Source organism: Bombus vancouverensis, chromosome 3 (assembly GCF_051014615.1).
Source record: "Bombus vancouverensis nearcticus chromosome 3, iyBomVanc1_principal, whole genome shotgun sequence".
Taxonomy (NCBI): domain Eukaryota; kingdom Metazoa; phylum Arthropoda; class Insecta; order Hymenoptera; family Apidae; genus Bombus; species Bombus vancouverensis.
The window spans coordinates 13063302-13640017 of NC_134913.1; the positions used below are offsets into that span (position 1 = coordinate 13063302).

Consider the following 576716-nt stretch of genomic DNA (forward strand, 5'->3'; position numbering starts at 1 on the left):
TTGAAATATGCACATTACATATATATGAATGTAATAGTTTATTAATATCGAAGCACCCTCGTTGTTTAATAAATCAATGTTAAGTTGTACATTTTCTACTACAAATTCGTTAGGTTTTATAAAATGTACCTAATTTAAAAATTTTACATATTTTTGAAAATCCGGTGAAAAATTGGAAAGTTTAAATATGTATACTTTCTCGTTCGTCTTCGTAAGATAAAATGTAATAAATATTACTCCTAACAATTCCAGGGACAATGCTTTATACTAACAAATCATGTTTCTATAGAAACATAATTAACTTTTAATGATTACGATAATAAGTAAATCTTTCAGTGCGTTAATTATCTTCCTTTCATTATTTAGAATAGTATTTCAAAAAGTATGGTTACAACGTTTTACATATATACTGAACTTATTCAAACGAAACACAAACTGTCATGCCACATATGGAATGCAATTCCTAGCATATATGTACTCTATAAACTCGTACCCCATAGCCAACGCATACCCCGTAATTTCTAGCTGTTATCAGAAGAAAGATCAAATCTATTAATATGGAAACGTATCGTGGGAACGATCGCTGTGCAACGTTGTTAAACGGCGAACCTGAACCTCCACGAGAAATTTCTAACGCGTAAGGAGCAACGTGAAATTGCGCAAGCTTTTGGAATTCCGATTTTTTAAAATTGCGCACAGACAAGACAAAATGAAAATGTATATCATAGGATTTGTACGTCGGGCTTCCTTTCTTCCCACTCAACCCCCAATCAAGAGGCGGGTGAGTCGGAGGTAACCCGGCAAATCGAGAGAGAGAGGAGAAGAGAACCGGGTCCGGGTCAATAAGACGCATGAGCAAGTGAAACAGAGATGGAACGAGAGAGAGAAACCGAAAGAGCGAGCGAGCAAACAGGCACGTTGGAGAAACAGAGAGAAAGAGAGACCGCGCATTCCCAGGGCTAGGCAACGTAACGAACGAACGAACGAACGAATGCAAGAAGGGGCACGGTGAACAAGGGAAATGGTGGAATGGCAAGAAAAAGAGAGGCACCGATGACGAAAGGAAGGAGAAAGAGAGAGGGAAAAAGAAACATACGATGAAAGAGAAAAGGCACAGCAGGCAACGAGAGTCCTGGCTTCAAATTCTCGACTCGTGTTGGTACCGCGATGTTCGTTCGAGCGAAGCGAGCCGATTCCGTCCGAAACGAACCGATCTCTCTCGATTCCGTCAGTGTGAAAAAGTAACCGAATAATTTTACGACAAGACGTCGAAATTAGAAAATAGTAATAGATTTTACGAATTTATATAGATCCTGCAAAATAGGCTTTATGTAACTTTAATGATAAATTTAAGAAAATTTATGAAAGGATTTTTCGATGATTTCAAGAAAATGTAAAAAATAGTAAATACATATGTAAAATTGTTAATCTATTTGGGACTGTAATATCTTTTAAAGTAGAAATAAAATAAGAGAAGTATTATTATATATCTGAGAATTATGAAAACAAATGTACACATTCCACGTATACATACAAATAAACGTATGTAATTCACTGAGTTCACATTAGTATTTCAGTTTAAGTAGCTACCAAGATATGTGTAGACCTATAAGTAATATGATTGGAACTAAAAAAAGATCATAACAGTCGTCGATGAAAAACTTTCAATAAAAAATAAAATATGTTATATCGGAGGATGTCCAATCTTCTTTTTAAGATACAAAATTAAATTTTTCAATACATAATTTTCAAAACATGCACCTACAATATATGTAATAATTTTATCAAAAAATGATATGCATCTACGTTTTAAATAAAATTAAATAAACTAACAAGAGATAAAGCAGGCTAACTTTGAATTTTCTACATATTTAAATTATAGGTAATAATAAATATAAATAATCATGCATTCCCATCAATATAATTTATATAAATTTACAAAATATGTAAATACTAGAATATTAATATTTATAATAATAGAATATTAATAGTAATATTTCTTAAATATATCTTAAGTTAAATTAACTGATATGATTAAATTAAATCATTGTATATAAATGTCCGCTCCCCAATCAAAAAATAAGATGAAAAATTAACAAGTGACTAACTAAAATTAAAAATACATCCCATCTCTGTTCTTTTCGTTGCTTTAAATTTGACAAGTTTGTCAAAAATTTGGAACACAAGTAAGATGATCTTGCTATTTTGATACTACTTGTTGACCAATTCTGTCGATAAAAATTATGTCATTCTGTTGAAAGCATTTTTACGTTTATTCGTGTATGTCACGACTTTTAAGCATACAATGCGAAATTTTAATGTACAGCGTAAGAAAAGGAACATGATATATCTATTATGGACCAATGCCAAACGCGTGTATGTATATATGTACATACTTCATACCATGTACATTTAAGAGTGTTATATTTGCATTTATTCGATGCACCTGTATAAGTATAAAGAAACAATGTGAAATACTTAATATCCTTTTTCGCGTAAATGTATATGTTTTCTCATACATATAAGCGAATTTATGCACATATGTCTGTATAACGTTCTCCTGTTTTTTCTTGACATCGAATAAATGGTAATTGCGAGCTACACGTACATATATAACGTTGAACGTGCCTGTCAGTATTACGCAAGATCACTTTCAATTTTATTATTCCTATATTTGAAACTGCTCTTGCGTTTCGTTATAATTCAAGTGGAATATTTTTACGCAGGGACCTAAATCCCTATCGTTATAAGTTGTAAAAAGAATTGTTTAAAAAGTTAAAGTTAGTTTTAAAAGTTAAAAGTTAACAAGCGAAAAAAATATATTAATTCTATAAAATAGTACTATCAATTATATGCTTTCTATAATATCTACTCAGTATTTGGTGACTACAATATGTAAATAATTTAAAAACTATACATATACATATTTTTTAAATCACGAAGGTTTATAGACGGCGGCAATACAGAGAAAACATTTCAAAATAGTTATGCAACAATACTATGTTATGCTCTTCAGCTAAAGTTAATTTCATACTTTTAGATGTTTATCTTCGAGATATTCACGTAACATTAGATAGTATGGAACATTTCAAAATATATATAATATAATATGAACTTTTTATATAGCAAATGAAATAATATTTTTTAAATATTCTTTACCCAAAACTCTTACCCAAAAAATGTTATTTTCTATTTAATAACGAGTTTACTAATCGTGAGCCTCGAAGAAGTCATAAATACAATTTAATCCGTAGATAAAGTATAGAAGTTAATAACCACTGAATATAAACATACTTAATATAAGAAATGAAATATAATAAAATATAAATAAAAGAACTTAAATAACAGGTTAAGAGATATTTTTACAACAAATTTTCATAATAGGAATAAAATGTTATATCAATTTGATTTATGATTCATATAAAAGATTCAGAAATAAATATTTAGAATGTGTAAATATTGAAGTTGCATCGTATATTATATAGGGTGAGTCGTCACCTAACTCAACCACTTCAAATTATTCATGAAGTCGTGTATTATATATAAAAAAAATATCTTAAACAAAAATTAAATGGTTTCGGAAATAACTTGATGTTATTAACATGTAGGGGACATTAAAGAACAAAGTTTAATTGGAATAGAATCATGTAAATATTCTCTAATCTATTAATCCATCCTATGTATCTTGCCATTTCCTCTAAAAAAGATTAAGCTACTTATATTTAAAAATAATTAGTTCAGCTGATATTTTGATTTCAATCTTGTGAAGTGATCCTTATAGTACAACATTTACTTTCTTAAAATTAATATTCAGCAGTACGATTTTTAACTTGAATTCAGAGATTTATTGGCTTTTAAAATGACTGTTTAGTACTTCTTTAAAAGTCCGTTGATCTGTCGGAAAAAAGTCGTTAAAGGTAGTACATATTGTTTTTTACGACCTTCGTTTCTCAAACAACTTTATAAAAAATCTGATAGTGTCAAAAAAATATTTATTCTAGTAATCTCGGTGGAACTTCAATATATCCACATTATCCAATCAATAATTAGTTGAAATTTAATTATATTCATTGATTACGTGTTATCTAGAGTCTTTTTTCGAAATTGAATACCATATCGCAATATTGAAGTAAAATTATATCTCTTGAACTAATAGATATTTAGTACAAATAGTTCAATATCTGTTTGTAAGAAATTATGAGTTGCGCCGACTAATATGTTAAAAAATCATATATTTCCAAACATATATGTTTCTTTCCATTTTTATGTGAAGCATTTTCCTATACAACAAACGATTTAAGAGTAACTTTTAATAGTCGAGTTCAATGTAAATATCCTATATATTGTGGGATAACGTATACAATATTATATTTGTCATAATTCCTAATAAGTTATATAATAATTTTCCACAATTTCTAAAAAATATCACTCCACATGGTTCACATAATTTTTAAATGTTAATTTAAATGTTATTCATTCAATTTTTAGAAATCATGTTTTTCAAAATTGTATGTATCGTATATATTAAGTTTTCAATCAAATTATACCCAACGATTGCAGTAATTCAATATATCGTATTACACAAGTATAATTTTTCTTGCTATGATTTTAATCAGTACATATTCAACACTGTTATTATACGTATTCATATGAATATGAAATACTACTAATCAAAATAAGACCTTTATAAATATAAAACTATTATTGGAAAATCTAAAATACTTCAGTGTTAATAATGAAGCACATCATTAATTTAATAAGGAAAATGATTGAGAAATATAATATACGAATTAAAGATATCTGTATTTAATTCCAAATGACTTAAGTAAAACTGTTGTAAGTAAAATTCTGTGAAGCATGATTTAAAATAATATTTCAGTATATTTAGTTCTGACTATAATAATTTTTATTTTAACTTGGTTTGATTTATAAGTAGAGTGAAATGTACATTTTCTGTGAATAATAATAAATAAATATTAATGCAATTACTTCAAAATTTAAAATTTACAATACTTTAAAATTTCTACGTATTTTGGGTATAGATAATTATAGGAGAAAATTTATTTCCATGCTATTCATCAGCAGGTAAACGTTTTGACGACATGAAGGTAGGGTTCAATTAGTTCTAGCAATTACCGTAAACATTTTTCTAGCTTCGCATACCTGGCTTCAGTAATACCTTGGAATTGCCGAAATAAAAACTGGTCAAGCAGGTAACCAAAAAAGATTTGAAATCGGTGTAAAAGAAACCGTAAATAAATACTTACATATTCCTATGTATAGTATTTGTTCGAAAATAAACGGAAATAAAATATGTTAGAAAATTCTTCTCTAGAGATAGATAATTTTCTTTCAAAATTAACAAATCAATAACATCCTTATTATTCGAATTTTATCATTCATATTTCTAAATCATACTGTATATAATGTAATAATCAATTGTATAATTCTAAATTATTGTGTTAACTATTCCTATAACATAACTACTCTTCTCTATATTGGAAAATTAAATAGTGAATTATATATAATTCAAGCTATTGATGTTGTAAGTAGTTTCATTAAAAATATTTTCAAATACAAGCGACTATGAAAATATATAAAATATTATCAGCGAGTAATTGATATTTCTGTTAAAAATTTTTTATTGCAGAATGATAATGCTCTGGAACGGTTAAAATATTAAGTTACTTTAAAACTACAATCTTCGAACAGATGTACACCATCAATTAGGAAGTATCAGGAACTCTTATGTGGGTCAATGGTCCACGAGAATATGAAAGTATGTCTTATAGCAGTATAATAATTACGATGTAGCAAAGATAGTGTGTTTCGAAACAGCAAAATTTATTAACATGAAGTACGTAAAATTTATCGACTCGTTAAAAAAAGAAATAATCAAATGAACCTTCCCTATATTTTTATTTGCTCTAAATATTTGTTCTTGAACATTACACAAATAAACAAAATATGTTGTAGTTTCTTATTGCAGTATATAGAATTGTTTTAAAAGTTCATATCTAGGAACTGAAAATTATGTTTTACTAACTTTTATATAAGATGCTCCCATTCAAATGAAAGGATTAACCTTTTCAAGATAGAGACTTGTTTGACGTCATAGGAATGCATGTAGAATAAAAGTTTCTTATCTGTTTAGAATATTTTTATACAATTGATCAGACTCGAATATTATTCGATTCTTCCAAACATGAAAAATTATCTGCTTTTCCGAAAAATGCAAGACTATAAATATTATATAGGTAAAATTTTTAATTGTAAAGTGAAATGTATATAATCATGTATGTTGTATTTACTAAGTTTTTGAAATAAATACCACATATTATTAAAATACCCCTACATAAATATAAACGGAAAACAAAAGATAACAATATTTCATCTACAAAGCACTCGTAAATTAAGTTTTTTTATTCGTTATAATTAAATAAATAATTAAAATAAAATAATATAAAATAATAAATAATAATTAATAATATAATAGAATAAATAATTAAATAAATTCGTCCAAAGCTCTATGTCCAACTGCTATTACTACTCCTCTAAAATCTATTTTTAAATTCAAAATCATGCTATTACCTTACTGGTCACGTAAATTCTTTAGTGTTTATACTTTGTTTTTATTTTTATTCTCATACAACATATAACATAACTGTTTAATTTGATAACACTTTGTTTTGCACAAAATTTTATGTAAAATTTATATAACTTTAACCACGTAAGCAGAGTATAAATAGCAGCCACACAGAAGTTTTATAGCATATAAACATTGGTTAAATGTTGATACTCGATAATCGATTATTAATACACGTAACATGTAGAGATACCCTGTCGCGGAGTAATACTTTATATCATACAGACATCGTATAAGTGTAAGAAAATAATAGAATAACAACGATAAAATTAAATATATAAAATCAAACTGACATATATAGCAAACTAATAATTTTCACTATTTCTTATTTCATAACAGAATCCCAAAAATAAACTGAATAATGCTTTTTTGTTTATACTATCTAATTTGATCTAAAAACACTATCCATTTTAAAAAATGATATAAGATAATTCTCTAACGTCATTTATCAGAAATGTAATTGTAGCAACATTATAATTAATAAATAAACGAATTATATAATATTAAATAACTAGTGAAGAACGTTATGGAAAACTCTGAACTCTGAAGATCAGTGAAAATATATTTTGAACTTATTCTCAATTTCTAAAAAACAATTTTGTGAATTGTTTTTTACTATGTCTAGAAACATACTGTCTATATATATTTGTTTATTAAAAAAATTATTAATAATATAAGTTAATGACATTAATCAATTATTGTTAATTTATATCAATATATACATATATATATATATATACATATTTGTATCAATTACTGAAATATTCAATTATTTTTCGTGGTTGTAGCTTATATTATGTTTAATTATAATATTGAAACTTTCAACTTTGCGCACATATTTCATTTTTATATTCATATAAATTCTTGTTTTGTAAACAATACAGATAAAAAATTGCTATCAGGAATGCAAGTTATGTTTTTTCTGTTACATTTCTGTTAATTAGTAACTCATAAAATTATGTGCACTAACATGTTTAGTTTATTCTTTTCGTTTTTTCTTGATATCTTTTTAAACAAATGACTGAAGACTATATCGAAAAATTAATGTCCGATACCTTTTTGTAATACAAATAAATACGAGCTATATTGAGAACATAGTACACAGTATAATCTACTCATAATTAGTTTTCACATTGTCCCGACATTGATCCATTAGTATTCTTTAATACTGGCTCAATAATAAATGTATCCGTATTATAAAAGATGATGATTTATGTGGATGGTGGTAATATTATACTGTCCACAGTATCTACGTATAATATGACTACGTCGAATATACATAAAATCGAATAACTGGTTTACTCCTGATTTCATAACATTACATGCTATGTGTCAGGTGCATTTTGTATAAGCAAATTTATCGCGTTTTTTGGATAGTGTAACATTAATTTCAAAAATATGCAAAAAATTGCAATTAATTGAATATTCAGTATAGCATTGAATATTCAATAAATGTTTTCTAATTTTGGATCTTATTTTATGTTTTTGAATATGGTAGTAATATACATACTGTAATTATTGCACAAAATGATTTAAAAGAGAAAAAGGATGTTCAAATTAAAGCTATAAAATAGTTCATTAATTTAATATCAAACAGCATCGAAAATATTTTGTGTACTAAACGGGCACGATTTATAAATCAAAATCTTATCTCCGGTTCATCGTTTGGAGTACAGAGAGAACGATTATGGTCCGATGGAATTATCAATGCATTTCATATTAGAACTTTGATAAAAAAAGTCAGAATGGCTGTATCATATATTAAGAAAATGTTTAAAAAATGTACTTAAAATATAGATTTTTTCTTATAATTTAAATATTTCATAATTTGAAAATTTGGTATATAAATTAGATGCAAAATATTTATATTGGTTTCAACAAATCAAATAAATACAATTAAAATTAAAAAATTAAATATCTAATACAAATTTAAAAATTATTTTTATATAAATAGGTGAGTCATTGATAATTTTCTATCAGGTGTGTAAATATAGATATGACATATAGTATTGAAGAATTAGTAATATTGTTATTGTAGAAATTCCAGACATTCCAATCCAATAAACAATAATTGTAGTATCCAAGAGCACATATTAATACATGTAAAAAATATATATCTTTAAGAAAAAAAAGTTGTGATTTGATAACGTGTTGTGAGTATAAGCAAAAGAGACGAATAAGTATAATATCACGTATACATCTCTACCGGACTACATGTAAGCTCATATTACGCACACACAACAAGTACAGTGACGTTTGCGTATTGCAAACATGTCTTCCGTACATTGATTATATTCCCACCATTTTATATATAATCAACCACATATTTCAATATAAAATGATCTGGTGTTTTATTTATATTAGACATATAAAAGAACAATAACGTCGACAAATTTTAGGAACTGACCAAAAATATTATATGTTATAATGTAGAAATGCAATAATAGCCGAAGAAAGAAAGTAAAAATTATTTTGGCGCCTTGTATAGTACGTTTCGTTGATGATATGGCGCAGACAGTAAAAACAGACGCTTAAGAGACGCTTACGTGTAAACATACTGTGCATAACGCTCGTTCTTTCTCGTTTTACTATTCATTGATTCGTTTAACACAAATCGTAAAAATGATTTTCGTTAACTCAACTACATTCGTATTATTCTATAAAAGTGAATAAAATAGGACGTAAATATGCCATTGTCGATTATGCACATATAATTTTAAGAGACCAGAGAATTGGATGTGAGCGGGAAATCAAAAGCAATATAATATATTATAAACCACGTTATGGATAACAAACTAATGACTAAAAGTCCCTCTCATTTTTTACACATTTTCCAATTGCACCGTGCTCGCTGCTATAATTTAAGGATTAAACGGGAAATTAATCGTTATAAAACTATGACGAGTACTATAGTGCAAGATCCCATATATGCCAATGCATGGCGCAAGTAGCCAAACAGAGACTGATCGTACGCGGGCTATAGCCTTGACGGATGATTTATGACGAAACACTCGTGACACAGGCCACGCCGACATTTTACATTATGAATCTAGAATATCCACGTTTTCACGACAGTGAAAACTGTCACATGAAATTCCTTCACGTATTTATACATAATGATAACAAAGTATACGAGAACCTTCCTGCTAAACACATCTCTGGGCAGCCATTTGCTATGACGGCTGTGTAGAAATAAAAGGTATATGCACAGTACGCAACACAGTAGCACTTCACTAAATAATAGCTCGTATTACGCTTATCATACTATGATGATAGCCTATTGATCAATTGTTGGTCGCCAAAATCTGTCAACACTCAAAAAGAAAAATATTTGGATTTTTCTTACCTGAACGGTCCTCTACAGCTAAAAGGATTCTCAGCTTCGAATATCGCGACCCCACGCCACTTGTGCGGCATATGAAAGTGTATGGGGAAAATCTGTATTACTATTGGCTTATTTCAGATAAGCCGCAAAAAGTAAGCCAATCAGCATCAACCTTTTATGTTTTGAAGCGTTTCTTTTTGCCCCCCCCAATAAAATGTCTGCTGGTGGAAAGGGCGCGAAAAATCATGCATGGAAAACTGCCTACACAATATCATTCGCTTCACAGTAAACAATATCGTTTTCTACCCTATTGAATAAACGTATGTTTAGCAATAAAACGTATTTACTATGTTTGACTAGAATAATAATACCTTTAGACAAATAAATAGTTTAAATCATTAAGGTTAGAATTTATTATTATTGTAGATGGCGCTAGATTCCGAAAGCTAAATGTTGAGGCGCAAATTGCAGTACCGCCAACATGATGCATAAAGTATTCATGCATATAGATATATATATATATATATATATATACACATATATGTGTGTTTTATATATGTGTATACATATATATAATATCTTTCTTTAATTTAATGAATTATTTTGTACTATGGAGATAAATATGTTTAAGTAATAAAAAATAAATGATATAGTTGTTTTATTAAATATTCTGAAATACATATATGTAATAATCTTTAACATAAAAAAATAACTGCACACAGTTTTTATTATAAATAAACAGCTATTTATAAAAATTTGTATTGCACATATTATACTTATTAGTATTATATGAAATATAATATTTATAAATCCGTTTTTATTAACCATAATACATTTACGAATTTACGTAAAGAAAAAATTGAAATACTATAATAAATTTTTGCAAATATGTATGTTAAACTACGAATTTAAAATATAAAATTATACAAATGAGTTAGAAGTTATACGCTATATGTAATTTATATTTTATTATATATATAAATTCTACTAATATCTTTTCTATAACAATTACGATTTTTCAAAAAATATATTAATTTGTTCACAAAATATGTTTTATATTGAGAATATGACATAAATCATATATGTATAATAGCAGAGAGAATATCTTATAATAGATATATTTATTAGCTTTATTCATACATACATGCATATATATATATAATAAACATGCAACATGTGAAAGAAAAGAAACTAGTTTTCCAAATCAAAAACTTTATAATTTTTTTTATTAGATATTGCTTTTTGTTATCTTTATCTTTTCTTCTTATCCCACAGACTATAAACGTATGATTTATTTTGGAAAATATTTTTAGTAAATATGAATTTGATAGAAAAGCTAAATGAATTCAAAACAAACAAGAAGTAATAATAACAATGCAAAATATAAAATATTGATAAAATACTATACGGATTATGAAATATATACATTTATATGATTAATTACAAGTTGTTCATTTTGAGCCAATGACAAAATTTATAGTTGGTAAAACTGATTTTTGCTGTATAGGGATTTCTTAAAGCTAAACCTTGTCGTCCATGTATATGTATATCCATTTATATATTTATATTATACATGCATGCACATATGTATCTTCAGTTCACGTAGTATCATATGAATCAATGTAGATGTGTAAATAATAAAACGCGGTGAAGTGCTGTAACATAGGATTTTAAAGAATTCTATAGAAACATAGACGTATTGCGAGGAAGTGTGGTGTCAAATGTTTGTCTTCTAACAAAATTTTCAAAGCATTTGCAGTAACAGATACGTTTAAATATTTCGTATGTTAAATTGTTTGAGAGAAAGAAAGTGAAACATTATACGACATCGTTTAACATTGATGTCTTCGTAATACGCAAACTCTACTATTTAAATTATCGATTTGTGAGCTTGAATCGTTACATTAAATAAAATTCTTTTTATACCGGCAACTGAAGAATAAGTTTCTTTGAAAAGCTATCGATAACAAATGAAATTGAACGGGAAATTATGACTGTGAAAAATAGGCATCGCCGAGTATATTTTACTCTCAGACACGCCGTTTTTTGACGCAAAACACGTACACCAAAAAATCTCGAGGTTGTTAAAGTTCTAAATACTCTTCATACTGATTTAGTTGATGTTAAGAATAAAAAAAAATGAATGGATTCAGTACCGGTGAAGAAGATTCCAGAGGAGCTGCTGATCAAATTTGTTGCCTTGTAGATGAGGGTGAACGATGCACTCGACCAGCTGGCAACGCTTCTTATAGCAAACGTATTCAAAAAACTGTAACTCAACGACGATTAAAACTTAATCTTGATCCAGTGGTAAGATTAATGACTACAAATTATGTTACAATACATATACTTGTCATTTTCTTTTAAGTTTATTTTAAGATTTCTTTTCTATAATTTTGGATGTTATGTGTCATTCATGAAAGATTTAGTCATTATTTTTGTAAAATAGCATTATTTTAGTTTTCTTTTTAAGATTCTTTATAAAAAATTAAAGTTATTGAGCATGTCACAATGTCATGCTGGTACAAGTCTTGGAAGTAAATTTATATACCAGTTATGATTCATCTATATTACTATTAATTTTCTTAAGTGCTAATAATATGTGCAGTCTAAGTCATACATACAATTTAAAAAGTAAAAAAATAGTAGTATCAGTATTTTTATAAATACTGTATCTTGTATTTATATTTTATTAATATTTTTTTAATCTTTTGTAATACTTTATGAATAGTTCATTTAAAGAAAAATTTTTAAATATCAAAAGTAGTTATAAATGATTAAGTGATAATAACATGTCATTATATATCTTGTCTATCATTAGGCACGTCATATATATATTTGTGATTATCATAAACAAGTGATACAATGTGCAAGATCTAAGCAACAACAGCAGCGTAGACGCAAGGATTCAGAAGAAGATTCAGGTGAAACGGATAATGATCTTCCTGAAGTTGATCTTTTCCAATTACAAGTCGGTACACTAAGGCGATATAAAAGGCATTATAAAGTTTCTACACGTCCAGGTTTAAATAAAGCTCAATTAGCTGATGTATGTATTAAACAAAAATATATATTTTAAACAAAAATTATTATGTTTTTGAGAATGTCTACTTATTGTACTTGTAATAATTTATATAAAATATTTAAAATATTATAATATGTATATTGTTTCCTTCCAGACTCTTATGAAGCATTTTAAGACCATCCCTGTAATTGAAAAAGAAGCATTAAGCTTTTTCATTTACACAGTAAAAACCAATGCCAACAAATTGGATCAAAAGAATGGTTTAAGTAATGATACGACATAGCCTAGGCCTCATTTCATGAGTTTTGTTACTGTAATAACATTTTATTAGTAAGATCAAAAATATATGTATGGATTTTTACTTGTTAATAGGCATAGGTATTTTATAAGAGCTATGTATAAAAAATATATATATTAGAAATATAACAATACATAATAAAATGTTGCTTATTTATACCATTCATTTTTATTTTCTTTGTCATTTGAAAAAAATACTATTTAATAATAAGTAGATAAAACAATGATTAAATTATACTTTTATATAATTTTGATTTGTTATGTATTCACTTATTACATTAAATCCTTTACTTCTAACATTTCGATAGCTTCTTCTTCACTGTCTCCACTTAATTCTAAAACAATAATTGTTCGATTAATTATTTATAAACCATTTATCAAAAATGTTATACATAGAAATGAATTATATAAAATACCTATATCTTCTATTTTATTTTCTTCTTTCTTTATCTCCGCAGTAATTTCAACATCGTTTGTTTCTTCTTCTGAGGATTCTGATAAATTCCATGTATTAGGTCCACCTTCGCCAAATGACATACCCTATGGAAATAGTTTTAAAATGTTGATTACATTAGCCATATTAAATTGTAATGTAACCTTTTAAGTGAATAGATATTTACTGTATTTGTTATTAACTCAGCAGAACCTTCTCCAGGCTTTATAATCGTACAATTTTCATCTTCTTCCTCTTTCTCTCTGTCAACTTAAAAACAAAAGTAAATACAAATGTATGTAAGATTACAATAGATGGTTGTTTAGTATCATTGCTTTTGCACTATACTGTTATGATCAATGAATTATTTACCAGTAGATTCCATTTTTTCTATTTCACCCCATTTACGCAGTTTAATACTGATACATTCACTATTCATAGTTGTCAACTTCTTTGTAATTATGCACTCTTTAAAGCGATTTACATTACGATTATCTTTCTTGTACCTAAACATATATTTATAAAATGAAAATAATCTAATATGGGAAATAAAAGATATAAAATAACTAAAAAATGAAAGTTTTACCTTGTTTCTACATCATAATTTACTGCTTCTTTTATTTGTTGCACTAATTGAACAGCATAATTTGTTGCATAATTAGAAACTGCTGATATCACGTCTTCAACAGTCATAGTTTTTGTCAAATAATTAAAATGTAAACTACAAAGTTCTCTATACGAATTAATACCAAGAGTAAGTTGAGCTACACCAACTCTTTCTTCTAAATATGTTGGATCCATAACTGTACTTCCACTAAGAAGATATAATTTTATAACAAATTTTATTACTTGGAACGGGTTATTTAAAATAATTACACAATTTAAATAATTAACCTTTCAAATGTTATAAAAGAGACACACACTGGATAATGATATAATGTTAAAGGTAAAGGGTCTTTTTCAGAAAATGGATGAACTATAATATCTTCACCATTTGAAGTTACATCAGGCCTATGGAAATGTGAGAGAGCAGCTAATGTTGCAATGGAAGCACAATCGATTAAATTTCCATCATGATTAATAACGTTAACATCAACCCTTAAATTCCACACCTGTATTAATTAAAAAATATCTCATGTCATATTAATATCCAAATATAAAACGTAATTAAAATAATATTTTATGCAAATATATATAGAATTTGTCATATAACTGTTAACTCTTATATATCCTGTTACAATTACTACTAACATCTTGATTAATTTCAAGTAATTAAAAGTTCAAAGTGTTTAAGACGATATTCCTTACTTGTTTATCAGCTATGATACATAAGGATTCTAAATCTATACATTTAGAATCTTGATAACATTTTTCAAGTTGTCTGCTAATCAATACTGAAATCTCAGATTGTCTACCACCATCAAAATGCTGTGCAGCCATTGGATTAAGTTCAACATTTATATGTAGCATTCCTTCATTAGGACGAGAAGTCTTAGGTTGTTGAATATCACATGTTACTTGTGCTATAACTCTATAATAAAATTATTACTTTACAATATCATAAAACATCTTATATATAAATTAAATACATAAATTTATAGGTATCTAATATTTATAGATAATATTAATATAAAAATATTCTTATTTGTACACATTCAAAGAAATAAATTATATTAATAGTATCTATAATACTTTTAAGTAAATATTACATTATTGAGTTTGTTCTTACCTAGTTTGACCAAGCAAAACCATACAACTACCCCAATTGGATGCAAAATAAATTTTAGCAGGTCGTGCTTCAAATAAACATCTGCCATCCAATCGCTAAAACACATTTTAACCAATTTTAAACTTTTACATACAATAAGATATTAAAAAATACATACTGTGCCTTGTTCCACTGATTTATTTACAAAGTTCTTTTCACAATTCGTTAGCAGAACTTCCTTCATGATTTAAAATATTTATTTACCCATCAAACACGTGTAAAATGTTGAACAAAAATATAACCTTAAATCAACGATATTACATATTTATCATATAAGTTTTATATTTTACTATCTTATCATCGTCAAATTATATTTATGATTAATTAATGTGCGTGTAACATAAATTAATTTTTCTTCCATTAATAGTTGCAAATAAAAAATAAGTAAATATTTTTAAATACTATCCCAAACTACTTTTTACTATCGATGCTTTATATGATAGCATCCATGCATTTCGATATTCTATTTTCGAGGTAGTCGCTCTAAAACCAAGATTATGATAAGAGGATAATTTTGAAGAGCTTGTTGATATTAATTTATGTTATTATTAAGTCGTGAAAGATATTAAAAATGAATTTTAAAAAGTTAGTTATATTCCAATTTCTCTAAACATTAAACCCATTTACATGTGACAGATTTTTTTAAATTAATTATAGAAAGTATACTTCATTTTTAAAATGTTTATATACAGAAAATATCTATCTATTATAAACATATTTAAAAATTGAATGTAATTATCAACACTTATCTTATTTTATATAGTTTGCACATTTTTCTAAACGAGAATTAAACCAATGTTTAATCATGCGAATGACGTTTTATAATATTTAAGAACGATATAGAAAAAGTATACATTAAGTTAATGTTTGTTCCCGTACATATTTTATTCCAATCGATATCGTCAAAAAATATATGTATTGATGACATTTGACATCATCGTCCGACGTATGAACTTCCCTTAATACTTCCTTTATTAAAGAATTGTTGTTCTCAATTCCTTCGAAATTGTAACATGATTTTAGAAATAGAAGCCGAAATAGAACAACGAAACGTTTAACAATAAGGTAATAAGTTTAAAGTCTTGTAAAAATAAATAGTATTAAAAAATGTATGTATTAGTGCACGCGCTCGCGCGTATTATATATGTATATATACACCACACAAGTGGCCATGCCCGGTCATATCTGCTTCAATCAGCTTGGTTTATACGATCTGTTTTTAACGTTGAGTCTTGTCGTCAATAATCTGAATTCTATGGTTCAATAACTGGCGAATATCGTATTCGTGAATATCCCGAATTTCAAGAAATTTCAATCTGTGTGTTTGGTAAAAGTTGTATTTAGATATCATACGCGTTTCGTATATAATGCTGATCACGGTACGCGTGATATGTACGGATAGATACGTATAGATAGGGCCGATCTGTGGAATGGATGCTTAATAAGTTACATTTCGCGTTGCCTATAATTACCTTTCCCGAGTCCTTTTGTAACGTTTACTTTCAGTTATTATCGGTAAGTTTGATTACCATCTACATCGCGTATCTAGCTATATTCCGTTCGCTACTTTTTCATTCTTTCAAGTTGTGTATCGTCGTAAGATAGCTTTTACATTGTGTTGTTGTAGTAGCGATTGCCTTTGTACGTCATCTGTAGGTAAATATCTGTTACATTCGCCTCTTTCGTTACTTATATATTTTTAATATATTTGAGTATTTCATTATTTTCTCAGTTATTTTTTGATAATCATATATTTATTCATCTCATATTTGAAAATATTTCGTTTCTCTACAAGGTATTTGATATATATATATGTGTGTGTATATGTATATGTATATGTATATCATTTTTCGGTTTATATCATAATGAAAAAGTTCGATGTTCATATAATTTAAATAGAATTTTTATCACAAATTCTAATTGTATTTATTTAAAATGTAGTTTATATTTGTTTATATTTAAATAATAATTTACAATATTTATAAAAATTGAATTTTCTCTCTTGGCAATAAAAGTTGTATAAACAAAAATTTTTCAAATTGCGAAATTTTACATTAATTATGCGCAACATGTAATTAATATAACAAATCAAACAAATCTCTCCATATAACATTGTTCTATCAGTAACTAATTTATTAGAAAGCAAAAGAGAACATTATGTTTTATTATTATTATGTAATTTATGTAATTTAATTTATAATATTTTAAACAATTTTGTGTATTTTTATATTTCTACAGAACTTGAAATATTCATCTATGATGCTGTTTTATTAAGGACATGACAACAATCTGTTATATACTTACTGTAAACTATATTTGTGGTAAGTAATATTTAATATCTAATCACTATCATAAAATATTTAAATGTTTTAGTCCTACATAATATAAAAAGTTGGTATAAGAATTGTATTTTTATTTGCATCTTATTTTTATGCAAATAAAAAAGATACTTGATTTATAAATTATACTATAAATAATATATTTAAAACTTTGATTTACTATTTCATATTTTACATATTTCTTTATCAAATTTTATTTTATAATGATTAAAAATAACAAATCAATAAAATATAAAGAAAATGTTATTTGTAGATTACTGTGGCTTTGGATAAATCATTCATTTCTTGATCGAAACATTATAAAGAATTTTATACAGTTATGGAATCAAATGACAGAAAAAATGTTTATCTTGCAAAAACGGGTGATAATTCCTTGAATTCTGGAATGAGAGACACGATGATTGTTGGTCAGACAAATATGACACCAGGTAAAAGTGTATTATATTTATATAAAATATAGATTTAAATAAAATTTTGTTATAAATAAATAAAATGGTACAAAAATATGATATTCATCAAGAAACTTACAATTAAATTATGACTTTTTATATGTTTATTTGTTTAATTTGTTAGAATGTGGTGAACCTGTGATGAAGCCTGGAAATGTGTCCAGTGTTTCAAACAATCAAGCAAAGTGGTCAAATACTCAAAGTAAGAATTTTATAATTAATGCAGTCCCAGTGAAAAACGAGGTAAGTATATAAAATGAGTAGTAATTTATGTAATAAGAATATATATACATGTGTTAATGGAATTACATTGTATTTTTAGATTGTCCATCTTGAAGATGGCGCGCATTGCAATAAAAAGATGTATTATTACGATAGACATTACACAGGTCATGAAGAAACAGAGAGACCAACACGTAGAGGAACAAAACGATACAGAGACAAAGATGCACCTAAAAGGGCACTGTATGTGTTTACAATGTTGATTGATGTTTGATGTATTTTTTACAAGTGTCGTTTTAGGTCTGCCTTTTTCTATTTTTGTCAAGAATTACGTGGAAAAATGAGAGAATTACATCCAGAAATGGGAGTTGGTGATATTGCTAAAGAGCTGGGTAAATTATGGATGAGTACAGATCTTCAAACTAAATCAAAATATATGGCAATAGCAGAAGAGGATAGAGCCAGATACGAAAGAGTAAATAACTTATTCAATATTTTTATTAATATTAAAATGTAATTTTAACAGATGTTTGAACTTCTAATTATTTAGGAAATTATTGCATACAATAAAAGAGTAAAAAACTATGATCCAGAAGAAGTTGGACCTGTATAAGTTTCTCAATCTATTAAGAATGAAGGGACAGTGTACTTTGCCCTAAATCAAGCACTCGCCAATTAAAAATGTATAACAATTTTACTAATAGTTTAGTATTGTCAATCGTTGTATATATTACGTACACTGTTGACATCAACAAATCTGAAGAAAAATCATGTGCTATCAAATTTGGTTATAATTCTTGGAAATAGCATTTGAAACCAACTGTTCTTTTTCATTTATTTGACAAATTGAATATAATTTTTTGTGAATAAGGTGTGCTAATATATTTACAAACGATATCTAATACAAGTAATAACATTAATATCAATAGTAATAATACTGAAAAGTATGATGCAGATAATAATAACATTATTATTATTATTAAAGGATGATAATCTTTATTGCTATTAAATATGTTATACACAATTGAAGCACAATACAAGTAAAAGTCAAGCAGAGTGAGCTTTGTACAGTGCACTTTTCTTGTCTAATTATGCATTATTCATGTTTATAATGATAAAATTAGATATCAGGGACTATTTATATCTAAAACCCTGTATAGAACATATATTCCATGTATTTTGTTCTTTTTCCAATAAAGATAAAATCATTTAAAGCATTTATAATCCTTATACTCTTGTTATATTTTTAAACTTATTATTTCTTTACTAATATTGTGAAAAGATGATTAACATGATTCTGATTAAAAATTGATTTCATTAATTTATTTGATCTTTTTTGCATAAAATTACACACCAATTCCCTTGATCATAATACACCTTGTTTATTGTAAGATTCGGCACTTCCGAACATAATTGTGATAGTTCATTTTCTTCAAACACATGATAATATCTAAGGAAGTTGCCACCTCCTTTTCTTTTCCATGGAACAAGCATATCCTTACAGACAAATTTTGTACGATTTTCATGCACAGGTAATGTTATACCATATTCTGTTAATTTTTGTGTATGTGAAATATTGTCTTCCTTTTTACTTAAATTATATCGCAAGTAAGCTGTTTGAATAGAATCCTTTTCTTGTTCTTTTGCCCATACATAAATTAAACATTTTCCATTTGGCCTAAGAATTCTTGTTAATTCAGAAATGGCTTGTTTCCTTCGCTCATGAGTCGAAAGATGATGAATTACAGCTATACATATTACTGCATCCAGACTATTGTCTTTATAAGGTAAATATAAACAGTCAGATAGGGATACTTCGAAACCTTTACTGCGACAAATTTTCATTAAATTGTAACTTCTATCACATCCAACCTATATTATAGAGGGTTTGTTTTTATATTATGCTTGTTATTATATAAAGTTAAATGATGTGTAATACACACCTTAAATATATCTTTAGTTTGATAAAGATATTTACCATTCCCGCATCCTACATCTAATAAGATATCACCTGTATTTAAAGTTTGAAGGAATTTGGTTACATTGGGCCATTGTTTATGCCTTGTTTCATCAAAATGATTTGAAATTTTATCATAAACCTACATATAAAAAAGTTGCAAACTTATTTAATAACTCATTAAATATAAGTACAATCGCACATAAATGGTAATTTATAATACATACATCATGAACATAAGAATTTTCTATTCCTAGAGCTATTTTATTATCGATCAGAGTAGTAGCGTTATTCTGTTTAGTATCGCAATATTCTGGAAAATTACAGCAACAATCACCCCTGTGTATTTTCCGGAATGTAAACGATACTCTTGTTCCTCGTGGTTGAGTTGTCACTCCATTTGAAGATTTTACTATGTCATTATGTCTAGGACAAATTCCATGCGACCAGGCATAACGGGCTTCTCCTGACATGATTAACAATGAGCGAGCAGGCAAAAGGACAGCAGCTTTTTCATTTTCTCGTTTAAAATCCATTATGCAAGCTGAGCCCAATGATAATGACAATATACTATCTTCAAACGCACTATGTGTATCAATATGTGGAGGAATACCTTAAAATTTAAAACATTACTATTGTATTTATTTGAAAAAATGAAGTATGTTAAAGGATAATCTTTGTGAAACATACCTTGACCAGGTAAATAATGATTAATTGTCAATTGATCATATTCATATGGAGCATCATGATATTTTTTGAACAGCGTTTTTAAAAATCGATAGTTTTCAGGTATAGGTATAATAGGTTTATCTGGATCTACTTTATTTGAATTATATTGAAATTCATATCCAAAGTGTTTAACTTTCCTATGTTTTAATTCTGACGATTCTGAAAAAGAGATTTATATTGCAGTTAAATTTACATAATTTGATAATTTGTAATGTTCTTTTATTAAAGTAACAAGATTTTTGTTACCTTCATTAGACCAATTAATTGTACTTAATAACATTTCTTCTTCTTTTTCAGTGATAAAATTTTCTATTAGTTTAAGTCCAGGAGGAAGATTTGAAGACCACCCACAATAATTTAAATCAGGGACTAAAACAAATTCATAATTTAAAAATATAAAAATTTAATTTTTATATTTTGTATGGGTGAGTATAGATTTTAATTAATAATTAGTATTATAAGAAAATACAATAAATTCTATACAGATTTCAAGATAAATTATATACCTGATTCTGTAAATGTTGCATACAGTGGTGTACTTTGTCCATTAATTTTAATGTTACCATTAATTTTATTGTGTACATATGTAGCAACTTCTACTGAATAAAATTTAATAAAACAATATGACTTGTTTAGTGGCATTATTAAATCATATAAGTCAACAAATGGATCTATGACATCTTGTAATGTTTTTCTTTGTAAACCAGTCACTAATCCCGCATTACAAATCATTATGTACTGTAATATATTAAAATGAAAACATATTCCTAATATTATAATGAATAAATTACATAAATGAATACTAACCTGTGTAGGATTATCACAGCATTTAATATCCATATCCTTAAGAAGTCTATGATATGCTCGTCGTTGCTTACGGTGGCTCTTCTTGTTCAGTTTCTCTTCCATTATTTTTAACTATATTAAACCATATTGAATTATATTTTATAAATTTCCTTAAAATATATGCATGTTTATATTATTACATACTATATTCATTTGTATGTTCTTTTATTACATATACATAAATATTTTCCCTACGTAATAACATTTTTAGTTACTGCATACTTTTCTATATTTTCAGTTTATCTAGGAACATTAAAAAATCAATGTAATAGATGTACATTAAAATTTTATTTCATACAATATTTTCTATTTACGAATAATTAAATTAAAAAATAAAGTAAATAAATATACAGACGAATATTTATAGATCAGTATTTTTTGAGTACTTTGAATTTGATAAGTAAAATAAAATTATATCTTTTTATAATTAAATAGATAGCATTAATTTACTTAGTTTGTCTATATATTAAATGTCAATAGATTGTTCTGTGCACTAACTAAATATGTAACTTCATGTAACATTCAAGTAGTAAAATTCTTCTTGAAGTACTGTGCATGTGCTCAAGAATATAAAATAATTTTATCGTAAGATATACACACACACACAGATTTCTGTAAAAGATGTGGATAAACGTACATATGTACTTATAAATGTGCAGAAAGCTTTATAAACAAATCGATAACTTCATACATGTCATGTTCAAAATGAAATACATAAAAATATGTCAAATAAGAATATAATTAAATTTTCTTCTTCTTATTAAGTAAATAATGAAGTTGTCAAAATATAACTGATGATTATCATTTAATCGAGATATCGACGTCCGAAGTGTATTCATATTCAAATTTCAAGGCTTCTAAACAGGATTTTAACTTCTGAAGGCTCAAATAATATTCTAGAATTCAAAGAATTAATTAAAATTACTTTTATCTAAATATTCACCCTGGTTCTTTATTTTGATTACCGATGAATCAGTAATATGTGCTAATAAAAAGTAAACTTTTACATTGATAGATGGTGCTATCATGCTCAAAATAGGGCACTTTGCACTAATTGTACTTAATAAATTAATTACTTATTTAATTTAATTAATTAGGATAACGGTATAATATTCTGATTTCTAGGAGTTAAAGGTTTAATTTCATTCTTGAGCAGTTCAAGAATTCGCCTTATAAATTAAGAAATTTCATATTTTAATTTTGTCATAAAGAAATTAGTTTCACCTTTTCACCGCTAGGTGGTTATAATGTTTCGTTGTCCATGGATTGGACGATTTTAAAAGCCTGTTTATAACTATGAAACCAGAGAGAATATTTAGATAAAAGCAATTTTAATTAACACTTTGGATTGTAAACTGTCATTCGAGTTTTCAAGAGTTAAAAGATTCGGTCTTAGAGCTGAAAAATTTGGATTCTTTAATTTTGCTACCTGCCTATTGAACATAATTGAATATACATACATAAGTACATATCAAACGTAATATTTCAAGATTAGATGATAGGAATGGTAAGGTATATCATTGAATTTGTTTTTTCATACTCTATTAGGATATCGAAAAATAAATATACGATTTTATTAAAAAAAATATTGATGGCCTTTAAATTCCGTAAAAAAATGATGATAAGAAAATGCTATTTCCACCATTGTATGTGGCTTTTGAAATAATGTAGCTTCGTCCTGAGAAGTTTTTTCATACAATAATACATAGGTTAGATATTTAGATGATCCCATTTAGTTCGTTCAGCAATTTAAATAAGTATTCTATATTAACAGCTGAAACAATTTTGTAATGTTTCCTAGAAGAAAATGGGCATAGATGTCGACACAGTAACTTTGATTTTTGTCTTCAAATATTTGTATTAGAATGCTTATTTTCTAAATGTGTGAAACGCGTTTGAAAGGGAAACTTATTGTGTCAAATATATGTTACTTCGATTATAATGTCCTCTAATTGCAGAAATTATTAAATAATTCATATTAAGAAATTTTATCAAATGAACTGATACAATTTTATAAACTTTATTTATAATTAATGAGTTATGTCTCACATGTCAAAATTTATTTTATTATTGTACTATATTATTACTATTTACGATATATATAATTACTATTACTGTATTTATTTTTTCATTTTATCACATTAATCTTTTCTCTTTTATTTTCAAGGTTTGTAATATCTCTTTTTTTTCTGATGTTCGTCTCCCAAATTATTCAGAAATTTATATTTTGAACGTTCAGTGGTAAATAATTTATTGTAAGTACTATATCAATCATCGTTATTATTACTATTATTTATCGTATCGTTATAAATCTTTCCGAACGTCAGGCATTCATTAAAGCATCTGTTATATGATAAATACAATTGTCATCTCTTTCTTAAAAAAAAAATACCTTCTTAATAACTCTTTATGTTTCATCTGAACACAGTTTCAATTCCTAATTCTTCTTTTTCATTTTGTAATAGCTGAGCGAAAGAGGGCGAGGGAGAGGAGAGACGGAGAGAGAGAGAGAATATATCAGATTTAAAGTAGTTTAAACATTTTCGAATTGTCTTTGAGGAGATTAAAAAATATTAAAATTCAAAAGGTTTGCAACCAGATAATCTTCTTGGCAATCCAATTACTCTTCATAAAATTGTAAAAAAGATTCCCATTAATTTTCCTTTCTCATGCCATAATAGATGAGAATATATCGGATTTAAAGTACAATTGAAATCTTTCAGAATTGTCTTTCACGAGGTCGAAAGGATATTAAAACTCAAAAGATTTCCATCTGTATAATCTTCCTCGCGATCCGATTACTTTTTACAAGATTGCAGAAAATGTTGCCTCGTCCGACTACTTTCGTCTTTCACAGTCCTCGTCGTCTGCTAGCATGTAATTAGAAATGCATCTCAGTCCCCATAAAAGCGAAGCGTTACGCGGATCATGTTCTATCCAGATTCGTCGGAGCTGCGCGGTCTCGTCGTCGCTGGACCAACAACGTCGCGTGCGAACGTCGCCGCGAGATCATGGTTCACCATTTCCTCGACGGATGAAGTGAAAGCCATGATCGAGGCTGGAGTAGAATGTAAAGAAGTCGATGCGATTCGAGAGAGGGAAACCGCTTTGGCGTCCAGTTACTCCAAGGCAAGCTGAAAGGAATGTTGAACGGCGTGCATCGCGACGCCAACGAGTTCTCACATTGATCGTCTCTAATCAACGTCGACGTCGTCAACGACGCACCATCGGTGAGTAAACCACCCTCTTCTCGCGGCTCGGCCCATCCGCGGTCGTCATTGTCCTAAACGTATACCTCAGTCACCCTTATAATTAACAATAAGCTTAGAACAGTTTCTTAAACGCGATAATTCGCTTTTGGTAGGTAGATAGGTACCTTTATATAATCAACTTCTTTAAGATCGTTTCCTATACGCTCGTTTCCTGGTTTGAGAAGTCGTGTACAGTGGCTCATGTACACCGTCGACGATAAGTGTTTTAAAATACCTACTGGTTATACTTGTTGGAAAATTCTAAGAAATTTTATTTTATCTCATATTTCGTATTTTATTTTATAGGACTCGTGTATGGTTTAAATGAGATAACAGATTTATAATACAATAACTATAAAATGAAAGTAGCGCAAAGCAGTAAGTTTATATTTTAAGCGTCAATAAGTATCCTAACACTTATGGCCAGCGGTATATTTGAACATTTTCAATAGAAAACTTGTATGTACGTATTTCTGTATATAAAAGATTTTGGAACTCCACTGTTGCGATTGTATTGGGAGAAATTTGAAACCGATCTGAAAATCTATGTAGAAATTACAAGATATTTACTGCAGATATATATTTAAGGATGAATTAGTGACGATTCTACTAAATAACGCGGTTTCTCCATATAATGGATAATTGATTTTTTAAATATTTTTGTAACCTCCGCGAAACGTATACTTGCAGTATATACCTTGTAGCTTTTATGTACATCTTCACGTTTGTTTCAAGTTTTGCTAATATAATCATGATAATCCGATATCGTTACAGTGCTAATGAAATTTTAAATATCCATAGAAGGTTTGTAGTTACTTTGATAAGTGTTTAAACACTTCCGTAAGTTGCTGTAATTCCTCGGTTTCCTTTGTGTTGAAAATTCGCACACAATCAGTTTTTTGAGTTGCGTTTAAATGTTTTTCATGGAGGTGCTGCTATGGTACGTCGAGAAAAGCCGAACATTTTTCTTGCTTTTGAATGTAACGAATAGACTGCAAATTTTTATGCATTTATGGGAAATTTAAAAGTGCAAAAATGTACAGAATGTGCATAATGTATGAAGATATATAAAATATCCAAAATATAGCGCGTACAAAATTTAATGGATGAAACAAATCTGCGACTTCTTAAATTTGTAGAATTGAGAAGATGGCTTTATCCAGTAAAATTTTGTTAAATGTCTGAAAAATATTATATGCGGTGAATTTACGTTTATCTATGACATGTATTTTTAAAACGGGTAACGTTATCTTTAATTGAACATGGTTTAATACTTTAATCGAATAATCTAATTGAGCAGTGTATTTATTACGAATAATAGCCACTGCAATGTCGTTTATCATTTTAAATAATAATTAAATAGTTTGTTAAACTTATTTGTGAGTAGCAACTGAGCTGCAAAAGCTTGCAGCAATTTCCTGACGTTTACAAATTTGCGACCAGATTCCACCATAAAATGTGTCACTTTCATATTTGTTGCATACCAGAGAAAGTTCTGTTGTTATTTGCAAAGAATATTCATTAAACCGTCATTTTTTAAACATCCAATGAAAAGAAATTCACACTAAACTTCCTGTGTTTAAGATTATTTCTTCAATGTTAATTCACAGTAGGTGAAAGTTTGAATTGTATTTATTGTTATAATTAATTTAAACTTCAGTCACTTTTGTTTCTATACAAGATAGGAACCTTATTCTACATGATTTGTAGATATTTGCATATAATTTTGATACGATAGAATTACAGATACGCTTATTGAAATTATTTTCTTTTCATGTAAAAAGACGGACACGAGCAAAGTTCGTTTCGATCCCTTCAGTTGTAAAAAATCATAGTACAAAAATATAATTTTCCTATTTGGATAGCAGTAATTCACAGACGAATGCTCGTTGTAATTCCAGTTCGTTTAATAACGATATTATAATAACGATATAGCCATTGGTACAGTACACGATACAGTGTAATAATTGCCTTAAACTGAATTTACATATCTAGCAACATTCCATCGCAATGCTCGTCATAACAATACAAGTACCGTAATAAAGATCGAACATAACGGTCTATACTGCAAAGCAAGTGCGCGATCATCGATTAAGCAATTTTAAATAACGCTGATAATATAAAGAGATGGAAAATCGAGAAACATGTTAAATTTGTCTTTTAACGATCTTACGTAAATACGTATTCGTTGTTGTAAATATATTGCTTGTCATGATCATTCTCAGTGTAAAAATGTAAAAATTTTAAAGGGCTTGTAAGAGAATTAGTAAATAAAAAGGGATTAAAATTCTCGCGCTTCGTCTTTGCAGCATTAGCATTTAACTGTTTTTTTTTTAATCATATGAATCATTGGCGGATGCATTTATAAATATCAATCAGTGATTACATCACTGATATTTTTCTAGCATTGCCCCTGATTGTTATGAATGATGCGCAACGTTTTACAAGGAAATTTAGGACGCGCATACACTTTCACCTTACTCCTTTGTTTCATTTCTAATCTGTTTTCTAATAATTGAACCTCTTTACTATAAAGTTACATGAATATTTATATATGTATTTATATATGTATATTTTGTTGTATACGATTGTCTGTCATTTTAGGAATCTCGAACCTCTAACTTACAACCGAGAACCAAGAATCCATATCCTTGAAACCAAGCTGTCTAATCTGTAGTAACAACACTTGGATAGATTTCCATTATATAAAAATATCTGGAAGACATTTCTAACAGAAACTAGACGAATGGAGAATTCAGAAGGAAGATTTTAAATAACGTAAAATCCAAAAAAACAGTAAGGTTTTCTGACACAAAGATAATATCTTCTAAAGTTTGTAAGCGCGGAAGGTGTAACTGCGGCTTGCTTATCTTTCCATGTATCTACCAGGTGTATTCAACGAAATCCAAGTGAAAGTACATCACAATTTGCGTGAACGCGTGTATGGCTCTGCTAGCACGTGCTTACGTTCCTTATTATAATTGGGGCATCGTTTACATTGCGTTATACATTACCGTGTGCTACGGCGCCGCGTTACAAAGTGAAACCCAGCTACTCGGATTTAGTTGAAATTAGCATCATAGAATGTTTTTTTGCTAATTAACGTTTCTTTTGTACACCGTTCACCAACGAATAAATGGGCGAACGGTGTTTCTTGTTCCCTTTTGTGACTCAGTTTGCGAAATATTTCGCCCGATGAATTAACTCGAAATGTGAACACCGTGGTATTACTATTTTCATAGATTCTTTGATACTTAAGTATCTTTCGTAAATCTTGTAAGTCCTTTTACGGTATAATTCGCAGAATTTCGGATAATTTAATTTACGACATAACGACAGACAAAAAGCTATCGTAATAGAGATACTTGGTTCCGTTAGTGACAAGATAAAGTTATCAACAAGATAAATTTCCAAAACTAAGGAAAGATTCCAAAATCGAGGAGATTCTAACATAATTAGTAATTTAATTAATCTTTGCTCAGGCAAGGAGTTCAGTTGTTCAGGGAAGGCAAATTAAGTCGTTTATGTGGAAACCTAATTTTCGTCGCTGACTTACGCGTTAAGAATATTTGGAAAAATTTTTCTGTACTTACACGCATCTCTTGCAAGATTATCATTTTAATTCTATATCGGTCCCAAAACAGTTGAGGAATCGGTTTTGTGCGCTATTTATATTACAGCAATCGTAATTTTACGATTTATTATTTACGTTTACTGCTTGCCGATAATGAATTATGGTATAGTTAAGCTGATCTAGACTCGAAAGTTATTTTCCAAAAGCTAAAAATAAGGAATCGCAAGTTTTATAGATTTACACATCATTCTACAGGCGAAGTCCGCTGCGCGTTACTATTTCTGTTCGTTCGTACTGCACGTATACTTTTGAAGATTCGAAGTAGGTCAGGAAACCGTGTGACGCGTGTCCGACAACGAGAAAACGATTTTTTTTTTCTGTTTCGCAAAACATTTTTGCCAACCTACTTTGCGGCTTTCCGTTCGAAGGCATTAATGATTGATCGGAAATCGACATTCCGCGAGATCGTTTGCATTCTAACGCCGGCTGTCACGTGCGGCGTATTACCACGCGGATATTTGCGTATAAACACGTGCAACGTTTGATGTCTACTCGTGACCACGATCCATTTACATTTTACAAGGACTGCGTGCGGCACTTTGCGTGCGAACGTTCACTGCTCTCTTTGCGAATATTGCACTCTCGTCCCACACGAAAACACAATTCATGTAACAGAATCTTCTGTTATCCGGCTAGGATACTTCGAGTAAGAGATACGGTTGATATCTAATCCTACGGTGCCAGGCGTCTTATGGTTGAATTTTAATGATGGAGAAGAATACGTATTTTATGCGGAATAGTAGGAACGTGACACTATGTATTACGTAGTATCGTGTAAGTGTACAGGGTGGATTGTACACCCTAAACTTTAAGTTTGCATCCGAGTCACTTTTTGTATATAGTATTATATAGTATAGTAGTATTATAAAATATAGTAGTATAGTAGTAGTATAAAGATTTCTTTGCTATAGAAGATAGTTTAGAAAGAATAGCAGATATAAATATACAATTTGAGACAAAAGGAATATAGAATATTTTATGAAAGTGTCATTTCAGCTTTCACTTCCTTTTTCTTTTTTTGCATATGTTATAGCACGAAGTAAAATACTCGTTTAAGCTTTTTCCAACATACTTGTAAATTCTAATTTAATTATGTATATAATATAGGTATATGCAGCAATCGAGTGAAACGACGATGCTAGTGGTAACCGGATAACGATATTCTTATTTGAAATTTACCTAATGACGAAGCGATACATAGCAGAAATATCATCTTGAATGTTTAACTAGCTTTCTGTCAGTTTCTACCGTATGTCGACGCAGTGCACGTCACACGCCTATCAAAACAGCAATTTTTCTTTGTTAACTATGTCTCGATACGTTATTAATAACCAATCTCTTAAGTTCTAATTCTACAATGTATGCACATTTAGGCGTAAACGAAATTTCTCTTTCGAGTATCACTCGTCGATAGCTATTACGGGAGATATTAACAAGAATTTTTATTCTTGACCTCTAGAATGAAGTATAATTAAAATCAATGTTTTAACCAAAGATATTATCCTAATGTAATTCAGAAATGTAATTGATTTAATTACGAGAATACAATAGACTTCAATTTAGGCACGTGAAATTTGTATTCGCGCGAGGACGAGATCGGAAGGAATAAGATTTGAATAAAATGTAGTATAACGACGCCTATTTACACAGAAACATCGTTAAAATTGGATATTTTATCGATTTGAAGAGTGAAAGGATTGTTACTTTCTCTTACTCACTTCCAACCGAGGAAGAAAAGCGGAAGCAATGGATCAGATGAAGCTACCCGATACCGAAGTTCTCATGCGGTTCTTTGTACTTTATATTTTTCGTCGCTTTCCTATCATTGATATACGACGTTCGTTCTTCGTCAATGTCATGTCATTAGTAGCTAGCAAGAAATTAATATCGTTTCTTCATTAATTGATCACAGTAGCGTCAAGCACTATGATAGATTATTGGCGACTCGGTTTCTGAGATTGGGTTTCGTTGTTTAATTAATATTGAGTTGAGATCGAGATAGATCGTGCTCTATAACTTTTCGAAAGACGATTTATATTAAAAAATTTGTGGCGGTAGCAACGTTCGATTAAATTTCTTCAGCTCTCTTTTACAGAAGACGAATTAATATTAAATATTTGTAAGAAAAAGATTCGTCGGTTGTGTCTCGGTTAAAGATGCGAACTGCTAGTTTCTTACACTTCCTATATCTCGATGTCATACCTTGATTACCGACCTTGCCAGAAAATAATTTTTTAACACGACCTACGCGACGGTATCATCGTTGAAGCATTGCGTGCACCGCATTTGCAATGTAACATGGTATGGAAAAACCATTATAGGATATTCTCTTGTTTGCTGCATACGTATTAGCCACACCTAAAGGTACAACGAAATTGTAAACACAAAGATTGACGCGTTTCACTTCTCTTCGTGCCCATGCAAACTAATATCCATTCAACGCAGTTAAGTGCGTGCTTATGTAAAAGAAATTCGTGTTTATGGTCCAGGAGGTTCAAGGTCTTAATATAATTATAATACTGTCTCAAATATAGTTCGGTATAATCTTCTGTCCGATATTTGATTATTAGAATTCACTGTACCTTCTTCTCTTCGGTAATTCAAATTTTTAATAATTCTTCTTCGTAGAAAATTAATTTTGGTAATTCATTAATTGTTATAATTTATCGATTCATCGTCATTTTCGACAATTGCTCGATTACTTTTTTTAATCGAATCTCCTAACGTCTCGTCAGTTGCAAGATTATTAGCGACACTACGGCTGTAATAACTGGAAATGGAGAATCGACTTGCCGTAAGAGACGCTCCAAAGTGAAATCAAGCTTCCGCTATCGAGATTCATCCGGTGTTTGGTAGAAACCGGAGGAAAAGAATTCAGGTCGATCGCCGCTCCAAAACTGCGCGCTCGAAACGGGAAGTAATTAAAATAACACTCGCTTCCGTAAACGGCAAGAAAAAAATTTTACGGGCTAAAGTGCACACGCTGGCAACATTACCAGTCCAAAAATGTCTAAAACTAGACTCGATGTGGCAATGGTACCAGGGAACGTGGGACGGCGTTACAAAACGTTCCGATTTCCTTTCTCTGAAAGTTTGCCTCGTGTCATGGTGAATCAGACGCTGTTAAAAAGTTCAAGAACGCGGCGAATTATAGCCCCCTTTCGTCACCTCTCTGCATTATCGTTCTTCCGAAGGTAAATAAAGTTTTTATTCGGAAACATAACGATGATTGAATTTGAAGGAATATCTTGTCGCTTTGCACGGATACAGTACCCTTTCGAAAGTATTCCGACTGTTGCTTATCTTTGGAGAGATGTATGTTGATTACAGAATCACGAATAAATCGAACTACGATGATTTTATTCCTTACTTTTCAAATTTCAGATCGCATCCTAATATTTTATACCGTAAATTTTCTATAAATAGTACGACGCGATTTGAAACTTTAACACGCTGTTGGTCAATTTTTAAACAAACGATGATCAATGATTAATAATGGTTAATGACGAATGATTATAAGTGAATTATTATTCGTTGATTACAAGAATTCATAAGATTATAAGAGTATAAGAAAATGATAAATGTTGCTATCGATCATTAATTTCTTCTTAATTTACAAATCGGATAAAATATTTACGACTGATAAGTGTATGCACATGCAAGAAAAGTCACGTAAACGTATAAAAAAAGGATTAACAAGATGTATACATATGTATACATATAAAAATGATAAAGCTCGAAGTATCTAAGTGTCGGAGATGAAAGTGTTACGTTTTGTCTGGCTCGTTTTGGTTGCGTTGCCGTTAATTTTTAAATTCAGATTAAATTCTAGTGTTGTCTGTTATTTAATGCGATTGGAAATTAAACTCCACGTTTCGGCTAAGCTGCTACGCGCAGGAGTATTGGCACGGGAGAGGATTAAAGTTGGTAAAAATAAATGTTCGCTTAATCTTATTATATTATTAGACAAATATTCTTCACAAAAAAAATGTTTATTCGTATTCTAATTGGATATTGACAGAATGGTCGTTGAAATTTTGAATGCTCGGAGTTACAATCGTTCGCAATACGTTTTCGCTCTTATTAATTACAAGATTTTAATTTCGATAGATTTTCGATAGTTTACAAATTGACAAATACAAACACGTCGATTAACAAGGCTAACAAGAATTGGGAACTAATAAAACAAAGAACTAAAAGCTAAAGAACTAAAGGACTAAAGAACCTAAAAGCTGAGAGCAAAAACTAAGAGCTAAAGGAATTAAGAGCTGAAAAACTAAGGAACTAAAGAATTAAAAAAAAGCAAAGGAATTGAGAAATTAAGAGCTAGAGGAATTAAGAATTAATCGCTATGAACAAGAAATTACTTGCCAAGAAATGGGGAACTGATCGCCAAGAACCAAGGAGTTAATCACCAAGAACTGAGAAACTAATCACACAAAACTGAGGAATTAACTACTCTAAAACTAAGCAATTATTTCACTTCTTCTATGTCGCTACGCTTATTTATATTTAGGTCTACCGTGGAGGGGTCGTCATGTGACGGGTTGTTCCATGGGGGTTGTGAGGTTCGAATTTGGTTTCTATACAAATTGTCAAAATTTATTTAAATTTCAAATTGGAACGCTCACTCGCGCTATTGGTAGTTTTAGTCCACGTTACAGCGCGGGACGTGACAAAAGGACACCGGAGCCTCCCCTTTGGAACTTCGGGAAAATCCGCAAAATTGTAATTAAAGTCCATAGCTGTAATTAAACAATTTGCCGTCACTTTACCCAATTGTATTTATTTGAGGTTTGTGCTTGGGCTTGGGCTACAATGAGCTTGGGCTCAAGGCGACGATCAGTCGCCGAACGTAGCCGCCGAAGAAGGTATGGGATAATAATATAGCCCTCGTTAAAAGAAATATCTGTAGAGGTACTCGACAGTAAATATTCCAACGGTTCCTTCGGCCAAAATGATTACCAGATGTCGATGCACCTACACAGCACAATTTCAGCTAGCCTGAGGACCCGCTAGAAACCTTAGGATTTTGTTAATTAAGATTCTTCAAACGGACAAGCAGTCTTTGTCCCAACTATAGGAAGATCGGAGAAATTTGTTTTTCTCACTAACAACACTTCCGCTAGCAACTTTCCCTCAAGGGCGGCTAACATCCTTCTCTAAACACCAACATGGAAATTGACCAATTAACAGCAGCGTCAATTTCCCTCACTTTCTGAACGAAGGCTATCCCCGACGAATCCGACGACCTCGTGTCCTTACACACACCCCATCATAGTTTCCCTCTGCAGCATCATCGCGACGGAAAGTCATTCTCTCTCGTGAGGTCGTATTGGCGAGTGATTTGTCGTCTTTACGCTCGGTGGATATTCCACGTTTTGACAGAGAGTTAGTTTAGTAATACTGTCACCGTAGCCAAGCAAGTCGATCGCAAGTGTCGGACCTAGGATCATTGTCATTAGCTTCTCGAGTGTCTGATTACCGCGGTTACTTGTCAAATTCTGTAGTAGTCGTATTCGCACTAGTCAATGTCTTCTCCATTGCATAGCAACAATGTGTAGTCCAAACGAGGATTCGTTTCACGCCCCTAATCCTAATCATAATGAGAACCCGACATAAGTATCAATAATCTTCTTCGCAGTATCATAAAATCGTTCGTACACAGTGAATTAACTTCATTACATCTATCGTGCATTCTACGGTAGAGATTTAGATAGCGAGGCAGGTAAAATCTGGAAAATCAACTTTCTTCTCAATGGAATTAATTAAAATCCCCTTTTAGGCTTTAACGGCATCGAACATCAGCCTTTGAAAGTTTTGAATAAATAAACGTAGATTATTTAAAGAGAGGTTTTTGAACGCACGAGACGAACAAGTATCGTTGATTCACGGCTCGTTGTAACATTGTCTCGGAGAAATGAAAATCGTGAATGCCGAGATGCGTGGAGTCACGGAATTCAGAATGAGTTATCTAATCGTTAGATGTGAACTGGCTCTTGACAATTGGAAGATTCTCGGCGATTGTTCTCGTAACAATCACACCAGCTGGGAACTGCTTTCAAACAACGATCGTTCACAGGATAACATAGCGACTTCTTAATGTGAGAATCGCTGTTACAACCTCCCAAGTTCCCTCTCATTGAGTTACGATAGCAGCCATAAAAAAAAAAGGTGCGTGGAAGGTGCCTCCTTGCGCATTCCAGCAAACGCATATATTTTCGATTCAATTACCGACCGTACAAATCCGATTCTCTTACTTTCTCACAAGATATAGAAATCGACAAAAATGAATTTCATTGGAATCTTGTAAATTTGTTGAAATTGTTTAATCGCCTCGGCGAATTTTACTTCTGGTTACGCTTCGTTTAATTCGCTACTTAATAAGTAATTAACTGGAAAAATATTCTCTGCGTACATGTACGCTTGCAATAAGTGCCCCATAAAACTTCTACAAATTCACTAAAAAATTACAAATTAGAAATTTTGTCAGTACAATAGTGGGAGTATTAATGAAACTTCAAAAGATTTTGTACGACACAGATAATGCAGTGATAGAAAGTTTCAATAAGCGTTCAGACATTTGCGCGAATCACTTTAACGTCAAGTGTGAAATTCTTTTTATGTGAAACTTCAATATATGGCAAGATTTTCAAAAGGATGGATACTACGTACGTCCATTTGCGTTCACAAAATGCATTGCAAAATTCGTTTGCCAAAAATACGTTTGGATCAAAGTAAGAGCAATTGAAAATACAAATATTAATAAATCAAATAGAAACGTTAAAATTATACGTGTAACGTATAATCTATGCATAGTTGACAAATTGACTATTTAGATTCGAATTTAAAGAATTTGTTTTGAATGGTTCGTATGGAATTTCGTTATCTGCCGTTGACGTAGGTTGTTCCTTGTCTCAGGAACCAGAAGTCCTCGTACGATACCAGTTGTTCATGCAAAAATATGCGACCTCGGTTCGGGAATGAAAATGTTTACAATAAAACTTAAAAGGCTTCTCGACCGGCCATGATTCTTGACCTTGCAAGTAGGCGAAATATTCGTATCAGAATTTTTACCATGAACTTGAAAGAAAGAAAGATTGTAACTGTAACTGCAGGCGAAAATCAGAGAGACGTACGTTTTCTTTTATCTACTTTATATCGCAAATTATGAGCAATTATAATTCCATTTATTAGACAGTATGAATTTCAGCACGAGAAAGCGCTATACTTCTTTTTCTATCAAGATAGTATTAAGTAATTGTGAACGTTCGAATTCAAAATAAATTCATATATTACATATACATAAAATAAATACAATTTCCATAGTAAAAATCACTATGTCTGTTCTATATACATATTAATAGTTTTAAATTAATTTAAATTTATTAAAACTATGTATAAATATGTTTTTTCGTTTTGCGCGTTTAAACTTGTAAAAATGATCATGGTTCGTACGTGTAACAGTTTTCTTACGTTCCGTGTACTTTCAGTACTGTAAGTCCGACATAGATTTATAATTAATGTAAAACAGCCATCACTGAACGAATCATTTCAATTTATACGTACAGCATCAATTACATAGTATCATACTTATACAATGAATGTATACATAGATATGTATAGAGAGTTTTTATTGCTCTGTTATTTATGAAAACAGATACACGTGTCTGGTAAATGTAAGATATTTGAATGGCAAATAGTGCTTTTATTCCCCAGGAATAAAATCATTAAGTTAAAAAATCATTGAATAATTAACAGTTTGGTAGAAAAAGTTGTTTATTACAAGAAGATGAAATAAATTATTTATGGGTCGACTAATGAGACTTTTGACGGTACAATTCATAGTTTTTTTTTATGCTTGCTCCGCTGCTTTAATCATTTGCTCAGTAAGGAATATACGCAAATAATATTCCATTAAAGATTCTTAAAATCAAAAGACTTTTTCGTGGTTAATGAGTTGAATAATTAAGCCTTCTCTGTTTCAAATCGATTTTTCGACAAACTTACTTTTCTCATTATTAATTGTGTCACTCTTCTAGCATGGCAACGACACGTGTGTGTAAGTAATAAAAAAAACGGCGATAGTATCAAATTATTAAGCCTGTCGGCAAGGTTCGCCGTTATTTCGTGCCATTTTTTCTCCGAATCCTTAATATTGTTCCATATCTTCCTTTTGAATCTCTGTTTGGCTTGGCTTTTATCACCCTGATTTTATTATCCCAAATCATGCAAATAATACGCGTAAAAACGCCACTCGCTGGATTATCATTAAAAGTTTAATAGCGAACAGGAGAAGATTTACGACGTTCATTATGAATATCAAAGGAAGATCGATGCTACTGTTGCAACAAAAATTTGCATCCTATTTCCGATGACAATATCGCAAAATTTTGAAACAGCGCAAAATCGTTTATTTCTCCAGGTTTCTATTCGTTATTTTCATAAGGGTGCGTTTGATGAGCCAATCGCAACCTACCTTGTAGCAACGCACAACCTCAAACCATCTGTAGTTAACCTTTCCTCCTAACGATGGAAGAAGTACCATGCATGGGAAAGTACTTTCCTAAGAATTCTCACAATCGCAGGACGTATAGCCGTCGCTATAATAAATATTACGAAGTTGTATAGATTCACGTTTAGTGCTGGCACCGCCTATCGCGTTTAGTGGCGATCATGACATGTAGCGATTTTAATCATCGCATTGGTCTACGGTAATTTCCCAATCCTTTTTAAATCATGCTCCACTTCAACGCTTCAATGACTCCGACGTCCTCCTTAGCATAAGAGTCGACCAAGTTCTTAATTTAAAAAGAAAAGGAACTATAGAACTATCTTTAACGCGATTGTGTCTTCGATGGATACAGATTTGAAGTAATAATTTTAAATAACGAATCTTAAAAATCAATTTTCCGATATTCTAATATCATTTGTGCACTTTGCGTTCTCGCTGGATTATTTAAATTCGTACATACGTTTATACGATGAACTTTGCCCCGAGATTTTGTCATTGTTCGGATCTCATGTCATTGTTCGTCACGCAGAAGTAGGACTGTCTCGAGTAAATCGCACGAAAATTGTGTCGCGTCAAATGTGAGAAATACGTTGCATGTCGGCATTGTATGTCGTTAGCAACAACCATTTGGGTACATCATGGTGACTCTTCTAAGGTGACTCCGTTCCGTTGATCGTTTTTCATTCATATTCACCTTGTCGATATCGATTATGAAGCAATTGATAAATATACATTTCTTATTAATATTCTTCGTTTCAAAATCCTCGTTCAAATAAGCAGATTGGAATAGGCTTTTAGTAATTTAATAGGCATGTAGAAAGAAGGTACGTAAGTGCAGGAAAAGGATCCTTTCGAAACCGTGATCATTGTTGGTGAAATTTGATCTTGCGAAAATAGAATTGAGGAAGGTGTAATACATAGTTGGAACCGGTCGATGGTCAGCCAAATGACCATGATCTTGGATCTTGGCCAGAAATCCCGTTCTCCATTGATGACCGGTTTTAACGCATTCAAGGAAGTGACAGTACGTTGTATGTAATTATATATGACCGTGGGTAATATGTAATTTTAAACTGATATCGCGTGCATTGTCCTAAATGCTCTCTGTATAAGTGGGAAATTTAATCAGTTTATCTGCATTAATTGATTTAATCAGATTACTTCTCCATTTTTTTGGAACAGATATCCATTCAATTATTTGTACGTTCTTCTTTTTATATTGTAAAATATATATCAGATTTAAGGTCGAGAAATATGCGTTCGTTGCGATAAACTTCCTACATGCAAATTACATTTCTAAGCATCGTCGTCTTACTAAATAATGTATGAGTCAATGGATGTGTAAATTTGGATAATCTTAACACGTTCGCTGTGTAAGTCTGGAATCCGGGTCCATCACACGTAGGTACTTATTACTTGTAAGATGTATGCCTAACATCTACTCGAATGCTGAAAGTAAATTAAACATCGTGAAACTTTGAAAAAAATAAATATCTTCGTAACAATGTATACAAAACGAGCCAGTAAAGTTTCACAATATATTACAAAAACTGATTTTGTACAAGAGTTATCTGTTAGCATATGTATAACGAAGAGTCAACTTGAATCGAAGATCGCAGCAGGAAAACGTGATAAGCGCGTGTATGTTGATTTTCGGATTTCCATGTCGTTTTATGACTAAACAGGAGCATTTTAATACAACACTGCTGATCGGGGGACAAACAAATTTTCATATCGTAAACATGTATTTTATATCAAATAAACAAGCGATTTTGTAGAATATAAATTTCTAGAATAGAAATAGTTGCTACTTAGGGCTAAAGGTACTAAACAATTTGCCAAAGGGCAAAATCTTAATTCGTATATTGACAACTTTAATTGCGTTGATTATTTTCCATCCAGGAAACGATTCGAAAAAATATGGAAGGCCTTAGGAGATACATATCTTAAAAGTTCGTATTCATAAATTCTATCGGAAACGCTGTCACAGAGTTTGCAAACGTGAACGTTTCGTTCGAGATATCCGATAGGCAGGTTTGTTCAACCGAAAAGACAGTCCGTTTTCACGTGTGGGATGGTCGTTCGATCGCCAGTATGTACATTTTCTGCTGTATGGCCTTGAAAGAAACGACAACGACCTGGTGACGAGGTTGTATGAATTTCGTTTCGCGTCATTATATAGACACGTCCGATCAGTTACTTACGAACGCAAATTATCGCGTGTGTTCTATCGAACTTATTGTTAGCTCGACCAGTTACGTTCGAAAGATTTACTTTCTGATTATCATATTCGTGTCTAATCCGTAAGTCGTATGAACGAAGCATCATTATGATAAACCGGTACCAAAAAAAAAAAAAAAAAAAGACAAACTGAAACGTTTTGCGTGTAAGTCCGATATATGCAAAGTTTCCTATCGTTGATCTATAATTTTCTGTCAGAAAACATAAACTAGCTTTTGAATTAATCAGTTGGTGGAACCTAATGGCATTTGGTAGAATAAATTGCCGCGGCTGTTCTTCCTTATTTATGGCAAGGCGTTCTTCAATTACAAAATTCCGGATAAATTGAACTGTAATGGTTTTATTCTCCATAATCGTCGTACCTATGTGCGTAATAGAATATCATACGATTAAATTGATCTCAAAAAAACCAATATACAGTAATGAAAGAATATTTGTAACCGTTAAACGTTGTTGTTTGACAAGCACTTCAAATTCTTTGGTATCTGAGCTATTAATCACGCGAACAAGGTTTCTCTAAAACGATAGAGAGGTTTTCGTCGTTAAATTGAAAGCAGTGATATTTAGGTAGTCAATGTATGCAATAGTATATATATATATATATATACTATTGCATATTGATCAAATATATATATATATATATATATATAGCAAATAATCAAATAGACCGTCGCTATGTTTTTCAACGGATGATCTAAGTTGGTCTGTGGATTCCGTGAAGAAAAGTAACTGCTGTTTCTAATTACTAATTACTCGTAACTCACTTGTACATTCCGGACAAATTAAAATATCATTGCTACGAATCGATCAAAATGCTGGAATTTAATATCGACAGGCTGCTTGCGAACGAGTAACGAAGAGTAAAAATGGCAAAGTGGCATCAAAAGTAGGGCAATGACAGATAATGGGTGAAGTTTGCGGATAGCGTTCGTCCAGGTATCTCGTTCAACTCATGCGGAAAGTTTCACGTGATCGAACGACATAAATCCAAGCTTTAAATCGCTCGAGGGAGATATGTGAATGCCTCCGAGATAGTCGGCTATCCGCTCACTTTTTCTTTGCGAAACGCACGGTGCACTGAGTGTTGCGCCAAACGAGGAAATGCAACATGGACACGTGAACGATCGAGACCAGCTACGGACACCCTGATTTTCATCGAAATCCTGCGTCGAATCTCGTAGAATCTTATGAACTTCGATCAGCCTGCTTCGACACTTCTTGCGGCTTCACGGTGAAAGTGAAAGTTTTCTAAAGAATTTACAATCGATTTGAATAGGAATTCCGATCTGGGGTAACACATACAGGGTGTTTTGTAGGAACTTACGCGCTGTACCGTAACTATTAACCGATCGAGGAGCAAAGTTTGGATCAACGTGCGTTGGCAGATTCTACCGAATATCGCGTTACGATTATGAAAAAGAAATCCCAGGAATTTGCTCGATATCTTCCTCGTTATCGTTTCTTTTCCCATCTGAACGATACGATTGTACGAAATATGAAGAAACTGAAGTTGTGACATCGTTGTGACGTGTCTTCTCTTCAAGTTATACAAATTGTTTCCCTGCCTCTGAGAGATGGAACTGTATTCTTGCAATTAGAACGTGGAAATAAGAAGAGCGATATTTGTACATAGAAAATGTATAAAGAAGTTGGAACGTATTTAACGCAAGCGTATATTTTACAGAGATTAGAAAAGTATTTAAACAACCGATGTCCCATTATATTAAACAAGTCTCAATATCGAGTGGGACCATCTTTAACGCTTATTATACGTTTAAGATATCTTCACGCTGTATGCTAATTTTTTGATATACAGGGTGGTTGGTAACTGGTGGTACAAGCGGAAAAGGGGTGATTCTACGCGAAAAAAGAAGTCGAAAATATAGAATAAAAATTTTTTTTTTCAATTTTTCCATCGAGACAACGATCTACGGTGAGATTCGTTATAACGTACCGCACGCGTACCGAGCGAAAATTCAAAGTCGATTTTCTCGAAAACAAAGCCTCGAACGAAAAATTGTTATTCTATATTTTCGACTTATTTTTTCGCGTAGAATCACGTTTATAACAAACGTCTTACAATTTTTATGTAAATTTTCAATGCAGTCTCATCGCAGTGTTAATAAAATTTTAAACGCATATAATATACATATGTACGAAAGTTTTCCATAGAAAGCGTCCAAGTACTTTTCCGAGACACATTATATACTGTCATTGATATCGCGGTTACATCGACACGTTGTCGTCATCATCGATAATTATTCTTACGTTGACAATGGTATTGTCTAACGATATTATTTCTCAATAAACTAGATGAGATTGCAATTTGTACGCGTATAGTTGTAGTTCTGTTCGAGGACGATCTCGAAGGACGTAGAAGGACCGTTACACACGGTTTAATGGAAGAAGTGTTTATTGGATATTTCAGACACGAGTAGCAACAGTCGACTAATGGTGTTCGTCTGAATTATTAAGTACCTAACACTCGAACACTCTGCCAAACATGGTATTTGTCATATGGAAACCGCAACAAGAATACGTTAAAGATGATAATCGAAAAATAAATTTGGCAAATAGACACTGATATATGAAAACCCATTTATTCGTAGAAGCAACAAGCAAAAGAACGATTTAACTAAATATTACTTCAATTTATTATTAATTCAATTCACGTTGTTCGTATGCTTAACTCGTATTTCGTAATACGCTTGATTACGTCAGAGAAATCCGTGACTTCGTACTTAACAGTTATCCACGTTACGATAATTTATAGAATCACAGCCAGATTGAAATTAATTTCGATTCAAAATATCGTAATGCCGATTTGCAATGTAAATTTAGGTTCTCGGTTTTCCTTAACTAACGAACCATATTTCATCTTTTTTACAAGTCAAAAAAAAAATTGATTTAAAATTCGTTTGCAGGTCTGTATTTTACTAATAACGGTGTTACGAAGTCTCCCGTCGCTCTGTCTGTAAGTTGTAAATTTTTGAAATATAGTACTTCGTGCCTCGAGTATGAACATCTATGAGCTTCCGAAAATTCGTAACGTAATTTGAACGAGCAAAGAGACACGATACTCGTCGATTAGAAACATCCCGATAATTCCAGGCTTCTAAAATACAACGCACACGAATTATACGAATTGTAAAATATTATCTCAAAGCTGGAACTGAGGAGTTCTGCGTTGTTTATAAGATTTCTTAAGATTTGAAGAATCCTGGAAGTTCCAAGCTTCTTCGGAATTCAAGATCTAGAATAAACACATAAACATTCGCAGTTTAATTACAAGACATTATAGAGGAAATACCGAAAAATATTAGAACATCTGGAACATCACGATAAATATGTGTGTATAAATCTCCTTTTAATTCACGATCCTTTACAATTTACGCGTGACCAAGAAAGGCCAACCAAGTTGGTTGCAAATTGTGATTTGCAAAAAAAAAAAAAAGAAAATACTGCGTCAGGGCGAATAACGAAATGTTCGTTGCTTCACACTCTTTGCTTCAGCTGTATGAATGCACCCTAACGTTTCTTTGAACGTGTCCTGTTTGTATATGCGGTATCACAGTGGCGTAGAGATCCATTTGTGAGACCACTCCTTACCGCGTACGTATGGAATGACAACTTGAAACTCGGTAGTCCTTGAAGTACCGCGAATCAAAATTTGGTATTTAAAAAAAAGCCCTTCCACTGATAATCCAAGTTTTACGAATAAACAGGCGAGAAGCAAAGCGAAAAGCAAAGTGGAATTTTCGCTTGTTAGTCACCGTGTCAGCTTCTTCATTCGAAAAGACGATACGTCTCGTGTAGCTGGCGCGAACGAAATAATATGACAAACCGCTGAAACGCGCGAATTGTCGATAATTACTTTTCAGCTTTCCTATTATTGCAGCGTTTCGCGATAGTAACGCGCGAATCAAGGATCGCTCGCGCTTTTTACCGCAAGCGCGCGGATTATACGAACACCTTGCCGCAATATCTTGAAAGAATACAAGTGAAAGGAACAGGTTATGAACTCACGATACTTCTAACATTGGTTTCGTCGATTTAATATAAAATGCTCTTATCAAAATTCCCCATAGAACCACCATCGTACCCAATGTCGAATGCTCCGACGAACACGAAGACGAAAAGAGAAGAAGAAAAAAGACGAAGGAGAAAAAACGATTAATTCGATTAATTCTTCTCTTTTCCATATGTTTACTCTCGTCTTATTTTTAGTATTAATTTGGAACTTTCGTTCGAAATCATTTTTATCCTTAAAACTTGAAGGAGAAATGTAAATGGAGATTTCTATAAGCAAACAATTTTTCTGTGCGAAGAAAAATTGATATCGTTTCTAGTGTTGCGAATCGATCTAGAATTATAAATTCCAGTCATGCCCGTTAAGCATCCAAGCTGGAACGGTATTGCCTTTTACTATTGTTTCACGCTAACTGATTACCAACACTGTTCTTATGCAATAATTTCGTTGCCTTCTCAACGGTCCGCGATTCTGTACATGTGCACGATGAGATAGCGCATCATTCAGGACGCCATTCATACGTCTCGTCTCGTCACGAGGATGCGTTGCATATTATAATGATGTACTATACATGTATATAAAGTAAAGAGTGGCTCTACATACTGACCTTAATTACGTACACTAAGTCTGCATACACCCCTTAAATACAAGACGTTAGCTTTACGAATCTTTCGACGTATTAGATCTCACCCGTTCTTCAGTTTCGCATCTTAACGCGTCCCTCGGTGTCAGTTTGACGCATGGTAAAAAGTCAACGAAACGGAGAGACGAGCGATCAATTTTGAAAATTATTTTGTTGAGATTTCGCATTCTTCACAGAGAATAGAAAAGAAATAAAAGTAAAAGTATTTCAGAAAAATCGTTCTGTAAATGGCCGAATAACTTTTTTTACTGGGAAAGTGTGTCAAATAGATACGAGTTACGGGTGAGAGTTGAGACACATATTGTTGAAACGTAACACAATTTACTTGCTATCGTATTTATCGAGAAATGAAAAAGACATAAAACATAGTGTTTCATATACACGAAATCATACAAATATTGAATATTATATCAATATTTTGCAGGTTCTTTATTCTCTTATGCAAGCATAAATAAAAACATCCTGCTATCTCTTTGACGTTGAACAAATTTAAGATTTTGCAGTTTCTGATGAAACTCTGTCTCAGGATTCTCAATATTTTAATTTTGCTAATTCCGCTTAAAAGTATCTTAATAATAATTACATCGATACATAAATATAAATAATTTGGTGATAAAGCGTCCGTTCTTAATTCCTTTAATGAGGTAGAAAATTCGATAGACGCAGTAGACTTTCGTAACCGACTGTATATAAATGTATTAGCCGCAAAAATGACTTCTTTCTATTTTACAACTTCCATTTCACACAAAAATCGGAAAGAATTCATTTCTTCAGCTGATATATGGCAACTTATATAAAGATTAGACGTAAAGTAAACGTGTGTATGGCTTTTTGCAAGGACTCGACACACGTGTTGTTTAGAAAGTAACTCGATATATCTGCTGATCTTAATTACGTGTATGTATAAGAATTTCAAGTTTTAACATTTTGTTTAAACTGTTGCAAAGACTTAATTTTACGATACGACGTAGGCTTATCTGAAGATAACGTGGATACAAAAACTATTTGCATACGATCGTATATCTTAACAAATTTAAATAAACGAGACAATTTTTTGGAGGACCGCTTTTGCATTTTATTTTTGTTATTCTCGGGGCTAATTATTCATGTTGCCGTGATTAAGAATTCAGCATACAGATTTTGGCAAAAAATTGAATAGAAATGAGTGTAATTAACTGTGTGAAATGTTATATAAATTACATACAAAGTACAAAACAAAGGTTCAAAAAATTATATAATATGATGTATTACTTCCTTATACAAGTATCTGATTGAAGTAGCCGTTATTTAGATATTAAACGTCGCACATAATGATACTAATTATGTAAAAACACTGTCACTGTCGTGAAAACGAATTTGCAAGAATTTCTCTAAAATTCGTATAATATTAGTTATACTTAAATTTATTTCTAATAAGGCAGTTTTTATAACGTCAAAGATCACACAATTTATTTCATTTCGCTAATGAAATAAAGAAAGATACATCCTCTTGCAAAAACGAACGTTCTCTAAGATCCTTTCAAGTTTACAACGATATATACAACAATAAAAGAAGAACGTATAAGTAAAAGATATTTATTATCCTTATTTGCAAATGTGTGCCAATGTTAATTACAGATGGAAGACATAGAAGTTTCAACACGTTGAATATTCCTGAGGTAGTTATAATTCAATAAATATCTTCTGCTTCTTATTTTTACTATCACTATTTCTGCGACTGATGTAACTGACGTGTCTTTTTTTTTTCCTGTTCGATTATTTACAATCCCATCCACGGAATAATAATATTCCTTCCATGAGCCTTTCGTGACATATTACGTATAAAGTATTTGTTTAGGACAATTATTGCACAAAATCCATTATGCTAATGACGAGGGCTGTGAAGCGTGCAGCGTTTGAAAAGTACGCCCAGCAGAACCATTTATTTATGCATTCACCATGATTACCTTCTTGGAATCTTCCATTACCACATTTGTATTATGTAAAAGTATCGGTATTGTGCGGCGAGATTAATTTTTTTGTTTGTCCTCTGAAAAATCGTTTTCAACTGCGGTTAATTTTAAACGCAAAGACTATTGCGTAATTTAGAATTCAAGCTGAATTTGTACGGCGAATAATCGACGAGGTCGTATATTGAAGAAAGGGCTGTTGTTAAATAAGCCTTAAGCGACAGATTTATTTAATTTATATTTATTCGTGTTTGTTTAATACACAGTTATTTAAATAAATATATACTTGACTTAAGTTTATATTTAGTAGGTACATGCATATTTTATATTTACATTTCTGTTTCAGATTAAAAATTCATGCTCTGGCGTAGAATGAAATCAGACTGACTACGATGCTGTCGAAATATTTGATTATTGCCATATCTTTAGTATGCGGTGAGTATTCGTCCATCTGTATTTTAATATCGTATTTAATCTTAATAAGATATCGATCGCCAATAGAGCTAATAATATTTATAAATGAAAAAGTATCTTTTCAGGAAATATCGTTTAAGAAAGACGATAAAGTAGGACGGGTCGATATCAGAATATCAATTTCTCTTGAAATCCTTTGAACATTGCCGTCTCTTGAGCGCAAGATATTTTTAAACCCATTTTCATGTCTCTTTAATCTTAGTACGCTACGTGTTGATCAAAAGGTTTCAGCTCGGATACCTAAGGCGTCTCTTTATTATCAAATGGCTACTCGTTCCCACACTTGCCACGTACTAGCTATATATACAAATATACGTGTATACACGTACTCTTCTGTAATGTAAAGGACTTCGATTTGTAAGCAACGTCGTGCTCATTTCGTTACAGCATCGACGAGCTCGAGACTTTGGACACGCCACTCGAGTGCAAAATTAACCATGATTCAGATGTAAATTTCGCGACGAAACGGATTTTCTACGAAACAAAAAGGAACCTACGAGGAACAACTTGCGCAATTTGAAATTTTAAAAAATCGTTCGCCGCTTCTGCTTTCGTTTTTATTCCATAACGTGAATGAAATGATATAGAAATGTATCGTTTGCAGAAGCTGTATAAGCATTATCTTGGAACGTCATTCTAGACAGCAATTTAGAAAGTAATCTTTTTTGTAAGAGATTGTCTTAAGTGGAAATTCTAGTATCTTTTGTGTAAAAAATAAAGAAGTATTGACACGGATAACGAGATATAAACAACATGATTGAAGGATTCGTCTTCTCTTGAAAAACAAACAATATTCCTCCATTATCGTACAATTTTTTTCAAGTTTATTTATTCATTTTTCGAAAATTATGTAATTATAATTGTAATTTGTTTGCTGATGTATAATGCGTACCTAATGCGCGGCAACATAATCTGTTCAGGGAGGTTTCAAGTGTTCCAAAAAGATTTCTACGTTCTTACTTGCAAATAAACTAAAGTTATAGTTACTTTTATAAGCGGGGGTTATTATTAACGCTTTTTTCTAAATTGTTACTATTATTTTCATAGGTAAGGGAATTCTATGAAACTCTATGTAAGGAGGAAACAAAGTAGATACAAGTATCGATGTTTCGTTATCGTTTCATTGCATCACAAAGGAATTATGTAATAGAAAAACGTAAAAAATATAAAGTTATTTTTCATTCGTCATAGATAGATTAGAGAAATTACACGCGTTTCGACTTCCTTAAGTTTCTAGATACAATTTCGTGAGCTAAAGCAATTATTACCTCATTTTATGGTAACTTGTCAATTTATTCCGTTCCTATCACACTTTATCTATGTAATAAATCGTGCAATAATACAAGTGCCTAATAGAAAGTAAATTATTGTAAGTTACACTATTGTAAATAAAATTATACTATATTCTATTTCTGGAAAAGTTTATTACAAGTATAGGTACGTCGTATCGGGAAAAAATGTGTACACAATTTTGTACGATTACGATCTACTAAATTTGAAATACGCACAAAGATGTTAAACAAATACAAACTGAAAAATTAGATCTCAATTGGTGCAAACGAACGCTGTAAACGTAAAGCTGTACGCTGTAAATGTAAAGTGGAAAATTCAAAATCGACGAAGGTAGTCGCGTAATTCGATCGATGTTCGAATAAATCATTTGAATAAAATAAAATAAATAATTTGAATCGATGAAACGCGAACACGTATAACGAAGTACGCGCGTTACTCAGTTTCCAACAAAAACTTAATTTCAAAATCCTATAAATTATTTCATAAATTCAATACCATACATAACTGACGCATTTCAATTTTAGATTCATATTAAAAAAGAAAACTACAAAATTTCTTTGCATTATGTATTTACAAAACGAACATTCCTTTATGGAATTTCAAGCTAAAGTCACGCATTACCGCGTTACGTACCTCGCAACGTAACACATTACATAAAGACATTACACTTAACGACAATTGCTCGAACAATCGATCGTTTATGAAACGAAGATAAGCAATATTAAAAAGTATTTGATTTCACTTTTAGTTACAGAATGCGCGACCCAAGTTTACAAGAGTCAGTCAGTTGAGACCGCTGTAGTGATCAAACCGGCGGTTGTAAACGATGACTTTATTACACAAACCGTCTATGGATTCTTGGATTTCACTACCACGATCGGAAACACGGTGATGGTGTTCAGCCCACAAAGCGCGCCAGCAGGTATAATTTCGTACTTTTCTACTTAAAAAATCATGATGGATCCTTACGCCCAAGAAGCGTCATTTAAATTAATCGATTCCAGCATCCCCATCGTTTTTAACGGAATCTCGTTATTCCAGAGAAAATACGTACTGTCCCACGTAATAAATTGTAATTTTTTTTTTTTATATTAACCTCGAGTGACCTCGTTCCCGTACGTGTCCATCAAGGCACTTTGATTCGCAATTAGCGATAACACCTGCGAAACACGCGATAAATGACAATTTTTGCCGAAGACGAAGCGGCTAAAATCTTATATCTTGTAATCTTCTTCTTCCATATAAGTATGCCTTTAACGCATCAAGGGCCAACGCTTTGACGCAACATTCCATTAACAATTTTTTCCCCCGCTCCTTTACGTTACTGAATTCTATTTCTCAACATAATGATTATGAAAGGGAACGCCACGGATTTGCTTAATATTTTCTTTCTTTTAATATTCCTTAATATTTCTTCTCTCACCTAGATCTCATAAGTGAAGAGATCATCGCGTGAAGAAAGCGGTTCCACTTTCCAAAAATTTGAGTAAGCCGACAAGAATCGATGAAAATTGAATCGCCTCTTAAAACTATACTGCTATAAATTTATAATTAACCGATGTTCGTAGTAATAGACCGCTTCTCTCGTGACTCTTTCAGTAAATTCAATTTAAATATTGCAGCTTCCTCTTATTGCTATAACGCTCTCCAGTTGTACGAATTTTGAAGGAATTGAGATCGTGTAACGTTACGATCATCCTTTTATTTCAAATCTCTAGAGCTTCTGACGCCAATTTACTTTTTATATCTCCATATACAAAAATATGTAAATTGTTCTGCCTCTGAACAACGTTGCGTTGAAGCGACACTATGGATTAAATCATTGCTTAGTCCTTGGTAAACATTGCCAAAACTACACTTGAGCGAAGAGATCCGAAGAATCGGCGAATTCGTTGAATTATACCAAGGTCTTAAGTTGCGGATGTTCTTGACACATAGTTTGGGCTACACATTGCCTGTTGTCAGGTGTTTTAAGAGAACGCTTCCCGTTTGTCATCTTATTGTTCCTTTACAACCATGAGCGCAAGCACATCTATTGTTTGACGTTTTTATTATTGTATTGTATTAATTTCAACGTATCCGAATTTTCGCTTCGTATTTTAGCACAGAAATATAGAATAAGAATGAAGATCGAGTCAACATCGATACTAATGTAACGTATGCGAAGATTTTTCGTAAAGATTGAATATATAATTTTTATTCTATTTCGGAGGATGTGAAGAAACAGAAGAGAATTGAAAGATCGCGTAATAAAAATTCTGGAAAATTTTTCGAATCGAAAACTGGGAACTTAAAGTGTTCGAAACATTTGTCAGTGTTAAATAAATGTTCGCGATTTTTTGTTCGATATAAGAGTTCGATGATATTTTGATGATTCTAATTACTCGTCGAAACCAACTTGCAGACGGGGGAAAAGAAAAGAAAAGCAGCGTTTCCATTATTCAAACGAAACCGAGCGAGACGAAGGAAAAAGCGCCTCCTGCTATTCAACCAAGCAAGACGTTTAAGACAAATTCCGTGGAAGAAACGAAAAAGCAAGTTAAAGGCACGAAGGTTGTTGTAAATTCAGTGATCGAGCAGAATGTCATTAATTCTGAAGATAGTGGATTACGAACTGTAAAAAATCAGGTGAGATAAATTAGCAATATTTTTCGTGAATATAAAGAAAAAGAATTATATAACTATCGAGGCATGAAATATTCGTCAGTATAATCGCACGATTTATTGATCATACGTTGATTATCATTTTTGACTCATCGTTTAATTTTAAAATCTCGTATTATATTGCGAGAAATAGAAATATGGTATAATTAAAATATGTATAAAATAAGCAGTAAGTTACTTTCCTTTCTACCAAGCAAACTTTTCCGGTTTAAGCCGTTTATTCATACTTATCTGTGTCTAAGTACGTACATGCACTGGTGTAAAAGATTTCTACTTTCAAACGATCGCCTAAACTTAAAGTAAATGATTTAACCCGCTATTGCATATATCGTCTAATATCTCCAATCGATTTCGTACTTTAACGCTTTTTGAATTTACAGCAAAGCGTTCTATCTTGAATACTAATGAAATAAATAATTACGAATTGTGATAGTATTCATACGAACGTCTTGCCAATGAAATAATAATAATGATTCAGAGTGGAGGTAATGTTTGTATTATAAATTTAGATTTATTGAACGTTGAAAGTTAAACTTTTCTCATATACAACTTTCTTCCAATACGTTGTGTTGGAAATTCCCAATTAAATTTAATTTTTTCCACATTGAATTAAAATATAAATATCAAATGACTCTTGTGAAACATGGGAGTATATCGAGGTCTTTTTACGTAACGTATCTTATCGCTTCGAATTATATTAAACGAAATGATACGTAGATTTTTATATTGTTTGACGATTTAAAAAATAAATGACATTTATTTTATATAGTTGTGGAAATATGATGCAAATCGCACTTCATGTAGAAGAACTTTGGGACGAAGGTGAAACACGTCCAGACCAAAATCTTGTGAGTTAGTTCATTCTTTTATTAAACGTTTAAAGTAGTATTTATATATTTTCAAAAATTCACAAGCTAGTTTAAATACTTTTGCAATAAGTGCTTATTTCATGTGTATATATTCAACCAAACAAAACATAATTTATATGCTTTGAGATGATTACCAAAAGAAAAGGAGAAATTATATGCTGTGCTGAATTTAAAGACATTAATCGTCGTTATACTTGTTACACGAAAAGACCTCTCTCTGAACTCCAAGGATAATAATGAAAAATTAATAACCAATAACATTATACTGAGCCCATTACCATGAAAATAATGTGTATCATTTCATATACTCTACTTACTAGTAATAAATAAAATTTATGAATGTTCAATGTAATTTACATACACTTCCTGCTTATTACATGCAATATACGTTACAGGAACCGAAGACTCAAACACAGGTAATGACAAAGAGTCCTGTGATATCTTCGCAAGTGCAGGTAAAATCAAAGGACGAAGCACCAGTCGTTAAGAATAATCTTGCGGAACCTGAATACGACTTCCTATCGAAGCAACCTGCAGAAGTAGTTGACGAGACGTACAAGGTAAACAAATTGGACGACTCTTTTTAATAAAATATTGATTCTCAAAATTTGTTAGAATCGCAAACAATATTCTAATAGGCGTGTTAATTAAATTTCTAAGTTTTAAGTTAATATTGCTTTATATGCTATATTCATAATATTAATATAATTCTTCGTTAATCGATTTTCTGATAATCATTTTACTATCTTGTGAACTCGTAGCTACTTTATTGAACGATAGTGAATAATTCTGCGTTACATGTACAATTAATTACAGGAAAGCCTTCCGTTCCAAGTCATTGATCAATAACGCAATTTTTCACCTATCAAGCCTTCCTCATTGCATATTATTGACATTGACACAAATAGTTGCAGTATCGTACGTAAATATGAGATAAGGTGACTGAACCAGTAGATCTAGTTCTCGCTGTTGCAAATTAATAGATTCTGAAATATTTACCTGATTTATTATAGATTCTGAAGAATGAGTTACTGAAAACGATCGAAAGTCTATTAAGTGTCATAATTTGTACTCGTAAATTATATTTCTTACAAGAATGTTATAATATTGCATCTTTTACAGAAATGTGTATTTTACAAAGAACGAAAATGCAATATAGATTATGTTTATTGAGATTAATATTATAATTATATAGAAATATGATTACAGTATTGTAATAAATAGATTTTAAGCGTACAATCCTTGAAATACAAAGCGTTGATAATTTTCTTTGATCGAAGTAAAAGTAGCTATTTACTATATAATGATTTATATTTCCTTTAGATATATGTATCTCTATTCATCTTTAAATTTATTATCACGCAGAAATCGGCCATGAACCGCGTGAAAGTTGAATCCCATCGTCAGATCGCATGATAAACGATTTCACCGTTGTAGCTCATCGATTTGAGGCTTATGCTTAAAGTTCACTCGAATAAAAATCTGAATGTCTAACGCGTAAGAATGGCGAAAGAATGTTCATAGTTTAATTATTGTCTCCAATTTGAAACTAACTTTCTTTCTAGACCATTTGCTCGTAATATTCGTAGAAATAATCAAGTATCGACAATTTCGTTTTTGTAAAATACACAAAAAAAGTGCAGTAGCAAGATCTGCTCGAAACCCAAGTAAATTTTTTGAAAACCAATTCTGCTGGCAATTTAAATTACAAGATCAATATTCCTTTAATGAACTGCTCAGATCGCCTCAAAATTAAAATAATGTTTGTTTTGATTTTCACAGTTAATTAATCTGAGACCCTCTTCGAAACCCCATGGAAAACCTAGACCTACTGGTCGACGAGAGAAAGAGAATCCAACTGGTCTAGTTACGAAGCTCGGTGGCACTATTGTTAAAGATGGATTGACCACTGTTCACGAAACTAGCGTGATTGGTACTTACATAAACGGGAAATACGCTCAGGTGCTTCAAAGCTCGTCGAGAATTCTCTCCGGAGCTCCGCCAGTTCCTGAAGGGAAAATTCGCCCCTCTAGTACACATAGAATATTAAAAACTATTGGACCGCAGCAAGGAAAGCTAAAACCACAACTTGAACCTACACCAACGACGCAGCAAGAAGAATCATCGCTACCCTTGGAAGTTTTGTTTAGTTCCCCAGCTGGTAAAATGTTCTCAGTATTATATTATGTTCGTTGTTCTTAGGATATTTCCATAAAGACGTTTAAGTACCTTTTTTTAATAGATTATTAGCAATTTAGTTGAAGTTACAACTTGAATTTTATACCGTTAGAAAAAATTCGTTCGTTTTAAAAATTTTAGCAATTGTAATATTTAATTAAGATGTTCTAATCTCAAGAAATTGATATTCAAATATTTCAAAAAAGTAATTGAGCTTAATGACATTGATACGATAATATTCATCTAAGTAAGATATTATTTGGAATAATAATAAAATACATTTATCAAGCCTGACGCATAAATGGATAAATACCACATAATCTTAGTTTCACGTTGTTAGGTTCCACAGTAAGGAGCACACGGAAAAACTCAGGCCCAAATTTATCACGACCGAAGTTCCGCAACAAAATTAACGATGATTACGATGGCAGTGGTGAGGTGCAACAAACGAAGCCGGGTAAAAATCGAAGCAGTACCACCTCAAGACCAAGTTATAAGTTAGTATCCTAATATTGTCATATTTTCATGTGGCCTTTATATAGCAACATAATTTTACTGATAGATAGTATAATTTAAAAAATTTACTTTTAATACTCTTATTTTATCAGAAATCGAAGCCCTCCAACAACAACCACAGAACCACCTGTTACTCGTCGCCGCAGCAGCTTTCGACCAAGTAATCAACCAAGTTTGCCTTCGAAGCAGAACAATAAGAATAAAAACGAACAACAACCGGTTAGCCCTAATCCTGTGCCGAAGTTGAAGCTACCAAGAACACAAGGGCGTTGGTCTTACAAGACGACTCCTAAACCAAGAATCGCTATCCGAAAACAAATCGATGTCGAGGACGAACAACGTTCGATATCAGAAACCAGCACAACTGAGAATCCGGTAAACGTCGACGACAGCAAAACTACCGCATCTTCCGTTTCCACGTCTACGGCGGCGGCTGCTGTTGGGGCAGGTCAACAGGTCAATGCTCAGAGAAAAATTCAAGAAGCGGTAAACGATGAAGAATTGGATCCGAGCGAAAGCGAGGATGTTGCCAGTGTCAGCGTTCAGGATCAACATCCTGAACAAATTTTACCGATCGAAACGGTCAACGTTGAAATTTCCACAGCTGCTGATATGAGTAACGTGTACTTCGAAATTGCTACTATTAAGTCACCATACACTTTCCAGGTAAGAAATTGTTTTCATATATTTTTCTAGAAATGTTTCAATTCTGACAGTACTTTGTAAATTCGATGAATTATATTTAATTCTATTCTATTACAATTCCAGTTGCAAATGAAATAATTGTTCAGTTTTATGAACTAAAAGAATACTCGATAGTCATTGCACAAATTTGCCTTTCGAAATATTTTGATAAGATATTTATTTCGTTCGATAAAACAGGTTGGAACATTGAGAAATACTCGCTACGTGACAGTAACTTCAACGCTGAAGAAATCATTTTCAACGATAGATCCATCCAGCACGGTATCACCATCAGAGCCGCTAACCGAGAATCTCCTAGCAAATACTGCAGCAGCGTATGAGACGACCTTGCCATTAGATTCAGCCGTGGCGACTCTGCCAGCTATATCTTTAGAATCTGGCCAAGCGACTCCACCTTTGGAGACTTTGACCGAGACCTTCTCTACTACGCAAACTCTACTCAAAACCCATCTACTTCCTGTAATACACGGTGGTAACACAACCAAACTGACGCTCGTGCAAACGTACAATATCGCACGTGTGGTTACTGCTATAAAGACTTTGCCACCAATGGATATATATCAGTTTATTCCCAGCAAAGCGTTGAATGAGTTTAACTCGAAGCTGGATGAAGCAGGTAGCGAACTTCATCTAGAGTTAGATGTCGGTGACGAAGACAGAGATGACGATGATATTCCCAAAAGGGTAGTGGCTCCAAACAGTGACATGGATTCTGATCTAGAACCTTTCAAATCAATTTCATCTTCGAAAGCAAAATCAGAAACTCCGAGCACTTCCATCGAACCGCACTTGACTCCCGATCAACTGGCTCTGTTAAAATATTTCGGTCAACAGCAGCCACAAGTGATCACCACTTCACGACCGATCGTCGTTCTCGACACGCTTTACGAGTCCCACGTGATCCCGGTAGTGAACAACGGCAATACGATTTATTCGACGTTATCCAGGCCAGTTGGCACTGTGCCACGAACATCTTATGAATACGGAACGTCCACGATTGCACCGGTTCTGCCACCGCAATTACCACCGCAACTGCCACCACAATTGCCGCTATTTCCACAGCAACCCCAGTTCACGGTGACAAGCGCTCCTCTGGTCACGCAAACGTTCGCGACGGTGTCCGATTCGAAAATTCTGAAGCTGACATTTGGAGCGAAAACGGCGTACACCACGTTGTTCTCGAGCAGGGTAGTGCCAACCGAGATTACCACTTATGTTACGAGCACCATACCCCTACAACCGACAGTCCCAGCCTTCCCAGGTTATTATCCTCCGCCTGTTGGCTACCCGCCTTTCCCATTTGTAGGATAAAGCCTCAGCAACCCGCGCTAAGCGTGCAGGGATACGAGTTGCTCTAAACATATGGAGAACTGAAGAATGTCATTTTCCAAGAAATATAATTTCTGAGAGACGAACAAAACCCATTTGCATCGGATCAATACTAGAGATTGATGATGATCCTAATGGTAGATTCGATAGGTATGGCTCAAAAACATACAAATCAGTGAGAAATGATAATTATCGAAGAGTAAGAGAAAGGATAAGGAGAATGTCATTGAACTTTATTGAGAAAAAATCGGTTTTCGATACTCTAGTCCATTGATAACAGAAGAAAGTTCGATGAATTTGACTGTATTGTTCAGAACATGATTTATTTTCTAATTAAAGCTTAGGAAAGAAAATGAACAAATCTTGCAGTTCCAGTTGCCAATAAAATATGTTAGAGATAAACTGTAAATTAAAATGTCATTAAACAATGGATGTTCCCTGTTTTCTTATCTTACTTTTCAATGATCAAATTTCAGTTTGGAATGTACAATTGAATCGATCGGTTCCAATGTGTCCTTTTTCCGTCCAGACATTTCGTACCTTAGCATAATCTTAATTAAGGTATTTAAAGTCTAGAACTTAGTATTAGTATGTAAGATACAAGCTGTTGCTCTGTAACTTTCGAAGAATAGAGAGCAAATGATATCATGGAATATAAAGCGAAAAGTACGTAAATACGTGACCGTTGCATTTCTCGTCTTTAATTGGCACGCAACTAACGCGCGTTCCTCATTCTGATATGGAATGCGTTAATACTCGCATTTTGTTCATGCATTATGATGTGACATGCCGTCTATAATAAAACGTTCGTGGAATTTGGAATTTTTCGAATGCTCGATGAACTTGAAATTAATTATAAAAATAGAACACAGGAAACAGCATATCATTTTTATATTATGATCCTGTTGCACAATAATTTATTAATTAATAATATTAGTAACTTAAATTAGTGAGTTACAAATTGTAAATTATATATAGATCTGATAAAAATATAACGATGAAATTGTTTTACTGAAATATTCCTTAATGGAATTGTAATATTATAAAGACTGATTAATTTTAAAGGAAAATTAATTTTAAAGTAGGTGCTAAATGTACATCACTCTACAGATACGTACAAGAAGTGTAAAAATGTATCACACATATTTTCTCACCAGATTGATTGAACGTTTAGCATTTGGCATATCACATTATAACACATGAGCAATTGAATCAAACAAAAAGAGATAGAACAAATACTCCAAATTTTTCGGTACACGATTAAAAAAATTCCAATATTTGTTTTGATGTTGCTCATTATAAACTAAATGTTTAATTTAATAAGTGAAAAGCGAACATTATTGAGATATTTATTTAAAGATGTTTAGAACAGTATTTTTGCCATGTTTTAATTTGGAACAAAAAGCTAATTTTTACTTATGACGTTAATGTGCTCTTTTATAGTACTTTGCACTTGTTTGTTTAACTGATATGGTAAATCAGGAACAAATTAATTAAAATACATGATATTCCAGAGCTGTTTCCTGAAGAATTTTTTGTACATTCACCATTTGTCATTAAAAATAATAAACTTACATTTTGTATAGTGATTTAGTCGTGCATACGTAATGTGCAACATCGGAAACGAATAAATAGTTTAGAAAGAATCTTTTACATTTCTGTTTACTTGATAAATAGAAATTGATTGAAATAGAAATCAATTGGTTGATAAAAAAGACATTGTATATAAATTAATAATTATAGTGACTATTATATTGGTATTGTATGTATATTAGAAATTTTGTAAATAAAGTATATGAAAACAATAAGAGTCCTTCATTTTATTACATAAAAATAAAACATATACTTAAAAGAATATGATAGTTAATAGAATGGTTTTTAATTATTTTATTTTATTGCAATTAATCAAGTGTATAAGTCGTTCGAAATTTGTATAAATATTAATTATTTAAATCGTCTACTATTTAGAACTAAAATCTAAATTAAACATCGTTTAAGATATGACTATTGTATAAAATGTTTAAACAATTTCAATACAGAAATAGTTTAGTTAGAGACATTACAAAATTGAATATGAACATCAAATGTATATCAAATATGTTGATTCAACCAGAATAAATTAAATTTTTCATTTAGATTATTTTACTATCATCGAAAGAAAAATATATATTAAGTACAAAATTATGCCTTTAAATTAAATCTGCTCGCATGATATCATTCATTTAATATTCTGATAAAGCAACGTGAACCATTTAAAAATATAAAACGTATGAAGAGATTACGTAATGAAGTTTAATTCTAAACTTAGAACAAGCACGTGTACCTAATTTTCTTTTGCTCTAAATAGCACTACAAAGATTTCTTTTAGCTAAGAATACATTCAGTATATACATACCGAGCATGTATTCTACTTCATCGAAAAATGCTATAGCGAGTAATTATTATAAGTAAAAATTTAAAAAAGATGAATTTAAGAAGAATATTCTATATTCTTCATATATTTCTTCGACACATTGTCTAAATTGTTGATCTTAAATCTGTTTCTCTTCGTTTCAGTCCATTTTTTCATAGATATGAATTCACAAAGTGAATATTATATTGTCATTGATTGCCGTTAGTAGACTGCGAATGTTTATGCCAATTCATATTTGCATCAAAACGATCAAAAATACGAAACCTCATTTGTTTCATCTCCTAAATATTTGTGGTTTACTTTGGATATTTTATATACTTCCTCGCGTTACAAGTATTCTGCAAATGTTTGTACTTTTAAATTTTCCACAAATATTTCTAAACATCTGCAGTCCAGTCATTAATGTTGTCTAATAACGATTATTATTAACGTACATTATTGTACTAAATCAATACAAATCAATGTTTGAATGTAACGGATTGTTCTTCCTTTTTAATAGCTCGGATCAGCGCTAGACTTAGGGCAGCTATTATTATCTGCAAATTTTAATTTACGAGATATAATAACTTTCAAATATTTATGAAATAATCTACTTCTAATATTCATCTCTTTATTGATATAAAATATACTTACGTGGAGCATACATAGACCCAATGATAAACCAGCTAGCCAACCCGATCTACCCTCCAAAAACCATGAAATTTCTTCGACACATCCGTAGAAGAAGGCGTTTCCAGTAACCGTGTTCCTACATTCAGTGGGTAATGGTTTCCTCAAGGTTATATAATCCATCGGGCCATCGGCACCACAGCAACCGATCTATTTTAAAATTACTCGATTAATCTTGCACTGGTTATTTAGAACGAATTATTAAAAGTATCTCTTAACAGATATGTTAATCCCTTAACGCACAGATCTTTCTTCGGTTTGTCGATGAAAATGATTCTTACAATAAAAAACAAACTTAGAATGCAAATGAATGAACAACATGTTTTTTATAGAAATCTTGAATCTGCAAAGATAATTTTAATTATTTACGTGTCACAGGAATTAAGCGCATTAAGCGATTAAATTACATATACTTTACATATACTTCGTATAAAATATAACATATCGTCTTATTCGTTTGTCCCACATTGATTATATCAACGTGAAATAAAAAGTCATAACGAGATTACATTAACTTCTCTACAACGGAGATTATTACTTACTAATCTGCTAAATAATCCCGAAAATATTTCCACTTGTAATTAATTATATAATGTGTACATCTGTTAACATCGTAATAAAATAATAAAACATATTATCTTACACTCTCTTGAATTAATTGTAGAATGTACGTCGATCTTTGATCGTGGTAATTGTTGATGAGTGAGGTCATGGATCGTCGTATAAGCGGCTGAATATTACTGTCGTAGGTGGAATAATCGAGGAGAACTGCTGTCCCTGCCAGGCCAAGAACGTAGGAAAGTAATTGCAATCCTACATACTTGAAAAATCAATACAACGATTGCTTAGGATTGGCATATTTTTGTAAGCAATAAATACTCTAATTAATACAAAGTGATCTTAACTTTATAGAGAACTTAATTCGTTGAATACAAATACATATTTTTAACTTGATATATCTTGCCTAATTTAAAACGAGTTGGTTATTACGATATATACAATGATAATATAGTCAATATAGTCATAATGTATCTATGTCTTACAACGTAGAGACCAAGGATATGTTCCATAAGAGCGACTCCACAGCCAATGAACGTAATAATTACGATAAATATCGAAGCCGTAAGTAGGATGTAAATGCCGATGTAGAATTCATATATTTCAAGGAACGCAACCCACTCCTGGAAATCTGGATCCATCCTTAGCCACATGCATAATCCAAACATTGAGCTTCCAAGTAGCTAAGATACATATAACATTTAAAAAATCATTTCAATCAATTATTTTAAATAAATTTTCTCATTTTTCTTCTGTAATTTTCGTTTAAGTCAATTGTCGTGTATAACTATCGATCGATTATACCTTAGATAGACTTTTAATCTTTATTTAATAGATCTTATATTTTAATTTAAAAAACAAATAATTTAGTGAAAAGAATAGAAAAAAATCATTACAGTGAAAGAAATTTTATGGGGAAAAGAAAGGATAATGCATGTGAGTATACATATGTAAGTATATATGTAAGTATATATATATATATATATATATATATACACTTTATCGAATAGTTTCGTTTCTAACATTTAGTTCTTAAGCCGTTACAGTTTCGTATTCGTCACGCCGATAAACACAGATATGATAGTTACGCCGCGTCGTGAGCTGACTCATATTGATTCAAATGGAACGAGGATGTGCCTATGTTGTAACAAGAAGCATTTCAAATTAAATTGCCTGTGCAAAAGCGTTTACGTTAGGTATATAGTGTATTATAGTATATAATCAATCGTTAAAAACCGTTTGCATGAAAAAATTACTTCCTGCAAAACAGTTGCATGTAATGAATTGATTATTGATAACAATGTAAAAAGAAAGAAAATAAGAAAGAACGTATATGTATACGTAGATAATAAAATTGTCAGAAAGGGATTAAAAAATGATGTTTTCCACGATATTATTCTACTAAAAATCGCATAATCTTGTCATTCATTGACTCATTTAATGATAATGAATGCCATTTAATGTAAATTTTTACATGAATGAGCCGATAAAAAAGTGTTTGATAAATTTGTTATCAGTTAAATGTAACCATATTTGATTCTATTTTTACGCTTACCCATATGATGGCATTCAAGCAGAAAATGGTAAATTTTATACACTGAATTCGTTGCTCTAATTGAGGCCCGGAAGTTTTGCCAACCATTGTTTTAGAGCTAGTTTTTACACTTGTGTATTCCAAACAAATTTTGCAACAAAAAACACGTTTGGACGCGGATTTCTTCCGCAAAAATCACTTTTTGAATTAATATCAAAACGTGGACAACGTGGTAACTACGGATGAATACGACAGTGTACACCTGATTCTTCCAGCTAGTATTCTCTTTATCACCGACAAATATAAGATAACTGGATAAGCGTGCCCTAGATAAGAGAATCGTTGCAAGTGACTCATTCATTATAGAAAATGATCACTAAAGCAACCAGCTTTGAAAAAGGGATGAGCATCTTTTGTTGTTGTTTTCCTTTTGCGTCATATTGCTCATATACGTACTGTTGGAAAATGAATTTAAGGATGAATGAAACAGAGAAATAATGATAGATTATAACAAAAGTTTTAATTGTTATATTATATATATTACATATGTAGAATCTCGTTTATAATTGTATACAGTTTTGTAATTGATTTCGAGTATGTATAATATATAATGTATTCAGATAAAAGTTTTAAGCTACAACTTATAGAAGCTTCACAGGAAATATCGTAACAGATGTTGGATCTAAAATTAGATGTACGGTTCTAGTTGTATATGTATACACTCAACGAACGCGTAGTTTTCTTAGCTACATATATGAGCAAGAATGGATGAATTAACTCTGATAATTAATTACGCACATGCTGTGTAGTTAAAAACCAAGCAGTTAAACCCATAGCTTTTAATTAAACAATTAGTATTGCAGCAATAAACGTACACGCATATTAGCTGTTTAAAATATATCTACTAATATCAAATATAATTATATATATTATTTAGACATATATGTACCACTTTTCATATCATCATTATTTTATTATTATTATCATTATGAAATGTGTCGAGATATATAACTCAACTATGTTTACTACTTAACCAACTTATGTTTTATTAACTTATAATTGATGTTATTTACATATTCTTAAAACTATTTTATAGCATCTACTTATTTCTTATTTTATTTAATTCTTATTACTTATCATAATAATGGTTTCGTTTTGAGTTTATCCTATGTTTTCTCTTTTTTGTTACTACTCGAGATGGGAAGCTCTTATCTCCATACTATTTTTTATGAAATTTGCTCCTATAACTGTTTTCTTTAAATTCTAAATCATCCGCAATTATAAAAGTTAATCGTCTTGACTCTCATGACTCCTAATCCAGTACCGGCACAATTTTTCAAAAGCATGATCGTTATTACTTATTACTTAATTAAAACATTAATTTAGATTACATCGACAATTATAATTAATATTTACATTATTTATGATTTTTACAATGTGTACATCAATGTTTATTAAACAAAAATGAAATTCTATAATAATCTGTTAATATTTGTAGAATATTTCTATTAAATGTCTTGTATATTTAAATATTAATACAAAAATAGAGGGTAAATTCATTTAAAAAATTAATGTAATATTAATTCCTAAATTGTTTTAATATAGTATGTTATTTTGATTAAATAAAATTGTATCTTTTACATTTATCGATAATCACGTGAACCAATCATACGCGGATTAATACGATAGCTATTTAGCTAATAAACACCCTACTAGTGTACACAATTACTCGCACGATTATGATACTTTGCGATATAGAGCAAAGGCATTGCAGCATCAGCATCAGAAATGGTTTGTAAAACGAATATATAGCTGAGAAGTGGGGATATAGCATCAAGCAAGACATTAAGCTTTGCTGATGTGGAAGTTTCAGTAAGCTGAACTGAACTAAAACTAAAATAGAAGCTATCATTACTTTTAATTTTAACGTTTAAAGTCCTAATAATTTCGTTCATTTACTCGTGTTTAAGTGAGCTATGCAAGAATTCATGCTTCTTCAAATTTTGATTGGTTTTTCTGTTTTGACGACGGCAATTCCGAAGCCGGATGATGAACATAAATCGCGAGTTATCAATAAGGTTTGTTTGTCATTTGCAAATATATACATAAATCAAACTGTTTAGATATGTATGCAATAAAAACCTTTCATTTTCAGTTGCTTTATAGTAAAAATAATTTCTTACATAAACAAATAAACAAATCTTCAACGCATAACCTCGAGGAATACATTTAAATATTCTTTTCACACTGTTCTCCTTTCTTTGAGATAAAATTTTTTTAAATAAATAATATATATGCATATTTTCACTCTAGATAATATGAATTTATTTATATATTTTTAATTTACGCTTCTCTAATAAGATCTATTTCAGGAACCAAGTAACGAAGAACACTATGTCAATTCTCAACATAATCCTGCTTATGACCACGAGGCTTTCCTAGGTGAAGAAGCAAAAACTTTTGATCAGCTTACTCCTGAAGAAAGTACAAGAAGGTTAGGAATAATAGTTGATAAAATAGATAAAGATAAAGATGGTTATGTTACTGGAGAAGAACTTAAAGACTGGATATTATATACTCAACAACGCTACATACGAGATGATGTTGAACATCAATGGAAATCTCATAACCCTGAACAAAAAGAGAAACTTCCATGGACAGAATATTTAGCAATGGTTTATGGAGATATGGATGAACACGAATTAGAAAATCATGAAAAATCTAAAGATAATACTTTTTCATATGTTGCTTTGCTTAAGAAAGATCGTAGACGTTGGGCAGCTGCAGACCTAGATGGTGATGATGCTCTTACGAAAGAAGAATTTCTTGCTTTCCTTCATGCAGAAGAGGCAGATCATATGAAAGATATTGTAGTGATAGAAACTATGGAAGATGTTGACAAAGATGGAGATGGGAAAGTATCTCTTTCAGAATATATCGGTATATATTCCACTTCCTTTTGCATTTAATTTGTGCAAATATTTGGTGAAAATTGTTTAAAATCAATGTTTCTTATAAAACAAAATCTTTTATTATTATATCTTTTACGAAACAGTGAAGTATACCTTTTCCTGTAGGTGATATGTATGATGGTGCAGAAGGTGAAGAAGAACCAGAATGGGTAAAAAATGAAAAAGAACAATTTTCTATGTATCGGGATAAAGATGGCGATGGTTTTCTAAACTTTGAAGAGGTGACACATTGACACATTTATATAAAATATATGACTATATCAAAATAATAAATTTCAACTAAACAAATATTTCAATTTAGGTCAAAACATGGATTATCCCGGCTGACTTTGATCATGCAGAAGCAGAATCTCGGCATCTCATATTTGAAGCAGATACAGATGCAGACCAAAAACTTACTAAAGATGAAATATTGGAAAAATATGATATTTTTGTTGGTTCTCAAGCAACTGATTTTGGTGAGGCATTGGCCAGACATGACGAATTTTAATAAAATTTCGTATATCATTTTTAAATAATTATACCTTTATAAACGAACAAAAAGCATAATTGTGTGAACATCAAGGACAAACTGTATGAAACATTTACTAAAGATACTTTACCTTTATTAGTAGGCTAAGAATTTTTCTATAATGGCTGATTTTTACTTACTCTCATAACATTGTTAACTAAAAATCATTACATCCTTCAAAAGTGTAAATATGTATTAATCATTGTAATAAATTACAAATATTTACTTAATAAAGTATACTTTGTACATTGTATATATCTAATGGCGGTTGTAGTTATCTCTTTATTCTTTATATGTAAATAAATAAACTTGTGATTTTTACATCAAGTTTAATATGAGACTCTACAATGGATGCAATATCTGATATGTGATTAGTCACTATGATAACAACTATTTTTATCAGATAAGCTTTATAAAGGTGGTCAGTAGAATAAAAAGTTCAGAGTAAATCAGTGAATAGATCAAAATGATGAAAATTAAGTTATATGTATTTTTAATTATCTGTGGAAGTTTTTTATTATCAGGTAATTATATTTGACATGTTAAAATTTAAAAAGAAGTAATAAGATTACATTTACCATTTACTTTCTAGTTAAAGCAGATGATAAATCATACTGTTTTAATCTCACTTGGGTAGAACCTGCATTAAGAAGCACTAATTGTTCTAAAATCAAAAATGCTCCCTGTATTGATCCTATACTTTATTCAGGTAAACAATGTCTTCTTTAAAATTATTTCTACACAATAATGGTACTATTTGTATATTTTTAATTATATTTATGCAGAAGAATTATAGTAATATTTATTTTAATTATTATATTTTTATTTATAATATATTATTTTTAATCAGTAATTACAAAGTCGTAATTGCTGCTTATATTTTAGAAAAAGCACCAAATGCATCTGAATATGAAGAATTTTGGGAATCAATGGAACACGTATGTTCTGTTGCATCTGGCAATGTTTGTATAAAATATACTTTTACTTATAATAATGAGAGTAAGTATATTACATTATAACAGCTCATATTAAAAAATATAAAATGGATACCATAAAATTAAAAATGATTGCAGTTGTTAATACATCATCATTTTGTGGAAAAGTAATAGAAGATGACGTAATACCTATCACATCAGGATGCTATAAAGAAAGCGTAAGTGTAATTTTAAGTTCATTATTTTATATTTTAGAAATAATACAATATGTAATAATCTTTATTTAACTTATTTATATGTTGTTTACATAAAAGGGTATTCCTCAAGAATTATTTAATATTTTGAAAAATCTTATCAATAGAGAGGTTTGTAACAATAGAAGGGCAGTTCAAAAGTGCAAAATATTATTATTTTAAATATTAATTGATATATAAGTTGTAATGAATTTGTAACATATTTAAAAAACTACTTGAATTTTAATTGATTTTTGGTTACTGAAAGCTAAAGTTGCTTCCTTATTACATCTCTTTCAATTTTTATATTCATTGCTGGATTTTATATATTACTAATTTCTGTTTTTAAAAATACATTCTTGTAAATCTATATCATCAATATTTTTGCAGATTGAAGGTTACGTATTAGAAATATGTGCTTGCCAATCTAGAAGGGGAAACATACCTTGTAATTCATCGGTGAACGTGAACTATGCTGTTATTTTTATGATTACAGTAGTATCATTTACATTTTGGATTTCATATATTTGTTATTAATATATATTTTACATTATACATAACGTGTATTTGATATGTCATTGTTATTGTTATTGATATAATTTACATGATATAGATGATTTAAATGATATACATATATATATATACATATATATATATATGTATATCATCTACATTTACTGTACATAATGTAGTAATATATTACATAGTATTATAATGTTCATATTACTGTATTATTTTTAATATATTGTGATTTAGATATTTATGAGCAGCAAACCAAAGATGTGAATAAAATATACAATTTTTAATTTATCAACAAATGTCTAAATCTTTTTGTAAAAAGTAACTTTGCTAAAAAAGAATCAACAGAACTGTATTCTACAAAACTTATCTCCAGCATGTAAAGTATTCTGTATAGACTAATGATAGTGAAGAAATTTATTGCAACTATAAAATTCGGTATCCCGAACTTGGACTGATATGCAATTCTGCTGCTAATTTTCATGTTTTGCTAATTTTGTACAACTGGCTTTGTATAACTTTTCTTTCCTTACTCGAATGAACCATACTTTATTAAATTGTTTTGTATTTTTCTAGAATATATTCACAGCGATACATTTCTGTTACAACATTTGAATTATAATCGCACTAGATGAAAACGATAAACATATCTACTTTCTCGTTACTTGTAAAACTTATTGCGACGCAATTGTACGTTGATGTGATTTGATATAATTCTAGATACTGTAATGATTAATGATTCAACGAAATGTACGGAAGTATGAATATCAAGCAACATAAACAGCATTTGTCTCACTTGTCTGTCAGTATCATAACCACTTTGTCAATGCTGTGAGTAGCACAATGCATAATTAGCAGTATCAGAAAAGTCCTTTCCTGATAGTATGAACTGTTTCCATATAAACAGGTCTTGAATCTTGAATAGTTTCAGCACTCATATATCAAAGTATAAGGAAAACTGTCCGAAAATTGAATCGTGAAAAATCAACATGGAAAACAAGAAAGTTCTCATTCTCTACATGCGTGATATGCCGACATGAATGTCTGAGACAAGGATAGAGACACACTATTCATGTATATTTATCTTGCAAGAACGAGAACTTTGTTGTCTCCCATGTTGACTTTTCACAACTCAATTTTTAGATAATTTCCCCTAGCGAACGTCGACACGTATTTATATAATCGTAATATGGACTATGGACTAGACTTTAATAAACATAACAGTAACGCTACACCTCAACGTCAAAGCATATTGTATAAGATTTGAAATATTTCATGAAATATTAATTTTCATGGCGTTGTGTCCTAATACTCTTTTGTTTAGAATAGCATGAGGAATCAATTAATATAAAAAGAATCATAGAACTCCATTTTTAAAAAGGTGCAATTTTATTTCGCAATTATATGTTACGACCTGTGCATTTCTGAAAAGAATCGCGCTATACAATGATAGATTGTAATGAATCTTGATAAAGAACGTAAAATTTTCCTCTACAAATTCTTTTTACCTGTAATAGCAACAAAGTTATAGTTCGGCCCAATTATTAGACTCACCCTGTATAAAAATAGTAGGAACGCTTTTCTAGTAAAAAGGCGCAACACATTGTTAAATTTAAGAGAATACAAATATTCCTATTTAAATATTTTAACGAAATTTATAAAGAAATATGTAATATAAATAAATAAGAATTTCTTACTGAAAATTATTTTGAAATTCTATATATCGAAACCATAACGGGTCTGTAATTGGACATATCCGTTTACCTAGGAACTTTTCGCAACAATATTATATACGTGGTTGTATGTATACAGACAGAAAACTATTTATATGATCCGTTTATGAATCTGCTGGTAGTGCGGATCACGAATAAATATAGTGACTGATTTTGTATTAACCGCATGGTATATGCTTTAAAATTGTATATATCACTTAAATATAATATTTCCTTTGCAATATGTTAAGAAGCCGTTTATTTTAAGTATAATGTAAACGGATATTCAAGAGTGATATACTTGCCGATAAATGTAAGCATTACATCGTTATACTTGATATGATTTTACAAAGAAACATTTGTTTTAGGTTATCAAATTATATTTAAGATTATTTTCTATGTCACAAGTAATTTAAATAAAGTTGTTTACGTCAATGTTTTCGTTCTATTGTATAGATTTTTTACATTTCTTTTGTATACAACCCGCAAACAGTTTCAAATTATTCATTTTTCTTTTTTTTTCAAAGAAGGAAAATACAATATTTATCACAGAATAACTTGTTTTTGATGGTATAAAGAAAACCTACGTTTAATAGAATGTTTGCTACAGAATTTTATTTTTTATTATATAATTCAATAAAAATATTTTGTTACTCATGCATGCAATTTTGATAATGTTTTTTTTTTTTTTAAGAAGATATCACAATATGGCAGAGCAACAACAGTCACCTTCTGGCTTTAAACGTATGTCTTTAGATAAAATTATTGAAGCTATGACTTCAGATTTAGAAAATTCTAATGGTCATTATGTTCAATTTGGTGTAAATCCACAACAAACTACGTCTCATAATTGGGGAAATTATTCGTCAAATCAAACAAGACATTATATTGCTGGTCAATCTTGTCATTCTAATCCACCCACAATGCAATCCATGCCTCCAATGGGTGCTCCTCTTTATATGCAAGATATGTCGAATTATGATTCTCCAACAGATTCAATCTACTTTCCATCTCAAGCAGTAAATCACTTAGGTATAAATGAAAATAATGATTTAATTGGCACTATAGATGTTGGAAGAGGCAATTATATTAATGTAATTTATGGAAATGCTTCACAAATTATGGCAGAACAATGTCAGCTTTCAAATATGACATCTTACAGAAATCAAAACATAATTGATCGAGAATATGGTCTTTTTAATGATCGACACATGAATGTACCATCTGAATTACCAACTCAAAATTTTAATGGAAAACAATTAATTGAGAATTTGGTTGGTAATTGGGCGCCAAACCAGTCTGGTACATATAGTCCCTTTGGTGGATCTCCAAATGTAACCCCAGTACTGCAACCAAACATAGATATTAGAGATCCTGAAGAATTGCCTAGAAATTCAACTGACTTTCAACATAAGAAACCTCGTATGGTAGCGGAAGTTAAACCTATGCGACCCTCTTATTCTGATGTTCTAACAAAATCTGCTCCAACACCTCCATCTCCTCTAACAGTTCAATCTATAAAACCCAAAACAGAATCTGTAAATAAGAAGGTTTCTAATAAAAATTCAAAGAATAAATCTAAATCTACGACATTAAAGAGACAAAATTCATCTGGTAGTGATGATCACAATTCCCCCAAAATACAAATACCACGAAAAGTATTAGAAAAAAATAATTCGAACCTCCCAAGACGCTGGGTATCATTAGATAATCTTGGTTCACCAACTGAAGTTCATGAAATAAATAGTTTTGATAGATCAAACCAATTTGAAAAGAAAAAAGTTTCTAAAATATCTAAGAAAGCAGAAAAAGGAGAGACACTTAATAATTCAAAAGTTCAAAATAATAATCCTAAATCTACTGGAAATATTCCTAAACGTCCCATACAAATAAATAATAATTTAAATATAATAAACACTTCCAGTGAAACTATTTATTCTGAAAAAATAGAGAAAAATCAACAGGTTGTGAATAAAGTAAATAAAGAAGAAAAAAAGGTAACCAAGGAAAAGAATTCTAAACGTTTTCAAGTTGAAAAAACACAAATTAAAAAGGCTCAAAGAAATCGAAGAAGAGAAAATAGGGAATCACCAGTCAAAGATTTATATAAAAACTTAAATAAATATGCTACCCATTGGATTAAAATTGGATTAAAAATATTTCATTGGTTACTACATCTAGTATCTGATGTAGTTAGCATGAGTGCTAATCTTATGATTCTTCTGTAAGTAATGCTTAATATAAGAAGTATTCTAACTGAATTCTATAGTGTACTATTTTTTAATATGTTTTGTATAGTACCAGTAATCAGACTTCTGTGTTTATATTTTAGTGGAAAATGTGGATGGTATCATACTATACTATATTTAAAATATTTATGGGTTTATGTGGCTATGACATTCTCAAAAATTCGTATTTTGAATGCTATTGGCAAGCAATTGGATAATTGGTTTGGTAATAGTAAATTTGCGTTTTGGCGTAAAATAAAAACTAAAAATGAAGAAAAAGAAGAAAATAGTAATTGGATACATGGTGGTCTTGAAGCCAATATTGCATTACCTAGCACTGGTGAAGAGGCTATGAAAAGATTATTAGCTTGTAAAGGAAAGGATCCCTACAGTATACTTGGTGTTACGCCAACATGTTCAGATGATGATATTAAAAAGTATTATAAGAGACAGGCCTTCTTGGTTCATCCAGATAAAAATAATCAGCCTGGTGCGGAAGAAGCATTCAAAATACTTGTACATGCATTTGATATAATTGGTGAACCGGTACTACATATTTTTGTACTTACTATATAATAAAAAATTTGTCCCAAAGCAAAATTATATTTTTCATGTTCATATTATCTTTGTACTACACTCTCAATATTTTAGGAACGTAGACAAGCATTTGATCAAACTAGACAAGTTGAAGCAGCTTGGGGTGTATTAAGTGATTTACTCTCTCAACTTCACAGAAAGATGGAACAGGCAGCAAATACAATAAGATGTACAAATTGTGGTTTAAGGCACAAAAGAATTCCAACACAACGTCCTTGTTATGCAGCAAGATATTGTGCTCAATGTAAAATACGTCATGGTGCAAAAGAAGTAATTATCAAAATGTTATATGAAAGCAAATGGATTGTACTGTGTTCTTAAATTTACATTTTTCAAATTAATTAGGGAGACATTTGGGCTGAGTCTCGTTTAATGGGCTTTCTTTGGCATTATTATGCCTGTATGGAAGGAGCAGTATATGATGTCACAGATTGGGCAGCTTGTCAAGCTGGTAATTTAAAACACCTAAGAGCAAATACACATAGTGTTCAGTATAGAATTGTCTTAGGTCAACGACCACCATCACGAACGGCTAATAATGGTAAAAGACGCCAACAAATAGATCCAAATACCAGGTATTGAATTTTTGTTAAATTCACAAATATCTTGTGGTTTCCGATATTGTATAACTCTGTAAACGATTGTATACATTGAATAGTGAGGCAGATTTTGAGAACTTTTTAAAAAAGTTATACAATCACACCAAGACCGGAAATTCAAGTCCACCAAATCAAAGTTCTTTTGGAGGGGACTGTAAGCGTCGTAAAACTAAACGTAAGAAGTAAAAAGTATGGCAAGTTACTTCCTAATCTCTTAGCATCCATCATGTATAATTATACAATAATATACATAGTACTCCCAAATGAATTCTTATATATTCTTTCCTTCATACAAATATAAATAATATTCATTAGTTTTAGCACAATATTGGAATCATATTGATGATGAATTTTAGAAAGTATACTTATGTAACTTTTGTCATAAAAATATTTTTTTATTTTTATTGTAATGAAAATTTATTTTTTAAAAACGTATCTACTTATGCAAAAATATTGCAAAGTACAATTTATTTTATAACTTGGTGACTAATATTTGTTTAACAATAGTAGAAAAATTAGGTAAGAAATTTAAATTCTTACCTAAATCATTGATTTATGTATAAAATTAATTTGTATTACTTTAGATTTAAAAAAAACACAATTCTAATGTATTTTAAAATACAGAAGATTACAATCATACTAAAATTCACAATGCACCATGAATTAAAATTTCAAAAATACGGATTAATTTTTAATCCATATAAAATGGAACCACATATACACACATTTTCACATTATATTTATAAATAAAGAATTTATTAATACAAAGGAAAAACAAAAATATATAAAAAGTAATAGTTTCAATACTTAGCAAAATATAAATGATCTTTCAATTTAATCCAAATATAATACTCAAATATTATAATATTACATAGCATCTTAATATAGTGTGCAAAATATAGTTATGCAGGAAGTTGTTTCAATAATTTTTCCTGTATTTAAAAAAACTGAAAGCAATGAAAGGAATTCAGGATCTTTTTATCTTAAATTGTTTCAAATAATGTGTCTGCAATCTAATATCTATAAAATGTAATAACCATGTAACATTAAACAATTTTTTATTATAAACTTACACAACAATTCTGATATCTTCTAAATTCTGTTGTTTTTGAGTTACAATTGAAATAGTAGCTCTTGCATGTAATTGATGTACTAAGATATTTGATAATGTTCATATCAAAATTTACATTATTTAGAATCTAAAAATAGAATGATTCAAAATGCAAAATGTTACATGAACATACTTTCGAAATTATATAATTAAGAAAATATTTCTAATGAAAGTTTCAAAGTTTTATTTAAAATTTTTGGAAATAAGATTCTATGTAAACAATTGAAAAGGCTGTTTATAATTTTTTCATAATTTTCTATGTTAACAAAACAAATATTCGAGAAGCTAAAATTTGGATAATATAAAAAAGTTCAGTGACTGAGTTATATTAATATTGGAAAAAGTTAGAAGTTTCCACTGAGAATACTTCCATAACAATTAAGTTTTGCAAATTTGACATTTTATATTCAGAATTATCTTTTGCATTAGTATATTTTTTTATAACTATTATGAAATACCCTGAAACTAAAAAACAAATGTTTTTGTCACTTTTAAAATTATAATAAAAAATAGTTCAAGAAAAAATGTATAAATTAATGTACCATTCTGATCGCTTGATTCCAAAATATTTTAAATAATGTGATGAGTTAACTAGAAATGGTTCAATTCATAAATTGAACCATTTAAATGTAAGTAATATGCTTATGTTATATATATATATATATATATATATATATATATATATATATATATATATATATATTATTGAGTATAATAATAAAATACAGTTACGTATTTCGTTAGTAGTACATATATTCAATATGAATGTTGGTATAAATTAGTAAACTCGTAGAGAGTGGTTCATAAATGATGTGTTGATTCCACGGTAAATGTTTTTCGCTGATAAAATATTCAGTTGAAAATATTTTGAAAATGGAGAATACCATTAAATATCTTTGTTTTAATTACTTATTGTTAATTGATCACTTATTGTTAATTAAATCTTTTATTCGAGCCATATACGTATCAGCAAATAGTAGGAGAAATATTTTGTAAGTTATATTGTTTTCCTTTAAAATATTTTAATAATTATTTGCATTAAATTAATAATTTATATTTTAGAAATTTTTGTGATCCTGTTTTTTAAACAGAAAGACTTATGGAACAAAATAGAAATATTCATTTATAAGAAGCAAACTTATATAATTTCTATTATAAGCTTTAATGATATAAGTAAATATTTTTGTAAAGAATACATATAATATTTTATTATTAATATCATCCTTCTTTAATTAATTGAAAACCCAATGGCTTTAATTACATGCAAAATTTAATCGTACTAATTAAAATATTTTAAAGAAATCAGAATGGACATTCTAACAAAATATCATTGAACTTTTCTTATATTCTAAAATATATGTAAAGAAGTGCAATTCTAATTAAAAAGTAATGTTAAATAATTAAAAAAACAGCTCTGAAAAAGATACTTTTTTAACCACATCTATACCCTTTATTTTATTAGATATATTTTTATTCCCATTTTCAATAAAAATGAATAAGTTTAAATATTTTCATTTAATAATTCGATTTTGTATATTCATAGGTCCTTATCTCTGTTCTGACACCATATATTGTTATATATACCATTATTTATTTTAAGTATGATCTCTACAGATTTGCAATTGATACAATAAAAACTAAATAATTGGCATGTGTAAAATAAGACTGATTTTTTGTCTTTATATTACTCATAAGTTATGTATTAGATTTAAATTTTTAAAATGCTCCTTTCCACATGAACAATATTCTTTGACATTTCAAATAAAGAAAGTTAGAGAGTTTATTCATTGTACACAAATACTACAATATTAAATTGAAAATTAAAAGTAATTGTGATATACATATTTCATTCTGCATTATACAAGATGTATTACAAATAACTTAAGAATATTTAAAAGAATAATGTTAAAATACTTTTAAAAATATATAAATGTGTATGTTAATAAAAATTTAATTTATATATTTTATTTGTATAATAAAAAAATTATGCAGTTCTTTGTACATGCAGATGAAATTATATAACTGTATTAAATGAGTTTTACAATAAAAATACATGTTAAATATGAAATAAATAAATTTTAATATAAATATAACAAAATGCATTTAACCACTATCTTCCTCATACAAAGAATATGTACATTCAATTTCATATCTTCTTCTTAAAGACTTAGGTTTTCTTTGACTATGTACTGGGTGTAATAAAATTTCAGGGTTTATTTTAATTCACATATTTAAAAAATATTGTTACTTTTATATTACTTTTATATTTATATTATAGCATTACACATTAAATTGTCATAAGTTATAAAAAATGTATCATTGTAAATTTATTCTTCACTTATGTTTTATAAATATTTGCATTAAGTATGAAAATTAGAACCTATATACATAATTCTGTTCAATATAATAATGCAATTTTATTGATAACGTACAAAAATAATGCTATTACTATATTACATCAAAAATAAAAACTATTTATTTTCCTCTTCCATTAAATTTTAATTTAGCATTCCTTCTAAAAATACAAGTGCATCAACATTATCAATTGCACTTTCTACATCTCTTTTTTGTAAAGTTTTTTTTTTCATTCGTGCTGTATATTTGTATGATTCTTTAGTAAGAGAATCAATAAAAAGCTCCTGTAATAAGACATAAGATTTAATAATTAAGACACGCACACACACGAAACATTTATTATTTATATTTATTACAAAAACTGCTTCATTCTTTATATGTATATGTTAAAATGTTTTAATTTAGTGAAATTAAAATAATAATCGATAAAAGTAAATAATTTGATAAATAACATGATTTATATAATAGATTTTAATGTAAATTATATTATAATTTGCATACAGTATGTTTCTTTAATAACTGGCATTTAATTATTTACAAAAATAAGGAATATAAGTGAAACATAAACCCAAGAACATGCATAACACAATTGTTACAAATTTACTGACTACAAATTTTTAAAAACTTTGTAATTATTGTAGTATAGTAGCAATATTATGATACAAATTATTCACAATTCATAAATAAATGAGATACATTTTACAATTACCGTAGATTTTGTAATTAAGAAAACAGCTTCTTGGTTAACCATATTCACTTCAGGATCCATCTTTATAATTGTTTTTATTCTACCTAATGGTAATTTTACTAATTTTTCCTTTTGCTCTTCGTCGATACGAGCATTATTTTCAGCTTCTTCTTGAAAATCTTGAAGATTTTCTCCTCCTGTACTAATAATATTTTCATTTAATTCTTTATCACTTCCTTCCTCTTCAAAATTTGCCATATTTATATTAATTTGAACTGATATTTCAAGTGCACTAAAATAAGTTAAGCTATAGGAACAAAATTTTGATACAATCCAATTATTTCATAACATATAGTAAAATTCATTTTATTAAAAATATTTGTTCAATTTTCAGCAGTTAACATTAAATTTTCTTAACTATATTTATATCTTTAAATTTTAATATCAAAAAATTCAAAGTAGCGAATACTTTATTTTATATTGATTCGTATGAATATTTTTTTATAAGTTCGATATAATTAACTAAAATTAAATAGTATTAAATATAATATTTAAAAATTACGGATATCTAATATAATAGTGCAAATAATAAACTTTATGTTTTCGATACATTATTATATATAAGGTTGTGTATTATCAGAATCTTTTATTTTTAGTTATATTAAAAATAAATAAATGTAAATGTTCATATAATTTCAAATTATACGTTATTTAACATTTGGCGGATTACATTAGTCTAGTGATAACAGACATGACTTTCTAGTGGTGGAACGTAATATTTTTATTCCTTAACTTTAAAGAGAAGAGAACAATAATTTCTTTTCTGTAATATCATTTTACTAAATTTAATTGTATAATATACACGAATATAATAAAAAATGCACTCTGTTAAATATTCGTCCCACTCTATTTCGAGAGATATAGTTACCAATCTAAAACATTTTAATACAATGGTAAATGCCTTTTCAATTTCCACATGGACATCGGGCTTTTATTTACGACTGATAATTTGACAGTCGTTTCAAAATTTATGAAAACTTCTTGAAATATGGAAGAGAAATCTTGCAAAGAGCAATTAACAGAAAATACAGGTTCTTAAATATATATTATGATTCGAAAGAATGAATATATAACTTATCATATTCGTTTTATTACAGATATCAACCAAGATGAGTTGATTCTTCAACAACAAAGACGTATCGAAATGGAGGTTAATATATGTTATCGTTCTTTATAAATTGATTTTTTTTTAATTTTCTTATAATTACTATTTATTTTTTATGAAAAAAATTACATTATTTCCATTAACCATATTTAATAATTGTCGTTAGGGTCCATCCTTATTTTTTATCTTTGAGTTTAATAATCATTTTGTTTACTAATTATCTTATTATGAATTGTAAATTAAGTGTACATATTATAGATAGGTTACATATAAACAATCTAATTTAATATTTATTGTCTTCATCTCTTTATTTTATATTTATAAAAGGAAATAAAAATATGAAATAAAGTCGTTATCTTCCAGATTTCTGAATCCATTGCTTTGGTTGGAGAGAAAGAATCCATAAAAAGTTTGGAACGTGAATACTCTGAAGATGAAATATACCTTTCGAAAGCTAAAGCATTAGGTCAAAAATATTCATATATTAGGAGAACTAGACCAGATGGAAATTGCTTTTTTAGAGCCTTTAGTTATGCATATCTTGAAAAGTTAATTGGAAATAAAGAGGAATATGAAAAATTTCGGGAACTTGCATTAAAAAGTAAAGAAAGTTTGGTAGCATTAGGTTTCCCCCAATTTACAGTTGAAGATTTTCATGATACGGTAAATACATTTTATTATAAATCATATACTGATAAATTTTTATTTTTTTTATTATTTTAAATATTCAAAACAGAAAATGTTTCTTTGTATTACAGTTTATGGATGTAATTGATAAAGTAGGAGAAGATACAGAGTCAAGCTATATTGAATTACATAAACTTTTCAATGAACAAGGATGTTCTGATTATGTTGTTGTATATCTTAGATTAATTACCTCTGGTCAATTACGGCTTGAAGCTGATTTTTATCAGCATTTTATTGAAGGAGAACGTACTGTTTCAGAGTTCTGTCGTCAAGTAAGTACTATGAATACTATTCTATACCAATATTTACAATTAATATTATGTTTATTTTGAGAAATCGTTATGTGACACAAAAACTATATTTTTCTATATATAATATACAATATATACATATATTAACTATAATTTTTCTATATTTTTAATATATATAGTTTATTTTTTAATCAGTATTAATTAAATTAATTACTAAAGAATGTTTATTTTTATAGGAAGTAGAACCAATGTACAAAGAATCTGATCACATTCACATTATAGCTATGAGCACTGCTTTAGGAACTGGTGTACGTGTTCGTTATATGGATCGAGGCGCTGGAACTGAAGTAACTGCACATGATTTCCCTGAAGGTGCAACTCCAGCTGTTCATTTATTATATCGCCCTGGTCATTATGATATTCTATATCCTTGATAAATCACACATTTAACTGACACATAACTTTTTAAAAAATCTCACAACAAAGATTAATTATTTAGCAAATTATATCTTGTGTACGCAATCAAAACTCATAAAATTTTTGTTTGGTTAGATGTAACATTACAATTGTAAGTAATTAATTTAAGCCTTATAGAATATTCAATAAAATTATAAAATTTTATGTAAAAAAAGCTGTGTTTTTTAAGAAAATACAAAAGGTGGGTCTTTGTTATTAATAATCATACTAAATTGTTCACAACCTTTAATCATTTATTAAATATATAACAAAGAATTTAACATGATTTCTTTAGTGCATTATTAATACAAATTATTCTCTTAAACAATTTTGAGATTATAAATTTTAAATAAAATCACACAACAGATCATGTTATCAGGATGATATGTTGATTATAATTTTTATAACATTAATTATAATTATGTATTGTAAGTCATTTGAAAGACATATTTCAAGCATAAATTATATATCATAATAACAATATGAGAAATATAATAGAGAATGTAGTTTTAAATTCATTGTAAAGTTAAATACCTTAATTAACATTTTATAGTAATACAATAAATATTTGTGAAATTAAACTTTATTATATAGAAGCCTTAAATTATTTATATGATTGAAAAAAGAAATAGTTCTAAAATACACAATTATACACCTAATTAGTAATAATATGATACAAAAGTGTAAAATATATGAAAAATTATATATTATAAATAAAGATATAGGGTAAGTATTTATTATAATTTATCTTTGCATAGAACGTACTTGTTCGGTAACTTCTTCCAAAGTTATAAAACTTCTATTGACAGATTCCAGTTGGTAATCTAAATGAGTGGTTAGAAGAGCAATTTTCTTTAGATTAGCCTCTGCAGTTTCTAAACTATGCTCTTGTTGTGCAAAATTTTTTGCACTGTGCATTAATATCTATAAGCGTATCTTAATTAAAAAAACCATATTTATAAAGTGTATGAATTTTCATAAATATAATGTATGTTTGTATGTATGTATTTTGAAATTTTACCTCACTGCTTTTTGAACCTCTTTGTATTTGTCTTGCAAGGGATGCAATATTGTTTACATTAACTTGTACTCTATCAGCCAATCTCATTTTTGACTCAACAAATAAGCTTCGAGCACTTGTACTTGAAGCTGAAGCCATGGCGTATAGATTTTTATTAATTTTGAAACAAACTTTAATTTAATAACCTTCAGGTTCTTATCTGTAATTGTTAACATAGACTTAATAATGAACAATAAGATATATTGCATAAAAATTGAAAATATATTTTAAAAATTAACTTTAAACATTCATATAATTAAATGGACTAAAATCATAGAAAATAACAACAACATTATTATTAAATACAGGGTGTCTCTGTTGAAGTTAACACTTACATGCGGATTTTGGTTAATTGTAACAATAATATCTTTCGCATTTGTCTCGTGCGTTTGTGGTTTTTTATTCTAAACACTACCGGTTTCTTTGAACCTTTTATGGTAATTGTTCTGTGTACAAGTGTATAACCTCTTTTACACACTGAATAGTTTCACCATAAATAGAAGTTTGTTGAATCCATTCATGATCTATTAATGATCTATTCTCACTAATCACAGTCAGCTAAAAAACCTTGTTTGTATGTACCAGTATCTACTATAATAAACATAACTCAATATATTCATCATTTTGTTGATATTTTCAGTACATATTGCTATTGGTGAATATAACTATCACTTCAAGCATTTATAATATAAACAAGTTCAGATATCATTTTAGCGTTATCTTATAATTTCATTACATTTCTAGGGTACAACGTCATTATGTGAAGATTATAATTCAGAGATAGTCAAATGAATAAAGTTCAATTAAAATGATTCAAACTCAAAAAAATGTTTTTCATCCATCAAAAGTAATAAGAGAAAATACTGGTGACTTTAGGAAAATAAAAAAAAAGAAATAATTCGACAAAATAATTTATCTTCCATGGTATTTCTCTTTTGAAATCATTCGAATTATGTCATAAACATTTTTCATGTCATTAAAAATGGAGCAGATATTTATATGGCCTCCTTCATGTAAAACACCCTTTAATACTATTATGATGTAATAATTTAAGTATTTTTTATCATAAATTTCATTCTATATAATAAAATTTGAGACATGTACATATATGCTATTTTATAGAAATATTAATTATAAGAGAAGCATAAATAAATTTAATAACTTTTTGTTGACAAATGATATATATATTATTAAATTAATAAGATAAATATTTCGCATCTGTCACTTTAAAAGAGTTCTATATGAAATATATAAATTACATCAAATACCTTTATAATATAGGATTCAGATATATAATTTCCAGTATTACAACTTCCTCTTTGATCATATGTTTGTAACTTTAATGTAGATCACACAAAGTGATGATAGATTCAGCTGATAATCAGCTTGATACTTAAGAACACATCAGAAATATATTCATGTGTGCGAATATCATATATATATATATATATATATATATATATATATATATATATATATATATATATATATATATATATATGATATATGATATATATATATATATGATATATGATATATATATATATATGATAACCTAATATATAAGTCTTATATGTATATAATGTGGATGCAAGGCGTTTTTCGGAAGTCAATCTTACATTTTATAATGTAATGTAATGAAATGAATGAAATGAAATTAATGAAATGTAAAGAGAAGTAAGATACACATGATATATGTAGTTAATATATAAAGGGTAAAGTTTTCCTTGTGGATCCAACAACTGATCTTTTTCGTGTTATTTAACCCCTTAACCTACAACTACGGGCATAGTCCGCAGTAGATGATCGGACCAAATATAATATATAATATGATATATAATAGCTTGTTTACGTTTTCGGCCAAAAATTCTCGAACGTAAATCGTAAATTAAGGGGTTAATAGTCTTCGACGCGTAAAATCCGAAGTTAACTTTAACTTTAAGATCCATCAAATCAGTGGTTCAAAAGTTATGTGTATCTAAAGTTGAGCTTTTTCAGCGTATTTTACATGTTACCTTAACGCCATGTTGTTTTCTATGTTCTATGAAACATAGTTTTATAACATTAATCCATAAATCCAAAAGACCGTATTATAAAAAATAATAACAGACTAATTTACCACTATGATTTTCAAGCTGCTATATGAAATGTCATTAATATTTTGTGATTAAAATAATAGTTTCAGAGATGGATCTTGATGATGTTACTTTACTCGCTCAACAAATTAGAGAAACAAACAAACTTTCCACAAAGGATGCAATGGTAATATATTTCATACAACTGCTTATATCAGATAAAAGTAGTTACATATATAAGATTTCTTTTATTATAGTATTTAAGAAGTTTGTGTATACAGCTAAAAAATCCTGTATTACCACAACATGAGATTGAAACCCGTGCTGGATCTCGTCCTCCAACACATGAAGAAATCAAAAAATTTGAAGAAATAGAAACTATTAAAAAAGGGTGTTATAATGCATTAGAGGATAAAATAATTGTTCATAATTGGAAAGAATTTTGTAAGGTTTGTCTATTTAAAAAATGTTCTATATTCTTATATATCTTAACGTTGAAAAGATTTTCCTTATCAAGTGTTTTATTATTCCGATAAGTTAAATCGCTGGAACCTTAAAGAGGTTGAACCATTTTTACTCTTGAGAGAGGAAAATAAAACATATATACGCAGTAAAAAGGAAAGAAAAAGATTTGTACAATTTTTAGCAGATGGTTTGCCAAATAGAACTTTATACAGTGTATATCACAGATTTAGAACTTTGTATGCAGATAATTTTCAAAGAAGGTAATATATGTATAAAATAGAAAACTTCTTTTGTATTAAATGCTTAATTGATTTTCATTTAATACTTTCTGTGTTCTACTTTTCTCATGAAATATTCACACTCTACTAAATATTATATCAACATTAACATTCTTGTTTTTTATCAAAAATAAGAATAGTTATGTTGTATATAAAATATTTTTTGCAATTAAAAGTAATATAATTTTAATTCTCTAAATCTTCAAAAATTTATTCTGTAAATTCAGTAGTTTTTAATTTAACTATTGTTAATATATTAAGGTTTTATCCAGATGAAGATAGAATGATTTTGGATCACTTAGAACACAATATCAACCTTGATCAGAGGCGGAAATATACAGATTTAGCAAGAGTTTTAAAACGAACTCGAATTTCTATTTGGCGTCGTTATAAACTACTCAAGAAAAAACGTTATGGAAGAGAGAATTATTAAATTTTGTATTAGATTTTTATGATATTTGTATGTAAATCGTTCGGGTGCATACTAGGTCTATTCGAAATCAGTTTCGTGTCATTTATTTCACCATCATGAATTTCCAATTGATATCAGACACCTTTTCTCGTTTGAAAAATAATGATTTAGCAAGATTTATAAAACGAAGTTGCACTAGGTGTCCACGTGGACATGGTATCTGCCTCACATATAAATGAAACAATCCGCTTGTCGAGTTAATTGTCACATCGTGTTGTTAATTTTATTTATTTTCCATATTTCTGTATAATGCATGTTTGGATTTAATTAAATTAAAAAAATGTTAGTCGCAAATCTTATGTATGAATAAACAATATTGAACAGAACATAATACCTTTATTCATTAAATATAATTCAGCATTCATTTGTTAAAACTTCTTAACCCAAAGTTTATTAACATAATTGATATGAATATTTAAATCAATTTTGTATATTACGAAAAGGGAATTTTGCATATTAAAAAAGAACATAGACAAAGTGAAATTACTTGTATCAAGTAATTTGATATACATATTTATACATATGTATTTAAAAAAACTTCATTTTTTGAAATATGCAGTATTTATGTGTTTTGCTGACACAATACATTATTATTTACACGTCTTATATGTGATAATCAAATTTTATGAATATGATCTCAACATAATTATTGTATAATTTCCAATTAATATTAAATAAACTATTGTGTGGTTTAAATATGAGAAAACACATGTACAAAGATTAATAATGTATATATAATATATAGAAATTATTTATATTTAATAAAGGTAATAATAGTATCTTGTAAATAATTTGTTCTATATTATTGTAGAATTAATATGCTTAGTAAATATAATGTTAAATTTTCTAATTAAACATAATATAGATTATGTACACAAAGTGCAAGTAATTTATATCAGGAATTTTTAATAAAACTTTTACTTACTTTAATTTTCATTTTTAAATACTAGCTACTGATTTATACAATTCATACATGTTTGATATTTTCATAAAATGCAAAATAAAATATATGATTTATTTAATAATGTATAATTGTTTTTTTAATACATAATATGGACAGTAAAATGTTTAAAATAATACAGGTATGTAATATACATGTGAGTCACAGAAAGGAACAGATTTAGTCGTTTGTATAAAATTATAATACTGCCAATATTAGCACAAATTCATAAATTTCTTAATTCAATTTTTTAAGGAAGAAAGGAGTAAATAACATAAAGTATAAAATATCATATGATCTTTTACATTTTTGCAATTACATATAAAAATATATATAACTATACATTCAAATTTGTACATAGGGTGTTCCAAAATCATGCTACAGAACTATTTGCTATATACTATAAATTTCTTTTTATTTTAAGAATCAAAGTTTATGAAAGCAAATCATAAAAAATATTCTTTTATTCACTAAATTTATCTATTAAATAAAAATTAAAAAATTAAGAACTGAACATAGAGAAATGTGTGTGGCATAATTACAATTCACTGGCACTAGTAAGATATATGTAAAGTACATTAAAGCTATTGAAAACATTTTCAAATCAGTACATTTAATACTAAAATGTATTGCATATAATTCTTCTGTATGAATATATATATATTTAATTATTGGAATTTGAGCAGCTTGAGCTGAAAATTGATGATTTTTTAAATTTATTTGTTTTTATATTAAAAACGAAATTTCAAACTACGAAATGATATGAAATTCGCTAATTTCTCCTAACATAAGTTTGTTTGTTTCTATGTTTAATATGATTTTGGGACACTCTGTAAATAAATAAATATATTTAATTCGTACAATTACATTATCTGTATAATATTATTTATAATTACTGGGCTATATTCAAAAAATATACACATGATTAGAAGATATTCACAATGACTGTTGTTTAAATGAAGAAATAAATTTTGTTATAATAAAGCATTTAGAGCTTCTACAAAATTTAAATATGCGAGTATTTAAATAATCTTTCTCTGTAAAAAGGCTGCTTATATATTTACACAAGTGTATGATTTCTAAAATAATATTATATTATATACTATATGAGTCATATTATAGCATATTCTATATAATATATATATATATATATATATATATATATATATATATATATATATATTTTATATGTCGGAGAAGCGTCAGGAATAGGGTTGTGGGTGTTTGATAGATCTTCATTTGAATTGGCCATCGCTGTGTTATAACGAAAGTACGGCCTGGTAATACGAATATGGATACTAACGATTCGACAATCAACCGCGGTGGTTGGGCACTTGCGATACTAGTAACGTTGGTCTTAGGTTCGATAACAAATCCACAGTCAACGGGATGATAAGTATCAACGTAATACTCGATTCGGGTAACTTCTCGATAACTCAATCAACAATTCGTCCAACGACTAACTAACAAACTAACTCCACCGTAATCCAAAAGAAACTGCCCTTATATACTCCTGTCCCCACTTCTCGGGTCAATCTTTGTTTTTAAGGAGAGCCATATAATCATTTCATACCTCTGTCAGGTACACATCCCTCCCGTGACCGTGGCTACGTCTAGTGACCTGCTATGTCACTTCGAGCCCGAACCCATCGTCATAAAGTCAGATTGGAACATTAACACTGTTTCTTATTTTTATTACTTAAGTGTAGCTATAGTAAAAGTCTGAACTATAGTATTGAGGTTTTTCCCAATATTCCGGACGGGAAATCCCGATGTTCTTTCATCTCCGACATATATATATATATATATATAATTTGTCATGATGTACAAGCAAAACCATTGTTTTTTTTTTTTTTTTGAAATTATGAATCTTATTTATTAAAACATTTGTCCTATCACAGCAAGTGATCGTACTGCAGATTGCACATTATTTACATGAATATGATGAGCAACTGTGTGATGATGGTCATCTACAACCATCTCTCCATATTGAGCTCGACAACGTTTCTGATGTGCAAACAAACTGCCACTGTGACTATAAGCAGCTCCACACGTTTTGCAAACATATGGTTTTTCTCCAGAGTGAGTATAAGTATGTTCTTTTAATGTACTTAGTCTTTTAAATGCTTTGCCACATGTTTTACACAAATAATTTGCCTCTCCAGTGTGTCGTGTTAAGTGTCGTCTAAAAGCTGAACTCACAGCAAATGCTGCACTGCATACATGGCAAACAAATGGTTTATCACCTGTATGAATCCTAATGTGATTCGCTAAACTGGTCGTTGTAGTAAATCCACTATTGCAAGTTTTACACACATGTGGTTTAATACCAGTATGAGTTCTCATGTGATAAGTTAAAGAAGAATTACTTGGATACACTTTACTGCAAATATGACACAAGTATTCTCGTGGAACCTTTTCTTTTGGTTTATGTGTCCTTTGATGAAGAACAAGACGAGCTTGACTAGCACATACTTTTCCACAGATTTCACAAGTAACTGGTTCAGCTTTTGGTTTATGCATTGATACATGACGTCTAAGACCTTTTTTTGTTGCCATAATTTTATCACAATGTTGACATTTATATTCACCAGATTCATCTTCATCACTTTCTTCTTTTTTAACATTTTCATTCTCTTGTAAAGTGCTTTGTGTAGTATTTGGAAAGGAATCATCATCAGAGTCAAAAAATTTATTATCATCTACTAAATTGTCTAGTAAGCCATGACCATGTTTTTCTGCGTGTTTTTTTAATGTATCAGGCCTAAAGAACCATTTTTTACATACAGTACAGGAATATTTTTTATCTCCATGTACGAGAGTATGTCTTTTCAGATTTTTTAAAGACGAACAATATTGACTACAAATTTCGCATTTGTACAACTCAGGTGCATTTTCAAAATCATAGACTTCATTCACAGTACCATTTTCATCATCAGTATCATCTTCAAATTTCATTTCTTTTTTTGGTTGCTTGTTATCCTTCTGTTCGTCTGTACTAATTTGTTTAATCATGTTATTTACTTTTTTAGTATGAGATTTTAAATGACGTACAAGACTTTGAGGTTTAGAAAAGCATGCATGACACAATTGACATGCAAGAGGTTTTGATGCATGTATTTTTTTATGATTTTCCATATTTTCTAATCTATAAAACATTTTTGAACAAACATTGCATTTATGCTTTTTTTCATGAACAAGGGAATGTTTTTTTAAACCTCTTTGTGTGCTGTAACATTTTGCACATACTTTGCATTTAAATTTTAATTCTCTAGAATCTTGACCATCATTGCTTGAATCATAATAATTATTATGAATTTCATCTTCGCTATAGGTTTTATTAGGCACTGATTTTACTTTCCTAGTAGAAGTACGTTTCTGTAAAACTTCTTCTTCTTCTTTGACATTATCATTTAATATATTATCATCAAAGAATTCCTCCTCTGGTTTTTTATCATCCTCTTCTGGATTTTGATTGATATCTTGGTTTTCTTTTGGTTTATTTTCCATATCAATAGTTTCAGAAATATCATTGTTACTCTCTTGTGTGAGAGATGTTTCATGTATATTATTTTCTGAAGTACAAGATTCCTTTTCAATTTCTTTAGATCCTTCAAATCCGATAGAACAAATAAATAGTTTTTCATTTTGCATATCAATCTGGTTGGTGCTTAAGTTGGATTCATCTCTACAATAGGTGTCATTAGTTTGCATATATTCTTGAGAATTTGATACTCCATGCATTTCTTCTTTCACAAAATAATCTTCTTGATCAATTTGTTTTTTTGATAATAATGTTCTTATCTCAGATTCAGTTTGTGTAAATGTGTCCTAAAATATTTAAAAGCATTTACATTTACTATACCAAGTTTACAGTTACTATATAACAAATTGACATAACATGTTATATTTACCACAATAGTAATTTTATTTGGTTTATTATAATACATTCGCAATTTGGCATCAGAATGTTGACACTGCTGTCTAAATTCATGAGCAACACTTGCTTTATAGATACAAATATCACAAATTAATGAAGGTAATCCGTCTTGTTCATGAATTTCTATCGATCCACAAACTTGTATCTTTTGTGGAAGGCTCGAGAAATCATTTACTTCTTGATCCGTACAGAAGATAGGAGATAAATTAGTACCCTCTGTAAGGCAAATTCTGCATATTCTGTCCATATTAAGTGGTAAATCAAAATATTCTGTCATTGTTTAATGCAAATACAGAACAGTTTCTATGTAATAGATTTCCTGTAAAGAATTTATATAAACATATTATATGATAATTTCAATACAAACACTTTTTTAAATAAAATATTTGTTTTTATTTTATGTATTATTTTATTTTATATTTTTTAATCAGAAGAAAACATTTCATAACATAAACATTGGGTTTTTATAAAATCCGAACTTAAGTGTATATTTACAACTTTTATTTAATATATAAATAACAATATAGTATTTAATGTTATTGATAATAAAGAATAAAAATTCATTATAAAGTTATAAAAATTCGAAATCATTGTGACAAAATTTTGAGATGCGTTAGTATATTCAATAACGTATACATAATAAAAAAAATGGAGTATACATACAAGATGGAAACATTTTATTTGAAAAACACTTATTTTTAAAGGAAATAAAAAAGATTAACATACAAAAATGAGAGGTTCTCAACCTTCGGATCTTTTGTGCACCGCGAAAACATGCCACGATGTTGAGACAATGCTTTAGCAGTGATGCCCAGATGAATACATTGCAGCTTCTTTGAAAAACCTGTATTTTCCAAAATTTTTATAATACACAATTCTCGAAAAATTTTTACCGTATGTTAAAGAGCAATGTCACGTGTTTCGTTATTAGTCATATATTATTCGTTTTGATGATACTTTTCTAAGAAAAATCTATCACTTCTCTATTTCTTTGTTTAATGGCTTCCCTGTACTACGAAAGTTGAGAGCAATCTGAAGCGAACGCACGAAATGAAGAGTCTAGAGACTTAGTGGACGGGTCAATACAAAGAAAGACTATACGTATATGGACTTATACTTCAATAATTGGTAGTACTTATTTCATGTAATAGGATGCAACTGTACAACATAAAGTTAAATATATTTTGTAATAATCAAAATAATAAAGTATTTATTGAAAAATAGCTTTATTACACCTTTTTCATTTATATTTGTGATATAATCAGTGTATTTTATATATCAACAACATTGAAGCTTGATATATATTAAACTTGCATGTTAGAAAACGAATATTATAATATATAAAATATATTGGGGGGGGGGAGGGATAAAATCTTAATACGATTATCTGTTGTTACTGCTAAGATAAATTTTGAATGGCATTAATTTATTTCGATTAAATTTTCATTAAATTGTCATTTACTCATTCTAAACTTGACATTAAATATAGAATCATTTTGATTTAGTGCGCTTTATATTTTTGTATTAAATAACCAATCGAAACAAACGGTTTGTAACTAGCAAATTTGCAATTTTACAATATTTAGGAATTTTATATTTAGAAAATTTTGTATACGATGAACGAATTGTTGAGTGGTTTGTCTATTTGTGACAATTCTTAGGTTTGATCGCCGTGGGACTTTCTTATCCACCGATCTGTCAAAAAATGTAAATGTAAGACTGTGATTGAAGTTTAAGGTTTCTAACATACGGTAATGCAATCGGAGCAAGTTATCCGATTAAGTCGGAATATTAGGCGGATGTAGAAGGAAAGCTTTTAAGTGATACTGGGAATATACTATTTATTTTTTAAATGCCATTATGGCTTTGCGTAAAGTAAAAGGAAACTTTGAACGTATGTTCGATAAAAATCTGACCGATTTAGTACGTGGAATTAGGAACAATAAAGAAAATGAGGTAAATTTGTAATTATGTTTGGCATATTACTCTCAAATATTTATTACAGACATAACCTTAGTCGAATTATTAATACATATTTTCATTTAAATATGTATTATATTGTTGTAGGCAAAATATATTGCACAATGTATAGAAGAAATTAAACAAGAATTGCGACAAGATAATGTAGCAGTCAAAGCAAATGCTGTGGCAAAGCTAACATATGTAAGTTTCAGATGTATATAATTTGTCTCTAGATACATTTTTAATATCATTAATATAATATGTTTTAATTTGTTTAGCTTCAAATGTTAGGGTATGATATTAGCTGGGCTGGTTTCAACATAATCGAGGTGATGTCATCTGCAAAATTTACATATAAACGAATTGGATATTTGGCGGCAAGTCAAAGTTTTCATGCAGATACAGAAGTATGACATTATTCGAAAATTGAGATAAAATTTAAGTTTTTAAGAAATCTGACAAACATTCGACATACTCTGCTAAATCAGACATATTTTATTTTGCATATTCATTTTTTTTTTTAGTAATTTTTTGTGAACAGATATGATAAAATATGCATTTGAAGAATTTTTATGATGTATGTTTATTAAATTAGTATCGTATTCTATTTTGAACAATATTATATTACAATGGATATTTTGGTATTTAAATATATGAAAGTAACACTGCATGAATATCTATAATTTATATTATATGTAAGTAAACAGTAATTATTTCATAAGTCCTGTTGTGACATATAAAGAAGATTTGTCAGGTTTCTAAAGATTCTGAATTAGTATAGAATAATTAACTCAATTTTGACAAATACAAAGTGTTGATTCATTGCAGCTGTTGATGTTAACTACCAATATGATTCGCAAAGATTTAAATAGTCAAAACCAGTATGACGCTGGTTTAGCTCTGAGTGGTCTGTCTTGCTTCATAAGTTCAGATCTTGCACGTGATTTAGTTAATGATATAATGACATTATTAACATCTACAAAGCCGTATCTACGCAAGAAAGCTGTACTAATGATGTACAAAGTCTTCTTACGATTTCCAGAGGCCTTGCGGCCTGCATTTCCTAGATTGAAAGAAAAGTTGGAAGATCCTGATAGTGGTGTACAAAGTGCTGCTGTTAATGTAGTTTGTGAATTGGCAAGAAAAAATCCAAAAAACTATCTAAGTTTAGCACCTGTTTTTTTCAAACTTATGACTACATCCACCAACAATTGGATGCTGATAAAAATTATTAAGTTGGTAAGTGAATATTAGCTTTTAGTCTTATATCAACAAAGTGAAACAGATTAATGAAGATATAGGCTCATTGTTATAATTAATGAATATTTGTATCCATACATATATATGTATACACATACATTGAACATGAACCAAATAATATTGGTCTTGTTTCACATGCTCAGTTCTCCACTATAACACTGATTGAGCCGAAAATGGGTCGGCGACTTACTCAACCACTAATTGACCTGATTTCAAGGTTTTCATATTAGTTGATCATCTCTTTGTTACCAAAATATAGTAAATTATAGACATTAGCTGTAGTATGCATTAGTAGCTTGTATTTATTTCTAATATGTATCCACGAATGATTACATTACATATTGTAAAGTGTAAACTATGTTTAGCAATATTCATATGTTAAATATCATCATATTTCTTAGATTGCAATTATATTTCCAGTTTGGCGCATTGACACCTCTAGAACCTAGGCTTGGCAAAAAATTAATAGAACCCCTTACAAATTTGATACACAGGTATTTCATGTATTTTTGTCTAAATGTAAACCAATATATTGGGTTTGCAGGTTTGTTCACTGCTTGCGGATTAGTTTAATATTTTAATGCTCCTAACATGGAAAATTTATTTAGATATTTATTTTCTTTTAAGTTTTTGTATTCATATTTCTTTGTCATTAAATAAATCCTAAATGATAAATTATGTAATTTATTGTATTTTGCAATTTAATTTTTCAAATGATTAATTAGTTATATAATTATTATAATCGTGTAATGTTATACTAATTGTATGATATTACTGGTTTTTAGTACATCTGCAATGTCCCTACTATATGAATGTATAAATACAGTAATAGCTGTATTAATTTCAATTTCATCTGGCATGCCAAACCATTCTGATTCAATACAGTTATGTGTTCAAAAATTGAGGATATTGATAGAAGATTCTGATCAAAATTTAAAATATTTGGGATTGTTAGCAATGTCGAAAATTTTAAAAACTCATCCAAAAAGTGTACAAGCTCACAAAGATCTTATAATGCAATGCTTGGATGATAAAGATGAAAGTATAAGATTGCGTGCCTTGGATTTACTATATGGAATGGTTTCAAAAAAGAATTTAATGGAGATAGTTAAAAAGTTAATGGTGCATATGGATAAAGCTGAAGGCACTGCTTACAGAGATGAATTACTCTCAAAAATTATTCAGATATGTTCGCAGAATAATTACCAATTTGTTACTTATTTTGAATGGTACAGTGATCACCAAGTTCATATTCGTTAAAATATATTATATTTTACATTTACATAATATTTATCCACATTTATAGGTATATATCTGTATTGGTTGAACTTACAAGAATGGAAGGTACCAAACATGGACCATTAGTAGCAACTCAATTACTCGATGTAGCAATTCGTGTCCAAGCTATACGAAAATATGCAGTTCAACAATGTGCCTTATTGCTAGAAAATTCATACCTTTTAACAGGTCAACCAAGAGCAACAATGTCTGAAGTTTTATACGCTGCTGCATGGATTTGTGGAGAATTTTCTAGGTATTCTATAATATAGTTTCTGACTTTACTGTTACTTTTCTGTTTAAAATGTAATTGATAATATATTACATTAACAGTGAACTAGAAGATCCTATAGCAACATTACAATCAATGTTACGATCACAAGCTTCCAGTTTACCAGGACATATTCAAGCTGTTTATGTTCATAATATTTTAAAACTTGCGACAGTAACATTATGTGAAGCTGTAAAAGATGGAGATACAGAGACTATGGAACAGGTAAAATAATCTACAAGTACCAAAATTATTATTTATCTAATTATTTATGTATTGTATTAAATGATGTTCATTTCAGAATTATACATAAATTTTGTTGTATTTTATAGATTTTTGCACTGAAAGATAAAATAGCTGCATTTGTATGCAGTGGGGATTTAGAAGTTCAAGAAAGGTCTAGTTCTGTATTGGTTTTACTTGAATGTTTAAAAGAAAGTCCTGGTTTGGCAGAAGAATTAATGGAAGCATTTGAAGGAGAGCTTAATCCTGTTGCGCCAAAAGCACAAAGAAAGGTAATTATTATTTATATGTTTTCATATAATTTTATTAGTCAATATTTTCTTCATTTGTTTCGAAAAACACATTTTATAAAATCATATCATTGTTATTAATTTCCTGTGTATTGATTTTTTATATTTTTTTCACACATTTTATGTATTGAATGTAATGTTCAAATTAATATTAGATGTTTGTTTTTTTTTTATTGTTACCAGAAATAAACTAAAAAATAATAATAATTATTATTTATATACATTATCTTACTTTGTTTAGGTGCCAATTCCTGAGGATCTGGATTTAGATTCATGGATCAATGATCCACCATCAGAAAGTTCAGATTCAGAAGATCAAGATATGAATGATATTTTCGTTAAGACGGAGAAAATGAACGATTCCTATCCTAAACGAGAATTTAATGAACCATCAGCAGAGGAACTTCAAAAACGACGTGAAGCTAGAAAATTAGAACAACAAAACAATCCACATTATTTAAAAGGCACATTTAAGAATTCCACATCATATCATAACTCATCAAATATTTATGAGGAGTTTGAAAACATTCCTGTAACGGAATTAGATATTCCAGTTTCTTTAAAAATTACGAATAATCATAAAAGATACAAAGTACATGGCAAGAAGAAGAAGAAGACTAAGAAAAGTATGTTTAAATCTTGCATATATATGCGTTCATGATAATTATATTATCTTAAACTGTAAACATTACAATCTTTAGGTAAAAAGCCTACTTCAGAAGATGAACAGGATGATATTTATCCTATTCAAGTGGTGAATACTGGGATTGGTGAATTACCACCAGGTGCAGAATTAAGTGATAGCGACGACTATGACCATGTGGATGTAAATGACCCACATAGAGCCTTAAATATTGATTTGGATCTACCTTTGAGGGATGATGAAAGATTACCTGTTTCAGAACATAGAGTTAATGAAAATAATTTAGTTCAAGAAACTACTGAATCTAAAGGAAAGAAAAAGGAAAAAGTAATATGTTTCTTCTTTTGTTTAAAAAGTTATAATATATTAAATATACATTTTATTTTTAATAAAGAAGTTATTAGTTCAAAATTAAATATAGTTTTATTATATTTTGTTTATTAGGGGCATAAAAAATCAAAGAAGAAAGTTAAAGAAGTTAAAGGGAAACGTTATGACAATCAGTTACAACTTACTGATATGTGGTTAGAAAATAATACTTCCACAGGAAATATTCAGCCACCTGTTGCTAATGAGTATACGGAGGTTTTCAGTGAAAAGGAATCAGAATGGAAAGATGCTAAACGCAAGAAGTCAAAAAGTCAAGAAAAGCATAAAAAAACGGACGAGGACTCGAAGCATAGAAAATCAAAAAGATCGAAAATTAAAAAAGAATCTTTAAAAAAATCTTCAGATTATGAAGAAACCGCTGGAATCTCGACACCGTCTAAAGAAATATTACCAGATTTAAGATATAATTTTTCAAATTCTGAAGATAATACAATTTTAGAACCAGTTACTTCGTATGAAGAATTAGCTAAAAATAAAGTGCTATCTATAGCATACGAATTGAAACAAGTTCCTCACGAGTCAAATAAATTAGTTGCGTCAATACTCATTACGAATAATTGTCAGAAGCTTGTAAAGGAATTAGTTTTTGATGTTCCAGATACATCGTCATTGAGATTAATGAGAAATGTAAGTTAATATGTACAATGAAGAAACAAAGCAAAAACTGTATAATTTTACAACTGAGTATATTATTTCTTACTTTGATAATTGCTATTTCTTACGTTATGTACGATATTTAACTTGCGTGGCAACAAAATAAAGAATTAATTTTAATAAATATGCTATTCTTTCAGATTGGAGATGAATTTGGTATAAAACTGCCATTTCAACTGTCTCCACAAACCAGCAAAGAAACACAGTTTACTATTTTAATCTCAGATGTAACATTTGCTCAGAGGTTGAGAGGCACGCTTACATATATGTTAGAAAGCAAAGAAAGTACATTGCAAGAGAAACTTGACTTTACTATGCATTTAACTTGCAGTAAATTCATGGTCGGCCATCTTTCACATAAGGATATATTAACAGAATTACTTAAAAGTGGTCAACTTGTATACAAAGTTAGGAAAGAAATTGTCCTTTCTCAAGATTTTGATGTTATTCTAAATTTAATTTGTTGTAAATGTAACCTTACACTTGTGGAACAAATCAATGATACTGCATCTTTATATGGACATTCTTTGAAAGGACATCATGTGTGCCTTTTATTAAAGTATAACGTAAGACAAATATATTTTACTTCTTAACATTTAGCACTAATAGTGATTTTAATAAAATAGTAAATGTAACAAAAATACAATTTTCTCTTATAGAAGTCATCAGGCAATTTGGTAATTGAAGGTAAAGGTGACAATAACACGTTATTGTCAGGAATTGGAGAAGAAATTTTAAGGATTCTAACATAATATTGAAATAAACTGAAGTGTCCGTATTTTATGAGTCCTATCCTCATTCATTGCAGCCGTGTTCATTGTGTAACTCAATAGTAAAATGAACATTCTATATTATATATATAAAATAATGGCTATAGAAATCGTATCCGCAAACTTATCAAATATTTTCAGAAAAAGATCTTATCTAAACTTTACATCTAATTTAGGTAAACAAATTTCTAACATATGCATGTAAACATACACATGTATGTGTATAAATAGACACATGTATAATTATCTATATGTGTATGTAAGATAAAGTTTTAAGAAGAGGGAAGAGAGATTTATCAGAAATTGAAGACATCAGAAAGGAAGTAGTTTATTTTATTTGTATGCAATTTCAGTTTATGAACTCAAGTGCAATAATAAGATAGTAGATTATAAAATGAAATATTTATTTTAATAAACTTTATCATTTAACTTCAAATAGAAGTTTCAAATTGAGAAGTTTTTTTGTAATTTACTATATGTAAATATTACATATTAATGACAATTTTCTTAAAAGTTAGTCATGTTTCATATTAATATAAATAAAACATGTTTGTATAGCTCAGAATATTGAAATACTAAACTATTTTGCCAAAGTGAAGGAGAAGTATAATAAACTTTTTATGTGAAATATTATTTGTAAGAGTATTCATCTGTAAAGTAATCCAAAATATCTTAATAAATTACAAATATTGTATATTGAAAATTAACTACTTATACACTGATATCTTCAATTTTGTGTTTATTGAAGGATTAATATCATAATTACGTTGTTGAACTACTGATTAAACTGTAAAATACATCATGGATACTCGCGACTCGTGTGAATGTACATCGATGTTTTTCAGCGGAGTGTATACTTTCTTCATGTAATGACTTTGTAATATCAATAATTTAATACACATAAGGTTTTATGATAAGCATATAAATATGCAATATAGTAACACATGGAACACCAAATGTAAATAGCCAATACTTATATGCTATAAACAACATCTTTATTTTAAATATCTTCCAAAAAATAATCTCATTTACGTAAAAAGACGTTCTATAAGAAAGTAATTTAATTATACATTACTCCTCTCTATATTAACATTAAACTTATGATTTGAAGTCATAAACAATAAATAAGTGCTGATGAATAATTGAAAAAATATTAACAGCATAAATGCCAGTAAATGATTTATAAAAATTGGAATTAATATCTTAGCCTTTAGACAGATTTAAACCGCGAGGAATAGAAATATTGTGTATCAATAATATGAATATTGAACTTCTTGCTTTAAATACTTTTTCTTTAAATGTAAATTTTTGAACTGTTACTTTTTTTTTATTGCTATTTTTGAAAACGAATTTTCATGTTCTGTTGTAATAACATTTACTGTGCCAAAAAAAGATTAATCAATGACAACTTCGTCCTTCGAACATATAATAGTGTGAAAATATATTTAAGCCAAATAACTTTTTGTTTCCTTTTTGCATTTATATATAATACTAAATATACTATTAGTTTATGAAGATTATTGACATCATGTTTTACATCGATTGTAGTTTATGTATACTGATGTTTATAAAAAAAAATATTCGTTTTTACGAATAATAACGATCTGTTAAATTTATTCATAAAAATTGTCTTACTCTTTGTACTTGATATATATAAAAATATAGATTTTATCTTTGAAAATATGTTTTATGTAGAAAATTTTTTCTTATTAAAAGAGGTATAAAAATCATACTTTTTATATGAATTATATTTACTTATAATTCAATTTTTTGTGGGGGATAAATGTTCAAATTTATAAGTGAGCATTAATTTTGTTTTAAATATTACAATGTATCTTTTTTGTTGATAAATATATAGAAAATATAATATAAATTTTTAAACAATCAAAATAAAGCTCAGAAATTGTAAACATTAACATTGCTCGGTTTTTTTTACTGAAATTGGATTTAATGATATATTTTTCTTTTTTTCTTTATTTACTTATAATTCTCAATGAGAATCAATTGTAAAATTCATCCAAATAAAAAATGATATCTTTCGTGATACATGTAGTATCATAAAATTCCCTAGATTTGCAATTTTGTTGCATGAAATATATTCAGCTGATGAAATGTATTCAGTATGATATACTACGATTATTTAGTTGATTCAACTTATATAGCAACAAAAGTTTAGATTATTATGTAATAATATTATAAAATAAATATTTTTAAGATCCGATGGATGAGTTGCATTCACATAAAAGGTTGGTATAACATGTTTTGACATTAGTTTAATATGGCGGTATTTTTTAGTGTTAGTGCATGGTAACAGTATCGCGTTCTTTAATATTTTTGTGTTATTAATTGAAATTTTGTTGCCAATGAATTATGGAGGCTGGTGCGAGTACCGGTACTCGTACAACGCGATTTATGATGGAGGGTGTCGGAGCCCGAGTCATCCGTGGACCCGAATGGAAGTGGGGTAAACAGGTTAGTAAAGAGGTTAACTGGTTTTAATATAATTTTTATATTTTCACATAACATACGATATATATTTCATTTTTTTATAATATTGCATGTCCGTTAAGGTTATTGCATCATACTTAATATTCGTTTAATTTATTGTTGGAAAGTTTTTATGTATATTTATTATGTTCTATGTATAGTTTATTAATATAGTTTTAGTAATTTATTTTATTAAAACATTTTGTATAATTATGTTATATATGTATATAAGATCGCAAATTTATTTCTTATGTTTTGATTTACTTTGTTTTGTATGCATTAGTTTCTTTTGTTGTAATTAATTTTCAAGCACTTTAAACGATAAGAACTATTTTTAATTTGTCTTGTTTTTGTTTTAATAATCTTGAAAATTTTTTATTTTATTCTTTTTTGAGATATAAATAGACTATTACTATTGAGTTTCTTCTATGTTAATGTATTTATGGTCATAAATATGTTTTAAGTATAATTTTTCAATATGACAGGATGGAGGAGAAGGTCATGTAGGAACTGTTAGAAATTTTGAATCTCCAGAAGAAGTAGTTGTCGTTTGGGATAATGGTACAGCAGCTAATTATCGTTGTTCTGGTGCATTTGATCTTCGAATTTTGGATTCAGCTCCGACTGGCGTGAAACATGATGGAACAATGTGTGATACGTGCAGACAACAACCAATTTTTGGAATTCGTTGGAAATGTGCAGAATGTGGGAATTATGACCTTTGTTCTATTTGTTATCATGGAGACAAGCATCATTTAAGACATAGATTTTATCGTATAGCAACACCTGGAAGTGAAAGAGTATTATTGGAGCCACGACGTAAAAGCAAAAAGGTATTAATTCACTTCTTTAAATGTTATATTAGTATCATCATCATTATAATAGTAATATAACTTATCTTTTTATATATGATGTTAGATTGCAATTCGTGGTATATTTCCTGGTGCCAGAGTTGTAAGAGGTGTTGATTGGCAGTGGGAAGATCAAGATGGTGGAAATGGTCGAAGAGGTAAAGTTAATGAAATTCAAGATTGGTCTGCAGCTAGTCCACGTTCAGCAGCCTATGTTATATGGGATAATGGTGCCAAAAATTTGTATCGTGTTGGTTTTGAAGGAATGGTTAGTTTAAAAGATAAATTATTAAGTACTGTCATAAATCAGATATAGCTATGTGAATTACGGGAGTAAGTATGTATATTTAAAGAATAATATGGACAATTAGTGATTGTTAATGTTTCAGGCGGATTTAAAAGTTGTTAATGATGCTAAAGGCCAAACAGTTTACAGATATCATTTACCACTATTAGGTGAACAGGGTCCAGGTCGCACTGGCGCCCATGGATTACAAATTGGAGATCAGGTTATTGAACATCATGATTATTATAAAACAATATAATAAAATTTCTAAAAACAAAAGTAATAAATAAAGCTGTTTGTTTTGTAGGTTAATGTTGATTTAGAATTAGAAATCGTACAATCGTTACAACACGGGCATGGTGGTTGGACGGATGGTATGTTTGAGTGTCTTGGTACTACAGGGACTGTTGTTGGTATTGATGAAGATCACGATATTGTTGTGTCCTACCCAAGTGGAAATCGATGGACCTTCAACCCTGCTGTATTGACAAAAGTACAAATACCAGTCCCCGTTACTAGTTCAAGTTCTGACAACCAAACATTTGCGGTCGGTGATTTGGTACAAATATGTAACGATATAGAAAAAATACAACGACTTCAACGAGGTCATGGTGAATGGGCCGAAGCAATGGCACCGGTACATTATATAAAATTCTCTAGAATATAGATTTTACAAAAATACAAATTAATTTTAAATACATGTATAATGTTTATGTTTTTATAGACTATGGGAAAGATTGGTAGAGTTTTGCAAATTTATCACGATGGGGATTTAAAAGTAGAAGTTTGTAGTACATCTTGGACATATAATCCTCAAGCAGTTACCAAAGTTGCAAGTAGCGATGGTAGTGTACCAGGAAATAGTAGTGGGGGTATGTTTAAAATGTGTTTAATTTATTTGCATCATTTCCTAAAATTTGGAAGAGAAATTAATATTTTTTAACTTTTTCAGAACGTCTATCAGCGTTGCTAAAAAAATTGTTTGAAACGCATGTTTCGAGCGATGTTAATGAAGAGTTAGTAAAAACCGCTGCGAATGGTGATGCAGTTAAATGCGAAGAATGTTTAAAGAGACCTGAAGCTGATGTGAATGGCGTATTTTCGGGTCATACTGCTTTACAAGCAGCAAGTCAAAATGGTCATCTAGAAGTTATTAAAATTCTCCTCCGTTATAAAGCAGATGTTGAAATTGAGGTAAGAAGAGAACTAAGTTTTTTTAATTTATTATTATTTTAAAAATAATCTATGCAATATATATATTTATATATATTACCATTGGAAGGTTATGTATTTAAGAATACTTAATTATTAGGTATATTGAAAGTAAACAATTTATGATACATTTAGGATAAAGATGGAGATAGAGCTGTACATCATGCAGCATTCGGAGATGAACCGGGCGTAATGGCATTATTAGCTGGTGCTGGAGCTGATTTGAATGCTAGAAATAAAAGACGCCAAACTGCCCTCCACATCGCGGTTAATAAAGGACATGCCGGTGTAGTGCGCACGTTATTGGAGTTGGGATGCCACCCAAGTTTACAGGTAAGTAATAATATGTATTTTTACATGTATATCCTTTCCAATATGTATATTTTTACACACATTTCCTTTTCGATATATTTGTTCCTATATACATTTTCTTATGTATATAAGTTTAGTATAGGACTTTTAAATTTCTTTACGAAACTTTAATTGATTTAAAAGTAAAAATATTATTGAGCACAGAACTTAATAGATTTAATATTATAATTGGAGAGATTAATATTAAATATTGTTAATACTTTTAATTAAATTTATATATTATAGTAGTGACTTATCGATTAATGTAAGTCTCCTTTAGCTTTTGGAAATTACATTACTTGCACTATAATATATTAGTAAATCTATTGTTTCTTGTGTAATAATTTCGGTAAAATAAAGAAAATTAAAAATACAATATATTGATATTTTAATTCAATATATACACTTTTCTTATTAATATATATAGAGTGATTATTGGAGATACGTTGTATTTCTAGAATAGGATATACATAACATAGATATTGGACAGTCATTCTTAATAATCACTCTTTATGATAGATTTACACAGTATTTTTATTTCGATGCTATTACATTTGAATAAATTGCAATCTTAAAAGTTTACTTATTATTTGATTTCTAATTTTTTTTATTAAATTTCATTACAATATGGTATATACATTATATCTATAAAATTCTAAAAAAAAAGAGAGAATTGTAATTTTAGAAATATTTTAAGATGAATTATTTACGATTACGTTACTTCTCAGTGATTTATGAAAATATGGATTCACTTTTCTTTCCTTATATTTAGCTTCTTATATACTTAAATTTTCATTCGATTGCTTATCTATTAGTTTAAGCATTTCGAAAAGTTTTGATTCGTAGCTAGCTTTTTTGAATTTCAATCATAGTATAATTTTAATATTAAATATTTCAGATTTTATTACATTGTTTCTTTTTCATTCATTATTTTTAATTACACAAATAGAACGTATTTCCACAATGTTTTCTTTAACATCAACGAATTTTCAATTTTATTATCATTATACATCAGAAGTTATCTATAAGTTCATTGTATTTTCTAGAATTTAGTATACGGACCTTGTGACTTGATTTTTGATTACCTGCTCTTATTTTTGTTATGGTTTATTTGAATTTTAGGGAGTTGATATTATTGTTATCATATTATCTCATTCTTCTATATGTTTTCGGTACTGTTACTAAGTAATGGCGAAATTTATCGCGTTACACTTATTTGTTTAAAATAGTGCAATTATTTTAAATCTAATTACGATAGGGCTTATAGCATTATATTATTATAATTTTATTTGCATTCGAACAATAGAAACATTTCGCAAACTATTAACTAATTATTATTTAAAGTAAGTAAAAGTAACATCAATTTTTGTTAACAACTTCTGAAGCATAAAACGTTAACTTTTACGTTTATCTCACGATTAATTAAGAAAATATAATTCCTGTTTATTTTATATGAGTAGTAATATATTGAATATCATGTAGATTACCTATGATTTATATAATTTACGGAAAAATGAATTTATACCTTTAGACATGAACGATCGTTATTTAAAATTTCAATAATATATACTTCTCATATCGTTGAACCTATAAAAACATACATATACATATGTACGTGTCGTACGTATTTCGTCATTGTTAATTCAAAAAATCTCTTACATATGGAACATTCAGTATGGTTATTTAATTTTTTATTCCGCTAGTGGGCAATTTCGCGTGTCTACTGCGAATTTTTCTACCTCAGCTTAATTACTCAGTCTCCGGAACCATAAGGTCGTCGTCATCACCGTCGTCGTCGTCGTCATCGTCGTGCACGGACAGAGTTCCACGTACGAATGTGAATTAGTGTTAATTCACCTTTGTTACATGGGTATCTCCTCATTTGCAGGAGACTTAATTAATTCAGTTATCTGCCTGGAGGAAGCCTCGAATTCCACCTGCGTTACGAGTGTCGCAGGATTGTGTTTGAGAATACGTGTTGCGCATAATCAAGCCCCGCTCTCTGTACATTCGGTGTCCGGGCAATGGGGTATAACACAGAGAATTTCTATTTTCCTTCGAAACAATTCAAACCTGAAGACAACTGGGAGCGTTTTCTGCGATAAACAACACTTACGTGCTTGGAATACGCTCTCGAGGATCGACTTCCCTTTTTGTTTCTCGCATTTTTCCCCTCCCAGATAATACTGTCCTTCCTGTCTATCTCCGGCCACTATCATAACACGAAACGTTTTAAGAACTCGAACACGCTCGGTTCCAGATGAAATTTTGAATAGAAGACGATTTTCGGACACGAAGTTACGCGGCTTTATACTTAAGAAGCTTGTACACTCTATCGCTTAAGAGTTTTCGGACGCTCGGTTATTTTCTTCGCGTCATATCTATTTTTGCGCTTACTAGGATTTATTAACGTCTCGTTTTAAGTCTACCGCAATTCTCTTCAGATTTATAAAGGCTCTCGGTTTTAATCTTACCCTAGATCTTGTCCTGAATCTAATGTTGAAGCACGAGCCTTGCCGGGATTCAACGAGGTCTTGCTTAGAACTAATCTCGAACTCGCTTAGAACTTTAACTTATTTTCGTGTATCTGCGAGCTGAATGTACATTCCTGGATTCCATCTTAGCTTCTTGCACGGATCCACTCACATACAAGTACAAACTTGCTTCTTTAAGTGAATGATCAACGTAAGCTTGTATAAACTGCTTGATAATTTCAAAGGAATATTTACGTGGTTTTCATATCTCAAAGAGTATTTTCTATCGTATTGATCGAGTATCTGCGATAAAATGTAGCGGTATGTTCACTTAATACGTTATAATTTTAATTAGTTAGCAACTTTAACTATCGTTACAAAATTTTTCTTGAAAATGAATTCCAATATAGAGGAATGACATTACGAGGAGTTATAGCTTGCGAGTACTGCGCAGAAATAATTATTTTTCAGGCTCTTTAATCATTCAAGAGTTTCCTTCGTGTTCGTATTCTTCTAAATTTTTAGAATCTTGGAAGTTAAGTCGTTGAGGCTCGAACCTCTTCGAGAGGATTCATTAAACGGGCATATTAGAGATTCTTTGAAACGCCAGCACACTAGCAATTACAATAAATTATTGCAAAACCTTGTGTTCGTATAACGCTCTTTTCACAGGTAAGGAAAGTAATTAAGAAAGTTAGGTAATGCGTCCTCTCATTTTCATAATCACCGCGCGAAATGGTATAAATTAACAGTAAACGTAAATCAAGGACGTTTTTAAGGGCTGCGGGTTGATCAGTTAGCTGTGCACCGCTGCAATATACCAAGTTTATATAAAGCGTACGATTGTTTTAAGAATTTGTTTACATCTCTTTGAAACAAGAACATTTTAAAGATCTTCCACTCGAAGCATCGTTATTTCGCAAATTTTCCACCAGATCAGCCGAATTTTTACTTTCGAAGCTACGAACGATCTAAATTATACAGTAAAAATATACGGAATTGTTATTGTTATATGGGATCGAATGATTCCAACTAGTCGTCGAAGATAGAAAAGTGAAAAAATCCCAAGAAATGCGAGAAATTATTTGCAAGAAAATTGTCTAGCAAACATATAATGCTGGCAAAAAATAATGCTTATTTTTGTAATTTTCTGCTCTTACCACTTGAAATCCTCTTTTCACGAATCTCACGTTCTTCTAACACGGGACTGAATTATTTTGAGTTGTGACGCTTTTGAAATACGTGTGCGAATTGCCAATGAAGTAAAATTAAATAGTTTCAAGTTATATGTGCACTGTACGCTTGTCTGACGTATAATACGTTTATATGAGATTTCTGCAAGCGTTCAAATACTTTGTACGGATGCGAATAGATCGATATCTTTATTCACCGACGAATGTTGTCGGATGATCGAATCGTTGCTTGGTTAATCGAAAAGTAGACGATCGTGGTGCTAAAGGGAGTCATTATAATTTACATGGAAGCGTGTAAATTCGAACTAATGACGACTAATCGTTTCCTAGAAACCATATTTTCCCATGGCGTTGTCGACTCGATCTCTTGGACAGCGTGTTTCAACCATTTTATTTCACGAACACGATCATCATTATTGCGCGCACTATAATTGAAGTCGATCGTGTCCGCTACGTTGATCGATACAGTTAAATAAATCTGGCGAATAAACCGTGGTAATCGGTATCGCCGCGTAATCGTACACGAGCGAAACCGCATAGCTGATGGTTATGACGATTATTTTTTAACGATTTAATCTGGGCAATTAATAACGATCGTCCCATAAATTTGGAAATTCCACGAATGAAAGAGTAACCTCTACTGTATCTAGATCGTTCATTCACCATCCATAGATCGTTCATTCATTATCGTTAGACTGTGAATATTCATGCGGAAGTTTTATCAACGCTAACAAACAAATAGAATCTAAGCAGAGATTTCTTTCGCTCGCTAAATATTATAACCAGTGGCATACTTTGGGTATTTTATACAGAGTGGTTGGTAACTGGTGGTACAAGCGGAAAGGGGGTGATTCTACGCGAAAAAAGAAGTCGAAAATATAGAATAAACATTTTTCGTTTGAGGCTTTGTTTTCGAGAAAATCGACTTTGAATTTTCGCTCGGTACGCGTGCACTTTATCGCGTCTCGTTATAACGGATCTCACTGTAGATCGTTGTCTCGATGGAAAAATTAAAAAAAAAAAATTTTTATTCTATATTTTCGACTTCTTTTTTCGCGTAGAATCACTCCCTTTCCGCTTGTATCACCAGTTACCAACCACCCTGCATATCTTCATATTATATACATTCAATACGCTTGTTTGCAGTTTTAAATTTCCCACGAACGTGAAAAAATCCGCCGTCTAATTATTCAGAAACGTTGGCGAATGACGCGAATTTGTCAATGCATTACTATTGAAAATACGACCAATCGGAGTATAAAACGCGAACAGGTTCTGAGAGTATCGTCTTTGTATTCGGTCAACCGCGTGATCCGAAGGGGTTCGTAGGGGATGAAGTAAGAACGAGACACCCGGTAGCCCTTTGCTCCGTCGTGCGAATAATGCATTCAGTCGAGCTAGGAGACTTTGCGCCGCTGCGACGTCTTCTATCCGAGAAAATGGTTCGCAATTTCGACATGGGGCGAGGTAGGGGTTGGAAGAGTGGTGTGCCTATAGCCCGTATGGCCCCTATTACAAATCCAATACCCACCTAGCAGAATGGTATACGGCGCCTTTTTTCTCTTTCTTCCTTCGTCTTCTCTCTTCCTCTTCCTTTTCGTCTCTTTTCTCTGCTCGCTCGATCTATCTCACGACCGGCGTACCTGCTAGGCTAGAGCCGCATCCTGGTGCGATGCCGCTATAAAACATATTCGCTGACAGCGACAATATTCCCCTTGGTGCAGAGTCGACAGAAGTAACGCTCTTGGCTCATGGCGCGGCCTGAAAGAAAATGTCCGCTTCGTGCGGCCGATCGCGCTCGAGGAATATCGCTTGTGATCGGTCGAAAAGGGCTATGCCAAAGATAGATAATTCAACTGGCTGGAGGATTCGAGTCACGAGTGAAGCGTTACGCCCTTCTGCAGCGGCGATCGCCTCGTAAATCTTTAAATTATTGACACTTTTGCTGATGAGTGATTTAGCGCACGCTACGAGAAACGTAACGTTGCCTGTTGTTTGCGGATTTCGGGCGAATCTTTCGTTCCGGTTTATGGCTGATTTTCTGCGTCAGTCTTAGAACGCTTTAGCAGAAATTTGATAAATTCGTTACTGCCCTGTACGCTTTGCGTAAGGAACAGTGAAATTTCTGTACAAGGACGCGCAAAAATACTAGCGTAGATCAGATCTCTCGCTCGATCCATTCTCCAAATGTAACTTCCGATGGCTATCTTTGCGAGGCTTACGTCCTTGAGCCGAAACTCGTTCCAAACCCTTTCCAACTACGTTACGTTAAAGCATTTCCTTTTATTCGCCGAGTGGCGTAGAAATTAGAAGATCGATGAAAACGTGTCTCGATTATATGAATTTTTATTTCAATTCTCGTTAAAATATTTGTTTTCATCTGCCAAAACGTATGCTATATTTTTCCGTGTAATCTTCGTATTGTAACCACTGCGAGTTGATACCACTAAACACGATCCTCATAAGAGGACAAACATGTTCGTCGGGAGGAATACAGGAATTGCTAATTCGCTCTATCTGATTACGAATTTTACTTGCAACTATACGATCTAGTTACGGTGCAGTAATGGTGGGTGCAAGCGACGTCGTACCATGTTAGACAGGGATGGTAGAGGTTGTTGTGGCCGGTTGCACGAAAGCTGGCTCGTTGATTAGGAGACAACAATGCTTCAAAAACGTATCGTCACTGACGGTGACGATATTGTCCTTGGAAAAGACTTAAGAATGGGACCATTTGTGGGTAAACGCGGGAAAAATATCGGTCCTTGAATGGCTGCGTAAAATGTTGTCTCTTAAAGCTCGTCTTACGACAATGCCAAGATAAATAAAGCGCCGTGATAGCTGCGATTTAGCTTAAATACAAGTCAGCATCTATCTTCGCGTTGATAAACTGCTTGATAATTTCATGGAGAAGCAGGAAAACGATGACACAGAAAATATGGCCATTCTATATGTGTGTATTTTATATCGTTTTTTTGTTGCGTTGTCATAAAATTTCATTAAACTGCTAGACTCGAGTCAGAAATTATTTACGCGTACGAAGACGAGACAGTAAACTCATCGTGTGAAGTGGATCGCGACATTTCCAGGATTACCGTGTTATTTGTTCAACTAATTCCAAGAAAATCCTAAAAGCCAGTTTACAGAGGCGCGAGATACGTTATCCTGTAAAATACAAGAGTAAACAGGTATTTGGGAGATTGGTATTTTTCGGTATGAAAGGAACGCGAGAGCTAAGAAATTGCAGCGATGCGTGTATTGTCGCGGCTTGTTTTAAATTTCACGCGACCGCTCCTCTCAGAAATATGTTTACTCGCGAAACGCGTTCCTTAAGTTAACACGTACCATGCATACGAAATATCTCGGTCCGCTTCCTGCAATCTTTATTCTGGCGCTATTAAGTGTAATGTTCATCCAGAAAAGCGCTGCTCAGATTCAGAGTTGCCAGACATTCCTTTTGGTGTTACGGGGATATGTATGGGAACGAAGCGTAGCCACGCGCTGTGCACCAAATCTCTCATCGTGCGTTGCCCGCTCATCTTCTTTCGGAATAGAAAATAGGTTCGGCGTTAGATAAAAAGACGCGACTCTGCCGGTCAATCCCTCGTGGACTTGGACAGAACGTTTTATATAAATACTTGAATAGATTCCTGACATAAACGGATTTAACACTTTGCTTTTGCAGAGAGATCCGCATCACACCCCAAAGGCGTATTCTTTTTCATTCTTTATGTAGTTTCGCAGAGGGCTTTCGCAGAATCTCGAGCCGTCCTCCCTGTAACCGTCAGATTCTTTGTAAAGTACTCTTTCTCAAAGGTTAGCATCAAACAAGCAAGACGTTTGAATAGCGCAACCAGGCGACGCGACTTGCGTTGCGTTTCGTGTTTTATTAAGTTAACCCGAGGACAGAGAAGTTTTATGAAAGAAGCAAGAAAATAAATAAGACGAGAGAATGACTTCTCTTATTTTTTTCTTTTTTTACGTTTCGAGTTAACTACTTAGTTTATTCCGAGATGGCTCAAAGTGAAAAGGACCTGTTACGTCTAAAGACGCGCGGTTGACGAATTTTCGCGGAAGCCGACATACGATACTTTTAATATCCTCGATATCTGAATATTACGAGTAATATTTTTAAAAATACGAAGAGAGAAAGAGAGAGAGGAGAGTTGTGATAACACGAGAGTTATGAAAACGTATTGAATTTATTTCGCTGCCCTTCTGTGAAGAAGCGAAAAATGTGTCTTGCCGTGTTCCTCCTCTTCGTACATATGCAAGCAACGAAATGATATAAATAAAGATTCAAAGTTCCAAGCTTTTCCTATCGGTAATTCAGCTTGAAATTCCTTCATCGTTTTTAAATCATTCTTTCCAGCGAGTTTTAAGTTTTCTTGTTTTCGTAAACTCGAAGGGAATTTCCCTCTGTAGAGCTTGAAAAATGCACGTGTCGAACGAATCGACGAATATATCTATAAAATGTTCGTCGGTAACGGAGTTAGCGAAACAGCGCGGCGCATTTCCATTTCAAACATCGAAATTTCCCGCATGTAGAAGGAAAACGAAATTCCTCGTATTGCTTCCGGTTATCCCGCGAAATTGATGGCGAGAATGAATTTATTTGTAATTTTTGGTGCGCGATACGTCTAAGGGGAAGAGCACTGTAAAACAAAATTCAAGCGGCGCGCGTATAATCTTGTTATCGGGGAGAATTTAAAATTGGCTCCAGGCTGCAAACCTTTATTCCGCGCAAACGACTTTAATACACGTAGACACACACAGGATGCTAGTTATTCTATGTTGGTTACAATTTTTGTTAGTCCGGAATTTAAGTCGTGGTTGTGTGTAGAAGTTGGTCGATATAAAGGACCACGACTGGAGGTTGCACATGTTTTGTACATGTATGTATATGTGTGGATCCAGTGTACGTTGTCGGGCTTGAAATGTCGGCAAAAGAGGATCGTAAAACGGCCAGGGTATTACGCTGTTAGTAGCGAAGTAGACGAGCTACACGTTGATTATTTTTACAGTTACGGTCTGTGCTCCATGGTCTAGACCAGTGGTTAGTGTGCCAGTCATCTTTTGTACCATGCTCCGAGAACACTTGAAAGCGTTTCCCGAGTGTTCGCCATTTGAATATGATAGAATAGAAACATCGCTGCCAGCTTCATTTCGTTAAAGGAAGAATTAATGACGTTATCCTGGACAGTCGCGTAAGCTCTTGTCTCGTTGTGTTTTTTTTATTTTATTCCCTGAAGGATATTTTGACATATGTATATCGGAAGATATTTCGCTTGTTTAAATGCGTAGCATGGAAACATATAAAGACAGAGGCGGCGGTAAAAGATAGAACGAGAACGTTACCTCTTTTCTTCGCCTTTGTATGAAATTGCTTGGAAAATCGTGTCTTCCGAAGGAAGAGAGATTCGCGTTCGAGGAGACTTTTCGAAGCTATAAATTTGAATTTGAAATTCGAAGCTATAATTTTCTACTAAAAATATAACTTACGTTAAAATTTAAGGCTCTACGTGGCAGAGTATAAGTGAAAAGATAGGTTTTACGTGGAATTCGTTGACAATATGTTGGATTTTGGAATTGCTCTTTTATAAAAGACATGAAATCTGATTTATCATGTGTACGCATAGAACGTGGAAAAGAATTTTTGTTTAAACTAGAGAGCTGTAATATTAATCGTATGAGTTATGCTAGCGGAACATACCACGAGTCAAAGCTAATTCTAAAACTCTTAAAAGTGAAATTTCATTACGTTTATTTCAGTGAGTCGGGTGAAAAATGAAACGATAAAATTTATTTCGTTCTTGTTCCTGTAATTCGGTAATTTGCGTGGACTGTATCTCTGTAAAGATTATCATTTTTTTTTTAATTGACAGGTATTTGATATTAGAAGGGAGAAAGTATGAATTATCGAGGCATATCTGAAATTTGTAAGATGCTAGTACCACCTTTTAAAGGCTAATGCGTTGCATTAGTACTTCTGCAGAGTTTAGCTTTCGCAAGGATAGTATTACATTCCTGAAATCAGGAGTAACCAGAGCGCAACGTTCAAATTAACTTTCTAGTTTAACCATCTTGCCTTAAGTAAAGTTAGATGTAGCCACGTACATGCCAGTAAAGTACTTTTCTGAGACTGTTTTTCCTCGTGTATCGCAATCTTTTTAGACGATGAAAGCTTTCACGATCTAAACTGTAATATTTTAAACGTTTACTGGCAAATAAATTTCAAATAGCTAATCATATTCAAATAGCTAAATTCTCGTTTAGCTATGTCCCATCCTCATAAGGAAGTTATCTTTTAGGATGAATTCTTTTGGCAATGATACTTAAAATTCGTTGAATTCTGTTCAAAATCGTGTCGTAATCTGAAACAATAAGACTGCACAAACACTTTGGTGAGATACACGATTTATTTTCTTTTTAAATACATCCGTACTGTGATATATTTTGTTATAAAATAATCATTATCATCCTGTATATTAATAAGCAAATATATTACATGATGGTTTGGAAAAATGATTCTTTTTTTATGTTATATAAAGACTTTCGTAGATGATTATACTTTGGCGTAAAGATTATTCTATTTATTCATTAACTGAGAACCAAGGTTGCGTTAACATAGTATTTTATTTGTCAATTTCTTCCTAATCAATTTACATCATTGAATTTTATTGCATTCGCATAGTGATTATGAAAAAGTATCCCAAGAGTTTATGTAATATTTTTCTACTATTATTTCTCCACCATTTACATCTTCCAATATCACAAAGTTCAAGGAAATTCAATTATATTATGATAATAATCTGTTTCCTTTCGAATCACTCTACTTCTTCCACTTCAACTTGTGTAACGTGTCTATTCACCTAATAGGTACGCTTTTTGTGCCTTGACGAAACATCAACTTACTTTGTTCGTATTTCCTAATAACGTTACCACTACGCAACTTCTACACTCCTTTCTTTTCACTCCTTAGCCCTCGATGGTTTAACAACCAATTACTCGATGCATATTTCGAATCGTGCGGCAAAAGCTTTGCAATCTGTTCTCAGTTCCTCCGCTTTCTCTCCCTCCCTCCCTCCCTCTCTCTCTCTCTCTCTCTCTCTCTCTAACAAAACAAGGTCGAAAGTGTTTATCGAAAGCTGTAATAACGAAGCGAGATGGCCTGTACGAACCGACGAGCAGCGTTAAACTTACACCGGGCATTAGGAGTTCTTCAGCAGGCGAAGGTACGGGAACAAGAAACAGCAACAAACTCTTAGTCGACGGTGCCTGTTGTACTCAAGTACTTAGGGGGAGGTTTCTGTAGAATGGCGACCGTGCAAGTGACGGGCTGCTGCACTCAACCCGCAAAACTTGAGTATGTTTGTACTAGTCCGGAATTTTCGCGCAGCCGAACCTTTTGAAACTTGGGATCCTGAAGAACCGGTTTCCTCCCCGAAATGAATTTCTTCCATAGATAGAAACTGATGCTTCGATCTGTCTGTTTCTCGTCCCTTGGTGCTCGAATCTTGCTACTTCTTTCTACTTTTTACGGTCCGTTGTCAGTTCTGGTTTTATCTTGGGATAAACGTAAGGAGAACTAAAGGTTTTTTTTTTTTTGTAAATTTAAGAGTTATGTTTTGCACGATGCATTACTTACTTGCACGTGCGTGTATCGAGGTCGAGCGAATAAAAAAGGCACGAATTCCTTGATCAAGTAGAATATCGTTAGATTTTACAATGATGGTGCGATTTGAAACAATTCAGTGATATTTTAAATATTGCTACGTGCCAATTTTTACTTGAGTAGAACGATATAGAATAATATTACGTAAACAATGAGATAGAATATGACGAAGGACGTGATCATTTTTGCGCTGCGGCATAGAGTTTCATATTTTACTTTGCCGCAATTACTTGAAACTTTAAACGTTTTATTGAATTTTATAAATTCATAGATGCAGGAAATCTAAATTTCTTTATTTCGGTGTAGAATTTCAAAACGTTATACGCATTGTGTACGAGTTTATGAATCTTTAATATATCCACACGTCATCCATTTATTTACATATTTACTTCGTATAAACGTTCGTTCATTTAGGATTACGTGAACGTCATATTCATTTACTTTATACGAAAAAATTGGATGTATGGTTTTGTATTAATTGTGCTCTGGTCGTAAATCCTAGAATGTCTTTTGTGCTTCTATATATTATACCATTAAATTATTATACCAATGTGTGTACTGATATTCTCACGTGGAAAACGTATTAATTCATTAAGAAAATTATAAAGAATTATTCACATACTTTCTCCTACTAGATCATATTTTAATATTAATTCCTCTTCTCTAAAATATAACTTAGAAAATTTTAATCGATCATTACAACCGCTAAAATTTTTCAGACAAACTGACCTTCTTTAAAAGGTATAATATTTAACCTATAATTTCTATCGAAGCGGTAACAATCTGTTATAGCGATTGATTTGACAGTCAGCATTTTGGGAATTTAGAAAGAACTTCAAGCGATTAAAATTAAATTTCAGCTTTTTATAGAATATACATAATATCCATAAAATATACAAAATATCGAAAATACGGTATTCGTTATGATACTTAGTATGTGAAAAAGATCTCTGCTTTTGATTTCCCCTTCTGTTACTGATATTCGTAAAAATATAAATTTCGAAATATTTAATAGGTTTAAAATGTCTCTATACGTCGTATTATATTATATTATATGATATAAATTTGCATAAATATTGACAGTTTAAATAATAATAATTAAGACACGACCCTCGATTTTAATTACGAGCTGTGCAATAGTAATGCGTAATAAACATAACAGATAAGTTTTATGCGGTATAATGGCGAGAGATATTTTTACGCTCAACGACATAGAATCGTAAAACTGACAAAGTCGTAGAATTCTGTTACGACCTGTTTTCTTCGGCTTTCATCTCGTTTCTCGTTTGCTTTCGATGTTCGTATCTATTCTTATGGTGTGACTGCATTTGTATTTTGCACGTGTTCACACGATCTTGCTCTATTGTGCCGTATTAACGTGGCTTGATGCGAACTCAACGAAGTCTCGAAAGTTAGCTCGTAAATTTTAGTTGATACTCATGTTGGTTGCGGCATAGCGGCGGGTTATCGATGGCACGAAATAACGGCTTGCAACTTTCGTAATAAAATTTCCCCTAATACGAACGTAAATCGAGGCGGGAATTCTTGATTAGAAATTTCCTGTCGATAAAAATACTGCCAGCTTTCTGAGAACTTTAAAAACTCTGTGAAACTCTTTTCAAGTTTGTCTAGCCAATTACAGGCGTTTGATTGTGTCAGGACAATATTTGGTCTCGTTGCTGATTGTTATTGGACTCCAGGTTAGAGAATTGTGTATATCTAGTTGTAATATCTAGTTGACGTAATGCAAACATTTTGTTGGAGAATGTCAATAATGTTGTATCAATAGCGAGGAATTGCAAGACTATAACGTGCAATAATATGTTATGTATTCGAACTGTGTATAATGATATACCTGCATATAATGTATTCTGAACGTCCTGGTTCCTAAAGAATCTTTTTAACAAACTGACTTCCATCGTAATACAAATTCTCCTTGTCTTTTCTTTCTTCGTATACTTTTTTGAAATATGTTATAATTTTAAAATACGTTTGATTAGATTATCATTGTGCTCGAGATTTCAATTTTGTAACAATGCGTAATAAATATTTCCATCGGGTAGTCTATGAAAGTATTAGTGGCATCCTTTTGTAAAATTTGTCTTTGGCAAAAAATGTTCGTGATACTATTCGTTGTGTACAAATTATTATTATTATTATTAGTATTATTAACAAATTATTTGCGATATTTGCGAGACGAAATTATGAAATTAAATAATAAATAATAATAAAAAAATTAAATAATAATTAAATAAAAAATCAGTTTACATTCATCGTAAATATATCGTAAACTCTTGTAAGACACAATGTAAAAATGCTCTTAATTAAAATATCAAGCTTAATTACGCGGGGTTGGAGTAAACAGGTTATTGTAATTATTTCCTTAACAAATGATTGCATAATTAACAAGGTGGAAAACGTTGTTGTTTCATCGTGAGGAACTTTGTTCGCTTGTAATACGTAAAAACGTGCGTACAAGTCAAACGCCAGTGGTACGAACGTGAAAACGTACAGGCACTTCGGTTTATAGAACGTGCGTTTTCTGCCAGTCGTAGTTACGCTCCAAATGCATGCATACCTCGTTTTGCGGCTTTGACGCGTACATGCGCCTGCAAAGTTGCATCATCATTATATAACAAAACATTGCTGTACATGTAACATTGCTACGCAACATGCTTCTGTAATTTGTTGCTATAACTCGCCCACTACTTAAACTGCGTTTACGCTACATATACAAAACGTGTTACGCGTATAACAAAGTTATACAACGCGTTAAAGAAAAATCTTACGTAATATAATGCAAATGTCAACGTAACGCATTTTTGTGCAACTCGTTCGTCTATTCGAGTGTTGATTCGAGTGTCGGTAAACTTTGAAAAATCAAAGGAAATCGCATTGTTAGGCGCTACAAATATACACTTATACGTTATACGTATAGTTATGTAACATTTTTCTTTAACATGCTAGCGAACGTGTTTTACTATACCACGGTGTAAACGAAGCTTAAAAGCGCGAGAAGAACGTTCGAAAAAGTATCGTTCGACAGCGAAAGAAGTTTCCATTTTTTTTCTTTTTTTTATAGAACTCGAAGCAGCCATTGACTGCTTGTCACTCGCAGTTACTGCGATACTTTGGTCATTGTTGTAAGTCCGAGACAAATGTCGAAGAATGCTTCAACGTATGTACATTACGAGCTTATTCGTTCGAAATGTCGTTGGAACGGTCAGTTTGATAGTTGTAGATTTGGTGTTTCACGCTTCACTGCCCGACCAAACGTTTCTGCACGCACTTTCTTGGGTACTTTATTTCACGGTTTGTTAAAATTGCCCATTACGAGAGTCGAATTCGCGGGGAAGCTTCTTTTATTCTTTGCAAGGCTACGCTGACGAGATATGTACATACCTGGGATAACCGTATACGCTATCATAAAAGATAAAAGCGACGTATAAGTGGGCTTACGTTTAATTTTTATTGTTCGACGTTTTGTGACCAGTGTAGTAATGCGTAATGTTAAGAGTGATATTACTTATCTTTAGGTCTATGTGAAATTTGTCAGGTTTCTCGAACTCATTCTTACATTTCTTAATTTGGTATTTACCAGTATTTAACTTTCGATGGAGATTGTGCGTGTCGGCGTGCATATTTTCTTCAACTTTTGCGTCAAATTTCTTTCGCAATGCCTGCATTTTTCGAAGGATTACCGCTCTAATGTCTTAGAAATTTTGCATTTTGTCAACTTGCTGATGGCGGTGAAAATTTGCGGTAACGGAACTTTGAGAAAGGGAAAAAGTCATATGCATAGAACAGCGTCGTAAGTTCTTCGTGGTCCTTTTCGCGACTAAATTTTACACGGTCCTCATCCTGTTGGATTTTTCAACTTTCCGTGGTCCATTGATCACGCCAACTTACGGAAGATTCATAGCAACCACGAGGCAACTTTGAGACTTCTGATTCAGTTGTCATTTGTTAAACCGAGGTGGAAGTTCTCCGTGGAGATATCGTTTCATATTTTATCCGTCGTTTTCGAAAGAATTGTTCTACATGGGACGTAAAAGAGGATGTAAAGAATTGCACGATCCTTTGAATTTTAACGAGAGTTTAGTTAAGGGTTACCATATCGACTCTATTTTGCACGACATTTAATTTTCAGTGAAAAATAAGTAAACTTAAATCGTATTAAATCGTGCAAGGAAGAATCTTGGATGTTTAAAATACTATCCTTTTCAGAAAATTTTTAGAATCTTTTTCCAGTGAAATCATAAGACTTTTTAAATCCGGCCTTTGCATAGATATTTATTAATGTTTGAAAAATATTCATCATTATTTTTTGATAGAATAGAAATATGCTTGCTTCACAGAAACGCGTAAAGTGTGAAACTGAAAGCATGGAAAAATTTCTTTTGCAGTTAACAGACATTTTAATGTCACCTTTTCATTCCATTTAAACGTTTCGGTAAAATATTCTTCCGAAGATATTTGTCAAACCATTCGACTCTTTAAATATCATTGTAACGCTTCCTCGACGTTTTTATCATGATACATTTTTATTATGAACAATGCACCAAAGTCGCTTTCAGAAAATGGGGAGAAAGACGGATCAATTTTCTCATATTAGATGCAATGTAATATTGTTATTCCTCATAAGACACCAATCGGCACCCTCTGTACAAAATATAAAAATTTCATTACTAGTTAGAAGACCAATCGACTTCTGTAATATGTTAAAATCGTAAATATATATGTTCGGAAAAATGTGGCAAATTATAATCGAGAATTAATTTTTTTTCTTTTTCGGCTGATCATAGCGAAATTTAGGAATGATATTAACCTCTATTCGCGTGTTGCCTTCAACCTGAGAGTTGGCGGTACTAGTTTGCTCGCAGAGTCGATCCAACGTCGTCTATCCTTAATAGACTATATTATCTCCCGACCGGGAAGTCCGGGTAATTTTAAAAGTTCCCTCGTATCGGCCCCATGGTGACGCCCCCGGCCCTTTCCACGAGGAATGAGAGATAAAAGCATGGTAGAGCGAAAAGTGATCATAGGAGGCAAAATGCTCCGGTTTGAAGCGAGAAGGGATCGTCTTCCTACGAGCTGGATACTTTCTGAGCCTTTTCCTCCGCGAACCGAATATCGCAGCCCCGCAGCTACTCGCTTCGAAAATAGAAATTATCGCTGAGCTGGCTGCTTTCGACAGTAGAATCTTTGTTATCGACTAAAATCTACTCTTTGACAAGGTTTCACTCAACTCATCACTAATTTGTTTACTTGTTTATTTATCCATTCGTAGCTTTGAACCAGACGTGGTTTATATAGCAAATACGGTATGCTTACACGCACGTAGTTCGGATAGTATACAATTTCGAATTTGGGATTAGGTAATTGCTGCATTTCTCGTTTCGATACGTTTTTTATTCGTTGTTTACGTAGATTTGCAGAGTAACGAGAATTGAAGATAGATCGAATTTAGAGAACACTGTGTATCTAATTCAAGAAAATTGTAAACAATGTTTGTTTGTTGATGTACGTGTACGTGTGTGTGTGTGTGTGTGTGTGTGTTAGTTTTTAACGCGAAGATATGTGTTATATTATATTGTTATTTTACGTAATATTAATATTCGTGTATTTCTTGATCCGTTCATTTCGGATTTTAATAAAATTTAAGACAAATTCTGTTACGCTGAATGACTTTTATCTAGCGAGGATGTTAGTTAATTAATATTTAAAACTATTTATTTTTAAAACTATTTAAACGTCCTATTTAAAACTAAAAATTCTTTAAAAAATATAACGCGCGCACATTGTTAAACATGTACGTACAACAAGTATGAAATATACGTGCGGAGAATTTTTTACTAAGAAATTATCATATCTCGTTGAAAATTTTGCAATTAGGGCAGCAAGGTTACACGGTTTTTAACCAATAAGAGGACGCGTTTGTGCGTTCAATTGTACTCATCTTTGTGTGTAGTCCCTTTCTATTGCTCGGGTAGCTTGCTAAGGCAACAGCTACTTTTCGCAGCTGAAGCAGGAAATATAAACGCGTCGAAAGGAACGAAGCTTACAGCTTGAATGAAGATACTAAAAAGTAATGCAAAGTATTCGCTGCACGTCATTTCCCCTTTTGTTTGAACTGTAACCTGTGCGCATGTGTGTAAACGGATAGCAAGGCGCAAAAAGAAGACAGACGAGGGAAGCGCAAAAAGGCTGTTTGCACAGGTGGATACGCATTATTTTGTCACTAACGTTGCATTAGCGCGTGTTACAACGTATATACCTCTCTTTGTTTCACTTATTTTTTCGCATGGAACACAGAATACCAGATGTAATCATCTGTGTTCCTATTATCCTTGTTACATACATTTGTTATGCTTTCCATGTAAAACATTATCGTCATTCTTCTATAGAGCACGCTGAATTATAAATTAATTTTATTCGCTGATTCTGTTGCGTGTAAAAGTGAACGATTTAACATGCAGATTTTATCTAACTTTTGTTTGGTTAGTTCATGTTTCATTATGAGCGGTAATTTTATTTGATCGAGAAGACGTATTACCTGAAGCGTGTCTATATCGGTTTAAGTTATTCTCAATTATTTACAAAGAAAGATTAGAATATATATTTTATTACGAAGATTTATGAAATTTCATAGAATCGTAATATTTACGTGGAAGAACAGTGACGAGAGAAAAGATTGAATAATTCCTTGGAATTGGAATCTCTTTCGCAATTAGAACGTTAAAAAGCAGAATTTCCTAATTTAAATTAACCAGAAAAGATTATCAATGAAATATCGCGTTAACGTTGGATCTTAACGGGTTTAAATCAAAGTTACCAGAGTTATTAAAGTTAGAGTGTATCTGGTTACACACGAAGGGACTTTGATTAAACTTTCACATTTCCACGAGAGTGTTATACCAAGATATAATTATATCGAGAGTAAAATTTAGTAAAATTATAGATGTTTTATAGTTTTGTCACGGAGTGTACCCTGGATGTGGCGGCCATGGCAGGGTCCGATCGGTCTTCGTGTGGCGTCAGTGTTAACGATTCGATCAAAGTTTGGCATAATGGAAAAATCCGGTAAGCGCGCTCCGCGTAAAAGGCGAAAAGTTGCCTGGTTCCTCGAACGCTCTGTAAGACGGCGACGTTCTTCGTCTTTCAGAAAATTTCAAATTCCCGGTAATCCACCGGGAAATTTCTACGGCGTTCCCGTTGGGACACACAGCCGCTTTTATCGGGCCCGTCGGCGAAACGAGACCCGAGAAACGTATTAAAATGCATGGCCTGTCATGAAAGGGGACGAATTATTATATAGTCGAAATAATTTACGGCCAATGGCTATTCGATGGTCTAACATCGTTTCATAATCTTTTCCTCGATTTATTTAGCTGCAACAAATTGTTTACGTAATTCTATCCTTTCTCTTTACTTTCCTATTTTAACAGAAGTATATGTTACGATTTTAATGCATTGTAATGAATTTTTAAGCAAATTACAAAGTATACACTGTCGATCATAAATATCGGGACATTTGTTGAACAACTGAAACAGTTATTATTTTATTTATGTCATTTTCAACTGTGGCTGAAGTTCAATTTTGATAGAAAGATCCGTACACTTCTGAACATCGAAATATATTATTCTATGTATTTCTACAAAATTCTCTATATTCTTACAGTTATCTCATATATATATCTGTATAACTGGAAGAAAAATGATTGTCAAGTAATCGTTAGGCAATAATTACAACGCTAAACTGGTAACGATGTAAGAGATCATTGATTTCTGGGAAATCAATATGCTGGAACACAATTTCACATACAATACCAGATGGCAGAGAACACGTTACAACGGGCCATTTAACTAGGGTTTATCTGGGGGGCAGGGAGGACCCATTAATATTTCATTCGCTAATGCGAGACGCTGGTCGAGCACTCTATGTACTTCACCGTTCTAACACTAATCGTGATCCAAACTGTCAAGTACAGAGTACATACTTACAGCGATGTCTGCAGCATTAGTTAAAGTAGGACATTCCTTTTCGTTCAATAGAAATATTCACTCACCGGAAAACGAAGAGTACTGCTAACGTATTAATAGCCACGGTCGTCATATTATCTATTTTATGGTTAAAGTATGGCCAGATACAGCGACGACTAGACCGCGAATTTCTCTGCATATTCATATTTTTGTGAGTATAACGTGCAATTTTATTTTGTGCAATTTTACCCTTTCAAAATTCCTATAAACGCTCAAAAATTCGTAGTTTAACGACGACTAAAAACATTGGCGCGGGCCAATTTCCCGATCTTTTTCATGATAACAATTTTTTTTATATTTTATTTATATAAATAACAATTTTTTCATGCTTAACGAACATTAACGATAACGTATTACGTTATACGTTGCGACTTCGGCTTCGAAAGTTTATAATCCGAAATCGAAATGTACACATTTGCAAATCGACAGCACTTTACATTAGCTGTGCATTAATCCTATATATCACGTCGCTTATTTGGTCGAGTCCCAACATAGATTAATGTCTCCCTTACCGAGGTGAACCTATGTCTCCCAACTCCCGCATGGCCTTTTAGACGATTCCTTCGCGAAAAGTCGAGCGCTCGACGACGTAAATTTTCGGAAGTTTGCGCCGGTTAAGATTTACCGGATCCACCGGGACCTGTGTTCTTTTCTACTATTTCCATCCATTTGCTATCATCAGGGAAGCATTGGTGCTTTCTTTCACTACCAATAGTTGAAAAATTTCACCGCTTATGTGAATCAAATTCAAATACGTGAAAGAAATTACATTAGGTGCTTGAAAATTAGGATAATCTTTTAACGGTTTCTAATCCACGAGGACGATCTTTTATTTTACAATTTAATATTGTTTGAAACGATTCAATTATTATTATCATCGTTGTTATTATTATGCGGATGTTTAAAGGTCATTTCTAATTTCACGAACTAATCTCACGTAAATCCAAAAGAAGGCAAATAATCAAATTTTTCCTTCTAATAATTACGTTCCTCTTACTGTTTCCTACTTCCTTCTGGTTACTTCAAATATCGAAGTTTAAATATTTTCTAATTTATTTAAAATTGTGACTCTTTAGATGCGTATTATATTCTAACGATATTCTTTGTTCAGAAATTTGCTCTTAAACGAACTATCCGAATAAATAAGTAGAGATTTGACGCAAGTTCAAGAGAACGTAAACGATGAAACATAGTTGTGCACCTCGGAATTAAAGAATCGACATATAGAGTTTTAAGGATTGTTAGGTTTATAACTTACGATGTTATCGATACGAGAGTTAAGCTTTTCTAGAACTTATACCATAACTGGAAGTAGCGGATAAGACGCCTTTCCGACACGCTATCGAGACATTTCGATGTTCTCATACTTCGTCTCGTTCTCGTATCTTGTTTTATGTCGTTCGATCAAAGTGTTAAAGATTCTTGTAGGCACAGTTAGACGTAGATAGGAGACGAAATAAGTTTTCGCAAGTTTTGTCGTGTATGCAGCAGCGGCAGCGTGAAAGTTTCTCGGAAATTTTCTCAGTGTTTCGTTCAGGCGAAACTGATGCGAGTTTCATTCGCAGGTCCACCGACTACATTCGAGATTCTCCTAGCACTTTTGTCTCGAATATCTTCTTTCGGGGTACATTTGAGACTGAAACGTTGAGTGCAAGGCGAGAAAAGTGGGAGAGAAGTAGTCGTTGGGTTGCCAGAAAATATCGTAGAATGTTTCACGTTCACAATAGTGCAGTCTAGATTTCACAACCTTCACGACTATTTTGATTTCCACTGGCATCCTCTTTCTACTACCCGGTTTTCTACTGGTTATTTTAATATTAAACATAAAATTACTAATCCAGTCGTTAGGAAGTACAGGATCGTTGATTATCGCAAGAAAAATGAACTGGATTGTTTAAAAACATTTCTCCTATGAATTTCTACGAAATAACGAAACGTCCGAGCAAATATTGCTCCGTCAATCTTGAATAAGTCGTACTGGGTTTGGAACGTCCTATGCAACTATAAATACGATATATTAGAAAGCAGAAAACTCTTGGACAAATAAATTATTATAACTAAAACGTAAAGCTTATTTTATCCGCTCGGTATATACAAAATTGCGTTCTTATTCCAAATTTAACGTAACGTTCTTAAATATCCTCGATAATCTCGACCTAAATTTTTCTATTCTTCATTTACTGCCGCATCAATTCTCGCATGAATTAACTAGTACGGACCAGTTATCCGCAATCGTAGAACGACAAGTATTAGAGCACCGCGGCACGCGTCTTCGAGAAATCCTCGAACGGTATTTTCACGCGTTTTAAGCGGTTGGTGAAGTCTTCCCCCGCGTATCGGATTTAATCGAGATTGGATCTCTGCGATTCCATCGGCGTAATCTTGGCTCGTTAGAGACAATCTCACTTAGCGCGTTTGCATACGTACGCGGATGGAAGGAAACTCTTCGTATTTGTACATACACCGACGCGTATTATCGACGGACCAATCTCCATTTTCCTAGATCCTCTTCAGCCGGTTGTGGAAGTTTAACGTGGTGCATACTACGATTAGAATTTAGGTTAGTACCTTAGTGGAACTTTACCACAGCGAATTCGCAGACGGGATCGAGCCTGGTTCGCTTCTTCGTCTCTACCTTCGTCCCTTCCTTGCGTTTTCTCGTCGACGTTTCAAACGTTCGACGAGCTGTTCTCGAACGAGCCGCATTCCTGAATCGAGAATGAAATGAGTGGGAAAATCACGCGATTCCACGGAATTTCATTCCCTTATACTCGGAATTATCCCACTTATCTCGGTTAGTCTATCGGCTCCGCGAAACCGTCACAAATCCTGCTGTTGCCAACGAAACTTGACGCATAGGGGAAGATGTCGATCTATCGGGACCGAACGAAAACTTTTCGCTCGGTTCCCGTTGCAATTGTCTTTTGCTACTTTGAATCGCTCTTGCTTCGGTGATCGAGCCATGAAAACTTCCGGTCGAACTGTTTCCATCAGGACGAATATCGTTTCGTTGAGAAACATCGGCGATGGAAAGTTTTAGGATAGGGATTGATCTATGACGTCGTTGGTTTTATTTTTAAAGTAGATTGAACTTGTGAAGTTGCAACGGTACACGATAGTGGTCGAGTACTAAAAAAAAAAAAAAAAAAAATAATTATGTTCACATTGTATGTATTATATGAAATATTCCGAAACCTCGTTGGTATTGTGATAAGAGATGATTATTATGATTATATGTATTGGTCAAGTTTGAAAGTAATTTAAAAATGTATATAGAAATATTTATTGTAAGATTATATTTAGTAAAAAGTTAATATACAGCAAGTAGAGTAGTCGTAAACGTATAATCAATGACAGAGATGATTCCATTAAACTTTGGCTTTGGTAATCTGTGCGAAGTGTACCTAGTGTACCTTGTAATTTCTATATATATTATTAGACTAATTTTCAAGTTATTATAACGTCTCTATTTTGAAAATTTAGTTGTGCCTATATTTGAAGCTTTTTCGTTGCTCTCACAGCATTTTTTTTGGATGAAACAGTGTCGTTAAAATGTATAACAATAAAATGGAATATCGCTTGAAAAGATTACGATATAATGTCATATTAAAAGTAATATATTAAATACATACATTTTTATTTACGATTTCGAATAATTAATAAAATTCTGCTCGTCAGAGCTTTTTGTTTTAAACATGAATTATTCCACCTTATTTTTGTAAGATAAAACGTGAAATACGAGTGCGTTCATTATTTGAAAAATCAACAAGATTTAGCTACGGAACATAAATAAAACTAAACGGAAAAATTCTATAGAGACAAATAATAAATATTGTTTACTGTTTACACACGATTTATATTTCTTTCTTTTTTCACGTGGGTAAAACTGTGAGTCGTTTTAAATAACAGCGAGCGTTGTTTCGATCGATAAGATATATCATTCAAATTTATGATTACACCCGACAGAGCATTCTAGTAAAATATTTATTCATTTGGACTGATAAAATATATTCGAACGTTGTTGTTTTCAACGAAATCTGTCCGCTTTTGTTGCACTTTCATCTGTAAAAAGTCATGATATTTCTTGAACGTGTTTTATCGTGGTTTTAAACGTTAAATTTAGACGAAGGAACGTTGTTCCATAGTGCAGCTTGAACGTGTAACCAACAAAAAGATCTGTACGCCACAAAGAGGATTCGAAGCTTCTCATTGTGTCGTTGGTAAATCTTGGATTACGTGATCATTGTTTTTCGTATATGCAAATTTCAGAAGGACTTAGCAAGAATGCATTTTACTTCTGATTTTCTTCGCTGAAAATCCACGATATTTTAAACGTTTTCAGCATATTCGTGTACTTTGATTTACTCGTTTTTCAAAACTACCTATTGTTTCTTTCTTGTTTCTTCCTATTGTTTCTTCTCCGAATTTGTACTTTATACATTCGATAGGTTTTATTTTTATAATTATTATTTTCATCTAGAATCTTTTAACGTATATTTCCCTGGCAATCTCCGTGTAATTTCTTAATGTTCCTTTTCTGCGAATCCTTGTGGAATTTCTGAATGTTTCTCTTTAAATTACGTACCTTGCAAAATTTTCTCGGTTACTATAAATACTTGCATAGAATTACTAAACATAACATGTATTAATAGCTCTCTTTCTGTATTTTAGCAGATTTAATCTATCTATCTATTGTCTGTGTCTGATTGTTTGATTTGATTTTTTTAGCGTTCTTAAATGCTGAATAAATTTCTAAATTATTCTCCACATATCAAGTTATCTATTATACATTATATATATATATACCATAATTTAAAATGAAATAGGCATTAATTACGTTGTAAACGAAGTTATTTTTCTTCAATTAATACCTTCTCAGGTATAACTATAATTTGATGCGATTCATCTTCCAGATTATAGTTGAAAGAATATTTGAGACAGTAGGATGCTTCTTCGAATTAAGATATTATATCTTTTAATTTAATCGATACGATTTACAATTTAGCTTCAGATTGTTTTACATTTATTGCACCGATGAGTAGTTAGCCTGGTAACATTGAAGTTTGTGTAGAAATAGAAAGTCGACGCACGCTGACGTACGCATTCAAAAAAATAAAAACAACAACAGTGTTGTTATGTTCATCGAACTGAAACACCACGAAGATACTATTAGGGTTACGATAAACCGAAAGATTTTTTGTTTACTTTGGGCAAAATTTCTAAGAACTCGTAGGCTTATACCTACGTCGGTTTGTATGTCGAGGAGTCACATTTGTCCCGGTATTCGCGTTGCGAACATCGTTACGTTATCGTTTGATTCGTGTGATACGAGAATGGAAATTTTATTTTGTGTTAATATATTTCTTTTGATTTTATTTATGGCAATAGTTTGTTATAATCATTATACGTATTGATCAAACAGTGTGATAATATATAATGCAAATTTTTTAATTTATATTTTATTTCGAATAACGGACAGTAATAAGTTTAGAGTGATTTTATGTGTGAAAGTGTTTATATGTGTGAAGTGGACAGTTGGACAGCAATTTCAGTGTTCTCCGATAAAAGGTGAGTGAATAACAGAACGATCTTGTTTTTAATTAAATATGATTATAATTTTATGCGTGAGAAATATTTTAATTACGAATACTTCATTTGCTTTATTGTTCCCAAGTGGTAAATAAATTCCTACGTGAATCATTTCTCATGTATTAAATTATATCCTATTATATATGTATATGTATAGATTCATGTGTGTTTAATATTGTATAATTATTAAAATATTATCATAAATAAACTTCAACGTATTTACTAAAATTGGCTTACGAGTCGAAAGACTAAAAACTCTTCGCGTTCGATCGTACCACAGAATTTAAACCACGAGAAATTGATAATAAAACGTGAAATATGCATAGAACAGATTGTGGATTTTTATGCAAATTCATTGTTTTTTTAAGTTAAATAAAAAGGTAGATCCTTAACAATCATTTGTTTCACCGATTAAATATTTTATTATTTATTTTTCACATTCTTTCTCCTTCACGTTTCTCTGCGGTTTGCGCTTCTGGTCTGCTTTTGCAACCGCCAAGAACTAAATATCACAATATGCAACGAGTACTTTACTTTCGATATTTCGTATATCTTTGCTTATTATACACATTCTGTGCATTTTTACACTTTTAAATCTTCGACAAAAGCATAAATACGCGTAGTCTACTTATGATCCTTAAAAATCAACGACAGGGATATCTAGCAACTATTTTTTATTTTCACAAGTTAATTTCGCAAACTGACGCGTCATAGATAGTTCAAGTTTCCGTATTTTATAGAGGAAAAACTCGTTGGTTATACATTATGTATATTCCCAGCCAATAATGTCGTCTCGTATTTTCATCTCGCCTCTTGCACGCACCTTCTGACAAAGTAGGAACGCAGCAAAACCTCAGATTTTTTTCCCCAGCGCCAGAGAATTATTCCTGTGGCAGGGCGGTTTCCTTCCTTCTGTCGTGTATCGCGAGATGCACGACGAACTCACTGAAACGGAAATAAACTGATTTTAGCGGGGGTTGCAGCCTCGAGGAGGAAGTTCTCCGCGACCCCTTGCTTGCGTCCAAAGAATGAAATACGTACGGGAACATGCGAGCAAAATAATTTTCCTGAGCAGATTATTTCCTGGCTCTGGTTAACGGTGTACCGTATATTTTATTGCGAACCGTTCCTCGCTTGGAAATAACTTATTGCGTCGTATACGCAATGTATTCATTGTGGAAGATCGTATGACGCGTTGGAATTATTCTTTGTGTTTATGGAGTGCGGCACGATGTAAACAGGAAAGATTTCAATTATTAAAGATTCGAAATTTCACGCACGATTTATTAGGGTGTCCGAAAAGTGTCTTCCTTTTACAGACCCGTCTTTTACAACGATGCATTTTTATACAAACATGAAACCTAATCTGCCGAGCGTTGTGATCTTTATTTTGATAGAACAAAATGAATCATACGTAATTCGATAAAATAATATAAAACGGAAAATGTTGTGCATCATTATTTCCGAAAGAAACTTTTCGATCGACCTAATATTTTAGATATACAAGTATAATATTTGCAGTATATACATGCAGAGATAAGAGGAAAATAATTAGAGTGGAGTATTCGTACAGAGAAAGAGCCTGTAAATGTTGGCTGGAATTGGATATATAAATATCCGTTAATTTGTTATATCAATATAGGTTATTCTCTTTTTCTGATATCGATAAATCACATCAAATTTATCTTAATTTTGTTTAAGTCAAGTTAGAACATTAAACATAGGTTAAATATTATTTTTATACCTATTCAAAAAGCCAGTTGTTGTTTTGTTATCTACTTCTCTGTCGACGTAACAAATAAATCAGCAAAATTTCTTAATATCTAACGTTTTAAATTTCTATGACAATTTCTCATTGTATTTCGCCTATGTATATGTGCAAATGTGTGATATAAATGTTTAATAATAAATAGTTATCTTTTATAGGAACAGTATCGCTAAAGGATTAGTCGAATGATCGTGGAACAAGTTATCGTTGGTATAATTCAGATATCAGTCAGGATACGTCTACCGTACGACTAATATTTTCTTCATTTATAATACTAATTGATTAATGTGAAATTTTCGATATTTGTATTCAATAAGTGATTAAAGTTACACGCATGGTTTAATGAATGCCAATAAACGTCATCGCGAATTATATATTCCATTTGCGCGTCTTTCTTAAATTGCTACATGCCCATTGGAAATATAATTTGAACCAGGGTTGATAATAATTGAATATTTATTCGATATGTTTGCACGAATAAAGGAAATTAATATTTCTACAAATCAAAATTGTATCTTGAATGTTCAAGAATTTATCTTTGTTGAACGAATTTTATTTTATTTTTATCGATTTTCACAAAGTCTACGTCAAACTGCACATGTCAATATGTTTACACCGTTTTTTACCAATTGCATTATTCGTTTCAAATAGTTTCAATTGCAATTACGATTTTAACACTAGAACTATCACACCAATCAAAATGACTAGTTTTACAATTTTATAAATGTGCCAACTCTCATCTAGGAGTCATGGCCCCAGATGGATTAATAATACTAAAAACCTACCACATAACATGGAATTCCTTCTTTGAGAAAGTAATAAATCGATAGATATAGAAATATTCTATTATCAGGTATTTTTTAAAGACCGGTCATTTTTACCGATTTTGGTAGAAATAGTTTCGTCTTAACTTTCTGTAGTTCTAGTGTTAATACAATTGCAAGTTACACGCAGAATAATGTAATATGGGAATTGAGATTGTTATGAATGCAACCAGAGAAATAGAATCTTGTACATGTCAACACATGTTTCCATAAACACATAAACATTCACCGTTTAACTATAACTATTTTAAGGCTGGCCAGGTCAGAAACGAATCAGTGGAAAGGCAAAAATCGACAAAGTCAAATAAGACGGGCAAAACTATAGTTTCGTCGCGTCACGCTTCACGGTGGCTGAAAGTTGCGAAGACTTAAAGACTTTTCGACGCCTCTTGTTTCCCTCTCGAGCACGAAATAGTGTTCTCGTGTTTCACAGAGTTTGTTTCGCTTCCCTTTTCGAATTATCGTGATATAAGTTTCCATGTGTTTGGCGGAAAGCCTACTTTCTCCCCTTTTACTTCCGGCTTGTGCGTCGCTTTATCGCCTTTTTCTCGTGTTTCCTCTCTACTAAGCGTAGGAAAAAGCGGATGCGTTTATCTCTGATGAATTGGTACTGTTTTTGCTGTTGCTAACAAACAGCCGAAACTGTTCTATCTTATCCAGCGTTTTCCCCTTCCTTCCCGCTAAAGTAATCGAACAGTTCATTCTTTTATGCCAGATCATCCCTGTTTATTCGGGTTTCGTGAGGTGAATTGAGATTCCAAGATAAGGAAAGCTAAGGAAAGCCGCGAAGCCTCGTTTTTCCTGGGATTCTCAGAAGGATAAATTTATTATCGACCCTGGAATCGGATCGACGCACTGTTTTACCAAAATTGGTTTTGTAATGTTTCTGTGTTTATACGGAGGAAATTAAGATACATTTTTGATATGCTGTGGTAACAAAAGCAAGCTTTGAATAGTTGCATCGGTTCATATTAATATTTGTATTAAAAAGAAATAATTTGCATAAGAAAATACGGAGAAAATCTGAAATGTTTATAATGTCACGACACAAAATTTCAATATCTAACTGGAAACCCTGGCATACGTTTCATTTCTTGTAAATATAAAATATTTCATTCGATTATTCCATAAGTGGAATAATTATCATAAAAGTATTATAAAAAGTATAAAAGAATAAGTACTAGAAATAAAATAAAAAATTTTCCAAATTAATCGAATATTCAATTTTGTTTCTCAAATTTCTTAAAAAAAAAAAAAACACTAAAGGGATTACGCTATCGAATTATACAATCAAAACGTTTATTCTATCTGTAAAATCCATCGAGACACAAAAATAGATCCTCGCGAATGGCGGGGAACAGAAATTCAGCGATGGTCGTGTACGTTCCACGAGTTAGTTTAGTGCATCGTCAGCATCGTTCCGTTCTCCATTTGATGCAGCGAGGACGTTGATGACCGAAATGTAGTTGGCATTCCGTTCGGACAGTCACGTTCTGCGTCCAGTAGAAGACATTTTCGTTGATTCGTGATCATAGAAAGAGTTTGATTGCGCCCTAAGTATCGTCGTTATCTCCCTCTACAGTTACTAGCCAGGGCATTTCTGTTTCCTAACATGTTCGTAGGAATAATGGTAACGACTTCGAACAGTCGCCAGGAATACCAATTTCGTATCTCATTTTTGTTCTTCGTATCTATTGGGTTATGGCGGAGTTATCGATAAACGCATGAAAGTTCCTCGGTTTATTAAGTCTATTTTTCGTTTTCCTTCTCGTTCATGATATGCGACTTAATTTTGATAATTGTTTTATCTTTGTTAGTTTTCTTATATTTTGTTTTACATACATTAAACATTTTTTGCCATATTGGTAAGAATCATAATCCTCTGGTTTACGTATATTACGTTTATACATTGCTCCTTTTAAATAGAAATCCATTCTGTAAAATTACAATTTTTTATATTTATTTTACGAACTTTCTTTTGTTTGCCATAGTGTTTGTACTGTATATAATATAATAATAATATTTGTATTTTTTATTTTGTTAGCTCGTGTTTCTACTAGTTTCTAGAAATAATTTACAATTGCCGAATTTCTAATGAACGTAGAATTATATATGACGCGTATTAACGTGTAGATACGTATTTGCGAAGTTTATGCTTATTAGCATTTCGGTGTCCTGACATTTCAAATTCGTGGTGATTTGTTTAAATGTTTTTAATATTTCATTGACCATTTATGATATTAGGAACTCGTGAACGACGGTAAACGTTAAAACATTGCATTTGCGACGATTCCTGTTTGCTTGAAAATCTAGGTCAGTTCATTTAACAGTTAGAAGGTGGTGTTGCGCTCATCAAACTCGCATTTGTCATGGCACGTGGAAGTTCTAGTCAATAACGCGGTTCCTCTTGAAGTTGATCGATGTACAATTCGAAGATGTAGAATTCTGAAATGCTGAGCATAATTCCCGTCTATTATTCTCTTAAGCGGATAACGGAGTAGATCAATCTCTATCTCTCGAAGCTTTCTAACCACTTCCATGCCAGGTTTTTACGCTGTATTTCCTGATGCTAATGGGACTTTCATGAGCGTCGATTTCGATGTGTCAGTAAAAGCTATTTTCCATTGTATCTATTCGCATGTAAAAGACTCTGGTCTTGATACTTGAATATGCCCAATAACATATTGATCATCGTCTTGTAATAAACAGAGGGAATAATATTGTAAAGCTATTTCATCATTTATGACCCGATGTTTTTCACGTTGCCCGGATTCCATTTAGATTTATGCGATTCCTCGTGTTTTTTCAAATGGTAATTATTCTTGCTTCTCGGTTTAGCGTCCGAGAATTTCTAAATTTGATATACAATTTCGTTTATACGAGAAGTTGAGGCTAATACTTAAAGGTAGAAATACCTATGTATAGTTAATCCTTGTAATAATATTTCGAATTATAAAAGAATTGTCATCTACAGAACACTTTGTTATCGTTGTTATCGTTAATGATAGTAATTTACAACGATTCTATCATAACAATTTATAAAAAATCCGACAGAATTTTTCAACAGAACACATGTAGAATACTGCTATCGTCTGAAAATTTCAGTGAAAATATTGTTTTCTTTTATTAGCATTGTTATCGCCTTTACACTACGATATACGACTATGGTCGAACAGCGCTGCATACTCGTTCATCGTAGGATTTCACTTTAATCCACGTGCTATTAGAATCTATTCTCCTTTACTATGAGCAGCAACGATATACCCACAGAAGTATTCATTCTAACGTGAAACACTATTTTTCAGCCGTTTACGGCTGTGTATCATAAAAAGTTATTAACCATTTATCTACATCGCGTACACTGTTGCAGCGTACGTCGATCGTTTCGCGCAAGGAGCTTCCAAATAAATCGTAGCTCGTCTACGGCCATGGTTACCAATTTCTATTTCGTTTGCACCGATCTCGACATTGATTTAACGGCGTACATCGCGGACTTTACAGGTTCGATAGAGTAGTTCCTTTATCTTAATACGAGTCGCGGGCACCGTGGCAGGTCAGGCTCTTTAGGATCGGTGGAGTAGCGATCGTCCATTGTTGCGATCAAACAAATAGCTTGCTGGCACCGAGCGATCTATTCAAGTTAATCCGGTTAGCTCGAATGGGCCAAAGGTTCCCTTCGATACGAATGAGAATTGCTTAGCAGGTTCTCGTACGATAGGGCCAGCCACGCAGGACGTGTGTACGTCGTTTAAAGCAAACGATAATTGCCAGAGAGAAGAGAGAACGGCCCCGTGAAATTGGGACCGACGTGTATTTGTTCGTTCGTCCAGTTGTCCGCATCGCCAGCAATTTTCCTGGCTCTGTGTCGCCCTATTTTCCTACCTACGACACCTATCTCTTCCTCCACGATTCGCGACCAGTTCGATCCTCACGTTTGAATCGAGTCCGATGATCCAAGAAATTAGAGACAACCGACGCCGACGACTCTTTGACGCCCGTATCGACGAACGAGCTTCTGAACTTTGTCAGCGTGGTATTTCTGAAATTGCTCTCGCCACCAAAATTGCTTCCAACCACGTGTCTGTATAGGTGCCTTCCATTTCTGCGTAAGCGGAGTTCCTGTTCCGAAATTCTTGATAGAGAAGCGTTTGTGAACGAAGGATCGATTTTGCGGCGAGACTCGGATAGCAATATCTCGATTTTTAATTAGACCAAGTAAATAGGATTTCTCGTTTGTAGCTTGGCCACGGATGTTCAAAAATATTCAAAACAAAGTACTTGTTGTTCGACGATAAGACAAATCTCTGTTTAAACTTCGCTTGTTTAATTGCAGCCATTGAAATTTGCATAACCGTTTGCAGTCTATTATATTCGTCATTTATAAACGCAATAATTACGTAAAACGTGTAATTAGACAAAGATATTCAATTCTATTTTGGCATATTTTTAATGGATAGCATCAGAGTAATAAGAGTGGATTTCAGCAGGTACACTTTAAAGACGTACATCTAAATTATGAAATTTAAACAAAGAATATCTTTCAAAGAGATTCTTTCTCATCGTTTTTCCTATTTATATAAATATTTCCTGTATTTTTTCTGACATCACGTGTATATGTATATCGATCACTATTACGTCTTATTATCGTCGAGTAGTTGTCAAATTCATTCAGTTATATTGGTTGATCTCGTATATTCCACGGATTAGTCAAGTGGTGATGGAAAGCCATTAAAAAGTTGTAAAATCGATTCAAGTCAGAAACGTTCCTCAGAAAGTCGCTAGTCGAGAGTGAATGATACGCGGAAAGAACGTCCTGGGAAATGAAGGATGGAAAGGATTAAGCGAGACTGGTCTCGAAGGCTCCAGTCACGTGAAGGTTTAATCCTGTGCAATAAACTGACCGTCGCGTCGGGTTGCTTCGTGGACTAGCCTGGTCTATACTCGCGTCACTTTCTGTTATACCCCTCGTTCTATCAACCAAAGCCACCGTTGTGTCTATCTCCTCTTCTCTCAACTGCATTTACCGCTATGCTACTTATCGTTTCGAACGACGGTCTAGTCGGGCACTCGATTAATTTACATATACTTAAATTTAAAAGTTTTAAATTTAAACATGTTTGTTGTTAATAAAACTCTAGAATATTGAAGTAAAACTAGATTACTAATTATTAGAGTATTTAAGTATTTTAATATAAAATGCTAACAAAATTCTACAGTTTAAGTACGAAAGTTATAAACTTTCGATTGTGTACGTTCGGTATTTTTAGTAGAATGGATAGAAACCTGAATTTTAGATTCTCGAAACACAAATTTGTTTTTCGCTTTATACAATGTACGTTATTTCTTACAAAAATCGGTGAATCTAACGTAATGCTATTTCTTATATAAGAAGCGAACGTAGCGAAGAAGCACGTACATCTGTTGTTTATATAGATTTTATAGTTTGATAAAAGAATTAACAAAGGAAATGAACATCTACCTTTTTTAAATATTGTACAATTTTTTTTTGAAAATAATTTGTAATTACATCGTACTTCTACAGACCGAACTTACATATTACATATTTCTATAAGATATAGAATATTCTGGCAAGTATAATAATACACACACAATATTCGTAGCTACAACGTGCTCTAACTTTATTCCAAAAATCTCTACTTTTGTTGTATTTTTACTGTCAATGTAAAATTGAGTGGAATTTTAGTATCAGTGTTAGCAATTATCTTAACTTTGAATTTTCATTTCAAGCATACGGGTGTGTACGAATATACTTTTTTAAATGTGCTATCTCGTACTAATATTTTTCACTTGAATATTCTGTTAAACAAATTCGACACGTTTCTGCATTATTTTGTTAGTATCTCGTAAAAATTTCTCTAGTTTTATTGCAGTCGATGTATGATGTTTCTGTTTCCGTTTTGTTCTTTGGTTTTTCGACGTATCAGTGCCCTGTGTGCATGCAATTTGCCTCGAGGATATTCATGTTCACCGTTTCCTTTCTGCAACTTTTCTGCTACGTTTCTCGCCCATTCCTTGTTATTGAGACTTCTATTCAACGTAAAGGGATGACGATATTGAGAAAGTATTATCCAATTTTGATTCTATAGCAGTTCGATATGTAAATACTCGATCGTCGATCAAATGAAGAAAATATTGCGAAAATATTTCCATCGTGATAGACAAAAAATTAATAAAGTATAAATGAAAAAATGAATAAAAAGCAAATAAATAGAGATACATCAAATTAAATAAAAATAATAAACATTCATGAGTATTCCTCCAAATTTTACAATGATTTAAAAACAAATTCGTTCTGTGCAAAAAGGTGGGCATTTCGAAATTTGTTATTTCCTTCGATGTAGAACTATAAAATCTATTTTAGAAACACGTTTGATCCTTCGTACAAGAAAGGATCGAAGTTATTCTGAATGATTCTTCAGCAATTATTTGATAATTCATTTCACACGCACTAAATCATCCTAAAATATTTCTTATTAAAAAGACGCGGACGTTTTTCAAACAAAATGAGTATTATTAGTTAAATCTACTTGTCATCGACGATGATTAAATATACAGATAATATTCCAAGGCGTTAACTCTTTCTATTTAAGGAAAATAAATCAAGCATCTCGTAACTTTCTAGCGATCCAGAGATTTATATTACAATCTAATAAAAAGATTCCTGGGTTAAATTTGCACATTGCAACGAGCCATCAAGTTGTCGGCCGTGGAATTGCTATATCGAGTTGGCTGCTGGCGTGGTCACATTGGCGTAATATAACCATCAGAATCATTATGCCTTAATAAACCGGCGGTGCTCGTTGCTGCTTCTCTTCTCATGGCGTTCTTCGTTTCTCATATCGGTGTCGTTAAGACAACCTATTTGAAGTTGGCCTGGTGGAGCAGGTAGAACCCGAGACGGCGTTTAATTCTCGTAGAATGCCTCCATCGTTTGTCACGTTACCTGACGTTTCCTAAGACGCCAGAAATGTATCCCGCAAAAATAATGAAACCTTTATTTCATTTCTTTTCACTTCATTTCATTTCGCCGTCTCTCGACCCCGCTGTCTCGTTTCATTTCGTCGCGGGTAAGGATCAAGCCAATATACCGGGTGACGTGTTACTGTTAAATTTGAAGCTTGGTTTATATTATTCATTCAGATACAAAGGGATAACTTAATAACCGAAAACAAGGTAGGCACAGCCGTAGTGAACTCGTAATGAAAAAATCCGACTCGATATACGCCACATGAACTAGCGTATTCGGTACGGAATATCAAGCCCCGAAGCGCTCGAATTCTTCAAAAATCAGCAAATCGAAGATTGCACCATTTTCACGCTTGAGTGTATTCGCAGCAATACAAAATCTGCGGAATGAAAACGAAGTAGTCACGAGCATACAGGAACTATGCAAATGAAATGTCCCAAATAAAGGATATACAATTCCTATCACCTGGATTTCCTTCCATCAAGATACAGCAGGAAACGAGGAAGCTGACAAAGTTAGCAAACAAGCTACCTCACTACCATTTAAAAATGAGGTCAGTCTACCATCCAAAGATATTATGAAATCTGTTACATGCAAGTTATTCGAGAAGTGGAAAGAGAAATGACACAAAATCACGTATATGATAATAACAGAGCAATATTCTAGTCTCTCTCTCAAAGCACTATATAATAAAAGAGATTACGTCAAGCTATTCAGAATGCTAATTGGACACACAAAACCACATTTCTGTTACAAAGAGAAGCTCCCCTGTGGTGTGAACCCCACAACATTTAATTCTAAAATGCACAAAATTAAATGAACCACGTAACAGATTCAAAATCCCCAAGGAACTGAAGCAAGTAATTCAGTTAATTGGAACGAAGTAGACAAAACCTGTTGAAATTTATCGAATGGATGCAAATCGAAATTGTCGATGCGACGTTAAAGTATATTTAGTATCTGTACCATCAGTTCATACCTGACGTACGCTGTCATCCGATGGCTTGCGATCACATGTTCCATAGAAAAAGGTAGAAATAAAGAATTTAGGAGAAATTCAACGCGGACTTCCAGTATCTTAAAAACCGTTTTGCCAGAAAATTTATTTTCTTTTATGAATATGTAATTACTACTGATATCTATGGTAACTAGTTTTGAATTATTAACGAAGTTAGTAGATGATTTAATATAAGTACACTTGGAAAAGTAATTCCAAATTTTTATCTGTAAAAACAATATTTCTCTTGAAATAATATGCTCTTACAGTGGTATAACTGAGGGATGATATGATTTTTTCTGTATTTCAAATGTACGCTGTTCCAGTATTCTGAAAAATTAGAAAATTCTATTAAAGACAAATTGCAAGCTGGTTCTTGTCTAACGTAATGCACGTTACACGATCGCAAACGTAATTTCCACAAGTTTAGACACGTGTTGTACGAAACAGAGTCTAAAATTGTCGTCGAAAATGACAACGTGTTTGAACAGAATTGGTACGCCAAATGTATGTAAATAATAGCATTTAATTGCGTTCAACGATATTTATCCGAACGAAACTGCGTAGCTGCCATTCCGTGTCCGAATGCATAATATAAACCAACGTTAACGAGGTCGCATAACGTGAAATGACACGTTGCTTTCGATCATTCGCCGTCCTGGACTTTATGCCCCAGTCACATGACGCCAAGTTGGAAAAGCCTCGTTAGAATCTGTCGTGGTTCCTGCTGAGTTTTCGATATTCCAGATTTTACGACCCTTCGGAATAATTTCGTGGGATTATGGATGACGAACAGGACGACGAGTTTCGTTTACGCGCTTTCTTTTCTTTTCTTATAATTAAAAAATGAGCGATATTAAAGCTTCCTTAGGGTTCGTTAACTTTAACGAAGTTGCTTTGCTTTTTAATGAGCCACTGTGTTGGTTGAGTGAACTAATTTCGTTAGGTACATAACAAACAGATCTCTGGCCATTTTTCTTTTTCTTGCGTACTTTTGCTCGAGTACTTCGCATTGCAGAGCATCGAGAACCGAAAAGGATATAGGCTAATTAATACGTTTCAATATCTTAGCAACTTCAGTTCTTTTCCTTGCAATATTTTACATATTTTTTCATATTACGTGCAATCTGCGCATTTTAGCATTTTTAAAGTTCCCATAAATGTATAAACATCCGCAGTTTGATTCCCATATCGAGCCAGTATTTTGTAATCTGTAAAGACAATGTTTGAAATGTTTGTTTTCAGTATGGGAATATGTTAGACTAGTTGATAAATTTTTGAACGATATAAAAAAGTAACATTGTTCGTCTGTACAATGATCGTGCATATATGTTGAAGCAGGTTTGCGTCATGTTGCCTCGAAATAGTCGTCGTTTTCTAACCGATTTTCGTTCGAAATGCCGGAGATTGGTTTTTCGTCTGAAGCAAAGGGGGTTACATGGTGACAGAGAGAAGCAAAGAACTTACTGTTATTCTTTTTTGTTGGAACCGTCTGCTTGCCCAATTTTCTTGAAGAAACTGCAGGAATATGAACACCTTGTCTCTAAAGGATATTTACCATCAAAGAATCTTCTTTGTACTTATATCAACGACTTTGGTACGCGAAATTGATTGTAAAAGTAGATAACGTTTGGAATCTTTCTATCCTATATTTATTTTATACCTTCTGCAAAGTTAAATACTAAGTGAAGGAATTAAGATTTTATCATTAACCATTTCACGTATTTCCATTTTCCAAGCAATACATTTATCATATGTTTATTTTATTTCTGTTCTATCTCTGATATTTGTTTTATCCGCGATCGATGTTATTAGCGGAAAATATATTACGAGGAAAACAAAAATTTCTATATCATAATATGAAAAATGCCATACCTTAGATATGATATTAAAAATGAAAAAATAATGTGTTATTCTAGAACCTACGCACGTAAGGTCGTATTTCTAAATAATATGGAATTATTATATCAAATCTGATCGTTTATTCGTTACTTTACGTTTTATCCAGGCAAACTTTATTCGTGCTTGTATCGTAAATACGCATTATCGTGGACTGACAGTTTTAAAAATTATTAACGACGCAGATCCTCTTTTACCTCTCATTTCTCTTTTCTGTTCTCCCTTGTCAATTATATTTACGTTTATCTCTGTTATTTCGTTCCTTTAACTTTTATCTGACTCTCTTGACTGTATTGATAATGCGTCGACTTGCAGATGGAAGTTTTGCGCGATAGACGTCCGGTATAATCCGCTGAAATTCTCATATTATTTACGATGTTCCCTTCGTTATATCCTTTTCGTGACCGATTTTTAGCTCTGTAAAGATGTCGCTTTTCATATTGCTCAACATTTTCACTGGTTTACAAAGTATAATTGAAATTGAATCGTGCGTTCTTTCGCGTTCTTTCGCGTTCTTTCTGACTGAAAGGAAGCTAATTGTCCGATACTAGTATTGCGTTAATCACATCCTAACTTATTATCTTATCTAACTTATAGATCTAATAGTATACAATTATAGATCTAAATTATATTATTAGACATTATAACTAGTGCAAATAGATTATTTTAATAATTAAATAATAATGGAGAATTGTTTCGATTAATCGTGTATATTCCATCACATAATAATTCATTTTTGTCTTTGTCTATTTCAGGTAAGATTGTTCATCTAGTAGTATAAAACGAGTAAAATTATGGACGATGATAAATCGGTGAGTACCTAAATTTATGAAATTGGAAGAGATTTAAAAATACATTTTGCTGATTGCTGTTATATTTGCAATTATTTGTCAAGTTATATTATACGGAATTTTTACTTGCGAAATAAAGGTAAGGAAAGTATTTTCAAGCGAAAATATAAAAGCTTGTAATAAAAATTAACAATATATTACGAGGAAAGATCGTGACAGACTTGAAATTCGACCAGTGAAAATGTTCAACGAAAACGTCGATATATATCTTCGCCCTATCCGCGTTTACGTTTAAAAAGTGCACTGTGTACACGCACGACACTTTGTATACGGTGGCCATAAACTTTCTTGACATGGAATACGTCGGAGTAAATCTCCTGTCCCGCTTTATTTTCTCAAAGGTTTACAGATATCCCGAAAGCGATCGAGCTCGAAATTCGTATTTGATCGGATGCTGTATTTTTCCAATTTCTTCGATAAGACGTTGACAAGGAATGACATTCGACATAGCGTTAAAGTTAATCCTGCCGCGTTACAGATTATATGCTACGATAACCTGCATCGTTAAATATCAGATTAATTTTGCTTTATTAATTATCGCGATGTTCGATTGGTCTAAAGCTCTTCGACAACCCACAGTTTATCGCGGATTATTTAATTTCACATTTTTGTTCATATTTTCTCCCAAACTTGAACTTTCCATTCGAGTAATTGTAAGTAGAAGCAATTTTCACTGGAAGAAAAATGTGCAAATCTTTCTCTAATTTCTTCTAAGCTTCGACTATCCCGAATATCATAAGCATTTTTTCCAAATGCTACGTTTAAAGTTCAAAATTTGAATCCTTTCAGGATCGAATTTTTCGTTAGCTCGCGAGAAAAATTACATTTTGTCATATAATTACTAATGATTACTAAGCTTATTTGTACGCGATTGATTAGCAACTTTTAAAAGTATAATATTGCGTATACAAAACATGGATCGTGAAAGGTTTAAACGAGTCTGTTTACCGAATGCACGGACATTTTTCGACCTGAGAAATTTAGTGAGATCTATATCCTGTTGTAACAAATTTAGCCCCAGAGTAAAAAGCTTGGTTAATTTCCCGTTATAAATACAACGAGGTTGTCGTGTGGTAATAGCGTTAAGTTCGAATAACGATCGAACGTGTTGGCCTGGATACAACTCTAATTCGGTAACTTAATCTTTGTCAAGTAAATCAATTTGCCGCAGACGATGTAGCCGCATCAGTTTGTCGATCCATTGCATCGCAGCTCCGTTTTACCCTTTTACTCGTTTACTCTGCCCTTCCCTTTGCGCTGCGTTGGTGTCGACCACCGTCGTTTGGTCAGCTTCGTTGATTTTCACCGGGCATTAACGCCGGCAATCCACGTCTAATCAGAGTCTAACTATCGTGGTTACTCTTGAATCGTCCAACTTTCTCTTCGTGCTGTCGTAATCCCGACCCAAGTCGTTGTGTTCCCGATTCTGATTTTCTACAAATTTAATAAGCCTGATTGTGTGATGCGTGTTTTGGTCCGGCTAGGAATTACTTTTGCGCGAAATTCGTTTCTTAATTGGATCGCTCTAAATTCCATTGCAACGTGTGAATTATTACCTAACGCTTGAAACACTCGATGGTTTTTCTTCGTAATTTTGCTGGAAGACTGGTTTCTCGTTTTTTCTCTTTCGCCACTTTCATGCAAAGCATACAATTTACGATGAAAGGATATTTTCAAAGATATATCTTTGTGAATATTTTTTCACGAATTTGATGATTACGAGTAATAATATTTTGTTCGTATTTCGCGTTATCTATCGGTGAATGAAATATACGAAATACAAGCCGAATAAGATTAAAATAAGATAAAATAGAAATTAAACGGCAAGTCGGAATAACAAGAATTTCTTATGGAATTATCGTGACAGAAAACGAAATACACGCGTTTGTAGCGAGTGCAAATGTAAAGAATCAGCGAGCCTGACTTTTTCTTTTTAGTAGTCGAGAAGCGTCGTTGAGATGTCTGAGAATCTTAGAGAAGTAAAATAGCCGCATGAATGTAAGTTAGTGCTGCTCGTTCGTTTTTCTTGGCAACCTGTTAGCTTTGCTCCAGATGAATCCATAAAGCACCCTGAGACAGAGGCTGCTGAGTGAAGCTGACGCGCTCCGGCTTATTCCGGCTGATTTACGACATTTGAAATTAACCACGAGTCTTGAATGGTAAGGAGCGGCCGTAGCCGGCATCTTCCGCCACTGTTGCTAGATTTTACAGCCGATGACGTTACGAGTGTCTGCTTCGTCGGCGGAAACAAATAAGCGGCGAAAAGTTGGCCGGCTATGCTTTTTCAAGAGACTGCAATTAGGCCAGCTATTTAAATCGTGATCGTAGAAATTTTAGAACGAACTTGGACATAATGGTGTTGCAATTATAATTAGCGAGGTAACTGTTTGAAGAGCGTGGCGACTGGAAAATTGTTTTGCACGGCAGCCAGAAAAATTCAAATCAGAAAGTATAAGCAAAGACAGTCATAGTACGTGACGAGTACCAATGTCTTCCTGGTTAGATTTTTCCAGCGATTGCGAGGAATAAATTCGACGAATGAAATTTTGACGCGGTCAAGAATTTTTGTATTTGGATATGTTGAGAAATAACAAGTTGAGTATTTTGTTATATTTTATATTTTGCGATATTTTTTATGTAAAAAGTTCAGATTAAATATGCATTGAAATATATATAAATATACAGACTCTTTTAGTTTTTAAGATATTCACAAAAAGGTTAGTGTAAAATTACATGAATTTTCGACAGTATCCTGTATCTTCAACAGAGTGTTATAAATATTTCTTGTTTACTTCCCTTGTTGAAGTCCTTGATCTATATTAAAATGTCTACTGAAGTTGATATTCTGAAGATATACATATAACGATGTAAACGATGGACGTTTGTTTGTCAATCTGTGGATAATATCGTGATTAATTTCGGTAATGATCTTTAAGCATAGTTAACGCATCGACAAATCGTGCATTCAATTTTACTGTGTCATTGTGATAAGGTCTTATATAAATACGTCGTATTTTACGAGTTGTGCAGCAAGTATTTCGGAGCTCGATATTGTCGAGGAAGTATCGATTCAGTCATCGAGTCTAATATTGGCTAACTACCGGGCTACATCTAACTCGGAATTGCTAGAAAGAAGTTGCAATGATCGATGGCCAAGAGAGGAGGATCGTGGTGAAGCACGTGAAGTTAAACGAAACGAGAGTAACCCCTGAGCAATTACACCCGGTTAACTCGAGCAAAAGCGTTAGCCCAATAAGCCGGTTGATGGTCTTGAATTATCCCGGTCTGCTTCCGTAGAACACGGAGATGGGCTTATCAATTTTTATGACTCGGCCACTAGCTTCGTCTACGATAGTAATACCTGCCAGTTTCGTACAGTTGTGTAAAACCGGTTGTCCAATGGTCGTCTCTTTCAGTGGTATTCGGAGATAGTTAGTTACAGAGAAGAATAGTCGTGGCAAAATATTTTTTATCCTAGCAATCACAGGAAGATCCGCTATTCTAATATTATGGATGGTTGTGAGTTTTCATTGAGACAGATAGGTTTGATCGGATTGGAAAAGAAAGAAGGTTGTTCATCGTGTAATTGCGTTGAGAACATTTTAATTTTGGGATGCTGATTTTATTTTATCTTGGTTGGTGTAAGTTAAATAGCGATGTTTTTGACGAATAGAAATGAAATAAAATATATTTAAAAATCTATTCTTTCGATCATCATGATCATCTGTTTTCGTAATATTGTGAGGGTTTCGTGAAATTTATGTAAATTCAGTGGGTTTATTATCGGATAAATAGAGAGACGATTCATAGTATGATTATATCGAAAGTATTATAGTTTTTGGTTCATTTTCACGATTGGTTGAATCGTAGTTGCGTTATATTTGTTGAAATATTCAAGATCGATAGACATTTTTAACACCATCGTGAAACAAAGCACAGTAATTATTTTAATAATTTGTATAATTTAATTTATTTATTTCATTCTCTAATTGATTGTCCTGAAAATATCATTCATTCTTCCCTTCTTCGTGAGCTGTATATATGTATATAGGAGAAAAAGGTCAGTAATTAGAATTATTCAAGAGGTCACTCAGTCGGAAAGACAGAGGAATAAAAGGTCAAAAGTTAGGAGCCGGATGTCACTTCCGTTCGTTTCTTTCTTCAATTCTAAAGGCTCCGTGCTTTTGTGGTCTCAGCCCTTTTATTCAGTTCGTGTGTATTGCCGTGAAATTGTGTGATGAAATTAACAATTGTATTCCTGGGAAAAGAAATTGATGCCATTCGAATTTAACGAAATTTATAGTTAAAGCTTCCCACAAAAGTGACATTATAAAATACAATTAAAAATATCATGATCTTTTTACAACATCTACTAATTCTTATCAGTCGTATTAATCTTACTAATGCGATTATATCATTCTTTTCTTACATATTTTAAAAAATAGGAAAATTAAATAAGAACAAGACATGGGATATTTAAACGACGAATCGATTCGTCTTTTCCGTTCAATGGTTTAATGTACCATTAATTAACCGTGTCTCGACGATTACATATTTTTCATACATTATATCATACAGCCTTTGTTTAACATAGACACATCACCTTTTTGTGATTTTATAAAAAAACATCGCTTCTCGATACTCACACGAAGGTGGAACTTATTACAATTCATAAATAAAAGAATAATTCGTAACAGTTCGATGATAACAAGAATAAAGAAGACCATTCTATTATAAATGCTAACAAGAATGGCAAAGGACTGGAAGTTGGCGCTTTGTTAATAACAACAGGAATGATAACAAGAATAAAGAAAAACATTTTAGCCGATTGCAAGAATGGTAATAATGGCAAGAAGTAATAGAAATTCGCGCTTTGTTGAGCGTATATAGGAGCCTAAGAGAAAGTTCAACAAATTGGACGATGTTTCATCGACATTGCAAGAATATTTCACCGGGCAACATACAAAAGACGAATATGGAGGCAGTCGTGTTCAACGAGCGTACGAAATAATAAAACACAAATGTAAGACAGCCGTCAGGAGCGAGAGGTTCTCGGTTATGCACGATCCTCTCGCATGCATTGGCGATCTGGATGGTGTCTCACGCGCCATAAATTACGCCGTCTGGCCACGTAGAGAGCAGCGTTTCAGAAATTATTCAACTGTCTCTACGGGATTGCCGGCAAAAATACAAAAGGTATGATTTATATCCGATCGTGCTTCTTATGCATTGAAAGTTTACCACACCGGGCACGTGCCGCGGAAGAAATGAAAAGAGCGTCCGCGACATGTCCGCTCCTTCGTTTTCGTTTCCGTTCTCGCGTACAACGCGATACAGATTTCCAATATTCGATCGAACACACGCGTTTCGCGGCTGATACAGTTGTCGTGACAAATTGCGCGCCCGGAGAATCATTGATTGAATCTTTCAAGATACCTCGAAACGATAGGCACGACATTTTCTTAAGCCGGTTTTCTCCGGACGTCTTCGTATCTTCCGTGAAAGGAATTTTTAGCTTGGAAATTAAATGCGATATTGTTTGTTATTGTTACAAGTTATTGATAGAATAAAGAAGATTTTTTACCGACAATTTCGGGTAGTTGAAAAGAGTTATTCAAGTTGAAAAGTATGGGAGATATTTTAAATTCAGAATTATCCTTGTTTCATTTATTGTACTATTTCTCTCTTCTCGTACGTACTTTGTTTTCTACTCAACGAGATTTAAATCAATATTAAGATTTTTCAATAATTTCAGTTCTATCTTTTCAATATCGAGGTTTTTAACAGTACGTTGCAAGACTAATATTTCTTTGAAAATTGTGCATATTTTTACGAAGAAATAACGCTTTGTGGCAATAATCCGTACACATCTAAATAATGAAAATCATTTTACGGTAAATTTCACGTGAGCTTGGTACTTACCGAGCGTAACCACACGGAATGAGAAGCAACGCATTCCTTCAAGCGTGAACGGTGGCGTTCACTATACGTACAAGAAGTCCGACTGTTAAAGGGACCATACGTTAGAGAAGGAAACGTAAAATCGTAATAAAAATAGAGGAGAGAACAGAAAAAAAGGATATATCCACCAAGGTTTTAGAGCGATGTTACGAAGGTAGAAGTATGTAGCTGCGTAACTTACATTTCTGATCTGTTGCGTTTTATGCATCGCAATGCTCGTCGCTCCATAAAATTGTTCACCGTCTGGAAAGACAACAGTCAGACTTGTTTCGTTGCCTCGTTTCTATGCGAAGGGCCTCATTATTTGCTTAAGGTGCACAACTCGTCCTCTGCTTCTTTTCTGCCGCGCGGAAACTTGTCCAACGAGTTGCTCGCTCTCCTGTCACACACTCTCAGACGCGTTCTGGGTAGCTGGAACGTAGGGGATGTCGTTAATAATGGAACATATCTTGAAATGTTGCAAATTTAAAAAGAGAAGAACGTCGGAGAATAATTTGTTGCGCAATGTGAACTTTCAGAAACGAGGAAAAATGGGAAGAGTGAATTGTTAGAGTGAATTCACTATTGTTAAAATTTCTAGGATTTTGAAGTAACGTCTTGTTGTTACAACATTTTATTATTCAGCTGATTGACAGCTCGTTTGTTACAAAAATCTATTTTATTCTTCCTTTCTTTTTTTATTTTGCAATGGAAATTTCGACAGAAATATATATATTTACACGTGTTTATGTAAGTATGTGTATGGGTATGTGAGCTCCTCGTACATAGTTTTCTAACTTTATAATTACTTGATTCGTAATTATAATTACTTCTATAATTACGTGTCTCTAGATGCGTGCACGTGTATGTTACATTCTCCTACAATAGAAAGTTGAATGTGTAAAGGCCACGCTTTATTACGAGATACGTTTTCTAAAATAAATTTTATCGCTTTGTGTACGAGTATGAATTTATTGGCGAAATTGCTCAATGAGGACCGATCATTTTTAGTAAAATGTGTTCGTTAACATTGATACTCGTTTTAACCTGTCGATATCTGTTATTTCTATTAGCGAAAATCGAAAGAACGTGTTTTCCGGTTTTGGAACAAAAGGTTCGTTGATTACGTTTGTACCCGCAGTACCAAAAAGTTTTCGCTTTCTCGAAGAGGTAATGGCAAAAGCTGTTTTCTTATGGATCTCCCCCCTCGGCTAGTTTAATTACCGAGATTGAAACTCAGAAGTTGAAAGTTCTTCGCAACGAACAAAGACGCGACAGGCCGTTCGTTAGTTCGCGTTCAACCCCATCGTTATCGCCGCGAGTTTTGATATAAGAAAGAATCTAATGACTCAGGTTATTCGAGACCATCTCTCGCATTATATTAAATCGTTCAAGTATCAATGTTTTTACGCAAAGTTCTTTTCGAATATTTTAGCTTTTTTTCACATTGTCTGTGATTCGATATTTCACCTTACCGTTAACAAAACGTGTTTCTATTTCAAAAGTATGCTATACTCAACCCTAAAGTCGTCCGAGAAGATAGTTCTGGTAACACAGTATACGTTGAAAATGCATTGAATTCTAAAATTGTACCTCCGTAGCAAACGTTCTTCTTCGATCGTCTACAACTTATTATCACTAAACTGTGAATGTTCATGCATCTGCAGAAAATTAAAATTTAAAAGCGCAAAAATTTGCAGAATGAGATAACGTATAAAATATCCAAAATAAAGCGCTAACGATACACAAAATGGGACAATTTGACTGGGAATGAACTGGGAAAAATCTTTACGAAAGATCAAGATGATTGCTAGTACCCGTGGGAAAGCTGCACAAGTGCGCAGAATGTATATAATAAGCAAAAGTATGTGAAATATTCAAAATATATTATCTATTTTAATATCCTGTAGGTGAAACAAATATCTATATTTAGGTTTTATTTCTCCAATCATTTTGAAAAATGTGAATCTGCATAGACAGCCACAGTCTATTACCTACACGAAGAATATTCATGTTATAAAAAGTAGCAAGTCGCATGATCTCACCTTTTGAATCAGGATCTTCTACATAAGTTCGAAGTCGAAGTGCTATCGTAGATAGAACGCATCGAAGCTGGAAGGGGTTAAACGAAGTTCGATCATGGTCGTTCTCATCTGATGCTCAACTTCTCGGAAATTTTTCATCATGCAGAGAGTGCCGTTTGATTTCGTTGGATGATATAGGAGGGCCGATGTGTCTCAATCTTATCGGAGGCACCAGTTCGAAACTTCTCTTGAAACGAATAGATCAGAACGATTTGGACCGTGTTTCCATTTCGGACTATCTGATTCAGCGGAATCGACTGGGATCGCGACTGAGTTGGAATCGTGTCTCTGGTGTGTGTACGGATGTATGTGCTCCATTGTAGCGTGTTGTCGTTGTTTGCGTCGCACCGGTCGTAACCGCATAAAATCTGTCGTGATTTCGCGGATGGATCGTCGGGAATCAAAAGGCTCGTTTTGAAACGAGACTGTCGATGGCGATTCAATGGACAAACCGTGGCATATAAACCATATAAACCACGAAACCATGCAACAGTTTACGCTCTAACGCTTTCTGCCCTGTAGTATGGTTCAGTGGGTCAACCTGGTCAGCAATTTTCGAACGCGAAAACATTACAGGCGGTGTTTATCGATGCGTTGATCGACTAGGGGCGAAGGATAAAGGGAGGAAAGGAACGTGGTAGTCTCCTTTGAGATTCAGCCTCAAAAGTCGAAGGTGATGAACGAGCTTTCTAACGTTTGATTATTTGGCAAAGGGGAAATGAAGCGGCAGAGGGATAGGGGTTGCGTTATAAAAGCGAAGAATGTACAGCACGCTGTTAAGTCATTAGGTCAGTGGTTTTCAACCTTTTACGCTTCGCGTACCTCATTGAAAGTGTGCATGAAAATGACACGTTCCTTGTATAGGTAGATAAAACTACGGATATAGTGTCTATAAAAGCGGGAATAAAATAAGACGTGTGATATATACGAAAAAATGTGTATATTTGAATTACACTTATCGATAAACAAAAGACGATAGAAATATTTAAGAAATCTTATAAAATCATACAAATTTTAATCATTAACATAACATTAAAGTTCCACAGCGAGAAGTTTTCATTTTTTCTTCGTATTGCTATACGTTTCACTGAAAGGTTATTTATGTTAGCATATACCTATACCAACCGAGTAATATAGTTCTGTTTTGCCCTCTGCGCTGATGATTTTGTTACTACGCGGCGCCACGTTCGTGGCGGTTTAGTTTGCGTACAAGTATATAAAACGAATGTCGCGTAATTATAACGTCTCATCATATTTGTAATTAATTTGCGGTAAAACGGTGAATTACGTGAAATATATAATCAAGATTTATTCGTGTACTGTTTAATTTGGAATCTATATAGTTGTATTTATACAGGCATACAAATAACTTATTTTCTGCGTAGAGACGTATGAACAATTGCATTTTGCTTTCGCGAGAGTGAATAACCGCCATATTCGATTTGCATCGCGTTTGAAATCGTGTCTTACCCGATGGTGTCTCGAATTTTTGATCGTGTTTTTGAGATTTATGGTGCTTTGGATATTTAAAAGAGCCTCGAAGATGCAAATTAAAACACGCTGTTTGGAGATTATACATGTAACGATGCAGAGAAGGTAAGGATACGAATTCACTTATAGTTGTACAAAAACGTCTCTGTTATTTGTTGGTTAGGCAAATATGTGTGTCTGTTATATAGAGTCTAAGCATGAAATATATACAGTATATATTTTCTTCATACGTATGATGTTGGACTATGAATGAAATATAAAATTAGATGACTGATAAAAATATGAATTTGTGAGCATGTTGAAACAGCATTGTGTTTTGATATCAATTGTCAACCCTATAGGCATTGTCTTGTCCTTATATGATACATTTCTCGATCATCTCGTTGTGACAGCGTCGTATGTGTACAATAAGGATAAGTACGTGTATCCGATAGAAAATATGTATATAATAAGACTAGGTATAAGTATGTATGCAATCTCTGGACAGAATTATCAGTGTTAGAGTTTCGATGGCGCTAAAGAGGGCGTTGGTGTAGTACTATTTGAAAATTCGAATGCAGTAATGGTTCTCAACCTGAACTAGACAGATCAAATTATAAGTATAACAGTGGGAGTAAAATAAAACATATATATACACATTAAATTTTGCGTAGGTACTTGAATTACATATTTCAATAAACAGGAAGAATGACAAACATTCTTTTTGCTTCTGGTACGTATTTACGCCTTCTGGATTCTTCCTTTATTGCCAGAAGTTATTGAGAACAATATGAAGAAGGAATCGTTATCGATATGCGTGATTTTCTCTAACCGTGAAAAATCTTGTTAAGCATAAAAATTGGAGTACTCCAGAAGGGTTATATCAGAAGTCAATTTCGCCAAACTCAGACCTCAAACTCTAAAATTCGAAACCCCATTCTATCTAATGGATCCATCCTCAATAGTTTAACGAACCGTTTCAAAAGTTTACAATAGTCTGGAAAATATCGACGGACCATTCAATCGCAACTTCCAATTGTCCAACACTTGCCACTCACGAGCATCGAGAAATCATGGTACTTTGTCTGCAGGTTGTTAGCGTCCGCTCGCAATTTCTAATAGGAGAACCAAGCTGGCCGTTTCACATGTAGGGTCATCCGTGGTTGAGTCGATGGCTGTGACTCACTTTCTATTATTTTCTCGGTGGATGCAGCGGTAGATTAATATAGGTTGAACACCGGTGCACGGAGCGTGCTTGCATTACCAAAGGATAGCGTTAGCTAGGAATCTAGTGGCACTAGGGGTTACCTATGGACTCACTCCCTCGATGCTAGTTGGTAGCAGTGGCGCGTCTCGCTCGTTATAACCGCAGACTCGCTGCCGGGGCTTGGTACGGGTGAAGGGAAGGTGGATGAAAATACGGGGGTTGGAGAAACCAACCGAGAAATGTATATAAGAGCTACATGCGAGGAATAAACGTTGCGGCTACGTCCGCACCCCACGAACAGTGCTTATAATATGATGTTGGTCAGAATGCCTCTGATGAGAGCTCGATCGTACCGGAGTGGAAATAGCCTTTGTGTCGTTTTGATAGTTGGGACTGAATTTAGGTTGTTAGCGATGTGTGGAATAGTATTAGCATAATGATAATAATATTATAAAAATAATGTAACAAAAATATAGACTACCATGCATAAGTTGGACACTTACGAATTTCTCTATTAAAATTTGTAGTTATGTGAAAAAATTAATTAGGATGTATCCTTTATTTTCGTATTCATATCTTTTTAGATTGACAAAATTTATTATTGTTTACGATTTTGAATATTTAGCGGAGAAAATCGCGTGAAATGTTATTCGTAAATGACAACGCGCGATATTAATGCGACAAGGTCTTGAGAGTTTGCAACACGATCGCAAATTAGTAACGAGATACGATTGTTTCATCGAAAGCGAACACGATAGTGACGAAACAAGGTGGAAGTGTTTCCTGCCCGCCCTATGCTCTACCTTGATCTCTTTCATCCTCTCGTCCTTTCATACTATTTCTTACACAGTGTTTATTACTTTGAACAAGATCATAAGTGATATTACTGTGTAGCCTATAATATTGAAAATGAATAATAGTTTTAAGCAGATACTTCGAAAGAGGGAGGTTTTTAAAAACATTTATATGATGTAGCCAATGTCGAGTCATTAGCAGTTATGTTACTTGCGAGAAATTGGGAACTTTTCAATTGTTTTCAATGTGTGCATTTTTAATTTATTTTTACATATTATACTTTCATCTTACATTCTTTTATATTTTATTACGTTATATTTTCTTGAATTTTTAAGAGCAGCGTCAGTTTCATTGACATATTACATTTTCGCGACTATCGAATTTGTTCCTTTTACATAAGGATACGTAACAAGGATACGTTCAAAAATACACATACGTAGAAAAAATCTGCATTCTTATCACAAGCGTATAAAGAAAAAGTTTGCAAAACATTCGTGATACATAGAATATCGATACGAAACTTGTCGATTCCTTATACCTCGAGTCTACCGCAATTTGCACACATCCATAAATATCCTACTTCCACATATCACTGCGTACGACTTAAAACGTTTCAGCTTTCGGCAACAATATTCAGCTTATCCTGCGCGTGGTGCAGCGTCTAAATCGAAACGCTCGACGCGTTCGAATATCTGCAAAAATCTTCCGTGCTATAAACCACGAAAACCCATGAAGATATCCAGCGGAAGGGCGGCTCGTTACAGGCTGTCGTCTCGTCGTCGCTGAGACAGGTGGTATGGGGTAACGTGGATCGCGAGTGGATTTAAACGTTCACACTAGATTACGCAAATGGGACGATAATGCGGCGAATCATTTTCCTGTGGAACCATCGAATAACTCGATCCACCTTCTAGGATAGATTTTCCCTTGTCGCGTGTCCCCTTTCATCCCTCTCTAGCTCGTCTTTCCTCCGTATTTCCCTTCCATTCGAGGCTACCCTTTCGACGAGGATCTCCTCGATGGCGGCCTGCTTTACTTACCGGCTTGCATAGGAATGCCGGGTCGCTTCGGAATTCCATGCAAATGGTAACGACCGCACGCTAGGAAACCGTCTGAGACCATTTGGCCAGCGTAACCTACGTTGGCTGTCGTTGGAAAATCCTGTTGCCCTCCACGCGATTCACTTTTTGGCATTGCTGCTGCTTGCGTCGATGAAAAGTAGACCGCTCCGACGTTATTTTATAAATCGGTTGCTGACTTTCCGAGTTTTTCTTCAAAGTAACTGCGATTATTATTATTGTTATTATTATCATTAGGCAACGTTTGTTGCACAGTGCATCGACGATCGAGTTAGAACGAAGCTAGTCGTTTGGAGGGACACGATGGCAAGGATAGCATTGTGGTTTGATGATACAGTTGAGGTTTATTTTAGAAACATGGAGGCTTTTTTTATTACTTTATGATATTTATATTGCGAATAGTTTATTATTTTTTAAATATTTTTTTTGGTTCAATTCTAATTGAAACTAGCTATGAATAGTTATTGTTTATTCGGATTAAATGGCAACATGAAACCTATTGTATTTACATATACGAATCACAGTAGATTAACTGTATTTTTGAGTGGATTGTTTGCGAAATACTGTGCCGAGTTTGATTAGAAATTTGTGTGCATATTTTCTACTGCGAACGCGTCGTTATGCAAAGCATCGAAAATGTTTTCGTTTGTATAATATAAGTAACGGTAAGCGGATTTGTTGCATGAATATTTTCCACTTTCAGTAGATTGCTATGCAAAATATTACAGATATTTAAATTTCGCATGCGCATATGTAATGCGGCATACGAGTAAGAAAGAAAATTAGAAAAATTCCTGGAATGCGGTTGTTTTTTAAGGTTGCTTTTACTATCGATGCTTGGAAGTTCCTTATATCGAAACTTCCTTTCACGAAAACTAATTATATAAATGCCTTCTTATACGACTTACGACTTCTTGCGCGACTTTAGCTTTCCATTTTTTCTCATTTAGTATTTTCATCAATTAACTTTGAGCGATTTATTTTTCGAACATAATTTGCTGTTTCGTACAAATGAAAATTAAACGGATTATAACGAACGACGAAGAATAAAATACGATCAGTTTTTACGCGATGAATTATAATTTTTATGTATATTTATATTTTTATAATATTTATGTATAATTAAACCACGGATATTTGCGTAAATTCATATCTTTATGACTACGATTTAACGAATAGCATATAAGCAGTCAATATTCTCATAATCTTGAACGCGATGAAACAAAATCACTGCTCGAACAAATGTAGTGATTCGCGATAAATCAACGAGCCATATTATAACAAAATATAAAAAAAGAGAGAGAAAGAAATTGAAACGGAAGATTATATTTTCACATTATTATAACACGGAACGATATTTTCCATTTATCAAATCGTTGTTAAAGCAAACCAGAGCACGTATCAATGATAAAAGTGGGAACCTTGGGCTATGCTAAAACGATACTCTTTGGAAACCAGTGATCTGTATGATATAGAGAAGAGTTACGAAGTTCTGGCGCACGTGCAGCCATTGTCCTCCATGGCGAAAGCAGTTACGATAGCGTTAGAGTGTTCAACTAAAATTACGTATGCAGCTTGGCGTTCGTTGAAACGACTTACCTGCAATTTAACGTGCTGGCTTATCTTTTGGAGAACCGAAGCTCGAGTACCGAAGCTCGAGTACCGATTGCCTTTATGGGCTTCTTAATGACCGCGGACTATATAGATAATGCCTATTATTAATATTAAAGATATTTTGCGCTTCGGGATATAGAATGCAATTCAGATAGGAAAGATTGTACTTAAATGGCACGAGATTAGCGCGATAAAGTCGCGGATATTTCTAGAGCTTGAATTTGTAATTTAATCTGTATGAGATCGTTCGATCTGTCTTATATGTATGTGATGTACTTAACAGAGAGGATAGTTTGTTATTCGCAGTTGTTGTTCTAGAGTTTTATAATATGTAATTTGTAAAAAATTTGTAATTTTGTAAAGAGCGTAGTAGGTAAAGTTTAAAGGTGAAAAATAAATCAATAAACTATAGGGGGAACGTTCTTTTATTTGAGCCTCATAAAATATGTTTATAATGAATATAGTCGTATCGACGTTCACGATATATAATCTATGGATATTCCACGGCAATGTGTTTCAGAAACATACAAATTTTCTTCGCTACATTGAATTTTATATCTCTATTTACGATATCAAGATTTATGGGAAATATTACATCATTTTATAGGAAGTAAATGTAGTAAACTGAATGATAGAAAATGATCATTTATCTTTATATTTGCATAAATAATAGCCCATAGTCCTGCTAGATCTTGCATACTATGTTTTCGAAAATGTTCAAAGTACCTATACTTGAAAAATTACTGATCGATGTATAAGTTCAAAAAGTTGCTATTTCCACGGAGATAGGCAACGGGGCGTTCTCCACGAGGATGTCCTATTCTATACAGATGGAAGACTGCGAAAGATGATTTATTCTCGTTGCACGTAGAAAATACCGGGGGGAGTTGCAAGCCGAACGATGCTACCTTCCAAGAACGTTGCTCGGCATATTTTGTTCCGATGGATTCACCGAGGGATACTGTGTTATATTTGATGGTGTTGCATGGGACGATTCTTTCGCAAAGAAAAATCACAGCGAGTTTTTATTTAGATTTTTTTCTTTCTCCTTCCTTTGGTAAAGATTTTTCTATGAAATTAAATATGAATGAAAAGTACAACTTTCCGAGGATACTATACCTTCTATATTATCTTTAGTAAACAATTTTTATACTGTTTAGTTGAGAATACAAATGTACCGTACATCACATAGAAACGAAGGTTAATCAGGTAATTAGTAACAAATAGTTTTGGCACTTGCCGCTAGAAATGAGAAATTTAATACACGTAAATTTACATCGACGTTTAAAATAAATTAAGAACATTGTCGGAAGATTCGGAATATTCGCATAATTAAGAAAAGTGTATACACGAAGTATCATCTCCTACACGTACAACAACGTATCTGCCAAATAACACCATTGTATGTCTTCAAGTATGTGAGCAAAGAGCTCCACTTATTCCACGCTCTTTCAACATCATTCTTTTTTTAGAGTAAAGTTCACGCCGCTGTAACAACTGTTAACCTAGTTGAAAATTGTATTGGCATGCAAGGAATATTCTCACGATGCGCATAGGTCAGAAATTGCGAGGATGATAAATCCCACACGTGCTTTTACGTTGGCTATGCCATCAGCGACGAGTACGTGGACGAGATGAGTCCAGGGACAGGCTTGGTCCCGCGTGTCTTGTAATTCCGTACATTCACGATCATCCCTTCTAATCCCCTCGTTTCTTCATTTTGTTTCTCTTTCAACCATTCTATCGGAGAACCAATCCATTTTTTTTAAGATGACAACACACAGGGAAGTAAATTTCCTAATTTTATTTCTACTCCACTTTGTTTCTTCATTTTCCCGTTCCACTCGATTTTGTTCTTTACCAGCGTTCTATAGTAAAAGCTATAGTAAAAAGAACATAATACTAACCACGTTAAATGTTATCTTCTAACTAACGAAACCTTCTAGTTTCCTTTTCCTTTTTGACGCAACAAATTTTCATTGGTTTTACGTACTTTATCTCTCAACTTTCCTTCCGCGTTTCTCTTTCGCAATCGCGTTCCTCGATACGATTTTTCTTTCCTCTTTATTTTACCCTCCTTTCTTTTCCTTTCCAAAAAATCCTTCTGTTTTCCCTCCCATTCTCTTTCTCTCAGCTTTAGTCCATTCCTATTGCAATAGTGGGATGACTCAAGGATCCCTGCAACACACACAACTCACGTACCGAGTTAATATAGCGACGGCAGTAACTCTGCTACAACTACTCCGTTTCGTGCAGTATCTACCGTATGTACACGTGTTTGACAAGTAGAAAGACGACGGTATACTCTGGAGACGTGGTCAAAGGACCCCAGGAAGATTCACATTACTCGCAAACAGTTCTGCGTGACCTTAGGTTTGCGTTTAAACAACAAATACCTCCGCTGGCTTTCAACGGAAGTGATGCTAGCAGGGCTATTGCCGAACCATGGCACATTTCTAGTGTAAACTACTTGTTTAACGCAGGTAAATTTGTTTCATCTGTTGATGGGGTTCGATGTTAACATGGTCGATATTAGTTTGCTGATTTTGTTGACCGAGTTTTACATTTTTACCTGCAAACGATGGTACGTGTAGCGATCGCAAGTTCCAGTATTTCCACTTTTCTCTGTAGCGTTCTTATTCTACGTGTAATGTTGTCGCGGGAGAGCGAGTGGCTATGCGGATAAAATTGGACGTATTAGGTCGTCCGAAAAGTTTCTTTCGTTCCATAAGGAAATAATGGATACGCAACATTTTTCGTTTTATATTATCTTATCGAATTACGTACGATCCATTTTGTTCTATCAAAATAAACATCACAACGTTCGACAGATTAGGTTTCATGTTTGTATAAAGATGCATCGTTGTAAAAGACGTGTCTGTAAAAGAAAGACACTTTTCGGACAACCTAATATGTCTGTTATAGCAAATAACGATGAGAAAGAAGAAACTGTAGGTAGACGTATTACCGGGAATGGACATTGAAGGAAAAAACGCGAAAATGCTAATATTATAATAGGCTGGCAAAAACAAATTATTGTTCGTTACTATTTTGTCATGATTTTTCATTTCAGTCTTACGTTAAACGTTTTCTCAAAATATACAAAGTTCGTTTTATTTGCTGAAAATTAGATAAACAATTTAAATTAACACTTTTCCATTCTTATCGTATTATATCATTGGAAATTTTACTTATGATACATAAAGAATAGGAATATCGTATAATCGAGTAATTAATTCTGATAAAAATGACAAACATCCTAAGAAACATAAACTTGTTCCAACGATTCTCAACAAAGCGAGGAATCTAACAACGTAGAAACGAAACAAAGTATTCCCACAATTCAACAAACTCGAAACCATATAAATTTAGAGGCCATGGAAATGCCCAGTCGGCGATTTCACAAAATAAAATATTTTTCCTCCATGAATATATATTCGAAACGTTTCGAAAGTACGATTGTAGAAACACGGGGACATTGCACGATCGACAGTTTCGTTACGTAATCCGCTCGAGTAATCTGCTGGATGGAAAACTCGTAGATCGAAGTCAGACGTTCAGTTTTTGAGGCGTCGGTATCAGCGTGGATCGACGTTATAAATCAAGCGAGCGCAGCGTCGACGCGATTCTCGGCTCGTGATTCGCGGGTTAGAACATCACATTGACAGCCATAAACATGTCACCGTGCAGCATCTCTGGTTCAGGTTCTCTGATGTATTGCGTATTATTTTGGTTATTGACACCCAGTGAAGGGACACTCGGCCAAGGGACGATTTCCCAAATGGACTGGCCGAGAAACGATACTTCCATGTCTCGTCTATGTATTGATTCAACGCTACTCTGAATTATTGAGCTTCCTTTTAGGAATTTTCCCGGTAATCGGTAATGGACGAAGGAGATTCCTTCTTTTTGCGACCAATAGAGGGACCCTGTTTTTTTTTAACGATTTCGATGAAATTGTCAACTGTGAACCACGAATTTGACACGTTATCTTTTTATATTAAAACTTTTCTCTGTATTAAAGCTCTGCAGAGAAATTAAAATTGCTCTTGAATATTTACATTTTTTTTTAATGCGAAAAAGGAAGCTGTAAATTTGTTATATTTTCTCTTATTAATTTGTTATATCTTCTTTTATTGTAATCCAATTACATAGACGGTGTTCTAGGCTTCTCCAGCTAAATCGTGTCAGTATATTTTATGCGTATATAGAAAGAAAGAAATTCTATATAAACGAGGGTAGTTTAAAGTTCGATTAGCAAGTTTTCATAAAAATCCGAGATACGAATGAGAAACGAGTATTTCATGGCTTATCAAATTATTTAAAAGGTATTTTTTTTATATTTAAATCGACTCTGTTGCTTATCATTGAAATGGACCAAGTTAATTAAATTTCATAAATTTTAAGAATATTTGGCACAGATATTCAATACAAGCAGATATTTTATTTTATAATAGTCGTTTGGATACAATGGCGTATGGGTAATGGCATATTTGATTGATACGATTCATATCAAATGCATATGTCTCGAATTAATTACACTAAATGAGAAGTTTATAATTTAGCAATATAGATAACCAAAAAGTATAATGTTACGTTCTACCGGTTACGTGAAAATAAGTCGAATAATCATAGAATTACTTTAGCGATATAATTTAACAATAGCATACAACAAATGCGTAGGACACATTTCTAGAGACGAATATCACATATTATTCGTATATTAGATATCTACCAATTAGTCAACTGAGTATTTATGTATTTTTCTTGATTAACGATATACAAAAAAACAAAAAGAAGCAACAATGGAGATGAAAATGAAATTCCACTCGGATACGAACAGTTGGAAAATAATTTGAATAAAAATGTAATATTTAACGTGAGCAGAGTACGACTGGTAATCGACGTTCATAAATTTGCAAGCGGCACACATCGGTGTAATTAATATGCATTGTTTTCGCGGAATATATCGCTTTCCAGCGATCAAAACGTCCGGTCAATGTCTTCCGAGAATTTACGAACCATTGAAAACAATTAAATCATAAAAGTTAAATTGGCCTTATACCGGTTTTCTGGCGTGGCTCAAAGGATTTTAATTTGCTCATGGCATCAATGGAGCCCGTAGGAAATTGAAATCGCCAATCGTGACTAATGCAGAACGCGTGCAGCGCGTGTCGTCGTAATTGAAACAGTTTTTGGCCCATTTGCAAGCGATGGGACGCGGTTTCAATGCGCATAATTAGCTCTTTCGCAGCTGCATGCCAAAATAATTGCCCACTATTTCCTGTATCGCTTTTATTTTCCGCACTTGCCTCCTCGCTGCCCGATGGGCTTTTTGTTCACGAAGCGACTAGTTCTGGTCTCTAATTAATTAGCTCTTGTAATTCTGTTAACCCGAAATGGCAGCCTGCGGCAATTGTTGAAACGGTTGTTTCGGAATAAATCGATCTATGATGAAACTATTCTAGGGACCGAAGCTACTCTCGTCATTTTACGTTTCTTTTTTTCTTTTATACGAAAGTACATTTTGCACGTTGTAAAACACGTTTACATATCTACATATTAAATGGCTATCGATTCGTTAAAATATTTGAACGTTTGTTATGAGAAACATTTTCTAATATGTATTATTACGCGTTTTATACGAAACTTTTCAAAGTTTCACCGGTACTGTAATAAAACACGACTATCTCGATCACATTGAAGTTACAAGTCATTTACTGTTGATGAGTTAATAATTAGTGTTGATATATTTGTTTAAAAAAGAATTGTGTATATATATCTATCAATTAATTTTACGTATGCTAATCTTTATAACTTCAATTGATTTTCTGCTCAGTTTGACAACTGAGTCGTTCAGAAGCCAGCTTGATCAACTCGATAAATCGAGAGGCTTAGAAAAGCGATTATGTTACAAATATCTTTCTTTAAATCTAACTTAGTATTTCCTATTATTTATACCATTTTCTGGCGATAAATAAACTCATGAAAGTAAGCCAAGTTTCTGGGAAATAGAATAACATTTATGCAATAAAATCCAGATTTTAACAGGAAGCTAATTCGATGAGTTTGTGTGTAAATATGTGCAATTAAAGAATAGGTTGATACGAAGTAATCGACGAATGCTATATGGAGTAAGTCGGCGATACCAATATGATAGCCACGGAATAGGCTTTATGGCTTGAACTGTCTCCATCAGAAGAGATTAAGTTTTACGGACCGTTAGATGAAACGGGAGTTTAATCGCGAAAACGAGGAAGTTGAAAACGACCCGAAAAGTCGTTTGCTTTTTTATTGAAGATTGTTTTATAATACTTTGTTTACTGCCGTTCAGTATGTGAATTTCTTACAAGAGGGAATTTTAGGTGTGGACAGTTTTATAGACTGTTATGTGCATTTTTCTCTTTCTTGTTGTTTCTAACTTTCACTCTGTAAATTTCATAGTAGACATAATAACTAACTGAAGTTTAGAATTTTTATTTGAAACGGTACGAATTGTTGCACTAACATCCATAACAGCCATTATGTTATATTAAGATTTATGTTTACAAGAGCGTTCTCAAATATTCGAAATAAATATAGTGAGTATTTTAACTGTATCGTGCAACATAGAAATCTTGCTATGCATATACGTATCTACGTATGTGGCTTGGAGAAAATCATTCTACAATGGATGATTTAGCATCTCTCTTGTTATAACTGTTACATGCTAGTATCATTGTAGCTGGCAGCAATAAATATTCCGTCGCATTCTTTTTGCTAACAAACATTCGAATTCCAGATACTATAAATCAGAGCGTATCTGGTACAAAGTGTAAAATATAATACGTATTGACGTTTTCGATTAAAAATGCTGTATAACTTTTAGAAAAGAGGGAAAGGGTATTGTACCTTGACATTTTGCAAAATTACGTATTAGATCACCCTGTAGGTAATGTTGTTTGAGGTGCTCAGTTGTAATAGAAAGATAATAATATTTGCATTTACGTTTAATTGATAATTGTGTCCTCTTAGATTAAAAGTTACAAGATAAAGTGAAGTTTAATTTTTTTTCGTATCCTCTTTCTTTTTCTTCATTTCATTAAAAATATTTGATTCCTCATTGTGTCACGAGTATCGTAATGTATGTAGACTATATCCAGCGCGACGTTGTAAGTATCTTTTTTTTTTAGTTTTCTCCTAGAACGCTAGGAAAATGTAATGGACGTACTGTGGTCTTTGTTTCTGTTTAAATTACTTGATTTTGCGTATCGTTAATTCTGCTGTATATGCTAGAACGCTCTCACGATGAAAAACAATTCGTTTGTGGTTTGCTAATGCTGCAGGTTTATCCGACAAAGCTACATTTAACCTATCTAATTGTTCATTAGCGGTTTAATTTTGTTTTTGCGATGTTCGTAATAAACGATTCCTAGTAAATCTCACTGAATGAACAATTTCGTAAAAACGTTGTTTAGAAAACGTACATGTATATGTACATGTACTTACGCGAGGTTTCACGAAAATATCGGCAAATATAAAAACCTGTGTTATCCTTACCGTGTATTCGCATTAACCAGGAAAATGCAGTACCTATACTCCCATCGATCAACTTAATTATTTATACTTTGTTTATTATGCGCGCAACAACGCATGATATTATTATGAAATCGTCGTGATTATTCTACGAGGTATGAAAATAAATACCAATTAGTCATGAATTTTCAAATTTTAATACCTTTGTATTTTGTTTATTGTGGGGGTCAATTTAATATTGTTAGTAAATTATTGCGAATATCGCAAAAGTGGGACAAATTAAAAAAATAGATCCTAATTATTTATTTTAGATTAATATTTTTACGCTTTGCTCCGTTTACATGTTGTTCAAATAACTTTGAATTTACGTTTCCACTATTTTCGATCGGTACAGCGCAGCTTTCGAAAACTTGTTACGCGTGGTCTGTACTTTCTTCTGAATATATTACAAGCGTTTCGTCTGCAGAGTTTCCTACACGGCGGAGCTTTCCTTGAGACGGTCTTAAGAATATGTGACCTACCATGCTTTCGAGTTATCTCTCGAGTATCTGCTGCATAAATCAGGACTCGAGGATTACGAAGTTAAGACTACGGAAGTAACGGGATTAACGTGTATCGTCAGCCGTGGTAGTGGCATCGCGAGTTTCATTGCGTTGTACAAACTCTGCAATTGGGAACCAGATGAAGGTTATTTCTGTCTTTTTCCCCTTTCTTTCTTTTTTCGTTACGGTTCCTTTGGTTTTAACGAACTGCAGTTCGTTAAATGGTATAATTAAAGTTAAATCGAGAATTATACTTCTCGCAGTTGTTTGCTCTTATCTGGTAATTAGAAAAGAGAATCGCTGCAAATCTCGGCCATAAACAGCGAATAACATTAGCCATATTTAGAATTGGCCAGTTTACGTTCGCACACGGACATCTAATTTCCGAATCTGACCTACTTGTGATATCTGCAATTTCCAAATTACCATCGAACACATCCTCTAGGAATGTCTTCGATATAGAGAGTGGCAGAATAGATCTATCTATTTTTGCAAGATTTATATACCTTTCGAGCTAAAAAGCTATTTCCTTTCCAACTATTTTAGTTACTAATGATATGTAAATGACAAGAAGAAGGATAGACTTGTCATCTATGCTCTTTATATAATTTTCTTCGTCCATTATAAAAGTGACGCGAATAAGAAATTATAGTATATTTTCGAAACGCTTTTCAGGAATAAAATATCAACTTTCTTTCGCATTCCTCTTCGATTACACGATTTTTCCCAGCGAGACTTTATTGTTAAAAGTCGCGGAAGCGTAGCAACTTTTGTTGCTGAAATAAGATTAGGGAAATTCTCGGGACGATCGCTTTAAATTCTCTAATTAGCGTTCGTAATTGTTCGAATTTTTGTGTCGGTCGTTCGTATGTAAGTGGCGATAGTAAAGTTTACGCGTTACGCTGTGCAAACACATAAATTCTACTTGTTACTCCTCATAAAGTTGCTTTAACGTTGCCGACTGATGAAAACCTTGAACTAAAGCTCGACGATAGCAGTTTCTTAACATACCGAGAGTTTAATGGAGTTTTATGCTTGTTATTAAGCGATTCGTTTAGAAGCAAATGGCTCGTGTAATTATGTGTATCATTGCGGAATTTCGAACGTGTCTGTTTAGTTGCGATTCGTCTGCTATTTTCGATCTTCAATTTTTGTCTTCGATTTCATTGACATAAAATTGTCTCTCACCTCCAAATTTATAGAGTACCGTTTTAAGATCGCCAGATTATATTCTCCGATCGATACTTATTTTAATTTCATGCGGAGCTATAAATTACAGCGCGCGATTTAACTAATTTGTTATAAGAATTTGTATTATACAGTAGCTTCATAGATAGTAAAAATCAGAATTTTTATACGATTTCTTTCTTTTTTTAATAAGAACGAATATTACAATTTATATAGTCCTTTAGAATAGAAAAACTACTTTTTCTACAAGCAAGTTTTAGTTGTACCTTAAGTAGTGTGATGTTATCGACTAAAATTTCTCATGATACTCTATTTTCGGCATTCTCTTGAAACGAGAAAACTTATCCACCACTCTTCGTGACGCAAATTACAGCACGAACAATTCTTATATAACTTCGGAAATTAGGCAAAAGTACTATTCTTCTATCGCTGGTAGTTTCTCGTTGCACAATGCGTTACTTTGCGAACGTCGAAGAAACGTAGGGAAGTACGGGACAGGAAGGTGTTCGCTGGTTAACAGTCTCGTCGCGTTGTTCTTGCAGTTGCAAATACTTTAATCTCGTTCACATTCTACCGTCCGCCGGTTGGCTCACCCGCCTGAGACCACTTCCGTTGCTCGCTTTCGTCTCTGTTACGGGGCTGAGAACGTTCTGGTCCTAGCAATGGCGTCTCAGACTCGATAGAGGTAAAGCCGGTAAACTTGCCTCGCTTCTTAACAAGTCTGAGAACAGCAGCGTATCCAGAAGTGAAAATTGTGTCGCGTGTGTGTCACGGCATTGCGTGTCCGATCGTCGTCGATGTATCGTGCTAGAATTACAGATTTACGCTTTCCTGGAAATCAATGCCGAATCAAAAGTTAAGCGACAAGTCAAACGATCGTGAATTGTGTTTTACAGAGTGAGCCGAGCAGAGTGTGGCAAATCGACTTTTTTGAAATTAGAAGTATCCACTTGTTTCCGCTTCCTTTCAATTACACTGGCTCGCGAAAGTACTTGAATATTTATCATAGAAAACTTTATGCGTTATACGAAACATTTTGAAATTTTGTTGGCGCGCTTAGTATTAAAACACAGATTTTTTTTAAATTTCATATGGAGCTATAAATTACAGCGCGCGATTTAACTAATTTAACATAAGAATTTGGATTTGGAACATTTTGAAATTTTGTTGGCGCGCTTCGTATTAAAATGCAAATGTGAAAACTACGTATAGAAATTAATTCAAGTTTTATTGTTCGTTAGTATCGGTTACTGTTAGTTCACATCTTCTTATAGTTGTTACAAGTAACGAATAGCATACTACTTGTATTCATTTTGGAAGTATACGGTGATAGCAAATATTTCGTGGCGTTATTCCGAGGATAGTCCGTGTATATCTTACTGTATGTTAATATCTGGAATAAGATTTAATTCGGATCTATGGTCATTGGTGTTGTGGGGTTGCCGGTGCATTGTTACCGTGAGAAGTGGATTACGTTGGTTTGGACTTGGACCAAGAATCGCATGGATGTGTAAATCGTATCCATAAGCTATAGGGATCGAAACGTCCGCAATAGTGGGATACGTCTTGGATATATGCCATGGCTAAATTCTCGACAAATTGTAATATGCATTCAATTATGATCTTATTCTTGCAGTTTAGTTTCGACTTACAATTAGAAAATATTTTGTTCTACTCGGTTTAGACACGATTTTTGTTATTTCTACACTACGGATATTTATACAAATTCATATATTTATGAAAGTTTATAAAGAAGTAGAATCTGTACAGATATTTGCTTCCTCAAACGCCGTAGTTAAAGTAGTTGAAGTATTTCACTTCGGACATTGTTTATATTTTTACGTACGACGCGCGTTCTATAAATTTTTCAACGTGTAAATTTCCTATAAATTCATAAACATCCGTAGTTCACGAGGTCAATTTTTATGTCACGCATAATTCAATTAAAATTAACGACAAAGTGCCAATCTATCTACTGTCGTTCTATATCGTGGAATAGCGATGATACACTATCTACACTAATAGTATTTAAACAGGCTGCAGCTTAATTAGAAAATTACGGATAGAAGGATCTACAATGATATTATGTCTCGCAATCATTAAGATTATGTATCATGGTATCAATCAGTGAGAATATAAAGCCAAGGCAATATAGTGTATAAATTCGATTAAGGATATTCGTAGGACAGCTGATTCAAAAACTGTATAATTTCATAACGATAAGGAGATGCTATTGGAAAAGTGATCCAAAGCTTTTAACAAGATGAAATGTTCAAACTTTTAAGAGATCACGATAAACCAAACTAAAAGCAAACGTACAATAGCGTAATAAATGAAAATAATTTCGTGTAAATCTAACCAGGATATGTCACTCCGTAGTATAGCTGATGATTCAAAACTCTTATATTATATCTTTTAATTCTAGAAAACACTGTCAGATCGAAGATAATTCAAGAATGGTAACGTTAAATTAATGTTCGTGCATATAATAGCGCGGTAAACTGAACTGGAACTCCAGTGGACCAACCAAAGAAGCTCACTCTATTTGTCACTGCATTCACGTCGACTGCTGGCCAGCAGGCTGAAAATTAATTCGTACAGGTGGAATCAGCGTCACTATAGTCGTGGTGGTAAGCAACCGGAAGCAATGAAGCTTCTGTATCCGACGTTCATTCTTCTTTTCCCTGCTTCCTCTCCGCGCGGGCTCGCGAGTCGTCGAGCGTTTCTGGCCCGGGTCGAGCTCCATTTTCCAAGACCCCTCCATTCGTGACGCTCGAGAGAATAATTTAGAGAGCACTTTGGTGGCGGCGACTCCACCCAACGAGAAGCATCCACCCATCCAAACCACCAGTCCAGCGAACCACGCCGACCGAAGATATCTTTCCGCTCGCTTTTCCACCTTCTTCCTCTGGTCGCAGCTCGGTCGCTTTATGAATTGTCTGGCCCGAAGTTATGGTCGGTCCGGGAACCCGTAAACTGCCGGCAGCATCGCCGCGAATCAGCCGGTGCTCGGCTGTCGGTGACGTACGCGTAGAGGAGGTCCTTGCAAGAGTTTTCGCCAGACTTCCGGTCACCCTACCTACCTTCGCCTCCTTCGTCCTCTTTAACTTCTCAACGACCGTCGCGCTTTCTCGTACTTTCTCATCGAGAGCTCTATTTTGTAATTTATAACTCGTATCGTAGATCTTTGAGTTATATGATTTAACGTTGCGAGCTCCTGCTTAGATCTGCAGGTATTTCGAAAGAGGTTCAATTTTCTTGTTGTTAATACGTCTGGTTTCGAAGGGAATGTAACAGCACTGGTAGGTTTTTGTAGGTAAAAATTGGAATTGAGACCGTGTTTTGGCCTTGATATTTCGAGCAGTTCAACGCAGAATGTATTCAGAGGCGAAATACGAATTTATTAAGAATGTAATGATTTTTAATTTCAAAGGAAATTATTCGCTTATGAACTTACACTCGCACGTATCATTCTTATTCGTTGGAAATTTTCTAAATGTATAAATAATTCGTCGTGAAAAGAAAGCCAATAAAGAGGGAAGATAACGATCTTCGATTTAAAACATTTACATAAATTTTGTCAGTTATGTGAAAATCGGAAAGAAAATATTATCTCGTTAATTGTAGACAATTAAAACGAGAAGAAATTGTCACGGTATCTTAATTCCTAGCTCTCAAGCGATCCAACAATCTTCCTTATCGATGGTATTGTTCGGAAATATATCAGCGTTACATTACGGGGAACGCTTTCGTGGTTCTATAGTTTCTTTCGTATTCTCGACGGCGCCAGTTCTCCTCTGTGTAAAGGAGTCCACCCACTCGGTACTCGAGCGAAATGGTTCTCGATCGGTTTCTGACTTATATTTCACATGGTGCCACCTCGAATGGCTTACAGATCCGTTCCAAACAATCTCATTGCTTTTCACTCTCCCTGTTCGATTTATAGAGCGCCATTGTTTCGGAAGGATCTAGTAGCGGCCTACAAGCATATATCTTGCACGCTAGCGAGAACTGCGACGGATTTCTAGACGGAATTCTGCTCTTCTTTCAAGTACACTTATTCCCAAATGTGCAGCGAACATGGATGTTGGAATATCGATGTACGTATATAACGAACGTCGTTGCGACGAGAGATAGAAGATTATCCTCTTCTAAACTAGATATTTAGTTTTACTGGCTGCATTTATTATTAATTTTATTGTTCTTCGTACGATAAAAGGGGATACTGTAATATATTGGATGAATTTATCAAATTAAATTATTGGAAAAATTTTGTTAAAATATTACTTTTAAAGTAAATTAACAATTAAATATTTTATATATTAAATTTTTAATTTTTAAATATTAAGTAAAATATTATAAATACGATCCATAATGCAGTAGCATAATTGATTATTCCGAGGTACTTATTGTAATTATCTATTATATAAATTTTCTTCAATTAATAAGTATTCCTTTTCTTTTATAAAATTCAATAATTCATTATTTACGTAAATAATGTAAAATTTGATGTAAGATAGGAATATTTCTCGTGTATTTTTCATAGTCGATAATTTTAATGCGAGTAAAGAGTAAAAACGAGATAAACGTATTATTTTGTTCAACGTATATGTAGTAGCACGAAATAATACTTCAGTTTGCTTCATCGTTTGCCTTTATCCTGGTTTTCTTTTACCTTTCGCAAAGCAAAATACCTATCGTATTCGTGAAATCATAAAATATTTCCTCTTCTTAAATCTTGTCTAGTATCTTTGCGCAAGATCGATCAGAATTTTTATTCCACTTGGAAGCATTTAAATAAACCCGAATCAAATATCGTCGACGGCAGGTTGCTCTTTCTTTTTTCGTTCTTTCGATTCGCCAATGTAAATATGGGTCGCGATTCTTGTTTCCGAATTTCAAAACACTTAAACCGAAAGCAAATATCGCGGACAGCGCGTTTCTCTCTTTTTGCTTCTTGGATTTGCAAACGAAGCTTCACGATCATACGACGTATCCAGGCTCCATGAATCAATCGATATTGCAAAATAGAACGCCGAGCCACGCCGTGGTCACGGTTCATTTCTGTTTTCGGGCGGCGCTATGGCGGCAACGGACGAACGAAATTTACAATTCGATGCGATCCTTCCTTAAACCGTATCCATAAGCAATGCGTGATTAATGTGCCGAATTAGCGAGCATGTTCGGCGACATATGCAGCTGAATAGAACGAGGACGTGAGGGGAAACAAGCGAGAGAAAGAGAGAGAGAGAGAGAAAGAGAGAGAGCGAGAGAGGGAGAGGAGCGTCGGTATCGATCGTCGTTGCATCGCGCACAGACCAGAAGAGAAATGGCGTTTACATGTGACAAAGATTCTCTGATGGATGATAGTGCTCGTTGCTTTAGGCGTTCCTCCGCTACTCGATGATATTTTGATGGTTTGATCGACGTTGACACGATGACGAGTTTGCCCGGTGTTCGCGACTGAGCGGCGGACCTGTGTGATACAGAAAGGACTGACAAGAGCATGCTAAACCACTACCTTGATGGATGATATCGTCGTTCACTGTTGGCAGTGCAAACACTTGGAAGAAGATGCACCGCCGAGAATGCGACTCTGCCAACTGATTTTCCAGTTCGCGAAACTATCCGGCGATGTGGTGCACGTCCCGGCTTAATTTATTGTTATTGCGGATTAGAAGGTTATATTGCTTTTGGAAGGTGGATTTCCATTTTACCCTTAACGTCGCTGTGGTGAAATGTGTTGAATTCTCTGGTACACTTCTCAGATAAAAAATTATAGCCAACTGTAAGTCACAATTACGAGGTTTAACGCGCTGAAAGATTATCGACGCGTATAAAATGTTATGTTTCAATTGTTTACGTAAACTTATATTTCTACGAGCACGCTATAAAAATAAGATGTAAGTAGGTTCTGTATATTCTTGTCTATTATACATATTCTCTGTACAATTTTCTACATCGGAATCGTTCGTAATACGATCAATTAATCGAAAGAACATCCTCCGGCTTGAATGCAAAGGCTCGCTCATTTCCTATATGATATAGCAACTATTTTTCATATTTCTTTTAGCGGCGATACGTTTGAAGGATCCTCTGTTTCCGTCAAATCATCCCAAATGATACGTTCTCTCGCCCGTACTTTGTCTTCCAAATATTTGTACGAAAGAATCTAACGCTGTTAGAGACCCGGTGGTCGTTTCGTCAAAATATTGTTTCAAGTTTTGTGAAAATTTCATATCGTTCCCAACGCTCGTTTAAACCGACCATCAACAATGTTTTACTGCAACATGGTAATTCTCTTTTCCATAAAAATCGAGCCAGAGAACTTCGCGTATCGCGTGCCCAAACAACCGATCTCCGTGAAACCATTCGAAAGAAGTAAAACTAGTTTACCAACCTACTGAAAAAGAGGGATAAAAAAATAGTGTAAAGGAATAACAGAATAAAGAGGGGGACGACGAAGAAAGAGACTCGGGAGGAACAACTTATTACAGGTTAGAATAAAGTCCTGGCTTTCTGTCGTGACAAAGAACGATCCTACAAGGAGAAGAGTTGTATGGCGCGAGGGGTGAGTTAATACTAAAAGCAATAAGCAACGAGTGGTTGCGGTTGCGAAGGGTAGGACAGGGTTTTCCAAAGTTATTGTTGTGACCGCCGCTATTCTACGCTTTGCTCGTCGCCACTCTGCTCTCTTTCGACTCGCCTTGCTAAATTAAATTTTGTCCTGCGCGTGCAATGCCGGCGAACTTTCTCCGTACGTTTCGCCAGAATTATGCAAAAGCTGTTTCCTTGGCTCCTTTGTCGACCCTCTTGACGCGTACTCGAGGAAGAGAGAGGCGTCTCCGCGATTTCTTTCCACAGTTAACAGTATCGTCACGTATCGTCAGAGCCGAGAGTGTAACTAGATCGAAAATGTTGCCGATCCCGGCATGAATTTGATAGGCGATAGCGTTCCTATGCTCCTGGGATTCTTAGTCGATTCTAGGATAGTGCTATCGATCTCACGATGAACTATCTTTTTCTCAGAAATACTACGCGTATCGAGATAATTCACCTTCCTTCTTCGACGTCACCTTTTTACGCCTGTCCAATGATTTCCGCCTAACGGAACATTTTATGGGGAACGATTATTTTTTTGCGACGTATCTCATACGTGTAACGAAACAATGGAATGGCTGAGAATCGTAATGGTGAAAGTCAGTCCAGTGGCATTTTTCACAAAATAACAAGTTTTAAACGTTTGATTTACCGAGCGATTGTTGATGATATACTAGAAACATTGACGAGTACCATGGAATTTTTTTTAGTATCTGGAAAGTCTAGAACAGTGAAAACGTTGACCATTGAACAGTAACGAACCAATTTACCCTAGGGAGTTTGAAAAAAATATATTCCCATCCGGAGGGTTACAGAATGCTTTTGAAAATTGTAGATGTACTTAATATCTAATCCAAAATAAATTAACATCAATATCTTATGTAATAATTGCTGGTGTATCGATAAACAAGGAATTTCTTGGTCTTTTGAAAAGGAAATTGCTAGCCGGCTACAACAAAATCCATCAATGTACATTCTGCGTGACATCGACGTGCCTTCAATGTTACCTCCGGTACTGCTATCCGATCTTCCAGGCTTAAGAGTTTCTCCTACACATCCCCATTTCGAGTAACCGTTTTCCGTGAAATTAAGACACCGATCGAGCCAATAACAAGAAGGAGCTAAACACGAAAACGCGGCGAGGAACTTGACCAGCGGGAGATGTTGTCACGGATAGAACGAACATATTTGCGGGAGCGTTTAAAAAGGAACATCTCCGCGGCGATATCCGCGTGTAATATCACCGTGAAAACGGTAAAGAGTTTCCGAGCCGGTCGCGTTCGAAAAGACGTTTTTTTCGTTTAAAGCGTTTCTTCATTTCGCTTTACTCCTCTACTCTGCTCCTTTCATTTTACTCTGGTACGGTTTAACAGTCGGCTATATTAGATTCTCTTGAGTCCAATTTTCCTTTCTCCCTTCCTATTTTTTTCATTTTCCTTCCACCTGTTCTCTTCCACCTTTTTCTTCATCTTTTCTTCTCCTTCTCCTTCTTCTTCTTCTTTTTTAATACTACCTTCGGTACACGGTACCTGGAGGGGAACCGGCTGTCATAAAGCGCAAACCGGGACCCCGGGTACGACGTGCTCGGAAAAAACGATCTCATCACGATGTTTCGATTCAGCGAATCGCATTCGTCGACGCCTATCCACGACGCGATGCGGCGGCCATCCTTGGAGGAACTGGGTTATCGATTCCCGCCGTAATTTTGAACTGCTGCACGTGGTCAGTTCCTGGTTCGTTCCACGTTTTGCATCTTCTCTTTCCACCTCGCTTCTCTCCGTCTTTTTCCTCTTCCCTTTTCCCTCGATGATTGGTTTTTCTATGTTATCCTGTTTTATGTATGTACTACTTACTGTGTAATCTATATGTATAGAGGAAAGAGCAGTGGAAGATTTGGTACACAGATAGCGTCATAAAAGTTTATGTGGTTGAATTAGTGAGAGGGTGCTGGCGATAAAAGTTAGTAGGAAGGGAACACCGAAATGTGTAGATCTTACTCGTTATCAGGTGAAGATTATACTGGTGTTAATGAATGGGAAGATATTCAACGCATTGGCGCGCGTTCTTTTGGTCATTTTCGATTTAACTATATATTTCTCACCTTAAGAAATATTTTATAAAATACGAACGAATTCTTATTGTTACATATCATGGATACGTGATTTCAAATTTATGTTAAACATCTTTTTAAAACGTTACAAATCCTCGTTGTTCGTTACGTTAAGTCGAATTATTTAATTTTCGAAGATTGATGATGGTATATAGCGATTAAGATATGCAATACAAATATTAGAACTAAATACACTAAAATTAAGTAAAATTCAGCTTAAAATCTGACTGTAACTATTACGGTTATTTTTCCAACGTCGTATACTCGTCGTCGTATACTGTATACTCGATCGAATTTATTCAACGTATACGCGATTATTCCTTCTTTTCGAAGATTTCAATTTATCATTCACTCGTGTCACGTAACAAGCAATTTACGGTCTTACGGACGCTTGAATTGCTAATTCTCTAAACGTTCGTGCAGTTCGGCTAAAGTAAATTCGCACGATATTGAAATCCATATTCGGCACACGGTATGAGTAGGTTGCTGCGCGTAAATGATGCCTTTCGATATGGTCTTGCTTCAATAGCGTTTAACAAAACGATCGATCCGTGCATCGATCTCGCGAGCTTTTGTACCCTGTCTGTCCAGGGTTAACTTCATCGTGTAGGAGGGTAGAATATTTGCACGTCCGTCAGTGGTAACTTGGCAGGCTTAATCGGCTTTCGGCCGATTCCTAAAGTACACAATGAATTGCATCACGGCGCCGCTGGCCGGCCGTGTAATCCTCGTGGCGGCAATTTATATTAATTAGCCCATTCGCCCGAACCATTCGTGTTCAACATAAATTAGCGGGGCTAATGATGAATGTCAGGTATAAACGTAACATTATGCGGCCACGCGCTGCTGTGTACGAGTGTGTCGTCCCAACTAACCCGGTGTTCACCAGGTAGAGAAGCTCGTGCTGCTCGATATATACGTCGCGCGGTCATACATAACGCCATAGCCCCCTTTGTATGCGCGTACATACGTTTTGGCGTGAAATCAACGTGACACTTGCCTATCGTGATTACAACTTGACAACGTATGCAACGCGCGTCTCTGACTTTACGTGCACTCGTTCGTGATATTTCGGCAATTTTGCGTTTTTAATAATTGTATATGTTTCTTTTTTTGCTAAGAGGAAAGAAAGTTGATCGAGTTAATTCTTATATACGATTGTAGCTTTGTTCTATCGAAGTTTAAGGTTCACGTACGCGTACAATTTATGTCCTCGAATAATCTTGCCCGCGTTACGTTTATAGGTCCTTCTGTTTATAGTTTGTAGGTTATCCTTATACTTTCATCGATTTGTAATAATCATAATGGAATCGAATTTGCTAGTTTATAATTCGAAGGAGCACTTACTGTGTATCCTTCGATTATAAAATTAGTAGGCTTGAAATTTTAATTATCTGTTATCTGTATCCATTATTTATTTTGATTGTCAATAGTAATATATTTTACTATTCGTGTATACTACTACGTAAGTTTCCTATTTACAAATAATTCGCGCTTTAATACCTATCGCTTGAAAAAAATCTTATCGATTTAATCTATCAGAAAGGAAACAATCCGAAGCCATAGAGTTTCTTAAGTATCAAAATAATTCTACCACTATCAACAGTAGCAAGCGCCAGTTTTGTTATCGCGTATTGTCTCTGAAAAATCAGTGTTCGTGGAGCATTCGGCGAGCAATTCGCGCGCAGTGTAATCACATACGTACAAATTCATACGCTTAGTTGCTCGTATTCGTGCACCCAGCGTCCGCTGAAGCTGCACAATTTCTTTCCCAAAGGACAATTCGCCCATTTACACGTCCACTGTAACTCGATAATCGATCGCCAGTAGCCTTCAAAGATGGTAAATTCACAGGTGGATGAAAATCGCGACAAATCGAATAACCAGTCAGGGCACGAGGATGACATAACGAGTCGTCGGACGGTTCTTGTTCTTAGCTGTGCGTCACGGAAGGGGTGGATTTTGCACCCATTGCGCTCGTGTTTCACCGTAGGCGTCGAACTCGCTACACGACCCGCATACCGGCGTTTGAGTCTGTGTCTTTGTAAGCCACCTATAGACTGGTTGATCCCGTTCCAGTTAGGTGCATCGGACCAAAGGGAGGAAGCTCGTGCTGAAAAGTAAGAACTGGAAACGGGCGGGAAGGGTTCGTTGCAATCAAGCGCGGACGCGGACTTTGGGGATGCTTCTCCGTTTTCTCACGGTCTGCATTATCTTCTCAGAACTGTGTGTTGCCTCTCCAACTCCTCTCTTCGTCTCTGCTGAGACGAGGCCAGACGAGGTAACGAAGGAGGCGGAAGATCGTCCCCGTTCTTCCCTTCCTTCTTCCCCTTTTTCCACCTTCTCTCCGTCTCTCTCTCTCTCTTTTTCTTTTCCTCTGATCTTCCTCGTTGCAACCTTTCTCTCTTTCTTCTCTTCGACGGCCGCCTTCATCCGTCCTTTCAGCGTGGCCCTGTATCTTGGCTGAAATCACTATTGATCGCCTCTGTAAAATAGCGGTTGAGCTTAGCCGATGTACGGTGGCGGATTATTCCTGGATTTCCTCGGGGCGCGTGTGTGCGCGCGCGTGTACCACGTTAGGATTGATAAGAATCATGGGAGAAAGGAGGTTTTAAGTTTGAATCGGGGGGATAAGTATCCTCCTGGCTTACCGTTAGCGATGCCTGTTTGCCCGCCCCTGCAATTGAAGCTATGTAGAAGCTTTAATGGATCAGCCTTGATTGCACTAATGGTAATTGTGTTTATTATATGAGCCGTTTGGAAGTTGAAGCGATCAATTCAACTGTTTGCTAATTGAAGTACGCGATTAATATCCAATTCTCAAGAAACGTACGCCTTACTTCGGTAAGTTCATTCGTCTGGAAAAGAGCAACGTAAGCGATAGTAAATTCCAGGGTAAATTTAATAAAACAGTGTTCGTAACGTCATCGCTTTTCTGTACCTTTGAATCTATGGAGTCGATCGGTATGGCTCCTGAACGACTCGCGCGAACACCACAGTTGAAAAATATGACAATTATACGTGAAAAAGCTATTTTAAAATTCAATATATATATTACAACATATTGTCAATCAATTCTATTAGGTTGTCCGGAAAATTGAAAATCGATTCAACGACCCGTTTAATTACGAGTGGCGTTATATAATAATACAACGATAATTATCAATTCCTAGTAATTAGCGGGGTATCATTAGTAGCCTTATAACGACGGAAGAGAAAAATCTCATTAAGGAAATTACAAATAATTCTACACGAAGCGAAGCTACGCAATCTGAAACATCATCGTACCTGAAAACCTCGATTTATTTCCACGGGATACGATACAATTAATTACCTTCTTTTTTTTTATTGTCAAGGAAAATCCTAACCTGCAGAAAGCTAATCAGAAATCCTGGTAAAACGTTGAAATGTTACGAACGTTCCGATTTTCGACGGCGCGGCGGGCAAACTGGAGTTTGCCTAGCATCTTGGTGACATCTTAAAGCCCTCATTAGTGTAGCTCGTCACCTTCGATAGGTAAACGGGGTGAGAGAGAATTAGCCACGTCAATATTTGCGGTGCAATCAAGCCGCTTCGACTCGGCGTGTCCCCGTCGTCGATGTCGTCGTCGTCGTCGTCGTCGTCGTTTCGCTTCTCGGTGGCCCCCGACACTGCCACTGATTGTAATCCACACTGCTCTGACCGGTTTGCCGCTGTGTTGTTGCTGTTGTCTTTTCTCATTTTCCCGACTCGTTCACCTGATACGTACACATGGTCGTGCTACCCTCTGAGATCCCTCTATCCGTTCTGACGTTTGGTCGTGGTCCAATCAGACGTTTTCGTGACGACGGCAGTTTCTTGCCGAACACGTTAAAACGGCTAGTTAGCTTTACCAAATGTTTACGCGGCCTTGCACCGATATAATTTTCGCGTTTGATCTTGCGACCGGTTGTTTGAAGAACATTGCCTGCTAAATGTGTGTACTATGGCAATTTGGACGATTAATTATGATCACGTTTGATTGTGGGTTCGAGATCTTGACGTATAGTAAATTGTTACTTGGACGTGATTAACGATAGTTGGGGCACTGTTGGTTTAAAATGTTAAAAATGCCATGTTCAGTGTAAATATTTAATCATTCCACGACGCGGTAAAGTTTTTATGACTGTTATTAGAAAAGAACTTGGATAACAGTAACTACGTGATAATTGATATAAATCTTCATAAACATAATAATAGACTTTCTAAGGATGTTCGATGAATAAAACGTGAAAAAGACTTACGTTCCATATAGTAAAAGTATACCGTAATAATACATATTGTTTTATCCGTTTCCCTATAAAGCTTATAAGAAATAATTAAATTATTTAAAATTCTAATCAAAAGATATCCCAACCAATAGATATCATATTATTTTATGAAGGACACCACTTTGAACGTTGGAGCAAATTCCGAGCAATATACACAAATCCAAGCTACGATACCGCTTTAAATCTCGCATCTTTATCGCTTCTATCTTCAAACTTAACGCGATATTTCAACGAAAAGATACCTTAACTTTCTGAACTGTAGAAACTTTCACCGCAGATTACAGAACGAGTTCTGCAATGATCGCTTCGCCAACGACATACCAAAGTTCAATACCAATTATCATAACGGTCTTTGTAACTCAGCCTCGATCGTATCATTGCCATCGAATTTATTAATTCTGTCAAACGAAAGGTCTGCCTGCATAAAGATTCTACCAGGAAACTAGAACGTAGCATTGAAATCAGTTATCTGGCAGAAAGGGGAATACCGTGAGTTTAATAGGCCATACAGAGTCCCGATAAAACTCGTCGCTAGCCGTTTGTACTTCTTATATCTGACAAATCTTCCGGCGTTTGTCACCGATAAGGAAGAATCGAGGAGCCGGAGGCGAGGAGAATCGAGACGATCGAAACGCGCAAGATGGTCAGCTAAGGCTGTAAGGAAAGGCGGGGCGAGGGTCGAAGGAAAATCGATGGAAGAAATAGCGGAATTAAGCTTTTTCGAAAGTTGCACGTGCGAAAGCTGCGGCACGGAGGGATACGAATCGCGTGTCGTTTGGTAAACGAGGGCGAAACGGTCGGGAAAGCAGGTGGCTCGTGATGGCAAAAGGGTTGCGCTACGTTCCCAGTGAAAGGAACGACGTGGAACGAGAATAGGGAGGGCGGACGAACGCGTGACAGTGTCACAAATTGAAAGTGTCCAGACGAGCTCTGCTATTTCCTCGAGCTCCTGCTCGATCTTCGTGTCCTTCGCGTAACACGATCGCAAAATTTTTCACGAAAAGCGATCGCTTCGATTCTCCTTCGCGACGGTCACGTTTGAATTTAACTTGCTAGTTTTCGTACCAGGAGTCGAAGAGTTTACGCAGAAGCTTATTTCGTTCGTGTTTTTGCTTTTATCAATTTTTTGGAGATCTTTTCAGGATTTTTAAATTTTCAAGAGATTCGAATCTTTTTTAGTATTTGGAACGATAGGCAATTGTCTGGTAATCGATTTTTGGCTAACAGACAAGCAAACATCTGCGAATAAACCGGATCGTGTGATCTGATATAGAAATATTTTTATGGTTCGAGCGATAGAAATATTTTTAATTTAGTTGGAAATTATTGACTATCGTATGAATTCTCATGGATTAAGTTAAGTAGGTGATTGGTGAGATTGAATTTTTAGAATTTTCTGATAGTTTTTTTTTCTGGCGCACCTTATAAACACGTAAACCTTGCACCGCGAGGCAAGTTTCCTAAGTCTTGAGTGAAAATTTTTAGAAGTGAAATTTAAAGCGAAAAAGTTAGGTCCAGAGGAGGTGAATTGCTGTCAGCGTAAAAAATTTGCAAAAAATTCCATAATGCTGCTAAGTATGTAATTTGAAACTTTTGACTAGCAGCGTTATGTTTCATACTTCGTATCGTCTACAACCTGTCCAATTAACTATAAGTGACAAGATAAAACAATTCTTTCAAAACGCGTTTACATAGTTACTTTTTTTTACTAATTCTATAAATATGAAAAAGGTTACTTATACTTAGTCAATTAACGACAATTAACCAGTGCAACGTTACGTACAGCCAAGATCGAGCGTTAATGCAATTGGCAAGAAGTTTCAGCGAGTAATCACCACGATTATCTCTAATCGAAGAACTTTAGTATTTATTTATTTCATTCTAATTTATCGTTATATTAAAAACATGCTTCTACGCGTATAGAAAGAGTAAACCGCAAATTATTTGGCTATTACGATGCATGTTGTTATAAAAGGAGATCGCGATAAAGCCGGAAAACACTGATAGGCGTCACGAGAAGGATAAAAAACGACCGAAGGAAGGGAAATTACGATGTCGACAGGAATCGGTAGAAGTCTAGCGAGTCCTGTTCATCGGTCGGTCGCGTACATGCGATTGTTTTCCCTGGACTGTGTTCTTTACGCTCGTTAATTCGATCGCGATCCGTTAATTGCAGTTCATGGAAGTAGAAACGAAGTTGGTGGAGTTAACGGCTGGTCTGCATCGTGCACCGATCAGCCCTCGTGGCTCGATAACGTTGGCGAGAATAATGGTCAGGATGGTGCGATCAGGTAAATAAAACAGGGTCTCGTGGCTGTCGTGCAATCCTCGGACAATTCCCATTCGCACACACACACCGCTCTCTGCTTCATTCTTCTCATCCACTTTCCTTCTTCCAAATATCTACTTTCACCTCAATCTCTATACCCTTTCCTCGCACCCCTTTCGAAAGCTTCTTTTTCATTCTTGGTTTTCATTCTCTGTCCGCTGTTCGCCCCCTCCTCGTCGTATCCTCTCGGCCTCTTTCTCTTGCGCTCTCAGCTAGTGGCGTGACGCATGGCCAGCATTTATAGCGCGAGATAGCACCGCCGGTTCTCGACAGCGCCGGCAGATTTATCCTCCACGGTTATTGGAGTTATACAAAGGATTTTTCCAACTGATCCCATAAAGTATCTGTGCCTGATGTCCTATTATTTACGCAGCCGGCTCGGATGCCACTGGCCCGCCACCACCCACCACGCCGCCCTGAATTTTTCTCGAGTACCGCGAATCTTTAAAGTACGACCGACTCGTTTCCAGTAATTCAACTAATCTCGTAAAGTCTGTTATGTACCTTTCGGGACTAAATTCCTGGTACGAACGAAATCAGGGCGATTCTATGACTCGAAATAAGCGGATACGAAAGAACAACGAAATTACTTTGGAAGCTTCGTTTTCGAGAAAATCGAGCTTGTCAACTCGTCAAGTGTGTTTGCATTTGGTTAGGTCTTAATTAGGGTGGAGTGAAAAATTGGCAGGAGATCGCTTCACACGCGAATAAAATGCAGAATAACAGTTTTTGTGTGCGTAATGATTAGGTAGACTGGAACATCAAATTCTTAGAAAGTAAATTATTAACATTTTCAAAAGCGAGTGTATTTATATTCCTATCTCCTATTATTATGAAATGAAATATCGAGCGCTACGTTCTAATAAATTATCAAGCTCGAATTTAATCGAAAATTAATACGCGAAGTAATTTTTAGATGGTTCCGCGTTTTTCTTAGTTACGTCGTTCTTAAAATCGTAATAAATCGAGTTGAAAGAACTCGGAATTGTAGGAAGTTGCAGACACGTATTACAAATGGAAAATATTCAAGGTGTACGAAAATAATTTATTCGGCATGGAACAGAATAAGCAAGCAATAAATAGTAATAACAAAGTTATAAAAATAATATCTACGGATTGCTTTCTTACTTCTTTGAAAAGAATATCTTGCCTGACGTAAATGGAGTGCAGGTTCTTGCGTTTTGTAAAAGCACTCTTTTTTGTTGAAATATGAATAATGTATCGCGAAGAAAACCTCTATGCACTATATACTGAAGCGCGAAGAAAAATTTCTGTTTTACATTGAACTTTACTTTCTATTTTTACATTGAAAGCAGAAAGCACGCGCTAGGATAAAGGTATTTCTTTCCTGTTCCTACGGCTTCTGAATGACATTCTCTTTCACAGTATAAATATAATGCAACCTCCTGTTCCCCGCAGTCTGTTGTCGTTGAAGAGGTAAATGATATGTACGAAGAAAAGTCTCTACATTTATTTTTGCATTATCGTATTCTTATCTCCTTCCAGAATTTAAGAAATAATATTTTTCTTGAAAATACAAGTGTTCCAATATAATACTCGTATCATATTCGTCTATTGGGACGTGGTAACGCGCACACAGTGGCGTGTTACGTTGGATACTTACAGAAATATTTTATGAACATATTACGTGTGTTGTACTGGTAAAAAACATTTAGAAATTTCGTTAACACGATAATGAAATGCGATCGTTACGATCGTATTCACGATGTTCGAAACAAACTTGACAATGTACGTAGAAATTACAAGATATTGAAAATACATACATTTTGCAAAATTGATATAAATTGCCCCTTTCGAAATAATATATTAGGTTGTCCGAAAAATGTATTTCTTACGCAAATGTGATTTTTACAACAGTGCATATTCATACAAACGTGAAACCAAATATGTGAAATGTCGCGGTGTTTATCTCGACATAACAAATTGGATCGTACGTAATTTGACAAAATAATATAAAACAAAAAACATTGTGCGTCTGTTATTTTCTCATAAAAAAAAAGAAACTTTTCGGACAACCTAATATTTAAACGAAAATTAATTTAATAAATATAATTATAATAAATAATATATTTAAAGAAAATAAAATTTTATTTTGCATATTTACGCAATATGAATTACTAATTCTAATACTAAGAAATACGTGTTTCTTCGTAAAATTTCCTGGTTTCCGGGGTTTCAAAAAATAATCCGCTTGCGAGAATACAAGTGTCCTCTCCGAACAAGAACCCTCTGTTTTAACCAGAAAAGACCCACGATCCTTTGTCCGGGGTAATCGATTCCTAACGAAAAAACCGTGTACGACACCCTGTAAGTGAAAGCTGTTCCTTCGTTTCTAGGACTCCGAAGGTGACACTCCCCTTCACGATGCGATCTCTAAGAAACGGGATGACATGTTGGCTCTGTTGTTGGACCATGCCGCAGACATCACCCTCACGAACAACAATGGCTTCAACGCTCTGCACCACGCTGCTCTTCGTGGAAACCCAAGGTAAGTAGCTCGCGTTTTCGATGCTTACGCTTTTGTCCGTGATACTGTGCGCCATGTTGAATGTCCCTGTCGGCGGTAGAATTTAACCGTCCGAACCGACCACTACCGAGAATAGAACGATAAAGGACTTTGCTCTAAACAGCCTGACAATTAAGAATAGCCGGCTGTATTTCTATAGCTCAAGACAGTCTCACTCTCTCTCTCTTGGCCATATTTTTTCGATTTTTACACAATAGGTGTTGGTATCACTGTTGGCGATGTTGAGCTGTATTTTCTCGTTACAAGCTGCATTTTCTTCCTGACAAATGATTCCAATGTATGGATTGACACGCGACGAAGAGATTTGAAAGTTTTGAAGTTACAAGGGTGAAGTTCTAACGACAGGGATGGAAGAAGAATTCATCAATTTCGTTTATGAATTTATACGTTTATGGGGAATGTGAAGGTCCAAGAATTCGCATAATACACGTAACAAAGATATATAAAATGCTTAAAGTATCTTTCGAACTTGTGACTGAATGTTTATTGGCAATTATTCGTTTACACATGATATCTAAATACATATGCACGTTATTTTGGCAAACTGATCGACATCGATTCGTGACAGTAAAACAACACTCGTGGCTGTGAGCGTAGTCTTGCCAGCGAACGAATCTTCGTGTAATATAGACGTTAGAATGTTGGAACGTTTCTCGTTCGAATGATTTTTGATTGGATGTTTGAGCGAATCCGGATTAAAGATTGAATGGAGTCTGCCTCGAATGTCGATTCGATGTGACGTTGTCATTCGCATAAATCCAAATTGTAAGGTATACAGCGACGTTAAATCGATATGTCAATGAGTATCTATGAATCTTCAACGAGGATTCAAGTAAATCCCGAGAAGGATTTTAAGGCGCCGTATCCAATCGCTCTTCGGCTTTGTTCTCTTGTTCGACAAATCATGAAAGAACGTCGAACCACAGGTGCTTCCGAGCTAGTTGTCTCTCGAAGTCTAATCGAGTCGGACATTCTGGCGAAGTACTGAGTTAATTTTACTCCAATTCTCAGCAGTCGCCGCCCTTCTGTTCAATTTCATCTGTTACAATCTCGAGGATCTTCGAGGTTTGCTCGCCTCTGTTACTTCGAGACGTTGATGGAGTTCTTGGAATGATAGCTGCTACCTCGGAATAATATCTACCTTCGATCAGGTTCTTGAAATATTATTTCCCCTTAAGAACATACTCCTCAATTCTTTAAACTTTGAATTATATCAGGAAAATAGTATGAAAATGCAAGGTCGTGAAAGGTAGGATTAATCTGGTAATAAACTGTCACAGGATAGAGAAAAATTTGGATGCTTGCGCTTACTTTAATCACACTTGCAAAGATATTTCCGGTACATTGTATTCAACGCTATAAACAACGAAGAAAATTTATCACGAGGTCTGGATTAAAAATTTTAAGCGGCTACTTCGTTACGGAAAAATATTAAATATTCCTCTTGAATATTACTTTAATCCCATTTATATTTAAATTTGTAATAGATTCTCATACATCTCACTCAACACTGGCAAGGATTACAAAAGTTTATTGCACAGTCATGTACATCCTTGTCTTTTGCTTAATAAACCGGAGTCAAGTTGTGCCATTGTTGAAGAACTCGAAAATCAGACCATCTCTCTTTCTCTTCCTCTCTTTCTCTCGCCAGTACTACACCCCTTCCCCTGTCACGTTTCATGCCCGTTTCCGGCCATGGAAAATGCAGACACCGGATGCGCATAGTAGTTCTGCAATCGCAATTACGAGGTACCTACTTTCAAGCTCTCGGTGTCAGCGATTCGCGCGTTACCACGCTCTCTGTTGCGATGTTGCTCGTCGAAATAACAGACAAATTTCTGTCGTCGAATGGAAAAAGCAATGGTTCAATGGTGCGAGAACTCGTAGAATGGTAGAAAGGAAACGATTATCGCGATGGCAGCTTTTGTTTCGGCGGACATCCGCGTCCTGGAATTGTCTCGTTATCAACGAGAATTTCGTTCGAAAATCTTTTTCCTTCGCTCCTTTCTACGTATATAAAATTATCGTACAGTTCCTCGCTTTGTAACTTTTTTTTCTACGCTCTTGTTTCAAATGTCCAATGTTTTTGTTACGCGTTAATTTACAATTTACATAATGAAGGTAGAATTTCAGGCAACTTGATGCTATATTATTTTTATTTATCCCTGTTACGCACGGAACTTTGTATTTTTGAAATTACTAATGGCCATTAAAAATTCTGCAGAAACCATTTTCACTCTCTATGGCTGTCTTTTTCGTTGCTCCTGAATAAACGAAATCAACGTTCATTATAGCTTTTTAGTACGCTGAAAGAATCAAGAACTAATGACTGTTACAATCGGATTATTGACATAAGCAATGTTATATAATTTCGAAGTGACAGAGAAGAGATTAACAGAGGATTAATGTTAGTATTTTAACGTAACGTTTCACTTTATTTACAGTAGGTCCATGTTTATGTAGCATAGAACGTACGATACACGGTGAAGTTTCATAATATATCAATCCCGTTAAATATTTAACATTACCTATTTTATTTTATTATAGGCGATATTCGTACTTCAATCATTACGAATCGTCGTTTACAAAGTCATTGCTAATTCAAGCGAATTATAAATTTGGCCCGCATTATGATAAAGCGAGGGAAAGTCACAGTGATCTAGATAGATAGTAAAATGTCAAGTTTGGATAGTGTAATTTCGAAACGTTCCAGCAAAAAAAAAAAAAACAATTTATGATCTTACGCTACTGTAAATAGAGCAATATTTGCTTTCATATCGAGTTGCCAGGTCGTGAAAAGCGAAAACAATGAACGTGCTTGGGCAAGTGAGACACGATGGCTCATAGCCGACTAACGCGTATAACGGTTCGTGAATTCCACTGTATTACGTTAATTGAATGCATCACGTCGACTCGATTCAATCTCTCGCGCCATAGTCGTTCCCATTTGTGCGAAGTTACCGAAAATACTGCAGCTACTTTTTCCCTTCAATACTCTAATATCTATATACTTCCAATCCTTTTAGGTATATTTTTACATATTCTGCACCATCAAACTTCCTATAAACGCATTAATATTCTATCTATCATCGTTCGTACGACTCCAAGCTTAAAAAAGAAGAATGTTTCATAGGAATATTTCACACCAAGCTGTAATCCATTACAGAAAGCTGTAACGTCAAATTACGAGTATATATTCCCATAGAAGCGAAATGTAGGTTGATCGTGGAACACAACTTGACCCAGAAGCGTAAGTGGTTAATCATTTTTCTTCATCAAAGAGCTCGCCAGGCGTTCGATTTCGAACAGTCGATCAAGTTAGTCGGCAGAAAAAAAAAAAAGAAGACGCTTGCACACCCATAGACGTGGATCCGCGGTGGATCTGCGGTTAGCTGGGGGTAGATTTCAAGGGGATGGTTTTCATGGTGCAAAGCCGGGGATAGAGGGTGTCTGCGAGACCGGGTTTTCGCATCCGCGTCTATCGCCTCCGGATATTACCTACCTTCGTTGCTTTTAAACCGGAGGGCGCTGATTACCGCGGGAAGATGTATGTGCCGCATCACCGACCGGAGGATGTATTTCAAAGGGAACCTATTACCCTGTTTTTCTATCCCGTTCTCTCCACTGCTCGCTCTCTTTTTCTCTTTCGTCTTTCCTGTCGACAACGGCTTCCATAGACCAGCCATCAGGTACCTGTATCTGCGTGAAAATCGAGCGTGACATTACGCAGAAACGCATTACCTGGCGCGAAACGAACCTGGAATTAGATTAGCGAATGATTTAAGATATCTGCACCGGGTCGTTCTTTAAGTAATTCCGTTTCTCATCCATTCTTCAGCGTGGAGAAATTGTTAACGAACGTGGCGAGCATGGTCATGGTCAATGTTTCCAAGTTTGGTGATTATCGGAGCTGAATTCTTGAGTGTACATCTTCCATATTCTCGAAGATGGTATCCTGCTGGGGGTAGCCATCCACATGAAAAATTAGAAAAATTTTTCAAATGTTCAGCTGGACGAATTGTAAAGTACAAATTAAATAATAATAAAAAAGAAAAAATCTTCCATATTGATTCATATGAGTCCTATGTAGAATACGCGTCGAGCTTTGGAAAAATGATAATATTTTCGAATAATTATTTCATCTCGCAATTCACGGTTAAAATTACATCGTACAAGGTGCGAGTGTAATGGATAATACGAACGACTTTCAATGTTAAAAGTAGTCTATTGTACCTTGAGGAAGTCGTGGAAAAGTGAGGAGCTAAACTGAACACCGAACTATCGTTTATTATAAGTTTTGTTTGGCGTGAAATTTTTCAAGTGATAGAAACTTTACTGTTATATTTTTTGGAGCGAGGAAAATGTGGGGAGTAAAACCGAACACCGAGCCATCATTTATTATAAGTTTCGTTTACTGTGAAATTTTTCAAGCGTTGGAAACTGTACCGCTAAACGATTTTTAAAGTTCTTCCCCTCTTTCTTTTTTCCCGAACGAAAGGAGATCGATTTTCTAATTTAAGACGTTAATCGTATTTCCCAATATATGAACGAAAATGTACGTATAACTTGTTAAATTGTTTGATCGATTTAAGAAAGAAAATTATAAAATTATCATTCATCCCATTCACTGCAAAAGTGTTGTGAATTATGACTTACGTTAACAATTTAAAGAAGCTAATAATTTTTAAAGAAACGATGTACCTAGCACATGTAAAACGAAGGAGAGAAGAAAATCGAAAATAGGGAGAAGAAATATCAGAGATTTGCTTCTCTTGCGGAGAAGCACTCCCCCAAGTAACTATACTTATGAAGCGACTTGATAAATGATCCTAACGCTCAATAGTCAGCCACTAGAATGAATCGATGAAAGTCAGGATGGTGAACGATCAAGATTTCGGTTGGAAGGTTGCTCGCGGTTCGATTCGCCACGGCAAATGGATGAAGTGTGTCTTGAAACTAATTCACACAGCGAGGTAGTTCGCAAGGGAAGTAAGTGCTCAAAGCTAATGAAGTTTTCTCTAACTCCGTGTACGCCGAGTGCGAGTCGAGAACCGGGTAAACATTCCGCTCGCGTCCTATCAGCACTCGCTCGAGTTGGATATCGTTCTAATCGATTCCACGACTTTACTGGAGATCCATCATCCCGGTTTCCTCTGAATTTTTTTAGAATAATCGCCTTCGTGAAGTACGATTAATGGTTTATGATTCGATATGCATAGGTTGGATAATATTTTATATCTCCATTTATCATATACTTTTATATCTCCGTTCTTTGATCGGTTATCATCAGGACATCTTGGAAGTAGCTTCATGTCGTGAAATGATGGAACAGTACAAAGCAAGAAAAATAATTCTTTCGAAACTAATGATGTAACGGTGTAATCAAGGAAACGATTAGTCGTTCAAGGTTTTAGTGCGAAATAGATAAAGAAAGTATGGTAAAAGCCTTTTTAGAATTGGTGGACGAAGTGCACAGTGTTTCGCAAGAAACAAATTATTTTAGCCTATTTACTATGTTGTTTTAATTTCATTAATGCTAGTCCGTATACGTTAGACGTTATTAATTTCCTTCAAATGTCTAAGAGGATGACGAACGCACATAACTAATCTCAAAATCAAATGAAAAGATAGTTTTGACACGCAATCGGACGGCAGCGTACTAAATTATAAAATTGCCCTTCTATAAAAGACGAGAAATTTGACTTTTAACACCTTCTAAAACTAAAAACTAAAAACACCTTCAAATTCCTTCTCAATCTCCAACTTGCTCGCTCGCTATCGATCCTCAATCGACGCAAGAGGACGTCGCCAGTCGTAAGCCCAAGCTTAAACCTAAAATCAGCTGGAACGTGGAAAATAGTGGTCGTCGTCGCGCTCGTTACACCCGCTGCGTTGACGCTAAATAAAGGTGAATTTCGACGATATTCTAGGCTGCAGAGTCAGGTCAGGATTCTCGACGACCTCGTGGCGTACTCGTCTCCTTTCCCAGTTCTCCTCCTCCTTCTTGTTCCCGGTCAGGGACGAAATCAGTCTCTCTCTGTCTCGCAGCCGATTCTCTTTCTCCAGCGTTGGCGCTTCCTCTCGGCCTTGCCGTGTCTCTTTTCCTTGGCCTGTGAAGGAGCTGCCAGCCAGCCAGCCAGCTCCTCTCGAGTCCTGTGTTGCAGAGAGAGCTCTGAAGCCGAACGAACGGACGTCCGGAGACGTAATTTCCTGCCCTCCCGGTGCAGCTCCCTTCCGCTTGCTTCTCTTTCTCCAGTCCGCTTTGTAAGCCACGTTCTCCGGGGGGTTGCCGGCGAAACTTCCCTCGTTTTCCGTGCTTCTGCCTTCGGCCCCTCTGTATGCACCCTCGAATTAAGGTCGAACGATGACCGTCCTACGTCAAAACGCGCCCGATGCAACCACGGCTTTGCGAAGATTAGGATTTGCTCTGTAGAAACTGCGCAAAGTTTGCCCTGTGTGTCGTGAAAGTAGCGGGATATGAAGCTTTGTTATTGGCTAGAAATGGAATCGCCCGAGGTTAGCTGTAACAGCTGTCTCTAAGCGTGATTAAATTTGCAAATTGAATCCTGCCTCTGATATAATCGGTTGGCCAAGGGTTTGTGTCGTGCATTTGATATCGGACGCTGTTTTTTTTAAAGAGAATCGAGTGGAATTTCATTTTCGTCGATGGAAGAATTACATTTCCCGGATGAGTCTGTAGCTTCGTTAGCGGGAGTGACACAGCTAGAAAATATTAGTTGTGTCGGAAAATATGATGCAACAATATTGTTGTTTGTTAATAGAATCAGCGGAAAGGATGGCGTTTGTATAACAGGATCAAGTGTCGTTTTTATTATTTTCAGTTAGTTATAAGGAGCTTAAAGAATCGCTCGTGTTTCGACACATATTTTTTAATGGTGTTATTGCAGCAAAGGAATAATACGTGAAATTGTGGATTTTGCATTGTGTTCTAAGTGTTTCTATCTTATTTATTATTATTATCGTGTACCGCTAAAGGTGGAAAAGGATGACGTTATCGTAAAATAGCTGTATAAATGAGATTTCATTGAATTTTAATTCCCCATCGATCTTAATTTAAAACTTAATTAAGAAGTTGAAATTAAAAGCAATACATTATAGCATGATTTAAAGTGAATGTTTTAAATATTATAGTTTGAAATTGCCGAGATAAGATCGGCAACGAAACGAAGTTAAAATGTAAATATTTAAAATCTTTAAAATAAAAACTTTAAGAATCTTCAAACTGTGTGCATCCAGTTGCTCTCTATTTTGTTTTTTATTTTTTTTTTAATTCTGTTTACACCTGGAGTTTTGCTTCCGAGGGTGGTGATACTTCGCAGCGTGTGCCAAGCTGGAATAAAGGCTGGGGGCGTTTTAATCTTGCCAAATGAAGTTTTGCTTAAGAACAATGGACGTGATCCTAGCTTGTTATACCTATGCAGTTCTGTGCAATTTGTACGCGACGCTGCCATTAGTGTAGCGTGCGTTGTGTGTATGTGAGAACATTATCATCATAATTAACATTGTTCCTGTATTAGCAACTTGGTTAAAATGATAACAGCTGGCGGTTGTATTGATATCTTCGGCTGCTACCTACAACGCCCGGTATTAATTATTAAAAACAATTGCAAGAAATATGATGGTGGATGATTGAGGATAGTTGGTTCGACAAATTGAAACAACGTTTCTGAAGGTGGCTCTGAATATGGGGGAAAATATGTTACTGTAGAATTATTATAGAATTATATGAGCGTTTTATCTTTCATAACGTGGTTTTATTTGCTATATTATCAACAGCGATTCACGGAAGGTGGTCAGATGTATTTAAACACCACTGAAAAAAGAATATTAACACACGTAAATTTAAATACACGTTCTCAATCAACGCTATATACGCATTGTTGTGAGATCAGTTGACATAATGATAATTCAAATTAACGAGAGTTTCGTTTCGCTTAAGATTCTCAAACTACGTATTAACTTGTCTTCTTGATCAGATCCTAAGCCTCATATATCTTATGTTGCGTTCCGTTCTAATTGCCAAGATTTTCCTTGACAAATTTTTCATGCATTATAAAGCTAAGGTACGTGCAGATAATCTAAGCACGAGCAAGTTTCACCTAACGTACCACCGTGCAATTATTTTTATAAACTTCACAATGCACCGTGATATTTTATATCGGCGAGTTGTGCAGGCAAACGACAGAAGTTGTACCACCTAAAAATTTGCATAAATGATATCTGATACGATAGTACACATTCGCACGGAACAACCAGTCGATTGTAATGTTTTAGTATTTCACCGTAAAGTATGGATATGGGGAAACGGGGTTAATAACGCTTTGTAGTCGGAGCAGTACGAAACGATCAGCTGGCTATGCCCGTGCATAGCCATTACGTGTAAAGGCCACTAAAATTACCCGGCTATGCGTTCTCTTTGTTACGCCATGCTCCCGATAGCTCGTTACTCAGCCATGATGGTGCAATTATTATGCCTACATACGGAGATATAAACACGAATCGCATTGTAAATTGCATCTCTGCCGCGGCTCGGCTAAGCCCGTCGTTGAATATTATATCGGCATCTGGATATATTGATAGTTGAACGATAGTTGTAACCCTGCGAATTAGTCACCCTTTGCGGGATCAATAAATGGCCGATTACGTCAATTTTCTATATTGCCTTAACTAAGGCTTTAAGTATTGCCAACTTTACAAGAATTATCGTGTAGTCGATAGCGGTGTATCATTGGTTATCTGTTTGATGGAACGAGCAAAATTTGTGTCAGAGACAAGTGGAGCGAACATGATTCTCTCGTACACCCGCATATCCTTTATTTCGACATCCGATTCGCCGATACGCGTTTGGAAGTTACCACGTGAAATTAATTACTTGGTTTTCGATTCGCTGTGATCGAAGATGAGTATTTCGTTCTTGTGTATTTCAAATATAAAATCATTTGCGGGAAATATCGAAGAGAATGAATTTTTAAGATTACGTATATGTGTGTATATCAATAACGAATTCGTATCGGATAGATATTAATATTGCAAAGTATTATATTTTATAAATAAAATACAATATGTTTGGACAATATTTAGATCGTAAAATTTAATATTTAACATTTGAGATATTACAGTCCGTTAATTATGGAATCCGTTTTCGTTTAGCTTAGTGTTATCGAAATTACGAGTTTGCTGTATCGTGTTCAATTTATTTACTGACTATTACGAAAACTCGTGACTGTTTCACTGCAATCATATAATCCTTTCTATGTTCGACATTCACACGTTGTATAATACAATTTTGAAAATTCATTTGCAGTACACGAAGTTAATGTCGCGTTCATAAACTACGTGCAGGATTATTATTTTTCAGCATTAATTTTACTTTACTCCTCTAATTTAACGATAACAGTGTTATAATAATAACAATGTTAGACAAACTGGAACCCAATTTATTCTGCAAGTGGTATCACGTCATAATACAATAATAACGTAGCAATAATAACGTCCTGGAATAATTTCGGCTGGTGGTTGAAAGCGCGAACCAATTTCCGCAAAACTGAAATCTGCCTTACTGCACGTAAATGTTCAACGTAGACTATCGTGTTTGTATACAACAACAAACTGTGTATTTTTAACCTTCTATGATGCTATGTGGTTTTTTTGGAAACGACATTCGTGTATCTATATTTTCAGAATTTTATTTTACTTATTCATCGCTCTCTTAGTACAATTTTTGTTATCATATTGTTGTATCGGTACCGAATTGTTGCCTATAACAATCGGTTTCTATTTTTCAAACGAAAAATGTAGGCAAAACTAATCCTTTTTTTTTTCGAAAGGAACATAGGAACATTGCAAATTTACAAAGGACTGGCATATTTAAACACCAGAAATCCATCGAAAAATTCCAGACGGAATAGATATATTCTTTCCTGCAACGACGATCTTTCATTTCGCTTGCTACGACCATTTATCTCTATTACTCTCTTTATTATATTATTACGATACTTTCATCAAAAATATTTGCTCGCGTATACATATATATTTGCTATTCTGCGAGATATAACTTACCGCGACCAAAGGAAATTGTTCCTTCCAGCGTGAAGGGACATCGATTTATGTGCAGCTAAATTCGATTAACCCCCGCTTTAGAGCACTTTGAGGTGATTTAAGGCACGATGGCACTCACGAAGCCACGACAGCGTGGAAGACGACGGTGGACGTGTGCGGCTTCTCGCAGAATATACGAGTGGCGAGAAGTCGTGTTACGAAAACTAATTCGAAGTTACAGCAAACTTGATATCACGCGGCGTACGATATACGCTTTGCCTCTCTACTGCCGCTTTGTTGCTTGTAGTAACGTGTTGCTTGATTATTCGAAGACGAGCATTATCGAAACCTATCTTCTCGAGTAACGCAGATTCTATGGTGAAATTAGTTTAATTTTTCTTTTTTTTTCCTTAGTTTTTGCATCTCGCTTATTTTAAACACGTATAGCCGCAAATATTAATATACAATGAAACGTTAAATGCGCGACGTTCCTACTTACACTACTTTCCTATAGCATCCCAATTAACGTATATCCTATATAACAAATTTTTCCGCAGATATTCAGTTGTATAATTAATTAATATCGATTATTTTCTAATATAATTAATATAATAAGTTAATATCTATTTCGAAAACGTATTTCACTTCTGCGATTTCAAGTTTCGAACTCATTTAAATATGCAACAAATTCGAATTCGCTTCTCTTCAAGATTCAATGGACCAAGTACGATATAGGACACGTAACAAACAAATTATATCTTTTTCTTCTTTCGATTAAACTTGAAAGTAAGTATTAAAAAAAAAACGTGACATATTTCAAAGAAGATTACCTTTTCAGAGCGGCGTTATTTCCACTGTATAATTTCCTAATAAAAGAGAATCATAAACGGTGCGCAGCAATTTCAGCGCGTTCCCGGCTTAGCCGGCGGATTTAATCGTTTCATCTAAATTATAATTAATGCTTCTAATCTCGGGGCCAAAGGTGTCTAGCGGGCAAGGCAGCGAGGACGGATTTCAACCGTAACGTCGTGCCGCTGCCGCTTTGCCGCGGACAATTTTGCGTTTTCGCGGACGACAAGTCGCGGGCTTCTAACGCGAATTCGAAGCCACTTTGCTGTCTCTCGCGCGGCTTAATTATGTTAGCCGCAGCGCGAAACGTAGTCGCAGCGCGAATCCGCTTTGATCTTTCGCCGTGTAGCCGCGCTCTGATTGTGACAGGCCCGAACAGAAGCGGACAGAAGATCCGCCAGACGCTGATACCCCGTTTGTTTTGTTGTGTTAGGATCACGGTCACGTGTGTACACGCGGAAACCAGGCAATTCCGAGAGTTTCCACCCGACGTGATTAAAATTTCGTTAGGAGGTGTTCGCGTGTCAGCGACTGATTCGACTGGCTTCTCTCTGTGCGCCTTCGTGACGTTCGCAGTTCCGCGTTTGTGCATGTTTGATAGAACGGCCGCGAGGGAAATGGTCTTCGTTCCACGGCGAACCGACAGGAATTCTTCTTGCGGCTAGCTCGTCGCAACGGTAGATTTATGAAACGGTTCAGCACCAACTAGGAGCTTCAGAGCGTACAGAGTCGAAGGGCAATCTCGAAGGCAAGTCTCCTGGAGGATTTGAACCACAGACAACGGTATCGTAACTGAGCTTGTTGCTATATCGTTTGACGCGTTTCAGAGTGTTCTCGATTTTTACATGACAATTTAATTCAATAGGTTTCTAATAGATATTTCCGCATGACGACTACAGGGGAAGACGAATAAATCGGTTTTTCAAATTCGACAACGACTTCAAAAGGAACGAGGGATTTTCCATTGCAACGTTTCGTTTCAACATCGAAATTGTATTTTTTCTATCGTCCCGAACGTTTCAAAAATATCCTGTCCCTGTCTCACTTTGTTTCCTCACAAAATCTTCTAAATTTATCCACTTTCAACTCTTCCACTTTTCCGATTAGATACATCGTTCTCGTTTTCAACGATCGAACGAGATACCAAAATCGGACAAATTTACGAACACGAGCTTGTCGCAAGTATCGATACCTGGCATAGCTGAAAATGCCAGAATTTGAGAGCCTTACAAATTTTGTCAACGCTCTGCTCTTGTGTCTCGTTGTCTGACAGCGGCGTTTCTCCTCGTTGCAAGCGAGCGTCGCTGGAATTCCTCGCACGACGCGGACTTACGAGTTTTACCGATTGGTATTCTCCGGCGTGGCTCCGCGAACGCAAGAGCAGTTCAAGGAAAAAGAAGAATCCGAATCAGACGAAGGAAGGAGGGCGAACGGTAGTGACGGGGGTGAGTTTGAGAGGAAGAGGACTCGAAGAGCGAGAGAAAAGAAAAAGAGAGAGAGAGAGAAAAGGAAACGGGACGAGGAGGAATTCGCAGATAAGCGCGAACATTTCGTTCCGGACACGAGAACGTTCCGATCGACGGCCGTAAACTTCGGAATAGTTGTCGGAATAATTAGCCTGACTCTTTCACCGGAAGCTGGAGGGGAGGGGCGCGAGTAGTCGGTTGTCGGGGCATGCTGTCGGAAAACTGGGCGACGATGGGGTTACGGGGCGTGTGGGGGCGATTGGGAGGATCGGTGGAAGGCACGAGGGTAAGCATTGGAATAGCTCGTCGGGCGCGAGCCATTTAATTTCGTTCGCCGAAGATCTAATTACTTTCAATAGTTTGTTAATTTCATTTGACTACTTTGCTGCCATTAAATAATTATTACGGGCGGCGGTGGTGAGCGCGCCGGGATGGCAAACGGCGACAACGGGGAATTGGAATGGAATGGCGGGCAGGAATACGGAAGGTGGTGCGTTTGGCGAGTCGTTTTCGCACGCTCTGTCGATCGGTCGATAGCAAAAAAGGATATGCGAGGGGATATGCAATATACGTACATACATACGCCGAGGTTTAATCGGACCGTGCTGTTTGGAATTGAATGGATTTCATGGCCCTAGAAACGATTCTATCGTCGTGTAATGGGTTGCGCGCTAGCCTTTTGTTTCGACGTGTTTGCCTCGATGTGGGACGATGTCCTTTGTTCTTAAATTTTTTCAGGTTTTTTTCGATTGTCGGCGTCTTTTCTGGTACTTTGCTACTTGCCAGTTCGATGATCGCCATTTCGATCTCTTTTTGGAACGTAAGAATACAAGAATTCTGGAAGTTTCTAAAAAACGAGAATTGCTTGTCGTTATCTAGAGTAACTGGAATTTTAGAAAATCGTAGTAGGTGAACGTTGGACAAAGATTATGTTTTCGCAAGTACGGGTATTTTTGTCTCCTTTGATCATATCGTAAATTTCTGTTTGCAATTTTGGAGCAGCCTGTAGCAAAGATTTTGCCGGTGCGCGCGAGCACGTGCATGCAGAAGACAGAGACACCGTGCGAAGCCGCGCCATTATATCTATATCGAGTTATAATAGCCCTCGTGTTAAATCGCATGAGAGCCAAATCGCTTGGAACTAACGTCGAGTATCCCCGTTCTTCTCTTTCTCTCTTCCTCCCTATCCTCTCGTTACCCTGTCTAACACACACGTTCTTCCGTGTACAGGGTGTCGTAGTAACTCAGTTACAAAATGATATCTCCGTTACTTTTACGTTTCATAGATATTTCAATTTTAACTTCAGTAAAATATGAAAGAGACGAGAGCGATATACAGGGTGGTTGGTAACTGGTGGTACAAGCGGAAAGGGCGTGATTCTACGCGAAAAAAGAAGTCGAAAATATAGAATAAACATTTTTCGTTTGGGGCTTTGTTTTCGAGAAAATCGACTTTGAATTTTCGCTCGGTACGCGTGCGGTACGTTATAACGGATCTCACTGTAGATCGTTGTCTCGATGGGAAAATTAAAAAAAAAGATTTTTATTCTATATTTTCGACTTCTTTTTTCGCGTAGAATCACCCCCTTTCCGCTTGTACCACCAGTTACCAACCACCCTGTATAAACCGTTCTAAACGCATACCTGTCTTTCGTACGTGAAGTTTCGCAAGATCAAAGTTAAACTGTGTCTCTTAAATCAAGCGTTTCCATATACCTGGATACTTTTGTATAGGAAATAAAACAACGAATCGATGGTACGTAAAAAAAGTACAAGGTTCCGTTTAAAACAATTAGGGAAACATCTAAGTCTCGAAAAATATAACCGCGGGAAAAGAAATATGTTTCGCAGCATAATGTATCCCTTCGAATCGAACAGTTTTTATTCGTCCGGCATTTTCTCGAATCATTAAATGTAACGGAAATATCGCTTCGTAACAGAGTTACTGAGACACCCTGTATGCACATATTCTTCCTCTCACGTACATGCATACATAGACAAAGAGAGAGACAGACAGAGATAGAGAGAGAAGGAGAAGGCACGATTCGCTTTAGGAAAACTACATCGCTACCCTTAGGACATAACGGCGCACTTTCGTTAGGAATTATGCATTCAACCGGCGTCACCAACTTTTTTCGTCCTGTTCTCTTCGTCCTCTCGTTCCTTTTTGTCCCCTTTTGTACCATTAATTGGGAACGCTTGGGAGACGACTGTCTGATCTTCCTGATTCGATGTAGGAGAAACCGAGCGTGGGAGGCACTCTTTTTTCGGAAGGTCTGGACATTATTTTTACGAGCGCCGCGTTTAACAGATATCGCCTTTATTTAGCTTCGATTGTTCTAGCCGGCGCGCTATCTCGCCTGACCGTGGAAATTGCAAGAGAGAGTCGCTGGGAATTATTTCGTAATTTCTAGGGTCTCCAGGTTTGTGGCTTTCCAACGATAGTTCGCGAAATCATGTCCTTTTGTCCCGGCTCTTTGCTCCCATAGGTTTTCACGATATAGGTGCTGGTTGACGAACGCTCTGACATTTAGAAACAGGTATTGAAAGAGCGTTTATTCGGGACACAACTTTTGTGGTTGATGATACAAGGAAGCCGCGAATTATCATTCTTACGTTGGATAGTTTTCACGTTAACTGAAAGTTTACACGCTGTCACAAAGTTTGCTGGTGGAAAACTTCACTGCTTCCTTGGTAAATTTGTACAAAATCTGGTCCGTAGGTAGTCACGTAGTGAGCGAAAATGGATGATTCGTTCAGGAGTTCTAAAAAGTACAGTGGACTCAATAATTGTATTCTAATACAACTTAAGATTGCTTTTTATCGCAGATCCATCAAGTCGACTTAATCGAATTGAATAATCAGAGGTATAAATATTTTCCTGATCGACTATATTTGAGTTATTACGCTAAACGTATCTCTCATTGAAAGTTTTATATCGTCTCATTTTCAGTGAATTAATATATTCCAACGAGATAACAAAATCAAGCAAAACCGGTTACTTGCATCGTTAGAAACTAGCAGTTAGGGAGTTTTTATACCAACTAACTAACTAGTCTCTCAAAATTGCTTAAGAACTGCACAGAGTAGCATTGTTATAGAATAAGATTCATCCGAGATTCGCTTAAATTATATTTTCTGACAAAGTTTGTCCCCGATGTTTCGAGGAACCTGGCATCCTTCGAATTACGTACGCTGAAGTGCTCATTACGCGAGTCTAGTTATTGCTGCTCTGATATTGCGCCATTCCAGCGCCACTTAAAAAGTATCCGGACGTACATACAGCTTCAGTTAAATGCAAATCCGTTACGTTTACGAGATAGAAACGTCGAGTCTGCTAGGAATCAGCATGTTTTCGCAAAACTTGTTTCGAATGCAGTTTATATTATTGTAACTTGCGCGCGAGTTACGACTGTTGATGCATTCTACAGATTGGAAAACCGGAACGTGTAAATTATCGCTGTTATATTTATGTTAGATATAATTATTGTAGCGTTTATTTCGTTGATTTCAGTTAATTCTTCGCGTTTACTGATTAGTAAATAGGTAATAGAGTTGCGCAAGGATAGCCAACGTATTTGTTAAATCAGTTATAGTTGACTAATTAATTAATCACTTACAATGTTCAGTCGTATTATTCTTTGTATAATTCAATTATCCATAAAGAGATTAAAGGATGAACTGCCTTCTGAATCGAGGTTTACGATTTCTGATTTCGGTCGTCCCTGACCCATGACTAGATATCTGAGTGGGGTTTACGTTGACCTATATATGCGCCAGGCAACTGTGAACCCGTTAACCCAAATTATCGTGGGTCACTTACAACCCAACGGTTCCAGTCGAAGATTAATACAACGTAGCTAAGAAGAGAATAGTCCGTCAAGTTCGAAGAAATATTAAAAAGATACAGTCAGTAGTAAAAGTCTACATATCTACACCCTTAAATATAAAATACGATAACAAAAACGATAGCTCTACGAATTTTATTGACACATTGAGGTACATACTGTTAAAATATAACGCAATTTATTCACTTTCAATTTCATTAGAAAAAGAAAGTAAAGAATACAAAATACTAAATGGAATCATCCTAAAATTCACCTTTCGATGAACTATTATTATCCGTATCTACATGTATATTTTTTTTATTTTTTTCCATGCTTTTAATAATAACGTTCATATACCGTGATACATTTATCTCAAGAAGAAAATTTTCACCAAGTATTATCATCAAGTGAATCGTCTTACTGAGATCTACGTTTTACTTCGGCCTACTTCAATGGATTCAATGGTTCGAATTATTAAGCAAGTAAATAGAAGAAGCTTCACTCAGAACGCAATGGCTCAAATAAACATTCGCGAGAATTTATCCTATGATTTGTTAGAAAAGAAAACAGTGTAAGATATTGTACTATTTATGGAGGAACGTAATAACGATCGTTTGAAATCAGTCGATTCAAAGTGAATTCACTTTCTTCTATCTCGTCGAGTTGCAATCTGAAGAAGTTTTCCTTTGAGGAGATATACGCAGTTCTAGATTCAGGTTATGAAGATAAGAGAGGATAAGTAGAATTTATGAAGGAATGGCGGTATCAAGCAAGAAGCCACTTTATCGTAGTTTGTTACGCTCGTATTAACCTCCGTCTTTAAAGTTCCCCTTTACTTAACGTAATTTGTTAGGTTTCACAGACGAGTCGACCGGTTTATTTTTATTCGAAGGTTTAACGTTTGCCGGTGTATTATTTTCCGGGCAAGTGTTTGCCTTTTAAAACTTAAAAGGATTTAGATTGAATCGATGCAAAGGCGAAAGATTATGCACTTCTCTCGTAAATCTCTTTTGTCCGTCTTTTACGTACTACGATATTGATACGATTTAAAAATATTTATCGATTAAAATAAATTTACAGTTCTAAATAGAAAGTGAACTATAAATTAAGTATAGATTATTTTAGAAATAAAACTGTGTATAATTTTGTACTTAAAAAATAACGTAATCTCTTTGTCGTCAGTGAATTTCCTAGAGATGTGCTTACAAAAAAAAATGAGTAAGAAAAATTATTTTTCAAATTAGTATTTCAATAGCGAGTTATATCGTTCGTACATACGTAATACTTGAGGTATGTTTTATAGATTTTCATTTAATGGCGTAAAATATCGTTAAATTTATTTTTGATCGGAGTATTACGGTGTCTCTGTAACTTTAATTCAATCAAACGACCGGATAAGAGACTCTCTCTATAATTTGTTCTTACGTGCGGATATTTCGGTACAGATTAAACATTCTTTCTCGCATTCTCGACGTTCCATTTTAAATTGCTTTCAAGACCTTGCTATCAATTGGTAGGAATTGCTGTAAGCTCGACCTCCAGAAAATATATCGACACTGGATGCTGGATCCCTGAACCGAAAGTTTTTCCTTTATTTCGGTAAATGTTCCTTTTTATCGCACATTCGTTTTATTTATTACGTCCATATCCTAATAGAAGAAGGGAAACATGTCCGATAATACCATACGATATTCCTAAGTTAAATCTTCCATTTTGCTATCTCATAATTACAATTGCAAATAAAGCTGACCAATAATCGATAATCTTAAACAGAGCTATTAAGATTTTTCATCCATCTTGATTAGCATGACTTCTTAAAGCCCCAGTCTCTTCTCCTTTTAACGTCCCATACACTGGCGACAACAATTAATTAATTATCACACAGCAAACTATTCGCTCGACAAGCAAACGAAGAAGAATTATTCGTCACCACGAAAGACAAATCCCTGTACGATCAGAGTCAAACAAAGAAAAATATCAAACCACGTCGACCATGCCCATCATCGATGACGCGTCGAACGTGCAAGCTACACGGGCCAAGAATCCAAAGCTCGAGTCGCAGGCTCAAAGCGACTAGGTATTCCGTTCGAGCTGGTTCCCCAGGCATTCCAGTTTCCTCCAAGGTAATACGTCGCGGGATCCTCCTTCTCCTCTATGTTCCTCTCTCTCTCTCTCTCTCTCTTTCTCTCCGTCTGTCTTTCTCGCTAGAGCGAAAAGTGATGGAGACAGCGTGAAAGAAAGTGAGAAAGAGAACACGCGAGAGGAGCACAGAAACGCGGGGTAATCCTTGAAAGGATTCACGGGGTTAGAAAACACTCCGCGAAACGTACCAGCCACGACGTGGCTTGCTTTCGTGCAAGGATTTGACTCCGGGATTAAACGACCGCCCCTGAATTCGCGGAACTCCCTCGTAAATTGCGCCAAAGAATTCGATATTAACGGTAGCTAGAGCCTGGGCCAGGAATAGGTAGGACGGGGGATCGGGATGGGAATGGGAATGGGTATCGAGGATGGGTAATCGGGGATGGGGGTGGCTGTCGGTAGCCAGGGATGCCTGTGCGCGGGGCTGGCTGTTCCTCGGGAGCAGCAACGGCGCACAGGAGGCTAGGTATTAATGCTGCGTTCACCTCAGACGCCAACCGAGCTGACAAAGCTCGCTCTGCAGTCTGGCGAGTTCGAGGTATTCCAACAAGAGGATCGGCATCGTTCCGCCGTACGGATACGCGTGCTACGTATGGCGAAACCGCGCCAACTCGCGCGCTCTCTGCTCGCCAGTAGAATCAAGAATCCTCCAGTTCCTGGTCAGGTCATGGCTTAAATCGCAGGATTTAAGACGAATTCGTTCTCCGAATGCTGCGAAATGCTACCTCGTTTTCCTGACGAAACGATTCTTCGCTTGTTTGCCTCTTGCTGACCGATGATTACCTAACTGCGAATTAGGTGAACTCTGAGAAAGCTGCGGTCGGGAACGTTTGGTAGTTGTAGTTTCACGTTTGGCCACTTGTTAAGAGTTGAGAGACGCAGGATATTAGAAGAAAGCGGATATCTGACTTGGAGTTGTGGTGGTTTAGCGCGAGCGTTCTTGCGCTTGCTAATCTTCTCGATGCGAATTGTCGTTTGTCTTATGCATTGGTAGGCGTTCTTTTTTAGTCTTTTTAATATTAATATTCTTACGAAGTTTATTCATCATTTTTATTCTTCGTAGATTTAATCTTTGATAACTTCTGTCGCTGGCTTCTCTGTATATCTGCGCATTTACGTGTATTAAGAACGAGTCGTTAATTACATAGATTAATACGATATTAATTCAGTAAATTGTACAAAAACGTTCAACTTTGTAATTGGAATTGACCTAGATACGTATACTCAGAAACATCGCATTATTGGACCTTCGGAAAAACAGATCGTAAAAGATGCACCAAATGTTTTCATTGTTTCTCATTTCTCGCAGAGGTTTATTTAAAAGAATAGCAATATGCAGAGTTTTCATTACGTTACCAGTCTTACAGTGGCAACTAAACGTATTTCTAAGAAATGTTTCCGTATGCTGTTCTACGGAAATGAATTTTTAGGTATTCCCTCCATGATATCGTTCGTTTACGGCTTTCTCTGCTTCGCAAGTCCTTCGAAACTTCTACGATAACCAAGACCGTGACCTAAGTACGATAGAACATGAGTGGGATGAATTAGAAGGAACAATCGTAGAAGGAAAAAGAAACTGTGAAACGGAAATTAGTTTTCTGAAATATCGAAAAGGGAGTTCAGCAGGAATCATCTACGAACTGAATTGATTAAAAAATTACCAAGTATCACATATACATTTTTCCACATCGATTCATTCCGACAGAATCATAAAACTTCATCGTCGTTCAATTAGCCCTATCCAAATGAAGTTGCCGAGCTATCAAGAAATTTCCGAAGAAGTTTCGCTCGGCGAAAAAAACCCGAACGTTCCTATCGATAATCGAAGAAACTCGCAGTCCTATCTGAAATCGAGGTTACAGAAAAATTGTATCCGGCATTCGTCGATTTCGATCGTTACATTCGCGGATTTCTTGGTGGGTCGTGCAAGTGCCGCGCCCCGCCTGGCGGTTTTCTCGTTCATCGAGGAATCGATAAAGGTTTATCGCCGTGGTCGAAGGAAGACAGAAAGTAGAAAGGGGAAGAGAGGGTGCCCGTAGCCGGTGAAGGATTATTGAAATTTTCATTATCGTCCAACGAATTCGATCGCCTTTCCGCGCGGCTCGGCCCGCGATATGAAATATCGGGGATACGTGGCTCCGACAGCAGCCAGCCGGAAGTAGTTGGCGAATATTCGACGCCCGCCGCGCCGCCTACAATTTCGTCGGATGATCGTAAGAAGTGACGTCAGCGTTTATCAAATCTTTCAAAGGTTTTCGGGCCGGAGAGTCGGAGTTTCCGGGTCGTCGGATCGCTAAGCTGAATTCCACCTCATCCTTGTCCGTCCTCGTTTCCTCTCGTCCTTCCTTCCACGGCCATCCCGCTCCTCCGCGGCTTCACCCCCCTTTCCATGCTCGTACCATATCTCCTTTATCCTTTTTGGTTTTTCCTGTGGCCCGTCCGCTCTTTTTCTCCCCGTCGTTTTCTCGGAAATTGGATAGCTGCTTCCAATTCTGCGCGGTACCGCGAAAAGGAAGCGGGCCAGCATTCCTTTGTTTCTTTCACTTTGTCTTCGCCCCTGTCGAAACTTTACTCCACGTCCGGAGTTCCCTCGACTTTCTCTACGCTTTTCCTTCGATGTTTCGTGGCTTCGCTCGCGTCGCGGATCGTAACTGCCTACTCTGTGCTCTGTTCCTTTTTTTATCGATTCGTTTCTGGACGGTTCAATGGTTTTCGGCGATGGCAACGCAGTCGTACGATAGAGCGTGCATTTGTTGTAACGCGCTCCGGTTTCGTCGGATCGCGCTCCAATTTTTATGTTGATCGATTGCTATGTTGATACGCTGATATCTAGGCTGACTGATCGCAAGCCGATAAGTACGATGGATCGGTGAAGCTAATAGGCGCGATTGTTCGTGCTTTGGCAGTCGAAAGTGGAGAATATAACGATCGGACACAATTTTTCCCTGTTATCTATTCTATGAAGATATCATTTTTTCATGTATCGTTGCAAGTCTTTTGTAACGCTTTGATTCCCAGATCAGTTAAATTCGTATCGTAGTACCAGATTTTTAGACTTCAAATTTATATTTACAGAAGTGCCTTTAGATGTAACATTTACACGAGTTATTTCAAATCTATTGAAATTTGGCTAATGTACGTTGATTAAGGAAATTATCTGTCGTCATTTAGATTTGATTCGAGAGGGTTTAGGTTCAAGAAGAAAATTCAATTGCAAGAATCGGATGGAATCGTCTTGCATTCTAAAAGATTCTGTTAACATTGGTATCTAATATTTAAAATTGTATTCTCGAAATAGAATATTTTACATTACACCAATTTTTAGAAATCACTTTTCTTCTTATTAATATACATACATTAATAACATTGTAATAGAGTATCCCAAATTAATAACACCGTTAATCATTTAATAACATAATAGAATATTTCAACATTATTTATTATATAAGCTATTTTGTTCTTAGCAATTGCGAAGACAAAACTTTAAAACCGATCGCTTTCAATTAACATTCCAGCGTTAAAGTTGTACCAAAAACGCTGCTCTCTCGGCACGAAGCGCGTTAACGATATTTGTACGACGCCGTTCCGTGTTCCTTCGCACGAGACACGAGCGAAACTCTATCGTACTTCTCGTGCCACCGTGAAATTCTCTCGATTCCATTAATTCGGGTGACGTTGTTGTGCCACGAGCAGACTTCAAAGCCACGATAAATTTTTCTTTCGATAAAAGTTGGCCGCGCTCGATACGCGAGTCAGGCATCGCGAGCAGTTTCTTTTTCTCGCGGCTCTGCCCGAAACACGCGGGGAGGGCAACTATTCGATTCGACCACGGTTCACGTACGCCTCGGATGCGCCGCAATATTTCACGCATTCTCTGCTACCGTCTAGCTGCTCTGCCGAGTGATCTCGCTTAAAATTCCACCACCGCCCGCGTAATTAGTTTAACTCCGTTCGGGGAATTTATTAAGAAAAGAAGAAGCTGGAGTGAGACATATTCCTGACTTTCAGGTCGGGCTACGTGCCCAGAGATTTAGTGCCCTTCGAGCGGCGTGGCGCCGTTAGCGTGGTCGGAATTTTCGGGCTGAGATTTTTAAAGTTGGAAAGTTTCGCTCAACTTCCATCGCCACGTCGAACGTGTACACCGGCTGTTCCGTTTAACGCGACGTACAATTTTTCACCCATTTGTGGCAATGTGGTAAAAAGAGTTAACAAAAGCTTATATGGAGTTTATAGAAGATAATCTGTGATATCGTTAATAGATGTTATCGTCTCTCTAAAATACCTGATTATTTCTATTATAATATCGTTTGAATATTTTTGGAAAGTACTAGGAAGAATATTTTCCTCTTCTTTTGCAATATGGCGAGTCGAAGAATCTATGATTATTTAAACTAAACATATTATCAATACGTAGCATTGAACCAAGTGTACGTTAAAGGTACACAGAGTTTGAAAACGCATTTCTTGTGTTGAAACTATTATATACAAATATTGGACTTCATTTGGAGTAATAATTACGGATTAAAACAAAGGTTATATTTAATACAAGGACTTCTCCTATTTCTATACTGTATATGTTACTTTGCAATGTTTTCATGTTATTAAACAGTTTAATTTTATGGGTAAGAAGATAAACATTTTTATACCCAGTAATATCGATAGTATCGACGAATATTACTGATACAGGTATCGCGATAAATGTATTCTCTCTTAAATGCGCTAGAAAAGGAGGATTAAGAGTGAAATATGTAAATTATTTTTATTAAAATTTGAAACGAAGCACGTGATCTGGCACACGTGAGATCAAATTAAATAGCCCGCTGTAGGGCGTCGTGAATTTCTGTTTTAATATCGATACGAAGGCGGAATGTCTCCCACGAGAACAGTGATCGAGATCATTTACTATGGTAATATTACCAGCAATATTGCCGCAGGAATATTAGTTCACCGACGATTTATTACGGGGCACGTGGAAAAGCAATATCAAGGAGGAAGCTCCTTGTGAAGTCGGACCTTGCCCTCTTTGAGCTAACACAAAAGAATCGTCTCCGTTTTCTTTCGATTTACGCTACATTTGTGTTATTATAGACGTTCTAAATTCTGCTCACACGAACATTCCTAGCTCAACTCGTACAAGTAATTGCTTTTTCTTCTCGCTGTATTTCGTTAAACAAGGCTAAATACACAATAGCGTACCGTTAATCGAAGCGCTCGGATTAATTTCTGTGCAGCACAGTGAATAAAATTAGCAGAAATAATCCGAGGAGTCAAGCATCGTCTACGTTGATAGCAAAAACACGAAAGTTTGTAGCGAAAGGGTTAATCGCGATAAATTAAGTAGCATCGCGAAACAACGTTTTCCCCTATTTCTCTCTCGAATTTTCTCAAGTACTCGCGTGCACCGTGTCGTGCTTAATTCATCCGCAAAATCAGTGACGATTAAGCGGTGGACGATATTGCCGCACGCGTTCTGCGCGAGCAAGAAGGTAATTGCGTGCTCGAGGGAAGCACGCCCGGTGCAGCGCTTCTTGACTCTAAACGGATCGGTTTCCGGTGCCGGCCCTCTTCTTAAGATACGTTCCTCTTAAGTACCCGGTTAAATCCTCGTGATCTTAAATTTAAGTGCTGTGCCGGGAGTTGTTAAGCCGCGCTTTATAGGATCCCACGGCTTCACGGGGACGTCGTTTATCGTTCGAGTCGGAAGGAAGAACGCTCGAGGCCCGGTGCCGGAGAAAACTGACGGAAATGCGGGAAAAGGGGATGAGGAGGGGGACGACGAGGAGGTGTAATCTCGTGAAAATATCACTTGGCCGCTGCAATTTCGCAATCAGCCCGCTAATGCTCAAAGAATCGTCGTTGATCGCGTGATCTTCTTTATCGAGCCGAGTCGAGCCGCCCATCTTGTCCACTCTTTGTTCTTTGGAATAGATGTCGATGAAAGGATTGTTTACGCCTCGATAGGGAATTCTTTACTTGTCGTAAAAAATGGAAAGTCGATACACGGTTGATATAGGGACGAGTGAGTTTAATAGAAGCGCAATTGTTTTTGTGTACATTGAAAATTCGATGGCACTTTGCGGGTATTAAGTTCTTGGTTAATTCTTTGATATTTTATTTGAGAGAACGACACGCTAATTCCACGACGAGAAACATATATTTGATAATGAATTGGGTAAAATTTTTTGCATCTTTTGCGAGTAATTTTTCCGTTAAAAAATGTCCACGGCTATAACTAACACCTACCTTTAGGAAGCTTCTCGGAAATTTGATAAAAATGTCGATGTTTATCAGAGGAAATTGTCATTTACACGTTTCGTAAAATATGTGTCATGCGAAACAGTTCTCGAGAGTCGATTACCATGGAGATGGTTCCATTTTTACAGCTCTTGATTGTCGATGCTCTCGAAAGATTACGTTAAAGTAGACAGATAAATGATGACTTTCATTGCGGTAATTTAACAATCGCGTGTTGTTCTCCATATCGAGTTTCCTCGGCGTAAACGGATACAAAATGTCGACTCCTTTTTTTTCTCGTAAAAATTCCTGATACGCGTAATCCTTCTTTTTCTTTATTTTGTCAGAGATAGAGATATTTCGAGCAACGTTAAAAACGCAAAACGCGGCAGTAAGTACTTTTCTACATGCGCCTTCGCAAAACACCTCTACTCTCGTTCATAAATCCCAATGAACCCTACAACTACGTAAGCTCTCCGTTTATTATCACTTGCTGTTTTTGATCTGTAGAAGATTATACAGGTTATCGATCTAAAATATTTACTCTGCAACTCGTGTCCCGAAACTTCGCTCGAAATCAATATTTCGTCGTCGTACTCGAAATTAGACGCAACATTTAATGGCATCAGAGAGCGAAGCTCGTTGAAGCTAAACAAACGCGAAGCAAGGATCGCCGGTGAAAACAGCAATGATCGCGCATGCGGATTAAGAATCTCATTTTCCGCATACTTTGCGTCGCATACAGCGAGAGAGAGAGAGAGAGAGAGAGAGAGAGAGTTTGTGCATGCATGCAACCCCTCGTTCTGAGGGATGCGTTTGCTCTTTGCGCTCGCGGTTCTCACTTACCCTTCATTATCGCGGCCGGTCCTTGCCACTCTCGCTCGGGATACGGGGGCGCGAAATGCAAAATGGGGCGTTTTATCAAAAGCGAAATTCGCCCGGAGACTGAAATTTGTCCAACGTAGCGGAAGCCCCGGATTACGCCGGGGACTTCCGTCTCCCTCTCCTTGCCGACGTGGCTGTGCCACTCGTTTCCTCGACGTTTCTACGGCTAACTCCCCTCTTCCACCACCACCGTCACCACCACCACCGTCTCCTTCTCCATCGCCTCCTTACCTCCGTCTCTTTCCTGAAAAAGGGTAACAAAGTGTTAAAGTTTTAATCCGGGAAGGAGCGAGCCGCGTGCACGAGGAACGGGTAACTGCGCGGAGGGAGAGATATTCTTGAGCAGTCCTCGAAGAAAGGGGCGTAAAAGGGACGGAAGAGGCTGGTTCGAGAGAGAGAGAGAAAGAGAGGGAGAGAGAAACGGGAAAGAAAGGAGTGAAGACGGCCGGAAGAGAGAAGAAGGATGCGAGCAAGACTCAGGGGTTCCGGGAGTTGGGGGCTCGGCGAGCGCAGAAAAGTCTTTGTAATCGCAGTTTTCTACTTTTTCCAAGAGTCCGGGTGGTTTGGGGCGTGCTTCAGGGTGGCGAGGTGAGTCTAGATTCCGACTGGATGGGGTAGATGGAGCGACGAGGAGTAGCGAGCGAACGAAGGAACGGGGATAGTGGTGATGGCGATGGTGAGACTGCTGCGGGATGAGGCTCGGCCAAGGGAGGGAAAGCCCGGTAATGGTAAGGGTAGATGGGTTGGTGCAAGGGTGTGCTTGAACAGGGATTTACGGAATTTATCACTTGAATTCCCTGTAAAGGATTAACAGACATTCCCTCGCTCTACCCTGTAGAGGCGCACAGGGTGCACTGGGTTACGTACTTGGCTACTTGGGACGATGGCGCCGCCTGTCGGATCCGCACCTTCCCTCTCCGTATCTTCTTACTCCACCCACGTGTGTGTGCACGCACCTCTTTGATAACCCTCTCTGTTTAAAAGTATAAACCCACGCGATGAATTGTTTTCCCAGAGGCCGATTTAGCCCTAGGGAGCGTTCGAACGCTTTTTATCCTCTGTCTCTTCCTCTCTCTTATCCCGTGCTGCATGTTTGATCGGTTGTACCGAGCACATAGAGCAGCGCAAGGATGAAGTCAGATGCGTCCCGCGTAACAGATACGATTGAAAGCTTTCGTGGATTGTTTGAAAGAAAACTGACAATGAATCTGACCGGACCTTTTTCTCTGCTGTATCTGGAGCAACGATACTTCGAAGGTTATTCGTTTAAACGTGTTATTTAACCGAGTTTCAGATATATCGTATCATTCGATTTTAGGGTTTAAAATCGGGGTGCTCCATTTTTAATATCTTTGTCATTGGAGGTCCTTCTATCGTAATGATAAGATTTCTTACAATTTTATCTTAAACCGTACCATCTGTTCAGAACAAGGGCGTGTTGTTACATAACAAATGAGATATAACATAAAAGATACTAAAAAATCGTTACGATAGCTAAAAGCTATAACGGTTAAAGATGTTAATAAATTGTTGAAAGAATATAAAAAGTAGATTAACATAAATCGACGTGAATATGCTTATGAATCATCAATTAAAATATAACTTACAGCTTTTTTAAATCATTCGTATTTTAATCGCAAGAAACAGTCTTCTAGATCCTTTTCATTTCTGAATTATTGGATCAAAATTCGCCTAAGATTTACTCGCTGCATAATTTCAAGGAAAAGTTACGAGTTGGTCGAAACGTCCTTGCGATGGTCGAGAAAACGTGCAGCCGTGTTGAGTACCGTGACGTATGAGAATATTTGGGGATGTCGTCGGACGACATGGTCGGTCCCTTAGCTGGGTCCTCAAAAGCGAGTATTTGCCACCGGTTGAATTTTCTCGGGGCAAACTGTGCTCTATCGTATCGCCTGAAACTTTACGAGCTTTGAATGGTCCGATAGAATTCTATCGCGCGGGGTCGTTGAACGAAGGGTTACCAAGATTTTTCTTTACGATCCGGCGGAATTACAGACGACGAATGGCTGTGATTTCGTTCGATCTGATCTGACCATTTTTTAATCCTCTTTCCCCCTTTCTTTCATCTGGGTGGAGAAAATTCTTTTGACCTGTCGTTATCGTAGTTGCTTGCATCTAATCCTCCCAAAGCTTTAAAATCTGAACAAATACGTACTTTGACTTAGTCTATCCAGACTTTTGAAATCGAGTCATATTTTTTATCACTGTCAAACGTTAAATAAAATTGTAACTAAATATTAATTAGCTAAATGTTAATATTTAAATATCATACGTACATGCAGAGCCGGGGAAAATAATATAACGCTGTAAAAAGTCCTTATAAATGAAACAACAAGTATTAATCCATCCTGTAGTTTCATTGGAAACGTCATTTTTTAAGCAACCATATCGAGTCCCTTTAGTCAAAATTGCGTTTGCATATTGAAAGGTCTGAAACGAAAAACACGAGGATAGGTTGAATTCTATCAAAAGATAACACATCGTATTTATACATATTACAACAGACTCATAATTTTCAAAATAATTCTAGGAAACCCATATGATTCTATAGAATCTAAGTTCGCAAAGAGCAGAATTTTACGTTTCCACTTCCGCGTATTTCCATTTCCAACCAATCACAGGAATTATAACGTTTCGTACCGAGAAAACCGAATCATCCGTTTCAACCTCTCGTGCATTCCGTGCGTTTTCTTTTCCCACTTTTTTCAAACGCAGGCTAGTGGAACGATTTCGTTTCTAATTTGCCAACGGCTAGATGGTGTATAGCTGCTATCGTTTCCCTTTTTATGTACACGAACATGCGGTGCCGCGCGAGACTGAGAGCCGCTGCTTATTTATACGGACATTTTGATCGATGTTCACTTTTCCAGCAATTTGCTTTCATAACATTTCGCTAGGAAAACACACCTGTAGGGTAAATATCGGCCAGTCAGGCTTTTCTCTTCCCCCTTGTCCTTTATTTTCCCTCGTAGCAGTTTTCGGGGCTCGGTATCAATCGGCGACACTCGATGGCGTGGGCTGACTCGTGGCGAAAAGCAAACCGACCCACCGATCTTCCGTCTATTTTATCCGTCTCCCGTTGACGTAAACGTAAACACGGATATATATTCGAGGAGCCATCGAGAGGCAGCACGTGCCCGGGGTAATATATCAACGGCTAATAAAATACGAAGGCTGCCTCCTTTTTCTCTCGTGTATCGCCGCACGAATCCTAGCGTTTCCTTCTTCCGTTGATCTTCGCCATAGTGGAAAATTCGTGCCAGGGAAATATGGTGCGCGACAGGTGCGACGAACAACGATGTTCCTCGATGGTTTCCAGAACTGAAAAGAAAATAGGGGGACTCGTAGTCTCCGCGCGGACGCCTTCGGATAGATCCTTGCTTTATTTTTCTCCATCTCGCCACTGTTCCACAGTGTATTCCCTATCGATACCACGCGCCAGGAATTCATTCGACTTTTTTAAAATTTCATTTGCCCGGAGAGCTGCGAATACGGCTGTTCGATCGATGCGCATGGAATGGCTGAAACCCCGGCGAGTTGATAGAAAGCTCGGTAAAGAGCGGAACGATCGAGAGAACGCTTGTTTCAACATGGGCGATGACTTTTTTCAACTTGACGCGAGTTACGCGAGTTTCTGGGTCCGCGTGCGTATGAGAGGCAAGATGTACGCGTAGGCGTGCGTCACAAGTTGGAAAATTCGTGTTAATTTTAAGTCACGAACAGATATACCAGCTGTCTCGTTTCATCGTCGATGAATTTCCAAAAATTTTCGCTTTATAGCTTTTTTATACATCCATCTTTTGTTGGTTGTGCTACCACAGTTACGTATTTTTGTAATAACAGGTGCGACGCACGATTTTGTAAAAAATAATAGCGAAATGATCAGATATTTTTACATAAAAATTTTGTAGGATTTTAACGTAACTTTTTCTCCCTTTGATTTTTTCCCCACGTATTTCGAATTACGAAATAGTGTCTAATAGAATGAAATAGAACGCGAGATAATATCTGATAGCTCGTGCTTTTTTGTTCTGTGATAGTGAAAAAAAGGACTACGGTGTTTTGGCGTTCAAACGAAAAAAGTAACATGAAAGAAAATGCGTGAAAACGGATTTCACTAATCCCGAGCTTTTATTTTTGGAGAGGTTTCTATTCAAAACGTGGATTATATCTTGTTATCTGTAACCTCTTTTTTCTTTTGTTCCGAGTTAATCGACAACCGATGGGAATCGAAACGGAGCACGCAAATCCGCCGCTCAGGTTGGCAAATAGGTCGCTCTGCCGCTCAGGTTGGCAAATAGGTCGCTCTGGCGCTCAGGTTGGCGAATAAGTCGCTCTGCTGCCCAGGTTGTCAAATATGCCGCTCTGCTGCTCTGTCGCTCAGGTTGGCGAATAAGTCGCTCTGCCGCTCAGGTTGTCAAATATGCTGCTCTGCCGCTCTGTCGTTCAGGTTGGCGAATAAGTCGCTCTGTCTCTCAGGTTGGCAAATAGGTCGCTCTGCCGCTCAGGTTGGCAACTAAGTCGCTCTGCCGCCCAGGTTGTCAAATAGGTCGCTCTGCCGCTCAGGTTGGCAAATAAGAAAGCGTAGATTCGCGAGGTACAGCAGGACGAAAGCATTTAGTTTTTTAATTTTCATGGTCAATAGAGTTTCCCTCTTCTATTTTTTGTTTTTAGTCGAGTGAAATTTGAATTGAACGTGCGAATTCAAGTACTAAACAAAAGCATTAAAGTAAAATTGAAATGGAGATATATAAACTGTTCATAATTTCTATGGAAATAATTTCTCTCTGTGAATCTGCATAAAATTCCACGGTCTACTGAAAACTATATCGCGGATGTTTATGCGTTTGTGAAACGTTTAAAGGCGCGAACATCTACAGAATATAAAAAATTATATAAAGTATCCAAAGTAAAGCGCACGTTGCAACATTTTGTAGACGAAACGAATCGTTTCGGTGAAAGTATGGATTTGCGTAAACTAAGTACCGATCACACGCTCGGATCTGCAAGGAATTAAGAGGAAGCTCGTGAAATCCCTGATTTTGACTTTTCCTCGCATCGACGATACGAATTACTAATCCTCGGGAATCGACATTCCCGAAACGTTTCTACGAAACTATCGTCTCGCTCTCTCCCATAAAACCAAGACATGCACACTGCTCTCGCATTTATACGAGCCAAATGCAGTCAGAATAAAACTTTTATCTGTGTTCCACGATGTTTACCGTGGATGAATCTGCTTCGGAGAATGCCGGAGATCGAAAATTATTTTTGCTCGTACAAGAATGGCGCAAGCAGGAAAACTGCGCGCGAACTCCGCGTGCAATCAGAAGGTGAGCTCGGCGCGTCGACTACAAATTCCGGCTTTCTTCCGGCGTCGTCTTTACACACGCGTGAAACCAACTAGGTGCGGAGGGTATTTCTTAGGGAGGATGTTCGCGTTCGCACGTGGGTGGCTGCTTCCATGGGAGGGGGTGGGGTTGGGGGGACGTGTACGTGTTCGAAAGCGAGGATGACGATGTTGGTGGTGGAGGTCGGGGGGCGCATCGTGCGCGGCACTGCAATTCAGACTCGAAAGCTTCCAAACATCTTCAATATAAGTTAGGCAACTGTACTTAGGTTACCTTCGTAACCAGGGCCGCATACGAAACAGTCCACGAATAGTTGGGAGGCATTCCCTTATTGCGAATATCAAGTAACTCGCAGCCGTGCGCCAGCCCCTCTATCGTCGCGCCTTAAATTAACTCTGAAATTAGGTAGACGATAACGAGGCTGCACGATAGTAGGCGCCCGCGCGCACCCGAAACCAGGTCGAAGATGTGCCGCGGATCGAATCCTTCAGCTGAATTAGGAGCACGAGCTTCGCTTTGCCGGGGATGGATTCGAATTCGATATGTGCTTACTCACGAATTTCAGCTCATTTCGATAGAGAAACTCTATTCTTGTGACTTTGGTAGAAGTGGCGCGATTGTAATATCGCGAAACCTGTTTGTGCAACAGGAAGTTGCACAGACGTAGTACAATTTCGTATGTAGTAACGTAAACTTGTTTCCCATTAGGGATATGTAATTGCTGGCGAAAGTAACTATTTGAAGTAGTAGAGCGATTTCTCTCTTTATTTCTTTTTCTACAAAGGAACGACTAGAGAGAAAGAGAGAGAGAGGGGGGGAGGAAGAGAATCAGTACGATTTGACGTATTGAACAACGCAGTTTAGTACAAATGCTAATGGATACCTAATTAAAAAAATATTACGTCTTATCTCTTGCTATTATTATACATATTATTTCTTCTATAATACGGAACAGTTACTCTGAAGAAAGATAAACATTCTTTTCTCCAAGAACTTTTTTAACAAATTTATTTTCCCGCACTTTCTTTTCAAATGGTAATTTTCTCACTAAAAGGAGAAAAATAGTACTTGCCAAACTGGTTCGTGTAGAACGAAACGTGACGTAAATAATCAGAAAATATGGACCACGATCGGACACAGTTTCGGTCGTGCTGATTTAAACTATTTCCCATCAGTCGTAACGTACGTAGTATAGATACGGCTAGATAATTCTATGCATTTTGCTGTATCGAAATACCGCGTCGATGATGTTCCACACGACGAGTTCATTAAGTTTGATGGTCAAACCATTGCCAACGAATCGATTTAATCGTCGTAATATCACTTTCGTGCTACACAGTAATCATCGGCCTGAAAAGTGATATCAACGTACATTATGCTCGATCCTATATGCATCGCGAATTATATCGCTGTTATGTTGAAATCATTTTAAAGCCCGTGAAGAACCTGCTGTTGAGCCGCTGCCATGGTAATATCAATGTATCGTATTAATACTATACATCTGACGGATTCAATGTACGTTCCTATCATTATGACAAAATTAGTATAGCGTTATTGATTGTACGATCCGAGCGTAGGTATTCAGATAATCAAAGCTGCGTAATTAATTAAATTACAATTTTCCTAGGCTTCGAACGAAGTTCATTTTAAATCTTAGACACGAGTGAATTAAATTCGATTTGTTGGGATCAGTTTCAACGATCATCGAAATTAATTGCCTACAAATTATCCGTGAATCCGATTACGCGTTTGATCGATAGATTTCTTATATTCAAAGTAGCCTTCATTTTCTGTTTAAAATGGATATATGTTGTATATAGATCATAGGTATTTAAGCAAATTTATATTCATATTTATGAAGAGAACATAAGAAATAGGATCTATATTTTATATATTTTTTATATATTTTATATATTTTTTTTATATATTTTTGCATAATGCTTGCGCCCTATAAATTTATGCATTTTTAAATTCATCGTAAATTCGAAGTAAACGAAAATAAAAAGAAATCTCGTTATATACCTTCATTCGAATAAGCGTGCGTTATTTTGTTCAAGGTAAAATTAATATTTAATTTAATGCCGTTAATATTAAAAAGTATTCTTTGGAAAACACGAAATCCGAAGACTATACTTTGTATGTGAGGTTACTCATTTTTCTATTTTAGATCGTACGAATTAAATTCGACACATTGTCAATTAACATTACATTTAGCAATTTAATGTTAATCGACATTTCACTCAGCGTTCGTTTCTTTTGTATCTGGTCGAACGAGTCGATTGAACGTCGGTCAAATTTTAACCTTTGCACACAGGAGAAGGATAATTTTGATCCGGCAATAATGGCGGAACTGTAACAAAATCGAAGGATCCAAATTCCGATCTGGTTAAGTTAATGATATTCACGCGTTAATCTAAAGCTTTTGAGAAATTTTATATACATCTTTAATCATTTAGAAGACATATTATATATATTTTATATACACCAACTTAATGGAAATTTTATGTCAAATCATAGATACGTTGGATGTTATGTTATTCTGTTTCAACATCTCTATGCTATTAATTACTATTCAGATTCAATTTAGCCAATACATATTTCATCAGGCAAACGCATTTCAAATATCTATTATACACTACCGTAAACACGGAGCGTGTAACATAATGACTTTCGGTTGTGAAGCGAATTTTGGTTAGCAAACCGCTTCCATGCGTTTGCAAGCAAATAGTAAATTCGATTATACAAATTCAAAGATGAATATACAGGATGTTCCGCAAAGGATGGATAGCACGATCAAGAATCAGACGATTAAACGTAGAAAATTGAATCGAAGATGTATGATACATGCTTAGTACGAACACTTTTGTTTTGTAAATCTGCGTTTGAGAATGTTTGAAAACATTTTGTTGGACGACGAATTTTTTATGCTATTGATTTCTGATATGTCCATTTTCTATTCGCGGCTGATAGCAATTAATTATTGCTCGAGTTCAATTCTGTCAATACATTTTACCTCAGAAATGGTCTTTTAATCTTTACATTTCGATCAAATACGAAACCAATTTGAAAATGTATATAGAAGCTACAAGATATTTGTTGCAAACATACCATACATAGTAGCTAGAATAATAGCTCGAACGTATATTTAGTATTTACGATAATTCCATTAAAAATATCGCGGCTTATTAAAATTACGATTAATAACGAGTAATTCATTGATCAAACACTTTGATACGTTTTCAGTAACTGTCTTATAACTTTTATATATGTACAGACATTTCCCGATTCGCTTCAGACTATATCATTATGATCCTAATTCTGATGCTAATAGAATTTCAAAATGTCTCGTTACACGAGCTGCTTATTTGCCAAATCGGTTACCTCTACAAAACGAACAGTACAGAAAATTGATGAAATTATGTAAAATAAATGTCGATCAAATGTTCTGGTACGGAAATTTCAAAAATTCCAAAAATTTGAGTTACCCACTTTGATCTGCGAACGGTTCGCATATTCTTAAAAATATTTCTAAGAATATTCGAATACTTTCGTAAACAACAATGATATACAAGTAACAAAACGTCAAAGACAGTTCAAAGAAACGAGAAGGTTTTTCTTTCCAGTGAGCAAGGAAAGAGCAGAGAACAGATTGTTGTACGCCATCTGGAACCGATATATTCACAGCCGAATCGCGGCGAGCAAAGTTTGCGTGGACTACAATGTAGCAAGCTGTTCGCAATGACAGTGGTTTCCTGGATAATTATAATAGTTTACACTTTAGCAAACCATTCTGTGTTACGGTAGCTACGCTCGCGCCTTTCCCCTCTCTCTTCGACTTGCATACACCCACGCACGCACACCCACGCACACACACACGCGGTATAATACAGCCCTGAAACGCCACTGCTATCGCAATATATACTCGCATTTGCACGGCTCTGTAAATACACATTATAATGACAGGCGACCGCCGCTGTATTGTCCTCGTCCAACCGACACGTTTCACGTCTAACGATTTTGAAAAACGTTTCCCTTCTTGTTCAACGAAACGAAGTCGACGGTGTTGATCGCACAGGTCGTCTTCATTGAAGTGGAACGAATGTTTGAGGCGGACGACACGGGGAATGGCGATAATAACGCTGCTGTCGCGGTGCAATAATTTCCCAACCGTGCTTTAGGAGAAACTATGATAGCCGGCTAACTGTAAAATATTAATGCGTCGGCGAACTGGGATTTCTGCAGTGTCGTATCAAAACCACGGCTAAAAGCTTCTCCGGGACCGTTTCTGTCCATTTCCGGGTGATTAATCGGCGTGAAGATGCGGCCTCTTCCTTTGCATCGATTTGCGTTCGTTATTGTATTTCAGCTTGTGTTTGCTTTTTAATGGGCCGTTAGTGATGCAGAAAGTAAAGATAGGAGTGGCAGACTGTCTCCTTTTTTATTTTTTATTTTTTTTTTTTTTGGTAGACTTCATAACGGAATTGGGGGATGTAAAGTACAGTTGATACTAAATAGATATAGTTAGGCGGGATAACCGTGCAGTAAAGAGATATCTATTTTTACGTTGGAAATATATACTCGCTTGTCAATTAATAAATTGATAGTACGCTTTATAAGTCCAACTTTATCGAGATTGTTTCACGTTGATGTAAAAGCTTAAATGGATATTATACTTGTAAGATTATCGTAATTGTACAATTTTTATAGTTGCATAAAATTATAATTATCTTAATAATGTCCATGAATTATGAAAATTGCGCTTCTAAAAATTACATTCTCTGAGAAATTTACAACGGTTCAGTAAACGTATTTGTAGCTTGTTTACTAGATAAAGCTAAAATCAAATAATGTATTTTGCATCTGATCATAGGATGTAGCTACGTATTTTAATTTAATTTCTGACGCGTATTCGGTATTAAATTTAGGGATATAATTAATAATACATTCGATAAGCTGCTAATAAATATTTCGGAATATCGGGATTCGAATAAATCACATAAAATACGCTTACAGTAATATATGTAATTTAACGAATGGAAGTTTACCAAATGCAAGTTAAAAAGTAACATCAAATATAAATTTCCTCTTTCATAACATTCTCTCTCTCTCTCTCTCTCTATCGCTCGCTTTCTCTCTGTAGAATTTATAGTTTTATAAAAATCATACGCAGTTTAACGAAAAAATTCCAATAAATTCCATGGCCATCGTGGCATCGTATAAAGCGAAATAGAAGAAAAATTCAGGTGGAAGGCAACACCGTTCCATAAAGAGTTTCAAAAACATCCTGTTAAAAGTGGCCGGGTGAAGTTCTATTTTCCAGGCCAAAAGCGAGGCAAATAAGATTTCATCGCCGCGATGCTTCACCCAAAGAGTCCCCGGAGGATTTTTTATCTTTTCTCTCCCTCTCTCTCTCTCTTTTTTTTGCCTTTCGCGGGCCACGAAGAATTAAGATGTCTACCGGTAACATAATTACAAAAGTTTTACGTCGGCCGACCGACGTAATATCGTTCCGGCGTCCCGTTCCGCGGCGAGTAATCGGATTAGCATAAATAAGCCGTTACCAATTCGTGGTTTACAGTTATTGCGAGCGTGTAGCGGCATTATGCCCCAATAAAATCGTTGCTGCTGATTCGGTTACCCGCGTTTCTCGCCGGAGGAAAAGTATAATATTCCCAGGGCTTATCTCTCAGATACACGGAGTTGCACACGCCGGGCCCGAGTCAAGAATATTTAATGGAGCGTGGAGCAGCGTCGAGAATCGCAAATAAATTTCGCCGCGAGTTTATCGTCTGTGAAAATATACCTTCGATTCCTCTCAATTTCACGGAACCCTCGGGGAGATTTCCCGGTTTTTCTTCCCCCCCTTTCCTCTTTTTTTGTTCTGCTTCTTCTCCTAGGTTTTAATTTAAAAAAATTTTTTTAACAGCTCTCTTTCCCGACAGAGCTCCCTTCGTTACGCGAATATGCTTCTTGGTTTTTTCGGAATTCAATCGGTTTCTTTGCTGCTCTCTCTTCTCTATTCGTCGTGGCAATCGGTCCCGTTTTGCTTCGAGCGTACAGTTCTAAAACGGTTTATAGTAAAATCGAGGTAGAAATGGTCATTTATGATGATTTTATATCCAAACTTCGTAGCGTTTTGAAGTTGTATTTCAGTTCTGTCTGACATATCGACATATCGTGCGAATCACATCGTCGTTCGTGCGCCGAGTTTTCTTTGGCATTTATTGACGTTTATTTTGTTTTTGATATTATTACGCAGGCTGAACAAATATTGAAATATTATTCAGCAGCTTCTACAAAAGAACGGACATGCCAAGCTACCTAAAGGAGGCGTATAAGACATTAAAAGACTAGAACATTGACTTAAAATCGTTTGGAAAATATTGCAAAATTTTAATACGCGGACATAGCTGCCATTCAAATACGATCGCTCCTGCTTTCCTCAAGGCTGCAAAACTGATGCATCGATTCGATCAAAAAGTTCGTTACGCCTAAAGTAAAGTCAGCATTCGCGTTTCCACCACGGCAGAAAGAGTTGCATTTCGTTGAATCCCTAGCAACAAACAAACGAAGAAGAAGCGGAAGAAAGGAAAGCAGAAAATCCAGTGAAATACACATAGAATCCAAGTGAGTAGACATTGCCGGAACTGGAGTTACGTGGAATTTGTCGATTCCGTCAGAAGTCATGTCGCTTCCATTCGTCCCCATCAAGTTTTTCTTTGCCGCGTAAACGGGTCTGGTCGCGAAGAATTGTCCGCGACCAACAATCAGTTCCAAACAGAGAATGCTTTCTTCGCGAATTCGTACGCATGGCGGACCCGCGGCCAAGCGCACAATGGCTTGTGGCTCGCTTCCTCTTTGCAGAAACTTGTCGTCGTCGCGCGGTTTCCTCGCTCCGCACTCGCGTGCACGTTTCTCTGGCCGAATCCTGGCAAAACATCGCGGCGTCTCGCTAAGCTCGGCGACGTCTACGCGCGCCAGTTTTCTGTTTTCACGGAACTACTTCCCCGGAAGAGCTTCTTGTCTCATTTTTCCCCGCGCCGACTTCTTTTCCCTCGGCTCCACTTCTTTCTCGTTTCTTCTAGCCGCCTTCTCACTTCCGCGCCGCCATCTTACACGAAAGTTGTTCAACTCCGTGTCGCGAGTATGACACGAACATATCCAGCGTACAATATCGTTCACAAGTATCAGCGGACGCTTTGGTTGATTCGTAACGACCACGGGAATTTTACCGAGACGTAGAAATTAGTCATGAATTAGTATAGGTAAGTCGTATAAAATCGTATATTTCAGGTTGCAGACGTAGAAATGTCTAATCGACGAAACAAACTGTATAACTGGACTGCAGGTCGCGTGGCTCTTAGCTTGGTACCGTTTTTTAAATCCCTGGTACATATTTGGCAATATTAATGTACTTATCGCTTTCCAAATAATGATATTTGGAAATTGATACGATTTATCGGGACCTACGTACGAAGAGGTGACTATCATGCGTTATAAATTAATACTATTTATTAGTATTTGCCGGGGGAACTGCGTCGCGCAAACACTCACCGGTATTGTGCGTTATTCGCGAGTAATTATTATTTGCAGCGGTTCGCCAACGTATTTACGCTTACTGTTGAACATTTTTACGTTCATATTCTTCGTGTTATACGATAAAATCTGATCAATTCGTATTCGAAAGCTTCCTTCTTGCGTGATACTCGTTTTGTAACTCTCCCCGATGCAAATATACATCGTCGCATATAAAGATTTTGTTCGCGTATAATCTTCAAATAGATCCAACAATAAACGACTACCACGCTTCAAACTCGATTAAAATTTCAACATCGTTGATCAACGAGAGCCGCGTTTAAAGGGCTGAAACACATCTTGTGGAAAATAAACAAGTGTCAGAGTATTTTTGAGAGTTAGTGTACGTCCCATGGAAAAGCACATGGAATGCTTTCTGCCCTCAACTTCCTGTCGCGTTCTCTGTCTTATCCTTCGCGTCCTTATCTCTTCTTCTTTTTTCCCCGTTTCTCTTCGTACATTCGCTGGATGTTGGCTAGTTTCTTCTTGGTATTTCGAATGCGAGTCGCGTGGTCGTTGACGCGAGAAACTCGACGAAACCGCAAGCAGAAAGCGGTAGTACGACTGGTGTAAAGTTGAACACGCGGAGTAGGATTCTGTTTCCGCGCGGTCACGGCTCTCCTTTTGTGCGAAGTAGCGCGCGCGTCTCTCGTGGAAACTGCTTCAGCTTCGCTTGATGGGTTTATTGTTCGCTACGGCGACGAGAGTCGCGGAAAAGTAGAGAAATTTTGGCCGTTTCGTCTTCACCGGTGTATGGTCTCTGTGTTCCTTCGAGGCTCGTCGAGGTGTTACGGCTAGATGGATTTCGTTGTAAACACGCTAGCTGCCTTGTGTAACGTGAAAAGCTGAATTAACCGTTTGAGTGATCGCGTTGCTCGCATTCTATGTCGAAATGTACCGCCGAATCGACCTGGCAAATCCAACTGGCGCACGGTACGCTTGCTTTCTATTGCACTGTGTTCATGTTGCCATTTGTTCGTTTGTATTAGTAATATATCTCGCGTGTTTCGAATTTACTTAAAACTCAGAAATAAATTCTGTTGCACTGTATTTCACGCGTGATTTTACTGAAAAGGATGAAACACAGCAACGACGTATAACGAAATTATGAATTTATTTAAGTGTGCAAATATTCTCGACTATCGATACACGCCTGTATTTTTCCACCAAAGTCGTTTTAGAAGGCTGTGAAGATTTCCGAATTGATACTATGGAATGGAAAGTTACCATCTATAAAAATAACCACGTTTCAGAATATCTACTTCGATCGAAATTTACTTCGATTAAATGCTGTATAAAAATTCCAGAATTTAATTGGCGTATGCGTATGATGTACATGTATGTGCAACGTGGGTACATATATCTCGCACATGTTTTCTCTGCGTAACATTTTTTATAGTTTCCCGTGTTTTCTATCGTCTACCAATAGCCGAAGTTACGTCGTATAAACTGTTACGCGATAACGATCAAACATTGCACATTGAGCGAAGGAAAATAGAGACGTTGCAAAATGATACAACTTTAGTTTTCTTCAGTTTCGAAATGGTAAATGGAACACGTAAATTATAAAATTAGCCTGGCAAATGGCTTGAACAGTTTCTGTAATTGCGTGACGACGTCATGCAACTACATTCGCAAGTTCTTTGTATCCAACGTGTACCGTGCGCGTTATCTAGTTTTCATCGATATTTGTCGATTTTGTTGGCAGATCTGACGTGACGTCGAGAGTCGTTTAGTCGGTATGTCGTTACCGATCCGCGAGTTCTTGCGGAATCGCGCGATGTTTATCCACGTGCTTCGAACGTCAGAACCTCTCACGAACTGTCGTGGGTATCGTCACGAAGGCGGCTGGCTTACCGAACTTCCATTTCGCGAAACTTGCCGAGACTTGCAGCGGCAGAAACCCTGTAAGGGACGGAAAGGGGCAAAGGACAACAGGGGAACTTAGGAGACGACAGTACAGCCGGCAGTTCCGCACGCTGCTTCCTCGAAACTTACTTTTCCTCTTCCTCCCTCCCTTTCTTCCTTCTCGCTTCGCTTCTGTTCTCAGCTTGCTCTTCGTCTGGTTTACGTATGGCCTCGTTTGCAAACGGCGAACAATACAGCTTGTTGACTACTTTCGAAACGAAAATGCTGTTTGTCGCGAGCTTTTTCGAAAAGATCCTAAGAATTCCGGCACTTTTGTCTCGCGATAAAATTACGCGATACAATATGATAACTAGATCGCGAGTTCTCATGGGAATATTTTTATGGTATTTTCATGCAACGAATTTGGAATCGCGCTTGGTTGCTTGTAGACTACGAGTATCAAAAGTTCCCTACTTTGGATATTTTATACACGTTCGTATGTTCGTATTTTTAAATTTTTGCGTAAGTGCAGAAGAATTCGTAGCTTAATGGCTTAATGGCGTTATACTTTACATCGTGTTTGATAAACGTCCATCGCGAGGAAAATTAGATACACCCACGTTGGTAGGAATTCGTGTTGTTAATTGGAAGCTGGATGCTAATAATATTTATTTTTCTACAGTGAATCTGATAACAATAAATTAGGTTATGATAATCAGCTAGTTTCGTCGTTTTCGTGTCAAGAATGAATTAACAGAGTTTAGTGGTAATTTTAGCGAATATTTTTATAACCACACTTTATTATTGCAACAAACGCATAATGAATTAAACGAGAGTTTCGTTATTAAATGGCACGATAAAAATTCATCACGTGTCAAAGTTTATCCTTGGATTTTAATAACGTTTTTAAGTTGCCGCTTAATTTTAAATAAAAGTACCCAAGAAAAAAGGGGAGGGGGAGATATTAGAAGGAAGATGACGCTACGTAAAAATGACGAATTTCAACTCGTTAGCTTCATAGTTCGTAACGATCGAATTTGGACGTTCTCGCAACACGCAGCGCACGAAATTAGCAGCGAAAATGCAATAAAACTTCGATCGGGCGTGCTTTCGCGGTAAGCAGAATTAACATTGGATTATTATCAAAATCCGTAATTAGACGGCGGGAAATTGCATCGGTGACGTTGCAGCTGCGTATACCAATAAATTGTTTAAAAAAGTTTCATCAGGTGGCGGGTCATGATGGGTGGTGCATGTGCAGCCACATTTTAACGAATATGCCTCGTGTATTGGCATGTGTACACAGTTAACGAGTCTGGATTTGTGCAATTACGAGTTCTGTACGTCCGGCAATTTGATCGCGCGCGATCGTCCAAATTACCTCGAAATGGCGCGCAGAACTAACCAGCTAATTTACATATAAATCGCGCAACATCCAGAATACGCGACATCTTTTGCAGTTTGCGTGCGGTTTATTTAAATGTTTCACCATGTGAACACGGCTTGTTGTCTTCGAGGCGCGATTGACAAATATTTTTCGAATAATATTAACTGCGTGCGCTTTGCCCGTGGTTGACTAACAGTTCAGTTTTACTTTGCACTCTATGTACCGTGTATACGATTATGTAACGTATTGTGTGAAAAATATCGTATATGGGTAACGATGAAGTTATTCTTACGATTCTCATCTTTGTTTTATCATACATTGGGTGGGTCAAAGGTTAGTTTCTTGTTATACGTTTAACTTCAAACGAATTTTGCACGTATTTCTTTCCCAAAGATAAAGTTTAATCTAAAATCTTCGTCGTGAACGAGTATCGGCGTATAAAAATCGTGGAAGTTTATTTCAGTAGCAATTACTTCTTTATTCTACTCGTTTAGATAGGAAACTATCTTTTGATCAAACGGTTTCGTTTAAAGGGTACAGATAATAAAATAAATGATCTGTGCTATAATTATAGTGGAATTTTTCGATTTGATAAGATACGTTAAATATACTTGCACGTTTGTTTCTTGCAAATTATACGACGATTAATATACGTACATCGACGTAGAATAGGTAGAATTTGGTGGTGAAAAATACGTGGGAAGAGGAAAGGGTCAAAGGGAAATGTCGATATTGGCGTGACGTTTGTTTCGAAAAGGATTTCTGATCCTCTATTTTCGTACGTGAGCAGGTTTTTCTGCTTTCTGATCGAGTCGATGAGAAAATAGCAATTTCGTCGTTTGGACGTTGATGGAACGCGCGAAGAGGTCAGTGGGACTTAAGCCACGATTACTTGGTTTGATAGATTGGCAGAGGTGTTATAATTGTTTTCCTAATGGCTTTCTTCTCGATGCTTTTTCCATTGCCTTTTGGGAACATCACGTGTTCGATAATTCGAAGAAATAAAAGAAAGGGAGAAAGGAATTAATTTTCCTTTTGTCCATTAGGATAAATGTTGGCCACTTTTTCTCTCTCATGATATTTCGTTTATCGCATCAACTTGGATCTTCTGTTTACTCTTTGATTTATGTTACTTTACCAGTTATTTCGTTAGAATCGAAATATAAATTTTCATCATCTTTTGCTAATTCAATTAAATTATTAAGAAAAAATTCAACAAGATAAAATATGTAGTACGAGTTGCATTTCTTTTCTAACAGTATTTACGGAAACATATCAGACGACGAATGCGGGTAATCGAAAGAAGACCGTCTTACGGGGATAAAATGTGTTTTGTAAATTTTCTTTAGACAACATGATAAAATCGTACGGAAGATCCGTACGGAACTGGATGTATCCTGTACGATTAAATTAATGAGAAATAAGCTAATATTTACAGAGCGATGAGAGCGCAAGTACAAGTGTTGGGAATTCGTCGCACGAGATTCCATCATTCTGGATAATCTAAAGCTGAATAATTCTCACCTCTTAGCTAGTACATACAAAATATTTGAACGCGTCGGTTGTGATTCGCGTGGTGTTTCAACGGCGTTGCAAGCGAAGGAACACGAGCTCGTACGATTTAGGAAACCGGCGAAAATATAACATCGCGGATGGATCTAGGACGTACGCGAGGAAGTGGCTCTAGAAATAAGTGTTTAACCTCGATCCTTGCCATATCCGACTATTCTAAATCCAGTATGCAAGTGGAGTAGATAGCTGATAGGAGATAGCAGATAGCGAGGTGCAGCCTTGCATGCATTCACCTGCGACGGGGCATTCGTGGCAAGGAGAAACGAGACAGACGCTCGATGTAGCTTGAATGGACACGAAATAGGTCGAGTCCATGTTACCTACGCGCGTCGTTCCAAGGAGAAAGATTTGCAATCTTTTTCCGATGCTCGAGCCTCTGTCGTACTCGTCGAAAGCTTCGAGCTATGCTTCTCTAACGTTTCCTCGTTGATTAAACGATGGCCAGAAACTTTCGTGTTAATTACACCGAGTTTCGTTCTTTCTTGACGATTCGTTTAGTTGTGGATTTTTTTACAATTCATGTTGGCGAGGAAGAAATACGGAGCTTCGTTGTTTTAGTATTTCGTTAATTCATTAGGCGAATCAGAAATACTAGGAATAGATTGCATAGTTTGGAAGAAGTTAATTCCTTTAACGATTATAGAAAGAGTGTTAGGCAAATCTTTGATGCAATGTTAAAACACAAGTTTTGTAATAAAAATTGATTGTCACGTGGTTGGGGATTTGTGTAATTTCAATATTTTTTATTTATTGTAATTTTAAATATTAGAAATAGATTTTCGTTAACATGTTGAATCAGGTAACACGAAATTCAGTTTTCGTTGATAGCAAGCGAATGTAGAGAAACATACACTGTTATCGTATCAAAATTACTACAATTAACCGTTATATATATATTATACAGTTTACATTCCTAAATACGAAACTTAATCTCCTCACTAATAATTACGTGATGTTTGTAATTTCACGATTACGCGGTATTAAACGTCGATATCTATTTATCTAGACTCGAAAAGCGATTCATACAGATTCCTTGCTGAAAATTTCAAAACAAGTATATTCGAGGAATATTCAAATATCGTTCGAATACGTTGACATTAACGTGGCAGTGTGATAAAACCTGATTACCTTCTATCTCATCACGCGCGAGTCGCGACAAAAAAATGCACTTAAGGTTCCTTTCCGTGAAAGTTCGGAGGAAAAGAAAGAAGTCGGGCAGATGCGAAGAAAAGAAAATTAGACGGGTATAGAGAGAGGCTAAAGTCGAGGAAGTCGTGATCCGAAAAACATTGGTTCGATCCTCGTCGCTTAAGGTTGGAAGTTTGGCAATGGCCCGGGCTTAAATTGAGCTTTACATTATTTTGAGGTGAAACGGAGCCGCATTGGGAACAGCGAGCTTGTTTCGGCCAGATTGCCCGGCTTTGCAACGATGGAAATACCGAGAGAGTTTTGATGTCGATTGCTGTTTCCGCGATAGGACGAACGAAAGCATCCGGCTGCATCTGAAATACGATTGCAGATTGGATTAAAGACAAGACTTTCCTTGTAGAATCGCCACTACGCGGGGATTCCGTTGGAAATAGACTAAAGGATTTAGTCTTATCGATACGACCAAGACGCAGCACACGATTCTAACTTCTTTTCTTTATTCTGTTGCAGGTATGTCTCCGAAATTTCGCTTCTCGTTGGTTGCTCGTCGGTGTTGGTACGTATTTACTTGACATATAATACGCATCGTGTATAGCGTTCAACTACGGAGAGAGGCAGTATGTATTGGAGAACAAATTCGTAGAAGATGGATATATTAAATTACTTTGTGAATGCAACGACGAGTATAATCAAATTACAATCAACGTTGCAATTTCAGATTGATTTTCACTTCGAACTTTGGGTAATTTTAAATTTGATCTGCTTCAAGTAAACTTCAGAAGATAGTAACGTTAATCATTTTAGATTCGATTAATAAATTTTAGATTCGAGTTAGACAGACTCGTCAGCAAATTAAATTAGCGCGGGAAAAAGTTGCTATAATATCACATTGGGTAGTAGTATCAATGATTTCTGTATTAAATCACGAGGCATTTGTTTATTACCCTTTCACAAAGTAATGAGAAAATTACCGTGAAATAGTTGATGGTTAAACACTATGGGTTGTTTGCAAACGTTTTACGCGTGCCTGTTGCCAAGGATAATCACTTGAAATTTTACATAATTATTTTCCCGGCTAAAAGTTTGATAATTGGGTATTATTAAAACAATTTTCCAAAGGATATGTTGTACGGTAGTAAAATTGCTATTTTTTGTACGTTACAATAGTCCCTTTAGTTCCCTTCTAAAGAAAATATATCTCAATTTTTAAAGAACAAATATTACCTTTTCTCTTTAAAAGAGGGACGTATTTTTCATAAATAGAATGGCTATGCTATGTAGTAAATAATTCCCCCTTTTATTCTTTTTAAAGAGAAAATGTTGAGATTTTTAAAACAAAATGTGTTTCATACATTTTTAATCAAGGTACATTAATAGTAACCTATTTTCAAGCTGGTGAATAATTTTGAATTAACAATAAGCTTATTTTTAATTTTTTAGTTTTGTGCAATAACAAACTTTTTAATTAATATACCGCGAAAGCTACTAAAGTTCTATTTTCAGAAACATTATTGATCAGTGTTCTGTACCTTTATTTTCCAAAAGAAAAAAAAAATAAAGGAAAGATGTTTTTTGAGTTGATTCTCTGTTATGATACAAGAGTTGCGCAGTAAAAATGCAGTTAAAGTGTTCGACAACATTCATCTACACCTTAGCATCCCGATAGACTTAATAGCGGACTTAGTGATGGACTTACATCGCTTGTCACACGAAATCCTGAATTACTATTCAACTCTCGGCTTCAATAAGCTTGATTGATGGATCGATGCTTCAAGCCAATGAAAATCTCTTATATCCTCGTTATTTCATGTGAAAAACTTTCTCAGTCCCTTTTACCTGATGCATTTTAAACGATTTGCGCTAAAGACCCGTCGCATTTGTCAGATAAAGTCACCGACTGAATTATGCAACATTGATATTGCTGTCCTTTTTATTACTTGCGAAGTAGTAAGTTGTCTACGTTTTGTTCCACTTTGTGAACATCCATTCTCCTTTCGTATTCCTCTTTAAAACATCCAAACTTATCATCGATTGTGACATTCAGCGGACGAAACGAACGTATAAGTTCCTCCATCTCTTTAATTACATTACGTCGTAGAAACGTAAAATTGCAGAAACGTCGGCAGTCTACTTACAAGCAGCGGTACATGTTCCTGGATTCGGTGAACGCAAAAGCAATCGTTAGCTCTGCTTTATTTTTCATAGGTCGAAAGATATCTCGGATTTCAAAAAATATGAAAACATTCAACCTTATATTAAGCATTCTCTCAGAACATTGCGATTACTTTCTATTCGATAAAACGCGAGCAAGATCGAAATAGAAAAATTGAAAAATCTCGTCAGGATCAAAGCGAAACGCAGCGACAGCTATAGAACCTCAATTTCCACTTAATGACTGCCCGAATGCTTTCCTGGAAATCAGCCACACCTTCGAATAACGATCTTAAAGCATCTTTGTTCGACGATGAATCAAATAGGTAGAAACGCTGGTCAGACCGCAACAGTCCACTGTGAAATTAAAAATTCGAGCAACGATGGACGACAGCGTTTCTTCTCGGTTAATACGGCGTCATAGATAGCGCACGATCGTTGATGGTAGAAGCGAAACGAGCGAGTTGGAGGGCGGTGGCTGCGGTCGCCGGCATTAGGGATTTTAGGGAGGCTTTACGGGACGATGCAATGGGGGAAAGGGTGCACAGGGCCAGCACGGGATTTTGGTTGGGGTTGGACCGAGCTTGCACTGTTCACGGCGATTAATTCATTGCCGCTTCCCGCATCCCACCGCAAACCGCCTTTTGGCCCCACTCAGCCCTCTCGCGTCCTCTTCTTTGACCCTCGTCCCTGCCGCTTCCGTTGTCTCGCTTATCGTCCACCATCTAGCGTCCTTTCCCCCGCTGGAGTATCGTCGGATGGAACCAGTGTTGCTTTGCCTAATCGCGTGGAAACGGCCCTCGGAACGATGCTTGTCCGATCTTTGACGAGACGTCGTTCAACATCTGTAGATTTAGGGAATCGTTGGTTCTCGCCCGAGGATGCTTTTAGCGGTTAGTTCTGATGGACTGCGGTTAACGGTCTTATTAGTGATGCTGATTTTTCTTTTGTCTTCGTAAGGTAATTCGTCGAATTAACGTAAGTTTGTACTTGAAGATTACAGGTGGAATGAGAAGATTGAGAATTTTTATGTAAATTGATATCGTACGTATAGAATTTCTTACATCTACCGAATATTACAACGAGTATTTTATTTTGGATATTTCATATATTTTTGTACATTGGTGGATTTTGTACTTACTCGCATCTTCAAACTTCCTATAAATGCATGAAAATCCGCAATCTTAAGCCACATTCACTGTTCTTGATAGGAAAGCGGTTTTAAAATACTGTACGTTGCGTTTCAGTCCTATATTACCTAAGGCTACCTTTTCATTTGGCTTACGTCCTTAATACGAGATTTTTCATCCCTTTTTTTGATTTGGTCAATTTAGCAGTTATTTTTAAAAAATGTACATCTTCCGATCTAACAGGTGTCTTTCGATATATATCATTTTTAATAACATAATTATTATTAATTTAACGAAATTCAACAAGCGTATACTGCCCTTCGATCTTCATTATATTCATTGACAGTATTCTTACCGCACCCGTTATCTATAAAACTTTTTACTTTACCATCGATGGCAATTATTCAATTTCTCTAGCCGCGTAAATCCAAAATCAAACGCAACTTGAGCTAATCGATCAAACGACCGCAGTCGAATCTCATCGACGATACCGTAGAATCGAATCCAACCAGAATCCAAGCTAGGATAGTTGATTTTCTGGAAGAAAATTTTTCACGATACCTTGGAGTGTCATATATTTAAGTCGGCCTTTCAGCCCGGAGAAAATAGTAAAAGGAGGACGCGAGACGCTTGTACGCGTAGTATTTGGGATGATATCAAATGGAAACTGTCCGAGATCGATGAACGCAATCGTCTCCGAGTTACACGCTTACGATCGCGTAAGCGTAACCCGGCGGGAATTTGAAATGCAAAACGGAAATGCGAGGTGGATGCGACCGTATGGCACCGCGTGGGATTTCCTGCGGTCGTGGCAACGATATGGCCGCTCGTGGACCCTCTATGGATCGTTAGGTATTTTTCAGCCACCGTTTTGGGAATCGTTCGCTTTCCTCCTGCAATCCTATCGCGCCACGACTTTGACAAAGAGCCCTCGTTTTGACAACGGTTTTTCCCCGGGCCGTATGCCACCCAGTCCTTTCAGCTTCGTTTTAGCGTAATCCCTGATTCGTTCGCGAATCGACGTTAGTTTTCCATTTACGCTACATTTAGAGAATTTTCCATTCGTTCGTGAATCGACGTTAGTTTTTCATTTACGTTACGTTTAAACGGTCTTCGATGATTTTTTTTTTTTTTTTAAGAGATTTGAATTACATAAATTATAGAAGGGATGATTATCAATCGTTAAAGATCTGGATAATTTAGATAATGGTACGTTTCAATGCTATATCTTTGAAGGTTTCCAATTTTTTAATTCCACGATGGTGGATTTCTGAAATAATTTCAACGTATTTTTAGGGAGGAGCTTTTTAATGAAAAATGAGTTTGCTATTTCGCAGTTTGTTTTTCGACTCGCGTTTCTTTGTATTTGTTTTGCGTGATGTTTCATCTTTTAAAGTTCAATTTTTTTAGAATGCTGTTTTTTCACTAGATGGCATTTATCGGTATTTAAATAAAGAGAAATTTACGTATAACCAGCTCAGCTTCCAATCGTTTGATCACGTATCTTCCTAGCTACTAGCGTATCCGGGATAACTCGTACAAATAGGATAGAGTTAAATTTTGTGTTGTCACGTTTCATATCTGCTAATAATTCAGCTGGAGCTAAAATATCCGTTGAATACAAATATATATAAAATACCTATAATATAATACTCGCTAGGAGTCTCGTGAGGCCGTCGAGCGAGTCGGACGTGTTAACTGAGCATCGTTCCGTTACAGCTTGTGTGGTTTTCGCGATATAGTTGTTTGAATATATTTTCAAATTAATTGCAATTAACGACAGTGACGATGTTTCCTGGTGAACAGCAAGCTTCATCCGTGGATAGCGCAAAACACACGAAGTTTTCAGTTGAACGAATCAACAAATTCAACGAAGACTCTTACGCCAAGCGTGTTATTCCCGACTAAGGAACAAGCAATTGTTATGGATACAATCGAAGACGTTCTATCGTGGAATTTACAAAGCCAATGGCTAAAGTAGTTTTCCCTGATTTGTCTTTTGTTGATTGTTCTTTTGCACGCCACTGTAGTAACAAAAATCGCAACTACTATTAGTACGTCATAAAGGATATAACCTAACACAAAGATGGTACCCCGCTGGGGGTAGCCACCCACATGATAATCAAACAGCTCAAAAATTCTACCAAATGTCCAAATTGGACAAATTGTGAATGTGAAATATTAAATAATAATAATAATAAAAAAACTACTACTAGTACAAATTCTACTGGTATATTCTGTGGCGACACTCGACCACGGAAATTTCCAACGGCTTCGCGACGCAAAGCGCTATACCTTCGAAGCGTAAGGCCTAATGTACCATCGATATCTCTACGGTTCTTTCGGTATAATATTCGGTAGAATGCATACGTGGCAACCGTCGCGGACTGCTAATAAACGCGCGCGTAGTGGGGATATCGAGGGGCAACGAAGGGAAGAATGTGTTTGGTTTTAAACCAAAAGATTCATTCTGGCCCGAGCTGCGAAGTGCGAAGGGTTAAGCAAAGCCAACACAATTAGAGAAACGGGTTATTGTCTGTTGAGAGTTCAGTGTTAATCGTTACTTGCTATTAATCGTTGTTAATCGTTAATCGTGGTTAATCGTTATTTGTTGTTAATTGTTAAGAGTTTAATAAACGTTATTGTTGAAAATCAAGAGTATTTCTTGTGGGCACCTTCACCGACGATCATCTCGGTTCTATAAAATTCTACAATTCACAGAATTTCAACATTAATCGGCAACGTTCTGGATAGCAGTGAATCCAGAAAAATCTTTGTTTCTCCGTCGAAACGTAGTAGTATCTTGAAACTCGGTTTACGCTTGCTCCGGGGAAAGATATTTTTTAACGCCATATCCGTCAGACGTATTATTCGGGGGAGAGTTTGTAGATGGCGCGGGTTGATCGAGCGTGCGGCATGACCAAATCAAAAGAGAGGGATTTCCGGTAATTTCCGCAGCCTAAAACGTTTCCGCGAATGGTGACAGATATCATGGAATAGCGACAGCGGGCGGACGCGAGTTTCCTAAGGCTCTGATTTCTATGAACCGTGATTTATCGCATTTCAAGAACCTCTTCCGACAGTTTAACGATGCCGTGATTCGAGCGCAGGAAACTGGATTCGCTTCGAAATATCGATCTCCGTTTCTCTCTCATCTACTCGGCTCTGCTTCGCTCCGCTTTGCTCAGCTTCGCTCTGTCTTTCGGGCCGAACGCTCTCTTAATCTTAACTCGCGAAAGCGCCTCTCGATTCACTTTTTTTAATCCTGTTTCACGTCGTTTACCCGTGATTTATGATCCTTGATAATTATCATCGCGCTGCACGAGTGACGTATGATTTCCATATTTCGTTGTTTAACAAACTTGTTCGGCCGGCCGAAGCTGGTGGCTCTGGTTTGATTGATTCTCTGACTCACCGAGGCGATCGTGGTTTGGTTAACTCGGTTCTTTCTCTCTTTTTTTTTTTTTTCTAACAGGATAAGGCGTTCGAGTCTGCTAGGATTTCACATCTTGAAATTCAGTCTCGTTCTTTGCATATGATAATGAACCTTGTACTCTGTGGACACTATTTGTCTGTATAAAGCGAAAAAATGAGAAAATATCGTGTACCTTAAGTTCAGTAAGAGAAAATATCATAAATGAGAGAATATTCCAGTCTTTGTACTATCAGGTTATACTCGGCAAAACTGTATCTCTTCATAGAACTTTTGACTTTCATCTCTGATATGACACTTCGTTTAGTCGATAAAGGAAATCGGTGGAAACAGATTTATTCAAAAATTGATTTGAAAGTATACGTATGTGTATATGTACATATACGTGTACACGGAAAGCTTTGCGCGTATAAAAATTCTCAGTGTTGAAATAATTTTATTGCCCCTTATTGAAATTGTTTAAGCACGATAATGTAGTTCCAACTTCAGCCTTTTAAGGGATCGTTTCGTGCTTGGTTTGCCTTCGATTCGATTAAATTATTCAATTGACGATAGTTCAATTAACCCGTTCTGCTCACTGTTAATTAGTAGAATACAGAGTTTGTAAATGTTTGGATAAATTATAAGGTTTAAGAAATTTCTTCATTTCCTAGTTTTGGGATAATAACATCGGTTTAACAATTTGTATGGGATTAATTACTGGTTTAATTATTGCTATTAATTAATTTGCTATTAATTAATTCATTAATTAATTATTTGTTGGCGTAGTTAATTACTGATTATGAAAAGTAATTAAATTTGGTTTATATAAATGCAGCGATCAGACAAATGTGAATCGACTGCTGAGATACACAGAGAGCGAGTGTCGTTAAACAAATCTTTAATCATTCGAACAAATATTTTGACCTTATTCGTCAATTTATTATATTTAAAAGATCAATAGCGTTATTATAAATTGTACTTGATCGATGATTTCCACATGATTCCCAGATATTAATTGCTTCAATAAGAAAAAATAGTTGAACTCTGATTTTTCTTTTTCTGATTTTCGTGTATTACTTTGACTATGAAGTAAAATATCAAATACAAAGAAATCGCTTTTCAGTTATTTAAAATTTAGTTTCTCATTAAATATTATTTGCTTATAATACAAGTATTTTCGTACAAATTAATTAAATTTAGATCGATAATTTGGAAATATTTATTTTGATACCTAAAATAAACATTACGACATATTCTTTGATTTATAATATTTTCACACTTATACGTAGTGGAAAATGCGATTCACTTAACATTTGACCAGATGACGAATCTTGCGTTGTCGTGGTGTTAATAATCCTACGTAGGCCTAAATTGCCTTACTGAGTGGTCATTGGGAACATTAAATGGCATCTCCAGCCGTAAGCACCGTCATTTGCAAGCATCATTGATCGTTAATCATTCCTCTCTCTCTCTCTCTTGTGCAAGCGCTATTTGAACGAGTCTGTCAATCTCGTACTGTTAGTCATCTAGTCAAAAGGTTACCGTGACCATCATTGGGTTTGGTATTTCGATTTTAAATTCTACATTCTGAAATCGTTTTAATTATTAACATTTCCATATATATCAACTAAACGAAATTTATTTACGATTAGGTCATTAATTCTTTGCGCTGTAACTATATTTCCTGACATTGGTCGAGAAACTGGAATGTAACAGAAATTACGCAATTAACCGCGTCGTTTCAGGAATCATCTAGTAATCACGGAATTAAAAGTAATTAAACACGAGTCAATTCGAATTGGATTTCACTCCTTCTACATTTATTAGGTTGTCCGAAAAGTTTCTTTCGTTTTATAAGGAAATAATACACGCACAATGTTTTTTGTTTTATATTAGTTTATTGAGTTATGCAAACATAATAATAGAACACAATAAAAATTATAATAAAAATTATAAAACGAAAGAAACTTTTCCGACAACCTAACAAATATCGTATAAACTATTTGAAAAATACGAAAATGCGTGTAAAAAAGCCGAACAGTCCACGATATTAGCTTTCATCGCAACTTACGTTACGTATGCCACTAACTTTACCACTATTTCCCAAAAACCAATTCCATCGTACAAACTGAAAGAGATGGATGATCACGCGTACACGTAAGAACGAAAATTATGAATTTCCACCAATCTGACGCGTTCGTGTAGCGATTAATCACATTTTCGAAAAAAAAAAAAAAAAAAAACGAGCCGCTGCTCGACAAATATGATCCGGTAAAATTAAAATCATCCGAAATTTGAAAAAGTCTTTGTCGCTTGGAGGACGGGGAACGGGTGACGCGCAATCTGCCGATTCGCATTCGTCGCACTCGCGTTCGCAATTTCGTCGATCTCTGCGGCAACATTTCGCGATCCGGTCGTTTCGCGAACGGCTTTCCGTAATTCACGCGAAATATCGACAGGACGCTCACGGAACGGCTCAATTCCCAAAAAATCTGCTCGCACCGTGAAACCGGAAGTCGATGTTGAAACGCGTTCGTTCGACCGATAATCGGCGCCAGTGTGCGCAATAATTGGCGAATTGGCGTTAATCGAACGGTGTTTACGGGCCGGGCAGCCTCGCACCATCGCCCAACTCGTTCGCTGATTTCATAAAGGTGATCCCGATAATCGGCTGTAAAAACCTGCGGCGACAAACACTCTCGTTCTGTCCTCGTTTTAGTTTAGTTTTTTCCATCGGCTCTCCCTGAATACCAATCTTTTTATCTGCTCCGAATGTTAAGTGATATTCGCTTTTATTGTGATCAATGTTCGTTACACTTTTTACATTGGCACTTTCGATTTATCTTTTTTATATGTTTACTTTTCATTTTATTTCTATTTTTTCTTTTTTTTTTTTTCGAGGACCGCAATTGCTCGTGTAGCACTTATGCTGCTTTTGACATTTTATCTGTAGGTCGTAAGTATTTAATTTAACACTCGAATACTACTACTTACTAGAATAGTACTACTTACTAGAATAGTATTTGCGAAATGCACGTAGTTGTACGTTGTAATTACGCGTTGATTCAAGAAATGTGTACACTTATTTCAATAAGTCTTATATACGTATCTATTGAAACTGGTAAAAATTGAAACAATTGCTGTTGCAAAACCAATGAAAATCGTGAAATTCAGTTGGGATCATCGGAAAGTGTACGCTTGCCCCTGTAAAACGCTTTTTGTTTCATTTCGATTCGACTGTCCATTGCTAAGATATCGTCGTTCGAGTAGAACTGAATTTTTCAATAATCCTCTATCGCTGTCTCTCTCCTGCACTCGGACCTGTCATTGCTGTGACACCGTGTCACTGACCAATCACAACCTGGTTAATATTGCGCTGGCTAGTGACAGACAGCGTCTACGACGTTTTACTATCGTTACAATCACACGCGTTTCCTGGAAAAAATGTAGGACAGGCCGCTTTTAGCCGCCATTCATAATTCTATAGACTTAGATATGTTTATTATACTTTGTAGTATATTTTGTGTATACTTTGTGTATACTTTGTTTTTATGAAACCAATTGAGATATCGATTTAAGTCAAAACGCATTATTAAGGCTACACTTCTAACTAGTTGTTGAGTACTTAAAAATTTTGTGATTGTTTCATATAAATTGTTTATAAAATATTGATAATATCGATGTGTTATTATTATTTGGTGAAACTTATTGCTATGATTTTTTTTTCTTTTATTAAACACAAAGGGAAAGAACTCTTCATAGACTGCTCTATGGCTTTACGTTAGTTTTTGACAGACATCATAACCGTTATAACATAGATGTTAAAAGTGATAGTATTAATGTTAGTATGTTCGATTAAAAAATTTTGTCGATGAATAACCATTGCAAATGATAACATTTTTTGATTACCGGCAGTCATTATGGCAAAAATCTTTTCTGATTTTACCTGGTTATCGTCGATTGTTATTAATATTACTTATGATTAGTTCATATTCATCGAGGACATAAAGAAAAATTAATCATAAAACTTGTATATTTTATTAAGTAAAAGAAGAGATATGGGGATATATAAAACAAAACATTTAACACAATAAAAATTTAATGGAAATATTATACTACATTCCATTCTTTATATTTTCATGCCGTTTACTTGGTAAAACGTATCAGTCTTTTAATTGAGATTTCTTGTGTTCTCAATGAATATTAATTATCAGTAATGTTAATAACAATTACAAACAGTCGAATGTAGCCAGATCAAACTTTAGTCACTGATATTAGTTAGTGGCAACCCAGAAAGCTTTTCAGCTATCGATAATGGTTATCGATGAACAAAATAAAATTCCAGCCATCGATAATGGTTATTGGTAACCAAACAAAATTCCTGTCACTTATATTGCTTATTGGTAACGAAAATTAAATTTTATGGTTACCGATAGCCAAGAGAAATTTTAATCGTTCATAACAATTGTTCGTAATCGGAATAATTAAAATTTAATATTTCTTAATTGTTTCATTTTCTGAGAAACTTCTTTCAGTTTGATCGATAATCGGCTTCCATCTGATTAAAAATTAACTTTTACCCAACGCCCTTAGAATGTTTAAAATAGCTGTACACACAAGGGAGTTTACTGAGTCCAGAAAATACAGATTTTAAGTACATTATTTACAATAAACATGAATTTTTGTAATGGTATGTTAGGCAAGGGTACAGACACGCGGCGGTACGACGTAGCCATCCTGTATTATGTGTCGGCGCTTTACATTTTTTGTTGTATGATGCAGTTTTTGGGTTTAAGCCTCTGGGCTTTTTTTTTTATTTTCTTTCTGTCCTGAAAAACTTGGTCGCAAAACAGGACGCTATCGGTAGTTTACTTTTTGGGTGCTGTTTAAAATAGCTGTTATTTTGGATTTCTGATCATTGCAGAAAATCTTTATAAGTTATAAATATATGGTGTACTTATTAGTCTTTCACTTGTTCCTGAATTTTTATAAATCTTTTTTATTCAAATTCAAATCAATAAGTAGAATACGAAATACATTTTTCGATTTACAAATGTAACTGCCTATTTAACGTAATCTTGTTACCTTTCAAGCACCGTAAAAATTTCACTTGGCCTGTAAAAAAATCACGTGCAACGTGTATTCACGTCCGAACGTCCGCCTGTTAGCTTATCACGGGAAAGTACGTATTTATCGGTTCGTCGGCGAAGAAACGTATCCGCTAGCTTCCCCCTTCCCGTCTTTTCGTCCCTTTCATTCCTCTTCGTGGCCTGTCAAACATTCCACCAGCCGTTCTCCTGGCCTCCACGACAACGACGTCTCGTGGATATCTTGGTCAAACGTGCGTCGTGGGTTGGGTACGCCCGGAAACAGCCGTAATTTTTCACCCTTTTACAAGCGGTCTCGGTAAAAACTATCGTCGAACCGCGTCGGTGGCAGGTTGACAAGAGCTTTTGTGAACGCGACCCTTTAAGCGGCCGCATTGTTGACTTTCGTCGTCGAGGTTGACGAAGCACGAACCCACTCGCCGCGTAATCAGTCCGATGATAATGGGTTAATTAATCACTGACACGGCGACCAAGCGATTCGAGGCTGATATCGAAAGTCGGCCAGGTTGCTTTCGAGACCCTCGATATCTCGTGGTCAGCTCCTCTAAATTTATCTTTTGCTCGCTCGCCGATCTGATTCCGTTTTTTCCTTGGAATTGCCTTTGGAACGTTTCTTCAGATTTTCGTGAAATTTTTTTAATTAAATCAATTTCATACTAAATCGACTTTAAATTAAATAAATTGCCACTTAAAACGGAATCTGTTCTTTTACTTTCGTCTGAACGTCTTCCAATCGATTTAGTGGGACGAATTGCACCGTGTGTAATATGACAAACTGATAAAAAAATATGAATAACTTCGTATAATACTATAAAATCGCGATTAACGTATGATGTAACTAAATTGCAATATGTTGCATAAAATAAGCGCAGTATAGAAAATACTACGTGAACTTTCGATGTCATTAACGTCACGCTATCCTTTCGAAAAATTATTTAACAATCGATCAACGAGGAAATTAAACCGACGAAAGTACAAAATAATTAATACGCCAGGATTGATGAAATTCATTTGGTCCAATGGTAATTGAGGAAGTAGACTGTGATCGATGTTTCTTCTTTAGGTGATTAATGGCTGGTCTACCGTAACGTTTGATCTCATTAGCTAACCGGAAACCGATTATAAATGTTCTTGCTTCCGTTCTTTCCGCTCTGCTGTTGAACGTAATGCGATTCTGAGCAGTAGCTGAACGTTTCCAGTTTCCCAAGAATTTGTTACGAATAATGTTATATCTTTTTCTATGGTGTACAGTTCGATCAAACGAAAGCTACTCGCCTTTAATTTTTCAATACATTAAAACTTTACCGTTTCTAACGTGTTTCTTCATTTTTATCATCCCTTCTGATTTCGATTTTGTATTTTGTACGTACCTCAATACAATCTTCAGTACGAATTATCTTACAATATAATTATATTTTTCCTCTCAATTAATCTCGCTCAGTTATTCTTGAATGATAAATGCGCGAGCCTAAGCGCCTGAGATGTTATGAAAAATCTCTACTTTCTCTATTTTCTAGTCTAAAACTATATTTAAACAATGGCCAACTTAGTTCCCGTTACGGCTAAAAATATGAACATTCGTCGAGCCTCGAGACTGTAAGATCAGGAATACGAAGACGACGAGGAAGAAAGGAACAAGACTGAACAAACTACGTTCTACCCAGATTTCTAGCATCGATATGAACAAGTGAACTAATCCTAGAATTTCCTAGAAAGAAAAATTCTTAATAATTCAAAACAACAAGTTGTCAGTCTATTTCTCAGCTCGGTATAATCAGTATAATTTAATAACCTAAATGAAGCAATTGAGTCATGTATTTTGAAATGAAAAGCTCACCTAACGTTTCACACAGAGGCGTGACCATCCCATCTCTGATCCAAAGACCTAGTCACAAGTAGCAAGGTAAATGGCCCTATTCGTCGAGTCCTCCTTCGAAGGAGGTCCAGCCTAGGGACAGCATACTCTTGAGGTGGTCAGTGCGGTGAATGCACATTGAACAGCATGCAGTTAACTGCGACGCTTCTGGAGACGCAGGGGGAGCAGTGGATTTCTCGAGATAGATCCTGCGGAGAGGACGACTGAGCGCCGCCACAACACCGCAAGGCTCAACTTGGATAGTCGCGCAGGGATTTGGGGTTTAACGTTGGTCAGGTTGCACCAACAAGCCTCGAAACCTTATCTCGAAATCGCTACGCGAGGCTGTACCTCGGACATCCCGAAGGACCGGCAAACAGTTGCCCAGGTTCACCGCGATTAACGACGGCTTATAAAACGAACCGCCGCTCGTAAAATTAGGGAGGGAAAGTAGTGTTCAGGTTGCGGTCGACCTTTGCCCTGAGATCCGATTGAACGGTCGACGTTGACCGATAGAATCGTCGTCGTTTGAGGCTTGCGTCGTTTACTTTCGATTTTCGAAAATTCCCTCTCTTATCGAGACGAGACGGGGCTTGCATCGGCGCGTAACAAATTCATTCTACTTGTAACAGAAGACACTGCAAACTAGCGCAGTCTTACGAGTTTATTTTTTCATATTACGTCGATGTTGCGCGACTTCGTGATCTTATCTCGGTGAATTAAAAACACGTTTTTGCGCGAAGTTTGGGTCTCAGCAGCTTCGAAAACTGTTCGTACGAAGTAAAAATTTGCGTGTTTTTCGATTTTCTTAATACGGGATAGTTGCACGTAGAGTAATCTACCGCGTGCGTGTGTGTCTGCATATGATAATAAAATACGTGCAGCTAAATTAAATAGAGTTTTCCGTGTAATTCTGAGTGAGTTTGTAGTAAGGAAGATTTGAATCTGTCTAACGTCTGTATTATTATACTTATAATAATAGTACGTTTCTAAACAATGTTCGTATTCCCCTTAAATATGCTAGTTCGATTGACGAACTTCCGCCTACACAAACAATTGATCGTTACTTTATAAACTTCATTGCAAAGATGTCAGGCGACTCGCTGGATCGTTTCGATGGCTTCTCCTAAACTTGTCATCGTAGCCAGGAGGAATGCGATTAATTGCAGCGTTCCGATCCCGTTGCCTCCGCAAATATTGTCCTTTCGCCCAGCAGTTTTCTAGTCTTTGACGCGAGTGCAGCGAAGCTTTCGGCCCGACGCAGTCGAACGAACGGCTGATTAAACAGCACGCGCGCTACGTTTTCCTTCTGCAGTAATTAAAGAGAGCTCACCGAGTACCGTTCACCACGTCGAACAAACTTCGTATTCCTAGGAGGAAGTCAGCTATATCTTCTTTCCCCAGCGAAGACGTAGCTCTCCTCCTCTCTTCCTCCTTTTCTCATCACTTCTCTAGTGATTCACCGTTCGAATGTTTTTCTCTCTGTCTGATAGCACGTCTCCTGTCCCTTCAGCCTGGCTGGCAGCGCAAGCCAGCCAAGTTGGATTAGATAAGTTTACCGTTTAGCCAGCTCTCTCGATTCGGCTTAGTTGATTCCAGGCCGGAGTCTCTGCTTCGGCGGCGTCGGTTCCGTTTTGTTTGGTTTGCTTCGTCGTTGGAACGGAGTCTTTGGTCGTCTCTGAAGCGGCGCTCAAGTACTCCCTGACTACCATTGCCCTGCTAGTTCGCACCGACTACGCCGTTTCACCCTCCCTCGCTTCTTCGTGGTCGTCTGGTCGTTTCTATCTCTCTTTTTGTTTCTGCCCTCTCCTGCTCGGTCCTTTTCTCGCTGGAAACTTTCGACTTGACGAATCCCTGGTTCTCACGATACGCCAGATTCAATTTCCGTCGATACCCAGCTACGGTAGCCCATTGTGCGGCTTACACTCGTCCAAAGCTGCTCCGATACTCTCCGATCGTGGAGAATTGACCGTGCGAAGGGCGTGAAACGAGCTTCCCGTCACCATCGCCGCTTCATATCTCCTCTTCGCTTCGTTTAACTTTGCATTCGGGATCTTGGAAAAACCGTTTGATCCTTGCTCCTGAATCCTGCTGCGAGATTGAACTCGAATCGACGCTTCTCGCTGACTTCTGTTGACCGAGCCAGCGTTCCATTCAACTGAAATCGACGAGGGAAAAAAGCAAGCAGCAATATGTATGCATTCTTTGGCGATACGTTTGGCAGTTTTTAAAGTCGTGGTGTGGATATCGTGATTAATAGACCGCGAATGTTCGTACGTTTATGAGAAACCTGAAAATGTACAAATAAATACAAAGTATGCACATATGTAAAATATTTATTTGTTATAATATTTAGTAGGTGGAACAAATCTCTGTAAATCTGTAAAATCTCTGTGTCAATGGGATGTACGAATACGCATAAATATTGGCAGGTCGATACGCGCGTGCGGTTGATCTGCATTTTTACGTAGAATTCTATTTTTCTAAAATACGATGATCTTAAATTTTGTAAAACATCTGTTGAGACATCTGCAAGTTTTAATTGGAGGAATGCTATATTACTTTATATTTTATTTTTACTTTTACTATACTTATGATTCACGGTAGGAAGGATGCTTTTAATTTAATTATTCCGCTAGAAATTTATCCCTCCAAATTCCCGCGCTGTGCAAGTAAATTAATAATCATTAGAGATACGTCAGCTTTTCTGAATGTGTAAGTACGAATCATTTTTCTGGCTATGAATATGCTCGCGAATACTCTTATATTCCATTTTTAATATTCCCAGTCATAGAACGCAGTTTTTCAGATACAGATATCATTGTACTCGCTTAATATCTCATAGAAAGTATTCCTTTAATAATATTCGTCATATTTTATTAACAGCAACGTAACAATGTTCGTATAGTATCAATTTATAGATTGGTGTTAATTTTACATTCGAAATATTAAGAAAAATCGATCATCACGGAAAGGAAAGAAAGGAGAATTTTAAAAAATCCACTTATTTTTCTATAAATGCAATTCGCTCGAACAAAACTTTAGAAAATTACGGCTTATATTATAGGATTCCCTTCTCCTTCTGAGCGTTTGTACGATTCGTCGCGGCTCTCTTCGCATCTCCAAAGCACAAAAAGAAAAAAGAAACGAAATGGGGGGAAAAAGGAAGAGAAGACGTCGTTCGATCCAAAGACGGAACACTCTGCATCGCGATAGAATATTCAAGTTGCGACGTTTTTAACGCGATGACGAGTCAAGACGGTGGTTTACACGAAACAGAAGAAAGAAGACGTCGGAAAGAAAAAGTGGTGGAACGAGGGAAACCACTTTTGGATATTGCCGATATCGGAATCGATGCGTTTAAGAGATCCTATCGCTTCGTCCGCGTCTGGCTCAATCTGTGTCTAGTCACGGGAAGAAGAACAATGTAAATAGCAATCGGAAGCTCGTCTCATCGCGTTGCTGGAAGCGATCTCGGATGCCATTAGCTCTCTGAACTTCGCTACTTATGCTGCAGTAAATATCTTCACTGGGAACGCGTTTTCCCGGGGATAATTTTCATATATTAAACCGTGGTACGTTGTTTTCTTGGCGCATTTCCGCTCCTGTTACATTTATTCCTGGCTCTTCTTTGGCAAGCAATTACGCTAAAACCAAAGTGGGCGGAACCTTGTACGCTGTTCCGTCCGTACTACGGAGCAGCAACCAGGGTCCCACGGTTGTTGGAATAAAAAATCGCTTGATTTGATTGTACGTGATGGCTTTTATCATCAGAGAATTTTTGTAGCTTTGAATCAGGCGATATTCTACTTATTTTCTCTCGCTCTTGTATGATCATCTTTACTCGTACTAAGATGGATTCTTACTTCGCTACAGTTTCTTGTTTTGATTTGTGAATTAAAGAACTTTTTTTAGAAAATATTTCTATACGTAATAAAATGTCTCGCGAAACTAATAAAGAAATTAAGAAATTCATTTTTTTTTCAAGAGTAAAGATTCATGCGTATTTTGACTTAGGAAGCATCAGTCTCATTTTACAAAACATGAAATTAAAGAACTATTATCTAGAAATTCCACGAAATATTTAGGATACTTAGCTACACTTAGGAACAACTTCGAAGCAAACTCGATGCTACCAACCATTCATCTCTAACGACAAAAAGCTTCAGATTAATCATCCTCTAGTTTCACGCCAGCAGTTCAGCTTCTTTCACCAACGCTGTTTCTTTACGCGTAAAGTCTCGATCGTAGAAAGGAGATCCTTAACTGTATTTATGTACATAGCACACAAGCACGGAAGCGTTATTCTTCCACCTGTATAAGCCGTTAGATAATGGAATCAGGAGGAACGAGTAGACCGTATGACAAGATAGTACAAGGATGTCGCACCTCCTGCGCAATAACGGTGATCCGCCAGCACGAAGCACGAAGCACGTGCAATTTGCAAAGCAACGAAAAGGAAACGGCTGTTCATCGGATGGAAGAATGTTTCTGTATGCTAACTAATCCCTGCGTGCTGGATCTCGTGAAGATGTCGACTTAATTTCCTGGTCCCTCGAGTAATTTGTTCCGGATAGCAGCGAGCATTAAGTACATGTACATAGAACCATCTATGTCCCATGACGGTTTTCCCTTCTGCTCTGCACTTCGCCACCAAGCACCTCGGGCCTTTCTACCTTCCTCTTTCGTTTTTCTCTCTTTCTGTCTACCTCGACTCGTACGCGTACTTACACATATTCTCCGGGTCTGTGAAAGTGGGAGACAAACAATGGCCAGGAGTAATTTTACGGAGGTCGAGCAACCCATCTTCCGTGATCCTTCCCGCTTTTCTCTTTCTTTCTTCATCGTGTTCTCGATTTGCCTTCGTCCTTCCACGTGTCTGTCATCGCTTCTTCAGCATTTTTTCCGCTTCACAGCTTAAGTGGTTATTTTCTCTGGAAATATAGGGTGCGTGACGAAACACTGCGACCTCGTTTAATCATCGGCCAAGTGCAATGTTCTTTCTGTGGCCTTGAACGAGTCTCGTTTGGGTGAAAGTGGGGCTGTTAGTTGCAGAAATACGATTAAGAAGAGCAAACTGTTCGTTTTGACGTAGTACGTGTTATTTATCGCGATGTGTTAACGTTGGATCATCCTGATAATATGTTAGATCAGTTCGTGCGCAATGTAGCCTTCGTGACGTTAACTTTAATCGGAGAAAGTAGTAGCTTCCTTTTGGATCATCGATCATCGTTTCCCATGATTTTCCTCCCAGGATACGATAAAGACGATAAATGAAAAATTCGGGAATTTATTTGAATATTCGCGATATCAAAATTCGAAATCGTATTAATAATTTTCCAGCGAATTGGAAAATCCTGGTAAACTTGTAAACAGGAAATTCGTCGATCGGGTAAAATCCTTTGAAAATACCACTGACGTTACTTATTAATTTAACCGAAAAATTGCAACGTGCTTTCATTATTTTTCCGCCACATTTTCTACCCCTCGCTCCCGCCCAACGACGTTTTTTATATTTGTTTTCGAAATGACCAATTCAATCCCATAGATACCCGTAGCTTCAATATATCAATTACAGTTTTATTCGTTTATTTATCTGCACACGCTCTCCTCTATTGATTTATATTTAGTGGTTAAAGCGATGAGCGTAAACAGGGGGATAAATAACGCGGTCGAAATCGCGGCTGCGACGCCCTCGACAGCTATATTTACAGTATAATGAATATCGTTTTTAAATGCATATTTCGTTACAGTAAACGAATATTTTTCAAGCCCGCGCCGCCGGTATCTCTAGCGGAATCGCGTCCGGGCAACCGGACGCAATTTAATGAACCAGATTTCCTCGTTTCCCTTTACAAAGATTAAACTCGCTGATTTTATCGATAAATTTTCGTTCGTCGCTTAGAGCGTTGATACACCGCGACGGGTCAATTTGTAGAATTGTTGGAAAAGTGTTGCGCCTTTCGACGACAAAACTGTAGTCATTTTTATTAGCGAAACGTTTCCTAGGTTTAGAAATTTCAATGTTGAAATCTTACGAGTTGCATATACCTAGAGAAAGAGGATAATTATGTTCGCAAACAATGAGAAATTTTCTGAAGAAAGGTGTGTTGATGAGACAAGTCGGGTAAAGTATTTGTTGGAAATAGATAATTGTAACGTTAGTATTCGTTGATACTTTATCGTACCAATGTGTTTAACTCGTTTCTACGTGTATAACAATAATTCCTGAGTTTAAGCAAATAAGATCCTGGAAGATTTTGTTCTTTCCATTTTGAGAAAATTATTATAGTTACTAATCAGCCAGCCAAGAATATTTGAAAGATAATACGAGGGAAGATGAAGAAATGCAAACAAATGGTTAGAAATAACAGAAATACGAGATGGAATAACATCGAAAATAAGATAAAGTTGACCTTCCAAATATAATCGAAATTCGTTAATTGGAAAATACGAAGAAACTACTTAGTATGGAAGATTAATAAATAATGAGGAAACTTGAAGCAGGAGGCTTACTACCGACTTAATATTTACTCGAAATAATTACCCAGCCAACGATGTTTAAAAGACGATACGAAGAAAGATGAAGAAGAATAAACGATAGACACAAATACGAGGAATAATATCGGTAACGAGATAAACTATGAGTCTGGAAATATAAAATTCGAATCAAGAACCAGACCAGCAAGCTGATGTTCACTCGAAATAATCAACCGGCAATAAACGGGTCGGTATTATGGCACATCCTCTTCAAGAAGCATAAGACACGTGTAGAACGCATCGAAGGTAAACGAGAACAAAGTAAACCTGGCCACGATGGCAACCAGTCACAGATCCTTATCAGGCTCGCAGTCGTTGTTAATTAGGAGGTTTACGACGAAAGGCGATGCAATGGAAGAAGCAGTCGAGGCAGGAGGAATGCAAAGCCGGTCGTTCCATTGGAACGCATTCATTGGCAGGTTGGCAGTTAGACAACGCTTGGCTTGCTTTCGTGGCTTCGTTACGAATAGCGTTGGTAATAATAAAAAAGCTTGGCCACGATCCTGGCCAGCTCAGTAATAACCGACCGCGAAACTGATTTTTCCAACCGCGTAGGGGCGATGCTGCACGCCAGGGGGTTGTAGGGGAGACGTTCCCGCGGTGTACGACGAAGCCTGTAAGGAAAACGCTCGTTCTTTCCCTCTGGCAGTTAGGGCTGCTTTTATCGCCTCCAGCACTCTGTATCGCTGGTATACGATCGGTTGTTTCTTCGTAATTTGGTGTTCTGACTGGCGATGAGAATGTTCTTAGGGTTTGGTTTATTTCTCTGTAATTGGGACTCGGTGTCTGTGATCGCTGAGTGACAGTGGCTGGCGATATACAAGGTGGCCAAGGGAGACCACCTAAATATCTGCCTTGTCATTCGACGTGTAAGAAAACTCGTGGGAACAAAGCTACGGTGTTTTAAGGCGCAAATGTAACGGCAGAAAGAACCTGTTCCCGAGGTAATTTTCTTACGGGGTCCTAAGACCATCGTTAGTTTTCTAAATACAGTTCTGCATGTTTCTATAGACCGATGAATGTGATTTTGTATTCTCTATGCAAAAGTATTGAGATGTTTATGCCGTAGAATGACTTTCTATTGCGCGAACCGTCAACTCGAAATTGAATGTCGTGTTACCGCCATGCCAAAGGATATGTCAAAGCACTAGTTCATTATATACAGGATTGGTAATTTCAGCAGTACGTAATAAGATATAAAATATCTCTGTAATTTGATGCCGTGAAGCCAAGCCTTTATTCAGCTGTAAACTGTTAAAATTCCCATCAAAGTAATCGCATATCACGTCCATAAATTATGTCCAACAGATAAATTCCTCAAATATATGGCAAACAAAGTGGAACTGTCTCGTACGGACGAAAATCCTAAATTATTCTTTTGCTTGCCTCGAGGCTCTCAGTGCATATCGTTCGTCACGTTTGTTCAAATAACAACATCTTCGATGTTCGATATTTCCGAAAACATACTATTACGTACTTGTCACTTTTACATTACGTTTCGTCCTGGCGTTTGAAGACTGCCCCTGAAGAAGCGAACCGAAATGTTCAGGAAAAGTCAGAACGAAGCACAACCGACGTAAACAGGATCGAAGCTGGAGGAACCAAAAATACGTCTAAATCATCGTGAAAGTTCTCATATTATTCGAGTTTAAACATTCTTGCTGCCAGGTTCCTGTCTTCCTGTTCTCTTACGCGTAGAAACGCTATAACCCGGGACATACCACGACAGCCTTGCGTTGTATTTAGCGAAACTTGACGAGAAGTTGGCCAAGGAGCACGTTGCAAGGAATTATTAGTTTGATTAGCGAGGGGAGCGTCGACAGGAACATCGGTGTAAGACGATGAAGTAATTACGGATGCGTATTTCAGAATGGCTCTGGTTCTTGCATATTAACAGCGGCTGGCGTGGAAGGAACGTTAATAATCACTTAACGGGCTTTAAAGTTGCATCGGCCTAGGCCGGCGGAGCTTAGTTTCGTTCGAGATTTATGGTCGTGCAGTTTCGAGAACGCCCATCCTATGGTTATACGTAGCGCCGTTTCGCCGGAGCAATGCCTTTCATCGTTCCCTCTCGAGCACACGTCGTAACATTCATCGAGATTACCACTGCTTAAGCCGCGGCGTGTGTACAGCGACGAGAAAAGTGGCGAACCCCTTTCGCGTTAATTCGAAAATTACCGTATCGTTGGCTGTCACCGCTGCCGAACGGGAAATTCTTTGCTCTCGTATTTACTTTTATGAGCGTGATTCGGAATTTCTGTCGGCTAAATACGCTCGGCTGTGTAACTTTCACAGGATTTAAAAGCATCGGAATACCGAAGTTAATGAAATATTCCTCGAGCAGATTGAGAATTATAAAGCGTGAACGTTGTTTGTTACCGATCTGTGCACCGATTGTAATTGGTTGGAAGTTGCAGTTTCGAATTTTGAAATGAAATGTCCTTTGAGTTTTGTATAGATACGACGTTGTTTCTTTGGTATTGTACTGTACGGCATCGATGACGTTTATTCTAATTCTGTAATTCTTTTTCGTAATATGTTCCTACGATTCATATGCCACCGACGAGTTTGGAAGCAGGTTTCAGTTGGATAGAAATTCTTTCGTGACTAGTCGATGTTATACTATGTTTAATTGTTTAATGGCTTTTAAACGACGGTTTCTTGATTTGTCGAAAGAAAATTCTTTTCCTACCTAATTGTATGTCTCTTAATTATTTTTAGGCGATGTAACATAATCGGTATGAAAAATTGTTTTATCTTCTAACGAGGAATTTTTTGTCCAATTGATAAATTCGTTTATTAGAATTTCACGAGGATACGGGGATTGTCACTTAACGTTTTCAAGGAATATGTTGTAATGGACATGACCAATCCTCTGTCATCCAATTTTATTCTCATTTCACTTGTAATATCGTGTTACGTCCTCGGAATCCTTTCAAGCATTTATGTAATGCATAGAAATGATGGAATATTTTAATATATTTCGAGTCTAATGCTGAACTCAGAATAATAAGAGACACGAACAAAATGGAATTTTTAAAGTTGCCTCAGAGTAACTGCCACAAAATTCAGCTAGTCTCTTTTTGAATTAACAAACGTATTGAATAAAATGTAAATTTTAAATGTATCTTTAGAGCAGTCGATGAGGCTTTTAGTGTTTTCGCCCAGGTGTATTTAATATATTAGAATATTCCGATCGATTTTTATATTATACGTATAATAAATGGCTGTGCATAAAAGTAAAAAACCGATGCCTTCTCGTTAATAAAAAATTAATGCAGAGTTATAAAATATTCATAAAATTTTAAAATATATCCGTATACATGAATATCCTCTCAGAGAGGCTCGATATAAGCCAAACATGGTTTACAGATCATTCTTTAGAGCGAAGGTAAGCGTATCTATAATAAAAGAACCACTCGAGGTCATTGCATTATTGCGTTCTTTGAACGAGATACGAAGCCAGAGATCAGAGATCTGTACAGAGTCTATCTATTTTTTTTTTCAGTAATTTCGATCAATATTTTATTTGATATTTTATAAGCAACTGTTATTACAGAAATACGATAAACGTAATCACGTTTCGATCGATTAATTATTTCTCGCCGGTCCATCTACCAATTTTCATTTAATAGATTATCGTGACAATCCTCTTACTAAATTCCGATACTTCAGCCTGCTTTACCAATCTGCTGTTCTGTTAATGAAATTATTAATATATTTCCGAAATGTTTCGACTTCGGTATGCTAACGGTCAAGTAGACTTAGAACAGATCATACAAAGCCAATATTGTAATTTATTCTCGACATGAAGCTCTCCACTATGATGCAGTTAATACGAATAACATTAAGTATGCTAAGTCCCGTTCGAAATTCCAGATTTAAGTGACTTGAAATGAAAATCGATATGGCCAATTATCAAAGATATTTCTTTCGAAATAAATTGCAGGCCCTGAAATAACATTTGTATTTATTTTATTTACTCGAAATCATCGACACCGCAAAGAAATGCCTGTAGCTTGCAATTTAAATTCAATATGATATTAAATATGTTTCAATTGAATCCAAATTAAATATGATATTAAGGATATTTCAAATAAATTCAAATTAAATATGGTATATACATGGTATTATTAGATCCTATGATACATTCCTCTGCTGTCACATTTTATTCCCATAATTTGACGTATCTTAAACGCATAAAACTTACGTACGATACTGAGAAGAAAACAAGAAGAAGAAGAAGAAGGGAAAAAAAGGAAAGATGAGAGGACAGAAAGGTCTAATTTTTTCAAAAATCCTGTAGAAAGTTTTAGAAGGGTAACAACGAGGGGCGCAATGTATCGAAAGGAAGTCACGGTTTCTCGCATGGAGCGATTTACACGGATGCGAGATGATGCATCGCGGTTTGAGTTAGGTAAACGTTGCATTTGCATCTAAAAGAGTCTGTCAGTAGTTTATATGAAAATGTGAAATGAAACAGTATTTCATATCGGATCCTTTCCACGGCATTCCATTCTTCCTTCCCTTTTTCTCTGCCTTCATGTCGGTTGACTTCTTCGTCTGTCGCCCTTTCTTTCGTTCCTTTCTCGTTGATTCGGCGTCTCCTTTTCTAAGCTGCTCACCGTTTACCGTCTGCACGAACCGCAGCACAAACGCAACGACCAGAATCAATTTTCTCCCTTCATCGGAGAAATTGGAAGGTTACTACAAATATTTGGCCAGACGCATTAAAGGCACGCAATGTACCGTGGAAAAACCGTAGGCTATTTACGATCGATTATCTTCGATCAATATTTTGTCGCGGAATTGGGCGCCGGCTGCCCTATAGAACGAGTTTTCTGCTGAAATACTTTTCACGCGACTCGTACTCAGCCGTCGACCCTTCCGCTTTCGAGTATTCGACCTGGAAAATGTGTACCATTTTCTTACTCTGCTCGGTTCAGCAGGAAAGATATCGAGTTGTTATCTTTGATAAAGGAAAAAGTGTATTTACGAAATATAAATAAGTTAATTTGCCTGAATGTGAATTTCATTGGATCCAGAAGGGCAGATATTAAGTTGTTAATTTCGGTAAATCGTATAAAGATATATTTAGGAAATATAAACAATTAATTAAAATACAAATTGTGTTACTAATATGATGCGTGCTATGTGTCTATTAAATTGCATGTGTCGAATTACGATGTTTGACGAATATTTCTTCGACGCATCTACGTTCTTACAGAATAATCGAATTAATGGGAAGCAACGATAATGGAAAAAATTAACAGGATGCAATTAAAGTTTCAGTTTGTCGATGTTTCTAAATGTACGTTTTATTGATTCAGTTAGGTTGCTGTGGAATTTCTCGAGGAAAGTATACTTCTTTACGATACGGACGTTAAAACCAATGGTAGTAACAGAAGAGTATGTGAACTTGTAATAGAACTATTCTGAACTTTGCTTAGAATCCAGACTTTGATTAGAACTATCTTGAACTTGGTATGGAGCTGATGTAAACTTTAGAATGTAGTTGGAGTTTAACTAGAACTGACTGGACCCGAAAATATATAGGAAGTTTGTTCTGTGTATACTGGATGTTAATAACACATTCAGGCTATATGTTTGCTCTGTGTTCTAAAACTTCGTATACCGTGTACTTCTATCAATTTAGACCTGGAGATGTTCCTTCAACGAACACAATATTCTTTTTCGAAGGTGAAATTAAATTTCGAATAAATACAGCAAACGAAAATCGAATAATTTCTCTAGAATTTTAATACGTTTATTTTTAAAATATATATATGTACAAATAAAATATTGTACATATATTAATATCTCAGAATATGGAAATTCGCGAAGATTCGGATGAAAGAGATATAACAAAATTAAATCCGTCTCTAATAAATGGCAGAAATAAAATACCTGAAAGCCGTGTACTTAATAAGTTTGATAGTTTTATCGCGAATCAAATCAAATATTTGCTGTTTTGATCGTTATATCCCATATTATAAATATTTCATATCGAAACTTATATACAACCACTGTATACCAATATTCCTATCTACTTTTTAAATCATTGATTCATTTGCATTAGCAGCAAGTAATTAAACATTCAAACGTTATATGATATTTTACTTTTAGCTTTCTTTCCTCTCGGTTATCTTTATTGTACGAAAAGATGAAAACTGAATCGCGATAAAATTGCATGTTGTAAAACGTAAAAAATGCGTTTACCAAACATGATCGGTTTGCGTACAATTGCGGTAAATCCGGTCCATTCGTTGGATACTATTTGATCGAAATGGCGGATTTTCTCTTGGCCTCCAGGAGGAGCGATAACTTGCGGTTATGTTATCGGAATTGCAGTTTAACGTGCAACCGCCGCAGCAATCGGCCCCTGGTAATGGAAAATATGATGCAATACGTTCAGTGCTATCTTCGTCCTTATCGAATCATAGCTTTTTTTCTCCATTTATATTTACACTTTGCAAATTGCGGTTCCATTATTGCCGCGGGAACCAATTTCGTTCGCTTTTAGTCAGCCCATCATACGAACGATTTGTAAAAACGCTCGAATTTTAGTATTTTTATCTATCTTTTAATACGAGAAAGCGAAATGTTTGTTGTCGTCGTTCGTTCGGTATTTAGACTTTTAAAGATTTTGATCGGAACGATTTCCAACATGAAAGAGACTTCAATCAGTAGATTTTACAAAAGAAAGTAATTTAAAGCTGGAGAGTTCTATAGAATTATTAAAATGGAATATTTCAAATTCGAAATTAATTTTCACATTTTAATAAACCATAAGTAACGTGAATTTTATTTTTCATAGACAGCCACATTGTATTTTTGTTAAACAATTCAAAGTTCGCTTTAATATGTTTGTGTAGTTTTAGAGATTAAGAGGAAATATAATTACCACTGTTTCTAATCAATTTCGTGTAATGGAATATTTTCATATAATTATTTAAATGTGTTCTTGGAAGTTCGAATATTTTCCTTGCGCCTCCGAGGTAACATAACCGAGTGTTTTGAAATTTAATCCCATATATATTGGCATACCTAGTGTAGTGGTCTACAGAAGAAGTGGTATTTTCTACGAGAACCCATCGGTGTATTTTTACATTTTCCAAGTGTTTTCATATGTGGATTTCTGTTTTCGGAGGAAACTTTGCTATTTCGATTATTTTCATAATATCAAAATTGATATTCTGAAGATATCGTGAAATGAAAACGAAAGGGCTATAGTTTATCAAATTTAAAATTCAGGTTCAAGCGCACAGTACACAGTTAGTACAAGACAAAGCTGTTAACATAAAAAGGTATAGTAACAGAGTTAAGAAGTCTAACGCTAATCGCAAGAATAGTAACCGAATATTTCGATTTCATCTTTCAATCGCTTTTCGTACATTTAAATGGATTCTTACTCGCTCACCTAACCAATTAAAGTAAAAATATGAAAATAAAGTTATAGCAAAGAAATATTTCCAAATAATCAATTCACCAGATAATTGTCTGCCTTTGTGTATTTTTTGTTCTTTCTACAGATGTTTCCCTTGTATACATACCGATCAAAATAAAAATAAAAAAATGTTAAAAGCTAAGCTGCAGAGAAGTTTCCAAATGAGTAGTCCGGTAAATAATACGCTGTGTGCATGCTTCGGTATCTATGCTTTTTATGGATCATGCTCGTACACATGTTAGATAAAGTTAAGTTGGAGAGAAATTTCTGGATGAACAATTAAGTAGGTGATTATTATAGAATTATAAAACAACACAAGTGTCGCGTAAACAGAGGAAATCGAGCACTTTGTACAATGTATGAGATTTCTTATCGCAGTTCGTGGAGGGATGTTTATTAATATTCAGTAATAACAACAGAGAAAATTAGGTCGTCGTTGGTCTTGTTGCTCGTTTAGTTGCGTTGAGAAGCATTCGCGATCGTTGCTGAAACGCGATGCGAACGGACGTGAAATAGGAGTTCGTCCGTAATTCCTACCGATAGCAACGTAACAAACTGTAAATTACTTCATCCTGTACTTTAATATAACACGCCAGGCCGGATATAAATTTCGTAAATGTCGCTTCACCCATGGGCTTTATCGTCGACGTAATATATGTCTCGTTATCACGCCGATGCGACGTAATTTCAATGCAAATTGCTTTTGTTTCGCTATATACGCGCTACAGCCTAAGGGCTATGGAACGTTCGATGTCGGAAGAACTGTATAAAGCCACGGAAATTTTTTAGTCTTACTCAAAATCTTACACGTTATTCCTGAGATTAATGTCGCTTCGTTCTCTTCCCGCAATTGTTAACGTCGATTGCAATTAGAACATACAGGTAGCAGGGGCTGTATATGTCACACTTTTATTACAAACTTCTGATAACGTATCGGTAGAAAGCTGACGTATAAAGCCACCGAGAACACCTTTAAACATCTACACGAAGTCTTAACTTAACTATGTGCTACCTAAAGATATTATAATTCGTTTAGCAGCGCAAGTATATCTTGATAATAGAAAATTCATTGTGATTTTTCACAAAACTATCCGAGGTTCATTATACGGTGCAGAGCGGTGAAAGATTTTTTTAAAGTCTGGAAAATTTCTTAAACTATAATATAATGGGAAAAAGTTCTTCGTTTAAAGTCTAGCAAAAATTTGTCTTGCTCCCAGGTATCATATTTCATTTTCATAGTTATTAAACTTTTCTAGCCATACGAAACTTAACATACTTGGACTTAATCAATTGATATATATAGATGCTATGCCAAGTACAAGTACTTTCTGTAGCCACTGTTTCGTAAGCAATTTTGCAATTTCATCTTCGATCGGAAATCATGTCCGATTTATTCACCTTTCGCATCCTATTAAAATCTCCTTCAATTGGTCTCGCAAACACAAGTGGAAGATCATGGGGGTGGGGCTGGTCGTGTTCAAGAGCGATTATCGCGAGCGGAGATGGTAAAACAGCTGATAATTAGAGAAAGCCTGGATGCAACGAGCGCAGTGATGGTTCGCGTATAACGGCGCTCAGGATACGAGCTTTAAGCATAATTGAAGTTCGTTGTAGGGATGAACGGCTGACAAAACAGGCCCGGAAACCTGAGGTTTCCCCACGGTCGTGGCCTGTTGGACCATAGGAGAAATGACCGTCTATTACCCAGAGGCGCTGTTCGACCGAACGGGACTTTGATAAAGCGTTTAACTAAGCGACTAAGCGGATGTAAATCTATGCAGATTGCCTGCTGACAAAAATCTCGCGCGCTCCGGCTGCTTCAGCCGTCTTTGCTGCCGTCGTCCCGGAGGCGGATGCCACTTAAAGGACACCCTTGGGACGAATTAGGTCGCTAATGGCGCCCCGGCGCGATGTCCGCCGACTTCGCCACCCTGAATACCGTCGTTGTTCAACGACGTGTCTGCGACTACGATCCACCGTTTCGAAAGCACTCCGGCTCTTGTCTTCTGCAGAACTTGTGCTCTAAATCGTGCACCAGATGGCCAAGAATCTGTTCCTTCCCTCCACGGTAAAAAGATATAGAGAATTATATCAGACTGTAGAATACTCTGGATGATAGAGTTTACGGGAAGTTTTAGATTCTATGTGACTGGATTTATTTCACTACGTCGAAGTGGAATCGTTTGGCATTTTTCAAATGACGATTACTCGCTTCATTTTATCGTTTATAACTTGATTTTCCTTAAGGTTTTTTCATAGTCAAGTTGAATATGAAGTTAAATACGTAGATACCAATTTTTTTCTTTTTTTTTTTCAACCAATTATAAAATACAATGCGTTGTCAATTAATCCTGCGTTAGCGAAATCCCTTTTATCCGATCGTAGTCAATTAATCAAGTGTTTCTCTTTTGTTTCCATATTTTTCGAAACACTACTCGTTATATTGAAATAGCGTTGAATAGCTAGAAAAATTCGTCAGTTATCTAACTATATCTTTGGATTGAAAAAATTATTTTCCCTATTTCGTAATAAAATGTTTCTTTCTAATCACAATAGCATCAATATAAAGACAGGAAGGCGTCCGATCTTCAAATGGTAATTTACGATTCAACGAATACTGTCAAATATCATTTCCATTTGCCTGGATACCAATAGAAACCATACGTTTCTGTCTGTTCGCATCTCTGCACTTTTATTCGGAAAACAAAATACCAATCGTAGATGGTCAGTTACCCACGGGACAAAGGTTCGAGGTGATCGTTTAACCGGTGGCTGTTCCGAAGGGGAAAAAGGCCAGTGCATCCTCGAAATAAAACGGCTAACGGTTACCAACACCTAACCCAACTCGACGGCTCATTCGAATCGGTCCGTATCGGAGAGAAAGAGAGATAGAAAAGGGAGAGAGGACTGGGTTAGAGCAACAAAACCAGTGCATTGTAAATGTATGTAGATTGGTCGCTCTTTCTGCGACAACTGTGTGTGCAGTCAAACTCGTGGAATCGTTTCCATTCCTCTTTTCCTTCCCATTCTTATGCTTCACCATATTCTCTGCCATTTTCTTTTAAATTCCATGTTCGTTTATTCATTTACTATTTGCATCTTGTTGCTCAATAATTCTTTTCCCCTTAATTTCTCTATCGACGTACCTTCGTCCTTCTTCAATTGTCTATTTTTCAGCGACCTAAATGTAGTTTATATTGTTTACATCATATGTTATACTACGGCTCACGCAAACGTAATTATCGAACATATTTATCGATAATATTTTTGCAGCTAATTACATTTCTAATTAAAGACAACAAAGATACCACGGTGGCCATAAGAACGTATTGGTTCTACGCTATAGTATTCATTATTTACACTTAAATACTATACTCGACCAAATGCGAGTAGTTGCGTCAAAGATCGAACGATCCTAAAAATTGGATATCAGGAAAATGGAACGTAGACCTGGTAAAAGCGCTTCGTCGAAGAATATAACGGTATGCGCCAAACTCTTTCCTCGATAACTTCAAAGTTATCCTAATTACGTATGTGAAAAGGAAAAGCCGAAAGAGGAAGAGTGGACGGTGGGGCAATAGCGCACCTTCCAGCGATCGATCTTTCGATGCACGGAAGGGCGAAGACTAACGAGCACGTGACGTAGAAGTAAGTTGTCAGGGCCTTCGGCGTAGGCAAAGATTTCCAAGCGATCGTTGAAGACACGCCGCAGCTGGGCTCGTTCCGTTACGGCGACGTTGGTTCATTAATAAAAGCTTGTTGAGTGACGAAGAGCGAGCGAGCAAGATTGTAACAGGGCGGAAGAGCGAAGCGGCGAGGAAGAGGCGAGGAAGAGGTCGAGTACTCGACCGGTTAAGTCCGCAAATAAACGAGGAGGACGCGATCTAACCGGTAATAACGTGCAAGTAGGTTAATCCATCATTGATATAGGTAGAAGGTATATTAATGGGTGGCCACTCCCGACGGAGCTAAGAAACGATCGTAATGAAGTAAGTGGCACGATGGGAGGCGACTACGGAATCATTAATCACGGATTACCACCTATCTTCCACGTCCTCGCCTTACCTCCGATGATAGAGAATATGCTCTACGAGATTTGTCCGTCCCTTCCGGCAATTTTACTCTTCTCTTAATTAACCGTTCGCGGTTTTACGCTCGGCCTGGATAAGCGTTCACGCGGCAAACGTCTCTCGTTCCGGGCGAGTCCGATTCGTTCTTCTCGGCTTGAGTGTCCCGTCGGAAATTTCGCTCGTTGAAGATGAACCATTAAGTCGATTAAATGGGCTGAAACCTTCTCAAACTTTTACTCGAATTATAAGTTCGTTCGGTTTTTTAAGTTCTCGTGCGTCGTTATTTTTAGCTCAGCGGACAGGGATCATAGTTTACTATGAGCAAGTGCTTTGGATTGTTTTTGTTTTAGGTTTCGCTGCATGATGCTTTTAATTGAAATAATTGTTATTCTTCTATCGTCTGTGTTATTAAATTTTCGTGTAATTAGATTGTGGTTGTTATTCTATTTCCTTTTGTTTTTGTTTTTTTTTTTTTTTTTTTAGTTTTAGAGTTTATGTTATACGCGCCTTTAAGGGTTATCGATGACAACTTTTACAGTCTCGATGTACGATTATGTTATTGTAAATACAATTTATAGGCGGAGTATATCTACGTAGATATCGATTATAAATATCACTGAATCTATAGGCTTGTACTTTGGTTGACGTCAAATGTTACGAAATTTTTATCTATTTTGTTCGAACATTGGATCCATCCATAAGATGCGATAGTCATTGAATTCTGTGGAGTTTCGCTGTACTTGATTCAATTGGACAGTTGAATATGAGAACAATCATAACTGCGAACGGTTGCAATAACAGTGAGAAATCATGCAGCGAGGGCGCCTCGGTGAAGTTTCTCAAAGTGCGGTTGACCAACCGGCAACAACGAGGTGTCACAAATTCTATTCCCTTTACCAGGATCATCGTTTACCTTGGCTTGTAACATCAATATTGTTTGCATTTCCGTAACAAACTACAAACTTTATTATTCACTATCCTTATTTTTCAATCTACAAAATCTTCCATCAAATAGCGTTTTACGTTGTTTGCTTGTTTAATTAGTACTTTATAGTAATAGATCGAAGTATTTTCATCGTAAATGAAAATCGCCAACGTTAGATATAAAATGAAATACAAATACAATATACAGGGTGGTTGGTAACTGGTGGTACAAGCGGAAAGGGGGCGATTCTACGCGAAAAAAGAAGTCGAAAATACAGAATAAAAATTTTTCGTTCGAGGTTTTGTTTTCGAGAAAATCGACTTTGAATTTTCGCTCGGTACGCGTGCACTTTATCGCGTCTCGTTATAACGGATCTCACTGTAGATCGTTGTCTCGATGGAAAAATTAAAAAAAAAGAAAGAAATTAAAAAAGAATAATATAAAGGGAAAGAGATAGAATAATATTTAAAAAACGCTATAGATTAGCAATGAATGTATACAGAATGTAATTTTATGTATCTGGCTTACCAAAGAAATTGAAAAGACATTTTGTCACAAAATTATTTACATTTCCGTATGAATGAGGACAATCTACTGCCAGCAAAAAACAAATATAAATCCAATATATATGTATATCGAAACGCGCGAAATTCATGTTAATTACTTCGAGAAACTGTGAGAAAAAATTCCACCATTGCAATTCTGAAATAACTCTGGAAATGAGCCACAACAGGATAATAAACCGAATTACGTCTCACGTACGTGGCAATCAATTAGCAGGATCACTGCGGAGGAGGCAAAATTTCTGGCGCGTCTTTCACACCGGGGACACTGGATGGGCAAACTCGATTGCACGACGTCGGCTAACCCGCTAGAGGGATAATCTCATTAACGTGAGATCGTTAACGGTTACTAACGAAGCGAGGGCCTACGTGCAAAGGCAACGATGCCGATTCCACATTTTCTTCGTTGTTCGTGGACAATTCGGTCGCTGTATCGAGCTGGTCTCCGTCGGTTTCGCTCTTACCGAAGGAATGCGAATGTTTGCGTAATGGCGTTACCGCGGTTGAAGGTCCTCGAGACGGGCCGTGCCCCGTGGAATCTTGGGGTGTGTCTAGGATGCAATTCAGAGCTGCGAAACTCCATCAATCAGTCGTGGCGGAGACGGTTTAAAAGCAGTCACTTTCCCAACCGCCGTTACCGGCCGTGCATCTCCGATTCTCTTTCCACTATTCGCGAGTAGCGATGGTCTCGAGTCACGTTCAAAACGTGGAATTTGAGAATTGATTTTTCTGCCTGTTAACCCCTGAACGATATAGCAAATTTGGTGAAATTTGCCACAGGAATGTCTGTTTGTTCCCTCGTTAATAGTTTGCGTATCTTTGTGAATAAGAAAAGTAGAAAGAAAACGGACGACGTTTGGAGAATTTTAGATGAGAATGGAAGACGAACTACGTGGAAGGTGTACGATTATGAAATAAGTATGACGGAAGAAGCGTAGAAAATTTCCCATGCCATTAGCGCACGAAATAGCGTTAAACCCATAACCGCCAAGAGGAGGTTATTTATGAACTGTTAGGAAGTTAATGATATCGTGACTGAAAGTAATCTTTGAGATGAAAGGTGAAAAGAGTTGAACACATTTATCATCTCTTTGAATATGGATACATATTATATTCAAATAATATATATCAAATATATTATTATGTCTTACATGTTTTCTATTCATCTTTATTAAAACAAGCTTCTGTATGAAATATTTGATTGTTCGAGGTAGATGTTGAAAGACGCGGACTATTTTCGAACAGTGTCAACGTTGCGACTAAGTTTTCGAAGCTTTTAGAATTCGGAAGTTCTGAAAACCATGAAAAACTGGAAAGTAAATTTTCGCAAGGTTTCAAAATTCAGGAAGGAAGCTTGGTAGAAAGTAACTTGTCGAAGTTTAGAATGTGCGCGAGTAAGGAAAGCGCAAAAATATCGAAGGTGCTGGAAGGCTGGAAAATCTCGAACAAATGCTAAAAATATCGAAAGTCGTAACAGTTTTAGAAATGGTCGAAGTTTCGAAAGAACAAGAGATACTGGTATACTGAAAATCCTATTAATAGTATCGCAGAAATCGATCTTCTCGAATGGTTTGAACATATCAGCTCGAATCAGCTGTCAAAGAATTCTGAATTCTGAAAGATTCGTTCAATATTTCATATTACAGAACGTTATCATTTAATTTTTTTTTTTTTAAATATCGGATGATTTAGAAAGACAGAAACTTTCAAGCCGTCAAGAATAGAGAAAAGATGTTTTACGTATATAAAGTTTTAAATGGTTTGAAAATATTGGAAGCATTAAAAAGTTTCAAAACTTTCTACATATTAAAATATTAGAAAGAGTGGACGAGTTTGAAGTTTCTGAAAGTGTTAAAAATCTAATTGAAGACTCGACTTACTACTTTTCACATTTATCTTTGTTATTCTGAGATTATTAGAGACATGCCATTAGCATTTTAATTAAAAGTCTTAAGATTTCGAAACGTTAAGAGAAGTATATAAATAAGAAGTAATGGACAGTGCGAGCAATATTTCTATCGAATATTCTATATTCTTTTGATTTATTTTACGTATATTTTTCATATCGAAATATTTTTCTGGTAAAAATTTAAAATTTGATACAGGCCAACGGAGAACACAGTTTTTTTGCAGTTCCTTATCAGCGAGTGGCACAGTATTTTTTTTACGATATTACGTTGTTTACGTATTCGTGACATTCTAATATTTTACTAAATTTTATATCTCGTTCTTGTAATTATGGAATTTCGAAATTTCCTCCGTTATGAAATTCAGTTACACGAAATATGAGGAAATAAAATATCTAATGGAACATCATTTCGTTTGTTAAAATGAGAACAACGTTGAAATATAAAAATCCAGAAATCGCAGTACGTTTAAACTATGTCATTTCCACAACTACCCTCTTTTTACTACAGTTGTCCTCGAAACGAATCGATCACTTTACGCGACGGTATTGCTCGAGATGTTCAAGTCGAACGTCGATCGACGCCACTGCTAACAGATGCCTCACACGATTCACCTTCCACCTTCCTCGTTCCTAGGCTGTTGCGGAAGTTCCCGCGAGAAAACGCTCCGCTTGGCGGAGAATATGGCGGCCGTATAGGAGTGGCGGAAGACGAACCAATATCGGTTCCCTGGTACTGACGTGTACAGCTGCATTTGCAAAATTTAGGCAGCTCCTCGCGCCTCACCTTCAATTAGACGTTCGAATAGCTTTCGCGTATCGTGACGTAACGTCGCAGAAACGTTGCTCAAAACCTCGTTTAATGCGATGCAGCTCCATTTCAGTGTTTTTTTCTTTTTTTTTTTTTTCTTTGAACCGAACGCTACTTTATTTAAATGAATTTTTTTAGTCTCGAATACTTGACATGGTAAATTTGTATTCCGGTAAATACCTTTCTATCTTCAATTATTCATTTGCTAATAATTATATGTAAATTACTTTTTATTGCTAATTATCTTTCAATATTTATAATTTGTGATATGAACCGCTAGTAAGCTGTTTCAGTATCTTGTTGAAAGGAAATATTCAATAACACGAGGTATGTGGATTCCCAGAAAATGAAAGCCATATTATTTATGAAAATTATTTGTACAATGAGCTGTATGACATTGTCGATTTCGCGATATGTGTACGGTTGTGATTTCGATTCGTTTGTCCATAAAAGCAATGCAGTAGAGTCGCAGTTATAAGCTTAAAGTGTCTGTACCATGTCAGACAATGTGAAACGAGAGGCAGGAAGATTTGATTTATAGTTTACATGTGAATATTGTATTTCAATAGAAAAAAGACGTATAAAATTGTCTAGTGAAAAATATATTTTGTCACTGTTTCTTATCTGTTTTTTTTCCTTTTTTTTCTTAATTATCAATTTTCTTGCTATCAATTTTTACTTCTTTCATTTGCATTTAATGTGTCGATAAAAGTGACGTATTTACACAAGTTTGTCGAAAATGCAATGCTACGTATATTTTACTTCGAGAAGGTTGATTTTAAGCGATACGTTTTTCAAATTGAACATCTTTTATCGAATCCAAAGAAAATTTTATTCCCACGTTGCTGTTGCTCATTTTCACACCATCTTGTGAAAGTTCTTATCGAAAAGCGACCAAAAGGAACGTAAAAAGTTTAACGATAAACAGAAAGAAGGCAATATCGGTTGCCTGCTTTTGACACGTGCTATTGCCTTTGCGAAACTTACCACGAAGAATGTGAGAAAGAGAACGAAACAGAGGGAAGCAAACAGCGAGAAGAACGTCAAATATTCTGAGGCTAGTGCGTGGAATATTTCATCAGAATTGCTCGAAATCTGATTTACCGCGAAGCCGTTTAAATTCGCTGCCCAGTTTATATGGCTTTCTTTTTTTTTTTTTTTTTTTTTTTTTTTAAATTTGTATCGCTTTTATCAGTTTCCCACTATGTAGGTATGTAGGTACGGTGAAACTTTTATCACGAGATTATCGATTGATGTGTTTAAACATGAGGGTGCCGTGAACGTTGAAAACACAATGTTTTGCATTTCCCACTGGAAATTTCGCTTTTTATACCGCGTTGTAACGTGTAATTGCTTCATGAATTCGTAATGGCCAAATTAATTACTGTGCACATAGAAGGATTGCAATTCATCGAGTCTTCAATTTTTGTTTGCAACCTTTTGATTTTATCATCCATAAAAAGAGCCTCTCAAAAAATGCTCCGATACATTCTATTTGCGTTAGTTGAAAACTGAATCGATATATCCGTGTAATATCGCCGCACCTTTTTTAAATAGAACCACTTGTTATTTTTATAGCCGGCATCGCGAAAGTTAATTAAATCGTGCCATTTCGTTCTATAGGTAGAAATAAAAAAAGATATGTAAACGTACGTCCGAATAAGCTTTATTATCGTAAAAGGCAATGAAACAAGTGTTACAATAAAATTAAATATATATGTATAATAGCTATCTTGTTATTATATTTGTGCAATTCATTATATTATATTTATCGTGTTTGAAATCAACGATAGCTTTTCATATTCTAATTAAGTTAAAACCAGAAAGGACATTTTCCAGTTCAAGATAACACTCACTGTTTACAACGCAAGCTTATACTCATCCACATGTTCCATATAACGCTATTAATTTATTGTTGATTCATTTCGTAAATTTCTATCGTGAATTTTCAATGGATTCTCTAATAACATGAATTGCAATGTAAAACAAATTTTCTCCATTTGCAAAAAAAAAGAAAAAAAGGGAGATAATACGCACTTCTTACAAATGTAAATTTAGTAGCGACTTACCGAAACCGTAATTAAACTGTAAAAAATACTCCCTTACAAATTGTAATACTTCCCGTTGAGTTTAAACTGCGTGAAATGTAAAATACTGAAACGAGCGATGCTTCGAATTCGAGAAAAAATTTCATTTCCGAGAAACACGTGTAAAGATGTTTAGAGAACGTCAGAGATCTCTAGAATTCTCTAAAGAGCTTCGGAGGTTCTCCACGCGAATGGCTGTGCGTACGAAGTGCATAAATTAAATTCAAGTTCATCGATCCTTAACGGAAGTAATGCTAATCGCAAAAGGACCAAAGGATCGCTAAAACGGAATAATAAAGAGAAGAGGTTTAGCTTAGCGAGAAAACAGGTCCGCGAGGCACACATGCGAATTCAGAAGAAGAAACGAGGTTGTGTAGTCACCTGTTGGTGGCATGGCGTGGGATTTCGCAAAGGAACTTGCATTTCCGTTGTACATGGTAATTAAATTTCACGCAGTTGCAAAGACGTCGCTTTCCTGCTCTTTCTGCGTTAAAGGGGCCCCAGGAAACGAATGGAAACGTGATTACTGTCATCATTATAATTGCCTCGTTGAACACGAAATGTACTGCATACGTTCCGAGCGTAGTGTTTAAAACATTTCTGAAAATAATTTTAGTATTGTCATTATGTTATAAATTTTATCGTTACGCGTAACTTGACACGATAAAATTGCAAAATATTTATTTGCATTGTCGAAATTGGCTTATTATTAATGTGACGTATATGGTGTTCTTAGTCGACAAATGATGATTTTTATTAAAAATGCGAATAACAGAGCGAGAGTGAAGCTTTGAGGATGTAACACTACCCAAATTATAATTATATCGTATAGCAGTAAAAAATAAGTGTAACATTTTATGAAATATCAAAATGTAATTAAGGGGCTTTGAATGGTTTCTTTATTTTTAACTACCTCGTAAGTGTATGGTAATTTTATATTTTAAATATCGCTGGTTTGAAGCAGCCCAATGTCTGTAGTTTCAATTTGATGTCTCAACAGAATAGATTTTATTTTCTACACATACAAAATCATTATCACGAAAATAACGATACAGAGATATAATACAAAATTAAATTATCTATTGATTACGAGCTAATTACGTGTTTAATTCCTCGATTCTATGAAATTTCATTAATTTTATAAGGAAACAACGAATAGATTTATTGACAGATAACAATAACGATATAGATACATTTGCTCGAAGAAATTTCGAAATTTGCCTGGAAAAGGTCGTGGTAAGAAACATAAGAATCCCTAAAAAGTTTACACAGCCAAGAAGGATAATTATAATTAAAGTACTTAAGGGAAATTTATTATAATTAAATTGCCGCGTGTTCGGGTCGCTTTACATTTTCTTCCAAGCAATTTACCTAGGACACTATTAAAAGGCATTGTAAAAGTAAATGAACGCGAGGTCTTTATATTTACAAAATTTTTGGGTTATTTGCATAAAACTGTAGATATCGTTACAGGACTCATAAAACGCCGCAAGTGGCGAAAGATGGTTAAACGTTTGGCCACTGAAACGTTTACTTTATTGTGTAGGATCATTAAGCAAAGTGTTACCGTGGTTGCAGTCTTGCACGATGCAGATATTTCCATAAATTACTAAAACCTCATGAATATGATTGTACACGTCATTTTGCACCTAGTTCATTAGTATTACCGTATCGTTGTGCTAATTATTGAACTTTACGGACCAGTAAATGTGCAATGAATATGAAGGAGCGTAATTTCGGATGCAACAGTATTTTAATGGGCCAACATTGTTTATAGACGTTAACTGTCGTTTTGACAGTTTCATCATTTAATCATTAGATGGATATCGTTGTAGTATAAAATAAAGGATAATAAAGATACACGGTAGCTTTTAATAGATTTCCAATATTCTAAAGGGAATATTTTTAGCCGAGAACTATAAAGAAAGTTTATTTATAAAAGGTATAAATAAAGTTGTTCCCATTTTCGTTCTTATTTTTAATAAACTATCGTATAAAAATATATTGTAAAAGTATAATAGTATCATGGCCGATGTATTATTCCAAGAATTAAATGTCCACGCTATTGACACGTTTAGGCTCCATGTAAACGAGCGAGTTTTGCCACGCGAACGTTTCACGCCAGTTTCGACAATACATTGCATTTATATAGAGAAGAATACATATGTTGGCGACGTATAAAAATCGACACGCACGCATGATTGCATATATTTGCACATATTTATATGTACGTACATACACGATTTTGAGCGATGAGCGTTATTTTGTCGCCACGTGTGCATTGCTTCCTGCTCGTTAACGCTGCATGCTTGTTAAAATGTTCAGCGAAAAATCATTTATAGAACCTAAATTTTAGTAAGGTGTTTCAATGTGAAATAATGTTACGGAATATAAGAGTAAAAGTCTTAAGTGCAAGATTAATATCTAACGCAAGATATTCAAGATAACAGTTCGTCGAATAATATATCGTAGATCGAATGTTTTACAAGGTAAAGGTCTGCTGTAAAACTTTGAAAACAAAACTTGCTATGACAAATATTTACCTAGGGTTAGATATTGTTACCAAAATAAGGAAGCATTAAGCTTTCGCTAGAAGAAAATAAATTTAACGCTAGCAATATGCAAATAATGTATAATGTACGATATCACAGTGATTACGAGAAGTATCGATACATCATTGTATTTATTATGTCATTTACATACTAGTTAGGCCCGAGTATATTTCAAGTACATAAATTTTGTATTATTTAGTAGCCCTTTCTCGCGATTACGTAGGTTCGATAGGAAATGAAATAGAATATGACAGAAACGCGTTCCATTGGGAAATAGGGATATGTGCCAATATTCTTTGTAGCCATTTTAATATCTGTTGAGGTTATTCGATGTGTAAACAGAGAAAACTCGTGGATAAATTGTAGGGCAGAAAATATATTTAAATAGAAGTGTAATTATAAGTAAGAATATAATTTGAGCTGGTCCAGATCCGCACGCTAGCTGTGTTACCCAATAACTGAAAACCCCGAAGCCAACGTCGCCTGTCTATCGTTTATGGTCTGTCTTCGTCGCAGTCTTTTGTCTACGCGCTGTCGATAAAACTAAAAAGACCAGATGTAGAGTTTTCTTAAAAGTGGTGACCACTTCGACAATATCAATCGTGTCGTAGTTAGAAGAATTGCACAAAAACTGCACAAAACACGTGCGATTCTAATTCCGTGGACTGTACCTTTGAAATGCCATCGCTGTTAAGACTCAATTGTCAACTGAATGAGAAGCGACTCGTCCTTACAGTCTCGCAAGATGAATCAATCTTGCTGGCAATCGTAGCGAATTCCTATCGTGTAAATCGACAAATAGGAAATGAAATTAAAGCACAAATGTTCGTGGCTCGCACCGACCATTATTCCGCAGATAAATACGAGCATACAGCGCTGCGTTACTCTATCCGCGAACCGCAACAAAAGCAATTACATATTGCTGCACGTATGAATGGACAATGGCCACGCATAATGAACATATTGCGACGGCATCGGACTGCTGTCCCGTGGCTGCTGTCGTTTTGCTGAGCCGCATCGACACACGGCACATGTACACGCCGCATTTATGCGGATTCGTGGACAATTTGACTGGAAAGCAATTCCAAACCGAAAGGGAAGGGACTGGGGATGGGAAGCGGACGTACACACTTTCATAATTACGCGACTCCCGCAGCCGCGAGTGTTATACATCGCCGCTGTCAAACGAAGCCAGTGACGGCTGTCATTCTCCCTGACCGCTGTGCCGCCGCCAGATCGAAGAAATAACGAGCAGCAACTCTCTTCTCCGGCGAAATCATCGTTTCATTGATGCAGCGATATGCCTATCGACGATGAGGAAATTCGGCAAATCGTTGTCGAATTTAAACGTATCAGCTTTTTGTGCGAACCATTCAATGGACATAAATTTGTCGAATATCGTACGTTGAAGGATTCCGAATGAGAATTGGAAATTTATTTATACAGTACAGGGTTTTTTTTTTTTTTAAGAAGTATGTTATAACGGGGATAAAGTAATTTTTTAAATAATGCGATATAACATAAGGGATAATAGGCAAATTTGCATAGGCTCAGTTCAGAAAACGAAGAAATAATCGATGGTAATTGTATAAACAATTTTCTATCCAAAGCTTCTCAAGGCTTTTTCATCAAGTACTTCGAGACTCTTTCAAGATACTTTCCCTAGCATTCGATAAACCTTTCCTTTAATTTTCAAAGTCTTTAGTTATTTTATATATTGCGGAACACTAGTCCGATACTACATCAGATATTGTAGACTTCCGTGCACAACGAAATTTTTATTTTCGCAAGCCGATCTCGCAACCAATTCCTCCAACCAGATCGTTCATTTTTCATCAATCCGAGGTTTCGAACACTCAATCCGAACCCTTATCGCGCGCAGCTTTATTCCGTCAGGCAATCAATGAAAGCATAATATTTTATCCGCTGGTTCCATACCATCGATCAAACGACGAATGCGGTATATCGAATCGCCAACTCTCTTTCACGCTTGTTTCATCACCTTCTTACCAGCAGCGTAGCAACATCGCGTCAGACGTTTTTATCGCGTCGAACGCGGGAGGATGAGTCGAGAAGAGACTAACAAACGGAGATCCGCTCGATTCTCGGCGCTTATCTGAATCGCGGGCCGGAACGTCTGGCCGTTAACGCGCGTTCTTGCGTCCGCGTGGTTCTCACGCGATCGCCTCCGCGGCATCTCGTCGACGGATCAGCCGCGTAAGCTATAAAACTTCCAGATAAATCTGCCGGCCGGCTCAGTGGAGGGGAGAAAAACGCGCGACAAAAATCAGCGCGAGAAAGAAAAGTGGCTATGGAGCGGGAGACGAGCGGATCGAGCAGCCAAGAAGAAGAGCATCGAGGAAAAGAGCAGGGAAAACGGAGCGAAGAGCCTTGCTGGCTCGATTTTCAGTCGGGACGACACCTCTGCAACTCGATTTATTTTCTACTTATAGCTATATCCTGCTTACAGTCGAGCAGAAAAGTACATGCACAGGTATTGGAAACAGGTATCGAGGAAATTTCGTTATATACGGATTGTTTGCACAAAAATGTGAATATTATAATAATTTCAATCAGTTACAAAACTATCTATGTATTATAAGGATATGTAGTGTGTCTGTTGGACTGTCAGATACAAAAATATGTAATGAAAGATGGCAATCTTCGTTTTAAACATTGTACTGTCGCCACATGGTCGCGCATACAAGAATATAGCATGTCTTCCTCCATGTCATGTACTTTTTGTTCGAAACAATTTTTCATATCGTTCGTGTTGTTCTCCGATGATGATATAACGCTAGTGCTAGTTCGATGAAACTTCAACGATGCTTGTTTCCACTGTCTGGCCGTTCATTTTTGTCCTGTATTTCAGCCGATTGTTCGATTATTAGCAAACACATCGTTACTCATTCCACGTGTAAGTACTGAGACAATAGTGTCGATAACGAAGGTCCCTGCGCCTCATAGTACTAGAACCTTGTACGCGAGTACTACGATCTCTAGCAAAAACGAGAATATACGTGCACGTTGTTTCAACAAAGAAGATAGTCGCTAATAAGTTCTACCGTTGGTGTGATTTAAAATTAATAAAAAAAAGAAAAAGAAAGAAAGAAAAAAGCGAAAGAGTAACTGGAAGGGAAGTAAGCGAAGGAAGAAAAGGAAAAAGAAGAAACGCGCTAGAAGAGTGAAACGGAGAGAAAACGAAAGAAAGAGGAGCATAAAAGGAAAGGAAAGGAAAGGAAAGGAAGAATGAAAGTTACCGCGAGTTGTCAATTCCGCAGATTTCTTTGCCGGGGCGAAGCTTTCGTGGTTGGTCCGCGTGTGTTGGTCCAAGGGCAAAGAGGGATGCAGCGCAACGGTTGCAATAGCGATAGATAGTATCGGCAAAGAAGGCGTACGGAAGGACAGAACGGCGAAGAAGGGAGGTTGGGCGACGAGGGCGCGATATAGATTGCAGATAACCAGAGACGAAAGGAAAAGAGGAACTGCTCGGCAAGAAAACCACAATAAATCTATCGACGGGACACTCCTATGGCTCCCAGGAATAGAGAGGATTCTGGCTATCTTACATCTATTGTAAGGATCAGGATGGTGCCGGTGGCCGCAGCCATCGCCATTGTGAACACGATCCTTAATTCCATCGAAAACTTATCACTAGGTTGAAGAGAAAGAGTCGCGCGGCCTGGAGAATGTACGGCCAGAGTGGATAAAGTACGTGACATCCCTAAAAGCTATTTCTGCTTTCCGAGAGGGTCGTTTCGTTTAATCAGATCGCGAAATTTCCGCCGCCATCGGTCGATCTCGCTTCTTTCGAACGTTCTTTCCCGATGATTATCAGCGAATTTGTTTTCTCGAATGACGTCGCCGATGGTGAAACTATAACTCGAAAGCTATCGAAGCGGGCTCGATGCTCTCGTTTCGTTTGCAACGGCTTGTAACAGTGTTAACGTTTCTTTTTTAATGGAAAATGACTTTTTCGTTACAGGTACTTCTCTTTTGTTTTTGTATTCCCTTTACTTGCGTCGGTTATTTAATCCAGCAGCAAGAAACTGTAGATTATATCGCATTTGTCTGTCAATAAAAATTAGAAAGCAATTGTCGAAATATACGTATCGATACGTAGCAGTAATTCCTGTTTTCAATGAACAAAAGTATAGATTCTGCCGGTAATATCACCAATTAAAATAAATAGGAATCTACTCGTTGGAGTGCATTTTAATTAATATTATATATATGTACACACCAATGTATAATAAAATAAGTAAAAGATAGGTACTTGTAGGAATTAGAGGTTTAATATTACATGCCGTTTTTACCTTTTTCATTCGTTAAAAATGAACGCCGATTAATGCGTGCCGAACGACAATTTCGCGAACGAGAAATACTTTATTTCGTCCCGGATTTCCTGGCTGCTCGTTGATTCGAGATTTTCTGTTAGCAAGTCTCCGGCAGTTTGCAGTATGGATATCTCGGAGCTGGGTCCCAGCCTTGCTTTGCATGATATACGGTAGAAGTTATCAGAAGTCTGGATATTGGAATTTTAATATACGTTACAATCGACCAGCCCGTTCCACTGTCGCTACTACCACCATCCTGACTCTTCTCTACTCTACCGCGACCCAGTATTCACGATCTTCCGGCTCGAATCCGCACGAAACTTCCTTCCGGTCTTTCTGAAAGTGGCAGTGCGAACGATCTCGTCGGTAGCTCTACCCGTATTTCTACGTTCGTTTCGGTTTCAGAAGTCAATAGCGTAGGAATTATTGTGTTGCTAGCTTTATTGTATCTACCTGTACAAAGTAGAAACTATGGATAGTAGATGAATCGCGGAGTTAAAATGGTAAACGTACAATGGTTATCACCTAGAAAATTATTTGTAGCATTCCCATCTACGTACCAATGATCAAAATTATTGACATTTGGTCATTTGTAGATAAAGGTAGTTAGGTTCGTAGTTAGATTGGAGATAAATAAAATTTATTTCAGTAGCTGCTATATTTTATTTAATTACATTATATTACATTGTCATAATATAAACTGAAGAAAAAAAAAGAAAATAATTCAGAAGCAAAATTAAACGAAGGAACCAAATAGCTAACTTAATTTATCCTACAACGTCTAATTGATTTGCGACCCAATAATTCTCCTCGAAGACCTGCTTGAAATCGCAACTGGAGGCTGTTGACGAGATATATCGACGTTCAGACACGAGCTACTTAGCGCCAAGTGAATTTGGTGCTCGGCGAAACGAGACGAAAGACACTTTCCGGCAGCCATTTCTGCCGGTAAGACGCGTACGGTGTTCCCATATTGCTCGTTTTGCGTGGCTGTTACCGTACGGGCGTCGCGGCCCGCAACAATGGGACGCCATTAATCCAGCGAGTCTTTCGTTCGAACGCGACTCCGGTTGGGCGTGGATAAGTCCTTTGCTAAGCAGTTTTCAACTGTTCCGCAACGTTCACCAGGGTCACCGGGATTTATGGCTGATTTTACGAAACAGCCGCGACCGGTGAACGATAAAGAGTGGAGGGAAGTTTCCGTCCCCGCTCTATGGCGCGCCATAAATATCGCCTGTTCCAGCTTTGTTGCCGGTTATATTCGCGGAATATTCGCTGTCTTTCGGGGATACTCGTACCTGGATACGCTTGCTGTTCGTTTGAATAATTAAGATAAGACGAATTGCGGCCGTGAAACCGAGAGTAATTCACCGGGGAAGTATTATGGGGATAATCAAAACAGACGGTCGATGGGGGCAGCGTGTACTTACGCAAACGAGCGTTCATTTGCCTAGCTCGTAGTATTTAATTTGAATATCATTTGTACGCAGATCGAACCCGTTATCTCTTAATTGTCAGTCGTACGTGAACTGTGTGCATTTGGTTACGGAAGTGTCACGTACTTAAGCGATCTGCGGAGGATAGTTGGTAAAGTTTGTATTGGTTTTCACCTTCGGAATTAGCGTTCTGCTCGATGTACTCGTTTGGTAGATCTTGGCGTATTTGGCAAAGGAAATTTCTAAGATTTTTCAGTAGATTCTCGAATAACAAACGTCGGTTCTCGGCGAGAATTCAGTTCAATTTTTAAATTACGAAGAATCTAAGAATTATTCTTGTTCGTATATCACGTTGTTGAAGTAGTTCTAGTTCGTTATAATCTTCAGCGGTTCGATCATTCTCTCAAAGCAACAACGCTATCATTTTTTCGAGGTGCAATTTTTCAAACATGATTCTTTATGAATATAAACATATCGAAGTCGCGAACAGAGACGGAATAAGAACACCCAACAAGTTTGTACCTACTAATTTATCGATTATTAATTTCAGTAGTCGCGATTACGATGTAGCGATTTACGCAAAGTATACTGTCTGCATTATTTTTCGTTTCTCTAATATTTTGAGCACGGTGGATCCAATTTTCTTTGTCATGTACGGCTCCATCTCCGTTCAGATCCGATAATAAAGATGAATGAAAAAAACAGTGTACAAAATATTCTGAGTAGAAAGTTCATCAAAATGCATTCGACGTTAAAAGGCGATGGTTCAGCTGAACAAAAAATTCATCTACAATACTCTCTTTTCATACCAATTACGAATTCAACGAAGCAAACTCCATGGTAGCTAAAACATTTTCGACGGCCATCAGCTTTTCTATCAAGAGCGCAGCATGGAAAACGGGAAGTCTTTGGGGCTGTCGAATTTTCGAGCCACGGAGAGCTTTTCTATTTATCGAAAAGGAGGGTGGTTTATTTCGGCTATAAATCAATTGTCCATGCATGCGATGCATCGAAATGGCCCGATATGCATTCGGTATGCATAAAACGGTCCATGGCAGCTCTCGCGCGTCCCAAACCCTATTTCCAGCCGGCGTGGTACACCTCTTCCACTCTCTTCCGCTCCCTTCTTCCATTTCGATCCGCCTTGTTATATTGCGACTCCTGTATGAAACTGGTACCGTGTGCTCGTACAAACTGACACACTGCATCCGTAATATTTCGTCTTCCGGCACGAGCACGTTTTCTTCTACGAATTTTGTATCGCGAAAGTTGACGTTTTAAGGATCTACGCTCTGTGTTAGCGAATTATGATTTTATTGTCTTCGTCGTCTCGTACGAGTTTGACAACGTTTTATGGAAAATTCTTCGTCGTCACTGATGGCTTGCGATGGTTTTCATCGGCCCTTCGATGCACTTGCTGGTTACATTGGTGAGTTAAAACAGTAGCTATTTTTTATACAAATATTGACATAGGTATTATTAATTAACGAAATAGAGGCAAATAGTAAGGAATAAATTCAGTGGTTTTGAAGAAATTGCATCAACGGCTGTGTATTACGACTGGCTGTACGATTGTGAACGAGATAAATCCATTTTTGCGCGTATTTTACTATCTCTGACTTAATTTAGAAATTGAAAATAAATATGTGCGATCGTTATTGTATGGATAATCGTATATGTTGTATAAACGCAGTGTTATGAAATATTACGCGAGGCTAGATGTAGCACGCACGTTTCGTTTTTTCTTTTTTCTTCTTTTTTTTTTTTTTTTTTTTTAGATAGGATCACCAACGACATAAAATTGATGAAAACATTGCACGTAATAATTTCATTCATTATTCCACATGCACATTGAAACAAAAGACCTCGTTACTGCACGGTTATATAAAAAACACTTACTCGTACGTTTACGTTATGAATCACTTTATTGGCCAGTTTTCAGATTTCATTTTCCTCGTATTAATTCTTTTCATAGTCAGACTAAAGCGTTACCAAATAATACCAAATCTATTACGCTTGTAAATAAAGGATAAAATCGTCTCGAATTTTAATCCATCTCGTAATTTATAACAAAATTACATTTTGTCAAAAACAGAAGGCAAGTGTTGACCTGCGATGTAAATTGTCAGAATGAAAGACGTAATACGTGAATGTTCGTATGCTCTTTTTACCCTTTTTAAGCGAGTTTCAGTGTCTTCCTTTTAACAAGTTTCATCGTTGACGAGTTCTAACGCGTATTCGCAAAAAGAAGATGAGAACTAACGAAGTAAGAAAAGAGAAAAAGATAATAACTTTCTACTTATTCTTCCCAAATCGATTCCACTTCCTTTGCCTCTCGCCAAGTGCAGATACGTGGCCACGATATGAGAAGAATGTCCAGTCAATGTGTTCGCGATGACCATTTATCACGAGAAATCGAGTCTCGCTGACGCGCGCCGGTAGATCATTTTAACATTTGATCGTCGACGTGTTCTGTCAACGTCGCCTCAATTCCTCCACCTCTATCCTTTAGAAGAAGACACAGCGAAAGACAAGAGCAGGAGCCGCGATTCCTCGCAGGCAAGAGTAGCCAGCTAGCAATAGGGGAGATCGATATTTTTATAAGACCCGTGTCAAAGTGACGTGAATTATGGCGATAATAACGGGCACGGAGAGATAGGAATAAGCTACGCGTCGTGCCTGCTGAGGGACGTGCATAAATCAGCCAAACGAATCGGCCACTGGGCCACGGTTGTAGATCATTTTGCTTACAATAACCAAACTGGATTTCCGATGCCAGGCATATCTGAAATTGCGACTCGCCTCCCTTTCTCTCCCGCTTGCTGTCTTTTCGCTCTCTCGTGTTTTCCCTTGCCACGTACACCCTCGCTCATAAGTATCGCGACCCTCGTGCAAAACTTGTGTACACAGGAAAAATGATAAGGAAGTTGTCAAGACCCGTAAGAATTATTATTTCATTAAAAACGTTAGACTATAAAGAATCTGTAGCTATTCGATATCGTAATAATAATCTCATTAATTCTATGTAACAAAATGAATTTTCCTCTTGTCTGCCTATTATATTTGTCTCTCAGTCTTTCTCTCAGCTAGTTTCGATACTCGTATTATTATCGCATTTTATATTATTGCGTTATTATTTGCCAGCACACAGTTACGATGGATGATTTTATAATTCAGATTCGGATTGCAAGTAAGTCTCTTATAGTGTCCTATCCGATTCAAGTTTTTCACGGTGCCAATAAGAGATTAAGCAACTAAGAAATTAGATTAGGCAACTGTCGAGACCAGCACGTCATCATTTACTACGTTATTGTTATTCTTGCAAATAATTTTAACGAATTTTCGTTTCTTTCACATAACATCGCAACATTGCACCAATGTAAAATTCTTATCGATCAATCGTTTCTTTGATCCTTCCAATTTCTTTGAAACAGTTCCGACGATTCTCTGTCTTTTCTTTTCACATCGTACCACGATTTTGCACGAATATAAAATTTCGTTTGGTCGATCGGTTTCGTCGATACTTGAAATTAATAGTCAAGTTTCGTACGAAATCAGTAGGTGTCTTGATACTTGCGAAGGGGAGTGTACGCGCGCGTCAATGCACGATATCACCAACCCCAAACAATAGCCAGCCGTAATGGCGAGTTGTAATTGGCCGCCGAACGTCTTTATCGCTTGTCCAGGGAATAATGGAAGCGAATTCGTCGCGTTCCAGTCGCCGACTCTCGCCTCCCTACGCCGGATAACCCAATTAACGTTGTCATCTCGCGCAATTCGTCGATGACATCCAACACGGAGGCAGAGGATCAACGCCAGCGATCTTTTCATCGATCGGTCAGTGCGAGCTTTCGAGCATTGCGGCAAGACGTTAGGAGATGGGACGCTCGAAAAGGGCAATGCGCGTTTTATTGCATTCCGGCGAACTGGAGCTAGGGCAGATTGATTGATTCGCATGCCGGATTCGAAGTTTAATCTGTGCGATAGTTGGCCTTTCTTTCGCCGATGTTTCGCGTCGTTCGGTGACGTCCTTCTGAATGTTGATGGCCACTTTATGAGGACGCTCGACATGGATTTGTGTTTGCAGATAAAAAATAGAGTGAGAAATACACGAATACGAGCGGCGAAAATAAAAGGTGTTTGTAATGGAAAAATAAAACGAAAGGAGTAAAGTAATAAATTGAAACGTTAAACATAATGTTATTATATGCAATGAGATAAAAAATAAATATGTATACATATAAATTATATAGATGTAAATATTAAACGTGCTATCGTTTTCTCTGGTAGTACAAAATTTTCGAATAACGCTTCTCATCGCGATAATAAACTCCACTTCTGGTTGAAACTTTTTTCTCTCCGCCAAGATGAACAGAAACGAAGTACGTAACCGTCGTATCTTCAACAAAAGAATCGAAAACGCTGACTTTGAACCGGCATTTTTGCCAGGGTACAGGCTTCACGTGGAATTTCCGTAGCATCTGAAACGAATCCGCCGGGACACCGAAAGAAAGTAGAAACTCGTTCACATTGTGTCGTTAATTACAGCGAATTCCCAGAGAACAATTTCAATAAAACTATTCGGACATATTTTACGCGAGGCGCTGCGCCAGAAACGAACGAACGTACGTGAAAGCGAGTTTCCGGCAAACTCGTTTAATTCTCGCTCGGCTTGTGCAAACTCGTAAATTTACGGCCGCCACAAATATTTATCGATGACATTTGGCAAAGATTTGCGCCGGTAATATCCATCGTCGCATTTTGATGAAAGTGCAGGCGAGGTTCGACCGTGGGCCACGCGTTTGTCTCTGTTTGCGTTGTCCTTTAATACACCGCGTCGAACAAAGGCGTTCAAATATGTTCATCGCGTTCCCGCATTTCGTCGACTTTTTGCGAATTCTCGCGCGGGATTCTAACGTGAATTCCTTGCTTCCCGCCTGGCTTCGAGCAAATATTTTCGTACGTCTGCTAAATAACTGCGGAAACATGGATACGCGCGTTATTTACACAGCATTTGTACCGAGTGAACGAATGTTTGACAAACAGTTGTTAATGTTAAATCGCGAACCGATATTTTTGCATCGTCATATGCTTATCAATTTTTCATCAAATAATTTCGAGATCTGATGCTTTTACGAAGAATATACGAAATTTCTGAAATATGCAGAATAAACGACACACGATAAAAACCTTATAATAATAAATTCGATTCCAACTTAAAATGAAGATCAAATAAAAATTACATTTAATAAATCGTGTAATAATTGAATATAAACCTAGTGATAAGTTTACCGAAAAATCGTATTAGAATCCACGACGAGAATGATTTTCTACGAATTCACCAAAATATGAATTTTTCTAAATATCCGCAATTTAATTATCAAATTTTCTTCGAGCATGTACAAATTGTATCAATTTCGAATTCTAAAGCATCGACTATGCTGAGAAACGCGATTTACCTGTTACTTGTTTAACGAAACGCACTATCCCGTTTCTCTCGCGGTTTTTCAATTACATTCTAATGCAGAAGCCTCCGATTCTGTAAATACGCCGTTTCAAATGGAATAGTCAGATGGAATACGTTCAATGGACGATTTAAACGTGTCTCGGCCGCTACATTTTCGCAATCAGCGCGCGTTTCACTAGACCCTTTTCAATAGAACTGTTCAAACATATCCTACAGGCGACATTTCAAGCTATCTATGAACTTTCGGCTCTCGTTTCACTGTTCGGGCAGCCCTCCATTCTCGTGTGGATTTTCGCCAGCAAAAAATTCTATGGGCGGATCTCCGCGACGATTTTTCCAGTAACAACGACGTTGTGTCTTCATACGGGGATAACTGCTTACATATGATATGACGAGCCAGCGCGATTTCATGTCCAACACACGTTAAAGTGCGTAAGAGCAAAATTTCATGTGCACCAATTTACGAGTAATATCTTTTCACACATAATTTATAAACATCACGTGCACGAGTTTATCATTAAACCCGAAACCAATCAACTAGGAAGATTTTCTGCCGATCCAATTTAATCTTAGTGTTAGGTGCGGAAATTTTCTGCAAGTTTAAGTCATTCGTGTAGAAATAGACACAGGCATCTTCGAGATTGTACATTCTTATATAAAATCGTTTCCATAATATTCAGCACACGTTTTATTTTTGAAGCATATCGAACGGAAGAAAATCAGTTCGCGGTTCTTTTAAGCGAAAGAAGCGCGAGTTACTGCGAACGCAATAGTGTAAGATATATACAGGGTGGTTGGTAACTGGTGGTAAAGCGGAAAGGCGGTGAAGACGTGATAAAGTGCACGCATACCGAACGAAAATTCAAAGTCGATTTTCTCGAAAACAAAGCCTGAAACGAAAAATTTTTATTCTATATTTTCGGCTTCTTCTTTCGCGTGGAATCACCCCCTTTCCGCTTGTACCAACCACCCTGTATATCCAAGCATATTCATAGAGTACATGAAACATCTACGTGGCGTCAGCGTAAGAATAGATACAGCGAAGTGAAGTTATTATTGCTGCTTGTTACTATTGGGTTGGCAACTAAGTGATTATGGATTTTGTCATTAGGTGGTAATGACAAAATCCGCAATCACTTAATTGCCAACCCAATGCTACTGGTTAATGAAATAGACAAATATCGCCCGGTATTACATTACAAAAACAAGTTAAATATCTTACAACATAAAAACCATTTAATTAACTTATACCGAAAAGATCTACAACTTACCCCGTAATTATTACGTTAATTCTTCGCTCACGAAAAGCTATGAAATCGTAATCAGCTATATATTTCCGTTCAGACTGGCCATTTGCATATTTGCATTGGTTCGTAGCATTATATAAATCCAAATAATACTAGAGTAAAAAGTTTCGAAAATGGTCGCTTTTCCACCGCGTGTCTGTATAATTGAATGGCATTTAGATGGAGAACAGCCGGGATGGAAGTACCTACCTTTCGTTTCGAGCATTCCTAACGAATAGCCGGATTCGAATGCAACCACGCTCGATAGCGTTTTAATTATAAATTCGTGGATTATTAGCTGGAAACTTTTTCCCACGAACTCTCTCGTCGCACAACTTTTGTCGAGCGAACTTTCGCTGCCGCTGGAGCGCGTAAACATAATTGTGCGGAAATTTTGATCGCCCGCTACGGCTCTATCGATGCTTACTCGAGCCGCTTTTATCGTTGGATTTTTAGCAAAGGCAAAGAGAGGAAAATGAGGTAATCATGACTCGAAATGATCGACATTCTCCCGGTTTAAACGATCGTGGAAATCACAAGTTACGCCAGCGAAATTAGATTACGATGGGAACCGTTTTTGGAAATGCACGCTTTTGAATTCGTATTTGAGATTTCCATTAAAATCAATGAATCTTTCATTTGTTTCAGGTTTGATGAATATTAAGAGACCGATCTATGAATGTTAAATTTAGCACGATTTTTCGCTATTTAAAAGCATCGAAAGAAAAGTAATTCTATCTCGAAATTAACTGGATCGAAAGATAAAATATTATGGTCGTTCGAAGAGTGGATGCTTTGAGGTTTACGATTGCTATTAATAAATTGTACAAGAAGAGCGGAACATATCGTTGCAATGATTTTTTCGCTGATTCTTCGAATAATAAAAATCTAGAAATTAAAATCGAACAAATAGATTGAAGCAAATAGCCGAAGAAAATGATTCCTCGATTGTCGGATCGTGACACGGAAATTTCGTGGAATTTCCGGGTTGACGCGAGGCTGCGCGGCGCGTGACCGCGCGAATTCGCGCGGATACAGAGGCGATGCGCGTGCACGCGCATTGTGAGCGCGTACGAGGCAGTTAATGGCTGGTGTTCGTTAGCAAGTGGAGCTCGACGAGAGAAGAGCACTTGCAACGGACTCTTCAGTCCGTAGAAAAGCTCACAGCCGCTGTTGGCGACACAAAAACACCGATTGCCAGCACAGCGGCACGCGGAAGACACGCGACACGTGCACTCATTCGTTTTTGCCTGGCTAATTAATCGCTCTCAACCGATTGTCTTGCACATCGTGCGACTAAACATTCCAAAACACTCGATTTACAACTCGATGGTATTTTCGCTACCTACTGTAAAATTACAAGAAATTTTATTTTGTTTATTGTTTTTCGTTATAAGGTATAAATAATGCGAATGGGGTAACATATTTATAATGGAATAATTATGAAATACACATATGTGTACGTAGTATACAAAATAAAAGAGTAATTATTTGTAAGTAAATTTTAAATTATAAATTTAAAATGTTTTTAAAAGAAGGGAATTTTTAATATTCGATGCTTGAACGACAAGTAATTACACTCCGATTTTACTTGACTTCAATATTCCTAGCAAAAAGATACCTCAACTTTTTCATTAAAATATGGCACTTTAAGACAGATTTAATCTACTTCGATAAGGCGTAAACCGTATTCGATAAATATAACTTTCTGTGTATTTGAATTTCCAAATTCATCGTGTGACTATGATACGGTGATTTTTATCTCTGAAATTACTATCCTTACAAGAATACAAGGCAAAATAGATACATCGTGAAATTCATTTATTTTTGCGCAGTTAACTTTGTTTTCGACGACTAGTTGTACGGCGAGTAAAAGTTCAGTTGGAAAATAATTTCTTGTTTCATTCGAGACCCTTCGTTTATCTGTTATTTGCAAGTACGATTTTTCATAGTATTTCGTCAAACGGAGTTTTTTATCTTTTTTTTCCGAGGGTTGCGAAATATTTGATTTACACTTTTTATTCTTTTTTTTCTGTTTTTTACATAGTTCTTATTTTGGTACGGCATATTTGGTGGAAATATTTTTTCGTGAATAATAGATGAGAGATACCACATACCGTTAAAACGAAATTTCGATTAACCGGAATTCTATTATTCGATTTTCTACTATTCGTGTCCTCCATTATTCGATGCGTAAATATGCCGCGTTCGTTCAACGTTTCTATCTCGAATACGTTTTTACGCTTTGTTCGAGAGTCAATTCTTGTAAATTGAACTTTACATGGTTCGACGTAACTCTTCCGAAAGTCATTTTTCATCGTGTTTGCTTCGTTAATAGTGTTATCCAGGTGATTCCCACTTCTTCCTCAAGAAACTTCTTTTTGCTGTAAATAAAATGAAATAAATATACCGGAAAATAGAAATTACCATATGCAACGTTACATGAATCGATTAATAATTTTATCGTTGGTGTAAATTAAAACGAAAAATTATGTTGAAATTTCTGTTAAATTTTATTCATTTCCATATTTCTTGATACAGTGATTTTCCGTTTACGAAGAACTATAGCTTCGAAATATGAACCTACTAAAGTTTGAAAGCGAAACTTAGAGAATGAAGTAAAAAGGAAATCTTAGCAATACCGCTTCGTTAAAATTGATTGCTATTGAGATATTTAATTTTGTAAATTCCTTCGATCGTCTGTTATCATTACCATCATTACGCGTTTAAAAATATCACTGGTATAAGAAGAGAGTAATATTTTAGGATTCGAAAATACCTTCGTTTAAACATTCATATTTCTGCGATCATTCGAATATTGCAAGTGGCATTCTATTAAATTTTCTACCATTCAAAGTTACTTTTGTACGATTACAATTAAGGGCAGGAATGTATCATGAAATACTTCATTTATAAACACGAGCACGCGCCAATACTTTTACGCTCATTGTATTTGGAGAATAAATTACATTATTTCGAAACGTGAACACGACACGTAAGTATGCTTTCAATACGTGTATTAGCAATTTATATTTCGCTGCTTACAAATATGCAGTTACATCAAATTTGTACAGATCCGCGTATTTACCAAAATACATTATGTATATTCGTAACGTAACAACATTTATAAAATGCAATGAAATAAAAGGATTAGAAAACTTACGTATTATTAAATAAACTGTTATTAAATAAACAGAAAGACGCAATTTTAAATCATTTTTAAATTGCACTTTAGCTCAAGTTGTTGCTTCAGTTGGTACTCGAGATAGAAGCTTTCGTAGAAAAACATTTCAAATGTATGGAATATCGAATGACAATTGAGACAAACGTGACCTACTTATTTTCTCGGAAATGCGTACGTCGCGTGTAACGCTGGTAGAGAGAAGACGCTGACTCAACGTCTGTCACTGACCAGTGCACAGGTGGCTAGTTGCGATAGGTCAATGACGGCGTGTCACCAGAAGGTCCGATGCCACTAGGCACATAGCAGAGTAACGTATCGGAAATTAGGTTTTACGCGGTATCTCAGCAACGAAGACTTATATCGTCGTGATATTAAAACCGTGTTAAAGTTAGATATCGCATTTTTCATTAGTTTTATATTCGAAGCTAGCGAAGATGAATTAACAATTTTATTTCGATTTTCGATATTTCATTATTTCTTCCTGTATACCTCTTATTGCATTTTGCGGAAATAATTGTTTGTCGAATTAACGAAGAGAATATGTGTACGTATAAACGAAAGAAAGTATTTACACCGAACGAAGATTATGAGAAGGAAAAGCGAGGAAGGGGATAAAGCTTTAAGCTTGCGGAAAATCTAAAAAAGATTCTGATTTATTTATCAATGTATCTACTGTCGTATATTGTATAACCATTCGCGAGATTAAGTGCTTGAAATTTCCTTTAATAAAAATAGCAATTTAGAGGGAAGAAATTGGAGGGTGAAATTTCGCTCGGGTCGTCGACGACCTAGTTCTCCTAACAAGTAGTTTAAAGTCTCTTATCGCGTTGGAATATATTACGTATTACCGACACAAATATTACGAGTTTCATCCTCGGTGCAACTAACCTAACATCGAATCACCAATCCTTTCAATAAAACTTCTCGATCCGTTAATAGAACGCGTTAGCCTGCGAATCACATAAAAATCCAGTTTTCTTCTCCGTTTCGCCGACCGTTCCTCTCGAACGCGAATTCATTTCCTGGTCGCGATATTAATTCGTTGGGCGGACGCGAACGCAAGAGTACGTCTAGTGTAAACCATAGAATTGCGGGATGGAAATATAAGTGTAACCGAAGGAGACAGAGCAAGGAGCGTAGATTATAATGGAGCTACGTATAATGAGTTTTCTTCCCGGCCATTGTTTTGCACCGAGTAATTTCGTCGTGACTCGGTGTTTGTACTTGTTTCTCGCGTGCACACTCTTAGAGAAGAACGAAAAACGTGAAATTGCCGGTACACCAAGCAGCTAAAACTAGAAACCCACGTGCCAAGTAGCTACGTTAGCTTATATCTAATGAGTGATACAGGTAATCATCATTATTTTTAAATCTCATTAACACCTTCGTGCATGCATCGTGCTTTGCGACCGTGCAAACACACGCGAAGCTACTTTGTTTTCGCGCTTAACACATTACGTAGACCGACGAGATACGTATTTCGCGTTTCGCATTCCAACGATTACAGGATATCGAGCATTTCGTGCTATTGGTAGATTGTGAACGAATAGACAGTATTATCAAAATGATTAAAAGATTGTGGCATTAATAGAAATTCGTTAAAAGGAACCGTACGATCAGAAGGAACGGAAAGGTATTTATATAAAATGAGTCTGAGCCAGAGATAATCGGCCATTCCATAAATAGTTTATCTCGTAATTATTCCGCAAGTAATTTAAAAATATTTGTCGGAAGAAAATATGCAGCACAGTACTAGCTATAACTGATAACAAAATATCTGAACTGTAACGTGTTAATTTCTCTATTTCTATATATCTCCTTTTATCGGTGATTCTTCGTCTCTTCAAGATATTTATTTTTCTATAACTTTCTTTCTGCGACCTACTTTTACTTTGTTACGACACGGTCGTCTCTTTTATCTCTTATGATCTTCCTGCCTTTTCGAATGGTCGTTTGTCCTTGCATTTGATGCATCGTGTTTTACTTTTCGAGCCGAGTATAATTTTCCGAGTGTTGTCTCTTATCTTCATTTTATTCTGTACATTCTATAGCTGTTTTCCTTCTATACAACGTTATTGTTATTACTATCACGCGTTTGACCCACGGTTTTTCTGTCCCCTTTTCGCATTTATTCTTCAGATTATATTTTCCCTATTTCCTATTTCCTTCTCCGTGTTCATTTTTAATTTCCCATCGTAATTTGTCGGCTGCATTTATTCCTCCTCTACTTCCCTGTTTAATTTCACTTTTCTTCCCCTCTTATCTAATCCCGCTTCTGTTTTCCTTTAATCTTCCCTCGCTCGTTCATTTTCTTTTTTACACGCTTTTACTCGGTCTAATTTTTCCCCTTAAATCTTTCGTTTATAGTCTTATACTAATAATTCTTTCTTATTGTTTCCTTTCATTGTGCGAGTTTAACGTGGCGTCATTTTCTTTCTTTTGTCTTTCTATTTTCTAATTTTTGTGCTTCAACTCTTGCATAACGAAATGTGCTCGCTTCTTTCCCACGTCTGTTTTTTCTTCGTATATTTTTCTTCCCGCTTTTCAGTAACACATTTTTTACACCTAATGTTTCTTCTTTCTCTTTCATTTCCCCTTTCCTCTCCCCTTTCATACACTTTTTACTTCCTTTTTACTGTTTCCTTTCTCTGTAATCCTGCGTGTTTTCACAATTTTCTTCATTTTCTTCTTTTTTTCCTTTTCCCTACCTTTTGTATTCTCTGCTGCTCGTCGCCGTCGCCACACCGCAACAAGGTGTTTCGAACGAGTTTCGCTGGACAAAAAAGGTTTTGTGACGAGGGAGAATCCAACGAATCTCGCTGCTTCAACACAAGTGCAACGATATTAAACGTATAAATCCCGATAATGAGTAACCGGTGCCTTGGCAATAAAAGCAGCGGCCCGCTGATTGGTAATTTTCGAATTACCGCTGCGAAATTGAATGTAGAAATAGCCGGATGAAAACTTGCGTTCCGTTTATTAGAATCGAGCTCGCGATGGTCAGCGGTTTTCCGGCTGCGATTGGATTTTCGGTTACAAGCTACATACGCCGCATCTTGGCCCCCGAAAGCGTCCATTTTCACGGCAATTCGTGATTTTTAATTAAAATACCTTCTCGTTCGATCGTATTCTTATATTTAAACGAGATACTTATATTTAAACGAGTACATGTTAAATGTTTGAAATTGAATGAAATATTGATCAATTTTTCAAAGTTTACAAACCAATGGTTTATTATAGCTTTTTCTTAATCGGACTTTGTTTCGTATTCGTTTGATACGTAGGCGTATGAAACAGAGTAGCACAGAGTACACGTAATTTCTTAAACAACGATTCTTTTCGTTTCTGTAGCAATATGAATTTAGAATTTGTAGTTTTCGCTTGACAGATCTCGTGAATCTAAAGAGTTTCTCGGAAACTCTCGAACAATTTTCTAATTTGTGCAAGAATAAAACGTCCCGGTATAATTTGTTTCAAGATAGAAATTGTTAACGAAAGTAAGAGCTATGGACATATCCTTTTAACAGAAACTTCTTATTTTTGTAGCTTTATCAATAGTTTGAACGACTTCGTATTCATAAAAAAAGGGCGATCAGAAAATTGGTTTGCCGTGTGTTGCCCATTGAAAATATCGAAACCTTAACATCGTAAATAGATGGTGAAACCATCGAAAGCTACAATGGATTAAAGCTTCCCGTGCAAAACGATACAAGCGAAAAGAATCGTTAAACGTTCTGCGATTTCAAACTGTTCGAAACAGAGTCTCGTTAAAAAGCAGAGTTTTCTGCGCGATAACCTAATATACCGTTTCCATTGAAATACCTGCGACATGTACTTGGTCTTTCCAAATTATTCGAAGCTTTAACCATCGAATTACTCGCACATTCCGTTCTACAATTATCACAGTACATTGAATTACTCTTATCTTGCCCTGAATGCTTTTCCTCGAGCAACCGGCTGGCCGTGTACCGAATATCTCGATGGATCCGTCTATTTCACGTCGGAAACAGGAGAACACAGTGTATTACGGCGTACAGTAGGGTTCTTCCGGTTTGGCAGTCGTTTCACGTGTTCGGCAGATGACCGGGCGAGCAACGCAGCGCCGGGTCAGATAGGGTTGAAATCGGTAGGAGCGAGGGTTCAGTGGGGAGGAAGGGTGGCGAGCAGCGAAACAGGGGAAGCGAAAGCAAGCCAGCAGCCAAGTAACAAGGATCAGCGTAAATGCAAGAGCGCGCCGGAGCTTTATCCGGTTAATTAACTGGCGGGAATTGCTGGCTTCTACGATACGCATGAATTTACTGCCAATTTCCAGCAATATTCTCAATTAGGATTGAACGCGTCGGCGCAAATTGTTACGGCCTCCGCCGACTCAATCAGCAGTCGATCGCTATGCCAGAAATCCACGGGCGTCGTCGGGCGCGGCCGATTTCCATTAATAAATCCTCGATTCTGCCGGCCCCTGCCGTATCGGCCGGGACATCTGATTCGCTTTATGACATGGCGAATTTACTCGCTGACAAACCGTGTTTATCTTGGCCGCGAGCAATAGCGAGGATAAACGCGCGCCACTCGCCGCGAGAAGAGACCGATTCAGCAACCAAGCTCTCTCGCGGAAGTCACCGTAGAACAGGCTGATGATGATGCGCTCCTTGTGTGTTAGCGCGCGAGTCAGCGTGCTTGCTCTACCATGCCGAATGCGTTCATTAGGGTTAATGCGCCTGGTTTTCAACCGATTACTGAGTATCGTTGTAGTTATAGAGAAACAGTCGCGGTTTGCTCGCGCGTTACCTTGTGGTTCTCGCTTTAAATCGCCGGGTATCAGGCATTAGGTAGCCAACGAGTATGATGCATTGTTCACCAAGATTTTTCTCTCTTTTCATGCGACTATTCAAGCGTCGATTGCTCATAAATGGATATTAGCGACGTAATCAGTGATAACGCGCTTCGGGGTGATTTTCGCAAATTATACGTTGCCCCTGTAGAAGGACAGTGTTTTCTTCAACGTTTTCGCGAAGAGACGTCGTTCTCAGCTAGACATTCTCTCTTTTAACCTGTGTAAATGATAGAATTGGCTGCTATTGCTAGGAACGGGGGCGATACGCGCGCAAAAAGCAGAAAAAAGATGCGAGTTTCGAAACGTTGCGTCGTCCATGCAAATTCATATGTTCGAGAATGTACTTGAAACGGTAGAATCTCGATGGACGATGGTTTTAACTGCCAAGTGTTAATAGAGAGCGTTGTGTCTCGGATATTCCGTATTGTACGCGTTGTGTGTAATTTTCCACTTTCAAATTTCCTATGAATGATAAAAATCCGTATTCTACTCGTTGTATCTCTATTAATATCGCATGCAGAGAAATAATAATAGATTGGCATATACGCATCGATGAAAGCGGCACAGGCGAAGAAGCAGAGCGGAAAAGTTGTCGATACGAGTGACGGATAGGCAATATATAGAAACGTCGCAAATACTAAAAATTGCAACTCGGTAAAAAGCTCTAAGTGGAAAGTTTGCAAGCGCCTTGGTCGACACGGTTGAGTGCCCAACTCGACGACGTCCGATACTGCTGCGAGAGAGGAAGAAGGACAGAGAGAGAGAAAGAGAGAGAGAGAGAGAGAGAGAGAGAGAGAGAGAGAGAGAGAGTTGAGCCACAACCCCCTTATTTCATCCGGGACCAGCAAAACCGGGATAAATATAAACAACTCAACTTCCGAGACCGACCATCCCGCTCTCTGTGACATAATTTAATATACACCATGAAGTTTCGCGCTTAGCCAGCGACGCCAGAGATTTGTATTTAGGTTAGTATCCGCGAAAACTTCGCCGCGGACGACTTCGAGAAACTCCATCCGCCTTTCCGCCATCTTACTCTCATTGTCTGCCGCGATATCCGTAAACTTAACGTGCGTTTGCACTTTGTAAGCGTAAAAGCGTGTGGAAATTCGCGGAGGCGGTGGAGAGAACAGATCGCGTTGATAGAGGAAATTAAGATACGAGTACGATTTTAACGACTTTCCGAACGAATCAGATATCTCAGATTTAACGGAGTTGGATATTTACTTTCCTTTTTAATTTTGTTCGCGTACTAGCGCTCGTTAATTGCCCTTTCTCTCGCCAGCGCTATATTCTAAGGTGACAAGTGCGACAATTAACGGTTAAAATTTATGCGATGCACTTGGCAGTTAGAAATTTGGAAGTTCATTCCGTGGTAGACTTATTTCGCCCCAGATATCAGACTATGCGTTAATAAACAATTAGAAAATTACTATTTTCTGCACATTTTTAAACTACTATTCGAACAAATCAAACGTTACGAACGTTGCCAACTATTCTCCCTTGCTGTTTTTATTATTAATCGCAACAATCCACGTTTTATATCGTACTGTATTACTGATGCAGTAGTGACCGTCGTATTTCTAACTATTTTATGTTATCAAATGAGTATATCGGAAAGATTTTATCTTTCTGATTTTTGCTGTTGTTGATACTTTCGATCGAATCCACTGAAAAATAGATAAAAATTTAAAGAGAGAAAAATAATTACCTATATTTTTAAATACCAATTAATTAAAACATCAATGAAGTGAACTTACGTTGGGCGTTTCATAAATTGATTATAAGTGTCGTTAAAGATAGCGCGATATAGTCAAAACTTCAACTACGTAAAATTCGTCTCCGTTATTATTGAAATTTATTAAAGACCAGTTCTAACGAGAATTATCATCTTAGCTTAAAGGACGAATTTTCATTCAGCGGACGTAGCTGCACTTTTATTACCGGCAAAGGTATTATATCGTTCAAACTGCGATAGAGTTTCGAAGTCAACTTTGGCGAACTGTCGAGCCAACGTGTAATCTTCGCTGTCCTGTGCTTTTCGATAAGGAACGTAAGGATTCGCGGATTAAAAGCGTAAACTTCGTAATCCTTGCAACATCGGACGATTTCTGGCGAAGCTCGAACGACGGTAGAAAAGAGGTCATTTTTCATAAAAACGCAAGCGGCAGTCATTTCATCAATCGTTTGTAACTGTAGCCACGAACGAAGTTCCATGAAGAAGTTGATTTATTTGAAGAGGAAAGAAAAAAAAAAAAAAGAATAGAGGATTTTATAAATATTTCACGAAGAATGAAACGTGGGATATACGTATTTTATTAAATTTTTAATTTGTAATTTGTAGCTTTTAAAAATATTCAGCTTCATAAATTAAGTGCGGAAGCGATGTATCAAACATTGAAATTGAAAATGTTATATCGTACTGTGAAGTCAGAGATAAGAACTACAAATGCTAGTCTGTTGTAAATATACACGGTATAATTATTAATTATTTACATGGAATATGAACTTTCCTATAGACAGTAGATGCAATGTAATCACAAAATATACGGTAGATCCTTTGCTAATTTAATAATAATTAAACGCATAATTATGTTATTATAAATAATAACATGTAGATAATAAGGCAATATTGTTTTACCTAACAAGGGTAATATAACCCGAAATGAAATTCCACATTTAATTTAGCCATACCTTCAAATAATTCGAACAATTTCTTCTGCATCAATTTAACTGCGCTGACTGTTATAATAACGTATATTGCTAATAACATAATAGTACAATTACTATAACGATATAATTACTGCAATTACAACCACCATCAACCTGTGATTTACCAAGCCACCATAAGACCTTTCTATCAAAATATCAAAGTAAAAATCCAGGCTACAAATAAACCGCTAAAATTTACTTCTACGGACATATCTTTTGTCAAGGAAGCAGTCAGCATACGGTAGCACTCTAAACGGAAAAGTTAATCAAACGAAATCGTATTTCAAGGGGATGTGGCTGAAGAGAGCGCGCATGAAACGATGTTCAAGGTACATTATCGCGCGTAAAGAGAAAGGACATAAATGCGTTTTGCGAGAGAGCTGGCCATTGTTACAGTTACTTCGACGAACGTAACGTATACAGGCCGCACGAAAAATAGCTTGCAATTAGAGGGTGGGCTGGGAACGAACAACCTGGCCTGTTCTCGCGTTTCCCAAGTGGAGCAGCATAAAGTTCTCCATATGGAGGCCATAGAGGCACAAACGGGACGGCCTGTCCAGTTGAAATAAATTTGATCGCGATAAGATCGCTCGTTCTTTTATTAGCGAAAAGATATACAGGAATTTTAACGAGGCGACCCAGCGAAAAATACTTCCGTTTAAATTTGTCGCCTACGCTGATGATTCTTCCTCCCTCATTCCCTTCCTTCTTTCCTTAACCTGCCTTTGTTACTCGTTTCTATTTGTCCCTTTCTCCAGCTCGTTCTATTCTTTTCTCTTTCGTTCTTCCATTTTATTTCGTCTGTTTTTTCGGCCAGCTGGCAAATGGAACCTGCAAATCTCCAGGCGTTTGCAACACGTGCGAGTGACAGTGAATTGTACGTGCATCGTTCATGCATATGTATTTGCATAATAGACGAGCATGTTGCAAAGCTATACGTAACTGCGACACGTGTACGGATCGTTAAAAAAAAAGGGTTGTTTAAGAAGACTGCCGGATTTTTGCTCCTATTTTTTTTTCTTTTTTTCAAAATCTTCTCTATCTGTTTCGAAGTGAAAGATTTTGAGTATGACAATTCGTATGCAGATGCGTAGCTCAAAAACGAGTTTTATTGTTTTCCCGATTTTTGTACGGTATTTTATCTTCCAACGGTGTTTTAAAACGAGAATACCTAATGAGTTTATGGATAGTTGATGCTATCGAATTTGCATTCAGCTCGGATGTTTTATATAAATTTCGCGCAGCATTGTTGCTATCGGGTACAAAATGCGCGAATTCGCAATTTTAACGTTCTGGCGAAAATATTTTTATGGGATTATGTGGAACTGATGTTTTTATTCATTAGGTAACGTTAATTTCATATACAGTACCGTAAATGTAAAATTTACGATTGTCATCTGATATCACGTACTTACAGCGAGTAACTGTTATAAAATAACTATCATATGTATATACATATTTTTTTAAAGAGATTTTCATACTTTCAGGATACTTTGAATTGTTTCATGGATTCCTGTGCTTCCCGAAAGCTTTTAATTGTTACGTTTTCGGATTGTCGTTTTTTTTTTTAAAGTAAAATAGAAGTCTTTTTGGAGAAAAATTCATGGACCAATAATCATACTCGGCAATTAATATTTCGAAATTTTATAATAAAATTTTCCCGCGAAGGGATACAACGAAGGCATCGAATTTGTCAAACATATTAATTACTGTTTATTATTTAATACAATCATAAATATTATCACATTATGGAGATGTTAAAATTGTTGTTTATCCGAATGTTTGTCTTGAGTTATTTAATTTCTCGCCACAGCATTCATACTATGTATGATCACATATTTTTAACATATTTGCGCAAGCGTAATTCAATGATCGTAACAATTCTACAAATATCGATACTTAAATTGGTTAATTGGATTTTAAACTCATTTAACAATTTCGAAATTGACAATAACGATATATACGACAAAACGTTGTCGAGCGAATTTCGCCGGAATATCGTATCAATTTTCAAAAATATCGGCGACCTCGAACATCCAGAATTGCGACGCAGCGCAGCGTGACGGTGCGATTTTTTCACTAACAAATGACGTTGCATTTCGCGCTTTTAATTTGCACAGCGTAGATCGTACACAAAGATAGCAAGCGGAACTAGATATGGGCGCGATTTAAAGCCGCATTTCGCTGGCTCGCGCATTTATTTCCGCGTTCCCCGCAATCTGCTCTTTGAATCGTAACAAATTTAATACGCGAGAACTGTCGCGAAAGCTTCACACGCGATCGCAACAGAGACAATACAGACGCAAAAAAACATCGGTACTTCCGATAAGAGGCTAACGACACGCGTGACGATTTAAATAATCGCTTAATTACCCACATAATGCGATGCTTTTATCGCATTTGTTCACATATACGTCGCGCGGAAGCGTGAAAGGTGCAGATTTTCTAAAATTAGCTTTTCCGATCGCGTTATTTCTCAATAACGAAGAACCTTCGTGGACGCGGATTTAAATATAAATAGGAGCAAATTATAGTTCGTTTTAGACAAGTTTTCGCCTTTTCCCATCAACGAATTAGATGAAAATAACTTTGATGCTGAAATTACGCATAGTAATTATGATTGAACTGAGTAGACTGGAAATAATATATGAGTTTATTTTTAACTTATTCCAGTTTGCAGATTGTGACTAAATAATTCCTTTCCGATAATGGCAAAATCACGTAGTTATACGGTAATCAGCTAGTTGAACTACAGAAATAGCACGGGATTACTTTTACCTTACTTCATAAAACGGTATGTTTCAACGTCGTCAATAGATGATGGTGTACAAGCGTAAAATGAACATTTTATATCAGAAAAAGTTGCTGCCTTCGTTTTTTCATGTAAAAATTGAAAAATTAAACATTGTACACGTTAGAAGTAAAATAACATCGTTTTATTATTAATGTTGCAGTCTCTCTGGTTTCACTAACATAGTATTTTAAATAACTGTTTTCATCTAAAAATAAAATAATTCACATAGTTTCTAATTTTCCTTTGTAGTTTCTTTCTGAAAGAAGTTGTCGTCGCTTGCGATAACAAATTGAATTTGTACATTTCACAGTAGTCGTTCATATACGATAATTTCATCATTTGGAAGATTTGAAAGAAGTGAAACAAAGAGCAGAATATCGCGTCTTCGGCTTTCTTTTCCAAACGAAATAATTTACAACACCAATCATAAACAAAATCATTCGATCGTTGCTCATGCATCTGTCACAGGTTTTAATTTACGTCGTTATTTTAAATACCGTTTCTCTTACGCGCTCTCTTACGATATCTCGCGTATATTACTATTTTATCATTCTCTCTACAAAGGTAGAAAGTCTCGAAAAGACCTACAGAGGAATTCAATGGGGTCATTGCAAGAAACTTCATGCGTATCCCGTGCATTTACGTTATTAACTTTTAAATCCGGCCGACCGTGAGATATATCGTCTAAATGTCCGCCGATGGTTCTTTCCGGGGACGAAGTTCAGAACGAAGGTACCAAAGGAAGCAAAATCAAGAAAGAAAGAAAGAAGGGCCAAAGACAGGCAGAAAGGGAAAAGAGAAAGAATCTTTAAATTAATGATCCTACGTGCTTGAACGACGCTAAAGAAAAATGATGTTGCCCCTTTCCTCTCGCAGCTTCTTTCTCGCTCGTTACATCTTTTACTTGAGACGACAGGACGAGTCTTCCGGTGGAGCGAAATGACGAAACGGTTACGAAAAGAAGAGAACGAGCTACGCGAACATCGAAAAGAAGAAAGGAAAGGAAAGAATTGCAAACGTTCTGTTCCCCTCCCTTCTTTTCTTTCTTTTTTTTTTCTCCAGCCTCTTTTTGTAGTTCGGACTGCGATCCTTGCGCGAGTACACGACAAGGAAAAGTTTATTCGAACGAGTTATCTCATCTAGATAGGCTTGGAAACAAAGACGTCCGGCTCCAAGGAGAAACCAAACGCGTACAATTGCCGAGGTCAGAAGGTGCGAGAACGTTGAAACGTGAAAATGGTCAGGGTTGCTCTTATCGCGTGCCACCTCCCACCCCCTGTGCTCGATATTAGAGGACAGAAGAAGTTTAGTCATTCGAGGAAGCAGAAAATCGTCAGAAGAAGACGGTCTTCTTCTCCTTGTCTCACTACTTTTTTCCCTTTCGGTCTTGATCTCACGATGGCCAACTTTAAATTGTGGCAGTTCTTTTTATCACCCCTCGTAACCGTTAAAGAAGTGTCTCCGGCGCGAGGGTGATCTTCCTCCTTTCGCTGGCTTTTTATTTACCTTGCCCGCGACGACGGCTCGCGAATAAGACTCGGTCAAGGCACCACGTCCCGACAGGGAATCCGTAAATCGTCGGGGCTGGCGGCTACGTCCGCATCGTCGACGCTGGGAATTCATCGCGAGCGCTACTTCGTCGGCGAAGCCACTGAATCTCGCGAGACTGCAGTTTTATAGCGCCGTCGAGAGGGAAGCGTGGAAAATAAAAAATCGTAATATTCCTGTGAAGGACACTGATCATTTGGAAGTTTATGCGCACACGCTGTTACGATCTCGCCATGGACGTCGCGCAACTATTTCTTCTCCTTCTTTTCACGATGTCGGTTCTCTCTCTCTCTCTCTTTTTCTTTTTGTTTTTAACAGCGCATATAAATCGCACGCGCATGCCACTGGAGGTACTTGCGTAACGTAGAAATCATTTTTGATATGCAAACATGTCACATGGTTGCAATAAGTTTGTGCTACGAGGAAGGAAATTATTTTTTCGAATTTGAATAATTTGTTGATCGATGGGTAGATTTTTCAGTAGTCTTTTTGCGCTTGAAAGACGATAGAAATTTTTTCTCTGTACAGAATCATTAAAGAACGACGTTATAGAAATTAGTGGATACGTATGAATGGATTTGGAGATTTTGTCCTTTAATATTTTCAAGAACTTTTGTCAATGGATACATTTGTAGATTTCGTTGTTCAATATTTTCAACGTGTAATCTTCTTATGTTAATGATGGTCGAAAAGGGTTTTGTTTCTTCAATTATTCTTTCAAGACATAATAAGTTATTATGTACCTAAATTTAATGATGTATTTTTAAGAAACGTTATAATCTTATGTTAATATGTAGGTTATTATAAAAACCGGGAATCCGGTTATTTGACTAGTAAACACGGAAGCAGTGGGCAAATTTCCTTCAAACGTAGAAAAATCTTGAATCCAGTTTTCCCTAACCACTTAAAATTTCCGTCTACTGTTATCTTTGAACGTTTGCACGTCTTTTTACCACCACCACTTTGATGGAAAAATTTACAGGAAAGAAATTCGTAAGAAATTCGCGAGTAATAAATCAGATTAAGCAAAATTTCCAACCAAGTTGTCAACCAATTTCTGCTTTTAATCCCATTTACTTGCAAAAATATTTTGTTTAATGTGGAAAATTATAATATTTTGTATGTCTGTGTTTGTTAAATGTAAATTATTCTCAGAACGAACAACGGGTACCTAATGAATCTCGTTCAAAAAAGTTCTAAACGTCGTATAAAGAGACATGTATTTTTTAATACGAAGTGATAGAACGTTTGTAGAAATAATGAAATATGAAATTTGTATAAATAAGCGCAGTTTGTACTTTAATTAATTACGGAGTGGAGAAAAATCTGTGCAATCAGATTCGTTGAATCGTAATTAAAATTCATAGTAGCGAGAGAATCTTGGTATTTGCGGAGATTGCGTCTCTAGAACTTCTGCTAGTGGTCAAAGTCGACGAATAATTAACGCGGCCGCAGTAGTGCAGATACGTGATATTTCAGACCTCGAGTCAAATAGCGGTACAAATGAAATTTTAAGTACGTTTGTTATTGGTGCGATAGATCGTTTACCCAGTTCATGTATTTTCTAATCTAATTAATAATAAATCTTCTAATTAATAATGAATTTCTAATACCCTCTATTTTGTACTAATTACTCGATAAATTGGTATTGCTATTAATACTACGCAGTAATACATTGAATAAACTAAATATTTCTAAATATGTAATGTTATACATTTACGAATAGTGTAATTGATATTATGGTCAGAAATTTTCTTTGCGTAATATTTTCCGCAATTTGCTGACATGTCTATTACTATAGAAAAATTTATCAACCGAGTGAAACGTTATTTTATTTAATCTATTCTCCTCGATTCGTTGTTTAATAAAACTGCTGCTAAATCTGGTGAAACCATTCGCGCTACTTTTAATAACAACATCATGGTACATATCACATCCGAACTGTAATATCGATGATTTTTGAAAAGAGAATTTCATTTTCGAATCGACAATGTTCCAGTAGCAATGAGATTCAGAAACAACAGTAATTGTAGAATCAAAATTGCTGGGAAATGAAAAATAAACTACGGCAGTAGAGAGAGAGAGAGAGAGAGAGAGAGAGAGAGAGAGAGAGAGAATAGCTGAAAATATTTTAACTTTTACAAATGAAAATACGTTTTGTTCGCAAAAGAATAGACAGTGTAGTACTAAAAGCATCGAATTTTTGTTTCACGTCTAATACAATATAAATGAATGTACAGCGTGTGACAAATCGAAAACCATTGTTCCTGTAGAATTAAATTCATTGATACCGAAGAACGGTAAATATTATACTTAAAATATTACCTTTCCCCTCGCCATCATTCGCAACACGTTAAAAGCGAGTCGAACACAAAAGAACGAAATATCAGCATTGCAGCGGGGGAGCAAGCGATACACAAAAGAACAAAACGTCGGCATTACGGGCGTAATGCGTTCGGTGTATCGCGTTGGGCGGAACCGTTGCGTTTCGACGCATCGCATCGTATCGTGACTTCGCGGGAACATTCTATTTCACAGCGTTAACTTTACGCATAGCAAATCGGCTTTGTGCGCGACTTCTGCAAACACGCCGAAACCGCTGGGACTTGTCAAAACGCGTTCGTTCGTACGTGCACGAACAAATTTGCACGATCCTTCAACGATGCTAACACTGATGGAGGCTGCGGCTTTACAGAATTGCAATCAACTTTTCTATGCTAGTGCCGCGAATGATACTTGTTGAACCTTGTTACGGTTTACCGCAAATAGTATTCGCAACAGCTGCCTCTATGCCGCGTTTAAATTGCCGATATCGTATCCGGCTTCCTTCACTTTTAATTACCAATTACGAGGCAGATTAATAGGAAAAAGATCTCCGCGGGATATACTGAAATAATTAGATATATTAACCCGGAATAAGATTCATTAAAGTTAATGAGATAGTATAAAAGCGATTTTTATTTTTATTATTCATGGCCAGCGTTTATCACGGAATCTTTCCACGTTTTCTTTCTAAACGATCTTTTTGACTTTCTACATTGTTAGTTACCATATGATAGCGAGCATAGAAATAGGAACATTCTGTTTTTATAACATACGAAATATGTACTGTTTGTTTCAGAATCGATTCGGATATCCTTGAACATTTTTTGTAATATTCTCTCGTTATCATCACATTTGTAAGAGATAATCGATGTATCTTCCTTCTATTTCAATCCAAGACACACATCTGCGGGCCTAATATCGAGGTATATTTTCATGTATTCAGTTCATCTTTCGTATCGTACGACATGAATTTTCAAAAGAAATCTGATACTTCTGCTTATATTCAACATATTGCGAGAAGAGTCACACTATCGATCTGTCGTAAATATAAAAGCAGATTTTGCTGCAAATGGTTGGCTTCGAAGCTTATGTTGATAAAACATTTTTTTCTTGCTCTCGATGAGAACTACAAGCCCCTAATATTCCAAGTGTTTCTTTGATTTTTTAGTATCCTGAATGTACGTATCTGATGAATATCATTGATGTAACCTATACAACGTTTGATCACAAAATACCTGAACTGAAAAAGATACGTCTTATTTATCGTATTAAATATTTGATGATCGTTTTCTCCGCAATTTCGTTCTTTTGGAGTCAATGATTTCTATAATAGAACTAATTTTGTCACAAACATGTTTACTAAAAAGACGGAGTTTCGGTGAAAGATTGCGAAAGTTTGAGTAGACCGCCAGCTTCTGAGATTGGCGAAAATGTTGCCAAAATTCGTGAAGTTGTTGTTAGAGGAGTTTACAGTATATGTAGAAACATTATATAAGGTCTTGCTGAGACATTTTGACTAATGTTTTCAGCATGAGTCGTGTCGTTACAAAGTTTGTTTCTCGTGTCTTGACAGAAACAAAATACAGTGGAAATCTTAAAGGAGGTTCTAACAGAAGTAAAAAGCGACCTAGATTTCTTGAATAACGTCACAACGGGTGACGTGGAAACACGGTATTGATCATCGTAATAGTAACCAGCGAATTTACCATAAGTGAAAGATTCGTCACAGCATTTTTGCAAATGATTTTACGTGAAACGCTTGATCGTTACATTTCTTTAACAACGTAGAGAAGGACCCAGTCAGATCGATAAATACACAAGTGATACTATATATTTAACATCTTAAATATCATCATGCATAGTACGATAATTATTAATATTAAATTCATAATAAATACAAAATACAAATTATTAAGTAAATAAATAAATCATTGGTATTTATTTCTCATGAACGAAAGTATATTGAAAGTATGTGTCGTTTGAATAAAAAGATAATTCTTTTTTTTTTAGATCGTTCCTTTTGATTTTTCTTTCGTTTTATTACGCTGTTAGAATCTTCTTAAGGGATTGTTAGTCATGAATAGGTGTCAATAGGTCAAACGGTGAAATAATTTCTTTGTGCAGAGATCTTCAAACTGCTATGTAAGTTGGTAAACAAAAAGTGGCTTGAACTTTGTTAAAATGAATTATGGATGTTGGATTTAGAACAATGCATCATCCCACTCTTCCCGTCTGGTTCGATAGTTTTTAGTAAAAGGATTTTTCTCCTTTCTCACTTCACTTAGCTTTCTATGATTTCTTTCTGTTCTTAAAACTAGATGGTCGTTAGAATTGTGCCAAATGATTGAAGGGAAAAGAAAATTCCGAAGGTAACTATTGGGTCGGCAACTAAGTGATTACGGATTTTGTCATTAGTCATTTGTATTTAGTTTATAAATAATATAGGTTCATAAAGAAACGGTGGATATCCAGATATCTTCTTTGTCAAACTTCGTTTAAGGAGATAGATAATTTATTCCATCCATTTCGATCGTATTCTAATACAAGTTTAATCGAGGTATAATTATTATATATTAGTATATTATTGATAATTTAAACGGGAAGTATATTTCATATGAGAGCTGACTGTGTCTATATTTAATTCAGCTTTAAGAACATTTAATTGGCTAGAGAGAATCATTAATATACCATCTGTCACATTTTTCTAATCTGTCTAATTAGATATCTGTCAACAGTGTAACCTGCTTGTATTTTTCAAAAATTTTTTAATTTTAAGATAGAAGAAATATTACTAATATACATTTCCATTCCTCGACATGTCGTTAAAACTTTATTCTCGCAATTGGAAGCGAAACGAAAGCACAATCAAGTCAGAGGAAACTCGACGATCGAATAGGAAAATTAATTTTTCCGAATTTAAATGAAAAACTTGCCAGATGAAAAAAAGCTCTTTTTTTATATTCCGCTACCTCAAAAAATAGTTGCATATGCACCTAAACTGAAAGCATACAGCTATATTACTAACTCGCAATAAAACATGTCATTCAACGTTACTATTCAATATTTTACGGATTTTCAATTCGGCTGATTCGTCTGGCAGTTGCTGTATTAAAATATCTTCTGCACGAAACAACATACACAAACGTTGTTCCGTACATAGGACTGTGTAGTGTACGAAGTTACGATAACTCGCAGTTCACGAGAATAGCGTTGAGAATGGCGAACGATCAGTCTCGAGAGTGGTGAGAGCCGTTTGTTTCCTGTTTCTTTCGTAAGTACGAGCTCTGCAGAAGCGGCCGTTTCCGAAAGTTGCCAGGTCGCTTTAGTGCCACGTGGCATAACACGGTGTTTGGGTTTACGAGGTCGAAAGAAAAGTTCGTTGTATTAGCACGAAGAAGTGAATTCTGCGAATATTTCGGCTGGTATAAGACCAAGGATTGTAAAACGGAAGACAAGTTTAAGCAGCGTTGAGTGCCACTGCTGTTTGTACGAACAGAATACAGATTCACACTCAGCTCTAACATAGTGATGTTTTCTGAAATATAAGTACGCTAGGAAACGCGAGCTCTCTTGCTAACGAATAAGAATAAAAAAAAAAAAAATTTGACGATGAAAACTTTGTTACTTCTTTCTGAATATGGAGAATTTGCAGAAGCATATTATGTGTACGCTTATAATGAAATATGAATTCTACTTACAATTATTATGATAGTTTTGTACGTTCCTTTAAGTTTCTTTAATTATTTTGTAAATTAATACGTTTAAACATCAACGAAGCCAGTGAAAAATTATTTCATTGATCACTAAGAATCGTTATAATTAATCGCATCTTTTCTGTTTCAGGTATGTACAAACAAATTTGCTACGATTATTGGTACGATCGAGTGGTACGTACTTAAATTTATTATACCTTAGAAATTCTTAGCACTTATATTCTAAAAATTGCTTTGAATAATTAATGTCTCTCGTTCATTGAATATACTTAAAGTAATAGCAACGAATAATACGATTAGAAAAGCTAACGAGAATAATTAATGAAACGATTAAATGCACCGTTATTCCCCTTTCTTTGTACCTAATTCAAAGTCCTCCGTAGGACGATCTATCTTCACATACAGAAGAGGGTCTTGAACACAAGACGAATATCGATAAATTTAAATTTAACACGGTGAAAAACCTAACGCGGCATTCTGTTACCCTCGCTCTCGCTTTCACGCATTTATCGTGCTTCTTCAATTCCAAATCCTTTTCAACCCTACTCTATTAAATTTCATTTTCGTCCAATATCATCTTCCTTTACCGTACCCTTATTTTTTCCTGCTTAAATGTCAGTTCCTTACAAAACGTTTCCGTCCCGTACAAATTTCTTTACTCTTACCCCTTCCTTCGCTTTTTCCCCCAATTTACCACCGTTTCTTTCTTTCCTGCCGTATCCCTTTTCCAATTACAGACGCGCACGTACGTACGCACAGCAAATCGTTATTCTCTGACGGCCAGGCTTTTTGGGGCGGCGCTTACGCCTCATAGAATTTATACGATCTTCCGCATCAGCACTTTAGGACATTTTGCAGATTAGGACATTTCGCGAGCGACGTAGCCGCCAAGGCGAAACGAAACAGCAGCTACTTTGGATTCATTAAAGAGACCCTTCCTACTTCGTTCGTGCACACACACGCGTTCCCCTTTGCCTTTTCGTTTCACGTGATACCAGGCCCCGTCACGCCACCCCAATTTCCTTAGAGACCAATGAGGAGAGTTTGACTACGTAGAAACGTACCGAACGCGTTCCTCTTCCCTTCATTTCTCTGCACGTTTGCTCGTCTATCACTTGTTAGCGCTACCTTTTAGTTCGTTCTGCTACAAATTTCGTTGAATGGAGTGTTTGTACGGAAGGGATGGTCTCCGTGAAGAAATCTTATTTTTCACCCATTATAGAGCTGTGTGACATCGAAATAATACGTACACGACAGCGGGCGTCTAAATAGGCGATTTTCATCACTTTTTCATTTGAAGAAGAATGCGTTTGAACTAACTTTTTTTGATATATAATTTGCTAAAAATTGTTTATCGTCTTCTATCAATTCTTTTCTATCCTTTTCCACGAAATCGTTCAGTTGCTTTGAGCTTCCACTTTTTTCTCGTATGTTTATTTCATTGTAACATTTTTCAGAGAAATTCGTCTAAAAAAATAATACAAAGCAAGAGGTAGTTCCGTTAATTACCCTATCTTCCGTGTCCATAAAAAAATGGTCTGTTGCCAGGACTATGATTTTTATATTTCTACCGGTTGCGTAGGAATACGCATATAAATTTAGCAGACAAGAATTAGACGAGGGGAGCAAAGTCAGGTTGCAAATAATAGGTTAAAATTTTAATCAAGACTCTTATGTCTACACGACTGTAGTGTTGAAAAGGGCAACAGAGGACTATCTATAGCAGGCAGCATCCGCTACTAGCTCTTCTTCCTCGTAAAATGCATATTGGATATTTTTACGGTTGTAAGAGGAGCCTTTCGGTGGTGATTAGCTGTTTTTAGCAGCATTAGCTTCGGGAAGTATTTCACTTTCGGCAAATTTAGTCACTTCGGCGTCACGAAGAAGCCAGACGTGCAATCTTTCCAATCGACTAAAATGTTACGTGCGTTATAATTTAGAAAATTTATCTGCCTTTGACTTCGAATATTGATTCTTTCGACTATAGAAATTGAGAGACAAGCTGTCGTGAAATGTGTTGAAAATAGTAGGCTATCTGTATTGAGTAATATTAAGCAATATCGAATAAACAATATCAAGGAAATAGAAGTTCGATTTACAGAATAAAATATAAAAAGAAAAGAATGACGAAAGGTGGAGCGTTTCAAATTCAAAAGGATACGTATTTGAATTTTTCCTCGTTAGTTTAACCAGTCTTGTTTGGATAAATTGGAAACAAATTAATTGAAAAGAATGTTGAGGTGTTACTGTCGTTATATTAAAACAAAACGAAAAAGTGATCAGTCGATAAAGTTTACGTGTTCGTATAGTGTGAATTTTAAAACGATATCGCATCGAAATACAAGTGAGTTAGATATATGCATAGTAAACATGCAATAATAACATTAACATCCCACAGCGAGCAAGAAGTAAACATTTTTTTCTTTACCTTGCTATCGGGTTTCACGGAGAGCCTACTTCGGCATATACCAACCGAGTCAGTTCTGTTTTGCCCTCTGCGCCGATGATATCGTTACTACGCGGCGCGACAGTCGTGGCGGTTTAGTTTGTGTAATAAGTGAAAACAAATGTCGCGTGATCGTAGCATTTCATCATATTTGTAATTAATTTGCGGTAAAACGGCGAATTACGTGTAATATACAATCCAGATTCATTCGTCTATTGTTTAGTGAGAAATTTATACGTACGGTTATGTAAGTAACTTCGTTTGTACATAGAGATATACATACGAATAATAATATTTTGCCTTCGCGAAAGTGACTAACCGCCATGTTTGATATGTATCGTGTTTGAAATCGTCTCTCGCTGCGTAGATAGTGTTCCGAAATTTGTGATTACGTATAAACATTTACGGTGCTTTGGATATTCGAGGGAATTTCGTGGATGCAGTTTAGACGACATCGTTAGCAAGTTATATGCACGTACAACGATGCAGCAAAGGTAAGAGTACGAATTCATCTATTCCTGTAATTTCTCTGTTATTTGTTGGTTAAGTGTACGTACATACCTACGTAATACATACGATGTTGGACGAAGAATGGAACATAAAATTGAATAACATTTTTTTAAATTTATGAGCGTATCGAGCTTATTGAGCTTCTCTTGATCTTGCATGATATGCTTTTCGATTATTTCGCGGTAAAGAAGATACAATGGTTAAAGATACAATGAGAATAGATATATATAAGCAATGGAAAGTGCATATACAATGGGAGGATAGATATAGGTATACAGTATGTACAAAATCAAATCAGATAATAATAGATATAATATAATCTTGTCACAATTTATTAATTATTCAGACGAGTGTCTACCTCACCGATTTCACTGATTTTCAAATATGTTGTTAAGGTCGACATTATGAAGAACTTTTTCTAGCTATATATAACTACCGCTTGTCTGTAGTTCTCGAGATATTTATAAAAGTACTTTTGTCAAAAATACTTTTTAGCTTGATATGGTATATATTGATATGGTATTGATATATATTCGTACGTCTCACTTTTCGTCTCACTTTTTTTGGTTTGTAAATACAAGATTGTGAATACAAGGAAAATATAATAAGATATAATATCGTTATATCCATAAAAAGCTGATAGTTTTTAAAATCAACATGACCAAAAATATAAGATTATCTATTTTATTTCTTTTATTATTTTATTTTATTAATTACAAAATACTATTCTCCAAATATGAAATGTTTCTCACTTTATTTAGAAATATGAATAGTAAATATAATTTTCTTGCTACATGTCACAATAAATGTACAACATCGTCTTACTTCTTAAATGCTACATAAAGTTTAATGACTATTTAAGTTACCCCCTACTTTATGGAACAACATTTACATAATCGTTTGCTTGGTATTTTCTTCTTGACGTCTATTTTCCCTTACAAGCAACGACTCTATTATTATTCGCTGCTACCACTGTAATCATTTGACGTTTCAGATTAACATACTCCCTTCACTCATGCTTTACGACTGTTCATGTTCAGTCGCCCGATAGAAAAATTGAAGCATCGTCCGAGCATAATTCGTCCATCGACATAAACCGCGTAACTCGTCTATTATTATTGTTCGAACGTGTTTTTATTTGCTATTATTTCTGTCGCAACGGGACGTATTCTTTACCGAACGTTTTTGTATGTTGCACCGTAAAGCCGAGTTTATTACACACGCCAGCTCGACAAAACGTGACCGCTCTCAAGTTACCAATATCAAAGCCCTTTATATGCGCTGATGAACAAAAGCGAGACCAGGGAAAAGAGAGCAACGCGGAAGTACGTGAGACCGGGAGGTATCAGGATTCGAATGATTCTATTGTAAAAAGTCATCTTTAAAATTTCGATCGGTTGGACCGACGAACAGTGTTTCGCTTGTTTTCAAACGCTAACTTCTTTGTTCCTATACGCTTAATGATGTTTGCGGAAACTTTGAAAAATCAAAGATTATTTAATTATCATTAGATAGATGTATGTTTGTGCGTGTTTGGAAAGTTGAAGAATATAAAAATTTACAAATGACATAATATGCAAAAATACAGCCGGGAATAAAAATAATTGGACAGATAGTGAACTATATAGTATATATTAATAAAGTTTAAACGAACTATTGATTACTGAGTAATACTTCAGTTTTATTTATCGTATATCCTTATTATAGATTACACAGATTGTTTAATAAATGATTGAAATTAATATTCACATCTCTGTGCGGACAATCTGTATTTAACAAAACTCCATTGATACCTATTTTCATTATCTGTTCACTGATTTTTTCCGACAACTGTACATAATCTCTTTATCTCTTATAAACATTTCTGAGGTCACCACTTCAACAATCGGAACATTTGCAGTTTTGCGCTCGACTGAATCGACGATCACATCGTATCTCAATCAACGACTATACATAACATGTTCCTACAATATCCATTGTTTTGAAGCACTCTGTGCCCAGAATTACATACGTTTACACTAAATCCTGTTGATTTATCAAGAGAAATCAGTCACCGTGACATCAGCTTCGAGCAGACGTTAGTCACCCGCTTCTTAATTACTGGCTGGAGCGGAACCGCGAAATTATAGCGAGTAAAAGGTGATGTCGGAACAACCGGCAGATGACTATAAGGGATAGGGAAGGTTGGTGTTCAGGACGAAACGAGGCCCGACGGGTAGGAAACACTGTCTTGGCTTGGCTGTTTCCTGGCTTTCCGTGTTATGCACCAACAGTTCAAGCTGCGTTTAATCAACTGAGCATCGCACCCCAATTGTGCGGCTGCCGGTTTCTGGTTTCGCCTGCACCGGTGTGACGTCTCTTAAACCAGCGGATCCATGCATCCAAGATGGATTAAACTTTTGAGATATATGCCACTTGTTCCAGGGGCGATATACGACCCCGCCTTGGGAGGCAGAGAATTAATTATGTTAGTTCCCCGTGCGATTTGGCTTGCTCGCTGGAAATGGCTCACATTAGCGCGACGATGTATTTGATCGTTGATAGGGATCACATGTCGGTTTAGGATGAAGCTCTTATTACTGGGAAAATACTTGGAAGAACGAAGAATATATATTCCGTTATATTCGTACTCTTATCCGGCTATTTGTAATGTAAAACGTTACATCGGTTCGTTTTAATGAGAATAATATTCAATAAGAACGTGGGTTTTATAACGGGGCAAAAGATTCTTATTCTCACGTTATAGAGATAGCGATTTCGATGTAAAGAATCACGGGGACAGAGAAATAGCACTTCCACTTGCATTTTCCGAGACATTAGTTTAACATTTTTCCTAAGTAGAAAGTGTAATTCTAGAATTTATTTAGTAAATACGTCTCTTATCACACTCTTTTATTAGATACATTAGCTTATTTCATTCTTCTGATTATTAGCTTCTATTTTAGAACCAATCTGCTGAATCTTAGATATTTATACACGAGTTTTCTTATTTTTCTAAATCTATTTCTTTGCCATTTTTCACGATGAAAAGAGACTGCCAGACATATCTTCGAGTAGTTGTACAATATTGCCAGTGATAAATTCACACGGGTGGTTTTCTGTCTCGAGATTTCTACAACATGGAACAGTTTGGTCTGGGTATCGAAATTCCAAGTGTAGTATGTGAGGAAACCTTTCTCGCGAACGAAGAATACTTTCTCAGTAAATCAAATCCAATGTCATCTGTAAACACCAACAGAAAGAGAGAGAGAGAGAGAGGCCAAAAAAGAAATTGGTCAATAGCTACGTTCAAGCGAACACGCCTAAATTCAATTTTAAAGATGGAGAGCCGTGTGGAGTTTCTCAAACTGGGTTCCTTTCAGATTTAAAGTCATTCGGTAGACATGTTATTGAAAGCAGTAAAGCTCCAGCGAATGTGGGTCACTGTATAATGAATCTTATTCGAATGAAATCGGAATTTTATCACAATATATCACCGTGCTACGCAAATCTTTCGTAACTTTATCGATCGCATTTCAAAGACTATTTCCTAAAACGTCCTCGTTCGTCATTCGCTACAGTATATTAGAGTTTCTAAAATTATTCTTCGTATCGATAACATGGAGAGAAAAATTCGAAAGCACGATAAAATCTCGAAAGATGAGATCATAAATAAGAAACGTATTTAATACAATTATTACATATTTATATATAAGTACAACGCAAGGCAAACGTAACAGACTACTTGAACTAGCGACTAACTCGGTTTTAACAATAGAACCTTTTTTTTCGAGGAGGACATAATCTAATGTCAGCGATGTTTTATTAAGGAAACTTTTATTACAGGAAATATGAAGAGAAATTCGTCCCTTTTCTTAATTTATTTTTCGGTAGAGGCACTATTTGTAAAATTGAAACTCAACTTTCGTTTAGTCACAGGAATATTTAGTAGTAAATATAGCGTTTTTTTGACCTTATCGAATGTGCGATTCTTCGAATATTCGACAAGAAAATAAACCAATTAAGACAATTATACTTAGTATGAATTATCGAGAAAAGTCACTAATATGTATATATCATCAAAGTCGACTATTAAACACTTTCCAAAATAATTTGTTCATCATCGATTAAAACGAAGGAAAATGCCTTTCTGATAATCCACCGTCGCAGTGAATGAAATTCTGCCCATTTCCCCCTTTCTTTTCCTTTTCGTAGCTCGTTACATCTGTCCCATATTTTGTCCCATTCAACCACTGTCCGTATCCGTTCGTTGCTTGACCTCCGAATGTCCGATACGGAATTACGGGCCTCCGCTGTTCCCTTGCGCCTACACAGCTATCAGTTATTATTTACACGACCGTTTCGCCCTATGGTTTCGTTAACCATCCCTCGAATTTGCCACATTTCCGTCCCTTTTCCTCATTTCTTCGTTCTTATTTTTTCCTCTCTATTTTTGTTCGTTTCCCCATTTTGCTTCGATTTCGCAATATTTTTTTCTGTTACTTTCCACGGTTTCGTCGTGTAATGGAAGTCGAGACGGTTCGCGATAACGGAAATTTCTTTTGGGCGAAGACGACAGGCTTGCGGCGTACTCGGGCGTCTGCCTTAAATTGCTGTGGAATTATGTGGGGGCCTGCCCGGCCGCGAAAACGATTATTGTAGCGAGGGAAGAAGGGTTGTCCGTTCTAACGAGAGAAATGCTTCGTTTGTTTCGCCATGGCTCAAACGAATAGACGAAGCGTGTTTCTTCGAGCAAAGGATTACGCGATTATTCTTTCCGACGGTGATCAACGGCTGGGGCTTACGAGGAAATTTGGGTTGAAAGGGATCGAACTCCGATCTTGAATGGCGCTGTCAGTGTTTTCAACGTATACCATCGTTCGAAAGTACCCAGATTATTTGCTTATCGTTGAGTAAGCTTTATGGCTACATCGAATGGCAGTGATTTTATTCTTTATAACCATTAGATTGGATTTTTATTTATCTATTTTATTTATGTATCTATGTGAAATTTAAACGCGGAGAAAAATGTAGAATGTATGTAACATGAAAAGATATATAGAATATACAATATGAACTTTTCGCTGTAATATTTAGAGGATGACGAGGCGAATCTTTAGTCTTCATTTGCTAGGTACGTTTATAAAAATTCGTAATCTAGTTATGATAGACAGAGTTCTAGAGATAGAACCGTAAAATATGACCGGATCTTATGGGAAATAATGTTGTAATGTCGTATAATGCAATAATTGTGTCGTTACAATTTCTACAATTTAACTCTTCCTGGGGCACGTTTGGTCGTAGTTTAGAGCTTTGCATTTGATTACGTTTATTATCATATTTAACAAACTCACTGGTATTCGAGTGCTTATCTGCCCCGAGTTTAACAAAACTTTTCAAATCGTTAACATTGGCGAATAGAAAACAAGTTTGACCACTAATGGAGAATGAATGGATTCAACGACCTACATTTTATAGTTTTTAGAGTTTTGAATTCGCTTTGTACTTTTAACTTTCACAGAATACAATAAAACATTGCATCCGATATCACTTCAAATATATATAGAATGTGTTTCTAAGTTTACAAGCATAGTTTACAAATATAGCTTTTAATATATATGAAGTGTTGTAGTCGTTGTGAAATAAATTAACATTAAACGGATCGTTCGGTAACTTACGCGATATAGAAATATCATTTGCAACTATTGTCGTAAATTACTTTTATTAAGTCGTGATTTGTTATATATGCCAGTTTTTATCTTACTTTAATGATTATTCGTTTAACTACGCCTTTAAATTGTGCTAATAAATACGAATGAGTCACGTGAATCGTATTATTCCTTCCAAACAGTACCTTCACATTCACTTTTATGTTTAATTAGTTTCACATAAAATCGCCCAATAAAACTGAGAGTATCGCCAGTACTTAACTCTTAATTACCAACCTTGGCCAAACGTTATGTACTTTTCTCAACGACTCTTAAGAGCTATAAATATTACCATTATTGAGTTTTAATTAATTTTATATTACTCTTACTTAGTTTCGAAATCTAAATTTCCTTTAATCATTATCGCAAATGAAACGAACAAACGACACATAATTTATACATAGAATTGTAAAAAATATCGTAGATTTACATCGCTTCAACCGTGAAGAGGAAAAATGATGCGATCTAACTACCAAAAACTCCGGAATTCGTAGCCTTGATTTCTTTCTAACTTCGCAAGAAACAAGTACCCTTTCTTTTTTATATTCAATCTTATTGTGTTGACAACTAAATGATTGTGGATTTTGTCATTAGATGGTAATGACAATCACTTAGTTGCCAACCTAATACAAAGTAATATACAAAACAATATTTACTTCGTTGCATTTTGTCTCAAGCGTTGTGTAGAAAACTTACTATCAAACCCTTCTTTTTCCATTGTATAAAAACTCTCTTATCCGAATACTTTAGTCCCTTAATTAATTCATGCATCGAAGCTTCCTACTGTAATTATATCGCTGTGATAATCAACCCTATCGATACGTAAGCCAGTGTCAAAGTCTGCAGCCACGGAAATGCGAAGAATTCGACGTTCCTTTATCACTGGCATCTCGAACGTCACCCATCGTTGGTCCGGCGAGCTGGAGAATGGTCGCGGGGAGCTGGATCGCGAATAGATGCGCCGATCTCGAACAAAAGGATGCCGTGGCAAAGTAGCCCGAAAAAAAGCTAGTCGCGGCCGGGGAGAAGAGGGCCGCGTGGAAAAGTTTTTTCTCTATTCTTACCGACGGGGGCGGCATAATTATAGATTTTTAATCAACCGATTGAAATGCAAATATCTACTGCAGAGGGTCCGTCTGCAGTGCTCTGCAAGGAAGGGAAAACGCGAATGGGGGGGAAGGAGGTACGAGGATGGAAGAGCGCAGGGTGAATAGAAAGAGAAATAGAGACAGAGAAAGGGAGAAAAGGGGTGGAAAGCGGGAAGGAGAAGGGGGAGGGAGAGAAAGAGAGGAAGAGGCATGAAATCCGTAATGCCGGTATAAACTTTCCAGGGAGAGGAACGAAATCAATACTTCAATATCCGCAGTAACAGCAGCTGGAGTTAACAAGGGTCTGATTGAGCCGGAGTTTGCTGCTAAGTTAGCGTGTTTCGAGCTTCACGATCTAAGGAATCGAATTTGCGCGCGTTCTTTTTTCTTCTCCTCTTTTTCTTTTTTTTTTCTTCTTCTTTTGTTTGTTTGTCGCCTGCTCTGGCTATCCTTGCTCTAGCTATGATTTCTTTACGACGTTGACGACGCGTGCGGTGCATGTCGTTATCGAGTAATCGACCGTGTTTTTCTTTTTTAACTACATATTTCTAGCCGCGATTTGGTCGCTGCCCAGGCCGCGTAACTCTGTTCTCTGGCTGCTTGATGCTTTTTAATCGGATTTGTGCCTTGGCAGAACACTCTGTTTTGCTAGGTTTTTGGCGTATTAAAAACACACACACGCTACCGTCCACAAAGATTTGGACATTTAACGTCATTCGATGAAGAGATTGACATATACAAAATTTAGGAAATCAACGACCAGTGAAAGTTGCGTTTCGTACTTGTTTTCTGCAGCGTCGATTTGGTATTTAATTTTATATAAATTGTAATCAGACACCAGAAAACGATATATATTTCTTCACGAAATTTAATTAAATATAGAATATAAATATAAAATTAAGAATAAATTAAACATCCTATTTCTAATGATTGTAAGCCTATGATATATATTTCGAATATCGGTATTAAAGGAGAGCAACAAGATCTTATCTGAGAAAACATTCTTTTGAAAGGTGCATTCGCCTTTTATACCGGTAGAGCCCTGCGAATGATTAAAAGCATGATTTTTCGTAGAAACGTTTCCCTTAAAGTACGACATAAATCTCGCTGAACAGAAGAGAACAAAGAATCGTGACGTGAAAAGAATCAATTAAATATTACACGCTGCATAACGCGTTGCCGGACGTGATTTGCAAACTCGGCCGTACATTTTAATACGATGCAAATTCGAGCGTATCATAGGAATGATGCAGCGTTTGCCTCGCGTTTAACTGCATACTTCACGCACGTAATCTCCAAACAGTTGTTAACGATTTCTGCCGGTCGGGACCACTGTCCTTGCAAAATGATAAATGACCCGAGACGCGACACGCGTTCGCCGCTTTACAAATTATATGTTCGCGCTGGACTCGTTATTTGCGTGCTCACGACTTAGACCCGCGGGTACACCGTGCACGACTGATAGCAAGCGCAAACACACCAATTATTAGCCTGGACAAATATTTGCCAAGGGCAAATAATAGTTAACGAGGTGATAACATCGTGAAAATGGATAAATTCGATATTTCAAAGATTATTTGCCAGGCAAGTAAAAAAATGTGTCCGTTTCGTTGTCGACCCCGATGATCGCGTTTAATTGCTCGTGTCACGGCGAGTTGTTTGCGGATAGGAGAACTTAATCGCGCGCATAATACTTCTCCGCGCGGGCATAAACGACGCGAATTCTCCGGTTTATGAGCAGCGGCAATAAAATGCAAAGAAGCTAGAAAAATCAAGCAGCGGCTAAAGACCGTCTTGTTTGTCTATTTGCATACCGAGCCACTCGCCTCCTCGTTGGATATTCAAACGCGAAACATTACTTCCTCAAATGAACTAATTAAAGAGGATCTCTTGCTGAAGTTTCGAGAGCGAATAGCTTGATGCATCCGTAAAAGTGAATGAACCTCTACGGCGAGAAATATCGTCTTTCTGCAAGTTGACGAATTTAGACAAGCGTAAATGAAATAAAACTTGTCGTCAACGCAAAGTACAGAATGGCAGTGTTGTTGTAATTCCTCCGTGAAACAAGTGTTGTACGAAACATTGAAAATGTCATATCGGAGCATGTGTTATATACAACGCTGTATGATACAACAGTATTACGAAAGAAAAGTACATTTTTCTTCTTAATCAGCATCGGTTGACTTTTCGCGAGTTTAAAGCGACAGATTTTTTTATAGCAAATATTTCCAGCTATAGCTTAACCACGCTTGGAATATAATTCAGTAATTATTAAAATCTCTTTGCAACGAAGATGCAAATTCTTTTATATCTGCAGGTATTATGGCTAAACTATTTAGTTTTGTCAATGCAATTGTTGGATTATTTTTATAATACCACGAGAAATTCCATTTAAAAACACGGCGATTAACTATTTAAGCAGACGCTACACGTTTGATCGCAATTCGCTGTGCTTCCCTCGCTATATGCGAAGAATACGTACGTTAACTGTTCGTTATTAAAACACTGTACCATAAAACGATCATCAAAATTAAAATTTATCGTACCATCTTTTCTCGCTCGTCAATCATAATTCCTCTACTCCATCACGGTAACGCGTTTCCGGCTGTACCTATCGCACTCCTAAGCTCGTACATCACGTACGCTTCCCTCGTTGATCAGAGAGATCGTAACGGCCAGTGAACGAACGTTCGCCGTTTGGTCCAATATCGGACTGTTTATTCCCCCAGTGTTTTCGTTGGGAACTCTTTCAGTCGGCCGAATCAATATCGACGATCCAAGCTGCGATTCTGTCCGCAACGAGCGGCGGGGTTGGGCCGAAGATAATAGGATTGGCGGCACACTTTCGTGAGCTTAGCATCCTTCGTTCGACCCCGAAGAATTTCCTCTTGAATCCAGTCTGATCGTATTAATACAAATGCGCAAGTTGGCGCGGGAGAGATCGGGACGTACGGAAAAGGTGCATCGGAGGATAAACGCGCGCCTGAGCCTGAGGAAATTGCATTCCCCGCATCAATCTCTGTCGTACTTGCTCGCCGCGCCGCCCAGCCTCTCGGATCGGCAGGGAGACTGGAATTTTTCAATATACCTATGCCGCGGCGAATAAGCTACTCTCGTATTGTTTCACATAATTACGATCGAACGGAGGAACCGCGGTCTACCAGTTTCCGCCGACTACCGTCGATCTTCGTTTCCGTGATCGACGAGGAAATTAGCGATTACGTATCTTTCAGTAATTTATCTGTTTTCAAACTGGGAGGATCATCTCTCTTATTTGATATTGCATTAGTTTTATTAATAGGTTTGTAGCTTTATGAATTCAAAGGTGTTATTGTTGTAATTGTTTAAACTTTCTGTCGAATGGTAGGTTTGTAATGTAGTTTTATTTTATCTTTTATATCCGATATTTCCAACGTACATTTCTCATTAATTTATTTTGTTATATCTACAAGTATCTCTGTCTGTATAATTGGTGCCTCCTTTCGCAATTACAAACTTTAAACTGTAGATCTTTATTGCGTGAGTTTACAAGTTACATTATTAATAATCATTAATACTTCAAAAACATAGCAACTCCTAGTGGAAACACGGGAGACAGAGACAAAGTTGAATTATCGTTTCATGATTTCTTTGGGATTGAGTCTCTGTTAGAAAAACGTAACACAATTGCGTATGTCTTATCTATGCAGCGAATTAGACGAGCCAATATAAAATAAACCAAGTATCGTGCAATAATGTTATACACGCAAGCAGTATGTTAAGAAACTATAGTATACAAGAAGATTAAATAAAGAAGACTTCAGACTATAAAACAAACGAGGATGGGAGCAGCAGACTTAATTAAGCGATCAAACTTTGCTTTTATTATCTTTCCCCGTCCACTATCGAAACTGATGCATTTTCCAATTCTCCCTACAAGTCGTAAAAGTTTCATTTCCCCTCTCGTCAAAATAAAAAGAGAAAACTATCGTAGTATAGCAGAGACGAAAGAAGTTGCCTGTCACAGTCATGCGATTCCATCCAATGGAGGAATTAGTTCAAATAAAAACGTTCCCGTGGAGATAAAAGCGAGCGCGATCAGCCGCGAAATAAAATATGCAAATGGGTTGGTGAGATCGTCTCTGGCGGAGTGTGGGGCATAAAATCCGGTCGGTCGGATCGATAAGGAGGTTCGCGGTTCAGAAATTAAAAGAACACACAGCTGGTGGATAGATGAACTCGATGGACCAGGAGAGGATCGAGGAAAGAACGATGCACGAAATGGCGACGAAGCTTCGGCAATATGGCGCAGAGGAGAGCGCGAGTTCAATATCGGTTCGTATACAGACGAGCACACGATCGGAAACGTGGCTGCGCTTGTAAGCACGTATAATCACGTACGTGTACGCCCACGATACGTGCAGACACAGTTGCTTCTATTGTAATGTATCGTGGCGATTACTGAAGAACGTAAACTGCTGCTCTGATGAGAGTCACGAAGCATGGGGGAGGGGCAGAGGTTGAAAAGAGGCAGGTAGCTCCGGAGCAAAAGTTATTGGCTGTGTTTCTTCTTAGCGCCATCCAATATCAAAGTTAATATTGCCGGCAACAACTCCTTGAGCTCGCAGCCCTCTGGCCCGTGTGATTAGGCTAGCTTCGATCAACCTGCAGAGTTTTCCCGAACCCATCAACCGAGATGAAAGTTTCGTGTAGGTGAACAGGACTCTAGACTAGGCTCTCTCTAGCTTCTCTATCGGTTACGTCTATATCAGGAAAATCTTCCGAGTTACTGTTTTTCCAGCGGTAGCTTCTGCTCCTAGCCGCCAGTTATTTTGGTTCCCGGGCAATCGATCATCCTATTGGATCGACTGTATCTCGGAGTTTAATAATTTCATTATTCCGAACGCGATCCAGTCGCGATTATTACTTCCAGAAGTGTGTTTCAATGAGACTAGTATATAATTGGCCAAATGTATTTTTATGACGAAGATGGTGCATATTTAATTAGTATGATAAACGACTACAGTTAATAGAGGATATTTCGTTGAGTTATGTAATTGATACTTGCCTTCCTCTCAAAATATATAATATGTAATATATAATATATTAATGTATAATTAATATATGTGTGACAGGTATATAATAACTGTATAAAAATAAAATAGTATAGTACGTAATTAACACAATAGCTCTGACAGATAAAATAGATTTTAGATAAGAAAGAAAAAAGATATAAACCCTCAGCGCTTATGATACTTTAATTCGTTTTAAAACGATTTGCTGATCATATCTAAGGGAAAACTGTGTTGAATACTTGTAACAAGCTTACCAACTCGATTTGTTACGCCACATGATCATTTTTTATTCCGCCTGTTGCTCATAAATTATCGCGCAAGAAGTTATACCCATCCCCACCTATCCGGTTTTACAACTCGTCCTACCCCATATATCCTCTTACGAACGATCACGAGCACCCCTAGTCGGCCATATTTCTTGCGTAGCCGCGATAACGATATTTTCGTAGTTTCGGCAAAACATTCCTCCGGGACGACGAATACGGCGGCAGTTATAATGAGAAACCATAACCACGTAACAGAACTATGCCACACAGAGCCACTAGCAGTGCCTTATGTTGCGACTTACGTTAGGTACGTGCTTACGGCTTACCATTACGATCGCAGCTTAAGACATGGGCTAAGCTGAGCGCGAGAGAAACCAGCCACGTTTATCAAGAAACAGTCCTTGCAACAGCTTGTTCCTAATAATCTCCCTAATTTATCAGCTGCGCTGCGTACGCTAGGATTTGAGGTTTCGGCTGTTAGGTGACTCGATAAATCGTCGTATTCCGAACTACTTTCACTCGCTCTCTTGCTCGCTCCGCAGTGCTACGCAATTTATATCGTTCTACGAGGACGAACGACGCGGTTGCGCCGTCTGAGATTGCGTGGGAATTTATTTTGCACACGCTTCGTCGCCCGTCGAGTAATGCGAAAACTTGGTGGCTCGCGAAGGGCGATCGAGACGCTGTTAAAAAATGTCAAAAGTTACCTCTCGAAATCGTTTCCTCTATCTCGTTCCCCCTCGTACCATTCGAATCTCTCTCGGTATTTTGTTTCCAGATTTATGGAACACTTTGGGTTACTACGTTGCTGTGTTCGTTCACGTAACACCGCTGTTCTAACTAAGAATTTTAGAGTAAATAAATTGTTTAGAATCGAAAAGAATAAAAATTAAGGTGAAAAGCTTGAATGTAGTATAGATGGAAACGTTAATGTAGCAACCTATCGCTAATACGATAATTGTTGTTTTCTTATGAAATGCAATTCCTAAAAACAAATTTTGTTCTATAGCTACTTATCACACTACGTAATTTAACAAACATTTACGAAAAGTGTTTTTACTTCTACTCTAGAAGAAAGTCTCGAGGTTTTAATTAGTAGATTAACGCGTTCTTTGCACGCCTGTTTTACGTTAATTATCACGAGTAAGTAGCTAATATTTATAGGAATCTAAATCTTTATCCGTACTATTTATAACAGGAACTATATTTTGGATATCGTCCATGTTTGTAGATATTATACGCGTCATACGCATACTCTATGCATCTTTGCATTTCCAAATTAGCCATTAACGCATAGATGTGCAATCTAGTCATGAAACTTTGCTTCCAAATTTCTCGATTTTTAGTTCACACGGAATTTCATGCTAACTTATTAGAAACTCTATAGAAATCATTCGGCTAAGGATCATTTTTCTCTATCCTCGAAAAGACGTCATCGAAATTCGAAGACCTGACCTTTCGCAATCGAGAAAATAGCCATTCGACTTTGAGAAAGACCAGTGTCATCGATACTTCTTCTACCCGGAAGCCAACTTCAAACGACCGAACTTGGTTTCCTGCACTGCGGACGAGCTACAAAAACCAACGGAGAGTTTTCAAAATTCACTGCACATATAAAGGCATTCTGCGAGTAGAAAGTCAGCTCGTTAAATGCTACTCTGTCTGTAACTCGATTCCTCCGGGCGATGTCAGCTCATCGAATACTCGTGAGGATTCTCGTTGTCCCTCTTGAAGGATATCGCGCGTAGGTGTGCACCGTGATAATGTAAAACGAAAGGGAAGAAAGTCTGTGACGAAGAGCGAAGAGAAAGGGAGGGAGGGGAACGTCACGAAGGATGTCTCGGCTGAAGGAGAAATGGCGAACGAAGGCAGAGGGAGGCAGACTATCTAAACACGGCGGAGTGGCTCGTGATGAATCACCAGTAGTCTTAGCCAAGCGCTGCGCCTCGGCTAGCTGGCCTCAGCAAAGACTGTGATCCCTGTCGACGATCACTCGAATGCACTTCGAAGAGCTATCTGGCCGTGATAGCGATAACAACTTTGCCACCCAGCGTGTGCGCCCAGGGAGAAAGAGAAGGATCCCGCTGTGCCATTTAGGTGCTATATGGCCTCTTTTCGAGCTGCATCGGGGTAAAAGTTAGGTGTCGGCTAGTTTCGCACCAACCACCGCCACCATGGATTCTTTTACGAGAAGCCGTTACGCGGACGAATAATAGGTTGCTTTAGGGACACGTACGCCCGATGTTTGTTCCCAATTTGCCCTGTTCATGGGCTGTGGGGTTTGTAAACGACATAATTATTGTTATGGGCGGGCTTGCAGCTTGCGGTGCCAGGAATGGTTATTTTCGATCCCTTGGAAAAATTGCCATGGACAAAGAGTCCTGTATATTTGCTCGAGAGGCGTAGGTAGTTTGCGTAGGGTGGTTGATGCTACTTTGTAAGACCTTTTCTATGGTTCAGTTGATGCTGCGTAGATGCGAGTATAAAGGGCGTATTGTATAACGAAAAGAATTTTTATGAAATTGTAATGCTTCGCCGTTTATTTCTTCCGTTGATATTGGAAAGTTCTTGGAACAGGTTTTCAAACCTACATAGGACGGACATCTGATCGATAATTAGAATGGAAGACACCACGTGGGAAGAACGTGATACGGAATTTTCAAATTCAGTGCGCTATTGTTAATCGATTCCATGTCGCCAAAACTGTCGTTTCGTTTGGTTGTAGGATTAAATGTGTTTTTTTTTCTTGTATATTGAATATGTTAAAAACGATATTACAATGTTAAATTTATACTTGATCGTTTATACAATTTCATAGACTTATCATTTTTAAGAATGACGTCAGAATCGAATAATCGACGAAAACGGACTTGTCATATTTTTCTTGGGTGATTTTTAATTAGCGAATCAACTTTTAAAGCCATGAAACGTGCAACGTTTATTAAGAATCGGTTAATAAATATAATGCACGTATTTCAGGTGGCATTTTGTTAAAAGAATTCATTTTTATCTTCAATTTGTAATTGTTGGAGTTTTCATTTTGACTTTAGAAATTAACAAACATTGTCAAGCAAATCCATAAACAGCATCGATCAAATTTTCGACGTTCGATAAATCCTGTCATAAAATTACTAATCACCGAGCAATGGTAGCCAATAATCTTTTTCCTGATTTTTGGTGAATAATTATCGACATTCAAAGCGGACGAAGTTGGAACGTTATCCAGTGAAAGAGTGCGTAAGAGTGCGTATCGTGTATTCGTACGACGAAAGTTATATATTCGCCATATTAGAAGTTTTCATTGAAATTGAAAAAGTTTTCATTGCAACGGCGTAGAGAGTGAAAATAGCGTATTCGCTAAGTTTAAATTGGTCGCACCTTCAGCGTGGAAGGGATCGTATTATCACGCAGCGAGCCGATAGTTTCAAATGAAAATGTGCAAGAAGATAAAACCGTGCTAGCAACAGTAAGCGCGCAAATGAAGACGGAAAAGAAAGTTTATTCCCGTGGAAAACAATGGATTTCAAGATTTTCGTAGAGGAGACAGCTTTCGTCACCCATTTAGAACCCCTTGAATCAGCTGGTGTTTCAAAGAGAACGAAATTAAAATTCATTTCCTCAATCTGCTCTAATTGCGTCAAGTTTCGCTACTATTCGCCAATTCATTTATTTCCTTCTGATTTTCAAAGTTTCGTAATTAAAGGAAGTCGTTGCAACGCAGATGTACCGTGATTAAAAAACAACAAAAGATTACAAATAGACGATTATTCACGAAATATTAAATTAACGTAGAAAATCTCAAGATCGTATACATTTCAAATTTAAAAAAAACGTGGAAATAAGCAAATCTTTCGTGCCAAATCCTCGAATACGCGCCCACCAAAATTTTGTCATTCGAAATAAAATATTATCTCGTTATACCTTCGGACTAGAGATATTCCTTTTGCTGTATCGATCTAAACTCAAATACCATAAATATTCAAATAATTTTTTCAAAATGTACACATATACAAATATACATATTTAAAGTGTACAATTTGTGAAACTCTAAGTTGAGTAGTACAGCCCAAGCATATAGCCACCACGGTATAAACGTTTATCTCTCATTGAGTTAGCATGGCCATACTTAAATTAGAGAAGCGCAATAATATCGATAGAGTCGGTGATACAAAGTTGAAGCTATCTTTTGAAATATTCTAACGTTTTGTAGTATTCTAAAGTAGCATTCTAAAAATACGTAGAAATAACATTTCTGCGATATAAATCTTTTCCTCGATGTGTAACACTGTTCGCAACGAACGTTTCGATCGACGACACGACCACGTGGAACGCCACGTCGTTTTTAAAACGGGAGACATGCTCGAAACGACGCTGTTCGATAGCACAGAATATCAAGATATTTCCTCTCTCACGGTTTGTTGTCAGCCAATTTAATCAACTCGAACGGAATGAACGAAATGCCTCGCCTTTGATGGAGAGACTGAAAATTGAAACTGTACCACTTAATGATTTATTCATTCAGCTTACCTCGCTGACCCTGTATCTCTTTTCACGGACGAACAAGTGCACAAAGCAAAGAGGGTACGTAGAAATAATGAGAATCCATGGATAGAAGAAAGTTAATTAGTTACAGAACGAAAAGTTTCATTTTAGCTTGGTATTGATCTGTTCTATCAATCTCATAATAATTTCTAAGCAACCCCAGTCGCTTGTGAAACGAATCAAAACGATACCGGCGTGAGCTACCATTTATCTAGCTTAAAGAGTATATTTTATCGGTGTCAAAAAAATATGACTATCGCGCGACTGACAAATACGTATTGGAAAAAAAAAAAAAAGGAAAGTTTCAATGATAGTGAAACGTAATGGAAGGGATAAGTTCGGAAAACGGACACGCCATTTATCAAACCCGCGTGATTTGTTATGACACGAACGTGTCAATTGTGATTCATCACGTTAAAACTCTAGAATTTTTTATTTCTAATGCTCGGTCAATTGATAGCAAAAGTGTACTGTGGCAAACATCCTCTCAAAACCAACAAGTTCTTTCTAATATTTAAAAAAGAGTACAGAAGATGTACTATTTACATAATATTAGTAGAATTTAATGATTAATTAATTAAAAATCTTTTTTTATATTAATATCCATATGATCGTATATGAATAAACTGATAAATATTGAAAATGATTTCATATCGTGTAATATATTATTACACTAAAAGATTAATGCGTATGCTTACACAATCTTATCTTATCTTAAAATTGCATAAATTGAAGGATTTTTATTACAACACTTTAACGATGTAGCTCAAAATTAGTACGCGAAAGTAGCAGTTAAATAAATTACATAAACCTGTGAACGTCACAGATAACAATACACAAGTAAATGCAAATTTATCGGCATAAATTTGAAGCTACACCGAAGATCAGGCAAAACTCTATCGCTCACGATATACTTACAACTGAATCGAACATCCTAAAGGAATTCGCTGAACGTGCGCTAAGCGGATCGCGCATTCCATCAAAAGCGAATATCTTCGGCCGAGAAGGAGTTTTAAACGGCCGTAACAGTTCGTATAAATCGTATAATTGGTTTCTGACCGATCTGAACGCTGGTAGTCCATTGAAATTGAGAGAGAGGAAGAGAGAAAGAGATTGCTGGCGTTCGTCGAGTGGAGGCGGCGATCCTAAACGCGAGATACGTAGCCCATATAAAACCGACCCCGAGGATGGTTTTCGTGAACGAAGGGGGATGTTGGGCCATTCCGGACTGACATACGAGTATTACCCCACGGCATAATTGCCCCGTAACTCAGCCAACAACCCTCAGCGACTGTTCTAATAACGATGATACCGTTGCTCTCCGACCTGGGGCATTTTTAACTACCGTGAATTTGGTTAGAACGTAACACGTGCTTCGACCGTTCACCTGCCTCTCTCGCCTCGTCTCACGATTTAGCGGAAAACGTTGAGCCGCCTTCCTTGTTCGTTCGACCGAATAAGTCTTGCGTCTTACTCGCTTTCCGGCAGGATTGAGTTGGAAGGGCGAACTTTCGGGAGGAGTAACCGCTTAATGGAAAGCGGAATAGCCAAAGTTCCGACCTTTTTGCCGAAATTATTACGGCGCCAAGTTCGTGGACACTTTTTTCCGGCACGCGTACCGGCAGCCTGCCGCTGGCTCTAAGCACCGACTTGGGGAGAATAACGACACGGTAAAAGCGTCACTGTTCCTTAGGCCGTGCCGCTCCCTTTGTCCTCTTTCTGATCTACTTTCCGATTCGACTGAGATTTTTCTGGCGGCTCTTCCAGGAAACAGATGTTTTTTTTTCTGCTCGCTACCTTCTTGTTTGTCGTTGTGTTTCTTCTCAGCGAGCGTTGATCGTAACTAATGGACACTTAGTGTGCTAGTTCTATGGCTTTTTGCCTTGGGAAAAGATAGAGATTTCGTTGATAAGTTACAGGATTTTTATCAGGGAACAAGAATTTGTTTTATTTTCTTACTTTGAGGACAAATCTTCAAACCGGATAAATATTATGCATGGTTGGTAGTTGTAACACATGTATATCAGGTTCAAAATGCGTGATTAGGAAATAGGAATATAGAAAATGAAGATGATTTCAAAGTATATGTAGATGGTTGGTTAACACATAAGTATCGAGATATTTCGAATGTTTCATTTCTTTTACCGTGAAACAAGTTTGCAGATCGTTTTCAATTTTTCGATCGAGATAGTTTTGAAAGAAACAAGAATACCAGACACGAATTTTTGTTATCCCTTTACGTAGATACGTTTTTTTGTAGTTCCGTTAGTTTTTTGAAAAAAGTATTCTGCCAGGACGAAATAGACGTATTAAGCACGAAATTGAATCCGTTGCCGATCGACGAGTCGGATAAATGGACCGAAATGATCGTGGAATTGTCTTTTCTGGTGCATCGCGTCGATCGAGCTCCAGTAATCCCGGAATTTTCGGAAAACACACGACAACGCCATCGATCAGTCTCTAGTTAAATGTAACTAGGTCAATGGGCCTCTTCCCCAGTGTCCTGTTTTCCACCGTATTTTGGCCAATCTTCGGAAGTCGTTACGAAAACTTTGAACTTTTCTAAAGTAAAAACCTCGATGTACATTGTTTTCGGTCGTGTAATTTTATTCCATACGCTACGTTCAACTGGCTTAGTGAACAATTATATAGGCATGTATAGTTTGAAGCTTTATATTTTACATGGCACGAGTATATATGAAATTGGTAAATTATTTCAGTTGCTATTTAATGGATGCGAAGGTAATAAGACAGTAAAAATGATATTTAATAAAATTTAGAAGAAAATATTTTTTATTTATCGTCAAGAAATAAATTTTACCGAATTCAAGGTACTACACAGATTTAAGAACTATACGTCAACTTGTATCAAGATGCTTACGAAAAGAAAGAACTAGAGATAGTTGACGGCATAAAAGCGACGCAATTCCTGAAATCATCATATACAAAACATACTCGAGCTTCACAGAAGAAAATTTACAAGCTTTCCGGAACATAGAACCCGGGACATTAAATCACTTTTATCTACGTGCCTTCGACGTATTCCTTCGCGGATCGCTTCCGAACGGAGTACAAATACATCTTGCATACACATCACCTTGATCGATACATGGAAGAAGGTGTAGAAAGGAGATAAAAGAAGAAGGATGCGAGACCCAAGAGTAGCGGATAGAAGGAAACGAGAGGAAGTTAAAGGGAGGAATGAAACGGAAGAAAAGAAAACTTTCATCGGCGAGTGGAGTGGCGGTAACTGCAAAAAAGGAACGTCACGTACGCGGCACCTGACTACCGTCAGGACATATCCAGAGTGCTATCGTTGTCCCTCCTCCAGGAGTCGTTTCCACCCTATCGAGATCACGACGAAAGTACCGCCGCTAGTCGGCTAATTCCACTCGGTTCCTCCCTCAACCCCACCGACCGCCCTTCTGTCCGTCTGCAAAGTATCTTGCTACGTGACGTCGTGGCCCATACAGCCGACAGCAGCGGGAGAAACGGGCGAAGACGACTTGGAAAGATCTGCAGGGAGGACCGCTGGCTCTTTGCTACCTTCCTGGAACCTAACATCGACGGCAGACCCGTTGGACGCGGCCCAAAGCGTAACGAGGGCTTCCAGGCGCGCGGAAAGAACCAACGTTTTACCTTTTAGATACGTGGAACACGGAGACCACCGTAGGTCTTCCCTGGTAAGGAAGTCTGCCTTTGTGTTTCGCTTTGCCGAGTCAAAAGACTCGTTTAAGCTTCTCTTCCTCGCGCTTCGATCTCCCGGCAATAATTATTCGAACGCGAATCGATCCACGAAGCCACACGGTTTTGCAACGATTAACTGTGCTTTCGATGGACTTACGTAAGGCTCGCAAAAATATTTGAATTTGAACACGTATAGTACTTGGAAATTTCCTTGCCACTGCGACGAGAAGTTTCGTCTTCGAGATAGTGGAATTTCAAAATTCATTATATTCACTCAAAGTAAAAGTACGTTTGACTATTATAGTATGATATATCGGCTGTGTCGATTGATATTCTTATTACTCTCTCTACTTTAAGAAATCAGTGGGCGGACCTCGTATACGTTAATGTAATATTTTTTCAAGAAACGGGGAATTACTTTAAAATGCATTTTCCGCGCGTATCGTGTATCGTATCGTGAACTTCTTCGCGGTAAATAACCGCCTTCGCGAACACAGCTCGCTATCTGAAGTTATTCCCTGAACCAATCGCAAGAACAAACACGGTCGCAGCCGGTGGTGAGTTCTTTCCGAGAACTTGCAATCGTTTTAATGAATGTTGATTATAATTCGCCACGTCGCGCAGCTGTCCTAAATAAAGATCGTTATCGTCGCCGTTCTTCTGTAATATGAATGCCAATGAAAATGTAGAGGGTTATCCTTCGCCGGTGCGGCCCGGCTTTGCCTGTAACGATGTTACTCGAGTTCAGAGACAGGGTTTATTCTCACCGGTGCGGTGAGGAGAACGCAGTGGCCGAGGAAGCTAGGTATCGTGAAGCTTCTCTGGTGTTTTATAAGCCTGATGAATGTGGATTAGACTTCTCAGGCGTTTCCCATTCCTCTCACGGTCGCCCATTTTGTTCCTGTGCCGCTATTTTCCTTCTCGTCTACCTTCTTTCTTCTTCTTTGTCGTCGTCGTCTTCTTCTTCTTCTTCTTCCTCATTTTCAAAGCTTGTTATTCCTCTCTTCGATCGTCATCTTCCTTCTCTTACCTCCTCTCTTCTTCTTCTTGCTTCTTTTTATTCTATCCTCTTTGCTCTCCCGTTCATTCGACGCGGGACTCCTTCGAAATTATGCAGATCCAACATCCTTCGTACCGTTTTCTTGCGCCGGTCGGGCGAAAAGCTAATTTTTGCGCTAACCAGCCAGCTTCGAAGATAAATGTTGGCCGACGGCACTCCATTTCAAGGAGGAAGAAGCTGATCGACGTTACTCTCGTTCCGTATTTGAATACCGAAGGTCGTCTGTAATGCCTCTCAGCCAGTTTTCCCGCTGTTCCCGGGATTCGTTTTCTGTGCGCACTCGATCCTGTAACGCGCGCTGTTTCTGCTTTTTTATATGTTCCGTGTAAACTCGCCTTTTAATCATTCGTTGTTGCGCATTCGCGATAAAAGAAACCAAACGGTATTTTTGTTCTCTAAGAAAATCACGTTTACTCTTTCGTTAAAAATACGTCCTTGGTGCATTGTGCGAAGTATTTTGTTTCACGATATTGCGTTTTCCAGTTTTTACAAGTAGAATGTTAAAGGTAGAATGAAACAAATTTTAACGAGCGAAAATTGCGGGAGGACAACGCGAGATTATGTTCTGATATATTTCTAAGGTCAATTTCGCGCAGTCTACCGAAATGTTTATTCGATTCATTTTGTATATCTGGTAAAGTAGAAAGAGAAATATTTAATTTGTAAAAGGAAGTTGTCTTTATGCCAAGATCCCTGGAAAAAGTTGTCTCATTTTTGCAACTCCATTTTCCAGGTGGATATTTTTAGAATTAATCTCAGACGGCGTTATTAATGTTTTGTTGTATTACTACGAATCAAAGTAGGTAAAAGCTCGCTTTAAAAGAAATTAAGTAGGTGGCTTGAATTCCTGGTATTCTAAATACGTATTTAAAACACTTTTGAATAAATATACTTGATACTGTTCTTCATCGAACAATTTTTCGTGCCTTGCTGTTTCTTAACATTTTCTTAATTTCTTTCACTATTTAAAGAATACTGTTTTACACTTTCTACAAGTTCTTCCAATTTTCGTACGCCACTATCGAGACAATAGCCTCGACTAATTCTCGAAGAAGAGAAGATCATTTTAGAGAGTTGGAGAGCGTCTCTCTCGTTCGCGGAGCAAGCTCTTCGAAATGTCATTTGGTCGAGAGGCTCGAACCTGAGAGCAAAAACGTAAGATGCAGTTTTTCGAGTGGTGTGCCTCGCAAACTGCTCGACGATCGCAACGTAATTAGCGAGCCGGACGATAATCGTTCTTCCTTCTCCCGCAGCCAAGGCCCGGTTCTAATCTTTCTAGGAAATAACGAGGGAACCGGTATCCGGTCGGATGAAAAATGCTCCTTGAAACACGAAGTGGCCGACACCGGCAGATGCCGGTTAGAACGACTCTCGAGCCAGAAGACAGATGTCAAGCCGTTACGTGAGGTCCCGCTAACTACGTAATTACATCATTCCCGTTCGCTGGACTACTGTCTCCCTTTTGTCTTTCCATCTCACGTGGACCGCCGCTAAAATTACCAAATATCATCTCCCACCTGAAAATGCTGACGTGCTTTTCGCAGTCGCGTGACACGTCTTTTTCAGACGTGACACGGCACCGTCGAGCTGCTCTCTTCTCTGAACAACCAGCTCGATAATTTAGTTTTTAACCAGACAAGTGATTCTACGAAAAGTCATTTTTATGTCGCTCTTTAAGATAGAAATTATTTTGCTCCTTACAGACGCGACAGAACATTCTTTAGCGTTAGATTGCAAATGAGAAATTGTGACTCGAATAGATAGAATCTTTTTTCTTTTTTTGGGGGGGGGGGGCACTGGTAAAGTAATTTTTTACCAGAAGAATGCTTGTTTTAGTAGAGAGTTGAATTGACCGGGTGTATTTATTTTTTGGTTTGACGCGCGATAAGAACGTTTGCTCACGATGATTAAATTGAAAGAAAGTATTGAAATTTAGTTTTGTTACAGTCCTCGAATTTTGAAGCTCCACTTTTATTTTGATGTACATAGTTGTTAAACATACGAACTTAAACGTCATGAATAATAGGTACGTATACGTGATCGTGTCTCTGAATAAAGTAAATATTAATATTACTAAAAACACTCGCACGTTTTTAATAATTGGAACATAAACGAATCGAGTAAGAATTAACAAATAATCAAGGAATAACAAAAAATGTAATACTGCAGTGATGCTCAAATTCAAAAGAGGACAACATGTAAAGATCAGAAACTACCATGATTTACTATAATTCTTATATTCCTTCGATTAAAATCAAAATTTATTATTTTACAAACAGATGACGCTACTATATTATATTTCCTGTATCATTATACCACTTGTCCCGTAGTCGTCCTGATTACCTTGCATAATTCACTTGAGCGCTTGGGAAAAATCGATGACCGTAAGGGTTTAGACTCGCGTGAAAGCTCGTCAGGATGGTTGGTTAATTAATGTCGGAACACCACGGTGCATTACCTCTGACGACACGCTAAAAAGCTGGTTAGAGTTAAGTTATTACGCAGGGACACGAATTACTAATTTACGTTGACCGTGTAGACGCGATCTGCTACACTGCTCACCTCCTTTTCTACGACGACGTTGGTTGGTTTTTACCGTGTTGTTCTCGGGGTGATTATACGATCGAACAATTAAGTATGATTACTTGTCAGTGACTCATGCATACATGCATGAAGTGGCTAAGAGCTGGTCGTATAATCATTAGCATAATGATTAGCATAATTAATGCCGCTGGGGGTTAGTTTACCGCGTTATCGTCAATAATTAATGCTGACTTATCTCCGGCACGATGATAATATAGCACGCATTAGGTATAGCCTTAGGAGCATTAGGAAACTTGGTTAGTCCCTAGCTCGGCGCAGAACGTCGCAAAATAATGCTTTTTGAGCCTGGCTTTGTATTCATCTCGCTTTGTAATTTCCCATTAATTGCCTAGAAATTAACGTCGAGTCTGCTATTACGTTTGGCGTTAAAACGCTTATCTATCGATATAATGTCTAAGCGTGCTTGTTCGTTAATTATGTGACACGTGATTTGTTTTCGACAGATTTAGTTGATTTACTGACTTACTCTAAAGCATGTAGAAAAGCAATGAAAGAAGTTGTGAAACGTGACGGAACGAAATCCAGTGAAGCGAAGGATAAAAAGATCTTATTAACATAAAGATACCTGTATCATATAACTTTGAAGACAATAGAAGGATCAAGTAAATTTAATAAACGTTTATCAGTTTTACCTTCAATATGATTACAGATAATCCACGATGCTTATTAGATGGGAAATTTTCATTAAATCATTAGGGGATATTGTATTTTAGTACCGTTCGGATAATAGAGCATTTAGTTACTGTTTTGTAAAATGTTTCACACGAATTGTTTGTTCTAGTTCAATGTTTCGCTTCTAATTAGATTTTCTACGGTATTTCGAACGTTTCAGATTGCAATTTTCATGTCGATTTCATTTTATCGACATACTCGCAGAAACTTGGATTCTTTCTTTCACTGTCGTTCAACGTTTCGGTGTTTTACTCTGCCAAAATCTGTCCGTTTCGTTGTTATCAAAAATCTTCTGTTTTTCTAAGATACCAGAATAAGCCTTGATATTTAACATTTGATTATAAAATCGATTGCCAATTGGATTCTATACCGCTGCAATATCCAAGAATAGAAGCATGCAATGTGTTACGACTCTTCTCTCAGAGAAGAAGGTAATTATTTTAAGATTGATCGAGTTTTGTGAACATTATACGGAAACGAGCGAAGAGCAGATATTAACAAGAAACTCCCCTGATTCTTCTTGTTAATTAATTTTCGTGTTGTTTCAACTGGCAATGCTGACGCAACGTGAACGATATCTTTCATGAAGCAACGATATGGGCCAGACTTTGGATGTTAATTGTTTCCTTACTCTGAATAATTATCCGACAGTTTGCTGATGGATAATAGTGGCTGATGTAAGTTGTATCCGATTGATGTTGATTAGCTGAATAGATTTATGATCTACTTCCTTTAGAATTTTCTACAATTTTCAATTTCCTTAGTTTCTTCTTTATTTCTTGTAATCACGTCTCCTCTTTTGCTTATCAGTGCAATATGTTCTATTCATAAGGTCTGACTTTCAATCCCGTTGAAATTTCCATTTATTATTAACATTTTCTTTATTGAGCGTTTGAAATCCAATACGAGGTATCCGGTTGCATGTGTCTTATTATGTGTCTTATTTGTTATTTTAATTAGTTTCTTAATTATTTTCTGGTATTTTCTTTAATTATATCCTGTAAAAGTTTGTACGAAAGCTACAAAAATTAACGACCAATAATTAAAAGATCGATGAGTGTCGTTGCATATGTGCATTTATAAATTTCATGAGTCGATTTAGGTTATTACTGGCTGATGCCACTTATTGTCGCGTTATTGCTTCGTTGCGTTTTGAATTTTCGATGATGTATGTTATTCTCATTGGTGGATAGAAAATGGGACATGACAGGACTTTTGTAGTCGGCGAAAATATGGGAAAAAGCGTGGCCCAGTTGACTCTTGTCCTAGTTCGCGAAAACGTTCAAAAACTGAAAGCTTGTATCGAAAAGTTTTAAACCGGCGCACTGAAGTTCCTTTCATAGTAAACTATTTTGTCAATAATCTCGCGATAAACAACCTTTGAATGAATTTATTCGTTGATAAATCGAATTCCATTTTATCGTAAATTCATTCCATTTATCGACGACGATGATTATCTATGACGATATTAAGGAAGATAATAAAAATATAATAAAATGACAATATAATCGAAGATAATCGAATTACAATTATTTTTTCGGTACGATAGTTGGTTCACAAATTTATACAAAATAAATTTCGAATTTATATCTATTAATAAGTTGTTTCTATATTTAGACAGTTTGTTAGAAGAATGATACAGGTATGTTAAAAAAATGTTTGGCTGAATATACTTGTGATACTATTTCCATGAATATTTCCGAAAGTAATGGGATATCGAATAAATTATAACTCGTAAGTAATGGATTAAGAAAGAGTTATGAAAGTGCAAATCAAGCATGAATGAAATCCGGGATATAGAGGTATTTCGAATTATAACTGTATATTAAGAGAATCATACTGAACTTTGCAGGATCTGAATTAATCTGAATTAATAGGGAGAATTGATCGTTCGAATAAGAGAATTGCAAAATAAAGGCACGCTCGTATTTTCTTATAAACGTTATAAATTAAAAAGGAACATCATTGACAATAGCGAAAGATGAGATTTAATATGAACGTAACATTTGTTTAATTATTCCTAAATTCGACGCTTTTTACCGTTGAGTTATTTGATCCTCTCAAACTCAAAATTGTGTGAACACTACAAGAAGTGAAATAAAGAGATAAAAGTCAGACACAGATTTATTACCTATTAGATATTATAATTATATATTTAACGATAATTATAATTATCTGCCGCTTTTATGATTCCCTATCTCTCAATTTAATATTAAAACATCCAGTAATTCTATGTACATTAATTATCCATGTGTGTATTAATTATTTTACGCATAAAAATATTTTAACAGATCCAATGAATTACAAGCAGTGAACGAAATAATTGTAGAAATATAAACCAAGAACTACGGAAAGCATGAAAAAGAAAAAAAAGAAAGAAAGAAAGAAAAAAGAAATATATAACGCTTTGAATGATTACCGCCTCTCTAGTTTTTGCTCCGTTAAAAGATTCATGCTTTCACGAGAGAAAAAATTGGTGTAATCGCGGAAGGACTTGGTCGCTGTTATTTCAAGATAATGCAAAAGTTTTTAAAGCGGGAATATCATTCGCGCATTAAGATGCGGCTGGATGTAATTTCCGAGATGGCGAGGATGCATCTTATTTGTTTCGCATTCTAAGAAGTTGCAAATGCTACAAATTCTTCGTGGATTTCGAGGCCCTGGGCAGTGAAAATGTTTCACGATTTGAATATACTTCATCATCGTATTATCATATTCAAATATTAATGTCCTAAATTCGTGGCACGTTTATTTTAAGAAAATCAATCGTGATCGATCGATGCATTTTTCCTATCGGATTTATTAAACGGATAATCTATTAGATTTATTAATTCATTTTTTAATTTTATAAAATATTACTATTTTAGTTTAAAGAAAAGACAACGCGATATACTGCGCCAAATACTTTCTAGCTTTTACCATTTCATTTTATCTTTAACAGCTATTTTAAATTATAGACAATCCATTGGTCGTGTGACGCAGAATCATTAGTGTGAACATAATATAGATCTGTGTACGTTGCATAATTTTCGTATTTATGTAGTGATTATCCAAGGGAGAAATGTGCTTAATGAAGTATTTAGATTTGATGTCTAGTTCAGGTATTTCATCAAGAGTCCGCCGTATCATAGAATTCAAAGAACTTGTAAATTCATTCAAGGTTTGTAGCGAACTGTCCCAATTTGCTGAATGCCTAGTTTGCATATCATTAATAGTTCCCAAAATGTTAAATGCTGTAGTAGATGGTATAGATATTTCAAGGGACGATTTTCCAATCTATAATTCTGTATTTGTCTTATTATAGAATGAAGGAGACGAATTAATCCCAACAATATGTTTATTTCCTTTTTGATTTTTTATTTGACGCGTGTCTGGATGATAATCGAAATGTATAGCAAGGTTTTAAAAACAGCCATACGTCAATCTGTGTGATAGATTGATTTTAGATACGCTGTAGGCGAACACTTTGCTATAAAACCATTCTATCACTTTTGAGGAGCCAATTTGATCACAGCGTTTAGCCGTACGGTCGCTTTATCTTCAGTCATTTTGTTACACATTTGCTTCGTTTTACCGCTTGTTTTATATAGAAAACTCGAGTTTACGACATAGGATCTCCAAGATCTTCAAAATATTTAAATCAGATACTGAGCGGAGGAAATGATATTTGTAAAAATAAAATAAAAATATATATTATATTCGTATTAACGTAATTTGTCGAAAGAGCGTTCGTTATATTCCACACGTTCTATTTAGAATCCTGTGATTTTATTAATTTTACGCGAAGATTCTTCTGTCTCAATAAAAATCAATAAAACTCTTTCGTCTAAAATCATTTTAATCGTCCCTGTTTGAATTGCAGCGATATCCCAATTTTCGATTCTGTAAATGCATATTCATAATGCATCTACTTGAAAGACCATCTACTTAGAAAAATGATTCAGTAACACTGTACAAACTCATAATTTCTATCTACGTAAATCTAACGTATGAAATCTTGCAAACCTCTTAAACGGAAGATAAAAGCAAAAGAAAAGAATCTAAAATGAACTTGTCCCATTAAGAAGTCAATTTCAGCTGCACCAGCTTCCTTTCATACAGACACAATAGAACCTTGCATACGTGTACAATGTACGTAGCTTGACGAAGGCCAAAGCTCTCGTTGCCATGGCTCGGTGCACGGTGTGCCCATGCATTATCGTAGTCATCTGACGCGAGCAACGTCCTGACAAGGAAGCCACGAAGAAGAGGATCGGAGCGACAGGTGTGCCCGGCGGTTGCTGAAGATTCGTTAGAGAAGGGAGGCCCACGTCCGATAGCAGAGGCGAGCATAGTCGTGCCACAACGTCTCGCAGTAATTAGGCAAGCTAATCACCCTCGGGCATGTTATCTTAATGGCCGCCGTTATGCCGTGACATCACAACTACCCCTGTCCACCGGTAGTTTAATTGCTCCGATAGGTTCGTGGACCGCACTCCTCTGTAGAATATCAGGCCAATGTCGATGGGTCTTCAACAATGGTCCCTTGGTACGCTCTTCCGGTTCCGTATCAACTATGAAAACGTTCCTGTACGAGAATCGCGATTTACTCCGTGAGAATAGACTCATAACTGACTGCCATAATTTCCTCGCAGCTTCGTCAGAGCTTCCTTCCAATGATCGAATGTTGGATCTCTTTGTGAAATTCATCATCTCTCTGGAATTCAGTTCGGTTCTCTAGGGGAAAACGAAGTTCTTGTTCTGTTGGACTTGGCGATATTTTTTTATCGCATTCGGTTGAAATTGTTGGTGAAACAGCGGTTGCATCTTGGCTTGAGTAAGGTTTGATTAATATTCTTTTATGGTACAGGAAATAAGCGGTTCAGTTTTGTAGCGTTTATGAATGTTTCCGAAGATCGAAGAATGTTTATTATTTCCTTAATCTTTTCAAGCGCCGTTTTACCATTATGTGATGTAAAGAAGGATGAACTGAATTTTGGTTTCGTTAGTTCGTAGAAGGCTGGAGAAAATGTGGCAAATAGGATCGGACAGAATCGAATAAGAAGTATTAGAAAATACGACGACATGTAAAAGGTTAGAGAATACACTAGGAAATGACGAGAAAATCCTGGTCCCTCGTGACTTCTATTTTCATCTTCATCTTGTGGGAAACCCTATAATTTCTCTTTATCCTGGACCTTAAATTCGTATTTTTACTTCTTTTCTATCTTAACGTACGTTCCAAAGAAAATAATGTACTTTTCTAATATTGCGTCTACAACGTTCCAATTATCTTATCTCTCGTTTCCATTTCACGAGTCAGTACATCGTAGAAATGATCACAATTAAACAAACGTTACGAACATTCATCGTAATCATTGAATCGTAAACAACTGTAATCGTTTGAATTATGATTAAGTGCAATACTTAACTTCGGGGTATTTAATTTTAATTCTACCGAACGATGCTTTCGACAGTCTTTGTCACATCGTAGTAAAACACAATATACAAATCAGGATAAAAATACGTTAAAATTGTACATATATCATACTGTATTTAACCCAAAATGTTAGACGAATGATACGAATCGAGGATTAACATTGTTGATGTACGGACGTACGTGGTCTTCCTCCATAATTATTTATTTATACCAATAAATAGTAATAATAATTTATTTTACGATGTACATTATTCGTCCGTACGATCGTTTTCTTGATTTTCTACTGCGGCGTATCTACTTAGACTCTGACGTTCCATGCTGTCGAATACTCGGAATATTTATTACTATTTCAGCTGGAAGCAAAAGAAAGCTAAAGCACTAAACAAATTCGTATTTCTTTGTGATAAATTCCTCGTTCGTCGAGCGCTATCTTCTTTCTCCCTGTTCGAACGCATCTCTGCTCCCCGTTTCTTCTTCTCGCCTAAATCAAATGAAACGCTAGAAGCAGGCAGAGATTGAGGACGAAACGGTGGCGGTTTCTTCTACAGCGGGATAATTCCGCGTTGTTGTTGGCGCAAGAAGCGATCCGCAAAACGGTCCTGCAAGAATGCAAATAACGAGCTGCGCCGTTATCCGACGTTCGTTGCATTAGCGAGTGACGCTCGTTGCTCGACGAAAGATAAATCGCCGGAGCCCCGACCAAACGAGTACACGTGGGAAAGCAATTCCGTGTCTACGAAGCGGTCGCTGAAGGATACGCCGGTTGTTCGGCGCTCGTGTCGCCCGTTTTCTGGCTGCTGCCACACTTAATCCCTCTAGTCATTGAATTCCGCCGGATTTTACAGGACATTAAGACGTATCCGTCGACACGTAAAAACGACGCTCTGTCTGGTGAGCCAATCTCGGTTACACGTAAACGCAATTAACTCGAAAGTGGAGGAGACCAGGTTAAACGTAACGTATCAAGAGGGTCGACGATGCGCGACTTCGACATGGCGAGCCGAGGCTTGACAAGGCAAGACATTGACAAGGCAGAGACATTCGTAGGATCGCAGTGTTCATAATAGAAACGACACTTGTCCGTATTTGTTCTTTTCCAGGAAACACGACAATACTCTATTCTCATCTTTAATATCTGACATCTTTAATGTTTCTTCGATATTATTTTACATAACACAATCACGTTGTTACAAAACACTACGAGTTATTATATCGTAGGGCTGTAGGTATATAATTAAATTATGAACTTGTGAAACTACGATAAAGATTGTCTTTTCGTAGCGTCAGTTATTTCGAGAATAAGATATACAGGGTGGTTGGTAACTGGAGGTACAAGCGGAAAGGGGGTGATTCTACGCGAAAAAAGAAGTCGAAAATATAGAATAACAATTTTTTTTTAATTTTGCCATCGAGACAACGATCTACAGTGAGATCCGTTATAACGAGACGTGATAAAGTGCACGCGTACCGAGCGAAAATCCAAAGTCGATTTTCTCGAAAACAAAGCCTCGAACGAAAAATTTTTATTCTATATTTTCGACTTCTTTTTTCGCGTAGAATCGCCCTCCTTCCGCTTGTATCACCAATTACCAATCACCCTGTAGATCATTTTGTATAATGATATAATAGAGATTTCTTCCTAACTGTTAGGGTTACTATCTAAGAAGACAACAAATTTGACAAGGGTTGCTTTCGTTACGAGTTACTCAATTACAATAGTTACATTAATGTCCGAACGAAACACTATCTCCGTATTTGCTGGTTTGTACGAGAGCTTTGTATATTTAAATATCGTATTGCTTATTCCACGAGAGCATGGGCCATTTATTGTAGCTTGAGAGTATGCAAACAGTATCTTTCTAACAAATAACATTTAATTATAACAATAGATATTACAACAGGTACTAATAAATATTTAGTCTTGGAGCAAAGTTATTATCAATTCTTCAACGAAAACAGATTAACGATGTCAAATATCGACTTTTCAATTACAATATTATTATTGGACAGAATTAATATCATTTTTAATTCATTGATTTCCACATAAACGTGGTGTAATAGCAGTGAATATAACGCTTGAGAAAGGGGTGCAAGTTTGTCAGAAAAGTCATTAAGGTAAATTTTCTTGAAGGGAATGTTTACGAGTTAAGGTCGGAACGTGATCACAATGAATATTAATGCGGGCAAGTTTGAGCAGAATAGAAATATCGACGTCAGTCTCCGGCAACTGTGGCTGATTTGAATTGAACTAACGCCAACTGTAGCTTGAGGAATATAAATTGAGCAGTCCGAGAGGAGGTGAATATGGAGAATGTTTCTCGATATTCTGCATTGCTGAAATTTGTTGGAAACGCTGCTAGAATCGGTATCGATCTGCTGTTGGATCCTTGACCGAACAGCGAGCTGTAATTTTTGAAATTATATTTAAACAACGGACAAGTAGAAACGTGTACAGGGAATTTAAATTCCGTTAATTAAAATAGTCGATCAATAATCGATATCCCAATAGTGCCATGCAAAGTATGACGACAATATTACTGGAAATCATATAATTGTTACGCAAAATCATTATATGTTAGTTATTTCATTTTGTTTTAGATTATAGTTATTCTATTATATTTTATTTGAAGAAAAATCGAAACAAAAAGCCGGAGTTCTTAATATTTTAATCGCTCTGATGATGCAGGTAAACTATAAATGAATCGTCGATAAATAATCGTTTTTGTGTAAGAGAATTCGTTTGAAGTTGAAGCAAGGAAAAGATAAATGCTTTTCGATGCTTTCAAATATTTAAAATACAATCTGTGCTTAAATAAAATTTCGATCTGTATCGATATATCAGTGTTTCGTCTGCTATGAATTACACAAAAGCTGGGTGAGATCAGAAGAATAATTTTTATTGGCGAAGTTTCTTTAGGACAAAGAAGAATAAGTAGAATAAACATGGCGTAAGAAATTCGGACATATTCGCGTCGGATCTTGAGAAATAATGTTACTCGATGGAACAGTTTCTTGGAAAACTGGAACTCCGTAGAAAAACCTTGAACATACAAGTCAGACGTCACTGTAAGTAGTTCAAGGCGGAATTGATCAGGCGTCGAGGTCCGATCCGAGGTCCGAAAATAGTACATTAAGACAAACGATATAAAAGCTGTGTTTGTTACATTCGTTCTCTGCGTCAGCATAATGAACTTTAACAGAGTTTGCTACTGCGCAAAATAAACTGCTTTACAACTGCATTGTAATGGAAATTTTCGATGAATAATTGTCAGTAATTTGAAAAGCACTTTGATTTTTCGCGAATTTTCTCTTCCACGATCTATTATCATTCGTATGTATCGATTTTTACAATATAGAAACTGTGTCAATGAAAGAAAAAAATTGAATTGGCTATTCAGTGAAACGAGAGCGGAAAAACCGAGCTTCTGATTTGGAATGAAGGACTCAGATTAATCAGTCACGTTTGTCCTTGCTATCTGCATAATGTAGAATGCTGAATTCTGTCATAGTTCAGACATTATTTGACTTTTGAAATAAAGAATAAACAAGATAAACTCATCTATGATACAATGATACAGATACAAAGTGAAATTATTGCAGAGATTAAAAATACTTAAGAAATTAAAATTTTCCGTTTCCGGGGCTGCTTAATTAAATTATACTTTTGTCGTTTTTTAGGATAAATTTATTTCATTACACACATTAAAGTTATTTTATGTCTTATTAACAGTATTGTATTATTTCTATTAAATGTATTATCATTAATAATATTATAGCTTATAATATTTAAATACCATAATTAATTAGATATTTTACTCTTGTTTGTTTTAGGTAAGATGCCCCTTATGTCTTTATAAATATCGGACGACAATTATTGTAACTAAGAGATGAGTGAGTACTGCCATTTTTTTCAATATAAATATTCAATTTTTAAACTGAACCACTGTACCATCATTTATGGGGCGCTCTGTAGATTATTGAAAATGTACAACGTTGTATTACGTTTTTATTCGCAATTTACATTTTTCCAATTTCAATACACACGTGCTCTATATTCTATGAGTTTCGATTAATGCTAGGCGATATATTTAGTCCAATTGATAATCAACTATTACCTTAAAATATTTATTTATCAACGCAAAGAACGATTCAATTTTTATTCAGCCGATGTACAATTGCATTTAATTAGAATAAGTTTAGGTAGAATTTAATCGTCGATTAAGTAAATTAATTATTTCATCGCCAATTAGATCGGTGATTTAATTAAATGTTAAAATTATATTCGTCCTCGGAAGTTAGTACTTAAGTCTTGCCTTGGATTTAGTATCACTGAACTTCAACTACTAACGATATCCGCTTCATGAACTGAAATTTACATTTCGATGGACATTAAAATATACATAATGTTTAAGTGCATGATTTCTGTGTTCGATATATTTACATAGATTTTACCAAATTGAAAGATAAGGAACAAGGGAAGCTTCAAGTGCTTCGACGTATCTTGAAAAATAAATAAATGCTAGATAAGACATTTGAAGCGATGAGAGCAGCATTTCTATTTATTGCAAGAATTAATCAATCGATGAAATAAAAGATTTGAGTTAATCAATTGTCCAGCAACGGCTTCCGCCGAATGATATTCAAAAATCGTCTATACCCTGCAACAAATTGTCGGACACGGATGCAAGAGGCGGCGATTCATCGACGGAAATCCAACTCGAACTATTCCAGCCCCGTTTTAATTAGAATGAATAATTAATAAACTTTGGCGGCGCGATGACGACGCGGTATATCGTAGCCCCGTCGCGTATCGTCGTTATTAAAACGCGTACGACGAATTTCGCTGGCGAATTTGAATGTCCGAATGTCGTGAGCCGTAAATTTTCCTCGGAATTATTATTAAATTCTCTGGGTCCAAGCTGGCCGCTCGGAATTGACCAATTGAAAATTGATAGTTATGTCGAATCGTAGAGCCGTCAATGTTCGCTTTGCCAAGAAATCTCTGCAAAATAAGCGCGCTGTACACCTTGGCAATTGCCAGCTTGAGGCTGATTTCAAAAATGGAAAAACACCGAAGAGGGGAAAAAAGAGAGAAGAAGAGTCGGCGGAGAGTAGGTTTTACTGTGATGGAGAAGCCACGGTTTGTCCATGCAGCGTTTACTCTCTGGTGTCCGTGATAATTCGAATCGCTAGGTGGCATTTTTCAGCGGTGTGACGCCACGATGTTTCGCAATAATTCTGCGAAATTTAAACAGCAAGTTTTATTTTCATTATTATACACCAGCAGCTGGAGGTCTGATTAAAACTGGACACCGACTACCTGCTTTTATGAATATTAACAGCAGGCCCATAACCCGGTCGCGATGACGCTTCGCCGGTGTCTATTGCTTTTTAATTCCACTTCCTTCCTCTCTGCGAAACTTTCGAGACGTTCGCTCCGTGGCTGAGCATAGAACGACGAAAATAGATTAGGATTAGTAGAGTTATATATTTGAGTATTTTTATAAATATATTATGTTCGTGTCGCGTGTTGGACAGTAATAGTCTTCTTCCATCGTTCAGCTTTGTTTATTTGGAAGATATATCTTCTTGAATTGATTGTGTAAACCTACATAGTTCTTAGCGTCTTATTGGAAAGCATAGATTAAACTTTACTTGCTTCCAGAAGGGATTAATTTCTTTAAAAAATTGCATAATGTTTGATTAAAATCTTTGTGGTTATCTGTTTAGCAAAGGAATTATTCAATATCAACGCATCACCTGGCAGTAGAAAATTTGTTCAAGATAGGATGAGCAGATTCTTTTTTAAGAAAAATAAGTAGGTTAATTTTATCCTGATTTTTGAAATTAATCGAAATAAAACCTGAGCAAAGACAATTTTTGCTTAAGACGATTGCTAATATACGAAGCTCGTATAACGTGAAATTTATTATGATACTACATAGCGCGTTATATTTTTTTTTTTAATCGCAATGGCGAGAAGAACGGAGAAAATTCAGCGATATTACGTTTTTAACAACAGAATTTTATTTCTATATCATACATCGTCTTCACAAGTAAGATGATTTTAATTACGACGAAATGGCTTATTTTCCAAATCCTTTATACTAATCCTTTATAAAGGAATTTTTATTCGTTCGTTGCGAATAACAAAGTTTTTAATTAAGAGTATAAAGATATAGCACTTCTTTTCTCGAGTTGAGACAAGAATATAAGGGAAGACAATATCGATTATTCTTTTGTTTCAGTAAAAATTAAATATCATCTAGGGAGAAATATAAAATGTTGAAACGTTCTTTTCAGTGTAGTTAATATAAACGAGACTCTACAAGTTTCCCGCTTCCAATTAAGCATTAAATAACGCTGTCAGTTATATAAATATCGCTTCGGCTAATTATTATCGCCGACCATAAATCCATTGCATTTCTTTTCGCTCAATCGTAGAAACAGGAGAAACGAAGATCAAATTCGATCGAACTATCTCCATTTGAAGCTTTACCAGGTGTTAATAAAATTCGCGCAATACTTTGCTACGTGTTGTGAATTCATTTCATTTTATATACGTTTCGAAAACATATTTACGTCCGTACTTATTGTTTTATGAATACGTACAAAGGGTCATAAATATTAATATTGTCGCAGGCCACGAAAGACTCGTTCATTTTTCTTGTTATATAGAACAATAGGAATACGAATGATTAATTGCAGATTACAATACAGATATTTAGAAATGATGTCACCGAGTGGCGCAAAAGACAGAGAATCAGCAAAAACGAACTCGTCGTATATTTTCCCGCCTGATATTCGATTATAGAGCGCCAGGTATACAGGTGAAAAAACCGACGAAAATACGTAACATTTCTCCTCGATCTTCGTTCGTATTTCTAAAAGTTCTTTAGTTGATTCTCGACAAACCGTTTGAAAATCATTGGACGCCGTTAGAAAGTTCAGGGTATCGCGACGATACCAACGATACCCGACGATCCGATTCTTCGTTTTATTAAAATTCACCGAACAACGGCGCATTTGCATTGCTCGAGGCGCAGCCGTTCACCGGCGAATCGTATCGCGTGTAATTGCGGAATGGATGCGCATTGACCGGGAATCCGACTTTTCAGCCGAGCGTCGCTTTCAATTAAGCGACGACCAGGGTCGAAGCTTTCGTAGCCGGGGCCAATTCTCATTTCGGCTAATTACCACGACTACCGTGTATAAATTCGCGAAATTTTCGCTCACGGCGGAATGGAGCGGAGAAAGGGGCGGATGGAACGAAGGGAGGGTAGCGGAAGGCAAACAGCGGCGAGATCCTTTCGATCGGCTTGATGAAGCTTTCTTCCCTTTCGTTCTTCCTTCGCTTCCCCCTTTGCTCGTTTCCCTTTTTCCTCCTCTGTGCCCGTTTCTTCGGACCTGCTTTCTCCGCCCCTCTCGTATTTGTCTTTTATCATTAGCTCGTTTCTTCGTCCCGTTCTCTCGTCGCTCTGTATGAAGCGAGGTAATTTCGAGCGGTCGTAATCAATCCGGCCGGCCGTATTTTCGCTTGATTCCGCTTTTAAATATTTCTCTTTTTCGCGGCGGGCTCGATCGAACGTATAAATTAGATATCGAATTTCTTTTCGTTTTAGAAAGCCAATTTGTTCCTATGCATACGGAGCTAGATTGTAGTTTCAGGAGAACGTTAGGAGCGAGATGATTTCGAGTAAATTGGTGCAGCATTTTTTCTTATCTTATTCAGTTACGATTCCTATTGTTTTAAGTAATTTCAACTGAAAAAATTAATAATTGGCGTTAAAAAATACGATACCTTCAATGTTACAATTGATGCCATTTTTGTATCTTGAAAATTTGTACGAACCACCTGAAATAATTCTTTTACATAAAAATAATGATTATTCCATTCTTGCCTTATAACGAATATGGTCGAAATATCGTTTTGCTAATGTATGCAGAATGTACTCGCAGCTTCAGCAGTCGTAAATCGTGAAACATGAAAATATAAACACTGAAAATACAACGATCCTAATTACATTATTCCAAATTACCTTCCAATTTTCTCTTTCTTTATCGACTCTCAATTTTCTTCAATACCAAACAATGCTTCGTATACTGAAAAGTTTCGAAAGGGCCGAAATCTCTCGATACTATCCATTGGAAAATAATGGAGTGAAAAGTTCTGGGAATCTCGGATACCTAAAACCCTATCTCTAGAACCGAAATCGTCAATGAAATCGGTTACACACAATATCACGCTCTGCTTGGTCCCTTTGCGATGCTTCAAATCCAAAAGGTTGATCTGGAAGAGCCGAGAATCCTGCCGGTAAAAGGTAGAATGGCCGTTCGCTGATTTTCATGCTATTCATTTGGGAAAGTTTGCCGCGCGTTTCGCGGCCGAAGAGAATCAGCCAAGTGGAGCCATTTCGAGCAGCTGAACCCTCTCCTCCCATTCTACAGAGTTAAATCTCCTTTTTTACTTTCTCTAGCGTAGTTCTTTCCAGACTATCCTTATGTCTTTCTCTCCTCGCCTTCGGACTCTTCTCCGCCGTCGGAGCTATTTTAATGGCAGAAATAATGATCGAACATTATGGTAACGGTATTTAACTTCTTCCAGCGGCCGACCGCCGCCATCGGGGACGAGCCGTTAGAGATGAGAAAAGTTGAAATGGGAAATGGAATTGGATGCATAACCCGACTAAGTGAGGATGCGAGGAAAAGCTGCGCCACGCTGGCTCACTTTCCACCTTTCCGCCGTTCTTCCGATTCTCACGATTTTCTCGCCATTCTTGTCTGTCACCCGTGCATCCCGCATACATTCATCTCGCTTCCTTCCATTTTCCTTTCGTCGTAACTTCGCCGGGCTTGTCGTACGGTCGACACAGTTCTTCCTTTGACCCGGCCCGACACTGATTGAACGCATCGATCCAAGTAGTCACGAGGTGCTCGGAAAGCGAGACGGATCGTCGAGTATCAGACGTCGCGACACGGGCTTCGATTCGTTTGAAATTTCACGTTTCACCTGATCGGATTTGCAGTTTGGATTGTTGTTCCCGATCTGCAATTGAAATAGATAGGGAAGATTTTTTTCTCCGCGATATCGTAGATATGTCTTGTCGTGAAATTGGACTGGGTTATTCCTTCGAGATCGTTTATAATGGGAAGAATTTTATGTGTTCCGTAAAATGAATATTTTCGGAACTTACGAAGCCTGCGGAGAGAAACGTAAATGTAGAAAATTTTATGAAACTTGAAACAGAGTTTCGTAAGATCCATAAACTTTATAAAATCGTATGTGCAGACCAGTTTAAAAAGTCTTTTAACTTTAATGTAATTTAATTAGCTTTTTGGTATTTAAAAAAAATTATGTTAGTAAGCGGATAAATGTAAAAATGTATATATATGCATTTAAGTGGCGCAGAGTTGTCCGAATATAAATTTCAATTCTAAAAGTTAGTCGTATAACGAGAGAAATTGATCAACTTTCATTGTACGAATTGATCGAATTATCTGAATCGCTTTGTTCACCAATATGTTCGAATAAATGAAGTGTGTATAATTTAAACGGAAATAAAATTATGCTTTAACATGAAGCTTTCGGAAATTAGTTCAAGTCCCTTTTCGATAAATGTAATCGAATTTTATAATTTATGAACGTAATTAAATATTGCTCTATTTATTCGAGGATGTTACCAATTTCCACTTCACGAAATATTTATCGTAAATGAAGTAATGATTCAATGCATGTTTGCATATTAGAATTTTAATATTACAACCTGAATATTTCAATCTTCATGCAGATATTTCACAGATGAAAATTATGAAATCCCATGATAAATTGTTACAACGCCATTGAACTCTCCATAGGTTTCAAAAATATTATTTAACGTTGAACGATATTACAAGAGAGTGGGAGAAAGAGAGAGAGAGAGAGAGAATTTTTTTTCATCTTCTCGATAAACGTTTTATCTTTCATGAGAAATGTTGAATCTTTTTGCAGACTACGTGTTCTGAATTGTAGTTGCGAAGTGATGGAATAACTAGATTTTACCAAGAGTCAAGATGGACAGAAAGGGGTTATTCAATTTGAACTTGGTGTAAAGTTCGGATAGAAGCACGTAACTAAATTAAATACAACATTTCTGAGATATTGTAAGTACAAAGTATGTAAATGCTGCCGGTGTTGCGAAGTGAAATAATCGCGTTATCGAACTTTCTGCTTTTGAACAGTCAGGTTTCTTCGAATTATCTTACGTAAGATTTTAATCTCTAAACTTTTTCAATTCTTATGTGAAAAATAATTTTCAAACGTGACCACCATGTACTTTTCCATATGATTTTAATCAACATCGAACAAATTTACCTACTTTTTATTCGTACAAATATCATAGATATTATAGGTAAGATTTCAAATGCGCAACGGAGAAAAAGAAACAAGAAAGAAAATGGAATTAATTATATTTTTAAAACAAATTCTGACATCATATCGTACAACTTTCTGACAGTTTATTGAAAACAGTTATACTTTGTCCAATAATTAAATTCGTGTTTTTAAAATTCAAAGTAACAATTTAAAAGAAACAGATCTCGTTTAACGTATTTAGCGACAATTTATTTCTCCATATTTTCAGATCTATAAGAAACTTATTACTTAACGATAAACTTCGTTGCAACGCAACTTTTTCTACATCGGCTTACCGTATGAGATCATACGTCACCTATATTCGATTTACATCGAATCAGGTTTCGTTGAGATTCGTTACGGGCCGTAACGTAAAAGAAACGTGGTATTGTTTCACACGATTGTAATTATCGGATAATAACACGGCGTATTCAGTCAGAATTAACTCGGTGTTTTTCCTCTCCGCTACCTTCTTCCTCCTTTTCGTTCCTCCTTGCTGGTTAAACTTTTATCGATAATCCGGGCTGCTGTCTGCACCCTCTGGGTAGTACTACTTTTAAGTTTAACGAAGGTTAATTGAAAGTACTGACAGCCGAAGAAGAAGTAGCAGAAGAAGAAGAAGAAAGTTATTTACTTGTTTCTTCCAGGAGATTTTTTTTTTTTGAGATTCTTGATTTCCAGCGAGTCCAATGTTAAGAAATACCAGATAAATTAGTAATTCTTAGTTTCCTGTTTTTCTGCTACTTCCTTACGAGGAAGAAGATACTAGAACGAAAAATTTGAATACATTTTAATTGCACTTTGAAATATCGCGAGTTTCGTAGAGGTTTAGGAAAATTGTTTCGTAATTAATATTACTACTAAAGTAGTTGGCTGGAAACGCTTAAAAACTAAAGTTCCGCATTTTAAAAGTTAGATGTAAGTTTTACCTAAGAATAAAGTGATTTTTTTTTAGTTGCTTCTTAGAAGGAATTTATTTCGAAAGTTATCCCGCAATCTAGTTTCCTAGAGATTTTATTCTCTTTGTTGGTTTTAATAAACGGAAAGATAAGATTTGGAATTTTCAATGGTGTCGGAATTAACAAAAATTGATAATATCGAGAAAGATGAGAATTTATGTGTATACATTTTAATTAGTTCAATCATTCCCCGTTTTATTATCTTCTATTATTTTATTTGATATAGTAAATTAATTTTTCGATGGAAAATTCCTGAAACATTAATTTCAAATTCCTCTGCCTGGGATAAACATGATATATGACAAGATTTGACTTTTTTTCTTTTATCGTGGAAAAAGCAGAATTTCATTATTCCAATTATACGAATTATTTCACGTGTAACGTGCAAAAACTTCTTTTTCATGTTTAATTTACTTATTTATTATTTATGGGATATTCAACGCACCGATATAAATGAAATAAACTTTGTTCGATTAAAGGACAATATTTTTAATAAATATTAACTAGAAAATCGCCTTTGTTGCATAAAATTTCGTAATATTATCAGGTTGAGGTTCTTGCAAGTGTGCTAACTTTGTCATTAAACAACTATGCGTGTTTAATTAATCGTCAGGGTGACCGATCGTCATATTACTTCGCAAACTCTCGCAGAACTTCGCAGCAAGAACGTCGTTCATGAGGAACGCTTAATATATCGTAGCAAAAACCATAATTGCGATCATGGTTGGCAAGGGCGGAAGGATAAATTGGGTACGATATTTCATTCTGCAAATTTAGGTGGACAAACGTTACGGAACAGCAATCGAGAAAGTTAAATGACAAGTCACATATTGCCTGAAACCGTTCTACTCGTCTATCAAATTGTTAAAGTGAATCTCCCTTCTACTTGTTGCAAAAAGATACACATCACTTTACTTCTAATCGATCGATTTGTGTATTACCAAGCTTTTCCTGTGAAGAGAGTAGTTTCATAATATCGAATTATGAAAATATTCATTTTATATTAATAAATTCGTTACTTTTCATATATTCAAAAGCAAGTGAAAGAAACGAGGCAAAGTTATTAAGTTAACAATAGAAAATTTATCGAAGCTACAATTATCTGAAACGAAGATAGATGAGAAATCAAACTCACTGTAAATATTCCTTTCGTCGTCGAAGAAAAAATCCATTCCAGAGACAATTTTCATTGTTTCAACGGGACCTGGCCAATTTTCAATTCAAAGAACTTTAAGCTAGAACCACTTAATCGATAAGAATCTCTGTTTTCTTGTACACCTGTCAGCGAACTGATTTTAGTTCCTAAATAAACACATCGATAGAACCATGGTATTACGTGGAAATTGCTCGACAAGCATAGTCTTCGTTTGTCACTAAGCTTGAGTCCCTTCAAGTCGCAGTAATGACCAGCGTGACGTTTGTCACGAGACGGAATACGATCACGAGGGATTGCGATTGCCGCGAAGAAAGAACAAGTTCGCTGAAAGTAATTAATCCTCCAAGTCCTCCTTCGCTAGATTTCCGCTCATGAAGTTGGACGAGACTTCTATTCACAGAGTTCCTTAGCGAGGCTTATACACGCAGCGACCGGCCGGCCCTTGCAAATCCGTTTCACATGGCCTCGCATTAATTACATGCACAGGCCACGGTGGATCATTAGCTGCTGATATCTTAAGGTAACCCCCTAGGAAACCTCTCGACCTGTACAATCGACTTGGGAAAGTTTCCCAGGATTAGTTTAAAGCCTTGTCTGATTCGCGATTTCTGACCTATTCTGACCATTCTCCCGGCCCTATGGCCCATTCCCACTGTCGTATCAATTATTTCTGCGCTCGCTCGCAACGTGAACTAACAGTGCATATTTAAGCAGGATTAAGAGAGTGCATTTAGCAGTATTATGGCTCTCTGTTCATCGTTATCGTCGCAATATTAAAAAATCAGAAAGAAAAAAAAATTGTAAAAGTACATTTTTTGCACGATTCGAGCAATATCTTATTTCGAAGTTCCTGTTCCGAAACAATTTTCGATGGGGAAAACAAATGTAATTAGTAATTTATAAGGTCAATTATCCGGAGTGTAATTTATTAAAAAGATTGTTCGTTGTTTCTTTAGAATTACGTTCTTTATATTTGTATCAAAGCTGAAATTCTTTCGCCATCTTGCTCTTTCTGGGTCGAAATTTCTTACTCTTTGTGTCCACCGACCAACGCTAGTATTTTGCCGCGTTAATTTTCCGTCACGTAGCCATCGTAGATTTTGCTAAAGCTGATTCGCGAACAGCGAGACACGCTCGTAAATTCGTGAGAATGCCGGCGTCTTCGCGAGAACATCGCAGAACCGTTCGTACCGGCGTTTTATCGCCTCGGGGATGAGATAAGGGATAACTGGAGATTATGTGTTTCACAGTTACCAGCCTCTTCGAAAGGCCTTGCCGTTTCTCGAAACATTTTTCCACCGGCATGTCAATTTACACGCGATGTTGCTCCTTGCTGTCGCGTTCAAAAACCACTCAGATTCCCAAAATATTTTGCAGAGTATCTGTTCCTATTAAAACGTTACAATTTTGACGATCTGAATATTTTACTGTCTTAGAATGTCGTCGTTTATCTGTCGTGAGAATTATTTTAACTCTTTTGAATTTGTTAGAGCACATGTACTCTCCCCCTCTCTCTTTCTCTCATTGTTTGGTTATTTTTATGTCTCGGTAAAGTTAACATTTTTGATATTATTATTAATTCCCAGATTAATGTAATTCGGTAGCTACGTTTAATTTTTTTAATTAGTCGCGTATTATCTTCTATCGGACAGTTCTGATTTTCTGACAATTCCTGATTTTCAAGAAACAGATACGGCTTTTTTCGAAATATCTTTTTTAAACAACTCCAACCGGGTATAGTGAAAGCCTCGGACGATACATCGTATCAGAAATAACAAGTTGATTAAAATCTGATAAAGTCCATAAATTTAATATAAAATTTATAAATCGAATCAAATTATAGAATGTCACATCGAGCAGTTTTTAACCCGACTGCCGCCAAGTCGCCGTTCGAAAAGTTATCCAAAATTAAGGGACGAGTCTCGCGATGGTTGGCTGCAATCGATGTCGATAAGTTGATCCTCGATACGTGCCAACGTCGGCCAAGTTTTGCTATATGAAGGCTCGCTCGTTTTTACTCCGTCGACCACCAACGTAGACAACTATCGAAAGTTTCTACAAATTTCTCAAGGCAATACGTAGCCTGCATATTGTCTGATATAACGATCCGCGTTTTCTCCAAGGATATTTTAGCTGCCGAAAGTGCTTTGCTCCTCCCAACGAAAGTTCCAAGCGGAACTTTCGCGAAAAGAATTTCTACCTATCTGGCTGGCGATAAAAGCTGTTCCCCTCGTCTGACACGCACTTTTGCGCTTATATTTTGCTAACGCTATTAAAGTTATAGGCCGTTGAACTCGAAGTTGTTTTATTTTCTTTTAACTTTGTACGATGTAATTTGAGATTTTTTTTCTTTACATGAAATTCTTAACTTCTTTTCTGAGAAAAGATGGCATCGTTGAAGATAGGAACGTGCAGTATTTTAAAGAGCTTTGGACAATTATACAATGTGAACGTCGTAGTCCGAGTGACTGTAAGATTACAGTTTTGTCCTGCATTCTTTATTTTCTTTAAGAAAATAGTATATATTTCTTTCTCTGGTTTCTACCAAATAAAATCGAACGATCCGTTGAATAAAAATTGAATAGAATAGAAAAAGGAGGAGGATTAATCACGTTCACCTTCTAGTAATTCCGCTTGGAAATGAGCGAAGTTATTTTTCGTTTCCATTATCGAGATATCTTTGTTTGACAAATTTTAACTAGACTTAATTACTGAACGTAAGAATTTAATAAAACGACCCATTCTTCCTCTTGTTATCCTTGTTAGAAGGATATTTTTTTCACAAGAAACTCTTTCTCTTTTGGCATTTTGCACATTTCTTATACATTCGTATGGGAAACGAATTTAAGAAATAACTTTTGACTTTGTTGTACACGTACGTCTTGTTATGATCCGTATTGTACACGTGTCGTACATCGTATCGTACGTAAATCGTGATAATGATCGTATTTATACACCTACTTACACGTAACGAGAATTAATTTATGTAAAAAGATATAATTTATATATTATACACTACCGTTGATAATTTTCAATAGTTTTTCCATTTATATCGTTTATTCTCCTATTCGCCACGTATTACGTAACTTCGATTTAGCATTAGTATCTTCAATCACCTGAAAACGAAACCGCTGATTGCATATTGGTGAGCTTAATGGTACCTTGGGAGATTTTCGTTCCCGAAGGAATTCGAGAAAGATTTTCGTAGCGATTTACAGGCATCGAATAGTCGTAAATTAGGGGCAAAGGATGGGAAACGATAATCGCGACGTCGTAAATCCCGCGAACCTCATTTCCCAGGCACTTATATCTGTCACCTAATACATTTCTCGTAGGCCATTAACGCGTTTCTGTACGATTGTTGGCATATATTATCCCATAGCAATATATCTCTGGATGTTTCCCTCCAGAGGAAGCAACGTGTAATCAGCGAAAATTGTCATTTCGTTTGGTTCAAAGATTCCTAATATTTCGAAAGTAGAAAATTCGATGTCACTTTTGTATAATATTTATACAAATACGTTTTGCTCGAAGAAACTTTTAATATCGTATTTCGATTATTTTATATCTCTTGGATAGGATCGTAGAGAACAATTTCGACAGATTTATAACTTGATTCCTTTTTTTTTTTTTTTGTTTCTTTATTCAAATCTTATATTTTGTTCCACCTTTAAGTTACTTTTCATTTCACGCGTATTAATTAAATGTCACTTTATTAAGCAGAGCAATGTTAGAAACATTTTCGAAATGTAATAATTGCGAGAATGTTATTAACTATTGTTCCCATTGAACATATAATAAGCGTGTATTTTCCAACATAGTTCCTCCACTCCCCTTTACATTCCTCATCATGATTTTATTTGTAATGGAAACATTTTTAGCACCTAGAAACATGAAAATATGATATCGTTAAATACTATATCGTTTCGAAATTGTACGATCTTTAAATAATTCTCCAATTTAAGAAAGTAATATTTTAACACGTTTCAGTAAATTTTCACTGCTGGTGCACGTGCAGCTTGAAAAAGTTTTATCTCGTTCTGTTATTGTTCTTTTTGATATGTTGTTTCCTTCCCGCTGCCTTTCTCTGTTGCGTTATCTGGCGTCGAGTTACGAAATTTCACAGCATTTTGCTCGCACGAAAAATAATGTTACTGATAAAACAAACACCTTTAAACGTGAACCACCTAATTCTGCCGGTTAATCCGCTTGTTTCGCGTTTTAATTTATTACTGGATTTAAAAAGGTTTACACTACGAGAAATGTAATTGCCATGAATTTTTTTCCGACTACGTGTTTCGAATTGTAATTTTTAATTCACGATATACCTTTCGTTAAGATTACGGTAAATATAATTACAGATAACTGTAATTTTAAACATTGTACGAGCGATGGTTGTGTTTAAATCTTTCGTAATTTATGGAGTCCGCTGTGTGTTTGGTTTAACCATAAACATATATCGTTATAGTTAGATAACAGTTATCATGGTCTTGCAATTGTTAAGTATAATTGCTAGCTGTACTGATTAAAGGTCTTGGATATGGACTAAATTGAGTGGAGATTGCTCGAAGCTTGATTGCTTCTAAGACCGACTTTCCAATTAGAATTGCGTCTGATTACGAATAATCGTGTTTAAACAGAGGTCCATAACTGCGGTCATTAACTGATTCTTTTTTCAACACTGTACCTTCTGCATAATTCTACCGAATTATAATTGAAATAATTATTTAAACTATATTCGACAATGAGAGAAATTTTGCTCGAAAGAACAAAGAACGTATGTGTTGCGCGAGAATGTACGAATTATTCAATGTGAAGCACCTATGACGATATTTAAAGGATGAAGCAAATCTCTGTTTAGATTCTATTTACTTAGTTGGATTCGTAAAAATTTGAATTTAGATACGTGGTATACCCTCAATCTAATTATCGTGAAATCGAAAAATAACAACGCTACGGTGATTACGTCTAACATAACGATAGTTATGATTAATTAGAAAGAAATATTTGTAACGAATATTTGGCAAGACATATGGAAAAAATATTTGAAGATATATTAGGTTGTCCGGAAAGTGTCTTTCTTCCGCAAACGTGTTTTTTACAAAAATGCACCTTCATACGAACGTGAAACCAAGTCTGTGAAATGTCGCGGTGTTTATCTCAACAGAACAAAATGGATCGTACGTAATTCGGCAAAATAATATAAAACAAAAAACGTTGTGCGTCTATTATTTCCTCGTAAAACGAAAGAAACTTTTCGGACAACCTAATACATGGATCCACTCCAAAAGACGTGAATTATATATTGGAATTAAAGAACAGATACGTGGAATATTTCTGACAAACCTGAAAGCAAACTTCTGAGTTTTACGCTGCGTCGATGAAATGCTTCCTTCTTCTTGGCATAAGCATTCCGCTAAGTCCCAAAGTCTTTGACCTTTCTTCTTTCCCACCTTCGATAGCACTCGAGAAAATTACCCGCGATTCAACTAATCGCACTTTTTAAGCGTACACTAATTACAAAATGAAACTTGTGCGCTTAAAAAATAAAGTAAAACGCCGTCATTGAGATTCACGCCAATTGCCTGAGCATGGCCGGTTCAGCTACGCTATTTATCCTACGGCTCCGGTATTCGCGAATTCGAGTTTACAAACTCGATTTAAAGCAGCGGGGCTTTAATAGTCCACTCGGAAAAACCGGAAAAAGGAACGAGAGGTTGGAAAAACGGGAAGAAGGGGGACGAACGCTCGGAGCCAGAACGAGGAGGAAAAGAGGAAGCAGCGAGGAGGGAGCGAGCTATAAACGAGCGTAAGCGATTGCGCGCGGCAAACTCTCGCGAGTCGTCGCTGGAATCCGATTTGATCGTTGAAAATGCGTGGCCGTCGTTGCATGTGTGAGCACGTAAGCTGGCTGTGTCATCGCCGAAGCGGCGAGAGATCTTTTGAAATTTACATCGACGTATTAAATCATATTGAATTATGCAGTATCACGTAATTCCGCGCGATCGTTCTGGGTCACTATCGTCATCGTGTCCCGGCTCCGTTTGCATAAATGGAGCGTGAAATGGACGCGTTGCACGTGGTCGGTTTGGGAATGTTTCGGACGAGGAAGCATTAGAAAGCCGAAGTGCCTTGCTCTCGCATCGATCGCTTGGGAATATTACGTGTATAGCTCTGTTGAACAAAAGTAAGCTTGTGGGACGAGTTAAGATAAGAAAGAGCAATTCTAAAGTGGGAATTCCGCGATCGTTGCTAATTAGGTTAATGAGGGGGATTAAAGGAACGCGCACTAATCGAGAACGTAATTAAATAATTGTATGTTAACAGGAAAATTTGATAAGACGATACAAGTATGCTTATACTCTGATATAAATATACTGAATTTATCTCGCACATTTATTGAAATATGTATGTGCCGTATACATTTTGTTTTTGTTTCTGTATTTAGTGGTAGGATCACGATAGCTATTATTTTATTCTTTGGATATATCTATTACACCGTTCTGAGCCTAATAATCCTTTATTGCACTTTCCTACATAGGCTGGAGTTAAAAACACACGAATATCGTAAACCTACCGATTAAATCCATCGATTATGTCTAGAACTATCTTCTGGTTACTATTTATTGTAACCAGCGCATCTGCATATGGATGACGAGCGCGAACTCACGTTGTCATTTTCAACACATTTCGTGAAATGACGGAAATGCCGCAAGTGTACCGCTAAAGTGGAATATCAGCAGTATACTGGAAAGTGATGTCGAAAAATAATAGGATAATTCAATTTAATGGACAACGATTTTAACGTTTCGTTGATTCGGTAATAATATAAATACCTCTAGACTGAGAACGAGAGTTTCGTTTGGCATAAAAATTATTTTTTGGCCGACAGAAGCATTAAAATTACAAATTACATAAGATTATTATGAAAATTTACCATGAATGAATTTAACTACGGATTATTCAAACGACTAGGAAATTTACTCGCTGCTACGATAAATTAATTACAAATATGATAGATAGAATAGTATTCGTATTTAGAGATGTACATTTCGCCTCGTGAGGTATAAACTAATCTGAAAGAACACGCGAGGAAATTAAAAGTCGTAGATGAAAGAAAGCAAAAGGAGAAGTTCGAATTTAATCACTTTCCTGCTAATTATTGAGAATGTGCTCTTATTAATGAAAAAACTAATTTCATCGGCTGCGAAATACGCGTTCCATAGTAGACACAAATGAAACGAGAGCATTCGGAATAAAGATCGAATCGAAATGTAATTAATGTATCAGGCTATTTTTTTCTTCTCCTTTTTCCTCAATCTAGAAAAAGAATATCCTTAAATCTAATGTTATTGAAACTCAAATTTAATTTAGCTCCGTGGAAAAGTTAAAACCAAGACTGGACGAAAGTGATTTAATCAAGAGTTTTATGTTAGAATTAAAAGCGCTAGTACACGCGAACGGAAGCGAGCTAATACGAAGCATAGCGAGGATCTGGTGTAAAGGAAACGAAAAGAATGAAACAGAAGTTGTTACCTTGTAATTTAATTTTACAGCAATATCATCGCGTCGGAAAGTAAGAAAGTACTGCTAAAGAAGAGAACGCAAAGAGCACTTAATGAGCCGACTAACGAATTAACGATTGAATAAGCTGTTTTTATCTGCGGTACAAATCCAATTAATTCCACGTAATATTTTAAAGGCGAAACCAGTTGTTGTATAAAATATATTCAAGAAGTTTGTTTTAAACTTTAGGAGCATTATACGAGTGTATCACGCTTATGAGCAATATTCCTTCGTCTCTCAACTTTTTAATTATCTTTAATAATTCACGCATAGTTCAAAAGTCTTTTAAATAAATTTCATTTGTTTTACGTAGGGACGAATAAATCGGAAAATGTGGAATTACATAAAAAGAAATTTGAAGGAGCTGCGTCTAAATTGTCAAATCAACGAATACATCTAAACGTCTAACAATCACATCGGCTATTTTAAGATTACATCGCGACTTGTCACTTGAATATAAAACGGAAAGTCAGAACCGGATCTAAAAAATTGAATAAATGAAAATAAAAGCAACGTGAAATTTTGAACAGCTTCTCTAAGATAGAGTTTATCATTTTACGTATAAGTCTTCTTAATACGACGTTTGGTATTAACGTGTCAAACGTTTCTCCACTCGACGGCGCACGTATCTCTACGTCTTTTAATTCCCAGCCGAGTTTTTCGTTCGTAATGTAACGTAATCCACTTACGTCCGGTATCCGATCAAAATTTAAACACGGCTGGTCGTAAAAACTGAATTTATACCTGTCCCGGAAATACAGCGTTACAGGAAGTTGGCCGATTCAACGGGCGAAGTCTTGGTTGGCCGCTGCTTTTGTTCTTGCGCGAAAACTTCAGTTCGGAAAGATCTATGTCGTCCTGTGTGCCTCCGGTTGCATGCACCGTTCGAACGGTACTAAAATGTTTTAGTGCGCGTTTCGACGTGAAAGATGAATCGAGAAATTTTTTAGAGTGAACCCCACCTGCTCCCTGGCACGTCGGTAAATCTTCCTGCATACTCTTTTAAGTGCCAACCGCGTTTCGATTCAATGCAGAGTTTCGGCTCAGATTCTATCTTGTCCGTGTTTCGACGTTTTTAACGACTTTTTCCGACACCCTTTGGAGAGTAACAATCTGCACGGTACACTTTATCTTTTATACTAATAGATTGTGTAACAGGATCAGGAACGGTTCTTTCCAGTCCACATTTTAGAATTTTAGAATTTTACATACGATGCATAATATACAATTTATAGAATCTTACTAAGAAGAGGTTGTTGAGAATTTTGGATCTTAATAGCTGAAATAATGGTATAGGAACACTAAATTTACACTTGGAATTTATATTAGAATAGTTATACAGGGTGGTTGGTAACTGGTGGTACAAGCGGACAGGGGGTGATTCTACGCGAAAAAAGAAGTCGAAAATATAGAATAAAAATTTTTCGTTTGAGACTTTGTTTTCGAGAAAATCGATTTTGAATTTTCGCTCGGTACGCGTGTACTTTATCGCGTCCTTCCCCCCCCCCCCCCTTTCCGCTTGTACCACCAGTTACCAACCACCCTGTATATTTATTTGACAAACGATTTCAAAGATATTCATCGATACACGCTTGCACGCGTCTCACCTTCTTCCATATCAGACTTTTAACTGAACAGTTTGTATTCCTTTGTTTTCGAGACGCCGCGCACACACAACTTCCACACACTGATATTCGCATACAAGTATCACTACTACGCAGTTAACCTAGTCTAGCACACAAAATTATACATATCTCAATAGAGGTAATGATACGAACGATAAGAAGTGGCTGAAGAATGAAACGCAATTATAAGAAGATAATAATTAAAATTGTCCTAATACCACCTACACGTGGGAAAACGCAGAAGCAAACATGGCTATCGAGTATAGAAGCCAATGGAAATACAAATATCGCCACGAAGAATGTGAGCAAAGTAGATAGATGGCCATGGGCCTGCGCTATAGTCGAAAGAAAAGGAAATTAATGGAAAATGAGGGGGCAAGGACGAATGAGAAACTACGTAGTACGAATACAGGGGGGAAAAGCTTAACGTTAGGAGAAGCGAAGAGACAAACAAAAAAAAAGAACACGATGGGGTAAAATTAATAACTGCTTGGTGGAGTGCGAGGAACGAGAAAATAAGGGGAAGGAAATCCACCGAAGAAACGTTAGAGCGAGAAAAGAAACGATAGACGGAATATAAACGGACGAGAATAGCGAAACGCGAATCGCGGCAAGGAGCCGAGAGAGCTGGCTGATGGTAGCTTTGTCTTCGATGAACGGTAAATGGGGAAACGGTAACGTCGGAGGGACAACAATAGCTTATTGTGTGCAGCTAGGTACGTGCTCTAGCGTCTCCGTTGATATACAACCGTGCTTGTTACGTAGCAATGTCCGAAGACAGAGCGAATCGCTTACCAAGACTATACTGGACTTCTCGACGCGAGAGTCCTAATTAGCATGTTACACTGTTAATCTTGGAGAACCACAGCGACTGCTGTAAGATGCTGCCACAATGCATCGCACGGCTCCCCGATACAACCGTGAGTGACATTGTTGTTTCGCATTAAACGTCTATCGCGTATGAGTGCTTAACGCTCTTAGCACATTGTCCGCGTTTTTGGTAAATTTACCGTTTTTCGCAGTATCACTGTTTGCCATCGAATTATCTTCTATTTTATTAAATGCACGATTATATAAACGATGCATGTGCCGAAATCAATGTAACGAAATTTGCTTTGAAAATGCGTATGTATTATTAATTCTCATAGGGATAGATCTGTAGCAAACTTTTTAGAAATTGTTTTAATTGCTCCGAGTATATTGAGGTGTATTATTAGATTATGACAAATGGTAGATGAGCGAGTGGGTTTGGAATTTTCATACGAATTTCGCTCTGATACGAAAAACAGGTAACAGAAGTAAAGCTTTTTGTAAATGATTTGATTTATTATGGGAGGTAGATGAATAAAATGAAATTGAATGCAGGGAGATTCATGTCAGAAGCAAAGAAGAGGTAATTAATCTTTTAAAAGTGCATTGTCGCTGCAAAAGGAAAAGATGAGTATAAACATAAAAGCGAAAGATCGTCATTACACGTTTTTATTTAGAACGGAATAGATTTTATGAAATTTTCTTGCTATAGAATATGAGTTAACCAATATATTTAAATACCACTTATATTTGTTTTAATATTTGCAAACATACAGACAATGGCCTCGTTCTAGCGATCGAAATGGAATCATAATGTTTTGTAAAAGTAAGTTGTTGTTTCATTAATCAAATTGTAGGGAAAACTACTGTAACTGGGAAAAGCATTCGTCATTGCATTGGAATCGTAAATAGAACTGAGACAATCTAGTCGAAGTAGTCGCTGTGCAGTGACAACACAGCAACTCCCACAGTGCTGAAACCTTGATTACCATGCAGCATGGTTAATCTGGAGTCCTAGAATGGCCACGAACTAGAAACAATGTTCATCCCAAATCTCGTGATACAGAATGGCTTAATGTTGCTTCGCCCATCGAGACTTGGCGATTTCTATGCACTTCCTCCATAAACGTCCTTTCATTAATTGATGATGTAGAGAAAATGCAACGGGCATAGTGGAACGTTCCTCTTAGTAGTAATTTAATATGCAAATAGTTTTCTACGCTATATAAGTCGACGTTTATGAATTATCAATTAACCAAGATAAACGACAAAAGTAATACAGAAGAGAATCATGCTATTATTTGCTATTATTTTATTTATTTTGCTATTATTTTTTTTTGCTTTATTATTTATTTATTTTGCTATTATTTTACTACACGAGTCTCTTATCGTTAGAAGCTGAATCGATCAATTCCACTTTTTTCAAATTCCTCAATGTCATTATGTATTTAAATAATACGATTAACGTCGAATTCTCGAAAAACAGATGATTTGCATCAATTTATTTATCACACGGAAATAATACAGGTAACAATTATCTCTGAGGAAAATGTAAAAATATTGATCAGTATGGCTTCTGAATGGATTATACAATCTGCGAAGTATTAGGTTAACACATAAATTCCTCCTGTTTTTATTCTATCGCTGGACGAAGAAAGTGGAATTAATAAAACCTAATACAATAATGATTCAGTTCATGTAAAAGATATTTCTTTAAAACATGGACCACGCTCAATTTCTTTCCCTGCGTATTCTAAATGAACTTTCCTATACCTATCCTAACAAAGAGTACCGTAACAATCCTACTAGTACTCGTTGTAGAACGTCCTAGGCGACCTATGTATCTCACCCTACGTCAGCATCCATTTAATAAAATATTCATCCCCATCCAGTCGTTCTGGAATAACAACTGCACTTGAAGCTGGTGTCGCGTATATCTTAAAATCCGTTCCAATTTCAAGTCGGACGGATCTGTCAGGACCATTCAGCCTCGGCTCGAGAAAGTACGAATCAGAATTTTAATTAAGCCTTGCATAAAACCGCACGGTTATTCCGCAAGAATATATTCTATCGGATCGAACGAGAGAAGTTTCGCTGTGGATCAACGTGCACGCCACCGGGCTCGCAATTAACGGCCGTTATTACCAGCTGTTATTACACCGAGAACGCTGATCCTATTTCGCCTTACACGTCGTTCCGTATCAAAATAGTCTGAATTATTTCGTACGTGTCCTTCGCTATACGTAGACGCTGCTGCACGAAGCGGAGTATCGTCACGCTGTTACGAAATGTCTACCGGTAGAATTTGAAATTCACCGACGTAATACAAATTTATGGAATACAGTGACAAAGTGATGATACATCAGCACGCAATAGCTGTGACACGGATCCATATTCAGCGTGGCGGGTGTGCGTCGAAGCTTCGCCGCGCCTCGACGGAGCGCGCGTCATCCATCCGTCACTGTTCCCAGGCCCTTGGTACAATTTGCGAATTAAATCGTATAAATTGTAGCGTCTTCAATTTTCCAGAGAGCTCGGTGATTAATCGCTGTTATTATTCACACGTCGCTCAACTTCCTACCCTGCTTCCTCGTATGTTTACTGTCAGCTTAAAGAGTTAATTCGCTGTTTTTAATGCGTTGTCTGCTGTTTGTTCGTTAACCGTGGACATGAATTTATTTGGCTCGATTTAACTTTGGAATAGTAGGTTCGTGATTCCAGCAAAAGGTAATAATATTAACATTGCAGGCACGGTTCAGTTTATTACGTGAAACTATTAAGTTACCCGTAATTTGCGTGTGCTCGATCGTGCGATTCGCTCGTGAAAATTAATTATTTACGAGTACTTCGTTTTTCCGACCGTAAGAAACGACACAAAGGATAAACATCGAAGCGAGATAAACGCCTACTCTTTATCAAGGAATCTGATTTTTAATTAAAAATCCAAGTATATGAAATACACAGGATACGATGGAGCGATTGCTGCGTTAAAAAATAAGAATACGCGCAAGTAATTTTCGTAGCCACCGTATAAACGAAAGTGTACGTCGATAACGAAACCATTTGCGATTCCTTGTAGCGACCTTGTTATTAGCAATCTTTTAACTTCCGTTAAAGAGGCAAAAACAAACGCGTATTTTTGCGCGAGTAAAAAATTACGTGGAAAACTGAATGCAATTATGGCACGTGGCACGTTTCCGTGCCGAGCGGCGATTTTATTCATACAACGCGTGCTCCGTTTTCCACCAGTCTCCTTTTATATTGTGTTTGCACGATCTTCGAAGGACGCGCGATAGATCGATTCGGAATCGCTGCGTAACACAGGATTGTGTCGGCTGTTCTGGCATGGCACAATCGCACCAAGGGAATTCGATATCGATGCACCAGCATATTGAAGATTGATGTTGTTTTTATACGAACATCCCCGTTGTATTGACGCTGGCATTCGTGAGCGGCCCAATGATAGATCGTTGTAACGCGAATTCTGCGCATCATCGTGCTTTCATATCGGCCTCCAGCCTTGCTTTTATGAAATCGTTACATCCTACTTACGCGGAATGGCATTATTGGCCGAGCAATGGTTACTTTTCGCTTGACACGAGACTCCGCTCCGTTATTTATCATCCATGAAAATCCCTGCTTCGTACAAATTGATTCTTGGACCGAGGAATTACGTGCGTGCCATATCTAGTCGAGATTATCTTTGGATTCATTTTTGGAGAAAAGTTCCTGTAAAAATATTCGTTTTTCATGCAATTTTCATACAGTTCTCCGTTAGGAGACAGTTTGGTGACTAGTTACGTAAATTTCATGGAAGCCAGTAAGACTTGATGCGTTATTGTTCGTGTAAAAGATGAATTACACGCGGCACGATGAAATAAAATGCCATCAACAAAGTTACAAAATCAATTTACAGGGTATTTGTATTTTCATCGGGAATAGATTTTACGACGTAACTTCGATGTAACAAGAAAAACGGCCATTCAGGAAGCAAAATTACGCAACGATTCGAAACCATGCTAAAAATATTGTTTGATTCGTTGGCCAGCCAGCTGAAAAGAAAAACAAATTAATGGAACGGTAACTTTATATCGGTGTTATCGTTTCGGTAGAGCTGCAAAGGGAAACAAATTAATGAAATACTGGCAAACTTTGTATCGACTCTAACGGAACTGTAACGAAAAACAAATACCGAAACCGTTGTATTCGATGGCGTAAGAATAAATAGCACGGCGAAAGTTGTGAAAACCTGTAATTGCGTTGTCGTTTAGCTGGCCGATGAATATCGAACGTTACCACTCATTGACAAATCGTTCGTCTCGTTCTATTTGTAAACCGTGTGGTTTCTATGCTTTCAACCACTTGTTCCTCCGTACGTTTGTCTCGGCAAAACGTTAACGTTGACCTAAAGAGGAAGGCTAATTCTCCGAAACACTTTTTCTTTCCGACTCTGTGATCTCGTACATGATCTATAAATATCACGTTTCAGTCGCTCTATGACGACATTAAGTCTGCACAAGAATTAAACGTCCACCCGTATCAACGCTCTTTCTCCACCAGCCAAGAAAGGAAGAAAAAGAGAAGAAGAGAGGAACGGTTAAGTTGGACAAATAGGAAAAAGAATGAAAGAATAAACATGTCGGAGTCCATCGATACTCTAAATTAACCGAATGATCCCTGCGAACTCGTAGCCAATCGAAGAAGAAATTGGATACGGGTATCTTGAAGAGGTGGACGTTCACCGGTGAAACAGCTCGTTCCACTTTAAAAAGTTTCCACGATAATCGCGGGGTCGTAGCATGCACGCCAGCCCGGGCCCCGGTCTCCTCCTTCTATTTATCTTATTTTTTGCCGAGCACCGTCCACCTCCAAACGACTCCGGTACCGAGTGAGTAATTATTCAAACAAGTAGAGTTGCGAACCACCGGCGTCGTTGCTATCGTCCCGCCTCCCTCGTCCCTCGGCCGTTAGCCCTGGGCGGAACGAAGGGTGAATTCGGTGAAACGGAACGATGGTCGAGAAAAGCGGGGAAAAGCGGAGGGTGCACGGGCCGCTGGGGCGTCTGAGTTGTATATAGGCAAACAGTCGCACACACGTGATAAAGTTGGAGGAAGTAAGTTACAGTTATACCGGGGCTAACCTCGCGAATGAAGAGTTATGCGGGGAGCGTCCTCTCTTCCCCGACTTACCGACTGGCTCAGTGGGGATTAAAACACCGCTAACACGGGCATGTGCCTCTTCTTCGGCTCGCAGCCCGCAATAGTAACGCTGTTACGAGCAACGGACCTGCCACTGGCTGCCACGATAATAACGCACCGGCTAATTTCCTAGAGTCTCGCGTTGTTCACGCGTGATAATACGCTCGAGGAGGGTGGTGCGCCGCTCTCGCATAGACATTCCGAGTTTCCATCTTTCCACGCCCAGCCTGCCGCCTGGCCCTTGGTTAAATGGGACGGCCGTGAAACCGGTCCTCTGGCTTTCTGGGGCTGCTTTAAAAAGACCGCGTTCTCGTTTTAATGCGCAATTCGCGGAGATAGAGGGAGATATCGCTTTTTTTTGTGACCTTTTTTCTCGGCTGGCTAAAGTTGCCAACGTCCAAACGCGAATTTTTGCAAAAAGCAAGCGGCGCTCGTTTGTCCGCGATTTGACCACGATTCACTCTTCGAAAAAATGTTATCGCCGAATGAAAATTTCCAAAAATGTGGCATCTGCGTCCTGTGAACTTTCTCATCGACTTTTAAGCGGACCGCGCTTGACCACGATTTCACCACATTTGTCCATCCAGAATTTTCGTTCGTCCAACTTTCAAAAAAGAGAAAGGAATTTTTATTAAATCGGGTTAATTTCGTCGTTCCGGAAAGTGACGGACGTTTAGATAGTAACGCAAGTTCGATAAATACCGAATATGAGAAAATTGATTTCTTAGCGGAAGAATAGTCAGCGCTTCGATCTGGACCACTGTGACACGTGGACAAAACGCGAACAATAATATTCCACGTACGAATCAATGAAAAATGTTCATGGCACTCGGATGTTGAATTTCGAAAACATTTTCGTTGGATGATAACTCTCTTTCGAAGGGTAGACGATCGACAATTTTTGTTGAACGAATGTGGTCATATCGTGGAAAAACGAATGCCGTTCGGCTTTTGTAACAATTCACGTTACGGGGCTGCTACCTTCGGCCAACTTTTTTTTCGTCGTTTTTGAGGTAGATTTTTGGAATGGATGTGAGAAGCTGGGAGGCATACGAATGATCGAACGAGGAGATTCGATGTCTTGGTGATTGACGACGAAATGGGATGGTTGGACGACAGGAAATTGTTTTCATGCCTGGTCTTTTAAAGGAACTAGAATTGGAAAGAATCGTCGCCAGAATGGAAGGGAGCTTGATTTATATTATCCGTTTAGGTATAATTAGGTATATAGGTTTATTGAAATAAATATTTTTATGTAGAATTAAATATATTCGTACACGTTATATGTCGCGTGGCACGATAGATTTTTTATATTTCTGGCTATAATTTTTGGAACTGAAGCTATTGAAAAAAGTTTGAACGAACACGTTTGAGAAAGTATTTCGTTACTTCGTATAAGCTTACAATCGAGACTTGTATTTTGCTTTCCAATGGAATTTTTCATTTCTCTGAAAGATTGGAACGATATGACAGAATCAGAAATCAAACTATGGATAAGCAGTGAAGAGGAGGGAACATAAATTGAAGCTGGCTTTTCATATTTCGGTTAATATTATAATTTTCTGCGCCCGGCTACGAATTACTTGATAGCGATTAAGATACCCAAAGGTGGGAATGGTAATGTGTGGCAGGTGGAGGAAATCTTGCGAAATAGTTGAACGTAATAACTGTGTGGCCACAATTTATTCAACTATTATCTTTAATACGTACGTTAGATAAAATCCTAGTTAGGAAATGTCGTTTAAAATTTAAGCGTAGTTTACATAAATGAATACATATGTTCATCTGGAAGACGCTTGACGATTATTATGCTAATTTTTAATTAGAGTTTCGTTTTAATAGCCGAGTTGAATGTAATTAAAATGGAATAGATTTGCGTCTATGTATTTATGAAACTGCTTACATACGGTGTGTGTACATATAAAAAATGTTAATCAAGAGATAATATGCTTAAAAACACAAGATAAACAGGCAATGAATTCGTAATTTTACTTTGAGCTTTCATGTTGCTAAAGACGGGAAAAAGAAACCTATTCACTATCTCGTAATACCGGTTTTTCTTCTTTTGAGCAACGCTATACCAAAGTACTTTCCACGTGCTTATTTCGAATTACGAAAGAATCGCGTGAAATTTATGTCCCTTTCGTGCTCGCTGCTATCATCACCGCGTATTTCAGACGCGTTAATAACTATCCGCGTTTAATCTTTGAACGCGAAAATCTCGCCGAGACCCGCATAATTGCCAAACGATTCACGGAAGCGAGCCAGCTTCCCACGACAGATATCCCGCATAAATTCATCTGACAGTCGTGTTCCCTTAATGGATCGCAGCCTTGTCACTCCGGAGATTCATCTGACTCCCAAAAAGCACGCGGTGAGGAAAAAAATGTGAAAAGAAAACGGGGAGGGGCGGAGGGGCAAGCAGTAGGAGAAAAGAAAAACAATTAAACGCATCTACGACTAGCAACGGCCCCGAATTCCCAACAAAAGTGATAAATGTCCGGTGGTTTCCATTTCTCGACGCTTCTTCGAAATACCGATACGAAACCGCTCGCGCTCCGCCGACAGCATTACCATAAAGCATTAATATGCCAGACCCCAGAGGCTGTCTGCGAAAGTGGCGTCGGTATCTGCTGAAATAGAAGAAACTACGCGGGCAAGACGGAGATAGAGGTAGCGTGTCTGGTGAAAGGAAGACGTAGAAAGATAGAGGGAAGAGAGTCTCGTGGTAAGATGCTAGGCGTGGGCGAATGGAGAGGGGCCAAAGACACATCCATCGGCAGTTTTTCACGCGGATCCTCGATATCCGGCGGCGTATCCATCCAGCACGCGGCGATATAAATGTATGGCGATGTCGCGTCTCCCGCGAGATGGAATGAATTTGTCAGGCCGCTCCTCGGGAATATCGTTTCCCGTGCTTCCGCTTGTTCCTCCCCGGTTGCTTGCTTGTCGCCGTTGCTTCCCGGCGCGCTTCTTCCTCGCTCGCCTGCGCGAAGATCGATCGGCCCGATAATACGAGTCCCGGCGAAGGATCAAAGAACGAATTCGATGATAGGGAAAAAGAGACGACGGTGACCCGTCCTCGAGTCGAAGCTACGGGGCCAACGACAAGGAGGATGAATCGTGCAACGACGATTGGAACGATAGAGAGGACGATAGAGAGATCGAAGGGAGGGTGCGTTCGAAGGAAATGGCGACGCGCTGTCCCGATATCACGAGAACCGTGATGAACGCAGAGGGAAAGAGATAGCGGGCAAAAAGGGGGAAATAGGGGGCCTAATTTTATACGGTGCTTTCGGATAGCAGCGCAAATCCTCGGCCACGAAATCTGCTTTGGCCTGGGCAAACTTGCCGAGCAAAGAGAAACTCCTTCCTATCTCACTTATCTGGATGAACAGCCTCTTTCTTCGTTGGCCGCGTGTTGCCGCTTCGCTCTGCATCGGATAAAGAGCGTCAGTGGCGGGCCATGCTGGCAGATCTACGCGACTCTGCTGCTGCCCGGCTCCGAACGAAAAGTAATTGCGCGAAATGGAGGAACCGAGTCGACCGTTACGAGACCCGGCCTCGATTCTCTCAACTTTGGCAAATTGAATCGCTCGAATTATACGGCGATCGTGTTTGGACGTCGCGTCACGGGTCAGTCGACACAATTTTGCCATTAATGAGCTTGGAGAGATGGCCGAACGAGCCGGGTACGGTGCAAAAGCTGGGGCTTGGATCGGTTATCCTGGAGAATGGATAATTTCGGCCGCTCGAAACTTGTCCGGAAAATGTGTGATTCTTATGGAACAAAACGTTTAAAAATTGCCAATTTATTCGGTTGCCCCAAAATTTTCTTTCGTTTTATAAGGAAGTAATAGTTGCACGATATTTTTTGTTTTACATTATTTTATTAAGTAGTGTTGCGAAAATGTCGTGCATTTATTATTAACAAAACGAAGGAAATTTTTAGGACAACCTAATGCTCGGCACGATAAAGGTAGAGAAAATTAATTTCGAAGATCCAACCTATAATCTTGTACTGTTTTAATTTGGGTTGAGGGTTTGTTGTCAAATGACTATAAGTATAATATACATATAAATATAAAAGTTAGATAGTCTTCTATTTATTTTCGACATTGGCTTCAATCATATCGAACAATGATAAATACATCGTATTACGTGATTCGTGTTACCCACCTCGCCTGTAATTATACAAGCCCAATTATTAAAATGGTTGCTGTTTTGCATATTGAATAGCTTGGTTCGTAATGGCCGAGGCGTATGTGCAATTGATCGTTGAAAGTTTAATGACAGCTTGACGAGTGAAATGTATAGAAGCTGAACAATATACGCTGATAAGAAGCTGTTTGTTTAAGGATATGCTATCGGTTGTGCGTTGTTTGTAACATACTTTTCCGGTTGAAGCTGATCGTATGTTAGTATTGCATTTAATCGACAGCACGGGATAATATTGAAACAGCGCCGGAAAATACTTTACCTGCATTTCATGTCTGCTGAAATTTCTGTACCTCTTGAAAGTATGCTTCTTTTACCCGGAACGTTTTCTGGAATATTTAAATTAAAAATAAATATTTAACAGAATATGTAGACTGTACCATGAGAATGTAAAGTCTGTGCCTTTAAAATTTATCTCGACGAAACATTATTAGCAACTTATCGCAAGTTACTCGAATAAACAGACAAGAAAACATTGAAAAACACAAAAGACGCGCGATAAAAATACAAAACGTATCGCATTCGCGAGGCTTAAAAATCGACAATATTTTTTACTTTCCTTCAAACAGTATTCACTCGTTCACCTATCTCGATGCTACGGTTTACAAATACCTGCCATTCCTCAAGTTCGGATTTCACCGCGATACTGCTCGATCGAGAGCTATGATTCCCGTGTCGAGTTCTCTTTACTTCGAACATTTCATCGTTCCAATCAGCGCAGCGGATCGATGACAAAGGAATGCTCGATGGACACATGTACGGATGTTCCGCTGTAATCGTCCTTTTTCGTAAAACTGAGATTATACGGAAACAAATCCAGTAGACGCATTTGATTCGTTTAATCGTAGCTGTGAAAATTTTAAATAAAGTACTGTTTTGAGAAGAGGTAAGCACAGATTATTATATTTTGCATGGTTCATGATATTAAGAAACGATGGAGGAAAACACTGTCTATTTTTGTAGTTTCAAAAAAATCTGAGGTTCTAAATATTTGAGAAATTATACTTTTAAGCGTATTATATACTTTAAGAGTATTAATAAATATTTGTAGACGTATTTGTTTCACTTAGATATGTTTAAATAGTTTTAATGCTCGTATTCTCGCATCAATTTTATAAAATCATAACAATACACTTGGACAAATCGACTCGATGAAGATTTAGGATTAAGTCATATTTACGAAAATCAATGATTCATATAGAAAATTAGTTGACTAAAAAGACAGCAAAAACGAAATCTGATTATTGATTACTATAAATTAGAAATATTTAACGACCCAATACTATCGTTCGCTTTTGGTAACTCGTTTACAACTAACGCATATATACACGCATATTTCACTATAAAAGTATTGGGTTGGCAACTAAGCGATTGCGGATTTTGTCATTACCATCTAATGGTAATATGATATTCCAACCCAATAACACCGTATAATATCCAAAAGTTAGTATCGTTTCTGTCTTGCTGACTAAATTAAATTCTTTACGCGAGTCGTACTTTTCGTTCACGATTTCCAGTCAGAAGTAAAATCGTTCCGACACATTTAACATCTTGCTGGCCGAACGAACGTGATAACCGTGCGACAGTCGGTCGTGCGAGTTACCACGAGCGTTGGCTACCATAAGATTTCGGACGTCACCGAAACGGAAAACGGTTGTCCGGGATATGGCGCGAAGGAAGCCGCGAAATGGCGCATAAACTGGGTGGCCACGCAAGTTTCAACGCAAACAGCTTGTCCGCCGCCAGTTTTACGACCACCCCAGTACCTTTCGATTTTCGATAGACTCCTTCGATAAGCGGCGGAAGCACGCGGTTGCTCCCCGATCTTGTCGACAGGTCGTCCACGATTACCATTTACGAGCGGACGCGCCATTAAGCTGGCAATCGTACCTTCCACGGATTTCCTACAAATCCGAACGTCCTGTACGCTTTCACCTTTGTCTCGATGATCGAGTTTACCAGCTAAGACTGTCCGAAGTGACGAGCCACGACCTGCCACGCGACATTCACATTTTTAGAGCAACTTTGTTCTACCGTTCGATATCGAAGATGATCGATGGATAATGGATCGCATCAGATGCATTATCGAGTAAACGAAACAATAAATACAGTTCGTAGACAAATTTTGTCGCCACTGTGGTGACATCCAGCTGTGAATACTCAACGGATGAAACAAACCTCTGCTTAGGTCTTTACTTTCTTACAATTTTACTCGCAAACGTACGAATTTGCACAAATGTCCGCGGTCTACTTGTAACAATGCCAGTACTTGGAAATCTTGAAATATTCCGCAGAACTCTACGACTGTACTTCACCCCGCGTCTCATCCGCAACTAATTGCGACCTATCAGGGTAACGTGGCTCTTAATGAAAGACACGCTTTTCAGTTCCTTTTGAACTGACTCTTTGCACGATGAAAACCACGCGGATCATCGTATTCGTGTGCATGTCGGCAGAACACGCTCGTCTCGCAAGACGATCGGTGCGCGTTGCCCCTTGATAAAAACTCGCGATCCCGTGAGAGTGTTTCCCCTAATCGGAAGGCTGGATGGCTGGCTCGAAAATGGGACGACGGTGTGGTTAAGAGTGAGGACGCGTGATGATTTAGTCGACACTTTTATGGAAGCCGTGTAACGGCAAGAAACGAAGATAAGTAGGCCACGAATGAAAGGAACCCAGCGGGTGTACGTGCACCGACAAATAAAGCCGCTCGTGTACTAGGAACGCCACTTGTGCCTCGTGTGCCAGGGTTGATGAATTTAGCCGCCCCACGTCGACCTGCCGTCTCCTTGCACGCTTCGCTCGGTTGAAACGCCTCGCACCCGCTTCTTGCTTCAAGATGTATGCGCAAGAGATGTAGATCGTTGTTCACGCAACAACGAACAACAAGACGAACAGCTCAGATTTGAAACTTTCACGACGATTAGACGACATATTCGTGGTTCTTGCCGTAGGTTTAAAGCCGTGTTTTTATTAGTACGTCGTGGAATGATAGAAACTGTGAACATTTCTTGACGTGTTTGTTTCGGAATAATATCGTTTATGTTTATTGCGAATTGTTCGAAGTTACTTTGGAAATTATTCATTTTCTACTGCTTGATGTAATTGTACTTTGCTTCAACTATGCTGGTTAAAAAGTGTAATAAAATGTGATTTATAATTATAAAATAGTTACAACATATTAGAAAGAATACGTGAAATCAATAACCACAACGTTTTCATGCGAATTAAGGGTATTTCGTCGTATTTTTCGCAATTTCGAAAAATACTTTGATCAAAGATTACTGCTTACGTATTATTGAAATGAAATATATATGTTAGCAAATTGCTGCAATATTTCCAAACCAACGAAATTTCTATTCTACAAATTGACCATTCGTTTAACGTGGAAATTCAGGTCTCTAAATTCTCTTAGAAATCTCGAGTGATTAATTACGGAGTTATCTCGTAAGACATTTCTACTTGCACGTTTCTTTCTATTGGAAAATCTGAAAACACGTTCCAAACGAATCTTCGTAATCCTTCTTCTGGTCTAATCCGACAGTTTCTCTCGATTGCACCGAGAAAGGAGTACGACTTTATCCAACGAGTGATCCGTGCACGAAATGGCAAAAGTACTTCGTAAGGATGTTCCTTTGGCGAAGGTATCGCTAATGAAAATTAGCCACAAACGGCGGCTAATTACGCGAAGCGGCAGCAAGCGCGCTCGTTAAACGGCCTTCGTCTTAAAAATGTTCCATTAAATGTTAGGATCGAGAGGCTGCTTGAGGACACGTCTAATTTATAGAGGCGGACGAAATAACGTGGCACGACGAAGCACGAAATAATTATTTGGTCGGGTGTTTCCAAGGATTGCTTGATGGAAATTAATTGGATTTCTTCTTCGAATGAATTACATTACACAGAGATAAAAGTCTGTATCTTGCATTTAATACGCGATAGATTTTTTAAACAATCGTTTAGTTAACGAACAACCATTTTATCAATGGAAAACCTGGGAAAATATTACCGATTATTCCGTTTTAAATTTTAGTTTAGAAATAATACAGTTACGAAATAAAATATCGACCGACGTAATTTGATATTCGAATTTTGTATATCGCGTTTTTTTTTTCATATTATTATAAATAACGAAAATGTTGGAGATTATTGGCTATCTCTGTGCATATACATATATCATTCGCGAGTAGTAATCGTGGAACAGCAACTTTAATCCTAAAGCCAAGGGCCAATAAATGGCACTCCTCCGCACGTAACGAACCGAAGTACAGTTCACGCAAGATGGATGCTGCCATTTATGCATCCTTCGGATAGTTGATTTGGCACAACAGGGACCCATAAAACGGGCAATTAAGCGAAGATTAACTCCTCGGGTCATAGTGCGTCGAGTAGGCCAAAAAGCATCCCCTTGCAGCCTCTCATCTGACCAAGCTTCTCGTCGCTACCGTTCTACACATCCATACGAAATCCAAAAGCAGAGCCACCGACACTATAGCAGAGCCTCATAGGCAGCAGGATTTAAAGGATTCCGTTAATAGGGTTACTCTAGCTGGCTGTTATGCGGTCGTAACAGCGCTTTCTAGCAGAGTCCACCTCGAGTCACAGCCTCGTCGAGCCTGATCAATGCTGAATTTCTCGTTTCTCGGATCTCCTTGATGAGATGCATTTCATTAGCACGTTGCAGATTACGCGAATTCAGGCCGTGGTAACTACTTCTCAACCATTTCGTTTGCTGTTCCGCGAACGGAACCGCGCCGCTTCAAGCGCTGGATTTTGAAATTTCGTTCTCGTTCCCGTGATCCTCTTAAGACCGAACCAGCCACTTGATTTTCAGTTTCCTCGTTAAATAAACGACGCTAGTTGTGATTGGATGTGGAGTACGTAGAGCGAAATGGCGAAGGTAAAGAAGCGATGAATAGCGTAAAGCGAATATTATTTTCTGCGCTAATTGGACGAATGATTATCGAAGTGTAAAATATTTTCGAAGAATCGCTCAAAAGATTTCATCTATATGTACGAACTCAAACGTATTTAAAAAATTAGTCGTTTAATTAATTATAAAATCTGGGTTATTAGAAAAAAAGAATTTCTGTCGAATACTTAAACAGTCATTAGCCGTATTTGTGCAACGCGAAATGTACGAAATGACAAACAATTTGACAATGACGTTATACGTCATGATGCGATATCAATAGTCATAGTTTTTAAATTAACAAAATGAATTAAATAACGAATTAAGTTGCTTTGTGTCGGTAATTAGTTCTTGCACTGTCGTTATAGTTATCATCCTCGGGCGAATAAATTTTTCTCTTCTAATTAAACAGATTTTCCCGAAACCACTTACACGGCAAACTAGCTGAATTTATGGATACTTGAGATTAAAGGGAGTTGCCAACTAAACTCATTTCTATGGAGAGCGCATTTAATCAAAATGACCCACAATGTTCTGTTAAGCACTACATTTGATTAGTCGCGATAGTTATCAGCTTGGAACTTCTACTAAAGTATCCACCTAATCTACAATGCGACGTTCGATTTGGTGTAACGATCTAAAAGAAGTAAGACTTATACGAACGGCGAAATTTAGCGAAAATTGCGTGGAAACTTAAATAGATCAACGAAATAACAAGAAGTAAAAGCAAGAAAAGTAATTAAAAGTTAAAAGAGAAGTTATTTCCGAAGCTCAGGTTAATCAACAGAAAAGTAATAACAATGAAACAAATATGTGCCTTATTTTTCTTTATTTTCTGAAAATAAAAATTAATCTCTGTATTTAAACAACGTACTGTACACATACCTCTCTCACTTACACATTACAACACCGTCTTTTTAACAGTAAACAAAATTTATAGGATATCTACGATTTACCTTAAAAAGTGTATAGGATAAACATTAAAAAAATGTCGCATTTTCAAAGATGAGTGAACTTACAAACAATCGAATTAACCCCTCGATCGATCGCGGGATGATCCACCCACATACGAAACGAGAATCGTCGAACCATTGTCAGGCATCGAATGAAAATGACAAAGCACAGTGGCGATCTTTTAAAACGTAGACCAGAAGCGAAGAAGTAAAGAAGAAACGTGACACGCAAGTACCTACACGCAATTCATCCCGGAGCAATTCTTTGCCCGAGCGTGGACTCTTCTTCTCGCTCGCAGGGACGTAGACACATAAATTTCTCTATCTCCGCGCTCATTACAATTTTATCTTTGCTCCGTTTGATTTATTCGAGAAGTTCAGTAACTTCACCATTGTGCCCGCGGACCGGCGAAGATTGCATTGTACGGTGCAGCGGCGAGCAGCAAAGGGAGAGGCAAGTTTCGTTCGCGCGATATGCTCCAGCAACCTGAGTCGTAGGAATATTTCGTCCCTTCTCTCTCCGCCTCTGGTTTCACCTTCTCCGCTTCTGGCGAAGGATCTCCTGGCTCGCGGTGGTCCAGGGGAATTTTCTTCACGGCGTGTCCGCCGGATTATTCCAGGGAGTCGGCAGTTTAATTAAAATTTAAGGTAAAGCGCGTGTTTGTAAGCCATAAGTCGGACGATGCTCGTTAAGCGACACCGGCCGCGCCATTAATTATTGTTACAGGTGTTGGCTGTTGGTGATGCCAACTTAATTTCACGATTCGTACGGAATCGACGTAAATAATCGAGGTACAACCCGTGCAACGTTTAATTTATGCGAGCAACAGAGATATCGTCGTTTCTCCGCTGCCTGCACTCCGTTCGCTAATTGAAACGGTAACGCGAATTTCATTCCGCTCGATCATTTTTTAACGGCCGAGTTTCGTCCGCGACTAATTGGAACCGCCCACGTAAACGCGGCCGCGAATCGCGAAATTAGTTTTTAAGTGGCCCATGGATTTTTCTAGGAATATACTGATTCCGCTCCGAGGCAGTTCATCCCTCCTCGTCGGGATCGTTGGAGGAGGAGGAGGAGGAGGAGGAGGAGGAGGAGGGCTTAATCTGTAATTTATCACCTCAGTTTGTTTACTCGACTCGTTAGTCGCGAAATTGCACGATGGCCATGTTTTCGAGTTGTTTGGGCGAGTATTGAGTTTTGTACAGGTGTTAGAGATTTTTCGGAAGTTCGTGAAATAGATTATGTGTAGGGATTAATATTTTCCAAGGCTGATATAAGGATTAAGTAAATTATGATTGGATTAAAGGCGCATTAGACTTTTTATAAGTGTAATCATACGTGCAATGTCTTCTAGGACGTTTTCTATGGGTTTAGTAGGGACGAGTATAGTAATACGATTCACACTTGATGCATCATTTTTTAAGTTGTTGAATATTTCAACGCTCCATTTATTTCTCGAAGTTTATTAACAATTTTTTCGTTAAATAAACGATGTATCTCATCTCAGTGTTTAACTTTGGGTTAATTCCGTCGTTCTCGTCGCTCCTTCTTTGCATTTATAATTCTTCGAATATCTTTTCATGTATAATTTCGAGGAAAAGCATGGAATATGCAAAATATTAATAGAATGCAAATACATTGAACGTTGAATGCTGAAGGCAAATATTTAAAAAACCGTTATGTTTCAGCAACGTCTAGCGAAATATAACATTCGTCTCGGATCGTATTATGCAAATCCGAGGAGAACAAGAGAGTTAATGTCAGTGCAGGCTACAAGTTTACAGCTTGATCAACAATCCCTACGGTCGTATAACGTTATTCATGCCAAGAAGCTACAAACGAAACTATTGTCAAAGGTCAAAACACGATAAAGGTTCCGGTATCAGGTGGATCGTGGATCATAAACGGGAACAGCTGGCATATAGCAAAGTCGGAGCGACATGTCATCTTTAACGACCCTACAGTGGCAAAAGCGTGTCACTGTTACTTTCCATCTGGGCTCAGGAGCGGCGAAACAATTCCTCAGTCCCAACCCTGTGGACCATCGTGTCCGAGTTGGTTCTCGGCTGTTCGCACGGCGAACCTTTCTACGAACACAATACATAGTGAAATATAAATGCACGCCGCGCAGAAAGTAGGACGAGGGTTCGTTCACGGCGCTTGATGATTATATTAGACGGTTGCGGTATAATCGAGTATGGCACGATCGATTGTTTCTTTAATTGAAAATTTGTGATCTCAATGAGATGTAGAGACTTGAAGTTTTAGTAAAAATGCTGGAATTAATTTCTGAGGATAAGATTATTATATCATATAGATATTATAATATTTTATATTACTTTACAGGAATCGATAAAATAACATTAAAATTCAAAGTTTAATTTAGAGTAAATATCGATGGTCTTATAGTAAAATATCGTACACATAAATTACCTTTGAGACAACAACGTAATATCTTTTGAAAATTTATATGGGAAACGGTGATTAGACCTCGATGTTGGATCGAGATGAATTTTAAATGAGAGAGTTTAAAGAAGTGGGTAGCTCGCGAATCGCTGTATCTATTAGTTAATTACAAATTAATTGTTATAATAATTATATTAGAACGAAAGGAGGTATCGATCCATCGTCTTGCGTCATTAGTTAGATTTGTCAACTTTGCGCTAATTGCTCGCACTTTGGAACTTGATCTAACAGAATTCTTTCGATTTTTTGTTTCAGGTAAGATAATATCGATTAAAAGTTCTCTTCTTTTGTTTGGTGAAACGCGAATGCCAAAAGAAAGGAGTGAGTACTGTAATTTTTTTACATTATCGATTGTTTTCCGCGGTATGAGTTTCAATTTAGTTTGATTGAAAAATAACAATGATCACGAACAAACAAAATTATTTTGTTCACTGTTCAAGGTTCACGAACGTTTCAATTACGTTTGAATATTCAAAAATTTATAATTCTAATTTTATATTGAATTCCAATTCAGATTGAAAGAGTATTATTTACAATGTAAAAGCAGAAACTTAGAAATCTAAAGAAATCTTAGAAAAGTAGAAATCTATCGTACCTTTACGTAAAATCTCGAAGCTAAATTTTAATCTCGTACGCGATTAATCCAAGCATAAAATCCATTTACACTTTACACGAGTGCAGTTTCTAAATAACCGATACGTAGAGCTCGACGATTGAGTCAGGATGATCTATCGAGCTCTCCGGGTAGTAATCGACTTACGACGATTTACTTTTTCCGGGCGCGATCAATCGGTCCGCGGCGCACAGCCGCGCATCTCTACATGTAATTACGGTTTCCAATCATCTAGTCAAACGTTGAAGCGCTCGTTTATGAGGAAACGCATCCCGCCACGAGTAGGAGAGAAACGAGGTGGTTAAACAGTCTGGTAGAATCGGGGCGGGGTTGATTGGAATGGTTTGAAACACAGCCGAATTTCCTATGATTTTCCGCAAGTTTCGCGTACGAATTTCGTTCCGTGCCTAACGTTAATTCGCCGGTCGGATGAGACGTTTCTGAATTCGTATTCCCCCATCCGTCGTTTCGAGGCCGGAATAAAGCGACGTCGAATTTTGCCGAGAGAGTTGAAAACGGTGCGCTTAATCCGAAACGCTTTTGAATTCCACTTCGCGACTCTGTGTTGCTTTGCCTTGCTCTGCTTTGCCCCGGCCTGTTTGCTCCTTTTTTGCTTTCGTTTCGCTTTCAGCCTGACACGCACCACGTTGCTACGTTTCTACGAACAACGCGCCGCACCGCATGCTTGTTCGCCTCCTACGGGTGACAGATCTAATGCGTGTATGTTTGAATAAGAGCTCGAAACGAAGTGGTAGCTTCGAATCGGTAGGAAAATATATTCGTGTTTGTGGAATAAGGAACGAAGGGAGATATTTGCAATCGGTAGATTTTTTCTTTTTTCGTGAAAAGTAGCCGTTTGATCGCGAGTTGTGCGACCTACGTAAATGCCGCAAGAAGTAAGTATGCGTAGCCATAATTTTCAATCAAACTTTCTTTTTATTAGGTTTCACGTTTCGTCTCTGTAGTAGCAAATTTTTGTGATCGCATGAAAGTACCACTAAATGATGCGAAACTTGTTACAGTCAGGTATAACCAGTTGGTATATAAATGCAGTAACAGGTGCGACGGTGTACAAATATCTACCTAAAACAAAGTAGCGAGAACAACGAAACGCAAAATAGAAAGTCGTATACCGAAATTTCTACCTGAATTAACAGAACAGCTTGATTAAATATTTTTGGATACGGCTTCCAGTATGGTTTGCTTTCATATGAGTAGAATGAAGGCAGACGAAACCTTTCAAGTTCTACCATCGGATACTCTTGCATTGCTTTATTGTGATTCAGCGGTTGCTAAGTTCTCCTTCGGTTCGGATGCCTCTTTTTAATATTCTTTCTGTTTCCTACAACGCGTTCTTTATAACTGGCGTATATGTTTTTGAAGAAATTCGAACGACGCTTTTCCTGACGACGATGTTATAAATATTGATTATGCAATTGAGGAGTTCTTCCAGAGAAAGACGTCATACGATAAAATAGTGTATTGTGCGAATCGTCTGGAAAATTTATCTATTTTATATAAGCAATTTTCTAATTATTTATGAATTGTTGGTTTTCTAGTTTACGAAACTTAATACAGTAGCAGTTAATTGCTTCCCCTATAGAGTTACAAGACTTCCACTTCACATATTAATCTGTGCTTTAAAATACAACTGAGAAAGCAAAGAGAATGTACGCGTTACATAAACTTTTACGCGATACGAAATTACATACGATCAGCCAAGCGAATTAAAAAATCTTTCACAATACATACAAAAACTAAAAGCTAATAATATAATATCTAACCTATAACAAAAATAAACAAACATTTACGAAATTTAATGTTATTTAATAATTTAATATTTACATAGTTATAATAGCTCTTTATATTTATAACACAAACTAAAATAAATGCTGTATAATATCGGAACTATTTGACTAGAAAATTCGAAACCTGTATATTTACCATAAATTTACAAGGAAACGCCTCAATTCGACTTGTGTCTTTCAGCTACTTGTGTTTAAATTCTACAAGCAGAGAACGTCTCTCTGTACAATCATTTCTCAAACTTGCATAAAATTAAAATAAACATTTCATTCCCTAGTCGTGCCGTTCGTATAATAGAAACCCGACCAACTAATCCACTCCATCGATGCTAATTCCACCAAACAAATCAAATTGTCATGGTGCGAAAACTAATGTGGAACGAGTCCGGAACAGCAAGTTATTCGTCGTATAATCAGTCGTAGAGGAACCCTCGTCGACCAGAACCGATTGAAGTCGACAATCTCGTCCGACGTAACTGTACCGGTGCTAGTACACGAGGAGAGGTCCGATGAGAGGAGACCTTGTCTCAGAATGGCTGATCCGATTCTGGCACATCCTTGTCCCGGTAGGACAGTAATTGTCGCTCGTTCTTGAAATACCCGCGTCAGATATTGCGTGTTCCAACAATAGAGCACAATGGGAGACGGTGTCAGGCCGAGGAGAATAGTCCAAGGCATCCCATCTTCATCTATCTGTCTGTACATTTACGCCTGTAATTCTCTTTCTCTATCCCTTCCACATCCCGATTAACGGACGAGAGTTTCGGCTTCGTTATCCTGTCTATCTTGGCTGCTTGTGTTTCTCTGTCTCTGCTTCTGACGTTTGTCTCCCTTTGTTTCCTACGAGATTGCTGTTAGCTTGCCGAAATGGAGCAGGAAGATTGAAAAATGACACTCGTTAGCAGCTGCGGTATTCTGCGACTCTGATTTTAGATGCGTTCTATGCAGCTACACTGGCACACGTAAGTACTCGAACACTTGCGGACGAATACCTTCGGTGAATATCATTCGCACGATAATGCTTTTTATAAGACGCTTTTCCTAGTCGTTTCATTCTATTATTTTTTATATATTCGGTTTTTTTCCATACACCGGAAGTTTCCTTTCCAGAGGAGTGACAGACTTTACGTAGCTGTAGTTGTAATCTCAACGAAAAATTCATGTTTTTTATTAGGCGGTAGTTGGTCGTATTGGATGCAAAGAAAATAGAAGTAGTCTCCTTTTAGAATTGTCTCTAGTTACGATCAGTCAGCGTCAGTGCGAGTTCGTTTCATTTTAAAAAATTCTTCTTGCAACATTTCTTCTCTGCGTCATGAATATTATGCGGTATATTCAAACCTGAACATCGCGTAATATTACGTGTGTTTCGAATTTTCATTAGCACCGTTATGAGGCTCCTCTATCACGATTACATCGGTAAAATTTCAGTCTAAAAATATGTATAGAAGCTGAAAGACATTTAGCATAAGCATTAGGCAAAACATTACTGTTTTAAAATATTTGTAGCATTTTTAAAAATACTTCAGATATCTTAATTACGTATGTTGTTCTTTTTGAAGCAACTTCTTTTCTGTTATTCTTTTTCACCCAATTTTTTGTCCTGTAAGTCACTTACATCGTCTTTTCTCACCTATAAATTTGATCATCTCCTCAAATTTCTTCAACATATTGGGTTGGCAACTAAGTGATTGCGGATTCTGTCAGTATCACCTAATGACAAAATCCGCAATCACTTAGTTGCCAACGCAATAGTTCCTTTACATAGACCTGTACTCATATCTACTATAATAATCGCTCTGAAATACCTTTAGAGAGATATTCACTTATTAACATTTACATTTGTGAAGCTTCTTAAGAATAATTCAGTCAGCATCGTTAATTGCGCTACGTCAGAGTAGAATCGCAATAGAACGTGCGTAATTCGTCAGATTACAGAGACGATTTCTGAAGGGCGTCTTACGTGATGGATTCGGTACGCAGTTCCACATTTGCGTTGGTAATCTGTCAGGGTCGTGTAGCAAGTGCTGGTACCAGCATATTTAGACCTTTGATTAGAACTGGCTTGGATCGTCAATTTACCGTTCCGAACTCCAATACAATCGTACCAGTTATCAACTGTTAATTCTAGAGATAAGTGGGCTCGAAATCCAACGTGGAGATTCTACTCGAACGTCCCTCGAATACTAATGCGTTTTAATTAGTTTCATTGCTCCTCGTACGACTAAGGAAGGTATTCGCAGTCGTTATCGATATCGATCTCGATTGTCTAATGTCGGTATGTTTGTACAGCTTACAGCTTGCCAAATAACCTTCTTTGACTGATGTTGTGTGCGATTCGTGCCAAGGGAGCACGCGTGAAGCGACTTTAAAGTGGAAAGAAAATCGAAGTTCTCTGGTATTTGATTCTTAATCTTTAAGTATTTTAAGTAATATTTAAAAGAATATCTAAGTTTTTTTTGCGACATAGAATAATTAAGTAATAGAAGCTTAAAATAAAAATAGTTTTCTGTCGTTCATAATATTCGTATTAAGGGTAAACGCGCTTACGTGCGCTTGCCAGGTATTAGAATAATGTAATATTTATCAATTAATTGGAGGTGAAAATAGGATTAGTTTAATAAGATAACCTTGCAACGCTTTCAAAATATTTATATACTCCGTAAATATCCAAATTAAAGAAAGACTCGGATGACCCAGTTCTGGGTTTTTTTTGGAATACCACGAATAGTAGAAACGAATTCAGGGTATAATAGGAGGTAGAACAACGCTTTATGTAAATTAACATTTCCTTTCATGAGATTTCATTTTAAGCAAAATCGTTTAAAAAATTCATTCGGTCCTGTACGATAAATTAAAAAAAGTGCGTATACATTAACTTTTCCAATTTAGTATCGGTAATTAATATCGATTTATTATCTACAAAATTAATTGATAAATCTTACCGCAAGACAACTAAATTTATCAACGAGATGACTTTATCTGTCAATAACAGAGATGTAACATTTAAGTGAGCGCGAAACTTTAAATTGTAAAATCATTGATGTAACTATTTTTTCTCTCCGTTGTCTCTAGAAATTGAATCTGTGTATACGTTATAGCAAACACCGCGAACAATTATCGTTTAATCAGTTTCTAACAAGCGGGCAAAGACATTCCACGTTTTACGTGGCGATCGTGGAAAGTTCAATGAACGAGTTTAATCGGGTAGCGGAGAATTTGAGGCGAGACAAGAGGGAAAGGCAGTTTGCTCAAGGTATGGGACGGGTACCTAATTACAAGACAAAGGAGCAAATGCTATAGATTAGCTCATTAGTAGAACGCTTGTCTCGTAATACTATTAATTCATCCTGTGGCAACGCCTATCATGTGTACCACGTTGAGGAGGCTGCTCAGAGAATCTCGTCTTGCAAAGGCTAACATCAGACACCGAACGGCCGATGAGGCAGTTGCTTTATGGTAATTTGATCGATAATCGAATTCTACGTCTTTTTGATGAACGATTTTCAAGTATAAAGCTTCTTATTTTATTGGGTAATCGGAGACCTCTTTTCGTAACGCTGCTGAGTTTTAATCGTTTCTTCCGAGTTCGTTAAGCAATAACAGATGACGTGAAATATTATAATTGGCCGTGAGCATGTGTATTATTGATTGTCTTCTCTGGTTTCGATGAAATCTCTTGATCTAATTTCATTTCTCTCATTTTTATTTATCGTTTATTACGTTGAGACAGCATATGAAATTAAAATAGTAGGATAATAATAGGGAAAGATATTTCTTCTTAGTTTCCTCCAATCTAAAATTGGTTTACGAAAGTTTTGAAAGAAATTCACTCGTAATGAACTTCTAGCAATTTTTAAAACATTTAGTTATAAGAGTTAGTCTTGCAAATGTAGCATGCAATAATTATGATAAAATGTACGTCATTTTCTGTATAAAAAATAAAAGCACCTTTACAAAGCGCCTCTACTGACGTTTGTAATACACACAGTCAATTTAAAATATTCATATCATGACAAGTATTGGATTATAAAAATCTGAAATAATGTTGTTAAGCAACATTGTGTCGCATAGAAGAAGAGTTAATTTCAATAACGTACATTCATGTCAAGGTAAAAATGGACATAAGAGTCGGACACAAAGCCTTTCCACTCGTTCAATCATGAAAAGCTACGATGCAGTGGGGCATTTTGTTTTCCTTTGATTGACTACAAAGGTTGAGAAAAGTGGAAAGAAATGTTTAAATCAGAAGCAGTTTAATAACAGAATGGCAATTTTAGAAGGCAATTAAAATATGAAAGCAACTATTTAAAACGGGTTGAAATGATTAATGCAGTTAATGGACCACTAATATCATATTAAAAGTAAACTATACTTGGTACATTGTTTTTCCAAACGTTTTACGATAACAAATTTTTAGTTGCGATGCCAACTTATATTTTAACAAAATTGTTTCATCGACAAATATATCGATATTAAACTAGAGGTAGATAATAAGCCACTATTATCGTGCAATGCTTTAAAACGAAGAGAACCGTTGGAAATATTTACTTGCTCGTTATATTTAAACCTATCGTTTCCATATCATCTAGTTGTTAATGTGAAAGTAACCCAATGTAAAATAATCAACTAAAGAAGAGATTACTCTTTATGAATTGAACGATAAACGAATAACATTAATCTAGTTTAACAAATATTTCTTACCAATACTCTTTTTAATTGCAAAATCAAATAAAAAATCCTCGCATGAATTTATTGGCAAAATACATTGAATTTTGCCACCTCCTCTACAAAACACAATTAATACCACGTGTATCGTATTTTTCACCTATCGGATAGATTCGTCGTCTTTGCATGGATGACGTATAAGCTGCACTAAACGAAGCAGAGAACATTCTAAATCCACATCATTTCCAAAGTATTTAAAGTTACGCGAATGTCACGGCGCACCCTCGTCCCACGCAATCACCCATGCCAGATGCGCGATCGATGGTCCTCCTGTCCTTGAGTGAAATTCCAGCGAACCCTTTCTCGTTCCCCGTTGTGAATTCGCTCACCGGCCATTACCGGGAATCTCTCCTCGCCTCGAAGGCACGAGGAATTCCGACATCACTTTCAATTTGTTGCAATTGTCGGAGGCGAAGTCCGCCGGATGCGCTCGCATCCCTAACGACTTTTACCGGCGGAACGATCGCGCCCTTAGAATTCGTGGAGCGCGCGCGTACGCGAAACAAACGAGACCGACCAAAGCAGCTTGTTCCACGTTGTTGCTCGAGTAATGCCGTACAATTAGTCAGTGGTTGATGTACTCGCCCGGTTTAGTATTATTGCGCCCCTTGCACAATATCCACGCCACTCCTTCCGCGTAGCTTCCCTTCTGCCGATATTGCGTTACGCCAAGCATCCGCAACTACCGAACCGTATAACCGAGTAGAAACACGCTCTGGGTTATGACCGATTAAATTCCGTTACTTTCTCTCTCTGTCTTCTAGCTGCCGCTTTCTCTCCTCTTCTTTCTCTTCCTTCACTTCCGCAGATCGTTCTATAATTGCGTCGAGAGTAATCGGTATCGCGAGCTTCGTGGCAAGAACTTAGTAGGAGAAATTCGTCGAAATACGTAAGGTTCTGTAGATTTGTTATTGTTTTTTAATTTACCAAACAAATTGCGCATCGTTTTGTTGGAAATTGTGATTATTAAATTCCTCTGTAATTGATACGAAACGATAGAGATGGAATTTAGCAGTTCGAGCATAGTCGAATTAACAATAAAACAGAGTATTTTCTTTGTCGTGGATATTATTTTATTTCAACAATGCTGCTTGCCATATTCCAAAGTCGAGATACGATGACGATTGGACGTTTCACAAAATTTCGTGAATTTGTCATCCGAGATACCATGAAGTTTCTGAAAGGTTTGTACCTTTGGATCGATGGGTTGTTGTTTCTCTTTTTGACCGTGTAATATATCAAAGTACACTTTTTTAATTATTAATCTTCGTATGCAATGTTTAAGTAGAAAATGTTGCAACTTTGAGCCAATCATTTCGCCAAACCGCTTGAAGTCGAATATTTAAACTCCTCCATGTTCATCAGGTATATCTAAGAAGAAAAAAAGGAACAAGACATTCGAATATTTAGCCGAATATCATCCAAAGAAGTACTTCAATCACTTACCGACCTCGTTCGAGGATAGTTAGGGAGTTCACGTGATACAAACGTTTAACAAGTTCGTTACACTTATTATTAACGATATTTCTTTCCGCGTTGGCTCACTTCCTTCGATATTGCCTCGTCGACGAAGCTTCCACAGCCATCGGAATGCGTTTCCCCAGCAAGTTCTATCGGTTTATGAACGATTAAATTTCATCAAATATCCATTACAGGATGTAATTATGCCGTGAAAAGCACTCCAGTTATCTAATATCCCCTTTGAAACGTCATTTCATTAAATTATCGATAAAACTTGGGAGATTAAACTCTACCATCGCGAGATCGCGTCACCTTGGAATTTTCTCGCTAAAAATTTTATATAACAGGGGAGGATCGATAACAGTGAACGATTGAACGTTCGACGATCGTGTGGAAATAAGCGTGAAAAATTAAGAAATGTATTTTACAATAATATGTATGTATTTTAATATTTTGAATAGTTGGTAACGTTATATCTTATTGCACATTCGGGTTATAATAATATAGTAATTTGGATTAAAACGATATTGTACATTTAAATGATATTCCATTATTTCAAAATAGTGGTAGTATCTCGTATTTCTGAATAAATGTCTATCTAATAATTTGCTTGTAAACTCTCTACTCTCGCGTCACAGTGCACAACAAGACTAAATAGTAATTTGTAAACTTGTTTGGAAGTTTAACAGTTTAGAGATATAACGACAGTTTCGAAACTATTTTCATGGAATACGAACGTCAGATATTAATTCACATAGTCAAATTATATGGCAACTTTTTTTTGCAACTTCTTTCAACGAAATTGCTTTTAATGATATTCATGATATTCATACATATAAAGATTTTCATAATGTAATTGAATAACTTCGATGAAAAGGTTTGAAGAATGTTAGATCTGACAACAGTACCTGAGAAAATTCAATTTCAAAGATAAATTACAAATTAATATTAAATTCACAAAGTTAAAATCTTTGTTTAGAACTAAAAATATCTTTCACGATCAAAATGTTTCTGATACCATTAAGAAAAGAACTTGCATAATAATCTAACTGACACACAAATCGTTTATCATTTCTTCTTAAAATTAATATATTAATTTAAAACGATATGTATACACGTTTTCCCTTGCCATCCATAGCTTTCAATAGATATAGATTTTTCTGTACGAATAAGAATTTAATTTGATATTAGTTTTCCTGACGATGAGTAATCGTGTACTCGCACTTTGCGCTTACATTTTGTCATCGGCCCACAACCGAAACAGTTTCAGGTCTGCCCTGAAGAGGTAGGGTACATCGTCTACGAAACGTTGGACCAAAATGCGAATGCAAAGTGTAAGTGCAAGTGCAAAGTGCAAAAAAATATCTCACCATCGCGAAAGTTTGAAACCCAAGATAACTCATTCCGCATTCTTTACAGAAACCTATCTTCTCATATATAAAATATAAGAAACTCATTTCTTAGATTTTTCACCCAGGTAGAAGAATTTTGACTTGCTGCTATATATTTTCTTATTAACTTACACCAACGTATTAAATTGTCTCCAATTCACTCGTTGCATTGGAACGTCCAATTGGAACGTTCAAAACCAGCATCACTAGGTTCTCTAGACGTAAAGTATAATCGCTTAATTAATTAATTAATTAATTAATTAATTAATGCGTATAAAGCACGATGGACCGTCATTACCGCGAGGACGTTTGTTTTCACATGGATCTTCGACAGAGACAGTTGACCTCGTACGGACCTGACCTACAGGGACTATCTTACGGTGCTTTTTTAAGCGTCGACATTAAAAACATCGTTAGCCTGTTCTCGTTCGCGACGGCGCTGAGAACGGTCGGCTGAGAATGTAATTAAGTGCAGTGGAAGATTTAGTGGCGTTGCCTCGCGGCCGCCTCCTCGAGAAGCAGGCTCGAGTGTCCTTTTAAGGGCCGCCTTATGAATTTAGCGAAGCACACGCGATCATAGGAATTATTCGGCGAACACTCGCATCCCCGACGACTTTCATTTCCCCGTCGACGAAAATTTATCGGGCTGTGAATGTATTCAACTACCGAGGCAAGAGCACCGACAGTCGTTTCGTCGCCGATGTCTGCCAGAACTTGCCGACGGTTTTAGTTGACGTAACCGGCTGACGTTAACCGCTAGTCGTCCCAATTTGCAGAAACAAACGACCTGCACGGCCGGCTGACTCTTTCTACTGGAAATCTTGCCGCTTTGCAGAACACAGAAGCGTTTCACGTTTAAAGCTGGCTCTACGTTAGTCCAGTCGTTGGATCGAGCGATTACATTACAGTCGTTTCATTGGAAATGGATCGATATCTACGTTATTCCAGTCTTTTCTGTACCGTTGAAAGAGGTAGATTCTAGTGTCAATGGATATACTGTACTACGCTTTGCTACTGGATATTGAATCGTCCACACTGTTCCAGTAACCCTGGAATGTTGTGTTCCCGATTGTAGGAATAAACATTGAATTGAAAAGTAGACTTTCGATTTAGTTGTTGCGCTGGATTGCTTACTGGAATGAAAATACCGTTTACATTATTCCAGTTACGACTCAGTGCTGTATTGTATATATGCTACTGGACCAATGTAAATTCGGTTTAACGTTGCAGCGGATTCTCTCTGGAAGCATGCGTAGGTTGTAGTATGTATATGTAGGTGTTAGTTTAGGAAGATTATAGGTTACGCTGGGAGTTGTACTTGGCGAAAATTAATACTATTAGCGATGCAGTTCTTATGTATTTTTCTTTTCAGAAGGTTCATCATGTAATCTACATCGCGTCTCAATTGTAAAATCGTACCAAATTCTCAATTTTTACACAGGTAGAGTAAAAGTATACAAAATCGAATATCTGAAAGACATTATTGCAAATAGAAAGGAACGTATGCATCAGTAAGTTTATTCGAGCCTAAGTTTGCTTCTTTTATAGTTAGCAGCGTACTCTTGAAACAAAAGTAACACGATGCGTTATTGAAAAGATCGAAGACATCCGCGCGAAAAAATGATCCGACCTAGAACATCGACGATTCAAATGATAAATCAATTTTTTCAGTTGATAGATTAGGGTGTATTTGTGAAACCTAAAATCAAATAGCTAAAATCCACGGAAAGACATCTTAGCTATCGTGGAATGTCTAATAAATCATCGATCTTGTCTTAAGAAATATGACCGTAATCCGATGCTGCACCATCTGTGGGTTTTACAAATTTATCATACGTGTAATAATATTTTTCACTGTGAAAGTTATAACATATGTTTATACCTCGGATATATATGGCTCTCCATTTTTCCTTGTTCAACCGAATCTAAATATCGGAATCGATAAGGCGATAAGAATTTTGCCTTGCTGTTTTGCAAGACTGAAGAAAACAGGCATAGAAGGTGAATGAGATTCCATCCAATTAAATGAAATGCAATTAAATAGCCTCAAATTTAAATCCTTTTTTCCTTACTATATAATTATATATATTACATAATTTTCTAATATTTACATCAAATCTAAAATATACACATAAAATTAAATAACTGTAGTAGTTTACGCGTAGAAAATGGAATGCTTGTATCTTATTCCCATCGTTATACTATAACTATAGTTTTATCTGAGCACTTACGCAAGGAGTACACCATTTTCATACGCATTTCCAAGGGATATGCGAGGCATAAAGGGTTGAAGGCCACGTAACGCCTTAGAATAATTTACTCTGAAATCTGCATCTCGGGTTCCATCCTCGAAATCTATCATCAGCTGTTCCATGGTATTCAAGTGCTCCGTCTGCCACTTCTCTGGACGTGTTTTCCTGCCGGAGGAAACGCTCGACAACTCGGCATGGGCCAGGTCTGTAAGACAGTTTTCCATAAATAAAGCGTTTGTATCAGCACTTACGGGCATGAATCACGGAGTGGCGGAAGACCGAAAAGAAGAAGGGCTCCGTTATCGTTCACCGGTATAACAAATATCCAATCTCGGTGTAAGAAATATACGAGTGGAATCTGACGCGAGACGAATCTACGAGTCGCAAGTTTATCGCGGCCACGGGCCGGAGCGGCGCTCTCCTGCTTCGAAAGTTGTAACACATGCCAGTTTTCCGGCAGCGTCGGGAAGTCAGCGACGTGCTGAGCTGGCCATAAATCGCGAAAGAAATTCCGAAAGTGTCGCCGTTACTGGCAGTCGCTGTTGAGCTTTGCGAAGGCCGACCAAGTCGACCCTCGCCTCGCATCCTCAATAATTTCGAGGAAAATCGGTGCCGTGCTCGATATCGAGATGCCATCCCGATAACGGCGAGTTCGTTTTCGAGATCCTCGCGATTGCGACATTGGTAAATACGAGATAGGGCGAAGTTCTTGTGGGAGGATGGCTTTAGGAAGAGTTTTGTTGCGATAATTTATACAACCACCTCTCGCATATACGATTGCTGTCTGGAGTTTGAATTAAAAAAAAATATAGTTCGATCGATTATTATGTCGATACACGTCGCTAGATAGTAATACGATATTAAACAATTTTCGGTAACGTATAGTAATCGGTGCGTAGATATCGCGTTAGATATGAAGAAAGCTTCGTGTTGAGTAGATTTTTCTTGTAACGTGAAAAGAAAGAGCATAAATAGGGTGTGTTTTATCCTCTCATAAGAATAAAACGTGAAATATAATTTTTCAACAATTGCTGTCTATTAGATGGCATTTAGGCGATGTTGTAGCAGATGTGAGAAAATAGAGAATTCTTTGCAGATTTCAAATAATTGGTGCATCAATTTATTAGAGCAACCATTTATTTTAGAAGAGATCTTAAAGAAGGAATTCAACGTAAAAATAATCAGATTTCCAATGGTTCATTTGGAGCAGCCACACCCTTTAAAACAGGATCTATTAAGTAAGTTAATTGAATTAAAGCAAGGAAAGCTGCTCTGTCTGTGTTAAATGTAGCGCACTAATTTCGTTCAACTGCAGTCAATCAAGAGAATATGAATCCAACAAGTATCTTAAATGTAACTATCATTCGTACAAGTGGTATTCTTTCGTTCGTACTTATTTTTTATAATAAAATTCGCGACTGAAAAGAACAGATCATGAAATAGTTCAAAATTTCTTGAATTTACATTATCGAAAAGTTATCGCTACGTTTTATATACTATCTGATTGTCGCTGTCAGTAGAATTAATCTGATTTGTATTTTTCACAAGATAATTATTTGTATTGGTATATAGGGACGGTAGAAGAAGTTCGAAGGGGAATAAGAAGCTCGAGCTTCTAGAGTTCTTAGAGAAAAAGAGAAAGGTTACTGTACAGCTCGACGGTATATGTGTAGAGAATCGTGGGAGCAGAGCAACATGCGCAAAATAATTAGCTTGCGAATAATTCGTGAGCATCTCTACGGAGCGGAAAATGTTCTCGACGTGGAAAATAAAATTATTCGGCTAAATACGTTTCGTCGGAGTAAATGTGTGCAGCTATTCGAAATCATTTTGACTCGAAAAATTCCCACTGATTATATTATATTATTTATTAATTGTATTATTTTATCGTGCATTATTTTTCATAATATTTTACACTGGTTTAACAGTGAGTCTGAAATGAGACGTACAATTAATATTTAAATTACGTTCATGTCTTCGCAAGTTCCACGGAACGTACTTAAAAATAGTTGAAATTAAGAATGTAGCACATATAATTTCAAGAGTGTTTATTATTGTAGTACGAATGAGATAAAAATTCATCGAGAAATTGAAACTTCATAGATCTCAAACTTGATCCAAAAAGTAACTCATATACAAACTGTTGAAAATGACAACGTGAGTCCGCGCTTGGCATCCATACGAAGATGCGCTAGCTACAATAAATAGTAACTAGAAGATAGTTCTAGATATAATCGATAGGTTTAATCGACAGGTTTAAGATTTTCAATTGTTTTTATCCCTAGTCTATGTAAGAAAGTGCAGTAAAGGTTTTTTGGCTCAGAACGTGATAGATTTATCCAAAGAATAAAATAATAGCTATTGTGATCCTACCTCTAAGTACAGAAATGTGGGATGGTGTGACGTTAGCGAAAGACGTGGCTGATTGTTTATAAACGTTGTTAAGATATGTCATGTTGTCAAGGAGTGTTATGACCGTTGCCAGGGTTTGTTAAAGTAATGGTAATGGTCAGAGTTGAATTAATCGTGATCGAGAGAAGTTTATCGTGTTGCTGAGACGTAGAAATAGTGTTAAGCGAATTCGTGAAGTGCGATATTATATTCAATCTTGCGAGAGTGTTACAATATTGTGTTTATCATACTGTTCTTTTCTGTTAATTTATAATAAACATTCCTACAGAAATAACAACACAAACATATATAAAGTGTTCGAAATTGAGAAGCGTGTTACAATATTTAGTAGGTAAAATAAATCATTAGATGGAATCTGTTCATCCGTTTATGTTCATGGAATTTCTATAAATATCCTTAATTCGATTATCAAAATCCGAATTATAATGCGCAGTTTTGAAACCACGTCGATATCCAATCCAACATTCGTCTATAAAAAGAAGAAATTAATCACTGCTTTTTGACGTCATTTCTCAACTATAGCGAACAAAACCGACGAGAAATAACAGCTGCTTTTTGTCCGCGTATGCTTTCCAATCAAATATAAAAGCCAATAGTTATATTAACGTCATAAATCCACCGCATTTCCTTTCAGTCGAGAAACACCCGATCATATACGCGTCAATAAATAGCGCAGCGCTCACAAAAGGGATCCGCGCGTTTGAGTCAGCCATTTTATGCACCTCACACGCGATTCCGTCGCCGTGGAAAATTAATTTCCAGCCTCGTAATTACATGCTAACTCGCGTAGCCTCGTGCCAAGCAAATGTTAGTTACCGAAGTTGAACGCGATCGACTTAATTAAATGAAATTGGCCACGGTTCACAGCGTAACTTGTTTCCCGCTGCACAATTAGCAGCAGCACACTTTTCGCTAGAAGCGTTGTGCGCCCCGATGTAACTGTGAAACGTCACCGGTCGTTTTCTCGAAGGTCAGTCGTCGGTTTTCACGAGGAAGAGCCGTCGCGACGCGTCCTGACTCGAGCCAGAGTAACGAGACTGTTTTCGCGACCCAGTTTCGCCGATTTATGCGGACGCTTCGCGAATTTCTGCAAAGTCGACGCGCAGCTTGTGCATCCGGGGTTAAGAAGAGCCGTGAGACGTGAATGGGGAACGAAGGATTTTCGGGTGGAGAGAGGTCGGAACACGAGCGGATAAGATGAAATCGTGGCGTCTTTTTGATGATATAGGAAGGTTTTCGCTGTCCCGTTCTAAGATCTCGTTGTTATGAGAAATTATTTGCTTGCGCGACCACGGACGAACGTCTGGTGAATTTATTTTTGTTTGCTTCCGTATTGTTTCTGCGAGCGTAGACGCTCTCTCTTGCTGAATTTATCGTTCGCGTTATCGCCTTCTGTTTCGTGCTCCCTTGGAAAAACGCGTTTCTTAAACCACGTGAATGATTAATTGGCCGTGGGAATAAACGGCACGAGTTTGCGGAGCAGAATTTTTTTTAACATTTCATACGATTTTGGTGGGAATAACTCTGTGTAAGGTAAAGAAATACGGTTGTAACAGAGAAGATTTTATTTGTGGAAATTATTGTTTACCGTCGCGTGAAATATGTGATAATGGAAGAAAAACACAAGCAATATATTTTTTTTTTGTTCTCGCAATATTTATCAATTTGTGATGATGATAAAGATTGAAACACTCAATTTTGCATCGTATAAAATGTTTCTGAACTTACGATAACATAACAATATTTGGCCTACAAACTCTTTAAACTAAGGGCAATATTAGTTTGAAACTTTTCTTACTTTTATTTTGCCCGGTGATTACTTATATACTCGTGAAACAGCAAGTTATAATAAAACGATCGAGTATTGTAGATGTAAAATAGTTAAATGCTACAGCAATTTCGTTATGGCTTATAAACGACATTTATTATCTTATAAAAGGTTAACGTTTAATGTTGTTGCGATGGCGTTATTTTAATAATATCGCGACGCTTTCCATAACGCCGTTATAAATCAATTAACTGTCGTTGCAAAAGTTCGTCAGCCGTTAAGCGACGAATAAAACAAAACGATGCTTCATACGTTCTATTTTATTTTCAGTTCTTTTTTCGTGAATTTTTCAAAGCGGTAAAGACGCAAACATTTGTATATCGCGACAATCTTTTGATTGATTTACGAAGCTGTTTCCTACAACGTAACAAAGAAATTCAATAACTCGCGTGCCTTTAAATTTTTATGTCAACCATTTTTTCGCAGTCTCTTTTGCCATCGAGCTTCGAACGATATGTAGATCGCTGATTTTTCAAACTATTTTAATATTATTTTAACTATTGTTCCCTCATTTTCGGCTGTAAGATATTTTTCAAGGAAGCATGTCAAAAACAGTCTGTACTTAGATTTATTGTATTAATCAATGTAATAAATTCGCTTCGTATCCATGAAAGACTAAAATAAAATCTAATCAAAAAATCATCTTCTCCGCGATGTTTCGAAAGAAATAGACGAGATGTAACTCACTTCGCATAATAATACCTCAACTATAAATTCAATTCACCTAGAAATTATCCCATTTCAAATAAAAATAGCGAAATACCCTCTTCTGCAATTTCGACAGAAGCAAAAAAAAAAAAGAAAAACGCTACAAAATTTCGTACATTTCTCTTCCAAATTATTTTATTATAAATTATGAAGGTAAATACGAATGAAAGAAGAACTGAATTTCATTAAATCAAACTAAACTTAAGAAGTGAATTAGAAATCTTCAAAAATACCTCTCATCCGATATGACGATATTCCCGTCGTAAACGATCCTTCCATAAAACATTCGAACTTTCCAAAACGTCAAATCTCCAGCAAACCGATCCTCCACTAAATAGTAGCACTATTCAAAAAATAGCAAAATACTTCTTTGGGATCGAAGTTGGCAATTTCTTTCTTCCTCCTTTCTTTTTTTTTTTTTTTTCCCTAACTAGACGACCATCGTACCTCGCAGCCGACTTTGTGCGCAAACGAGCAAACGTTGATCCCCATTGTTGTAAAATGCAGGAAATATCACCTGAAAGGAGATGTCTGACAAATGTACATACATATATAGTTTCGCGATGCTCACGCACGATTGCAACTCGTGTGTCAAAGAGTGCAAAGCGTTGTCCGTGTGGCTGCACGCGCGTAAACTTGGCTTGTGCTCGTTTGCGAATATACGAGCTGGCATGGTACGAGCACCGGGCAGAGTGCGGGCAGAAGAGGGGCTGTAGCCAGAGAAGGGTGGAATTGGTGGTTTATAGCGAAAGTTTGTGGCATCGACGGCACGAATTCTTTACACACGGCTAGCCGTGCTCGCTGTTCTCTCTTTCCTACCCGTTAACCACCGTTACGAAGCCGCTCGTCTCGTGGAACGGTTGATGTGTGTAGCAGAAACTCGTGAGCCGGCCGTGAAGGATGATTCCGAATTTTCCGAACTGCGACGAAGCAACGGAATGCTAATTTTATTGGAGGCAGGCTGGCGAGAACGTTGAGGGGTATGGGGCGAACGTTTCTCCGTTGTTGCGATATCGAACGTTCGCGGTGACGGTTTTCGCGGAGAATCGCCTCGTGTTCTGCCAACAATTCGGAAACACGTCGGTTTTAGTGATCGGTAAATGAAATCGAATAGGTGAATGTACGGATCGGCTTGGATGTTAGATTTTGTGGCGCGGTTTGGTCAGTTTTATGAAACAGACAATAGCAGAATGGAAATACCTATATAGAGTGGCAACTGGCAGATATTTTCGTAGACTGCGGAACGTTGAATGAGAGGAAACGTTGGATAGCTACTACATTTCGCTACAGTGACAATGTGGTTTTATGTTAGGAATATTAAAAGGTTAACACCGATAGATCTGTATGTAGGACGTCTTAGCTGAAGCAGGTCACCCGAGTATTCCCTTTGTTTTTAATGGTATGAAAAATGTTCGTGGCGTAATTTAAATAGATGGAAAAGGAGAATATCATGGAAGACTTCGTCGAGTCATTTTGTAGTCTACATCGCTGTGTAGTCTGGGGTAATATAAATCTGTAGTTTGGGTATTATTTGTACCCTTAAATAGCAAGTGTGTGCTCACAAGACTAATAAATTGATTTTCTAAGATAAACAATTTAATTTCTTCCGACTGCATATATTTTTATGCAATCATGTATTTTATTATGAAATAGTAATTATTTCATGCGTTGATAACAACTTTTGAAATTATTTGTAAAAATAAGAGGAATATTTATTTTTTAATAAAAGTGTCTCATTCTAGAATGTGCGGGAAACGTTTTGTAAAAAAACACTGTAAATCTGTAGTTGATTCATGACAGTGATGCTTCTGTTTCTTATACGGATATTACGTCTTTCACATGTCACTCACGTTCGTAATAAATACGGACGTATATTACCCTCGCACGTTTATAAGGAAATTTACTTTCGACCCGAGGTTTTTAATAAAATAATAAAAGAGCGTAACGAAAATAGGAGCAGTAAACGACAAAGTTGGGAAAAATTCAACCTATTACACTCTTCGAAGTCATCTAATACACAGAAATTATTAGAAAAAGTGTCCCGGCTCTCTTCAATAACGTATTATCGCCACCACGCAGGCTTCCTCTTGGAAAGAAAAATTTCTATAAAAACTACAACCTCAGCGTATAACACCAACTGAACTTTCAAGTTGCGATTTTTACGACGTACCATCGCATACTTGTTCCATCGAAATTTTTCTGCGCAAAAAAGCAAAGAGGAAACTTTTAACTAAATTCAAGTTAGGATTGTCGATAAGAAAATACGAGATCCGAATTTGGTGGAAATTGAAGTTGCAAAGAGAAGGAGCGAGCCTCGTGAAAACGCCATTAAGGTATCCCCGATCCGTCGTTGATGACTTAAGCGAATCACACGGCCCGTAGAAGTCTCCGGCGGATAAACGTAACCATTGCAGTGGCTATGTACAAGCCAGTAAATGAGAACAGGGGCCACCGGCTATATTGGCTTTGTGAAGAATCGCTCTCCAATGAAAGCGTTAACGAACCACGTCGTTCCTTCTCGTTCTGCTCAACTGCTCCATTTTCCGATGCTTTTCCCTTCCTACCCTATTTCATCCCCTGTCCTCTCACCGTCCACGTTCCACGATTCTGCCTGCAAAACCGGTCAGAATTTCTCTCGCTCTCTGCCAATGCTCGCCAACCACCGACTATCCTTTCCAAGAGCCCATTTTATTTGCCGCATGCGAAGGAACACCTAACACGCGCATTAATCGAATTTGGACGAAATTAAGAGCGCCGTTAATAATGCAACCAACGTGGGAATTATCTCGTCTCTCGTGGTTGCATCTCCGTTCCTCGATGGATTCGCGATGCTGTTATCGCAGTATCGTTTCATCCTATCCTTTCTTTCCTTTCTATCGTTTCCATCCTTTTTATCATTGATGATTTTGAAATTTGATCAGCGTTATAGCGAGAGATATTTACGGTTGAACGTTCGGCTTTACGCGAGTAGATATGAGAAAAGTAATCGGCAAGTATATTATTTTCCTTACAACAAAATGGAATTAATTCTTCTCGAGATGATTCTCTTGGAGGCGGTCAGAAGATCTTGATGCAAAACGATATCTTAAGGGGAAATTACTTAAAAAGAGAAGCATCGAGGAAACCGCGACGGTTTGCTGAGAATAATTTCTTTTATCTGTATAGATTTAGGAATAAAATTTACATCTCAAATATAGTGTACTTTTGATATCAAGATTAATAGAAAGTACGTCAATGTTTGCTTTAGAAATGCTATGAATGTAAATTTCAGATGCCATACCTAGATAGCTTAAACTTGACGAAATTTCTAAAAACATCACAATTTCTACTTGAAATCTACTCTGCTTCTAAATCTTTCGAATTCGCCAGAAGTTCCGAAATTTTTCCCAAAGACAGGTAATTAAATTAAAGATAAGATGGAAATTCGAACAAGTACAATCTATAACGACACTACTAACAATGATGCCAATATTTTAATCGAAAATTAGCTTCTTCTATATAAAAACGTGTTATAAAAGTTACCAACAAAGAACCTTACTTTTTGATTCCGTCGGAGAGGAAAACCACGAATTTTTGTTCACGAAGAGAACAAGCAACGAATACTCGTGTTACCATTCCGGCAGGTCGCGCTACGAAAAATATTAGCCGCGCGATTCTACGCGAAACGATGGCGTTCCATGATCGACGTCAAAGCGAGTTTTTCCATTTTCGCTGGACCAAGTTGCACGTTCACGTGGCACATGCAACGGTCGACGTAACTTCTCGTATGACGGCTTGTCCGCGTTATTGTTGCGAGGCCGTTCCCCTGTAACCGGAGATAACACGTATACGCGTGTCCGCTATTACGCCTGCTGTGTTGTTAACAAAGAAGCCATTCGTTACGGTTAATTGGTGTACGGTAATTAATAGCCGGCACGATGATACCGGCTGAAATTAATTTTCTCCCATGACAGTTAGCGAATCGGTAATTTCTGTTCCGTGCGATGATCTTCAATTCGAAGTCATCGAGCTTGTTCGCGCGTGAGATCCGATTGAGCCGGGGAGGAAATGTTTCGAACGATCGAAGGCAAACTTTTCTTTTTATTCTTTTTACTTCTTTTTTTTCTGATCGTAGGTTTGAAAAATGGCGAACGAATGATTTTCAAGAAAGAGTTGGAGGATTTCGTTGTTTCAGAGATTCAACGTGATCGTTTTTATTTCTGCGGGAATGCACGCTGATGATAGAAAATAATATAATAGGGATAGACTGCACATTTTTATACGTTTATAGTAAAAAATACATACGTATTACGTTTTAGAATAATTAAAATAAGACAAATTTCACGGACTAAAATGTTGTCGATAATGTAAATGACTCGGACAGCATTTTCAGAAGAGAATACGCAAATACGATATATTTTGCAGCAACGAAATAACACGGTGCAGTTTATTACGACTGCTACAGTAAAATATATAAAATTCGCCTGACGTTCAACCTGTTAACGTCCGAATCGTCGATCCCCTAATTACGCGTAATACTCGAAATGTCTGTTGAGAGAGATCCATATCCGCGTATTCAGCGTCGCGTGGCGAATCAGTTGACGAAGAAACATGCAATTTCCCGTAATATATTCGGCTAATGATTCAGCGTTGCGGAAAGAAGCGGAGCGAAGCGAGTTCTCGTGGCACGAGAACCGAGAGTGTCTGCAACTTCCGGCCGCTGACTAAAGTAACAAAGCAAGTTGGAGCGTAAAGCGTTAATTAAATTAGACGGAGTGCGGCTAAATCCAATCGGCCGTGGCAATTGCTTAAAATTCATCCGAGACCGTTCCAAATACGCCCTCGATAAACCATGATTCTCATTCTCCGGCAGAGCCGAGAAGAAGAGGAGAGACGAGAGAAGGGAGCATAGAGAAACGTTCTTGTAATAGCGGAACGTTAAACTCCGAACAGATAAAGCCGGCGCTAAACTTTCCAATGTTCTTCGTTAAAGAAACGGAAACGGCGTGGCGCGTCTGGTTAAAAACTTTTTACGGCCATTGTAGATCCACTTTCTACGACTGTACGTGACGTTTTTTGCACTGGCTGGCTTTCGAAGTTCGACTCTTTACGAGAAACGTTGCCTGAGTATTTCCGTGGGCTTCGCAGAGGCACGGGATGGACCGTGATTGCGCCGATCGTTCCCCGATTGATCAATCAGGATGTCCATTCAACCGATCGCGCACCCGTTTCCACGCCTTTCTCGCGAATCATAACTTGCCGCCTTCAGCCGAGCCTTTGAAAATGTTTTCGCAAGTGCTTCGCGCAAATCACCTCTGATTAAGAAGCGTTTCGAACCGCTTCCAATTGAGAATTCCTGGCTTAGCACAGTCGGTTAGCCATACCTGCAGTCGATACGTGTACAGGTGAGAGTAATTTTAGCTTTTAGAATATGGACACGTCATTAGTAGACTTTTATGCAAATTTCTTTTTTTTTTTTTTTATGAACTGAAGAAATCGAATGAAAGTAAAGATTCAATCTTTAAATATGATAACAAGAAGTTTACTTTGGAAGTTTCATGTATTTTTGTCGATCGTCGCACAGATACCTTCTGATACATTATAAATATATTAAATACAGATTCAGATTCACCTATCTGGACACGTTTTTGTACATATTTCCGGTACATTTAAAATTTCGATAAATTTCATAAAATTCAATATAAATTCCACAGTGATTGCATATGAACACTGTTGCGAAAGCGTAACAATTATAGCGTAAGAATTGTCATTTTATTCTGTGTATACGGCAGAGATAATCTCCACTAGAAAATTAATGTAAATTTGCTGTATATAGATATGTATATGGAGCATTGGGAACAAAGATAAGATACGTAATTCGCTGTCTAAAATAGGTCACGAAATATTCAGTGTAAGAACTGATTTCGTTATACTATCTAGATTTAACAAGAAAAAGATGAATTCCTCCACCGTCTGTAGATTAATACCGTTTACCAGAATAAATTAATTCTATAAACTGAAACTCAGAAGAAAGATATAACTTGATTCGTTTGTAACTCTGAACATCTCACATAAAAGTCTACGTTTGCAGAAATGACAATTTTAATAGCCAAAAGCTCCTTTAATCGCTCTATCGTGAATAGAAACTTTATCGTAGTGAGATTTCCAACCGAGTACTTGGAGATCTTTTCACACGGGCTTGCTGTCTCTGTTCGAAGAGTATAACACTGCAGTGTAACCATAGTCGTGGCCGGTATCGATACGAAAGAGGCCATGTTACTGGAATCTATACTCCATACCAATGGCGTTATGTTACGTCACGTTGCGTTCTGATACAGAACGGCTTCGGCTGTAACATTATTCATAAGTGGAGGACTATGCACACTTCATAAACATGAGCCAGCGTGCAGCCATAGCTCCCACGCGTTCCCTTGCTCTCTGTCGTCCGCCTCGCTGCCATGGAAATATCCATAATATCGACGGTGACGGCAATAGAACGAGAGATGGAGAGAAAGGGGTAAAAAGGGACGACTGATAGCGAGGAGATCGATGATAACGCCGTGCGACTGCTGACTGCTCCAGGCGATACTGATAGACGGACAATAGGAAAATCAAGGACGTCCATTGTGCGCCGCGTTCCGAGATTTTATGGTCGATCACGTATGTAACGAGGAATGTCTTTAAGTTCTTTTTACACGTGAAACGCTCTGCTGAACCGTCGATTCAAAAGGGAATAATTACGATTCGACGAGGGAAATGTAAAAAATGGCGGTGGATCTCTATGTATAAACTGGTTTCAGTTGCATCCCAAGCGAAAGAGATCTCTTCTTTTGTAATAAATGTGCGCAATCTACGCTGTAATTCCAGAGTTTGGAATGTTTTTAGAGAAGACCTTATCTCGCGAATAATTTTACTTTTCAAGCGTATGAAGTACTGGCTTTAGTTTTTATTATATAACGTTATTGATTTTATGCTGCTTCTCCAATTTAAACACACGGATTAAATTCGCGTTAAGCGTGGAATATTTGTAGTCTTCAAGTTCAAAAAGGAACTAAATTTTGTATAATATACATGATTTCCTATAACTTCCTTAGGGCAGTCTTAAAGGGTTTTCATCGTCGTTTCATCGAACGTTACAACGTAAGAGAAATTGGTTTTTATCTTCTCAAATGAATTGTCTTCCTGGTAATTCCATAACGCGTGACATTCAAATTTAAAAATACAACCGAATGACACGCGTATACGTTACACGGTATCACAAATTGTAGAAGGAAATAGTAACATGTAAACTGACAAATGAGTGACGTATGTCTATTCAAGCTTATTCGATATACGTGGGAAAAAGAGGCATGAAAGTATCAAAGTATCATGAATAAGACATTTCACTTTAAAAATTCAAATCAAGTGACACAGGCATTACCGACAACGCCTACAAGAAAAGGAACGTTCCGCTCCAAAAATCTCGGAAACGTATGTCAAGAGAAGACACTGCGTTGATATTTTACATAGCAACATGGTATTTCCGCGAGAAACCATTTCAAGAGGGCTTTCCATGGGCAAACGTGAATTTTTAACAACAAGCGAAGAGACTCGGTTCGCACTCTGTGCTTCGTGAAAAATCTGACAAGCAATAACGATGAAAATTAATCGAGTTGCATATTATCTTTCTCTATTCACTGGCAATGTTAGTCCGCGTATACTTCGAGGTTGACTATAGCGCGCAGAACTACAAATGCGTGTTCGGGGACTCACCTTTCCGACTGTCCAAACTTCATTGTGCAGCGCTAATAACGCAGCCCTTTGTCAAGTGTTTTCCATTGTCCACGCCGGCAGCCACCATTTATTTCTGTCTTTCGCCTCTTAACACGGGGCCGGACTCTTCTCTGTGCAATAACAAGCGGCTATTATCTTGGCACGTTTTATTAAATCCACGATACCGTCACGCCATCGGCCAGATTTTAAATCTATATCAGTTCCGTGTTACACCGTGGAAACATCGCGTATAATGCCATCGGACACGCGATATATTTCCCATGTGGTTTATGGCGAAAGCGTTCACTCGGAATATCTCGGCGCGCGCCATACTGGAAAAAGTTATTCAACGGCACCATCAACTCCTGAATTAAGTAGCGTCGAGTAGTTTCTCGTTCTCCACTCTCCTTTCTGTTTTTGTTTTTTTTTTTTATTCCGCTATCTCGTGCTTCTTGCGAAATTCGAGTGTTTAACGGTGAGATAAAGAATACTTTCTTGGAAGTTTGGAAAGTCGCAAACAGAAGTTGTTTCTTTTTTTTTTTTTTTTTTTAGAAAGATGATACGAAAGAGAAAAAAGGAACAGTTCAGATGAGTGTTATGTGGTTGTTTACAGCAGGTTCTGCTTTTGGAACGTGATCGAACGTGATAGCGTGTGTTATTTGCACGTACGTATGCAGATAAGATTGAAGTTGAAGATTTCTATAACGAGAGATTTTTTCATTCAATTCGACGATGGAAATTAGATTCCGTCGTAGACTCATTTGTTATGCATCGTTTATTAATTCTTGTTAAACGGTGTTTTTTACGTCTTAAATACAGAGAATTCAAGCAAAGGTGCGTGTAAGTTTAATTTGCAATTTAAAATCTTCTTCTTTTTTTTAAAAGCAATTTAAGAAACACTGGGCATTCTTTATTTTTTTTAGTGGAAACCATTCGCGAAATCTAATCGCCACTTGGTCGAGGATTGGACTCTTGACGATGCTCATTCCAAGAAAATTGTTAAAGTTACACGAAATCTTTTCTTCTTTAAATGTCAGCACAATGTTGAAAGATCGTTCCCGCCGTCGCCACTATTTATTTAAACGTCACAGCATGTGGTTAGACAAAAAAAGGAAGAAAAGAATAAATGGTCAAGATATTTGAACTGAGTCAAGGAGTAGAGAAACTACTAAAAAAGATTTTACAAACCTTCTCGGATTCACTGATATCAAGTTTCAGGCAAAGTGCACGTTATATGCACTTTTTTTATCTTTCTCTCGAATGCCCATTCGAATGCTGCACTATGCTACTCCACGAATCTCACGGAAGAATTTGAATTTCGTCGAATCCATTTCTATCCAAATAATATAATTTCCTGGAGAATTCTCATTTTTACTAGAACATTTCCTCCGTGGATAAGCGTTGAAGTATGCAAGTACCCTCATAAAAATGCGTATTAGCAAGTGGAAACGTATCCGCGGCACCAATGCAATGTATTCGCCGCGTACACGTAAGATTTGTGCAAGGGAGACTAAGAATTGGGTTCGGGCCATTTGAGAATGAATTGTCGCGGACATTACGCCGAGAATTGTCGGCGTAACCGGTGGGAGGCGTTTCTCAAAATTATGGCCGCATCCTGCGGCATACGGGCCGTGTAGCCCACCACGTGAAGAGTGCAAATAAATTTCGCTGGCTTAAGCGAAATCCCGCCGAAGAAAGTAATTCGTGCAAGGTAGCTACTGGTCTGCACGAGACTATATCTGCCACGTTTTCTTCTCGAAATTTCCACTAAACTACCGTGTACCAAGCGCTCGGATCATCGGGACCAAATGAAAGATATACACTTTCTCATTTATATTTTCTATGCACATACATATACGCATGTACGTATTTGTTTGTCGAGATGTGGCTTCGTTGCGGTTTCCAACTAGCCTCTCCGATAGTGACATCGATTGATAACGCAAGACTGATGATAGACTCGAGTATTTTACAAATAGATTCAAACATCGGCCGATTGTACATGTACAGTGATCCACGGAGGTCAATACTTGTAGAATATATTTTATCTAACTCACATGAACATTTATCATAGAAAACTCCTACGTATATATTATGTGCGTCGTATGGAATACTTTAAAATTTTATTAGCACCGTATTGATCAAATTTGGAAGCAATCTGAAAACGTACGTTTACGAAGCATTAACCGTAAACACGTACGTATTTGGTTAGAAATCAGCATAGCTTCTACGTACATTTGTCTCAGACTTTACCGATATGATCATTAGAATCGTGGATAAAATGAAATTTTAAAATGTTTTCTATGACACACATAGTATATTTGCAAAGGGTTGCCACGTACGTTTAAATATTGTCGTGAGCCATTGTAAATGTTGTATATACTGCCGGTCATAAATATTAGGATATCTAACTGAATGTTTTTCACTATTTTTATTTTCCATTTATTTCATTATGAATTTGTTATTTCATTCGGATCGTTCGTGTCTTACGATATAAAATACAAAATAACGTAAAATTTATTAGAAATTTCTCGTTGAACGTAATCGGTACGTGCCGTGATACTGTTTTAGAATCGAACCATGAATGGCGATCCTGCCGATCCTGCAGCTGTTTCAAAGAAAAATAGCTTGTAACACTTTGTACGATTCACCCTATAGAGAATGAAATACACGATGAATTATTGCGCCTAAAACAATGCTAATTTTTCACTCTCTTACTAATTTGATTAATGACTTGAAAACCGAAACTCTGGAAATTGGGGAATATTTGGAATTTTGCTGTTACAGCGTGCGGAATATAGATTTCCGAACTCGAATAATGGGCTTCGATAGAACATTAATACGTTGTGGATATTGTTTGATAACAATGAGAAGTCATTTCCACGGATATTATAAATTGGTTGCATTGCGTTATCCTAATAAAACACAGGAATATCGTTACGCGTAATCACATTTATCGTAGCTGCGTTACACTGTGCGGAATGAAACTGAAGGAGCCCGTAGGTTTCGCGAATTTGAACTAAATTGAAGAGCGATCCGCCAGAGGAGTTTCATGGGAGAATAACGTTTCAATATGCTTCTGGTGAGCGAATTTAAAGTTAGTGACACAGAGCACCTGCTGTCTTTTATGAAGTTACTTTCGCGACGCGATTGCTCGCGCTGTAAGTTCAAAAAGACAATTCTGCAGACACTACACGCGTTGCTTATTTGTAATATAAAATAGCAGAAATTTCAACGAAGCTGGAATATAGAGGAAAATTTCATTTGATTTCAAACGGCAGATAAAAGGTGTATAACTTATTTCATTATCGTATTATATATCGTTTATTACCGATCTATATCATAGGTACGTTATCATCGTCGAAATTTATACGTGTCAGATGAAAATCATAGTTACAGGCAAAGAATTGAAATTTACGCAATATATTTTTGAATATCTAAAAACTGTTGGATACTCTTCCCCGTTTTTCTTAGACTTGTGAAAGAGATGGGAGAGTATAAAGTTTGATTATTTCTGTAACTCAGCTTGACATAATCATTGTCATTCGCAGAAACGAATAAGCCTAATGCCAAAAATACCTGCATATAATACCTGCAAACGTATCAATTGTTATTGTATTTCATTTAAATTTCTTCGCTTCCGCCAAATGAATTTTATTCGACCCAAACGATCCCTCGAAAATACGAGACCCAGATTACGTTTTTATTTTATTCGAGGATCTATATACAAACTCTTCAATCTCATTTTCATATTAAATCTATTCGCAAACAAACCAAGAAAAAAAAAAAAGAAATACAGAGACGCGGAAAGACGTTCGTAGCTCGAAATCAGGCAAACTGCTTGTCGAACTTACCGAGAGTCTGATTACAAAGGGGAGAAACTCAATTTATTAATTTCCCGGGCGTACGCGGCGCATATTTTGGCACAGAACGGCGCAACCATCGATATACCGTGGAAATTATATTTGCAACGAGAACGCGCGTACAATTGCAAATTAGTACGAACGCTCACATTCAGAAAATCCCATGGTAGCTGACCCGGCTGCTAAGCTAACCATAAACCTCGATTACTTGCGGAAAACGCGGGTTCGTGTTTTGGTACGCGTGCAGCTGCAGTTGCATTTGTATAAACATAAACGCGTGTACATCACAGCCAGAGGGCAGGTGTGACTGAAAGCTTGGGCGATCTTTAAAGGAGATTACAGATTGTTAATACGGGTTCACGATATTCGATGTGTTACGGTTACGCAGATGAAATTTGTTGATACGAAAGTAAGATACGAGAGCTTTTGAATTAATTTCAGTGGACTGTTTTGTTGCACGTCGCGAAGAATTTTCAATTTCAATCACTAAATTCTGGTAATTTAGTAAGGTAGTTTAGCTCGTAATTTAAGGATCGATAGTGTATTTAATCTCGTGATAAAAGACGTTTAAAAATGGTTAATTGTTATAATAATCATCGGTGCTAGTTGATCACTCGTTGATCTTCTTAGTTTTTCTGTCTTGTGAAAGCTGCAATGTTTCTTCGTACTATTTACTTTTTAAAATTTGGTTTCAATGACAGGATAATAATATTATAGTATCTATTTTGCTCGGTCATTGTACGCTTGAAATACTAATTTACAAATTAATATTTATAAATATTAGTACAATTAGTACAATATTCGACAATATGGTTATTCTAAAATGCAAATTTATTCGGATGTATTTGACATGTAACAACGTGTATTAATAAGCTATAGGCAGTCCATATTTGTTTAGAATTTAACAATTTATTAAATTGCAAAATATCATTTGTTTACGGTGCTTTAATACAAGGAAGGAAAATAAAAAAAGAGGATGAGAAAAAGGAAGGGAAAAGCGTGTTTCATATGACGTCTGCTAGCGCGTTCGTCAGTACGGCTTCCTATCAGATTCCTGCTCTGTAGACTTTACAGCGACGAATATCAAATCAGAAATGTGACGATCTCTTTCCATCTGGATAGAAATTCTTCAATGCTTAACTAGAATCTGAAATGTTTCTAATATAATAAAAGTTAAACATTAAAAATTCTTAAAAGAGGTATATAATCACAGTACCCTGCAAACACTTTGATTTATCCAAGTTGCTGATCTTACAGTGACGATTAAACGTAATTTTACGAAACCTTTTCACATCGTATTATATGGAAACAAATATTTAGATATTTTCATCTCTGTGGTGTTATTTCTTCCGAGTTCGCAAATTTTTGAAAAAAAATATTCTTCAAAATGATCCTGAACTGTTCCTTCCAAGGGAACGTAATTGACTTATTTAAAACACTAAAAAATCTGATAGCATCCCTGAATAAAATTTCCATCGATAGAGCAAAGAAAAACTACACGGAATATTAATAGAATTTTAAATAAATTAGAAATAGTCTGAGACTTCTGCGAAACACCGTACGTCTTGGCTATATACCAAGCCTTAAGTATGTGTCCTTAAACATCGTGTAACTTTTTCCTTATTCGTTTCACGAGTCGTTGTCTTACCGAAGTACAGAGAATCGTTGGCACGGTAAAAGCAAGTGTAGCTGCCGGCTGTTTTCGTCCGCATGACAAAACTATCGATGCGTTGGGAAGATGCATTCTCCAAAAGATGCATAACGGATAGGATCAGTGGAACGAAGTACCACGGTAAACGTATTCAGGTTGGCTTTTCGAGGTGAATATGCTTGGAAATATAAATAAAATCCTGGAAGTGTTGTTTCGTAGTGGTCGAAGTTGAAGCGTTTCTCTTAAACTTAAAGTGAAACTTCACGGCACACTTATTAAGAGGTGTTTCTTCTCGAGATAGTTTATTAGTTTGTGAACGAGGCGATTTGTTCTCCCCTTGCCGCTTAAATAGTTTGAAGTTATCGAAGAATTTAAAAGGAATTGAAAGAAGCTTTTTCCGAGATACAAAAAGAGGATTGTTTCTTTTTTCGTTGGTGAAGAATGGAAAAGTACTTCCGTCTAGAACTTTTACTTTTACGTTATAAACGGACGCGAAGAGATTGATACCGAAAGTTTTGCAGATGGAGAAGGAAAATTAACTGCGCGCTCGCGCGCCTAACTTTGTTTCTGATCACTGACTGAAAATTACTCGAATATTCAACTGAGTTTGACTTCCCGAAACTGAATTCGAAGATCGTTCACTTCAAGATCCTCTTCGTTGTACGTACAATTAAAATGCCGCAAATGAAAGAAAAAGAACACGAGAAGAATGTTTCATTAGACATCTGCATAAATTCAATAAAACGTAAAATGTGCGATGAAACTCTTGTAATTGGAATACTGATTTCTATACTTCATTGCAGAATATTTCACGCTCATGTTAAAATGTTTCAAAACTGCTGTGAATCCTAAATATTTGTATACGAAGAGCACAGAGGCAAAACGTCATAGATCGCATTTCTCGTTCTCTCGAGAAGATCGCTTTTAAAATTCAATACGTTGTCGACGAATTCCACGCGAGAAATATCGTTTTATCGTAATATCGTTCCTCGACTGCATCAAGTTACTTGCCTCTTCGACTACGTCGTACAAACGCACTTCCTTCTGCCCATGTAAATGACATAAATGATATAACGCGATATAAAGATCAGCAAATCGGTAAACGCTGACTTAACACGTCTTTTCCCCATAGTCTTTGTTGAATTGGGTCTTCTAGGAAAACTCTACATCTTCTCTAGTGTCTAGTTTTTGGCACAACGATTCTCTTTACAGCGTCCACTTTGGTCTCTATTATAGTACCGCAAAACGATCGTCGACATACAGACAATGTCGACGATAAAGCGCAAATGCCGACAAACCGAAAGAGTCGGAAAACTTCAATAGGCCTAACGACCATCGATATATTGGGCTGGCAACTATGTGATTGCGGATTTTGTCATTAGGTGGTAATGACAAAATCCGCAGTCACTTAGTTTCAAATCCAATATTTCGGCACCGCAGTCGCTGATTATTCAGTTAACCACCGGAGGGTCAAGATTGAAGAGTCGTTAATCGAGAGTTGTCATATCACACTACTGCGTTAAGTTCAAGTTAAATAATCATCGTTTTCTGTTTAATCCATTGTAATAAATCCATCTATCGATATATTATCATATAGGATATAAACCACTGAAAATCCAAATTTCTAACATTTCTGAATAAAGAATTTCTATAATACATTCATCCACGGGTTTGCTCTTGTCACGTCGAAGACACAAGAAATCACGAAACCGATAGATCGCCGGTGATCTTCTCGCGTCGCGATTCGAGCGTTTCACAAATAAGCTGAAGAAATTGAACTTCGTATAAAATGATGGAATTTTTATTGTATAAATCCAACAGAGTGACGGTTCAAATGTTACAACAGAATAATGTGTGAACGTTAATTTAGGAGGGTTTTTATATGAAGGTTTTAGTCCCTTTGGAGGGGTTATCGTCGGATGTATATCAGAAGCGGCTATTCAGTTATCGTTTAGTTATTATTTCGATAGCTGTGGCATGCATGATGTTTGGGCTACTTGATCACTGCTTCTGAGCGAGTGGCCCTCCTTCAGCATGTGACACTCTCTCTATTCCGAGATATATAAACACCTCAATAGTCTTTATGTATTTGCGATAAGTATCCTAAGTATAAGTAACTTAAAAAGAATAAATGCTTGAGATTCCTAATATTAACAAGATTCGTAGCAAACGGTGACAACCATTATTGGAACGAACATTATTTTAACGAAATGAATATTTTAAGCGCAGCGCGAGGATTGTGTCATAAATAATATTAATATCAGAATCAGCGCGTATAACCCCAGCGAACAATCGTGTTCTCCGGTGCTCGAAAATCTCATTGCCTGTTCCTCCTCGAAATGAAAACACAGGAGGCCAATGAAAAGAGGCAGGGGAGTGCAAAACGACGAAGCAGCGGCAACGAGAAAAAGATCCTCTAAAAACTCGTTCGCCACCTAATAATACGAGCAGCGCGTAAATCTCGAAAATAAATTTCTACCTGGCCCGTCCGGAGGAAGCGAAGCTTCGCATAAATTTTCACGTAGCGGACCAGGAAACGATTTCTCCCTCCGTCCCTTGTCATTATAATTATTTCTTTTTTTCTCTCTCTCTCTCTCTCTCTCTTCTCGCGATGCATTCTCGCGCGCTCTTTTATCGCACGAGCGCGGACGTTCCTGGACCGAAATGTTTTGGGCGAATTACCACGAAAATTCTCTGGGAACGAGTCTCGCGAGAATACGCACCCTCTCCTCCTATTCTCTCTTCCTCTCTCTCTCTCTCTCTCTCTCTCTCTATGCACGGAAGAGACTACACGTGCGTGCAGCGAACGAGCGACGATAACAAAGCAGCCGGTGGAAATTCGCGAAGCACCTGAGAGAAACTAAGGTTCGGTCGATGCCACGACAGAGAAGTTCTCGCGGCTCGCCGGCAACCCTCCTGCAGAGTCTTTTCTGCTGGCAAATTACCGGCATTCAACGTTTCAATGCCGAAAGTTTTCATTTATGACGGATATTCGTCCGAGGCGCTCGTTTCCCGTTCATTGTCGCCGCTTTCGTTTTCGGACTTTTAAATTATACCTTACCTCGTTAATGTTGCCACCGGCAAGTTCGACTATAACGTAGTCGTGTTAATATTGACTAGACAAAAAGTCAAAGCCGCTTGTGCTTATCAGCCTACGCCACTAGTATTAACGTACAGATGGATGTACGTTTGGTTTTTTTCTGGGCATGTACCGACTAGTCGGTTAAGACGACTATCTGGTCACTTCCGTAGTCGGCGAAAAGGGTCGATTGATCGGTGGTAAATTTTTAGTACCATTGATAATTTGATAAGGCGTGGAAATGAAGATACAATGTTTTTTTCACTCTCGTTACTATAATTTTAATATTTTTGAATATGTAGTATATGTACTTGTAGGTACAGATTTATTACACAAAAGATTGAAAATAATAATTAGTATTTGTCGAAATAAGTAATAATTAACTATCAGTAGACCGATCAACTAGGAACTTTGGTCATTATTTCCTAATATTATCATAATGGAAACCTCTTTAGAACGAAAGAGAAACAAGATGAAGTAAAATAAATTTAACGAACAATGTTGAAACGAATAAAACATATACTTGACGCGTTTTGTAGTGAAATTGAAAATGACCGGCAGAGATGACTAATCGTCGATCTTGGGAGCCGATTAATCGGTTAATCGACTAGTCGCGACTTTTCCAGTCGCGATGTTTCAATTTGAAAATACAGGCTGCCGCCTATTTAATAAGTATTGGACCAATTTTCACGAACAATTTTCGGCAACGTACATCTGCAAATATTTAATACGACAAGAGACGATCGTTATGTTTGAAAAATAAATTTCATTTTATCTACTCTCTGGGCACGTCAATCGATTCACGATACTCAGTTTGAACGTACCTCAGCAGTGATTTCGACGAACAGCATTTATTTTCAAATTCTCTACTGTCACTGTTTAAAACTATGAGAAAGGATAAACGTGGAAAAAGCTGAACAGATGTAGGCGAGTTAGAAGTGGGAAAGAGACAAGAATTCAAAGCTGTGCTGAAGTGACGAAAATGAAGGTCCAAGATAAACGGAGCACGAAGGGAGGAAAATTAAAGGAGGAGGAAAGCGAAGAGGAAGCTGTGACGGCAGAGAGCGAAAATGCGGGAGAAACCGGAGAAATATAGAACCGCAAACGGCGAGAAGAGTGGAAGTCAAAGAGGAAAGGGTAATCCAAAGGAATAAAATTAAACGAAACTAAATAACGTTCGCGAGGAATTATCAGTATTCACAGTTTTTAGTAAAATCGAATATATTTCACTAGAGATATAAAACAATATCGGACAGTCTGAATATTCTTATCGACAACGGATATTAATATCTTTTACATATACTATCATCGCTGTTAATCCTCGGTTTAATCTCTGAAAGGTTTATTAATTATTCGATGATAAATAAATTATAAGTGTGTAAATGAAGTTTAACTCGCTGCGAACTTTAGTTTGCACAGTGATAAATGCTCCTATCAATTTGATGTTTGTGATATAATTGAGTTTGCTAGTTGAACCGTAACGATAACGCGTCACTGATAAACTTCAAACGAGATTCGTATTATGCTGCATGGGATACCTTTGATAATTGATATTTTGTACGCTGTTCCACATGTGTCATCTTGGTTATTTATTGCCTTATTGTAATTACATTCCGTTTAGTCCGATGGAAAATGCAAATTTTATTTCCACCACAATATTGATAGAAGATTTGCATAATCTACCGCTTTCGTATCTTTATTTTGATAATCGATAACTTCGACCACTTACTTTTATTTTGATTTTTTATTTTTTCATAATCTCAAGAATTGTATGTGCCTACGACTTTACGACAGATGATCGATAGACGATGATAATTAGATTATATAGATAAATAAATTATTTTCAACCTTGTTACGACTACAAACATTTGAAATGCTTGTAACATGTACATATAATATTGCACGATGAATATACAACGTATTATAATCTGTCGCTGTTAAAATACGAATCATTACGCAACCGAGTCGATTCATCCGAAAAAACGAATTTTATTTCGTTCGTATTATCAGAAATAGAATTTCTCCGCCGCTTATATTTCAAATCGATCAATAGAAATAATTGTCGATGCATTCACGTGCAGAAACGATGTCTCAAGCAACAGACAGATCAAGCAAAACCACCAGTCTTTTCATTTTCAAATAACCTTTAAAAACAATCGCACAGAGAAAAGCCGACGGTTATTACGAGCCCAGAACATACACAACGATCGCAATACATAATCAATAACATCTAAGAACGTCTTGTTACAATTAGAGAAACACAAGTCTAACAAGAGCGCATGGCGCAGCTTCTGTTCGCTGTCGGTTATTTCGCTCGGGCGCGGAAACAAAGAACGATTGTATAATGCTAATACCAACAAGAACAAACACGTGCATTGGGAATCATAAGTGATTTCCCGAGGGATGCTGTGCATCGTCGTTCGCATTCCGATTCTTCTCGTCGAGACGAAGACGGAACAAGAGGGACGGGGGAAATATGTCCTACTTGTAGATAGGCGGAGAAAAATAGCCGAGGCATCAGAAGCTCGCGGAACGACAACGCAACCCCATGGGAAAATGAATGTACGAGGCTCGATGCTGAAAGACGACACGCGAAACTTTGTTTGACTGAAGACATGTTACTCGAGTAGAGGGCGAGCTATGCGTATTCCCTTTCGACTATCTCGTGATACTCGATCGGTTACGGTTAGCTACCGTATGATGTATTACTTAATGATGCATTTCAAACAAACCTCAAATGTATCCTTTGTACGGGACATAGATTTGTAGATAGTAGATTTCTGAATAGGAAATTTCATTTTTCCCAAGTAACGTCTACGCATGTATCTACCGTGGACTATAGGTTTACTGGTTCCGTTTATTGGGAAATTTGAACAAATTTTACTTTATTTTCTATTTTACATTACGTGGCTCGTATGGTTTGAACGAAATAACGGATTTGCGATGAAATAAAAGTAATAGAAAACATAGTATTTCTATGAAATGTCGATAAGTATCATAGCATCTATAGTCAGAAGCGTACGTACCTTTGTTACTTGCGAAATATTAATTTTCATATAAAATGTGATAATCGATTCAAATTACCAAGGTTAGACGATCATGATTTCGCATCGGTGAAAGATGATCACCGAGGAATTTATTGAAACTAATATTAACTAATATTTGCAAGAGCTACAAGAAGAATATGATATATCAAGAATCTTAAAAATGTAGAAGTTTACACAAAATCTGAATCCGAATTTGGAATTAAAAGGAAGACGACAACAATGGAAAAACAAATAGTACAGGTGCCAAGAGTAATTAAAACAATGATTAAGAGATGTGGTATATACAAACAAAAAGAAACTTAACGCGAAATTTGTATCATAACATTATTATTAGGATTATCTATCCTAACATTCTGTAATCTGTATTTGGTTTTAAATAAGTGTTAACCTACACAAGAAAATACGGAAATAATCGCAAGTATATTAAATTAGTTACATATGTAGACGTTTTACAATACGTCTTGATAAGATGAAATATATTTTTGATCATTTTTCACATGCACCGTTGTGTACAATGTTTGAGATTCAGACTGACACGCAGAGTGAAATATAGAGCGAAGAGGAAATTGAAAACTGAAGTTTAAGCTAAACCTGTGGTTTGCAGGTTTCATAGATATTTGTGTTTTACTATCAAGAAGAAAACCTTTTGTAACTTCAAAATATAAAATGAACACAGCGAAGAATAATTGAAAAGTGGATGGTAGACTAGAATTGGACAGTAAAATAAACTTCAGAAAAGATATAAATTGTGCGCAATAGTGTAAAGGTATAAATGACATTTAAAATATTTAAAACTGCTCTGTTTGCTTTTGGATTATTTCGGCGGATATTAATATTTACAATATAGTTAAATAAATGCCTTATAATTTATGATTAAATAAATTATCACGATATGTCGTTAAAATGATTAATTAAATTTCGTTTGTTAAATTTCAGTATTATAGAAATTTTTTTCATCGTCAAATATTATTTTTATTATAAATGTAGAACAAAACCAGTTTTACTGTAACCTATAGTATTACGCATTTATCGGTACCATTAATATTCTCGTGAGATTTGTTTGAACCGTCGCGTTTTATGTTAAAAAGGAAAAGTTCTGGTATTTTCAGTGGGAAGAAGCGTGTCTTTGTCGTTTGTAGAGGATTTTCTGATGCGCCGATAAATTATGTAGTTGCTAGAAAAAAGCCATTCCCAGTTTCCGTAGACCGAACTTTCTCCATTTTGTGTTATGAATTAATAAACGACACGTAAGAAGATACCCTTGAGGTAGAGAGGAATAGTTCGAAAATTTCGGGCAAACAAGTTTTCAAAGTTAATTTATATTTCTATTCAGTATGTCTTTCAATGTACGTAAGAAACATTTGGTTAAAAACTGTATATTTGTGTTAACATATTAAAGAAGTCATTTAGTTCCTAAGAATTTCTTTATTACAACTAAGTAGAACAAAGTAATTTATATCTTAGAAAATTATCTCTTATTTATATCTTACGCATATCTAAGTAAGGAATAAAAATAATTTGAATTGTATTACATGTATATTATCGTCAATATTTGTTCTCGAATGTTTCTATTATCACAAGGAAAAATAAAAAAAAAAAACGAACTGATCAAAACGTCATTTTATTTCTCTTAATTCCCTCGTAGCAGACCAATTAATCCATTCAGGTTACGCTATAAAACAAAAATATAATATATTAAGCATTCCTAAGAACTAGTGAAAGAACATTCACGCTTATTCTACCGTAAGGAAATCTAGCTTTCGTAATCCATCCTTCGTGATATTTACAAATTGAAGCTAAAAAACAATAGCTTTAAATTACATGAAATCCTGCGTTGTTCTACAAAACAGAAAAATCTTGCTCGACAAGATGAGCGTTACAGCATCGTAAATCAGCCTTCGCGAAAGCAATACGAGGCTACGATGGTTCATTAAAAATTTCCTTCTTCGTCTATTTGATCAAACTGAGATATTAAATTCCTTTATCTTGAAAACGTTCATCACGAAGAATGGTCGGTTGATTTTATTATTTTCTACGATCGTACAACTTCAGCTGAAAGCCTAGAGATACTCGTTGCCACGAACCCATTAGAAATTCCTAGTTAAACGTTAGGAAAGACGAGCGGACGGTGGTTTTAGCGTAGCCTGAGGTGCAATCTCCTTGTCATGGGGATATTTTTTATCAAAGGCTTCGACGAACAATTTCCTTGGCGACGCGGCGACGCTGTTCCGAGCGGAATTCGATTTTAATGGCCGAAGATGGAAAGGAAATTTCATATTATTTATATGCAAGCTGACAACGTATGATACACGGAGCATATCCGCAACCCCACGGCGCGCGACAACGTATCCGCGAAGCGAGCACGTACTTCGGCTCGCTATCATGATGGCAGCATTCGAAATTCATGGAATTTCACGCGGACCGTGTTAGGCGAAGATTGGACAGAACCTCGATGCCATAAGTTCCGCTCTGCTTGCGCTTCTTTATGAATACTTTAAAACGTTACCGCATTTCTAACCGATATTTAGATGACACCATTCCCGTTGTCATCTTTAGTTATCCTTGCTACTGGGGATACGTATGTTTTACTTTGTCGCAGTTTCTCGATAGCGAAACGTTATATCTAGATTGATATGTATGCAAATTCATATCCTTGTGAACGTAAGTAAAGAAAACCCGAGTAGAAAATTATCGTATCTACTTATATTACAGAGAATGTACTTTGGATGGTACATTCTTATATGTTATGTATATTCTCCGTAGTTTTGCATCTGCAAATTTTTTATAAATGCGTGAAGATTGACCATTCGGTTATAATTGTTCTCCATAGTTTAGATGCTTCTCTCTATGTAGCACTTTTTCATTTTTTAAGATATTTTGAAATGTTCGAATTCCCCCTGTTTCTCCACCTTTCAAGTACAGTCAGAAAGTCATGTACAGTGGTTTTATAGAGATCTAATCTAAACAACCTAATTTATTCCTTCCTACTGCTTTCTAGGTGATTTTACTAGTTTGTAGTGTCATATGTATCGCTTATTAAGTTAAGTTAAGATATCATGTTAATAATACACACGATGTTTATACATTGACACAGTTCTATGTTATTATATTCTATTCAGAATATCTCTGAATATATTATTCAGAAATCGATGAATTTACAATCATCTCTCCAGTTTTTAACGTAAAGCGATCCATAAATCATCTTAACGAAACGATACTTCGTACACGCTTACATAATTTTCATTTTACCCAAACTCGAAGAACATGGACGTGTCGAAACAACAGTTTCGTACCTCGTACCTTCCGTTAATTTCAAATGCATCGAACTCACCACTCCTGGACTCGAAATTCAGCTTCCTGCACCGGTGTCACAATTCACCAGCATAGCGACATCCTGCATTATTAACCTCCCCTTCATACTCGTCACACTGGGGTAGATGGTCGTATCGGAAACGCCTTTACGTGCCGCCAACCATTATTAATTTAAAAGTGATTCGAGTCATCGGTTTGTGAACTTAGCATTCAAAGCGCGAGGCAGTGATACACTAGAGCCGGCGCCATTTCAAGAAACGATCAACGATAGCTGATGGTTGTTCCCGAAAGCGATTCCCCTAGGGAAATTCCGTGCACATCGATGGCGCACAAGCACCAATCCCCGATGGGATCCCGTAGGATCGACTACTCGTTGACGAAGAAACGACAACGATATCCGGCCGCCGCCAGGTTGTGGATAAACGTCGATTATCGCGTTTTAATTAAGCCTTTATTATCTGCCGGCGAAAACTTGTTATTGGGTAATTATTCCGGCGTCAGGAAAGACTACTTAGCTGGTGCTCGTTGTGGTGCATCAAAGTGGGTACTCAAAACCAAAGCCTCTCGGTGTGGTTCAGGCTTGAAGAGCGAGAGTCGTTGTCAAAGAAACCGTTTTCCGTCTCTGTTTCTCTTCGTTTCTCTCTTTCCTCCTCGCTATCTTGCCGCCAGTTCTCTTTCCTTCTTCCACTTGGTTCGTTATTCTTCTTCGTTTCTCTGTTGGAACGTTCTCGCAACCATCTCATTCCGCAGCCCACACCCGCTTGTTCGCTCGCTCGCTCGCCATCGACGAACTTTAAATTGGCAGAGCGCATTCGAGGGTGTTAATATCGTCCCGGGGGAGCTGCTTGCTCCTGGAGGCGAGGCCCCGTAGGCTGTGACGGACGTGAAAACAATTTGGAATGGAGCCTTCGATTTTCGCTTGGAATTCCACGAGGGAGATTCCAGATGATACGCGTGTTTTTACGCGTTTTTCTGATAAATAATGAAACAGGTGCGCAGGCCCGGCAAGATTGGCGGAGTTTGTAAATGAATTTCTTGTGTAACTGGTACTTTTTACGCCGCTTTTGTGATTGATGGTTGTTCGGTATTGTGCGGTTTAAAGTTGAAAGAAGTTAAGCTATCGTTAGAGACGGGTTCGAGGTGAACGTTGATGCGTGGTTGGTAATTACGATATTCGAGATTTGCAGAAAGAATTATAATTGATCGACCTGTCAATCGCATTGTTGCATAACTAGAAATTTTTAGAATCATGGAATCGAAAGTTAACAAAGACGAATGAATTTTGATTAGATTGGACTTGGTTCTTGTATATATAATTAGAATATAATTCACTATTTTTATTATTTATTCACTACTATTATTATTATTACTATTTATTCTTTATTTATCGAAAATATAATAACGAGCAAAATTAATCTGAAATGAAAATCGTAATCCGACGACAAAATTCCACACTGAAATTTCCTAATTACGAAGCTACTCAAATTTTTCATACTCAGTTTCGAACCTATTATTGGCAGAAAATTTCTCTGAAAAGAATACTTTTAAAAAGTCGTCTAGTTCGCATAGAATCGAACGAGGAGGGAAATACACGCAAACATAACGAATATGTTTATCATGGTAGGAAGACTGCAAACAGTATCTCGTATCCAACCACACTGCAGTCCTGTAACGTTGGTCCACGTTCATGGAATAATTAATATCGTCTCGGAGGAGCCGGAAGATCTGTGCAATGCAAATACTCGCCTTTGATGAACGCAGCGACAACATCATCACAGGGATATTCGCTATTACACTAATGGAATATCAAGAATGTGATAGGTTACGCGAGCAAAGAGATCGACAATCGATTAGCCTGTATACGCTTGATGAAATTGATCAAAACGATAGCGTAACAGGGAACAGAAAGAGAGCGAGAGAGAGAGAGAGAAAGAGAGAGAGAGAGAGAGACGGACAGATAGAATGATAATACACGTCACGCTTCGTTTACCTCTTTTTGAACCAGCTCGGAATTAAACGTACGTGCGCATCCTGAAAAGCTTAATTACATTTTATCTGCAACCTAGATTTTAATGAAATATTTTGTCGGCTACAAAGTCGTACCTATTATCGTTTGTGCTAATATTACGTTTGCCATGTAATCATGGACCAAATTGCTGGAAAAATGTCGGAATGAATAAACGTGGGAGTTGGTCGTTGAGCAAGATTCGTCATACGATCAGAGATGATTTTTACCTTTGAGAGTTTAATATTTAGCGAGTCCTATAATCAGCGCCGATGATCAGGCGATAGACGTGTAGATTTCGGATATTTATGCAAGTTTACATCTTCAGGAATGGAACCCTCACCCTCTAAGTCTCACCCTTTAAGTATTAAATAGCGTGTATTTTACCTTGAGAAATTTCTATATTTCTGTAGATTACGTGCATTCTGTATGCTTTTACACGTATAGATGCAAATGCATGAAAATCTGCAATCTCTGGATGACCGATTGTTGCCAGATGTTCAGATAGCATTTGTTTAATTTCCATAATTTCATTTTTCTCCACGCCTCGATAACGAATCGAGAAGCTGAAACTATAAATGAAGTGAATATGAACGAATCAAGATCTGTAGTAGCAAAAGGACTTTGACATACTTTTAACTTTAATAAAGGCGTTGATAAAAATGTATCTTGCGATAGGGTTAAAAATTAAAATCAATTATTCTAGCATTTACGGTGCTTATCGTCGCGAAATTTGCATTATTTTCCACTAGAAAACTATAATTTTTTATTTTGTTGACACTTTCATCAGTTACTATTTGAACTGTATAATTATCCTGTCGTCTACCTAGTTGTTTCTAACGGGTCACGCGAACGATGACAAGTTGTCTAATGCTTCGTGCGGCCAAGTAGAACTCTGTGGAACTTTCTACTTCCAAGGTTGACCAAACTGCTGTCTACCGTCCATAGTAAAGCGACTGTTCCTCCTTCTTCTAAGAAATTGTATGCTGAGGGTGTAATGAAAGATTAAGGAAAGACCGGCTCGTGTAAACGTTAAGAATCCTTAAGACAGCGAGAAAAATTAGAATTCTTAATTGAATCATGACGTAACGATACAAATAAAATTAGAACAGTTGCAGATTGAGTAGCATGATATACGTCTCGAACGATGATAGTTGGATTAATTTTACTATTACTTTCTATTTCGATGTATAAATACATTTAATATATTTCTACGTTACATTTATCATTATTTTATCAATATATAACATAATACAATTTCATTCTTTAGGCAAATTGAATTAATTAATTAATCAATTCGTTTCTGAGATTTTGTTCATTTTTAGTTCGCACGTCTGTGGTTTATCCGTAAAACGATAGTTAAAAATTTTAAGAACTTCCGGGTTATTAATATTTTGAGAATTTTTGACCAAATGCCATTTATTTATGTCTGTTCTGACGCTATCGTTGTTGAATCAAATTAATTTATAATGGCTCTATTTTATCGCGTAAAGTGAGATTGTTTGATACATATTGCTTTATCGTGATACGCACGCAAACGTTTCTCACGTTGCTACTTCGTATTCCATGTGCATGTAATTACTGGATAGCGTTTTAATGTAATATTATTGATATTTATGGAAGACTGATTATCTCGTCCTCATTCAAAGTATTTCATTATAACTTTCGTTTTATGGGAATCGTAATTGTTCACTTTATGAATCATCGTTTTATATTACGTATATCATTATTTTCAGATGACCTGTTTCTTTACCAGGTTCTGTGCGACATTTTCACAATGCCAAACTTTTGCTAATCCTACGAAGCTACTACTAAATTACACGCAATTTAATATTCTAACTTAATTAATCAGTGCGTAGGTATATGTTCTTACATACATCCTTAAAATTTCTGAACAATATTTCTGGCAAATTTATAATAATATTATAAAATAATATTATACATCTTTATTACTTTTGTTGTATTCTAATCTCCACTCGCGTAGTTGCAAAGACGAACGAATGTCCGTTTACACGATTATTTCCAAATTTTACTAGAACCAGAGAAGAGCGAACGTCCGCCCAAACGCGTCATAGAGCCAAATCTCCTGTCTCAGAAATCTCTATATGTGTCTACCTGTGACTATTGTATTAATTTTCCATATTACAACTATCGAATAAATTGCCAGAGAAATAGACGAAGAAAGGAAAAGAGTATCGTAAGGGTGGCAATAGAAAGCCGGTTGTTTTCAATCCTCGATAATTCCTGATTACAGACGACAGTAGGGTGCTGGCTGGTGAGCTGGCCGACTGCTTGGCTAGCTACGCGATTTAAAAGTAATTATGGCCGCCTTATTTATGTCGCCTCCGGGTATCGGCTTCGGGTCGCACTATTTCATGGGGATTTAGGGCGGGCAATTAACAGATAAAATCTCCTGCTATTTTTCTGCTACCGAGCACCAGGCCGGAGTCTCACTTCCTGGGGATGTCCAGCCAGTACACGCCGGTAACAATTTATACAACGTTAAACAGCCCTGCTTAAGCCTTCTTTCTCTCTTTCGCTCATCGTTCTCTTTTTTCTCGCCTCCGTTTCGACCCCTGTTTTCTACCCTCCCTGCTTCTTCCCCTCTTGCTGATCCTTCTTGATTTATCTGCGATTTTAATTCTCCTTAGTGTTACTTCCGCGGAAGGAAGCTGACCTTTTTCCTGCTCGTAAGACTCAAGGAATTTCTCTTTTTGTGGGGTTCATTAAGAACGGTTGAGTCCAGGTGTCTCTAGTCAACGAAGCGCTAAGATATATCGCCGTTAAATGTTTAGAATGAGCAAAAGGCCCCTACGTTATTTATCGGCGGAGGCACGCTGAGTTTAGGAATTTAATAGCGCAAAGTGATTCAGTAGAGATAGGCCGGTTTAATCCTTCCCATTGGTTCGATGCTGAATAGAAATTAGTGAGAATTCGATACATTGTGGGGAACAATTACGGGTCACTGTTGTACACGGCTTTATTGCATCAATCCAACAGACAAAAGTAAATGAATCCTATAAATTCGATAGAGCGACGTTATTCGTATGATATTCTGACAAAAATTGATTTTAAGACGATCATTAACAAAATTATACGTACAGGTACATGTAACAGTACAGTTTAAATTAGGTGAATGAAAGAGCGACGAATTTTTAAATCTTTACAAAATTAGCCGTAAATTTTTAATCATTTATAAGAGTAGACGTATCTGATTAAACACACGTATACAATTTTTGTAGTATAATATAGATAGGATTAAGACAAATATCGCAATTTCGAGAAAGTTTCATTAAAAATTAAATTTACTCGAACATAGAAGTCTAAACGAGCAGTGAATCTGTTTTCATAAACATAGTAGGAATGTATATGTCGAAAAGGAAATTAATAGTCTTCGTATTGCTAGATACTGCGAAAATAACAAACGTTAAAAGTATAGTTATAAAATTCCCAGAAAGTTACATATCCAAATTTCAGTCACGCAACTCACGAAAACCTAACGAACGATTACCTGAGCAATAATACCGTACATCGCCTTCGTTTTGTCTTCGATATAAATACAATCGTGTCGCCTCCTTAAGACATAAAAATTTCGTTTACTTCGAACCATCACAGAGCCTCAATTATACCGTACTCGAAGCAGTGATTAACATTAAGATTTTTCCCTATTCAGCAGGCATTACGTAACTGTTTCATTGGAGGACTCGTGACGCAATACAATTGATGCAACGTTAAGCAGCCTCGTTTAAGTCGTTTTCCTTTCGTTCCCGTAGCTTTTGTTCCTCAAAGCAAACGGCTTTCCTCTTTTCGACTTAACGTTTTCTCTTCGCTCTAATTACGTGTTTTCACAATTGAAAACCACCGGTTCCATTGACCAGACAACACAAATCAACAACGACCCTTGGCCGTGTACCTACCTGTTTTTCTTCTTCTTTGCTCGACCGAGGAACATCAACAAGATTTCGGCGAGTTCTTCAAGTAGAAGTCCGCACGAAACGGCCTGTGGAAGGTGTAGTTCGTTGCCACTCGAGTATCTCATTTTTGAGCCACTCGACAGGCTGAAGTGGTGGAAACAGCACGGATATTCCTCGAGGATCATAATGCAAAAATAGCGAGTGAACGTCTCCGTGAATTCTTTCAGGTTCGCATGCCGACGTTTCTTACCCCGCTGCTTATGGTTTCAACGAAGGTTGTTAAATGTGTTGTCTGTTCTCGTTAAATGAAATAATTCTGGTAGGGATAAAGTGATTGTGTTCGGATTATGATTGTTACTTGGCGGGCTAGATACAATGGAGGACTTGTGAGATTGTTGAATGCTTTTAGAATTTGTACTCTGTTGCTTTGTTTCGCGAGGAATCTGTTGCATTGGTAACCTTGGAATTGTGAAGTATTAATTGTGTGTTACTCGACGAGACTTTGGAATATGATTTGTCGAAATTTGACATCGGTGAAATATCACATGTAATATACTATTTTTGTGCTGTTTGATTCACGTCGTTTGTTAGTGGCTACAAAACTATTTATACAAGGTGGTTGGTAACTGGTGGTACAAACGGAAAGGGGATGATTCTACGCGAAAAAAAAGTCGAAAATATAGAATAAAAATTTCTTTTTTAAAATTTTTTTTTTGTAATTTTTCCATCAAGACAACGATCTACAGTGGGATCCGTTATAACGAGACGCGATAAAGTGCACGCGTACCGAGCGAAAATTCAAAGTCGATTTTCTCGAAAACAAAGCCTCGAACGAAAAATTTGTATTCTATATTTTCGACTTCTTTTTTCGCGTAGAATCACCCCCTTTCCGCTTGTACCACCAGTTACCAACCAACCTGTATATGTATGTATTAGGTTGTCCTAAAAGTTTCTTTCATTTTGTAAGGAAATAATAGACGCATAATGTATTTCGTTTTATATTAGTTTATTGAATTATGCACGAAAATAGTAATAGAAATAGAACGAAATGGATCATACCTAATGTAATAAAATAATATAAAACAGAAATTGTTGCTCATCTATTATCATCTTATAAAACGAACAAGACTTTTCGGATAACCTAATATGTTATAAAATTTATGTTCTGATAAATTAAGTTCAAATATATGAAACTTCGTATCGTTACAAAAAATCGACGCTGTGAAAACGAAATGTAGGACTTAGTAAAAAAAAACACGCCTTGTTGAGAAGTAAGGGAATGTGTACAAATACTTTTTTGTAGTCGCTGTATTATACAGAATTTTCCAAAAATAAAAAATACATTTTCCTTATGCAAGTGTCCCATTTTTGCTTGTTAAATTGCGTATACTTTCCCATCGCGTAATCCGCTTTATTATTGAATTATGCTTCAACTGCATTATCACTGAGAATGTTTCGAAACTCATAATGCATTCACTTTGAGGATAAAGTACACCAGCTAATTATCAATTAATAATACCTAATATCTTTCAAACAGTAAGTACTTTGTTCAGACGTCGAGTCGATGCACGAACTGACAAAATTATTATCACAATGTTCGTGATTAGAGACGGTGTGCCGCAATGTCGAAATATCGTTTGTCCTATCACCGTAATTATGCATCCCCCAGTTACGTGAACATTTTCTAAAAATGTGAGCTATGACTGTAAAAAGTATCACGCGCTATAATTCGTAACGCGTATACATACAACATTAATTGACAATATGGAAAATCATTTATCATGATGTCAACTAATATTAAAAATTAATTGTGGCCAGATGTGCGAATAAAGAAAGTCAATTGCACAATGTTTGAAAAAATCAATCGCTCGTTATTACGAAGATATTCCCAGGTATTTTCACTGATGGAAATATGTGTAATATGTGGCCAACATAATACCAATTAATTAATGAATGAATGAATATTAATAAATGACATACAATGCCAGATAATTATTACAATCGAAATCGATATTCATAAATCACTGTTAGTAATCAGAAACATTATCCCGCTACTTTATCTCGAAATAAATCGTTATATTCTGATCTTGTCTCTTAATAAAACAGACTTATGTACCGTACCTGTTAGAACCAACATTTCTAACATAAAACTGAGAACAAAATATTTCGTATCTTGGAGTTGCTTCTTAATGCAACATTATCGTTACATGATTTATACAGCACAGCCTCTCGTTCACTGTTCTGATCGATCAGCTTGGCTCAGGTTACGCGTTTTATATACAGTTTCCAATAAAGAACGTTAAAGAAAACGGGCTGCACTTAATCTATGACACAGACGAAACATCTGTTATTACTAGGAATTCTAATATTTTCGCTGAGTATATTCGCTTGCTTCGATGATCTGGATTTCGAGCTATCTCGTCGAATGATACAAATCGAACGTTTTATCGAGTGGAAGCTTGTTAGAAAATTTCCTATTATCGAGATAAATCCTTATTAATAATAAATCATTGACTTTTCTCTGCCAGGAAGAAATTTTCATGACAGATACCGTGTTCTGTGATGTTCTGTTTAAGAGAATCTATTTATTTTAAGGAGAAGACCTATATATTTTAGTAGAAGCTGTCATTGAAATGTACAATTGTCGATATTAGTTGAATTATTGATGACTTGCTATTGATACGTCGTTATGTTTAGCAGTGAAGAGCGTGTATCAGAACTGTCATTGTGCAAATGGTATTAATTATAGCTACGTGAGTTAATATTTTAGTTATATCATGTCTCCTATCGGTGTGTGTGTTTCCAATTAGAATTCTGTGCGTGTACAGTAACTAGGGTAACTTTAATAGGCTGATGAAATGGAATAGTTTGCTCTGACTAGCTGTTTAGTTCATAAATGATAGATATATATATCATTTGGTAGATAAGTCACAATTATAATAATATACTTTTCTACCTTCAAGCAAGAGGACGTTTAAAATGTAGGAACGGAGTATAAAATTTGTAAAAATTTTCCTTATTTATCCAATCTGACTATTAAGTTTCATCATAGCAAGGAAAGAAATAACCGATGACAATTTCTCTGTTTTATTTCAGGTAAGCCATTGACTTCGATAAAAGTTGGGATGCAGTGATTATGACACAAGAACAGTAAGTGTTCTCCATCGATTATTTGATAATTTCTAATTGGCAATTTTTTATTCGTTTCGTCATTTCACACAAACATTATAATAACCATTTTATTTTCTTATTTGCATGCCAATATGATCGTCGACATTTCCAAAATCAATCGTAAAATATTGCAGATATTGGAACACACGCGTGACATATTTAATCAATGAGATAATATTATTCCAATGATTGAACGTTTGATGTAAATGATTTCGCGAAAGTTGTCGGGTATTGATTAATGATATTTCAAAAATGAAATCATCGATGAATTTTCCATGCAAATGCGTGTACCGGTGCACCGTACACAGAATCAACAAACATTCGTTGATTACGTATGCGTGCAACGCAACGCAATAATTGTGAGTAGGAATTAATAATTAATTCACCGGACAGCGCGATAGTAATATGGCAAACGGCTGGATTTGTCATGCGATCGAAATTGTTATCCCGTCAACGAATACGATTTACAATCAAATATTATAATGCGAGCTCGTTTTTAATAATTGATTCGATGATTGCCAACGTGAATAGATATTTCTCAGTCGCAGCATCGATTATTGGTCATTTTCGCGGTATTGACAGAAAGTATACTCGTTAGACATGATTTCATTCACGCTCTGCATTCTTTTAACTTACGGTAACGAATGCTATAAAGAACACCTGTATGAAGGTTTACTATTAATTTCAAATAGCAATTTTTAAGTCGTGTATTGCGTGTACTATAATTTTCTTGAGAATTATTTTCTTGTTTCATTGAAAATCAATCTTACACTTTGGCTCGTTAATATTATTATAACTAGTGGTGACTGACAATGGTGGTATTTTCTGTATAGTATATTTAATTAATACAAATCACATAATTTTTTTAAATAAGTGCAGATTGTAGAATTACCCTCTCTATAATTTTAGAAATATCCCTCCTTGTAATACTAAAATATTATTTGTCTCGATAGTTCTACCTTTGACTGCCACAAAATTTTGTCAACTGTATCTTCGAACTTAACAGATTCTTCCTATTTTTAGCTATTTTATGTTACAATATTGTACAACTCCCCTTTGATCGTAAAGTGATATTTGTCAACGAAATTGTCTTTTTCCTGTGATTATCGTGTCTAAGTGCAATGACATAAACATCGTCAGATGTTAGCTTAACTTTATTGCCGCGATGTTATCCATTTTTTAACGTTTTATTGTCACTCGAATACCCAACGTGCAACTTGGAAAGGGAGTTGACTGGACTGACGTCGAAACCCAAAGTGATGGCGAAAACGATGAAGGGGAGACTGACTACTTCATGGACAATTTAACGAGTGAGAATAATCCGGGGGAGGCTGTGAGTGTACCGATTACATAAACCAAAGACATGTCATAGTTCCCGTCAGTAATACGGGTTATGCCCGATCACCTAAAACGGGCTATGTCCCATGAATCGACTAATTATCAGCCCCAATCCTACATCAATTAACAGGTTATGGACCCAGGGCAGTAAACTGCGATAATAAGGAGTATTATTTTTTGAGTTTTGTGTTTTCTGAGATTATCCGAGAAGAGACCACGCCATGGTCGACCAGGAGGGAATAGGTGATGTGGACAAGGATATGAAGCCGATTCTGAGAAAGGGGAATTATGAATATTGGAAGACAATGACGGAAGCCTCGTTAGTTTTCCTGGGCTGCTGGGATGCAGTAGAGCCAGGATTTACGGCAGCAGAAAGGTTGAGACCAAAATGCATGAGAATCAACAACAAGGCACGTGCGTACATTTTCCGGCATGTTCGCTCCGAGTATCTCGGGGATATTAGGACCTTGAAAACAGCGAGGGAATGCTGCAAATCCACTAGAAGACGTCCATGGGAGATCCACGTCGATGGACATCGTTTTATGCATGCGGGAACTGGGAACTATGGAGAAGACCCCCAGTATGGATATCTCCACATACTGCGGGAGGATCCACGACCTATGCGACAAGTTGCCCAGCGTAGGAATACAAATTGAGGACCATGTAATGACATGTTTCCTCTTAACCGGCCTCGTGGCGGACCCAAATTACGCAACATATCTTAGGACAACAAGGATCGATAAGGATCTAACCGCGAGGGTCGTGAAGTCCGATCTTCTACTCGAAGAAAGAAGGATCGATGCGGCCGCGGACTCATCCGAGAAGAACAGCGCAATGGCGGCCTTGGAAACAATGGAGGCCCAAGCCTCAACGAAGCAAAGATGGCGCGAGGTCAAAGCACAGAGACCCAAAGGACCAGAAGTGCTATAAATGTGGAAAACAAGGCCGCATGTCGTACCACCGCCAAGAGGGAAGTGGGGATAAGGAGGAGCAAAACCAAAGAGACAAAAGGGAGAGAGAATCAGAAGACAAATCGAGGTCCAACGGACTTATCACTACGTCAACTTTATCGTCTATCAGCCACATGGAAAGGGACAGGATCAGCTACCTTGATTCGGGGGCCTCAAGTCACGTGACTCCGGACAGGCATTGGTTCGCGGACTTCGTGCCCCCAACTGGACAGATCAGGATTGGTAAGGGGTACCTGGAGATCAAGGGAAAAGGAACGATCGTCGTGAAAATGACTAAGGCCTGTGGCGGGTGGACCCCATCCTTATCGAAAGCCCTGTTGGTACCTGAATTAGACGTGAATCTCATCTCAATCAGACAATTGGCAATTGTTGAAGTGGTCACCACTTCTAAGAAAACTCTACATCTGGTCTTTTTAGTTTTCTCAAGCACTGAAACCGTCGACAGCATTTAGACAAAAGACTACGACGAAGACAGACCATAAACAGTAGACAGGCGACGTTGGCTTCGGGGTTTTCAGTTATTGGGTAACACAGCTAGCGTGCGGATCTGGACCAGCTGAAATTGTATTCTTACTTATAATTACACTTCTATTTAAATATATTTTTTCTGCCTTACAATTTATCCACGAGTTTTTTCTGTTTACACGTCGAATAACCTCAACAAAAACCATATCTTCATTCGCCCAGTCGTTTCTCGTATCGCAGTTTTGCATCCCGCGGAGGGTTCAGAATCTCGAAATTTCGTGCCCTCGGGTCTCAATTATGGAACAAACGCTCCCCCTCGAAACTGTCGATGTAAACAGCGATTTTCTAGCTGGCTGTACACAGAATTAAAAGCACTCTTGAGGACTCGTTCGAACGAGGCAGCTGTTAGCTTGCCATTTCAGGAACGCCAATATTTGCGCGCTTATCGTTTCCTTCGAGTATCCTTTTTTTTCTTTCTTTTTCGTCTACTCCCCTCTTACTCTTTCTCTCCATTTTTTTGCCTTTCGTACTACCGCGTGGTTATCGGTGATATGTATCGGGGCGAGGCTTGCCGAGGACATTTTCATTTAAATTTGTATCGAAAACGACTGACAGTACGTACACAGAAGACGAGAGTTCGGTATCGGCTGCCTTTCTCGCTCGACGCTCAAGCAGAATGAATAATCAATCCCGTTGCCCCGGAGAAAGCAGTTTATCGAACGATTCCAAGGGAAATCCGTTTATGCGAGGATAGTACTCGTCGAATCGAGGGTTAATTTTGCGATAAATATTTGCTCCCTCCATTTCGTCTACTATTTTCGTTCGTGCTATCCGACGACTTCGTCGATGCTTCGTTCGATTGCACTCGAAATTGTTGAAAAATCTTGGTCATCAAGTTAATCTGGTCGCGATCGAATCTGGTCTGTGATCGAATCGCTTCTTTTATCCCTATCGTTTCTGACGTTGTAGAGCCATTCGAAATAAAGGGGTGGGTTTTCCGTTGTGCTTCTGTGACGAGAAATGAGAAATTTTAGTGGAAAATGATGTACGTACGGTTCTTCTAGAAACGAGATAAGTATAAAATATGACCAGCTAAGATCCATATTTATTTAGGGCAGTGGTTTTCAATATGTGACACGCGAAAAGACTTTTGAAATTACGCATTAAAATCAAACAATTGATCGCTTATTATAATTGAAATAATTCTTAACACGCGATATATGTAATTGAAGTGTGGAAAATTTTATGCACATACACAGTGGCTACAAAAAGTATTCTCACATACTCATATTTTCCAGAATAGCGGTTTTTTCTTATCACGTTCTACGATTCATTCTCGCAGTGTCAAACTTTCGTAGTAATTTTTATAGTTTTTTTTTTATAGCCACACCTTATACAAATCAACTTAACGCAATTTTTACCATTTATTTTCCTCTGTATCTGGAAAGATGGTAAATTCTCGAAATTCGTAGCGTTCCACCGATAAATGATATAAACTCCAACATGATCAGAAATGCATTTCTTTGTTTCTATCGAAAATTTCGATCTCTCACGATCACATCGATGATTATTTCAGCCTCTTAATTATTTTCTATCGGTTCGTTGTAATTCCAAACAAAATTCGCCAGCAAACGTTTTAACGTCGACGCGCGGAACTTTGATAATGTCAAATATACTTCTCAGAAGGGAAGATTGATACTGGATAATGGCGTGCCACATTTTTTACAACATTGTGCTCGATCTGCCGGTGACACTTGTCCAGCTCTTTGCACCGAAAGTAGGATACAAAAATCGAGACAACGTAACGATGGACGTGATTCGACGTCTTGACGTTCCAGCCAGCTGCTCCTCTTTTTCACGTTTACAAATAGATGTCAATGCCAGTGTCTGCGGTCTCCTTGTGCCTTTGTCCCGAGAATCATGGTAATTGCGAGTCGAAATGACCGGGCCATTCGCAGTCTCGTCGCTGAAATCGACGCCCATCACGCTGGTTAGGCATCCGGCCAACCGGAGTTCAACGAACTGTCCGAGCCTGTTCCACGAACGATCCTCGTTTTCGTTTCGATTCCGCGGGATCATCCTGCCAGCATCGTTTCGCTCTCACGGATCGCGTGATCCCACTTTCCGCGTTTCAACTATCGATCTCGTTGTGCAGCATATTTCTATGAGCACCGAATTCGTTGTTTCACTGGCGAGCCATTTCTTGTTCATTTGTCGATCGTAACATGGAGAAGAGTGTAAAGTTTCGTTGATGATTAGGCTTTTTTTCGGAGCTAATTCTACTTGTTATTCGATGTTTCGATACGGTGTTTTAGACCGCAGAGTGTTTTCGTGTTGGGTACTGTGCGATTCCAAAAGTTTGCAACCTGAAATTTTATAAATGAAAGTTAAAGTTGATAAATTGTCTCGCGTAAGAGTAAGAAATTCGGCGATAGAGCAAAGTTCTATAACAGAATTCTTAAAACACGGTAGCTTATTATGCAAGATAGTATCCATTTGTAGGTGATTTTCAAAACGGCTGTCGTATTTTTCTTTTTCTCGTTGATCAATTTTTTATTGTAATAGAAATAATCGAAAGGTAGCGCTATATCTCTTCTCGTTATGTATTTAATATCGCGTGCCTGATTTCGTGATATGTTAGAAGATTTCATCTTCATCTTCCGCGAAAGTAACAAGCATAGTAGTGTTTAATGGATCTTTCGAACTAAATCCAGCATTCTTGCAGAATCAAGTTGGAAATGTTCTCCTATCGTTGCGTTTCAAACGGAAATTGTCCTCTTAAATTCATAAATTGCTTGTACGTACCGTACCGAGCAACCGTACAGTGGTAGTCAATTAATCAGATTATTGCGAAAATCGATGCTTTCACGACAAGTACTCGAAACTCGTTTCATTGTACGCCGCCTTCGAATGCGAGAAAGCATATGCATGTTGGAGACTTCCTATGCACCACGTAATGTACGTCATAATGTACGTAGCTGAGCGCATTTATCGAAGGTCCTCTAAGTTAGCCAATAAGTGATGAAACGTTTCCATATTGACGAATTTTAAAAAGCATTTCCAATTAAAACTTTTAAGCAGTTTCCGTGCAGCTTTGGTCCTTTGTTCCTTTTGCTTCTTTTTAACGAAAAGTTTGCTTTATGAAATACACTTTTTGCTACAATTTATGGTGCTTGATAATTAATGTTGTTTCTTCCTCCATAGCCTACGAAATAAATATACTTTTGCTGGGTAAAGTTGATCGAAATATTATCCCGTTATAATCGGTATGATTTTATTATGGAAATACAATGTTCTTAATATTATTTGAAAATGTATTATTGTCGTAAATTTTAGAAAGTCCTACCGCTTTTTTTTCTTCATCTTTTGAGACGAATGACTAGCAGTTTTTTAAAGAACAATGTTAATCAACCTGCTACTTTGACTGCGAATGAACTGACTTTAAATGACTTGAATTTCGCGCGTATTCATCCTGTCATTGCAAGATGAGAACCGAAGAACTTTCAACGGTATTTCAGATAAGAGACGGATGAAAAGAAATATTATATAAAGAATACTTGATACAATATATCAACAACTTTATTATTAAGATATTAACAATATCTTTTGTTTCGTTAAATTCAACCTATGAAGCTGTCAGTCGTACTTTTCTCTCACATTTTGACGAAGAAAACTTGTTCTAATTTCCTGTTGCAATTTTGTGCCGTTTCAAAATCGCTTAAGTTTCTCTGAGATTGTAAGTCTGTGCGGCGTTCCTGAAAATAGTTTCTTGGGTACAGCATCACCGTTCCTCAAGCTTTCAGGATCGTCTCAATTTTTCTTGAACCTAAGGGAACTGTTGCGGTAGACGAGCTCGACTTCTTGGCCATTTCTTCACACGTCGAGAATGAATGTGTTTCAATTAGTGGTACTGAAACCTCGTTATCGAATTCTGCAGTACGTCCAGACAGTTCTTGATCCTAGGATTCCTATTTCAGAATCTCCAGAATCAATATTGAGGGTTCCTTATTTTAACAGCGGTTCCGCTATAAACTCTGTTGATATTCGTGATAATCTCTGCAGCATATATTCCTCTATTGAATTCCAGATAGAAGTCGGAAACGCAGACTGTCTGAATAAATTATTATATTACAAATATTGATAATCTTAGCGACAAGATAACTCCTCCTTTCTGGTTAACAAATTAAACCAGTATTTTCACCTAACGATATGTATTAGATCGGTGCATACGAAATGCCCTGTTCTCGCATAATACTTAAATATCGCGTGTCTAATATGACGAAATAAAATTGATAATTCCAGTAAGTGGAGGAATAAACACAGAAGGTCTGTTTTTTTTTATCAATAATTCTATTGAACTCAATCGAACTGCGTGAAAGACATCGCATATGATTTTTACGTTTTACTCGTTAACGTATGTACATTATACTGCGTTCATTTATTTGTCGGAGATGAAAGGACATCGGGGCCTTTCTTTTGAAATTTTTGGGAAGAATTTTAGTCTAGACTTTTTATTATAGCTGTACTTAAATAATAAAACTTAGAAGTGGTTGTTTATGATTTAATCCGATTACGTGTGCCCGAGATTTATGACAGTAGGCTTGGGCTCGAAGTGACACAACGAGTCGCTAAACGTAGCCACGGTCACGAGATGGACGTTTTTACCTAACAGAGGTATGAAGTAGTTTTATTGCTCTCCTTAAAAATATAATAATTAAATAGAGAATCGTATATAAGCGCAGTTCCACTTGGACTGAGGGAGTTAGTTGATTTCTGCTTGTACCGTGGACAAGTTGAGTTACACTTGAATTGTGGGTCAGTAAGTTCATTTCGACTTAGACTTTGGAAGAAAACGCATTTGCTATCCCGTTGACCGTGGATTCGCTTGATTGAACCTAAGATCATTGTCATTAGCATCTCGAGTATCTAATCGCCACGGCTACTTGTCAAATTCTGTAACAATCATATTGGTACCAGTAAATATCATGTATATGGTATAACAACAATGGCTAATCCAAATGAAGATTCGTTACCCGCCCCCAACCCCAATGAGAACTCGACGTATTAATGAAGTTTCAAATTCCCTACTAAAAGAGAACAAGTTTCTGAAATGAGAATTCGAGCGTAGCTGTTGCATTGTATCTTGCATCTCTTCGTCTATATGGTCGACTAATTTTAAATCGACTAATAACTCGAAGAGAACAGTGTTGAAGAAAAGAAAGGCCATTACTTTGCATACGCGACTAAGCTTCGAAGATTGTGATTAATAATCATAATACAATGCCTTTACACGATTGATTGGAAAGTCAAAAAATCCTTCCAATATTCGTCTCCCTTTCGTAATTTGTAAAAGGACGCAACGCTACGTCATCGATCGTAAATGCGTTAATATTGCATTCGTCAAATTATTAACGGTATCGTTGCTCTTCTGTTGCAAGCCTGCGCATGTTTTATCGATCCTGTATTACGAGAAGATAATTCGCATATTTATGTGTATACCGTGGCTCATAAGTATCAGGACACTTTGCTTGATTTATAATAACGGTACATGAATGTGGAATGTATAAATACATGAGAAACCAGTGACCAAAAGCAATACTTATTATCCTTCTATAGAATCAACGGATAATAAATCTTATTTATTCGTTTAAAGATTGACCGACAGTGTATCAAAATTTAATGTACGATTCGTCGAGGTATCTACTGGTTTTCGTTGAAATTTTTCAAACACGTGTTACTACTTGAACTGATAACGATGCTGTTTTTTTTTTTTTTAAGAACTCTTTTTTTTCGTCTGCTCTGTAGGTTACAATGTATCGTCAAAGAATTTTTCCAAAATGATTTGTTATCGATTTTGTCCAAGAATTGTTCCACAACTGTTTAATTCGTTGTTATTTCTATACTCAGAGGTAGGATCGCAATAGTTATTATTTTATTGAATGGATAAATCTATCACACCGTTCTGAGCCAGAAAAACCTTTATTGCACGCTCTTACAAAAACTAGGGATAGAAACAAAAAAGCATCTTAAGCCTATCGATTAAATCTCTCGATTGTAACTAGGACTATCTTCTAGTTACTATTTCTTATAACTAACGCATCTGCATATGGATGGCGAGCACGAACTCACGTTGTCATTTTCAACGTAATTCTTACGGATGCCACTATTTCATTGCGATCGGGTTTTATCCTGCTGTAACATTAAAATAATGATAATAATGGAATGTAATTGTTATTTGTCATACAAATTTTACCGTGGTTCCGTAATCAGATTACATTCTGTCCAAAATAAGCAAGTTTCCACGTACTTTTCAACGGTGATGTACAAATAGCCGCGTGATTAGGCGCGCATTAGCAACCTAATAATTAGCAGTAAGAAGAGCAAGCAACGCAAAAGAATACGAAATTGATACGTTGTCCAATCGATAACAAAATGACGAACGTACGAGTCAGAAATGTATATAACCGTGGCTGTTTCAGTACGCGTATCGGAATTTATTCGATTGTTAATTATTCGAGGGTGATTAATGAAATTGCCGCCATTGATTGCGGTTGTCATCGAAGGAATGCCGATGATTAAATAAATGTTCGTTTCATCGTGCTTCGTGGAGATGCGTCCGATGAAATTGTTTGAAACTTATATTAACGAAAAGATTATCGTTCGTAATCGGATTTTTTGTCCATGTTGATAGGATTATCGCAGTCGAATTGGCGGATATTCAAGTAATTATAGTATTTCGTGTATAAGCAGATGAACGTAATATAACGGATCAATAGTTGAAGGTATTAGCGTATAGTTATACGATAGTGAATTAGATTCATGTGGTGTAGGATCGGTAATAAATTATTACATTTACTTGTTATTATTACATCATTATATGTGTATTTATACATCTGTGACATTTATGTTGCGTAGGATTTATTAAATTCGATACATACATACATACGTGTATAAATAATCAAAAAATTTTAATATAGATTGGGATTTATATCTGTTGTCAACGTGATTCCCATCGTATCGTATCTTGCATTTATGATATATGATTTATAACAGTCAGTTACTCTCAGAACGTTTTTTTTTTTTTTGTTTCGGAAAGAGCAATTGTAACGTGCACTGTGCCCAAGAGAACTGACGATTCGTATGCATGTTTAATGTTGTAACTATTTGTTTTTTAATTCCCGCAAAAAGATCGATGGGATATTTCTGTCCATTTCCATTTTGTATATTTATTTTTACCCTATGTTCTTGAATAAAAATTTATCGGTGCCAGGAAACAAAAAATAGGAGGAGAAAATTATGATAGATCGGGGAAATAGAAAAAATATAAGTTCTCTGAATAATCGTTTCGATGACGGGTCATCGCACGAGGACGAAAGAGATAAAAGATGTCAATTCATTAAATAAGTAATACCGTCTATAGCACTATGCAATTTATATACTATGTATCTATAACTATAGATCTTAGTATTCTATAACTTTCACATCACATAACAAATACACGATTATTATAGAATTATCTAATAATTTTTTATTTATTCATAATCCATGATCTTGCCGCTTAGAATGACTTCACACGTACATTCTCCTTTCTTATAATATTTGTTTAAATCACATTTGCACTATAGTTGTACCATAATTATACTACTTGTTATTATCTTTCTTATTAAACCATCAACTCCCTGTAACACTATTGTTCCATTGTTATTCGTACTGTTGTTCCTAACTCCATTATGTGCAACTTCATGAAAACTTTGGTAGAGGTACATCATTGGACTTCATGTTTTTATTTTGGTATCACATCGTACACTACTCTTCTGTCTTTCGTCATGCCCATTTCACACTCTCATCACGCCCGTCCTATTTCCTTCAAAACTTCTATTCCTATCCCGTGTTCTACTAGTCTTCCATACACCTACTTTATTGGAATTTGATTACGACGTGTTTTAGATTCTCCTCTTATATCTTATATCCCATATCTTGTTATATCTTACACGTCTTTCTCTCCGTATCTTTCCCGTGCTGATTACCTCATCCGTACCATTACATCTACTATCTATATCTCACCAATAAATTTCCATTGTTATTCCGAATCACTGAAAGTTACAGAACTTTACTACTCGCGAACACTGCGCATTTTCAACGCCATTCAAAATTGGTCACTTTCCATCGCTCTGCGCTCTCGTCTGCAAAAGCGTCCTAGACGAGCTCTAACGGAAGACATTTTTTCGCAACTCTATCGCATCGTCTCTACACACCATTCGGTCGCCGCAGACTTACCAGAAGATAAGTTGATACGCGAGATCGTTGTAGAGAATTCCGCGCAATTTCCATTCCTCTGAACTGCCGCTGCCGGTTTCTTATTTTCCACGTGTCTACGTCTTCCTCCCTCTCTTTGCAAGGCCTCTATCACCGCACTTAATTCTATTTCGTACACTCGCGTGAAGCTACTACGGCCGTTCGTACGAAGCCCGTTCCGGCCTCGTTATCGCAGCCTGCGATTTTCAGTAGCTCGCGAAATTGCATTCGCGCTTACTCGCCGCGCGAGAACGCGTCAGAAGCCGATTGAATCTTCTTTCACGATCGCGTACCCGTTTCGCGAACGGCGACCAGGTCTCGTTTCCGGAGTCGTCGTCTCGATGAAACACGCACCGGGCCACACACACACACACACACACACACGGACACACGTATATAGGCCAAGCGTATAGGTGTAGGAAAACTACGAAAGGGAAAAGACAGAAAAATAGGGGAGGAGCTCCGTGTGTCTGTCTCGATGAGGCGATCTCTCGAAGTAACTGCACTCTTGCGAATTAGCTGTTCGACAAGGGTTTCCAGTGGTTTCGCATCGCGACGTTACGTGGAACGTGAGCCACCGGCTGCCTTTTTCCGAATTACATTTTTGATTTATACGGCCGTACAGCTACGGCCGTTTTCCCATTTACATGCAGATGCCATGGCAGACGTAATTGCACGTGGCGTGCTTATGGCTAACGCCAGACGTCCGGGCATCTTCCAAATCCCTGCTCATTCATCGCTCACGATTCGCCTCTCGTTTTATTTCTTCTCTCCCTGCTCTCTCGCTCTTTCTCTTTCTCTCTCTCTCACACACACACATACTCTCTCATCCTATTTCTTTCTTTCTTTCTTTCTTTTCTTGCCGTTCCGTTCTTTCGTTCGTTCTGCGGTTTCCTTCTTCCTTCTGACCCTTTTTTCACGAAAATACGCACGTACTTCGTCGGTATCGCCGGGGGGATAACTTTTATTGGCACGTACTGACGTTTCGTTGGATAGAACGAACCGCGAACTGGCGCACTGCGTGCCGCTACTGAAGCAGGAACCGCAATTATTGCCTGACACCGGGGAGCGTTTCGTTTTTATGCTGGACAGGATTTAGAATTGGCTCGAACTCCTGTTCGATCTGCGGCGTAATGATAACGCGGAACTTTGCAACTAACGCGATTTATGGGGTCGGACTCACTGTACGAATACCTTGACGGTTCATCCCGAAGCTAATTTCGAATGAAGAATGGCGTACAGTTGGAAGTTAGTTGGAGCAGTTATTAAGTGATCGATACTTTTGTTGGAACGTACGTAGGCCAAATGTATCGGGGTCGATGAACGTAAAAAATACGCCTGTATTTTACCCTTTGCAAGCTGATTTATCGTGTTCTGCTTTTAAGAGTGATAACAGTTGTACATTTTTCTGACGAGCTGCATACGTGTTGATATTTATTTCAATAGAGTATTATTATTAGAGTAATTTAGTATCGTTGTTCTTTTATAAGAAAGTAGCTATTTTATTGAAATTGGCTGTTTTTTACACGCAGACAAAGTTATTATACATTTTTGGTATCGTACGCTTTTCTTGTAGGTCTCTAGGCATTTGTAAGAAATTTGGAGATACAAAAACGTGTAGAATGACGTACATAATATGCAAAATATTATTTCTCTACTTGCTATAATATTTAACAAGTGAAGCAAACATTTATTTATACCCGCGCGTCTTTTGTATCTACAATAAAAAAAGAAGAAACATGAATTCGCGTAAACATTTGCAGTCACAGTGCAGTGATAACAAACAAAACCGCTTGAAGCCTGTTCTGCTGAATATTCCCAAAAAATACAGTCGCCTTCCAACCCGGAACCCTTTCGCTTCTATTTTTTTACTATTAGAACCATCTTCATCGAGTTCCAGTAGATTTCACCAACATCGGCCAGCCAATCTTCCAAACAAAACACCCTCCGTTCCTCCGCTGTATAAACCAACATTCTCCGACATACAATACTCGTAGAACATCGAATTGCTTTATTAGCCGTTCGTTGACTCGTGTACCGCGTAAGAACACAGAAGCGCGTAATCGTTGGAGTTGCGCGTCGAGGGAATCGCCTCGTTTCGAGAGTGCTCCGTTCTCGATTCGCCGGAAGAACAACGCCGCCAGCCCCCGGAGTACAACGATGCACGGTGTAACGGAAATTGCGCGAGAGCCGAGCCGCTTCGAAACGCAATTATCAGCCTGGCGTCGACTATATTTTCACGAGGCAGCACGGCGTTCCGCGTGCCGCATTAGCTCGCTTCGCAATAATTATTATTTATCGGCCGGCCATTATATTAGCCAGGCACGGCCGTTAACGCGCCGCCGTCCCCCGCGAATCCAATTGATTTCCGGAATTTATCGCGCGGCAGATTTTCCCTTTTGTTCGGCCCAGTCCCCGCGGACTGGCGGAAAACGCCCCGCCAGTGGACGGCCACTACGTGTAAATAATAAATTTCCTACGAATAATAAATCAGCACGGTTGACCGGTTTGCACGCGAGCCTGAACAGCAGCGGTGGAATCGCGTCGTTATGTCCGACATTGCGAACTGCTGCAATGACGCGGACGAGCGACTTCTCCTGGAACATCGTTGTTTCCGCTTCGATTTAATGAAATTCGACTGACCATACCGCTTCGCCGCAGCGCGTACGCCCTATCGATTCTTGCAACTATCGGCCGATCTCCTTTTTCGAGGTTCGCTGAGGTTTGATATTAACGTTACGTTGGTTTTTCATTATTTCGAGTGAAATGATTTTGCATATTTTCTATTGCTTCGGAAGAGCGTGGAATTTTGTCGACGAATCTTGAAGATTAATTTTATTGGAACATATAGAACATGATGAATTTCTACAAATAGTAGAGTACTTGGGTGAATGAGTATCAGAATGTTCAAGGGAAAATCACTAGGAAATTGTGAAGAGTTTTGACGTTTATATTTTACTGTCGGTATTGTCTTTTTACAATTGTTTATGCACAGTCATTTGAATAATAAAATCGAGAAATGCAAGTTGTGAAACTTTGAGACAAAAATTTATCTCGGTAATCGTTCCTCTGATAATTTGGCCCAGTTATTTCGTGTAAGATAATTTTCATATTCTTATCATAAAAGATTACACAAACAATTGTTTGATTTCCAACATTTTTTTAACGTCTCCTCTATGTAGCGTAACATTTTGAAATACAATACAGCGTTCTCACCTCGCGACCTACAGATTCGTAAATTTTGCTCGTAACAAATTGACGAAAGAAAACAAAAAGCCGGCAATCCACTGAATACGCGATTGCCGTGTACCAAGTTGTCCGCGATCTCGCACCGTACGCTCGCTTCGTCTCTTCCACCCTGCGAATCATTTTCTAATTAACAAAGACCAAACTTCTGCCTACGATCCATCCACTATTCTTGCTCTCGCTAAAGTACCAAACAATTACTCGAATACCTCGGATTTTTCGAAGACGGAGGCTCGAACCGAGGCGAAGAAAAACAGAGAATGCCGAGCAGCTATCTCCCAGAACGCAAGTAAAACACAATTAACAACGGCGCATCGGCCTGCGTAATTAGCCCCGAAGACGGGGAACCAGCGGGTAGGTCGTGGCGTCGGTGGCAGCAGCCGGCGCGTCGTGGCGTAACACGCGCTGAATTTAACGAACCGTGGGTCGAGCAATAAAGTTTCGTCGGCCGGGAACGGAATAACAAGTTCATCGTCGCGGTCGGGGCCAGAAAATCCGCGCCGCGGATATTAGCCGCGAGGCCGACCGTGAGCTGGCGAAGAATATCGTTTCATTTCGCTAAAGTGGAGCGCCTAGCGTCCGTAAATCCTGGCCGGTCGCGTAACGATCGCCGGGAAACCGGTACTCGGAGAAAAACTGGCCGAGGCTGGAGGCGTAAGGAGCTCGAGCATCCAACATCACAGGGGAGACGTGCTCGAAAGATAATTAAAATGTCTTGGCTTGCCGCGGCAGGCACGAGTTATGGCACGAACTTGCCACAATGGCATAAGCGAACCATCCACCCCTTCTCAAGCTCATCGCTCGTTGCGACGCGAAACTTAACGAGCTGCGAACTCGTGAACCTGTTGTAGTCTTCGTGTCGTAGAAGTATCCGGTTATGTACTTAGCTTCGTGAGGATCGAAGGTGTTGCGGCGTCCACGCGGTTCATCCATTCAGCGGTTCAGTAAAATAAAAGACGCTTCTATATATTTATTAACCAGTGGGGTTGTGTCTCTTTGCTGGGCGAATCGCTCGTTCGAGAAATCAAACAGCTCTCGCTTCTTGGACGAATTTTTTATACCGTTGTTTTAAGCTGTCAAAATTTGTAAAGAGTTGAACGAAATGAAATTAAGAGACACGAGTTTTGTCGCATTTTAGCGTATACGTTTAGACGTATAGACGAAACAAATAATCGAAAATCGAACATATTTTTATTAAACGCGGATAAGTTTGGGAAGGAATGACAGCAAGCACGTGTTTGTAAGATTCGAGAGAATCGCAATTACAGGAAAAACGTAGCATAAAAACATGGCATAAAAATGTTGTAAATTCTGGTTAATCTCTTTATTGTACATAGGATAGATTATTTATATTCGAGTAAGTATATTAAATTTAGTATCGTTGAATGTATGGTACTTTCATATAATTACAAAAATGTGATACTGTGAAAATGGAACGTACGTTCTGGTGGAAAGACGTTTCATAAGGAAATCAGGATATTTGCTTAGATCTTTTAAAGTCATTATATTTGTCAATGTTTGTGTATTATAAATTAGACGAATTTCGAGATTGTTGTTTCCAGAGTGTAAATAGCTATACTCGGGACTCAATATTTTTCTACACAACCTTCTCTCAATTCTATAAATATTTCCTACAAATTCCACGACTCTCTGTATAGTACAGCAATAGATACAACAACATACTATCGGAGTGATCTAACTCGTGAAAAAGTTAAAATCCCTAACATTAATAATACGGACGAAAACAACGAATAAAAAGGTCGATAAAAGAGATTCAAGTGAAAAATATATAAAACTAAGCGAAAGATTTGATATCCAATAAACACGGAACAAATGGGACGTGCACGAGAGAAATTTATCACGAGCTTCTCGTTTTACGAGAAAAATTCGTCGAAAAGTATCAAGGATCGCTTGGAAACACGCTGATTACGACATGAAATAATTATTTCGAAGAGGGAGGATATCTCGCGTTTCTCTCGCGTTTACACCGAATCGGTGTCACGATAGTATCAAGCAGAGACGATGGATGGACGAGAAAGGAACGAGAGATAGAAAGGGATGAATTACGAATTCTGAAATTCAGCTCGCGGGAGATGCTGCAATTCTGGCAATGGGGCGAGTTAACGAACTGTAAATTCGCGAAGTTCGCGTATCCTTTTGAGAGGCGGCGATGAAAGTGCGCGCGAAGTAGCGCGGAACCAGCCAGCGGAACGTTGGCTGGCGAGCCGAGTACGATCGAGAGCATGAACCCGATGAATAGGAAATTGGTAATGAGCTTGAATTGACGTTTAAATATTTGAAGCGTTTCCGACCGTTTTCCCATCTATCGTTTTCGAGCCGAGATTTGATTTGTAGGCCAACGAAGTTTGTACTTATTAATTCCGAACGATTGTTGGGATTACGAAATGGCGAAGTTTTCTGCGAGCCCGTTAAACGCCAACCAAGCTCTGTTATATCGATTTAATAACGTGCTTAATCAAATTATTTCTGGCTAAAGTGACGAATTAATTGTTCGCGATGATATTTTCTTGATGGAGGAATGCAAGTGCTAAGAATCGTTCGGAATTATTTAACGTTTCGCAAGTCGCGACTCATTTGACGGATAAATGTGAAATTATTTTATAAAAGTTTCTGGTCAGATTTATATATCGTAGAGCTTACCGATGAAAAGTAGTTCATACATATGTATATATAATAATACTATAAATCTTTATATCAATGCTCATACTATGGACATATGATGATTCATCGAAGTATCTGAACGTTTACCATATAGGAGAATTTTATGAATATGTTCGAAATTTGACCAGTATTATGCTGAAATAGGGTTATCGCGATTATTTTTTTTTATAAAATATTAAGCTAGTGTAGTATCGTACACTAGGCGGGCCTGGGGGGGGGGGGGGTGTCAGGCGAATTATAAACAAGAGGTTGCGAAACACGTGCGTGGTGTGGCTAAGACAAGAGACACGAGGCTAAGACAAAAGACAAGGGGTTGCCAAAGGACATAAACGAATTAACATTCACTGTGAGTTGAGAAATCAGAGAGTGCGAATTGCGTTGTCGAGAGAGAGTTGAATCCGTGGTGACGAGAGTTGCAAATTAATTATCTAGTTGTCTTAACTATAATACGTTATTGCGATTAGTTCACGTTAAACAACCATCGTTCCCTGTTTAATCAACATCTGTTTAATCCATTTATTGTAAATAAACTACATGTAGTAAAGATCCTACACTAGTTTAAAAATGTATATTTTACTACAAATATACATGCACTTATTGTTAGTCAAATAATTAGTATACCACGAATAGTTGTGTTGAAGGTAATCTTGTTAAGCATGGAGGATTATTAATATAATAGATAATTGGTTGTTGGAATACTTCATATATCTTGTATATCATCTTGTAGTTTCAATGCAACTTTTTCCCTTTCCAACGTATATGTGTATATTGCAAGATTTTTATCACACGAAAGGATATATATTCATCTCGCTCAATTTTTTCGTAATTTTTACTTCTACAATGTATCCACATACATGTATACACCTAATACATAGGCGTGTATACACCTGTGGGCAAAGTTTATGCATTTTCCTAAGGTAAATAAGCTACTTTGCATCAATATTTGCATGAGATTGCTAGTTTGAATGAAGATTCTACTTAGATAAAATTCACTCGTAATTGTGTAAGTCATGTACCGTACTAGGTGGTCTTGAAACTTATCAACGTAGAATAATAAACATTAATAACGAAGTAGTAAAACGAGTATAAAATGGGAAGTACTCTGGTATGCAAGATGCAGTTGCAGTTATCTATGTGGAGCAGCTACGACTGCGGAACTTCCGTTTCCCAAGGAATTCTGTGGCAAACGAGAGCCCGCTTTTCCGCGGGATTGTTTAGATGTTGCGCGGAAAGTTTCTATGTAAATTCGAATTTGAATTTCCTAGGATATATTAATAAAGTTTATATTAAACGCTTCGAGGCAGCTAGTAACACCGCACTGAGAATTATCCATTAGATTGCTTGTGTCTGATATTTTTCTTGCAAGATGCTTGTTTATGCATAACCGCTTAATCAACAAGCAAACGTTACGCGTTGATAAATAATAATTACATTCTGTATTTATTATTAATACGATGAAATTGATTTTCACGAAACGGACAAATATGCAGTGAAATACTGACAAATGAAGCTGACGCAAGAGTCAGACAATTTATGAAATAAATTTTCAACTAAATTCCTAACGAAACAAAGCAGAAAAGTTTCTTTATCCCAGTTTTTTAAGATACAGATCAGGTAGAAAAAAAGATTCTTCTAAACTTATAGAGGAACTATCGTAATTAGATCAAGTAGCAACGTCTAAAACATATTTATAAAAACCAGTATTTTAATAAAATTTTAATGATACGTCGTTGATCAATTTTTAAACAGATAATTAATGTATTGTTTGTAGATTCTATAAAAATGTACTAAGCATATCGCTTATAGATATTAGGTTTTCCTTAATTCATAGATTTTGCTTTTGTGTATCGTTGCAACAATTGGCTCTCGCTAGTTTCCAAATATCAATATATATATATATTATATATATTCATATCATTAAATATCACGGGATGAGGTAGTGTTTGCCTTCGGTAAAATTATTCTCCGACTTTCTGATGCAATTTGAACCCTTAATTAACCGTTCTTAGGTAATTCTATTTATGTAATATCCATCACTTTCCTTTTGATTAAATTAATCAGCAGAGAGGATAATAATTCGAAGAAATTAAATTTGAAAGTTTAGAAAGCAAAGTTGAGAGGTTTATATTGAATTACGACTATTTTTAGAAAAGATCTGCCAACAAAGAAGGAAGAAAGGAAGAGTAATCAGTAAGTTTCGAACGGGAGCCGGAGGTAGCGAGTTTCAGACGCTCAATTTTAGACGTCTCAAATATTGATCGTAAACAAGTAATTTGTACAAGAAGGACGTTTCTCTTGAAATGAAACGAAAGGGTCTCGATTTTCATGTCGTTAGAGACGCAACTTGGGTATATTTACCGAGCGCCGTTTCTTATTCTTCTCGTCGTTTTCGAATAGATCTTTGACAGTGACGGATGCACTCTGAATATCAGGCATGTGTTCTTTCGTGAAAAATCCCAAGCAAAAAATGTCACCGCCTCCAGCGGGCAGACCGAAGAAAATAGAATAGAGAAAAGAACACAAGAATCATTTATTACGTTGATGCACTTCGTCGCAAATGTACTCTCAATTTGCGCCGTTTCTGTACCTGTTCCACTTTCTTCAAACTTGTTTAACTTCGTTTTTGCCTCTTTTAATTTTTTGCCATTATTAGTTTTGCGACGAAGAATTACTTTTTCATGGAGATACACCGTTTGCCTTTATTCGTCGTATATTTGTACCGTGCTAATTCTAAAAAAAGGTTTCTGCAATTACCATCATGAACATTTATAGTCGTTCCTTATTTCTTGGTCCGAAATCGTATTACTAATTAACGTTTGGTACTTCATTAAGTTGGTATAGAAATGAAATGAAACTTTTCGTCGTTAATAATTTTTTAACGAAATTAACTTTGGTTAATGTTTCGATCGATGAAATACAGTCGAGGACAAAAATAAGAATACAGATAATGGAAATAGAACCGTCGATGAAGTTTCATTAAATACGTCTTGTTTACGCAGGAATGCAAATATTAATTCCAATTATTCATTAAATAATCTATCTAAATAATCGACAATAAATAAAGCTCGATGTATCGCAAAAAATGTACACTAGTTCGATTGAATGTCCTATTAATAAACAATAGTTAATTAAACGTTAGACTACCTACATCCACCTGTTCTCTTATCTTTGTTTTCCACTGTATTATTTATAGAACTTTTTTTATGGAGCAATTTCCCAATCGCGTTTTTTTTAAGAACGCGGTAGTAATTTTCTGATCGCGTTATACGAGCACCGCGTTCTACAAGCATCTATTATACTTTTAATCATCCATTGAATTGTAAAAGAAAGATCTGGTTAGGTCATTAAGCGGTATTTGCAAAGATCGATTCTGCAGCAGTAGGAGATTAGAGACCGTTCATGGCTGGAAGTTGGCCGAACGACATTGTCGAGTTACCGGTTCATGCAGAATTTCCACAACAGACCGGGTTAACGAGCTGTGAACTCGTGAACACACCTTAGAAGTGTTACGAGGCGGTGCTAGAAACGCGGGAGGAAGTGAACCCCCGTGGTAAATTGCGCGTGTATAATGATAATGGCGAGAGACAAGGAATCCATCTGCGGTGACGCGTCTCTTCTGCGAGTGTCAGCCCGTTAATAGGCGATTCGTGATTGCGAATTGGGAGCACGGGTCTCGAGCGTGTTCCGGAAACCTCGCGCGATGAAAGTCGTCACTTGCTGCAGCGCGTCTGACAACGACGTTCCTTTAACGCCAAGTCTGACGATCGGTGATTCTTCGACAGTGATAAAGTATTTCAGACAATTTTTTAAGATGGATACATCATGGTATCTCACGCTTCTAATGGAATCATTCTTCTCTTCTGGTCTTAATGGAATCTTCTGTAATTGAAAATTCTTCATCTCAACTTACCAACGCGATTATCTCTACAGCAATAAATGAAATTATGTACTTGATAGATTTGTTAAGGCAAGTTCACTTAATCCTTCAACGCTCGGAATCTTGAATAAAATTGTCTGAAATTTGTGAAACTGAACTATCGTACGTTTCGTTCATTTAGCATTCATTAACGTCCTAATTAATTTCACTGATGCCGCAAATTGCGTTAGTAGGAAGATAATTGATTCAGGACGACGAACATTGTGATTCGTAACGTTTTTCTTCCGAGAGAATGCTTTTGTCGAGTTTTCAAATTCGTCAACATTTTTGCATGTAGTAGGACTAGCAATAAGAGAGAGAGAGAGAGATATCTGTGAAATTGTTCTGAATGATCGACTTAAAAGATATTTTAATTCGAATTATATAAAGCTTATTGTACGAAAGACAACGAAAATTGGGAAGCATTATTTTTCATACGATTTTAAAGTCCTTTGGTTAAAGCACAATTATATTTATAAGTATAATAAACTGCCTGCTGGAGTTCATATACTCCAATTACGTATAATTGTTCAACAAAATTATTATTTGAGAAACATTAATTTCAGATGAAAATTACTTCGTACGTAATAATAAATAGGAATGTTATATGCATAATAAAACGAGATATATATATATTGTACGGTATACGTAATTATTCGAACAAATTGAAAAATCGATAACTGTTACTCTATTAATTTAATATTATCATAGATACAATTAAAATCAATTTGCAATAACCACATCACGAAACTTGTATTAACCATATCATGAAACAATTGGTCTTGTTACTCTGTAATAAAATTGGTGACATATATGCTATGATATATATGACTGCTATTCAAATAATTCCAAACGCTAATATATGTTATATTACTATACTATACATTACGATTGTAATTTTACACAATTACATATTGTATTTTTTTTTAAATTTAAATTAACGATATGTACAAAAATTTGTTCTTCTTGTTTCAGGTAAGACATTCATACAAAGGTAGACTAAATTCCAAGCATAATTACTACAATTTGAATGTGGTAAGTCATTTTAATATTCAATTAAGTTCTCAACACTGTTACTGAGTTCAGTATGACTTTACTAGTCGTAACAAAAAAAAAACAAAAAAAAAAAAAATTGACATTCTAAATACATTTTAAACTTAATTGGCTTCTTTCTCGATAAACATCTACTTTCTAATACTTATTTCAATCGATCGTATTCGAATCCATTTCCTAAAGCTTCATTCTTTTGATAATTAATCAATTTTCGTAAGATTCCTTTCAAAATTTTCCATTGAAATTTTTATTTAACTTCTATGTATATACGTATGAATGTAGTACAAATTTTACTGTATTAATATTCATCGAAATTGTTCAAACTCTTTAAATTCTGCGCTCTTACAAATACCAAAAGTGTCACGTAAAAGACCTATTAAAGAGAAATTCTCTTTGTAGTTCGTGTTATTTACAAAAACATTACAATTAGCAAAAGCCATTACACCAAACTTCTAACAATAGCCACACTTTATGTCAGTAAACTCTCATAAATTCTCACGTAATTACTTTCCTTTAGTTCTAAGAAGCAGACGCGTTATAAAACGAAAGCAAGAAAAAAAAAAAGAAAGAAAGAAAGAAACATGTTGGATGATTTATATCGACTGATTTATATCGTTATATCGAATTACCAACACAATTGTCGCTAGGGCAATAAATAAAACTATCATTTGAAGAATTTCATTAAAAACGTGATATATACATATACTGTTTGAAGTAAACAGAACACAGGTTTTATTTAGTTGCACTCGTTTGACGGTTTATGGGGATCGAATGTGACGAGAGACGTTTTACTGTACGGAACATCCGGTATTTTAAATTCGCTAAATTGATGATGTCGTGAAAGTTTTAATTATAGTCCACCGATTGCATTATTCCTATCGGGACAGATTTACGTAAAGTACATGATTAAAACTGGGTGCTTAGCCTACGAAATTTTCTCTGTTAACGAGTTAAATGTTCGGAAAATGCGGCCCGACAAAATCATTTGGTTAATTATTACTCTCTACACTTCGATTTCTTCTATTTGCTTCTTTACTTTGCTTTTGTTCGCCGATAGTCCATAGTATTTTTCAAATCATTCAAATTCTGTACGTTAATTCTTTGATCGATTTGTAGTAACGATATATGAATATTACCAAACTATACAAACGAATGACGAAATAATACTCAGAAGCAACACTTTTTACAAAATCATTAGGACATAAATCTGTACTACATATTGAAAAACTTCGCAATCATTTATTTTAGTATCTACTGTATATAATTATTTATCACATATATTTGCCGTTTAAATATCAATAGCTATATTAACATGGAAAATCTTTCTACCTGTTTAGAATACCTTCACCAAACTATCTTATAATTCAAAAGAGTTTGTCGAGCAACAAAATAGTTATATCCGGTATGACAATTACAAACGCTGATTTGATTGATACATTCACTTTTGGACAATTGTTTAAGCGGCTCATGATATATCATTACACACAACCGTGATGATTATGAAGAACCAAAATGACGTTGGCCTGACGTGACTATAGGTTGGTAATTAAAATATGCCAAAAATAAACAAGTATACTTCTGCACACTATGTACTATAAATTTCCTATAAATGTATACACATCATAGTTCTACGTGCTATGAAACATTTTGTAAGGAACATACTCCTAAACACCACTGTAACTCGATGGAATCGATCGCATCGACAATTTACGATATCCGCGTCTCAAGGATTTATTAACAATCGTCGATACTTGTGTCACTAATCGTATTAATACTTGAGGAACGTCCACTCTCTAACAAATACGTCGTGCACGGCGGTTAGCTCAGATAAACGTGTCACTGTCCAGCCAAATACAGTGGGATCTGTTTTTTAAAAGAGAGGTTACCTTCGGAGGCTAGTCCAGGCCAGAATTGCGCGCGATCCGTTTCGATCGGCAGGTGCATCCTGGCTGATTTATCGCTCGCCTTATCGGCCTCCGGCTACGGGCCTTCGATACCAGTGATCGTTTCCTATATTTTACAGCGGCCGTGATTTATCGTCCGTTTCGCGAGTTCCCTGCTGCAATTATCAGTAACTCGGTCCCGCCGGGCCAGAGATTAGAAGCCGATCTCGTTGACCGGCCCGCGCGCTATTTTATCAGCTCCGACCGACGATTTAGCCTGCTTTGTTTATTGCACGTCCCGCAGGAACTCCATCCACGGCAACTTGGTCGCTCGATGAAACGAGTAAGTCTCGTTCACTTTGAACTGGTATTCGGGGCATACCATCTGCGTGTTTCTTCTGTATACACGGACTTAAGGATCTGGGCTATGCAAACAGAGGAAGTTTCGAAGATGTACGGCTCATTGATTTGAATAAAATTTCCTCACGATAATGTTAGTAAGAAGTTTGGCGATTGAGTTTTGATATGTTGGTAAATATGTTGGTAGAATGGTCTCGGATGAGATGCGTTGCTTGGTAGAGTTGAAATTGTTTAAATTCTTGATTCGGAGACGATTGAGTTTCCAATTCGACTACGATACTCGAATTTTTAGCATTTTAACAGAGACAGGACCTATAATGTTTTAAGGTGTTTAGCTTAAATCGAAACGACAGATTACGCGTATTAACAACAAGTGTGTGTAGAATGTAATACATCGTGTTTTTATATTAAGTTGGAAATCGTGATTATTTCTGAAGTCTAGTAGATTTGCATTGTTCAGTTAGTTTTTATGTTATACAAAGGCATAATACTTCTTTTCTCTGTAGAAAAACTCTCCTTATTACTGGCTTAAACCAATACACTTTCTTCTGTTTAAAGCAATACTTTGTTTTGTGCCAGGTTTTGAAAAACCTTGTTTCATAACATTTTTTTGGAGTTATGAAATAGGTGCTACGTTTACGTCCTGAGAGATAAAATTTATACTACAAGCGAACTTTGTTGTTTGTTTTATTGTGTTCCATTTATTGAATTCTGTTCGTTTTACGATATCAAATGCAGTAGAAATATTTTGTGTCTTTTTTTTTATCTTTATTTTTCTGTTCACCTTTTCCAGATATTTGTTATTCCTCTATCCTTTGAATGTTATTCGCAAGCCTCTTTTAAAACATTGCAATGAAATTTTACCATTAAAGCTATCATTATCAGCAAAAATTATTTGTAGGTATTGCATAGCGAAACGAAACCTAGTAAAATTACATGCCAAGTTCTAACTAACCGTTTTGCATTTCAAATTTCTGGTCAACGTCTGTAAACTACAGTTAACATGTTAACTAAGTTGCACACTGTAATTACCAATTGTACGCAACCGTTACTTCGCTGAAAGGCTACTGTAATCATCATTCGTCTCTACGAAAAGAAAATCTAGTATAATGGCTTTTAATAATAAGAGGATTAATTAGATCTTCTAAAAAATTCGTAGCAATGAGTTAATTATAAAAAGAAACCTTCTGCAACTGAATGTGAATTTCCAAACGTCGACTAATAAGGTTTAATTAATTTTACTAGGTCAACCTATAAGTAACGCCATACATTTGATAAATACATTAGATGAAAGTAAAGAAAAACTGAAAGGGACGAATTGTAAGGATGAACCTTTTGCGAAAATATGTAAATTTCAAAAGATAAAAAGGATACCACGTGTACTTTAATCAATCTTATTAGGTCAACTCATAAATAACATGATTTTTCCGATAAATATATTAAGTGAAAATTGATCGTTACCTATCGGTGATTAATCGTGATCCCTTTTCCATCATCTTCATAATTGTTTACCATCCTTCCATTAAATCTGCTACTCCTCTTTTACAAAACTCTTCTCTTAACAACTTTTTATCAAGTCAACCCGTAAACAATGCGATTTTTCCGCTAAATATATTAGCTGGAAATAAACAATCGATAAGAGATACACAGTTTTCCTAATCTCCAATAAACTTTCTATATCCCTTTTATAAACCTTTTAACGTGACAACCGTCGTTGCTGTAAATTTCCAGATAGTCGGCGTTACTTACAGAAGAATCTAACGTAACCAAAAAAATAATAAATAACAATCGAACAAATTTTTGAGGAATTTTATTTTCATGAATTGTTCGACCAATAGATGCGAAGTAATACCGATTTTACAGACTATAATGTGCCACGTAATTTCGTTCTAATTATGTTACCTATAATCGAATAATTTCTGAACTGCGGGATAATACGAATTTATGACACTGCTAAACTTGCTCGCCGCGTACAATAATGTAGCCAATATCGCTAATAAGCGTAACATCGGCCCGTACTTTTACATCTGATCCACGTTCGCTTCACCACGTCATCGTATAATCTTCTTGGATTATGCGGTGGCACGTTACGCTTTATATTTTACCCGTAATATTACAAACGGTATAACAACAACGGCAATTAACAGTCGGCTGTAATTAACCCAACAACTAAAATATAACGTGTGTTTAGCCCTAATTAAAATTTACGTTTATAATCCGACTGTATTAATAAACGAATTGACGTTAGTGCTATTGGCGTTCAAATTATGCTTGCTGTTTTGTCCCAGATCGTCCATACTCCTTGAACCTCCCTCCGGGGTATTATACGTTACAGTGTATTTGTATATTAATATGTAGCATTTTTAGAACATAATATTTAGTGGTTAGCAGGGTAAAATAAAAATTGCGAGAATATTTTTGTACGAAACACGAAGTGACCAAAGAATACGCGATATCGTAACTTTGATTAAATATTGCTTTATACAAAACTATATTGCTCGTACTCTTTGAATTTTTCCCTGGGGTACTATGCATTTCAATATATTCATTTGTTAATGCATAATACCTTTTCATAGCGCGATATTTGGCGTTAAATGGTATGAATGTAAAATTTGCAGCTAGATAATTCTCCCACGTTAAAACTGAAATGGCCAAGGAATACGCAATCCCAACCTAACCCCAATCTATTTTCACAAATCGCTAATTAATTAAATAATGAATGTATTTATTTCTCGATCATCTACTACTAATCTCGAATATTAATGCGTTAATGCGGTAACGCGAATATAAAAAGAAATGTTCTCTCGCAGAGTAACAAAATCCTATTCTGAAAGCATTAATTTAGTATTAAATATTGTTATACGTATCGTTATATATATAAACACGCTATTAATTTATACAAATACAGATTCAATTTTTTTGAAAATTGAGTCTATCGAAGAAAAATTTCATTATGCATTCTCGTCTTATTTCCAACGAGGGGGTCACTTTCATTTATAACAGCCTCTAATTAGTAAAGTATTCGCTGTAGAAAATCTGAAAAAATTAACTCAGCCTGCCGCACAATCGAAATTTCAACATCTTTCAAAACAGCATCTTTTCTAGTTCTCCCTTTTCTATTGAACGAGCGTTCGTGCAACAGAATGTTGTTAAATGTTTGGAACGCTTATTACACGTGCATTAAGCGGTTGTCGGCTGAGAGAGGTCGGTTAATTAAGACGATCACTCGAGACGCAACTCGTACGTACAAAAGTACGTTGCTTCCATTTCTAGCCAGCAGGTTGGCGGGGCCTTTCCGGGGCGCATCCTTCCGCAAAATTCGCAAATTCCGTGCCGCTAAACGCAGCTGTTGCAGCTATAACTGCAACGCCGTCTACATCATGTGTGCTATTTGTTTAAACGCCCGCGTTCATTCGGTATACAAATATACTTAACTGCGTGGCATTATCTGAAGTAAATGCGGTGTATAATCAAACGACGAAATTGTCTTGCTATTTGCCACTTCGGCGAATCGAATCGCGCCATATGCAATAAACTGCGTCTCCCGGAAGCGAGCTTTTGCGATGTTCCTACCGAGAATGGTTGGTTAAGGAAGAAACCGTGAAATTTTATTATCGTGAATTTCCAAATTGCGTTCAACTGCTTTAAACTTATGCTGTCCGTTTTATTCTAAACTTTCTGGTCGATAATTATTTTTTACAATCGAAAGGAAAAAGTAGAAACAGAGAATGAAATGAAATATTAATTTTCGTTTCAGTTTCGTTCTGATACTTGATTATGCTATAAATTTCGTGTTATACATAAACCGAAAATGTTCGCGCAGATGGAGATTTATATAAATATAATTGAAGAAACGCAACATATACACGCGTTTGTCTCATCCCTCAGATATTATAGGAAATACTTTGTCCTTTTAATTCTGTGTATTCTTTGCAGTCTACTTATGAACAGTATAGTTACATTCATTGAACTTCGTTTTATAGCAGCAGACTAGAATATCGAAAATGTACTTCCACTCAGTTTCGATACAATATTATATTTTGCAACGTTTCCATGTAAATATTGAACGTGGTGATGAATACTTGTTGATAGAATTTACAACGGTGGGAGATATAAACGATAGCATGCGAAGGCAATTAGAATTCCATCAATCATACATGTCGTAAACGAGGCAATCATACATGAGTTTATAAATCATGAAGAAATAAATATGTTATAAAATGAAAGTTAATAAATACACGAATTTTTGGGAGAATAAGAAAATGCGTCTACTATCATTGGTTCACGGTATAATAACAATTTTGCAAGAAAATCTACTTATCTCTGCAACGTGTTAATGTATCTTTCACAAAAGATAACGAAATAAATACTTAGAAAAACCGTGACATTTATCTGCTCACATTATGAATTCACGTAACAAAGTATCTGCGTGTTTGTAAACGACCGCGTGTATATAGATCAATTTTTTCTTTCAATGAGAAGCGCGTAACAATTACGTAGTAGAAAAGCATACTTGGAATTAAGATGTTCGCGTTCGCCACTTTTCTGCCAACCTTTTTGCCAAAGTTATCGCGCAATTCTCGACCAAGCGCAATTGGAAAAAGCAACGAACGCAAGATGAAAGGTGCACATAGGAATCTTTCCGTCGGACTAGCTGAGTATGTAAGGAATGGAAAGAACGCAGCAAAGAACAGTCAAAGGTATTACTTGCGAGAAAAAGAGAGCTTCCCTCCGGCTTGGTTGAATTCAGGTTATTCCTTTTAACTGTTACATTTAATAAGCGAATTGCGAATAACTGTGCCGGAGGTCGGTATTGAACTCTACCAATATAATTGCTTCAGTTCGCGCCACTCATTCCAAGAACAGTTGGTACCGTTCGTTTGGTTGTTATTAACGAATTTTTATTTGTTTTATTCGCGGAAATGAATACAAAGATGAAAATATAAAGTTCGCTAGGTATCGATCGTACCATAGGAAAATTTCCAATTAATTCATTTACCACTGAAGTATTAAATTTATGAAATATAACGAGCTTTCAGTTATCTGCCTCTACAATTATTTAAAAAGTAGGAGTATTAAAAATGCAAATGTTTCGAAGGAAATGTAAAGGATTTGCAGCACGTTGCAGTAATTTCAGTGAATCAACTTGGCTCGCCATCAATCAAAACCAAATTACTTCTTCAAACGTGCAACGAATTCGTAGTAATAAATTTTCGCCCGTTCGAAAACAACACCTTTCATTTTCTTCCAAACAATACAACGTAATTATTAGAAGCACCTCTTTACTGTCATAGGCTTTTCAATTTGCGTTTCGTTCTACTCGTCTTTCGTTTCGTGATTAAACGAACGTTTAAGTACGTATTGCCATCAGAGAATGTCTATACAACTATGGAAAATTCGGAAATATGTCCAGAATACAAGTAATATACAGAAGTATAAAAAGTATCTGAAATAACGTAGCCGTTGTAAAATTTAGGGGACGAAAGAAATCTCTATGTTCTTTAATTATCTTTAATTATCTGCATAGAAAATATACGTATATTTGCATAATAATCCGCGATCTAATAATATCTTTCAAATGAAACGTTCTGGCGTAATATATTTCAATCGATCGCTGCTGCCACGGCAAAATATAGAAAATTCGCGTGATAATGAACGCGTTAATTCATCCTACAAGCAACGTTTTATTATACATCGACCGCCACGAGGTATCTTCGCGATTTCGCGTAAACTAACCAGGGAAGACGAAGCAGCGTTTGCCAGCGGCAATCGTTGGTGAATTTTTCCGCGAGAAACGCGTTCGCCAGCTATTTCCTCCTCTCATCATGGGGGGCGAGCGGCACGTGCTGCAAAATGCAACTGGGAAAAGCAACGAATGCCAGCGGGACGGTTCATATGGAAATTCTTTCCGGAGGTGGTTGGCGGGCCAGAAGTTGCGTGGCGGAGGGCTGTGCGGGCCGAGGGGGAGACATTATCTATGTAAAGGGGTGGAGAGGTCGTTATGGAATTGTGGCGCGCGGCTGGCTCGTCCCTACCGTTCTTCCATAGCACAGAGAATGTTAGTGCCTCCGTGCCACCCCTGTCCCCCTTTCCCTCCCTTACACCCTATGACCGAGCCTCTACCAGCCACTCTTTCGCCGGGGGTTGCTTTAAAGTATCTGGGTGGTGCGGTGGCGTGATGCCGTGATCAGCAGGGCGGACTTATCTACGGGAGTCCAGTGGTGCTCATTTTGGGGCCTGGTTTGGGTCGAAGGATCAAACGTTGTCTCAGGCGAGTCAATTAGATTTGAAGTTTTTGTTTTCTTTTTCTAGCATCCTCTTTAACGCGTAGACAGGGGAATATTTGAATAAATTTTGATAAATAGAAGACAGATACATCGCGAAAGTACGGGTATAGTATTTTAGTTGTTAATAAATTACTGTTGGAGAATAATGTTTTAATTATTGAGTGATTTTAAGTGATGCATCTGTTTTGTGGTATGTGAATATTGTAGAATTGTGTACGTAGAAATGTATTCAAGTGATTAAATGGTTCAATCTATCAATTAATCTGATGTGCATAAGAGTCTTTATTTTCTCATAGCAGAACAAGTTAAAAAGAAAAGAAAACATTGAAGGGAGAAGTAGAAGACAGGATGGTAGATATATTTTTTTGGTAAAGGATGAGCTAATATAATTTAATGTATTCAGTTATAATCAGTGATAAAATTTGTGCATAACAGTCGCGTCAATAGTATACATACGAAGTACTGTGTTATTTTAATTTATCAATCCGCTGCTTCTCGGAAAATATTGTCCACGCTCCACATTCACGCTACTCTCTTTCAAAAGCGACGCTTTATATAAAGAAAGGGAAAAACTGCCACTCGTGGAAATCGTTCTTTTCACCTTTTCTGGCACTTTTCCATCACGCTTGACATATGATGCATTCTCCGCAAACAGAAAACACGTTGAGTATCGATTCTCTTCCAACACAAAGTACGAAGTGTTATGCTAAGCTTTCTAACAGTAACAATGATTAGACTGCGGATTTGTGGGAAATCTGAAGATGCAAAAATGCATACAATACACGTTAAATATATAAAATATCCATAACACTCGTTATAACGTTTAGTGATAATAACAAATTTTCGTCCAAGTCCCTATTTTCTTTTTTAATTATATTCGTAAAAATATGAATTTGCATATATATATATTCGTGGTCTAACGGCGAGATGGAAAAGCACAGTTGCCGCTGTCAAGTGTCAAAAATAGATCGTCTGGTGCTTTGCAGCTTTGTCTCCAATGTAGTACTCGTTCTTCTGCAAGTATCCGCGAGAGAGATGCACCGGGAACAGGGGTCGAATAAAGTTTCCGTCTATTTTATGTCACCACATTGGTTTTATATCGTCGTGTTCTCTCGCCGGCAAATATTGAAACATACGAGCAAGCGAGACTTGCCAAGTTATCACCTATTTCATCGGCTCGTTCGCGTTTGGCTGGCTTGCAACTTTTGGCAACCAGTTCTGCACTCGAAAATACAAGGGGCGGCGCAAAATTTCATGGCCGCAATTTCGAATATCCTATCGACGGAACGTATCGATGTCTGTACTTATTCATTGTCATCTATCGTTGACCATAGATATTTCGCGCTATCGTGTACGGTTAGTGCTCTCGAGTCGTATGGATAAGACGCGAATAATATTTTTCTTTATTAAGCGTTTGGAATCATGCGCGGAGGGCACGTTTCAACCGTACAAGTATCTAAAATATTTCTGTAGATAGAGAGCACGTAAACGGAGTAAAGTATAATATTTGTGTAAAGAAAGAGTAGCTGCGCAAGTAGAATAGAGTACTACATTTATCCAGACAAATATTGTTGTTAATATTAGTGTTGATAACAATTTATACGCTGCGTATCATAGCTCATAATTATGAAACCAGCTAAAAGGATGCCAATTGTTATCATATCTTTAGATGTGGCTGCGATAAGGAACAACAGTGTCGCACGTTTGAAATACGTATAGAGAAACAATTTATCCGTTTCTTTTTTCACGAAATGATATATTTACAAGTTTTTCAAAAGCTGCAGTCGATGTGAAAATATAAAACCCTATGAAAAAGAATGTATCTGCACAATATGATGTAACGTAGAATCGCGATATGCGAAGCGTAAAGGTTGATGATATTGGAAAACGATTAATGAAAAACGGGTTTCTCTCTGAAATTGAATTGGTATTAGAACATTCTATATCTACTGAATTTTTAGTATTTTTAATGTAATCTTATCGGCAGAGATAACAATTCCTACGATATACTGGAAACTATCATTCAATAGCAATCGAGTGTTCCCTATTACAATTAATAATTCAATTCTATTCCTGTTTAAACTTTTCTAAAGGTATAGACATTTCTCTTGTTATTAAAAAGAAACGTTGAATGGGAAATTTTTACTAACTCGTTGTTTAGTTTGTCTTAATTAATTGTTATTGTATTATAAGCGCTAATTGTTTCCAATAGGAGAATTTTATGGAGATTGGCAGGGCAAGCGAGATTGGTAAATACATTTTATTATACAGAACGATCGACAGGTATAAGCTTCACTAGGAAAAGCTCGTACAAACAGAGGTTATTAAAAGTTTGACCAGAAAGTTATAACAAAAAATATTAGCGCAGAAAACAATAATGGTTTTCTTCTTAATAAAATAATTTACTTTATGAACAAACTACATTTTCAACACATCGATCCTCGTTAGAGAAAAATTCATATTTTAATGAAAGAATTTCACCGAACTTCATTAGCAATCAACTGATACCACGAAATCTAAGAATCATACGGTGATCAAATATTCGTTATAAATTTAACGTTAGCAGTTGACTGTTCGTCGAATTGGTATTCGTTTTTACCAAGAATACTTACACAATCGCGATTTTTATTTACCACCACTGGTTCATCAGCATCAAAGTATTTTATTGCACAACAAATACGATTCACGAGACATTTTGGTCGCACATTTTCCGTTACATCAGAGGGTTCTTCAGGCAGTTTGGAGTCGGATGAAAATTCTTGAGATCACCAGCCACGGGAAATTCCGCTTGAACTGATGCTGAATCCTATCGTAGAAATATTTTCTGCACTGCTTGACGAGCATCTCGCCGGCAACGTCTTTATATGCTCGAAAAGATTGCGAATTATTTCGATTGCCTCCCGATGCTTCTCCACAGGCATCCTATCGTTGAATGGTTTGTGTTTTCGTTGAAATTTTGTGTATGTATCGTGCCATAGCAAATATCGTGTATTATCTTATGCTTTCGAAGAATCTTTCCGTTTTTATCGATTCGAAAGGAAAATACGGAACTTTTGATGGGAAAATTCTGCTTATTTATGCCTTATTTATTTCACTTGAGCAGCTTGTTATCGAAAAAAAATATTTGAGAGAACTGTAAAGGTGTTGGAGAATTAAATATAATGATACTTTTATATTGACATTTAAACACTTATTTGTACGATAGAAAACACGGGAAATATAAGAGAGTTGATAAAATAAGAAAATAAAGTAAGAAAAAAATTTAATTATACAACAAGAGAAGATGAAATCTTTTAATTTATACAATTACTATTTCATTCGTTATAGTGTTTATTTATTCAGGAAAATATTTCATTTACCTTATCAGGTTACTCATACAAAACATGCATGTACGTCATTTAAATTAATTGAGGCATTGGGAGATTTTCTTTCTCCCAAGAGAGAAATAAAATATCGTATATCATAGTTCGATATAATTACACGGTACCTTTATATTTCGTACATCTGTGAAAATAATGAGTTACGTTGCATATCTTAACGATGTGCGTCTTAATATATTAAAAAAATTCTAATTTATAGATATACAATAAATAGACTTTTGCGGTTAACCGTACATCGTCTTTATACATAACCTACTTATCTTCTCCTTTTCTTCGCGTCTTTTTCAATTTTCGACGAAGCACACGAAAGTATTGGGAAATGCGCGTGGACTGCACAAGCGATGGAATAATTCCTCGATACCCACGACGATATCGCATTTCACAAACGTATCGGTCCATATCGAGGTTTGTAGGTGCTGCGACGCGATCAGAAATTGCACTCAAATCGACCTTCGATTCTGAGCGATCGTGCAAATGCGCGCAGAATCCAAAGCTCGTTGCTACCATTGGCAACGGTCTTTAGGTTGAAGAAATAATCGCCTAACGAGAATAATGAATCTGAGAGTACTGCGAGATTCCGCGATAATCTATCACGGAGAAAGCAGGACAAAGCAGAAAAGAGAGAGAAAATAAGAGGGAGAGAGAGAAGAAGAGAAAAGCAAACGCGTCAACGTTGCTAACAGCTCCGTAATTCCGTGGATGACGAAAAGAACGCTCATCTTTGTTCGTCCTCTCCGTATTTCTATACGTTCGTCGTGCATGCTGTATGTAGATACGTGCACGCGCGATGTGCAGTCGTAAAATAATGCACGCTCCACTGTAAACCGTTAATTAAAACGCGTGGACTTATTAATTAAAGCGTGCATTCCGCATTCGTACGTTTACGTACGGGTGGATTAACGACCAACCGGTATGTAGGCTAATGCCGGGATATTTTTTCGGGGAGAGTGGTAATTGAAAGGTAAATAAGCGAGTCAACGTTCCTTATTCTTTGTATTTCTTGCGTGTAGAAAGAAGATGAGAGTCTGGCTGCTTTTAAAAAATTGTCGCGATATAACGATTCTTTATCCGTGAGCCGAGAATTATACGCGCAGATTTTATATAAAATCTGAAAGCTTGCGGTAAGGGATTTGCAAATTGAAAATTCAAGTCGAATTAAAGTCACACGTCAGCTGAGATTGAGCGAAAACGATACCAAATAACGTAAGTTGTACAAAAATTCCATCGTATTGAACGATTCCACTTCCGTGTTGTCTCTATTGGCGGGGTTATCGTTATGTCTACGATTTGCTCGCGTTTGTATGCGAATATAATAGAATTGGAAAAGAGAACGATTTTTTAAATCCGAAGATATAAGTCTTGCAAAATTGAATACATAGTCCAGGAAGTATTACACGAAAAAACCAAACGCACTATTAATGTTACGATTATACATATTTAATCAATTTAATTTAATTGAATACATATTTAATCAATTTAATAAAATCAAATAAGAACATAGTATTACTAGGACAGAATTAATTAACAACGTACCAAATTGCAAAAATGCTCTCTTATAACATCCAAGAATTGTACAGTGTCTTTCCCCTGTGGTTTCCATGTTTCCTTCGATTATTCAATGTAATTAACGTTAGAAGGACAAAGACAGGGTAAAGGAGAAAGAGCGAGGGGGAGGAGAAGGTGGAAGTTACGAGTCCTACGAGCTTCGTTCCAACATGCATCCCAAGCAACGGCGGCGTTGGATTATTTAGCGCGGAATGGACATCTTCTGGCCCGGTACGTAATATTAATATGTTCTCCAGCGTTCGCTACGTCGGAGACAATGGCGGAGATTGTGTTGAATGCAGTAATCAGAGGGCAGACTGCGTCCTGAGGGACTTTGCCTCGGTTCGCTCGTTCCTCTCTTCACGTTGATCCTACAGGAACAGGATCCGGCTGCTTCCTTTCGCTTAACGCCTTCTTCTTCTCGCTACCACCGCCTTTCCTTACTCCTGTGCATCCCTTCCCCGCGTTGTATTTCCCTAGACGTGCGTTCAACCCCCTTCAAACGGTTTCTTTTCGGTCCAGTCGGGCGATCTTTGCTCAAATTCAAAGGTACATTATTTTAGATAGGTCCTGAACGATACTCTGGAATCTATTTCCTCTACGTTACGCTTAGTTTCTCTGTTTTAAATGTTAGATTTTATTTCGTGGGACAATTTCATTTTGACGTTATTCCGATGGAAAGGTGGAACGGATGATTTTCGATAGATTCGGCTTTTTTTTGATGCAAAGCTCAAGTTACGTTACGAGGTTTTATGAAATTCGCTATGTGAATTTCTAAATTGGATGAAATTTCCTGTGAGGAAGGAAATGTATTATAATGGGATGTGTTAGGTAATCTTAATATTAAGAAAAAGAATTTCGCACAACCTTGGCATTATTAGATCAACTTTCTTAGCTTCAAAGGATTCATAAGCGAATAAACGCGATAATAAATAAATAAAGATATCGAATGAACAAAATCGGTATAAAATCATCAACATATAAAACACTTACACAATATAGGTGTATCATAAACGACGAATATAAAACGTAAAATGTCGAATTATTTCAACGTCTAATATGAAATATTTTTTCGCTAAAAGTAGATTGCCCTACTTATATTTAGCAATTACGAAAAAAATAGTATCGATTGCGATATAAAAGAACAGAGAGTTGAATTTGAGAATTTTCAAATAATCTATTTCCCTTACCAAAATGCCAGACCTAAGTCAAAATAATTACAACAAAAAGATATGGAACGAGTAGAAACATTTTAGCAAATGTCCCAGCATCGATCGTGATTAATTTCGAAACTCGATTATTGAAATTCCTCGCAGCATGGCTGGCTTTACTAATCGATTCTCCCTTTTTTTCTCCGTTATAAGGGCCAGTAAATCAGGAACGTATCATAACGGTGATTTACGTCGTTCATTACGGCCGCTCTAACATAACGCGAAGGTAGTAAATCTTAGCTGTGACTCGCCGTAACTGGCCGCAATTGATGGTCGTGCAGATCTTGTTAGTGACAAGTGAAATCTCGACGACCTATCGATGCCTGTACTTGTATCCTTGTCCATAATTGAATCTTCTCTCCGATAGAACTATACGCTCGAATACTAATTGTCGAGCTGAATGTCATTTACTTAGGATAGGCAAGCCGATTATCCTCCGACTAATCGCGACGTTAGCGAAACGCGTATTGCAGATGAAGGAACGACGATGATCATGCAGCAAACGGTAATTGAATAGTTTGGAAACGACAAAGCTTCCAGGGGTGATAATGTTCCGTGGCTATCGAAACCAGTTCCTGTTTCCCATTATTGCTTGCGTTTAATTGGATTTTTAACGTCATCTTGATATACGACCTATATTTCTTATATATTTCCTTTCAATAAAATCGCAGATTTATAGCTTTTCCTTTCGATGAAAGATCGAAAGAAGCTATTTCACAAAAAAAAAGCGAAGATCGAATATTGGTTTGGTTTGTCGGCTTTAAGAATTATGAGATAAAAGGTAGTACGTAATACGCTTTGGTAACAAAAAAATCTGTAGCGGAGTAATTTTAAATAAGAGGATAAAAGAATTATATGGTTATTTTTATCAGGAAGTTTTCTACGATAAATTTCGATTCGTATTACGACAATTTTAATTCAATTCATCTTGTCATTTATCGCTTTAAACGAATGTCGTCGATAGGAAATTTAATTTTTCAATCTTTATAGATTAGTCTATTCTCATCTATTTTCATATTTCTACGCAGAATATTTAAGTTGATATACATACTTTTCTTTCTTATATTATTTTATAGTGCGTTATATTATATGTGTACACGTATTGCATTAGAGATAATGCTTTAAACGTCTTTCTTTGGATGCAACTAGATCTAATAACGATACAGAGTTAAGACCTCTAGAGATCAATGAACGTCGTAGCTATTATACATATAATGACAGGGGAATTGGAACGAGGAAACTGCGAAAGGGGCTGCTATCAATTTTCTCTATCATTAGTTATTTGTGCAGAGCGAAGTTCTGCTCATTATTAAGGAACGTGAAACTGATAATACAAAGACGTTACAGCAATTAAGTTATGCAGCGCTCTGAATAAGGTTATTTTAATAATAGTTAGGATAGTTTTCATAAACAATGATTTTAGTAGTGTTTTTGTGATCGTTTCTATCAAAATATCAATATCTTCGTAGTCTCAAAAAGTTTTTGCTTTTGTAATAAAACATTTTAAATATAATTCGTTGATAACGACACGAAGAAATGTTTGTTTTCAATGATTTTCTTTCGTGAAAAATTATTTCTGTTATCGAACTGTTGTTTAGCAATGAAATATGCATGAAATAAATAAAATGAAATGGTCGACATTAATTCTTAGCTATTGAAAGGCGACGTTTCGTGATACTTTAAAAATTCTTTCTTACATATACGATCTGGAATACTTGAAGCAAAACTGATATCAGAATGCGTCGTAACTGTATTTTATTAAATAAAAGTTCTCATAAAAGGAACAGTGAAAATAGCTATTTCAAATTCTATATGCGGCAAAAAAATCATTCGGTCCTTCATGCGCTAATAAAAATTCTCGTAACTTCCTTACAGTATATTTTATCTTATGAGCTGGGATCTCTAGTTGTCTTTGCTATGATACCATGCTTCTTTTACTGCTGGTATATTTATCAATATCGTCTTTATCCCGTCCTTCTATTCAACTTACTTTTTACACCGTTTTACTTTCACGCTATATTTATACCGCTTTTTTTCATTGTAAATAAATATATCATAACGCCTCGTAGCATTTTCTGCACGTTTTGTCACGATTTTGTAGTTCAAAGAAAAATCTAGTTATCCCTGTACTAGTCAAATTGTAACATAAAATTCACTGTATGATTAGTTAATTGAAATAGTCATTATGTTTGTGTTTGCATCGTAATTTGGTAAAAAATTTATATTCTAACAATATAAATTATATTACGTTCTATTTCTATTATGTTACACAGTATAACATAGTATTCGATATTATTAAAATCAAATTAATTCGTACAGATTCTTTTTAATTAATTTAAAAATATTTTCATCTAAGAGAAATTTAATAGAATGTTTATTCCATTGAATAACTATTGTTGCATATTTTTCTGGAAAAGACCCAAGATATATTTGTCGAAACCTGAAAAGAATTTTAATCGCATCTCAAAGGAAGGAGTGGAAGAAACTGCCATTCCTCGATGTCTGACTGTGCATTGACCTATACTACTAACTACTGACTGGAAGTAAATATCTATCCTGAGTAAGATACTGCAGCATTATTTTTTAATGGAAGGTGATAAAATGGTTTTATCAGAGGTCGGGAATCCTATTTTCATAAAGAAGGTGCCTGCCATACATTAAAATTTCCGAAGCCCCTTTGACCTTATTTTCTTACATAAGAATTTTTCGAAAAATTTCCATGTTAAATTCAATTGAAATATATTGTACAATATTATACGTTCTTAACGTGAATATTTAGGTTCCTCGTGATATATTTTACGTTACAAAAATTCTATACAAACATTTCTTACACATAGCTTCACATTTAAAACATGTTTAAAACCTTTTAAACAAAAGCGAAATTTTAAAATCGTAAAAATGTTCGAACAATGAGCAATTTCACATAATTACCTTAATTTCATGTAAAATATGTAACGGTATATGTATACACATACAATGTATATCTAAATTATATAAAATCAATACTTTTTTTATGTAATTTGATCAAAATATTTTTTCGATGTCAAATTTCATGATTATTTAATTTACCATTTATTATGCAGAATTAGCACGTATTAAATAAACAAAATTTATGTTTCCACTAATTAAGATGAACCTTCGGATATATTAAAAAATAATCGATACGATAACAAATTATAATAAACAAATATTAATAACATTTACTGTAGATATAAGGCTGTTGCTGGTAATTCTAAACTAAACTCTCCTTTGCTACCATCCATGCAAATTTTACACCAGTGTGCAAGCTCCATTTCGAAACCCAAATAATTAGTACCATAAACTCACACAAGCACACAGACTACCTGAAGACTAAAACACGCGAACCATGATCATCCATAATCAACGGTACATTTCCAAACCAAAAGAATCTGACGAGCGCGTAATGGCTAAAATTCGTGAGTTTTACGGTCGTAACATGCAGCCAGGCTGGCCATCGTATAGGATAGTTCGATGGTTCGAGGTAATTAACAGCGTCATCGACGAGTAAATGAAAGTACCGGGAGCTCGGTTCACCGAGGTATCTCGTAATCTTCTCGCGCAATTAACGCGAGCGCCGACAATGGACGTTCGTCGCGAAGGCTCAGGTGAAACGAAACAGGATATTTACGATGTAACAAACTAAGCAGGCGAGCTAGGAGTGTACAGCGACGTCAGGCCTTGCGGCATACGTGCTTTTGTCGTTGTTGCAGCTTTAGAGCCGAGAAGGTACAGTCAAAGACAAAAATTAGTCGACGTGCAGTAGTGGAAAATATGTATAAACGAAGTTTCTTTCTTTGAACATTTCTTTCTTTAAGGAGTAATTTAAAGAAACGGCTCAAACCAGTCTGTAATGTTGATTATTCCGTGCAAAGATGTTACTGTATTACGTTATCTTATAATTTTTTTTTTTTTTTTTGCTACAAAATGATATACTGGATATTCTTTTCTCTTTTTACCGAAATCCATTCGTAATCGCGACTTGGTTGACAAGTGGATCTCTCATCACGCTTACTCCAAGAAAATGTTTAAAGTCATACAAAAGCTCTGTTCTTTATTAAATGTGGGCTCAATATCTGGATGCAGCCATGGAAGAGAAGATAAACGGTTTCTACATGAAACTTACGATACGATCTTGCTTGCCTGTTAGGCCTTCTGGTATCAAGTTTCAGGAAAACTACACATTATACGCATTTTTTTATCACTGTCCCGAATGCTCGTTCAAATACCGCGTTGTGAAACGCGAGGACTTGGACTGCGAACGTGTGAACGTTGCCTGCGAACCTGATCTGCGAACATGGCCAATGAATTTATATTTTCGCTCAGAATTTCTCATCCAACTGCCAACTGGTGAACATTACTTGTTTTTTGGCACGTTCGGCTCAGGCTGAACTCAGTTTGAGGAAGTGGTGGGGATGACTCCGCGAACATTAGACAGAGATTAAATTATAATCGACAGGACTTAACCATATAACGCTAGTTTGTATCAGTTCGATTAATTTTTATCGATACCTACTCCCACTACCTGTCCACTTATTTTTGTCTTCGACTGTATGTGTGCGTAGCTGGTAACGAGAACAGCCTTTGGGGAGCTGTTGCCGCCCCTCGAGACTGCCAGTGCGACTTTATTGCAGCAATAAGAGTTATCACCCGGTGATAACTGCCCCCATAATTCCCCCGTTCGCGATGAATACATTCCTCCTACCCCTTGTCCCTTTTGTCCTCCGTTGTCAGAGCTTCTGCTCACGTTGCGGTATCTACAACCTTATCCACGACATAGCCACGATGTTCCGCTTCAGTCATATTGTTCAATTATTTCGTCATCTTGTTTCCTTGTTTTTAAATGTTTTTTGAATACTTGATGAAACTTGACTTGGAAGGATAGAGTTTATAAAACGTATATGACACATAATATATATGTACGGGATGTATTAGGTTGTCCGAAAAGTTTCTTTCGTTTTATAAGGAAATAATAGGCGCACAATGTTTTTTGTTTTATATTAGTTTATTGAATTATGCACGAACATAATAATAGAAATATGACGAAATGAATCATACCTAATTCGATAAAATGATAAAAAAACAGAAATTGTTGTCCATCTACTATCATCTTACGAAACGAAAGGAACTTTTCGGACAACCTAATATCAGTAAGTTTGTTCCGATGAGAGATTTAAATGGAACCATATATATTTTGTATACCCACCGATATGCTTTTTTATTCGCTATATAAAAGTATTGGATGTATTCGCGATGGAAGGTGTGTAATTTAAAAAAATTACAGAATTCCCAGACTACAGAAAATTACAGCATCTAAATCTTAAAGAATATCAGCATGAAACTTTTCGTATCGTAATATAAAAGTTCCTTCGAAACAATGTATTTTTGAATCTCGGTAAAATTATGATGCACAATATTTGATCTGGTATAAATTGGAAATATTAGTAGACTTAACGAGAGTTAAATCTTAATGACAGCAGTGATAGTACTTGGATAATGATAGGATGCGTTTCGGTTGTTATTCGAAATAAAACTGGTTCTCGTTAGAAAAGGTGAAAATCGGCAAAGTTAAAATGGGTATGGATATTGGAATTGGAAAAATATTCGATTCTGCTATTGGCTGTAAGGTAGATTTAAAATCGATGGAAAGCGTGGGTGGTAATAGCGAAAAGTGAGGTGTTCGGCCGGGAAATTCGACATAGAAAGAAAAATACGGGTTTCATAATAAAATGACATACGTAGAAATTGGGAAATTTTGCTATGATTACTTTCGTCGTATCTTTAGAAGAATATTCATTTGTTTCGTTCTATGGATGATTAGAATTTATACGAAGATGGAACTATAAATCTCACCACATTGTTTACAACCATATGAAATTATATTTGATTTTGTAATCGATTGACATTAGACAACTTGGGGATGATTTCTAATTGTGATGTTTTATACGGTTTTTGTCGTATTTAATAAAATAAATCGCTAACTTACGTAAGAAATGCTCACGAGTTTCTTTTACGATTCGCGTTCCATATTTTCCGAAGCGTTTTTCTTGTAAACTTCGTGTTTCTATATTTTTAATATTTTATTCTTCATAAAATACTGTCGTAGCTGTACTAGTTGAAATTTCACGGTAAAATAGAAACGATAAATTAACGAACTTAAATCTTTCAAAGACGATTAAATTTTTCACAAATATATTACGATTCTATTCCGAATTTTCTAGAAAAGTTAATTTTTTCCAAAATAATGTCATTGATCTCGAAATGTCTATAGATTATGGCAAGCTTTATATTATATGTCTTTGAGAGATCAGTTTAGGATGTTAGGAAAAAGCATTCCATTAAGAATGATTAAGAGGATGTTTAAGCAATGTTGAAAAATCCTCTGGAATTTTTATAAAATAGCCCAGCTATAAATTCCTAGGTAATTTTTTATACTTCTAATGGGTCTATGTCTTACTTTGAAAAATTACGTGATAACGTAGTCCCTTTAGGTGAAGAGAAAATAAAGCCCCTGATAAATGACGCCGAAGCGCAGAGAAATGCTTCGTTTAAAATTAAAATTTCATACGGCAGACGTTCGTATGTAAAACGTGGTAACTAACGTGCTTTTCGGTTGAAACGAGTTATTCATACCGGTCTGCCTATAATAATTTCAGGTAAAAACTCTTGTAATATTGCAGGAACATCCTGTCAGCTTTGTGGTCGTTATTTGAAGTTTTCAGGGATATCAAGTTCTGAAGCCTTTTAACCGAGTAGTATTTGGATATTCCTGAAGTACTATTTAAAATTGAAATTCTTCAGCGTTTGAACAATTACGATGCTATATTGGCGATAAAAAAATCCTCTTATGGAAATTTAAAAATTGAAAATCTTTATTTTCATTTAAGAAGAGTAATTGAGTAACGTTTCCTCGATTGTAATGAATTTTAATTATATTTTAATTATCAGCCTTCCTTATCCGAAGTAATAGAAAAACAAAACTGTTCGGATAATAAATGAATCACCTTTCTCATATGAAATTTCCTCTGTTCAAATACAGATTAAGATTAATTGATGGTTTCTTTTTTAATATCTATGAATCCTGTATCTGTTTGCCTGCTAAGTCACATAATTCATTCAACATAAGTAACTACATAGAGTTACATTCTTTTTGTATTTCGAACCATCGAGGCCATTTTTCGAGTGCCACGAATGTTTCGACACGAGAAGGAGGCACCTTACCATTTTCGTTCACTGTTTCCATTTGTGCGGAAGCCTCATTATTATCGTCTTTATCGCCATGAAACCGTTTCATTACATCGGTATATTTAACACCTTTAGTCCAGCATCGAAGCAATCTACGTACTTTAGATTTTCGTTTTTTAATGTCTGTGATTGTGGCTTTTCCAACACCATGTATTTCTATTATCCTATTACACCTACATCACTTTTGAATTTTTTAATTATTTCCTATTTTGTTTCGATAGTTAGAACGCTATTAGTTTCGTGGTAAATCCTTGTAATCAGAATTCGCTCGATCGAATAATGTACAGAATACATTGTGCATGAACACTAGTAAAATATGTACATCTTTGAAGCGTAAAAAGGCATCCATTACCGTGAAATATTACGTTGGAGCAATGGGTATTCGGATAAGCGTATTTCAGTTTAGGCTATGCCGTATCTTCATTTTATCTTCACAAAAGAAAAGAACGAGAGACTAATTGTAAATTTACAATCTTATTCGATCATTGAACATGTTGATACACTGTTTGCACTTGTAATAATTATTCGACACAATTTTCATATTTCAACCAGACGATTTTCTCACGTTTCATATGAAATTTATGCCAGCATTGTGAAAACTTGTAAACTCTTTAGTCCTGTTGAGAATTGTGGATCTTAGTCGCCGAAACAAATGTATAGGAACACTTACATTACACGTAGAAATTATATTAATGTAGTTTCAGATTTATTTAATATGCGATTTACAAGATATTCGTCGATATACATTTGCACGCGTCTCAACGCTCTCTTTGTCTCACCATCTTCCGTACCACACTACCAACGGAACAGTTGCGTTCATCTGTTTTGCGAGACGCTGCACGCGCACATACTCACACACACACACACTCATAGTCATATATGTGTGTCACTATTACACGGCTAATCCAGTGTGTCACTATTACACGGCTAATCTAGTGTGGCACACAAAATTACACAATCTCAACAAGTCCACTGTTTGAAACCCACAAAACCTAAGTTCATAACCTCCTACTTCAACAAAATGCAATCTTTGAGAAGGTAAGATAAACAGAACTAGAAACTTTTACGCCTAGGAACGCCTACAGGCTGGAATCGTATTACAATCTACATCGACACGTATCCTGCCCTAAGTATCGCAAAGTATCCTAAGAAGCAATGAATATTTCACGTGTTTCTATTTGTCTTGTGCCTGGACCCGCTTATCCTTCGGTTATTTGACGCGAAGGAACCGTTCGATCTTGTTGAAGCTGTTACCTTTATCCTCCTCGTTGCTGTCTTGGCCCTCGCTGTTGTTGCAACACGTATCTTGACTTATTTCCGGGCGGGTTGCAGCTGCCTGTTCTCACATTCTCCCGAAGGATGGAGAAGCGAGCGGAGAATTCGCTCGAGAACTGTTCCAGCCGGTTCTTGTTGGCTTTGCCCTCGCCTCGATAGTCGTCGGACCTTGGATCTCGAGCAACGTTCTGGCTTTAATTAACTTTTTCGGCGAATGTCGCTTTAATTAATGGTCCGCTTTATTTTCTTTCTTGCGGGCCAAGCGAAGAAGGAGGCAGGGGGGAGGAGGGACGGGTTGGATATGACTTTCGAAAAAATTGATTGACGAGGGAACTGTAAGATGAAATGGAGTCAACGAGGGGAAATTAAGAAAAAGCTCGCTGTCGGGAAATGAAAAATACTCGTTGTGAGATGTTACTCTCTGTGTAGGACGTTGAAGTGTGTTTGAAAAAAATATACCGTGACTGGCGAAATTATGCCAGCACTTGGCATACGGAACTCTCGTGAATATATTATATATATGTGTATGTGTGTGTGTGTTGTATAAAACTTTTTAGAACTTCATTAATGGCGTAATGAGACGTAACTTTGTTATGATTATGTTGGTAGAGTTAGAGATAAGGCCGAGGATGTACGTAGAATTTACAACATTTTCACTGCGTATGTATGTCTCGTAGAATTAACAGAAATACTTGATACCGCGTTTCAGTATGCACACATGTACATATTGGAAATACTTTGGATATAGCATATGGAATTTGTCAAAAATCATTTGAACGATAAATTTCTATTTACTTGTGTATCGTTATTAATTTTGTTATAGAATGAATTTGATGTCCTATTGCAAGATTGAAGATGGCTTTGAGACTTCAAAACGTACAAGCGATGAAAAGATTGAAAAGTGTGTCGTGAAATCCCTTTCAAACCGAGTAAGATAGTGCCAGCTTGAAAATAATTTCATGTGCTCATGCTCTTTAATAATTTTCTATGAAAAACATGAGAGTGGATAGGTAATAGAGTGATATTATTTTTGTTTATGCTTTATAGCATATTTTTAGAAATATACAAATGAAAGTTGCATCTTATTGAAAGTTGGAAAGTATTATTTTCCTCTTTTGGAAAAAAGAAAGAAAGAAATCTTGAAAGTTATAGAAGATATGTCTGCAACTAACGTGCACAAAATGAACGTTTCTCAATGCGAAATGAATGAGGCACATCTGCAGAGAAAGTTTACGGTATGAGACGTCTGGTTAATAAAGGCTGAAACTTTTTCTTAGAGATTATCGATCAGGCACATAGCACAATTTATAACTTTCATAGTTAAACGAAGAGTCAAGCGACAAATTCAAAGGGATAACTTTCTAAATCTTTGTGAAAAAGGACGATGCAATTTATTGATTATATAGTTTTTCATAGACATACTTATAGTTCAGTGCTTATATATGTATCCTTCTTGATGCTAACACTAAAATCAAATACGCATGCATTTTGTTATACAAAAGTATCTTAACTTGATCGACAAAATCACTGCACGATGTTATCATAACGAATATTCGATACATTTAATTCTAAGAGTTTTCAACGCGCTATTTACGATATATTACTAATATAAAATTTTATTTATAATGCCACTGGAATTATTAATATTTTTATAACGCTATACAGAAACTTTAGCATATTGATCGATCATGGACGGTTCAGTATCCTTACCATGATCTTTAAATTTGTATGTTGCAATCTTGCTCCCATTTTATCAAAAGAAGAAAAGAAAAAAGAAAAGAAAAAGGGAAAGATTTGTAAAGTTACAGAGGATGAAACGAGAAATCATACGCAACGGTATCAGTTTTACCATATTTTGTTGAAACTTGATATACATATTTTTTAACGTTGGAGAAATAGAATTGGATTGAAAATCGTCGGTAGAACGCAGTAGAATTAATAACAGTTAGTATTATTTTTACCTTGAACCGTCGCTATTATATTTCCGTATCCATCTATTAATGAAAACTACATTGCAAAACACTTCGATCTAGTATTTTTATTCCATATCCGCTGCTATCAATTTCGTGTTTTTCTTTTTCAAGACTGTTTTATCGTATTTTCGACGAAAACGTTATATTTTTTCTGCCTTTTTTTTTGTTGTTAACCAGGAAATATACGTTACCGGTTTGGTGATTTACAATGATTTTACAGTAGATTTACATCGTGAGTCGATCGGTACAAGTGGAAAACGAATTTACGTTCTCTGTGAGCCAATTGTTACAGGCGGCACACGTGAATTTACGATCTTTGCAAATTGAAGGGAACTGTACGTTTTCTCTCGAATTAGGATAAAAGTGAGCACCGTTTCATGTTACGAAAAGGATTTAATTTCAAGCGTTAATCTCTTTCCATTATTTTTCGTTCAATGATTATTTCCATTTAGCCCACATTTTATTATTATTTTACAGCCGTGTTTTTCAATATTAAAAAGGCTGTGCATGTACATCCGCGATATGTGATATTGCAGGGAAAATAATAAAATCCAATGTTCGCAGACTACTCGATAAATTTACGGTGAAATTGATAAAGGATTAATGATAATGGTAGATGAATGCAATTGATAAACTGTAAAACAATCTACAACTGTAGCGAAAATTTTTATTATCGGTGAATTACCTGCATGGTAGTACTTAAAAGGATTAGTACCGGATGGAAAACTATTGTAAAATAGCTTTATATTCGAATCTGAATAAATTTGACAAGTTTAGCGTGTTTTAGTATGTGATATTAGAATAATGTTGTACAATGTCACGTATAACGTTGTATATAACGTTGATGTAATATTATGAAATTTAATAAAAAAAAAAAGAAAAAAGATTCCTATATTTTCGTATGCAAGCTAATTAGAAAGTTCTATTCAATTGTTTCGCGGTAAATTCGGCTGTTTGATGAGAACTATTCGCTGTGTAATTTTTGTAGAGGGGCGAATCGCGAATAAAAACGGGAATCCAGAAGTGGCTATATTCGCGGAGCGGCGAAGAATATACTATGATACTATTAAACGAAAGTTTAATCTAATTAACCAAGTTTCGTTAGAGGACTGACTGTATGGGATAAGTAGTTACATCGATTTCATACTCCGCTATTGATTTTCAATTTCGTTATTGAATACACTTTGCAACGAAATCGACGCGATATCGGGGCGTCGCGTATTCAAACGATAGATTTTAGTCAAGTATGGAGATAGAGCGAGCACTGGATGACGCACATACGTGTTTCCGTGTTGTAATTTGCCTGAATGTAGTTTGTTAAAAATAATGGAGCTCGCGAAAAGAAACTAAAAGTTTGTTAATAAAGCTTGATATTAGTAAAAATATTAGTTTACAATTTATGATCGTAAAGAGATAACGATTGTATTAAATTCTTGATATTGTTGTTCTAGTTCACTGAGACAACGATAACTTTTGATTGTACGGTGATATTTTTACGATTAGAGTATTATAATATATCGATTAATATAGAACGTTGTACAATAAAACTTAATCGAAATTATTATGCTTGTGTCATTATGAATGACTTTATTATATCGTATAATCGAAATTTTATTGTATATTAACGGATAGTGGAAATGCTATTAGAAAGAAACTGTGATAGAAGTTGAGTTCGCTTTCTGACAAAGTTCTAACTCTTTGATCCGGACTTTAATTCATTGAGTTCTTTTGCTCGTGTACTTTATGACTCACAATCAGTTTTATTACGAAGGAGAAAGTATCGTGATTATAATGCAAGATAGTGTTGCTTGACTTGCAAATGAATTATGCGCATTGAATTCATGCAATCGCCGTGATTAACCGAACAGGTATTCCACGTTATGTTTTCATTACATTAGAAAAATATCCCGATGGCATTGTTGATTAGAGCGTGTGATTTATGATGCAATCGCAACACATATGGAGTCTGTTAAACTAATTTCATTTTTACAATTAATGGAAGAAGGAATCTTTCGGATGTAAATTAAATGTGTGCGCATATATTATTTGAATATTATGAATGATATCATATCTCATATTCATACACACACATATGTATATATAACGCTAAAATCTGAATAGAAAATAACCGCAAAATTCAACTAGCAGAAAAATCATGAAAAGAATGATTCGATCGTCGTTGAAATTTCACTCCATCGAAAATTTCATCGACGAAAGATCGTTCTAATTCCCTCGCATAAATTCCCCTATGGCATCGATCGAATAGTACGGTCACGGTGAATCCAGCGCGTGTTCCACTTAGGAGATTGCGATTAGGTGTCAAACGAAAGTTGGACAGAAAGTCGTGGAGTGAGGGACGGGTGTATCCTGAAGCTCATAAGTTCAGGGGCACATCGGCCAGCTTGTGAGATTGCACGTGCTGTCACGTGTCGGCGACTTGTATCGATATTAACAACGACAAGTTGAGACCACGCAGGGTGGACACGCGATCCCGACAGTCGCGGAGATTACTTTTTTCCACGGCCACGGACTTGCTGTCGCGTTACAAACAGCATAATTATTCCCACGACACGTTCCCACTCGATAATGCGTAATCTGATGATGGACTTTTTCTTCCTTTTCCTTCCATTTTTCTTTTTTTTTTTTCTTTCTTTTTTTTAAACGGCAACACCATTCGCACAGCCGTTTAATCGTTTCTTCCTGCCGCGTCGTGTTTTACACTCGGTCTCTCTTTTCCCTTTTTCTCCGCTCGTTACGGGATTTGCAATTAACTCCCGTTTCTTTCGTACTCGATCGTATCGCTCGAACGTAATTCCGAAGGGGAGCTCTCGTGGAACTTGTAAATCTAAAGCGATCGCGAGTCGTGCGTTACGTGGAAAAGTAAAAAGAAAACGCTGTTTATTCAGTGAATTGGACGATCGTGTGAGATTTTGTTGCCAGAAGTAACGCTGCTCGCTAAATGTGCTTTTCAAGTGTGGAAATCCTTTATGGCTGTAGATTGAAAATGATAAAAGTTACACATGGTTCGGTTTTACGAGCGTTACTCTTCTCGCCGATACGACGAATGTTATTACATTCGAAGATAGTTTTCCGTAGTTCTTGAGGCACGGAACAGTCCATTCCCTTCGGCTACGATTAGCTACGAATTAAAAGATTGAAATGTTGCTGGATCGTGTCATTTTCGAAGATTGCGCGTAACGCGTGCGTCCTATTTGTTTCTCGTAAAACTTATTAAATATTTTTCTCGCAGACACTTAATGGAAATATGTTATCAACGAGCTAAAACTGTAGAATTTTGCACAACAAGCGATAAGAAAATTTGTGAATTTTGTGTAACGATTCTGTGCCTTTCGGTGATAAGTTTGAAGAATAGGGCTCTGGACGAATTATAATAAGTAAACTGCGGATTTTTATGCATGTATGGGAACTTTGGAAATACAACAATTTTCAGACCGTACGTGAGGCACAAAAGTATAAAAAATATCTGAAATAGAGTAGTCGTAAAATTTAAAGGATGAAACAAATCTCTGTATAGATTCTCTGTATAGATTTCTTTGATTATCTCCGTAAAAGTATATATTTGCGTAAAAATGCCCGGTCTAGCGATAAAAAGACCTCGTTGAGTCTAAATTGCTTCAGTTTAATTTTGCTCTCCCACAAAAATTCTTTATCTAAGATTCCTTGGCACTGGCATATGCGTATACTGCAATGTGACAGTACAAGAGAAAAAAGTACAGATCTGTGTTTTCAACTCGTTGCACTTTTAAAATCATAGGCAAATTGATCATTATAGACGATAGAATTTGAGAAATTTGGCAACGCGAGATTCCATGTTGCCTATATGGGCGTAGCAATTGCCGGCGAAATATTTCGACTTCCAGCGCGACGCGATGCATTCGAAAAATGAGGCGCCATATCCGAAATTACGATACGCATTTCTCTCGTCCTATTTGCGATGACGGAGAGCGAAGAATGGAATCCTGCACAGTGTATCCTACGATTAACGAGACACTGTTTTTACACTCCGTTTCGTATAACTTCGTTCTCCTGTTTAACGAATCGCAAATACTGCACACGTGTTATGCGAATTACGTCACAGCCACTTCTTTTATTAATGCGACTTCATCCTCTGGTTGTCGTTCGATGGAAGGCCGTGAATCAGCATTTCGTAGCAGCTTATAAACGTCGGTCAAGAATAATGACTGTATTTACGAGCTCTTGCTAAGCACAGTTCTCCGGCGTTGTGCGTATCAATAATCGTATAAATCGATGAAATCTGCTCGAAATAGTACGCAGAACGTGCCCCATAGGTTTTCATACAAATTTTGTTATCACGTTCTAAAACCGAGAGTTGTATAAAAAAAAAAAAAAAAAATGTACAAGCTTTTGAAATTCATCTTTATGTCGCAACATATCGAAGAAATAAAAAAGCTATAACCATATCATAAAAAAGTTTTTTTCCTCTAATGTAGAATTTAAAGAGTACCATTTTGCAAATTTTAGGTAACTACAAAAACAACAGATTTTTGTTTCAAATAATAATTACAAGCTAAACTAGGTCGAATTCGACCCAGGAATATTCCCCGTTTTCATCTTCGCAACTGTATGCGCGCAATACGCAGTAAAGTGATCCGACCATTTCGATGACTATCGCCATAGCAACTCTGTTCCACATAGTGCTCATTGCCAACTTCGAGCTACTTCAATGGCAAAGGTCTGGAAAACAAGAGCGTAATTCAATCTTCGCCTGGAAAACTACAGCAAGATCATGCAGTAAACACCCCACCACGCTATTATATCAAACCATTTATTGTATCAAACGCGTCCTATATAGGTCCATTCGTGTTGTAACCAACCATACAACGCAATTCTCCTTTAAGATAGAGAAATTCAGCGAGAATCGAAGCGCATTTCGTCCACAGTTCCTGCTCGTTTCTGTTATTATTCTTTCTTTCTGCTCTTCATTCTTCCTGTAACATTTGATAAAACGAAAGTGTAAACGAGCATTCGTTCGCCGTTTGGCTCGCCGAATCAGAGATCGAATGTTCTACGAACGCTCTAAGAATGCTCCAAAAGTGTTTGTTCGATTCTTTTAGGTGTTCGTCGAAGTCTAATCTCTACGAACGTTAGCTCACGTTCGCCGTGAACTCAGAACAATCTTGGAGCATTCGCACGTGGAATTTCTACTTCGCCAGTAGTCCCCAAACGACGAAGGAATGCTCGTTTACACACTTGTTTCTAATATTTATTAACATTGATTTGCCATCTGCGAGTCATGTTACTAAATCTTTCAGAATGATTAAAATAAGATAAATTTCATAGACAAAATCTTCAACAACGTGATCGATTTGGCTAACATTGCCAGAAGAAAATTCGCAAATTGTAGTATAATATTTTGTCAAATTTTAATTATGGTGCAGTATAATCTCAGTTTAGGAGCAAAGTAGATAAAATTCGCGTGGCAACCATTTCGTCTTAACCCTGTTGCGATCCTCGCTATAATTTCTACAAATAAGAAGATTTTTAACGTCCCAAGGAAATACGCGTTACACGATTGAAACAAGAAACCATACGTATCGATAACAATTCTTTAATATCTTGCACAAATTTGAGATACTTATGAATACTAAAAAAAAAAAAAGAAGAAAATACAGTCGAAATTAAACGATAAAACTTAGCACGGTTAAAGTAGTTGGGAAAAGCGAGCGTCCGCTCTCTGACCAAAACGCGTTATACTACTTGCACTCGTACGTTACGTTTGAATACCGTTCATTCGTACATTATATTTGAATACCATTCGCGATGCTATTTGAACCGCACCCCCATGCTGATATTGATGCGAAACGTGGCGTTCATTGCAAAAGCTGATCGCTCGATCAATTTCCGCGTAACTCGTCACCGTGCATTAATGGTATTGCCATGACTGCTGATACCCATGCTGGCAGTGGTTAGATGGCACGTGCATTCGTACCGGAAAATGTACGAATGACAAGCGTTTCTGAATTACAATCTCACGTTTACCGGACTCTATGGTGGGGACGTGCATGTATATCGAGGAACGTGAACATGTCCCGAATACCCGAGGCTCGGTTCCGCGCTGCACATTTGTCTTACGCTTTCGGGAGGGATGGATGTATCTGTATTTTAACCGCCTGCCCGGCTAACCTGATTTCCACATGGCGCAAAGGAGAACGTGTCCTTTGAACCTGTCGTAATAATACGTCTTTTTAGCGTTTAGTGTTCACCGTGAACGAGCGACCCAGATTTCCGAATGTATTGTTTAAGATTCGTTTCGGTATTTCATTTTAGTCAGCGAAACGTTGGTGAATGTGGAACGCTGTATGTTCATGAGCGGAAATAGGCGCTGTTTCTCCTGATATTGTAGACGGTTGCAGTATTGTACGATGTTATAGCAAAGGATTACCTGAGAATCGCAAAGGTAAATTTCGTTGGATAATGTGATTTTGATTGTTTTATCGCTTGCGAGATTGTTAATCGTAAAATAATTAGTGTAGGCGATACATTTGGTTTGTTTTACTCAGAAGAATTTCAAGAAATAATCTAACATTATGTATATTTCGTTAGGTTTTGGTACATTTTACTAGCCATGATGAATCTGTTTATATCGGAATTATTGGAATTGCTGCTTTATATCGAAAATATGGAATTTACGTATATTGAAAATTGTAATAAGTAGACCAATTACGTATCAGTTTTCGAAGCCTGAATTCGGATTGGTAAATGCCAAAACGATAAATTATTGAATACTCTATTTTACGTTTAATTATTATATTAAAATTTAATTGTTTTATTCCGTCTTTTTTTTTACAGGTAAGAGACAAATCGTTATCGTTAACGGCGTCTTGAAATTGGTAAGCGATTCAGTAATAACATACAATACTTTTTTATCGTTCGATTATTTGTTTCTAAATGTTATGCGCGTAACTAAAGCACTCTGAATTCTGGAAGTAGCCCTAGTTTAGTCGATATTAAAGTCTGACTTCATATTGACAAAACTTTGGCGAAGCGTGTCGTTAACGCAAGCTAGTAGTCTCAACGAGCATCATAGTCGTGAAATTACTCACAAAAATTCCTTTGCTTACAATCTTTTCCCGTTTCCTTTTCATTGTTTGTTAACAGTAATTGTTTATCAAGCATATCAACAAACACTGAAATAGAAAGGTATTTAACAAACACACGTTTAGTAAAATATTAATATGTAGCGTGAATAATGGGCTTAAATCGTGCTTAAATAGTGATGTCGTTAATTATTGTGACCTAATATAATCAACCGTCCAAATATTTTCATAATATTTGCTAAACGTGTATTTGCGGTAAATGTTTTGTAACTTCTATATACATCTTTGGATTCGTGTTAAATTTTACTAATATGATCGCAATAATCGTACGTCGCACTATGGTATTAATGAAATTTCAAAAAATTTCAAAATTGCAATAGGTGGTATTGACAAAATCCGCAATCACTTAGTTGCCAACCCAATATTCATACAAATTTTCCCTTGCAAATGTTCCAATACTTTTGCGAACCATTGTATTTTCTTAACATTAGAACTAGCACACCAGTCAAATTGACTGGTTTTACAATTTTATTTTAAAATTCCTACTTCGTGTTATATCTTATTTCCGCGATGATGTAATGACTTTGGCAACGATAACTAAAAGAATAATATAATGAATTTTATTTTGTTTTTTTATCTATTCAAACTGAAAATAATTTTGTATCAAGGCTACTTATATCGATACCAGTCAAAATGACTGGTACTTGTCGAAGTGTAAAAGGATCCTAAAATCTGTTTATGGAACCCCAACTAATCAGTTTCCTCGTTTTGTACAACTTGCCCGCGCGTTTTAAATATTTTTACTGCGTATCATTCGATATGACGATATCAGTTATCAAGAAAATTCCTGATCGATCGCTAGATCGCTAGATGCTAACACTAGAAATACCACACCGGTCAAAACGATTGCTTCTACGATTTTATAAATGTGTGAACCCTCGTTTAGGGATGATGGTCCCAGCTGGATTAATAATACCAAAAATGTACTACATAACATGGAATTAGAAAGTAATAAATAAGATGGAATAAGAAAGTAATAAATCGAAAAATATAAAAATATTCTATTAGTACGTATTTTTTTAAGACCATTCATTTTCACTGGTTGTTATAGAAATTGCTTCGCGTTAACTATCAGTAGTTCTAGTGTTAATTATGAATAACCACTATTATCCAATAGACTGAATTCCACTGCATTAAAACTCTCGATATTTATTCACGTTAATTCCCAAGCACTCGAACGGGAATGCACGTGATGCTGGAAATCCTATGCGTAAACTATCTCATGCGGTTGCATTCATGCTTGTCGGTAATTGAATTCCGGCATTATCTCGTGTTCCGTACGTTTCGGGTGGTTTTCTTAGATAAAGTTATTTGCTCGTTCATCCTGCGTGCTGCTTTGTTCACGGCTCCTCTCGCCGCGTTTCCTCTTCGTTTCCGCCTTTCGCCAACAGAATCTTCTCGTTGCGTCGTTTCCTTTGCGTTATTACGCTCATTCCTGAATTTCAGACGATTTTTTTGATATTCCGCAGAAGAGGTAATGATAACCCCCTCGCGAACATTCAACCTAACCCCGCAACTACGAAGAGCGCCAGTTGTCGGAGGGTTTTTGTGTATTCCGAATATTATATTCCGCAGCCTCTTCGTATTCAGGAAAATGTTTGAGGATAGCGATGGGTGTTATTCGCTTTCTATTTGGGAAATTTTGGCTGGAATTTCTAATAGATATCGTTTAACTATGTTTGAGAATGGCGATTGCTTTTTGCTTTCTATTCGTGAATTGCACAGGGTGGATTGTGTAACTTGACTAATTTAAATAATTCGTGAAACGTGTTTCTTTAGATATCTTCATAAGAGGATTTTATAATATTGAAAAGATCGAAGGTGTATATTTATATCGTATGATAATCTATGACGTATAATACATACATTATGATATATTATGTAATATGTGTTTATAACATGTATTTCGCTAGTAAAGTATCAGAATAACATTAAATCTACCAGAAGTTGCTATTTCCTTTGCCTAAATGCCTACTTCTTTTCAAAATATAAAATGGTAAATCAGTATTTAAACAACGGTTCTTAATATTATTGGCTCTTGGAGGAATGAAATTTAGGTGCATAAACTTACTCATTTGGTAGACATGTACGAAGAGTTCTTTACAATTTCGTGTTTAAATTTTAACGGCACGGATAATGAAGTTGCCTTGAAGAACGCGTTTGCATAATTGCAAGACAAGCTACCTTCGTAAGACGAAACAGGAGCATGGTCGTCCCGTAATTTTTGTAACTTCGTGGCAAGCACGGAAGACGACAAGTACCTCGAAGAGTGTGTGCAGTTCCTTCCTCAGAAAATTATGCTTCAATATTTACATTGCCATATTTTTTAAACAGTTTGTTCCTCGCTGAAGGAATATCGAAATCGTAAAAGGTCAAATGATTCGTTTCGTTACAAAACTTAACATTCTGCAATATACTTTCAGCGTAACTAACGATAAGCTATCGATAAAGCTACGTTATACTTAATTATTTATATATTTATGTACTTACTAAATATCTTACGAAAATTGAAGATTATGTATTGAAAACCATTTATTCGGAGGATTTTTTTTGGAATAATTTCTCCGCTCACTTTATTCAAATATTGCTTGATATATTTTACAGTAATTTATAGTTTCCCCTTAGTTACATGATATTTCGTTACTTCGTTTTGCAGGTTTCTATAGAATCCGTGAATTTAATTTTAATGTAATATATGGTTTAATCCAAAGTACGACTTACTTATATACACGTAAATTAATGCGCAACGTATTTCGGTGTATGCTAAAGATATGCAGTGGCTGTGATTAAGTTGTCTGTAGTTCCAGTTACTTCGCGTCTGATTAATAATAGGACTATTTCACTTATTCCTGCGTTAAGGAGCCACAAACATAAATCCAACAAATCTGCAAGGTTCAGGGGTAATTTTTAAGAAGTAGGAATCTACTATTATTATTAGAAAATTAGGAATAGCATCGAGAAGGGTGAAATTAGTATGTATTTTGATTCTTGCTTACATCGTATTCTCAGATGCTGCAATAAATTGTAAGAAATTCATTTGTATCATTTCTAGCAATAATATTTCAACTAACAATATTTCTAATAATAAAATAATAATAAATAAAATAGAAAGTAAAAGTAGTTCCTGTCGTAACCAGCGTTAATATAGTTCTCAGTATATCAAATTTGTTTATCATCTATGCCATTCCCAGTCAGACTTCCCACAACGTTATTAAACTTATTTTCCAACTTAAAAGCAACAAGAGGCATTAGCTCATGCGATTCCCAACCTTTTTAATCTCATGGCACACACGTGAACTAATTATTAAAATTTTCTGCGGCACAGCAAAGTATAAATTATATTTGTCTCGAAGCTATCGTTGTTTCTATCTGACGATCTAAGGAGGAAAGAGGTCAGTGACCTTGACTGAGTAACGAGGTATTACACGTTTTAAATCACAAGCTTACGCCAGAGTAAAACAAACCAGGAAATCCTGAAGAACGGCCGAGAGGATCACGCGCGTCTCCAACGACTCGATTCGACCACAATCGCCCTCGAGCTGGACGAGTAAACAGTTTTAAAGAATCGCGGTGCTCCGAGAGAAGAAGAGAAACGTGCAACCGAGAGAACAGACGACATAATGGGATGGGTAGAGAAGAGAGCGTCGATGAGTGAGCGCGGAAAAACGGGTAAACAGTATTCTCAGGTATGCGGGCTACGGTGCTAGTAGCTCTGATACAACAAAGGGAAATGGAAGAAAGTATTATACCGTGGACGAGTAAGGCGCAGATGGTGAATGAGAGAGAGAGAGAACAAGCTGCATAAAACAAAGAGGATAGACAACGTTTAAATGCTTTTCGATACGAGAGCAAGACGGAGATTTCATCAAAGTAGAAATTCCTGCAAACTCGGAAGAGAGGGAGGCAGTGGAAGGAGGCCCGTTCCTCAGTCAGGTGGCCGACCAGGGAGGACGAGCTGTGCCGGCGAAGCCCCGTTTCGTCGAGGGAGCTGCGTTCGTCGTGAATCGAGTGACGAAGAGCACCAGAGAAGAGAGGAAGGAGATCGAGAAGGACACGGCCAGGGAAAAGGAACAAAGGGACGATGAGTAAGGTGAAACCGAGAAAGACGGCTCATGGGAAGCAGCCTCGAAGAAGAAAGAGGCCACCTACTACGCGGGATGCGTTGGTGGTCGGGGTGCAAAAGCAGGATGAGACGAAGGAAGAGAAAAGACGCGGTGGAGGCGCCACGAAGCGGCGCTAAACAGAGATAGCAAACGGGTAGAATAGAGAGAAGACGCGTCGAACAGAGACAGGCTGATGGAGCTTGAATGGGAGAGCTTTGGGCAAGGTAGCGAGAAGGAAACAGCAGGGGGTTGGATGAGAAGGAGGGAGTCTTGGGTGGAACGCAGACAGAGATACGGAAGGTGGGAGAACGTTCAAGAGAGGGAAAGAGAAAGAGAGGGAGAGAGAGAGAAAGTTGGGGAACGTTGTTGGGGATGGCGATGGAGAATCCTCGTGAAAGATAATCAGTGAGAGAGAATGTGATGGAAATGGTGTGCACCGGGGAGAGGCGCTGCGAAGGGGAAGGCAGAAGAATCAGAGGGCGAATGCGAGAGGAAGAGAGACGTATGAGAACACGGACGAAGAGAGGAAGATCGAAAGAAACGGCAAAAGTCATTGGAGGAAGGAAAAGAGAAAATGTTTAGTTTGAAAGAGGGAGATAGAGAGATTTTATGCTGTACCTAGTATACTAGTACCTACGGAATTAGAAAGAGAGAAAAAGGGAGAAGAGAGAGACAGAGAGAGACAGAGAGAGAGAGACGGTGAGTATCGTTGAAAACAGAAGAACGGAGGGAGAAAGGTGTTGGAAGAGCGAAAGAGAAAGTCGTCACGGGGATTGAGGGGAAGGAAAGAGAAAGAAGGAACGCGACAAGTTCGAGAGAGAGAGAGAGAGGTAGAGTAAGAGGAAAAGAGAGAGTAGAATGTATAGGGGACTGAGTGGTGGAAGGGGTGTGAGCAGGCGTGTTGGGGGTGGGTGGGTGGGTGCTGGTACGGTTTTCAAGAGGAAAGAGAAGGAGAGGGGTGAGCAGCGAGTGGTTGGTGCATTATTGATCCCAGTGTGTGCGGACTGGGCAAAAAGAGGAGCCTCCGGCTCGGCTCGAGAAAGAGAGGGACCGATACTCCTAAGCCGAGCGCAAGCGAGAAAGAACTACTGATCGCAGACAGATATTAGAAATGCGTTCGCCTCTTACCCGGCGTATACCGCGCACTGACGAACCTAGAGAGTGAAAACATCTATCGTAATGCGGCGAATTCACACATGGCTGGCAAATCTATCGAGGAATTGTGTAAGAAGGAACGAATCTCTTATTTCTCTTCCTCTCTCAATTTCTCTCTTTCTCTCTCTCTCTCTCTCTCCCTCTCCCTTTTTCTGCTTGCACTATGGCCGTTTCGGATAGCTGGAATATGATGTTTCGCGACGGTCGTTACTTTGGCCGGGGACAGTTCCGTTGAAAATGAAATTTCGAACGCAGTTTTTGCAGTTTAAATGCCTGGCTCCTGGTGGCATTGCATGATTGAGCTCGCCATGAAATTGGCAAGTTTTTAAACTATTTATTATGGGTATGGAGTTTATTTGGAAAGCTTTAGAGTTTGTTGATCTTTATAGATATCAAATAATTACTTTTGAACATGGAAGGAATTTAGAGCGAAAAGAACTGAACGATAAAATTTGTCAGCTGTTTTTTTTTTTATGCGAGTAGTGGTGGAACATTTTTTATATATTTTTACATTTAATCGACATATTATTCATTGGCGTATCCTTTTTAATCTTTTGCCAGTAATTATATCATTCGGATAATATTGATGTAACAATTTCAATAACAAAACAGTTTTATTTGTAGCGAAACAATTAACTTTTTCAGATAGGAACGTTTCCGAGGTGTTGCTGTTTATTGAAAGCTACTGAAAACGCAATTTTCAATCAAAATGTTTCATGGTGAATCAGAATGTATGGAATTATTATTATTAGTAGTAGTATTGGAGTTTATAGTACCTTTGAATATTGTTTAACAAATTTGTAAATATTGCCCGACAAATCTCCTCGGCTTTGAGAGAAAACTTCATTCCTATCGGCTTTAAAATATTTGCATTTACTTTCATATATTGTTTAATATACATCATGGACTACGATATGAATCATTGTGTTATACAATAATGCGTACACGATTTACATTTAGAAGTAAAGACTTTTGCTTTGTCAAGTATAAATATCTGCAATACAGAAATGACCCTGATATTCAGAAAATTGCAATAATCCACTGATATATTAAAATATATAGGAACAATCGTCATCGTCCATGTTTCGGAATTATTTGTTTGTTACTGAAATAATTAGAAAAGTGTAGTTACTTGCAGCAAGCAATGAATTTAAATTCTAAAAGAGATTAAAGGTATTAAAACTTCTGTAGGGATTTTATCTAGTCAACAGTTTCGCAATGTTATATCCGACGATATTTTTTACAATTCTGATATTTGATTTGAAATATCCAGCTTTAAATTATTTCGAGAGATACACTTTTAATATTCGACGAAATTGTGAAACATATGTCCTCATGAAACGCTGCAATTATTTTCCACTTGTAAACAAAATTGTTTACGCTGTCAGTGAAATTATCTAATTCTAAAATTAATTTAAAAATTATTTACGTACAATATATATTGTTAATATTTGCTATAATATTCTTCTGTGATATTATATTAATAATATTGTACAGAAATACCATAGAAAATACTAGTGTACATAGATGTATCTATATTTCTAGAAGTACACAGTTCTAACGTGCAATTTTCTACATTTTACATGTATACTGGATACTTTTAGTTTTCCGACAGTCTCCGTTCATTCGTCATTCTTACGTGCTACTTTTTCCTCAAACTTTAATTTTACACGTTTGATTGCATCTGTGTCAAGTTTTCAAACTTTTGCTTCGTGATCAATCACAGATATGAATCGCGAACACATTGAAAGCTCCGGATATTCTTTTCTAGTTATTTATTAAATGTTGAACTAAACAGCATGAACTAACGATTCTTGGCACGCTTCGAAACGAATCGACTTATGGCTTTCGATTGTGGATCGGACAGATCATTTGTTTCACATCGTTAGATGTTACCGAGTTATATTTCGTACATTCCGCTGTAAAGAATTAGAGACATAATATTTCCTACCTGTAGGAACGGTCATCGATTGAATAAAATTTTATTGAAAACGTCAGTGTTTAAAATAATAAGAAGATTTTCAACGTGGAATTTTGTGAAAACTTCTACTTATTTTGACTAACGTATATTCGATATATTCTACCAGAAAATTATACGTCTACTTCTACAAATAAGAATCAATTAGTCGAAGTATACTATCAAAAATAGCAAAATAAAATGATAGTAATTTTTAACTTCTATAGAAGTTGCAGATGTATCTTTCTAAAACACTCATATAAATTTCAAGATCCGCAAACATTTTGAAATCATCTACACTCTATTGCTCCTCTTACAGCGAGCACACAAATCAAATCTTATTTCATTTGAAGAATAAATCGAATAGAAGACTCACGTTGAAGCACCTACATGTGTATTCTTTTGTACTTTGAAGTAGCACAGGTTCTATCGATTTTACACACATTTTCGTCGAACAATAGTAGCTTGGTTATCGCGGAATTTTTGCGCCGACAAACGTCTTATTATTAATAGGGACAATCTAACAGAAATTCTTCTCCGCAAGAAAATACGTCAACCGTTGTTTCTGCGAAAGCGATTGGACGCGAATAGTCAGAAATTACGTGCGTCGATGAAAATAATCCAGGCTATTAACGTCGATGCGTTTTAAACGCTTTGTCAAAGAAATGATAGGAATTCAACGAATTCCAGAGATGTCGACGACTCATCCGGTCGAATATCGGTTCGACTATTTCTGAAGTCCCTCAGTGGAGCGTCGTATGGAATTCACGTGTGTTTTTCGACATTTTCGTTGCTCGTTCGACAACGTCCGCATGACTCCAATTTACAAAGAAAACGAAAAACGAGAGAGGAGAGAAAAAAACAGATTTATCGATTTTACAACGGGGATACGGCAAATGGAGATGGGGGAGGAAACGTTTGGTTCTTTGTCGAAATGCGAAATAGGAGGACATTCGTGCACTTTTTTCGCAGTTCGGTTACGAGCGTTGGGATTCGACGAATGTTGCGTAATCGAATGCAATCATAATAACGTTCTGTTTGGAATGTTATCAAAAGTGCATCGTTGCATAAATAAAATGCATTTAATATTGAACGACCAAACGGGAGTGCGCAATTCCCCCGATATTGTGGACGATATGAAACCTATCCCGGGCACAACCAAGCGGTAACATTTTTGCAAATGCTCTGATTTATACGATACCAAGGGCTGGCAAACAGAGATTTCTTTAATAAATGGATATTATCTGCAAGAAGATATTCGATAGCTTGCGATATCGCTAAGATACTTCATTCTTTGTACACAGTTTATTAGGAATATTATTTTTAACGAGAAGAGGCGTTTATAGTTTTTATAAATTTTCAGAATTTCGCCTGCGCTAATTTGTTATCGCTTTTATCTATCATTTAACTAAAACTTCCTAAGGATATTTAAAATGAAATGTTAGAAGATATTTTCCGGTGGGCCAGAATCTGCGCTTCTATCTGGCGGCGTGGATCACCGGTGGCTCACACCTTTCTTTTTTACTAAAATTCAACGAAAACGTTGAACGTGTTAAACATGCTTTAAGAAAGATAAAGTTATTTTTGATTTAGTTATTAAGAGTTAAAGAGGCTTATCTACTATACAAATTTTATATTAGTATTATTTTTTTCTTCTATGTGACAAAGAGCTGTACTGAGAAAAGAAAAATCAGCTTGTACAATTTCAGTTCGAATGTCGTGAATGTATAAGATTAATATATATGAAAAAAGAACACCGATTTGCCAAAAAAAGTAATTGCACATTGGAAACATATCAGCCCACATTTTTCACGTGTTTTTCTCCAAGAAACTATGTCGACTATATAAATTACGTTTCCGTTCGACGATCATTTCTCTTAAAACTCTTTCCAAGTCTTACCAGCAACACTTTTCAGTCTCGCATATAACATATAGTATAAATTTTAATTTTCGAGTGGTAGCCGTGTGAGCCATACTTCTAGTAGACAGAGAGAGTGGAGAATGAAAATCAAACGCGGTATTCGAGGATCAATTGATTCGCGTTTGAAGTATTCATTCTGCGGCGACCTCTTCACAGTGTTCAGAATCAATAGAGGCGAAGGATAGAGGCAAACGTTGCCAGGCCTCCGTTTCAGGCAACAATATCCATAAATTTCAGCCTCGATAGAACAAACAGCGGACCGACAATCCAAAGTCGAGAAGTTTTCACGCGTAAAAGGGAAGTATCAAGCATGTCAGGTTACCTTGGACTCTGAAAAATCGACCTCTCGATTCGCCCCTTTCATTTCCCTGCTCGATAGTCGTGCTTACGCTTTTAGTTCCATCTACAGCATCAGACCATCGATTTTTCTTCTCTTCCGGTGATCCATTTCCGTATCGTGACCCTTCAATCGAGCCGCGATAAACGATTTACAAATGCACTATTCGGTATGAATGTTGGATATATTTCGAAAAAAAAAAAAAAAAAAAAAAAATGGGAAAGAGATATAGCTGTTATTTGAAAAAGTTCGGATGAATGTGATACGGGAATACAGTGAGGATCGTGTAAATAGAGAAACGCTTATCTTTAAATGTATTATTAATATCTGTAAAAGTTTAAAGCGTGAATTGTTTGAAATCACATCTTAGCTGATTTTTTCTAATATTTAGCAAAAAAAAGTTGAATGTTCTCGTTGTTTTTATATTCTAGTAATTTTATTATAAATCTATTATTTCATTCGCATTGTACGAGCCGCTGAAACAAAACCGATCAACTTCGCGAAACAAACAATAGAGAAAATTGATGAAACTACAAAAGATAAGCCTCGATCAAATGTTTCCTGAAATGTAAAAAATGTTAACTGCTTTACGCTGTGAGCGGCTCATACACGAAACACTAAATAACATACAATTTTTAAAAATCCTCCAATAAATGTAACGAGTAGATGAAAATCCAACATAAATGCATTATGGACGAGCATTATGTGAATTATTATTATTTTCCAATTTTATACTACCTGTGACATTCTCTTTTCATTTTTGTAATCAAATGATCACAAACGACAAAACCTCCTTCCTAGATCGTACTATCGTTAGTAAGAAACAGATAGCCTTGACAGTGGAAGGCTGGTAGCTTCTCTAATTAACCTCATTAGGTAATTACCGTCGAGACGGCAGCAATTTACAATCGGCTATCGGCATCGTCGTAAAACCGGTTGACCCTATACCCTGGCACTTCGAGTCCTGCTCGTGCGCGATTTTATAGGTCCTTCGAAATGAGTGTTCTGCAGTCGTCTCTCGACTATTAACGGCCCCGTAAGCCTCGACTTCCGCCACTTTATGGGCCGGTTAGTGGCCGATACTCAGCATACGTAAATTATGTACAACCGATTGTGTGCTATGTAATGGCCGATCCATTGTTGCTTCAGAGATAAGAGAGCGCCGCGTGATACCTGTAACGACTCTAGAATGGATTATGCTCTTTTTGGGGGAACAACGATGAATAATTGTTGCTGTGAGATGGTGAGAGAATACGAGGGTTTGAATGATACGGTTTCTTGGGGTTGGTCGTTGGTTCGGTTGAACGAGGTTATTTCACGGATATAAGCATTTAGCGCGTAATTTGTCACTTTGTATCATTCTTGGCAATTTAAAGTTCTTTTGGTTGAGCTCGAAGGCTTGAGGGAACAGCTCGAGAGCTTTCCTCGTCATTCTCGATTATCTCTGTGTTTTTTCTTCTATCGTTAGGGAATAGATTTTGTAAAGTAGGTTTAGATAGAACAGAAAAATAGAGCGAAGCAGTTTTTCATTTGTTCGTAAAAAGTTGGTTCATAAAAAGTTCGTTCATAAAGGGAAATAGTGGAAACGAAACTTTTTATATTTCATAAAAAGGAAACGAATAGCAGGAAAACTTCTTTTCCACCGATCGAACTAATATTTGTTCGATGTAGTTAATACGCTCGCTAGTGGCGGAATTCTCTATCGTATCTGGCACGCGGCATTAAAATAGTTTCGCTTATTTTTCCGTGATACGTGTTTAATCGTACGAAGTTATTTTCCACAAGTGACTTCGTACTTAAATATACTAAATTAATTGAACTGACTCATTAGAGGCAAGTTGTTACCTTTCATCTATATTTCAAGAAAAATTTGTCAAGGTATGCTGCGTTAGTACTACCAGTCATCTTCTACCCATCGTCTTTCAACCATAATTTATCTTTCGACAGACACAATACGTATATAGTCCTATGTTTCTTTATTCTTATTTTACCGAGACACCTTATTATTTTCGACCAAGACATCGGCATTAAGTTCGACCCAACCGATGTCTCAGACCCGACGCTTTGTCCCCTTATTCGCAAACATCGAAAACACATCCTCGCGTTTGTTTATTCTCAGCAGACATCAGAACGGCGCAGCTTCCAGGTACATCGGTGGTCTAACAGCACAATACCAAGCACGAGATCAGGCCGCGTTTCAGATGCAGCAAAGCGTCGGTCGCGTTAGCATTGGCTCGGCAAGAAACCCCGCGTCTCGACCCATTTTCCCCGGGAAAAGCCGATAACAAACGCTTGTCGCATTCTTGCGTCTTCGACCCAGATTTTCCCTTCGGAACCGCGCGTGTGCGTGTATCAGCGAAACTCATTGCACGCGTCGGCATTCGTCCTGGCCTCTTCATCCCTCTCGCCGCTCTTTCTTTCTTCTACCTTCCGTATCTTTCGCCTTTTCACTTCCCTCGAGCGACGTCTGAACGCGTTTTTCCATACGCCCGTTGCGTGGCCGTTTTAAAACCGTTGGTATACGCGTATACACGACATGTAAAGGCTAACGACGAGTCCTTGTCGTCGAGAGACCGAAGAGGCCTAATGAATGGGTCGAGGATCTTTTTATTTCCCTGCTCTTTCACCCGTACGCCATCGTAATTCTTCCTTTAGCTCGGTTCGCTCTCTCTTTCTCCTGTTTTCTCCTTTGTTTTCTATTTTTTTTTCTTTTTAATTTCTCCCCGTGCAAGTTCCTCGTTGTCGGTGCTCTTCCTCTTTTCCGAGCTGTCTCCTCGGGGCTAAACGAAGCTTCGTGTCGCGACGCAGCCGTTCCGAGGCAAGAAGCGCGACGATGCGACGTTCCCGTTCCACTGTCAGCTACGACGCTTGTCCCGCGTTCCTTTCGTGCTCCTTTTGCGCGTGAAATCGTTCGGCAAATTGGCAGAAACGAAAGGCCAGGCTCTCGACGAACGCGAAAGAACGCGGCCCCCAGCTGTAACTTTTATTAAGTTTCCTTTCTCCTTGGAGAAATTCGATGTCTGCCGGTTAAAGGGCTGATCATTGCGTATGCAGTGCAGCTCCCTTGCGATTTCTGAAATTCGACTGTATTCTTGTTTGCTGGATTCTTCTCTGCTGCTGCCTTATTTTTCTTTTACTTTCGGTTTTGCGCAGAAAAAGATCACGTGGCAGCAGTATGATATTTTATTGTTCGTAGATTTTACAATTTATTAGTAATTCGCAGTTGGAAGAGAGTTCTTTAATACGAAGATAATAGAGGAAAAATTTGTAAAGACAGTTTTCATAGTTTTCTGATTGGAATGTTGCACTCTGATTAAATAGAACAATATTTTATACAAGATATGATACGGTCGGAAATGAAAATAAGTTTAATGGTTGGTTAAATATCTTGATACAGCATGTGGTCGTAACAGTTATTGTCCTGAAATTTGGCAAACGAGCGCTTAGGTTCGGGCTTAGGTTGTCGTAGCGTTAATGCGTTGTTATACTCTGAAACTGGAAACAACGAAAGGCAATTATTATTTGTATCGTTAAAAGTTGTATAATTGGAAGATAAAGTATAATAAGATTACGCATGGAATAATTATTCTACCGAGGTGAATAATAATCCTTTGTATGGGAAAGTAGGAACAAAGAGAAAGGGATATTATGGATTTATCGTATTTGCTCTTCTACTTAGTTGCTCTTGTGTAATTGTATTTCTTGCTTATTTAGGTAATTGTAATTTGTAGATGATTGATTTAATTGTTTAAAATATGTATCTTTCTCACGCGCACGAATTCCTCTGTGAAGAACAACGATAAGGTGTTTAATCAATTTTTAATAAGAATCCAGTATATTCGATAAAATTTCTGTCACAAACTTATTCAAAATTAAATAAATTTAATCTAAATGTAACTAAATTTATTTAATTATTTCTACTTATAAATGGAGTCAATCTCGCGAGTCCACTTTATTTGCATAGTTGTTTCGTTTCACGGTAAGAAGCAGCTTTCCATTCGACACGTGCGCTTCATTCAACGTGCATCAAACCGCCCTTAAACTGTCCTTAAACAGTCGGCACTTGGGCATTTAATTTAAAAGTAACGCCGCGTGGTTGGCAGCAACGACGTTCGCCGACTCATGCACGCGAATTCGTAATTCCTCAGCGAGCCAGCGCGTACTATCCACGAAGGAGCCCTAATTTCCCGTAGAGATGGCGTGAAAGCTCGCGAGAAGCTGAACATCGCCTCGTTATTTCATTAGCTAAATGAAAAAGCGACTTGCAGGGTCCAGTCAAGAGGGGCAAGTCCGAGTATTTCAGCGAGAAACAAGGAACTAGTCGTTGTTCTGCCGAGGAACAACCATAAAAGTACGCTACTGCTCGAAAATATGTGGACACCTGCTTATTCTTGGTAGAACGTAATTCACACGCTACGGATTCGTATGCAAATCTGCGTTTTCCAGGATATAATTAAAAAAAGTAGAAGCTCGGTAGAAAATTGTTTTACCTACCAAGTAATATACAGAGAACTGTACTATGAATATTTTAGATATTTTTTCCTACTACGTGCATTTCGTGTATTTTCAAATTTCCTATAAATGCGCAAAAATTTTAACGTCAATCTGAAGCTTTGCGTAGAAGTTACAACATATTTAAAAGAAACTTATATTTAATAAAAGATTATTATATCATTATCATTCGAAACATATAATGGGTGATCCTACCAAACAGTGAGACTTGTTTAATATCGCGGATGATCAGCTATCTAAATACGTATACTTTTGCTCAATATCTTGTAACTTCAATATTACATTCCCATAGTCGTCAAAAATTGTATCAATACAATTGTGGAAACTAAACGGCGTTACAACGCTAATGAAATTTCAGAATGTTTAATGTAACACGCGTGATATATTCGTGAAAAATGCCGACGAGTACGTACGAGTACTTTCGTGAGTCACTGTATGTGGAGCATAAAACGTGGCGAAGGAAAAGTTACGAGTGGCTGTGTGTGGTTGAGAAAGAAGGAACGTAAAGTCGAAATGACAGAGAGGAATGTGAGAGAATGTGTTCATTGGACCGATGCTGCTGCTAATGGAATCTTGTAGTTTCGACAGTGGTATTTCTGGTGAATGGTTGCTACCGGGTCTCGAGTAAGGAATAATTAACGGATTGATAGCGAATGATTTTAGAAAGTCTTGGCGTAGAATTCGGCTAAATTGATGGTTGATCGATATTTGCAGGGGTGTAGGAAATGTTTGTAATTATTGGGACCTGGGAATCGGTGGTATAGCTATTATTGGAATATTGATTATGGATATTATGCGTTGGTGCCAGTGGGTTAGATAATCACTTTCGACGCTGGTTCTGCGTAGATAATGATCGTTAGTTGTCGTATTTATTGAGTTTGTTGTTTGTTATGCTCATTATAATTGTTGGATTGTTTATGTATGAGGTTGATATACACGGGTGACTGTCGTCGAATGTGTTGTGAAGCACAGATACCACATAAATAATTAATGTTTTCGATTAAAATGAGCAATGATTTAATATCTGTTTAACTATGAAGAACGTAATTAAATGAAATTAATTGATAATAGGCAATGCAATTAAATAATATTGGATATATTCCTTCTTCCTTTCGTGTACAGCATTGTAGAGGAATTAAAATACTCTGCCAGTTCTTGCGTATTAGTAATGGAAATATATTAGTTTATTAAATCTATTGTAAGGAAGTACAAGACACAAGACATGGTTTATGGTGGACGTTCTGTTTTAATTTGTCAGGAAAGTGGTGGCTGGTGAACTTGTTGAGTAGAAAAATTTAAGAATTGAACTATCGCGTTGATAGAAAGCAGCAAGCAGAAGCTTAGAAAATATTAGTTCGTTTAAAATGACCAATATTTTAAAAGATCATTTTGTGATATTGTTTTATAACTCTCTGATACGTTCATTTTGGATTTTTCGCTGTTCTCTTGTCGGTCTTTTAAAATACTGATTTCTCTTTCCGCCTTCCTTTCTTTTCCTGCACCATTCTAAGTAGTCTCAAACGAGTTCTATAAGATTTAGGTCACGGCTCCATTTATAACGGCATTAGTGAACTAGGAAAAACCATAAATCAGCAGCTCCATGAAAGGAATATTCAATGATTCTTGCACAATAGCATGTAAAAATATTCTCTAGAGACGTATTTAGTTAATGTTAGAAGAGCAATGATGTGAAGATCGTTAAAGGAAATATCACAAAAAGATCACGTACGGCAAAGAATAAATATCACTAGAAATTTCATATTTCAATCTGAGATCTAATTTCAACCGCTCGTATTTCGCTTTCGAACTCGACCAAAATTCGTGTCACTTGGCCATCCTGAGTAATCTATTCTGACCCAAATTTTTAAATCACAAGTGTTCTGTCACCGATAAACAGAATTTCATTTCGGCCAAAAAACAGGCCAACGGAGGATTGCTTGGTGAAACATTAGAACTCAGTACTCGTGAATGAAGGTCATTAAAGAAAACATCATGAAAAAGCTATGAACGAGAAAGGAGAAAGAATAAGAAATAATGGGAAATGGGGGTTGGCGAACGACGAGAAAAATCAGGGGAGAGAAAGAAGATGGCTCGGCGTTACTTCTCGAAACATTTGCTACACGAAGTATTCTCTTGGTCCCCGGTGGACTGGCCATTCCGCTAATTAGCCCGATTTAGGGTAACGTTGTTTTTACCCTGTTCGCTCTCCATTTTCCCCTCTGGCCGGTTCCTTTTTGGCGTCTGCACGGCCGCTTCGCATCGCCGCTTTAATGCAGCCGCCATTGGTGGGCGTCGCGGCGCATCTGCCGGTGCTTTTAATTTTCGGCGTCATACCGTGGATATTGGCCGAGTAGCGTTCCGCTTCGTTTCGTTTCGACTCCCATTGTCTGGAGAAAGTGTCGGGCTACGCGGTGGATACGCGTGCTCCTCGTTTCGCCGGGATATTGCAGAAATAATGGCGATATTAATATTCCGTGGCGCGGCGTTTTCGCCGCTGCAAAAACGTCCCCGCTTCCTGCAAATATTCTTCGAGGATAATGCATCGTATGCCGCGGAATCTCCTCTTCTTCTCCTTCTACCTACGTTCTTCTTTTTTCACTTCCTTTTTCATCTACTTTCTTGCTACAGCTCCGCCGTCTGAATTGATTATCGACCACGATATCGTATCTTTCTTCGTCCATCTCGATCCATTTGCATTTAGAATTTCAACTCTCGTTTGGTCTGTTTGCAACAACAAGATCGGATCTTTTATGACAAGAACGTGATTCCCTCACCGATCTAAACATTTTTCCAGTTTGTGTAGAGTTTTGTGATTAAGGTCTAAGGAATGAATATACGTTTGTTTGTGGGCAAACAACGTTTCCTTGTTGGCTTGGTACAGATTTCTGTCTGTACGTGGTTGGTATGAATGGGCTATAGGTGGCTACGACAGTACGGGGTATGTTATTAATTGGCTTAGATTTAAGTTAAGCCATTTAATTCGAATCTGTATCGAGAAATCTTATTGATGAATTCTATTACGCGAAGTACAAAATACAGATCGATATAAAATAATTCTACGATATAGCAGCTTAAACCAAAATTTTTTCGTGTCCTATGACCCGACCATATACATTCATTTGCATGCTAACTGAAATTTACGTTATCTGTAAATAACATTCTATGTCGAGTAATTATACTGCAATGTGCAGATGTCGAAAGTGTTCTGGTTATCATAAAAAGATTTGAAGGAATTTTATTTTGTAAATACGTTTCTGGTTATAAATCATTGTTCATAGTAATTACTGTATATCAAATAAAGTGTTAAGCATGATTAAAGATTCGAGAATTTTTAATAAATGATCGACATTAGATTGCTTGGAAATTTTATAACATTTTCTACAGTTGGTATATAGTGTTGCTTATATATTCGATAGGTTTGGATAGATAGGAAGATAATGTTTAACTCGAACAAGTATGTTTAAAGTGGATCATTCGATGCAGCATTGAAAATCGGTTAATAGAAAGATCTTATTTTTAGAAAAATGGAATTTTTCTTCGAGTTATTCGATCTGTATGAATTCCCGTTAAAGGATTTTTTCTGAATGATATTCCACGAGCCTCGTCTATGGAAAAGTCCGCAATTACCATTTCACTTGCTTAGTTTTCAATATAGCCACACATTTCCCCTACTTAACAAAAATTACCGCGAAACTGTCTTAATGCGCGGAACTAGTTTGTATATTATAGTTATGTTATGCACATGTGAACTTTAAACAGGGAAATGGAAATGAAATGTTAAGGAACTAGGACGTAATCTAGAGCACGTTCCAAGCATATGGCAATTTTTCCGCAAATTTAGAGAAGATGGAAAATTTAAATTAAATTTGCAAAAAAATTATAAATATAAACTATTTTATATTTTACAAAAATAAAGATTACGTTTTATTTGTTGTCGTAGTTTTATCTGTAAATACGCGTATAATACACTTTCATAATTCTATACAGATGAAATTGACAAATAATTGTATAATATTTTTTTACTTAAGCACCACAGCAGTTTTCTCTTTTTTTAGAGATAGTCAAAGATTTATAGTATAATTAGCTACAATAATATTTAACAAGCATACTTTGTAAAATTCACCGCCATTATACGAACGATTATTAAAAATCAAAGTAAAAAAAAAAAAAAGAAAAAGCAATGCAAACAAACTCTGCTTCCACAATTCACCGCAGGAGCAGCGATAAATTCATCACCTACGTAGAAGCCACCGGCTCTAGATACCAGCTGCAAATTTTATTATCTCTACAATCATTCAAAAATCTACTAGTCCGCCACCCGGCTTCGAATAAAACCTCACATTTTCGCGCCAATAAAAACGAACCACCCCTGGATACATATTTTCCCTCGGTCGGTGTGAGTGACGTTTCCCACCACATTCTGCACACACTCAAAAACGACAAAAAAAAAGCCCATTCCAATATTTCCTCTCTCTAGTCGAACACCGTGAAACTCGATAGAAATTCGTTTCCACCAAACAACCTATCTCCGAAAAGAGAGCTGCCTCTTGAACGTCAAATTCCACGAAAAACTCGTTTTCTCGTAAAGTCAAATTGTGGTCGCGTGGTAAATGAGCACGGACGCACTGGATGTCCGGTCCGTACTGGAAAACAGGGACGATGAATGTCGAGGCCACTTCATCTCCGTCGAACTCGTTCCATTTCGTCGCGTGCTCGAGAGCAGAAACGAGCTTCGTCGCGGAAGAAAAACCGCTGACGAACGCTGACACGGTGCGCGGCTGAACGTGAAAGGCTGGAGAACGCGAAGAGTGGAATACGGCAGCGGCAGGTTCCGCGCAGCCAAAAAGCGGATATTTTACGAGGATGGCCCGCCATGAATGACAAGCGGCGGGTAAGTGTGCGGACCGGGCACGAGGCCGGAGCCAAAACGCGAGACAGGTCGAGGAAGTCGACTATGGGAGCCCATAAAAGATGATCAGCTCATAAAATTGATCACTGCTCGATAACTTTGCACGACGCCGAGCTACCCCCGGGACTCCCGCCTCTTTATCTCAGCTCGAAAGCTGGCTGTACAACAGGTTATCCGGAAAATAAGCGAGAGGGTAGCTGTTGGCCTTACCGGAAGCCCCCAACCACTTGGCCGACATTCTTCCGGTCGATGGATGGATTTTAGAAAATCGTATATTTAGTAAGATATATGTGTTTTAGGGGTTTGTCTTGTGTTTTTGGTTGTTTGTTTGTTTGTTTGTTTGAGTGCTTGTTGTATGGAGGTGTTATTTTGTTTGTTACACGGTAAAATAAATTTTGTGGTGTTAAATTTGTGTTGGTTCGTTAGTTTATGGCTTCGGTATCGATATTTTTCTATCTTTATTAAATTGAATTTCAAGATACGCTAAAAAGAAAGATAGAGAATGCACTGTGTATATAATAATTGGAAACACAATATAGCTTACTGGTTGAATTATTTTACACTGTTGAAATACCTGAGTTAAATAGAGTTAAATAGAACATTCGATATTAGAATAGTAATATCAGAGTATTACATATTTCCTTACATTATGTATCTTATATGATTTTTCTTTTATCGCTCAAAATACAAATTGGAATAAAAGACCTAGAAAATTGAATGACTTCTCTGAAACTGTTAAGAATCTATTCAACTATAATCGAAAATTCACAGGTAAAAATTAAAATGTTTGTACAACATTCCCAACATATTATAATGTAACATAATAATATTCATACGTTGCGCTTCCAGATCTTCGATCAAGTAAAAAATCTTTATTTTTAATTCGTTCAGTCTACAAAATTTCTTTTCCAGACTACCTTTTTGGAAACAACAAAATTCCATCGTTCGTTGGACCGAAGTAGTTTCCATCTCTTCGTACGTTGTTCTTTCAGCAGCCGGAGGAAAGCGCCAGGAACCGATCTCCGATCTAACGGATTAAATATTTTCACTTTAAACGCGCGCGTTGATTCGCTTTGGTTTCTCGCGAGCGACATATCCGCGAGACTCCTCGTGTGCATCGATTCTCGTACCAATTGCTTCCGTCAAAAGCCCGTTTCGAATCGACATTAACAGCCAATATATGAATTACATCGGGAAATAACATGGAATTGATAGCGGAAAAAAGACGGCTCGAATGTCAATTAAATTCAGCGAGAAGGATATCGGCCATAGCAATGTCCATTTGCATAATACCGGCTCGTTAAACGAAAATACGAGCCGTGTTTCACGATCGTTCATCGTATCGAGCCCGGTTTATTGCTGTAACGTGTACGCGAATTGCGTACTATATCGATTAACATGCGTCGTTGAGAGGTTTTCTTGGCAGTGGTACAATTAACAGCTGCTCGATTATGATGCCTAATGTCGTTCATCCAGCTCATTCTCTCATCATATCGATACGTGTGAAACTGTCAAGGTTGGGCGATTATTGGATAGGTTTTCTGTGCATTCCTTTGCGTGACGGTAATAAGTATTTATAAAAAAAAAAAAAAAACAAGTACTCTTTACACGTAAAAGTATTTATTACATAAAAGAATTAATGGTTAGTAATTGTAAGAATTTATAGTAGGTTAAGCGGCTAATTTAGGTGTTATGTAGAACTAGTTTCATAGCCACTTGTAAATTATGGTTCGGGAGTAGTAAAAGTAGCAATAAAAGCAGCATACGATACGAAAGTTATTAAAACCACGTATGGCAGTATATTACGTACATAGTAACATAGTAACATGTTTCGTGTATTACCCGTTTTTTATCATTTTCCCTTTCTTTTTTTTTTTTTTTTTTTTTACTGTAAATTTATGATTGAATTACATCCTGTCGAAAAGAAACAAGTATCCACCTACCTTCAAACGATAATGTACCAAATTTCGAATGCTACAATTCAATAACCCGAGAAGCCAGTATAGTATATTACAGAGATTCGATTTTTTTTTCATATTACGCGCGTGCAAATAATATCCGAATGGTAGAATTTCATTTATTTACAATCCACGGGACGATCCGTCAACTTTCTGCATTACCGTTACGCACCTCAAACAATTTAATCATAAAGCAACAAACGCTAGGATCGCTCATAAACAAGCGCGCAGCTGCAAGTATCGCGTTTACCTCATCGATCTGGCGTTACATCGATCACGGGGTTGCTGCGACGCTCGGGCAGAAATTATCACCAGGCAAACATTTACCGGCGGAATCGTCGTCGTATTTCATCAAAATCGACGACGCAACGGGGCCGTTTCGTTGGTGCCGTGCGGTTTAACGTTTCGCCTGGCCGTAGCACGACGCGTGCGCGAAATTTCCAAATTAATTTTCGTTTCGCCTGTGGCCGGTGGCGGCGAATAAATTTCCGATGCTCGTCGGCGCGAAGAATACTGATTCAATTTCCGCGGCAACGACGACGAGGCATCGTCTAAAGGATATGGCGGTAAACGATAACGGAGGAGGAAGAGACGAGGATGAAGCTTACCGGGGGCACGTTTCCACGCGAAGAATTAAATAATGCCGCGGCGCGGTTAGATCGCCGAGAAATGTGCGGCACGTTTGCAATTTTATCTTCTGATTTGTTTACTCGCGTTCATTCCCGTATTCCCACCGGCTGGACGTAAATTTATTCAGAAGAAAGAAGACACACGCCAGCACGTTTCGAACGGTTGGCTGGAGACTGGCTTCGAACGGCGTTAGTCACGGACTGGGCTTTGCTCCATTTTTTAAATTCTTTACAACATTTTCTCCGATGCTGCGCTGGCGATGGCTGCACGCTTGCGGGTGAAAGGTCACGTAAACGGCACTGAGGAAAGGCCAATTTTCCTTGACTAGCTACGCTGATCTTTTTCCACCAAATACGTATGTACATAGGCTCGTTCGTTCTATTTGTATTCGGTGGATGTTTCTTCTTTGCACGAAAAGTTTGATAAATTATTGGTGGTTAGGGTTGGAGTTAGGGCTCAGTGCCACTTCTTTGTACGAACGGTGAACCCTTGTCAATTACTTATCTCGGCAAGTTGAGAATTATCGCGACCCGTGATTGTTACAAATGTAAATCGTTTTCTTTCACTAGAAGCAAGGGAAACGACAGAGTTGGGTATTACAATATTATTTCATTGGAAGTTATTAATCGACACCATAGAACATAGCCGGCTTAATCCTTCTCAAATTCTGGTTTAAAAATAATTCACCAGAGTGGACAACCCTCCGTTTTACCATTGCACGTGAATGAAAGGCGATTCTGCTTTTAATGCAATTCTGCGAAAAGCTTTTTAGTTAGTAATTTGTTCTTGGAAAACGAATACATGATTTAATGAAAATATAAATGAAACCGAAATATGTATACCTGTTGAGGATTTATTGCGTTAAATTGAAGGCCGTTAATTTGGTAACACTATGTACGTGTGCGGGAATAATTTTATAATCGCGATTTATCTTTTTACATAAATACTTTCTATATATTCTTCTAAATGAATATAGGTATAAATTTTAATACCACTGGCGGCTGAAATAATCATTCGTAATATGTTTTAATACGCAACGTAATAATAATTTCATTTTGTTGTTCCATAAACTATAATTAACGAGAAAGATATTTTGTAATATTACAGATTTATTAATATACAATTTTATACGTGTGCAAATTTTGTAACGTTAAATGGCAACTCTGAATATAATTATTTAACCACATTGCTTGATACGTAGGCCTGGATTAACACAGAAAAGTATTACATTCGTCGCGTATTGAAGCGTTATTTATATTAAGTTGAAAATAAGTAAAATTATGTATTACAACTTTCGAAGAAGAAATATTTACGAAGAAATGTTTTCAATATTTAATTAAATCGAGATATTGCGAAAATTGTGTAAAATTTTACCTTTTATTTCGCACAATTCCGAACGCATAATGTTTGGGAATGTTCGCAGTTTTTCAAAAAAGTAATAAACGAAAGAAATTCTTGTCTTTTTATCAAAAATCAAAACAGATAGAAGTATCTTCGTGCTCTAATGCGAAACGTAAATATTTGCATATTGTTCAGCTGCAAGCTATATTTTTTGCAAATTTCTTTTTTCTAATATTGCTAATTTCTTTAATATCGACAATGAAACCTTTTCATTCGCGGTGAAATACCTATGTACCTTTTAACCTTGATATCACTTTAACAAGTGAAACCGTGATAAAGAATTTCATAAATTCCAGGCGAATATTTGCACGGCGGAAAGAAAAAGCAGAAAGGGAAAAAATGAATATGTATGATCTGCCATACTCGACTCGAGCGCAGTTCAAGGAATGTATATATATTCATTAAAACTACTCGTAATTTTCTCGACTTCTATCGCGAACCAGCAGCTGATATAATATCCCGTAAATAACCGCGAAATCTTTTCGTCTATCGCGCACTCGCCACTGTTGTTTATCGAGCATGGGATACAAAACCGGCTGAAAATGAAAAATAAAAACGATGTTTGATACGACCGTGACAAGATTTTATGTGTTTTTACGTTTCTCGTGGAAATTTCTCTTGAATTTAACGTGGATAGATAATATGGAAATTAAGTCGCGTTATTTCCAGCGATGATATGCAACGTCGTTTTATGCATTAGAATTCGCTTTTTAAGGTGAATTTTATGGGATAAGTGGAAAGAGAAATGAACATGTACGACGGATAAAAAGTAAATTCGCTATAACATCATTGAATATTTGATGCATTGTATAATTTTTATTTACATTCTTCGATATTCTATTTTAATTTAATCTTGTGTCTTTTTCTCAACTATGATCCTGAAAAATTCTCAACTATGCAAATGTCTGTTATTTCCTACTTCTATAATCGTATTTGTAATTCCTTTGTGCCAAGTGGAAGTTTAGTTGACCCTGTGTCTGCCCTCAGCCACACTTTCATTGTCTCGTTCGTATACATTCTACATGTATCGACGTAAACCGTAACATTTATTTATTATTTAGATCGACCGAATTAGAATAGTTAGAATTAGAGCGATGTGCTCATGATCTGAGATACATGGCAAAAGATTAGAAAAAAAAATAAGGAATCAAGGTATACCGTATTGAAGCGCGTTTATTCATCGTGAATATCACAATTATTGCGAGATTATATTTATTCCCAATAATTTATTTCAAAATGTATGTATGACTATATTATTAATATTCGTTTAATGAAAATTAATTTCAATCAGTACAATATTAATACACGTACGAATTCGATACGGCGGAAAAGTGTTTAAGTAACTCAAAAGGCAGAAAAGCATGCGTTTCCGGTTGATGCACAGAATAAACGAAATCCACACAACGCTCGCGTATGTATGTACGTACATGATTGTGGGCAGCGTAGCATTTCCTCTTGGATCGATACTGTACATAATCCTTCTATATCGAAATACCGCAATTAACGTCAAGATAGAATGCTCCATTAGATCCTATCCTACCGATCTCGCGTTTCCTCGAAGTGTTTGGCTATTCACGTGACCCAATTCTCGATGTAATACAGCTAACGCGTAATAGTCACCCATGTTGCAACAGCCGATACCCATTTCTCAACGTATCCTAGTCAGTTCTTAATTAATCCATTCATATACGGTTCAATTAGCTTCCTAACCAAACCTCGATTCCAAACATTTGTCTATGTCGCATACCTTAAATTCTCCGGCTATCCTGTACGTTTGTAATTTCAGTATTGTACTTTTTTACTCAATACTCGAACCTGATATAACGCAAAATTAAATTGTTTACGACTTGAAAAAATAAACCTCAACAGATACCTTGTTTCGACGTGTAGAACGGACCCTATGAATATCCCTTACGCATCTTGGAGAACGTATTTGAAAATTTTCCAAATACGCGTGTACCAGGATAAATAGACACATCCTGATTTCTTCGAAACGAGACTATAAACGAAAATCTTTATTTTACATTCTCGACCTATTTTCGAACGTAGGGATATTCTGTCAATTCTGTCTACTTCTGTCTACTAGTTGATATTAGACGTTTCTAAACTCGTCAATGAACCCTCTAATGTAATTTTGCTGTTCTTCACTTTCGTCTCATTTGGAATTTTCCTAACTTCGTCTCTACCTCGATTTTAGGACCATAGTATACATGTATATGTTGCAATACCAGGAATATTATATCGAAAATATATATTATATATTATAGTTACTGTACATGTATATTATAAACGACCAAAGTTATGAGAAGAACATCTGAAGATTCGTCTTCGTGTTACAAAACGTAGTAGTCTTCTGAAGATATATTTATTTCCTATTTTCTAAGATTTTTCCACGGTACGGTATCTATTTCGCGCAAATAAATGTCTTTATTCGCTGTTCAAGTGATATCGAGTTCGAGTTAACATAGAAGTCTATACGAAGATTCTAAAAATGAGAAAGATGAAGTTCGTAGGACCCTCAAGTACCGCCATTGTTCTTCCCCATTTCGTAGCAGATTTACGCGCACGATATCTATTCCCTTTCAAATTTCTAGCCCTGATATTGCGGATAAATTATCCATTGCGTTGATCAGTCATGCGCGAAATGCACCGAGATATGCGCCATAGTGGATGGAACGTGTACATGCCTCGGGCATATCATTGGGCTTCAGGAATGGCAGTGTGTTCCTTTCGGATATGACACTCGAGAATGTCCGCGTATATCCTTCTATTCTGCCACTTCATCCGTATAATTTGAAATGGATACCGAAACGTGTTTCATCTTAGTTAACGGAATACCGATTCCTGCCTGAATATCAGCGAAACTCCTCGAAATTTGCATCGGTACGAACAGTACGAACTGATCGGTACTAACTATTGTGCGTTTACCTTTTCGGGCTTATACGCTGCTATTGACGAGAATGTTCCGCTACGCTTTGAATTACAATGACATGGATTTGACCAAGTACAATAATGTAATTATTGCAACGATGCTCTTGTATAAGTTATGCTTCTGTGCACATTTGTCGTTAATGGTGTACCGGTTGCACGTGGTAAAAGATAGCAATTTATGGAACAAAAGGAAGCTTCGTTATTACATTTATTTAGTACACGTGTATGGTTTCGTACAATTTCGTTATGGTTACGTACAGCGGCTACAAAAAGTATCGGCACACCATCGTATTTACCGTAACATTTACATACTAATTACATAATTACATCCGAATATATTGAAGCTCGTATCATTTAGTAGCACAAAGCTTCCATGTGACTACAGAACGTTGACAAATTTGAATATGAAATGTGGATGTCGACGAAGAAACGCTTCAGTCACAAGTAAGGATACGTATCAGTAACGTTTGTAATAAAGTAGCAACTGTAAGGAACAGTTCTGACAAAGATTGCTTTTACGGATCTGGAAAATTTCCTGGAAAAAAGAAATCGATCAAGCTAGGACGATCTGATAGAGATTTCGTTACTATCTCAGAGACTGTGACACGTTTTATTATCAACGTCGTAATAACAAAATCAAATTTTGTTATAAACAGGCATTCTCATCTTCGAAATAGCTTTATAGAACGCGGAGGATGCGTAATTTCGTTTCATTCAGAGTCGTTACGAGCTGTCCAAATATATATAACCAAATCATAATTCGTCACTGGACTCTGACGCCATTCACAACAGTCTCAAATTTAAAAAATGAACTTATTTCGCGAATGAGTTCACTGTTATCGACGCGACATAGATTAAAGTCCCCGAACGGATGACGGTATTTCCGATTTCCCGTTAACGCGGCAAAAACCGGTGACGCGGTGCGGCGCGAGGCGACGCGCATAAATCGTCGCAGCCGTGGTGGTCGCCTCCGGCGTGCATTAACATAGAGTTACGAGTTTCATTAATTTTAGAACGACGCAGATACAACGGCTGTAAGCCGTGAACGCAAAAAGTTCCGAAGCCCGTAACAAGAGCGAACGTGACAATATTCGCGGAGCGGAGTTGCGCGCGTACGCACCGAATCTCGGTTGCATCCTCGATGCATCTCACGTAGTCGTCGATCGATGCCATAGATACTCGTCGAGGCATGCCGTAATTTCAACTCGCCTTGCGATTCGCAATATCGTGCGTCCGCCGCGCCAGCTCGCAGCGTCTACATCTTACGCGGTTATCCGTCACGCGTGCCATTGTCTGATGAGAATGCTGATTCGTTGCATGAAATTCCTCGCAAATGTTAACAAAGCTGCGTCCACGGCGTATCGTTCGATTTACAATTTTCTTTTCTTTCTGTCAATTTTCTAGTTTTTCAACGAAACTTAAGGTATAATGTAATTTTTATTGGACAAATCTTACTCGGAATAACTCTTTTAAGAAACAAATATTTTTTTATACAGACTTTATTTATTTAAATACTTTCACATCTTAAACCGAACGTTAAACTTGACGATAAAACTTCGATGAAATTTCTCTATCTATGCGACACGCTTTTATTTCTTCAGCGTTTGTCGCTAATTATTATTTGATGACTTTTCCTCCAGAGAAGTTCTTTCAGTGTCAGGATTTCAGTTATAGGATTTGCTGAATCTTTTTGAGAAATTTCTTCGCCTCTTGCTAGAGAATGATATAATGGCATTTCAAAGATCACGTCCAAGTCACCAGTTATGAAGAAATATCCTTTGGCTGGTTGGAAGTTCTTCTTCTAAAGAGACTCTTTATGAAGAGTTTTCTTGGGCTTAATAAGTGAAAAAATTTTCTACTCAAAGTCTAACCTTATTTGACATAGAAGTTCGATACGAATCTCTGAAGTTAGTTTCAGCGTGTATGTGTATGTAATATGTTACAATTGTTAGACTTCGACATTTATTAGACAATTATTATTAGATTATTATTTGTTAGACTAACGTTTCTTACCAAACTGCGGATTTTTGTGCATTTATAGTAAATTCGAAGACGCATAAACGCGTAGAATGCAAATAATATGAAAAAATGTATAAAGTATCCAAAGTACAATGGTCGCCATAATATTTACTGGATAAGACATTTTGCTCGTTAGGTTTCATTTGTTGCACTATATCCATAAAAATATGAATTTGCATAAATATTCACATTCTATTTATTACACATGTACATACGTAATATAGGAAGCTAGTTGAAAAGTTTCAAATTGCGTATACTATAAGCCTGATACACGGCATTGGCATCGTTTATGGCACGTAGGTTTAACATACTATCGTATAAAATTGTGAAATTATTTATGGTCTGTAAATGCGATATATACAGTATCTATTAACGGTTTAAAATCATTTATAGTTGCATAGAGTTGATTTACACCAAAAGTTCCCCTTCTAGCAAGTTCATGTGATACATAGCACCACTCAAAAGTCCACTCAATATCAGGTGTATACCAGTACACGAAAGTTTAAGACCACCTATAATCTACAATATGTAGATTTCGTACGTGCCATTACTCAGAATCTCGAATTTACTTCGAAACGAGGCAAACGTGTAAGGAAGGTGTGTAATATCACATCAAAAATGTAATTTCATTCAAAATTTGTCTTCTTACTCCAGGGATTAATATCGTTTTAGGGAACTATGAAATTTTTGAAAAAATTGCACAGCCATATTTATCGTAACGTATCGTTAATATTATTTTTATTTTTGTCAACAACTATCAATTCATTTTTATCTTCAGTGTCAGTTGACACTGAAAGATCGTTGTAAGCTGCTGTTCGAAATTTATTTAGGAAGACACTAAAAATTGCACGACGTCAAAAATATTTGTCAGTAGTGTGCATTTAGGTACTGTTGCTGTTAGTATATCGATACTGTACAAATTATTCACATCGATCAAAAAGTTTTAAGTAATAGGAAACGATATCATTTGTAACTCAAACACCTCTTTTTTATTATCTCTTTTCCTCCCTTGAGAATGATTTTACTTGAAAAGCATTAAAACTATGCAAACGTAACAAGACAGTAATTTATGTTTCCGTATCGTGTACGCCATATACATCGTGTACCTCATAATCAATCTTCCGTATAGATGCTATAGCAAGTTGTTGTGAAAGTAGATCCACAGGTAAAATGTCAGAAAATCCATGATATTAAACGTGAAATAATTGCTATATAAAAAATTAAATTTCATTATGACGATCAAATTTGATCAATACAGCTTTCATTAATCTGCGTGCTTTAATCTTTTTATCTACGGAAGAGTCTGAAATTAATTTCTATCCTTTTGTAATAAACCATCGCATAATTTGAAAGCCGTGTATTGATATATTTCATTCGATATTTCATCAAAATTGTAATAAACATTCAATTAGGCTATTTACAATTTATTCGCTATATTTTCACAAGAAATAGGAGAATCAATTTCACATTAAAGGACATGTTCTTTATTCTCGTTCGATTCAGTTTCTTTCGTTCATCGAAAACGATCCACGTTTCATGCGTGCGCGATTCATGGTCGCTTCTTTTCCCATGAAAATACATGTACCGTGAATCAATGAACGATTCATCGAATTAGTTCGTTAAATTGCAAAAACTGACGAATACCTACATCAAGCAATATAATTGCAAATTTTTCCCGATAGAAATGACGGGTTCTAAAAGAACGGGGAAAAAAATTTGTTAAACGCATTATTCTTCCTGTTGCAAAGGACAGGAGATGCACGTTAGCGTGGAAATTCGCCAATTAATAAAGCCGTTGTTCGATGGGCATGAATTTTCCGCCATTTACGCGTTCGGCCAGACTTTTACAGATTAAATTACCGGGCGATCGTAGTACAACGCGATCGAACGCTGGCTTTTCTGTATTAACGTCAGCGGTGCAATGAAAATATTTATGTTTGTTTACGAAGACACAGTTGTATAACGAGGAGAAATTGAATGGCGGAATTAAAAGCGAGACAAATACCGAGCGGCCGCGACGGCATGCTCTGTTTCCACGTTTTCATTTCGTGTTTCAACTCGCGAGCCGACTATGAAAATTTGAAAGAGATATTGTACCGGTTGCGTTTGATCGATTGAAGAGACGATCGCGTCCATCCAGCATTGTACATGCGCGTGGGAAAATGCTTTCCGTACGAAAGCCCCGGATTCTGTGCCATTTAACGCAATGTTAATACTGAAAGGAATCTCGATGCAATGGTGCAAACGTGTTTGTTCGATACTTTTTAAGGACCTTTGTGTGGCGATTTTGCCAGATAACCGGCTCGAGAAGAATGAACTCTCGCACTATATAAACTGTTTGGACCCTATTGATTCGTGATAAATGAAGTTTCACTGTATATAAAAGTAACTATTTTAGTTGACAGTTTCATTCAGACGAAACGAGAACGTGTTGTGTTACCTGTGAAAACACGAAGGATTGTTAATGATGCTGAAAACGTCTACGTTTCCATTTATTTATTGCACTTTAATGTGTAAAAAGTGCAGAACGAAGGGAGGAACCTGCGAATACATGAATTATTTGAACGGTGTTTTGATACAAAAGTGAAAGAAACGTAAAAGTGAAAAAAACGTAAAAGAAAGAAAGTTATAAATTCCACGATAAAAAAGACGGCGAATCGATGTAAATCGTCTTTTGTATTTTCTTGGTTGTTTCTTTGTATTTTCGTTTTTCTTACAAAACTACTACCTTTTACGTTTTATATATAAACGTTTTTTTAAAAACTGAATATTTCAGCAATTTTTATTATTTATGCTTCTTTATATCCCGCTTTTCATTTTATCATTGGATAAATAACAAAAATATTAGAAACAGCAGTACACACAATCAAAATTAGTGATATTTTCAATATCATCAATTATTTCGTAATAAAAGTTCGCGTTTATTGATCTTCGTAGGACAAATATCGAAAATTGATGTAATTAATGACTTATACAGTATATATACTTTTGGATGTCGGAACTCACTCGTAAAGCAATGAAAAATACAAATATACAGGAAACTGAAATAATGGAAGTCATATTTTCAGTAAAATCAGAGTGATATTCGATTTATGCTGAGCGTCAATGATAACCGCCGTTATATTAAATATTTTATACAAAATATTTAATAACGAGTATAATTATATCTTATAAAGTCGTATAGACTTCATTAATTCCGCTTACAGCGAAAAATGAAATATATACAGGGTGGTTGGTAACTGGTGGTACAAGCGGAAAGGGGGTGATTCTACGCGAAAAAAGAAATCGAAAATATAGAATAAAATTTTTTTTAATCATTTTTTTAATTTTTCCATCGAGACAACGATCTATAGTGAGATCCGTTATAACGAGACGCGATGAAGTACACGCGTACCGAGCGAAAATTTAAAGTCGATTTTCTCGAAAACAAAGCCTGAAACGAAAAATTTTTATTCTATATTTTCGACTTCTTTTTTCGCGTAGAATCATCCCCTTTCCGCTTGTACCACCAGTTACCAACCACCCTGTATATACATATTTTAAATACGACAGTTCGACGAGAACAACGTAACTCTAGTTCATCGTAACGCTGTGCTATCAAATGTGCCGCAGCCTTAAGATTACACGATGATCCAAGATATATGAAAAATACTTTAACAAATTGTTTTGTATCAATTTAATGAAGGAGAAGAAAAGGAGAAAACGAACGACAAAAAGCATTAGGTTGTCCGAAAAGTGTCCTTCTTTCGCAAACGTGCTGTTTACGACAGTGCACCTTCGTACAAACGTGAAACCAAGTCTGTGAAATGTCGTGGTGTTTATCTCAACAGAACAAAATGGATCGTACGTAATTCGACAAAATAATATAAAACAAAAAAACGTTGTGCTTCCTCATAAAACGAAAGAAACTTTTCGGACAACCTAATACGTTTCATCCGAGACCTGTCATTTGCACATTATCAATGGACTCAACGATAAGATTTCCTAACATCCTGCAGAATAATCGGAGATTTTCCAGATCGGAAAAAGGATTATTAATCGAAAAAAAGTGCCATACAAATACTTTCGACAACTGTATTTATCGTCACACCTATGATACACGCCAATCGCATCTCTCGCTTGGTCCATCGTGATCATTGGTCCGCCTGGGCAGTAATCCAGAGGACGTAACGTCGATCGATCTGTCAATGCAAAATCTATCGTTCCATATACGGCGAATCGGGCTGGATCTTCCGATAGTGGCAGTTCATTACCGTACAGTTTCGACGGAATACTCGAGGCATCGCATAATTCGAGCGTGCATGACGGTCGAACAGAACACGAACCACGAACTGCAGCTGCAACCATCGCGATCCCGTAACAGGGAAGACGTATCCGCGGCAACAGCGGTGATATAAACGGCAGCAATCAGAGGATTGATTACGAGCGGCTAGTGATGTGTTCCGAATGGCTAACGCGGAGAGATTACAATGTGCCAATTATTGCGAGGAGCGTTTTATAGCCCTATTATTATCTGCGCCGTTTCCAACCAGGATTACAGAGGTCTGATTCCACCTTCTCTGTCCCTCTAATCTGTCAATGAATTGACCATCGAGAGTCATCGTGAACGATAGATACGGGTCAGTAATAAAAGAACTATGGACGAACACGAGAGACCCGTGGCTTGATGTTTCGACATTGCCAATTTTTACCCCGCGGTGGTTGTTCGGGGCCATTGGCTCGCGTAATTCGCGCTCCGATTTGCGTGGATCACGGGATAATCGCGTGAAAAGTCGGTGAGCTTTTGTGTATTTTTTTTTTTTTTTTGTCGTTTCTCATTCTCCTTCCTTTTTCCTCGTGTTTTATATACAGATATCTGCGATCTATTGTTTCGCGTAAGTTTATACGGCAGCGTTTTTGTTCTATATAAAAACCGCAATAGAGGAGAATTTAAGGGATGATAAATCAATAGCACAAGTACCAAGTTATTTATTAGTGAATGGCGTAGTAACGAAGGAGAAAACTGAATTATTTTGGCGACGGAAATGAAATAACGACGGAAAGAAATTTAGTTGGATGTTAGCTTAAGACTTCAAGTTTTAAATGCTGTGCATGCCGTGTAATATTTCTAACGTTTATCGAGTAAAATGCTCGTAGGTTTGGAACAAGCGAACAAAGTTCATGGTAAATCAAATAATCGTCAGATTTTGCAAACTAAAGTTTCGAACATAGAATTTGGAGTGGAGAATTAAGCGAATAAAGAACTAAATTTAATAATTTGCCGTTGCACGAGTTGCTAATTACGTGTAAATTGTTAAGATTCTTATCTAACCTTAATTGCTAGAACGAGGCTATAAAGTAGGAAGACCGTTAAAGCGTAATGGTGTATTCTTCCTGCTATAAGTAGCTCTAAGTAAAAAGTTAATGACTATAAGTTTCAATTAAAAAGTTTATAGAAGATCCTAAATTATGATAATGACCGATGCGAAAAATTAGAAAGCTAGGTAATTGAGTAATCTGATGAAAGTCGATTTAAGATGAAAAGATTATACGTACAATTCTTAAACAAACGATATACGCCCGTCTTTCAGTATCATTTTTCCCTTAGAATTGTCAGAAATGTTTATTACATTTCGTCTTTATAACGTCACTTTGTCTCTGTCGAATTACAAGACGAAATTATTCGAACTACTATTTCAAATCAACCGTAAAATTCCTGATAACAGAACGATTACTGTCGATCTACTGTAAATAAAGATATATTTCGTTAAAAAGCATCACATATCATTTTATCATTTTATACGAAACATTTGTCTATAAACATTCTTTACATTTTGTGTCATTTCGTACAAATTCTTGATTCTCTCAATTCAGGTTTTCATTGTTTGTTATTATTCATGAAATGTTAAACTCGTCCATCTGTTGAATCCGCCGCAAATCGGATAATCGGTTATCAATTAACAGCGCATTCTGCCAGAACAGTCGAAGTTGCTGTTCGAACCACGACATTAAGTTTTCACGGTTTGCCTAGGTCGCCTATTTCCGCCTTTGTAGATATCGCCTCGCGATCAAAGTAACACGTCTCTACCGATTAAACGTCGCGTTTGATAGATTAGCCGACTCGCTGTTGCATCTTTGTTATCCGTTCGACTTAACAAACCGCTCTAAAGACCAATCCCCTGCCCTTGTCGAGTGAAATATCGATTATTATGTTTGTTAATACGATCAGAGGAAATGCGCAAGCGGATGATTGAACGACAACCTTCAAAGCTCTCCTTCAATGCTAGAAAGTTCTCTGAAATCCTAAGAGGATCTACGCTGCTAATTAGCGTGTTGTAAAACAGTCAGTTTCTCTGACGCAACTTGTTCGTCGGTGTTATGAAACGCGCGTATGAAATGTTGAAACGGATAATTTCTTAATAAACGAGCAATCCTCTTATACTAAATGACCTTAGAATTATTCGAAATTAATCTACTTAGAAATTTTTCTTAGTTGTCTTCCCATTAATATTAGTTTCTCGTTGTTGTACCAATCCGAGAAAGAAATTAAATTAGGAAATTAAGGAACGATGGAGGAAGACGAGGATGTTGCAGCAACGTTACATCGGTATAATTCTTAGTCTGCATCTTATTTGAACGAACAATTATTTGAAATACCCATTGAATCTAAAAACACAAATTTATCTTTCATTATTTTCAAACACTTTATCAAAGAATCTCGCTAATTCTTCCACCTATTTATTTTATCCTCGCAATCATATCGTACAAAGCATCCACGACAGATCAGGCAGCAATTTGTCCAATAATTATCCTTCCTATTGGTGTGAAATTGTGAAATCACGAGAACGATCTCGAACAGGGAACAAGGTAGCGTGGATCGAGTGTGCAATTACGATGCATCAGCTTGGCCAGCACCTCCCGAAAACGATGATGACATCTAATCCGTTTACATCCCAGAGGGATAAGTGTGTAATAAGGTGGACGAGCCGAGCCCTCGGTGTTCCTTCCTCATAAATTGCTGCTTATCTTGAGCAGCGTGATCCACGCCGTGCCATTGTCATGCTAATTCACGATTACCTGTCCTCTACTGCTGGCCTCGCTTCCAGCCAGCCTCCATTCCATCCAGCTCGACCGCGTTTATATTTGGATTGATACCGCAACCGTGGTCCAGCTTACTACTTGCTGGCGATGACGAGGAGAAGTACGTGCCATTAGGCCGCCACTCTCAAATACAACGCGCAATTAAACAGCATCGCACGCGGTGACGCTTTCAGGCTATTAGTTAGCCCAACAGGATGCGAGCATACGCTGCTCGACGTGCGCAGAATCTTTAATAACGGGATTATTAATCGTTTTTAGCCTGTACGCCCTCGTAACCCAGCTGTCACGTGTTCTTCTCGTTTCCTTTTTATCCCTTCGTGGTTTCCAGGCTTTCCGCGTTGCATTTGCAAGGTATCGAGCATCGAGCCATAGGGGAATTTGCTTTTTGCGTTCGCGAACTTCAGACGTTCCTCGGGCGAGCCGATCGCCTTCGACGAGAAACTAAACTGGTCACCGTGGCGCAAGGAACGTGACGGGAATATTTAATGGTCGGGATTATTAATTGCCTTGGTCACGTGTTGCAACTGCTTTCGTTTGCGTGGGATTTCCAGTAAGCCGTGTTTGAAAATTTCATCGAGGTCGGTAGGGTTTCGGCTCGTGGATTGATTATTCGGTAAATGCCTGGATACCATAGAACTTACTCCTGCGGCCGACTAACGCGTAGGGTGACTCGCCCCTGTTTACGAATGTTAATGATTAAAGAAGGCCGCTCTGTCTCGCTTCAAGTTAAAGTGTTAGCTGTTAGGCTTAATTCTGTCACAAATCTTAATTCTTCGTTTTTAGATTATAACAGTTATTAATTGTAATTTTTAGGGTGAAGAATCGAGTCTGGTCGTCTATCGAGCAGTTAAGGAGAGGCATCTTATCTCTTGTTTTAGATAGATCTTAATTCTATGAGAATTTTTTGTACTGAATGGATCAAAAGCCAAAGTCTAATTGCAGTGAGTAAATTGTACGAGTTTCAGAAAGACTTAAGATGTCTTTATGCGCTGAAGATATTATGGATTATTTGATAATGTTTAATGCAGTTGCGACCTGAACAAATTTCAAATGCAGCTGATTTCAACTTCCTAGGTTGGCATGATGAAGGTGTAGTAATAACACGGTAAAAATTTGAAAGGAGCAAGTCTGTATGATCGATCGATCACTTAAAAATATTCGATTAATTGCGATGTAAAAATCATTTCTTACTATTCGAATCATAATCAATCATTTAAATAGAATGACTGCAAGATATCTGCTTTCTCATAAACGAATACAAAAACCATTACGTAATACGTCATAAAATGACACAATGCTCGTAAAATAATCGAAACCTCTGTATCTTTTTGAACATTTATTTAAGCTACACAGACTCTCGTGAAAACTATATTAAAAAAAGTATATAGAAGTAAAAAAATTTGTAGGAAGATTACGTGTCTCTATAGAAATACGATATAACCCCATAATATTCCCCGTAGCAACTGAACAAAACGATCGTTCTATACGCGCCAATATAGTGCAGTTTCTTGTTAAACACGACATCCGTCCTCTTCAATCTTGTCACATAGAAAATCCATTTCTTCGTCCCTTTCCTAACGTAAAGGCATATACGCATATACAGGTACAACGTGTCTGGCTAAGAGCGGATCGTGCACGACGACGATGAGGAAATATATTAGAGCGCCCATCTGGTTGCCGCTGGCTTCCGTAGAAACTGATTTAAATTTCGCGGCTGTAGGGCCGCAATCTGACGAGTAATATCGCCGATGTAAGGGAAACGAGAGAGTATCGAGGTTACTCGGATTCTTATTACCCAGCTTCCGGAAATTTGCCTTTGCAAATTAAAGGAGGAAACTCGTTTGTCGGTGACGGCGGAGGAACGCGCAGTGGTTTTCCGAGGGATCGAAACAAATTCGCCCCGCGGACGCGCCGCCTCCGCAACACGGCCGGTTTCCATAAAAATCATTTCTACTCTCGTTCGCCACGAAGACCAGCCGTACTTTTTATTCTCGCGCTCACTGTGCCTGCTGTAATTGGATTTCGTCGGCATTCAGGCCCCGGGTGTTGCGCCAGTGCTTTTCTATGAAATTATTATTTATGCATTTTGTCGAAAACGCTTCTATTTAAATGCACATACATATTTCACTCGCTGGAACGCGGAATGGAACGGTCCGGACATATCGTGAATCGGCTCGTACGCTATCGCTCGAAAAAATGTGGACTACTATCATGGTCGATGTAATAGTTGCAGTATATTGGTTCCAAGCACCGCGGGAATATTACATTTTAAACGTGTTTTAAATTGCAAGATCATCGACTGAGTTTATGTTTAACTGTTACAAAGTCCTATCGAAGACTGAAGTTATACTTCGGATTTTTTGGGCAAATAACCGTGTTACTTTGTGTTTCGTGTTTCGCTTCTTCAGGGCGGACCTGAAACACGAACGTGAAAAGCATAACGCCCATCGCTCACAATGAGAATCTGAAATCTAAGAATCGATAACGTCGACGCCGCTTTGTTCTCCCAAAATCGAAAAAATAAAGCTACTTTTAATAATAGCTTCGTTCCGAGTGTTATCGCACCAACGCTTCCAAATATCTCGTACTTTCCGAATTAAAATATTATACGTCCACTAAATTACTTCTGCTAAGATAATACCGGCGAAAAAAATATCGCGCCCGGTTAGTAAATTCACCTCTGACAATGAATTTGGAAGGCCGCGCAGCCTCGTATAGCAGTTGTGTGGATAAGGCTGACTGGAATTAGAGAAAAGAGAGCCCCGGAGACGCGGTCGCGCGAGGGTAGAGGTAAAAGGTCGGGCCGGAGGCTGCAAAAAGTGCAGCGAGCGGGACGACAAATCAAATTTTCGCTCCGGCTGCACGGGGTCGCGGCCCATTGTTGCTTTTTATATGCAAAGCAAGGCTAAATTATGGCGGAGGAAAGGAGGCGGACGGAACCTGCGGACGGTCCGTAGCCATTGTGGCACTTGCTGACCGGAAGCATCATTGTACTAGCAGCGTCGTGAGTGGATAGCTTCTATTTAAATGTATTTCGTGCGCTGTTCCAGTCTCTCGCCCCTTTTTCGCCGGGTTTGTACGTGTTCCCTCTTTTCAGACGGGGCGCGACGCGTTCACGAAATTTTTATGGCCGCCTAACAATTCAGAGGGCGTTCCTTCGGTCCCGTTCCGATCGTGACGAAACTCCTGATTCCACGAACGTCCGCGGCTTCATTGTCGGTTTTTCTCAATTTAGAGGAGGTAAATGATGTACGCGCGTTTGTAGCGGCAGCTTGTTATTCAATTGTTCTCCTTGTTCCCAGTTATTGATATTAACTGAAGGCTACGAAGTTGTCTTCCTCCGTGAAATTATAGGGCGCAAGCGGTTTTGTGAAATTACATTTCCGCGAAAATATTATTAATAAAATAGTATTGTTATTACAATATGAGTATAGTTTCGAGGCATTGAGATATTATAGTTAAAATTGAACAATTTTCCTAGTTCGCTATAGAAGAAGGAAAATTGGAGGGTTTCGCGAGTATATTTATTTCTTTATATGAAGATTCTTTGTTATAACAAATAAGATCAGAATTAGAATTAACATTGATCTAGTTGCTTTTCGTGAATTCCTTCCTGTTTCATATTTTTGATTTATATATTAAATTTGAGGTTTTGCAACTTCAATGTGTAAGGGAATTTTAACTGAATCGTTTAAAATAACGAACCAACGTATTGTTTCAATTTTAAGAGAGTTATAGATTAACAAAAATTGTTCTCGATATATGTATATATATATAGTGGGAATGATTAAAAATTCTAAAGCTTTTACTCGAACGATTTTATTTTTGCATATTCCGTGGCATATTTATACAGCAACGATATGTTCTTTCAATTAAAAAATTTACATATATTCCAGTAAATTCACTCAAGGGTTGAAAAACTATTTCCGTTTAAAAATTGTCCAAATGACCGTATTCATCAATTCACAAAACGCTTGTCGTTTCAAACAACAACGTAGTTCCTCAAATATAACGAAAGATATTTCTGACTTTCGATCACCGAAACAACGTCTCTCATCGTCGCCTTGTTATATTGCTTAAACGTTCAAAGGCAAAATTCAATCTAAATAAATTGTACACCTTCAAAGCGGAATGAAAAAATCTCTTTTACGGTCAACATAAATTCTAGTCATTGCGTTGCATCTATAGAAAATTATGAGGACTTTGTAATTGTGTTTTTGTAATTACGTGTTCACTGTCCTTAACAAGATTCTTGCCGCCTCAATCATTTTCTATTTTAGGATATATGGAAATACTGGTGGTACAAGCGGAAAGGGGGTGATTCTTCGCGAAAAAAGAAGTCGAAAATATAGAATAAAAATTTTTCGTTTGAGGCTTTGTTTTCGAGAAAATCGACTTTGAACTTTCGCTCGGTACGCGTGCGGTACGTTATAACGGATCTCACTGTAAATCGTTGTCTCGATGGAAAAATTAAAAAACAGAAAAAAAATTAAAAAAAATGTTATTCTATAATTTCGACTTATTTTTTCGCGAAGAATCACCCCCTTTCCGCTTGTACCACCAGTTACCAACCACCCTGTATATTATATATATATCTTTACTGTTATCCTTAACATTACAATGTCCTGCTTCAGCAAACTTCTACATTCTGAAAAATTGTCTTTTGTAGTATGGTATAATAATAACGATGCGAACAGCAGTGGTGTGGATTTTGAAAAAATCCTCGCTGATTCTATTTTACACCTGAAGTAGATGTCATCTTACGAGTGTTTATCAATGAATAGCGAATACTTATCAATTCAGCTGTACACGAGAATGAAATCCCATTATATAACAATCATTCGTAAAAGCCACGATTCTCGCCGCCCTCTCATTCACGAGACACCCCTACTAATCCACGCTGATGGCACGTGCATCAGGTGACCCGTTCTCAGTGCATCCAATATGGTTCGTCTAATAACAATTCGATCGATGACTCGTTCATTCACTCGCACTCTCGTACGATGCAGCCTGTTTATATCGTGGCTTGCTCGCACGTGGTAACGCGACGCGGCTCATTGTCGCGATCGTCGTCATAATCATCGACCATCGACGTTCTCGTTATTATCGTTCATGATGATCGCGCGGATCGTCGTTGTCGTGCTGGCTATCGTGACCGCTGTCATCGGCTTTATCGGCGTTATCGCGCCTCTCCTCGCGATATTCATCGCGACCGTCCTATATCGATCGAATGTAACGTAATCTGCCATCCGAGCGATGACGTGATCGACCATTTTCATACATCGCGATCGTCACCGGCAGATTTCTCGTCCCAGCGTGTTTCAATCGGCAGCCACCAGCAAATTTGCAATTAAATATGATATGAAACAGCGATTCGATTAGAACGGTAGGCCGATGTATCAACGAGCCCAGTTTCAGCTACGGCGTTTACGCGTGTTCAAATTGTTACGTGTAGGGTCGAATACGTTGGACGATCATCGTTTGTAATTGCTTTGGTTGATTTAGCCACTTGTGTTCCTAATTCGTACCGGTGAATTCGGTTATTGTGTCATTGTTATCATGTCGATTGTGGAAAATTGTAAAATTGAAATTACCGGGCACAGAGTTCTTCGCAGTGTATGGACGATGATTTACTGTTGTAATTGTGATGTATGGGTTACGAAACTATTATACAGGGTGGTTGGTAACTGGTGGTACAAGCGGAAAGGTCGTGATTCTACCAACCACCCTGTATATAGGGAGAGCTAGCTAAACGGGATCACTTAAATATTTGTCTCTTGTTCTTGTTATATGAACGAATTTCTTGGGACAAAATGGTACCGTTTCAAGGATCATAGGTAATGGAGAGAATTTTTTCTCAGGGTAATTTTTTGATGAGATTCCGAGATCATTGGTATTTTTCTAAATGGAACTTTGCATGTTCGTATACATTAAAAGTCCTTTTCTCGTTGAGTTGAAACGAAACTGCAGAGTTAGGTTTATTAGTAAATTTAACGTTATTGTAATTTATGGCAAATTTCTAATATCATTTAGGGTTCTATCTCGATCTACATTTTTTTATCTAGGTTAAACAGTGTTTCTATATTTCTACTCGCGACCTTAAGGCTACGTTCCCCCGTGTCGGCTAGACAACTATAACAACGATGATTAAATTATTAAGTTTTGACCTTTTCTCCGGCGATAAAGCTTGTAATTTTATTGTTCGAATGCTCATAATGATCTTTATCAATCAAGTTTCCCTTGAAGAAGGAAAGATAAAAATAATAAAAGGCTACTGCTTTCAAGCGGAAATTGAAACAGAATATTCGTTATCTCCGTCAAGATATTGTCTTTCCCTAACGATGGTATTTGTTAAAGAGATTTTTGCGCACATAATTGCTTTAATTTTTCAAATACAACAAACTGAATTATATTAGAATCTTCCTGGATAAAAAGCTACGATATATCGATTCCAGTTCCTATACTTCGATTCGTTAAAATTCGTCGAAAGTAGTTATAATACGCCAAATTCAACTTCCATTTAATTCCTTGTTCGAAAACAAACTTACCGAATAACGAACAACCATACACGAAATATTCGAACTGCAATTATTCGAAAACTTACTTTATCTTTGCTTACGTCGTGTACATACATTCGTTCGTTAATAACGTCGAGCATAGATTAAAATTGCGAAACGGCAGTGGCAGCGGCATTTCATTTAAGCCAGCCATTGTCAAGAAAGGAAACGAAGGAAAAATTCAATGTTCGACGTACCTACACTTCGTGGAATCGTACATCTCCTTTTTTTATTCCCTTTCTCTCTCTCTCTCTCTCTCTCTCTCTCTCTGCCAGATCGCATAACTTCTGTAAAATTTACTGGCGCGCAGTGCCGTACTACCCGTCACGATTTACCTGCATTTTTATCGCGCTGTACACTTTACGCGCGCGCACGCATGTGCACGCTTTGAGAGCGGAACGAGGAGAATCTGGATGAGAAAGCGAGAGGGTAAAAGAGAGCTGTCGGTTGCACGAGGTCGTAAGTATTTTCGTATACACCATCTGCGAGTGGTTTGCATGCATACGCGAACGTGCTTGTATGCACAGATGCACAGAGTATTCGTATTTTCTCTGTTTAGAATTTTTTCGTACGAGCGGCAGGTATGGAATAAAAGACGAAGGCAGACGGAGAAAATGTTCCAGTGGGAATGGGGATAATTTATATTGCTTTTTAAAATGTACGGTTCTATTGGAACAGAGAGGTAGACAAGTTGAAATAAAAGGATCGTATTGTCTGATAGATCGTCGTTTTCTTTTTAGGTAACGCGTTTTTTGAAAAACTGCAGGATTTAAAGAGGATGACGTCTGTTTGAAGAAGTTTGAATATAATTTTTGTCCAAGGGATTAGTCCAAGTGTAATGTATGGATTTTCTGGAAACTATCTCTGAGGATCTTAGCTGTTCGATGGGTTATCCCGAATCGTATTTTCTTAACGGGTAGACGTCACAATTTTATCATTTTTTAGGCACTGTGAATATTAAGCTTAATTTTATGTATCAGATACAAGGAAACAATTGAAAATGTAGGGAAACACAATTTCAGTTCAACAAGATCTGAATTTATTGATTTCAAATACTCGTACAATTTTTCTTCTTCGCGCGATATCTACAATCAATTTTTGTAACAAATATGTTTGTAGTGAAGTGAACTTGCAGACAGTAACGGAGAAACTGATATAAATGTTTAATTATAAAATTCTTGCTTATCTGCTTCGTATCTGATGTTAAAAGTTTCTACTTGTTACGTGGTACTCGAATCTACTTCTTAAGAGTATACTATAGTATCTAAAGAAATCGTAATTCGAAGGAAGTTTATGCAAATTCGCGTTTATAACGAAGCAAACTCGTGTTCATAGCTAAAAACACTGACAGTTTTGCATTTTTTTAATTTTCCCATTCACGAGAGAAATTAATAGTAACGGTAATACGAACACCTTGTAAATGCACATAGATGAACGTACGACGTAATGAAAAAGAAAATAAAAGGGAAAAGGAGCGGAGGAAAAGAGACACGAGGAAATCGTAAAATACTTCCATCTGGTAGATGGAGAAACAAAAACCGACCCAAGAGCCTCTTGAAATACTGAAAGAAGACCAGAATTTTTCCCAACTTGTTAGTGACACACGTTTAACAAACATACTTACGCGCGTCGAACCGTTTTATTGCTTTTTTTTATTTCTGTATTTAATTAAGACTCACCCTTTCCAATACAACGTGGTTGAAATAGTTAATAAATAACGTGGTTAATAAAGTTGCATTAATTAATTAGTAACACAACTTTTTTTATTTTTACGTAGAACAATCTTTTGTTATTTGATGAACAGTCGTGGACTGCAAAATTATTGTTATGAAAATTCATTATACTTTAGTCTTTTTTTACAACATTTTTTTGAAGTTAGGAACGTTATAAAAATATGTTACGACGATTGAAAGAAGTGGCGTAGTATTATCTTCGATTCTAATATTACGCATTTAGAATGAAATATAATTAAATAATTTTTTATTATTCTAATGAAATAATATGTAGCTGTGTTAGTAATTTTATTTTATTTTCTATTTTAGGTAAGATACGAATATTATCAACATTAACACGAAAGTAAAACAGAAAAGTTCTGGGTAAGTACTTCAGCGCATATCGCACAAATTTCACAAACGTATATAAATTATAACAATCTCAAGATGGACTATGTATCTCCCGAACATCTTAATTGCAATAATTCTACTAGGAGAATCTTAGTTACAAATAATTCTATGCAAGCAGCTATAAATATTAACGCGAAGTACTTAGGGTAGAAGACCACGAGTGGCGTAATAATTGATTAAATATCGATTAATTTTGAATTACGCTTAGCTAAAATAGAGTACGAATTGGCAGCTGCTAAACCAGCTGCGGATCGTTCCGCTTTAACACAATTGAAGTTTCGATAACGATGCACGGCCAGTCATAAATTATAATTAACCATCAATAAACCCGTCACTGTGTATGTGCTTTAATCAAAGACGCGCATTTGTAATTAGACCTGAATTCGTTGGAAATTTATTTGCCTCCTAACGAGAAGAAATTGCTCACAAAGTCGAGAATTTGAACATTCTCGTGCAAGAATGCCCGGAATAATTCTTTATAATATTTACAATATTATAATATTTTTAATATTTAGTAAGTGATACTGGCCCTTTTCTGATTTCTCTGGAATTCAACTTTTCTATTGTATTCGCGAATGTATCATGGCTATTCATACTTATTATGAATAGTATTCAAACCCTGTGAAGCGCACCTTGGATATTGGATTTGATTCAAGTTGATCACTAATCCATCATTGACTACGATACTGACCTATTTTATGTTTCACGTGAATTTAATGGATGATGGACAAAATAAGGGATCGTGAATTATTTTCGTTCTGTGAACTCGATTATTCGCACGAAGTTTGGTTAAAATCATTAATGAATTTGATCGATGCGTCCATCAGGAGGATTTGGATCGACTCGAAGAAAAATACTAACCAACCAATTAAACGCTTAGCAAACTAGATTCGACTGACCGGCTGATCGGATCGTGCAATGGAAATAATTGGTTAATTGCCAAATTGGTTGACCAGTTCATTATGCGAGATTAAATTCTCTCGATGAGACCAGATCTATGCAAATTGGATAAGGGAACGCGTAGTTCTGGAACGTGAACGTAGCGAACAATGAAATTAATCTATTGTTTTACGTAGAGCTTATTCCTCAAGAGAAAATATATCAAATGAACTTTTCATTTCAACAATTTTATGGAATCTAACATTTACGTAATTGTTAGTCAACCTACTTATCGAATGAAGATACTGCGATTAATTTCCTTCTCTTTTCCGAATGAATACACAACACAATTTAAAAGTAAAACAAATTTTCAATATTGCTACTCTCACAATGATTTCTTTGCATTAAATAAGAGACACGTTTACACTTACATTTACAGTTCCATTTAATAGGAGACTTTGACAAATCTCTGTCATTGATCTAACATATAGCAAAACGATTTTTATCAGAAAAACATCGTTCGAAATAAAATTCGATAAAATCACACTCTTATTACAACCTATTCTCGTAAACAATAAAATCATCAAATTCCATCAAAATCGTCAGTCACGAGAACATTGGAGTCTCTCATTATCCTAAGTAGCTTGACAAAAATCCAAACGTTAATCGAAAGAATCTGTTTCGCGACTCATCGTTCTATTAGTTCACCAAACGACGCAATGTTTCGTCAAGCGTTTGATCCCACGCCGATCGATAGACCGACGAACCTGGCCCTTCGTTTCGCATAATCTTCGGCGGCTTTAATATTTTATTAAAGAGCATCCTTCATTAGAACGAGCCAGAGCCAAGCCGCTGCCGTGATTCTCTCGTATCGGCTAAACATCCGGCTCCTGTCGGTTCCGGTCGCGTGCTTCGAAATCCTCATTTTATCTCGCGTTTCGTGCAGCTAATATCGCGTCAAAGAGCATCGTTGCATCCATAATGTTCATGAGCTCTTGCCGCGGTCCAAGGTAACGAGGCCGTGGCACGTTAACGAGCCGTCAGAAGGCGATTCAGGTTCGGTGAGAGCCGACCAACGCAGCTGGAAAAAGCTCGCGATTGAAACACGATGAGCGTTCCGATCGAATATCCGACCTACGCGTCAAACTTTCCCGTAATACCTGTGCGTTCACTGATCTGATTTCTACATGTTACCGATCTCTGTATTTTGCTTTCCCACTTTATGTATGTCCAATTCGTTAAACTCGCCGCTTTTTAATGGGCCTTTTAAATAGAGACTAGTCTGAATGACGCTATATACGATGACTCTTAAAAACATTTTCAGCAAATTCGTTAAAATTAGTTATTAATACGCGAATGTGTGAACGAATTTATTAAAGAAGATAAGACAATTTTTAATTCTACCGAAGCTCTATAATATTTCCAATCTTTGCCATAGTTTACCATATAATTCAATTATTTACAATAATACATTGAAATTACTAAGCAGTGTTCCTAACGAATCAAATAATCGTATGGATTCGAAAGATTTTTCAAAATAAAAGTTCCAGCTTGGTCCTATAAAATCTAAACACGTTTCGTTATTCCAAGATGTATAATAAATTTCTAATATCGATCATTCAAGCGTATGATTATCATGGATCTATAAGTATACGTTACATGTATTAACAGAAAGTATTTATCGATAGTCAAATTCGACGTCGATAGCGATACGGTGGACGAAGCTCAAATTTCCTGAAATTTAGTTTACGTTTCACTCGAATGTCACAAACGATCGGTTAATTGTGTTGTCAATCGGCTAACAAGTCGGTGCATTTCTAACGGCCTTTGAAATTGCGCGATTCCGCCGTTGTTTCGCGAGTGCACGATGCCATCGAAACCCATTTTGGCAATTGTCAACGTGCCATCGCGCGAAATGAAATCGTTATCCCCAGGGGCTGGAAGGTGCGGAAATTTAAAACTCGACTCTGGGTGCTGGTGCGCCCCTAATTTTCTAACTTGATTACTTTGTCCGCCTGTACGCCACCGTGTCCTAGACAATTTTTTAATCTGCTAATGAATAGGATATCGTACCGGAAGAATTTACGAGCTCAATTTAATTCCAATTGTAAAATGCAAGGGTTAAACACCGTTTAGGACGATTTGTATAATTTGAATCGTAATGGAACGAAAAGATGATTTAATTTTTGTATATGGAGCATTGCGTCGTTGCATTCGATTCAAATTCTCCTATGTTTAGCAGAATGTAATTTCATTGTGAAACTGCAAGTGAAAATTCATATGAACATTTACATTTACATATTTTATTAATATTACAGCAAATTATACGAGTGTCATTTTACAAACGATACATACTTATTTTAATATATTCTAAGTAATAAATTAGTATTTGCAGAAGAGATTTGTATTTTGAAAAATTTTAAGTAAAAATTAAAATTGATTCAAAAGCGAAGAGATCGAAATCCCGAAATATTCCTAAATTCCGCGATATGGAAAAGCAGAGATTTTACGTAATTTATGTAAAAATATACGTGGAGATACGTTGATTATGGTTACATACGTAACGTATCATGAATGTTGCGCGTAATGTGAAAATCGAGAGCAAACGTTTCATGCTTCGTGCAAAACTGCGCTAATTGCTCGTTCTTATTGTTAAAAATACCAGATTTTTATTATGCGGGCATTGCAACGTTTCAATCAACCTATTTTTATCTGGTTAGACAGATCGAGTTAAAACAAATTATGATAAACATATGAAAAACTAAAAATTAAGATAAATTAGATTTCACGAAATTGAAACAAATTATAAAAAATGCACGTTTCCGTTCAAGAAATTAAACCACCTTTGAATATTTAAAAAGTCACCGTCTAGAAAAATTGCACTTGATCTACTTTGTGCTACTTCTGAATCTACATACGTAACTTTGCTTTAGCCTGTTTTTCTACGCAAATAATGATCTCGTTATAAATCAAGATATGAAAAATTTCCCTGTGTATAGATTAAATCATAGAATGTTATGTATTTTCACGTATTTAGGATTATTAAAGATATAAATTAACAAGAAGGGAATAAAATGACCATCATCGCAGAATTTAATTGTTCCGATCTTGCAAAATAAATATTTCGCTTCAATGATTTGCCGACTAATACCGAAACTCTAACTACAGATTCAGCTAAGTAATTCAAGCACAGTTTAGAACCGATCCTTTAGTTGGTTCTGTTATATCAACATCTGTCCGTAAACGTGAAGTCCATTAACAATTCCATGTACATATGCACGTTCTGAGTATATACCGGGACACATTTTGCATGTCAACATCTGGGTTGTTACTTACATGCAATGATGATGAATGATACACGAAACGTCTTCGTTGACAAACACGGCCATGATCGAAGATTCAACTGCTAATTATAAGAAATAGTTAGAATAGAACCTTAATTACCAGAACACTGACTAGCAAAACACTCGATTATAGAAACATTGTTTAATGGAAAATTTGGAATTTGGATGGAAAAAAGAAGAGCAAAAAGTGAAAGAAACTATTACTAATATTATTTAAAGACCTTTATTCCTGTTTAATACATGTTAATATTTATAAAACAATTTAAAATAAATTCTCTTATAAAAATAAGATTATTCGATTATCCGGAAATCTTATGTCTTAATTAATTCGAATAATCAATTTTTATCGTGTGAACTTGTTTATGCTACCTTTAAACCAGGTCTTTCATGTTTAATGAATTTTTTAGTGCATGATGTTATAAAAAAATAATTCGTGAAAAAATACATATAACTAATGCTAGCTAACCAATTTAAGATTATCAGACAATTTTTGACAAATAATTTTTGTTCCAATATATTATATAGGAATTAGTATAAATCAAAATATAACAGTGTCATGTTCGAGTTAGCTCGATGACGTAAGATCTATGTTTACACAATAGAATCAAGTCAAGTAGCCTATAGTAATTTTCTTCTATTCGTCAAGTACTCACAGTAAGTTTATCTTTTCACTTGTTCTCTCTGCATATACTTTTCACATACTTCATGAAAATTTATGGGCCTCTTTCCAAACAAAGATGAAAGAAATGATCTCAGAACACTTTTAGCAGTAGATGGGATAGTCTCGTGATATTACGTAACATTACAAATCGTATGAAAGGAGCTATATACTACAAACATTATACTGTTTCGTGATTAGTACTCACGTGTTGGCTTACATACGTTAAAACTAGAACACTAGTTGTTAACAAAGTGAAATATTGGTTACTAACACCATTCGAACTCTAACAAATTCGCAACCATGTTTGCGCTAATTTTCGTAGTTGCTGCGCTATTAACTTGTAATACCAGTTCGTTATGGGTCTATCAAACATTTCTGTTCGAGGTATTAATGCGTCTGAATAACTCTCGTGAAAGTCATTCAGCGATTACTCAGTTCTGGGTTTATAAATTCATGAAAACAAGGCACTCTAATAATGATAGTAATTAATCCTGTCGAATGCAAATCCAATGGTCTTTTGTGTGAGAATAGCGTGTAACTTTTATATTACCTTAATTAAATTGTATCATTTTCGTGATTCTCATAATTAGAAGTAATTTCAATTTTCATATGAAGCTTACGGAACGGAAACATAAATAATCATGTATATATATATATCATATTTTACAGAGGACCAGTTTCAGGATTCAATATATTGCCAGTCAATTTTACATTGCCGATTTCTTCCTTTTTATTTGATTTTATTAAATGTATGCATATCCTTGCCACTGTTCTGAACATTTCAGAAATTTGTATCATTGTAAAATTATTTAATCGATATCCTGTGAAACTTTACAGATCTGTCAGTTGTTTTTAATAAAAGTTTTTAATAAATAATCTTTCAATTAAGCATATCAAAATACTCTTTCGTCCATTAAATAACATCAGAACTAGAACGTGCAGTAGCACGTAATTCACACTGATAGCGTTTATATGAATCTAAAAATTTCAATTTACTTAAACCATATTTAACGAGTCTAACGAATCGAGAAAAAATATTTTCCACTCTCTTCGAACGTCAGTCTACCAGAAGCAATTGTCGTTCTTTTCTCTTTTTCCTACCAAAAATAAAAAAAAAGTAAAAAAGATAAAAACATACCGCCTAGATATATGCTACTATCCAGTTTGCCGTCGGAATATTCTGCTACTATCATCGTGTTAGTCAGACCTCATTGCGCGTTACTCCTTCTCTCTCAGTCTTTTATTCTGTTTGTATCTAGCCACCACTTTACTTATCTTTATATTTCCCAGCGTGTTGCGCCTGTATCCATTTCTCTCGCTCTCTGCCACTTTCTATCGCGCCTTGTTTCTCACTTCTCGAGCCTTCAAACGGTTACACGATACGGAAGAATTGTTTGCAGCTTGTTTCTTGGTTCGTTGGAACCTCTTCTCCGGCAGAGATGGAAGTTTACAGGTTGGCGCAAGTGATTTCGTTGATTTTTATTGATTCCATGATTCAACCAGACAATTTAGTATGATTTTTTGTCTACTTATACCCATCCACAAAATTCTTCATCCTATAGAAGGTAACTTTTACACTAAATATTAAACATTATAAGGCTCCTCATAAAAATCTTTTATCCCTTTATTACTTTCAAATCTATCTTTCAATTTAGTATTTTTAATCCAATAAATAACTTTGTCATCTTTTTACGCAATAAAGTACATGGTTTAAATTATCCATATATAAACAAGGCAAAAATAAAAGTAATACAAATTTTGTTCCATTCTTCATAATTTGAATAAAATTCTACAAAAGTATTTAGTTTCTACAGATATACACGCTCGGATATAACACGCTAATACAATACCATTTATAATACGCTTATAAAACTCACTATATATCATCAGTTAAAAGCTTCCAATACTAATTTCTCGATCATCGCTGGCAACCACGGGTTTGAATGTAAATGCAATATAGCGAAACTGGCAGGAGGAATGGCGAGTGTAACTGGTCCGGTAAATTTACTAAACAAGTTGCTACATAATATATTTATCGACGAAGGCATAACCGCTGAGGCTGCATACGTTAAGTAAGTTGCAGCACAGCGAACGTCAGTTGTTCAATTAACATGCTCCTCCCGCAATCGGACTTGAAGTTCCCGCGAAAGTTTATGCAAAGCATTAGTTGCACGTAGTTGTTGATAGACCTTTAAGCGTAATGTCTACCAATTGTCGAGTAGTTCCCTGTAAACTTAGTTCGATCCTTTGTTACACGCTGGAATAGTCTCTTGTTAGTGGCAAGCTACATTTCGTTCATCTTTGTGTCAAATTAATGCTGAACCTTGCGCTGCTCAAACTCTAAAAACTAGATCCAACTAAATGTCTGTAAAAAATGGTTATTATCCATATTGTATGTTGTTTTACTTTAATCCTCTGCTGACGCAGAATATATTGACAATTATGAAGCATAAAGAATTTTTATGTTCCAATTTCTCTCTGATTTTAACAAACAAGAAGACTTTAAATGTTTGAAGAAGAACCTTGGTATAAAATTGAAACGAAAAATCATCCGTGTTCCAACTTCAAACTTCTTACTAACAGAGGAACATAATATTGTTCATAAATGAGGCGAAGAATATAATAAAATTAAATTCTTACTTATACGATCGCATTCTATTTTAAAATTCGCTACTCATTATCGTCATAATTCACGCAAGTAGTTTCAAGTTGTTCCGATCTCGGAATACGTATTTGTAGATTGTATATGCATCATAATTCCGTAGCAATTAATGCACAAGTTTTTAAATCGTTTGATACTAGCGTGCTACACGAATAACTAACAAAATCAGAATTTAAATAACAATGCGTGGAATCGATTTACGCCGAACGTAAAATACTAATGAGCCACGGCTACCAGAAATGCAAAGTTTTATTCGAACGTTACGAACTTCAACTTCAATTTTCGATATTATCATACCGTTTCTACTAACAAAAGGAACGACCGTACTCGTCCACTGCAGTGCTATATACATTAGCGACAAGAGAAACTTCATTTCAAAGTACACTATCCCATACTGACTCTAAAACTTGGACCATCAATTCGTGAAACGAATTTTATCGAGCAACTTACATCGTTGCGTCTATCGATTCTAGTTTATGGGCCGAACTCGAACGCGACTTAAGAAACGAAAAACGTCTTGCAGTTACACTTGAGATAACGTTTACCTCGTTCGTATTTATCAGACAAGTTCCAACGTTTTACTCATAATTTGTCCCCTTAACGAGCTAACGTTGAGAGTCACTCAACGCGAGATTTCGTTGTCGGAGGTCTGGTCAAGTATCACTCGACTCGGAGCTTATCGTGCCTCATTATCAGTTGACAGTAGAAGTAAGCGGACTTTCGTGCAATTCGGACTATTAATGGAGCTTGAAAAAGTGAATTCCACAACGGTCAGAAGCGATGTCCCGAGGGAGGAATAACGATACGCCTTTTGGGATGTTGATTACGTAAGAAGCATTGTTAAAACGAAATTACGAAATACAGGGTGCAGGGAATCTCAGTAATCGCGGTGCAATCAGCGATAAAGTGACGTTACGTGAGAAAACAGGTCGAAGATACAAAATAAAATTTGTTCGTACGACGATTCGTTCCTGGGGAGATAGAGTTTGTAACTTTGTCAAGTAAATAAACAAATCTCTTTTGATGTAACTAGACTGTGGATGTTTATGTAAATTCGTACTTTCATCGGAATGATAAAAGAAAGGAAACCTAAATAGAAACCTGTATCATTTGCTGAATGTTACAATGTATGCCCTTTACCTTGGATATTTTACATATCTCTTCGTATTACGTGTATTTTGTACATTTTTGAACCTTGAAATTTCTCATAGATGCGTAAACATTCGTAGTCTGGATACGATACTTAATTATAATTCTTTCAACAATAAACAAATAAATCTCTTTTGGCGTAAACTTTAGAACGACTCCTCTCAATTTTATTTTCATAACATCTAGTCGATATCTTTCTCTCTTGTTGCTATCATCTCGTTTTCTTAACAATGATCCCGAAGCATTTTAAGATTGATAACAGATACACCCTGAACCATCTTTAATTTGAAACGCTTGAAATTAAATGAAATATCCAACACCGACGTATACTTGAACCTGACTAATTACCGATTAAATATGAGCAAACAGTCAGCAACAGATCGTTCTGTTATTTCCTGTTTTTACAAAACTAAGTGATTTGTTAGAAGCAGCAATGAATATATAGTATATAATCATTGATTGAAGGTAAAACAGTTTTTGTGCGATCAAAGATAAAGAATTATAATTAGTTACGTTATCTCTATTTATAAATAAATTCTCTGGCCATAAAGAATGAAATAAATAATAATCGTATTTGTTCACGAATTTCGTTTTTCATACACATCAATAATATTACGTTGAGTGATGTTAGTTGATAATTTTTGTTCAATAATTTTATCTTTATTCGCGTCACTTTAGAAAGACTAGCAAAAAGGGAAATTGTCAAACGTTGCAATCGTTGATCAATTCATGCGACCATGTTCCGTGTTTCGAATTCGGTAACAGTACAGCTACGGCTGACCAATATCGGTCGTGATCACTTGCGCGCCGTCTGCGTGACTGACAGGCTAGCCACCGACAACTCTACTGCCAGTAGATAGACCAAGGTAGAGGTAGACGTTGAGTTAAATGGACAGGTAAACGGATGAGTAAATACAGACAGAAGTAGAACAGATAGCTGGAGAGATTGAAACAAATGGAAACAATGGATGGTTAGACGGAGAGAGTGGGAGTTGATGAACATATGAATATTATTAAACAAAGATATTAATGTTTGATAGCAAAAAGACTAAAATATAACTATAAATAATGGTTATATTGGAAAGGTTGAAAAGTTAGTTTGCTTCAAATTATTATAATATCTGGTTTAATAATATTTTTAAATTATTTATAAATATTTGTTTAAAAGTTGAACAGCTTCCTGGAAAGCAGTCGAAAGAAATAAGTTCTAATTATAATTTTGTCAAATTAGCTACGTATAAATTGATATGTACAATGATTCTTAAAGTGTTCTCTGTTATTTTTATATTTATGTAAATTTAATTTCGATATACATAATTTAATTATATCTGATTAAAAAATAGACTCAGCTCTCTTTTAGAAAGTTCATTGGTTGTAATTTTAGATATACGAACACAAATTTTTAATTGCAATTAAACCAGATTATTTTAAAGTTAAAATGGTATAATAAATAAAGTACAATAGAATGCTAAATATTTTACGATATAATTCGAGGGGAAATTATAATCTTCTAATTTCTTTTTAATATCTTTTTCAAGTATATTCTCATCATCGAAAAATTATATATGTTAAGTCGTATCAATGACTACACTATTTGCCTTATCCATATACAATTTTATACAGGTATAAAAATCAGCTACTAGCGGCAGTAATATTTCTAAAAATAAAATTTCTATATATTATACTAGTAAGTGCTCATGCATATAATTTACAGACAAATATTATAGTCTCATAAAATTTAACTGTAAATCGTAAACTTAGGAAGAAATTTTTGATACATGATGTATACTACCAAAGTAAAGTTATAGCTTATGATTTATAGAACTTAAAATAGCTATACATTTATGAACATCTATTTAATTTTATGGCAACTTAATGATACGTATGTTGTATATAGTGAAGTTGAAAGGTAAACGTAAAAGAAATATGTACTTGATACAAAAACATAAAAGATTTCTTGTCTTATTTTGCATTGTAAAATCTTATGTTTATTCCCTCGTGCAAACTCAGAATATCTGTTGCTTGATGACATTCAACTTTTTTTTTTTTTACTATTCGTGTCGAGAAAATTAGCTTTACAAATATTGAAGATAGGTTCAGGCTATTAATATCAAATTAAAAAAAAAAACGCATTCTTACTTTTTCCAAATTAGCTATTTTAAAAAAAGACAAAAGTATAAAACCTCAGCTTTCATATTATAACATATGAATTTTCTTTGTTGAATATATTTCTTTTTGATCAAATTGGAACACGTGTCCAACCTAGTGTTCTAATTTTGAATTATAAAATTATATTTTAGATTCCTAAGCGGCTATATCCCTTCGAAATGGCACCCGGCGTTAAAAATTTAGAGCTAAATTGGATTTTTGATAAAAAATTTCCTACATCTCGCGTTCCTGATATTGTACAGTACGGAATTCCAACGATTTCTGAATTTTCACGCGCTAAAAAGACCGTGTAACGTCGTGCACAATGGAGGTGGAAGAAGACTGAAAGGCCCGTTGGGTCAAACGAGCCACACGTTGCTAGACTATCCCGTTATCGTTCCCGCTGTCCAATTATTACATTGTAAATGGCGCGATGAAACCTCGACAGTCGCGTTTCACCGAAACTGTCGCTGGGGGAACGCGCGTGCACGCTTCCATTCTGCCAGCTTCGGCCGAAATATCGTTCTCTGCCGATAAGCCAGTGTCACGCATCCACACACAACTTTCTCGGCCCATACACGGACCTAGAAAGGTTATTCGTGATCACAGAGAACATATTGGTCGCGCTAACATATGGGATGGTCTGTTTAACGCGATTTTGATAATTCGATTAATTTCTATGATTTTGTTGATACACGTATGATAATAAAAAAATCTGAATTTCGTGAACAAGATTGTAGATTTGAAGATTTCGCGTCGAGATTTGTGATCAAGTGTCGCAAATTTCTAACTGTTCAATTGACGAGGAGTTTTATGTTCATAAGAGAAGTTTTTTTTTTGGAACCATCGACCCGTGATTGTATGCAACGATTAACTACATAGTTACATAAAAGATCCAAACTTAGTTGCGTATTGCTTCAAAACCACGACCTCTATACAAAGTACCCATCCAATTCTCCATCGAACTCTCTCAATTAATCGAACCACCCAGTATAAGGTGGCACACCATCGGTGTGGCACATTACACGGTGGTTTGATATTTGCATCGCCGGCTGTTGCATCGATGCTATCTTCGGAGGTCAAAATGCTCTTCACCCTCGTCTGCCTCGTCTACCCTCTACGTAACGGTTCGCCCACAGCCCCGATATTTATACGCGTTTCTGCTCGTCCCACCTGTATAATAAATGTAGCCCAGTTCGTACGTGGTCAGGCTGGAATACGCGTGGCCATCACGCTGGAAAGTACGCCGGATTCCGGCAAAAATGGTGGTTTGCGAGCTGGCCCGGTCGTTCACCGGTTATAAAGTGCACACTGGCCTACCAGCCGGCTTGCGTTTGTGTTTGTCTATGTACAGTTCGGAACAAAAATAAGTGGACAGATAGTGGAAGTAGATATCAATGAAGCTTAATCGAACTAGTATTATATATGAACACGAAATAATGCAGAAGGATCTCCACGATTCTTACTCTCCGTGACGAAAAAAATTTGTTTTCCTTGATTTTCCTTGAAAAATGGAATATACGCTGAATTGTTGAGAAATATTAAAAAAAAAAAAAAAAAAAAAAAAACAGAAGAATACTGATACGTATACCGTCACTGAAACGCTCCCTTCTGCTCGATACACGTGTCGCCTTCGCAATGAACGTGTAAAATTTTGTTTATTTTATATCCTTATGATATATAGATTATTTAGTAAATAATCTTAGTGAACATTTACATTTTGGCGCAAGCGAGCCGTGTTTAATGGATCTTCATTTATACTTATTTCCATTATCTGTCCGCTTATTTTTGTCTCCGACTGTATGTGCACGTATTGCTGTGTATGCACGTGTACGCGTGTGTTTACGATAGTTGTCGCGTACAGGGATTTCGTAGTTTGTTGGTCGCTATTACTGTCATGCGACGCGCTGGAATTATTGCGCTTATTGCGTGGTGCACGTGCACACGTACTCGTGTTGGCGCGCGAGCGCAGCTCGGACACGTGAATAACGCGTGTGGTGAAAGATAACTTTTGTGGGCGTACTTGGGAATAAAATGGCTCGTGTAAATGTTACGTGGCTTCGAGAGGTCCGTGCCGTGCACCAGCAGGCTATTGGTCGACGAGAAATTGTTCTACACTAGCCACGCCACTACCGTTGCGTCTCCGTTCTCTCATATTGTTACACGAAATTGCTTTCTTCCCCACGCGTTGCGTTCTCTTTGTCTTTGGATACCGTTTGTACGATGTCGAAGCTTCTCTTCTTTTACTGCTATATACATTTGTTTTCTGCGAAATTTGTTGTAGGATTTTTCGGACGCTTGGCTTTACCCTTCGATCGTAGACATTGCCTTCGAGCAGCTATTTTGATGTAAATAAGCAATTTGAATAAATTTTATGTCGAAACTAGTAATACGGTGTATGGGTTATACGAAGTAGCTAACTACTCATCAGAAGACGATCGATCTAAAATCTCAGACGAAGATGGAAATTAAGACAGCCTTGAAATTCTTCGCAGGCTTTTGTAATCCAGGATGATTGTTCGCCGACGAAAATTTTAAATTATGCGATTCTTCTTTCATGCTAATTTCAAACACTCTTTTCGTGGATCTCTTCTACTTGAAACTTAATTATTCGATCACTGTTTACTTGCATACGATAACCAGAATATCTATTGCACACGTTTGTACAGATTTATTGTATAAATTCACATATAGCGAATAATCTGTACACAATACATGATAACAATAATCGATGAGCTTCACACGCGTTGTATATTTTGATAAAAAGTTGCGAAACCTTTGGCTTTCGATGTGGATTAAATTGGCGCGAACTGTTCACAAGAGTTAAAGAGTTGCTCTCAAACTGATCCGTCAAATAAAAATTGCTATATATCGTTACTGTTTTTCCACGAATATCCCAAAATAACTCGTTCCCGGATATTTCCAACGAACAATGCTCATCGAATTCGCGCCTACCTTTCTTTCTCGAAACATTTTAACGAGACTTGTCGTTGGTCCGATTAACGCGGGCTCGCTTTCCATCAACGAAAACAAACATGCAAACGGAGCATGAGTTTTTCTCTCGAACAACTCTAAAACGAAGTGAAAGAAAGAAAGAGAAAAACAAAAGGGGAGAAGGAAGAAAAAGAGAGAATGACAAAGAGAAACTCGCGATACATACACTTGGAGGATTTATTTTAAGGTCGCGTCTGTTTTATTTCGGTCACGCGTTTCTAGGTCAATTCTTTTCTAATCGATTCGACGGTGATTCGCGTTCGAGATAGCATGCATGCATGCAGGTGATTCAATGGCCAGAGCACGGTTGCTACGATCTCTCTCTGCCACGTCGTTACGTAACTCGCCCGATCTGTCGCTGTTTATATCATAATCGTACGTTTATGCCGCTTTATGCAGCCTATCTTTCGGTCCCGCTCGACCGTTCCAATCGGATTTATAACGTCGATATACGGCCGTGCCGCCCCGAAGAATTTCCTTTCGAGCCCCGCTGATTTAAGCACGCGACCGGCAGAACGTATAGCGCCGATAAATTGGCGATTCGAAATTTATACAGTCCGAGTCATATCGTCGATTCCAGGAACCGATCTCATCCGTGCCTGCCCTTTCACATTGGCTCACGAAGGTATTTGTACACCTATATACGCCCTTTATGAATATATAACGTTGCGTGTGTTATAAATGTTGAACATTAGAAAATCGAATTACCATGTCAATAGATAGAGTTTTATATGTCGGCTGAAAAGAAATTAACGTGTTTAGTTAAAGAAACACATTTCAGACTGTTATTTATCGTTTAGAATAAAAATAGTTGTTAATAAAAATGTTATTAAATATTATTAAATTTATTAAATATTATTAATAAAAATATTATATTATTAAACATGTTATTGAAAAAAATGGAGGAAAGGTGATTTGTAATGGATATTTTACTTCAATCTAGTATGGTAGCGATTATGGTGTCGTTGCTCGATAATTTAACAGAATATGCACAACTTTCCTAAATTTTGTTAATTTTGTTTCTGTACACAAAGCTTATTTAATTTATGCCAAATCGGATTATTTAATCCGCAACAGTACAGCTACGCGTAATTATCGCGAAGCATGGATTGCATTCATTTGCATGTTTGCTTGAACATTACATTTTAGCATTTGGTCGAAAATTATTGTTCCCTACATACGTGTAAATGGCGCATAAGAATGTTAATTTACGACTTCGCTATATCGTTGCGCCAACTATACTTTAGTAAACGCTACATTACCTTGGAATTTGGCATAAGCATTTTCGAATTTTTTATATGCTTCAAAACATTCTCAATAGCTCGGCAATGGAGCAGGCGTCACGAAACTTCTTGAAAAAACATCAAACACATCGTCGTCGTATCTTTCCGACTGCCTCTGCCAAACAAGCTTCTCGACGCACGAAAATCTAAAAGTAGGCCAGCCACGTGAAACGGGAAAAATGACTTTCTCGTCGCTAGGTCGATATGTACTACATCCTCGTTTCGAAGTATTGGAACATGTATGAAAATTGAAGCAAACGTGAAGAATCATTAAGAAATTATCAAGCTACTTAAGAGTCGTTATCTTTTTTGAAACGTTCCACTATGGAGGATTAATACATAAGATTTAAGATTTTAACAATAATCTCGTCAACTTGAGAAAAAGGATCGCTCAAAACAATAAAATAAATAAGCTATGCCTATACGAGCTTCACAAAAAAACAGCGGGTATCAGTGATTTTCTTCTTAATTTAGTTTTGAACTTCTGTCGTATCGCACGTCCAAATTAACTTCCATTTATTTGCATTTGGAATTAAAGGAATTTTTATTGCAATATCGATGTTAGAATCTTGGACAAAATAACTACTTTCCCGAATCTTAATAAACATCGAGCGCAGAACGTTAGTATAAAATATTAAACGAGCCGCTTATTTTTCAAATGGATGGAACAAAAGGTGGAAGAAAAATTAAAATGATATTAAAATTTGTTAAAGTGAAGATAACCGCTTTGGCAGTTCAAGAAAACGCACATCGACAAAAATTAGAGAGCATCGATTACTATAAAGGTTTACTATAAATTAACTTGATTAATCGATGGCGGTAAATTCGAAACACATCAGCTTAGTCAGAATCTTTCAGCAGAATTGGTTTATACGCGTGTAGTAAAAAGATAGAAATGTAGATCGGCAAAGGAGACATATCGGAAACACGATTGACAATGGTTCCCGCAAGCATCATAACCTCACGAAAGATTCACCGCGTAATCTCTAGCAATCGAACGTGAAACGAACATGGCCGATGACAAAAGCCCGAACGTTGCGACAGCCCTAAACCAGCCTAGTTTCGGCCAATCCATATTTGTTCGGGAAATCCGCACCTGGCTCGTGCTCACCGGCCGTGGAATCGCATCGCAGCCAGGATGCAGCAGCAACCATGGTCGCCATGCAACCGCACTATAGTCATCAGACCTGTCGGATTAACGTTAGCGTTATTTATGAACGTGCTTGGTCCTTTTGAATAATATTTTGTGGCTCTGTTAGCCTCCAAGCACTCGACCACGTTGTTAGGAGATTTCCCGCCGGTTTTCAAATCGACGCGACATCGTACATCTGAAAATACTAGGAACAGACATCAATGAATAATCATTAAATCGTCGATACGCCAGAAGTCGATCTAATTGAATTCATTTGACGGATTAATATCTAATGGACGAGACGATTTGTTGTTGCACCGTGTTAAAGGGAAACAGGCAGTCGGCCAGCATTTTAATTAAAATAAAAATGACGAATTCTTGGAGTTTTAGAAATTTTAAGATTATTCCTTTTAGTTAATTTCTGTTTCCGAGATTCGTTTTTCTGGTTCCGATATTACTCTTGATACTGTCAAATTATTGACTCAATATCACGACTTATATATATTTATTACGCTGATTGTTCAATCAAAAAGTAAAAGTATCGGTGTACTATGATATTTATTATACCATTTACGTACCAGTTTACTAAATCGCATCGTTTAGTGGTTCGTTCGTACGATTTAAAAGTCGTAAAATTTCATACTATGAAAATAAGACATGTAGAACCTGATGAAAAAAGTAACGACAGTACATGCCAATATCTTTCCGTAGCCACTGTGAATAATTTCTATTTTTTGTTTTTCTACTCCGGTTTAAATCTTAGACGGGTTAAAACGAAGTCTCTAAAAATCCGCCGAATTATCGAATCGCGTATACCCTTAAAATTCTTTCGAATTTCCCTCGTCCAATACATTGATTCATAATATTAGCGGAACAATAGTGAGGGGCGTGGTGGCCGCGGGCGACACCCGGTGTATAGGGTCTAACACCTGGCACGGACGCACATACATAAACCACGGACACATGTATACGTATCATTACGCAATTCGTAATAAGGTATTGACACAGGGGCAAAATACATAATCTGGCTGGCACGAACTTAGCTCGAACGCAGCCGGATATCCAGCGCGCGAGTCAATATTTGCGAACATCATGGAATTTCTCGTAGTGCGCCATCGTATAGAAGCTGGCCGCCCAATAGCTACGTGAGTGCGCACTCACTTTGTCGGGTGTACATATCACGATGCGAACGATGTCCTGTGAACTGTGTAAGACGATCAGGCTGGGATTTAACCGACTGCGTTTCCAGGGATGCTGGGATAGATTGATCGGATTGATGCCGCTTTGTCCGTATCAGGATCGAAACCCCCATACCTATTCCCCTTGCTACGCGATCGTGATACGCTCGAATTCGATTCGAGGCGGCTTTAATCGGGCTCCTGCTACTCCACGATCGGCCAGCAATGCTTTTTCGCCGTTGTTTATCACGCACGTGGCGTGTTAATGGCGTATCATTGTTTAAACGTTCGATTTTCACGGGAACAACCGAGAGAGTTCTGGCTACCTAGTCCCTTCCTCACACCCTCGATGATGTTGAGTCTTTCGAAGGAGATTGAACGGCGGTTTTTTTTTTTTTTTTTTGCCTCGCTACGTTTCGTCGTCGATGCCGTGGTTAATGTTGCCTTTTCATCGTAGAGAGACTGGCCTGATTTTACTAGGACATACGCGTGCTGAACGTTACAGAAATGTAGTCGGGATTGTCGACGTGTGATAGGAATGATATGATGTCTTTCGTAGATATACACGACAGAAAGGGATTATGGGTTTTGGAATTGGAAGTCTGCAATTGTTTTTTGCGTTGATATCTGGATTTTTGGTGATATTTGTAGGTGGATATAGGATATATCTATTTCTTTTTACTTGGTTTATACTGTGAACTGCTTGGATCGTTTTTCTATAATTTCTAGAATGTTGCTAGACACGGCAAAATTATTTTTAAAATTACGCTACACTATGTTTTATCGAACTGTGTGAAGTTAACTGTACTTTTCATTTGGACGTAGAACGTGTTTGTTATAATTCGTTTTAGCAAAATATATATTCGACGCAATGTTTTATAAAGCAGCAAACGTTATGTCGAGTAATAAGTTCGTCCGTTTTTCTTTAAGAGAACTTTTGGCAGTGAATTATTTAATTTTTAGTATTTCAGATTTCATTCAGAATTTTATACCTATGGGATCTCAAACGTACGCTGTATAATATTCACGCTTTGACTTCGCTGTCATAGGTAAGCTGCAACACTAATGTTGCTGATAACTAAATATTTCTATCGTAAGAAGTTATCAGGGCGTGAGCTCTACTATCTATGTCAAGATTTCTATTATTACACTCGCGTAACCTCTGACCGCTCACGTAAGCCTATGTTTGTGTCAGCCTATTGGTATTCATAGATAGCGATGCAGCTGTTTACGTAGCATCGTTTATTTCAAAGCAGCGCTCGATGTTATCACAGCAATATCAAAAATGGCGATAAATTGACCATGAAATTGGCGATTCTATCATTATATAATGTATAATGTGGTAGCAACGGATTTCCTGTTGATGGAGTGAATGGCCACGATAGATTATTCGCGTGTACACAGGTTCACTTACAATAGTGTCTCGCATTTAGTTGTGCTCTTTTGTTTTCTAATTATAATTATAATATTTATGTGTCTGTGCTTAAACGACACATAAGCATTTTAGAAATTTATTTTATACAAAACAGCTCATGTAACAGAGGCAACTTTATGTTGAATATAGGAACACGTGCAGTTTTTACCTGTAAGAGCTATTGATTTGATTGCTGATATATAATACTACTGTGATATAAACTTAAAATAGTTGAGTACTCTTCCTCAAAGTATAATTAGCAACCTTATTCAGATACGATGGTTGTAGTATATTTCTTGATTGGCCTGTCTATATCTTTCGTACTATATTCAGGAATTTCTAGTTTTTGTATCCATTAGTTCATTGCATACAACGTAGCATACACGGCAAATTTCATAAAACAATATTAAATAGCAAATATTACATTTTATGTATTTTTGTACTTCGGTTTGCTTGGAAAATGTAGTTCCACTCCTGTTAATAAATATGTGTCTTGTATGTATATTACATACGTATACGAATAATTCGTAAGTAAAGAATATCATTTTTTCAATACGCATGCATATATTTCCACAAAACTTCCAAACAGGAAACTTTGTGAAAAAAGTATTCAAATAAAAAAGTGATAAAATTACAAATTAAATCCTATAGAAATTCCAAACAGGAAATTTTGTGAAAAAAGTATTCAAATAAAAAAGTGACAAAATTACAAATTAAATCCTATAGAAATTCCAAACAGGAAATCTTATGAAAAAAGTATTCAAATAAAAAAGTGACAAAATTACAAATTAAATCCTATAGAAATTAAAAAGTGTCAAAATTATGAGCATAAAAATTCTATTTGATCCTTCCAATTTCTTTTCGTCTCTCCTCAAATCAGAGAAAATCGTGCATTAAGCCAAGACATCTCGTTACCTTCGTTATCTTTCCACCTCACTGCTCGATGTTTTAAACTTCATCAAAATCTGCTCGCGAGTTTACAGATCCTAATCCCGGAGTCGTGCATGGAATTCGCGAATTTCCTTATCGACAAACAGCGCATGTATAATTATATACGTGTAACTCGAGTTACATACGAACGATTTGCGCGTCTCGTGACTGCAAACGTTTATTTCTTTCTTTTCTCTTTGTAATCGCGAGCGGCATTAACGTGATCGCGAGGATTTCTCGTCGACACGTTCTCATCGATATGCCGAGGAGGCAATCGTTTCTCCTTTCGCTCAGTCGCTTGAAGTTACGCTGACTTTTTCACGCCTACTCTCTTCAGTTAGCAGGAAATGCGTATTTTCGAGGCTTGCAGCGACACGCGCGTGCACAGACTCGCTCGAATACTTTGCAAGCGATCGATAAACACACGGCCGTACCGGGTCACTTGAGTACTTACTCGGCTGTGCCTGTGTGGTCAGCAAGGTCAGGGACGAATTAAGGAGATGCAGAGAACGGCAGAAAGAAAATCTCGCTGGGAACAAAGCGATGAGAATTACATTTTCGCTCAGAGGTTTTACGATCTTTTATTAGACTGTTATTATTAGACCGCAGATAAAAACGACAATCACGGTCTTGCAAATTGTAGTTTCTATTGTTCGATGACGTGTGCAAATTCCTTTTATTACGAGAATAAATATATTTTACCAAAAAGTCTCCATTAGTTTTATCGAAATATAAAATTTCATTTCTCCACGCTGTTGACGACTATTCGATTATTCGACTTTCTTATTGATATTTGCTTTTTATATTTCTTTCTACACACAAAAACCACAGCCGTACAAACTTCAGAGCGACATTGAAAAGCAATTTTCACACTGTTACCATTCATCTTTTTCCACGATCATTCCATATTCATCGAACATGTATTACGAGAACAGATGTATATTTCGCATCTCGAGTTCTAATCTACACGACTTCGATCTCCCATCGCGTTTTCCAAACACACTGGTCACGATATATCGTATCGCACCTTCTATCTAATTTTTAAAGCACGTAGAATATGTTCTTACTCATCGTATCATAGTTTGCCGCGGCGAATTCCACCGCCCGTCCCCATTAGTCTCCAAAAATACCAGGGAACGTGTCTCTGTCCAAAGAAATATGGCGATACTTGGCTGCGCGAGGAATTAAAGCAGCATTAATTTTCCTTCTCGGGAGACGCAACACGAGTGCATCCATAAAATAATCCCAGGAAGACGGGAATACCGTGGTGGCGCAAAAAGGCAGCTGTTCTTTGCCGGCCAGTGCCCCTCTAAAAACAGTCGTTACACGGATACCGCGTTACACCGTGGACGTCTCGACTCTGCAGTTGCCTTGCCTCGGTAACGAAGGGAAGACCGATGTAAATTGCGTCAAGTCATCGCGGTTTTACCTTCTTTCTCCGATTCTGTTTCTGGATGCAGTCGCGATGCAAAAAAAGGGGGGTCCTGGAAGGCCCTTAAGTAAAGAGAAACATTAATCTAAGCGAGGGTTCCGCGTGGAAGCCGGCTCGAGGGTGAGCGCGGAGGGTGTCAGCTGTGAGTGACGCACCTTCAGCTATCCCCTTCCGCAGCCATTTCTGTCAACCCCCTTCAACACTTTACGCCCCTGTACCGGCGATGTACGATCTCGAAATACGGCTCCACCCCATTTTTTCGCGACTCCTTCTCTCCCGCCGGGAATTTGCCGCCCTTTAAAAAAACGCCGGATAGACGCAGAACGAAGGGAGGCGGGAAGGAGGCTTTTTTTCCGCCCTTTCTGCGACGGTGACACATTCCTTCGAATTTTCCAGCGAGATGCAGGGCCAACGCTTCGTTTTTCTCGTGATCGATTTTCTGCCTATGTCGCCGACCCCTTTGTAGTTCTCAGCTATTTTTCTAGCGGCTTTAAAGCCACCGATTTGAGAAAGAAACGCACCAATGAGAGAACCGTGTATTGGTTATACGTGGGATTGGGTAAGTTTGTTACTAAAATAGCAGAGGGTTGATCGGGCTAAGAATAAAGCAGACAGACAGAACGTTCGTTTGATTTCACGCGGAGCTAAACGGTTGATTTTCTTCTAACGATTGTTGAACCTTTAATTATCGAGATTTTTATTAAAATCGCTTGTATTTTCTATTACTGTCTTCTTGAGAATGTACCATTATTTTGTATCGGTGTAAGTACCAACGATACACTTTGGTATTCGTATCTGTTGTCAAAGCAAGTACCTAATCATCGCGATTATAATTTCATTTGAGTTATCTTACAATTACAACGGTAATGCGTTTCACGATATGTATCTAACTTTAAACTAAGCCCTAATTGAACATTAGATCTGATATTATATTTTCTTTACGGAATAAAACTCTCACATGAATAACCTTTCCATCTTTTTAACAATTCTAGCAGCGATTGTGTGCACGTTCTCAGTCGTACGTAGCACGCAATGGTCTGTCACAAGGATCTGATACCATTAACTAATTCGCACAGAACATGCTACAAAAATTTGCTTTACCTACCGAACAAGGGGAAAGAAAACAGAATGACATCTCTTTTTCCAGAAGTCATTCGTCTGTTTTAGCGTGTTGCGGGAATTTCAATCGTGATTCCTGCTAACGTTTTAATCACTCATTTTCCTAGTGCATTTTTATTTATTCATATTATTATAGTACCCTGGTATTATGGGTTGTTCTATTCGTCTTGACCTCAGCTGTTATTTCGCGACGATAAAAATATTTAGTTCCATCGAAAGGGACTCCGACGAGCTTGAAATCTGGACAAAGATTACATTGAGAAGAATTGTTCGACCATCGTAATATTTGTTCCTTCGAATAAAATAATCCTTTCCTCTGACATCCTTTCCCTGTCATAAAAAATGTTCAAGTTAGGTAGGACACCCTATATACACATAGACGATAACAATTTTCAATCAAATATTATATTAGAATACTGCAATAAAACGGCATAAGAATCTTATAAAATTGTGCACGAGAAAGTTCAAACTCTGCGTTCAAAGGATTCGAGTATGCAGAGATAGCAAGTTGCCGGGAATATGAAACAAATAAGCACAAAATCCCAGTTCGAATCACAACTATGCGAATGCCGATACCACGTGTTTGATGGTATCAATAAAACGGCGACGCAAAAGATCGTCGCGAGCAAAACGGAATATTTCCATGATGAATTCATCATTGGAGTCAAAGAACGTAGCTGTTGCAGTGATATTGAAATACACGCGTCAGAAGTGCGATCGACACACTGCTGCAGCACACGGCAAAATATTTCAATATCGCGATTGCGTGTGCACCGAATGCGTCATTAAATTGCCTCGCCACTCTTTATTAAACGAGTACCATTGTTCCACCTTCGCGATTGCATTTGCCCTGAACCTGGTCCTAGTCTCTCGCCTTAACTGTACGCGTTCTAACCTTTCATTTTTCTTTCCCTTTCTAGGTAAGTACCGCACACGACCGTCTTCCCCGAGTGAAGGCTCACGTTGACGTCATTCCCGCGGTGAGTAACTAGATTTCGCCGCCGAAACGAGGACCTTCTCGGACAATTTGATCGTGCCCCGATGACGGGACACGTTCTTCCTACACAGATAGACCAACGTGCACGATGAGATAACAGGTGATACGCGCCGGTGAAAATAACCGGCGAAGCTGTTCTCGTCCTCGACGGTAATCAGGATGTCCTCGTTTCGAAATCCTTGAGATGGATAACCGTACAACTCCGGTTATTTTAATTCGTCGCGTAATCGTTCATGCAACAGGCGAGGAGCATCACGGCGATCTGACGTCGCGCGATGATAACGTGAAAATGACGTGCTGTCTGTTATCACGAAACAAGGATTCCGGTGTGTGAGAAAGGTAAGGAGAAGGAAGTAGAATTTTGTTAAGGCGGTGACTATTTTCTGTCTAGAGAATCAAACGATCTGTGAACCACGCGTGACACGTGTGGTCCTTTTATAATAATTGTCGATAAATATTGAATTAGTAGATGTATTTCTTTATTCTATTAATATTATCCGTGTTTTTGACGTTGATTGATACACGATTCTTGTCAGTATACTTTTCAATCATCGACAAACTTGTAATGTTTTATCAAGTTTGTTCACCAGCTAAGTACGTTCGGTCTAAAATCAATTGATCTGTGAATGATAACATCTGTGATCGATCCGTTTACGATACGCGTTTATTGGAATTTTATTTGTAAATGTGTTCCGTCATTTGATTTTTATTAAATGTCCTATTCCTTTGCTACTATCTTTTGCATTCTCTTTTACCAATTTAATCGTTTCATTTTGCTTTCAAGAATTAAATTGAACAATAGAAATAAAAAGGAGACAGTACTTTGCTGAAGCTAGAATTACAGATATAATTATATAAGATAAAATTGAAAATATGTATGGTGATTTACACAGTTAACTGATTAATGAAAATTATAAAACTTACAATCGCGTTGATGTATTTTGTAGATTTTCTTTTGATTATTTTCTAGTGAAATTTCATTCAAATCTACCAAACGTCTCAGGTGGTTCCCTTGTTAATCTTTGGCTCGTTCTACTTCCTGATTTCCCTCTCTCGTTCACTGTGCATTCTTCGTTGCAGCCATAATACCCTACGTGCTCCGAGTTAGTCTTTACCCAAGAGGAAAATCGTGGTGGAAAATGAACAATGAATGAATAACGCTATTCGAAAGTAGAGGTCGGTTCGCCAGTTGCATAACGCGGCCTGCTGTGCGTTAACGCGTGATATATGTCGGTGGTACTGTACGATCCATAGTTCATCGCTAATTAACAAAACACACGGTACTACGTGATCTATAGTTCGTTGCTGGTCGGCAGAGAACATACTACTCCGTGTCCACGATTAATTACTGATCCACGATGACGCCGAGCCGCATGATCCATTCTTCGTTGCTGATTAACAAAACATATGCTATTCCATGATTTATCGTTTGTACTCGATAGATGCTTGATACGAAGGTTTCAATGAATCGTTGTATCACGCCGATGAATTATCGATCGATAAAAATTTTATCGAATTTTCATTTTTAATTAGCGGCATGGTGGTATTATGCGACGCAAACAGCACGTCAGTTCCATTTAAGTAAAATAAATTTTTACTCTAGATAACAACACATTGCGTGTAGATCAAGAAATATTTCGTGATTAGAGAACGAAAGTAAAAAAGAAAATATGTAAATAGGTAATTTAAATAGGACGTTGCACGTAATGTGTTAAATATGACAAAGGATATTGCTTATATACAACAGGTATACCTTATGCAGCAACAAATCTGTGAATTTTGTTTTTTGATACACTGAAATTGATGAAATTCACCTAATATTTAATTATTATCATTTTTATAGGAGATATTACAGGCTACACCATTACGATGTGGATTATTATGTTATTGTTATCTCTATCACTATTATAGTTTTATAGGTATTATATTTATCTATGTTTAAAGTGGATATGTAAAATGCAAAACTAAGAATCTTCCACTTTCAGGAAAAAGATATTCGAAATGTATCTCAATACGGGAAAGGTTTAAATTAAAATTCAATCTTTGAATCCTCTTTCTTCAGCATTGTACGAAACGTTATCATTTTATATTTACAGCTTTGCCAGAATAAAAAGTACGAAGGTTCATAATGTTCTGCAAAGAATACGATAAGGTTTTCTTAAATTAAGTTTTAATTTTAACGATGATTCTTAGAGCGTTTTTAAAGCTGCACTTGCAGTTTTTAGCGTTCACGTAGCGGCAGCTGTCTTAAAAACTTAAATACTATTGAAGCGAGTGATGTTTATAGTCACATAAAAATGAATGCTTAAACGTAAAGTTGAATCACGAGATCTCATCTAAATTTCCACTTTTTAGAGCCTCTTACTGTAAATATTTATTGCTTTATATATTTTAAATTACACTTAAAATTTATCTGAATAATTGTTGTCATGCATAATATACGAAGAACATATTTTAATATTCTATCGCGAAAGAATCATAACCAGCCGTGTAATTTGAAGTTTACTTCTGGTAATTAATACAATTTTCTACCAAGCTACTGGGGTTGCGAAAAAACAATGCCCAATATTTCCTTCGACAATAGAAACACCTTGTACATTGTACGGTACATCAACGCAGTCACAATAACTTTGCGTAGAATAATCGATCTGCACGCCTCTATACGACGTTTTCTCGCCATTCTATCCATAAACATTCGCTTTACGAAGTCAGTGAATGCTCGCTCAACTCATTGTTCCCGCTATAACCCATTCTCGTAACGCACTGACCGTCATTAAGAACATTTACTCTGGCATGTACACGCGTACGCGTACACCATCGTCATTCACCTCGAAGCACGCACCCCCTCTAATCGCACTTTACGTTGGAAACCCATTCTTTATGGCGAACGGTAGGGAAATCCTGGCATCGTGTAATTCCATTGCACTGATACAAGATAATTTAACGAAGAAACATGCTGTATCTTTTATCATATCAAACTTTCACGTGTTACATTTGCGTGAATCAATTTTCCCTGTCTAACTCTGAAGCTATCTCCTCAAGATCTTTTTCTTTTGGAGATAAGTGATCGTTTCGTTCAACTGATTTTTGAGGAAAGTGCTAAATATTTAATAAAGCTGCAGCTTGTGACTATTAAGTAAATATTAAAATGTAAATTTAATTAATACAAAATACAAAATTTATTATGTAATAATTATGAAAATAATTCAAATTTCATACGATATTCACATATACGATACTCATTCCCAGTGCTCTTTTTAAACTTATTACTAAATCGCAATTATGATTTTTACGGAGTTTCACATTTTTATTAAGGTAATTAAAGGTACGGGACCTATATAATGATTTATTTCACCCACTACATCTCACGATGGTTCTCTCTTTGAGATCTCTTCAGTGCCTCTCTTTGAATGATCATTTTTATATTTTTGTGTATTGTGAACGTTTTTCCCCCTATCAAATTTCCCACGTGCATAAAAATTCGCAGTCTATTCATCGCGATTTATTTACGCCGACAATATTGAACTTCGGCATCGTATAATTCCATTGTACCTACACAACGCGATCTGTATGTTTTTCGCGTATCACGCTTCGATTCACTTCATATGATTTAGTCTCTGGCGCGGAGCAAAACTCTTTTTTTCAGTATGCGGGCGGGAAAGTGGGCGCGCGAAGGGGTTGTGTAACACAGTGGAAAAGCGAGCAGAAGCGGGGACGGTTGCACGCCGGTCGCGGCCTGGAGATGAGAAAAGTTTTGTTGACTCGTCAAAAATTTAATTTCCACTGAAATTTACTCGAGTCGCCGAAATCTTTCGCTAATTCGTCGGAGATTTAATTACACCCCCGACTGAAATTGAATTGGATCGTCGGCTGATTTAATTGGGCCGCGTAACTTTTTGTTAAAACGACCGAAACTTTTCTCGAAATTCCTAAGGAATTATGTCGTAGCGCGTCAACCACGTGTATCCCGTTTTGCCACGGTTCCGCCGTGTCCTCCTTTCCGCCCTCGTTTCATCGGACCCTGTCGTTGATTAAATTATTAATTGGATTTTAATTACCTTAATCCAACGACTATTTTTCCACCTCGTCAAAAGTTCGCTCTGAAATGCAGTCGGTTGAATCCAACTGTCGATTTCCGTGCGGTATGAATCGTTCAAAGACATAAATAAGAATTCTGTGTTTTGACACACGAGATTGAAAAATATAATTTCTTTAATATATAATAATAATAATATTTGATAATATATAAATATAAAGTCTTTAAGGATACAACATTTGAGACTTGATGGAGCAGCCACTGACATATCGTGTAACAGTAAGTAGACTTTTACGCAAATCCATATCTTTATGAGCATAATTTTGACGAACCAAAGAATTAGAAGTTAAATTCCTCCATATGCCACTGTTAAACGAACATATCACATTTGCATGACATATTTTTGTACAAATAACTCATCCACGTTTCTATTAAAATATTTAAAAATTATAAAAATAAGCCCATACTCGCTTTTAAAATCCATAAAAAATCGCATTCATCGGAAAGAACGTGTTATTAAATTGTACTATTATGAGAAATTATCAAACGAATCTGCACTCACTTAAAAATCCATTGACATCCACCTTCGTCTCCTTACGAGATTCGATACTTTATATCTTGCAAATAAGAAGGCACGAACATTTTCCCACCTCTCGTCAAATCATTAACAATCCCTTGGCCTTATCTCAGAGACGTTCAAACTATTCTAAGATTAAGAACAGCTGTTAATCATTCCGTGTTCTTTTATCCCTGGGCCGTTGGTCCCCTTTTGAACACGATTCGAGCCCCTGAAGGCCGAGAAAGTGACGTCAGATAAGAATCTCTGATACCGAGGAAGGAATAGCGCATTGATTGAGTTAGCGCGATATCGTGCCGGACCACCTGGGCTTCTTGACGTTTTAAGGGTGGCCACCCCCACAAGCCACTGCGGAGAACCAATGGCGGCCGGACGCCACAAGGGTTCCTGGCCTATCTCACGACACGCGACCTCACCACCACGCTCTCTGTAATTCCGTTTCAACGGGTTCGATCGCACTGCTAAGCTGCAACGATTCGCGCCGCTTTAAAAGGATAATTTCATCAATTCAACGACGCTTAATTGCGGCCTCTTAACTTCCGGGTCGGTCGGTACGCGGTCGAGTCCACTTTGGACACCACCAGATGAAACGTAATTTAGGGACAAGGCTTTAATCGGTCCCTTGTATTTGCGGAATCTTTCTCATAGAATTAGTTTCATGTCGGATGACTTACATGTTCACGGTCAGGTAATTTGTGTGTCGGTATGTACGTGCTTTACAGGATTTATGTACAGGTGGGGTCTAGGTAAGATTTGTTATATGTGTTCGATCGAGTTTGCTATATTTCGTCGTTGATTATGTTGTGGACTGTGGTTTCGGAAAAGGAAAACCAGAACTAGATTCACGCAAATTTATTGGATTTCGGTTTTTAATATTTTCTTACAAATAGTATACTTTTCTTTCCCATCAGCTTAAGTTTCATTAGTAATCGAAGCAATGAAGTTATTTTTCCAAGTAGGACTAATGGTATTAAGATATAGATATTGGTAATTTGTTATACAATGCTGAAGAAGAATCATCGAAATCAACTTTCAGGATAATAGTGGTACTAGCAATGTCGAATGCAATGATAACATTGTACAAAATATTTTACTCTTATTGTATATTATAACTTTCTGATTGCATTAAATAGTGTCGTGTAATAAAGTCAGATCACCATAAACTACGATCTATGAATAAGCAGGATAAGAAGAGCAGCGATATTAAATTGCTCTTCTCTTTAATATCTTTTAACAAGATAATCATTTAAACCTTTCCTCCTTCAATACGTTTCATATAGGAATACTCGTCTTTTGTCGAAATTTTGGTTCCGTGTAAACGGTACAAATTGTTTCACCTTTAAATCGAATTTAGCGCAAATTTTAACGATATTTTGCGCTCATATTTTTTAATAAATCGGTTTTTAATCATTTTTTAATAATTCATTCGTATTTTGGTAAAAACTTTCGGTTTTTAAGGTTTAAAAGGAATGTCGCGCCATCGGGCGCATCGGTAAACGTTATGTGATCATGTCGACAACAATTTTCAGAGGAACGTCAATTTGGCCATTGTATCGGCCCATAATTGCATTCTTCTCGACAAACATGCGTCGGATTATTTCGACTCCGATCCTCTACGCGTCCGATTGTGCTGCGTTGTCCACGATAACTTGGTCTATGTACGTACCTATGTGTATCAGTGCCAAACCGATGAATAGTTTACGCGGCAAATTATGCCGATCTTTTCCATTTTTGTCGGTGAAAAGTGATTACTTGCGGTGCAAAAGTATGTCAACGTGTCTCCAGATTTTCAAATTATGTAAGTAGAATGTTGCTACATTAATAGGTAGGTATCTTTTACATACTTTTGAAGTTATCGTAACGGCTTGATGTGAAATTTTATTTTATTTCGCCGAGATATTGTTTGGTCCAATTTTCTGACCGCTCATTATGGAAATCTGCTATTTATTTATTATTTATTTATTTAAAATTACTTCCATTTAAAAGGCTTAGAAATGGAGCAGTTGGTTCATAGTGATTTTCGGTTATTAATTCGAAACGAATGAAATGGATTTATTTCTTTAAGAGAGAACAAGATGTTCGTGTAACAGTTTTCTTTTTTAGCCATTAACGTAGCAAAAGTTGTATTCTTTTTCTTATGTTTTGAGCAACATGTTACGTACCTCCTTATTATATTTAATTATGATAATTGTTATTCCTCATAATAATACGATGATTGTAATTAATTTTGTTGTACGTGGTGCATAATAGTAGATTGACTGATCTACCTAATGGCGTTTGTATTTGATAATACTTGATATTTATCATGATGTTTTATTTTCGATATTGTACAGCTTTTTGAGTATTTTCTATTTTTTGTTTCTGTGAATTTATGGCCATCTGATGTGGTTAGTTGCAAATTAGTCGATTGGTCGATACTCGGCCTATAGCCTGGACAATATTTTTTAATTTTTTGAGTTCATTACTGATGCTTGCGTAGCAAATCCATTAAGTCAGTACTAATTTAATCATTTATTTCATACACTGATGTAAATTCTTGTTTTTTTAGCAATATTTTGAAAGCTTTGGAATATATATATAATTTTGAAACGTTGCAATAGTTAATAGCTTTTAGCATGTTATTATAATTTCATTATAATAATACAAATATTTTGTCTTACTCTCTAAATGTTCTCTTATTTTTATGTGATTATAGCAAAGTTATAACCTACAATATATGTTTATTTGATAGAACGAATTCAAAGTATTATGTACATAATTTTGTAATTCCAATGCGTATCAGTTTACCTTCCCAGCTTAATTTTGAAGTAGAAGCTAATTTAAATAAAATCGATAATCCAGATGAAACTGCCGGAATATTCAAACGCTATTAATGCGTTTTAAAAATATTTTCCCGTAGTAGCAATCACCAGTAAAAGCAGAATAAAATTTCTGTAGAAATTGATCTGCAACGTTACAACATTATCAAAACCGATATAAACTCAATTTTTAAAAGTCAATAAAAATCGATGCGCGAACTTCAAAACAGATTTTCGAGAGGCAATGTATCATATCTATTTTTTTGACATTTTTAAATAGAACTTCGTTTCTGCAGCGTTACGAAGATCTAACATTTACAATGTCTCTTTCACACGTTTCCGAGAAAATTTTAGAGAAATAACGTGATTTCAGCACGGATATAGTTTTCCAATTTTTGTAATTGGTTCAATAAAGTTGAAATGGAAAGATGCGAATATTAATAACGATTTTTCGCTTTTTTTCTTTTACCAATTAAACAAGAGATATTCCACAATTTCAGAAATTTTGTTTTTTATTCTTTCGTACTAAAAAAAAAAAAAATATTTCAAATTTTTAGGAAATTTTCTATCTATTAGAGACAAAGTATTCTAAAGTATGAAAAACATTTTTAACGATCGAAAGATAGTGGATCGAAAATAACCGAAAAGAGGTAGCAATTATCGTTAATTATTGCCAACGTCTATTCAATTGCAGCAGCGGCGCACAAGCTTTTAATTCTTTTGATCGTAATGACGAAAGAAAGGAGCGCATCGTTTCAATATATTGCAGACAGCTAACTTTTTCGTTGCATAACTGCCAATGAATTTTCCAAACAAGCTCCATTTTGAACGCGGCTCTGACCCTCATTCTACTCTGTCCTATGCTATTGGTTTGGATTGCCATCCAAACTATTTGGAAAGCATCAGTCGCAGCAAAGTCCATAAAAGAGCTCCCCGGAGACTGGGTTGCTTTTCCATCTGCACAGAGAGAAGGGAAACATAGAACGGTTTGATTCGGCAAATAGAAGACACACGATTGATATGTGTTTCCATTTCCATGTATAAAAAGTAGATGTAATCCGCTCGGAGACGGCACTTTAACAAGCAAAAGGAATATGTATGTATATATTACGTATTCGGTAATGCGATCTCTTTCCATTTATTTCTGTTCATTTTCATTCTTGGCACGTTACATGCACTTTCCGCTTAGATCTATTGATTTTCGCGTTTGTAACGTCAAGGAGTGGCGACGGAATGAAGAAAGATTGCTTATTTTGTGATTCGTTTTACCTTACGTGGTTTAGTAGCGCGCAATGGTAGGTAGGATAGTCGAGCAATAATTCTTTTGTTTTCTCCAAATATCATCGGTTATTTTTCTTTCTAATTCTTTTACTTGTTATTTATACTTTTGCTGGAATTTCAAGAATACGATTTTCTATTTTCGGATGAAATTTTTTGATAGAAATACATAGTTCTGGTAAGTTTCATTGGTGTCTTAAAAGAAGATATCTTTTTATCGTCGATAGTAATTCAGTTTATGCATTTATGCGTGAATTGGAAGTAAAGAAATTGTTACTAAAATTTGAAGCAGTTCGGTCTACATATTAGAACGTTTTCGATTTACTTAGTAATGTTTTCGGGAATAAAGTCGGATAAAAGCCGCGCATCTCTGCCGATGAGGAGTCTGCCTTCGCTCCTTCCCGCAAGTTCTCCGCACCGCGGATTAAAAGAGCGTATGTCAGGAAAATAACCACGTAATCGAATGGCACGAATAGAATCAACGTCGCGAGTATCGTAACGAGACGTTGTCCCGAACGTCTGATTCCCAACATGGTAACGTTTGTCTCAGTTACTGATAATGGAAGATGGAGAATTCAATTTTTGTCTACGTTAAGAAAAATATCGATATTACGTAACTTGTTTTCGATGATACTAACACTGATTTTAATACGATCTAAACATCGAATGAGATGAAAATTATTTGTTGAAGATTTCGACGTTCTGTCAATTAAAGAGAAATTATATTCGTCGTTCTCACATGTAAAGTTACTTCACCAATTAACATGAAACGTGCGTGTTTTTGTAACAGAGACAACACTGTCCTTTAAGTCTCGTGCTATTAACACCAACTCTAAACACTAAACACTAACACTAACACTAACACTAACACTAAGTACTAAAGCACCAAGGTACCAAAGTACTAAAGCACCAAAGTACCAAAGTTGAAGTCGATGTCGAAGTCGAGGTCGAGGTCGAAGTCGAAGTCGTGGTCGAAGTCGAAGTCGAAGTCGAAGTCGAAGTCGAGGTTGAAGTTGAAGTTGAAGTTGAAGTTGAAGTTGAAGTTGAAGTTGAAGTTGAAGTTGAAGTTGAAGTTGAAGTTGAAGTTGAAGTTGAAGTTGAAGTTGAAGTTGAAGTTGAAGTTGAAGTTGAAGTTGAAGTTGAAGTTGTAGTTGAAGTTGAAGTTGAAGTTGAAGTTGAAGTTGAAGTTGAAGTTGAAGTTGAAGTACTGAAGTACTAAAGTACTGAAGCACTAAAGTACTAAAGTACTAAAGCACTAAAGCACTAAAGCGCCAAAAAAACAATAAAGCGCCAAAAACAATAAAGTATTAAATATACTAAAAAGTACTTTAGTGCTTTAGTACTTTTTGGTGCTTTAGAACTTTAGTACTTTTGGTGCTTTAGTATTTTTTAGTACTTTTTGGTACTTTAGTACTTTAGTAATGTACTTAGCAATGTTCTCTAACTGTAACAAGCACAGTTATTTTGTTACGTTAATAGCACCTCACAGAAATATTCAAAAACGTACAAATATCTAGTTACACACACACATACACAAAAGATACTACTATAAGATATACTTAATTCCTGCTTTAAAAATCAGTCAAACTATCGTTTAATAGGTATAGTAAACCAATACGAATGATCACTCACAACACGAATACTTCGCGCATCACTAGAGAAGTGAAAATTGCTGAAAGTTAAACGACTTCGCCTAAGCAGTCACGAGTTAAACTTAATCGATCACTGCACTCCTTTCCTCGCTTTCTCCGCAAGTAATTCAACTGCGCAACCAACCGAATCGAATCTCACGAGTTCAGAACAAATCAAACAAACCTCTGACACGTTCTGAACGTGAATAGGTCTCCTCGCCAAGAGCGTTACCCATCGCGACCAATCCTACGTCGAGTGTTGTTGTTGCTCCGCAAGATTTCAATCGGCGCGTAGTCACGTAAAGATATCAGCACGAGCGTGAGTTGGATCGCGTTCTGCTTTCCCGGCGGCAGAGAAAACTCAATTCTGAGCCAGGTCGTAGGAATAGGTTGGATAGGAGGAGGTTGTAAATGCCGACGTATTTAGAGAACCGATTGGACGCTCAAGGCTGGGGCTGGGTTGGCAGGCAAGCAAGCTCGCGTGTCTAGACCGGAAGTGGTTCTCGTGTTAGGCGTGGCTCCTTGATATACAACCCCTTGTATCTCACGCAGCTACCGAGTAGCCCGTCTTGGTATGTGGCCGTACATATACGGGGTGTCCGACAACCTTTGCCTAGCCTGCACTGTTGGAACGAAGTCGATCGATCCTGTCCCGACTCTAAACTTACCTCGAGGCCACCGATTTCTGCTTATCCACTCCAAGTATCTGGCCAGTTTCTTATTTAAACTGGAAAGTGTGTTGGATTACGACCAACTTCTCTCTGTCGTCCACGTACCTGTTCCCAATTGAGGGAAGTGCTGCAATCAGAAGGCAGTTCCACTTCTCAGTGGATTAATCGAAGGAAAACTAACTCATAGTCAGACAAAATCAAATCACTTTTGAAACGTCCTATGAATTTATGCTCGATCAATATTGTTAATAATAAAGTTTTGCGCTCTTTTTTATTGAAGTAAGTGAGATTTCCACGTCGAGATCATTTTGTAATTTAAGAAACGAATGAATAAAACTACACACAGTAGACTGTGGTAAGTTTGCAAAATAAAATAGGAAATGATGATGGGAAAGGCCCAATTCTTACGATTCTTCGATACATTTGCATCCCTGTTCTTTCGGGTTATTTTTCGTGAAACATTTGAAATATCACGCTTGGAATGTTTCGATCGTATCTACGATATTTGTATAGGCAAAAAGTACATATGTATATTCTTTCGACATTGTGCTAACTTATTAGATTGCAATTTTTTAAGAAGCTGTAGATGTATGAGAAAACCAATATATCTGATTGGACGTAAATATATATTTTAGATATTGGAGCTGTCTTCTCGTTACTATGCTTTGTACAATTTTTCCGTTGTAAATAGTGTTAAAATAGTGCTAAATAGTGTTAATGTAATAGGGTTAAAGGACGTAACGCAGAACTGATCTACGTGGGTATGGCTTAATTAAACCAGCAGCGACTGAATTTCCACGTACGTTCTAATTAATATTCCCGGGACGTACACGTTGTTCTGATTTCTTGTTTGAGGTATTGTGTTTCTTGCTTTGCCTAGGATAGATGCAACACGACGTAGGTCCAGTTGGTAGAGTACATGCGGCATTTGGAGCTTAAGATATGTCGTGTAGACTGTACTTTGTACGATCCGGGAAGAGCATATTATATGAAAATGGTTTCAGATTTTTAGAGTATGCGATATATACTTGTATGTTTGGGTATTTACACCAAGGAAGATACTACTGTAACATTTTGCAGGATTGATGTTTCCTGTCGGGTATATTGGCGTGCACGTTAAACCTGTTTAACCCGTTGAGTACTAAATACTCTGGACACGGATGGTTTCTGTAGATTATGTACGATTTTCTGTAATTCATTTTGCGAGTACATTATGTGAATTACATATATCGTGCAAATAGTAACAATTTTCTAAACTAGTATAATAATAATAATTTGGACGCACGTGTAGTAATAACTTCTTATTTTTTTCTACGAGTACCGCGTGCTTCTGAATTTCGATTCCAACTTCTTCAAACGCTATGTACACATAATGTTATCGGAAACCTTTACGCTCTTCCAGCCGCTCTAAAAATATTTCGCAAATTCCCGGGCCATTATCAACGAAATACATCCGTAAGGTCGAAAGCGAAGCGAAAATCGACGTGTAGGTTGGTCAGCGAACGAGCTGGAAACTATATCGGAGTTCTCCTAGGTTTCTCGAGGGTTCATCGAGGACCGGCTAAGCTTCCTTATGAGATCATACTCTTCTTCTCGAGGACGGGAAATCGTGCACGCCGCAATTGCCTTTAAGTTCCAATATCCTTAGACACCATTCGGGTGGTCTTAGTTACCCTCCTGGTTGCTGGCTACGCGTTCCTTCATTATTGGCCGGCCCAACAGCGGCGCAACGTTTTCAAACCGGCTGTATAGATAGTGGAAGAGCATCTGCACGACCGAAATACCTACTCGAGATTCGCAAATTGGCCGACCACTCGCAACTTCGACCACCCGTCTGCCTATAGATCCACTTGGACGGGAGCTCGTCGTAACTGCCGTTCGAAAGCTGCCGTGTAATTTACCGGAATCGAGTCTTGCGATGGTCCCGCGCCCTTCTGGCCTTCCAAACGAATCGATACAGGCCTCCAAATCGACCAACGTCAAGATTACACAATCGTGGACGGTAGAGATTTGTGTCCTGTCGACCTTCGTGCGCCGATACCGGCATCCTGGTCGAACTTGCTGCAAACGGAACGTGAACTCGATGGAAAATGAATACTGCGAATTTTGAACGTCTGAAGGTAGGTGCACGAAAAGTATTAGCACGTCGTTGCACGAATATTTGTCAGTAGCATTTACACGTTGATTAATTAGAACCAGGTATATTGGATTTTGTACCGTTTAATGGTACCCTCGTGATGACTGCAAAGGTGAAATGCAGAATCTGGTAGAAACATCATTTTTATAGCTGCTGTATCTTTTTCTTTTGATAGTACGTTTGCTTTTTGTATGCTGTGTGTTGTAGAAAAATTTCAAGATAAACTTTGCGCTGGGTTTTATATCCAGAAATTACGAGATTTGTTTATGGTTGATATTTCTGTGGTTAATATGCTGTGCGAATTAATTTAGTTGTGAGTAATATCAATATTCAATCTGTTTTTTTAAATTTGGTGTTTGAAACGACGTTCTTCAATACGGTTGTTGGAGATTTTAGGTCGGCTTTCGACGGTGCTTGTCTTTATTCTTCGACATTGGTTTCCATTGAAAACTTATATTCGTAAGAATACAAAGAGCTCGAGAATATAATGCCTCTTCCCTCGCGATCTTTTCTATTTTTCACAATCCTTTCATACAAATTCTGGAACGAACATGCGAAATTAAAAATTCGACTCTTATTATTTATTTTCTTATCTCACGCACACACACACGCGCGCGCGCACACACGTACAGCCTTTATTGGAGAAATCAGGTTTCATTTGATATCAGCTTTACATTTGCCGTTTTCTACCTACAATCGGAATGTTCAGTTACACGTTATTACGCTACATCCTCGATATAAGAAAAAAGGAAAAGTACGAAGAAATTCAATTTTAAATAGTGACATGAACGGACAAATAAAATATCAATTTCATATTACGACTCAGAAATACTCGGCTGTGTTTCGCAACGAAACTACCTCGTGCCTGTACGTTACGTATTTTTGTCGTTTTATCAATTTTTCTATTAGAGCTACCGCATTCACACACGTTTTTACACTGTTGCAGAAAAATCGATTAGAACCTTATGCTGTGATGAAACGATGATAGAAAAAGAGAAAGGAACGAGAGAAAAGAAAAAAAGTCGCTATTTTCTTTTTATGTTTATTAATATAATATCGAATAAAGTAGGCGATCAAAATAAATAAATTATATGATCTGTGGTATTACCTATACGTTATAAATGTTAAACGAAGATGTCTATCGTCTGAATGTTGAACGAAATCTGTTTTCTATTTCATACGGAATGTCTAACATTCGTTTGATATATTCAACATGCACGTTGATTATTTATTCGCAAAACGTTAATTTTCTAATCAACAGCAACCGATCGTGTTAGAAGCTTTATCAACAAAGATCTCACGTGTGTTTTCGTGTTCCGAACGTAGTACGTCGCGAGCGGACAGTTGCGTTCGTAAAGGAAAATGGAAACTTCGTTGGAACCTCGGTGGAAGAAAATGCTGGCCGATGTTCACGGTAATTTCCAGTTGAATTTTCGCGGCTCTCGTACAACAAACTTTCGTACGTCACAGGAACTTGCTGGATGGACAGTTGCCTGCTCGAAATCGTTCTGTGGTTTGAACGCAAGAGATTTGCGGTCGGAAGCCAACTGTTTTCTGCTCCTTTAATTCGTTGTATTAAAATTCAGGTCTCGTTCTGCGTAATAGGCGATAGAAGATGCTGTCAGCTGCACGTCTATACCGTACACTAGATTCGTTGCTTGTCGAGAAACATAGTACTGTTCGGGATGGTTGGAAAATTATTCCAAGTTTATTAAAAATGTTGAGTGTAAAACTTCTGCAATTATTGGATCAACCGAAACAGATTTCGGAATTCGTTCAAGTATTTATAGCTTTGCTGATTGTAAAAGCTGATTGGTTGGTGGAGTGGCAGAAGCACGAGAATTTTAGTATGTGTAGGAGCTACTCAAATCTTAATAAATATTAAAATTTATTGGCCTGCTAGGAAGGTTTTAGTGTTTATAAAAGTTCAAGCAATGTTTCCAAAGGGTTTGAGTGTTCATAAAATTTTAACGATGTTAAACTCCGCTCAGCTTATCGACAATTTTCGTGTATAACAGGTATCGGGTCGATATACGTTTGTAGATATCGTTTTAGCGCAATAATACAAGACCTTGCGATGAAAATTTAATAAAAATAGCTCTTCGGGATATTAAGTGAGAAGTTCCTTAGTATCTGCGTCGATCGCTAGATTTCGCTTCGCCGGCGCTAGTATCTTTTTTTATTTTCTCTAAAATACTTCAAATGTAGTATCTTCCACGATAACGTGGAGCTGTGAAAATATCTTGAAGATTAGTCAGCGTCGGCCACAATGGAATTCTACGAACGATTAACTCAGAAAGTGTGAAAAAGTTGTAAATAAATGCAAATTGAATCAATTGAATAAATTACGTAATAAACTGAATTAACTAAACAAATTAGATAATCGTGAAAAAGTACTTCCGCTTGTGATAAAACGTAACAATTTCTCAAAAAACCAACACCGTCGAGTTCCATCAAACACGGTGAATATTCGAATTATTCACGCGAGAGATTGCGAGATTAAATGGCCGTCAAAGTTGCACGAGAGTCGATGTCGCGACTCACAGCCCCGCGTTCCTGGGCCTTATTACGCCTCCAAGTCGCATAAATTTCCATACAAATTCGGCTGAACGTTACCGTAAAATCTCCTCGTCGGTATGAAAATGCGACCAACCGGAAGTATTCAACTTCTGGCTTATGACTCCCGTGGGATCACCTACGTGACGTTTCTATCCGCTTCGCCACCTGAGACATCGGCCGGTATCATTTCGCGGGCAAAGTTTAGGATCGAGAAACATTACGAGGCGAAAACGCATTATTCCGTGCGTTAACGCGCGCGTCTTCCTGCACACACGGGCCTGGCGACGCGTTTCCCTGGCCTCGTCGGTGTCTCTAATTCTCTAGGCCACAGGAAAACTAGGACAACGCCGCTAGCACCTATGTCACCACAGCTAGCGTCGGTAACTTCACCACCAGCCACCGGCCAACATCACCACGAACGAGATTACATTAGTTAGAGGCCTGCTACTTTGCGGTGCCGCGAAATGCACTCAAACTAATTTACATCATCGTTGGGATAGCCTGCACAGGGATCGCCACGTTACTTTCAACACGTTCGTCGTGAATTCGATTTTTATTTCCTGCCATACTGCATGCGCTAACGAATAATTTTCGTACGATACCTGCCTGTATATCGTGAAAGCTTATATGTACGTTTAATATGAATTATTACGAGATATTTTTTCGTAATTTCGGAATTTTTAGTTCACGTACCACGTTCAGAAGTATGTGGATTTGCACAGTGGATGTTGTGTGTGTTTGATGATTTATTTGCGACGCACGTGGCTATGAGTATGGTTCCTCTATGCGGAGGAACTCGCTGCGAATATTCACTTTGCGTGAAAAAGATTAAACGAAAATGTAATTGCACAGATTGTACAAACTAACAGATACTGGTATAGTGATTTCTTTTGATTTATGTTTCTTTTCTTTTTTTTTTTTTTTTTTTGTTTGAAAGTGAATATTTGCATACTTTATACGTAAACGCAGAATCAAAACGACAGGTACATACGTCACGTAATTAGTACGGAATAAATGATTATCAGAGCACCGTAATTCACGTCTAGTATCCATGGTTCATTATATGAATGCTAACTATAATCGACGTAAAAAATGAAAAAATTGGTGAGTAACCTAATTGAAATATTTCCGGAGAGAGAAATATTAGTTTCCACGAAGGGACGTTTAATATGCAAAAATTCGTAGTTCGATAAGTTGAATATATAGTGTTTCGTCAAATATGGAATACCAAAGTGAAATCAATGCAATTATTACTTTGCAGGCAATTTAGATAATAATATGTATCCTATATTATCTCAAATCGAAGAACAGTTATTAATTAAAATTGTTGAAAGAAAGCACGATAAAATATGAATACCTTTTATGGGATGTTGGAATCAGAATTTTTATTTCATGAACGTAAAATATTTCAAACCGTTAGATAATAAAATTTCATTTATTTCTCTTCGTATTATTTATATATATTATCTCCCGATGTTCCTATGCATAGCACGTGAAATAGGATTCAATAAGTGTAATCTCAAATTAAAAATTCCTGATTTATCTTTCTTCGTAAAGGCAAGTTAAATTAATTAATTTTATTCGTGTTTTTCTTCTGAATTTTCTATGTGCAGATTAGCAGATTTTTATAAGTTTATTCGATTTTTTCAATTGCTGGGTAAAAAGTAGTTTTATACTGCACTCTTTGTCAGAAAGAATATCAAAAAAAAAAAGTTCCAGAAGAGAGTGATAATGAAAAAGAAAATTTGCAGTCTATTGGCTCTATTTGCAAAAATTCGGAGGTATGTTTAGCTTTTCTGATAATAACAATGTTTATGCCTTATTGCTATTTGTGCAACACGTTCTCCGTGCTGCATAAAACCTGTAGAAATGCCACGATGCTCAATGCCATGGCGTTAATGGAAATTTCTACGGACGTTGAGAGAATTTTGCTGCATTACCTCCCTCAGGATCGATAGTTATTTCGCTGGAATGACGGTATTGGTATCTGTTGGCTCTAAAATTCTCGAAACCGCATTTTATGCCATTATGCGTCGTGCAACTCCTGTTTTTTTAACTCCATCACTTCGGATCGCGGGCAAATTAAATGAACAGCCAAATTCTCCTCTCCCAGGATAAAACATCGACACGAATACAAAATTATTTTTCACGGAATTCTATCAAATGAAGTGATTCGCGAAAATATTCGAAAATTTATTATAGAAAATTTGTACGAATACATTATGTGCCTTAACACGCACGCTTATCATATTCAAAAATGATTTTTACAGTATTTAGTAGGTAAAACAATCTTTCATCTAAGTTACATATCCTATATACCATATATATATATAGCTTATATTACACATATATCATTATATCCATACGAATATGAATTTGCATAACTATTTCCAGTTTAACAATGAGATACGACTATCTTGATTATATTAGCAAAATCTGAAATCCGTACAAATAAACTGCAAATCATTTCCTGCAAACAGATATTCGCTACAAAATCTGCAAAAAATAAAACAGTATATAATAGTAAATAGCCACGTAAAACGTACAACAAATGCTATAGATGATCTCACTAGAAATATCATGGTTTATTCTATGCAACTAATAAATCGACTGTTCCAATACTTTCGGCGCTCTTCTTTCAATCAAACTCGAATATACTCAGTAATCCAATTATTTCAAAATATTTTGCATAACACATATGATATTATATACCGCATATATATAGAACAATATATTATATAACAATATATGATATACTAAATGTAATATGTTTATGAAAAGTTTCTCCAAGTATTGGAATATTTTCGTGAGCTAGTGTAAATCTGTAGGAAATAAATAACAGACGATAAAGCCTTTACTCCGTCATCCGTAAAGCTGGGGGTGAAGGAATTGCTTGTCAGAACGATCCGAAGAAAAATCAAGCTAATCTAGCTGAACGTTACCGTTTCATGCGCGAGCCGTGCAATTCACGTAATCCTATAATCGTTACTAATAAATAATTGCCGGCCGCGTGTATTTCCCAGCGCACGCGGCGAGGAAACTCGTACCATCTTTCAGTTTTATCTGATATCGTAGGTAATCTCCAATAATGGCCCGTGCAGCCAATGAACAAACGGGACCGCACGAAAATATTGTCGGTGTTCATGAAACATTGCCGTCGTAACTATCGATGCAATCTGCACGCTCCCGCTTAATTGGAGTTTACTTCACGTGCTGAATGATTCACACCGTATTGCCTTTAGTCTGCCTTGTTTTTGTTCTCCCCCTGCCCCTCCCCCACCACGTCCCGGTTCTCCTTTTTGTTTCGTTCGTTACACCGATATTACATCGATGTGTATCGACAGCTTGAACAACGTGACTATTCAAAGTCGACACTTTCCGTATCGTACAGTGTCATAAAAGGCACGTAAACAATCAGGTACTCGAAACAGTTTATCCAAAAAAGAGTGGAAAAACGAAGTAACAGAACAAAAAAGGGGCCGGCCAGAAGTTTCACAGTTGGACTAGGCGTTCATGATGGCGAAGTTAACACGGCGGAGAGTTGGGAAAAAAATTCTGTTTCACGTGGATTTTTCGCAGCGAGTATCGCGTTAAAACGATAGCTTGGAACTCAATGAAAGTCGAAAATGAAAAGAGTCGGTTGTCAGTTTGCGAAATTTTCTGTGAAATTTGAAATTATGAGAGTTTAGATTGGCTACTGTCGATCGTAGCGAGCATCAGCTGTGACTGAAGTTTCGCAACCTGGTAATTATCACGTTAAAGAAAAATTTCGGGACCCGTCGATATTTATAGTGCTCCAAGTACAAAAGGTATACTTTCAAGTCGTATAGTATATCAGGAAAATCGTAATAAAACTTGTCACGATTCCATTGATTAAATATACGACGAACAACCCCTCTATCTATGTGCGACGTAATCAAAAACTATATTAATTATATTATTTTTCGTGCTCCTAATCGCGACTTAACGCTATCTTATTATCGATTGGTTGATAATAAACGACAAACATTTTCGCATATTTTTTTTCTTCTCAATTTATCCAACGACCGTAGATGTGTTCGCATCTTAATAATTAACCGTTATTAGTTGGTTGCGGTAATGAAATGTAGCGAACTGAAATTTAATTAAAAGGAATATTTAGGTCGAGCCAACAGCCGGCTGCTGTCCCCGTCGACGGATTACAATATCGGGCCTTACTTGCCACCCTCTCATTTCAACGCGTTTTCGAGGGGTGCACTCGTGTCCTGTAATTACTACGTCGTGAGCACGAGCCGAGGCTAGAGAAGAGGCGAACCTCAATACTATCACGGAATAGACGTTCCACGTTGAATCATTTAAAGGAAAAATGATAAACGGTTCGGTCGTTAGGAAGTTTCTTGTTGTCCCTTGTTATTTGTGGCAACGTTTTAATTTAGTCGCCTACAGGAAGAAATGCGAACCCTTAATGGATGGAATAAAGTAGTTGTCTTTTTGTAGCTTCCGTATATAAATAGCGAAGTTTATACAAAAGGATAGAATTCGTTCAAATAGATGGAACAGATTTTGTTAAACAAATAGTACGAGAATATCGTAGAACGTGAGATAGAATATTGACTGTACAAACAGCAAATTTCTAAGTTTAGATAATTTCTGTACTAAACACACAGAGATGAAAAGTTAACATTTTAAATCTGCAAGTAAGTATTATAAGATTGAGACGAATTAATTGATTTTATTGATATCACGAGGAAATACTTACATAACATTAAACAAATATGACGCATATTTGATCGGATATTTTTATAATGAATATCAGTATCGATCTTTTTTAATACTACGCCATAGAAAGGAATTGCATTCTTTATTTCAGTGACGTCGTTTATTTTGTACAGTATTGTTATGCAAAACAATGCTGAAAAGCACAGCGAAATATTCTCAACAATACAACGGTAACGTATTGAACAAGAAAAATAAATAAATAATAAAAGCTACTCCTTTTTCCATTATTAAAATTGTTATTGAAAAACGTTATTAAAATATCATTAAACATGTTTTTGAAAACATTATCTATAATAATAAAAAAATTTCATTTTAATGTTCGTGTTATATACTTTTGATAATGTTAGCAATGGAAAAAAAATATTTTATTTGTAATTTTTAATGAGCGGTGGGAATAGACGCTTATATTTCAATCAACAATCGGAACATAAACATTAAACAAATTTTGCTGCATAATTGGAATAAAGCTTCAATTTATGACATTTCGCGTAATTATGAATTTTATACGCCTGTAATTTTATTAATGTGAAATCAACTTTCTGTACAATCGTACTGTTTCAGATTCAAATAAAATTACAAATAAGTACTAAATTTAGCTGTGTATAAATAGGCATCTGTTAACAGTACATTCGGAGAGTTATTTCAATATTATTTTAATTTTACTTCCTATGCTAATACAAGTTTTATTGTCTACTTAAATATAATAATATCGCAGAATTTGTTGACGAGAAATTCGTTAATTATGAGAATGCGTTAAACGTTAAAGTTAATCAATTGAAATTATTAACATTATGACGTATTTTTGAAAGTTAAAAATTCAGTAAAGTATTAGATCGTGATGACGATAATAGTAATTGTATGTGCTTCAACGGAGTAATTCTATAACTCAATCTTTAATTGCGTTATAAACGATAAATAATTTATACACGCAGCAAGCAATATCGTCGAAGCATGTTACAAAATATATGAATAATTCTATAAATTTTGAAATTTGTTTTACGGAGAGAATAAGTGAAAATAACAACCTGAGACATCTTTCGCAAGAACAACGCAAATAGAACAATGGAAAGGCATCTATAAACCGCATAATTATACAAATTGAAATGCTTTTGACAAAAAATATTAAATGTGAGAACGAAAGCGAAAGAATTAAATTCATCCTCTGTCTGAAAGTGAGAAATTTATCATCTAACTGAAACTAGAAAAGTCTCGTTAAATATATAACCGAGAATGCTGCATTTAATTACGTTAAATGGCATCACTGACCAGTTTTGCATCTAATTACGCAACCGATATTGCACAATCGTTGTTCGTTCGTACCCGAGCGCGCGCGCGATCAATTTTATTTTACACGCTCCCCCTTAAATATAAATCACAGTTCCAATTAACACCAGCCGTGTTTACCCACTCTTCTCTCGTATACCTACATGAATGTATCGCGGCTAAAATTAGAAACGGAGACTAATTACGAACCGCGGTCCCATTAGCTACCCCGGAAACAGTGATCCACTTAAAAAAGATTCAACGAAGAAACGAAAATAGGAAAAAAAAGAAGTAAAAAAACAAAAAAAAGGAGAAGAAAAACGAAGGAATTAGAAGAAGGGAATAAGAGAGCGAAGAGTTTGGAGTACAGTAAAATTAAAAGAAATCCAGTTCTTGTGTACGGAAGTGCAGGGTTCCATTAAATCTGAAGTTACGAAACGTGCACAAAATGCAATCACGGAGATGATTGTTTAAATCCAGAGTGGTTCTCGATCGACATTACACTCGGCCTGTTCCTTACGACTGTAAATTTATACAATTAACTGTAACAACCGTGCGGATAATTAGATTCGTTTAATCGTCGCCCTAGGGAATGCTTCGAGAATAATTTCACTGGTCAATTTATTTCTGGTTTAGCATCTTGTTAATGTACGTGTGTATTACCTGAAATGAAATATACGTATGTGTGTTTTGGACGATGCGAGGATAGTTCAAATAAATATTGGAAATTTCAATTAACACAGTATATGCGATGTTCTGCTTAGTTTTCAAATTTCATCAAATTAGATATTTTTTCGGTAAAATTTAATACGTTCGGTGTATATGCTTGCATTCGAATATACAGGTTGCATTGTGGGCGACAAAATAACACATGGAAAATGTAGATTGAAAAGTTTTCATATGACGCGCCGTTTCTGAGAAAATCAATTTTGAAAATCTGTCAACTATACTTTAACGTGGCTAAGTGCCGACTAAGTATACACAGGGAAATAAGTCGATTCTGTAAAATAATATTTTTCCGTCAGAGGCCTCGTTTTCAAGAAAATAACGTTTAAACGTGTTTAATTGAAAAGGAAGTGGTCCGGTCGTGTACGAGTGTGCGCGTGATATATTTTCAACTTTACCTTCCTAGAAGATGAAGCATTTTATAAACAAATTTTGGTTTCTTGTTTTCAAATATAGTTTAAAGATCATTTAACCTTGTTGAGTTCGGAATTAGCCAACTTGTCAGATTTCCAAAGTCGAAAACGAAGTGTCAGAAGACAAAATGTTATATCTAATGTTTTTCTTATTTTTCCTACGATTATTGTATACACATTACCTGTATATACCTTGGCGGTCGTTAGAAAGTCACGAAATTCCAAAAATATTGCAATGATAATTCAGGAGCAAAGAACACATGCAAAGTTTAACAATATAGAAATAGGTTTTGTAAAAAAATTATTTGCTAATATTTGATTAATATTCTAACGAATTGAAAATTACTTGGCACACGTACGTAAGTAAAACTCATCGGCAATGAAATAAAATTAGAGCCTCGCAATTTAAAGCAAAAAGAGAATACACCGTCGTAAAATATCATCGTCACCTCACTCATCATTTAGTGTTCCATCAAAAAATTATAACGAAAGTACGTGACGATGGTTGTGTGATCTCGGTATTTTAATATCTGAATGAATGAAATATATGTAAAAATAATAGTGATTTGGATATTTAAATATTATATTCGTCTACCTGCCAAATATTTGTAAAGTCCAAAGAAATCGAAAATCTTTCCGAACAAATTTAACGTATCAGTTTGTATCGAGATATATGGGAAAATTACTTGGATGGGAATCAAGCGATAGAGTATAAATAGATGTGAAATAACGGAATAATTAGAAGCAGTGGTTTTTTGAGCTAAATTATGCGGCGGACGCGTGTATTTTTAATTCGATATATTAAACTTTCAAAAAGTACTATAATTAACTACGCGTAATCGGTTAGACAATTTCATGATAATAAATTAAATTTAAAGAAATAGCTTAATAACTTGCTGTTGGTAATTATTGCAATTATTAATTAATTATATTAATAATAAATTATGTTTATAATACCCGAAGAACATAGTAATGACGTTTTTCTAGAGAATTCTGTCACTCTACATTTTCTCCATGTTGTATGTATATTTTAAATTTATACATGTTTATGCATTTTTAATTGAATAAAGAGAAACGAAAATGACACAAGAAAATAACAAGACTCCGGTTTCCTCGAATAGTTCGAGACAGCAGATGGAAAATTTTAACTAAGAAGAATAATATTCGTGTCAGTTCTTGCCGCGCTATACGCTTCCACTGAAAAGTCTCTGGAACGGTTACTGCATTAGCTTCAAAATCAGAAATAATCAACTATATAATAAAAATATCAAGAAAGAATACCTACATGATAAGAAAAATAGAACCTATCGATGTATAAACGATTTCTTAAAACACACATGTAATTTATAATTCACGGTGTATATAACAATTATCAAAGTTTCGTTAAAAGCTTCGGAAACTTAAAGAATAAAGACATAGAAGTACGTAGAGTTGTAAGATTTTTGAGCAAGAGTGTACCTTTCACACGCTATAAGCAATCATGGTCTCACTAGGGGATGAGGAAACATAAACCGCAAAAGAGAATTTAATGATAGAATCCGGATTTACTGGTACGATTTCATCGGACGTAAGTGTCTGAAGAGTTCTAAGGTCGGCCGCTATTCATGGTACCGTTGCACGCGGACTTTCCTTTTAAAATGATGCAGTTAGCGTGAGATAGTGAGCCTTACGGGGGTAGTTTCGCCCGACTTCGATTCAATTCAATGAAGACGACGTTCACTGCATAGAAGGTAGCTGCAAAATAGTCGATTCCGAGAGTCGATGTGATCGTCGAATTAATTGTTACGAGTCGCGTGAGCATGGCTGCTGGGAATAGCGACAAAGGAATTCCAATCCTACTTCCTTTTTTATATTTAACGAGCGTTTCGAATATGTCAGCTATTCTATTCTATTCTCGTTTCTGAAAATCATTTTAAATATCGAGATTCTGTAATCGAAAAGTTTCAGGATGTTGATGTTATTGCAAGAGATTTTGAGACATTGAAAAAATATTTCTAGTAAGTTCGATAAATTGTTATTATATATTTATATACGAAGCGAATAAAAAGATTTAGTGATATTTCTGAAGTAAAGTTTCGATACCTATTTTCCCAATAAATTCGTTTAGAATGAATGATCTCGAAGAAATTTGTTCTTCCGAAAAACAATAATATGCTAAATAATATGGTAATTGGTCTAATTTCCATTACATCAAACTTGGAAATAAGATACTCATGTATTATTTATTAAGCATATTTTATCCGCACATGAAAAATTTCTATTCAAATTATTATCCAAGTAAAAAATTTCTAAGTAACCGTTTGATCCTCTAATGTAAATACAATGGTCAAGTTGATACACATTGCTTCTTACAGATTTGATTTTATTTGTGTTACTCGAATAAAATTTGATTTGGTCGCCGTATATGTTATTTGTCCAAATAGTATTTGACGAACGTGTTGTTCAAGTACTATGTCGATCTATGCGTGTTACCACTTTATGGAGTAAATTGTTACGTGGATAGAAATTCATTCGCTTGGTACTAGTAAATCTCCATTTGCTGCTTTTATTCGTTATTGATCGTTTCAGTAAAATTGTGCTGGTCCGATAGTAATGCCATTTCGAACTGTACGCTTTCAAATTACTAAGAATTACAAAATAGTATAAAGTTGTGGAAACTAGCGATAAACTGTCGTGAATACTTCGAATGATTTTAGCCCCACTTTTCTAATAATAGTTGGTTGTATTCTATTTTAAGAATGTTTTAGAAATTCTGAATGCTTAAAGCAAAATGAAAAATGACACCGACCAGATGTGCCCAATGTTGAATTCTTCACTGTGATAGAATCATAACGAAAGAACTCGTAAAATTAATTGTAAATCACGTGATATATATGTACTTACGTTGAATCATTCGTATGTTATAGATTTCAAATACTCATAATTCTTCACTGTCTGTAAAAATTTCATTGAAAATTATTTCATTTTGACAATATGGAATTATCGATATTTGATACTTTTACTATTTTGGTATGTTCGAATTTTCAACATAACGTAATTAATAATCAAAAAGCTATATGTCAAGCTGTCATAAGGATAATTATATGTTACACTGTTTAGATGTAACGTCTGTCACTTTTAATTTAAACAATTTTTATTAATTTCGAGTAGTCGACTTTTCTTTTAATTTGTAATTAGAAATTTTCTTTTCTTTTTATTGTTGAAAATTGTCTTAAACGCGTATTCGAAGAAACACGGAGAGTTTTTAACATTTGTAGTAAATTTACGTAAGAGTAATTTAATAGAACTCTATAAAATAAAATTGTGAAGTTACAAAGATGTTAAAACCAATTGCAGCTACATCGATAAGAAATCACATCGAATTTAAATTAACTTTGCCAGTCATCGTGAAGTTTGTTGAAAAATGCTTTCGCCTGTTCGATATCAAAAAAGTTTCCAAACATTTTCGTCGTATAATTTTTGTAGACCGTGCAAAAGTTTGATGTAACACGAGAGAATGTGACACGTGTCAAGTGTCTGCGGTAATGAAGTTAGAAGAAGCTGCAGAGCAGCACAAGCGTCAAGTAGTTGAACGTGTTAAAGGAAGGGCTGCTTTGATTTACTTCTCCGTTGAAGTTTTTCAATTTTCCAGCCTTCGCCTCCTTCTATTGTGAACGTTTATTGTTGCTCGAACGAGAAATTTAAGACGTTGATAGACTATTGGCAAATTGATTTTCAAGTTAAAATTTCAGTAGTTCAAATATTTTCTAATTTCTATCCATAAAGTAATAAAATAACGCTAGTTGCTCATCTACGTACAAAAATTAACTCATTGCTCTACTTAAATCTAAATAAAAAAAAAAAAAAGAAAAAAAGTAATAAAACGTAGATTGACGCTTCATATATTACAAGGTTTAAAATAATTTTAAGGAAATATTATATATTCATTAATATAACAATCTCTTGTAAGTGTTACAAATAGGTATTACTAGATATACAGAAACAAAACGGATTTGCTATAAATAATTCAGAAAGAACGTTAAAGTAACAAACATCGATTGTTTGCGTTAAATTCATCGAAAATAGAGAACCACTATACGCGTGCGAAGTTCTTTCGATATTCTTTATCGTCGATGAAAAGTCAACAGACTCACAAAGTGGAATACAGTGGACCAATTGTAAGTTGCAATCACACTGAAATTCCCAACGAACATCTACCGTTATACAATCTACTGGGGGTGTCATCCTAATTCTACAGAAAGAGGGAAAACAATGAGTTAATAGACAATGTCGAAAGGGGGTTGATGGTTTTCCTCTTCGCTACTACGTTTTCGCGAGAACCATGAAAACGAGGACACTGGCATGCACAAAATACCATGAAATAGGTTGAACTGTGTACTCGTGTCAATCAGTGTGCGCCATTAACCTCGATCTTGAGGCTGGAACGAAGAAACGGGCCGCGCTTTAGCTTCGTTTTACTACATACCCAACCGAGTCGAGTCGTTAAAACTGTAAATGGATTCGCTTTGAGCCGACCGTTACGGCGTTACGTGATTCTCTTTTCCAGCACTGCGGGAATTCGTAACGTTCGCATAAACGAGCCCACTCTGCAACACGGAAGCTCGTGAAGCAGCGTTAAACTCTCTATCATCGTTTAATTTGCCCCGCGGATCTCTCATTGCTCGTTTCCTTCGCGAAACTGCACGAACAAAACTGTGCCGGCAGCTACGACTCGGAAATGACCAATTAATTAAACACTATGCAGACGAATGTCGCGAACACTGCACGTTCTCACTGGACCATGTAGCTCTGTGTTGTGGGATGATCCGGGGTCGAAGACTAATGTCAACTACAGCTGGTTGAAGGGGACCAAATGCGTCAATCGTGCGGTATATTTGACCCGTGTTCAACCAGCTAAGCTTAACATTACGTGTGCCCCGTCGTGCACGTTCTTTCGTTCAATCATCCCCTGTTCCAGATGTGTGTCTGCTCCCATTTTTCTTGCCGATGGTCCACGGTAAAGTGATCGCGTACAGAGAGAAAATCAGAGTCAATGGAAGGAAAAAAGACGGTAATCCTCGGCTGACGCCCGTTATCTGTGCGATCTTCGCCCCATGCGACGATCCAGCCGCAAAATGTCGATCCCAGAAACGCTGGCTGGCTGGCTGGCTCTGCTGATGACATTTCATGCTCCCCGATCCGTAATAGCCGATACCCGGCTGAGTGTTCCTCGCCGTGCCATAGCTAATTACTGTCCTTTACATCGGAACGCTCGCTGCTTCCTCTTCCCTGGCGGCGCCAGTTTCACGCTGAAATACACTGTGAAATTATCAGAGAGCAAGCTGTGTCAATATCGTGGCACCGCGTCCACCGTTTGATCAACGTGTTTGATGCGATACCGACGCGGTAAATAATAGAAATCAGGGAACGTTTGTTACACGACAGGCAACCACCTAATCTAGCGATTCGATGGAAAACAGTTTTCGAGGGTGCTCGCCGCGACGGACGCTCTTTAATCCATCAAGCGCAGGTTCGACGATAAAGCGTACTAACACCGAGTCACTGAAATGGCAAAGGGTAGATCTCCTCGTTCACTTTTTACGCTTCTTTGGTCGCCACGGCGTTTCGCGTTTGACAAGATTCAATGCCGAACACGCGGAATATGAATCGACGTGTGTATTTTGAAATATAATCGGGCTGGACTAACAGGGATCGATTCGCAAGAGACGAGACAATGGCGTTGACGCGCATCTCCGCTCTAGTATTTCGAGAAAGGAAGAAGGCAAAGGAAGGAAGGGTCGCGACTCGAAACCGCGCCGTTGCCTTCTGGGCGGCCATTAAGGGTGTCATTGAGCGCGCGGGGGCGGAGAGGGGTTATTGGCAGGAAGAGGGGCATTAAGGCGGTAACAATGGACCCCGTCTCGATCCTCCAAGCCAGCCTTGCCCCCCTTCTTCCCGCGACAGCCACCCCCTTGCTTTCTAGAATCTCTCCCTCGCCCTGCTCGGCCCTGTCTCTCCCCAAGCCACCAACGTAGAAACTCGAAGGGAATACCTCGCGGAATTCCAGCGGATATTTAAATAGCCCGTACTCCCGATCGCGTCCCCCGAACTTCGGAATGTCGGTCATCGTCGAACGATCTCAACCAGTCGGCTTCTCCATTCGTTCTCTGTCTCTCTGTGACTAGTTATGGCCGCAACGAATACGCCTGGAATCATGGAAACGAATCCCTGCACCTCGGAAAATCTCGTCACGCCAATCTTTCGAACGGAATTCACGGTTTTCAATGAACGACCGCTAAGAGCATCGCACTGAAAGGAGACTCGAAGTGACGTGCTGACGCTCGCGCGCACGCGAATTCCTATTCTCGGCTCGGCATGATGCGCGAGTAACACGAGACGCGTGCGTTTAAATATATCCCATGGGCCGAGCGTGTAGTCTCTGTTCGCGTAGCTGACTCGCTCGCTCCGCGTACATTCCCGCGTCCAGAAGCGGTACGATTATGGTTCTACACGGACGAATATGAGTCGCGCGGTTAGCAATCCTTCTGAGGTTTAACTTTATACTTCGACTATCGAAGGGACACAGAATGGAAGAACTACCACTGAGCTACGGAATCAAAGAGGATTAAGAGAATCGAAGGAGACACCTCTTTGCAAATGTCAAATATGGTAGCGAGCGTAACGGTCGCCGTGATCGAAAGAGGTGTCTCCGCTGAAACATCGATGAATAGTTTAGAGAGTAGAGGTTTGTTGCGAGCTAGCATACCTCGGTCGACTGGCGGTTGGCTGCGAAACGATTGGTCGTCGATAGGCCAGGGGATCCACTCCGAGACAGACATCACTCACTGAACGAATTCTGGCACCATACTCGAATCGTCGGCGAACAGTCGCGTTCACTACGGTCTGCGCCAGGGCTCGTGTTCGTCGCTGCGTCCGATCACTTGCACAGTGGACGATCTCGTACGCGGTCGTATTCGCGTGCGAGGCTCTCGACACTTCACTGTCCCGCAAAGTAATCCGGGATTTACATTCGCGGTGGTCTACTGGTTCATCGAGTATCGCCGGCTCGCGAATATTTCTGACGCTCGCGCAATCGCGTGCCCACGGCCGCCCGTTTTCGCGTATTTTTAGGAAAATTATGCAACGTCGATTCAGTTTACGTCGCGTAAAACACCGTATCACTATGGTGTGTTCTCTTTCCTGTTCGCTTCACGCTTTGTTTCACGATTCGTCCCGACGAATCTTTCCCTTCTGGAAGCTCCTTCGAATTTGAATCGTCTCTAGGAACGATTACTATGTATCGTTCGGGCTCGTAGCCGGAGCATGTTCGCGAAAAGATCAGCAGACACTGAACGTGAACGTTGATTGATCAGTTTTCTCCTTCGATAATGTTCGACGTTGGTATTTCTCTATCTTTCTCTCTCTATCTTTCTCTCTCTATCTTTCTCTCTCTATCTTTCTCTCTCTCTCTCTCTCTCTCTCTCTCTCTCGGACGATCGAACTTTGAAAACTCGAAATGTCTCGGACGACCGACGAAGTTCCTAGTTCCGTGGACGGTTCCGCGGTACTCTGCGTCTGTTCCTTCGTTCGTTCGACGATATTTTCGTCGTACACGACGACGAGGACGGGGAGTGAAAGAAAGAGAGACGAGATGGGAGAGGGAAGAAGTTAGAAGGAATATCCATCGGTCGGCCTATATCCGGAGCGAGTCTTCTCGCGAGGTTGCTTCGTTTGCCGTAAAGCACGCGGTATTCAGTGTCAATACCTGTCATTCTCTTTCAATCCGATCAACCAATCGTTCAATCACGTGGATTAACCTTTTCCCTTTAACTTTCGTCGATTTTCAATCAAAGTTCCGGCCGAGAAACCGATTATCGGGCCGACATCGAACTCTTTGTACGTTCGACTTTCGACGACCGATTGCCTTTCTGATAGATGGTAATTAATTGGAGAAAGAGTCTCCGTTGACGGTCGAACGACATCAGAGAATAATTAGGCGAGCTCTCGAGACAAGAACAAAGAGTCGTTGGAAATTCGGATGAAAAAAAACTCGATCTGACCTCTTTGGCGAATATTCCACGTTGCTTCGACGAACATCAAGTTCGAGGCCCCTTTTCAAAGAACACGCGAATGTAATATCGTAAATATCGACAGCTGGGGGACGTTCGACGATTCGCAGAGGGAAGCGAAAAAGAGAAAGAAGGACACTCGGTCTGAAAAGTTTCCCGCAATATTCCATCCGGCTAGGCAAATAGAAGGCAAGTTCAATATCGACTCCTGTATTTTCTCGTGTTCATTCAGGCCGTTTCACTTTTATCCGCCTCGATTCTCTGGTTCGGCCGTGTAGCCGGCCAAAGAATGTCGGCTAATCGACCATAAAATGGTCAACCGGTCCCTGACAAATTCTGAATTCCGTTGTCGGGCCAATCTCTTTCTTCCTCTCTTTCTTTCCTTCTTCCCTTCTTTCTCTCGGGTCGAAACGACGTAAATCCGTCCGTCGATGGAAATTACCCTCGAGATCGCCGAGCGGTCAGAAGTACCGCCAGGAACACGCGAAAATAAGCGGCTTAAAATTAGACGAACTCTCGGCACGTTGAGCTAATTCTAACTATCGTCCGTCACCTTCAACTTTCAGCGAATGAAACATCACCTGGCAGCATGAAAGATCGAACGTTCCAACCGAAACGAGCCGCCTCGACCGACGAAGAATCGTCGGTGCCTTCGATCGATCAGCGGGTCACTCAAAATTGTACTCCGATCGGGATTAATAATTTCGCGACACTATTTCGGAGCCTTCCCGATCTCTCGCCGCCGCTGCGAATCGATAAGACGAAGAGAATTCGAGGGTAGATTCCAGATTACGGAATCGACACGTTGCTGGAGAGAATAGAATTCGTAGGAATTTCAGAGAAACGAGAAACGTCGAATTAACCTTCTCGTGAATTCTCATAATTTTTACTCTAACGACGAAACTTCCCCGCTTCTGGCAGAACAACTTTCGCTTAAATTAGATTTACGGCGATTCAAGCTGGCGCGGATTAAGAATTTAGACTGCGTATCGTGTACGGCTGTGAGACTGGCCTCGATGAACTGGACAAGTAGCTCGCACGAGTAATTTCATGAAGCGTGAACGAACCAGTTCAAATCACGAGGAAATTGACGAAAGAAGGAGCAGAGTTTGCATTTACAGGCTCTAGGAGATCGACAGGGACGATGTGAATAACTTTCAGAGTTCGTTTCGTCTCGATATGTGAAAAATACCAAAGGGAAAGGTTATCGACGAGCAGAAGGAAATTTCCGCTATCGAGAGAATCAAGGGAATCAAGAATATCGAGAAAATTGTCGCGATCCTGAAATGTCAAAAGTTCAGCACGAAGGAATTCTGCGTTCGGAAAAATTGCGGAATTCGTCGTAGCAACTGGAAAAATTCGAGAATTTTTTGTTTCCATGAGGATGTTACGCGACGAGGAACGCTCACGGGGCTATAGACGCTGTTAAAAGGGAAAATGTTTCCCGAAAGAGACGAGAATTTTCTGTGGCGGAAGGTAATTCGACGAGAACTCTGGCGGCGAGGATTTTTCGCGTTGCTCTGGAAACGCACGAAATAATAAACGAGCCCTTTCGACGTTCCAGACTATGCACAACTTCTGACAAGAGGAGCGGCGAGAGCCGCGGAATTTTAACGAGAACACCCTTTAACCGGCGGTTTCCTTCGAAACTGGCCGCAGATTCCGGAGCGTGGAAGTAATAACTTCAGCCCCGAGAGCTCGGGACTCGGATCAACTCGCGTGAAATTGCCTCGACGTCGGCTCTAAACTTGCCTGTGCAAATTCGCGATAAAACGAGCAACCTGTGCTTCGTCTTGCTCGAAGAGGCCCGTACCACTTACTGTCTCCATTCTTGCCGCTAGTACGATTTACGACGCGTGAACAATTTCTACCGGCAGTAACCGTGGAAGAAGGACGTTAACGATTAAACCCCAACGAAAAAGGAAGCGACGACGGCGACGACGACGCGTCCGTTCGTCGTAGATTCACGAGGCTCGCATTCACCAGCCATGCACACGAACGTTTCGCGTCTTTTAAAGCCGCTACACCCTCGAGGGTAAGCTAACGCTTCTTGAACACGCCGCTATTGTTAAAACGACAATGGCCGAGGCCGATACTCATCCTCGAGTAGCCACAAAGCCTTCACTCTTGCTGTCAATCCAGCGTCGACCGCGTTCCCGTGAGCCCAAGTATTCGCCCTTCTCGACAAAATTTCTCATTTCGAGGACAGCGACGATACCCTGAAGAAGCAACGCGTTACACGAGTCCGTTATAGTTGGAACGATCGTGCCCCTTTAAGACGCCTTGGAAACCCACCCCGTTCAACAATGGCACGATTCGCGCCACGAAATTACCAGAAATCGCTACTTTTATTCCCCTTTTTCTCTCTTTCCGTTTCTTCGAGCCATTCCGATTCACGTAACTGTATCGTCCGTTTCTATTGGCAACCACCCGGACAAACGTCGATCGCCGACCGTCAGACGACGACAGCAAACGTTCGTTTGATACGCGACCATCAGTCCACACGCTGCCAGTTTTCTCCCTCACCCGAGAATCTTCGGTTTCGACGATAGCGTTCGTACGAGCACGACGGCAGCGAACGCACTGTATGTCAGCCGCGGCGCTCTCTCTTTGTTCCAACGACGAGGACACCGTATCGTACGCGACTGGTTTCACCTCCTGTCGTGTCTGGCCACGCGCTACGCCGTGACTACTGGGCCACGGGGCGTCCGCTCCTTTAGCGAGTCCATCGCGGACAGTTCACGCTGCTACGTCCCTCTGCAGCTGCACTCTGCTGCAGCGCACCGAGCAGAGATATAGACGTATGAACGTATAGGTATGCGGAAACGAAGGAGTGAGAGAGTACGACGCAGGCGACCAGAGAGGGAGGATAAGAGAGAGAGAGAGAGAGGAGTAGAAAGAAGGACGGGGCAGGGGGTGAGAACGAGCGAGGGATCGAGAGAGAGGGAAAACGAGAGAAAGAGAGCGCAGTACCGCTGAGGTCGGACGGTCTGACCAGAACGTGAACGTACTACTTGGTGGGCGTCCGGGCCCGCACTGTGCAGCCGACGGCAGGCGTCGCGACGCTTCCCCGCCCGAACACGAGCTGTGCATACAGGGTAGGGGATGAGCAAGGGTGGGGGGAGGCGCCGGCGCCCCACACGCTTACGCCAGCGTACCACGACCCTTTGGAAGAAACGCACCAACCCTGTCCTATCCCCCGAATACCCACCCATTCCACGCGCGCACACACCGTTCCACGCACGTACACGCACACACGTACACACCGGCAAATCCTCTCCCTCGCGCCACCCCATCGAATACGACACCCACCCCCGCGTGCTCAGGCAAACCGACCACCCATCCCCGACCGGCCTGCTTGTCAGCCAGCCAGCCTGCCTGCTTGCCTAACTGTCTGCCTGCCTCCTACCTGCCTGTTTCCCTGCCTGCCTCTTCCCTCTCTACGTCGCACGGCCGTCACTATGGAAAATATGAATTTGGGTCAGATACCAGCCGCCGTG

At 36.4% G+C, this 576716-nt stretch overlaps 16 protein-coding genes and 1 long non-coding RNA gene across 44 annotated transcripts; 10 read left to right on the forward strand and 7 right to left on the reverse strand.

The window, feature by feature from the left end:
• The first annotated feature begins 11554 nt into the window (after positions 1 to 11554).
• Positions 11555 to 13357, forward strand: Sap30 (SIN3-associated polypeptide 30). The gene is made up of 3 exons (XM_033329096.2): positions 11555 to 12281; positions 12793 to 13020; positions 13151 to 13357. Exons 1-3 carry the CDS (start codon positions 12111 to 12113, stop codon positions 13277 to 13279), a joined length of 528 nt encoding a protein of 175 aa, XP_033184987.1. The 5' UTR covers positions 11555 to 12110; the 3' UTR covers positions 13280 to 13357.
• Positions 13358 to 13439: 82 nt separating this feature from the next.
• Rrp45 (exosome complex component Rrp45) lies at positions 13440 to 16357 on the reverse strand. The gene is made up of 9 exons (XM_076628059.1): positions 15613 to 16357; positions 15456 to 15550; positions 15035 to 15257; positions 14621 to 14838; positions 14313 to 14540; positions 14099 to 14232; positions 13914 to 13996; positions 13710 to 13833; positions 13440 to 13628 (listed from the first exon to the last, which is right to left on the reverse strand). The coding sequence occupies exons 1-9, from the start codon at positions 15676 to 15678 to the stop codon at positions 13567 to 13569; spliced, it is 1233 nt and encodes a 410-aa protein (XP_076484174.1). The 5' UTR covers positions 15679 to 16357; the 3' UTR covers positions 13440 to 13566.
• A 178-nt stretch (positions 16358 to 16535) lies between these two features.
• LOC117154248 (high mobility group protein B1-like 1) lies at positions 16536 to 19721 on the forward strand. Of its 2 annotated transcripts, none has more exons than XM_076628060.1 (7): positions 16536 to 16559; positions 17733 to 17815; positions 18087 to 18261; positions 18407 to 18525; positions 18605 to 18747; positions 18805 to 18979; positions 19055 to 19721. In XM_076628060.1, the coding sequence occupies exons 3-7, from the start codon at positions 18153 to 18155 to the stop codon at positions 19115 to 19117; spliced, it is 609 nt and encodes a 202-aa protein (XP_076484175.1). In that variant the 5' UTR covers positions 16536 to 16559; positions 17733 to 17815; positions 18087 to 18152; the 3' UTR covers positions 19118 to 19721. The 2 variants fall into 2 exon arrangements, with proteins under 2 accessions (XP_076484175.1, XP_033184983.1); XM_033329092.2 differs by lacking the exon at positions 16536 to 16559 and adding an exon at positions 16663 to 17009.
• A 78-nt stretch (positions 19722 to 19799) lies between these two features.
• LOC117154245 (tRNA (carboxymethyluridine(34)-5-O)-methyltransferase ALKBH8) lies at positions 19800 to 23064 on the reverse strand. 8 transcript variants are annotated; one of them, XM_076628057.1, is made up of 9 exons: positions 22674 to 22934; positions 22181 to 22279; positions 21998 to 22108; positions 21697 to 21928; positions 21437 to 21559; positions 21152 to 21349; positions 20689 to 21074; positions 20448 to 20603; positions 19800 to 20376 (listed from the first exon to the last, which is right to left on the reverse strand). In XM_076628057.1, the coding sequence occupies exons 2-9, from the start codon at positions 22187 to 22189 to the stop codon at positions 19822 to 19824; spliced, it is 1770 nt and encodes a 589-aa protein (XP_076484172.1). In that variant the 5' UTR covers positions 22190 to 22279; positions 22674 to 22934; the 3' UTR covers positions 19800 to 19821. The 8 variants fall into 8 exon arrangements, with proteins under 8 accessions (XP_076484172.1, XP_076484171.1, XP_076484173.1 ...); XM_076628056.1 differs by lacking the exon at positions 22674 to 22934 and adding an exon at positions 22487 to 22617; XM_076628058.1 differs by lacking the exon at positions 22674 to 22934 and adding an exon at positions 22535 to 22549.
• A 1924-nt stretch (positions 23065 to 24988) lies between these two features.
• On the forward strand, positions 24989 to 56680 carry LOC117154063 (uncharacterized). Of its 2 annotated transcripts, XM_033328707.2 has the most exons (9): positions 24989 to 25266; positions 46646 to 46734; positions 48815 to 48988; positions 50471 to 50694; positions 51995 to 52159; positions 53382 to 53760; positions 54118 to 54274; positions 54386 to 54959; positions 55176 to 56680. In XM_033328707.2, exons 2-9 carry the CDS (start codon positions 46692 to 46694, stop codon positions 56307 to 56309), a joined length of 2850 nt encoding a protein of 949 aa, XP_033184598.1. In that variant the 5' UTR covers positions 24989 to 25266; positions 46646 to 46691; the 3' UTR covers positions 56310 to 56680. The 2 variants fall into 2 exon arrangements, with proteins under 2 accessions (XP_033184598.1, XP_076473451.1); XM_076617336.1 differs by lacking the exons at positions 24989 to 25266; positions 46646 to 46734; positions 48815 to 48988 and adding an exon at positions 51500 to 51578 and having other exon boundaries at positions 50621 to 50694.
• On the reverse strand, positions 56615 to 67815 carry Tsp2A (tetraspanin 2A). 3 transcript variants are annotated; one of them, XM_033328709.2, is made up of 6 exons: positions 61523 to 61884; positions 60453 to 60650; positions 60053 to 60229; positions 59374 to 59559; positions 59175 to 59276; positions 56615 to 59078 (listed from the first exon to the last, which is right to left on the reverse strand). In XM_033328709.2, exons 1-5 carry the CDS (start codon positions 61607 to 61609, stop codon positions 59199 to 59201), a joined length of 726 nt encoding a protein of 241 aa, XP_033184600.1. In that variant the 5' UTR covers positions 61610 to 61884; the 3' UTR covers positions 56615 to 59078; positions 59175 to 59198. The 3 variants fall into 3 exon arrangements, with proteins under 3 accessions (XP_033184600.1, XP_076473453.1, XP_033184599.1); XM_076617338.1 differs by lacking the exon at positions 61523 to 61884 and adding an exon at positions 67468 to 67815 and having other exon boundaries at positions 56615 to 59276; XM_033328708.2 differs by having other exon boundaries at positions 56615 to 59276; positions 61523 to 61881.
• On the forward strand, positions 63232 to 65237 carry scf (Calumenin B scf). The gene is made up of 5 exons (XM_033328393.2): positions 63232 to 63373; positions 63472 to 63579; positions 63874 to 64441; positions 64579 to 64694; positions 64775 to 65237. The coding sequence occupies exons 2-5, from the start codon at positions 63478 to 63480 to the stop codon at positions 64961 to 64963; spliced, it is 975 nt and encodes a 324-aa protein (XP_033184284.1). The 5' UTR covers positions 63232 to 63373; positions 63472 to 63477; the 3' UTR covers positions 64964 to 65237.
• LOC117153894 (uncharacterized) lies at positions 65361 to 66702 on the forward strand. Its single transcript, XM_033328395.2, has 5 exons — positions 65361 to 65508; positions 65577 to 65693; positions 65870 to 65983; positions 66058 to 66137; positions 66543 to 66702. Exons 1-5 carry the CDS (start codon positions 65451 to 65453, stop codon positions 66687 to 66689), a joined length of 516 nt encoding a protein of 171 aa, XP_033184286.2. The 5' UTR covers positions 65361 to 65450; the 3' UTR covers positions 66690 to 66702.
• A 614-nt stretch (positions 67816 to 68429) lies between the features above and the next one.
• Positions 68430 to 72071, forward strand: LOC117153892 (uncharacterized). Of its 2 annotated transcripts, none has more exons than XM_076617337.1 (6): positions 68430 to 68696; positions 69081 to 70607; positions 70716 to 71157; positions 71263 to 71478; positions 71554 to 71783; positions 71867 to 72071. In XM_076617337.1, exons 2-6 carry the CDS (start codon positions 69091 to 69093, stop codon positions 71991 to 71993), a joined length of 2532 nt encoding a protein of 843 aa, XP_076473452.1. In that variant the 5' UTR covers positions 68430 to 68696; positions 69081 to 69090; the 3' UTR covers positions 71994 to 72071. The 2 variants fall into 2 exon arrangements, with proteins under 2 accessions (XP_076473452.1, XP_033184283.2); XM_033328392.2 differs by having other exon boundaries at positions 68431 to 68696; positions 69078 to 70607.
• Positions 72072 to 74974: 2903 nt separating this feature from the next.
• PolE4 (DNA polymerase epsilon subunit 4) lies at positions 74975 to 76313 on the reverse strand. Its single transcript, XM_033328396.2, has 2 exons — positions 75983 to 76313; positions 74975 to 75557 (listed from the first exon to the last, which is right to left on the reverse strand). The coding sequence occupies exons 1-2, from the start codon at positions 76217 to 76219 to the stop codon at positions 75417 to 75419; spliced, it is 378 nt and encodes a 125-aa protein (XP_033184287.2). The 5' UTR covers positions 76220 to 76313; the 3' UTR covers positions 74975 to 75416.
• A 582-nt stretch (positions 76314 to 76895) lies between these two features.
• On the forward strand, positions 76896 to 78695 carry LOC117154060 (ubiquitin thioesterase otubain-like). The gene is made up of 5 exons (XM_033328701.2): positions 76896 to 77052; positions 77119 to 77171; positions 77490 to 77789; positions 77885 to 78085; positions 78301 to 78695. Exons 1-5 carry the CDS (start codon positions 77010 to 77012, stop codon positions 78496 to 78498), a joined length of 795 nt encoding a protein of 264 aa, XP_033184592.1. The 5' UTR covers positions 76896 to 77009; the 3' UTR covers positions 78499 to 78695.
• Positions 78696 to 78753: 58 nt separating this feature from the next.
• BORCS7 (BLOC-1 related complex subunit 7) lies at positions 78754 to 80988 on the reverse strand. Of its 3 annotated transcripts, none has more exons than XM_033328702.2 (4): positions 80849 to 80988; positions 79916 to 80171; positions 79542 to 79740; positions 78754 to 79444 (listed from the first exon to the last, which is right to left on the reverse strand). In XM_033328702.2, exons 3-4 carry the CDS (start codon positions 79677 to 79679, stop codon positions 79265 to 79267), a joined length of 318 nt encoding a protein of 105 aa, XP_033184593.1. In that variant the 5' UTR covers positions 79680 to 79740; positions 79916 to 80171; positions 80849 to 80988; the 3' UTR covers positions 78754 to 79264. The 3 variants fall into 3 exon arrangements, with proteins under 3 accessions (XP_033184593.1, XP_076473461.1, XP_076473460.1); XM_076617346.1 differs by having other exon boundaries at positions 79916 to 80168; positions 80849 to 80978; XM_076617345.1 differs by lacking the exon at positions 80849 to 80988 and having other exon boundaries at positions 79916 to 80728.
• Positions 80982 to 83201, forward strand: LOC117154072 (uncharacterized). 8 transcript variants are annotated; one of them, XM_076617341.1, is made up of 5 exons: positions 80982 to 81000; positions 81760 to 81842; positions 81913 to 82104; positions 82193 to 82380; positions 82660 to 83201. In XM_076617341.1, the coding sequence occupies exons 2-5, from the start codon at positions 81768 to 81770 to the stop codon at positions 82829 to 82831; spliced, it is 627 nt and encodes a 208-aa protein (XP_076473456.1). In that variant the 5' UTR covers positions 80982 to 81000; positions 81760 to 81767; the 3' UTR covers positions 82832 to 83201. The 8 variants fall into 8 exon arrangements, with proteins under 8 accessions (XP_076473456.1, XP_033184614.1, XP_076473458.1 ...); XM_033328723.2 differs by lacking the exon at positions 80982 to 81000 and adding an exon at positions 81129 to 81257; XM_076617343.1 differs by lacking the exon at positions 80982 to 81000 and adding an exon at positions 81129 to 81257 and having other exon boundaries at positions 81937 to 82104.
• A 641-nt stretch (positions 83202 to 83842) lies between these two features.
• LOC117153841 (uncharacterized) lies at positions 83843 to 88812 on the reverse strand. 4 transcript variants are annotated; one of them, XM_076617339.1, is made up of 3 exons: positions 88644 to 88812; positions 87725 to 88069; positions 83843 to 87641 (listed from the first exon to the last, which is right to left on the reverse strand). In XM_076617339.1, exons 2-3 carry the CDS (start codon positions 88025 to 88027, stop codon positions 85689 to 85691), a joined length of 2256 nt encoding a protein of 751 aa, XP_076473454.1. In that variant the 5' UTR covers positions 88028 to 88069; positions 88644 to 88812; the 3' UTR covers positions 83843 to 85688. The 4 variants fall into 4 exon arrangements, with proteins under 4 accessions (XP_076473454.1, XP_033184177.1, XP_033184179.1 ...); XM_033328286.2 differs by having other exon boundaries at positions 88497 to 88812; XM_033328288.2 differs by having other exon boundaries at positions 88477 to 88812.
• A 563-nt stretch (positions 88813 to 89375) lies between these two features.
• Positions 89376 to 96516, forward strand: garnet (adaptor-related protein complex 3, delta 1 subunit-like garnet). Its single transcript, XM_033328284.2, has 14 exons — positions 89376 to 89706; positions 89818 to 89913; positions 89991 to 90119; positions 90541 to 90951; positions 91393 to 91466; positions 91758 to 92201; positions 92279 to 92506; positions 92584 to 92746; positions 92854 to 93036; positions 93296 to 93680; positions 93756 to 94024; positions 94142 to 94714; positions 94882 to 95307; positions 95401 to 96516. Exons 1-14 carry the CDS (start codon positions 89611 to 89613, stop codon positions 95491 to 95493), a joined length of 3570 nt encoding a protein of 1189 aa, XP_033184175.1. The 5' UTR covers positions 89376 to 89610; the 3' UTR covers positions 95494 to 96516.
• A 1260-nt stretch (positions 96517 to 97776) lies between these two features.
• LOC117153898 (mind bomb 1) lies at positions 97777 to 443114 on the forward strand. Of its 3 annotated transcripts, none has more exons than XM_076617152.1 (10): positions 97777 to 97983; positions 98484 to 98831; positions 98917 to 99117; positions 99239 to 99358; positions 99443 to 99772; positions 99860 to 100007; positions 100088 to 100329; positions 100483 to 100680; positions 180119 to 180270; positions 225185 to 225476. In XM_076617152.1, exons 1-10 carry the CDS (start codon positions 97882 to 97884, stop codon positions 225267 to 225269), a joined length of 1926 nt encoding a protein of 641 aa, XP_076473267.1. In that variant the 5' UTR covers positions 97777 to 97881; the 3' UTR covers positions 225270 to 225476. The 3 variants fall into 3 exon arrangements, with proteins under 3 accessions (XP_076473267.1, XP_076473268.1, XP_076473269.1); XM_076617153.1 differs by lacking the exon at positions 225185 to 225476 and adding an exon at positions 443013 to 443114 and having other exon boundaries at positions 97778 to 97983; XM_076617154.1 differs by lacking the exon at positions 225185 to 225476 and adding an exon at positions 421050 to 421068 and having other exon boundaries at positions 97778 to 97983.
• Positions 337878 to 350243, reverse strand: LOC143302447 (uncharacterized). 2 transcript variants are annotated; one of them, XR_013057967.1, is made up of 4 exons: positions 349757 to 350243; positions 342930 to 343060; positions 342592 to 342848; positions 337878 to 340951 (listed from the first exon to the last, which is right to left on the reverse strand). It is a non-coding gene; the product is annotated as an uncharacterized LOC143302447 (long non-coding RNA). The 2 variants fall into 2 exon arrangements; XR_013057966.1 differs by lacking the exon at positions 337878 to 340951 and having other exon boundaries at positions 342484 to 342848.
• Positions 443115 to 576716: the final 133602 nt, after the last annotated feature.

Excerpts from the sequence above, each read along its gene's own strand:
- Sap30 (XM_033329096.2), top strand. The coding sequence starts at position 12,111 with ATGAATGGATTCAGTACCGGTGAAGAAGATTCCAGAGGAGCTGCTGAT. Across the intron at positions 12,282-12,792 it reads AACTTAATCTTGATCCAGTG|GCACGTCATATATATATTTG; the intron begins GTAAGATTAATG and ends GTCTATCATTAG. Across the intron at positions 13,021-13,150 it reads ATAAAGCTCAATTAGCTGAT|ACTCTTATGAAGCATTTTAA; the intron begins GTATGTATTAAA and ends GTTTCCTTCCAG.
- Rrp45 (XM_076628059.1), bottom strand. The coding sequence starts at position 15,678 with ATGAAGGAAGTTCTGCTAACGAATTGTGAAAAGAACTTTGTAAATAAA. Across the intron at positions 15,258-15,455 it reads GTTTTGCTTGGTCAAACTAG|AGTTATAGCACAAGTAACAT; the intron begins GTAAGAACAAAC and ends ATTTTATTATAG. Across the intron at positions 14,233-14,312 it reads AATTATGATGTAGAAACAAG|GTACAAGAAAGATAATCGTA; the intron begins GTAAAACTTTCA and ends ATATATGTTTAG.
- LOC117154248 (XM_076628060.1), top strand. The coding sequence starts at position 18,153 with ATGGAATCAAATGACAGAAAAAATGTTTATCTTGCAAAAACGGGTGAT. Across the intron at positions 18,526-18,604 it reads CAGTCCCAGTGAAAAACGAG|ATTGTCCATCTTGAAGATGG; the intron begins GTAAGTATATAA and ends TTGTATTTTTAG. Across the intron at positions 18,748-18,804 it reads GATGCACCTAAAAGGGCACT|GTCTGCCTTTTTCTATTTTT; the intron begins GTATGTGTTTAC and ends GTGTCGTTTTAG.
- LOC117154245 (XM_033329082.2), bottom strand. The coding sequence starts at position 22,558 with ATGTTACATGAAGTTACATATTTA. Across the intron at positions 22,109-22,534 it reads TACATGAAGTTACATATTTA|TTAAAAATAATGGAAGAGAA; the intron begins GTTAGTGCACAG and ends GGTTTAATATAG. Across the intron at positions 21,560-21,696 it reads TGCAACATTTACAGAATCAG|TCCCTGATTTAAATTATTGT; the intron begins GTATATAATTTA and ends AATTTGTTTTAG.
- LOC117154063 (XM_033328707.2), top strand. The coding sequence starts at position 46,692 with ATGCTGTCGAAATATTTGATTATTGCCATATCTTTAGTATGCG. Across the intron at positions 46,735-48,814 it reads TGCCATATCTTTAGTATGCG|TTACAGAATGCGCGACCCAA; the intron begins GTGAGTATTCGT and ends TTTCACTTTTAG. Across the intron at positions 48,989-50,470 it reads CCCACAAAGCGCGCCAGCAG|ACGGGGGAAAAGAAAAGAAA; the intron begins GTATAATTTCGT and ends ACCAACTTGCAG.
- Tsp2A (XM_033328709.2), bottom strand. The coding sequence starts at position 61,609 with ATGGTTGGCAAAACTTCCGGGCCTCAATTAGAGCAACGAATTCAGTGT. Across the intron at positions 60,230-60,452 it reads ATATCCTTGGTCTCTACGTT|TATGTAGGATTGCAATTACT; the intron begins GTAAGACATAGA and ends TGATTTTTCAAG. Across the intron at positions 59,277-59,373 it reads TGGGTCTATGTATGCTCCAC|ATAATAATAGCTGCCCTAAG; the intron begins GTAAGTATATTT and ends TAAAATTTGCAG.
- scf (XM_033328393.2), top strand. The coding sequence starts at position 63,478 with ATGCAAGAATTCATGCTTCTTCAAATTTTGATTGGTTTTTCTGTTTTG. Across the intron at positions 64,442-64,578 it reads ATCTCTTTCAGAATATATCG|GTGATATGTATGATGGTGCA; the intron begins GTATATATTCCA and ends CTTTTCCTGTAG. Across the intron at positions 64,695-64,774 it reads GTTTTCTAAACTTTGAAGAG|GTCAAAACATGGATTATCCC; the intron begins GTGACACATTGA and ends ATTTCAATTTAG.
- LOC117153894 (XM_033328395.2), top strand. The coding sequence starts at position 65,451 with ATGATGAAAATTAAGTTATATGTATTTTTAATTATCTGTGGAAGTTTT. Across the intron at positions 65,694-65,869 it reads TGATCCTATACTTTATTCAG|AAAAAGCACCAAATGCATCT; the intron begins GTAAACAATGTC and ends CTTATATTTTAG. Across the intron at positions 65,984-66,057 it reads TTTTACTTATAATAATGAGA|TTGTTAATACATCATCATTT; the intron begins GTAAGTATATTA and ends AAATGATTGCAG.
- LOC117153892 (XM_076617337.1), top strand. The coding sequence starts at position 69,091 with ATGGCAGAGCAACAACAGTCACCTTCTGGCTTTAAACGTATGTCTTTA. Across the intron at positions 70,608-70,715 it reads GCTAATCTTATGATTCTTCT|TGGAAAATGTGGATGGTATC; the intron begins GTAAGTAATGCT and ends TTTATATTTTAG. Across the intron at positions 71,158-71,262 it reads TTGATATAATTGGTGAACCG|GAACGTAGACAAGCATTTGA; the intron begins GTACTACATATT and ends TCAATATTTTAG.
- PolE4 (XM_033328396.2), bottom strand. The coding sequence starts at position 76,219 with ATGGCAAATTTTGAAGAGGAAGGAAGTGATAAAGAATTAAATGAAAAT. Across the intron at positions 75,558-75,982 it reads TCTTAATTACAAAATCTACG|GAGCTTTTTATTGATTCTCT; the intron begins GTAATTGTAAAA and ends GTCTTATTACAG.
- LOC117154060 (XM_033328701.2), top strand. The coding sequence starts at position 77,010 with ATGGAAGAGAAATCTTGCAAAGAGCAATTAACAGAAAATACAG. Across the intron at positions 77,053-77,118 it reads GCAATTAACAGAAAATACAG|ATATCAACCAAGATGAGTTG; the intron begins GTTCTTAAATAT and ends GTTTTATTACAG. Across the intron at positions 78,086-78,300 it reads TTTCAGAGTTCTGTCGTCAA|GAAGTAGAACCAATGTACAA; the intron begins GTAAGTACTATG and ends TTATTTTTATAG.
- BORCS7 (XM_033328702.2), bottom strand. The coding sequence starts at position 79,679 with ATGGCTTCAGCTTCAAGTACAAGTGCTCGAAGCTTATTTGTTGAGTCA. Across the intron at positions 79,445-79,541 it reads GAGGTTCAAAAAGCAGTGAG|ATATTAATGCACAGTGCAAA; the intron begins GTAAAATTTCAA and ends ATACGCTTATAG.
- LOC117154072 (XM_076617341.1), top strand. The coding sequence starts at position 81,768 with ATGGATCTTGATGATGTTACTTTACTCGCTCAACAAATTAGAGAAACA. Across the intron at positions 81,843-81,912 it reads TTTCCACAAAGGATGCAATG|TATTTAAGAAGTTTGTGTAT; the intron begins GTAATATATTTC and ends CTTTTATTATAG. Across the intron at positions 82,105-82,192 it reads ATTGGAAAGAATTTTGTAAG|TTAAATCGCTGGAACCTTAA; the intron begins GTTTGTCTATTT and ends TATTCCGATAAG.
- LOC117153841 (XM_076617339.1), bottom strand. The coding sequence starts at position 88,027 with ATGACAGAATATTTTGATTTACCACTTAATATGGACAGAATATGCAGA. Across the intron at positions 87,642-87,724 it reads CAAATAAAATTACTATTGTG|GACACATTTACACAAACTGA; the intron begins GTAAATATAACA and ends TAAATATTTTAG.
- garnet (XM_033328284.2), top strand. The coding sequence starts at position 89,611 with ATGGCTTTGCGTAAAGTAAAAGGAAACTTTGAACGTATGTTCGATAAA. Across the intron at positions 92,202-92,278 it reads TTTGTTACTTATTTTGAATG|GTATATATCTGTATTGGTTG; the intron begins GTACAGTGATCA and ends CCACATTTATAG. Across the intron at positions 94,025-94,141 it reads AAGGAAAGAAAAAGGAAAAA|GGGCATAAAAAATCAAAGAA; the intron begins GTAATATGTTTC and ends TTTGTTTATTAG.
- LOC117153898 (XM_076617152.1), top strand. The coding sequence starts at position 97,882 with ATGGAGGCTGGTGCGAGTACCGGTACTCGTACAACGCGATTTATGATG. Across the intron at positions 99,118-99,238 it reads GTGTTGGTTTTGAAGGAATG|GCGGATTTAAAAGTTGTTAA; the intron begins GTTAGTTTAAAA and ends TTAATGTTTCAG. Across the intron at positions 99,773-99,859 it reads GGGCCGAAGCAATGGCACCG|ACTATGGGAAAGATTGGTAG; the intron begins GTACATTATATA and ends ATGTTTTTATAG.